The sequence below is a fragment of the Sebastes umbrosus genome, chromosome 7 (assembly GCF_015220745.1).
Source record: "Sebastes umbrosus isolate fSebUmb1 chromosome 7, fSebUmb1.pri, whole genome shotgun sequence".
NCBI classification, from domain to species: Eukaryota; Metazoa; Chordata; class Actinopteri; order Perciformes; family Sebastidae; genus Sebastes; species Sebastes umbrosus.
In genome coordinates, this window is record NC_051275.1 from 15233870 (window position 1) to 15692935 (window position 459066).

Sequence of the window (459066 nt, forward strand, 5' to 3'; positions counted from 1 at the left end):
CACAGATCTTTTCAATGCAAAAGAATAATGTCCTGCTCAATTTATATTTTTAAAGGGCCAGTGTGTAGGATTTATGTGGGTTTATTGGCAGAAATGGAATAAAGTACTCATAACTATGTTTTCATTAGTGTACAATCACCTGAAACTAAGAATCATTGTGTTTTCGTTAGCTTAGAATGAGCCCTTTATATCTCCATAGGGAGCAGGTCCTCTTAAGGGAATCCGACATGTTGCACCGCCATGTTTCTACAGTAACCCACAACATACAAACCAAACACTGGCTCTAGAGAGAGCCTTTCACGTTTTTACGTTACCCGAAGGCTACCATTGTTCTCTACATGCTTGGAAAGGGAGGGGTATTCAGTTAGTTGCAATCGGCAACCTCACCTCTAGATTTCACTAAATCCTACATACTGGACCTTTAAGTAAAGCAGTTGATCCTAGATTATGCAATACTTTACACACTGAGGTCACTTGGACTTGATGTCTCTGCTGTAACCCGTAGGAACCTTTCTGGTAGATCTCAGGAGGTGTTTTCTGATGGCAAAAAAATCCTATTCGCTTAAAAGCCCTCTAGAGTCTCTTTTAAGACTGATTCTGTTTGTCTGAGTGATATTCTGTTCAATCAGAAAAAAAGTCAGGTAGCACTTTTTATGACTCTTAATGCATTACAAACATACTCTTAATGTGTTATAATCTGCTTATAGCACTGTATAATTATAGTTATAAGCACTCAAAAAAGGTCATTGTTTTCTTTAAGTTAAGTGAAAAAATATCATTAAACCTATGCAAGAACAACACACAAAATGTTTTGTTTAACGGGTCATGACAGAAATTGAGAACTCCAATTAGACACAACTTTTTGATGAACAACTGAGTGATAGACATTTCATTATCACAATGTTTCCCCAAAAAACTCTCTCTAAACACTAAATTGAGTCACATTAAAGATAATACCTGAAACAACTGGTCATAACATACAATAAACTAAGTACTGGTAAGGTACTCCTATCTGACACAACTTTGACTTTAATGCATTAAAAGTATGTTGTGCATTATAGATATGGGTGTCATAGAAAGTGCTACCATAAGTCTAAATATAATGTTATGCAGATGACACAATGCTGCATTCCAAAGTCTCTTTCCTAACTATATCCAAGTCTGATTTAACAGCTCTCATTAGCTCAATACAAAATGATTTACTGAATGTGCTCACACTATTAACAAAAATCTCACAATGCAATGCTTCGCCTGTCTTAGACATATGAATGACTGTTTTATGAAAACTGTTGGTAATTCTTTTTAACCCTTAAAAGAGCAGCATGCTGCAATTCAAGCACTTTGAACTTCTGCTTTGAGAGTTTCACAATTATTGTGCAGAATGACAGCGACAAGTTGTGCGGTCAGAACATTCTGACTTGGCTTAACCAAAAAGGAAACCTGCATTTAATTTGAGACATTAAGTGTGAGATCAAGAATGTAAATAAATGAGTTGACTGAAATAAAAAAGGGAACTTGGAAGCGCTCATGGTACCAAGAAGGCCAGAAATATATTTCACGAGAAATCACGTGGAGAAATCCTCATTATCTTATCTTGCAGACACTTATTCATCTAACACAGGACATAAAGAAAGAGTATATAAACCCTATAATTTAGAGAAGTAGACTCAAAATCCGTAGCTCAGGGACACTGCATCGCTCAAAAGTAAGAATTCTTTACATTCTACATTTTTTTTACAATTACATCTAAATTTTATTTTCTAGTTAGCAAGGAAAGAAAATAAATATTGGAAGAAAAAAGGAAATTTTCTTTTTGTTAATTTTTTGAAATACAGCTTTCCATTTTTACTTGAGACCAGACAGATTATTCAGCTCTTGGGAGACTGTAAATACAATTTTGGAATAAATTTAGGAAAGGGATTGATAATTTTCTTCATTCATTATTCCATTTCCCCTTCAACTGCTAATTTCCATTTGTACATAAATAGCACATACTGTAACTCAAAGTTGTTCCACTGACAGTGAACACATGGATGGTTGGCTGATCAGCAATGGAGCCATCTGACAGATGAAGGTAGCATACTGTATTTGAATATGGATGTTGCTCAGTCTAAAAACAATTACACTTTGGGAGACAAATACAAATGTATGTTTCTGTTTATTGCTGTGCCACTGATATTAGTTGCTAACATTACTTTCCAGACTTCATTTGCTAGCATCTACATATTTGTCTTGCATTATAATCGGGTGAAATGCATAATTTTGTAAAAATTGGAAGCATGAAATTGTTTAGGTGGAGCACTCTTCTTCTAGAGGTTAAATAAAATCATAAACTTTTTTTTTTTTTTTTAAATGACTGCAAAAGTTTGAAATAACTGCAGCTGATGACGGGTTCAATTTGGTTGAGAAGTTAAAATGTTTTTCAGACGTTTCCCTAATGCATGACCCTTGTTTCAATGGCATTTCAATGAGTACAAACGCAAGCCTGTCATATCCACCTTAATTAACATTCTGGCTGGAGTGCCAGGTAACCAGACAAAGCGAGGGTGTGCGGTTATTAAGTAACCTATCAAGTCTTCTATGAGGTTTTGTTTGGTTTGCATCATCTTTCCATATTTAATATGCAAATACTGACAATCATACTGCCTGTGTGTTTACTCAACCATGTCATATTAAAGGCTCCAGCACCCTCAGAACTCAGTGTTTACTGTTTCCAGTATTCAGATAGTGGCTACACCTGCTCATGGTTGCACTCCCTATTCTCACATTACCAGCAACTACTCGAACAACTACAACATGGTAAGTCTTATACAAACACATACACTATTAATGTTGTGCTGAATGTATTTAGCTCTGAACCTTAAAGTAGTTTATATTGAATCTGTTACTGGAAATTGTCCTTACAGTTCACAGTTCCAAATTGTAAGACTTTTCTATCATTACTCAAATGTTTGTTTCCTCTTCCCTCCCTTCCCCATTTCTTGTCCTCTTCTCCTTCTGTTCTCTCCGTCTTCTCTCCAGGTACTCAACTGTACAGAGATCGATGACGTGCTGGAGAGGTACTACCTGTCGCCGTCTTATGCCATCGAGTTCTGCATCGGTTTCCCTGGCAACCTTTTGGTTGTACTTGGCTACATATTTTGTTTGCGGGAGTGGCAGAGCTGCAATATTTACCTCTTCAGCCTGGCAGTCTCCGACCTTATTTTCCTCTGCACGCTCCCACGCCTCTCGTACCTCTACGCAAATGACCAATCAGAGACCTCTCCCTATGCCTGTGTCATCAACCGCTATCTCCTGCATGTCAATCTTTACTCTTCCATCCTGTTTATGGTTTGGCTTAGCATGGACCGCTTCCTGCTCATAAGATATCCAACACGGAACCACTACCTGCTGAGGCCACGAACGGCCCTGATCGTGACGGGGCTGAGTTTCCTCGCCGTCAATGTGGAAGTTGCTCCAATGATATCACTGATGGTCCACGACCTTCGGAGCGGAAATTGGAGTCGCTGCAAGGATTTTGCCAGCCTGGAGGGACGCATCGATACATTGGGCTACAGCCTGGGGCTAACCCTGACTGGTTACATTCTCCCTCTGCTTGGGCTTTGTGCTTTCTCCTACCAAATTGGACATCTGCTACGTGTCCAGGAAAGGGCTGTACAGCGCAAGACAACGTCATACAAGCGGCCTCTCAGGGTCGCTGCGTCGGCCGCAGTCATGTTTCTGGTTCTCTACACTCCTTACCATGTTTTGAGAAATGTCAGAATAGTGTCTCGGCAGGCCTGGGCAGGGCTGCAGCTGTGTACAAGGATGTACATAGAGGGCGTGTACATCGTGACCCGACCGATTGCCTTCATGCACAGCGTCATCAACCCTGTCTTCTACTTCCTCATGGGTGACAAGTTCAGAGAGCTGCTATTGGCTAAGCTCAGAAAGCTGGTGAGAAGAAAAAAAGAGCCGCAAAGAGAACCAGCCTGACGGAATTCAAAGTCCCTACATATGACACACACATCAACATATCCAAACATGTGAATCAGCTCTATCTTTACATGTGTTTTGTTAAAAGTTGTATGCTTTTTCTTTATTTTTGTTGCGTTTTAATAAGTAGTCATTTTCAGCCATTCAAATAGTGTCAAACTGCATTATTAATATCACATTACATGTTATTATGCTTATTAATGATGTGGATGCTTTGTCGTTGTGACCATATCCACAAATATTACTCATCACATGTGATAAAACATATCCATGAAGTGGACTTGAGGCATAGTTACCTTTCATGTTGACAAAGTAAAGCAACGTAAAATAAACTTCCTACATTTAAGGCTGTTTTTATATGAACACTCTTTTTAAGCATATTTATTTTTGTGCAGATATGTTGTTGTTTGTATTTGTATCTGTATTCATTGAAAAAGCATAATTATTTTTGGTATGTTTGCACTGAAGTCAACATTGTACTATATTACTTTTGAATGTACTTAAATAAAACATAACTAATATGGTTTCTGAGAAAATCAAATATATCTTGGGAGATGCATTGAGGCATTTATTTTTTTCTGTATTTCACTTTTATCTTTGAATATTCATTATCTTTTTTTTATCTTAAAAAAGTTGGCTGTTGAGCATCGGAATTCATCTGACAGCTGTTGTTGTCTGTTGGGCTTGGGTTTACCGTGTTATGATTTGAACATATTTGTAATGCTAAATGCAGTACCTGCGAGGGTTTCTGGACAATATTTGTCATTGTTTTGTAATGTTAATTGATTTCCAATAATAAATACATACATACATTTGCATAAAGCAGCATATTTACCCACTCCCATGTTGATAAGAGTATTAAATACTTGACAAATCTCCCTTTAAGGTACATTTGGAACAGATACAAAATGTGCAATTAATTTGCCATCAATCATGGACAATCATGTGATTAATGGCATTTAAATATTTTAATCGATTGTCAACCCTATTTAATCGTTTTCATCATGTCCATTTTTAATCAGGGTGTTCTTCGACACTAGAATCTGCAATGCTTTTCAAAAGCCCCTTCTTACCATTTGGATTTATGGGCTTTTTATCAGCACCATAAGTCGGTCATTGAATTTGAATTTCATTACAGCACAAGCAATACCAAAACGTAAAAATGACGAGTGTCCTTATGGTTTATGATGCATAGGATATAACAGCAACGTCTCCAGTTAACACATGTTACATGTCACATCACCCCAATATTGTCACTCCTCAATCCCTGCTGAACTGAGATAGGTGTATGCTTGCGGGAGGTGACAGAGAGCATAGATACCAAATATCAGTTATGTACATTTTCGTCATTCACATAACAATCCATTCCATATTGGCTGACTCAATACCTGGTACTTTTACACTTTTAATCAGTATCAATACCGGTATTAATAAAATCCCAATGAAACTCAACCCTGCCAAGCAATGTTTTGGCTTTGACGGATTTTTCTCAGAACTTTTCCTGTGTAATGTGAAACTAGCTGGTTTTCTGTCAGTATTTCTAAGCACTTTAGCTTTTTTTTTTATTCCTCAGCTCTCTACTGTATATCTTTCCTATCTGTATCTTTTGAAATGGGATATTCTACAGCTCAAACAATGGAAAAAGTGTATTTGTTATCCTTAACACATACTAAACGAGGATGATCCTGAAAATCAGTCAAGGAAAACAGTTTCATGATTTGATCTCTGTTGACTTTGGTTCTCATGGACTTAAGTGACCCCAGCTTGCTGAGCTATGTAGCGCCTTACGTTGTGACCTTTTCAACTGAGTCATCAGCATGATTTTCATTTTCATTCCCGAGAAGCTTCTCCTTTTTTTTAGATAACCATGGTTTATTGTGCAATTTCCTGAGTAGTGTCACGGTCTTAGAATAGAGAATTGAAGGGTTTAGATTTGCCTGATGAGTAAGCAGCACATATCCTATCACTGTAGCACACTGTGTGTATCATTAATTTCATTTGTGTGAATGTATGTATTCGGAAAGTATGCATGTGTAATAGTGTCAGCCTTGAGATGCATACTTTGAGTTCCTACATACCCACGAACACAAATTTCACCACCACCATTACAACAGTATATCATTGCCTCCTTTTAAATCTTGTCTTTCACATTCAGATTCAATACAAAACAAAAATCACACTAAAAATCAGATGAACAAAAAGCTCAATTTTTTTCTCAGGAGTCAGGACCTCCAATTACAAAATCATTCTATTCCCATCTTGAAAGAACTTCATCTACTGTGGAAATGTTGTTGCAGTATAGAAAATACTGAATCAGGCTCTTCTTTTGACACAAAATATATTTTTTCCAAGCAGCAACCTCCAGTGCTCACACACTTTAATAGGCTGCTCTATCATAAAGTAAGCACAACTACAAGCCAAGTATACCTTTCTGTAGACCTATAAGGCAAGAATACTTAAATATACTTTTCTTAAGTATATCTCAATCAAAAGATTAAGTACAATTAGGCCTATAACCCAAGAATACTTAGACTTTTATGTATACTCGTCAGTATAAGCCAAATATACTTAGACTTGTCTGTATACTTGTCAGTATGAGCCAAGTATACTTAGACTTGTCTGTATACTTGTCAGTATAAGCCAATTATACTTAGACTTTTCTGTATACTTGTCAGTATAAGCCAATTATACTTAGACTTTTCTGTATACTTGTCAGTATAAGCCAAGTGTACTCAGACTTTTCCATATACTTGTCAGTATGAGCCAAGTATACTTAGACTGTTCTGTATACTTGTCAGTATGAGCCAAGTATACTTAGACTTTTCTGTATACTTGTCAGTATGAGCCAAGTATACTTAGACTTTTCTGTATACTTGTCAGTATAACCCAAGAATACTTAGACTTTTCTGTATACTTGTCAGTATGAGCCAAGTATACTTAGACTTTTCTGTATACTCGTCAGTATAAGCCAAGTATACTTAGACTGTTCTGTATACTTGTCAGTATGAGCCAAGTATACTTAGACTTTTCTGTATACCTGTCAGTATAACCCAAGAATACTTAGACTTTTCTGTATACTTGTCAGTATAAGCCAAGTATACTTAGACTTGTCTGTATACTTGTCAGTATAAGCCAAGTATACTTAGACTTGTCTGTATACTTGTCAGTATAAGCCAATTATACTTAGACTTTTCTGTATACTCATCAGTATAAGCCAAGTATACTTAGACTTGTCTGTATACTTGTCATTATAAGCCAATTATACTTAGACTTTTCTGTATACTCATCAGTATAAGCCAAGTATACTTAGACTTGTCTGTATACTTGTCAGTATAAGCCAATTATACTTAGACTTTTCTGTATACTCGTCAGTATAAGCCAATTATACTTAGACTTTTCTGTATTCTCGTCAGTATAAGCCAATTATACTTAGACTTTTCTGTATACTCGTCAGTATAAGCCAATTATACTTAGACTTGTCTGTATACTCGTCAGTATAAGCCAAGTGTACTCAGACTTTTCCGTATACTTGTCAGTATGACCCAAGTATACTTATGTATACTTTTGTTAAGTATATCTCTGATAAGTACCTAAAAACTAAACTAAGAGTATACTCTCTTATTTTAAGTTTAAGAGAAGTATACTAATAGCACACTTGAATAAACTCCGTTTTGGGAAGGGAAAGCCAACACAGTAGTGCCAAAAACTGCAGTTCTGCAAATGGCTGCTTGAGGCTGGCTCCAAAAAGGAGCCAATCCCCATAGACCACCATGTTAAAATGCACGACTTTACAGCAGAAATAAACATGTTTGCAGCCGTGTACAAAAAAAACGGTTTTGGTCTCTATACTGTACGGGGGTGAATTTTTATATAACTCACTCGTCAAATTATATTAAAGCTTAAAGTTCAGCATAATGAGGGCATGACCGTTTGAGTGACACCCGGGCCCGCCTCAGCTCCATCGACGATCCACCTCTTTGCCCATTTTTGGATTAGCCTCAGGCTATGCTGCGTTGTCAGTGCCAAGATGGTGACGGCCAGAGCCACCCACTTTGAGCTTCACAACAGGTCTTCAGAAACCTAGCGGTGACATCACGGAGACTACCTCCATATTTTATATAATCTATGATTTTTTTCCCATGAAGCTTTTTTCTAATGTTGGTTGATCTGGTTTATTCGAATACCATTCTAATATATACTGTATGTCTAAAGTTCAGCACTCATCAAAGCCTCCTTCATATTGGACTGTAAGTGACCTTTGATGCTTATTTAGGCCTTGAAACCCCATCAAACACATCTAACTTCATAGGGCTTTGATACGACAGACAGGATCAGGTGCTTTCTTTCAGCCATGTCTAATCGCCATGCTTGATCCCCTACTCCATTTACATTAACGTCTCTCCTGGAATGTACAAAGAAAAGAAGCAGCACAGTGAAATACTGGGGCTGCGTTCTGTGTGTTCGTTTCAAGTTTCATAACAAAAGCCAGAGGAGTTGTGTTGAGACAGAGCCGATGAGAAAAAGCAGCAGAAAAGTTCATGTGAGGATAAATACAAAACCTAAAGCTCTATATTACAATTTGGTAAGATAGTTCAATATTGCAATTCAGACAACTGTGGCCATTTAGGCCATGACGGCATTACAGGGCACTTGGTCTTTATAGAGGTTTTTAGGTGGTTTGCTGTATTTTAAACGTATGGTTTCTTAAAGAAAGCACTTATTCTAAGCAGTAATAATGTTGTGGTCATAAAATGTACATCTAACTATAAAGCGAGGGTATGTGTGTAGGTGGGTGTGACCTTCGCATATCTCGAGAACCGCTCATCCGATCAACTTCATACTTGGCGGGTGTATTGCTGGGGACCCCATGGAGTGCTTTGTCGAATTTGGTGCTATTTGGACATGCGACATGTTCAATATTAATAAACTTTGAATAAACAAGCACACAGTGCTCTGTGCAGCAGTGGGGGCGGGGCTTCAGGGCTCTGCAGACTGAATCCAGCATGTCGTCTGCAGCGGGCATACCACAGCTCAGTTCAATGCTGCAGGATCCTGGATATAGCCCGCTAAGTAAGGGATAATGTACAGCGAGCTGGTCATTGTTGTGAAATAAACCCAGACAGGGCGATGCAGCACCCTGATGCGAAGCATCGCCCTGAAGGGGGTTATTTCACAACAATGATCCACTAGCTGTACATTATCCCGCTTATTACGTGGCTACATACTTAAGAAATCAATAATTTGACACAAAAATGGTCCGCCAGAGTCCGACATCAGAACTGTGCCCATAGCAACGGTCTGTTATACATAGCAACGGTCTGCCTATAAAGAAATAACAGACCGTAGAACGCCGTAATTGACCAATCAGAATCGAGTATTCGACAAAGCTGTGTAATAACGCTGGATAATGTACTTCTGCTTCTTCGTGGCTCATCAACTGCCGTTATACTAACGTTATAGCCTATGATACATAGATGCAGGATATACTAATATTACAAACTGACTCTTTTTCACTTCCCTGGATCCATCATTAGCGGATAGCCAACTAGAAGCAGAATCGAACCAGAGTGTATTTCACCGATGTGCCCGTGAGTAAGACTGTATTTCCCCGGTGTCAGACTTGATACTAACTTATAACACTAATAACGTTACCATGAACAACCAGCAAGATACCTCCCATGCTTTACTTTATAATGGCAGTGGTTATGTCAAAGCAAGCGACTAATACGCCTATTTGGAAATAACCTCAGCTAAGTGTATTTCACTGTTGTTTCGTACTGTGAGTAGCCGTGATGTGGGTGTGCGACTTTACTATGCACCCAAAGAAGTGCAGCGTCGAGTGTGAAGTTGTTTGTATGAGCGGTTTGAGAAAGCCGCAATCAGCAAGACAACAGGCCAAGCATTCAGCCTGTTCTGAACAGGCATGTTTTCAACAGGCACTGATCTAGTGTGAACAATGTAATGAGTTATTATCATTTGCCTTAGACTCAGAATTAATGAAGAAAATAAATCTGCCTTGACTGGCTTTGGTTTCAAATCATTCAGTATTTGACCTTTGAAAATGCCATGATTTATTTTCAAGCCTCAAGGTAGAACAGTGTCGCACCAAACCAAAGAGAAAATCATGTTACACAATGTCCATATTTGCATTAGCAGTATGTGCATGCTTTCTCGCATTCCTGTGTGTGAACAGAGTAAGTATTTGTTCCCTTTCTGTACAGTATGTAGGTATAATCCGTGCAAAACCACTATACATTATTAAGTTTCAAAGAATCATCTGCCATAATCCATTTCACGTTAATGTTATTAGCCCTCCATAGCAGTGAAGGAATTCGGGAACAGTCCCACCAATTCATCTCTGGAGGGATAAGTAAGTGCATATACACATAAGTACATGTACGCACACCTGCACACAAGGCCAGCAAACAGAGGAATATGACCAGCACAGTGTAGCACATAAATAGTCCACTCTATACACAGGAGGTGTGGAGTGTTTTGTTTAACATGTCCTGATGAACGAGGTTGACCTATTTGAATCATCCTTTTGTATAAATGGTTTGTTCGCACTCATGCATCATCCTCTTTGCTATCCAGAGAAAACAAAACTGCCTGTTTTTTCCAAACCTCTTGGATAGAAAGTGCGTAGGCGTGTTTAGTGGTAGATTTGTGGACATAGTCTGCTGTATGTTCACAGATCAACTGTATTCTCTCCCTCATCTATATGAAACCCCAACCTGGATTGCTTCATCTATGGCGCCAAGTGGATTTAGTGTCTGAGTCAGTCTACACAGAATATCCTCATATCCTCCTGTTCGCTTTGTGTGAAGTATTTCTCAACATCATGTAAGATGACAAGACATTTCTATTCCTCTTTTCCCTCTATTCTAGTACATTTCTCTCTTTACAAGGTATTCGATTGCACACACACAAGTACAACTGATCAGTAGTTACAGGTCAATTTATTGATAACATTGAAATTAAAAATGATGCAAATCATTAGTTCTCCAAGAGGGAATCCAAACTAAAAATAGAACTAATCATATTTACAATTGAGAATGTAGCAGTGCTTTTGCAAATGAGCCAGGTTTCTCTGACTGTCACTTGATTAAAAAGTTACACACTTCATTGTGATACTGTATTTTCTTTGTAAAAATGAGAAACTGGTGAACAAAAATTCAAGCAATGATGTGCCAGAAATGACGTGACAGTGACTTTCAGGTTTTTCATATCAACTGTGACTCTTTTTGAACGGTAAAGCTGAAAGAACAGCGAGACATTAAGGAACAGAGACACTCATATGAAGGATTATTTTTTGGTAACCTTTACCTCCCTGTTATCTTTTAGATAGCTGTCCAGTTAGACTGCTGTCAGGCTATTAAGTAGGCGTTATCAGTCGCTATAAGCCCCATAGATGTGGGTGAATAGGGGCCTACTACACCCACTAGTAGGTTTTATTATCTAGTCACATGGTAAATCACCGAAAGAAGATACAAAAGAACATGACAGTGACCGTAGTAATTATGACAGGGGCAGAAGTGGAAGGCAGGCGCTGTTGTATAGTCAGTGTGAGGTTATTTTAACCCAAAACAAGGTGTTTTTCCCTGTACTTAACTATGTTTTTTTTTTTTGCCTAAACCTAAAGAAGTTGTAGTTTTGTTGCCTTATCCTAAAGAAGTTGCAGTTTTATTACCTAAAGCAAGCAGTTGTTTGCCTAAACCTAAAGAAGTTGTAGTTTTGTTGCTTAAACCTAAAGAAGCCATTTTGTTTGTGTTCAAAACATGACGTTTCATTCAGTTTTACAACCTGTTAGATTTTTTAAGTTTCACTTTCACTTTTACAACATAGTAGGTCCTTAATGACCCACATCTATGGTGCTTATAGTGTCTGATAACGCCTATTTAATGGCCTGATAACAGTCTAATTGGGTGCATGTGCTGAGTGATGACGCTCACAGACAGAAAGATAAAGGACATAGAAAGGAGAGACGTGTGAATGGTTTCAAGCCACCTCATATTAGTGTTGCACCACGGGGGAAAATAACTGAAATCGCATTTCCTCTGAATGCAATTACAACAGAGGTTCAGGGACTAAAAGTTGACTGAGGGCTAAATAAACTGAAGACAGAAACAGAAACAGGCTTTGTGCCAGCCATTTAATCTTTAAACACACTGTTAAATGTTTCAAATTTCATCTTGCACTGGCAACTTCCTCTTACAAAGCAGCCTTTGCGTCATTGCCTACTTCTAATACACAAAGGCAGGTCTATATTGGGAGCTATAGTAGCTTATTCATTGTTAATATGTAGAACGGGCATCACCAAATGACGGTTCTATCCAGACCCATGACCAATTTCTGATAAATTAATGAGAATAAATAGTCTTCATGGAGCGTTGTTTTTTTTCGACAGTTGCGGTTATAGAGCTCGGGTGCAGCTAATCCAGTTAATACAGCAATAACATTACTCAATTGAGAAGATCAAATCGATTGGTTACCGTGTGTAGACAGTTCGCTAGAGAGAAAAACGGCATAAGAGAGATGTGAGAGATGACAGCATGGAGCATGAAGCAACTGTCCTGCTACTTTCTGGCTACAGACTGTCTGAGACTGTTTTCCCCGGTCCAACCAAAGTAGCGCTACACAACTTGACCAAGTTTGGATCGATTTACAGCTGTGAGTCAGCTTTTAACTGCTATGAACATTATTAAAATCAAGTGCCGATGCAGGCTCACCAGTCACTGGCACTAACTCCATTCAAGCCAAGATTCAAACTACTGACAGGGCAGTCACAGACCCATTTCTGTCTGTAGGAAAGGACTTTTTTTTTTTTTTAAAAGACAAAAGTGGCTACTCAAAGCTTTGTTTGTACTTTTTCTAAAAGAGCCCATTTTTATTTATTCCATAAGATTCAGTCCTGTTTAAGCTCATTGTGCTTGGACTAATTTTATTAATTAGTGGTAATTATTTGTTTTCAAAGTATCCTACTTTGAAAATAGATAATAAATATTGTTGAAATGATATTGACATGCACATTGTTCATTTTGTTTAGTGGTAGGCAAATTAGAGATTATGAGGTTTGGACCTTTGCAACTGGAACTCTTGAATAGTCCTGATGTAGAAAGTCAAATTAACCACATGTAGAGCTGTTTACTCACACTACAATAAAATCATGCTTGAACAAAGAAGGGGGTTTGTACAAACACACACACACCTATAAATCTTATTATACTCTAATAGGGAACTCACTTGAGACTTGTGATGTGCTGTAAATATTAAGGCTCCAAATAAAATGTTGCCCAAATTCCCTCTTGGAAATTGTCCCTCTCTTTGCCATATTTCTACATCATACTCAGCTAAGCTCAATCACAAAAATGTGTGTACACAAGGTGTGAAGAATGTTTGGAAGTATGCACATTGTTACAGCATCTTTACTTATAAATACCAATAGTATGTGTGGAATGTGACTCATCAAATGCCATTGTGTGTACTGTTGCTTTGATGTGCAGCCATTACAAAGCAAACAAGACTTGAAATAATGATTTTTTTTCAGACCTCCAAAAGTATGTGGAGATTAGAATAGATGCAATCAGATGATGTGCTGATGAAGACGCAATTCACTCTTCAGTTTAAATAATTAACCATACCAGCAAGCAGCTCCCTGTGTACCACATTTTCATGGGTTACACAACTAAGGGCTTTTTCTTTCCTTGTGGAAAACAGAATACCACTTGTCAATCTTTGATGCAATGTTAGGAAACATTACGCAGGAGTTTTGTAAACACATCCAAAAAACACTTAGGTTTCAGTACGAGCTGCACTCTGTGTTAACTTTGGCCAAACTGAATATACTTTTTTTTGCAGTTGTGAAAGTCCTTTCCCCCTTTGCCAAGACTTACACTGGATTCTTAAAACACCAAATGGGATAGCTCGAATGTCTTTTGTGGCATGCATTGCTAATTTACAGTATTGATTCTGACGCAATAGTTATATAAGATCACGTAGAAGGTCCTGTGATGGGAAACAAGAATGAGCAGCACCACAAAAGGCCATCTAGCTCTAGCTTTCCACAACACAATAACTTTTGTGATATTCCACAGTTTGATTTTTTCCCCTTGGATCTCTCTAGGTAGTATTGTGTTAGTTGGACAATGAACAGAATACTACAATCAAGAACAATACTTGAGTGATGGTGTCATATGTTTTTTACTCAAACCAACGTATGTGAACAAATCAGAGCAATTCTTTCAGTTTCCTACGGGTATCTAATGTGGAAAAATCCATGAGTGGAAAAACAGAAGAAGTCGATATATATTTCTCAATATATTTACAGAAAACCAAAGAAAAAGAAATTAACAACAAAAACTTGAACAACAGATGGGAAAAATGTGCACCTAACCAAACACTGGTGCATTGTGAGGAAAAAACTGGAATGCATATTGATAGTCAAGAGTTTTTTACAGGTTTTCCTTGAGCCATTTCAAAAAGTTGTCTGTCATGCGACGTGCAATCTGGAAGTCAGCTGGCCACACGGTGAACATCAGCCCTCCATGAAATCCTGTGTCATAGTGTTCATGCGTCACCTCGACGCCAGCAGCGCGGAGCCGTGTGACATACATGATCCCGTCATCTCGGAGAACGTCATACTCACATGTCAGAATGTAGGCCTTGGGCAGACCGCGTAAGGCAGCGTCTGGAACCAGCAGAGGTGACGCCCTCGGGTCGGACAAAGATCGAGATGGTCCTTCCATCCCGACTGCCTGCCCTCCGGCTCCCTGCACCACAGCGGGAGCACTGTAGTTGTATTTTCTATGATATGTTTCTGGCAGAAAGGCGCTCCAGTTGGCAAACTTCAGCAGGCTGGAAGATTCAGGGTTGTTGTGGGTGTTGGCCAGCATGGATCTGAAAAAGGCCTTGTCAGTGGTGAAGTACTCGCTCCAGAAACGAACCATGAGGGTGCGGGGCAGAATGGGCATGTCCTGATTCTGCTGATAGGAAGGCGTGTTCATATCCAGAGCCTGCAGTACGGGGTAGATGAGTGCTTGGGCCTTCAACTGAACTTGCTGTCCAGGCTCTTTTTGTAACTGTGAAGAGAGAGATTGGCACATATTCAAAGACAATTCCATGAGTATTTCTTAACCTGATGAAATAGAACACCACATCTGATTAACATGTACTAGTCATGGTTGTTTACAGGAAGAATTGCATCACCCACAGAGTATCTGTTTTTCTTCACTGAGCTGTTTAAATCTCTTAACTCATGGATGTAGTAACAGAACTGGATTGGCGTGACAGTACAGATGTCTACTAAAACATAACTAGCTTAACAAGCCTATACACAAACCCCCCCCCCCCCCCAAAAAAAAAAACGTCTTAAAGCTGCAGTGGGCAGAAATGGTGCACATATGATTAGTGCATGAGACAGGTAATCTGAAAGAAATAATGTGCCTCTGTGTCCTCTGGTGCTCCTAATGGCATCTACAAGATTTCACAGAGTGGAGGAAAACAACCAATCAGAGCCGAGCTGGAGTCTGCCGTCTCTGAGTGTGCAGGGTTTTTCCTTGAAACAAAGAGATTCCTATCTACCAGCCTGATGTCTGACTCATGACATCAGTGTTGTCTACTAAAAGGGTGTCCGGGGACGTGATGTCTGCTCCAGAATCCTGTAGGCCTGACAGTGAAGCACTAAATGCGATCAGCTACTCTCCATGGTGCAACACCAAAAGTTTCTCCATGAAGGTTCTCCATGGGAGGTAGTGCACCTGTTGGCTGGGATGAGAGGCTTTTCTTTGAGTTGATTCCAACCCGCTACAGTGTTAGATGCTGTGTCAACTGGGCTGTGTGCGACAAGGCCCATCGCCCGGAATGGGCCATCAGATTGTGGTTGTCGAGATAAAATAAAGCTAGAATTATGCTTCTGCAGAGATACACGTGAACGTCTTTACGAACCTAAGCTGGTGTTTGGGCGTACTGTACATTTCAGCATAGTACTGCCAGAAGTGATCTTCTACTAGAGCACAGAAAAATGAATTCCTCTTCAAGGCACTTAATTTTTCAAAAGTAAATTCCATAGAGATTATCTAAGGAGAGCTCCTCGCCTTGTTAAGGCGTAACCCTCGTATCTGTTACGGTGCCTGTTGCCAGTTGCACTGATGAAAAATTATAGTTATTTTTTACATTTTTTTCTCTTTCGTGAGCTTCCACGGATGGAGAGAAAAGGACGTAATCTAAGTAGTAAAAATGGATTACAATTTTAAAATAAATGTTTAAATAAAAAACAATATACTACCATGCAGATGCGCACACATGACAACACTTCACGACATGAGTCTCACACAATAGCCTCTAACGTTAGTCCAAAAAAATACTTTCACTGGGTGAAGATTTCGTCATTGAATGTAGAGCAGAAAAGGGGAACAACCTCACAGTACAGTGTATAGTGTGCCTTACAGCAGTGAAAATGCACATGATGTGTGAATAGCAAACATATCAAAGTCACTAGCCCACATTTGATTCAAATGCCCATACCGTTAATTATGTTCGCAGCCAGAGACACAGGTGGACGCTGTGACGTTATTCGCACTTGTAACGATTTTAGTTCTGTACTTAACGAAGCAAATCAGCATATATTCCCACTCTAAAGTCTGCCTACATGTTTTTCTCTGCAGCCGGTATGTCATCTTCTTTCTACGGCAGGTAAAAACAACGATCGAGGAAGAAAACCTCTTCCCCTCCAACTTCTACTTATCTTGCTACTCACTCACAGGCACTACCTGGTGGTAAAAACCGTGCAGCGCATTCCCAAACATACTGCTTACAATAACACTGCAGCCTTAAAAAAACATATTAACATCAATACTTAAATTTAAATTAGGGCTGTCAATCGATTAAAATATTTAATTACATGGTTTTCCATAATTAATTGCGATTAATCGCAAATGTATCACACATTTTTTTATCTGTCACAAAAATGTACCTTAAAGGGAGATTTGTCAAGTATTTAATACTCTTATCAACATGTCAGTGTGCTGACTTGACTATGCCAAAAACTGCATGTGATTATGCGTGTGATAAGTGGGCATGTCTGTAAAGGGGAGACTCGTGGGTACCCATAGAACCCATGTCCATTCACATATCTTGAGGTCAGAGGTCAAGGGACCCCTTTGAAAATGGTCATGCTATGTTATTTCCTTCGCGACATGCTAGTATGACATGGTTGATACCAATGGATTCCTTAGGTTTTTTTAGTTTCATATAATACCAGTATCTTCACTCTAGCTTTAAAACTGAGCCCACTGCAACCTTACAATTGCAAGTTGCGTTAATGCGTTAAAGAATTTAGTGTCGTTAAAATAAATTTGAGTTAACAAGTAATTATCGCGTTAACTTTGACAGCCCTAGTTTGAATAAAAGTTATCTCATTGGTATTTCTTTTCTCTTGTCCTTTTTTGCTTAATTGGTATTGATGTAATCAAGAAGTAACGGTACCTTTAACTTTAATATTGTGATATACTTGGACTAAATTACTGACTACTTTTTAACAGGTAATTAGTAATTGTAACAGAATACATTTTTAATTTAGAGTGAGTGCACCCCTGACCCATCCTCATTTTTTTATGTATATTTGTATATTTTTCTCCTACTGTGATGATCATTGATGTTATGAAGAGTGGCCTGAATGTTACAAGTATGTTATGGCACTCATACAGTATAAACAATTATAAAAGCGCACAACTTATTATAATGGAATATGAATCAGAGATAATTTGCTTAATATGAACGTAATAACCTGTTGAATAGTTCAAACAAAGTTATACACGATATGAAATAGTAGGTCACTATCGGTCACCTCAAACCCAGCACAGAGCCCATGTACTTTCTGTTCAGGGTAATACAATACTATTTATCATCAACTGGCTCATTGACCTTGCCTCATGTCACCTCTTCATACAGTTCTTTTTCCATGTGTGAACCAGAAACATAGAGCTGAGAAAGAAAAAAACAGATTCAGTACCTGCTGGGAGACAGCAGCTGCCAGGTTCCCCCCAGCACTATCCCCAGACACAGCAACGCGTCCTGGGCCCACAGAGTACTGGGCTAGCACCCCCTTCTGGAGGAAGTGTTTGACCGCACGGTACACGTCGTCATATGGGACAGGGAAGTGGTGAGCGGGGGCGAGTCGGTACCTGAAAAAAGCAGATTAAAACCAGAGCATAAATAAACATGAGCTTTGAAGGTCATGTGCACAGAAAACATTTTGAGCCACGGAAAACAAACATGATGACTTTTCCAAGGGGATTACCAGATCATCAGATCTAGGGTTAATGTACCGTGTTTTTTTCCGTAAATTACTTTGTAAACACATTGACAAGCAGTTGTTTTACAAATCAGCTTTCACACTTTATTTGGCCATGTTTAGGAAAAGAAATAAATGCATTAAAAAACAACAACAATTTGAATTGTTTTATTTGCAGTTCTATTAAAAAACATCTCTTCTATTTTAGATACATAAAAAGTCATATTATCCGCAAAGATTAACACCCTGATTGACTTTGAGCGTTGCGATAACTGCAAATTGCACCTACATTATTGAAATAAGGTCCATTACGTACATTTGCTTAAAGTTCTGAATTGTTTTGTGTTTCAATCTATAAACCAAATATTACACGTGGCTGACTGAGATTAGGAAATGTTGGAATAACTCATTGAATTCTTAACAAATTGCAGACAGGAATTTGGATGAAGCAGATAAGGCAATACCCCCACACACCAGACACCAATACACAGATCCACTCTATCTCCCACTGTCAAATACTGAATGTCAACAAGCACAACCATGTTATACACACAAAAACACTGTTTTAGTACTGGTCTTTCAATATGACAAACTGCGAGTAGTGAATTAGAGGATATAGAGAGAGTATTGGCAAAAGAAAGTTAAAGTACTGAGAGACAGAGTTAGAGCCGGATGTGCCAAAGGACAACAGTGAGTTTAGCTCTGACAGGGAAAGGCTTGGCGAGACCCAAATGAAAACCTTTTAGCTTCACTCTAATGCATCCATCTAGCCTGTGACTAATGGGGGACGACAGGCACATACAATAACAGAAAACTGTGTGCGAGTGGCTGAGAGAAAGAGTTGGGGGAACAGTAGACTTAATCCTGCAGTAGGCAGAACATTTTTGGCATCATTGGGCAAACATTGCATAATAACCTTTCAGCATATTGTAATTCAAGTGTTCTGAGAGAAAACCAGACTTCTGACCTCCTCATGACTCTGTTTTTCAGGCTTTAAAAAATCTAACGCGTGACAGGAGACTTTGGCCAATCAGAGGTCATTTCAGAGAGAGCGTTCCTATTGGCTGTGCTCCGGCTGGTGGGCGGTGCTTGGTATTTCCTCAACTGTTCTCAACATGGCTGCCGGGTCACAAACTTTCTTGTTTTACAGCTAAACAGTACACTACAAGATGTTTCTGCAAACATTTTAGGCGAGAAAAAGGCATTACAGTAACAAAATAATGACTCATGTTTGATCAGCGCTGCCTAGTGTGACCGTTTGATCGGAGTTCGCGAGTGATCGACAGCTGCTCAGAGACGGCAGGCTCCAGATCAGCTCTGATTGGTTGCTTTCCTCCGGTTTGTGAAATCTTGCAGACACCATTAGGAGCACCGGAGGACACAGAGACAGATGATTTTTTTCAGATTACCTGTCTCATGTACTACTGTCAGGATATTGTGACTGTTTTATAAAAACAACTTTTTTTAATCATGTTTGCTCCATTTCTACCCACTGCAGCTTTAACTATGAATAATACAAATGAAGCAGCAGTTTGTGCAGTATATTACAGTAGCTGCATATAACTGGCTATAAAATATGAAATACTTACTCTACTAAAAGAACCACTGCATCTAGCTCGGTGACCATTTTTCTGGCAATGAGATCATACGGAAGCATTCCTGCATGGACAGAGAAGACAGATACAGATCAGCACAGAGATTCTAAAGCAACACAAACCACGTAGAATTGACATCCATTCATTCCTGAAATCACACAGCCACCTTACATGAACAGTAAGGGTGTAAGAAAATATTGATACACATGAGTATCGCGATATTATGTTGTGCGATACTGTATAGATTCTCGATTAATAATTATATAATAATAATTAACAATCGATTAATTTTAAATTTCAGAGGTTGTAGCAGGCTCAGTTTTAAAGCTAGAGTGAAGCTGGGATCATATTAAACTAGAAAAATCGAAGGGATCCATTGGTACCAAGCATGTCATACTATCTTGTTGAGAAGGAGGCTAAATAACGCTCCAAATTTACACTAAATTTTGGCGAGGAAAAACTGGCATGGCAATTTTTTCAGGTCCTATGGGTCTCTTGGCATCTGACCTCAAGATATGTGAATGAAAACGGGTTCTATGGGTACCCAGGAGTCTCCCCTTTATAGACATGCCCATTTTATGCTACTCCCATACAGTTAGGGGCAAAAACCATGCCGTTTTTTGCATGCAGCATAAATGTGTTTTTTAATATTGCCTATTCAAAAATGGTTTATTTCTGGATGGATGTCTTTTGTGTGAATAAACAGTATGTATCCTTTCAGACGCACTGAGCAGTAATTTATGATGTTACTTCCTAAGAGCCTCCTTGCCCGTGTAACCATGGTAACCCATACCAACCTCATGTGACCAAAACGACGGTTTGTGAGAATCAAATTCAGAATTAGTCTAAATATATATTACATCTCGCAAAATGAAATCTTATACGTACACTTAAACTGAAGCGCTATTGATGTTACAGAGCTGTCCGCCACTGTCTTTTTTTGTCACTACCGCATTGCATTGTGGGATATTTATGCCACCGTAGTGTCCAATGTTTGCATACTGTAATATTTCAGCGGAAGTAGTATGCAATTCGCATACTATTGGTTTCATAGTAAGGTTTCGGGCATACTAAAAAATTTCACATGCTGTTCAAACGTACAAAATAGCATGTTGCCTGTGACAGATTTCCTAAAATTTAATTTAAAAAATCGCAGTATATCGCCTTGCTTACAGTATCGCAGTATATCGCAATATACCGAATCGTTACCCCAGTGTCGCGATACGTATCGTATCGCCAGATTCTTGCCAATACACAGCCCTGATGAACACTGCAGTAACAGAGATGAACCTGCCATCTAGCCTAACGGTACTTCCTGGCGAAATCTGTGCTACTGTAATTGTTGCAGCCTTTCAACAGATTGCAACAACAGCATGAGATGTGTCAAATTGCATGCACACTCATGTCTTTACGTTTTGGATTAGCGAGGGTAACCACCCTCTGAGGTTCCCACCGCTCCAGCAGACGGTGTGTTATTTCCTCAGGCAACTTGGAAAGCCTAGTGGCTTGTGTAGTTTGTTCGTTATTTATAATCCTGTCATAATAGCTGTGTCACACGGAGCCATTTGTCACATGAATTTCAGAACACTTCCTCAATAAAATAGTAGAATTACTGTGTGATGAACACATCAGGAGAATACGTATTACTCATTCATCTTTCCATCCATCCTTAAAAGTCAGAGTCATAATTCTGTGTGATAAAGGAGAAGGCAGGCCGGCCTATCAACTTACGGACACTACCCAGACACCATCCTCCACCGTGCAGGTATATGATAGCTCTCCGGAGCTCGGAGTCATCGCCCCTCTGCTTTGACTGGTACACCACCACCTCCACTCCATCAAATTTCTCCTCTGTCACCTTGACGTGCTCGTCAGACACAGGCACTACTCGCTCAGCCAGAGTGATGAAGTACATTACCCCCATGTAGCCCTTCAGCCCCAGCAATTCACTGAGGTCTGCCTGGAAAGCAAAGCAGAGAGACAGCATGAGATATAGAGACAGACATATTACAAAATGTGTCACTGTTCATCAAACATATAAGCCATTAGTGTTACGTCTTACATGCACAGTAAAGCTATTGCAGGCAGTTTATCCTATGTTAACAATCACCTTGACCAAAGCTTGTAATATTCCAAACGGAAAGGGTTAAGATGCTAAACTATGTGGCAGTATTACAGAGGGAGAGAGGGAGCCTGTAGTCATGTGAACGTTGCCTCGTAAAATGTCAACAGACCCCTACAGTAATTTGTTTTGTGAAGTCATAACTACATGATAAGTTATAAAAGCATGACTCATATTCCATTATGTTTTGATGAGGTAAACAGTCAATGGCTGACATGAGGCTCATCAGCTGATGCTCTTCTACTGTGACCACAATAGACCTATCAAAGAGTCATCCACTGTAAGGGCTACATACAGTCAAGCATTCATATCAGTCAGACAACACTGAAGCCTTTCTATCTCTTTCTGTTTCAGAAACCAAACAGGCCTTTTGCTTAAAGCTGCAGTGGGTAGAAATGGAGCAAATATGATTAAAAAAAAGAAGTTATTTTTATAAAATGGTCACTATATCCTGACAGTAGTGCATGAGACAGGTAATCTGAAAGAAATCAAGTGCCTCTGTGTCCTCCTGTGCTCCTAATGACATCTGCAAGATTTCACAGACCGGAGGACAACAACCAATCAGAGCCGAGCTGAAGCCTGCTGTCTCTGAGCAGCTGTCAATCATTCACTAACTCTGATCAAACGGTCAAACTAGGCAGCGCTGATCAAATACAAATTGATATTCTGTTACTGTAATGCCTATTTCTCACCTCAAATGTTTTCAGAAATATCTTGTAGTGTACTGTTTAGCTGTAAAATGAGAAAGTTTGTGACCCGGCTGCCATGTTGAGATCAGTTGAGGAAATACCAAGCACCGCCACCAGGAGCAAACATTCTCATTTTACAGCTAAACAGTACCCTACAAGATGTTTCTGAAAACATTTGAGGCGAGAAATAGGCATTACAATAGCAGAATATTGATTCATATTTGATCAGCGCTGCCCAGTTTGACTGTTTGATCGGAGTTTGCGAGTGATTGACAGCTGCCTCCATTGAATGAACAGCCAATAGTAACGCTCTCTCTCTGAAATGACCTGTGATTGGCAAAAGTCTCCCGTCACAGGATTGATTTTTTTAAAACCTGTAAACAGAGCCATGAGGAGGTGCAGAAGTCTAGTTTTCTCTCAGAACACTTGAATTACAATATGCTGAAAGGTTATTGTGGAATTTTTGCTCAATGATGCCAAAAAATTCTGCCTACTGCAGGTTTAACTTGTAAAAATATTGAATATTTGGTTTGTAACAGAACGAGATATAAGTCACTTATATCAATGTCTACATCTTCCTAGAGTAACACCTCATTAAAAATCACTTATTGTAATACGCCATGGTCGGGTTATCGATCATTTAACCTTTGTGCACCCTTTAAAAGAGTGTAAAAGTGCCCGTGTAAAAAAACTACTATACAATTATATATTCATATTATTTTAGATACATATTCAAAGTTTTCACCCTCCAAATGCCAGTTTGTTTACAAAATGCCACTATTGTTTTTTTAAGAAGAAGAAGAAGAAGAAGAAGAAAAAAGTATTTCTGTATACTAAATGCTAGGGTTTATTTTTCACTATCTAGGCTATGTCAATGATTAGCCACAACACTACTTTTGATGCATTGCATCAAACACTGCAGTGCTCCATAACACAGCAGCAATAACCCTAAAATCAAATCAGGAACATAATTGAGTATGTATTTGCCCCACAGGGCAAACATGAGTGATGGCTCAATCTGGTGTAAAATGGCAAAAACTACAATTTTGAAGTCAGGGCTCAAGATTAAAAGCCTGATATAATAAAATGCGTGATGTTATGCTGTACTGGCAGTGGGATCAAAAATAGTAGTTTTACTGGATTTCAAATGGGACATTTTTATCCTGTCTGTATTATGTACACAGTTTATTATGGACTTAATATAGAAGCTGAGGTTTAACCTCCAAAATAAAATAAAAAGAATCACATCCTTGTCAAAATGTATTCCATATGCATTCACACAGCCAAAATAATAAAAAAAATTAAAAACCCCAAAATGTCCCTAGTGATGCATAATGTTTAAATGAATGGAAGCGTGCCTGGTCGAGAGGCATTAATGTGGCTCTATAATTCAACAATGAAGGCTGAAATGAAATGTTTGACTGTGATGTAATAGATACATTATAATAATGAAAATGTAATGTCTTACTTAATAAAATACTGTTATACTGTTGTTGTTGTTGTTGTTATTATTATTAGCAATGCTAATAATAATAATAATAATAATAACAATGCCCTGTTGTGTTAAAGGTAGTAGCCTGCACCTGCACTTTTGTTCTCCACTCAATCTATAACCTGTTTGACACTAATGTTAGCCATGTAATAGCCTATTACTCACTTTAAAACCTATATGGAGTCATATTAGCTGCACTACATTGTAAATCACAGGCGTCTAACTAACAGAGTCGAGTTTCGTTAATAGGGTCTATTATTAGAACAGGTGAGCAGGACTATATAACACATGGATTAGCATCTGATATAATCTGGTGTAACAAGCATTTATATCCAGCATATCAGCATAACGCAATAACCTGTCACCTACTGAGGGAACAAACAAAACCAAGATATGTTTTTGTGTGATTTGAAATATGGTCATTCACATATGTATTAAACTGAAATAATAAATGCGTATACATTCACCCACAGTGTTAGATAGCCTGCTCTATAGGGGTTTATTTCCAAAGTAATAGGCTATACCAGCAGATTTAATGTCAGGATATATAGCCTGCAAGAATACAGGTTTTTTTTTACTTACCAGATGGCTGAGACTTCTGAAGAAAGTGTTGGTCAGCATGAGTTTCCATCTCTCCTCTATCTCCTCCGGAATGGGCTCGTAGATGTAATAAGCGGTGAAAGAGCAGAGAGCGACGAATAAAACGATGCTTCCAAACCTCATTTTCCAGCGTGCGTCCCCAGCAACTGACTGCAGGGTGCAAAACACAAACAGGGCTTGTTAAACTGCGCTTGTCAGCAAGTCAGTCCGGTGCGCTGCCAAGCCAAGCTTTACGCTCGGAATTAATGTTGGATCCAGGAGACCAGCTAAATATGACAGCACGTGTTTGGTGTCATTTGATGGTTATCGGCGTGCATGTTCTGAGCTTTTTGCTCGCTGCTCGTGCGCGTTCCTTGAATGCATGTCCTGCGCGCGCCCCTGTGTACTCACGAGGCAGAACCGTCCCACCTTGGCACCGCGGGCTGCAAATTCCTCAGGTGCCTCTTTTACGCAGGACGCGCGACTCAACTTTGCGCAAAGACACAACTTAATGCTTTAATATCACAGCCTATAAAACAACAGGGGCTCATGCATCCACCTTAGTTTTTTTTTTCCTCCACAATGTTTCAACATAAAAATACATTTTAAAGGTCAGAAATATTAGATGTATATAGTGATTTTCTTAAAGCTGCAGTAGGTAGAATTGAAGCAAATATGATTTAAAAAAAAACAACTATTTTCACTATATTCTGACAGGAGTGCATGAGACAGGTTATCTGGAAAAAGTCATGTGCCTCTGGTGTCCTAGGGTGCTCCTAATGGCATCTGCAAGATTTCACAGACCGGAGGAAAACAACCAATCAGAGCCGAGCTGGAGCCTTGCCATCTCTGAGCAGCTGTCAATCACTCGCAAACTCCAATCAAACGGTCAAACTAGGCAGCGCTGATCCAATATGAATCAATATTCTGTTACTGTAATGCCTGTTTTTCACCTCAAATGTTTTCAGAAACATCTTGTGTTTAGCTGTAAAATGATAAAGTTGAGATCAGTTGAGGAAATACCCAAGCACCGCCCACCAGCCAGAGCCCAGCCAATAGGAACGCTCTCTCTCTCTGAAATAACCTGTGATTGGCCAAAGTCTCCCGTCATGGGCTATTTTTTTTAAAGCCTGAAAACAGAGCCATGAGGATACTAATTTTACTTTTAATTCTCAGGAAAGAAAAATGAATAATTCGCAACTCTGGCGAGAACTTGTGTGAATATCTAGCATAAACTAATATACAGCAGTTTTTATTCATTTTTGCTTGAGTATTTCTTTCATTTCTCTCTCCGTCTCTCACTCACTGAAGGCCCTTTCAGACACAACATGACATTGGCACCGCTGCGCTCTAAAACCTGTTATTTCTAATGGCTTGCGTTTCGCTATGTCAGGCAAAGCTGGCAAGCTCAAACATGAGCTCAAACTGCGCTGTGTTGCAAGCATAGACTGCTCTATTCTGCTCACCGCCCACCAGCCAGAGCCCAGCCAATAGGAACGCTCTCTCTCTGAAATGACCTGTGATTGGCCAAAGTCTCCCATCATGTGCTAGTTTTTTTTAAAACCTGAAAACAAAGTCATGAGGAGGTGCATAATTCTAGTTTTCTCTCAGAGCACTTGAATTACAATATGCTGAAAGGTTATTATGGATTTTTTGTCAGATGATGCCAAAAACATTCTGCCTACTGCCGGTTTGAGGGGAAGTCACTCCATTTTTCTGCAGCTGATGCACTAAAGTGTCAGCTCTGTGCTCCATGAAATACCCATCTTGTGCTGATCCGCCTATGGCTCTCGGGTTTAAGTTATGTTGCCAAGTCTCCTTATAACGAGAGAAACCCGCAGTATCAGTGTAGCACATAGTCCACGGGGCCGCAGCATAAAGCAGTGACTGTAATGCAGGCAGCTAAACAGGTTGCAAGGCAGCCTAAGCTAATTATATTATTGGTGACAGAGCCAGATGAGATGTCTCGTTTCCTGGCACGACTTACTGTCAAAGTAATATGACTCTCTCATGCACTCACTGTTTGAAAGGGCCCTGCAGGAGGAACTGATTTAGTACTGCAGGTGTCTGAAGTTGTAAGTTAAGGAGAGTTTTTTCCTTCCCAGTGGGTTGAGTTGAGCCAGTTTTTACTTGAGGCGTCTTTAAAGTGAGGGAGTGACATATATTTCTTTGAACCAAAACATATACATAGATTTCAGTATGTGGTGCACATACTTGCCAACCTTGAGACCTCAAACATAGGGAGGGTTTGGGGTCAGAGACTTTGTTTCCTGCATTCTGGTGACTTTTAAAGAATGAAAACAACAAAATAATAAGTACACTGCAACAGCATTTTTATGAATATCTAGCATAAACTAATATACAGCAGTTTTTATTCATTTTTGCTTGAGTATTTCTTTCATTTCTCTCTCCGTCTCTCACTCACTGAAGGTCCTTTCAGAAACAACATGACAACGGCACCACTGCGCTCTAAAATCCGTTATTTCTAATAGCTTTCGTTGCGCCATAACGGCTTTTCGCTACGTCGAGCAAAGCCCCACTTTGGGCGCCGTGATGTGGCAAGCTCAAACATGAGCTCAAACTGCGCTGTGTCGCAAGCATAGACCGCTGTCTTCTGCCAGGAAATTACATTAGGTGTAACAAGAGTGAAAAATTGCCATAAATCGGGAGAAAATCGGGAGAATTCTGGGAGGAAACCTGGAGAGGGCATGGTTGGCAAGTATAGTGGTGCATCCTTGATAATAATCACTCTAAAATAAACAGTTTTCAAAGTATAGTCACAAAATTGAATCTATTTGATTTGTGTACTAAACACACGAATTTCAAAGTATTTTTCGTGACGCTCAGCACGTCTTTCAGCGACACGTGACGCACGTGTCACTTTCCGCTCCAGTCTTCATAAAATTAATAAAACTACTTAGTTAGGTTTATGAATAGATCGACTTGGTTAGGCTTAGGCAACAAAACTACTTAGTTAGGTTTAAGAATAGATTGTGGTTTGGGTTAAAATAACACAGTAAGTGCCGTAACTTAAGTACGGAAGTTCCGTGACAAAAACTACTTAGTTAGGTCTAGGAATAGATCATGGTTTGGGTTAAAATAACACCGGAAGTGCCGTAACTTAAGTACTTAAGTATTAAAGTTACATGGCAAATAAATCAACGTTGACTTCTGGTTTCACACAGGATACGAACAGCGGCCTCATGGGCGAAAGTGTTTTTTGATCCACCCATCCACCCCAACCTGCTCCCTACGTGGCGTTCACCACTCTTTATACTTCCCAGTTCACAATTACGTGGATTACATACAAATTGATTTTGTGCTGACCGTCACAAAATTAATCATTGAAATTTGTATCTTCGTACACGAATCAATACATTTAATTTGTGACTACTTCACGAAAGTGCTGTGCGACTGGGCTGGGAGTGTAGCATGTGAAATGGTGACGCACCCTAAAACATGAACCAATCGCGTTCTAGAAAAGGTTAGAAGTTGATTAGCCTATATGATCATCTCTATAAGTATCCTTTATTGAACCATTGCAGTTTACAATGTGAATTACATAACAAGTTGAGGCTATAATCTCATTATATATAATTATAAATGGCTCAACTTCCCCCAGGCCTTTTGGCTCAAACCCCCGCCGTTTAACAAACTTGTATCATCCAGCAGTTTAGAGTTACCGTCATGCTAACAGTATAGCCTCATATTGTAACTTCCTAAAGCACTAACACGTCTGACATTTTTTCAAAGTGGTCTGTAATTGTTCAGACACAAGAATCGTGACTCCTTGAACATAAAAAAATCACGAGATGTTTTTTTCACCTCAATGTGCTTACCACTTGTCATATGGGCCTCTCTCCATTACAGGGTCAGGAAAATGGAAACAAGGGGTGGTTCAACTTTCCGACAGGCTCAAATCACCCCACTCTCCACTACAGGATATTATTTTAATTTTTTGCTTCACACGTTATCATGCATGACGTACAACATTCATGAAAACAAGTCCACGCAGGAGTGAGTCTAGTATTATTTCAGGCAGAATTCATTCTCACAGTAAGCTAGTACTGACAAACCACATCCATATCAGACTTTACAAAAGGAAACACCTCTTAGAACAAATGTATCCACAAGGAGTATTCTCATATGTCAGGTTGATGACATCGATGTATTCGCAGGGATTTACTTTGGCGTACACTACTAAGAACTTTCCCTCACAGTCTGTCAAATAGAATAAAGGATAAGGTTGCACTCAAGAAAAATGCTGGTGCTCTTAAAGCTGCAGTGGGTAGAATTGGAGCAAATATGATTAAAAAATATATTTTCATAAACGATCACTATATCCTAACAGTAGTGCATGAGACAGGTAATCTGAAAAAAAATCATGTGCCTCTTCTCCTAATGGCATCTGCAAGATTTACCAGACCGGAGGAAAACAACCAATCAGAGCCGAGCAGGAGCCTTGCCATCTCTGAGCAGCTGTCAATCACTCGCAAACTCCGATCAAACGGTCAAACTAGACAGCGCTGATCAAATATGAATCAATATTCTGTTACTGTAATGCCTATTTGTCGCATTAAATGTTTTCAGAAACATCTTGTAGTGTACTGTTTAAATGTAAAATGAAAAAGTTTGTGACCCGGCAGCCATGTTGAGATCGGTTGAGGAAATATCAAGCACCGCCCACTAGCCGGAGCAAACTCATTTTACAGCTAAACAGTACACTACAAGATGTATCTAAAAATCTTTTATGCGAGAAATAGGCATTACAGTAACAGAATATTGATTCATATTTGATCAGCACTCCCTAGTTTGACCATTTGATCTGAGTTTGCGAGTGATTGACAGCTGCCTCCGTTGAATGAACAGCCAATAGGAAAGCTCTCTCTCTGAAATGAACTGTGATTTTCCAAAGTCTTCTGTCACGGGCTAGATTTTGTTAAAGCCTGAAAACAGAACCATGAGGAGGTGCAGAAGTCTAGTTTTCTCTCAGAACACTTGAATTACAATATGCTGAAAGGTTATTATGGAATTTTTGCTCAATGATGCCAAAAACAATCTGCCTACTGCAGGTTTAAAGCAGAGGGGTTAAACTATCACTATATATACTCGTGTTTTTTAGATGGAGAAACAATGCAGAGATTATAACCCAAAGCCTTGGTCAAGGTGAAGACTCTTTTAGTGCTATTTCACATTCTCTGGTTTGAAAGTGAGTTAATTTAACAGTGTGTGTCGTACATTAGTTACGTTTGTCTGCAGGAAGCCATCACAGAAACCTGAAACACATGCCTCCACATGACTTTGTGCTAACCTCTGTGTTATGCTCACATTAAACTTTCTCTCAGTCAAGTTTGGAATTTGTAATTGGCTGGTTTAGGAGCAGGCAAGTGTCTCCTTCCATCAGCCGTCAAACTCCATTGAGATGCAATCTGCAGGATGCGGGGTGTGACGGAGGCTCGGTGAAAGCCTCTGTGAGACGGATCACTGCTGAGCAGTAGAATACTAAATCTCTTCTCTGAATACAAAATTACACTTCAGACACTCCGGGATTCTCCGTGGAATTCCCTCCCTCCTTTTTGCCTCCAACCACCGGCCTCCACTCAGCTTCTAAGGGAGACCACCTCAGTTGGTTAGTAAATCTTTCATGGAGCTCTCTTCACTCTTTGCGTCTTGCCAGTGGGGTGTCAGAGGGTGCGTGGGTGAAGATGTTGTCTTCATCTAGGTAGAGCCATGCTGTGCAGTGCTATGCCACGTGGCTGCCCAGCACCCTGCTGCGTGTGGGGGAAGCTCAAGCAGATGTGAAAAATGTCTGAAGTGCGAGTATACTGTACTTGGCCATGTTTCATTCCTTTGTGCGTGCACATTCTTGAGTTTAACACATCTACAGAAGCACAGCAAATTCTTATAATTAAGCAGCTCAAGCCAGACTGCAACTGCCAATGAGGAGCATGAGAGCAAGCTTAGTGACTTTTTAATTCGCAGAGCTTTGCTGAGTCAAAGTAGATTGGCTGCATGACAAGAGGCAGGAACTTGATTCTGAGTTCAGCCTGAGATCAGTGGAAGAAACATGTTTTGATATAATAATCAAGAAATAGCTTTGGATACATTGCTAATTTCTGCCAGCTAATATCATTTGAGTTTGAGAATCAGTAGATGTGCAATATATCACATGAGCTTGACATTTGCAGTAAATTAGGGATATACATTCTCTGGCTCCCTTTGCATGTAAAAGCCATCATCATGCATCTAAGTACTGAAGGAACTGGCCTTCTACCTCCAAGAGGTCAAGGCCCAGTTACGTGTTGGTTAATCTTGTGTGACAAAGAGAATTTCCAAACAGATGAGTTAAAGCATAATGATTCAATTTATTCCGAACAATCAATGTTGCATAAGTAAAAATAAAAGAGTTTACAGATATCTGGATCCAATCTACGTGTCCCTGACAACATACAGTGCATGAGTCAGTTCGCGAAGTCTGAACCCCGAGCTATCCCTGATCCAGCCTATTCATGGTTTACACAATAGTAATATTCATGAGCTTATGACACGTGATATTTTTGCTGCATATCTTCTTCTTTGTTATCTCCTTCTGACTCCTTCCTCTTCTTGACCTTGCAAAAAGAACAGCACTTGCCTCCCTTTCCTCGCAATCACTCCATTCACAACAAATCCAACAGTCAGGTTATTGCAGGTCATTGTAAGCACTTTTGTACATAATAAATCCAACAGTACATATGCACAAATACATACAAATTTAACCTGATCCATATCAAGTCAATTTTATTTACACAGCCAAATATCACCAGTTAGCCTCAAGGGGTTTTAAAAGCTGTACAGCATACAAATGCTACAACAAATCTGTATAGAGTCAATATTTGGCATCTAGGCGTTGAGCTCGTCTGACACAACGAGCAACATGCACACACTAAGCTCAGCACAGCTGAGACTGAGGAGTGCTGATGTGGTAAAGTGAGTGATAAAAGAGGAAGGCTGAAATACGCTGCCGTATTACAAAGGAAACATTAGATATGTGTTGCAGCAAGTAGACTATAATGTGACGGTGTAGCAGCACACCCTTAATGTCTGCCTAAACTAGGCTAAATTGCAGGATTCGCTCCATGTATGGATGGAACATAAACATCTACATGTGTATTGTTCTTTCTCATATCAAAATTAAGCAATAAGAAAACATGTCAGACTTTTATTGTGAAAAAATAAATAAAAATAAGTTTACCAAACCCACCAAAATAGCGCAACTTCCAAAGATCTAAACATACGGCTCAATGAGTGAGATGTACACAAACTGTACATTAAAAAGTATATTATATATCAAATATTTTCATGTTTATATTATCAAGATATTGTACCTGGGTCCATCATGAAATAATACAAAAACAGTAACTGTGTTGAGCAAAAAAATGCATTGGAGTCAAATAATTAAGTCTGGGTTTAAGACGTGTTGCATGTACAACACGTCTTAAACACAAATTACTTCTCTTCTCCTACATATGTTTGAATCTAACAGTTTCCCCTGTAAAACTTATACAAGCTGTTAACGCTGACTTCATTTCTGTGTGGTGGGAACAGGGGAGGGTAGCGCTTTAATGCATGGTCTGTGCATTTGTGTGCAGCTTTTGTGTCTTGTTTTAATCTTACTAAATGAGATTATCCTATCTGCAGCAGAAAAAAGCCATCATCATGCATCTAAGAACATATGCACAAATACATACAAATTTAACCTGATCCATATCAAGTCAAGTCAATTTTATTTACACAGCCAAATATCACCAGTTAGCCTCAAGGGGCTTTAAAAGCTGTACAGCATACAAATGCTACAACAAATATGTACAGAGTCAATATTTGGCATCTAGGCGTTGAGCTCGTCTGACACAACGAGCAACATGCACACACTAAGCTCAGCACAGCTGAGACTGAGGAGTGCTGGTGTGGTAAAGTGAGTGATAAAAGAGGAAGGCTGAAATACGCTGCCGTATTACAAAGGAAACATTAGATATGTGTTGCAGCAAGTAGACTATAATGTGACAGTGTAGCAGCACACCCTTAATGTCTGCCTAAACTAGGCTACCTTGCAGGATTCGCTCCATGTATGGATGGAGCATAAACATCTACATGTTTATTGTGCTTTCTCATATCAATATTAAGCAATAAGAAAACATGTCAGACTTTTATTGTGAAAAAATAAATAAAAATAAGTTTACCAAACCCACCAAAATAGCGCAATTTCTAAAGATCTAAACATACGGCTCAATGAGTGAGATGTACACAAACCGTACATTAAAAAGTATATTATATATCAAATATTTTCATGTTTATATTATCAAGATATTGTACCTGGGTCCATCATGAAATAATACAAAAACAGTAACTGTGTTGAACAAAAAAATGCATTGGAGTCAAATAATTAAGTCTGGGCAGTTTCCAGGAATATCTGTTCCAGGGATTTATGCCAGATTATGCAAACTACAATAGGCAGATGGAATGGAAAATGTTTTTGTGTTTTTTTTTTCCCATGACCTTTAATCAGCTAAACAGATAACAATACGCCTATTAACTTGTAATGCATTGTATGTTTATTTACAGTAATCCTGTGTGGCTGAACAGGGTAAACCAACTGGCTTTCATGTCAAGCTGTAGGCCAGAAACAGAGCCACAACCTGTCCATTTGGAATTATGAGCCTGGCAGGTTGCCCCGTGTTGTTGGTTCATCTTCCTGTCACTTGTCCAACCAAAATAGCATGCAATGGTGCATCTCAACTTACTCCATGTTCCCATGCCTGAGCTTGTTTTTCACTATTCATTACTTCCACCATGCCAACTTTGTGTGTGTTAGTATGGGGACCCATTTGCACCACTGAGTAAACGATCAACTACTAAATTAACTGAGATATAAATATATCATATTAATAATTCATTAAATAGTAAAGAAATTTGAAAAATTGAAAACCTGATGATTGCATAACAGGAAAGTTGGAGCTTGAAACAGTTAGAACCTTCAGTCATGAAAAACACAATTTATACCAAGTCTAGAGGTAATATCATTAAGACAAAGTTTATAAATGCAGGATCCCACACAGTGATAACTCACTTTACAGTTTTATTCAATCGCTTTTCATTTTTTGAAACGGTCTTGACATTCTCTAAACTGTAAGTGCAATTGTCACAACTCTATTGCATGTCTGCATAAGTAACTCACCCAAAACATTTAATTCATGCCTCAAAACCTAGTTATTGTGGCAGTTACAGTTTTTCTCATTCGCTTTGGCTTGATTCTCGAATGAGATTAGTTTGTTGTTCATAACAGATTAGAATTTCTCATTCCTTCAAGCAAATTCTGCTAGTTTTGGCACATGTGTGCAAAAAGTAAGTTCAATTGTCTTAAATTTGTACAATACCACTATCACATGGCTTATTGATCAAAACTGATTAGTTGATTCTCAGTGTCATCCTCTTCACAACTTGTAAACATTCTTTCATCGTTTGAGCCATCACATGCAAAATGATCCATTCAATTATCAAACATGCATGTATAGTCCATAAATGACTATGACAAGGAGGTACAATTTGTTGTTTTTGAACTGAACTACTGCAGTTTTTTTCAGTGTTGCAGGGTTGTTTTGGTGGCAAAATGTCTGTTCATTTTCTGTTTACAGTACATGTAACACATTGTTACACAAATAAATGTACTGTATACTGTACATACAAATGTGCATATCCTTTTTCTGTGTAACTATTACAGTATTGTAGAGTATTTGGCCCACTGTTGAATTGGGAATCAGAAAAGCTCAGTGCGATACACAACAGCATTCAACTAGACAAAACTGACATTCTTGTATAGTACAGTAAGCAGTCAGTGTCAACAAAACAGAGATTAAAACATTTCAAGGTTGACTTCCGTAGTGAAAAAACGTCTACAAATTTTGACCACACAATGACAAAACAACTTTTGATGCCATTGGCCAATTTACTGAAACAATAACTGGTTTTGAAGCATGAATGAAGTGTTTTGGGTGAGTTACTACCTTTTGCAGACATGCAATAGAGTTGTGATGTCCCATGAAACATTTGCGACAGTTATACTTACAGTTTAGAGAATGTTAAGATGAAAAATTAGCCAAAGTGATTGAGAAAAACTGTAATTCGCCAATACCACGAAAAATGAAAAGTGTGAGTGAGTGAGTGTGTAGTCAATCCTGGAAATGTTTCTTGTATGCAAATTTCTGTTTTGTTCTACTTTTTGTTGGCACTGACTGCTTACTGACACAAGAATGTCAGTTTTATCCAGCTGAAGGCTATTGTGTATCGCACTGCCACAAAATGACATCCATGCCAATCATTCGTTTTTTTTTAAAAACCCGCAACAATGATAAAAATATGCGGTAGTTCAGAAAAAACAACTAATTGTACCTCTTCACAGTACATATAATAGATATTTATGGAATATACATGCATGTCTGACAGATTTTAATAATTTAATGGATCATTTAGCATGTGACGGCTCAAACGATGAAAGATTGTTTACAAGTTGTGAAGAGAGCGACAATTTCACTGATAATCGACTCACCAGTTTCGATCAACAAGTCATGTGCAAGTGGTTATTGCGCACTTTGTAGACTTTTGTACTTACTCTTTTGCAGACATGCCAGAACACATGGAATTTGTTTGAACGAATGGGAATTTCAAATCTGTTTTGAACAACAAACTAACTGTTAAGAGATTTGAGGTTATTATAGTGAAGAAAATAATTCTCATTCGTGAATTGAGCCAAAGTGAATGGGAAAAACTGGGATAAATTACCACTAAACAGATTTTCTCATGCCATCACAGTCAGTATCCATACGGACTCAGTGTTTCTTTCTTGGAGACAAAGCTGGACCACAGCAAACAATAAAGTTTTATTATGTTGTATTATATTATATTGTATCAGGGTGGGGTCAACCACTGCATCCAAAAAATATGGATGTAAAAGTATGAATGACTTATTTATCCCAGGGGCATCATGTTACATTGTTTAGCCTAGTTAGCCAATGCTTTTATTACAGCTGAAAGATGGTCGATATAATCTTTGAGCTGGTATTCCAGTCCAGGCGTGTTTGTTGTTGTTACCCCGTGGATTTGAGGACAGTATTTGCCAAAGGAGTGGAACAAGATATAAAATAAGCAATCAATCTTTTAGGTGCAGGATCTGCAGTAAATCAGACAGAGTTATAAGGGCAGCACAATCTCGAGCCAAGCTATTGCTGTTTCACATTAGAGAGATGGATTAAAACGTTCAGCTTCGATGCCAAAATAAACTCATTTGTTTTTTTCAAAACTAGGGATGCACCACATTGATTTTTTTCAGCCGATTCGATAAACGATAATTACCTGCTTCTCATGTCCGATACGATAACTGATAATTTCACATTTTTATTTCATTTTTAAAAAGAAGTTCCTAAACTGTAGTTCATTATGCACACTTGCGGGTAAGGAAGGCAAAACCTAACAGACTTCACTATTGTTAACACAACAAAAACAAAGAGCAGTTCTGACTATTCAAATGTTCATTTATTTTTTCTAGTAGAGTACATAAAAAACTTCACAAACATACTTTGACTTTTATAGAGCATTTTTCCTAAGTATTAAAATTAAATGCTTTGACATATAAGGCCATATTTAAACGATCTATAGCGCATGGTCTAAAGTGCATGACGCAAGTGCATTTAGGGCGTGTCCAATTCCACTTTTGCTAGTTAAACAGCATATAATCTTGCCGCAAAATAAGGCACAAGGGGAAAAGCGGTTGTATTTAGTCTCTTAATTAATCATAGGTGTGTTTTGGGCGTAACAGGAATTAAACCAATCAGAGTATCATCTCACATTCTCTTTAAAAGCCAGGTGCGCCTGCCCATTGGCACATCGCTATTTTTAAAAAGCAGATTTGGCAAATTGGAGTAGAGAGCCTTTTTCTGCTGAGGAGACGGATCTGCTCGTGTGCAAAATGAAATTGTACAAGCAGATGCATGTGGTCTTGGCCGGTGGACCCTCTGCCAATACTGCGCCAGACTTTAGTCTAGGTTTTTGTTGGTCAATGGCGCAATCACTTTCTGCTGCCTCAAGATAGCAATGCTCCAACAAAGCGCCTGACCACATCTCATTTTAAGACCAACACTACAATTTACCATTATCAGCCGATAATTTATATATATATTGTGCATCCCTATTAAAAACATTGTTTGTCTCTTTTGAGTATAATCTGTAGTAGCCGTAACCTTCTTTTGAAGCAGAATATGAGCTAACGTGTATTCACTAAGCCCTGGCATGATAAAGCTGACAATATTCTATATTTGTCTTATTGTAAACAAATCTAACGGAAAGACTGAAACCACCGATGGATTTATCCTACAAATAGCGTCTATTTCTGTCCAAAAACTGAGTAACTGACATTCCTGTCATTAACATAGGCACTGTATTTTATTTCACGTCTATCTCACATACCTGTTGGTGTAAATTGTCCTACTCATAACTGTGTATTGATTCATGGCTGAAAATAGTTCTCAACGAATGTTGTTTACTCCTGTTTGAGTAACGCTGCTAAAATCTACAGGGCCCAGTTGTTTTAAGAAAAGGCTAAACCTTTATTATTTCTTTTTTTTTTTTAATGAATCTATATATTTACATCTTCAGAGGGAAAAAATGCACTTGGTGCTGAGTGCCACAGTGTGAGGAAAACACGTTCTTGGTTTTGGTCTTTTCATGGGATTTGCTGACAATATACAATAAATATAGAATATACAGGATATAGCCTTATCCTTTAAAGTGTCAACAGATCCAAAAACCACCACGACTGCCATTTGATATATCAAAAATATCTAAACTAATGTATTTTATGCATATCCCATAACATTTCCAAGAAATAGACGGAGCCACACTTACAAAACTGTTCTTGAATGCCATCTAAGAACTACTCCAACACATTTAATCACTTAGTGGAAACCTTTACAGACAACGCACAAAAAGGCTTAAGCATTTTGTTTTACATGCAGTGCTTGAACAGATAAGAGTGCATTAAACAATAAAGATTCATGTTCTTGAAGGACGTTTCAAATTGTGGCTCAAATGCAGTAGACACGATTGCTTGCCATTTTCATTTCCCTTTCAAAAGAAAATGTCATTTGTAGAATCCTTGCCTGCTAAGCCATTAAGGAAAACAAATTGTCAGGAAGATTATAGACTTGCCTTGTACTTTCTGTACTGTGAACATAAGTATGCGCTTCATTGGAAATGTTTTACTCTAGTTCCCATCACTAGTTACCAAAGCAGCAGTGGGGATCTTGAGGGTTATTATTTCCACAATGTGCGTCATGATCATGAGACTGGGTGTAGGAAACAGCAATAGATAAGCTCTTTATCAGTGGTTGCCTATGCAATTCTTTAGTCATAAGGAATGTTGGCCCCTCACCCCATTCCACATGAATTTCTTCTATGTTATCACCAGACACAAGGATACCAGAAGGCATTTAGATGTGGTTACATATTGACAATACAACTCATTAACTGTTGGTAAATAATTGTCATGGGGGATATAAAAAGCCACATTTCTCCAGGGGGCTATATTTGACCATTGCTTAAACTTTGAGAAACATAAAATGTTTTGGTGATGAACATTAACTTTGACATGTTCAAACACGAGTTTACGCAAGCGGCTCTGTGAGGCTGTAATTAAGCACAGCAGTGCTTTAGGTAAAAGCTATGTTTGCATGCTCACAATGACAGTGGCTATCTGAACCAAATTACATGACAATTTACCCAATAGTTGCAGACACATTTAACTCAAAACCACAGATTTCAACCTAATGACGGCTCTAGATGAAAAGTCACCAATGTCAGTAGGCTTATTTCATTCTGGAAGTGATGGACCAACCAACATCGTCATCCATGGATCCAAGCTATTAGCATGGCTAGAAATGCCACAGACATTTTCTCTTTTAGTAATGGTGACGGATGTATACATAATTCTATGTTGTTGTGCCATGACCCCTGTATAGCCTTGTTAGGCGTTCACCTGCCTAAAATGTCAGTAAACACACAGTAAACATTAAACATTAAGTAAACAGGATATTGACGCCCAAGACATGTGTTTCCACTTTTGGCCACTCCAGAGATTTGATTAGAACAATGTTTTACTAGCGCTGCAGCTCTGAAACTGTTTTTCCATTTAGTTTTTGCTCTGCCAGCAAGTCCCTTTTCAACTCTTCAATGGTCAAAACCAGACTTAATCCTATTAATCCATGATATCCTTTTAACATCAGTTTTTCAGGAATTTATTGTTGTGACATTGCTGTTTTAAATGTTTTACCCAGTGGTGGAGGAAGTCCTCAGATCCTTTACTTAGGTAAAAGTAGAAATACCACAGTTTATAAATACTCCTGAATGAGTACTGAATTCAAAATGTCTCTGTAAAAGTACATACATATTGTGATGGAATAATTGATACACAAGTTAACTTAGGAAGGAAGAGGTCCCGGAGCTGATGATGTCTTACAAAGAAGGTTTATTGAAGCTTGATCAAGGAGCAATTGTCAGGTCTCCACACTGAGGTGCTCTCTGCGTGAAGGCCTCACAACTCTGCCCTTCCTCCCTGGTGCTCAGTGTTTTACCCCTTATCATGTTTTGACTTACTTCGTTCCTCTGGCATCTCTGACCCTGGTTGCCCTAGCGACTGGCTCTACGGTCTCCACTACAGACACAGCTGTACAGATAACGGTGGCTCCTCTAGACAGGACTCCAACCCAACAATGTCAACAGAGGGACACTCTGACAAACACTTTGACCTTTCTACCAATAAGAGAGGAATTAATGGAAAATTCCATCACACATATTATCAGCAAAATGTACTTGAATTATCAAAAGTAAAAGTACTCAATATGTAGAATGGCTCCTTTTAAAGTGTTGTAAAATTCTAAAATATTATATTATTCTGATTTTATTACTAATGAATACATGTAAGAGCATTTAAATGTTGTAGTTCATCAATGTAGTTTTAGATACTTTGAATACTACTGGGTAGATTAGTAGTATAGTACTGCAATATATCACATAAGCATATCATATGTTCGTTTTTTATGTAAAAAGTAACTATCAACTTTACAATAAGTGTCAAATAAATGAAGTGGAGTAAAATGTACAATATTTCCTTCTGAAAAGGAGTGGAGTATAAGTGTAGAAAATAGCATTAAATGGAAATACTCAAGTATCTTAAAAACTGTACTTAAATGAACAGTGTGTAACATTTGGCACCATCTAGTGGTGAGGTTGCAGATTGCAACTTCTCCCATGTGCCAAGCGGGTAGGAGAACTCCAGTGGCCAATGTGAAAATGCGAATGGCTCTCGCTAGAGTTGTTGTTGTAAGAGTAGGTCTTTTGGATAATAGCAGAGCCAGTAACTAGAGTGTCTTTTTACGTGGGAAGTGAGTGGTGAAGCAAGAGAGAGAAAGAGATCTGCGGCGAATATGTGTGAGGGTGAGAGCAAACAAGTGAGCAAGTGGAGAATAAATGCTGAAGCTCCTCAAGACCAACAGAGATTTCCCGTGTCTTGTTTCGCGATTGAGAGGATAACGTTAACGACTCTGGCCCAAGCAGGATAAGTTAACACAGTGGTTTGTCTGTTTTGGGCTACTGAAGAAACATAGCGGCCAACTCTGTGAATCCTATGTAGATATGATTATACACTAAAGAAAACATACTTATTAATATTATATTCAATTTCTGCCAATAGATCACCCTAAATGTTACACACTGTTCCTTTAAATTAGCAGTAGGCAGTATATTTCTGGCATCATTTGGCAAAAATTCCACAATAACCTTTCAGCATATTGTAATCCAAGTGTTCTGAGAGAAAACTAGACTTCTGCACCTCATCATGGCTCTGTTTTCAGGCATTAAAAAAAGCTGACGGGCCACTTTGACCAATCACAGGTCATTTTATTGAAATAGCATTCCTATTGGCTGTGCCCCAATCGTATGACCTGAACTTGGCGTTCCTTCACCAGATTTCACAATGGCGGCGGCGTCGCAAACTTTTTCAGTTTACAGCTAAACTGTGCACCACAAGATGATTCTGAAAACATTTGAGGCGAGAAATAAGCATTAACGTTACATAATATTGATTCATATTTGATCATCGCAGCCTAGTTTGACCGTTTGGTCGGAGTTCGCGAGTGATTGACAGCCGGCTCTTATAGAAAGCAGATGGATAGCAGACCTCAGATCAGCTCTTACTGCTTGTTTTCCTCAGATCTGTGAAATCTTGCAGATGCCGTAAGGAGCGCCGGAGGACACCGGAGGACACAGAGGCACATGACTTTTTTCAGGTTACCTGTTTCATGTACTACTGTCACAATATAGCGACCGTTTTATAGAAATAACTTGTTTTAATCATATTTGCTCCAATCTCGCCTACTTCAGCTTTAAGTACAGTAGGCCTACTTGAGTTGGTTTTACCTGAATGTATTCTTATTCTATTCTGTGTCATAAATTTGTAATTTCATTGTTTTAAGGTTTTAAAAGTAATTTACCCTCTGTCCTTATCAACCATCTCAGAAGAACAAGCTTGTCTCTGTGTTGTATTAACGAAACAAAAAAACTATGGTCGCTTACTTTAGTCATCAGGAATGTTTGCCCCTCACCCCATTCCATCACCAGAAGGCATTTGGATTTGGTTACACATTGACAAGAGACCTCATTCACATGAAAAGTGTCGGTAAATAAACAGTTTTATGAGGAAACATAAAATGGTTGTGTGATGAACATTAACAGACATATTCAAACAAGAGTCTACAGCTGCGCTAGCGGCTCTGTGAGGCTGCAATTAAGCACAGCGGCGCTTTAAAGTAAAAGCTAAAGGCAGCATGCTAACATGCTCATGATGACAGTGGATATCTGAACCAAATTACATGACAATTTACCCAATAGTTACAGAAATATTTAACTCAGAACCACAGATTATAACCTCATGGTGGCTCTAAAGGAAAAGTCAGTGGCTCACCAAAGTCAGTAGGCTTATTTCAGTCTGGATGTATTAGACTGACCAACATCATCATCTATAGATCTAAGCTACTAGCGTGGCTAAAATGCCACAGATACTCTGTTTTTTAGTAATAGTAACAAATTTATACATAATTATATATTGTTGTGCCTTGATCCCCACAAAGCCTTGTTCACCTGCCTAAAATGTCATCTTGCAATCGTGCAAAATTCTTTAAATAGGATATTGACAACCAAAGCAAGTGTTTCCACTTTTGGCCACTCCAGAGATTTTATATAAACAAAAATTATCTTACTAGCGCCTCAGCTCTGAAAGTGTTTTTCCATTTAGTTTTGTTCTGCCAGTAAGTCCTTTTCAAATCTTCAATACTCAAAACCAGACTTAATCATCCTATTTCATCATATCCTTTTAACTTGCAGGAATTTAGTGTTGTGACATTGTTGTTTTAAATGTTTTACCCAGTGGTGGAAGAAGTACTCAGATCCTTTACTTGTGTAAAAGTAAAGTAAAACTCCTGGATAAGTACTGAATTCAAAATTTGACTTAAGTAAAAGTACATACGTTTTATCAGCAAAATGTACTTCAAATATCAAAAGTAAAAGTACTCATGATGCAAAATGGCTCCATTCAAAGTATTGTATTATTTTAGAATATTATATTATTCTGTTTTTATCACTAATGAATACATGTAAGCGCATTTAAATGCTGATGCCTTAGGAAAGTGCATGCGTCTGCATTTTGTTCGTCTGCCAGAAAGCTCTGTCACAAATTGAAATTGTATCCAATTGTAATCAACAATTTCATGTTGCACTTTTTAGATCTTTGTCATTTTTACCTCCATGTTTTAACCAGTTAAATGATTTTAGCCATCGGACATTTGGATCATAAGTAAATAGAGTGATTTACTGCTGTTCTAGAAACACATGCCATACAACAACCAGCAATACACTTCTAAACTTGCAAAAAAAAATGAAAACGATCATGGTTGTGTAAAAACTGAGAACTTGCATTCTCACAAATGAAGGACAGTATCCACCGCCTGGAGACAGAAATCCGGGAAAGCAAAAGTTGATAGAAGGCTATACATCAGTAGCTTTGGCCCATGGCTAGCGTCGATGAATGCTGGCATCGGTGCCACTGCTGCTGAGACCATGGACCTGGATGTCGTCTCGCCACCGGCGGCAGTTCCAGCCGAGCCAGATGCTTCATGGGTTTGCACAGGAGCCAGACACAAGGACCCTGTTCTGAGTTCCACACCAAGTCGGACCTCCCGCTTGTCTCAGCCCACCTGGACTGAAGCGGTTTGAGAGACTCGGGAGGGGCTAGATCACAACATTGCCTACCTCTCTCAAACGTTTTAACAATCCATCACATCCCCATCATCACTGCAACTCTGCACTGCCCAGGCCACCCATCCTCAACTGGAAAGATTGTCGCATCCCGTGGTCACTGAGCATGTCCCGTCCTGTCCTGACACAACTCAGCCTGCATCCCTTCGTCCATTGTTCTCCCCTACAACATTAATAGTTGGTGATTCTTTTATTAGAGGGGTATGTTTCTTCAATGCAGCCACACACTTTGTTCCTGGTGCCATGGCTCCTTGTTTTAAATTTGGACAATATTTTAATTTCTGGGGATTCAAATTTTCATGTGAACAGCCAATGCAATGCCAGTACGGCTCAATTTCTTGGAACTATTGACGCTTTTAATTTTACTCAGCCTGTAGCCAGCCAAACTCACTACCACGGCCACACATTGGATTTAGTATTTATGCTTGGTCTGACCATTAGCTCTTTGGGGGTGGAAGACTTGAGTGTCTCAGACCATCAATACATTTTGTTCTCCAACTTGCATAATGGTGTCCTCAATCCTCAGCTACCTGTTTGTTACTCCCGCTCCAACATTTCTACTGCAAGTAACTGTCAGTTAACTATCAGTTAAACACAGACCAGTTGATTACTAATTGTAATCTCATCTGTGGAGACATTTCAGATTATGTTGCCCCTCTGTTACCCCGAAAACCTTCAGCCAAAATTCAGCCATGGCTCAATACTGAAACCCGTGCTCTAAGGAAATTAAGTTGAAAGAACAAAAAATGCAATAAAAATAGTCTCCAGGTCTCATTTGAAATTCTGAAGGGCTGTTTGGCGGATTATCAGCAATCAAACAAAATATTTTGACTCCATTATCACCAGAAAAACAGTCCCAAAGTTCTGTTCAACACAGTTAATTCAGTTCTCCACCCTGTTGTAGCTTCATGTCCTCTTCCAACCACAACCATCTGTGGCTCCTAGAAACTAGGCTTTTTAAAATTCTTCTCAACAAAAATCGATTCCACACGGTCCAGTATCTCGCCGGCCAGCTACGATCCTTCTCTGATGTCTGCCTGCTCTGTCATCCTCAGTGACTTTCAGCTTATGTCCCAGTCAAAAAAATGTTTCACATATTCACTTACACAAAATCCACCACCTGCCCCCTTGTTATTGTTCCTTCACACTTGTTAAAGGAAGTATTGGAAACTGTAGGTCCCACCATCTCCCTTATCATAAATCTCTTGTTTCTAGTCTTTCTAAACGCACCATCCCATCCTGTTTTAAACATGTAGTCCGAGCTAAGCAATTTCCACCCAATCTCCATGCTCCCATTTCTGTCAAAGGTACTTGAGAAATGTGTCTATTCACAAAAATTCCAACTGGGCTTTAGGGTTCACCACAGCACAGAATCCGGTCTTCTCAAAGTTTTAAATTACCTGCTTTTAACTTTAGAATGTGGCAAATGTGTTATTTTAATTTGTTTAGACCTCAGTGCAGCCTTTGATACGATGCATTTTACTAAACCGTCTCAAGGAGCAGGTTGGCATCAGAGACTCTGCACTAAAGTGGTTTGCCTCCTACTTAACTGACAGGAGTTTCTTCATTAAAATTGGCGACCTCTCTTCCTGTACTGCCTTTATCACATGTGGAGTACCTCAAGGTTAAATTTTAGGGCCTGTGTTATTCAATTTCTACTTGCTCCCTGTAGGCACAGCGTGTCCTTCAATTGCTATGCAGATGACACTCAAATTTACCTCCCACTGCGTCCAGGTGATTCAACATCCATCACATCTATCCTTACTTGCCGTGAGGAAGTGAAAACCTGGATGGTCAAAAACTTCCTCCAGTTGAATGACAGCAAGACAGAAGTGCTTGTCTTTGTCCCCCCCAAAACCTCAGGAATTATAGGTAGCCACTTAGGCTCATTGACAGCAAACCTTAAAGATCATGCCAGTAACCTTGGGGTCATTTTTCACTCCAACTTGAAATCTGATAAGCAAATTAACACTGTGGTAAAAAGCTGCTATTTTTAACTAAGGAACGTTGCCAAGCTTAAGTCCATCTTCTCACTCAACAATATGAAGACTGTATAAACTGCTTTATTTTCCTTAAGGCTGGACTACTGCAACTCATTTTACTTGGGTGTCAGCCAGTCCTCTCTGTCTTGCTTGCAGCGGATGAAAAATGCTGCAGCGAGACTTAACTGGCACCAGAAAGAGAGACAGCATTAGACCGGCGCTATATCTTCCTTGCCCTGGCTACCTATCAAACATTGATGATGATTTTAAGATTCTTTTATTTGTGTTTAATGCAATACATGGCCTAGCACCACAGTACATTTCAGAACTTCTTTGCCCCTACACCAACCCCGGGCTTCTTAGAACTGCAGAACAATTGTTTTTAATTGTTCCACAATCAAGGCTGGTGGGAAGGGGAGATCGTGCCTTGGCAGTGGCAGCACCAAAGCTGTGGAAAAGCCTTTTGACTATCAATCAACTGAAAAATCTCAAAACATTTATGTTTCAATGGGCTTTGGTTACACTTAGTGTTTTTGTGTTTTACTTTGCCAGTTTTTTTCCAGTGTTTTTAGTGTTTCTTAGTCATATGGCCTTTATTATTACCATTTATTTTATTGTTACTATGTATTGTTATTATTGTGATTTGTATTTTATTGTTATTTTTGAATGTCTCTTTATCATTGCTGTGCTACTGTAAAGCACTTTGGTGGACTATGGTTGTTTGCAAACGTGCTATATAAATAAAATTGATTTGAATTTGATTTGATTTTAATGTTGTAGTTCATCAATGTGGAGCCGGTTTTAAAGTGCATCCCAAGTCTCTTAATTGAATTCACGTTTTCCTCACTTGTGTCTCTTCCTTGCAATTTAGTCCTTCCCCCTGGGATGCATGGAGACGTGCAAGGAAACCATACGAAGAGAGATGAAACAAGGAAATATGCTTTTAAAGCGACGTCTGTTTCTGGTGAACGCGGATCAGCTCTCGGTCGGCTTTAACAGCTGTAGAGACTTTTGATGAGTTTGTGTCTGAACTGTATTAATACTAATAAAAAACACAGTCACTGCCAGATCATCAGAGTTTTCTCTCGGTAGCCTGTTACCTGTTTAACAAACACCTGCACATGAATAACAACCTGCAGTCTGTATTTATACTGTGGACTGTGTCCTGCTTATAGAGGCACAGGAACCAATGACTTTATATTATTTATTCATTATTTGCGTCTGTATTTATTGATATTGTGATTGTGATTTCGTTATTTCATAACCCAGAATATGATTATGGTGTCTTTTGAACACTGGAAATGATTAATTAGGCTAAATACTTCACGGAAAGTTTAAATTATGTAACTCACATCAAACCCACCGCTCAGGAATTTCCAGCCTCACATGTGACTGAATGGAAATGACGATAGAAGATGTAAAAAGACTCTCTGTCTGACTTTAATTGTATCCATAATAAAAGTTAATGAGGGGAATAACAGATCATGATAGAAAACTCTTCCTAATAAATGAAGAAAGTTGTGGTCCGTTTGTTGCTGAGACCTTCAATTAACACATGTTTTTAACTAGATGATGAATCAGAAAACAAAGTATAAAACCTGGGAGTGTCACACTTGAGTTTAATCTGTGATCTGTCTTCCCTCTGGTATGAATCTCAGATCAGATCAGATCCGTCTGTTCAGCTGCAGCATCCAATCTATAACTGATATTCAACAAGTGGGCATGTCGGTCAGTAAAAGCGGTGAAGGCTGCTCTTGTGTGTCCTTGCTCACGGCTCGTCAGAGATCCATCCTCGCTCCCCTGCTCCTCCACTTAAGAGCTTTGAGACGGTCTTCAAGATGACGGAACAGAACGCATGCTTGTCAACCTTGAGACCTTAAAAATCAGGAAAGATTTGAGTTTCAGAGACTTTGTTTCCTGCATTCTGGTGACTTTTAAAGAATGAAAATAACACATATTAAGTACACTGCAACATTTTTATGTTATATAGGCCAACTTTTAATTTTACTTTTAATTCTCAGGAACAGGTTGAGATAACAAAAAGGGAAAAAAGGTGTGAAAATCGGTCAAATAACAGACTTTGGATGTACCCTTAGATATTACGTATACTACTGGGTAGATTAGTAATATAGTACTGCATTATATCACATAAGCATATCATGTTTGTTTGTTAAGATTGTTGATGTCAATTTTAAATACTTCTGTTTAATTACTACTTACTTTTTACATAGTAAAAAGTAAGTAGTAACTATACAGTAGTTGTCAAATAAATGAAGTGGAGTAAAATGTACAATATTTCCTTCTGAAATGTAGGGGTAGAAGTATAAAGTAGCATAAAATGGAAATACTCAAGTACAAGTACCTCAGAATTGTACTTAATTACAGTCGGCCTACTTGAGTTGATTTTACCTGGATGTATTACTCTATTCTGTGTCGTAAATTTGTAATTTTATTATTTTGATGTTTTATAACTAATCTACCCTCTGCCATCATCATCTCCCTCAGAAGAACAAGGAACAGGATATGTCTTTATTTAACTGTACAACACCTACACTAATTTTGTAATTTACTGACTCTTCTATGTCACAATATTGTTTGTTTTTTTGTTTATTTGTTTGTTTGTTTGTTTGTTTATTTGTTTTTTTGTTTGTTTTTATACAAAAATAAATTGAAAAAAAATTAAAAAGAGATTTAAATCTGATAAAACAGTTCTTACACCATTTTACAGGAACAGTAATATGATTATATACTAAAATAATTCTATAATAATATTAATATACTAAAAATATGTGATAGTTTTTTCTTTATCTATTAGGAAAACAATTGCTACTAACTTTTAAGTATAAAGCATGTTGAAGTAAATAGTGTAACTTCAAATACCTGTGAATTAAATCGATCCATCTGTAGTTGTTGAACTTTACTTTCCAACAGATGGTGCTATAACCTAAATCAACTGATCCAATACTTCAATGCGTCTACTTTACAACATATTGCAGTTGTCAGGTCAAAAGCTTGTATCTTCAAAATGTTAACTATTTATGAGCTGACAACAACAATCATGCTGTAGCTGGATGATAATTAATTTTTCAAAATTCTTCAGAGGAGGATTATAAGCCTATAAATTGATGAAAAATCTCAACCAATGGAAAAACATGACACATGCAAACCACTGTCACCACAAACAGTGACAATAGACTGTATATGTAGAATGATTGTTAATGCTTTGATCTGCTTCTTTGTCAACGGGTCAGAAGAGAGATGACTACTTGGCACTTAAGGCATGGACAGCGCATGAGGCATGTTCACTGTTCTTGCCCATAGAGTGCATTATTTAACATTTAACCCATCATGTTTTCATGCAGTATGTCCACATACTGGCTGCAGATTGCTTTAGATACCTCAGTAGCTTTAACACAGTTGCTCTTCTCCCTTCACTGCTATACAGACCCCAATAGAGATGCATGCTGGGAAAACAAAGCCACCCAGTGGCCGGACAAGTTATATCGTAACATCTCTCTATAAATGATTACTGTATATCTCCAGTATCTAATTCCCCAAAGTTATATAATCTATATAAATTCTTAGGCTAAATGAGATACAAATTTATACACAAACAGGGAATGTAATTTCATGATTTCACTCCATCATCCTTTATAGCAATTTTAGGAGCTTCTAAATTAGTTAACCTACAGATAAAGCAGAGTCTGGCCAGGTTGGATAGTTTTGTATTTTATAAACACACCAACTCATCCAGACTTCCTGGTCTGTAGCTTCCCTCTGTTACTCAGACGTGAAGGTCCCTAAGGTTGCATGGTGTGTTGCTTTGCTGACACCTAGAGGTGTAAATCACCCAAAAACACTGTGTACACTTATGTATCACACATCCACACACACACAAACATAAAGGTCTCAGAAATGTACTATGAGTAGTAAAACTGGTCAGATGGTTGGGAAACTGTGCTATGGTAACAGTCTGTGGAAGGCACGGCTCATGTGCTCAGCTTTACTGAAGCATGAAGCATACGGTAGCTGTTCTACATAACTAAGGGTTCATTTGAAAAAACAGATATCTCTGTTTTTATTTATTTTCATAAATCCTGTTTTTTTATTGTGCACTTAAGGGAACATCAATTAAACTGGTGTTGCTGTATTTATTTTAAGAATATTTATCTGTTTTTGCAAATGAAAACTTCTGTTTCTGCACAGAAGTGTTTATAATGCATGCATTGTATTATTTTCCCATGTAAGGTATCACCATGTAAATAAATAATAATAAACTTTATTTGTATAGCACCTTTCCAAATATAGTTACAAAGTGCTTTACATAAGTTAAAATGAGTGCAAACATCAAGATAAAAACAATACAGAATAAAAACATTAAAAAAATAGGCCAAAATAAAATGTTGAACATAAGACTTGTACAAAAAGTCAACAATAATGAAATTTAAAACAAGGGATTGCTATAAAAAGGCCTTCCTGTAATGGTAGGTTTTATATAAATAAAAAGCTAATTAAACTTTAATCAAAAGTTAGGAATCTTCTTTTACAGATTTAAAATGAGAAATCACACACATGCAACACAAATAAACACAAACATAAGGTCCAACATGAATTGGTGCCAAATGTATTCTGAAAAACAGATGGTGTGAACGAAGCGGAAGAGACGTGCAGTGACACAATGTTTGGTCACCATTAATGACTATACCATACCATGTAGCGTACACTTCCCCCCTTGACACCTCTGATTCACCTTTAAATGTACAGTTTAAATGTTGCTTCCTACTCAGTAGACTTCAACAGTCTGGTTTTCTGTCTGAGTAGCAGATGGAAAAACCAGGGTCACGATACCAGAGAGCTGAGACGAATCGAATCAGACGCACCTATAGTACATATGTAACACAACTGTAGCTACTGATGACGTAGTCAGGTTATTTTCATTTTCTTTCAATAAAACATTTTACAGAATTAACCAAATTATGGTAGAGTATAAGCAGAGGGCTGTATATCCTATTGTATATACTGTATAAAAACACAACTAATGTAATTTGATAGGTTCATGTTTTCCAGCCTGAGTAGCTATAGCAATGCCTCAGGTCGACATACAAGCCCTCCAGAGGAAGTGAATCACAGCCGTTTAGAGAATCACTGCCTTGAGACAAGTTATAAGTTACAATTTATATGTAAAAAAAAAAAAAAACTGGACACATTCAACCCCATAACACACTTTCCATCCTTTCCTAATCTCTTTTCTTTACTTTAGGTTTTAACAATGACTCACAACCAGACAAAATGAAGAATGTTTAGTTCAGGGTTGCTATAGCTCTCCACTTCATGAACTTTAACCAAAAGCATACAAATAGATATGATCAGTTTATACAGCATTCCTTAAATTGTTGTGGAGCCAATAAGACTTGTAATATTCCTTATATTCCTATTAGGGCTGTCAAAGTTACCGCGATAATAACGCGTTAACGCAATATCGTTTTAACGCCACTAACTTCTTAAACGCATTAATGCAATCAATCTTTCTGAGGTTGTCCCGGGCTCAGTTTTGAAGCTAGAGTGAAGATACTGCCATCATATGAAACTAGAAAAACTTAAGGAATCCATTAGTACCAACCATGTCATACTAGCTTGTCGCAAAGGAGGCTAAAAAAGGCTCCAAACTTACGCTAAATTTTGGTGAGGAAAAACTGTCATGGCCATTTTGAAAGGGGTCCCTTGACCTCTGACCTCAAGATATGTGACTGAAAATGGGTTCTATGGGTACCCACGAGTCTCCCCTTTACAGACATGCCCACTTTATGATAATCACATGCAGTTTTGGGCAAGTCATAATCAAGTCAGCACACTGACACACTGACAGCTGTCGTTGCCTGTTGGGCTTGAGTTTGTCATTTTATGAGTTGTGTAAATGCAGTACCTGTGAGGGTGTCTGGACAATATTTGTCATTGTTTTGTGTTGTTAATTGATTTCCAATAATAAATATATACATACATTTGCATAAAGCAAGCATATTTGCCCACTCACATGTTGATAAGAGCAATAAATACTTGACAAATCTCCCTTTACAGTACATTTTGAACAGATAAAAAATGTGCGATTAAATTAATCATGGACAATCATGCAATTAATCAGGATTAAATATTCTATCGATGCTATCGATTGACAGCCCTAATTCTCATTTAGACTGTGTGGTTGCTTTTGTAATCCTTGATCTCCATAGCAGTGGATCCCTTCAGTGTAAGCGCCAGGAGGTTAAAGTATCTCCAATATTTCAAGCCAAAGCATGATGCAACCTCCATGCAGGTTTTGCAGACACCACTGAGACGGCTGATGAGACCACTGGTTGCTGCTCTCAAACTCGCGGGGTCGTTTTTCTTTTCTTGCTTTGTTTCTGTGATTTTTTTCTCTTTAATCTACTATATTAGCCTTGCAGTAGGTCAAGTACAGAATAATATTGTCAGTTTCCGTCATCTGAAATGGCCCCCAAACTGATAATAAGTCAACAAAGGTGGAGGTTTTGTCTTTCTCTAACTCATTCGAGGGTGGAAACGTGGAAACTTGCCTGTCTTTTCTGTCCATTGCTGTCTCTTGTATCACTTTTGAGTTGAACAATGTGAACGGACAGACACTGCTTTTGTTCTGAAATAAGGTCATAGAGGATAAGAGGCTGACTCATCTCTTCCTGCTTTAGACTTCGGTGCTTTTTTAAATTCAGAGGTTTCTGGACGGGTGATAGTAAGACTTGTAAAGCACTCAGATTTGTTCCTGTGACAGAAAACTTGGCCAGCTGAGGACACAGAGAAACTGGATGAGATCACTGAGCCACATGTTTGATTTTGACGGCCTTTTGGCATCATCTGAGACTCTGAGATCATAACAGTGTCAGTGAATGTGGAAGGATGATTTAATTACCAGGACCCTCATACACAGGCAGATTTTGGCAGTTTGCGTTGAGAATTTAGAAAGGAGACAGCACTAAATTAACATTACAGCTTTAGTAGTAGCAGCAGCAATGAACTGTATACAAGCTCTAATCATTCTGATGGGAACTTTGGTGAGCCATTATTGACCTATTTTTGTTATTTTAAGTGTATCAATCACAATATTGTGAGATATAAATGTCCTTAATTCCATTATGTTGCCCTTTCACTTGTAATTTAAAGCAAGGGTAGGTAATATTTTGGAAACTTTTTGTTATTTTTGTTGACATTCGCATTACATCCTTGCAGCAATCAATAAATCAAATGCCCCGACAAAAAGGAGGAAAAAAATGAATCTGTGGCTGTCACAGGATTGTAATAAACCCGTCCAACCATTTCATTTGATTGGACAGCCTACCTGGCTGTCTATCTACCTACCTGCCTCCCTATGCCTGTACACTCATTGCTAGTCACCGGAGTGTTTCGCAAGCTGCTAGCTTGACAGCTGTGAGCACAATCGCCATGTTCGTTGTTTACGTCCATTTTTTTGGGTGAGTGGCTTTGGAGGTATAGGCCTGAACGGATGGACTGTTGCAGATTTAGCGTCTTTCTCTCTAGATTTAGGGACTTTTGGAGCTACTTTCATAGAAAAAGAGTTGGCAACCCTGGGCTGGGTTTTTTGGTTGGATACTAGCATACTCTTGCTGGTTTCTCCAATAATGCCGACCCCAGCTTTAGAGTGATTTATTTAAACATTTTAAAGGATGGGAGATCTAATAGGTCATTCAAGAGGTCAGCCATTGAAAAAACATTAATCATCAATCACCCAAATGTTAAATAACATAACAATATTTCAGCTGTCTGATAGGAACAGGCATGTAGGCAACTATTCTCCAAATAACAAAACAAATATATGATTGGTCTTCTATAAAGTCTGAAGTTACAACTTGTTGATGTTTAATGACACATGCTGTAACTAAAAAATACTGTACATCAATTTCTTGTACATTGATATGATCATCAAATTGTATTTAGCCTGGCCACCAAATCCTCACAATACCACTGATAAAAATACAATCCTGTTAATTTCACCTGCTGCATCATTTTACACACATCATGTTTGCATATGCACTGCAAAAGTGGATTGGATTTCATTCCTGGAATCCATTCTATGTTTAATGTTACGAGAGAGATCAGTCGCATAACTTCTGTCATTAAAGCAACAATTTATGCCGGTCAGGAAGTGCACATCTTTCCTGTTATTCCATTAGCGATGAAATGATTATAGCAATAGCAACATTATAAAAATTTTTTCAACTTATTATGCATCCCGATGCACTCTTTTTATCATCGACTTTTACTACCATAAGTTTATTAAATTTTTATACATGCATGTAGAATTCTTACTCAATCATGGTTTCAATATTTATTTCAATTTTATGAAAAAAGTGAGCGCTGTTTTTCATTAATGGCATTCTCCTTCAGTGAATTAACTCGCACATGTGTGTTCAATGTGGTGATTTTATGCGCGTGCAGATGAGAGAGAACTGTGATAAACAGAGAGCCGGACATACAGGACTACCAGCAGGACCTTGATATCCTCTAACGGCTCTAATGGAATGTACTGTTTTTATTGGGGCCATTAGGGCCCAAAGGACCACTAGGCACGGAAATAAATTGGGATAAAAAAGGTAGCAGGGGACTCTTTCATTTTCACGGTCCGGGGTCACCTAGATCAGAAACACATGTTGTCATGTTTTCAGTCAATGAGGCCTACGGTAGTAACCTCTGGAATCACTGGGAGTTACAGCAGCTAAACATGACAGGAAGCTCAGAGCACAGTGGTGGGCTCAGTGCGTCTGTACGTCAGGATCACTCAGCCCTAACAAAAAGAGGGAGGTAATGTGCACCGCTGAGTGCGGCGGCTACACCAGACACATCACAAGCTTGTGACATCCTCCGTCCTGTGTATTACTTGCTCTACTTTCCTTGCTCTATGTGACCTATTTTATTACAGATAGGATGACCTCTTTCTCTGTACGACAAGGATTGTTGCACTGAAAAATATCTTCTTCCAAACAAGTGACTGAAATCAGAACTGTGTATTCAAATTATGCTTTTGAATGCAGGTTTATTTTATTGATATTAGCGCAATTTATTATTTATTCCGTCTTGCTTCAAGATAATGCTAGATACTAGTAAACGATGTTACACCACAGAATTGCTCACTGGCAATGACAATGTAATTTTACAGCCAATCTTGACATTTTGGGTACATCGCAATGATATTTGTGTCAAGGTTTTGCACCTTGTGTCACTGCATGTCTCTTCAGAGTGTTTGTTTTGGTTGTCTTTGCTGAATTCAGCCCGTTCTCATTCCCACGGCGTCAAATACTGACGCATTGTCATGGACCGCCGCACAAGGCACCCTTTCGTGGCGGTAGGAGACGCACCAAGCTTTCCATTAACTACAATGTAAACCCATCCGCAGCAACAGTAAACGCTCAGGGAAAGTGTTGTGGTGATATAGTTTAAAGAGCGAAATAGACACACCGGTAGGGTGACCAGGTGTCTCGTCCCACGTCCCACATATTGAGACGATGTCCCATATTTTCATTGGCTTTAGTTTTCAAAAGTTAAAACACTACAGGACGGATGCTTTTTTTAAAATCTGGCTTTTATCCAATGGCTGTGAAGAAAGCCGGAAAGGCTGTCATCACAGGGTTGTGTTTGCTGTCAAACTGCGCACACATGGGTCAAGTGCAGGTTAACATTTCACCGTCTTTGCTACGCTATGCCCAACGGAGAAAACTGTGAGTCACCGCAAAGTCACAAGCTATGCAGATTTAGGCGGAATATGATGGAAACTACCACAAAGAAAAGGAAAAGCAGCCCCAACAAAGACTGTGAAACTACTTATAAGTATTTATAAGCCACAGGAAGGCGATTCTCAGGGTTCTTTGTGAAATTTACCACATTTTTCAATTTCACACAGGGGGGAATACAACATGAAGCAACACAGTTCATGTGAGTGAAGACAATGGAGTAGAAGCGCTGCTGGGTCTCTGTGGTAATCACATACAGGTGCTCTTTGGATACTCCAGGTGTATTGGGCTCATTCAGTCTTGTGAAGGGCTCATTGCATGGGTGGAAAAAAGTACAAAATGCAAGTCTCCCTCAAAAATAATCCAAGGCACACTGTAGTGTTTGAACTAAATTAAAATGCCTTTATTTTACATGGCAATAATTGTTTAAAATGACCGATGCGTTGCGACCAACAAAGGTCTTCATCAGGGTCACAGTTCATGTGAGTATCACAAGAAACGTGCAACTCAAAAAGAGATGTACTGATCTATGAATGCATTCGGGCAAAGCATAGAGATGTAACAAGATAAGGGGCAGAATAGAAATGTTTATTATTTAAGTAAGATAGACATATATCAAAATTGAAAACTATCTCTCAGCCACACAAACATAGTCTTTGTCCCACATTTTGGTTTGTTGGGATCTGGTCACCCTACACAACAGGTGGGTGGGAGGGGAGTTGGAGGTGGCTGGGTCCAACAAACTCAAGGCTTCCATCCAGGAGACTGCTGTTTGTGTCCCGTGCGTTATGTTTCACTTTCATTTTTCAATCAGCTGTTCGTTTGTTGCCTGTGTTCATAATGTCAAGTCACATTTGCACTGTAGAAACGTAGTAATTTTAAGCCCAACCATGTTGTTTTTTCCTAAACCAAACTAAGCGGTTTTGTTGCCTAATTCTAAGTGTTTTTGTTTAATTCAAAACATTAAGCATGTGTTTACTGCACCCGAAAATTGACCCCGAGGGGTTGTTAAGCGCGTGTTTTAGTGCAACGGAAAAAGTGACCCTGAGGGATTTGACAAGCTTTGTTTTCACTTGTGTGACCAAAAATGAATCTGGAGTATCAGACTGGTTGAGGCCATTCAATCCATGCTATCAGGGCAGAGGGGGTGCGATAGAGAAAATGTCTGTGGCACTGTTGAATAGGGTTACCATGGTACCCCATCATTGCAATCAGAGGGATAAACAAAGCAGTAAACACATGAGTTTACAACTCTCCAGAATGACACTGTGTTTTCCTGGCGTGTTTATGCACACCAAGAATGAGGTCAGATTCACATGCGTGGACACGCTCGTGCACACAACTGCACATCGACCAATGACCACAGACACAAATATAACAGGCCCTCTTTCACAAGTCTCAAACAGCAACATCAAAATGATTAAAGGCGTGTCAGACAAGGGGAAAAATAACGGCCAGAAACAAAGATAAAGTGAAGCAGGTGATGGAAAATATGAAAGAGTTGCAGATCTGTTTTCTTCTCCCCTGCAGTAAAAATAACTCGCAGTTGATCAGAAACTGACTCACAAATTCCAGGCGGCAGTAAGGGAGGGATGCAGGGAAAAAGAAGGGGGGGGAAAGAACAAACGTGAACTAGTTTGATCCTTGCGCTCTTTCATTGCGCCCCATTGTGTTTCGCTGGATGTGAACCGTAAAGAGAGGGCAGGTTGAGCATGTTAAGCTGGAGCATTATTTACGAGCTGGATCTAGAGAAGACCTGCATGGATCAGCATGAATGCACCAGAAATACAGACAGAGCAGTGGGTGTATTACAGCTGAGGGCTTAAGTGACTGCATATGTTGAACCATATTGTACGCATAAGTTATGAACTCCCCCGTCTTTATCAAGAATTACAGGCCATTTGAGCACATGCACAACACATTAATCTGAGAATAGATGTATTATGACAAATTAAAGGGGCTCTATGTAAGAATCAGAAATTGCTTCCGACAACGACAGTCAGCGTCCTGTTGCTCGCGCTTGTGCTAACACTTCGTAGACACGAGTGAGCATTGGTTAAAGGTCCCATATTATAAAAAAGTTAGATTTTCATGTTTTTTTTATTATAAAGCAGGCTTAAGTCCTATATAAATACTGTGAAAGTATCGAAACACTCAATCCCCAGGGAAATACACACATAGCTCTTATTCAGAAACTCTGCATTTGAAACAAGCTGTCAGGATTTCTGCCCATTCGTGATGTCACGAATATACAATATTTAGACCCTTGACACAATTTTAAAACGTAAACATTCTAAATGTGTCCCAGTTTATTTCCTGGCTGCAGTTTATGTGAATGTCATCAGCTGACAGGAAGTAACACATGGACCCAAGCTGTTGCCTAGCAAAGCAATTCCGTTGCAATTTCGTCAAAATGTGCTAAAACGGAGCGTTTCAGACAGAGGGTAAATACAGGCATATTCAGGCAGACAGTATGAGGAAAATAAAGTTTTTTTTAACATTACAGCATGTAAACATGTTCTACTGGAAACACAAAATACAAGTATGAACCTGAAAATGTGCATAATATGGGACCTTTAAGACAGCGAGGTGACACACACAAAACTGACCATGATTGACAGGCAACATTTTGATTAACGTTAGCAACATTAGCCAGCTGAAACCACAATATCACTATATATTTCACTTGCTTGGCAGTAACGTTAGCTTACCTGTCCAATAGGAATTTTTGCCAGCTCGGGGTCCTTTTCGATACTCAAAACCAAACAAAGGTCCCTCCATGAATCGAAGGCCCGGCCGATGTTGATCCTAGTTTTCCCCCGACGTCGGTCACATTCCTGTTTTTCAAGATGGATTTCACTAGATATAACTTCTTTTTTTTTTGTGCTTCCGTGGACTTTGTGTTGAGGTCTGAGTTGTGGTGTGGGCTTGTCGTTTGTTGGCGCAAATGGACTCCATTTCTAACCGAACGTTAGCTATCGTTACACACTGTTAGCCGAGTAGAGAGTAAAGACACTCGCGAGCGCGCATGACATCAAATCTGTTGGATTTTCCCAGAAAAAAAACGGCCCACATTCTTCACATTAAAAGCTGTCTACAGGCTGATAGAGGAAACCCAGAAAGTTACCGCAGGTTTAATTTGTTAGGTTAGGTTACAACCTGTTCACACATTGGTAATAAAAAAGCAATTAAAAAACGTTTATACGTGTGAAAACTTGCATACCGTCCCTGTGAGAGAGATCTAAAACCTTCTTGTCATTGGCAGGAAAGAAGAATTGGAAGGTCCTACTACATTTATTTAGTTAATGATTCATTTAACCTACCTGAATTGTTTGGCTTAACAAATACTTAACCTCTCCCCCTGTTCTGGTTTTCCTTTACTCTCTGAAAGTCTCTTTATATTTCCATACAAATATCACATTCTCTATCTTAGACAACCTGAGACCTGTTCCAGACATGAGGCCAGTCAGTGTGAAACCACAGTACAGCATTCAATACCAGTAACCAATATATCAGAGTTACAGAAGTTTTTCCATTGTTCTCAATAACCATGAAAGTTTCTCATAGTGAGGTCACAGTTCAAATGGAAGACTCAGTGCCTCTTCAGAGAGCTGCTGTGCTTGGATTAGTTCTGGTTTAGCCAGTGAGCTGACTACATACATTTTGTAGAGTTGTGCAATGTTGCTTAAATATATGGTAATAAGAATCGATAACCATCTCCAATGTTGATCTGCATTAAACCACAAAGTATAATCGTTCCAGTGTGGAAAGAGTATAAAATCTGCAAACGCACTTACAGCAGTTACACTATAACACACTGACTATGTTTCTCAGGTTTACAAGTAGTAATAACCAACATGGGTGTTACACTTTGTGAGTTCATAAGCAGACTTTAAGTGGAAGGCAAATTGATAGTTTAGTGACGCATACCAGGAAAAAAATACTGTTTACATCTTTCTGTGTTGTTTAAAACAGCAGGCTGGATTCGTGAGAAACTACAGAATGGCCTCTAGTTTGACACCCGCAGAGATAAACATCATGGGGCGCAAACAGTTGTTGACACACTGCTGTATCATTATGACAAATGGATTGACTAATAAATGGGGGGGGGGATAATTCAAAACAACCATTCGAGTTACGGATATTATAAATGTTTATCACAGTGTCACACAATTTATTTAAGACAAGTCTTGCTTTTCCTTCGAGGCCAAAAAGAGGCTCGACGCTGCCACCTTTATGTCTGTGCTGGACTGTGGCGACATTATATACTGTACATGCATCTTCTCAAAGCCTAGGCATGCTGGATACCGGCTACCATGGAGCCCGGAGATTTATTACGAATTGTAAAGCCCTTAAACACCATTGCTCTTTGTATGCTCGGGTAGGATGGTCTGCCTGTTCCACCCGTAGACTGAACCACTGGGGTGTTCTTATTTATAAGGTTATTCTTTGTCTGCTTCCATCTTACCTACGGATCTACATCCAGTTTCTGTCTTCGCTCCCAGGACTTAATCCTTATTAACTGTCCCCAAAGTCCGTACTGAACTGGGGAAAAAAGACATTCATGTATGCTGCATCCCTCTTCTTGGAATCAGTTACAAAATGACCTGAATCTTCGAGAGCTGGTTTCACTGGATGTCTCCAAAGTGCTTCTTAAAAACCTTGGAAGCAAGCACATCTGGCTGTGTGAATGCCGTTGAATGTTTTTTCAACACTTTACAATTCTGTAATTTGCTCTTTGTCTTCGTTTTAAATTGTTATGTTTGTTTTATGTCTGCAACCGTGTAAATGTGCTGCTGCCTATCTTGGCTAGGACATTCTTGAAAAAGAGATTTTTTTATCTCAATGAGTTTTTACTCCTGGTTAAATAATAGTTAAATAAACAAATAAAAAAAACACCAGTACATGCTCAGTTAACCATCATCCATCAGCCTTCAATCTCATGTGTAAACAGTGCTGCGACACCATTTGAAGATTGTGCCAGTTTTCTAACATTAAAATTAAATTTCATCTTTTGCAACAACATTTCTCAATATAATGTATATATCTATAGAATTGAATCTACAGTTTTCCAGTACTATTTCCTTATCTGCCCTGACAGATAAATGCACATACACACGCAAACTTTAATTAGTCCACTGACTGCTGCTTCCAGTCTACACTGCAGACTTAGTGCCAGAGTTAGGAAGGGTTGGGTGAGGGATATTAAAAGCATGACAAGTTCAGCAGAGTTCAGCACTCTCCCAAGAGACCAAGAAAGTTAATTCATCCCAAACAAAGCCTGTTTAATTCTGAAGAACAAAAAGCAAAAGACATTGACAACTGAAGACAGTGACTAATGCAAACAGAGCCAAACTGAGTTTTGCCAAGGCCGTAAAAAAAAATAAGAAGAAAGGCAACAGAGTGGAAATAAATTACTTTTCTCACTGTAGGTTTTGGTTACCTATACCTGTGTATATTCATAAGGCCAAAATACAACCATATGGTTTTATTTGTCTTAGTCTTAAAGACTAAAACTCACTGGCCTTCAAACACACAGATGACATTGACACTACAAAGAGAATATCCTGCTGATCTCAGAGCTGGAAAACAAAGATCCATCATAAACTCATCGAGCAGCCCGCACACAGAATCTCCATGAGCATCCTCTGTGTGTAGCCAAAACTATTTTCACCATCACTGTGATTTACATGCTCACTGACACAGAAGACAGTCAGTGACATGTGTTTGTAAATCAGCGACGACTAGGTCAATGCCAGACAGCCATGTGGATTTTGAGGGCTCCAAAAACATTTCTGGGTAAAAATATCACCAAATTCCAAACTGGCTCAGCAGAAATCCCCGAGGTAGACGTAAGCTGTAAAAGTGTATCCATACACACACTGCATGACTTCAGTGCCATGGCCCAGTTGCACAAATCACTGATTTGTGAATATATGATAAAAAAATATATACTCATACAGTGAATACAAATGTGATATACGGTAATCCTGCAGTGATGTATTGAAGGGATGCATATACAAACTGGAGATACTGGCTGATAATTGAATCAATCAATCAATCACTACAATGTATGACTGAAATTCTTGTGAGAAAGTCCTTTTGGAAATTAACTTTTTCTCACATACCCACAATTCAAATAGAGTGAGCGGCTTCCTCGAGGGCTGGAATGTGTTCGACACTTCAAAGCAAACAGTCAGAGGCTCAAACACACACACACAGACACATTTACAGTACATGCATGCATGCACACTGAGAGAACACATGTATCACTTCCACGATTGTATATCCTCACATATATGTACACACCACATGTGATCATGCACAAGCATGCACACACACACTTATATTCACATTCACAAGAGGTATAAGAATGTGTTAACTATGAATGTCAGCAGTGGTCATGTTTCTTAAAGCTCCAGGAGGTTTCAGAGTAAAATTTCTTAAGAAATCGTTTTGGTTTTGATCACAATAATTGCTTGTTCTGTGATGAACACATTGAAACTACAGAACATTTATTTTATGAATATATTTTTGCTAATGCTTTCTGGGATGATTTGATGGTTGTCCTCTAAATTTGCAAATTTTTCTAATCTAACAAAGGAAAATGTTATATACAATACAAACATCTCGCAATATTCCGACTTTTTTCTCGTAAGGTTATGACTTTATTTTCGTAATATTCCGACTTTTTTTCTCGTAATATTATGACTTTATTCTCGTAATATTACAACTTTTTTTCTCGTAATATTATGACTTTATTCTCGTAATATTACGAATTATTTTCTTGTAAAGTTATGACTTTATTTTCGTTTTTCAGTGTCATGCACAGACACATGAAGTCTTGTTACTTAAGGTGGCAAGAATTTGATAAACGTCAAGTGAAACTTTAATCCAGTTTAATGAAGCTAATGGTGCCTTCAAATGAAACTGGTGAGCTCGTGTTTACAACATGGGAAGTCGTGTATGCAATATGCTTGGCGTTCAAGTGGTTAAGTCGTGAGAACACCGCTGCTAAGCAACGGCAATATTAACGTTGCTGTCGGCGTCTAGAAGCCACAGAGGCTAACAATTTAGGAAGCTAGCAAGTGGGTAACATAATACAGGAAATGCGAAGGCATAATGACGTTGGGAATATCAACATTTTCCTCAAACCTATTATAAAATCACGAAGAAAAAACAATATATGACTAAAATTACAATATATTAACTTTTTATGCTCCGAAAAATTTACTTCCAAGGCCTCCGCCATTTCTGACAATGTCAACAAACACGTCACAACTCGTAAACTCTGAGCTTTCAGAAACTTTCCACCTACGAGGTTGTGAATACCACAAGAGGTATAGCTATGGACTCTTCCCGTGAACACGGTAAACACGACCCCACTTGAAGGCACCAAATAACCTCTGATTCTGACAGAAGTGTAGTCCTCACCATTACAATCCAAAACAAAGAATTGGAACATTGCAATAACTCCCAGACTAATTAACAGTGGTTTTGACATACAGACGAACATTAGACAACAATAAACGTAGGTTATTACTGTAACTATATATGTAACTGTGTATTAATACTAATATGACAACATTAATAATATGATTAATATACATTAAATTGTGAACTGGCTGCAGTAAATTATGCAGGATTTTACAACAAGGACAAAACTACTACTTTCCTGCCAAATGTCCATAGCAACCCAGTTTGTAACAACAAGTGAGGCATTACTGGATTCTCTGAAAACCTGTCTGTTATGAGCAACTGGTGCATATCTCAATTTGATGTAGTAGTGGAACTTATTCAAGCAAAACAAGTGAGGCATTAATAGACCCGCTCACACACCAACAGAAGGCCTTGTCCTCAAAAATCATCACACATGTTTCTGATCATAGCATCTGAAGCCAACTGAGAACTGAGTATTTAGCTCTCTAACAAAAGGTCAGTGTTCTAAAGAGGTCCGGAAGGCAGAATGACCACTTAGAGATGCTCACAAATAACTAGACGGTTGTTACTTTGATTCTGAACTGACCAGCTCACTAGCATCTGGGGATTGCAAATAGTGCGAGGCAAGTAGACAACGAATTTAAACAAAAATTATATTGCATTTATACCTATCAAAGCATTTTTATATTGAACTAAAGTTCACTTTCTGTGTTTGGAAGTGTTTCAACTACTGTAAAGGGATATTTAAATCTGTAGGGGTAACAACCTTTGAAAATTACGAGTAGGTATTTAAAAATCATTTAACTTTTCACGCAACAGTCATTTGTTGTGAAATAAGTTTTAATAATTATCTGATACAAAAATGTAATCACAAAGTTGGGATTTGTTAAGGAAAAGGTATATGATTTATCTTGTTTGTCAATGAATAATATGGGACATATATGTTTAAGGTAAATTACTAATAAGTAAAGAATGACCCTTTCTTTGTAACAAACCCAATGCTGATGTTGAGGTACCTTTAATCAAGCTGCAGAAATTAAACTGCTCCAGAAACCAAATGTGACCTTGTTTAATGTGGCAAGTCTTATCATCTTATCATCAATTTTGGAACCTATCAACATAAACTGCATTAATAGTGTTATTTTATCATTAAGAGAAGTTTTACAAAATCAAAATGATACAAGTACACAACATCTCTTTGACCGAGCCAAATATATTCTGAGCCGCTGTAGCCTCCCTGTCTCACACAGCAGTCACAATGCCATGCCATGACCCCTAAAAGGCCAAAGGTCACATCAGACTCACGACAGACAGCTTAACATGTGTGACTAATGTCACATTGATCAGACGTGTCAAGAGAACTGGGCTCCTTTTTCATTAGCGCTGCTGAGAGTCTATGAAACCTGAGTCAGAGCGGGTTCAGGAGTGAAGTCACCGGACTGAATTCCAGGAAGTAAATTGCTCTAAAACTAACACAACACACACCACTCTACATTACTTATCTAAACAAAGACAGACCATATTTGATTTCAGCTCAAACATAAACAGATAAAGTACTTTTTGTGATTGCACAACATCATCAAGAGTCATTACATCAATTTAGGACTTCATACTATCCTTCAGGACAAGGAGGATCTGCAACCACATCATTGGTTTACATTAGTAACACCACAAACAAGAAACTAACTTTCCATACTATACTAGTCTACTGCAATCAGAGAGAAGCACACAATCAGCAACTCAATAAATAAAGAAGACAACACATTGGATGACAGGTAGACTATGATAAGAGTCGCTTCAATGGGCAACTCCTGAAAACATACAAACTAATTGTCAACTAATCGATTAGTTGATTTTACAGATCTGTAAAACCTCTCCACAAAGAATCACACAAAAGCATCTCTTTAAATCTTGTGTTTACCAGAGATGTGCTCAGAACTTTCTTAGATATAAGATATTTCGCATGAAAAAGCATAAAAAAAACGACTAATTGACTAAAGAAATTTTTGACTACGACCAAAAAGACAGATTAGTCGACTAAGAGGGGGCAGCCCTGCAAAACAGATAATAACATCCAGATCAAAAACAGATACCTTGCTAATGGATGCTGCAATTTGTGCAGAAAAGGCAAATAAACGGTGGAAAAATGGTAATTTTGGATGAAATGGTGGATGGACAGCTTCCAGCCCATACTGGCCTAGAATGGTTGACTGAACAGTTGAGTAACCAAATTGCTGCTGGCCATTTCTCCTGCATCATTCATGCTACAAGGACTTTCAAAGTCAAGAAAAAAAACTTCTGGCAATCTGTCCACAAATTGCTGGCCGATGTCTGCTGGGGCTGCATTCTGTAATCCCATTCTCAAACTATCCAAATGTGGGCTTACAAAACAATAAATCTTCTTACTCCCTTCATGTACTGTATATACAAAGCCACTTTGATGCTTATGCTTCCCTATCCAAACTGTGAAAGATATTCTCTGTTTGTTTACCACTGTGTGAAACATGCTGCAGGAGCCAGCACACCTGCAAACTGATGTTTAGATGATTGAAATTCGATGACATTTCAGTTTAGAGAGAAATGTTTAACAAAAAGGTCCATAGAAGCACTTTGAATTAAACTTTAAACATGAGCTGGCTTACATACAAAGAAATTAGTTTCTACTGTAGATTACAAATACCAAATACGTGTCTAATCAGAAATATTAAAGGAGCTAGATGTAAGAATCAGAAATTGCTTGTTAACAGTGACACCTGTAGCCGTTTAGTCAACCACAGTCAGCGCCCTGTTGCTCGCGAGCGAGCATCGGTCAATACAGTGAGGCGACACATACGAGACTGAATGTGTTTGACAGCTAAAACCACAATATCACTATATATTTCACATGCTTGGCAGTAATGTTAGCTTATCTGTCCAATAGGAATTTTGCGAGCTTGGGGTCTGTTTTGATACCCAAAACCAAATGAAGGTCCCTCCATGAATCGACGGCCTGGCCGATGTTGATCCTAGTTTCCCCCCCCCCCCCCCCCCCCCCCGTTGTCGGCCACATTCCTGTTTTGCAAGACAGGCTTCACTGGATATAACTTTGTTGTTTTTATGCTTCCGTGGAGTTTGAGTTGGAGTCTGATTTGTGGTGGAGGCTGGTTGTTTGTTAGAGGACTTCATTTTTAAACTAACATTAGCTGTCGTTGCACAGTGATAACCCTGACGCAGAGCTGAAGAGAGTAAAGGTACTCACGAGCGCACATCACATCACATCTGTTGGATTTTCGCGGAAACACCGACACGCATTCTTCGCAATAAAAGCAGTGTACCGGCTGATAAAGGAAACCCAGAAAGATGTGGAAGGTCTCATTTTGTAGGTTAGGTTACAACTAGGGCTGTCAAAGTTAACGTCATAATAACCCGTTAATGCAAATTTGTTTTAACACCACTAATTTCTTTAACGCATTAATGCGAGTAGCGTTTTTTAGATCGTAGTGGGCTAAGTTTATCTAAGGAATCCATTGGTACCAACCATGTCATACTAGCTTGTTGCAAAGGAGGCTAAATAACACTCCAAACTTACGCTAAATTTTGGAAAAACTAGCATGGCCATTTTCAAAGGGGTTCCTTGATCTCTGACCTCAAGATATGTGAATGAAAATGGGTTCTATGGGTACCCACAAGTCTCCTCTTTACAGACATGCCCACTTTATGATAATCACATGCAATTTGGGGCAAGTCATAGTCAAGTCAGCCCACTGACACACTGACAGCTGTTGTTGTCTTTTGGGCTTGAGTTTGCCATGTTATGATTTGAGCATATTTTTTACGCTAAATGCAGTACCTGTGAAGGTTTCTGGACAATATTTGTCATTGTTTTATATTGTTAATTGATTTCCAATAATAAATATATATATACATTTGCATAAAGCAAGCATATTTGTCCACTCCCATGTTGTTGAGTATTAAATATTTGACAAATCTGCCTTTAAGGTACATTTTGAACAGATACAAAATTTGTGATTTATTTGTCATTAATTGCGAATTAATTAATCACGATTAAATATTTTAATTGATTGACAGCCCAATTACAACCTGTTCACTTATTGGCAATAAAAAATGATTAAAAAATGTTTATAGGTGTAAAAACTTTAATACAGTCTCTTTAATATATGTGAAAGAAAGAAACAGAACATAAAATGTGCTGAATTTTTAAGAGAGAATTCCACACATGAGGGAAAACATGCCAAAGATGTTGAAAGAGCGTCTCATGTAAGGTGATATTTTTTCCAAACCACACTATTCCTGTCATTCACCTCCCACAGAGGTGGGCCCCCAGTCATAACCGCGTAGTGAGTGTGAGGAGCTGAGGCCAATGCTGTATGTGTCTACAGATTCCTCAGAGCCTACCAGCTAGCTGTGACTTTTAACAGCCGACCCATTCCTCCACACGCCCTTTAGCCCACACTGAGAGTAGAGAGTATTACTTTATCATTTCCCGTCATCAGCCAGTCAGTGAGGGGATAAACTGTGTATGCAGACATGTGGAATAAACAACATTCTGCAGAATCAAAGTCATTTAAAACCCATCAGGAATCCCAATTTTACCTCCTGAACTATTTAAGTATTGTAGCTTGGAGAATAATACAGCTGCCCTTGTAGTACTCATCATCTGGAGTAAATTAAAGCCAAAGGGAAACAGTTTCCTTGGCAAGAAAGAAGATGGACCAGATTCAACTTTGTGATCAGCAGAATCACAAACAAACAAATCATTTTGTACTTGCCACATATGCAAAAACACACACACACACAAAACCTGTTGCCAGCCACGTCCGCCCCATCATCTCCTCAACCCTCTGAGCCTCTTGACACTGTCAGTCTGCCATCTTTAAGAAGAGGTTTAACTCTACCGTTATAATAATGACAAGACGTAATTAACTCTATTATGTGCCTCCCAAGGAGAAAATGTACGCTCTATTAGCAGAACAAATCCACTTTGATTGGGATTTAGTAACAAGCGTGAAATCCTGCATAATTGAATTAAGTCTTGTTTGTATTAAGATTATCTCGGAGAGGAGAATAGAGAATCATCAGAAACATCAATTGTTATGAAAGTTAGTGAATCACATGTGTGGCTGTCAATGAGCCTCTGACAATATAGAATTAATATTCCTCTTTCATCACAGTTGGTAAATTAAGTGTAACACACTTAAGAGAATGTCTTAAGGTGACTGAAGCATTACTCTTCATTAAACCTGCAGTAGGCAGAATGTTTTTGGCATCATTGGGAAGAAATTCCATAATAACCTTTCAGCATATTGTTATTCAAGTGCTCTGAGAGAAAACTAGACGTCTGCACCTCCTCATGGCTCTGTTTTCAGACTTTAAAAAAACTAGCCCGTGACGGGAGACTTGGGCCAATCACGGGTCATTTCAGAGAGAGAGCGTTCCTATTAGCTGTTCATTCAACGGAGGCAGCTGTCAATCACTCGCAAACTCCGATCAAACAGTCAAACTAGGCCGCGCTGATAAAATATTAATTAATATTCTGTAACTGTAATGCCTATGTCTGACCTCAAATGTTAACAGAAACATCTTGTAGTGTACTGTTTAGCTGCAAAATGAGAAAGTTTGCTCCGGCAGGTAGGCGGTGCTTGGTATTTCCTCAGCTGATCTCAACATGGCTGCTGGGTCGCAAACTTTCTCGTTTTGAGACAAGAAATAGGTATTACAGAATATTGATTCATATTTGATCAGTGCTGCCTAGTTTGACCGTTTGATTGGAGTTCGCCAGTGAACCTACCTACTGCTGCTTTAAGAGTAACAACAGCTAGAGCGAACCAATTATACTTCTTGGTTTCTGGGTGAGAAACACAACATATCGAAGCAAAACATCTGATTTAGGTGTCAGCGAGGAAGAGAAGAGAAGAGAAGAGAAGAGAAGAGAAGAGAAAAGGTGTTGTTGTCCACATGTGTTGGTGTGTTGTCCAGATGTTCAAGTAAACAAGCCAGTGACTTGGAGTAAGTGATGAAAGGGATCCCCGTAAACCCTCATTCCATGCACATTATTAGTCCACCAACACATTTGGAATGAAGTTCAGATCTCTTTGCTTATTGCACTGTGGTTTGAATATGACTGAAGGGACATACTGTAGTCATTAACAATCCTCTGTGTTACTAAAGATATAATAATCACAACTCTACAGATGTGCATATACTGTATGTGCAACTGTGTCTGTGTGTGTGTGTGGTTGTGATTCTCTGTGTGCATGCATTAGTGTCCAAAGCGTGTGTGTGTTTGTTGATGTTTTATGGTGTGGATGCGGGATGTGGTGACCCAGCAGCTTTGTGTGAAGGAACGTAGTATTTGGAGGCCAGAAACACACATTGTATGATTTAAAAACTGTTTACAAGCGAATGACTCAGAAACGTCGCTGGCGACAGCCACAGTGAGTCACCCGCAAATAGACGACACGCAGACTTTAACCTGGAGGTCAGTCAGTTGTTCTAATTTTAAAATTGTACCTATACATTTAGGACTTCAGGGTGCTACATGACACAATATCAAAAGAATTTACGTCTAACACATGTTTTTGTTTCACTTTTTTAGCTGTGAATTCACCATTATTTATACAATTTAACTTAAAAGTCTTGGACCTAAAAGTAAAAAAAAAGACAGACTTGTCCTCTAACATATCTGATACAGTTGTACCACTAACACTAACACTAGTAGCATTTGAAGGAAAAGTCTTCACCTCTAAATATGCTGATTTGTGGGCACAGAGGGACTCTTGAATTTCAACAAACTAGTCAAAATCATTGGATTTTGGATAGAGACAAAAACAAAAGAAACTGGCCCCCACATGCCTGGAACAATGGTTGTTTTGTGGTTTTTATCATAAGCGGAACACTCAAATACAAACAAAGGGATTTAAATGTCCCATTTTTGTGGGGAAGAAGAAAGTAAAATGCTTATTGAGCTAATCAGTTACACATTTTGTCCTTGACCATCATGACTGAACGGTGCTTTCATCTGACACAAAGAGTTTTGTGGCGTAGACAATCTCGGGGCACATGTCACACACATGTTATGTTATACCATGTCCAATTTTAATCATGCATATTATTATGATAGAGAGCCAAAGTCGATCATAAATCAATTCAGGGGCTACATCTAATAAATCACATCAGGGAAGCATTTCAATTCTTCAAAGTGCTTCTGTGGAAAACAATTTGGTGACCTACTTCCAAAACCTAATCACATTCCATAAATCACATATTATTGCAATTAATATTGTCCCGAGCAATTCAGTTGAGGAAGTCTGGAAGGTGTTTATCAGATGTGGGGTATTTCCAGCAGAGTTTTTCCAGGTTGCAGTAGTTACTCTAGGATTACATTACAGCAGAGTACAGGGGGGCGGAGGAGACCATGTGTGCTCTCAGCTGCAGGAGCTCACACAGAAATGACTCCCGTCCCTCTGCGGCTCACACACAGTGCACTCATCTGAAGAATCACACTGGACAACTACTGAAAGTGAATGAGGACCTTTTACTCTTTCATTGGATTGACATTGGGATTGACTTTACTACAAGTGCAGCAGTTCTGTTTTCTACAGCGGTTTAAGTGCGGTGAAGGAAACCGTAGGTGATTCACATTTCTTTTTTTTTTTTCCTGATATTACAATTGTATAAAGCCTAGACAGAGAATGTTTATGTTTCTTTGCATAAGATTTTGCATGTGACATGTTTATGTTTTTTATGACTTTATTACTATTCTAACTATGTGTGCTCTTGCTCAAAATACCTCCTCTTTACCTATAAATAATAATATATAAATTAATTTATTAAAACTAAATAGGAATACAAACTGGAAACGGTTGAGTGTGACATGATGGAAATTTTTAGAAAAAAATAATCTATCTATCTATCTATCTATCTATCTATCATCTATCTTTCTATCTATCTATCTATCTATCTATCTATCTATCATCTATCTTTCTATCTATCTATCTATCTATCTATCTATCTATCTATCTATCTGTCTGTCTGTCTTTCTCTGTCTATCTATCTATCTATCTATCTATCTATCTGCCTATCTATCTGCCTATCTATCTGTCTTTCTCTGTATATCTATCTATCTATCTATCTATCTATCTATGTATTTATCTAATCATTGGTAGTGATATTTGAAGTAAGTTCTCTTTAACTCTGTGCTTCTCTTTCCAGGTGGGTTTCATTAATGGTTCAGGATAAAGTCTAGCCCCTCTTGTCCGTGCACAATGAGTGTGTGTGGCTGCAGCACCTCATACCTGAGGAGGTGGCTGCTGAAGACTCTGTTGTTCTTGGCTGCTGTGCAGCCGACGAGCGGTGACTGCCCCAAATCATGCGTCTGCCACGTTCCCACTGAAGTGCACTGCACCTTCAGATACCTGACCGCAGTACCTGACCACATCCAGCCAGCTGTGGAAAGAATTAACCTCGGGTGAGCTTTCGCTTTCTCTCCGGCTTTTGACAGCTTGGAGAACTGCAGATACTCTCTGGGGGAAGACAAACGATAATTGCATTGATTGATTTAAACCACTGACTGTATAAACAGGAATAATATTACAAAGAAACTGTTAGCTACTGCATTTTCAGAGTTTAAACTAACAAAGCTATAACATCACTGGTTGGTAGTAAAAAAAAAATACATTCAGTTTTATATATATATATATATACAGTATATACAATAGAATATTTTTGGCATCAATGGGCAACCTTTCAGCATATTGTAATTCTGAGAGAAAACTAGACTTCTGCACCTCCTCATGACTCTGTTTTCAGTCTTTAAAAACTCTTGCCCGTGACAGAAGACTTTGGCCAATCACAGGTCATTTCAGAGAGAGAGAGTTCCTATTGGCGGTTTATTCAAAGGAGGCAGCTGTCAATCACTCGCGAAATCCGATCAAAGGTCAAAACAGGCAGCGCTGATCAAATATGAATCAATATTTTGTTACTGTAATGTCTATTTCTCTTATAAAGTGTTTTAGAAACATCTTGTAGTGTACTGTTTAGCTGTAAAATGAGAAAGTTTGCTCCGGCTGGTGGGCGGTGCTTGGTATTTCCTCAACTGATCTCAACATGGCTGCCGGGTCACAAACTTTCTCATTTTACAGCTAAACAGTACACTACAAGATGTTTCTGAAAACATTTGAGGCGAGAAATAAGCATTACAGTTACAGAAAATTGACTCATATTTAATCAGCGCTGCCTAGTTTGACCGTTTGATCGGAGTTCACGAAAGACTGACAGCTGCTCAAGGATGGCAGGCTCCAGCTCGGCTCTGATTGGTTGTTTTCCTCGGTCTGTGAAATCTTGCAGATGTCATTAGGAGTACCGGATGACACCGGAGGACACAGGGGCACATGATTTTTTTCAGATTACCTGCACTGCTGTTAGAATATAGCAACCGTTTTAGAAAAATACATTTTTTGAATCATATTTGCTCCAGTCTCACCTACCTCAGCTTATATTGACATCACCCAAACATTTTTCACCTGTCAAGGCAGGTCAGCTTAAACTCGTTAATACTTCTTGTAAGAACATGCATTACCATAATATCATCCTTCCTGTACCAACATAACTCTCTCATCTTCAACCTGAGCAGAGGTCTAATCTGGAAAAGTAATACAAAACACATGGGTGTGCAGGGCTTAAAATTAGACTATTTTCATTGTTCATTAATGTCCATAAAATAGTAATATATTGATACATTTGAGATGATAAGCTGAAGTCTGTTTTTCATTTCTCTGCTTTTAGGTACAACAGTATAACTGCCTTGAGAGAAAACGATCTTTCAGGACTTGAGAACATAGAGTTGTTGATGCTGCATAGCAACGCCATCCACAGTATTGACGACAGAGCCTTCCAAGACCTCAAGTCCTTACAGGTATAATCACGTGTTTGTCAGTCTCTTGTGAACAGATTACAGCCTTTCTTGTAATATTGGAATACAAGTTCGCTGTACATCAAAAGCATACAGTAGTGTGAAAAACCTGCCAGTATCCTATGGTGTAGTCCTTGTACATGATGAGACACAAACATCATGAATATACAATGTTACTTCCAAAATAATCAAAATATCAGTACAGTATTATGTAGTCCAGTACATCAGCACCACAAGCTTCAGACCACAGAAATTGTAGAGCTGATTTAACTCCTCTCTGGCACAGACTTCACAAAAAACACCAAGCTTCACAAAGAGAGCATTATTATGCGGCTTTCATAGTGGATTGTATTCCACTTGTATTTATTTTGTATTAAGTATGCTCTCAAATAAATTATTGCTTGCACTTTTCCAGACTAAATAAACACATTTTCTGCTGTCTAGACAACATTTCAATGTATCTCTCAATAATGTGCTGTTGGGTGTTAATATAATAGTCGTAAGTCAACATTCTTTTTGATAAACATCTCCAAATTTTCAATCACGTTCTCACAGGTCCTGAAGATGTCTTTTAATAAAGTAAAGGAAATCAAGAAAGAGACATTCAAAGGCCTGGATAGTCTGCTGAGACTCCACATGGACCACAACCACATTGACTTCATCAGCCCGGATGCTTTCTACGGCCTGACCAAACTGCAGTTGGTCCATCTGGAGGGGAACCGCCTCCAGCAGCTCCACCCAGACACATTCATCACACTGAGACACAGCCAGGTGTTCAAAGTGTCCTCCGTGAGAAACATTCACCTGTCGGAAAACCTCCTCACCACTCTGCCCGAAGATATCTTCTCAGGCTGCAGCCAGTTAGAGAACCTCTTCCTTCATGGCAACCCGTGGACGTGTGATTGTCGTATGAAGTGGTTCTCTGGGTGGGCACAGAGGAACACAGGTGAGGAGTGTGTGTTTGCTTTGGAGCAGTCTGAAAGCATTTATAGAGGTGTAGCTACATTTACTAGCAGCTTTAATGGTACATGTTCACAGGGGCGTTTTTTTATTGCGAGGGATCACCTGGCTTTCTAGTATTGGACGCTTGATGGGCTATCACTAGACCCAAGGCACTCTGCACCTGATTGGAAGAACACTTTCCCTTGTGAGCTGCTGCTCCCAGCTTTCAAACCAGAACCAACATGGTGGCTCATTTGGAAACTTTCTTCTCGTATATCACAAAAATAGTTCACCGAAATGTGTTTCTGAAAACATTTTATGTGAGAAATAAGCCATGCAGTTGCTGAATCTGTCTTTATTTTAGATCGGCAACACTTAGTTTAAAAGTTTCTCGGGAGTTTTCAGAGGTGGCGAGTCACGTCGTTTGCATAAAGTACCCTTTACGTCAACTTTATGCAAAGGAGAAGCGGCCAACGTGACGCCCCATCTCTTGAAACGCACCGCTACGCTTTCAGAATGCATTGCATGACTGTTTTCATAGACAATGAATGAGAAGCGTGGAAAAGACAGAGCCTGTGAACATGTACCATAAGATACATCTGTTTAATAGGTTATTCTTCTCACACTTAAAGTGGAATGCTTTTCGTGGATGGAATTGTATCCAAAGCTAGAAAGGCATATCCAAGGGAAACATATAAATCTTTGCAGAGAGACATCACTGGAGGCAGAAATCATGACATCTTCTCATCATGAGGGCTACAGAAAACACTAAAGCGTCAGAGGAACACTAGTTACACCATTTATGACTTGGCTAAAGTAAAACTAGATCAGTTTTGGTTTGGCAGGCCCATAGTGGGGAAACTGTAAATGATCTTTTCTTACATGCGAACAACTAAACGCATCATCACTCGATTTAAATGTTTCCAGGTGTGCTGAAATGCAAGCGAGACAGGAGATATCCGAGAGGCCAGCTGTGTCCTGTTTGTGAAAATCCTGCCCCTCACCACAACAGACCTCTATCCCTCCTCCCCGGTGATGGCTTCACTTGCACCAAACCCTGGATCCAACCTCATCTAAAGCAGAAAAACATCAGCCTTGATGAGGGGGACTTTACTCCAGTTTCCGCCAAAGACTTCATTGCCCCATTGGGCTCCATACAAATGAACCTGACCGACCAGTTTCACAATGATGCCAGCCTATCCTGCACTGTCCAGAGGCCCTCTGCTTTCGAGAACCTGACACAAACCTTGGAGGAGGCCGAGGAGGGAAACAATGTCACTGTGCTTACCGCTGGCATAATTACATATTTGGTGTGTAACACTGACCATGAACACATACAGCAGCTGTGGCAGATCCTGGCCACCTACAGTGATTCTCCCATGACACTTGAGAGAGGCGTAATGCTGGCCAGAAGCCCAGAAATGGTGTACAGGTATAGTCAGATAAAAACAAAGGAGGCAGAGGAAGGAATTCACACAAACATTGAAACTGACATTAAAGCCTCCCCTGCATGGCTGATGCAGGGAGAGGTGAGCTTCCAGCTGGACCGCACTTCTACCACTTTCTCCACTCTGCACATTAAGTACCAGTCTGCAGTCAACCTACGTGTGGAAAATACATCACCTAAGAGGGACCGCTATTCCTGGACCATGATCAAGCGAGATAATCAAACCAAGACTGAGCACGCTGTAATTACAGGTTAGAGATTAATACATAATTGCTGATTTGATCTTCACTTCAGTCTAATGTACCTATAATTAAACTGATGCATGAAAATCTACTGATGACAATTACTGTAATCATTTTTTCTTTTTTTTACGTAGGTGGTGTGGCGCAATTGAGCTGTCAAATCCAGGGTGAGCCAAAGCCTTTGTTGGAGTGGATTTTACCAGATGGAAGTAAGGTCAGAGCTCCTTATTCCAGTGAGGACAGGAGGATCATAATCACAGCTGACGGGAAGCTCACTCTACGGGGTGCAGATGCTTCAGACACCGGCCTCTACCGGTGCATCGCCACAAACTACCTGGATGCAGATGTCCTCGTCTTTCGAGTGACGATTCTGTCCCCGGATGTGGAAGAAGCTGAGGTCAACGGCGTCCAACTCTCACGGCCACTGGGTGGAAATCTGGTTCTTGACTGTAGCTCCTCAGGGAGTCCTGAGGCCTCGGTCCAGTGGGTTCTCCCTGATCACTCAGTGCTGGACAAGTCTCACGGGAACAGGAACGTGTACGAGAATGGAACCTTACTGATTCAGGGTCTTACAGCGAGGGACAGAGGATTTTACAGGTGTTTGGTTTCTAATCACCTGGGAGCTGATCTGCTCGTGTCGCAGGTGACAGTGATTGGAGAAACATCTGAAAAGGTGACAGTTTTGGACAATGAGGGCTCAGGGGTAGAAACAGAGGACAAGGTTGACCCTAGCTTGACTGAAAACACCCTCAATGAGATCCCCTCTTCCAGTCCCTCTGACAAAACCAGTCAAGAATCCAGGACCAAAACCTCAGATCGACCTTACCCCAGACTCAGGTCACAGGATAGAGGAGGTGGTGGAGGTAGACTGGGACAGAGAAGGAGGGGGAAAAACAGCAACAGACGCATCTGGAGTAGTAGGGTGTTTGATAAAGCTTCCAGGAAAGTGGACCCACGGCAATTTGCTGAATTTATGAAAAAGGCTCAAGGTGGGTCAAGAATAAAGACTGGCACAGAGAAAGAGGGGGTAAAATATGAAGACTCAAACACTGGTCTTTCTGGTGATGGTGAAATCGGCTCTGATGAGGCTCATAGTGAAGATCACCTCATCATTGTGCCAAGAATAGTCAAATCAACCACAGACAATCCTCAGAAAGGTAGACTAACCACCACTCAGACAGGTCAGGGTAGTAATGTAGCAACAATGGAAACCACAGTCAGCAATCATGACATACCAACAACAGAGTCATATATGCAGTCAGATTCTACACCAATCAAGTCTACATTCACACAACATCCAACAGAAAGGAGGGAAAGTCAAAGTGATGCAGCAACACCATATCACACAATTTCACCCAATGCAGGCTTTTCTAGTTTTGATGAGACCACTGATTTTTATGCCCTGGACAGAACTACCAAGCCAAACAGGCGCCCGGTCACTCTCCAACTTACTGTGACAGACACGTCACAAGAAACTCAGCTCCAGTTCTCAGGAGAACATCCCGCAGAGCCAGAGACATCCACCGGGGGATGGCTATCATTCACCACAGACCCTCATGTCACCCCAATGAGGGACGGCCCAGGCCCAGTCGAGCTAGTCGTTCACACGTCCACAGACCCAGAAAGCCGGACAACGTTCACAGCCGTCACCACCACGGAAAGACAGCAAGATGAGATAACCTTCCACACTACCCAAACCATCAAATCCCCCCGTCTGCCCGCAGGATCCACTATCATCTCCCGGCAGCAAATCCAAATCATCCCAAACAAGAACAGCAGAGGAGGGGGGCGTAGGAGGACCTTCCAAGGCCGCAGGAGAATCATTAAACCCAACAGGATCACTGACATACAGTCCTTCATTAATAAACTGAAACAGCCCTCATCGAAGAAGGAAGGGAATGCCACGGTGCCTTATAGAGTTGAACTAACCACAGGTAAGCAAATTGTTTTATTTTTGCATCATTGTTTAGTGTGTGGTATTTTGCATATCTATGTTTCCTTTTTTTCTTTATTTTTCCCCTCAGACTGTGACTGGGATAAAGACAAAAGGAAGACAGCAACCACGGATCTGCAGGTGGTCACACCAACAGCTTCCTCCAGTTCATCTTTACACAGAACAGAGAGACCTGCCGCTACACAAAAACCTGCAGCCTCTACCACAAACTATTACATTACTTCAAATGCCCCCTTCACCCATACTGAGTCTAGACAAGAGGTTTCCAGTGGCTACATAACCTCTGCTGATGCCCCGGAGTTTGATCCTACGATTGATCCCCTTTTGACCACAAATAAAGAACCGTCAATGTCCACCACGACCACTACTACAACCGCCTCGAAGGTTATTCGTGGAAGAATTCCATGGAACAGGCTGTTTGGAGGCAAAGAGAGGGAAAAGATACTTGGCAGGCTCAGGAAGCCATCCATCACCCAAAAAACCTCAACTACAGCTGAAACTAGAACAGCCACCCCAACCGCCACCCCTGCTGCTATGCCCACCACCACCGCAACCTCACTTTCTGAACCTGAGACTCTGTCCCCATCCAGACACACGGGGACTAAAGAGGGCTCATCAGATGATGACTATGGAGATTCATCCTCTGCAGATTTCAAGTTCACAACACTGCGACCCAGCTTTCACCATCTGACTACTACCAGCACACCATATTACTCCAAGTCTGCCCCCACTGCTGAAACACCACCAGAATCACAGACTCTACCTTCCCCACCAACTGTCAAACCGCCTTCAATTGAAAATCCTGATGAAGCCTCATCATCTGGGTCTGGGGGACTACCTGATAGTTGGTTTGTAACCAGACAGAGGCAAGGTGGGACAAGAGGACGGCAAGGGCGTAGAAAGAGGCCCTTTAGGGGCAGGAGACCCTTCAAGAAACCTGCAATTGCTAAAATACACCCTACTACCACAATTGAGGCTTTAACTACAACTACGGAGACAACCACACTACCACAGCGGACTGTTTCACTCTACAAGCACCTTTACACACCATCTAGGAATGAGGACAGAACTCCAGTAGTCGTTTCCACTGACTTGTATGAGGAATTTGACTGGAGCACATCTAGCAGTTTACCAGCCTATACTACAACCAAGACACCTTTGATTCCTTCAACCACATTCACCACCACCACCACATTCATGCCAGTTACCACAAAAGTGCCTTACACAACAGCTCGGACCAAAGTCCACAGCAACATCAGACCGCCAACGCAGAGGAACGCTAATCACGCCACTCATAGGCCACCAGTAAGGAGTGAACAGGAATACACCAACACCCCCTACAACAACATAGACACACACAATGCCATCTCTAGTGTTTATGATCAAGTCACTGGCAATGACGCTACAAATGACAATATTGCTGGCTTTGAACCCACTACAAAGGTCATGACAAGCAAGCCTAAGATAGTTGGGGGCAATGCAGCCAGCTTCACCGTGTTATCCAACTCAGACGCTTTCCTGCCATGTGAGGCTGTTGGAATCCCTCAGCCAGCTATAACCTGGAAGCGCTTCTCCTCAACCACAGGTAAAAAAACTATTTAATTCATTGTTATCATTTAGAAAAACAAAATACGTAGAAAAGGTTCAGGTGTAGGGTTTAACATCTTTTAAAAACCACGGGAAAAACTGCATTCTTGAATGAGAAAACAGCAAAACGAACATAAAAAACAATACAAATGGTAAATAAGTATATACAAATCACAATAGGGAAGGAAGTGCATTTTAAGAAGTAACTTAAAGGAAGGGCGCTTTCACAAGCCAAGATTTAGTCCAGTTTAATCTAACTCTGGTGCGGTTCAACCCATGGTGCAGTTTGTTTAGGCAGTTGTGACTGCAAACCAAAACAACCTGTCCGAGACCGTTTGCGAGAGGTGGTCTCAGACCGTTTCCTTGTGTGGTTCGATTACAGTGAGAACGTAATCCAACCCAATTGCAGGAAGTGACCCAAAACGCAGGCATTTGTTGAGATGGACACAGGTAAATGACAGGCTAACATGAGTGGGAGAAGACTTATATGGACTTCTGCAGAAATCTGGTATTTGCTTGACATCTGGGCCGAAGAGAACATTCAAAATATGCTAAATAAAGTCCACAAAAATAGTGACGTTTATAAAGTCATATGAGATAAACTGAAGGAGAAGGGATACGTGCGCACAGTAAATCATTTAAGGGTTCAAAGTGATAAAAAAAATGGCCCTGCTCCTTTGTACACATCCCTCAGCAAATTGATTTTTTTTAATTTGGTCCGCTTAAAATGTGCGCACTATGAAACCGAATCAGACTAAATTGAACACAAACCAAACTCTGATTCAGACAAGCCAAACAGACTGTGGCTTGTGAAAGCCCCCTAACACTACAGTGGATTTGTTTCTTTTTAAGTTCATTTGAATCCGTATTTGCGTCAGTAATGTTGTAAATAATGTTTTAGCATGTTTTTAAGTTGAATGTTTCTTAGAATAAATTCTCTTTCTCTCTCCTTCAGGAAGCACCATTACCGTTAAGGGGAAGATGGGCAAGTTTGAGGTGTTGAGCAATGGCACGCTGTCTATCCAGAATGCAAACATCAAGGACCGTGGCCAGTACATCTGTCTAGCTGAGAATGATCATGGATCAGATAAATTAATTGTCACCCTCTCTGTGGTGGCCTACCCCTCACGCATCCTGGAGCCAAAAATGCGTGAGATAAAGTCTCATGCAGGTAACACTGTGGAGATGAAATGTAACGCGGAGGGTCGGCCCACACCCATGATATCCTGGATCCTGGCCAACCGAACCCAGGTCAGGGGTCAAAACGCAGTGAAAGGAAGGGTATCAGTATCTGCTGAGGGGACTCTGGTCATTGAGCAGGTGTCCGTTTATGACAGAGGTCATTACAAATGTATCGCCAGTAATCCAGCTGGAGCTGATACTGCTACAGTTCGACTGCAGGTGGTGGCAGCTCCACCAGGTATCGTGGAGGAGAAACGACAGCAAGTGAAAGCAGCTGTAAGCCAAAACTTGTGGCTACCCTGCACCGGCCAAGGCAGCCCTCAGCCGACTATCCATTGGGTCCTCCATGATGGGTTAATGGTACAATCTAATAGACCTGCCAGTGACACAAGGATATCAGTGCACGGGAATGGAACCCTCCACATTGAGGATGTGACTCTAACAGACAGCGGCAAATATGAGTGTATTGCTACCAGCTCTACTGGCTCAGAGAGAAGGGTGGTGACCCTGACAGTAGAGAGGCGAGAGTCGGCACCTCAAATAGTGGAGACGTCCCAGCGCATGACAGTGTTGTTCTTCGGGGACCAGCTGAGATTAAACTGTTCAGCTACAGGATACCCTAAACCCAGGGTCATCTGGAGGCTGCCGTCTAAAGCTGTAGTGGACCAGTGGCACAGGTAAAAATAAACCCATCAGCAATGAAGAAAAGCTAAAACAGACATTTCTAATATTTTTGACAAAACAGATAAAACATGTCTTAACAGTTTTAAGGCCGTGCTAAACTTGCAAAAAGAAGCATGTGCTTCACTTCAGGATTTAGTAACAAGTCCCCATTCATGCACAAAGAACCAAAAGCCTATGGATTGGCATTTGGTCGAAGGTTTTCATATTTCCTAGTTTTTGGTTTCCTATATTTGGGTTATCCAAAAGCACAAAATAATCAAGTCACTGTTCAGATTGGGGCTTCAGAACAATCTCCATAAATACTGCATATTCTCAGTGTTACCACGAAAGTCAACCGCTGATCCTGGAAATATTTGCTAAAAAATAAATAGTACAGGCCATATTTTGATCACCAATAGAGAAACAGGAGGGTTCCTGAAGAATAGTGGCTTGCGGTATATACTGTATCTGTTTACAATTTATATGACCTCCCTCTATGCATGCAACAAGAGAAAAAAACAGCTGTGGAAAGATGCTGAAAGCTTGTTATTTTTAAGAAATACATGACTGAACATGAGTGTTTTTCAATTCATTGCCAAGGCCTTGGCTCGGTTTACTGGTCACTTCATAAAATCTTTAGACTCTTCAACCTCCCTAGAGAGTCTATGTGCATGTTTGTTTGGTACAAATAGTTCAGTTTTCCGCTGTTAGTGTTAATTTTTAAGCATTTGAAGATTTTCTTTGCAACCATAATGTTCTCATTTGAGTTTTCTTTTATATGGTTTCCCTTTATTTTAATGCAGTAATATAAAAATTGTTTGCTGACTGTGATGTGTGACCAAAAAATCAGGTAATTGTTTTTCAAGATTAGTTGGTAACAACACACAAACAAAGAGATACAGCTATATGAGTTACCTAGTAGATAGTGAATGGTGATTACTTACTGTATATGTGATCAGGCTTGATTCTGTTCCCTCTAAATAGTCTCTCTAATTTTCTGTCATGTGTTTTTCCAGGATGGGCAGCAGAATCCAGGTCCTGGATAATGGTACTCTTATTGTTAGCACTGTGACTGATAAAGATGCTGGAGACTATCTCTGTGTGGCACGGAACAAAATTGGTGATGATCTCCAACTCATGAAGGTCAGTGTGTCAATGAAGCCAGCCAAGATAGAGCCGAAGCTCTATGGAAAGAAGCAGGTACCCTACGGTAATGACTTTAAGGTCGACTGCAAGGCCTCGGGAGCACCAAAGCCAGAGATATCCTGGGGTCTACCAGATGGTACAGTGGTCAACAGCGCTCTTCAGTCTGACGCCAGCAGTGGAGGAGGACGAGCACGACGCTATACACTTTTTGACAATGGAACTCTCTACCTAAACCAGGTATGCAATGGCATGTCATCTTCCTCCATGAAACATAAAAAACCTTTTCAAAAGATTTACATCAATGTGTTATGCTTCTCCAGGTTGGTATGTCAGAGGAAGGGGCCTACACCTGCTATGCTGAGAACCAGGTGGGCAAGGATGAGATGCATTTACATATCACTGTGGTGACCGCTGCCCCCAGGATACGTCCAACCGACCAGACGTATGCCAGGGTGAAGCCAGAGGGGAACATCCGCTTTGACTGCGAAGCACTTGGGGAGCCCAAACCAAAGATCCTGTGGATGCTGCCCAACAACGACGTCATTGCGGCATCTAATGAACGCTACCTAATGCACGTCAACGGCTCCTTGGATATCAGGGATGTGAAGCTTATTGATGCTGGGGAGTATGTCTGTATGGCTCGAAACCCCGCTGGAGAAGACAGAAAAGTCTACAAGCTTGATCTAGAAGGGAATCCACCAGTGATCAATGGCTACCGGCAGAACAGGACTGTAATCAAAGATGTAGCTGCTAAATACACCAGGAAATTAATAAACTGTAAGGCTGAGGGTGATCCCACGCCTAGTATCACTTGGATTATGCCTGATAACATCTTTCTGCCAGCACCATACTTTGGCAGCAGGATTAATGTCCACCATAATGGGACATTAGAGATTCGTAACGTGCGACCGACTGATACCGCCGAGTTCATCTGCATGGCAAGGAATGATGGAGGAGAGGCAGTAATGGTGGTGCAGCTGGAGGTGAGCAGTAAACTCAGAAGGCCGATCTTCAAGAACCCCTTCAATGAACGTATCGTGTCTCGGATTGGGAAAACCACAGTTCTGAACTGCTCTGCTGATGGATACCCAATGCCGGAGATCACTTGGACTTTGCCTAATGGAACACGGTTTACTGGTGGCCACCACCTAGCCAACAATGGGACTTTAGTCATCCACAACACTGGCAAAGACGATGCTGGGAAATACCGCTGTGGTGCCAAGAACTTCATAGGCTACATAGAGAAGCTGATCATTTTGGATGTGGGGCAGAAGCCTTACATCCTGACGAGGCCTAGGGGCATCATACGCAGTGTGTCAGGAGAACCTCTCTTCCTTCATTGTCTATCTGATGGGAATCCCAGACCCCGAATCCACTGGACCATTCCTGGAGGCCACACTCTTACTCGGCCTCAAGTCCTCGGGCGCTACCAGTTACTAGAGAACGGTACTTTGGTTGTTCAGGGTACAACTCTCCACGACCGAGGGAACTACATCTGCAGGGCTCGGAGCGATGTTGGGGAGGCTGTGCTCACTGTCCCCGTTATTATCATTGCCTACCCTCCACGGATCACAACAGGGCCACCTCCCAGTGTGAGGGTAGTAACCGGGACACCTATCCAGCTTAACTGTGCCGCCATTGGGATCCCCAAGCCAGAGATCACCTGGGAGTTGCCCGATCGCTCAGTTCTGTCAGCGGCAGAACAGGGCAGGCCCATGGGTAGCGAACTGCTCCACCCTCAGGGCACACTTATCATTCAGAGGCCCAAAGCCTCAGACTCTGGAACATACAAGTGCCTGGCCAAGAACCACCTGGGTACAGACTCAAAGGTCACCTATGTACATATATTGTGAGAAAAAGACAAGACTGAGGGAGGACGGTGGCATATACGAATGTAAAAATGAACACTCTTGTGTCTGCGAGGTACAGTGCATGTTTTCTCACATGTGGATTTGTGAGGATCACAGCTAGTGGAATATTATTTTAAAAAGTGACAAACGTGGATTGAAAAAAATAAACATAGCACAAGAAGAGAAAGGAAACAGACATTTTATAGGGAAAACATGTTTTTTTTTAACTGGAAAACCCAGCCTTGGGCAAGAAAGTTGTTATTGTAACTTTGGAACCGGGGGTCTGGAAATTCATAGGTAGTTTTCATTTGGGGTGGTCCTCATGGGAGCGAAAAAGGGCCAGAGTCAAACTTAAAGTGATTTCTCTGACCAGGCGTTCCTGGCCGCACATAATGATACTATTACAGCACATACAGAGAGGGAGAAAGAATTGTGTGACAGAAAAAAAAGGGTCCCAAGAGGCTTTTAATTCGCTTCAGACATTGGCCAGAAGTTGTTGCTGTCATTACACATTGCTTTGTCTTGACACCAAATGAAAAAGACAGCAGGCAGAGTATATTAAAATGTCTTTCGAGAGCAATTCATTGAATTTCGCAGTGAAAAATAGATTTGTTAAAAAAATATATGAGGCGTGTTTTACACTGGATACATACTGTATCTGCATGGACAATACAGTATTTTTGTCACATCCTATTTCTTTATTATACTTTTTATATTTTCATGACAATTTAAAGCAGATTTCTTTATGTCTATTTGCAGTGCAGTTCATTGGTCAAAACACACACTACCAATCTATTGTGTTGTACACAAGAATTTACAGTAATGTTATACATTATGCTAATCTGTAATAATACAGTATATGTTTATCTATTTGTAGTATCTACTTTATCGAAGTATGGGAGACAAAATGACATTAAAAAGAAAACATGGCTCATGTCTTTTTAATGTTTTATTGTACTATTTGATAATAGTTTAAATTAGACATGCGTCATATATATGAAACATAACTGTTGAAGATACACAGAACTGGCTGTTAATACTAGTAGGCTATTATAATGCTGTTGTAATGAAGGTCATTAGGATTATCCAGTTCACCCTACAGGAGGAGGTTATGGCTCTGGCTGTAGTAGAAATCTTCCAGACACACACAGTTTCAACTCTCCAGCTGTGAAAATAGTTCTTTAACCAGCTCTTCAATGTGCAAGACCCACAGGGGAGCCTTTGATTTTTGTTTGTGATTGAGTGCTGACTTTACTGCCCTCCTGCAATTTATACAGAAAGAAAAGGGAGGATGTTTAGACAGAAAGGGGGAACAGTGACATATATTTTAAAATTCCTGTTTCCAAAGTTAGATTTTAAGGAAAGATAGAAATCTATGACCTGTAACACTAAAACTTAAATTAATGATGGTGAATTAATGTCCTTAGTGAAATGGTCTTCTATTTACTTTAGCATTGTTTGCTCTCTTACCACTGCAGTCTTAAGTCATTTTTAAGGGCGTTCATTAAGACAAATACTCCCTCTGTGCCTTAAGGGCAACAACTGGAACCAATTTCTCAGTAAATTGCACCAATTGTGGATCGCCTATAATGACGCGCATTTAAAATAAGGCTAAAGCTTCCTTTTTGCGAGGCCTCATAAATACTGCTGCGACTTGTACTGAGGTTATATCATTCTGCATTAACTAGGAAAACAAGAAAAAACAGAAAAAAATACATTAAATAAAGGAACCGATTCTGTGTCCCATGAGATGAAATTGTAGTAGTTAATAGAGTTACACTTTTAAATCCACTACATTGTGTGGGAATGGGGTAGAGACTTATATTTGTAAATTCATTTTACCAAAAAAATTCATAAAAAGGTTTCTGATAAAAATTCGGAAGAAAATATACTGTACCAGAGTCGTTCCTACAGTCTCTTCCCGATGCTGGAGTATGAAGGACAGCTTTAAACACAATCATTAAACAGGAAATAATTCATTTAAAGTGGCGTCCAATATGATAACAGCTGCATTTTAATGGGGAAGTCAGTGGTTAGTCCTCAAGTGTGTACGTTCCAATAAATCAATTTTTGAGATCTCAGAAAAAACAAATTTTTTCCAAAGTTCAGAGCCAGTCTACACAGTGTGTTATGACCCAGACAGATATGGGGAAAGAGGGAATTGTCTTCCATAAACTTTGGAATGCAGGCTACTCGCTTCATGATTTGAGAGACTGATTTCATATGTGAGCTGGGCGACAACCACACACAAATTAAACTAATTAAGTGATGTCTATAAAAAAACACCACATATTGTGATGTATGGCTCTTCAATGTAAAAGACAGTTTGTCATTCGCACCAGGTGCCCTCTGCGGATGGTGAGTTTATTTGTTCAGTTCTGGTTTTGCGGTTCATGTTATGAGAATGATGGAGTTTACCGTCCGCTGACTTGGATATTTATGGGAATTTATGTGATTTTCCCATTTGCTCTTTTCCTCTTGGGTGTTTAAAGGAAACGAGTTGAAGTCTAACACGTACCATTTAAAATATGGTTTTATAAGAAGCTACTGAAAGGGGAGGTGTGTGCTTTTTGTTTTTACCAGGTCAAATATAATATACCTCATAACCCAATTTCTGGTTTCAGCTGTTAAAGTGAGACACTGTATTTCACGAGATGAATAAACAAAACCTGTTTTTACACTAGATGAGGTAGGTAAAAGTATGGCCACTCCTTGGCCACCTCGGAGATTGTGGAAAAACAGAACAAATCTGCACAAAATCAAATGACTTGTTGATGAGAAGATTGTCCTCATTATCCCAAGCCACAATTTCTCCAAGGGACTCACAGTATACACAATTTCCTGGAAGCAAGATTTTTCACATTTATTTACCTCTACTTTTTTATCTGGATTCAGCTGCCAAGACAGTCTGAACCTCAACATAGTCTTTAACGCAAACTGCAGGGAACATTTAACAATAGATGCTCTGTTCAACCAGAAATTCCTATCTTGATATTCTCCATGTTTCCATCCAGCAGCAAGGCCGTCCATCACCACTCCAGGAACCAATGATCTGTTCAGTCACTCAATAAGTCAGTGACTCTGCATTTAATGTGTCTAGTGCACCGGGGTTTTTATCTTAGATATACAGTTTATACAGAAAAGCCCTTATTTTTCAGTGAGGATTAGTTCTCATTAACATTATTTAGGTTGATACTGATATTTAGGAGTTCCAATAACGATATATTGGGAGATAGTAATTGTTTTAATATACACACATAGCATATACAAACAATCTTGATATGGATCCCTTTGACACGGTTTCTAAAAGAAGTACTGCACTGCAAGTTCTTGTTAGGCTATTGGCCAACATATACACCGATATTGATATATCTGCATTAAGCTACTGTAATATTAGCAGATATATCTGCCTGAACAAAATAGATCTGAAAGGAGAGTGACTATTGGACTTAAATGCATAGTTTATAGCATTTCGGGGGATCTGCTGGCAGAATTGGAATATAATATTAATAAGTATGTTTTCCTTAGTGTATAATTGCATGCAACTAAGAATCATTGTGATAAATCCTACACACTGCACACTTTAAATTTGACAGGTGGCTTAAAATACCATATGTGTAAATCTGCTGGATGTGTAAATCAGTAACTGTTTGCTAACACGTTCACCATGTCAATATTAAAAGGTGATAATATGTCAGTGTTTCCCCCTGGTTGCCAAAAAATCTGTTATTGCACATTTAGGGAAAAAATTGTTAGGTACATACCAGTAGTCATACCTACTTCCTTAGTTACAAACACTCCAACTCTGTTGCTAATGATTAATTTTTAGCAAATTCACTTTTGATCAACATTCAGTACACTCTTTAATTGTTGTAGGTGAATGTTTGCTTCAAAGACCTTTTTACTTCTCATAGCAGGAAAAGAACAGGTGGGAATAATAACACTAACGATGGCTCAGTGTCACAGGAAGTCATATCAGTCAGCCATCATGTACTGATGGGCCGTTAATATTATTAATTACATATGCTATGATGTCAAAAGGTCTATGAATCAAACATTTACCAACAACAATTAATAATACAGCCAGCATTTGTTTTCACCGTCATTTCAGGAAATATGTATATTGTACCATTCATTTAGGAATTCATACCTACTTATGAAACGGAGTGGGCAATACCTGAATGAGTAATGACAAACAATTGAAAAAAAAAGGTAAACTTAGAACTGAGTGGGGTAAAGTGGAAAGGAAGGATAAAATCCACCGGGTCCGTAGACGAGGGAAACCAGGGAACGGTGAGACATATTTTTGGTCTGTGGTATGAATTCCATACTTCAGCTAGAAGGCTAGCAGCCTGAACATGGAAACTGATCTCAAGAGAGGACTGCTGGGAGCCGACCAACAGCAGTCTGAGACAGTACTTCTCTGTTAGCTCAGAGTCTGTCTTATTTCTTTGATGCTGCAAACTTGGCAACAAGCAAAGTCCTCAGCAGAAGTGGACCACTTGCTTCATTGTTGCTGCTATCCAAACTTATGGGTGGAAAAGTCTTTTCAAACATAACCAAAGTGGCTCGTCCTTTGTGGACGCACACACACGCTTGCTCGTACGGTAGATCGGCGTCTCTCTCAGTACCTGTGGCGATGCTGGAATTTCACACCGGCGTCGCAGAATCCACACATCCACCTTCCAGCCACAAGTAAGACAGATTCATCTTTGCACCTCTCTCCCAGGTCGGATCTGTCACGCTGCGATGGTGGGTCCAGGTTTCTCGGACCATTGCTTCTTAGGAAAAGGTTTCAGTTTTACCGGCGGGAGCTAATACGTTGGCCATTAGTAAGGGAAAGGAAAGTATGCAGGTATCAGCTGTCGTCTTGCTCCCACGGCTGCATTTAAATCAACAGTTGATTTACAGTAGGAGTCTGTATATGAAAGCTCTCAAGGCCTTTCTCTTCCTCAGATATCGTCTGTAAGTGTCAAAAGTTATCCTTTAAGCACTATAAACCAGATATGAGAGCCAGACACAGGGGCAAAGGTACAATCATAAATCAACTGAGTTTATCCATAAATTGTCCAAAACTGTCAGTAAGTGAATACTGGAACCATTAAATGTAAAAGGGGCCTAATAAATACAATAACAAAAAGGATTTTATGTATATTATAAGGCATGGGACACACTTTTTAATGGGACCAAATCCCTCAGTCTCTGTCCTGAGGGCAGTGGAAGTACGTCAGTGGGGGGTTCTCCGACCTGATCGGGTGCAGATGTGGTTCTTTGGTCCCCAGAGAGTAACCAGGTGGACTGCTGGAGCCCACTGCTGTATACCTAACCTTCCTCACTCCAGTCGCACAAACACCAAACTAAAAACATCAAAGCACTTCTAAATGATTGAGTCCCGAAGGGGGGAAAGCTTTTAAACAAGCCAGCTCACCCAATTAGGCTGCATCAACAATGTGGCACTGCTACTTTACAGCAGTTCTTTTGACAGGTTTAGCTTTTCCAGGAAACTTTTCAAGTTCAGTGATAATTGATAAAGATACGTGGGGTGTTAGTATTGGTACCTTGAGGGTAAAGAAACTTCTAGAGGGATTTGGCATTAACCCTCTGAGACCCACAATAGACACGTTTTTGTTTTTTTTAAGCGGGTACAGGGGGTCTTTAAAGGGAGATAACAGGTCAACAGTAGATGTCACATAGAAGTGGTGTACATCATCTGAAAGCTGGAAACCTGAAGATTAATTTCAGATGCAGCTCAGCACTGTGTGTCAAGTTGTTCTAGTCATAAATCAGAAATAAACATGAATTAATTAAATAATGAATTATATAGTGATTGTAAAAGTGTATAAGGGTTTAGAACATGATGATAGAAGTATATGATGGCCATTCCCATGCTCTATTGCAGTATATCTAATAAGTTGTTGCAGACATTTTGGGGTTGATACCATTTGATAGATTTGGTGCTAAATTTAAGCATTTTCTACCTTTCAAGAACTGATAAAATTGACCAATAATCCCTCCAAAATACCACATTAAGACACCAAGACCTTGAGGAACACTATGAAAAAAAGCCATGCTCTGTGCTTTTTTATCAAAAGCTTTTGACATTTGGAGATTTCTGCAAGAATAGCATTTTCCGGCGGTTAGATGACGAGCACTTCTGTTCTGTAAACTGCTCAGAAACCCCCTTAGTGTCAATATAGCTAAGGAAAGCCATCCATCCTCTGAATGCTCTAGGTCTCTAGTTTGTGGCTGTAAAGTTTCATGAGGCTGTGATTATCCTAGAGGTCACCACAGGTCATTTTACACAGTGAGGTCAAATTTCAAAAAATGGTCTCACTATATGAAATTGCTACTATGGGGACTAACATCATCACACATAAATACAATTCCACAAAAATCTCAGCTTTACAGTGATACCCAATTTATATAATTCCGCTGTTGGACTGTTTAGGGACCCCAGTATGCAGAAATATTCAAACACATCATTTTAGAATACGCAAAATTAACACATTTATACTGTATTTAAAAAACTGCATGTTTTTTGCCCCACCTGCATGTGATTATTATAAAGTGGACATGTCTGTTAAGACTCGTGGGTACCCATAGAACCCATTTTCATTCACATATCTTGAGGTCAGAGGTCAAGGGACCCCTTTGAAAATGGCCATGCCAGATTATCCTTGGCAAAATGTAGCCCAAATTTGGAGCAATATTTATCCTCCTTCCTGACAAGTTACCATGACATGGTATCATATTGTTTCATATGATATCTCTACCTTCACTATAGCTCTAAAACTGAGCCTGCTACAGCCTCTGAAAGACAGTAAAGTCAGTCGGGATCGCAGGTCTCAGAGGGTGACATTTAATAATAATGTCCCTAACATTACCTTTGGTCAGGCTTTTAATTTCATTGAGGCCTGCACATCTTTACTGAGGTAAGGTAATTGTTGTGGGAATAATGCCGTCTGTATTTCTCCTGTTGAACTGGTTTCCCATATTTCTTCCTGAAATCTAATTGTTTCCAGCACAAGAAGATAGAGCCCAAGTTGGAGGGCTGCTGTGAAAGACAGTCAAGAGCAATAGCAATCCTTCACTCAGACACGTCCACGGTCAGCATTTCCTCTGTGCGTCTGGAAAATGCATTTAACACTATGTAGTAAAGCCAATGTGTAATTTAGATGGTATCTGGAGGAGCTGTAACACTGGCTGAGGAACACCTATAAATAAAAAAACGAGACAGTAGCAGGAGTCTCAGCTTTGGACAGCTCTATAAAAAATTGTCCGTGTCCTATATGCATGTTCTCTAGACAGACGTTCTTGTAGACATATATTGTCCATGATAAATATAAATATGTAATGTGGGATTGTCAATCTAATTATCTGTTGTGCTGTATATAATATTAGTGATATATTCACACATTCACACTTACACTTTGAGCTTTTATATATCTAGAAACACAGTAAAGACTACTTCACTGAGATAATATTACCCAGCCAAATCATGCAACTACGTACCCTGGTTGTGTTATCCTGACAGGCAACCAATAGATGGCATCAACAGCTCTAATAACCATACTGTATCTGTTCTGTCAGTCTAAATAGCTCAGATGATTAAATAAGATTTAAACATGAAAATCTTCATGTGTTGCGCTGTTAAACTTGTAAACAGACTCAGAGGTTTAGTTTCACACCAAGTGAAGTCAATTTACATGACATCATTTAGACCATCTGCTGCGGCTTGTCTGCTCTACACTGTAAAAGTCTTTATGACACCTAGCAACCTCAGATACCACAATGACATCACAGGAAAAGCAGGCCCTCATTATAGCTCTGAGTTCACTGGTTGCTACTGAAGTCATGTTTGCTACTTAGATCATTATAGATATCCCCTAAAGCAGTTTTCAGTCCTCATTTTCTCACATATTGATTTATATCTAGTGTCAAGGAAACGGTTGGGATGGCTTTGATTCAAGTAACAAATAAATGTGTTCCCACAAGGCCTTGACATGTCTTTGATTGGGAGTGTATATACCCTCTATGGTGCCATTCCAGTGGTGAAAATGTGATAAAGTACCCTCCAGGGTGTCCTTCCAGTGGAGAAAATGTGATGAAGTGCCCTCTAGGGGGCTCGTCCTTTGGAGAAAATGTGATAGTACCCTCTGGGGCGCCTTTCCAGTGGAGAAAATGTGATAAAGTGCCCTCCAGGGTGTCCTTACAGTGGAGAAAATGTGATGAAGTGCCCTCCAGGGTGTCCTTACAGTGGAGAAAATGTGATGAAGTACCCTAGGGTGCCTCTGCATTGGAGAAAATGTGATAGTACCCTTGGGTTCCCCTCCAAGTGGAGAAAATGTGATGAATGCTTTCTTGAATGCCTTTCCAGTGTAGAAAATGTGATGGGGTGCCCTCTAGGGTGTCCTTCCAGTCGAGAAGATGTGATGAAGTGCCCTAGGGTGCCCTCCCAGTGGAGAAAATGTGATAGTGTCCTCTAGGGTGCCCTTCCAGTGGAGAAAATGTGATAGTGTCCTCTAGGGTGCCCTTCCAGTGGAGAAAATGTGATGAAGTGCCCTAGGGTGGCCTTCCAGTGGAGAACATGTGATAGTGCCCTTCATGGGTGCCCGTCCAGTGGAGAAAATATGATGAAGTGCCCTCTAGGGTGCCCTTCCAGTGGAGAACATGTGATGGAGTGCCCTCTGGGATGGCCTTAAAATTGAGAAAACTTGATGCAGTGGCATATAGGCTGCCCTACGTGCTAGAAAACTTTCTGGGTGCTGATGCCCCACCACATGCAGCTGTTGCCCTTTGTATTTTTTCGCCTTTGCCTCTTAGACAGCCTGAGTCCGCCATTGACCTTTTTGCACACGTATTCCCCACCATTGGGGTTAACAGCTGAAGCTGACACTTTCGGCCCTGTCCCTTGGCCTATCTGCTGCCCTCTGTGTGCACACAGGTCTCTGCTGAGCACACAGAGACACCCTGTCAAATATGCTCGGTATCCCAGACTGGCCAGCCTCTCAAAGGGAGCTGTTGTCCTTCTCTTTCAAATTCTCATGCCACAGCTTTGCATCCTGCTTTCTCAGGCAGCAGGGCAAAGAGCAGACAAACATCAACACCCTGGATGAGAATTTAAAAGAGGAATGCCATCGCTGACAGGTGCCGGAGGCACTCAAAAAGTGTTTTGGTTTCATTGCCATTGCAGATGGAGTTTTCCCTCATGACCAAGCTGATGGCTTAATGACTTTGAGAGAGCTGATGCTTTGAGTTGATTGTACTGCTTATGCATACAAATTACTATGACGATTGTCACAGTGTTACAGATGTATTTAAACATGCGTTAACTGATTTTTTTTTCGCCACTTCGAAGCACAAAAAGCTGTAAACACAACATATGCTCATGTTATAAAGATGTTATGGTGAATTTGTTAGGATACAGTTGCCTATTTACATATCCAGCAGACAAATAGCAACATTAGAATTCATTTGGAGTCCTGTTTCTATTCATCTGCCAAATTTAAGTCCAATATTCACTCGCCTTTTAGCTCTATTTTGGTCTCCACCAACTCCTGAGGGAAATATCTGGCTCTCTAGCTGCTAAATACTCCACTATGTTTACCAGCGAATTGCTAACTTTGTCTGTCTCACATTTAGAGCTAGACAGGTAGCGTACAGCTGGTTTATCAGAGCTTTTTTTTAGCTGAAAAGACCTGCCTCCTACGGTCAAAAAACGACACCGATGAGAGCAGTGAGAGTCAACCAAAACATCAAAGTTATGGGCCGTAAAACCAAAACAATAAGCGGAAAGACGCTGAAACACTCCTGAGGAGAAGTCTAGGGGGATGAATTTATGAAAAGATCACTTGTGTAAGCCCGGTAGTGTTTAGTAGGTCATTCACTGATGCATATGCCAGACCCATGAGAGATGAGCAATGATTTGTAGCAAAACCCAAACAAAAGCAGTTGCTAGGAAAACATCTACGTGAGCAACAAACTGGAAGCTCAGGATGGAATCAACGACATCATTCACCAGTAGAAACTAAAGCCCAGGAGCCAGTTGGACCAACTAATGTTAGTGTGCAGTTTTGATGCAGACGGTCAACACACCCGTACTGGACACATGGGGCTCATGAGAAATACAGGAATGTACTTTAGTCAGCACAATGTAGAGCGCTCACAAAGCTCCTAAAGAGATAAAACTAGCAGCTATAGCAGGACAAATAGACAATTTCAATACTTTTTTATCATCAGCGTGAAATGATGCTTTAACCCCCGTATGGTGCATGACAGCAAATGTGGTTTCATCCTCAATAAATGCTAGAAACACTGTAGCTCACACTATTTATTCCCCCTTCACCTCCATATGAGCTGCTGTAGATTTTCTCAGTGCGGGTGAACCATATGGGAGGCAGACCTGCTGGAACTGAACAGCACACCAGCAGCAGTAGCCAAAGAAACCTTACACTGTCAAAACAAAGTCTGGCCCGCACATTTCAACTATGCAAGTAGAAGCTCATTTGAAAGCCTGTCAATGGAAATGTATACACGTAAACATTCATACATAAAGACAAAGACAGTCACAAACAAACCACAAGCGAGGACCACCCTGGATATTTTCTCTCTCTCTCTCTATGTGGTAAGAAGTTCCTGTCTTACGTCTTCCAACCTGTAACGATGACAACATGATCAACCGCTGACCGTTTGTAAGGGTCAAGAGGTCACAGTTCAGCCGCATCAATCGTGCTTTTCAAACCACAGCTGTTACAGCTCTGTGTCTGTTATTAGCTTGATGTTTGCCCTCAAACACCAGGGATTATTTCCCTAACCTACTTACTGTTGTGATAAAAGACCCTCCGAAGGCTAAGTAAAGACATTTTTGCTCAAAGCAGCGCTGCTAAAGGCAATACCCCACGTGCAGAGAGGAAATTAAGTTTTTTCCCTCCTTCACTTCCAAAGCTTCATCATCGCCACAGGATGAAAGAAAGCGCAGGATGGTAGCTGTCTTAAAGCAGGCTGGATTGGCACAAAGTGAGAGTGGTGACTCAAAGGTCAAGGGGTGACGTGGGAGGTGAGGAAAGCAGTATGCCTACAGAGAAAGCGTGTGTGTGTGTGTGTGTAAGGAGGAGGGGGTGCTGAAGAGGCTCAGAGGGGTTTAAATGGAAATTCAGTTAAGTCTTGTGTTGCTAACTTTTTATTTCCTCCCCTCATTCCCTTCTTCCTGTCTGTCTGAGAGGGAGCTGACGAGGATTACTGTGTGTGTGTGTGTGTGAATGTAGTGCAGCTTTGCCTGTGTCTGCAAACTGTGCGTTCACACACTATTTGATTATGCCCCTGGTGTAAATGATCCATGTAAATTTAAAACATCAATACAAGAGGTAGGATTACACAGTGTGGCATTTGTCCCGGAGAACTCTGTGATTTTAGAGTTCAATTACCAAAAGAAACACGATCGTTTGACCAACTCGTGTCAGACATTCAACAAGAAATCTAAGCAAAAGAAAGGGAGTAAAGTATAAAAAAAATAGAAAAGTGATCAGAGTGTTAAACTAAAAAGCAGCAAGTGTAGCTGTCGAGTTCTCTCCGGGAGAGTGCATGCTTGACGCAGTCCTGATCAGACCCAGATGTGTAAAGATCACAGCTGTGGGAAACATGACTGCATGTAAATATGGAGGATTCACGTACAGTGTATAGGACTAAATTTAGATTGAGTTATACATGCGACCACAACCACAAGAGCATGCAAATGTGCAGACTAGTCATTCAGATGTGCGTTTGTTTAGGAAGTGAATGCTGCTGACTTTGACAAAGTTGCCCTGCAGACACAGGAAGTTGCAGCATTGCCATGCTAACTGCTGGCACTCAATAATGAAGGGCAGAAGGCCATCAGGGTCATGTGATGATGAGGAGAGAAGTAGATACCAACATGGGCAGATATTGGTCCCCAATTCCTAAAATAATGACAATAAAAAAGAGAAACCTTCACAACCAGGGTCATATATTTATATACACATCACACACACCTAACTGTAGTATAATATTCTGAAAACACAGCACAACACGATACTAACCACTACTGGCAGAGTAGTGTTTAATAGTGCAGCTTAATGTTATAGAACATCAATAAATGTGCAAATGAATAATTCTATCTCATTATTCTACATTTACCTTCTGACTGAATACATTACACTTTAAATGAATTGATAAAAATGCTTTTAAATTAGACTTTGTGTTATTCCATTTGTTAATATATCTCCCTGTCATATGCTATCTCACAGTCCATTTGTCTTCTGCTTTAACATTTAGAGGTCGCAGTGTAATAAAAATGTGGATTATTATTATTATTATTCCTGTGACGCACCCCAGACTCCATACTGGAGTCGGAGAATATCATCCTTCATTCTGCAGCGGTGCTTGCAAAAAAAATAACATAATTTTTTTCTTTCTTTTTTTTTTGAGTTAGATTCGGCGAGACTTGCTGCTGCAGTTTGGTTGATGTTAGATAACTTCCAGTTTCTGCATTAATATTAAAGGGGAACACCACCTAAATTAAGAATTCCAATATGTTATTCCATGGCCTAGTAAAGTTCAATCAATATTTATGAACATGAGCTCCTCTCTCTCAAAGCCAGAAACCAGAGAAGTAAGTCTCAAACTTGTGATGTCATAGAGTATAAAGTCCGGAGCTGCTCCATAGACTATGAATGGGAGACTGATTTCGTGGACCCACTGAATAACTGTTTTCTTTTTTTATATCCAGATGAGCTTTATTCTATTGTAGTGTTTTGATTTTCAGTTGTGAAATAGAAAATGTCCTCATATCCTCAGAGTATTCCCCTGGGTGCTCTCAGTGTCATCTGTAACATTGTTCTCAATTCATTGTCTATGGGGCAGCTCCACACTTTATACCCTACGAAATCACAAGTTTGAGTTTTAGCACTCTAGTTTTTGGATTTGGGAGAGAGTTGTTCATGTTTACTAATATTTTTAGAATTTCTTAGACCATAGGAATAACATGTAAGATCTTTAACAATGGGCGTAGTTCCCCTCTAATTTTGCATATTAATTTAAATACTTGTATTGTCTCCTCGTCATTTCTTATTTTTGATACTGTTGTGATGCAATATGCATACAAGTTGCTATATTTTTGTTTATTTACTGTAAAAATATTACACACATAGCATCAACATAGTTTTGGCAAAAAGTAAAGCAAAACACTTCTTGATTTATTAAGTTATCAGCTATATGAAGCCTACAGCTTCATATTTTGGGAGAATAATTATGCATACTTTGCTTTACTTCCACTTGATACCCATTATCATGCCAGTGTGCCCTGGCACTTTTGAGGCCTGAAACGTGCCAACCCTCTAAAACTTGAAATACTAGATATATTTAGAGGTCTGGACCTGGGAATAGTGAGGCAACATGACACTATTATGCAACAATATTGCACCCACAGTGATGGTTGGCGTGATGTCCTCACTTCACTTTGGACTGCTTCTTTACGTTATAACAGACAAAAGTTTGGGGAAGTTTCTTCACCCTCTGTCTCCATGGATGGCAAATCGGAACTAATGTCTGTTTCACAAACCCCATGGTAGAAAACGCTACAACCAACATGACCTGGGAAGGCAGAGAGTTAAAAATCGGAGTCGTATTATTTGGAGCTATGGGATGGTTTTATATCAGTGAAGCATCTGCCAAAAACAGTGTCATATTTTCCACCTTGGAACAGAAGGATTTACTGCCATATGCCTCCAAGTGTCTGTTTTTTAAGGAATTGTATCAAAAGTCTTATTTATGCTTTAATTGTGTTGGTCACTCAAGACTGTCCAGAGGGTTTTTATGGCTTTTTGCCCAGTGCATGCTGGGATAGACAGAAGTTCAGGAACAGGCTGTCATAGGAAATAAAGAGAACGATGTTTTTCAGTGACTCACGATGTGGCAAATCCTTTCTGTCTTGCATAACCCTGACTATTTGAATACCTGGAATCAGCACATCTCATTACAATGAATCAGGTTTAAACAGATTTAATCAATAATAAGAAACATTTACAGATGACCAAATGATTTTACTCATGTTGTACACTTTTTTAAACATATATACCCGTAGATGCTTTCAAGTGCAGGAATACATAAATCATATGAGAAAATAATAAAAATAAAAGTATATTTAGCCATTCTATAAAAATAATGCAGAAGCAGTGGAGGTTTCACAATAATGCTTATAAAAAAAAGAAGTGAGTACTGTAAGAGGAAACAAATCAGCTTGTATCACAATTTGAAAGAGCAATGAGAGTTCACATATTTATAACATCTTAACACTTTATTCCAAACCAATGGTGGAAAGTAACTAGGTACATTTACTCAAGTACTGTACTTAAATACAATTTAGAGGTACTTACTGGAGTATTTCTAAGTACTCCTATTCCTATTTTAATTCTACTTTATACTTCTATTCCAATATTGTACACTTTACTCCACTACAATTATGTGTTAACTTGAGTTACGTTATATATTCAGATTATTAAAACATAAATAATATTATTGATAATATTATTATTAATTCAAAATATGTAAATCTTTGGAGGCCAATGATTTAGAAACGGGTAGGTATACAACATTAAGATATACAAGCAAAATGCCAACTACACAATCATCCGGACAAAGATAAGCTTATGTTATGCAAACTGAATACCAACAAAACGTTTGTTAATACTGCATATTTAATCTACCAGTATCTTGCAAAATGAAACCCATAATGTTAGACTACCTTGGTGTCTGACTGTGTACTACATATACTACAATTCAGCTTTTGAATCTAATTCACTGTGCAGTGTTTTGTGTTATCTTTTGACACTTGCAGTAAACAGCCAGCGTCACATTCCCATTCCCAATACCAGAGAATTCACCATAAAAACCATGTGCACCATGTGCAACAATAACTTTGGCCTTAAAATTAGCTAGATACTGTTGTTTTGTGCCTTGTTGCTGTTTATAATATGTCATCTGCTTGTGTTTAAATTAGTGTTTATCTGGTGGCCCTCTGGGGCCAATTACAGTAATACACTGAACTGAACTGAAGTCTTTGTGTCTGTTAAAATAGATCTAGAAAAGTAGTCTTCAGCTATTCCGCGTGACAGGAAATAGAAAGGAGAAGGAAAAGAGAAAGTCTGTGACTTTTGTATCACCAATGCACACACACGCACGCACACACATGCACAGAATCACGCACACTTTTTGAAACATTGAACCTGACTGGACAAGACAGATGGTCAGTGTCAGATGACATAGAGAAGAGAGAGGGACCAAAGAACAGCACTGAGATTTTGATGGGACTTCACTGACACATAGCAGCATAATTAACAGGTCAGTTACAAAACCTAAAGTTATATTTATTATATATTAAAGTGGGATAGCAGAATATAGTTACATATTGTGCAAATGTTGAAAATGTTCTTCAAAAGTCGACTGCAGATTTATTTCATCGGCACATAAAGGCATGAAAACCAGATATACTGTAAATGTAATGAAAAAGTTCTGCTTTTGGAAATGTTATATTATTCAGTGATTTTTATACTATGACACATCTCAACATGAATTGAACATAACTGTAATGCTATGCTACAAATGACTCTCTTTTACATGAGAGTATCAGACTTCAACAATCGTTTTTTTAACAATTCTGAACTTTCTCTTGTACTTTTTTAGAGACAATGGAGAGAAATACAACGTCCCTCCTGTTCCCTAGCAATCACAGCCACACCAACGGCACCTGTTCCCGTGACAACGCTTTGAAGACAGTGGTTTTTCCTGTTCTCTACTCCTTCCTCTTCCTGGTGGGGCTCACACTCAATGGCGTGGCCATGTGGGTGTTTTTCCGCATCCCCTCGAAGTCTCACTTCATCATATACCTGAAGAATATTGTGGTTGCAGATGTCATCATGACCTTCACGTTCCCCTTCAAGGTTTGGTTTAACTGGTACCGTTTACTTATGGGCACACTTTAACCTCAAATGGATTAAAAGTTGTAACCAATGGCGTTATTAGTGGTTATTAAACCATTTCTAATAGTTATAGGTCATTCATAAGAGCAACATTTTCGTTGCCAGATTGTGAAAAATCTCTCTTGCTGGTGAGTCATTCATATTCAAGTCATTGATAAATAGTCATGAGTTTCTCGCTTTCTAATAAGGCATCGAGTCAGCAGTTATAAATGTGAATAACTCATTAATAATACAGTTACTAGTACAATATCAGTTTAAGTGTACACTATATTTAGAATAGTTTTGCGGGTTTACCTTGCTGTGGGACAGCTATAGAATCTATGTTTCCGACAGGGAACTGAAGCCGTTGTCTATGCTCTAAAAGCAACCAGACTCCAATGAAAAAACTATGATTTATCCTCACAGAACACGGGTGTTGGTGGTCTACTGCTGCCTCGATTGGTTAGTTTGTGTTATTGTATGATTTTGGTTAGTTCCGATTCACCAAAGTCACACAATAGCACCATATACTAGCAACCCCTATGTTCTGCAAGGTAAAATTACAGTTTTTTTTCAATGGAGCCTGGTGGCTCTGGAGAGAGCATATATGGATACGTCTTCAGTTCCCTCTTGGAAAGGGCTGTCTGATGGCAAGGTAAAACAGTGAAAATATTCTAACTATAGCGTACACTTAAACTGATATCGATTTTTTTAGGTGCTTTGCGTTTCTTTTCCCTCTTCAAAAACACCCAAACTATCCCTTTAAGGGTCAGGAGTTTCTCAGTTGCTAACAAGCCATTAGAAAAACTTAGTAAGTCATCCACAGTTATAAATATTAATAAGGGTTTTTCACAGTAATCCATTAGGTCTGCAGTTGTAAATGTTAACAATTAGTTAATGATTGGATTGTGCACTAGATGCCCTGCAACTAAAAAGATAAAGTAAGTGTCCTGTGAGAGAAGAATGATTTCTCACAACTTGGCAACCCTTGTTCTAATTAATGGCTTATAATTGAGCTATAAAGCATTATTATATGAATAACCAATAACAAAGTCATTAGTTCCAACTAAGAAACCCTTTATAAATAGTGACTAATTAGAAAGTGGTACTGTTAACTTATAATATACTCTGTCTTGAATTTGTGTTCAGTCTTTTACATTTGACTGTTTGTGTTTGTGCAGGTGTTATCAGACTCCAACATGGCCTCCACTGGGCTGCGGATATTCGTGTGCAGGGTCTCCTCAGTGCTCTTCTACCTCACCATGTACATGAGCATCCTCTTCTTCGGACTCATCAGCATCGATCGCTGCAGAAAGACTCTCACACCATTTCGGGGGACTAACGCAGCCCGGCTGGCCCGTCGCAAAATCCTTTCAGGAGCCATCTGGACCTTCCTGCTGGCCCTCTGTCTGCCCAACGTGATCCTGACAAGTAAAACCCCAAAGTCTCCATATTTCAAGTGCAGCGACCTGAAGACAGAGGCCGGGCTGTACTGGCACGAGGTGGTAAATCACGTCTGTCAAGTGATTTTCTGGGGCAACCTGGTGACTGTGGTAGTGTGCTACACTCTAATCACCAAAGAGCTGTACAGATCCTACTCCCGCTCTAAGGCCCACAGCTCCGGAGGATCTGGAGCACCATTCGGGGCATCGACTCGGAAGCCCCACCAAGCCAAAAGGAAAATGAATGCCAACGTGTTCCTGGTTCTGGCGGTGTTCTTCGTGTGTTTCGTGCCGTTTCACTTCGCCCGTGTGCCATACACCCTGAGCCAGACCCGAGGGGTTCTCTTTGACTGTAAACTCAAACTCTTCTTCTTCCAGCTGAAGGAAAGTACGCTCTTCCTCTCATCCTTAAACTCTCTTCTGGACCCTCTCATCTACTTCTTCCTCTGTAAATCCTTCAGGACCACCCTGTTCAAGACCCTGAAGCTGGCTCCTGGTACCTGCAGCAGGCTAACAGGGAGAGGGTCCGACACGGATACAGGCAGCACCGCTCTCTGAGAGACTCCTCTGCCTGTGCGTAAAACCACTGGACATGATAAAGACTTTTGTAATGTGGTATCTGAATGTGCACGTCCTGTTTTGAAGAATTGGATCAAATCCAAATAGCTTACCGACACAGTGATCTATTGTTTGTCATTTATTGTAATCAACATGTTGATGACCATCATAAAATGATTATAATACCATCCCTTTAAAACCTTGCAGTTTCAACATTGTAACTTAAAGTATTCAACTTGTATTGTGGGAATAAGACGACAATATTGCCACTAAGACAAAGTAAAAATGTCCAACCTGCAGAACTGACACTGGCATATTGTCTTTGTTTTTGTTTTTCAGTTCTCTATTCCACTGAATAACAACATGAACTTCCACTTCTGTGTTTTCATACCAACTAATCCTGAAAAACATGCATTCATTTACAAACTGAAAATAAATCTATACCCACAGTAGTCCTCTAAAATATAATAAACCTCACGCCTTACAAACAATCTCCCGTCAAAACATAGTGATCTCTTATTGTTGCATGTGCATGAATTTATTGCCGTTTAGTTGTGTTAGCATTGACTGATTCTTCAGGATAATTATATTGCAGGTAAATGTGTCAAAATGTTATATCTATGTACATTTGTGATTCATTTGTTCAGTTTTGCTGCTAACAATGATCTCAATCTATCTAAGTAGTAATTATGGAATACGGGGGACTGTTATTTCCTTCTGTTACAACCATACAGCTCAATTAAATGGGAACTACCAGTTTTACAGAAATGCAAAAGGAAACAACAATAGAGGAAGTAAAAATGTAATGACAGTTTTGTTCTTTGTTGTGCCTGTGGTGTGTGCCATTTTATGTAATTGGCACTTTTCACATAGCCAAATATTAAACTGTCTCAGCTGCAATATATGATTCAATTCACTTACAGTATCTACTTTTTGCTGGTCATCTCCACTGGTATCATTTCTCACATCTCAAAATTTAACTATCAATAATATGTCTTTGGCAATGAATTATAAATCCTGAAATCCACTATTATGATATAAAAAAAATTAATAAATATTTGTGCCTTGGTCGTGAATATGAGATAACCAAGGTAAAAGAAGATAATGATCGTCACTAAATCATCACTGCCGTACCATTAAGCTACACTGTTGAAGAGAATATGAAGACTTTTGTCATATATCTCATTAGTTAAGACATTAGAAATAAAGCATGATTAGTAATGTTAGATGTTAGAAAACAGAAATGACCTGAGTGTAACCTGAAAACACATGGCAATACCACAATCTATGTTATTTGAAACCTCTTTCCCCCCACAGCAGCTCGCTGTTCATGGATTTGCATCTCTCTGGTTGAAAAAGGCTGGCAAACTTTGGTGATTTATCTGGTGAAAGTGTTAATGTCCCAGGCTACACAGTGTGGAGCGAACGAGGTAAACACTACTGGTGAGTGAATTAATATTGTGTTTTGTTTCACAACTATTTGGGGAAAAAAGTTATTCCGATTAGATTGAGAGTTGATTGAAGAAATCAAACTTTGTTATTGGTTAGAAGTATAGACTGTGTGATTTATGTTGAACATGAAATAGCTTGGGAACATCACTTTAATATGATTTAGTTAACTGTATCTTTTCTGAGAAACTAAAATTGGGCCTGGTCAGTGAACTTTTTCAAAATGAAATGGTCTCGAGCACAAGTAAACAGTGATCTCACTGTGGAGGGGGAGAAATATCGTTAAATTAAACAATTTTGTAATGTTTTATAATGATTAGAGGAAAAATATAACAGTCTTATCAAATGGTATTGTGCTAAGATAACAGCTTATTGCTAAAAAGTTTTAATTCCCACTCAGATCCATTAGAATCAAACAAGTACTTGCTTTTTCTTTTGCCACTGTTATACCAGGTAGTTATTTTTACTGTCATTCTCTTTACAGTATATCACTCTTAATATCTAATATCTAAATTTAACTGCACAAATGCACACAGAATATATAAAATGTAGACACTGCATACTGATGAGGTGAATCCAGGGAAACTCTCAGTGTTTAACCTTATTAAATCCAAACCAATTACAAAGGAGACAAAGAGAAGCAGACACATTACAGTAAAAGAAGCTTTGAAACAACTACGATCTATTGTGCATAAGGGCCTGTGACTCAATACCAGTCTCTGAAAGTTGGAAGATTCTGTGTAGTATACATACATATGATGAAAAATAGTAAAATCTTTTTGTTTTACTCTTGTATTTAGTGAAAACAAAGCCAACAATTGCATAACTTGCGTCAGTCATTGTCAACAGTGGAAGTGTCATTTTCAGCATCCAGGATGCATTCAAATGCTCTGGTTGAGCATTCAAAACCAAATCATAGTGACAAATGTCTTTTAAACGATAATGACAAATGCAAATCAGGTCCAACTGGGCAAGAAGGAAGCATTTCTCAGTCTCAAACGAGTCATAAGTAGGGTTAAATTCTCGTAAATCTCAGCCCCCTGGTTCTCACCTCAGCCGATCATTTACTCTGAAACCCCTCTGCCCTAAAGCTGGATGTTATTTTCTCACATCACTAAATTCATACCAATGCACCCTTGATAAAAATCTGCTCATTTCACTTCCAAATTTCTTGAAGCTCAGTTAAAGGTAAAGTCACATTTCAGGGATCTATTAGCAGAAATGGAATATAATATTTGTAACTATGTTTTCATTAGTGTATAATCACTAAGAATCGTGTTTTCGTTAGCTTAGAATGAGCCCTTCATATCTACATAGGGAGCAGGTCCTCTTCACAGAGTCCACCATGTTGCCCCTCCATGTTTCTACAGTAGCCCAGAACGGACAAACCAAACACTGGCTCTAGAGAGAGTCTTTCGCGTTTTTATGTCACCTTAAGGCCACCGTAGTTCTCCTACACGCTTGTGAAACTGCGGTAACGTGAGCCGCAGAGTGCAAAACCGTGGTACCGTCAGTACCGTCTGACTTCCGTTGCTCCTAAAGTTGGATAGCCTCTGAACGAGGTGAACGGCGTTACAAGTGTTTTGCACTCGGTGGCTCACGTTACCGCTAGTCTTGGAGAGGGAGGCGTGAGTGGAGGGGTACTCAGTTGGTTGCAATCTGCAACCACACCACTAAATGCCACCAAAACCACACTGTACCTTTAAGAAATGAATCAAAAGCAAAAGATCTGGATGTGGGTCTGGTCTACGGGGCCTACAGAACTCACACCAGTTCAAGATTAGAAAGTTAAGGGCAAAACGTGTTGAGTTTTTTTCTTTGATGTTGATGTTTTTTTTTATTCCAGATTGTACGATGGCGTCCTACAACACAGAAAGCCTCTCCTCTGATTGTGCACCCCCCAGCCATGAGACCGTAGACGTGGCCATCTCGTGCCTTTTCTTCATCATGTTCCCCTTTGCGTTACTGCTCAATGGGGTGGCAGCGTGGGTGTCTTTGCATCTTCGGTCCACCTCTACCTTCATAGTGTATCTCAAAAACCTGGTGGCTGCTGACCTGCTCATGACGCTGACGTTACCCGCGATGGCAGCCAGCATGCTACCTGGAGCAGCAGTGAAGTTAAGGGTGTTCGATTGCCGCTACTCCAGTGTCATTTTCTACTGCTCTCTGTACACAAGTATAGCTTTAATGGGTCTCATCAGCCTCGACCGCTTCTTCAAAATTGTTAGACCATTCGGAATGCTGCTGGGACAAAGCGTGGTCTTCAGTCTCGTAACGTCCGCCACGGTTTGGGTGGTGATATTTGGCAGTACAGCCATCCCAACTATCATCCTAACAGACCAGGATCCTGATATTAATATAACAGGAGATTTCTGTATGTCCCTGAAAAGTCCAACTGGTGTGAATCTTCACAAGTTTGTGGTTCTATTTATGGAGATTCTTTTCTGGCTCGTCGGCATAGTGATCGTGTTTTGCTACGTCTGCATCACCCTGAAAGTCCTGCAGTCCTTCAGGAGCTCTGGGAGCAACAACAGCCACGGAAAGACCAAGACCAAGCTGCGAGTCTTCCTGATCCTTCTGGTGTTTTTTGTGTGTTTCGTGCCTCTCCACGTGATGCGCGTTCCATTCACACTGTATGAAATCCTCAACATTGATGTCTGCACTCAAATGTGGATGCTGGTAACCCATAAATTAGTCATTTGGCTCTCCACCACTAATGCCTGCCTGGACCCTCTTCTCTACATCTACCTGTGCCGGGAGTACAGAGACAAACTGGTTGACATGATGAAAGCCAGAGGGCTCTGTGCTGCGTTATCTTCACGTGAAGTTGAGGATGTTTCACAGTAGAAAGAAGAATTATTAGTCATCAAAATGAATTCCTTTAACCCTTTAATGTTCTGCTCGACCGTTAGCACATTTTGAGTCTCTATATCTTATTGAAAAATGTGTTGAACTTAAGTAAACCTGATCAACCCATCTCTACCATTCAGTTATGCTAAAAAGATCCACGAGATGTCACTGTGTCTTTAAATAGCAATGCTTTTCAGTTGACCTAATGACAGGAAGTTAGCAACATAAAGTCACTCCAGACATGAGGACTTTGTTTGGTCTAATTTTCAATGTTGTTTTTTTTACATATAATAGTTTCAGAGGTCTTGCTGAACATAATTATGTAACTCAAAACTAAAATAAAAAAAGTGTAATAAGGGGCAAATAATTTTTTTATAAGTGGTTCAGTTGTCATTTTATGGTAAAGCTAAGCTAATAATATAATTCAAATTTACTATTTGAAACAAAATAAAAAAAAAACTCTTATCTTTCATTATCTTTAATATGATACATTTAATGTTATTCCATTATATATATGCTGAAATAATTTTAATAAGTATGATTTTTCACTGTCTAAACACATGCTCTACCAAACGGTTGACTTGTCCTTTACTGGTGAAAGTAGTGATGTTAAGATAATAAATTTACTATTTTTATGAAATAAAAAAAGTTATGAACATTCACTGCTTTTGATATCATCACATATTTAATGTTATTCCATTATATATTTGATGAAAAAATTATATCAGTATGATTTTTCACCATTTCTGAGATGTTTTCAACGTAGCCTACTTTAAATATGGAAAATATCTAGAATAGATACATGGAAATAATACTAATACTGTAATACTACTAATTCCAGGGTAACAAATTGACGTATGTTGGTATATTAACCTATTACTAGCATAATAACAGTACATGGTTTGTATTTTTCTTCTACCATGAAGCGACATCTTAACCGTTTGGTAGAGGCCTATAGCCAATTTAAAAAAACTGTGGCGTCTGTTTAGAAATAAAAAAACATTGATTGCTGTTATTATTGCCCCAAGGAAATAAGAAAATGAAAAGAGATTTTTTTTCCATTGCTTTTTTCTTAGTGAGCACATTAAAGGGTTAAAAAGCCACAGATAAATAAGATGTCTTTAGTCCCACATTGTTTTATGTTATGGAAGCAAGATAACCTCAGTAGCTCTACAGCAACTTCTGTGTTTAAATTCTATGTTGTACTGCCCTTTAGTGGCCTAATGAGGATAAGCATCTATGAGACTAAAGGTCCATCAAGAGAAACAAGGTAGAAACATATAAATATACAACATATAATAAATGTGATGCCAATTTTATTGCAAAGATGCAGATGTATTGTTCTATTCTAAATTAAGTGGATTTATTTGTGTCTGTTTGAACACACAGATTCTATGTTATGTCTCCGTGGTCAGAGCTGTGTGTCTTTTATGCACGTACATTGTACTGTATTTATTTCTACTGTATATGTATTTAAATGCATTCCTTCTTTCTACAACTCAATACTATGTTTAATCCCATATTGAGGTGTTATTGTGAGACCTGCTGTGGCAATAAATTTGAGTTTGAAGTCGTTGCTATTTCTTCTGTGATGGGTCACTGCAGATACACTCTATATAACTCCCATGGGTTTTTTAATAGGAAATTTAAATGAACAGTATGATAAAATAACGGAAAGGAAAGTTAAGAATTAGTAGGTTATCCCCTTCATCATTGTTACTTTTGTAAACAATTATAAGACAGTGAAAATGGGGACTCAGATCAAAGTATATTTTTCTGCTGCATGAAAGAACAATAATTGCATCCTACAAAGTTTTGGCTTATTATTCCCAGAGGGCTGAAATAAATGGTAACATAAATCTTTGTACTGTTCAATTCTTGTAAATCCAAATTTAATAGCTTCTCTGAAAAAGAGCTTTTCTCACTTGCTAGAAATCATGTTACTTGAATGCATTTCTTGTATTTTATCACATTAAATGATGTCAATATATTTAATTAATCTAAGTAATAAACTATTTTTTTATGTTTATTGCTGTATTGTAAATATCAAGGGCCAAGAAGTGAAATTAAACATTAAAACTGAATACCAATACTTTGTTAGTCACCACAATATCCTCCACTACACTTCAAGAATGATTTTGGTCTCTATTACCATATACCAAATATGTTTTAATTAGTTTGTCTGAAAAGGAATTGAAACCCACATCCTGTACAATAAATCTTCTTGGCAGCTATTGCACTTCCTTTGTTTAAGCAGACAAAAAGCTCATGTGTAGCCTGTGTGAGACTGTTTGGTTTGGCTTTAACAGCTAAGGCCACCCTCTGGTCAGATGATGACACTGCACCACACGCTGCAGAATCAGCTCTATAATTCTTGCAGAAACTGGTGCAATCTATCAAGCAAAAAAGCAAACAATCGGTCAATAAGGCAATCAAAAAGCAAAATTACCAGCATAAAAAGAGAGAAAATGACTTGTCCACTTTGCTTTTTTAATCAAAGAATCATTATCATATTTCTCAAAGTTTATTTTCCTCTGCCAGCAATAAAACAACACGATGTTGGCGAGCGGGGAAACAAATGATGTGTATTTAGCCTTCTAAATGATGCTCAGAGCCGAGTGCATGTCAGTACCAGGGACATTTACTGTGTGTAATGAGTCAGAGGATGATGATGACTATAGCATTAAACACGCAGGAGAGTTCAGGTTGAGGATTATGTAAATGCTTACATCTTAAAGGTGAGACAGAGATGGGTGATGTCTGAGGTTCATGTGGAGGCCAAAGGAAGCTTGGGGGCCTCCTGAATCCAAACCTTCACCCCATCATCATCATCATCATCATCCAATCTCTGCTCTGACTGGTGTTTACACTGCAGGATGGGTGTATGACGTCTGTTGTCGCTTTTGTCCAAAGACAAGTACGTTTTCCTATTTTTGCATACGACCTGATAAATTGCCAGTTTTATCACAGAAGCGTCAACTCAACTGAAACAATAATTTGTTTGCTAGGAAAATCAAGAGTGTTTCTGAAACACCTGCCATGTCAGTGCATTGTCACACTGCAGGTCCACGTTGCAGCTTTGAGAAGAGCGAGTCAAGTCATCAACTGTAAGTTATCGTCAACTTGTATCTTATTTAAATAATCCGTTCATAATAGTATGTATTTAACAATGATTAATTAATGGTTAATATGTGATGTCAAAGATAATTATTTTAACATCTTTTACATATCTTTACCTATAACTTTTAAAATCTAAAAGAAAAAAAGAGCAGTCCTGCCAGGTTGAGGAATCCTACAAGCCTCCTTACTAAATTCAGAATTTGTATTCATGTGCATTTACATTTATTTATTCAATTACTTTTTTTTGTGACATGGAGACATGGGAGTATATTAGGGCTGTCAATCAATTCAAATATTTAATCACAATTAATTGCATGATTGTCCATAGTTAATCACGATTAATCGCAAATTAATCACACATTTTGTATCTGTTCAAATTGTACCTTACTGTCAAGTATTTAATACTCTCATCAACATGGGAGTGGGCAAATATGCTTGCTTTATGCAAATGTATGTATATATGTATTATTGGAAATCAATTAGCAACACAAAACAATGACAAATGTTGTCCAGAAACCCTCACAGGTACTGCATTTAGCATAGAAATATGCTCAAATCATAACATGTCAAACTCAAACCCAACAGGCAACAACAGCTGTCAGTGTGTCAGTGTGCTGACTTGACTATGACTTGCCCCAAACTGTATGTGATTATCATAAAGTGGACATATCTGTAAAGGGGAGACTCGTGGGTACCCATAGAACCCATTTTCATTCACATATGTTGAGGTCAGAGGTCAAGGGACCCCTTTGAAAATGGCCATGTCTTCACCTTAGCTTTAAATCCTGCGTTAATGCGTTAAAGAAATTAGTGGTGTTTAAATTAATTTGCGTTAACTTTAATAGCCCCAATATACTGTATATATATATATATATATATATATATATACACACACACATGTATAATGGAAAATACTGTAATATAAAGATTGCCTAAAATCAAATGTATTAACACTACTATGTACATACTGCTCCTCTTGCTTTGCTCAGCCTGCAGCCTTGACCTGAGCCTCGAACAAGCGACGGATAATGGATGAATTCATGAATCCTCCCTTTGACAGAAACCAGCAGAGTGAGTGGAGTAAATGACAAAAAAGAAAAATGTTTTGCTGTTGAATAATTTTTTATGGGGCACAATTAAAATCTGTCCAAATGATTTTGCACATATTCAGAGGGACACTTTGTTGAAATGCATGAAGATGATGTTTCTTAATAACATGAATTGTGGCTTCTTAAATGTATTTTAAACTTCTTATTCTCCTCAGGTGCAGCGGTGCCAGTGAATCAAACATCTCACAACAACTCAAAGTGTGACGACTTCAATTACCACCGAAATTTGGTCCCAGTTCTCTATTTGTTGATGTTCCCCGTAGCTTTGTTGCTGAACAGCGTGGCAGCCTGGGTTTCTCTGCACCTCAAGTCCACCTCCACTTTTGTGGTGTATCTGAAAAATCTAGTCGCCGCTGACATCATTATGACCTTAATCATCCCAATCAAAGCCGCAAGAGACTTGCCGGGTACGCCAAAAACAGTCTTCATACTCTCATGTTATCTCAGTTCCATTTTCTACAGCACACAGTACACGTGTATCACTTTATTGGCCTTTATCAGTCTGGACCGTTTCTTCAAGATCATGATGCCCCAAAGCAAGTTCTTTGGTCAGAATCTGACCTTCAGCAAACTGGCATCAGGCTCAGTGTGGGTGATACTGCTTGGAGGCTCAGCTTTACCTAATATCATTTTAAGTAACAAGTCGGTGGCCAATTTAACAGAGATCAGCTCTTGTATGAAGCTGAAAGGACAGGCTGGAATTGAAGTCCATAAAAAGATAGTGATTTACCTCAATGTTTTCTTCTGGCTCGTCAGTGTGGTCATTGCGGTTTGCTACATTTGCATCGCAAACAAGGTTATCCAGTCTTTTAGAAACTCTGGCAGCAGCAACAACCAGGGAAAGCAGAAGATCAAACTGCGTGTGTTTCTAGTCCTCATTGTGTTCTTTGTGTCATTCGGACCGTACCACATTTACAGGATTCCGTACACTTTTCAACAAGTCAAATCCTCCGTTACCGGCAACCCAGATAAAAGCATCCGGTTTGTCAAGGAATTCACCCTCTGGCTTGCCAGTACAAACATCTGCATGGACCCACTTCTCTATGTCTTTCTGTGTCGCGAGTTCAAGGACAAGCTTATGTCTATGATGAAAAAATTGTCCATCTCGTTTCAAGTAGCCTTAGCAGGGAAAGCAGGAGGCACTTCAACACAGAGTGGAGTCTGACATAAAGATGCTATATCATGGTCTGAGCTCAGATGTTACTGAAGATTTTGTAGACTAAAAGTCAGATTATTGTTTAAGGTATATATTAAAGGGGACCTATTATGCATTTGTGCTTTTCCCCTTTCCTTTAGTGTGTTATATAGTATTTTATGCGTGTAAAATGTCTGCAAAGTTACAAAGCCCAAAGTCCACGCCAAAGGGAGTTACTTTCCCCCACAGAAAACACTGCTCCTGTAACATGGTGATGTCACCAAGTAGCATATTTGCATAACAGCTAGTTTGGCACACCGTCAAACAAAGCTAGTTGGAGAGGAGCTGGAGTGGAGTTCAAAGAGTTTAGTTCAGTCGACCAATAACCATAACAGTGAACCAATCAGCTGACCAATCAGAGCAGACTGGGCTTTTTGGGAGGGGCGGGGCAGGAGCTCAAACAGAGCGTTTCAGACAGAGGGTGAAAAGAGGTGCTCTAGCACAACCAGTATGAGAAAAGTAAAGCATATTTTGAACATTAAAGCATGTAAACATGTTCTAATAGAAACCTAAAATACAAGTATGAACCTGAAAATAAGCATAAAAGGTCACCTTTAACATTTTGCTATTTACTGCATTTACTTTTTAAACCCATGTTGAAGTTGTGCTGTGCTGTTTTCGTGTCTTGTCAAAGTGTCGCTCTAAGTAGCTTGAAGACCATTGACAGGAAATACAATAAGGGAGGATGAGATAAACAGTATGAGTCTAGAGGTTGCTGTTATTATGCTGTATATTTATGTCAACAAAACACAGTTTTATAGTAGTACTAGTCAAAATCAGAAGACAAATAGAGTTCTAGGAGGCAGAAATTAAGCTGCCATGCAAAGCAAGTTAAGTTTAAATTTGCATCCCACGCTGAAGTTGTAAAATGTTTGTGGTGACAGTAAAAATAGGTCATGTCTTTAATAAGGTTCTGCAGACGTATCTGTAGGCCGGCCATCGATTTGCAGCATGCTAATCAGTGCCTTACATGGAAGGTTACTGCAAAGAATAAAGTCTGTTTTATTGATGTATATTGAGCTGTAAAACAAATAAAGTGTGCCCTAAATCTACATAATTGTTGTAATCAATCCAGAAATAAACACTAAATGGAGGTGTTATTCTGCTCAGTGTTGTATATGTTTCAACAGCCGATTAGATCAATTTCCCTTCGGGGATCAATGAAGTCAATCTATCTATCTATCTATCTATCTAGACTGTTGTCAGGTCATTAAATGCGGCGTTATCAGTTCGAGGCTGATAGATGTGGCTCAGTAGGGCCCTGCTTCTCCCAATAGTAGGTTTTATCACAGATTCACGTGATCGATCACCAAAAGAAGGACTAAAAGAAGACGACAGCGACCTCCAGCGCGCATAGTAATTATGACAGGAGTGAAAGCAAAGACTAGGGTTTACATCCTGTGTGAAACCAACAACATGTAGCAGTTTTTGTCTTCACAAGCTTTCACAAGTTTGTCTTTCACTTTTGAAACATAGTCATTTTAAGCCAAAATACAATATTGTTCCTTGAACTTAAGAAAGCGGTTTTGTTGCCTAAAATAAAAAAAAAGCCTTTACGCAACAAAACGCAACTTTTCATGCAGTTTTACGTGTTAGAACATGTTGCTTTCAAGTTCAGTTCACCTACTTTTACAACGCAGTAGGTGTAGTAGGCCCCTATTGACCCACATCTATGGTACTTATATTGATAACACCCATTTAATGGCCTGATAACTGCCGAATCAGGTGCATGGTTTCAAACACTATAGAATCAACACATTTTCTCTACTTGTATACGACAGCTGATCAAGCTGATCAAACTTGTTTTTTTGACCACTGAACAGTCCCTAAAGGATTTGCTAAGGTTGTGATTCTGCAACAGAAAACCTGGCTGCTGGTAAATGTAATGTGGGGTTTATCTTTCAGTACAGATCCAATTGAAATGAGGTTGTGATTACCTGATAATCGTGATTATCTTTCAACCTGCAGTCTCCATGGGTCTAGAAACAGATTCTGATTAAACAACAAGTTATGGTCACATAAAGTGAAAGTTCACTTGGGGACCTGTAGGGGACTAGGGGACCCATTTCTCAGCTAATTTGTTTTCCCCATTGGACATAATTCCTGGCACACATACAAGCAAAATCATGCAGGAAATCGTGTTGTGTTGTTCTCAGAATGCACTATTTTTATCAAGAAAGCACGAAGGGGAATTAAAGAAAGCAAAACTGTGTCAGATATGAGTGGAAGGGAATGTTCAGTTGCTTATACTACACTAGTGTGTAGTAAAAGACAACATACTATCTCAAAAACACTTTTACAGATTTATGCACATGTGGTCTCGGTAGTAAAAAAAACTATACAAAGTAACATTTTGCACAAACTACTTTGTTAATAAGTTGCTTCTTCTGTAGCTTGCATTTATGGTAAAAGGAACCATGAAACCACAATGAGAAGTAAGTAGTGCAATATACTGTAAACACATCTCTTGTTTTTACGGGTCTCTGTGGTTTAGTGCTGCTAAGACTCATGATGAGAAAAGATAGACAGATAGAGGTGGTACATAAGCTGCAGGATGGGGGGGGGAGGAGCAGTGGGGGTGCAGGAGGTCTCTATAGATCTGGGTCGAGAAATGAGTCCATGGCTTTGGTGCAACAGCTACTGAGACTGACGCAGGCTAGCGGAGGCAGGGGGACTGGCACGGAGCAGAACAAGCCTCTCAGCAGACAATTGGAACAGGAAGCAAGGAAGGAAAGGGTCTTTCAGAAAGGAAGGAAGACTGGCAAACGCGTTGGGATTGTGACAAGACAGCCACACAGTAGCTCCAGAGACCACCCATTGTAAGAGCATCAAACACACACACACACTTAAAAGACAGGGAGAGAGAAATACAGAGAAAGACTGACTGACTGAAACGTCTTTAGGTCAGACGTATTTCTTAAGTGATGAACTAAAGTAATACTAAGAAGTGTTCAATTTGTGGTTTTCTTTTGTTACATCTCCTTCCTGTGGGTAAGAAGAGGACAGGGGATTTCACTTGTTCCTGTTTTTAAATACTGTAGTTTTCATTGCTTATCATTATTTTTCACATGCCCCGCAGCCACAGACGATAAGGACACAATAAGAAGGTAAGACTCACTTATTGACTTTACAAGTACATCTTCTAGATAGGTTACCAGTCTAAGCTGGGCACAAAGACAGCATTTGTTGTAACAGACCTAATTAACATTAGCATGCACAGTAAAACAAACAAAGGTTTGAGAGTATTGTATATCTTGGTTGCCATAGCACCTGCTCCTGCCTCAGTGTTATTCTAAGGATTTCAATGTAAAGACAGCACAGCAGGCAGATATACTGTCAGACAGGAGGAGAGTTCAGAATGAACAAATGCAAGAGTTAGTTGTTGAATTTCCTTTGGTGGAAGTGTACTCGGGGCTTGCTTAAGCATAAATGTGAAGACATTTTCAATTTGTTATTACACCACATCTATTGGGCTCATGGAACTACCGTTTTTGTAGTAGACTTCAATGTAATTTAGAAAAATATTAGGAAATATTCGAAAATATTAGGAAAACAGTATGTGCACAAATACCAGATATATGAGAAACTGGCTATATCTCAAAAACTAAAAGGAGCACAATCAAGTATTTGGTATCTATGAACTCTTAACATGTTGAATATCACAGATATGCACACATCTGCAATGTAAAAAATACTTATACTTCATATAGAAAACATTTATTCAACACAATGTTAGCGTTTTTGCTCGTTTTTCAAAAATCCTGATTTTGAGTATAAATAAAAGTGGGATTTTTCATGTAACCTAAAAGTTTCAAAGTTGTACTGTTAGATACTCTCCCAAAGTATGTCCGTACCAAATTTCAAGACTTTTGACCCATCAGAACAAATGTTGTGGCATTTTTATTCCTACTACTATCATACTAAATATAGTCTTCGGTTACAAATGAGCTAAGTGTATCTCTGCATTGTAAGAACTAAATAAGCAATCATACCATTATGAATTGACTGTCAAAACAGTCCATTCTACTGAGTAACCCCATATCTAACAGTGCTAAAATGTAGCGGTTACAATGTACAGTATTTATTGTTTGTATGTTAAAAAAAATAGATTATTTGTATGCTCCTGAAAGTGGCAGAAAGTGGTCTTTACTTGTTGAAGAAAACAAACCTAAATCTTCACACTTCCTTCCAGTCCTATAAGCAGTTATGAAAGAAAGCGTTAAAAAAGGAACCCATAATAGAGTAAGTCAGTTCTTTTTGAGTAATTTCTTGAGGGAAATTGCATATGTGGAAACAACATAATACACTGTTCCCTCTTTGCATCATTTATTTGTCTCTATATGGCTTAACTGTGTTTTTTCCTATGTGTCAATCTTACTCTCATTTTATCATCTCATCTTCCTCCGAAGATCCACCGAAGATCAGAAGATGAACAACAGCCTGTCCAACACTTCTATCAAGTGTGTCCGGGATACCAGTGTGACAGCTGTGGTGTTTCCCTTCCTATACAGCATCCTCTTTATAGTCGCCCTCATACTGAATTCCCTGGCTGCATGGATCTTCTTCAGCATCCCCAGCACCTCAACATTTCTGGTCTTTCTAAAAAATGTGGTAAGACTTGCTTTATATGTTTTGTTGTAAGTGCAGAACAACAACAAAAACATGCTCTCTTCAAAGCCACCAGACTCCATTTAAAAAAAAAAGATTTTACTTCGCAGAAAACGGAGGTTGCTGGTCCACCGCCGCCTCAATCGGTTGGTTTATTTGTGCTTTTGTGGGACTTTGGCGAATCAGTCAAACAATAACACAAACAAACTAAGCGATCGTGGCAGCAGTAGACCAGTAACTCCTGTGTTCTGTGAGGTGAAATCACTGTTTTTTCAATGGTTGCTTTGGTGAGAGCATAGAAAACGGCTTCAGTTCCCCGTTGGAGACATAGACTGTATACGTAGCTGTCTTACGGCAAGGTAAACCGGCAAAACTATTCTTAATATATCGTACATTTAAACTAATATTGATTTTTTTAGGTGGACCTTTATTTTAGGTGGCTAAAACACGTTTTGCTGCAGGCCCCGTGCACAGTAGCACATCGCTTTGCTTCCATGAGGTAACTCCTGTCTGCTTCTACCCAAACATTTCCTTTAACAGGTGGTGGCTGACTTGCTGATGACCCTGACCATCCCTCTGAGAGTCTTAAGCGATGCAGGCGTGGGCTCCTGGCGACTACGCGCCTTCCACTGCCGATACTCCGCGGTCCTGTTCTACATCACCATGTACATCAGCATCCTCTTGCTGGGCCTCATCAGCCTGGACCGCTACCTGAAGATAGTCAGGCCCTTTGGGAAGTGCGCCCTGCAGCGGGTTCGCGTCGGTCAGATGCTGAGCGCAGCTGTCTGGGCGGTCATGTTATCTTTGGCATTGCCAAACGTGATTCTAAGTGACCAGCCACCACGGGTCTCTGGAGGCAGACTGAAGTGTACCTCTATGAAGAGCAGCGCCGGCCTGCTTTGGCATGAAGGATTCAACTACTTCTGTCAGGTAGCTATTCAATAAACGAATAGTTTGACATTTTGGGGCTTATTAGAAAGAAAGCGAATAAGCGTTTTTCACAAAATGTCAAACTATTCCTTCAATATCAGCTAATTGAAATACAGTGCACTTTACCACATAACTATTGCGACAATTGACCTTCAACTACAGCTGATGAAAATGAGTCATGAGAACAGCTGTGAGAACTCACTGCCTTGCGTAATGTGTTGTTGCTTTCAGGTGGTTTTCTGGGGGACGCTGGCCCTGATGGTGGTTTGCTACACGTTCATCAGCAAGAAGGTTTATGAGTCATACAAAGCCTCAAAGAGCAAATCTCAATCCAGTCGCAGAACCAAGGCAAAGGTATTCGTGGTGGTGGGGGTGTTCTTCATCTGCTTTGCCCCCTTCCACTTCGCCCGCGTTCCCTACACTCTGACCCAAACCCGCAGCATGGCGAGCCACTGCCAGGCACAGAACGCCCTCTACATCGCAAAGGAAACCACCCTCTGGCTGTCGGCCACTAATGTGTGTCTGGACCCGCTTATCTACGTGTTCCTGTGTAAGGTGTTCAGGAGAAGGCTGACAGCTGCAATCTGCCGAAAGTCACTCCACAAAAGCGCCACAGAGTCTACCACGGCGACGTCAACTCAACTGGAGATGTCAAAGGTCGCCCAAAGTAACAGACTGTCATATAACGGGGTGGCACAGTAACTCGCTGGACAATATACAATGGGAAATGAATAGCTGTAACTGTCAAGGCATGATGAGGTACTGCCTGAAAGGGTGTTTTACTTGTAAATAGCATTTTATCTTGTTGGCATCGAAAAGGTGTATAAATGCCGCGATTATATACGCAAGACGTTTAGCGTGCAATAAGTACGCCTTTCTTGATTTACGCATGTCATTTTGTATGCCATGTATCCTGTACTGACTGCAATGTCAACGCCAGTTAGTGACGTAGTATAAAAAGCGAGAAAGACCACATTATGGCGGGCAGGTGGGGGAGTGGATGGGTCCAACAAACACACGACTTTTAACCAGGAGGCCTGTGTACGAGACTGTTGGTGTTTTTGTTTTGTAAGTTATGTTCATGAAACGTCACATGACGATTGTCACATTTTTTTAATTGACGTTTAATTTACTAATTTATTTTAAACCCAACCATGACGTTTTTCCTTACCCTAAATAAGTGGTTTTCTTGCCTGAACCTCTAAGTAACCTAACTGCAGACGTTTGTGTGATGTACAAATGACAAGCGAAAAGGCAAAAATGCGTACTCATGACACGTGGAATGTCCGTGTAATGTCGTGGTATTTATACACCTTCTCATGAGACCAGATTGTGGCACCTGTTATAAAAAATTTAAATTGAATACGAAGTGATCAAAATCTGTTGAATGACAGAAAACATGTCTGGAGGTGGTCATGAAGTTTCACGCCTGCGGTTTTTGATACAGTACTAACCAAGCGCTTATGCCCCATTTTTGCGAAGTCATCCAACATGTTCTCTAATTGTGCTTACTGTCATTTTCCACTTCCTTTTCTTCTTTAATCTCATACAAACTGCACTTTCCCTTCACACGACTTTGACGAAAGGGTAACCATCTTGACAGCACAATGATTACACCACACGCACAGTGTGACAGAGTGATAACAAAATGAGGACTGCAATAGACACTGCTTACAGCTATAACTTCTGTGCAATATATATAGTAATAATAATAAAATTAATATTTTTCATACTACAATTACATGGTGTTTAACTTTTATGCTGGTGTTTTTTACATCTGGATGAGGTTCAAAATTAGGTTGAGGAGGTAGGACATGAGTCTAAAGCATGTGGTGGATCAGCCCGTTCTCATTCCCAGGGTGTCAAACACAAGGCTTTCATCCAGGAGACTGCTGTTCATGTCCCATGCGTTAAGTTTCACCTTCACTTTACAATCAGCTGTTCGTTCCTGTCCCGTGTTTACAACGTCTAGTCAAATTTGCACTGTAATTTTTTAGTTTTTTTAAGCTCAACCATGTTGTTTTTTCCTAAACCTAACAAAGTGGGGTTTTTTTGCTTAATCTTAAGCGTTTTTGTTTAATTCACAACATTAAAGGAGTAATATGTAGCACTGACAGCTAGCGTTTCAAATGGGTAACAGCTGTCCTTATTCAACTCCGGCAGTTAGCACACATTTTTCACAATTTGAGGGTTACTTTCTAGATACGACCATGATAGCCTCTGGCCAGCAGTCGTAGGAATCACATCAATGGCTGTGTGTCTCAAATACTTGCTGCCTTGATAACCCAGCAGCACACGGACCACAGAGAGATGTGCCAAGGCTTTTCAGGTCAAGTAGAACCTAAAGTTAGCGTTCGTTTGCTTCCTTCCATGGCTGCAGAAGGCTGTGATGGTATGCCAATTTGTTTCATATGTGGCAACAGGGGGTTGAAATGGGCAGCGGACGGGATCACAACGGCCAAAACAAAAGCAGACGTTCCGGGCCGGAATGAAATATTCAAAGGAGAACATACTAGCTGCAGCGTTGTTGTCTGAGAAGCCAGAATTTCAATTCAACATTTCCTTAATCTCTGATGATATATTATGGTGATTTTATGATTTATTACAGTAAATATATTACATATTGGTCTTTTAAGCATGTGTTGCGACCGAAAAGTGACACCGAAAGCGTCAGTATCTGACGAATTGGGATGAGAATGTGTTGGGTGATATGACATTTCTGATCAAATCTAAGACAAAGACATACGAGACAAGGGCATTACTGTATGCTTGCACAGCCGAAATAAGGTGGCTGTGCAACAAAGTCACCTAAACCCAGTTCCTCTACCACCACAGTAGTGCTGACGCAGATGTGGATTCACACTGTGGTTCACATGCTCAACATGCTCAAGCTAATGTAATGGCTGTCTGTGGTTGCTTTCCTTATGATAAGCAATGACTAGAGATGATCATGTTTACATATCTTTTTATTTACCACTGGTGCTGATCACTATCTGAGGCACTCTATACCGCTCTGCTGCAGATTCTGCGTTTGATAAAAACTCGGTGTGAACCAAATATAACGCCCTGCAAAAAGCTGCAAGCATTTGCAAGTAGGGCAGAATCTTTCACAATACTGCAGTAGCATCACTACTTCATTAATTTTTGAATTGAGCAAGAGGAGAAAAAAAATATATAGAACTGGAATAAATTTACTTTTTCCAATACTGCGACACCCCAGAAGACAGGTTTCGGGACATTCACAAACTGGTTCTGCATGGATTAATGTCACACTTCCCACCTGATTTACAATCGTGTCTGCATGTGGGTCTGATTAATGTAATAATGAAATATGATCTTCCTCCATCCCACCCCTCTGTCGGCCACGACAGAAGCTGATATTTGGGCAGGAAATTAATGAGCTACAGAGCGGTCGGAGCGGCGACTGCAGGGACCGTTCGTCACCCTCAGATTAAATCCTCTGACAGATGACCCCGCAGTGGTGAATTATGAGAAATTCTAAATGACATTCATGGAAATTAAATAAACCCTGCAGATAATGTTGCCTGGCAGTATGCGGAGACACAAGTTGGGGACAGAAAAGAGGCAGTAGGTGGAGGCTTCTTGATGAAACAAGGTGGTACAACTTGCATGTCAGAGGAACCTGTCATGTCTACATGCCAGCAATGCCGATCAGCTGAAGTTTACAAACTGTTTCCTGTCAAGAAGCCCCAGAGGAAAAAAAAGGCTTATGGGGAGCTTATTAAAAGCTTAGGCTTTTTTGACACATTGTTCAAACTTCTAGTGAGTGAAAATAATGAAATTAAACAGGCTTACCTCACTCTTCTCAAATACTTTAGTAGAAATGGGGAATGTACATTTTACATCATCACGGATACACAAATTTACAATAAACTCAACTCACAAACAGAGCTAGAACTCAACAACATGCACGATTTTGGCATTTGTACAGGCAAAGAAAAGAGAAAAGCCAGTCTCAATATGCAGTAATTGATTTTGGCCACTGGGGGGGAGGGATAATCTCTCGCAGACACAACCCCCAAAATTGAACTGTTTTACAGAGTGAAAAAAAATATATATGAGTCTTTACAGCTTCAAACATAACACGCTATAATTGTCTTTTGTTTGTTGCTGCAGTAGCACAGTGGTTGCTGAAAATGTCTTATTGCTGCTGAAAACAGGTTGAGATCAGTGAGACTGAACCACACAGTAATGTGCAGGCTGTCGTGCAAAAATAAGGCTTTTAGCTTTAAAATAAAGAAGTAAACTAAAAGGTTATTAATGAAGGTAAAAAGCTCAGTAGAACTTCAAATCTGGGTAACAATTCTCTGTGGGTTTATATTTCATTTTTTTTTTACACATAGGGCCTAACTGACATTTGTGACACAAACCCAATCAGTACAGTTTGACAAAGTTAGCTTGCTTAAGCAAGATGTTTCTAACCCTGCTTAAAACTGCAGTGGGTAGAATTGGAGCAAATATGATTAAAAAAGTTAGTTTTATAAAACGGTCACTATATCAAGTAGTGAACGAGCAGGTATGTCTGAAAAAAATGGTGTGCCTCTGTGTCCTCCGGTGCTCCTAATGGCATCTGCAAGATTTCACAGATCGGAGGAAAACAACCAATTTTTGACCAGGCAGCCGTGTTGAGATCAGTTGGGGAAATACCATGCACCGCCCACCAGCCGGAGCAAACTTTCTCATTTTACAGCTAAACAGTACACTACAAGATGTTTCTGAAAACACTTGAGGCGAGAAGTAGGCCTTACAGTAACAGAATATTGATTCATATTTGATCAGCGCTGCCTAGTTTGACCTTTTGATCGAAGTTCGCCAGTGATTGACAGCTGCCTCCATTGAATGAACAACCAGTAGGAACGCTCTCTCTCTGAAACAACCTGTGATTGGCCAGTCTCCCTTCACAGGCTAGATTTTCTAAAGCCTGAAAACCGAGCCATGAGGAGGTGCAGAAGTCTAGTTTTCTCTCAGAACACTTGAATTACAATATGCTGAAAGGTTATTGTGGACATTTTTTTTGCCCAATGATGCCAAAAAAAATTCTGCCTACTGCAGGTTTAAATTCTCTCTAAAGTTATGATTAACTTTCATAACTAGATTTCAAAGTGAACCCACCTGGTGGAAGGTTTAAGTACATTTTTTTCCGTCCCAAAAGTAGCCTATAATGTTAAAATAATTTGTATCAATTTCATGAAAGTAAAAAAAAAAAAAACTTTTTTGAGAAACCTTTTCTCAGAAATAGTAGATAAAGATACTTTTATCTCGTATTTTCTCATAGTAACGAAGTAATAATAATAATAAACGTTATTTAGCACCTTTCCAAACATAGTTACAAAGTGCTTTACATAAGTGAAAATAGTGCAAACATCCAACAAAAAAAAACAGAATAATAACATAAAAACATAGGCCAAAATAAAATGTTGAACATAAGACTTGTGTACAAAAAGTCATCAATAATGAAATTTAAAACAAGGAATTGCTATAAAAAGGCCTTCCTGTAGAGGTAGGTTTTGAGGCATGATTTACAGCCTAAACTACAAAATAACTAATTTTTAAAACTCAGTTTTGCCTGGTAAATGCAGTGCGACTGTGTATTTCTAGCGTGTCTATTAATAACGCACTTCAACTCTGATATGTTCGAGGCTACTAACCCGCTGCCATCACCAGTAGTGATGTGTCCGTCACGAACGAGCCGGATCAAAAAGCCGGCTCTTTTAAGTGGACGATAAGAGCCGGCTCCTGTCCGAGAGCCGTTTTTTTTTTTTTTTCTTAATTTATTCAAGGTAGAATGATAGGACGATCTTCTCCGCACCACGGGCACTCCATGAACTGACTGTGACTGAATGTTGTGTTAATGACGTCCACGCGACCAATCAGTTGATGACAGACAAGGATCATACCATCAAGCAGGGAGGGGCGGCGCATTGACGGTCTACGGGTACAGAGCAGGAGGAAGAGGAGGAGAGAAAGAGAGAGAGGAGTGTGATGTGGGCGAATAGCAGACAAGAGTGAGACATGAGTGACAGTCGGAAACAAAGCAGCATGTCAAATTATGGTATTAAGGAAATTATAAGGTTTAGTATTGTAACGGACTGGGTGACATGGGGTCAACTGTTAAGTTAAAAGTTATGTTATTGTAGTTAGTGAGGTTTACATGATGTCAACGAACGTAGCATTGACAATGATTTGTGTAGATAGCCACCTGTGATTGGTCGAGGCTTTAGCAGGGAGGGTTGTTGTTGTTCCTGTTAGTTTGTGAGTGTGTGTGAGAGACGAGAAGTGGGAGATGAGAAGTGAGTTGCTAATGCAGATAGCACGCTGTAAAGGAGTTAGCTTTGTTGTTTTGGCGTTGGTTACGGCCCACAGTAACCTGTTTTCAAACTGAGGAATAAAGTACCAGCGAAACGAGTTCCTGCATTGTAGCTTCATTGACCAGGGTCGCTACAGTATAATTATAATGAATAATGTAAGTGATATATGTGCACACATACTAATAATAGGTCAAATCAGCGCTAAATTTGGCTGAATTATAAAAGGCAGAAGTGGTAAAACGAAGAGCCGTTTGGGAGCCGAAAGAGCCGGCTCTTCTTGGTGAGCTGAGTCAAAAGATCTGGATCACTAAAAAAGAGCCGGAATTCCCATCACTACAGTGGAGGTATCTGCGCGCGCTCCCGCGAGGTGCTCTTGGCGCGAACGCGCCTAGATAGAACGTCACGCCACGTGACTGATTCTCGCCGGGTCATGTGGTCGAGCTGCATCCTCCGTCAACAACTTGTTCCGCCTGCAAAATCCCAAACAGGCGAACATGGCGGAGTCTGAGGAGCGGCGGAGCCTGCTCGGGGACGAGGAAAAGGTGTCCTCCACCGGGGGACACACACCCGGACGCGGAGGACCCGGCAAACCTCTACCGGCCATCTGCGACCCCAGACACCTCCTGCACCGGGTGGTGGTCCTGGTGTTCATGTGTTTCCTGGGATTCGGTGAGCAGCAGTGAGCTCTATAACTTCCTCTATAGTGGAGGTCTGTGACTGAATTCAATGAGACACACAAAGCTTTTAATGCTGTTGCCCACCGCGGCTGTTAAATGGTATGCAACCTAATCTGACCCACTTTGGTAGGGTTTGCAATTGTAGTGGGGTCCCAGTTCCACAATAAGATAAGATAAGATAAGATAAGATAAGATAACAGTAACATCAGCAAACAGAGTGAATCACAGGAGAGGTATAAAGGTATACAAAAATGATAAAAACAACAATAGAGATATAAAAGATACAGAGTGAATGGGTGAACATAGTGTGTACAGTCCATCAATAAATACATAAATGTAATATATACATATGTGCAGTCTATAAAGTGGTATATAGGATGTATAGTGTAAAGTAAGTGTACAGTGGTTTGAGTAGAAAGATGGTTGCAGATAGTGCATGTTTAAAGTTCATACTACATACATACTGTACTACATACTAAGCAGGTTTTGACTGTGGTATGTTCACATTGGAAACATGGCAAAGGAAAATATGCTTAAAATAATCAGTATGCAGGCTAAAAAGGTTTTTTGAGTGTGCTCTTAATGGACACTAATGTCCCACAATGTAATGTAGAAAGGAAATGCAGATGGTTGTGAGACAGTTCTTGGAAAACAAAAATTAAGTACACATTATTTAGCATTTTGCTTTCTGTTTGTGAAGTTCATTTGACAAAACCTAACGCTATTAGTACAGTTTGTTGTGAAGTTAAAGAGCATTGTTTATGTAGTGTTGTTAATGTAGTTTATTTGTTCCAGGAAGCTACTTCTGTTATGACAACCCGGCTGCACTTCAAACTGAAGTCATGGAGGTAATTCATCCTCTGTGTGTTGTAATGGCAATTTTCATATCTGCAGTTTAACACTGTACCTTTTAGATAATCTCAGGGCCTCACATGTTCAACTTCATCACCATAGGACAGTGACCTGACATTTTAGTTCTCTGTAACTGCAAACAACAGATTGCTGAAATACTTGTTATGTCTTGTGATGCTCTGTTGTCTGCTGTGTGCTGACGCATTGATACACTTTCTATCCTTCTCTTCTTTTCTTCTTTGCACTTATCTTTGTGTTATGCTTTAAATGTATAAATACTGACTACTCTTTGTATTCGGGGGTTCACTTGCCACAGTCCACAACAGGTGGCTGTGCTCGTGAGTCCATCTGCAGATGCTTTAGTTATTAATGTATGCCTTTTTATTAAATTCACTGAAAGACAAGTTGTTACGTTGGTTTGTGTCTTGTTTTAACAGAAACTGCCACCACAGTGTTACACCAAAAATCACATTTATTCCAGCACAACTGTGCATGAGTGAAATCTACTACACCTACTCCTAAATGCTGCCTTTTAGAGGGTTTTATTTGTCTTCACGCACACTTGTGTTTCACACCTAGATTTTAATGCTGGAAATGAAAACCCAAAAGAGTTAAAGTGACCCTATAATGAACTTCTTCTTCTCCCTGACTGTACTAGGACCTGAACTTGAACACTTCAAAGTTCATGCTGCTGTACGCTTGGTACTCTTGGCCCAATGTGGTTCTCTGCTTCTTTGGTGGATTCCTGCTTGACAGGGTTTTTGGCATCAGGTATACGAAGAACATTAATAAGTCACATCTATTTTGAGTTTCAGCTTAAGTGAAAGTGAAAGAGCTTTTGTCCTTGTTATCTTCATCTTTCTTTCTTTGTTTTTTTTATTTTTTTTATAGGCTGGGAACCATCATCTTTTCCCTCTTCGTCTGTGTTGGACAGGTGGGTTCACTTTGAAATCTAGTTATGAAAGTTAATCATAACTTTAGAGAGAATTTAAACCTGCAGTAGGCAGAATTTATTTTGGCATCATTGGGCAAAAAAAATGTCCATAATAACCTTTCAGCATATTGTAATTCAAGTGTTCTGAGAGAAAATTAGACTTCTGCACCTCCTCATGGCTCTGTTTTCAGGCTTTAGAAAATCTAGTCCGTGATGGGAGACTTTGACCAATCACAGGTCATTTCAGAGAGAGAGAGCGTTCCTATTGGCTGTTCATTCAACGGAGGCAGCTGTCAATCACTCCTGAACTCCGACCAAACGGTCAAACTAGGCACCGCTGATCGAATATGAATCAGTATTCTGTTACTGTAATACCTATTTCTCGAGCACCGCCCACCAGCCCGGGGCAAACTATCTCTTTTACAGCTAAACTGTAAGGCGAGAAATAGGCATTACAGTAACAGAATATTGATTCATATTTGATCAGCGCTGCCTAGTTTGACCGTTTGATCGGAGTTTGCGAGTAATTGACAGCTGCTCAGAGACGGCAAGGCTCCAGCTCAGCTCTGATTGGTTGTTTTCCTCCGGTCTGTGAGATCTTGCAGATGCCAGAGAGAGAGACAGAGATTACCTGTCTCATGCACTACTGTCAGGATCTAGTGACCGTTTTATAAAAATAACTTTTTTATGCACTGCAGCTTTAAGTACCAACATTGACATATTATTATTTTTATTATTTATCTAAATAGGAATCAGTAGGTACAGAAAATTGTTGGCAATTAAATCATTTTCTATGTTGTATTTTCACTTTTTCCCTCTGCACAGGTAATATTTGCTACTGGAGCTTTAGTGAATCGTTACTGGCTGATGGAAGTAGGACGTTTCGTATTTGGGTGAGCAAATAATTGCCATTGTGTTAAAACCTATTCAGTTTATGCAAATAATCATACACTTTGCATACCAGTAGGTAGTTCTCTGCACCTTTACATATGCATGATACCAACACACATCCAGTACGCTTCACCACAGCAGTCGCAACTTGTATTAAATGTCCAATCTTCAGCCTAGTGTGTCCCAAAATTGGTCAAGGACCTTCAGCAGTGAAAAGAAAATCTCATGCTCAGGTTGGTCTTGTATTACCACGTAGCTTAAACGCTCCCCCTCCCTGTTTTCTTCTCCCGGTCAGCATCGGAGGAGAGTCCTTGGCCGTGGCCCAGAACACCTACGCAGTCAACTGGTTCAAAGGAAAAGAGCTCAATCTGGTGTTTGGCCTTCAGCTGAGCATGGCCCGCCTGGTAAAGAACACTGCTTATGACATTAATACATGCTTTCAAATAACACGTTTTTTTTTACTGTAGTGAACGTATTCACCCTCCTCTCCACTCGTCTGTAGGGCAGCACAGTGAACATGAACATCATGGGCTGGATATACAGCAAAGTCGCCGCCCAAATTGGCTCTCCTGGATACACCATACTAGGCACCTCACTCATGATAGGTAAATATCACACGCTTTCTCTTTAGCCGGCCGGGCGCATGTGCCTCGCTCAAGGCTTGAAATTGGCAAGTGTTAAACATGAAGACTCAGGTTACTTGTGCTTTGTCTGTGTAACTAATGATCTCAGATAACAGAGAGAAGTGGTATGGAGAACTAAAAGTGCTGCCGGCTGCTACTACAGCTGAGTCACATGAGTTAGAAGAAGTGTCACTTCTTATAATTTGCTCTCGAGTTACATCTTGGTTATGCCAAAAGTGCTTCCACTTTTGCTCCCCTTGCAGTTGTGTGTGTTTTCTCCACTGCCGCTGTTAATCTGACCATTTGAGATAAGTTCATATGAGACAATAGAATCAGTCAGCAGTTATCAGGCGTGCTAATTTGAACTCCTTGATAATCAAATTACCAAACTACACTTTCTTTTTTGTCTCCACCATATGTATTTGTCTTTTTTTTTTTCTCTCCGTAGCTGCTGTAACCTGCCTGTTTTCACTAGTCTGTGCTTTGGTGTTGGGATTCCTTGATAAAAGAGCAGAGAAGATTCTCCACAAGGAAGAAGGCAAAACAGGTAATGGATTCTAAGATTGTGTCCTTTTTTTATCTCTTGTTTTTTCCTCTTTGGTCTCATCTGTCAATAATTACTAGAATGTTTACCACAATCAGGTGACTGACTCTAAGGCCATGTTTTTGTATTTGTGTGTTATCTACCTTAAACTGTGGTTGTGGCTTCTTTGCAAAGACAGGGACAGTTCAATTCAATGTGTGGATGTAACTAATGGCTTTCTTTTGTCCCAAGAAGCCACTCTGTTTCTTTTACAGTTGTCGAAAGCAAATAATGCTCTCAATCTGATCTGCATGTGTGTTAATCTTGTATATATATATATAGGCGAGGTGATCAAGTTGACAGACGTGAAAGACTTCCCCTTGCCCCTGTGGCTCATCTTCATCATTTGCGTGGCCTACTATGTCGCCATTTTCCCATTTATTGGACTGGGACAGTGAGTATCGCATCAGTGCCACTTCACACTTTAACACACAAACACCAGTGAACTTGAACTATGACTACTGAAACTAACTACTACTGAAAATAACTGAACTATTTCTCAGATTTAGGTTCAAATATGAAAGTTGGCCAGATCTGATTGGGAAAAAAAATCTGATTTCTGTGACCACACTACTCTAAAAATCAGACATGGGCCACAATTGCTTGAAATGTGAACGCAGCTAGCTAACTAACTAACTAACTAACTCTGAATATAGGTGCTTTTGTAGGTTGAAATGACAGAACAGCATTTTTGGTTTGGTGCTTGATGAAAATATCTCGACCATTACTCGTCCTTGAGTAAAGAAAAATAGGATTCACTTCAAGATTATGGTTAAATTGTGTGGTGTGAATCAAATAGAGAACCTCCATTAAATCAGTACAATGCCTGCGTCTGAACAAAAGACTCGACAGCGCAACCTGACAATGCTGCGTTGTCATCGAACCACAGAGGGGAGAGGGAGAGGCAGTCAGAAATGGAAAGGAGGTTTGACAAATGGGTTTGCAGTGAAAGAAACCAATTGAAGCTATCACAACCTGCATTTCCTTCTCTGAAAGGCACTCTCGAATCACTTAGCAACTGACGTGTTTTTTTTTTTTCCACTGAGGGTCAGTGCTTACAGAGCAAATACTTGTTATGCAAATGGGGCGGAAAAACAATGTACGGAAGACGGAGAGCTACCTGCTTGCAGGGGGTCAACTCGATTTTTCTCCTGCTGTTGTGGTCACATCAATATAAAGACTGAGCAGCACTCTTTACGGTGACCTTGTCTTCTGTTACAGGGTGTTCTTCATTGAAAAATTCAACTTCTCCCCAGCTGAAGCCAGAGCTGTCAACAGGTAACTCAAGAGGCCATAGAGACCAATGCACCTTAAGGCACTAACACACCAGTATAGTCTGCTGTTGCTGATTTATCTTGCATTTCCAGTGGGTTGCATTTTTTCTTATTCTAATGGATGACTTGGCAAATTGCTTTTCCAGTGTGGCAACAGCAGCGTTTGAGCTGTGACATGTTCAGCTGCCTGAAACAGAGAACATGTTAGAAGACTTTTAAAGTCCCACATAAATCAAACACATAGAGACTGACTTTTTCAGATTGTCTTTACTCAGATTCCTGTCATTAGATAGTTTAAACTACAGGATGGTATTTAGATTTGTCTACATACCCAGTCATAAATACCCTTCTCCATCTCTCCCAGTATTGTGTACATCATCTCAGCCCCCGCATCTCCACTTCTGGGCTTCATGGTCGATAAGACGGGGAAGAACGTGATTTGGGTCATGATCGCCGTGATCGCCACACTCGCCGCTCACATGATGCTGGCCTTCACCTTCTGGAACCCGTGGATCGCCATGGTAAATGCCCCTGGCGACCTTTTTGCACTATGCTCCCAACCAAATCTTATTTTGTGCATTTATAAACAGTTGTAGGATGAAGTGAATGTCAGCATGTTCACTGGGTGCTTTTAGGTCAATGGGTATACAAGCTAGATGGAAGAACTGTGAGTCACATAGTGGGTGTGGATGCAAGTTCCTCAAAACACAAAGTTCATTGTTTTTTTTGTCCTACTTGTAGTTGCAGACCCATTGATTTGCTTAAATGTGGAGTGTACTTCCAGCCTTAGTTGGTAGACAATAGTTTGCCTATAAAGAAATTAAAACACTGTATTTCTATTTAATGTAAAAACTACTATATTAATCTCCTGACTAGATAGCAGTGTGAGTTGAGTATGTAATTGAACACATGGTTTTGCTTTAAGAATGGAGTAAATCTATTTTTCTATAATACATCATACCCAGGAATTCTGTGGAGAGCCTTGAAATATTCAAAGTAGGGCTGTCAATCGATTAAAATATTTAATCACGATTAATTGCAAGCTTGTCCATAGTTAATCGTGATTGATCGCAAATTAATTGCACATTTTTTATCTCTTCAATATGTACCTTTAAAATTTAGATTAATTAATTTAGATTTGTCAAGTATTTAATACTCCTGTCAACATGGGAGTGGGAAATTATGATTGCTTTATGCAAATGTTTGTATATATTTATTATTGGAAATCAATTAACAACATAAAACAATGACAGATATTGTCCAGAAACCCTCACAGGTACTGCATTTAGCATAAAAAAATATGCTCAAATCATAACATGGCAAACTGCAGCCCAACAGGCAACAACAGCTGTCAGTGTGTCAGTGTGCTGACTCGACTATGACTTGCCCCAAACTGAATGTGATTATCATAAAGTGGGCAACTTAAGAATCGCAATTTGCGTTAAATAAATTGGTGGCGTTAAAACAAATTTGCATTAACGCGTTATTATCGCGTCAGCTTTGACATCCCTAATTAAAAGTAATGACATCATGTGTGTTTTTGGCTTGTTTTCCAGTCCCTGATGGGCTTCTCCTACTCCTTACTGGCCTGTGCGCTGTGGCCCATGGTGGCCTTTGTGGTACCTGAGCATCAGCTGGGGACAGCCTACGGCTTGTATGTACTTGTAATGGCGACTGATCTCGTACATATTTGCAGTTAAAACAAACACAGTCCTGACTGATTCATTGTTGCTATTTTTCATTGACACTTGACGTTGATCTCCTGCCTCCGTTCACCAGCATGCAGTCGATCCAGAACCTGGGACTCGCTCTCATTGCCATGGCAGCAGGATCCATCCTAGACACCAGAGGATACCTGTTTTTGGAAGTGTTTTTCTGCGTCTGCATCTGCCGTCAGTATTTTTTCTGTCTTGTTTGTGTGTGGGTTTTACGAGATTACAGTCTTTCCAGCTCCTGTTAGACACTTCTCAGTGAGACTGTCAGTGATTTTCCATATTGTTTTCTCCCCCTTATTTCTTGCAGTTGCACTGATGGCAGTGGTGATGCTGTACTTTGTGGATCTTCTCCGAGGTAAGAGAAGACTGGAGCCTTGAACTCTCACTCCTCTCTGCTTTCCTTCCCGATACTGTCTCAATTTTTTTCCCCCAATCTACCTCTATTATTCCTTTTCTCCTGTGACATCTCTTCACTTTACTCTGTCACTCTTCAGCACACTCCTGTCCTTACTGCCAGACTCACTCGCCTCTTAATCTCCCCGTCTCCCTCTCTTGCTGCAGGAGGAGATTTGAACCGGTCAGCCGCAGCCAGAGCCAAACTCCAGAAAGAAGCCACTTCAGACGCAGAGTGAGTAGCTTTGACCCTTCACCCTCCATCACTGCTTTTCCACCCACTTACCCAACAATTAGACCGGCATCTCAGAAACATAACGAACAACCCACTCATATAATCAAGTGGCACAGCCATATTTTCAAACACTTGTAACAGCTCCTGTACTAATCGACTCTGCCCTTAGCTGAACCTGCTGCAATCTATTTGCTGAAATTGGTAGATGTTCTATTCCGTTCTAGTCTGTACGTCCAGTTGGACTGAAAGTAAATGATTTAACAGATTGATTTCCAATGTGGTAGTTACAGTCAAGTGATGTTTTTATGGATTTGTTCTTTGAATGCTATATTCTACACTCCAACCACATGACTTGCATGCACAGTTGCAGAATCATGCTCCATTTCACTGTATTACAACTCCTAGTTTTAGTAGTTTACAAGGTTCAGGAGTGTAAAGAGGTGACGAGTCACGTTATCATATATATGGATATGTTGCCTGATTGGGCTTTAATTTATTCTTGAGTGATTGTTACAGCAAAACTGCTCATGGTCCGGCTGGTTATAAGTTACAGTGTGTCAATTATCATCAGTCAATGTTGATTTCCAAGTATTCAAATTTAAAGAGAAAGAAACCTGTTCAAACTCCAGGTGTGAACGCAGCCAAAATATCAAGGAAGATGAATAATCCATTGTTGTGTTTTATCTGGTCAATTTATGGTTCTCCCAAACTTATTACAAACAAATTATAAACATTAGTAACGTGGACTTACAAAGGAACTCATTCTATGGACTGTTAGTAGTGCTACATGTACTGGGTAGCTGTGCTGTGTTCCACTGGGTTTTGCTTATAGTCTTTACTTATCTTCTGTGGTGGGGGCAAACCAGCACTTATGCAAGATTTATTTATTTATTTATTAGAGTTAACCCTCGACCGATCCTGACCAACTTAACTGTCTTTCAGAGGCTGTAGCGGGTATATTAACTTGTCGAGAAGGAGGCTAAATTACGCTCCAAAGTTAGGCTAAAGTTTGGTGAGAGACAAACTGGCATGGCCATTTTCAAAGGGGTCCCTTGACATCTGACCTCAGGATATGTGAATGAAAATGGGTTCTATTGGTACCCACGAGTCTCCCCTTTACAGACATGCCCACTTTATGATAAGCACATGCAGTTTTAGGAAAAAAACATGCAGTTTTTTGAATGCAGTGTAAATGTGTTATTTTCACCTATACTAAAATGCTGTATTTTTAATATTTCTGCATACTCAGGTCCATAAACAGTCTTGGAATTGCATAAATTGGGTATCACTGTAAAGCTGAGACTCTTGTGGATCCAATGAGCCCAATTGTATTCATGTGTGATGATGTTAGTCCCCATAGTAGCCATTTTATTGTAGTGAGACCATTTTTTTTAAACTTGACCTCACTGTATAAAATGACCTGTGGTGACCTCTAGGACAATCACATCCTCATGAAACTTTACAACCACAAACTAGAGACCTAGAGCATTCAGAGGATGGATGGCTTTCCAGAACAGAAGTGCTTGCAATCCAACTGCTGAAAAATGCAATTCTTGCAGAAATCTCCAAATGTCAAAAGTGTTTGATACCAAATCACAGCATGACTTTTTCTATTGTGTTCCTCAATTATTGATATTTTTTTTTATCAATTCTTGATTCAAAAATTACTGCAACAACTTATGAGACACAATAGAGGATGGGAATGGCATCATATACTTCTATCATAATGTTCTAAGCCCTTATACACTTTCACAATTTATTTTAATTATTTAATTAATTCATGTTTATTTCTTATTTATAACTAGAACAACTTGAAACACAGTGCTGAGCTGCATCTCAAATTAATCTTCAGGTTCCCAGCTTACAGATGGTGTACACTACTTTTATGTGACATCTACTTTTGACCTGCTATCTCCCCTAAAAGACCCCGTTACCTCCTAAAAAAAGACAAAAACTGCTCTATGTGGGTCTCTTAAACTTTATTTTTACCGCAACCTGATGGAGGAAATGCTTGCTGTGTCAGCAGACCAAGTGGGTACATTTATTTAGGTTTCAGTTTTTTCCGCTGTCACAGCACACCACCTGTGGTTGGTTTATTTAGTGGCTGACACATAAAAACAAACCACACACGCTCTCTCTCGGTGGGCACGACTACTTTCTGTTCTCATTATTTGCACGAGTAGTCACAACAAGTAGGAATTGAGGTTACATCTGTCTCTGTCTATCTCTCTGTTTATCTCTTCCTTTATCTGTGTTATTTATATACATAATATGTTGTTTATATTGTGTGCAAATAAGGACTAATATTTTCCGGTCCGTTCTGTGACTGATATTTTCCAGATGATGATGATGATGATGATGATGATGAGGGAACACACGTAGGCCTGGGCTTCAGAGCCAGCAGGCTGCACTGTCCACCCCAGAGCTGTCGATCAACTGCCACGGGGGGGCTGGACTGCACTACTGACTCCGCCCAGTGCCGTCACCTGTGAATCTTCCCATCAGAACTGACTGTCTGGCCACAGCTATTACATAAGCAACCAATAGCTCATTATGTCCTTATTAGGACACTGACAAATGACATTTCAGTGCCTCTCTGGCCTCTCATACTGACTTTATCTCCTCCAATATTCACTGTCCACTGACTTCCATGTGTGTGTGTGCGCTTGTGGGGCTGTGTGCGTGTGTGTGTGTGTGTGAGAGTGTGTGCGCGTGTGAGGCTGTGCGCGTGTGAAACTTCAAAGTTTTATCAGTTACTGGAGAAAGTTAAGATGCTTCGAAAGTGTTTTAAACATTTTAAATGTTCGGCAAAAGAGAGACTCATATCCTGTGGAAAGGTGCCTATATGATAAATAGTGCTTGATTTTATGACATGCTACTCACTATATAGGATTCCTAAATTAATTCAATTGTTTTAAATGTATATAGGGGTAACTTTGGGGATGTTTTTATATGTTTCTTTTTACGAATTGTATTCAGAAGGACTCTGTTACTTAAGGACTCCGCCTTATTGCCGACAGACAACTCAGCAGTTCATTTATGTACATATCGGTTGTCAGCATTCACAGTAATTGCCAAACCCCAAATCCTCCTTACTGGACTTTTCCTTAGCGAGTTCATATTCAATTTTAATCATATGCGCCATTGACCTTTAATGGTGCACAATCTCAAAAAGAGCCTAGCTCTGTATTGTTTAAATCTTTTATCAGTCAATTCTTTTATTTTCTTAATCGCTTTATCTGCTCTTCACTGGTTTCGGGGGTTCATAAAGATTTATTTTCTGTTGCGTCGTCAAATGGTACATTACTATAATGATAAGAAAAATAGAGAGGCACACTTTGGAATGCATTCCCCCCCCCCCCCGCCCCGCGTAATGGTATTCACAGTTTCAACTTTTTACAAAGCGTTTTTATTAATGTGACCTTTTACAGAATCAGTTCCACGTATAAATTATGTTTTGTCGACTGTGTTTTGCTCGTTAATCAAGCTCAGGTAATTAACTTTGTTGTAAGCGGTGGCCCCCAAATTGTTGCTTGCTTCATCTAAACGGTGAGACGAAATATGAATGCACTCTGTTTAACTCTCGCCATTTCCGGTAATGTGGAAAGAGATTTATCTCCCTGTGTTGTTATCAGGCTGTGGCTGATATACACTCACTACCTCAGTTGGGCAAATAAGTCATCAAGGTACTGACAGTAACTTAACACCCCCTGAAAATGTTGATTTTTATGACCTCCTAAAGTTTTTCACTTTGCTGCAGTGATGTAGAAGTGTTCTCTAGGGCGTGTCCGTACACTGTGACATCACTGTGTGGCATGGTTACAGGTGCAAAAGAGCACACTTTCTGACAACACTTATCTATAAGTGATGCTGCGTGTGGTCCAGGGGTGGAAGAACGCCAGTACGATCCGGTACTACCTACAACTAAAAGATTCAGTCCTGGTACACAGTACGGGGTAGAGGGGACAGCAGCAGCCGCCTGCCAAAACCCACATACAACCCGTCACTCACGATCGCATTGCCAACAAGAAAACACATCTGCTAACATCAGGTCAACATACAGTTAGTTACCTCTGCCAAGGAGGTTATGGTTTTGTTTGTCTGTTCGTTTGTACACGCATTAAGGTCATTTCAGATCGGGAGCAACACTCCGCTTGCGTACTCGCTTGAATCCACGGGGTCTGACTGCGCTCCGTGTGTAAACGCCAGGCGCTGCGTGGCAACCATGGAAACAGTATCGGTGCACTACTGTAAAATATGTATCCCTGCCGGTACAGCTGTGTTACTGTATGTATCAAATATCCCTAATCACAGCTCGATTTGTTGACACGTAGCAATGCTGTTTCACTTTCATTAACATTGCGAGATAGGGCATTTGTGCTGCATTCATGTGGTGTCGGAGTAACTGGAAATACGGGTTTCCGGACTGGTGAAATTCACGTGAATGCCCCGAGTCGGAACAGGCTTTGAATCATGCGTTCAGGGAAACATGAAGCTGGCGAAGTGGGATGAGAACAATATCAAGCGATGACAGTTGGGGTAGCCTAGTACTACTGGCAAGAACTTCAATCTACTCTCACCCGTGGTGTGGTCAGAGGTGAAATGACACTTTGAGAGGAGTAAAACTCTGCTTTTCAATCTGGTGTTGAGTTCCTCTTTAAAGCCCCAACACGTGTAAGAAGACGGTCAGTCAGTAGCAGGAAATTAAAAACGTTGTGATTGCACATTTAAATGACCACAGTGACATGCTGCTTGCTCTCCTCACCTGGCACTCATTCGCACTGTGGTGTTGTGACAGCAGTTGCTTAACTGAGAATATTTGTGTTAAACTACCAAGTGTCAAGTGTTATTGAGCCGTGAACAAGAAATTGTATAATTGAGAAATTACAGAAGATATATTGTACAATTAAAAAGCAATGAGATTGGAAGGAAAGTCTTTTTTATAGAACCAAATTACATTTGATACCAGATTATTAATGGAACAATGACATTTAATTAAACATTTTTATTCATTCATTTGAATTCTCTGTTATTGTACCTCTTTTTTTTCCTACACTATACCTATTGTAATAAATTATTTTCTCAGCCTTTAGCAGCACACTGAGGCTGATTAATCCTGTAACATTAATATATTGTGCTCATGTTAGTGTTGCCTGTAGAGATGATAAAGACGGCGACATTATTATTCCTGCAGGATTAAAAAGCGACCCATCAAACCGACAGAGGGTGAGCTCGCCAGACTTGCACCCATGTCTGCTTTCGGCTTACGCAACCGCTACCTCTCAAGGCTTGGCACACAGGTATGCACACACACACACACACACACGCAGCACTTCTAATTAGACACAATTGAAACAGAAATCCATTTATTCATTCATTCAGCCTCTAATCTTGACACCGGCAATACATTTTTTTTGAAAGAAGGCCAGGGGGTTTGATTTTACTGCTTCACTTTATAATTAAACACAAGTAACTGTGGTCTTTTTTCCCCTTCTTCACTTAATCTTTCTGTGCTCTCAGCTCCCAGACCACTGCTCCACCCATCTGTCATCACTTGCCCACAGGAGTGTTCTGAAATGATGCCCTTCATTCAGCTGTCTGCTCCTCCAGTGGCTCCAGACAAGTATAAAAAACAGAAAAAAGCAGAGGATGCTCACAGTGTCCCTGTTTGAGCAAGATATCGAAGCACTTTTTTACCTTCAAGGTATTTTTAACCTTCACATCACTGACTTGTTATTTCATTATTATCACCATAGAGGTCATTTTTGGAGTTATTTTCTATTTTCTGCACACTTGAGGCCTTTTTTATAGAAACCACACAACATAAATATTGTTTTGTGTCACATAACATTGGACTGATGCTTTATGGTGCTGTTTTAGGGTGTTTTAGAGACCACAAAGGGCACCAATTCCCTCAAATGTTTGTCACCTCTGGCAACATTGTTATTTTAATAACCACAGTATTTTTTTTTTTACAGTATCAGTTAGTTCCTTCCTTTCGCTTCTCCTTCAAGTTTTTATGGGTTGCAAAAAGGACTTCTGTGACCAGTTGAATGTTGACAAATACATATTTTTTATATTTAAAATAATAAAAAAGAATGGTTCAACACAGCTTTTAGACAGTCCCAGTGTGTTAGTTCTTTACTTTTGCTCATCCTTCAGGTTTTATAGGTTCCAATAAATTAGAATAATGTACAAAAAAACTTCTGTGACCAGTTGAATGTTGACAAATACATATTTTTTATATTTAAAATAATAAAAAAGAATGGTTAAACACAGCTTAGACAGTCCCAGTGTGTTAGTTCCTTCCTTTTGCTGATCCTTCAGGTTTCATAGGGTGCAATAAATTACAATAATGTACAAAAAGGACTTCTGTGACCTGTTGAAAGTTGACAAATACATATTTTTATATTTAAAACAATAAAAAGAATGATTAAAAACACAGCCTATAGACAGTCCCAGTGTGTTAGTTCCTTACTTTTGCTGATCCTTCAGGTGTTATAGGTTACAATAAATTAGCAGTGTACAAAAAGGACTTCTGTGACAAGTGGAAAGTTGACAAATACATATTTTTATATTTAAAATAATAGAAAAGAATGCTTAAAAAGTCACTCTACAGCCATAATCGGTTCATCATTCTTCTTTTCACACTGAAATAGTCCTGTAGTCCACTATACAGTGGACAATAAAAATAAAGTTTAACAAGCCTAAATTGTTAAGATTTTCTTTTAACTCTAAATAGGAATGAAATCACCAAAAAAAAAGTGATTGGAAGACAATTTTTTCGTTTTTTTTAACCCAGGAGGTTAAAACAGAAATGTTTGTTTTTTATCTTCTGCCACTTTTTTTCCCATATTTTTATATTTAAAATAATGAAAAAAAAAATAATGCTTCACCATATCTTCTAGGCAGTCTTAGTGTTATTATATATGATTAAAAAAAAAAAGTCCCTCATGGATTAATGCATGCTCTCTATCCTCCGGACCTGTTGGTGCTGCCTGCATCCACCAGACTCACGTTGGCTGGCTGCACCCTCCTCTTCTTCCTCCTCCTGCAGGACAGCCAGGCCCGCAGCTTCTGCCTCCTCTTATCGCAGCCCAGAAAGTAGAGGAGCGGATTTGCGCAGCAGTTGAAGCTCACCACGGGCTTCCACACCTTGAAGGAGATCATCACCACGTTGAGCAGCTGACAGTCCCCCGGCATGTACACCCTCACGAACAAATACACCGTCCGCGCAATGTGATAAGGCACAAAACACACTATGAACATGAGAACTACAACCAGGAGAGTGTAGAGAGACTTGTTGCGCACACGAGCGGTCCTGGCTGTGGAGATGTTGTCCGAGGCCCTGCAGAAAAGCACCGCCATCATGGAGCAGTAACAAGTGATGACCACGAGGAAGGGGATTAAAAAGCCCACTATTGCTAGAAACAACCCATATGGGAAGAACATTTTAAAATCCCCTGGGTTTGTCATTTCAAAACACACAGTCATGTTGTTTATAAAACCAGTGTGCGCAAACACGAGCGTGGGTAAAATCTCCGCAGTGGCAAGTATCCAAACAGACCCGGACGCGAAGAGAGCGAGTTTTTTGCTGCGTAGACGCACCGCGGCGATGGGGAAACACACGCCGAGGAAGCGGTGCACGCTGACGCACGTCAGGAACATCATGCTGCAGTGGAGGTTGACGAAGAAGAAGAAGCGGACGCTCTTGCAGAGGACGTTGCCGAAGGGCCACATGTCGCCCATGGCGTTGCTGATGATGAGAGGCGGCAAGGCGAGCACGTAGAGGAGGTCGGCCACGGCCAGGTTGGTCATGTAGACGACCGTGCCGCTCCAGCAACGCGTCCGGTAGCAGACGCACCACAGTAAGGCGCCGTTCAGACTCAAGCCCAGCAGGAACACCAGGCTGTAGGACACCGGTAACAGGATCCTCTTGTAGTAGTTAGTCACCGGGCAGATTTGGAAGACCTCCATTCAAAAATTTCAAAAAAATAATTTGGAAGTTTGATAATGTAAGGCTGCCTTAACTTAATTAAACTAGAGCTTCATCTGTGCAACAGGAATCCACTTTAATGTCCCAACTCCAGTGTAGGACAATTGAACACACCATAACCAAAAAGGTGGCACTTCTTACTTCATATCACTCTGCACAATCTTAATCATCACTCACCTTATACAAGCAAGTAACCATATTGTATAGTTCCAGATCTAACTTAAGGAGCAGAATACTATACTGTGTAAAATAAATCTTTACAAAAATAAATCTAATCTTACAGTAATTTGGAGTCACTTAAAAAATGAATTTGGGTTGTGCGCTTTTACCTCACCTGTCCTTGTCTGCAGCTCTCCTAGTAATAAGTGCTGCTGTGTGAGGGATGACGTGTGCTTCGTTTTAAATACAAATTACCAAATGCAGGTTGTTTGTTCAACTTGTGCGTCCCTCCAGCCCACACACTACCTGTGTGATCATGATGTGCACCATATCTGGGGATATGAGCAAATAAGATTGGCACATGGCATATTTTAAAAGCCTGGCACAAAAGGCTTGTAGATACTGTGTGTGCATTCTTCCCCAGAGAGAAGGCGTGCAGAATAATTAATACCATGATTATTATAGGGAGGCTGTGGCTCACAGGGTAGAGCAGGTTGTCCACCAATCGGAAGGTCTGACTGTCTCTCTCACTCACTCACTCTCGTCTTTACCGTCTCCTCCTCCTGGAGATGAATCAATGGAAAACAGACAATACTATTTTGGAGGGTGGCGGACTCCAACAGGTCCGGACGATGGGGAGCGAAAAAACTTTCAGCCTAAGAGAAAACAAGAGAAAAGTCCTGTTAGAGAAATAAACAAATCACAGTGTAGCCCGGTTCGGTGTCGCTGCTGGGAGCTGAGGTGTGAGCGGCCGGTTTTAGCACCTCCAAAACATCCTGAAATGGCATGGACCTCTGGACCTTCAAACGATGGACCTCTGCAACATGTCTATCCACCCTCCGGTATGCTGTGGCCGGCGTGCGGCGGTGCGGCTCCTCTGTTCAGCCCAGCAGCAGCTAGACGGCCGCCTCGCCAGGAGAATGACTGAGAGTCGGTGTGTTGTGCTAATTCTTGTCTAATTAATACTTACTTACTTACTTATTTACTTACTGATAAAACAGTAAATTCATCAAAGCTGGTTTCGCCTAAACTCGGTTGAAAAACGATGTAATCTGGTTACCATGGTAATGAATTACGTCTGCAATTGGCCACACCCCCATTCTCTGTTTGAGAAAGAACGTTAACCAAAAAACAGGAAGTAAAACTGGCTGGAGGGGGGCTTTAATAGAGATGTAAAGTTGAGTATCATCTGCATAAGTGAAATGAGAACCTAGTTTGTAACTATCGATCAATGTACCAAGGGGCAACATGTGGGCGGCTGTGGCTCAGAGGGTAGGTGGTTCGATCCCGGGCTTCTCCAGGTCACATGTTGATGTGTCCTTGAGCAAGACACTTAACCCCAAATTGCTCAATGGGTATTTAGATTAGATACTGATGGGCCTCTGCCATCAGTATATGAATGTGTGTGTGAATGTTGAGATGTAGAGTAAAGCGCTTTGAGTGGTCAGAAGACTAGAAAAGGGCTATATACTGTAAGTCCAAGTCCATTTACCATTGACCAAGTTAAACGACACCCCGGCGTCAAACACACACACACACACACGCGCGCAATGGGCGCTGCTGGATAATAAAAAAACGCGCTCAGCGTCCCATTGGCTGCAAGGATTTTTTTTTCCCAAGTGTGGTCTCTCCATCTCTCTCTCTCTCTCTCTCTCTCTCTCTCTCTCTCTCTCTCTCTCTCTGGCTGCTCCCGACTCCGAGTGCTCACTTCATCTCTGTCTGACCGCGGAGAGAGGGAGACAGAGAGAGAGAGAGAGCGAGCTCGTCATGCTGAGGAACGGCACGTACAGGTTAGTGTCACCTCCTCCTTGTCATAAATGTATCTGGTTTATTTAGGGCAACAAACGAGAAGCTCCAGTGGCAGGCTGCTTCGACATGCACTGAGTGATAATCCTGCATTACGGTATACTCTCTGCAGCTGCACACAGAGAGAGAGAGAGATGAGTACAGGCTGTATTCCAGCATATTTCATAGTTTCTGTGTCTTTAACTTGTTCCTTCCAGAAGCATGTACCAGGGAGAGGAGGCGAGGCTGCGCAGCGGGAGTCTGGCTGTGGCTCGAGAGAGGAAGCACCTTGCTCTGTGCATTAACAACCAGGTAAGAAGAGGCAATTCAGAGAAGAGAGAGGAGGGCAACAGACAGTCTATTACTGTAAACTGGATTGTCTGTTTACCTGTCTGGGAAGATATTGCTAATGGATGATTCTATCTTTGGTGAGGGGAGCATTTGCAGCAATGATGTAATTCACTTTCTGATCTTTTTTTAGAAGCAGCAAGTTGCTGCTTGTATACTGCTCAGAAGCAAAGTGTCTAAGGAGGGAAATAGAAGCCCATAAACTGTCCAAACATAAAAAAATTGAAGAGAGAAATATGATTTGTTGCAATATGACAACATTTAGCAACTATTCCCCCAGTGGTTTAGCAGCTGGAGAATCAGCACCTTGGACAGTGCAACCTAAATCTCTCCCCCTCCCTCCTCTTCACCTCCCTGCATGTGTTACCTTTAACTGCTTTGAATTTCCCCTTATTCACCCATTGAAATGGCACAATTGACCGAATTCAATTTGGTTTGGAGAATTGCTTTTTTTTTTTTCAAGTTGGCTCGAGGCCACTTAAAGATTCTGTCATGGCAGCAGCTGAAAAGGTCTCATTAATACTACATATTGTACCTCCTGCTACTAAATGACTTCATCCTCAGCAGGGAATATAGCTCTGAACTGCTCAGCTGACTGAGGTGGCATGCCTTTCTCCTCAGTTTGCCTATGTTAAGGGATGATACATGTTTTTTGAAGCTCAAAACAGTTTGTTTGAGGAGAGCGGTTGTTTTAAAGCTTCAGTAGGCAGAATGTTTTTTGCATCATTGGGCAAAAAATTCCATAATGACCTTTCAGCATACTGAAATTCAAGTGTTCTGAGAAACAATTAGACTTCTGCCCCTCATCATGGCTCTGTTTTCAGGCTTTGAAAAAATCCGTGACGGGAGACTTTGGCCAATCACAGGTCATTTCAGAGAGAGAGCGTTCGTATTGGCTGTGCTTCGGCTGGTGGGCGTTGCTGGGTATTTCCTCAACTGATCTCAACATTGCTGCCGTGTAGAAACTGTGTTATTTTATAGCTAAACAGTACACTACAAGATGTTTCTGAAAACATTTGATCAGAGTTCACGAGTGATTGACAGCTGCTCAGAGACGGCAGGCTCCAGCTCGGCTCTGATTGGTTGTTTTCCTCCGGTCTGTGAAATCTTGCAGATGTCATTAATGGCATGATTTTTTTTTTTCAGATTACATGTCTCATGCACTATAATGTCAGGATAGAGTGACCGTTTTATAAAAATATTTTTTTTTAATCATGTTTTCTCAATTCCTACCTACTGCAGCTTTAATTGACTTCATAATGTAAATCAGGTTCTGCTAGAATCACCTTTAATAGAAGTATGACGTGTGCTTTGGGTGAGTGTGAGGTGCACAAGTTCACCTGGTTGTATTGAGCCTCTGAATATTTAATGCCATGTGATGTAGTGTTGCGCATTATCGGCGGCTGGGGATATTGAGCGCGTGAGCTCTGAAAGCACTGTTCCATCACAGCTTTCGACTTACTCTGCAATATATTATGATGGTGCAACCCCAACACACACTCACACACAATCTTGTCCGTTGCATGTTCCCCCTAAACTTTCCCATTTCTGACTCCAGATTTGTTCCGATCCGTTTCCACTTGCACCGCTTGACAGTTGAATTCCATTATCGCCCACCAAAAATGACTTTTTTCCCAAATTGATCCCAGCTTAACTCTGTGAGACGCCATGTCAGAGTAGGTTCATATAAGACTAGCTTGATGAAGGAAGGACTAACCAGTAATTGGCGTGTGAAATATGAGCACGAGGATAGAAATGCAGGTTATTGGATATGGAGGCCGCTCCACTCGCTGTGTCTGCGTGAGTGATTCAGATTCATTGCCGAGGCGTGAACCCCCCTGAGAAACCCATTAATCCATCCAGCTATTACTCCATAATCAATGGGACGGCAGAATTTTACGGCCACGAGCTCTTGTTGTTAACCATTTTTTTACACAGAGCTTATTTAAACAGCGTGCCAAAGGGGGTTGGGTGGGGGGGGGAGGTCACGTTTAATGGGGTTAAGCATGAAATATACAGCACAGGTGACATTGTTGACACAGCACGTGCAGCTGGGATCTCAAAATCATTCATCAGTAGCATGCACGAAGCCCCTTGTTGCTCCTAATTCAGTGAACATGCAGTTTAATGAGCTCAACAGGAGCAGAAATCCAGCAGGTGTCGTTTCACACCCCGTCTCATAGGACACACAACACACAAACCGTGGGAGTCAAGATACGGCATTCTGTAATCTATATAGGAGGGATGTACAGTGCATAGTGGGAGTGTGGTGCCAGGGAAAGGGTGTCATATTTCAGATGTGCATTATTGTCTCCCCCTCCAGTGGGACAGAGCTGTGCTGAGTGCTGTTTGCGCCAGCTCACTCAAACGCTCCGCGATTGAGTCGTAATAACCCCGCGCCGGAGCAAGATGAGCCTGCACACTGACAGATAGGTGTCTCTTTCTCTCTCTCTCTCTCTGGGCCCGCCACGGTCATGTGATGAAGAAATATACATCCTCTGTGTGTGTGTGTGCTCTGGTTAAAAAATAAAATGTGCCTTTTTAATCAAAATGCACCATAACTCATCCAAAACATACACAAAGATGCATGCATGGATGCACACATGCACTCCTACACACACACACACTCCTGCCATCCCATCCCATTACCATGTCTTGGAAGGCTGGCTTGGTCTAAATGAGAGAGCTTAGTCTTTGATCACTGAAAGAAGACCAAGCTCAATGATGATGGTGTGTGTGTGTGTGTGTGTGTGTGTGTGTGTGCAACATGCTCTCGCTCCCTCGCTCACCATATGTTAGCCAGAGCAGCTCTCCATTGGTTAATCGTAGCAGGGGGAATATAGTCCCAAGCGCTCCATTTTGCATTTTGATAGACTATATAGTCATTTTCTCACTCTCACACCTCCTTCATCTCCACTCGTCACACCCCAGCCACCTCCACACTTCATCGGGGATGTCTTTCTCTTCTTCTTCTTCTTCTTATCACCAATTGAGTATAAACGTATGGCCTCCTATTCTCTCTCATTGATACCCTCTCGCCGCCTTCATTTTGTATCCCAGATTGCTTTTTTCAAACGTTTTTAAATGCTCAACATCCTTCACTGCACGTCCATCGGCTCAACACATGTAGGTGTAAAGACTCGTATTGTATGTAGGCCTATTCTGTGTGCATTCGGGCTGAAGTGATCAATCGTTTGGCCAAAATCTGCAGAAAATGAATCGACAACGGTATTGATAATGTATCAATTGTCATTCATCAAGCAGAAAGGCCAAGTATTGGCTTGTTCCTGCTTCTTAAATGTGAGGATTTGATGCTTTTTCCCTGTTTTTATGTCATTGTAAATTGAATACCTCTCAGTTATGCGCTGTTGGTCTTTAAAGACGTCAACCTTAAGCTCTAAGAATTACGCATTGTGCACCATTTGTTAAATTTGCTAGACGAAAAACAATTAAATTGACAGTGCGTAGGATTTGGCGGCATCTAGTGGTGTGGTTGCAGATTGCAACCAACTGAATACCGCTCTGCTCACTCCTCCCTTTCCTAGACTGCGGTAACGTGAGTAGCCGAGTGCAAACCTCGATCAAAGACCATACATAGGCCAGCAACGTAAGGCAGACAGCGGCTGGCGGTACCACGGTTTTACACTCCGCGGCTCACGTTACCTTAGTTTCACAAGCGCGTCTGAGAACTACGGTGGCCTTCAGGTAATGTAAAATCACGAAAGACTCTCTCTAGAGCCAGTGTTTGGTTTGTCCATTCTGGGCTACTGTAGAAACATGGCAGAGCAACATGTCGGACTCCGTGAAGAGGACCCGCTCCCTATTTAGATATAAACGTCTCATTCTAAGTTAACGAAGACACAACGATTCTTAGTTTCAGGTGATTATACACTAATGAAAACATTATATGAAATTACATTTATGCTAATTGAACCCCCGAAATGTTACACACTGTACCTTTAATGGGAAAAAAAGATTAATTGATAATGAAACTATCCACTAGTGCAGCCCTAGTGTGTCTGCTTTAAATGGGTCTTCTAGGGGAGCCATTTCTTTTGATCATACCTATAAATCCTGAGTGTGGCTCTAAAAGAAATGGGGTCTGTCTGTATTTGATGAACCACATACTTCTAGATATGAAATTAACCTCACATCTGTATGTGTGTATGACGTAAGCCTGTTCCTTATCTGTGCCTCGTAGGTTAGTTTACACCTCCTGCTCCAGCCTGGTATTGATGGCTGTGTAACTGCAGCGGTTCTGGGTGCTGTGAGAATGTATAGGTCCGTAAACGCTCCTAACTGATCAGTATGAAACTGCTGTCTCACTGCAGCTCTCAGTTAATACAAGTTTATCATTCTGATTCTTTTGTCAATTTACGTCTCCAAACCTGTTTCTGTGTCTCCTGCTCCCTCTCCACTCCAATAGGATTTAAAGGTTGGAGCAAAATGTCACAAATGCAGTAGAAAGTGCTTGTTTTATACCCCATAGCCATAAGATGAAAATAGCATTTCCAGATCATGTAATAACATGAGCACATCAGTAACACCTGCATCTCTCAGCGGGCTCTTTTTGTACTGCAGGCGAAAGAGTAAATGTTGACTTCCATATTACTCCTCGCACGCCCTGCGCATGTAAATTGATTTCCGATGTTCCGATTAACGAGCATCTCCACCGGTACATCAGCTCTTCTTCCTGATTGGACATTTCCCCAGGCTGATCAGCCGGTCGAGCGGCGTACAGCAGATAGTCTGATGCAGATGTTTCAGTGCATCATTGCGATCAAACCCTTGAAATCAGATTGTTGTGTGTGTGTGTGTGTGTGTGTGTGTGTTTACATGTGACTGTGTGTGTGCATGCAGGCGTGTTTGTTCTCTCAGTGCACTCAGGTGTGTGTTGTGTTCATGTGCTTGTATGTGTGTGGAAGTTAGACTAGTCTGAAGAGCACAAAGAGCTGACCATCTCTCACACACTCGAGGGAAAAAGCTTTTTTCTTTGTGTGTGTGTGTGTGTTTTAGTGTGACATTCAACTATCCCTGCCATCGATCTCTGTGATAGAACTAGGACTCGGAGAAATTATGATTTTAATAACTCATCAATTAGAGGGCAGCAGACTTTCTGCGATGTGCTGTTGTTTTTCTCTCCCCTTCCTTCCTGTTTTCCTTCCTTTGCTCATTTTTCAGTGGCATAATGCTTATTACTGTCCACCTTCCCTAGCCTCTCAGTCTATTGATTGCCCTTATTTTGATATTGAAAATAATGCGATTAAGCTGTTTACATGCCCAGCAGAATAGGATTCTGTTAATATCCCTGTTTTTATGCAATAATGTATTCGGCTATTGATTCAACAGATTGTCATATACCCTGTAGCTGCAAGTAATGCATTCCTCCTGTCACCAGCTGCAGCTGTATCGCTCCCTTGGTGTTTCTATAACTTTAGTGCATTTTATCCGGTCCAGAGACTCGAGACATTATGGTTGGTTGTAAACACACAAAAGATAATTGTTAAAAAATGATAGCAGCTGCAAAAAAAATTATGAAGTGTTGCAATCTATGAAAACTGGACTACTCATAATGAAAGGTTTACTGTGATAGTCCATGTTTTAATCATAGTATCAATGCTCTTAATGTTCAATCAGTAGTGTAAGTAGACAATTGGTCATTTTAATGTCGTTAAGATGTGTTACTGTGCCTTTAAATTAGACATATCTGTCATTTTAGCACCTCCCCTATATGTATATTTAAAGCTTCAGTAGGTAGAATTGGAGCAAATATGATTAAAAAGGGTTATTTTTATAAAACGGTCACTATATCCTGACAGTAGTGCATGAGACAGATAATCTGAAAAAAAATCATGTGCCTCTGTGTCCTCCGGTGTCCTCCGGTGTCCTCCGGTGCTCCTAATGGTATCTGCAAGATTTCGCTGAACGGAGGAAAACAACCAATCAGAGCCGAGCTGGCGCCTGCCGTCTCTGAGCAGCTGTGTTCAGACGAATGCTGTGATATGTGTAAATAATAAAATAACCATTTAACTAGTCATAATAATGACTGAATATGAGGAATATATTCCTCATATACATATATATTTTGTCTCAGAACACTTGAATCACAATATTTTGAAAGGTTATTGTGGATTTTTTGCATAATTATGCCAAAAACATTCAGCCTACTGCACGTTTAAGCATATTCATTTTTTTTTCATTTTAATAACACATTTATTTATTTCCAGTCTGAAGTTAAACACCATTGTCATCTGTTATGGATTCTTAGTTTAGTTTGAGCATCTGGATGGAGTCTGCAGTTACTACAGCAGAACACTTGTTGATACTGATATTTTTTAAACCCTTGTTGGCCTTTTGCCTGGAATCCTGAACACTTGATCCCTTCTGGCTCGGCTGAGAGACGAGGAGAGAACATTCAGAACTAATGCAACAACATCGCACAGTGTCTGGACTACATGTGCCTTGATTTACATGAGCTTAGATAGCACACAAACACACATGTACACTACAGGTGTAATGGTGTGTTGTGGCACAGTATATCCAAGTTTTAAGAAGTGACAATATGCATCGTGGGGCTAAAATGGTACTGATTTTGTTGACATGTGTGAAACGTCAGAGGGCACAATTAAATGAGGTCTCAGCTGCTGCCTGAAAATGTTAATTGTCTTAAAAAAAAATGTACTTCCACGATAAATAACATCAGTTTGTTTAAAAATGTTTTTGGCCAAGTGGTGTGGTTGAGTGAGTGAGTGTCACTCCAACCAAGTTCAGATGATTGTTCTTTATAAACCAGTGTTCTTTATTACTGACAGTCAGCTTTAGACCGATACATTTAAATACGTATCTGGATTTATTAGGACTATGCTAGTCTTGCTACTGTTCATTTTCGGAAAGCTTTTGATCAGTTAGGCTACTTGAAATATAAGCTATAAATGCTGTCAAGGTGAGTCCCAATGCAATTTGAATAAAATCACCCTCTGCTTAAAGGTCTATAATTGGTATTAACATTCAATAACATTAACATTATTCAAATTGAAATGTGTTTCTGTTTATCACTATCAAACAGGTCTGAGGTATTTAGATTGAAAAGTTTTAGAATACAAATAGTTCACATGGCATCCAAGTGTACAAATGGTAGTAAGTATTATGCTTTATAAGAGTTAGGGTTAAGAGGGGGTCCTTGCAAAATGTTCTCCCATTTAAGGGGTCCATGGCCCCAAAAAGTTTGAGAACATCTGTTATAGACGTTAGTTCTCATCTAGACAGAAGAATGGTGACATTTGAAAACATCGTTTTTGCAGGTCTTCTTATTATAGTTTGATCATGTATCGTACTGATCTGTGAGCTGAATTTATCTTTACACCTCTTGATGTAGATGTGACAGACAAGAATATAATTAATTTTCAGGCAAAAATAGCCTATATATTTAATTTGGAGAAAAGCTCATTTCTTTCTTGTCTCACTTTTTCAGGACATGTAATTAGATTTTTGCTTGTAATTGTCTATTAATACTCATCTTTGTTAATACTGGTCACTGTTGAGACTTTGAGTCTTTGACTTTGTAGAGTCCGACTGTTTACCATGCTTTGTACCCTGTCATTAGCATGTAAGATAGAACCTAGAATAGCGGTTAGTATTACAAACCGGTAAACCATAACGAAGTCCTGACGGCAACAGAAAAAATTCACTGAAAAGCACATGACCAGAAGATGCTAAAATACCTTCCGCCTTACGTAACTCAAAGACCAGCACTGTGTCTTGGTCCCCTTATTAGTCCCTCTGTTTAAGGGCATAAACATAGACACATGCACTTGAAAACAAACATGGAGACAAATAGTCACAGCTTGCACCCTGCTGGCTAACATACAGTATAGAGATGAGTGAGTACTAGAGATGGAGTGGAGCTGCTTGGCTACGTTGGCGAGCACATCCATCTGTCCAGTCCCATTGAGCTTTATGGCAGAGCTGCCTGAGATGGGCCTCACAACCCTGGCCTGCAGCCGGTGTCTGTCTGGCTGGTTGGCACCTGCAGAGCACACACATGCTGTTATGCACCAGCAATAGAATACGCACACACACACACATAGTTGTTTTCCCTACCACTATGTATGTTTATGATTATTTATGTCTATGTTAACAAGCTGCCACTCTTAAGGTTGATAAACAGATAACAGAAAGAAATCATAAAAAGCCTCTCTTTAGGCTTAGTTATGCAGCTATATGCCAAACAGACAGTATGCGTGGGAGGAGAAGCAATTACACATACGCAAAGTGCTACTGATTTATTATTGTATGTTATCGAAGCACATCTCCTCCCGTGTCATATGCTTGTGCGGAGAGAATTAAAAACCTTGTTGACATATTGGTGCTTTTCTCTGTGCAGGAAGAAGTGAAGAGGTGTCATCGCTACTGCAATCACAGCGGAGGGCAAGCAATTCCCAAGGTGGAGAGGTAAGACGTTACACAATAGTGTCCCGACCGTTCCGTGAAATAAATCCTCATCTTTTATGGACTGCATTCAATCTGCAATGAGGATAGTATACTTTAATGTCAAGCCCTTGTTCTATCTTACATCGATCTCATATTCATATACTGTACATTTACTACATTCCTGTTTACATTCAGTTTATTCTTTTGCAACACTGCCTACCACAATTTTATATTACTATATTTATAGGACTGTCAATCGATTAAAATATTTAATCCCGATTGATCGCATGATGGTCCGTAGTTAATCGTGATTAATAGCACATTTTTTATCTGTTTAAAATGTAAGTTAAAGGAATATTTGTCAAGTATTTAATACTCATATCAACATGGGAGTGGGCAAATATGCTTGCTTTATACAAATGTATGTATATATTTATTATTGGAAATCAATTAACAACACATAACAATGACAAATATTGTCCAGAAACCCTCACAGGTACTGCATTTAGAATAAAAAATATGCTCAAATCATAACATGGTAAACTGCAGCCCAACAGGCAACAACAGCTGTCAGTGTGTCAGTGTGCTGACTTGACTATGACTTGCCCCAAACTGCATGTGATTATCATAAAGTGGGCATGTCTGTGAAGGGAAGACTCGTGGGTACCCATAGAACCCATTTTCATTCTCATATCTTGATTTCAGAGGTCAAGGGATCCCTTTGAAAATGGCCATGCCATTTTTTTCTCGCCAAAATTTAGAGCATGTTTGGAGCGTTATTTAGCCTCCTTCACGACAAGCTAGTATGACATGGTTGGTACCAATTGATTTCTTAGGTTTTCTAGTTTTATATGATACCAGGATATTCACTCTAGCTTTAAAATTGAGCCCAAAATTAGTGGCGTTAAAACAAATTTGTGTTAATGCGTTCAATTTGACAGCCCTATTTATTTTATATTTTATTTATGTTTATATTTTAGCCCTGTATTTTAACTTGCAATATTTATGATTCTCATTTTGCTTCTACTTGCGAGATTTCCTTTTTTTGAATATATTTAATGAGCATTGTTGAAGGGTGCCTGATATCCAAGATTTTCATTGCCAACGACTGCTTCACTGTAATTGTAGAACCTGAAAGTTGAGACCCTCATTCTGCCATAACAAAGCCACACTCTTGAACATAAACTCTACCATGGCATCCACTTACTCTCCCAATAGAAGTGCTTATTATGCCGTGATTTCCTATATCAAGTGAAATATAAACTCATTGGTTTTTTAACAGAAGTCGTCCTCGTAGGAGTGATGAAGAGGATGACAATAGCCCTTGTCGTCGTGAGCAACAACAGCACCTGGAAATCAAGGCTATTGTGTGAGTATCACCTGTGGCTTTTCAAAAATACCGGCGTTTCTTTTCTACATTTCGAGTCAATTTCACCTTGAGTGTCACCCATGTTACCCATGACCTTAAAAGTGCATTATTTTCATTGTGTGGGAGTGATCAATTTATGTGTTGCTATAATTCAATCTTCCGTCTGATTAGGTTTCAAAGCTGGGGTCAGAGTGCACTTTTGAGTGCACGAACCCTCGTAGACAGCCATCTAGCACCATTTTACTTAAACACGGGCACTCGCTTTTATAGGTTTAACGGGGAAGGACAGCTCTCGCCTCAGGCTTTCACTTCCTTGAAAGTGGAGGATAGAGAAGAGAAAGCCAATGTTTCTGTGCGGAGTCAACATGATTGGGGTGTAGAAAGGTGAGACGGATAGTAAGAAATGTCAGGATAAACTCACAGAAAAAGGCAGAGGAAGAGGAAGCATGGACAGAGCAAAGGGAGAATAAAAGTGGAGAAAATAGGTATTGAGAAAGAAGGGGGTAGGGGGGAGGTATTGGTATTGGAGCTAGGAGTTATGGCTTAATTCAATTTGTTCCATTTGGCTCAGCTGGCTCTCTGCTCCACTGGAGGTGAATGTGTTTCTCCATCGGGTAATTGATCCTACACTCCATCCTGGACCCTCTGGTGTTGGGGTGACTGCAGGGATGAAAGAAAGTGGAAAGGGAGAGACGGAGAGAGTGATCTGTGGAGGTTGAAAACAGGGGAGAGATAGGTGGAGAGAGGTCAGAGAGGTGTGTGAGCCGTGGAACACTTAAAAGGGAAAAAATAAGCAAAGTTGAGAAAAGATATTGAGGGGAAAAGATGTTTGAGAATAGCCAAGAAATAAATGTAAGAAAGGAAAGTCTCAGAAGAAGAAATTGAGAAGTTGAGAGAGAAATGAGATATGCATGGGGACATCATTTTTTTTTTTAAATCAAAGAACCAGACATTTTCACAGTTTCTCATCTTTTGTACTGATAATCCAACCAGTAGAGTTTCATGCCCATCCAATTAGAGCTGCAACGATTAATCAATTTGCTGTCAACTATTAAATTAATAAATGAATCATCAACTATTTTGATAATCCGAAAAAAAGTACAAATTCTCTGATTCCAGCTTCATAAATGTGAATATTTTCTAGTTTCTCTACTCCTCTATGTGGACAAAACAAGACATTTGAGGATGTTATCTTGGGCTTTGGGAAACACTGATCCACATTTTTGCACCATTTTCTGACATTTTATAGACCAAACAACTAATCGATTAATCGAGAAAATAATCAACAGATTAATCGATAATGAAAAAATTATTTGGAGCCCTGTCGCCTAACATTGTCATATGCAGAAAATTAACATGACTTCCAAAAACCCCTAGATGCCCCAAATCCTCCTCCCGCACTGCAACTCCATAATTCAACTTTGGTGATGACATAGATAGATAGATAGATAGATAGATAGATAGATAGATAGATAGATAGATAGATAGATAGATAGATAGATCTTTATTAATCCCCGGAGGAAAATTCAGGTGTCAAAGCAGCAACATCAGCAAACATCAGCAAACAGAGTGAAACACAGGAGAGTTAAAGGTATACAAAAAATTATAAAAACAATAGTAGAGATATAAAAGAGACAGAGTGAATGGGTGAACATAGTGTGTGCAGTCCGTCAATAAATAAATGTATGTCATGTATGACATGTAGATGTCACTGATATATACGTATTTTATGTTCCCAGGATCCAGCGGGCCTGGCGTGCAACCACATCCCGCAGAGGGAGCTGGCAGGGACGAGGCAAGAACCGTAGCAGTCATCGTCGGAGTGAGACCGCGCCTTCCGAGACCCTCCGGGACCCTGTTGTGATGACCGCGGACGTTTCTCCGGTAAGACGGCCATAAAGAAAACCACACAGACAGCCATATGGTGCGACATGAGAATGAGGCAGGTGGCGGGAGATCTGGAGTCTGAGTTATCAGCTGTGATCTGTTGTTTCTGCTGAGGATGAGAAGGGAATGGGTGAGTGGATGCATGGATGGATAGACTAATAAAGAAGAGAGTAAAGGGAGGGCACGAGGGAGGGGTGTTTACCTCTAGTGTCATCTGGGGGACCGCGGGGGTCGTATCAGTGGAGGTGGATGGGATGCCAGCTGGCACTGTGCCCGGATCTGTAATTAGCCGTTAATTAGGTAAATTTTCAAAGCTGGTTGATTGATTAATGAAGTGCCTCTGCCTCTGCCCCCGTCCTCCCTCGTCTCACCCCTTTCTTCTCTGGAGGCAGCGCGGGGGGGAGAATTAAACAGTGCTCACGGGGCATGGCAGCCAAACAAATGCCAGAGAGAAAAAAATGACTATATGAACAGTGAGAAGAGAAGGAAACAAAGTCAGAAAGGGGGAAAAGGCAGAGGCAGAGATAAGGAGATGAATCCGGAGATGCAAAAAGATGACTTTAGATCGCCTCAAGTTGTAAGTGACAGACAAGGACACACAGACACAAACAAAACACGCACAGTCTGCTCTGCCGGGTTTCTCAGTCTGTGTTGGCTCTCGCAGTGTAGTAATCACACAAGCTGCCCGCGCACGCCTGCCCACGCTCTTTTGCAGAGACTCGGCACAGAAAGATATGATGTCATGTCTGCATACTCAACTAGTGTGTGTGTGTGGGATGCATTTTTTTTTCCCACTCTCTTTTTAAGCAGCGCCAGAGGAAAGAAAGATTCCCTTAGCAAACAGATGGGCTCGTGTCCTGGTGAGACACTGCTTGTGTGTGTGTGTGTGCTTTGTTTCTAGGTTGTTTGTTCTGCTTGAAAGAGTTTGTTGTTCATTAGCACAGCAGCAAATGTCTGCCTAATTAGAAAGTTACTGTAACTTAAAAACCAAGATGACAAAGAACGCCCCCTCTTCTCCTCCATCTCTTCCCTCGGTACTCTCTTTTTTTCAACATCATCTTTTATTAAAAATATAAAATCATATATTATATCTACAAGGCATCCAATCCTTTCAATGCAGTGGTGACTTGGTAGGTTGGTATAGTGTGACTTCTTTACCCTCCTGGCCCCCATCCTTAAGAGGATATGGATGGCATTGATACTTAAGTACATTTACTCAACTATGTCCTTAAGTATAAAGATGAAGTACTTTATTTGAGTATTTCTATTTCATGCTGCTTTAGACTACAATTCCTCCATATTTCATAGAGCAATATTGTACTTTTGACGATACGATACGTATCACGATACAGGGATTACAATTCAATTTATTGCGATGTATTGCGATACTGTAAGCAAGCGATTGCGATTTTTTTTTTTAAATCTAATTTTAGGAGAAATGTCATTATAAAGAACACACCACCATATGATATCTGAGTAAAAGAGAGTTTAATTTCTTTTACACCGATCAGAACAGTAGGATCTGTATTTTTCATGCATCACAGTTTCTGTAACATCCAACATCATAGCACTACTTTGAGAGGAAGCATCTCTTTGCAAATGAAATAAAGTATTGACTGAGTTCATCTTCCCATGTGAACTAGTAATTAAAAATCAATAGTGTTTTTGAAAAACAATACAGTATCACAAAAAAATAATATCGCGATACTCGATATTTTTGATATTCTTTTACACCCCTACACTCTACTAGTATTTTACATATATAAAACAATATGATGAGGTTATGAAATATTATGCACTGCTAAAGATGAACTTTCTCAACAGTATATTACCAAAGATAAAATTAGCTCCACCTCAACCAGATGCAACTGTAATACGCTACTTTCACAGTAATACTAATCCAATAATCCAACATATGATATACAGTAACACTCGCAGAGACCACAAGGGTTACTTTTGATACTTTCAGTATATTTTGTTAACATAATACTGTACTTACTTCAGGTACAGTTTCAATGCAGGACTTTTACTCATAATGAAGAACTTTCATATTGCAGTATTTCAACTTTTTCTTTAGTAAAAGATCTGAAAACTTCTTCCACCGCTCATTTAACACAGATTACACGAAAGACTGCGACATGATTGGCTGCAGTATTGCTCTTCAAGATGCGCACTGATACGTATCTGTGGTTACTTTTCTGTAGGTATATAGTAAATTCATAAAAAGTAAAAAAGAAATACATCTAATATCTCCCCCACTGTTGGAATATTCCACCAAGAGTTCATACTGGACCTAATTTTCATGATAATGCTATATTACTGAATACGGAAAGAAAAACACACACTTTCTATTTTCCAAACCACCTTACTTTCCTCAGTTAGAAACTGTTTTTTCCTGGACAGGCACTGTTTTTTTTCCACTTCATCTCGTTTTACCCTCTCTACTCCCTTGCATCACTCCTCTTGCCTACACCTCTGCCCACAACACACTCTCTTTCCTACCACTCTTGTTTTTTTTTTTCTTACGTCGCCTTTTCTCTTTCCCTCTCGGTCTCGCACGCTCTCTTCGTCTGTCCTCATTCACACTGTATCACTCTCCTGTGGCTGTTGTGCTCTCTGAAGGACAGACATTCATCAGTGTAAGGCCAGGGTGCCACATTGTGTGTGTGTACGGATGCATGTATGTGTGTTGGCGTTCATGTGAGCTCATGTGCTTGAAGGACCTTGGTGCTGGCCTGTAGGGGAAGGGGGCGGTGGGAAGGTTCAAACATACTTCATGCATATTTCATGGAACTCATATTGAACACTACACACACACACTGACAGCACACACTGAGGTTTTTCTCCCTCATCTGCTGAAATATAGAAAAACATCCTCGATCCACGCTCTCAGTCTCTTAACACCTCCCAGAATACTCTGTTTATATCACTGTCAAGTTGTCTTTTCTGCGAGCTTCCATATATTGCAGTTGTCCAGCAATGCCTGCTGTAACCCTAGAACCCAAATGAATTATTAATACACCGAGGGGCCAGGCCCTACATGTCCTGCTCTGGTCAATGCTTGGCCCGTTGATAGTAAATCAATAGGTCTGCCTGCTCTGAACACACTGCTCGCTGACCTGCAGGGGTTGATGTGTAGATGGGTGTGGGGTTGTTCCATAATATAGAATAACAATATGAACTGTATGTGAGCATTTAAAGCTTCAGTAGGCAGAAAGTTTTTGGCATCATTGGGCAAAAAAATCCTTAATAACCTTTCAGCATATTGTAATTCAAGTGTTCTGAGAGAAAGCGAGACTTCTGCACCTCCTCATGGCTCCGTTTTCTGTTGGCAAATCTAGCCCGTGACGAGAGACTTTGGCCCATCACAGGTCATTTCAGAGAGAAAGCGTTCCTATTGGCTGTGCTCCAGACGGTGGGCGGTGCTTGGTATTTCCTCGACTGATCTCAAAATAGCTGCCGGGTCATAGACTTTTTCTCATTTTACAGCTAAACAGTACACTATAAGATGTTTCTGAACAAATTTGAGGCAAGAAATAGGCATTACAGTAACAGAATATTGATTCATATTTCCCTAGTTTGACCGTTTGATCGGAGTTTACGAGTGATTGACAGCTGCTCAGAGACGGCAAGGCTCCAGCTCGGCTCTGATTGGTTGTTTTCCTCCAGTCTGTGACGTCTTGCAGATGCCATTAGGAGCACCGGAGGACACTGGAGGACACATGTTTTTTTATTCATGTATTACTGTCAGTACTGATATTGTAACCGTTTTGTAAAAATAACTTATTTTTAATCATATTTGCTCCATTTCTACCCACTGCTGCTTTAATGCGATCAAATCTCCTCTGATTATTCCTCTTAATTAAAGCAATAGTTTGACATTTTTTGGAAAACATGCATCTTGGCTTTCTTGCCGTGATTTAGATGGAAATTAAAAATGAAGTTAACTCACTTAACGTGTTTAAGGTGAAACACTGGGGGCAGTACTCATAGTAGTGCAAGCTATGTTTCTAACTTACTTCCAGGCTAAACTTAACATTCAGCATGTCCACTTATCCCAGGGGAATTCGAGAAAGATGCCTCATAACCGATTGGCTGCAGTTTTGAATACAGATGAGGGTCTTGGACACAGCAAAGAGCCGAGATCTGTGAAGTCTAATGGAGAAAGATCTGCGAGCTTTAATGGACACAAGGTGGATTTCACTGGTGCTTTTTTATTAGCATAAATGTAGATTATGGTTTGGCATCTTGCAGAGTTTCTGTATTTAGCTCTGAAACTATGCTCTTTTTGTAGGGCGATGTGATGTAGAAGTGTGCATTTGCATGTACGTGCTGACTTTGTTGCTTCGAGTGGATCCCGGTGATTCACGGTGTGGCCCTCTGGGATGGCTTGGTGAGTTTTATTCAGAGACACAAACCAGCGATCAAAGCTAAAGTATTGCGATGAGAACGAAAATGAAATGCTTCAGTGCTGTGCCTGTCATTACAAAGAAACTAATACTGCTGCCAGGCTGTGCCTGATCACTAATTTCAGTGATGGATAGTTAAGAGATGAGAAGGACTGTCAGGAGAAAGAGAGGAAAAAAGGAGAGTTTAATATGAAATATAGATAAAAAAAACACATTACATCATCAATGCTTGGTTTTTGCTGAAACAAGTTTGTGCGTCCGTGGCTGTGCTTGTTTGCCGACACTGTTTGTGCACATTGATCTGCTCCTATCTCTGTGACATGTTTGCACTTTTCTCCCCTCCTTTTTGTGGGGCCAAGGCGGAGTGAAAGTGTTAGTGTAAGCATTTTCCTGCAGCCTGCGTGGGAGATCATTCTCTCATCTCTCACCGCCAAGAACCTCACAAAGCGAAGTGACGGCTTCATCCATGCCTCCACCTCTACCCCCCCTCTAACTCTAATCCCTTTACCTCACTCTATGTCATCCCTTGCTTTCCCTCCCACTGCCTCTTGATGCACATCCACGTTCCCAAACACACACTAGTCCCCCCCCCCCCACCACCACCACCCGTCTCTGCAGACAGATGCTAACAGATTACTTGTTTTATTGGTGTCAGTTGGTGTCTCATTTGAAATGAATTTATATACCTCTGCCTGCCCCGGAGTTGACATCGATCGGGCTTAACTCATTTAATAGCCATGACATTTGCCTATTAGCTTATTTACTGTCAAAACAGGCTCAGGCTCAGCGGGCTTCCTGAGAGACAGTAACTCTTGCATTTGTATCCGTTAGGGAAGAAAATGTGATTGCTTGTGCAAAAAATAAACTCCAGAGGAATATTCAATTCAAGTACACACGCAGACACGGACTCACACATTTAACTCAGCTTGCACAAGCTTATATTAGATATAAGCCTTTGCTTCCAAATTGTCCCTATTTTTATAGTATATTTTCATATTTTGAGACGACGTCTCCCTTTTTTCTGATGTGCTTTTGTCTTACTGTGTTGCTGTTTGCTGTTAATGCAACATTCCATGTTCTCTGTTTCCTTGTTGTCTTGATATATTCAGGATAATGTGCATTTTCTCAGCACTAATACCGTCAGCACAACCTCAGAGTGATGCCATACTCGCCACTCTGTCTAATCCTCATTTCGTCATCGCTGACAGGTGTAGAGTCGTGCAAGCGTATAGCCTAATTTTCGCATCTGTAAAAAGAACGGAGCATTGCACTGTGGGATTGTTATATAATGGGACATGTAATATATTCTATACTACTATATAATGGATAAATGTACACGCTCAGAATTCGCACACTTAAATAAAATGGCGTACATTAAATGTAGTGCACTACATAGTGATTTCTAACACAGCCTATGTGTGCCGTGAGCGAACAGAAAGCTTGACAGGCATAGCAACAGTAACTAAGAATGGCAGGGCTTTGCAAATGGTCAACGTTTTATTTTTTTGTGTGTTTAAGAGAAACTCCACACATTTTTTTTGCGCTGTACACTTAATCACATGGATTTTTTTTTGCGTACAAGCGAACAAATTACCTACTGTTTGTAAAAACTGCTTTTTCTGCTCATAATTTGCTTGTATGTGTCTGCAATGTAATAGGCAAGACTCCTAGAGGTCTATGTCATACGTTGACCCTGCGCCAAGTATAAATATTGGAACACTGGCTGACTGCGGCCCCGGTCTGTGCATCTCACGGCGGACAGACGGCGTCGTACACGAACGAGATTTATTCCTCTTCAGTGGCAGTAAACACAACACATGGGCCCGCCAGTAACAGTGCTATATTCAGAGCTTAACAAGATATTTAGGGCTGACAAATAGTAACGTTAACCTCGATGAACAGCGTGACTACGGCTATGTACTAACACTCTCCCACACACACACACAAACACACACACACACAGCGGGAGAGCCTCTAAAAAGCCGCTAGCTCCGCTACAACCCAGGTACCCACACAGTGACTCTCTGTTGCATTTCTTAAATAAACTGAGGGAGAGCTCTAGCAGAATTTCAGGGTGTAATTTTAATTAATAGATATCACCATGAAACTTCCCCAGTTGATTACTTACATTGAGGCAATTATTTTTTTATATTAAAAGTTTTCAGAAAATGTATGTTTAAATGTGCAAATGAGGCATTATCTAATGCAATATGTGCTAATTTGCATACATTTCTAGTACTGAAATCTGAACATAGTCAGACATTAGACATTTGAGTCAAAGGTTTTTGCAGGGTGAATTTTGAATCTATTTTTATCACTCCATATATCAGAAAATACTGTCAACAGAAATAAAAATCAATTTTCACCATGTTTTTGGGAATAAAATGTTACATAAATCAGGCTATGAATGATTTATGACCAAACCCCTCTGTAAAAACCTTCAGAATATAGATAGTAATGAAATTAGAAAGTTTGGTGTATGTCAGTGCTACTGAAGTGGAGATTTCTGGCTCAGAGTCTGAGGAAAAACTCATTTTCTAGAAAACTTTAATTAATTTATATCACCATGAAACTTCCCCAGTTGATTACTTACATTAAGACATTTTTTTTTTATTACAATTTTTCTGAAATTGTATGTTTAAATATGCAAATGAGGCATTATCTAATATGCTAGCTTTTGGTGAATTTAGGAGAAAATAAGATAAACACCTAAATGTGTCTTTTGGATCTTTTCCTCCACTAGCCTGAAAGACTAAAAATACCCCCAAATCTCAAAATTTACCAGTGCATGAAAAAACTATGTTTTTGCCTGGGGTGTCTTGCCTTAAAGGGGTGGAATCTCTTCTTTTTCTGGTATGCCTTTAATGTGAAAAATGAGCAGGAAATGTTGAGTTTTATTAGCAGTAGCTGAACGAACAAAACAACTGCAAAATGATTGACTTCTCTGTAGATTGGCGAGTATGACGTGACTGTTGCACTGAAGGAATTAATGCTGCAGAAATGTACAATGTACATGTGAGCCATTACAACACAGCTTCATCATCCTTTCTACTCTGCCTTTACTTGTCCATACTGTATGCGCCCTAAGCTACTGAAGCTCTGACAATATTTTAAAAACACCTTTTATTTGAGACTTTTCAGCATGTGAGAATCAACGTACTGTACATATCCCAGCATACACTCAATCTGATACCTAGAAAGTGATGCTCCAAAATAGCCATTGATTTTGTGAAAGCCCATTGGGAAGATATGTGAGAGATTTATCACGGCTATGTGGTAGAGAGGGGAAACGAGGAGAGGAGAGAGCTGATGTCTCCGGGAGGTGGAGAGGGAACGATGAATGGCTAGAAAAGCTGAGAGAAGGAGGAGGAGGTGAGAGAACACAGAGAAGATGTGGTGGATTTTGGAGTGATTATGAGGATAATAACTCTGCATTAGAGCCTCCATGAGCCTGTGTGGGAGTGAGAAGGTGCGCAGGCGCAGGTACAGTCTGTCAAAGTGTGTCATTTCTTCTTCATCGGCATCTCTGTCCAAACCGCCCCAGATTAGATTAATGTTGACCATTACATCCGCGGGCCTGCAAAGAAACACACACTTACATGCTCCCATCAGCTCGTGTACACAAATATAAACACACTAACAGTCTTCAGCGGCGCATTAAGAGCATCTTATGACCCCTTCAAAAAAAAAAAAAATCAATGAAATCCGTTACACAAATGGAGAAGAGCTGACAGGTGAGAAAGAGCAAAGGGCGACATAGATCTTGATCAGGGCTCTTATAGGGGGAAGAATATGGAGCGGAAAAAGGAGAGTGAGCGTCTAATTTTAGTCTTCTCACTTTGCTGTTTTTTTGTGAGCACGGGATTCTGAATCACTCGATTTTGATATTTACAGCAGGCTGCGTGCGGCATTGCAATGAGAGCAATAGTTTACAGATGGTGTATGGGGATTTGATTGGGCGCCGTAGCTCACTGCAGCCTCCCGCCGAGCTTCTAATTGGTTATTTATCCAGAGAACATGCCATTTAGCCGACATTACTTAAACTAAACAAGCATATAGCATGCTCGCATATGGCCTCATACAGACATGGATGTGACACATATACACACAGGCACAGACTATAACCAAACATCAATCTGCCGGAAGCGTCTCCCAACCATCTGCAGCAGTAATAACAATCTGGTACCTGAGGCTATATGCTCTACTGTTCTATTACAGCACACTTCTCTCTGCACACACTATCTCCTCGTCTCTCTTTCCCCACATTCTGCAGCCTTGCTTCCGCCATCTCTTTTAGTTTCCTGCTTTCTCACCCCCCCAAACTTATTCCTCTTCCTCACACACTTCCTCGTCCCCCTCTTTAGCCCCATCTCATACGCATATAGGCTCAGTCCTCATGGCCAGTGAGTCCACCATAATGAGATCCCTGGAGGAAAGAGGAGTAGCGTAAAGAGCAGAAGAGGGCAGCAGCAGGAAGGAGGAGGGTTTAGGGTTGATCTCCTCTCTGACCTGCTCAGATGAAACCTCTAACTTCTCACCATCACTATATACCCCTTCTCTCTCCGACTCCCTCGCTCCATCGTCTCCTCCCCCCCTCTCCTCTGCTCATCAGCCATCTACCATTACTGTCCATTAATCAGATCAGAGCCTTTATAATCCTCTTCTGACAGCATCTTCTGTAATGTGTACAGTATACACTTGGTGGTGAGGAGGGGCTGAGGGAGACGGATATTGGTAGCAGTCCTCACAGAGGAGAGGGTATCTGCATTGTAGAGGCAAATCAAAAACGTGTGCATATGTTACAGGAGGCTGGGGAAAAGAGAAATCAAAGTCCAGGCTGTGTTATTTCATATGGTGTGTATTAAAGCTGTGTATTGGCAAGAATCTGGCGATACGATACATAACACGATACTGGGGTACCGATTCAATATATTGCGATATATTGCGATACTGTAAGCAAGGCAATATATTGTGATTTTTTTTTTTTTATTTAATTCTAGGAAAACTGTCTATTAGAAAGACCACACCAGAAATACACCATTTTAGAATAGACAAAAACAACAAATGTATACTGCATGCAAAAAACTACATGTGTTCTTTTGTGTTTTTGCATGTGATTATCATAAAGTGGGCAGACTGTAAAGAGGAGACTTGTGGGTACCCATATAACCTATTTTCATTCACATATCTTGAGGTCAGAGGTCAAGGGACTCCTGAGTGTTATACCCCGTACCTAAAGACCCATGTCCACCCGTGTCCCAGCCTCCTTCAGTAGGCCTTGATTTCTATGTGACAATAAACAGGAGCCAAACTCTACATGAAAAAAATACACAATCGGCCTCATAACTTATTTCAAATGAACCGAACAATTCATACACGTACCGAACCGTGACCAGCAAACCGAACGGTTCGGAGTTTTTACCTGAACCGTTCCATCCCTAGTTGGTACCAATGGATTCCTTAGGTTTTTCTGGTTTCATATGATGCCAGTATCTTCACTCTAGCTTTAAAACTGAACCGCCGAAAGATGGAATAGCGATCGAGCCCGACAGTGGGCCATCAGATTTTTAAGAGATTAATAAAAATAATGATACAGTGTTTTGGAGAATCGATACAGTATCACACAACATAATATGGTGATACTCATGTAGATCAATATTTTCTTACACCCCTAGTGTGCAACAGGCCCATTCGGTATTCTCTTCTTCTTCGTCTTCTTCTGATTTGATCATTGGCACCTTGCTCGTCACATAACCACAGTCCTTAGAGAGCAGGAAAGCTTATGAGACAATTCTACAAAACACACTTTCTCTTAAACACCCATGCTTTGGGGATTGCCAGCTACAGAGCTCATTTTTAAGTTTGTTCATCTTCTTTCTATAAAAATCTCTCTTCCGTTATTTAGCCTCAGTTACGACCATCCATAGATTACTCCTCTTCCCATTGACCATAAGGAGGATAAGTAGAAAGGAGTGATGAGCCGGTCAATGACTGTTAAACTAGAGGCACCTCCCTGATATCATAAAGTCCAGGCTGTGACAGCTAGCTGCTGATTGTCTCATTAGTCCGAGCCCTAACGGAGAGACCTAAGCTTCTCATCGCTGCTCTAACAGCGTAGTAACCATTTAAGCAGGAGTTCGATTAATGAAATGTTCACTGGCCATTTAAGGAGACGTTGTTTTTGGCAATATGGTGGTGGTTGTCGTCATTCCCTCTATTTATCCAGCTACCTGTCTATCTCTCCATGTGTCTGTGAGTCCATGTTTCTCCCTCTGTTTTTCTATCTCTGAGGCACACCTAAAGTCTTGAAAAATATTATACTATATACTATAAGCATTCAAATGGGTATTTCAGCATCCAGTGTGCTGTTGTGGATTCCCTGCTGTAGCGACCTAATGATCTTTCCTCTTTGTAACGAGCTGCACACTGGGCTGTTAGTTTGTCTTTTATTCTTAGATAGACATGATGGGTATTCAAATTATCCAACAGGTTTATTTCTGCGGGTTATGTGGCGATTTTCAAATAATAATTGACTAATTACTAATCAAATAGTATTTATTAGGGGTGGCACGGTTCACAAAATTCACGGATCGGTTCATATCGAGGTTTTGGGGGTCACGGTTTTCGGTTCGGTTCGGTACATTTATGTTACAGCTAGGAGGTCATGTTCTGATTTCAACATGCTTTTCATTTATTTGGCAAAAATAAGTTAACAAAAGTTTGCCTGAACAAACGTATGGCTTACATAAGGAACATAAAAATGTCTTCATTGTCAAATCTTAATTGAAATAGGTCTTCTATAGTAATTAGTGGAAACAAAAAAGCTCAAAAGGTCTGCACTCGCCGAAATTGAGCCAATAGCAACGCACGACCGCAGCTTCAGTTACACTGCGCATGTACCTCAAGACCCATGTTCGCCCGTGTCCTAGCCTCCTTCAATAGGCCTTGATTTATAGTGGGACAATAAACGGGAGCCTAACTCTACATGAAAGAATGCACAATCGGCCTCATAACTTATTTCAAATGAACCGAACAATTCATACACGTCCCGAACCGCGACTAGCGAACCGAACAGTTCGGATTTTTTACCTGAACCGTTCCATCCCTAGTATTTATGCTTGGAATGCACATCCCTGGTTTGTACAGTGAAAATGAAACTGAACTTTGTGATGAAATGAAGCGCACTTTCTCTGTGCATTTACTGTTGCCGCGGATGGGTTTACATTTTAGTTAATGGAAACCCCGGTGCGTCTCATACTGGCGCAAAAGGGTGCCTTTTGTGGCAGTATCACACGCCAACACCCATGACAAAGCCTTTGGTATTTGATGCCCTGGGAATGAGAATGAGCTGAAATAGTTGGACACCAGTTACAGGAGATTTATGAGGCAGCAAGTCTTGTCATCTCGTCAGAGTTTTCTTTTTGGTCAAGCTTGCAGCTGCAGGGCTCCGTCAATTCTCAGTCGATGTTTTCCAGTCCAAAATCTCATATTGAAAACTGACTTAGTGAGATTTACACTTGCTTCTGCGAAGCTAACCTTTAACCACTCAGCCATGTTGAATGTGTGTGTGTGTGTGTTTGTAATATTGGATAAGTGTGCTAAGTATGCCAGCGGAAGGCTCTGGAGATATCCTGTGGGTGGATTTCTCACAGGCACATTTGATCTCTGTCTGCCCTTTCTCTTGTGTTTTTGATCTACCAGTCAGGGTTGAAGAGAAGGAGGTGTTGTCCTCTCGTTTGATGCACAAGAAGAGCAGCAGTTCTTCTCTGCATCACAATGAAAAGAACATAACACATTAAAGGAGTGAAAAGATAGATTGCTACGGGCCGAATGCCAGGATCTCTTCTAGTGCGGTCCATGTGCACATGTTAGCGTAGAAAAAACGGTGTAAGCGTTGTCGGATGTGAGTGTGCTCCAGTGTGTCGGGGAATCTTCCCCTGCCAAGAGCCTTTTGCTTTGAAGTCTTTGTCTATAATAGATTGTTGAATCTTTGAAGCCGTTGTGAAAACACTGTATTAGCATATGCATTTACATCATCTATAAAGGTAATGTACATGTGTGTGTATATGTGTGCCATGTGCACCCACGTACAGAGCACCTGTCTAGATGCCCCTCTGGCAGTTTAAATATTGGCCCAACGTGTCCTCATAATCTTCTACCATTGCCATGGTAACAGTGAACTTGCTCACGATGTCCTTATTTACTTATGCAAATGCACGTCCTGCAGCTCTCCAACCTGTCAATCACAATCCTCAGATAAAATGTAAAATAAATTCAGCTAAAAAGGTGAGAACTGTCAGTCTCTGCTCTAAAGTAACCTCAGCTGAGCACCATTTGGTCCAAAAGCACAGTATGTTTGTGTGCCAAGTGCTCTCTGTAGAAATCAATGGAAGTTTTTGAAGCTGTAGCAAACCTCACTTTACCTCATGGCCATGTTAGAGAGTTTAAATTGGAACTTTAATTCTTGTTTATCTATTTATAATCCTATAATCCATGCTTTATGGTACTGTTTTTGTAACAAACTGCTAGTGTTAAATACCTGTGCGAGCTTCAAGCACACCCTGCAGCATTTCACCTTCATTTGTTTGCTTGTTTTATTTTATGTGTTTACACATTAACAATGGTGGAACTGCTTTGGGAAATTAAGAGGGAAGATTTACTGCTTTCTGGTGTGAGCTAGACAAGCTTCTACGCCTTCCCTACGCCGTGCAAAAGCAACAGAGGTCCCCATTGTTTTCTGTCTTTTTTCTTATTTTAGTCATTTGTTGAGATACCAGAAACTCTTCTTCATCTTCTTCCAACTTCTTCATCTCTCTCCTCTCTTCTTCTATTCAGCAGCTATACTTCCTAAAACTTCTCTCCCGGGTGTCATATTTCCTTTGCAATTGATGACATTGTTTAATAACACGTTCTTTTACATTTCATCTTCTGAAATCACTGGATTTGTTGTGCAGTTCATTAAAATATGTATGTGTTAAAATGGCAAATTAGGCAATCTGATTTTTGCCTCATTGATTGCAATCAGCCTATCGGCATATAAAATGATCTTCACCGATGGCAGTGGCCGACATTTGTGTCGTGTTGCATTCATTTTGTGCCGGCTAAATGTTGTGTTGTTGGCTGCTGATTTAATTACATTAAATTTATGTTTCACAAAATGTTTTCATTGGGCTGTGCAAGTCTGAAAAATAAATTCCTCTCATAGAGTATAGGTAGTTGTGTTCAGGCTTTAGGGTCTTTGGAAGCAATTATTTTTCATGTGAAAGCTATATTAAAGCTTGTTTCATAAATTTGTACGATTTAATTTGTGCTCATTCAAGATATGAATGAAGGGCTGAATGACTTTAAGAGTGAAGACAGTTTAGTTACTTTTTTATAATGAATATGTCTTTGTTTCCATGGCACCAAAGGGGGAATAAATAACAACAAAACATCTGTATCGGTATCAGCTATTGGCCAAATTTGTTATTTTATACATCGGTATCAGTCCATTATTTTGCAATTAGCCATGAGCTGTGCTCAGTGACTGAAAAACATGAGATTGTGGACACAAACAACCAAAATGAGTTCCCCTCACAGGATGTCTGCCCCTTTGGGACAGTGTGATGAGCTCAGACATTTGGATGTAACTGAGAGTGGAACCGATGCTCCTTTGCATTTAAAAGAGCCGGTTGAGATGGTTCAGGTATCTGATCAGGATGCCCCCCTGGATACCTCTGACTGGGAGGAGATCCTGGGGCAAACTCAGAATATGCTGGAGGAAGGGTGTATCCCATCTGGCCTGGGAAGACCTTGGGATTCCCCCAGGGGGAGCTGGAGGACGTAGCTAGGGAGAAAGGGCATCAAGCGGCAGAAAATAGATGGAAGATAGGAAACAGTATCACAGCATCCTGACAACTTGGGAGGTAATAATGAGGGCTGAGAACCCTGACATTTTGGATTATTAGGGCGAAGTGATTGTCACTACTCGTCTTGAATATAGATTGTCCTGATCTCGGCATGAGTAACACAACATGATCCTCTTCATGAGGCAATTTCAAAACAGTAATGGCAAACAGGAAACACTCTGGGTCTGTATAGCCACTGTGGATGGTTAATGACTACTCATGAGTTCCTGTTCCATCTCTGTGAACATAATGGTGTGTGTGTGTCTGTGTGCGAGGGAGGGAGGTTTACGATACTGTTTACAGTAAAACATTTACTTTGAAGAATGATATCATGCATCAGCTCCAAATGTTCCTCCTCCTTCAGTCATTTAGCAGATGCTATTTCCTGCCACAGAGTGAACAGGGAGTGAGAGGGCATGAGTTAGTGTTGAAGCCAAAATACCAAGACTGTGAGAAAAGAGACAGAGAGAGAGAGGAGGAACATTGGGAGAAGGCAGACCAAAGCTATGTTGCTATTGACAACACAAAGGTGGCGGCATGATTTTGGAGGGTTAAAGGTGCTTTCGGAGGGAGTTGAACTTCATCCTTGCTTCACTTTCTTTCCTTTTTCAATAAGAAGCCAATTCTACTGCACATGTATCACTAGTCTATAAAAAAGTTTAATATCTTAATATTACTTTAAGATTAATGATTTTAAATTACTTTTGAGCTAACTATAACTATGCAGTTGCATCAGGCTTTTCATGTTCATTAATCTAAAGTTTGCCATCGCTATTGCACATGTATTTGCACATTTATAGAGCAGACTTATAAAAAAAACTCTATAATCACATGCGTGTAAGTTCCTTATGAAGGCAGAAATATTTTTAATATCCATTTTTTTTTTTTTGCTTTTGCTCTTTAACTGTTGTGGGTGCAGTTTAATAAGTTATTCAGTAAATGTATGATGATGATGATGATGATGATGATGATGATGATGTATTTTGTGTTATTTCAAACTTCAGATGCAGATTTCCACTGTAAAGTGCTGAAGTGTACAGAATACATCAATGTAGTCATATGTGTCTTGTTATGATATCTAATGTGATAATATAATGTGCGTGATGTCATCAGGAAGGAAGGTTGATGCTAATGACAGTATAGCTTACTCACCGTGTTGCTGAAGTGCCTCTGCTGTTTCCTCCGTTTCATAATTCCACCTCACAGCAACAACATCGTTCCTCATTCGCTCCGCCATTGTTTACTGTTGTACGCGCCTGCTCGGCACGCCATGGCCATGACGGAACACGTTGTGGAAGGCAACAAAAAAAATCATACATGCTAGACTTTCTATCGGGACGTTGTCGTCTACTATGACACACTACACGAGATAAAACGATCGATCGTCTCTCATGACACTCATTGTCGTTCTCGAGCCGATATTGTGTAATCTGAAACAGCCATTATATTTGGGTATTTGGTATTTATAAAAACTGATAATGTCCAAATAGCCTTCAGTCCTGAACTATTCAGATAAATACAGTTCAAAGTGAAGACACAGCATTGCATCTTTCTGCAGAGTCATAGCAACTGGGCTGTAACTAATGATTATTTTCATTATTGATCAAATCAAATGTTTTTTTAATTAATCTTTTAGTCTATTAAATGTCAAAAGAATTGTGAAAATTTCTCATAGCCCAAGTTGATGTCTCCTAGTGCTTGTTTTGTCTGATCAGCAGTCCAAACCCCAAAAATATTCAAATTACAATGATATAAAACAGAGAAAAGGAAGGAAATACTCACATTTGAGAAGCTCTAACCAGCTAAAATGTTGCCTTTTTACCTGATATATGACTTCAATCAATCAAAATAGCTGTCTATTCATTTTCTGTCAAGCAACTAATAGAATAATTGATTTGCTGTTTCACAGAATACATAGTGTCTTCAAACCTACGTATGTTTTAGCTGCTCCAGTAACCCTCTCATTGCACCTCATCTCATCATTCACACCCCGAGTGCTCAACTTGTCTCAAACTCTGACACTTTGAGATCTGGTATAAAGCTATTTTAGTATAGCAGGAGTATAAGTTGGCATATGTGTGCAAGACAGAGAGAGAGAGAGAGAAACAGAAATAATTAAGCACAAAAAATGAACGTGGTAGGCTATACATCATTATATATATTCAGTGAGAAGTTGGCCCAGAGTCGTAAGAGACTAAGTTGGCAGGAGGATGAGGAGATAAAAAGCTTAGGTGAAGAATGGGGGGTATGAATCTTTAAAACTGTAATATGCAGCTTTCAGGAAGAAAAATGACTCGTAAAATATTATTTCCCAATGTATGGCCACATAGATCCTTTTTAACTGAGGCAACTCTGAGAGTATGATACCGTTATTAAATACTGTAAAGCAACATTACAGCATAGCAGCTAATTACTAACTCCAGATGGCATTCTGGGGATCCAATTTTTCCTCTGTCGGAGTTTTATTTACTCAGCGCTGAAGACCGTTAGTTGACTTCTAGAAACAAAAAAAACTAATAAATTGTACTCCTTTAATTGGTGTGGTTGTTAACCATCTCTACTGGTAGTGAAAATGGCTGTGCAATAGTGTAAAAAGACCATTTAAAATATAACGATAGTAGAAGAATTACTGGGTTTGTGTGCTCAGTTTTTATTTACCTCCCATCTTACGATCTCTGTGTCTTTTTACATCTCTTCCTCTCTCTTTCTCTCACATTCTCAGTGTGTTGACTGTTAATTGGCTCGTCTGTCACCCCAAAAATACTTCTTTTTCCTTGGTGGGTGAGGCATATAAATATCCATTTTCTTTTTAGTCTCACTCTCTTTTCCTGGTTCCTTGATCGACCCACTGTATTTAAGAGTATAAAGCCATTTTTGTGCCAAAGGAGATGTTATTGTTTGACAAAAGTGACACTTAGAGAATGACTGATAGATCCTCACCTGGAGAATTTAAGTTGTTTTTTTTGAGGAACGGTAACCTAGAATAACTTCAGACTTGACAAAAATGATTAGAGATTTGCAAAATATAGCAAACAAACTTGAGATGTTTAGTGTAGGCATACACTTTCCAACTCTATTTTATATTCTGCTTTTCATACCCTCCATTTCTTTCTCTGTCTCTCTCTACTTCACACTTCATTCTCTCGTTTTTCCCTCTCCACACTTCAAAGTATGAGACCTTATTAAATCATTTCACAGTGGCACTGCTGGACAAGGTCAGAATACTCGTATACGTAGCATAGACATTCACACAGACAGACTTCAGCTATAGAACTCACGAAGTATAAAGAGCCAGATCTGTGATTTCACGTGTTGAAATGTCTGCACCAACAAAAGCACTAATTACCTTCTCATTAAGATGTGATAAAGTGTGTGTGTTTGTTGTCTCCTAAAATATTCAATGTCACCTTCATCACCTCTATCCTTGCCACTTTGTCTCTGACACAAAGAGGACAACTTCACACACACACCCGAGCAGTTGCACCACAATATCTCACCACCTTAAATGAGACTGCTGCTTCAAAATCTAAAAGTAAGACTTTTTTCACTTGTGAACTAATTATCAGCACTGCAGAGCTTGTTTCATTGCATCTCAAAGTAGTGTTGTCACGATATTAGAATTGTGACTTTGATGCAAAACCCTGCCTAAATATCTCAAGGATACTGAAACGACACATCAGATAAAATTATGGAATAATAGATGACAGAACATGGAAATTAAAAAAAAAAAAAAAAATTCTTAATTTAAAAAAAATTACATGTATGTATCTCTATTAAATATTGTTTAATAAGGTTTTTTGTTTTGTAAAACAGCGCCCCCCGCCAGGTGCATCAGTAGCAGTTCAGGCGGACAGTGGTACTGCAGCATGGAAGATGGCGAGAGGCTTCAAAAAACGAAAACCCACAAAGTTATAATAAATTTAGATGAAGTTCTGGGAGAAGTTGATGAAGGAAAAGCTGCTAAAATCAAGAAGACACCACAGTAACTGTATAAAAAGCTCTGTGTTGTGTCAAATTGGTGTTTGTGAGAATGTCACTCTCACCGCCGGGACTGCTTTTCCTCTCGATCCTTTTCCTGTTACTGAGACACACGGAAAAATATTCCTTTAACTTTTTAAGCGTATAAATGTACCGGGTCGGGACACATGCGCGTTTGCATATGCGTGCTCGCGTGTTGCTGAAGTCCCCGCTCCGCTGCCTGCCTGTCTTCACTAACACACCGCGTGCGTTCTCGCTGTCTCGCTCCACCTCTAGACGTGAACGTGCGCTCACTCCACACTGCAGAAAAGTTAGTTTAGCTCTGAGAATATCTAGTGAATGCACAGTGGACGTTTGTGCAGAAATAAATGCTGCAGCTCCTCCAAACCAACAGAGGTTTCCCGTGTCTTGTGAAGTGACGGGGCTCTGCAGCGAGAAACGTTATCGTGTCCGACCAAAACTCCGGTGTCTCCCTGCGGGCACAGTCAGGAGACGATAACGTTTCTCTTCCTGCTTCAGCTGAGGCAGGAAAAGCCAACACTAGGGTCAGCAGTGATTCATGGAGAGACCTTCGTCTGGTCAGCTAACATTACTGCCAAGCAGGTGAAATACAGAGTGATATTGTGCTTTTAGCTGACGTGTGTCGCCTCACTGTTTTGAGCGATGCTCGTTCATGTCTATTTAGAGCGAGCAAGCGCGAGCCCGACGCCGACTTTCGTTGACTTCACGGCCACAGGTGTCGCTGTTAACAAGCATTTCTGAAAGTTACAAATAGTCCCTTTAACGTCCTTGCTTCAACTTTGCTCGTTTTTGATAACACACAGACAATAAACAGGATTCCAGCAGATAGCCACCATCTCCATCAATGAACGACGTACAGCATGACTGAAGTTCAAACTATCAAAACACACATCTATAATTTTTCCATCTCAGCGGTGCCCGTGTAGCCAAACACACTCGAGCTAGATTAAGATAATTCAGCGGCCCGTTGGAAGGAGCCTGGCTGTATCAGTGACAGCAGGGCTGGTGGCTGTAGTAGCATGTGTAGAGACTCTGTAATGGTTATATTTAGCTCCTTATCTCCCAGACGGCTCCCTGAGCACACAATCGCCTGGCACAGCAGCCTATTCTGGTGAGAATGGTAGAAACTGGGAACAGCTAATGCCATTCTGGCCCAGACAAAACTATAGCCTCATAATAATCTTTTCTTTAGACAAATAGTTTGCTGTGTATTTCCTGCCCCTGAGTGTATAATTATAGTCTTTTTATTTGCAGAGGTTGTGGTTATATTTTCCCCCAGTCTCGCTTGTAGCTTACGAAATACCGATTTTTTCCAATTCCTATGAGTTTTCTCCACACCTGTGTTGTCGCTGTACGTTCTTTCATTCCCTCCCAGAGCTGGTTTCCCTCAGTAATCTGTCTGGCAGAATGAGAGTTGGAAAGAGGGTTTGTGTGTGTTTTTTGTGACAGTGTGTGATGTTCCTTCTGATCCCTCTGAGTGTTTGAAGCTGCATTACATCAGATTCCCTATACTGTCTCCAAAGCCCTTCTGTCATAGTGTATCTGTGTGTGAGGAGGAGGAAGAAGGGCTGAGGCATTGATTTTCCCATACATTCCTGTATAAACATGAGAAACAAACAAGAATTCTCACGTGTTTGTACACAAAGGATTGCGCATAGGCCCAAAACGCATGCATGAATGCATTGCACGCTGCGTACTTTTACACTTACAGGTATGTGCGCAGATGACATCAGTGTATTCTGCTCCTGCTGACACACTGGGGGCTTTCTCTTCTGCATTATAGATGAGGACGCTGTGAACAGCTTGTTTGCTTTCTAAATTAAGTTTTTCTCTCCTCGCCCTCTCTCTCTCTCTCTCTCTTTGCATCACTCTCTGAGAGTTGTTGCTCCTTACACCTCGAGATGATGCCAAAGCTTGTGCACGTCTGTCTGTGTGTGTGTTTGTGTTTTTTCTGCATGTTTGCACACGTGTGTCCACAAATGTAAGGAGGAGGCTCTGTGCCGGTGTTTGGTGTGAGCAGCTCTCATCTTTAATGCATGCTGCCCTGTGTATATTGAAGTAACACCCTCTAAGCTAGAGGCTTTCTTGCTGGTTAGCCTCAAGCCGACTGCAGTATAGTCACCAAGCACACACTCGTATGCGTTCACACACACAACTCCTATATAAGACTCTACAGTGCAAGCCTGGAACACCTGTGATCTCGCTCTGACATTGTCATTGAGATCCACCGTGGGTGAGCATTGAAGGCGCTGTGAAGTGCTTTAAGACATGTAAGCCCCCAAAACACTCAGGCTGTATTGAAAACTACAGGGAAAAAAACACCACATCTCTCTATGAATACAGAGTAAATACACAATTTTAACAGGCCACAATTCGATACAGCATATTGCGATATTTTGCGTGGCAATATTGTATCGATACACAGATGTCAAGTATTCATTTTCATTTTTTTTCATTTCAAAATTGATTTAGTAGAATACAAAAAAAATAAAGAAAAATAATGATCATACCAACAAGTGGACAATCAGAAACAAGTAGTATTTACATACAATGAAAGGCGTAAGAAAATTAAATTGTCAACACTTGATACCTTGATTTACATATATATCGAAAAGGAGTGAGAAGAAGTATAAAATGATTTAATCCCACCCCTTCTCCATAAGTCAATTATTAATTATTAACCAGCTTCCTTATTGAGCCATTCATACACTCTAATTAAATTTTCCTAAATTTGTCTAGCTATAATTATTATTATTTATAATTATTCTAACTATAATTATTACCTTTAATCTGTGTCATACAGAAATATAAATTAATTACTGATATAATTATCCTTATCAAAATATAAATTTGTTATCAATCCAGAATACCAATTCATTACTTATAATATAACTTATAACTTAAGTTATAATTGTAAGTATTAATTTAAGTATCAATTTCCTATTATATAAACTATTAACCTCTTAATCCAACAGCCTGGCCGTTTGTCTTCCAGAGGTTGTAGCTGGCTCAGTCTTAAAGCTAGAGTGGATATACTGGTAGCATATGAAACTAGATCCCGTGGAATCCATTGGTACCAACCATGTCATGTTAGTTTGTCGGGGAAGAACGCTAAATAACGCTCAAAAGTTATGCAAAATTTTGGCGAGGAAAAACTGGCATGGCCATTTTCAAAGGGGTCATTGGACATCTGACGTCAAGATATGTGAATGAAAACTCTGAGATGAAAACTGCATCTAATTAGATAAAAACAGATGTTGACAAAGTCCATAATTTGCTGCAGAAATAAAGTAATAAATCACAGTATACCGCAATATATTTTATTGCAATACTCATACTCGGCAATACTCATATCCTGAAATGTTTAGAATCAAAATAAGTTTGTATCGTGATAATACTGATCGTGGGGCCTCTTCTGATTCCAACCCTTAGCCACAATGGTCTTGATGCCTATATTTACTTGTCTTAGTGACAATTTGAAAATCTTGTTTCATTAAAGGGATATTAAGGCTTCAAGACAAGTACGTTTTGGGAGATACATTTGCCTTGACTGACATATGCCGTAAGCTTTCACACTGAGTCACACATGGTTGCTGCCTCATCAACATACCTAAGGTCCACCAAAGGATCCATCCCTGGAAAATCTGAAAATCCAGGCCTCAAAAATCCCTTCAGAAATCCATGTCTGTGATCATGTTCCACTATTCATCCACTGCTTTACTGTCTCTCTGTCTCTGTATTTCAAACTCTGGGGCTCTCCACAGATCACAAGATGTCAGATGAAAGATAAAGAAAACGAGAATGGGGTCGTGGGTAAAGACGAGCGTTGGCTCTTTGTCAGAAATAATGATCAGTGACATTGTGCATATTTTCTTTTTGTGCTGCTGATTTGGTTTATTTCAGAACAACAAAATACTGTATTCTGAATGAACAAGATCAGACATGCAACAAAGCGCAGAGCCATTTCAGTGACTTTTATTCACAATCAATCAAATGTTATGTTATATAGTGTTCTCTCTATTACTTTAATAGTTAACTTCTTTACAGTTGAATTTTTATTTCAGAGCCCACTGTGACTAATGGAATATTAAATGAACTTATCTAATTTCCTATGTAGACTGTGGCATATACAATACGAACGGCCTATAAACTCAGACAGACATAGAGTCTCTTGTGTTATACTAAAAGGAAGATTAGTGTGGGTAGATTGGACCGGTGTTTCCGACTATCAGCCTTTCTGTCTATTGACTGTCGTCTGTGTCTGTCTGTGTTACTCTGTCCGGCTCTTGCTGAGGTCGGGGAGGGTGGATCAGACGTTCCTGCACCTTTATGTAACCTTTAGCCAGGCTGGTCACTGCTGTCCTTTCAATTCACCTCGGGTTTAATTTTCTCATGGCCAGACTTTGACAGAGCTGGGTCGGAGGCCATTGATTCACAGAGAGACAAAGAGGAAGTGGAGGGAAGACGACAGAGTTGCTGCACAGTTTTCTGGTACAAATCATGCTCACTCACACACACACACACACACACACACACACACACACACAAACACACGTGTATATATAATGGGTGGGAAAAAAATGTATTCATCTACTGTATGTGTCGCGATTTTTTTATTTTTTACGATTTTGAAATCTATTTTTTAATGCCAGAATCAATATATTTGCTTCATTTGAGTCTATATGCGGAGGTAGAAGGAAGTTACCGCTTTTATTGTTGTAGTCTGAGTAACGTGACGCCATATCCGTTCCGTATCCGTCAACCAAAACCAAGCGCAATGAGCCGAAACAACAAAGCAGAAAACGGCGGAGGGTCCACGTGGCTACGACCTGCACTCTCACATTTTAAATCCAGAGTGGTAAACACTACACATACAGTAAAGTATGGAAACACTTTGGGTTTCACACATTGACAGCAAAAAGCAGAGCTAGACATCACGGCTAAAGCTGCATGCTAACTCTGTCATGGACAGGAAACGTTATCGTATTGCGGTAAAGTGCGGTCAAGCCGGCCGTCACTCGCATCTCCGTGGTCAAATCAGCCGATGCTACAACTGTAGAGCACCCATATACTGACATTTATGTTTAACACATTCAAACGGCCCCGACGGAGCTGACCATGGATGTATAAAGAGAACGGAGCTGACCGCAGAGCTAGCGACGGACTTGGCGAAGTTTTCACATGTGACAACGTCCGGTTTTCAAATTAAAGTGTAAACAAAGGTAACTGTATATACAAAACTCATATATGGAGATAAGATTGATTGGATTATATTGACCAGAAGTATAAAACCTTACATGTCCCTTATAAATTAAAAAGAAAATACCACTAATTTGTGAGGGAAATGTCTATTCTTTGATTTTTTAGTTGCTTAAAATTTTTTTATAAATAATGCCAAACAATGACTGATATATTTGACTTCAGGACACCTCTGACAACATACATGCTGAAAATCAAACATGTTTTATGTATTAATTTAGAAATTGTCCAAAGTAGAAGTCCATAGAAGTGTATGATTCAACTTTTTTCCATGGTCTAGTGTCAAAAAAGTTAACAAAATCATAATATCGAATCGCAATACATATCGAATCGGCACCCGAGTATCGTGGCATTATAGACTCGGGAGATATGTGTATCTTCCCAGCCAGATGTATATATCTGCTTTGTTTTTCCAAGAAAGAATTGTTGTGTCCGCTACAACACATGCATGCACTACACGTACAGTACAGACAAACACAAATGAGAGCATTGCCTCTCTGCTTGACTGGACGGCAGTGATTGTCCTGTGAGTGCCTCTGGGCTCGTCCCTTTTCTTGCGCTGAGGTTGATCTCTAACCTTGGATGCTCACATGTTCACCCTATGGACACACACACTCACGTAGTCTATCATGGGATCCACAAAACATTATTATGGTGTGTGATGTCTCTCTCTTGGAAGACTCTCTCCTGTGCTGGACAGCCTATTCCCATGCCAGGCACCCTGACTACCCTGAATGTCAAGGCGAAATGACTAATCAGTCTCCCATCCATCTCTTTGCCTCCCTCCCTCCCTCCTTCACTCGCTCTCATTCCCTTATTCATGTCGTCTGCCAGTGTGGCACCCGGGGAGGGGGGGGGGGGTAGCCAGAGGTCAGACCACCTTCCTCTCCTTCTCTGTTCCTCTCCAACTTTCTGTCCCCCCTGTCCAGTGGGACAGAGGGTCACTGACTGACATTTATCTCCACGGATATAGAGTATGCTTTCAGACTGGGAAATGGCTTTTTGTCTGAATGTGTGTGTGTGTGTAGATGAAGATGTGCCCTTTGGCGCTGAATAGAATAATTTTTGCAGCTCGTTCAGTAATGGCGAAAGCTGCAGTTGTAAGATTTTAAACACCGGGCTGCTTCTAAAATGTTACCAGGGAAGGTATCAGTGGGTGAGGCTCTATCGTGAAAATCCAAAAGATCAGATTTTTTACATTTAGCACTTTCAAAGTCAAACGCGGCTTTAAAGGGTCTGTGACTGTGAAGAGGCAGAAATCTCAAAGGCAGATATTTCAACACCTGGGCAAATGAAAGGGAAAAACTTTCTGCATGGCCGGATATCAATAGAGGCAAGTGAGGAAAACGGTTTCAGAGCTTTCAATTGGATCCCATAGTCATCATTTACAATATATGACAACTTTTCTAATGAAGACCATGAGATAGAGTTTGTGAGCTCTGAAAGTGGACTGTTTTCTTTCACACATTCACACACATCTCGAGGTCGAAGAACGAACTTGAATGCTGAATTGTTTTTGGTTTTTTTGTAATATGGGTGAAGCAACCCCTTTATAGTCACTTTTGAAGGAACAAAGATAATTGCAACTTGTTTGATTGTTTGGAAAAAAATGTGTTGTGGAGCTAAAAACTCACATCTGTCACAGGATGCAAGTAGTCGATTTCACACGTTATTTAGCTTTAAGAAGATGGAGCAAGAGACAGCTTATGCCCAAACAAATATCCTCTGGGTGTGACTGACAAACTGATGTTTTGAAGTTAGCAAAAAAAACTGTTATGATTTAATTCATAGCACTTTTTAAGGGTTCTTGTCCTCTTCATCATAAATGTTAATTATCTGCATTTGGAAATAGTAGTTTGACCAACACAATTCCTTTTTCTGTAGCTTTCAACCATGTCAGACCGTCTTCATCAGCGGATAGAATTTGTTGAAATATGAACTCAGTAACCATTGTTTCAATTTGTAACACCATGTGTTACAACTAAAAGCTCCAGAAATGTTTTTGTCGAATCATTATTTCCATATTAATACCAGAATAGACTTTTATGCTTAATATTCAGTCTTTTTGTTTATTTCTTTTCACATGCCTCATCATTGTGGTTACTTTAGGGCTGGGTGATATTTACCAAAAATCATACCTCAATATTTTTAGGCTGAATGACGATACACGATATATATCTTGTTTTTTTTCTACGAAGTGGGCTAAATGTTCAGTTTTAAGTCAAAGCCACATGTGAGATGTCACAAGCACTTTGTTAAAACAGATATCATATAACATGGTGCACCCGATTTGACTGTTATCAGGCCATAAGTAGGCGTTATCAGTCGCTATGAGCACCATAAATGTGGGTCAACAGGGGCCTACTATGCCTACTACGTTGTATAAGTGAAAGTGAAACTTAAAAGCAACACGGTCTAACAAGTTTAACTAAATGAAACGTTGTGGTTTGAGCACAAACAAACCAACGTCTTTAGGTTTAGGCAGCAAAACTACAACTTCATTAGGTTTACGCAAAAAAAAAGGGATTAAGTTTAGGGAAAAACATTGTGTTTTGGCTTAAAATAACTACTAACACAAAGACAACTACTACTACTTTTACATGGGATGCAAACCTGGGTGACAAATCCTGTTTTTTGGGTCTCAAAAAAAGAAAATCATCCCCAACCTCCACCCCTGTATGGGGCTTCACACTGTCTATACTACAGCACCTGACTTCCGCTTCTGCTCCTGGCGTAGTTACTACGGTCGCTAGAGGTCGCTGTCGTCTTCTTTTATACCTTCTTTCGGTGATCTACCATGTGAATAGATGATAACGAGAAGAATAGAAGATACTTATTTAATAAGAAAACGGATCTCGGCAACACTCAGGTCCCGGCCTTGCACGGATTTGATGTACTACTGAATTTTGAAATGCCGTTGTTCACATTGACAGCATCTTCAAAGCATTGCAAATTTAGCGTGTTTGATACTGAAGAGACTCTCTCCAGATACAGTCATTAGCAGTGGGGCAGAGCTTGTCCACGCTGTGATAACACAATGACTGTTCATCTTCCACGGAGGTCACCCACGGTGCTCCTCTCATACCAGCAGATGGTAAAGCCTCCCATCTACTGCAGATATCACTTCTACAACATGTGCACAAACACAGAGCGGTCCCTGCCCTTTTTTCTCAGGGGTTGTATTATGAGCTGATTAAGATTCTGTACCGAGCCCTGCTCTGCTCTCATTGCTTTTATCAGTGGACTTTTATCTCTACCCCCCCTCCCTCACAACCTCCACCCTCCATCCTCCCACCTCGACCCAGCAGTCAGATATCACAGCCTGCCCCTGAGCCCTGCGAGCTGCCGGGGTGGCCAGCTGCTCGCTCCGGCTCCCCTGACACCACCGCCCACCTCCACCGCTGTCACCAAATGTACCATTTCACTGTCAGAGATGAGTTAGATGGTACGGGACACAAGCTACAGTGTTTTGATGTTCATTCTTGTCCTTGCGTGCAGTCAGATGTGAACATACAAGTGAGTTAAATGGGAGAATGAGAGCGATATTAAGGCTTTGTCTACAGTAGAGATAGCGTCAGGATGGGTTTATCAATGAGTTCTGCCGGCGGCCCGTGTCTGAGAGGCATTTAATTAGATCTGGCCAATTTTCTCACTTGCCCTCCATACTCCCCCTACATTTCCCTTCCTTTTGCATTCCTCAATCTCTTATCTCTCATTCACAATAAGATGCGCGCACACACACAAACCATTTTCAGCTGTTGCCTGTTAGGGATGACCCTTATATAGCATGTTAGGAGTGTGTAGACGTGCACACACATGCCTATGCCTGTAATGTGTAAATATGTCCGCTGCATAAAGGTGAGCAATTTAAAAGCTGCCGGTTGGTTAAAGAGACTGATATGTAAAACAGGTCACATCGACAAGGACGCGTGCGTGTCAGTGCGTGCACGGATGTGTGTGTGTGTGTGTGTGTGTTTGAATATCTGCTGACATAGGCTGTGTGCCCTCCAGCAGTTCTCTTTGCTTACCCAACTCTTATTAAAGCAGTAAATATGGCCGCAACATAAATTTGACGTCATGATTTAATTCCTCTCTCTGAGTCTCTCTACTCTCACACTCTCTCTATGTGTGTGTGTGTGTGCGTTGATGCTCATTAATATGGCATTAATGTTGCCTTCTAATTACAAGAAGCCAAGAATTGCTGGGGGGCAAAGTCTGATGCATTCTGTTTCAGGCTGCTCCGTGCTTTTTTGAAATATGCCCACCTTTCCATTCCTCATCAATCTAGTTTAGAGGTGGTGATATATCGTAGCATGCGTGAGTTTTTTATGGCTGTGTGTAATTGGAGTTTTATGTAGATGTTCTTGGGCTATTAAAGAGCAAAACACGCTCCAGGTGTTGCTATGCCCCCTGCTCCCCTCGTTTAAAGGCTCTTTGGAAGGCTGCAGCACAATGTGATACAACAGGATACGCACTCAGAAGATAACACGGCGTACCGAGGAATGAACTGCATAATCAAGTGCACGGCGCTCGGTTTTCGCTGGCTCCTTTTCAAAAGATGAGACCTCAGCCTATAAAAAAGTGGCAGATTTGTTGTAAAGATAATTAATTACCTCTTTAATTGGAGTTTGGCACATTTAACTTGTACGAGATTTAACTGCTTCAAGTAAAAACCCACATCACGTGATCCTTTTCCTTATGACACGTATACGAGTCTGGAAGAAAACTTATAATTAATGTAGTCATTTAGTTAATTTCTATTTCTGGGTCATGCCAAGTGTTTGGCACATCCTACATGGGATTATTAAAAAACTGCTGTATATGGAACATCAAAAACACAGTAAGAAATCTTCCAGTAAAGCCAAAAGAAATATTATAACTATACACACTTTATACATATATGTACAAATCCTCAAATAAATTTTGCACTGAACAGCTGAAGAAAGAAAAAAAACTTTATATCACGATAAAGGGCTTTCTACCTCATCTCCCAGGCTCATATTAAAGGGGCACTCCACCAAATTTACACATGATCAGTTTAATCCATACAAGGAGTACTTTTCACCCTGTGAAAACAGTTATGCATTATCATCTTTGATTCTTAAGAAAAAAATGAATCCTGGTGATGTCATCAGGGTTATCCTGCCTTGGGCAGCCATAATCTTATGATTTGATTCATAGCACTTTTCATGGCACAGCTTCTCGTCCGTGCTGGCTTAAAGGAGTAATATGTAGTACTGACAGCTAACATTTTAAAATGGGCACTGCACTCCAAATTCAGAACATTGGAGCCGTGGTCCGTCCGTTGCTCTGGTGTGAGTGATAGCAGTTAGCGTGTGTTAGCATCACACCTCTGGCCAGCGGCAGTAGTCGGAATCACTTCAGAGACTGTGTGTCTCAAATACTCGCTGCCTTGATAACCCAGCGGCACACAGACCACAGAGAGATGTGCTGAGGCCATAGAAATAAAACAGGAGTAGAAGGGTCATTGAACTGTTCGCTGGGGTAATTGGACTAGTAAAGAAGAAAATGGCGATTGTTAATCAGTTGTGATGAACCCACATCAAAGGGGCCATAAAGTGTATGGTCGCAAGTCTGACCTGGTCTGGTCTACTACGGGTCTGGCCCATAGTAGGATATCGGCCTCTGCTACTCCAATTTTAACCATTTTTTTAATTTGTCTCACACTGAACTGCTGAACGACCCCTTTTGGGTTTGTATGTGAACAGCCAACTAACTTAGTCACATAGTTATTTATTCCAATGCACCTTTTTATTGCTCTTAATCCCTCATTTGCTAGATTGTATATCTGACCTCTTTGGTTTTGCTTTGATTTTAAATTAATTTAAAAGGGATCAATTTTTCTGTAGGATGTATAACATGATGGAAGTAAAACTCCAGCCTGCTCATGTACGAGCATATTGCGAGGGCATGCCGGGAAAGCACGAGATGGTAGAGTCATCACAGTAAACAGTAACTGCCTGCTAGTGGTGTTATGAATGGAGTACAGAATTTCAACAACATTTGCAATACAAATGACTTTCAGAATCAAATAAGACTGGGAAACTGTGTCACACCTTTCTGACTTCTTTCGTCTTCCAGTAGTTATAGTTTAAGTGCTGTCCATTGGAACGGAGAAATTATTATATTTTATTATAAGTACTTTTTCCATCATGTTATATAGCGCCCATAATAATATAATTTTATTTAGAAAACGGTCCTTCTTCCCCTTTTAATGAACCAGTTACATCGTTGTCCACACAAGCAGTTGTGAAACAAATCCTCTCTCTAAATGAATTCTTCTGATGAGAAGCCACTTTGATCCCGACAAGTATTTACTCCAACATTTACGAGCCCATTAAAGTCATATCAAGGCCACGGAACCGTCCCGAACAACATCGTTCTCTTAATTTAGCTGACATTATGGCACTTTTTATTAGTGGTAATGGTGCAAGAGATGAAGATGGGTAAGGTGAGTGGGCTGGGAGAGGGGGATGGAGGTGGATGACAGAAGATGGGACTAACACAATATAGGGTTTATATTGAGATTGGAAGGAGGGTTTTTTAATGTTATAACTAACTAGGGCTGTCAAAGATAACGCGCTGACGCAAATTCGTTTTAACATCACTAATTTCATGAACACATCAATGCAATTACGTTAAATAATTTGGATCGCATCCAACAACTGAACATATGAATGAATTGCCTTGGAGCGCCACCATCGTATCGAAGATACACAACTTGTATGAAGACCAGAAAGCAAAAGTAGCGGTGTATTTGGAGCAGACTACGATGGTTACGCTCACCGTAGATTATTGGACTCCACTCAGCAATCACCTCAGGGGTGACAGCGCATTATTGTGACCAGCGTTGGGAACTTCGGTCTCATGCATTGACTGTTATGAAGACAGGGGAGAGGCATTTTGCTGAGGCGTGTGCCGAGGACCTTATGCAAGTAGCAAAACAGTGGAACATTGAACTAGGGCACCAAATGGGTTGAAGCTTCATTCATAAAGTTGACATTCAAATTATTATTAATAACTTACAGAAATATTTTGGGCAGAGTCCACAGGTCTTCCCTCTCTCATACATGTGTTGTTGATTGATTTTCAATAATAAATATATACATACATTTGCATAAAGCAAGCATATTTGTCCACTCCCATGTTGATAATAGTATTAAATACTTTTACGTACATTTTGAACGGATAAAAATGTACGATTAATTTGGGATTAATCACGATTAACTATGGACAATCATGTGATTAATTGCGATTAAATATTTGAATCGATTGATAGCCCTAGTTATAATCGTCATGCTGCCTAAAGCATCAGGTTGCACTTTTAGTTGTGGTCCATCCACCTTCTCCGTCCATAAATATGAACTTGCATGTCTATAGGTGAACACATAAGTCATGCACACTCAAAGGGAGTGTCCTTGGTGAATGGCTGTGAAGGAGGTTTCTCCGACTTGTGAAGGATCCATTTGGGGCAGTGCAGAGAAGAAATGGGATGGAATAGCACAAAGAAAAAGAACACTCTGCCATCTCTCTTTAACGCCCCCTCCTTCTTTTCCCTTTACTCCGAGATGGAGGGAGACAGTGAAAGAGAGCATTAGTAAGAGTGTGAAAGGACGAGAGAGGGTGAAAGCGGAACACCTCAAGGCTCCAGACGGGAACATGGTTTTTCATCACCCCGCTGATAGAAAGAACAGATTGACTTTCTGTGATTGTTCTGTTGAATATGATTATATACTGCAGAAATGAGAATGTCCCAGCTTCCAAGAGACACAAGGTTAGAATGACTTTCCGTTAAGGTTGCCCTGTAGAATTAACTTAAACCATGTCAGCTTGTCCTTTGTATTGTTGAACGTCTCCTATTGAGTTACTCGTTTTAAATATTGCCTTTTCATCTTATTGGTCTTCTTTTCTTCTGTTCTGTTTATGCTCACGACTCCTCATTTCCCCTCCTCCTCTCTCTTTACCTCGTCCCCATCCTTGTCCTGCGGTTACCTGGGAAACTGTTTCAGACTACTTTCTCTTCGGCGGTGAGAGAATGAGACAAATTTAGTTAACTGTCTACCTTTTTGGAGTTGACGTAAAGATGCATTGAATGGCCTTAGCATTTTTCACACACAAATTCTGTGCGACTGTGGCACATTTGTCATTGTGATGCAATAGCAGACTTTGTGTCAGACATTATTCATCTCTTAGCTGCCTGTTTGAGCCCAACTTCAGCATCACTTTAAGTTTAGCTCATCTGGAAAAGCTTACCATTAGGCACAAGCTGATCATCTTAAAGGTGCAGTGTGTAGGATTTGGCGACATGTAGTTGTGCGAATGCAGATTGCAACCAACCGAGTACCCCTCTGCTCACTCCTTTCTTTCCAAGACTGCGGTGACGTGAGCTGCCGAGTGCAAAACCGTAGTAACATTGTTCGCCTCGCTCAGAGGCCATCCTTACCATAATAACGGTTGGTGGTACCACGGTTTTGCACTCTGCGGCTCACGTTACTATGGTTTTACAATCATGTTAGAGAACTATGGTGGCCTTCGGGTAAAGGAAAAACGTGAAAGACTCTCTCTATCAGTCAGTATTTGGTTTGTCTGTTCTGGGCTACTGTAGAAACATGGCAGAGCGACATGGAGGACTCCGTGAAGAGGAGAGTAGATATGAAGGGCTTATTTTAAGATAACAAAAAGACAACGATTCTTAGTTTCAGGTGATTATACACTAATGAAAACATAGTTATGAATATTATGTTCCATTTCTACTAATAGATACCTCGACACGTTACACACCATTCCTTTAAGTAGTGAGTTTTTTACCGGTGGGCTTGTTGATCTGTAACCAGGCAGCCAGTATTTCAACCCCTTAACATACAGTTGCCCTCGAGTCGCTCCGAAAAGTCATCTTATTCTTGGGTCTTACGAGAGTTTGCACTGTCAACAGGCAGATAAGTAAAGTTAGAGAGGTTAACTCTGATATAGGGCTTAATTTTGTTACATTATAGAAAAGAAATCCCATGCTTTTTAGGTAGTCCTACATACACAGGCCTACCACCTCCAAACTGGTGAAATTGCAGTTTGATCAAAATGTCATCATGTCCATCCGTCTTCCCCTTTACTGTACTTTACTGTGACACAGTATGTGCTACCTTTCATAGAGAGCTGACAATGTCAGACTCTATTACATAATGTGCAATCCAGTTGTTTTGACAAGTACAATGATGTTACCTACAAAAGCTTGTTGGAAATATCAGTTGTGAGTGTGTAATCATGAGGAAGGTTGGGTGTACTGTATGACAGTTGGAGTTTTCTATGATCCACACATTGCTGAGATGTGACATCAGGCTGAGAGTTTTGTCAGCAGCTGATGGTAAATCCAATGCATTTTCAGGAAGTATAGTACTAGTAGTATATGTATAGTATAGTACCCTAAATATTGTGAAAAGGCTGTGGCCGAACAGCAACTTCACAGCTTCAAATTCCAAGTGACTTTGCTGCTTGGCCATCAGTAGACATGGTAACTTCAAATAGCACAGCTTGTGTTCTCTAGCTACAGACCTCAGACTTCAAAAGAGATGTCCACACTCTGCAGCGCTCCTCACTGAGTCGTTCACAGCAGGCAGGCTGGAAGAAAAGAGGAGCAGATACTTACAGGTGCGAATACATTTAGACTGCATTTAAAGAGCCGTGTGAGACAGGGAGTTCCAATTTAAAGACCTGTCGGAACTCAACTGCCATCAAACACCTGTAAGCAATTCAACCCACGATGAGCAGGAAGCTCATGCGCCCTACGTTTCCTACCCTTTTAGCTTTATTTTAATTTGTACATCATCTCATGCGTGACTACTAATTCACTGCCATTTACTGCGAAACCACAAACAGAACAGTTTTATCGCCCTGTATCTTCGAATATTATCGACTAATAGTGGCACCGCAATGCAGGTTCAGCCACATCCTTCTGTTTCCTCGCATGCCGCTCAGTGTGTGTGTGTGTGTGTGTGTGTGTGTGTGTGTCTGCGTACCTGACAGGGCCCCAGTGTGTGTTAGCTGAGCCCTGTCACCCCCTCCCACAGTGAGGTGAAATGCTTTTCACTGCTCGCTGCTTTTCTTTTCTATGCTCCTCAGGCTGCATGAGCATCCAGGTGGGACAGCAAGCAGAGAATATTGAAACCCCAACGCTGTGGTGTGTGTGTGTGTATGCATGTGCGTACGTGCGTTTTCCGGCATATGTGTGCGTGTGCATATAGCGTGTGTAGCTGCGTGATTTTCTACCAGCAGAGTGTATCCAAAAGCTGAGACATCGCTGTAGGCAAGCTTTCTCTATCCAACACTCCCGTCACAAGGCTCTCTGCCTCCTGCTGCTGCTTTTACAGGATTAGAGATGCCACCATCGCCTTTTCTCTGTGTTTGTGTGGCTGCCTGCTTCACAGTGAGAATGGCAGAGCGATTGGACAAAGAAGGAGTGAGCGATATCTAGGATTCATTTCAGTGCAGCCACAGTGATGATTTTGTTTTTAATTGAGGTGATAGCAGTAATATTTCTGCTTGCAACACTTCCAATTTACCGAGTATGACTTTGGCTGGCTGTCCTATTGACCATCATTGCTCTGTCTCAGCCGCTGCCTCATTAACTCCAGCATCAAGCTGCATGACTAATAGACTAATATTACACTGATAACAATCCTGTTTGTGGTGGTGATTGTGTGAGGCAATTTCCATCCGTAGAAGCTCATCTGTCCTGAACTGATAAGAAGCAGGGAAACCTTTCCCACTAACTGGCGAGAATTAGTCATTAGATCAACAAATATCAGGTGTCACGGTTGTCACTCTATTCTATTGCACGTCTGTCCGTCCTGGGAGAGGGACCCCTCCTGAGTTACTGACGTTTTTTTCCATTTTTTCCCCATTAAAAGGGCTTTTTTGAGGAGTTCTTCCTTATCCAAAGCGAGCGTTGAAAAGGACACAGGGTGTCGTATGCTGTACAGATTTGAAAGCCCCTAGGGGAAAATTTGTAATATTGGGCTATATAAATGAAATTGACTTGACTTGACACTCCTAAGTGGATGTCAGAAATATGTTAGGTGCAGATGGGATGTGTCTGGCAGCTGGCACTGGGTCAGATACGACAGTGTCAGTTTTTGGAAGAGTGTTCTCTACTTTACACTGGCTCATTGGCGACTCCAGGAGGCATAAAAGGTGTGAGTACGCAGTCACATTATGGAAACTTATCTCTCATTTGGGGAAAATAAAAGCCGTTTCCACAATGTTAACCATTATACAGAGACGACGACAGTGAGAGCGAACCTAAACATTAAAGTTGCGGCCCTAAAACTAACACAATGAGCTGAAAGATGCTAAAATGCTTCACAGAGCTGACGGGAACTGCAGTTGGGGGATCCATTGATAATAATAAAATATTGATTAAAGCACCTTTTAAGGTTAGAGTATAGGTCTCCTGGGAATTAAAGAGGACCTATCGTGTTCATTTTCAGGTTCATATTTGTATTTTGGGTTTCTGTTAGAACATGTTTACACGCTTTAATGTTCAAAAAACTATTTATTTTCCTCATATCGGCTGTTGTGCAGCACCTCTTTTCACCTTCTGCTGAAACGCTCTGCTTGCACTCTTGAAAAGCCCAGTCTGCTCTGATTGGTCAGCTGGCCCACTGTGTTGTGATTGGTCAACCAAACCAAACTCTTTGGACTCCGCTCCAGCCCCGCTCTAACTAGCTTTGTTTGAGGGCGTGCCTAAATAGCCACTAGGCAGGTATTATGAAAACGTGTTACTTGGTGACATCAACACGTTACGGAAGAAAAGGCGGGACTTCAAGCGAGGTGTTTCAGGCAGTTCAGGAGCAGTGTTTCTGTGAGGGAGAGTAACTCCCTTTGGCGTGGACTTTGGGCTTTGTAACTTTCCAGACCTTTTACATGCACAAAAAACGATATAACACACAAAAGGAAAGGGGAAAAGCACAAAAGCATCATAGGTGTTAGTCTAAAACGAGCTTGTACGTGTGTCTTAGAGATTACAGTAGGTTGAAAGTATGCCGACATATTTAAGACATACGGCGTCTAGCAAGCAATGAAGCATATTCTGTGGTACACACACACACACCACAGATTACTTTCTATAGAATGGAAAAATACTGTATATCCATTTGGATGGTAAATATTAAAATCAAATTGTGCTCTCACAAAATTGCGCTTGTGTATTTACATTATCCTAGAGTGGCTGCAAATCCCTCCCTCACTAACTCTCCCTCACACACACACACACATGCATACATGCTGCTCAATCATTCATTGAGATAAGCGGTAGAGCTTATCAGTGAGGAGCACGGGCTGAGACACGGCAGCCAAGTAACCTGCCTGCTCCCTAAGAGGAGACAATGATGACATTCACCGAGCACACACGCAAACACACAGATGTGCACGCCCTTCGCCGTGAACACAATGAAGCCGATACACAATGTAGTCAGACATGTCCACTGCAATAGAATAATGACCCATTCACTGACACAGCCAAAGATACATCTCCAAATCCAAATTCATATTCCTGCTAAGGATTCGTTTTAAATTAGGTGCTGCAAATGTTCCAAGAATTACTTTTATTGGCTTTCGCCCTCCTCTGTAACAGAATATTGCAATATTGACATTCAGCAATGTAGCAATTATACCGCAGATTATATTTTCCACTGAGATGCCGCAGAATGTGAGCCACTTACACATTGCAGGTGGCGTTGGCAAAGTGCCCGTAATCATAATGAAGAGAGGTTGTGAAGGTGAGACGGGTTGCGCTGAGTTCAGAATTAAAGGGCCATTGCAGGCTTTTGCATAAATCCCTTCTCTTACACTCCCCAACACTGTTTCAGCTCTGAGCAATAAAGATTGTGTGTGTGCAGTACTTCCACCCATAAACCTGCATCAATCTTAATGCCACAGGCAGCACTTCTAAATATTAAAGGGATCATTTTGATGCTTCTGTATTGAACTTGAATCACCTACTGTATACTGATCTGGCTCCTATTTGGCAAAAAGCAGGTTTTCTGAACTTGTGCCGCACAGATAATCATACATCATGACCTCATGCTGAAATGGCGGCAGCATATAAAACGAATGTCAGATCATAAAACAGATGTAGTACATCATAGCATATAAATTACTCCTGACCACTGCAGAAGGCGGGTATTTCCACCCTGTCTCATGTGAGCCTCTAAAGTAGACTGTCATATAGCCTATATACCATTTTCTTTGGTATTTTCTTAAGCTCAAACTACATATTACTATTTTGTTCCATCATGTCACATTTTAGTCATCATTTTCACACTACATTTCTAACTTCGGATTTAAACCCCATTCTATAAGGCAACTATAACGTTAATGAGGCAATCGCCGTATGAAGGAGGGAAGATTCACAGGCCCTGCAGCGGAAGCTCAACCAGAGAGGCCAGACACACTGATATTCAACCAGTGGCATAAATATCGGTGCGGTGTACCGGGGCCCAGAAGCTGTCAAGGGACCAAAAATCACCTTCCTACACCGTGTCCACATATAATCCGTTATATGCACTTCTGTTGCGTCATGTAAACAAAGAAAGTAGGCTACCTATGAGCTGTGTGCTCGAGATCAGACTAGAGACATAATCTTCCTTATCTTCCTTTGTTTGTTCTTTTTAAACAGAAAAAAACATGTTTAATATTGTTATATTTACTGGAAATGACATACAATATAGCCAAGAGCAAGTAGGAAACTTTCAGCTCTCTGGCGATCTAATCTCCATCCAGCCGCCACCTTATATAGGGTTTTATAATGAAATGAGGAGGTATCGTATAGATAACTCCTCATTTCAACTTCGCCAACCTGCCGCTCCTGGTCCATTGAGGCGATTTCAAATCTCAAAAAGGCATGCCACGTTGCCCCCTGCGTTGCTCACGGCCCAGGACATTCCAATAAAAAAGGACATGATTCTTAAGCAGTGTTGTTAATGACTTTTTTGTTATTATGGAGTAGGGTCAGGGATTTAGATTTATAGCATTATAATTGTTACGTCTTATATGTTGGAAAATGTGCACCTACTGATATCTGTGTCTGTGATAACATGTGGCTGCTGAGTCCAGGGCAGGTTGTTAAATTAGCGTTGATAAATTTGGCACTTCGGCTGCAGTCCGTGGCGCTGATCTAAGGCTGGTTTGCAGTATTGGAGTCGCATGGTGAGCCTTTCCATGGTGGCATTGCAATTGTCCGCTTTGCAATTGTCGTGCACTTGTGTTTTGGGCGAGGGCCCAAGAAAAAAAATTTGCACCCGGGCCAATCATAATTATGTTACGCTGCTGCATCCTACATTAAAGATCAAATTAAGAGCTCTACAGATATTGAGTGTCATCTTTTCTCGTAAAATGTCCGGTGTAATCAGTAACACCGGTGTCACAAGTTTATTAACCGGAGGGGAAATAAGCCTCACCGTCAAATCCCGTGTATAGTATTGTGCTTAGATTTACAGTCTTCTCATATTTTGCCCCGTCAGATTAACCTTGAAACAAAATGATTTAATTCAACATCTATCTGGAATCACACTGAAGACATAATCCCTATAATGCACATCAGACATTTATTATTCATTCGCAGCAACTATACACAGTAATTGGATATACGACGGTGCAGTTGTGCGTATGCCAGCTCCAGTGTTGTCACATAACACACAGACACACACACACACACACACTCATTTTTGCTCGCATTGAGCTCTTTTGGCCGGTGTGGTCTCACAGAGGGTTGTTATCCAGAGCACACAACAGCTACAACAGAGACACACACGTGAAGACCGGCACTGAAACATGGCATATAGGCTCTGCTGGAGCTCTGCTGGAGCTCTGTTCGTGCGTGTATGTGTGTAGGCATGTGTAAGTATGTGTGTGTCCCCTCCACCTGTGAGCCGCTGAATGGAAAGATGTCGTACTGGGAGCGAGATGGGCTTTTCAGCGTCTGCGTTGTGGCCCATTGAACATCTCCTCTCTGCCCAGCCAGCTCATCCCATCTCTCTCCATCTGTCCTTTTTTGTTTCCCTTCCTTCCATCTACCCCTCTCCCCTTAACCATCCTCCCTCTTCTCTATCTAAACCCTTTCCTTACAGCCTATACTCTTTGTCCATCCACAACTTTTTCTTATGTTTCATCATCGTTTTTTCAATGTCCCCTCCATACGGTACCTACATGATACCTCTTTATATCCTTTTTTTCCCCTCTTTGCTTCCTCTGCACTTCCATTATACTCTCTTCTCTCCCAGCCTCCCTTTGTACCTTCACTCCTCTCCTGTTCTTACATGCTACTGTGTCTTTCTCTGCTCCTGTTTCCTTTGGTTGAATTCCACCTCCATCTACTTTTCTTGCTCTTTCTGTTTTCCCCCCTCTCCATCACTATTTTGCACTTGTTTTTTGTTCTTTTTCTTCTCCATCCAAACATGTGACCATTTATTCCCTCACCATTCCCCCGTTCTCCACCCTTACCTGTGATAATAAACCCTTGTTGTGAATTTAGCTGGGTAATATATCACTGGCCAGCACTGCAGGCTCCTATCAAACGGCAAGGAGTTACCCGATAGAAGAAAAATACTCTCCATTTTTCAGAAAGATTGCTAAGGCTGATGTGCTCCATCTCCAAAGTCTTTGAACCATTTAAACACCTTCTAGCTGGAGCAAGGCATTGTCGATATGAAATAATGAATAATTCTTGAACCTAATCTCACGGGATGTTCTTTTTTGCCAAAGTTTGATGAACAAAATTACCAATAACCACCCAGGGAGTGGTGTGTTCTTCCAATATGTCATGTCTTTTTCAAAGCAAAAGCCGCAACGAGTGGTGCAGCGAGTGCTTTCCAGCCTTTTACTTTCATTCCCCTTTGTTTGATCTCCCACCCCTCCTAGTATATCCCTCTGTGTGTTGTCTAAGGTGGCCTCGTGGCTCTGCTTTAATCTCCTTCTGCCCTGCACATCAGTCAATCACCAGCAACCCAACCTGCCACCTGTCTCCATTTCCCTCACCGCACTGTGTAACACTTTCCCCTCAGCCGGCCCTTCATCTCTCCACCCATCTTTCACCCCATCGTCCATGTCTGTCTGTCCAAACACTCCTGTCCTATTTCCCAATTTTCACATTCATCTGAAGTGTCCTATAAAGATAAACATTTCTTATCCTCTTTCTAATTTCTACCCTTTGAATATTTGTCTCTTCTGTTAATGAAAATGACTCTTTGTGTGTGTGTGTGAGGGGTTAATTTGTTTGACCTTTACATAGCCTTGCCTTCCAACCTATCTGATTTGTTAAAAGATAAACATTGAGAATAGATGTGTGTATTTGCTGTTTGCTTCACCCCACTATACATTATTAATGGTTTGAATTAGCTGCAGGATTGGAAAAATTATCTATATCATATGAACTTCACCTTGAAATGCGGCTAATGAGATGTGAAGTGTAGGAAGGGTGCAAAAAAAGCTATTCATCAGGGAAGGGATGGAGGAAAACAGGAGTTGTTTGGGGTGAAAAGAATGATGGGTGGAGATGTGAAGGGAGAGAAATGAGGGCAGGACAAGCAGACAGGTAGGAAGATGGAGAGGTCTGGTCTGGTGACGGGCAGAGGGCGATCTGTGGGAAGAAACGGAGAGGCGAGAGAGACAAAGGGAGAGGGATGAGGAGGGAAGAAAGAGATTGCTGTTTTAAGGAGATTAGCTTTCAGATAGAGCGGATGAGACAGAGAACACGAGAGTGGGAGTGATGATGGGAAAGTCACAGCTTTAAGGGTGGGGAAAGAGAGGATGCGAGTGTGTGCGGAGAGGCCGTAAATGCTTACAGGGTTTGTTTTAGCCCCGTCTGATTGACAAGGCTGTTTGCTGGAAAGTGCAGGATGTAGAAAGTACTGATTAGTAGGGCTGGGACGATACACCTATCTCTCGATTCGATACTATCACGATACTTGGGTGCGAAGTATTGCGATTCTGCAAGTATTGTGATTCGATATTACGATCTATTGCAATTTTTGACACTAGACCATGGGAAAGAGTTGAATCATACACTTCTAGGGACTTTTACTTTGGAAAATATCTAAATTAATAAAGTAAAAATGTTTGATTTTCAGCATGTATGTAGTCAGAGTTGTCCTGAAGTCAAATATATCAATCAGGAATTATTTATTTATTGAGTTTTCCAGTCCTGAAGTCAAATATATCAGTCATTGTCAGACATTATTTATTGAGTTTTTCCAGCAACCCAAAAATCAAATAATAAAGACATTTCCCTCACAAATTAGTGGTATTTTCTTTTTAATTTATAAAGCCGGCATCTAATGTTTTATACTTCTGATGAATATAATCCAGTCAATCTTATTTCCATAGATGTGTTTTGTATATACAGTTCCTTTTGTTACGCCTTACCTAACACTGAATACGGAACAGGTATGACATCACGTTACTCTGACTACAACAATAAAAGAGGTAACTTCCTTCTAACTCCACAAAGACTCAAATGAAGCAAATTTATCGATTTTTTTCCCACCCCTAAGTGATTATTATTAGTCGCCCCACACTTTCTGATTACACACATAATGTACACTCAACAAAAACATCATGATCACAACAAATCGAAAGATACATAACTTGCTTTTTGTGTCTTGATTTATCAGATTGTTTCTCCTTTAATTGTGGTGTATGTGCACGGGTGCAAGTATCTAGTTGTGGTTAGGTGACCTTTTTATGAGGCGCCATAACACAAGATTTATATTAAAGGATAAACGAAAAAGCCAGCAGGAATGAGGGCGAGGTGAGTGCAGCGGGAAAGATGGCTGGAGAGATGAAGCAGTAGAAAGAGAGAGCCAGTTATCTCGCAGCGGTGCACTTTCAAACATTACTTACTTTTTTTTTATAATTACCAAAACTCGATATTTACTGTGTGTACTGACTGCCTGACATCAGAGTATAAACAAAAGTCGGTGCCAGCTTTTGATTCGGAGAGAAATAAATGTATCAGCAGAGAAATCCATTTTACTACCACTCCCCTCGCAGCTTATCGCCAAGCAGCCAAGTGTGTTTACGTGCGAGGTTATTGGTCACATTCCAGCCACAACTCAACAAATGAAGCAACGCTCAAAGAGAGGGGCCGACTCGTTAGAAAATATGGCGATGGTTATGATTATAGTACATCTTCAAGATGTACTATAATTCAAAATCCTCAAGTGCCATCCTTAATAACTGCCTTGACACACATAGGCGGTGCTGTTTTTACCTGTTGTTCTTGCCCTTTCTTTGAGGGCGTGATGTGACTACACCTGTTAAAAAACGTGTTAAAAAATACACTTGACCTCACTTCTCCAGGCCTCTCCGTCTTCTCTCTTTCCACCTCGCCTTAGACTTTTCTTCAGCTTTGTTTTTAGCCCCTCATCTCTCTTGTTCCCCCCCCTTCTCTCCTCGCCGTTCACTTATCTTGGTCGGCTTTTTGAGTGTTGCTATAGTTACTGATCTGAGAGAAAAGGGCTACTGGTGTGAAGCAGCAGGGGGCCGTGAGACTGGGAGATTTAAATGAAAGTCAGGTTAGGACCTGTCGGAGTGCCACGTGTGGCTCCAGAGCTAAATGCGTTGCACGTTGAAGCATACAAATATTTTTTAAAAACACACATGCAGAGGACATTAACCAGTGCTGCATAAAAATAAAGGCTTTGGGAGGCAAGGAGAACTCATACGTGGAAGAAGTTTCATGAGTGAAACCAATTTTTAACAAGCATCAGCAGTATGTATACATGGTGTGCATTATACTCTATGTCCATACATGTTCTGTGTGGGCGGATGTGGAGAGGGAAAAGCTTTATTCTGCTGATCTCCTTGTTTTTGCGATTGAATTATTCATTCGGGCAGCAAAACTCTTTCATCCCTCTCTGCCCTCATGCCTCTTCCTCTCAGTCTCCCGTGCTCTTTCACTTTGACTAAACACAACACTTCTTCATGCCCACTCCTCCCTCCTGTCCATCTCATCTCCTCGCTCTGTCCTGCCCTCACTCCATCTTCTTTTTTCATCCTCTCCCAGTCCTTTTCTGCTTCCTCTATCTGGTCCTTTCCCTTTTCAGTTCCTCATTTTCTTTAACCTCTTTCCCTGGCCCACTGCTCCTCATATACCTTTCTCTCTCTCTCTTCCTTTAATTTAGATTTTCATCGTTCTTTCTTCTGTCTGTCTCGCTCAGACTCCCATTCATTTTATTTCTTTTGATGACAATCTCTCTTTTTCACTTCCCCATCTTTGTCTTCACTCTGCCTCGGTCTCTCTCTCCGTGTCCCTGACTCACTGACTCATGGTTCTCGTGGTTATTAGTATTCCCCCAGGGTGGCTAGACTCCACAATGTGTCATATGTCACCTCACCAAAAGGCAAACAATGAAAACCGAAAAGTCTGGAGAAAGCCAGCAGTGGAGGTGGAGAAGGAAGAAGAAGATGAGGGAAAAAAAGGTAGAGATTGAGCCAGACAAAGACTGTGCTTTGTATTGGAGCAGCACAGACAAGTTTTGGTCATCCATATGTATGGAAGGTACAGAGAGGCAGACAGACAGACCTGGACCGTGCTGACTGAATGCGTAGTGAATAACTGCTCGTTTTCTCTGCTCCCCATAAAGAAACGTCCCCGCTGAGGTGGGCTGTGATTGTATGCGGTAAAGTGTTCCCACACATCTGTGTGGATGTGTTAGTCAGTGGAGAGGCGTGTTTCTGCACTGCGTGAGTGTGTGATCATGACTTCTTGTATTCCTGTTATTATGGAGAGTCTTATTTCTTCACAATGACAAACTTGGATTTAGGATTAAAGGGTCAATCTGTATTTTTTATACTATATACATATATAATCAAAATATTTGACTTATACATAAAAACCCATTTCTGTGTTTCTCATCTGGTCATTACTTATGTAAACCAATGGCCTCATTGTAAGGGTTGAGGTTAAGATTTGAGGTTAGGTATGTAGCATGCCTGAATGTGGTCAGGCAGGGTTCTCACAGTCTGAAACAATTACATTTATTAAATAGTAAATTAATAGTTTTTGGTCTATCAAGCAAAAATGCCAAACATTCACTGGTTCAAACCTTTCATGGTATAAACATTGGGGGGGTCCAAATTAGAGCCCTCTCCCTGATTTTTTTATTTTGTTTTTAAGTATATTTACCACAATTCTATGATATTTCTATATGAAAATTTGCACTTTTATAACATGGTTTTGAGGACTGCATTGACCATTTGAATTCACATTTCAAGGAATAGTCTAGCTCCTTAATCAGATTAAGACACAGGGGCGGACCACGCCAGTTTCTCATGAAACGTAAGAAAACAAAACATTATTTTCCTAACCTGATTATGTGTCAACAAGACGCTCTGATCATTTTTGGCTGTTTAATGTTTCATGGAAAAATTGGTGTTGTCCACCTGTTGTCTTAATCTGGTTAGGATTGTAGAATGCTGTCCAAGTAACCGCATTCAATCATACACGAGATGCAGTTACCTGTAGTGCCTAACTAAGCAAGATACTTACAGTTCATATTTCAATTTCTCACCTGGTCATCTGCATCACACACTTATGTTTTCCTTAACGAACAGAAATAAATTTTAAAATAAATTAAAAGGAAGAAACAAGAGACAGATCCGTTGACAGGGTTCATAAAAGAAAGACATATTTAACATATTTTTGACTGTATATTGGGGGGGACAGATGGGTATTTTCTAATTTTCTAATTTTCTCATTGGGTTTTGCTTTGGTCAGACCAAACAAGCAATTTGAAGTTAATACATAATAAAAACAATCATTAATTGCAGCCCAAAGTTGTAGTAAATTTACTGTACATGTGTATGATCACATGCTTACATCCACTCAGCTTGTCCCAGCTAACCGCCTGTGTACATGCCAGTGCTCAGTGTGCTGTCAGACCCAGTTTTCTCATTAAAACATCACAGAATGAGCAGGTGCTCTAATGGTGAGCGTTTTCCTCTGTGTTCCTTTTCTTCGCATGCTGTTAGCTAAACAATACCGGTAGTTATAATCCTGAACAGTCCTGTCATCTCGCGAGGTATTCATGGAATGCACAAGCAGCCATGGATATGAAATGCACGTATTATTCACTGTGACTGTGATCTAGTCCTGTATCTGATTTGAACCTCATGCCTGTCTCTCTACAGTAAAACACCGGTGGCAGGCCCACTCCTTTTTCATTTGCTGAAGAAATATGGTCTGTGCGCTGCTGGAGGGAGGTCCTAACTCTTTTTTTCCACTGCTTTGCTTGTAGGCAGGTACACATTATACTAATGCACACACACACACACATAGTGCACGCAGCAGTCAGCAATCCTCCAACCGTCCATCTTTAAACTCTCGAAATCAAACAGGCACTCCAAGGTCTCTCTTTTCCTTACACACAGCTCACCCTTACGTGCTGTAGGGAGGGGTGAGTCAGAGTGTGATATAGAGGGGGTGTCAGTGTGTGTGTGTGTGTGTGTGTGTGGGTGTCGTGTGACGTAACTCAGGAGCAGGGTTAGTGACAGAGTGAAGGAGGGATGGAGGCGGGTGATGAAAGGGTGAGCTAAAGAGAGGACGTAAAAGCAGAGCCTCGTCACACACATAAAAGCGTCGGCACACACAAAGATCATTCCATCTTCCTCTGAGGCACTTGAAAGACACACGGAACGATGACCCGGCAGGTCCCTCACTGAACCACACACAAAACAAGTACGTTCCTCCCACACGCTAAAACCCACGCACAAGATCGCAGTGTGTGTCGCACTAGCCGAGCTTTATGTAAGGCTTTCCAGATTTAACATTGTTGTGGTGGTACTGCAGCACGGGAGACGAAGCGAGGGGCTTCCAAAACAAAAAACAACAAAATGATAATAAATTCAGATGAAGTTCTGTGAGAAGTTGACAAGGGAAAAGCTGCTAAAATCAAGAAGACGCCACAGCAACTGTAGAAAGCGCTGTGTTGTGTCAAAGTGGTGTGTCACTTGTCTTTCATTTCTGTCCATTTCACATTACTGAGAAGGTAAAATCATACTCAGACACGTGCTCTTTCGTGGATCATGTGTTAGTCGAATTACAGGAGATGTTTGGATAGATTCAGAAAAGATGGTGAATCTAATTCGGTCGGTACATTTGATCGATAATTAGAGCTGCGCTGTTATTTCCTTTTTTCTTTTTTTAATGGAGTTCTGCTGACACAGACACCAGCTCAGAGCGAGACTGTGCCGGCGGTGAGCGGTTCATGACCTGCTTTAATCTTCTTTTCAACTTCATTTGTTGACTCCATCCTTCTGGTTATCACTACAGTTTATTTTTTGACCGCTTGCTCCCACCAGCAGTAAAATTATAACTGCCTGCTCCCGCGGGATCCCAATCCTAACGCTGTCCTCTAAGGCAGAGCGCTGCACACACACACACACACACACACACAGATGCAGCTCATGGCTCTTATTAAAACAGTCATTCTTCAAGTAGCAGTACAAATAAAATGGGGCATCTTAGCTTTTTTAACGGCAAGGTATTGCGATATATTTCTAATATTGATATACCAATGCAACACTAGAGGGGAGACCCCTATTAACTGTGTAACACCGCCGAACAGCATGCTGGGTACAGCTCGCTTTCCATTGCTCACTATAGTACATTGAAGAACAGATAAAGAAAGTGAGGCCGGAGATCTACGAGACATACTTATGAGTGATTTTCTCAACAGCCGCTCATCCGATCGACTTCACATTTGGCGGGTGTATTGCTCAGAAACCAAGGAAGCACAGTGTCGAGTGTGACGTTGTTTGGATGAGCGGTTCTTGAGAAAGCTGCGAGCAGCCACACCAGATGCCAAGCAATCGTCCCATTCCGAAGAGGCACATTTTGAACATCCCTGCACTAGTTTATTGTAATATGATGTATCTGAATGCACTAATGCAGCAGGAGAGCTAAATGCAGCGTGGAATTAACAAGACTGGAAAAGAGAGAAACCAATGAGACAGTGTGTGTTTGTGTGTGTTTGTGTCCTCCTGCGATACACATGCACTCATACACACACACACACTGACCTTCAGTGGGTACCTTGGTAGACAGGTGGTGGTGCCACTGCCTGTTGCTAAGCAATTACCAAGTCCATTACCCCTGCAACATACCCGTAATGTGTATTTTTTTTTCCCTCTGTTTGTGTTTGTGTGCTGACTTGGTTATAAGTGTGTGTGTGTGTAAGAGAGAGAGAGAGAGCACTTTCATTAAAGCAGGTATAGTGAATAAAAAACAATCTACAACACAAGCTTTCAGTGTTTTCTCGATATAAGCCACTGCCTGCTGTTGGCTGACCCTCTGTGCCCTTAGTAAACATTTTTCTATTATGTTTTTTTTAACAAAATCTTCAATTATATAAAACCCATTTTCACTTCATGCCTCTTGGGCGGATCGGATAGCTATCGGATATCTAAAAAATGAAGTGTAAATGTACCTAAGAAGCATTTGAGATGGATTAAAATACCGATTGTTCAAACCACCTTGAGAGGTGGGAGGAATTTTTGGCGGCTACTAAACAGTCTCAGGTGCATTAATGCCTCCCTCTGGATTTCTGTGAATATATTTCTATAATGTTTAAAGATGATACTACTTTTTTTGTTTGTTTGTCAGTGCAAAAAGAATTAAGAAATTAGATTTATTGTTATGTTCCTACATCCAAGTCCAGAGCATTACTTCATTGTGTGTGTGCGTGCACATTCTTGACGCATTGGGCCTGATATACGACTGGCTAAATGCAGCAGCGTGTGTCGGCTGTAAATAACCAGCAAGCTATTAGAAAAGGTCGGACAACTGTAGCTGGCGAAAAACACTGCAGACCCAGGCACGTGGGTGAACCACCTTAATCCCGTGCCTTCACCCTCACAGGTACATAGACAGATGGTCAGATAGACAGACATCAGTAAGCTGTTAAACACCCCCCAGCCATCCTCTTTCACTCAGCCCGGAGGAGAGAGGATGTGGTTTGATAGCCACTTGGAGTTAGATACCCTCCCATAACAGTCAGCCTATTGCGGGAACCCACTTTTTACCCCCTAATGCAGAAATGATTGGTACTCTGATGCGATTACCTCTCCCCAGTATTCTACTAAAATCATTCCTCTCTAATAAATAAAAAACTGTTGAGGGGAAAAGGCAGCACTTACCCTGTTTGACTGCTGCCTCCTCCCCTCCCACCTCATTCTGCTTTCACGTTCAATTCAACTCGATCAAAGAGAAGGGTAATTAAAGTTGACCTTCACCTGAACACAATGCACACACGGACGTGATTATGAGCACAAATGGTAGCGTGCAGGCACACATCAAGAACAATCAAGTGAAAAACATACATTTACAAACCACCACAGTAATTTCAAGTGATTATGTTTCTATTGGGTAACAATCACACACTGTGTCTGGTGGTAAAGTGTCATAATCTTATTTTTCACAGTGATTAGCTAAGCAATTAATTGTACCAGTTAAAACAATTAGTTGTTACTTTTGTTATAACCTCCTCTATCCTAACTACACCCCCACCCCATTTGTTTTAGTTAGGGTTTTTATGCCTCCGTGCCGGCGACAGCCGCGGCCGGAGCCATTATGTTTTTGGGTTGTCCATCCGTCTGTCTGGACCATTCACGTAGACGAGACATCTCAGGAACGACTAGAATTTCTTCAACTTTGGCACAAACGTCCACTTGGATTCAAGATGAACTGATTATATTTTGGTGGTCAAAGGTCATGGGTCAAGATCATTGTGACCTCACAAAACACTTATGGCCATAACTCAGAAATTCATATGCTAATGATGACAATTTCAAATTTGTTGTGTTAATAATAAGGTTGTCAATCAATTACAATATTCAATTGTGATTAATCGCAAATAATCACACATTTCTATCTGTTCAAAATGTACCTTAAAGGGAAATTTGTCAAGTATTTAATACTCTTATCAACATGGGAGTGGACAAATATGCTTGCTTTATGCAAATGTATATATATATTTATTATTGGAAATCAATTAACAACACAAAATATTGACAAATATTGTCCAGAAACCCTCACAGGTACTGCATTTAGCATAAAATATGCTCAAATCATAACATGGCAAACTCAAGGCCAACAGGCAACAACAGCTGTCAGTGTGTCAGTGTGCTGACTTGACTATGACTTGCCCCAAACTGCATGTGATTATCATAAAAGGATCATAATAATAATAATAATAAATCCGACTTATATAGCGCTTTTCAGGGACTCAAAGACGCTTAACAATATAGACGGGAAACGTCGGTAAGGGGAGACTCATGGTTACCCATAGAACCCATTTTCATTCATGTATCTTGAGGTGAGAGGTCAAGGGACTTCTTTGAAAATGGCCCTGACAGTTTTTCCTCACCAAAATTTAGCGTAAGTGTTATTTAGCCTCCTAGTATGACATGGTTGGTTCCAATGGATTCTTTAGGTTTTCTAGTTTCATAGACCAGTATCTTCACTCTAGCTTTAAAACTGAGCCCGCTACAACCTAAAAATCGCAAGTTGCGTTAATGCGTTAAAGAAATTAGTGCCGTTAAAACTAAATTGCGTTATCGCGTAAACTTTGACAGCTCTAATTAATAATAATTGAATAGGATAAAATGTGTTGAAGTGATGACATTTTGGACAGACGTGGATGTAAACTGCAACTTGACTGGTTGGCGGAGGCAAACAACCACGAGGCTGTATTTGTAGTTTATCATTGTTCCTTTATTTCACACACACAAGTAGACTCATTTGCAAGAAGCATTGTGGGAAAGCTGCCCTTTTTCCTAGATACTCCTGCTGCTTTTGACAGTCAGGAAAGGTTGACGTGATTGAGATGACAAGTTGTTTCGTCTCCACGATCATTCACAGGAGATCTTGATTTCTGCTGGTGCTTCATACGTAGCATACAGACATGAAAGTGGTGTCATTATTCTCGTCTAACTCTCTGCAAGAAAACGAAAAAGCATATATTCCAAGTTATCAAACTATTCCTTTAGGTTTTACTATAATTTCAGTATGCATCAAGCATTACCGCTCTTACTTGAATCCAAATTTGGAACTGATTTGACATTAATTTCATCATTTTTTCATCACCTTGGCGAGCTTAAACCCAAGGTGTTTGATCGGACAGCACTTGGCTCTCTCATTTTATTGTGTGTGTGTGTGTGTGTGTGTGTGTGTGTGTGTGTGTTTTGCCGGTCAACAATCCTGTTTCTTCACCAGATTTGACTTTAACTATCTTCTTTCCCTGCATCAAAATCCTTTTCATACTGTTCAAACATCTCTATCTTCCAAAACTTCACGTCGCCTCTCCTCTTCATTATCACCTCCATCTTTTCCTCCTTCTTTCTCACACACATCCACTCATCCCGCTTCTCTCTCTCTCTCTCTCTCTGTCTCTCTTTCTGGTTAGGTGCCCAGTGGTAGTGGAAAGGTGATTTATGTTGTATGGCTGTTGCCTCTAAATGGGATGTTTTATTCAGTGGTGGGAGGAAGTCACTGCCTTTTTTTTCTACTGCTCTCCAGAGCCTTGCATTAAAACACATAACACAAGCACACACACATACACACATACACACACAACCTAAAACGATGATTTACAGACCAACACTGACATTTCCTCTTACATTCAAAAAACGGCATCAGACAAGGACGGGCAGACTGACGGACAGAATGATAGGCACGTACGCAACTGACAAAAGAGTCAAACACAGAAGGGAGAATAATGGCAACTTCTGGAGTTGTGTGTGAGCGTTGCGTTTAAAGTCAAGGTCACCCCAGTGGGCTGCATTTCTCTCCCTGTTGTCAGCTCACACGCTGACAGCTACGCACACAGTTGCGAGCAGCAGAAATGGAAATCTGTTCGACTGTCTCTGTGCCTGTCTTTTTATTTGTATTTGCTCGTGTCTCCAAAAATGTGTCGGTTCAAGCGAGTTAAAATGCAAGCTTGCGAAAGTGCCTGTTGTGTGAGTGTGAGAGAGTGTGAATAATGCAATGAGAATAACCGTGTGAATATTCATTAGCTGTGTACCAGTGACAGTTACCCATGTACCTGCCACTCAGCAGAGCCTCAGGTGGGTACAGTTTGGTGAATACTGCACACCCATATCCTTGAAAAGATGCTGTGGTGTTTACTGTATGATGCATTGGGATATTTGTACATTTTTAGATTTTCTTTCTCCACGCTTTGCATTCATGTTTACGCTTTTATACAAATGCAGTACGTTTGCTTGAGGGTGGGGGGATGATTTATGTATTGCATCTGTCCCTAAGAGTCATCATGTAAGCAGGATAGACTCCAGCTTGTCTCCTCGCTCGGTGTGTTTATGACCTGCAGTTGATGCTTTCGTATTCAGAGCTCCCAAACTCTCTGCTTTAATTCCACCCCTGCAGGAGAGACAGGTGCGCTAAACATGACTTATCCTTCAACTCCCCTACGATTGGACACTAATTGAACCTGTGTGGATGTTTGTGTGTGTGTGTGTACTCCTGTCTCTGCACCTTTCACACACACACACACACACACACACATATATCCCCGGAACTAATTTCAACTTTATTCTCCCTCTGCGATTCCGGAGAGCAAAGACAAGTCACGCAATAGCTCAGCGCGGAGCCATAAACACGGCAGGTGAAATGGGGCTCGGAGAGCACACAACTCTCCCCGAGCTCCCGGAGAATATTCACAGATAGTTTTCATTTTCCACAAGATTGGCTCTGGGTGATGGCCGCTCGCTATAGAAGAAGAGACGGGAAAATACAAAATTAAGGGGGGACCCGTGCTGGGAAGAGTGGTTAACATCACCATTCGTCAGTCACCTCATTGAGGCTGAGAAGAAGCAGATGGTTTACAAGAGGAAACGACAATATGTTTTCCTCTGCGATCTTGCACGGGAGGATGCACATCTCTCATCTCATTTGCCTGTTTGTACATTACAGCATGATAATGTATGTACAAATGTGCATTACCTGGTGATGAGCTCATGTTTTCATAGACCCTGAAGGACAAAATAACACCGTGTGACACGTGCTGGAAAGTCAGGGTTAAAAAACAGACAAGGATTTTCTGAAATAATGGGGAGAAGGGACAGGGTGTTGTAAAGAAAGTGAACAAAATGAGTGAATTTCTGAAGGAAAGCTGAAGAGAGGGCATGAGGACAAGATAATTGGATGTTAGGAAAGTAGAGGTATGGACGCTTTGGCTTCCTCCCTATGACCTTTGGTGGAGGAAAAACATTTCCCACAGTTTTGTGTTCCCTTCTCTGTTTTCCATATGTCCTCTATCACTTTCTCCCAACAGCTAAAGCATGTTCAACTACATGCTAGTGTTTTTATGCTCGTTAGTTTGTGCTTATGCCTTTTCCTGCATTGTTAAAGCTCCTCCTGTAGTGATAAATCTAGTAACAGTGTAGCCGTAGGGTCGGATAGCAGAGAGACAATCCCACTATTAAAGCAGCCTACTATTCTTAGCTCAGGCAATCACAGCGCCCTCATTATTACTCAATAGGGTGGAGGCATCCAACTCATCATCTCTCATCATCTGTACAGCCTCTGGCAATAAATGCAGACAAGGTTTTTGCACATGCACACACACACACACACACACACACACACACACACGCTCAGTTGCTTATTATACCACATATCTGATATGTTTAGTGTTGTTATAAAAGTGTAATAAGTGAGGAGAGGGGAGGTTCATCAATACTAACTCTAACACTGGTATCATTATTTATGTGTTTCAGATACTCTGACAGATACTCTTATTGTCCTCTGGGGTAATAAACATCTGGTGTGAGGGAAAATGTACACTGTAAAAAAAAAAAAGTGTAATTGTAAAATAACGGAAATTTTCCACCAGCAGGGGCGCCAGAAAATGTCTGTTAAAAAATGGAAAAATACTGTCCATTGATTAATATAAATAAACTGTAAAAAAAACAGTAAAAAAAAACTTTATTACTGTAATTTTACAAGAAATATTTACTTTTAACATATATTTATTGTTAGAATAGTCATACACCGTAAATCTAAGACCATTTACATATAAATCACAAATGAAACATGTAATTTTACGTTGCAAAAGCCCAAATTTACATTAACTCTCAGAAGTTTTGCAAAAAAATCTGTATTTTTACAAGAAATATTTTTAGAATTCCATAAAATCCTTTTCTTCTAACATAAATTCATTGTTAAAATAGAGTCATAAACTTCTAAAAAAACAGAATAATTATCTTTAAAAATGATCAAGAAAAGCTTAAATACAAATAATTACGATTGTGATTACAAAAAAATACTGTAAATCTAAGACCATTTACATATAAATCACAAATGAAAGATGTCATTTTTACATTTCTTTTCTGTCATTTTGAAATTTTTTGTCATTTTTTTTTTTTACAGTGTATAGGGATTATTGAAATACAGATATGAGTCGTTAAGGCCTGGGGAAGAAATCAAGTAAGCAGCTGGTTATTGTAGGACCCGGTGGCCAGCAGGGGTTGCCAAACCAAAAATTACAAATTCAAAGTTTGTTTTTTCGGTCATCCTTTTTTTGGTGTGAAGTTTTTATATTTTTACTTACTAATAGATTAAACTGGTCCCCAGGTAGACATGACCTTGGAAAATACCTGGCACTTAAGCCAAAGTTATACCTTCCACGTCCGTGAGTAAGCGATGGCCCAATGCGTGACGTAAATTTCGTCATCAGAGAGTGTACACGTAGACTCTGTGCAGACATCTGCGTACCGGCAATTCGTTGTGACCGTCACTAGAGTAACGATCTACTGCGCATGTTTGGGGTGCGTTCTCTTAGCGGACAGTATAAATAGAACTACTTTGCGTCCGTGGTGTCCGCAGCTGTCCGTGAACACGTCCGTTCGGGAATATAATCGAGGCTTTAGAGTTTGATGTTGCCATAATTGATTTTTGGTGGAATTATGTTGTTGTTGTTGTTAGTCTTTTGACTGCTCCCAATAGGGGTCTCCACAGTGGATCATTGAACCGCATATTGATTTGGTATAGGTTTTTATGCCCTTCTTCGGTGGAATTGTTTTTGTGGTACTATAATATGTTATTGTTTTACAAAATTCAATTGTCGAAATGAATGATTCCAAGCAAACTGTCATGAAAAATGAACAAAATGCCTTTTTTTTTATTTAGAGTAAGTTAGAGTATTCATATCTTATATTTATCATTATCTGTTTTCAGTCCCTACCTTGTCTATTTTCCTCTGTTCTTTGTCATTACTCATTAGCCAATAGCCATTCTCCTTACAAACATACCTCACCTATCTTACATGTCACATCACAAACACTGGCCAAACTCAACCTCCCAGTTCAATAACTGTTGTAGTGTACTTTACTTGTCTCAATGTCCGAATGTCTGTATGTTTTAACACCGTCCAATTTTCCTGTCTTTTTGTAATATTATATTGCACCAACAACAAAAAAAAGTATTATTTATTTAATCATGGATACAATTGCTATGTTGCGATATATTATATATTCAACTTTAAATCCACAGCATTTTTTTAGATGATTCAAAACTCACATTTTTCTTTCATGTTTCTGTTTACATTTTGTCATGTTTTTTTCTGTGTTTCTGTGTAAGTATTTATTTTTTTCACCACCCCATACTTAGTAAAATTAGGGGTGGGGGGAAAAAATCGACGGCCGCTATTCTGTCTTTCAGAGGTTGTAGCAGGCTCAGTCTTAAAGCTTATATGACTAAAACTAAAAAAATCTAAGGAATCCATTGGTACTAACCGTGTCATGTTAGCTTGTTGGAATGAATGCTAGATAACGCTCCAAAGTTACGCTAAATATTGGTGAGGAAAAACTGGCATGGCCATTTTCCAACGGTTCCCTTGACCTCTGACCTCAAGATATGTGAATGAAAACTCTGATATGAACACAGTGAAAACTGTATCTTATTAGATAAAACAGATGTTGACAAACTGCATGATTTGCTGGTGAAAAAAGCTAATAATTTGCAAAATATTGCATTATATCTTACCACAATACTCAGCATATCGCAAAATGTTTAAATTGCAATACAATCATATCGTGACTTAAGTATCGTGATGATATCGTATTGTGGGGCCTCTGCTGATTCCCACCCCTAGGTAATGATTTCCAGACATATCTTGAATACGATATGATGTATCTAAATCCTTAATCCCATTATCAAAATATTATCTTATTAATATTGTATTATGGAATTGGTGCACATTTTTTCTATAAGGACAGGAATGAAAGCAAAGAAACGGGTGATAGAAACCTGTGAACCCTGCAAAACAGTGCACAAACCTGTGGGATGACATCACTATCTAAGCCCAGTGTGCTGATCTGTAGAGATTGTGATGTGAGACTTTTTACCCGCTTTCTGTGTAGCGCTATCTCTATATTTTAGCACACTGCAGGATTTAGATAGCAATGCTTTTTAGATTAAAAAAAAAAAAACCCTTAAGATCTCTGATTCTGTTTCTCTGAACTAGTCAGATAAATCCAGACAGAGATAATGAGAAAGGGAGCCGGGAGGAGCAAGAGGCCCAGCATCCCCTCCTCCCTGCTCCCACTGTCATGCCTGCGTGTGCTGTGGGTGTGTTGGACAGGCGGAATAGCTTGTTTATGGGCAGATTAATTGCTTTTATGGCCTTGTTTCTCCCTGTGAATGGTGCTGGGTGTTTTAATGAACACCCACGCCAACCTGCAGTGCTGTTCCTGCTGCTGCTTTTTAGAGCATAGCCAAGCTTTAGCTAGAGTCTAGCGCTCGCTGCATGCCCCTGCACAGGTGACTGATTTCATTGGTGTGTGTGTGTGTGGCTGTGCACTTAGCCTTCCCTAAGAGGCCCAGTGCAGGTGGGTGGTTCCTCTCGAGGCCCACAGGGCCGAGGGCGACCAGCAGTTAACTGGACCGTGACTTTAATCATATCCTGCTGAGCTGCAGAGAGGTAAGCCAGGCTTGCACAGTGTTAAGCTATATACGCTCATAGACACAGAGATTCTTCAAAAGACTTTCAGAGACGGAGATGGAGTGATAGCTTTGAGAGGAGGTGAGAGGAACCGTTTAGTAAAGAGGTTGAAGGAATTAGGACGAGGTAAGCGTTTCTCACATCGCAGTTTTACACGGATCAATTAAAAATCAAGCATAAGCTCCCTCCTCTCCGGTTCTCTGTCCTTCCCTTCCTTACTTCATCACCTCTAATTATACATTACTTGTCTCTCTCTCTCTCTCTTTTCCCTGTTCTCTCCTTTAGTCTTCATCTCTGTTCCTCTCTTCCTCTTTTCCTCTCTCTCTCTCATTAATCAGGTCTGCAGGCTTTTTCTTTCTTCTTGCTTTCTACTTCATTAAGCCTGAAACAGCGATGGACCACTGCTAATGGACAATCTCAGCTCTAACTCACAACTCAAGCCTGGTTTGTGTGTGTGTGTGTGTGTGTGTGTGTGTGACAGGGAGTTTTTGTGAGTGCTGAATGTGAACATCTAGTTTTATCACAAACATTGTAAAGAAAACAGGTTTTATGTGTCTGTTTGATCGGTCGTGTGTGTGGTTTTAGAGTGGCAGGAAAATAACAAGCATGCGTACAGAAGCAGCCATCAAATCATGATGACCTATCACACCTTTAAAGGTTCACGCCACCAATTTTACATGTTAGAAATAGTTATATCATTAGTTACAAAGAGCACAACACAGCCTGTGTACTCACGTAACATCACCCGGGTGTCTCGGCTTGGGCTCGGAGACTACAAACTCTAAACAGAAAAAAAGCGCCGCGATTTTTCGGAGAAGCGCTGCCCATGTCCTTTCAGCGCCCATGTAAATCAATTGAGCTGTTCACACAGCGTGCGCCGTGCCACGGAGCTCCGCGGCTGGCTCGCAATCTTCAACGATAGTTTCGCCCCGTGGTCTATTTTCTCTGTATGCCGCGAGCAAATCTGACAAGAAAACACACTGATAATCTACTATAAATGATATAAATGCTATATTTTATATGATAAGGATTTGATTCTGATAAGATGATAAAATCAGCATCCCACGAACGCCTTTGACTTCACCTCGCCTCTCTCCCTGATGTTCTCCCGGAGTTTTGACTCCTCCGATTCCCTTCCAGTCCCTCCTCCCCAATCACATTTCAAAATCCATCCACTATATTTATAAGAAATAGACTAGTGTCACTGCTGTTTGTGATCCTGGGTTTTAAATTATGTACTTATTCCACATATTTGTCAGTTGTGTCTAAACAGAGAGCGAGAGAGAGAGAGCCCTAGTAAACAGCAGATGAGCAGAATCGCTTGTTGACCAACAATGCGCTTCTGATGTGAACAGCCAGGCTTCAGATTAGACAACGATAATATAGGGCGCTGCTTCCGTTCCTGATGTGAACCCAGGGTTGTAAACCGGATTGTTAAAGACCTGGACTTTTACCTGTCAGAAAAGGTTTAACGAAAGACACTAGCAAGTTGGATTATGGGAAGGATTCTGTGAGTTTTGGGGTTTGACTCGTTTTATTGACTAAAAGTCGGGATAACTTGGCCTCTGCTACATCGATTTGACCGTTTTAAATTTGTCTCTTGCAAGTTTGCTAACTTTAATTTAAGTGCATAAGAAATCACTGGAGGACTTTTCTAAGGCCAAATGGCACCTTTAGGTGGAATTTAAGCTCTTCTTGTGAGAGGGCCTTGGTCTGAGTCTTTCCACTGAGAGCTCTGAAAGCTTATTTCCAAGGACGGGGAAAGCACAAAGTTAAATACACTTTACATAGACATTAACACTTTAAAGTTCCAAATAGGATCATATCGCTTTAACTAAAAAAGCCCCCGGGGAGCTCGTATTCCTTAGTTTGCATCTCTTTTACTGCGCTTTTTTACTTTTTCCACAACCGCCTTTACAATCTTATTAAGTAACGATGCCGATCCCTCCGTTTGACCATAATGCCCAATAAAAGAGACTTTATAGTTGCATACATTTACCTTCAGCTCTTTGCATATATTGCCCTCCACCCAGCAGCACCGTCGTTAATACAGTGGTGTTCTGCTCGGCTTCCGTGGAGGACAGGTAGTATTGAGTGGCGTTGTAAAAGGAGCTGCTTTACTGTGTGTTTGTTCTGGCATGTTAACGGCCGGCTTTACAGCTCTGATTATGGCCCACCGGGGGAGCCGGGAGTGCTAACTACACAGGGAAAATGCTGCAGGCAAAAAGGATGTATGTACATTACCTCAGGGTGTGCATGCCCTCACAGTGACAACCAAAAAGATCCTCTCATGGGGTACATCGTTCTCTCTTGATCTCTTATATCTGGCGCTAAGGAAAAGATTTATCAATATGGGAAAAGACATAAATTGCATGTTCTATGAATACATATAATGATTTTTCATTATTACCATTTGTAGTGATTTGTTCTGTTGGCTGCACTGCAGTCTTGCACTTATATTCCTAGTGTGCTTAGTTGCTTTATGTCTTTGCACCTGCATCACCGACATTATTCCTGTTACATGATTGTACTTTACAAAAAAAAAGATTGTTATTTATGCGCTCCATGTGCCGCACAGTTTATGACTTGAGACTGACAAGCATGATTGGCAGACTTTTTATGTAGAGAAAAATGCAGTATTGGGTATCGGCGAGTATGCCAGTCTATGCACCGAACCTATACCATAATTTATTAACCCAGAAAAAATCAACTTAACCGTATATCAGTTCTTCTTCACCGCTCCAAAACAGTAGACTTCACTGTCCTGCCGCCCTGGAGGTATCATGGCTGCCACTGACAACTACTGTTTTAGAACAGCGAGGAAGAACTGATTGCAGATAGTTTGTCACATGACGATAGCAAACAACAACAGTGCGTTGCTAGTGGAGAGTGTAACAGTAGTCAGCAACTACATTTTTTTTATCACGCTGGTATTGGATCGGTACTCTGTTACAGCCGATACCGCAAGTTCAGGTATCAGAATCGGTATTGGGAAGGAAAAAATGGTTTATTGTCAGATTACTCCATATTTTATTCACACAACCAGGAAATGTTATGGAGTAAATAAGACACACAAACACATGCACATGCTGTGTGCAGAGAATTATATTTCCCCATGGTGGACCAGTTTCTGCTCCGGCCTGACTCCACACAGATGCTCATGTTGCCTGGACAACCAGGGACCTCTGAAATGTGTATGTATACGTGTTAACCCCTGGCAACTCCTCTTGTCTCCCACAGCTGGCATTGCCCACAGACTGACTTGGCTCGTCTCCACTAAGCTTACCCCTCGGAATATATCCAGCTCTAATGTTTTTGCTAAGCACAGTAAACTCACAGAACCTCACATCACCTTGTCATTTATTCATGTTTCTATTATACAGCAGTGTAGTCGTGCCTTTTTCTCTCCTTGGCTTTGTATTGGCTTATGTGCCTGTCTTTAGGTTTTGTCCCTGCTCCATTTCCTCTTTCTCTGTATGCAGCTCAGCTCCTCTCTGTCTCTGACACCGTCAGTCATTAACCTAACCCCCAGAGCAGAAAGAGGGACACACTCTCTGTGTGTGTGTGTGTGTGTGCGTGTGTGTGTGTGTGTGTGTGTGTGTGCGTGTGTGTCTGTTTCTGTGTGTGTGTATGAGGGAGTGCAACAGAAAGAGAGAGTGCCAGCCAGCTTTGATTGCAGGGTCACTCAGGGACGACATTGCCAGTGTCTGGACACTGAATCCCAATGGACACTGGCAAATCTACACACACACACACACACACACACACACGCCAGAAGACACAGTGTCTGGCCAGAAATGGCTACAGATAACAGCACCTGTCCTCAGTTTTTTGCTATCACTTCCATGCACACACACACACACACACACACAACACGCGGTGTACTGACAGGTTCTGTGTCCCCGTGGCAGAACAGAGCGATGAGGATGTGAGTGTGATGGTAGAGATGGCGCCGGCTGGCTGGCTGGCTGGGCCAAAGGACCCCAGGGAGGCTTGACTGATAGAGGCTGCCTTCCGAGCCCTCTGGATAGCTCATGTGTGTGTGTGTGCGTGTGAGAGAGAGGGGGGGTCTCTATGTAGTATGGCAGATGGTATAATGGTGTTTAAACCAGTTAGGTTACCATCAGCAAAGGACCAGGTCATGACAGCTTTCTGGCTGAAAGGTGACTGGAATAACTCATAGCCTCAAGGTTAGACCATTAGTGGGTTAGGAGTTCCTGGTCGTTGTCCAAACAGAGCTGGCAAGAAGTAATTCATGCATGTATAGGGAGGCAACATTAATGTTGATTTGGCTGATTGTCTTTGTGTGTGTTGGTGATGGTGGACATATTGCGGTTTGTTCCAAGCACTGAAAAAAAAAGGCAGTAGTGAAATGTAACTAAGTACATTAACTCAAGCACTGTACTTTAGCACAAATGTGAGCCACTTTATTTCATTTTTTTCCATTTTATTCTTCATTATTTGCATTCCGTTCTCTATACTTCTACTTTACTATAATTCAGAGTTGTACCTCTTTACATTACATTTTTCTAACAGCTGCAGTTGCTACCATAGACTGTATAGAAGAAGTGCACGTAGTCAGCGTGATGTCACCCTCATTGTTTGATGGACTTACATTTTGAAGCCTCGAGTTTGTCATTTTGGTCGTCACCATCTTGATTCTTTGGAACCAGAATTGACACGAGAGGGCGGAGCTAAGTACAACAGAATGCTGAATAAGACGTTTTTAGGCGACCAAAATGTTAGAATTAACTTTCATGAACTGGAAACACACTATGAAAGGGTTAAAGTTCTAAGACAAAAACACGGAAAAAAAACAAACCGGACAACGGCGTGGTAGAGACCAGTCAATCACAAGGTAGCCACGCCCTAAAGCATACTTTACATTTCAGCATTGGCTTCACTTTTCAGACACGGCGGTTGCCGCCTGATTACTTACAGTAACAATTTACATATAAAATATGTATTGTTATAGATAACACAACCCAACAGTATGTAAACTAGATAGAATTAGCTCCACATTGACTAATTACTACAGTAAAATACTACTTACACATGAATGCATCAACTATAATAATCTAATAATATACTATATGGTTTATTATTAAGACTCTATTTCATTGCAGTACCTTTTGCTGATAATACTTGCATAAAGTTGTATTGATTATTGTTCATAGTTGGATAAATATGTGATTTGCCTTTATTTTTTTAGGAACAAAGAGGTTTTAAAACCTGTTGATTCGTTATCTGTCTATCAGATTTCAGACTTAACACAAAATATGTAATTTTAATAATTATTTTTAATTGTGTTTTTATTTCACACTGATTTCATCTTCCTTTGTCCTTATTTAAATGTAATGCATGACTTTGTACATGGTTGCATGTTGTTTGTCCCGCTAACCGTCTGTAAATGAACTGGAATTACCCGGTTAATTGTAGGTTAGAAAATGCATACCGTACTGTACGCCTATGTGTGTGTGTGTGTGCAGCTTTCTGGAGAGAGACTGTGTACCAGAGTAAATTGAGTTCATGTGGAAAACAAACACAGCTGGCCAATGTTCTGCAGTGCTGGAAGACGATAGAGTGACGACCCAGAATCCGTTGCCAGCACTTCACATCAGGAAGCTCATCAAGTATTGAAGAGGAAAACCAACTCAGACTGAGAGACTGTGCAAAGGATACAAGACAAACAAGAAGAGACGAGAGTAAACAGAAGTAGACACAAAAAAGCAAACATGAGAATATATCGTGTTTGTTATGTCGTTGGGAGAGAAGGAGAAGACAGTGACCTTAGAGAGCAGCGGAGTTGAAAATATAGTGCAGCGAGGAGGGAAATAGATGATGACTTTGTGTTTTATAGGCTCTTTAGATGTGTGGATTTGTCTACTCTCTTTGTCTGTCACTCTGTCCCCTGAACTGAGTTAAGGGGGCATTTAGAGGAGCTGGAGAGCTATTTAAATCATGTGTGTGAGTGTTAGTGTGTGTGTCTAGATCAGTTGGAGGTGCAGGGGACAGATTTACGCCCCATGTACAGGAGAGATGAAGGTCACTTCCCAGGCAGGCCGTTTCTCTTTTTGCTGTGTTTCTGTGGCTGGCTGGCTGGCTGGCATTGGTCCAGTTTAATCTCTTCTGAGCCCACAGGCTTGTTCTTTTTACCTCCGCATCCTTTCTTCTCGCCGCCAACTAAGATCCTGCTTTCATATTCTCTTCCTCTTTAACTCCCTCGCCGACTCTGAAGCGAATCACTTTCCGTCTCGCTGCAAAGTGCTGTATCTTTATCTTTCCCCTGCCCTTTATCCGTGGCAGCGGAGGTATCTAACCTCTCAGAGCGTCAGTCACTCAGCCCCTCCCTCCGCTGTCTCCTGTATTGTCTCTCCTTTATACAGTAACACAGCGTTTTTTCTTGATGTATGAGCCTTTAGGCTTCCTTCACGAGCTAGATGAGTCTCACAAGTTGATCACGCGGTGAGAGACGCTGCCACTTTGCATGAATCAAATGCTCAAAATGAGTTGCTTGATGTCAGCGTAGATGAGATCAGTGTTTACCGTTTGTACAGTATCTGACCTGAACATCCTCTACAGTGATCCAAATATCTTTTTCTTTTTTTATACAGTGTAGATCTATAAATCGGCACCCCAAGTTTTCTTCCATTTATTCCATTCTACAAATAAATAAGACAAAAACAAAAGTTTCTCCTGTGTCTCTAAAACACTACGAGAGCCGATGTTGAATCAAACTGCTGATTTCAGCAGGAAAAAAACACCACAGACCTGTTTAAAGAAACACACTTAGCGAAGTCTATGAAGTCATTCTTTATAGTCCCATTATAGAAAATGTGATGTGCAGCCTGCTTTTAAAGCATTATATTAACAAGGCAATAAGACAGCAGTGAAACCACACACAACTGTAAGACAATAAAAATGATAAAACAACTATGAGGCAGTAAAAACAAAAACACTGTAAAAACAATATAAAAACACTAAGCAGTATAAAAACCCTGAGATCATATCAGAGGTGAGGGAGCGTAAAGCGCGAATAAAAGGCAGATAGGGCAGCTGTTAATGTGCACGAGCTATTCCATGTTCAGCATATCGAATACAAAGGCAACCTTTTAGTGGTTTACTTCTCATTGCAGAGGATCTATAGCTGCTGCCTGAAGAGAGGAGCTCAGGTTCTTTGTACAGAGAGTGGTAAGGACAGTCTGAGATGGTTTTGGCCTTCATAAACACCTGCCTGTTGTAAATATCCCTTAACTGAGCTTGACTCAACCCACCTGTCCTGTTTGGCGCATCAACAAGCCTGTCAAGCCTTTTTATTAAAGGCCATGTGTACAGCCATCAGTACAAAAGAATAAAACAATTTCTAACAAATGTTTAAGAGTCATCTGAGCAGGACGTATATTAGATGGATAAATAGATATAAGATACTCTATTCATTCCCTTAGGGGAATTCAGGTGTCCAGTAGCTCACACTATCTGTATTAGCCTAAAAATATAGACAAGAGACAATATAAGAAGCTGATAATAATGCAGCATGCACAGGGGTAAAAAAAAATTGCTTAAAATCAAAGTCAGGATTATGGTTGCAGATTTAAACATATTGTAAATGTTGTGAATTGAAACAAAAAAAAAATGCAACAAATGTTTAGGCAACAAAACTACTTGGTTAGGTTTAGCAAAATATCATTGTTTGGCTTAAAATAAGTATATTTGTTGCGTACAGAACGTTGAACAAAACATTTGAATGTAAATGTTTAACAAAATGTTAATAAAAAAAAATCCTGGGTGAAAGTTCTGTATTTTTTGGCTTCGCGGACTTTGATTAGAAACATATTTGTAATACGTCGAAAATAAACGTAATCTGGGAGAAAATACGTTTCCCTCAAAACGCAATTGACAATGCAGTTGTCTGGGAACATAAGTTTTAGGAGACCAGGCTGCCTTAATAATACAACGTACAGCTGTAAAAAAAAAAAAAAAAAACACTTACAGTAGTAAGGATGTAAATGAATGTACATCCTTTAACTCTAAAACGACAGAAGTTATTCAAAAAATGTATAATCTGTTTGTTTCTGTAATTAGTTAAGCCTCTGTGAACATTTTAAGGGTAACATTTAGCAACATGAACTGAATTTGGGCTAATTTTGGACCAAAGCAGACGGTTGGTCTTGTGTTTGGCATGCCTCTTGTCCCTGCCCCTTTGCTCTTGCATTATGGCCATGATAGATATGGGTTTGCTCCAGAAATGCCTCCTCTGCCTGGCTACAGAGTACACTGTGGCTTGCATAGCTTGCGTAGCTATAGCCTGGACTGCTGGGCATTTACAGCGTAAATAGTGGTGGAAGTCCTTTTCCATGTACTCCTGCTCCAGTATATGTAGCTGTGAGAGGGTGAAGGCAGCAGCCAGGAGCCTGCTGGTATCTCCTCCAAACCCTGCAGGCCCTCTGACCTCTAAAACCTCCCAAACAACTATCAGTCCGCTGTGCTCTATTATGTCTGTCCTTATTCCTGTCCTTCTTCTCCAAGAAGGAGTCCAGTACATTTGTCACAGTGTGATCGAATCATCATTTTACCCTTTTTCCATCTCTCTTAATTCTGTGCTTTCTCATCGCCTCCTCGCGCCTGTCTTTTTTTATTTTCATATTAGTTTTGGAAAATGCAGCGAAGGGAGAAAAGATTGATGAAAGAGGAAATAGGTGGAGATGGAGATGGAGCGGGGGGTGAAGGAGGGATGGATAACACAAGAGGGCTTGTGGTCTGTATTTGGCTGTCAGTAGCTCTATTTCCTCTGCTGTTGTGTAGTGTACTGTGGGTTCAAGGTCTCTTCTCCATCAGCATCTCTCTCTCCTCCTCCCTGCCTCCTTCTCTCTCTCTGCTCTGCCTGACTCTACCATAAATCCAACCAACACACATATTTGCACACACACACACCAATCAATATAAGCCTGCTTGGCACTGCCAAAGCCCAAAATGACTATAGATTTCCTGTCAACTCTGCCACTAAATTATGCAAACCTCTGGTTTATGTTCCGGTACTTTTTTTTGGCATTCCTCCTCCAGATAGGGGATGGGGTTTTCCACTGAGGCAGAAGGTGTGGATTAGCAGAAGAAAAGGGTTTTGGACAACACATACAGACTTTGGTTTGGTACACAATCATTGCAAAATGTATACCACTATAGATTTTGAAATCAATAGCGTGTATTAAGATCGTTGTAAATGTCCTGCTGAAGTCAGGGTTTTATTTAAGTGGTGAATAATGCGCTCCGGATATCAGTGTTGGAATTTCTGTTTTGCAAGCACACACTTATCACACACACACACACACACATAATCAATGAAAGAAACAGTGATACAAAGGTAAAGGAAAAATAGAATCAGTAAAGATCCTCAAAGTGCCATTCATGAAGTTCAGGGTTGGGTAAAGTCTTAAATGCAACCTGCTGCAGATTATATTCACAAAAGTATAACAGAGAGACAAAGAGCAAAAAGGCACATTTACTGAGGTTTGACAAACTCTCCATACTCTATTATGGGAGTCACATGTATGGACCAAATCAAAATGATTTGACATATCCATGGAAACATTTTCCCCTTCTGTGGGTGCATTAAAATCTTTACAAATCCAAGTTAGTTACCTAAAAAAGATGTATAATTACATCACAAATAGTAAACGGTTAGTTATTCAGGCTTATGAGTATGAGAAGCTGTAATATCAGAATAATGTAATGTAATATCATTATCTGCAGCAGTAAAGGCCTTTACACACATCGGGGCGTGACGAATAAATGACTCAAAAATATGAAACACTATTATACTGTATATCTAGGGCTTTTATTGTGAAAGGTAAAAACGAAAAAAAATAAATCGATCTCCTTCCGGATAAAAAATTACGTTGCTTTTTTGTCGCGTAATATTTGCAGTCCGTGTGAAAGTATTCATGCCAAAAAACAACAGTTTGAAAAAATATATATTGATGTGCAAATGAATCCCATGAAAAAAATCTCCCGGTGTGTAAAGGCTGTATATCAACATGCTGTTTTTGCTCAAATTTACTATATTTATAATTTAGCTATTTGCTACATGTTTTTGTACGCAGTCTAAAAATGCAATTAATGTAACTTTGCCAGTTTATACCACTGATAACTTATTACTTACTTGTTTTAAGGGAACACAAAATAAGGAGCTAAGCAGGGAGAGGATGATACTTTATGAAGTTGAGTCGCTGATAGACTGGCCAGTATATCAATGGAGATAATTCAGTGTGTTTGTCCATGTGCAAATGGGTATACTTTGTGTGTGTGCGCTTGTTTCTGAGGTGGACTAATAGTTTGCCTGGCCAGGCCCGTGGCAGGACCATCAGTAACTCTGAGGGGAAACTGAAATGATCGGCTCATTCATTCTATCAGCAACTCCATTACCCAGAACCTAGCAATCTCACACACACACACACACACACACAATCATCCCTCCTCGTTCATACTTGGCTCATCTCTCCATCATTGCCACTTGCTCATTTCTCTGCCTGTAGTCTCTTTCACTATCCAAGTCTATACTCTGCATCTCACTAAATTATTTTTAAGTTCATTCTCCTGTCTTTATTTGCTCTTGCTGTTCATCCTCTCTGCCTCGCCTGTCTCAAAATCCCCGAATGCCACTTTTTTACAGTCTGTTTAAACCGTTCTGACAGGATGTGTACGTGTGAGAGTGATGGATTGTATAAGAGAGCGACAGCTTTCAGTCCAGGATAGCATTAGGGCGGATTTGGGAAAGGCTGAGGTGACATTGACTCTCAAAGCAGAAGAAAGTTCAGGGGAAGGGGAGGTTGGGGTTTGTGCAGAATCCACATCCTAGTCCAAGTTTTCGCTTTTCACAGATCCTCTTTTTTCATCAGAGAGAAATGGAGAAGGAAAGACAAACAGAAAGAGATGAAAAACAGCTCCTTGATGCAATCATTGATCACTAGTCAAAGTCCTTGATTCTGTCTAATGAGCTGCTTGTTCCTTCTGGGAAGGAGAGTAATGAGAAAAACAACACTGCCTGCCACAGTGAAATTGGGCAAACAAGATAGACCTTTTTATTAAAAAAAAAAGATATGTTGGTGTGTTTCAACAGCGACGGAAATCCAGTAAGACAGTGATTCAATTGGATACATATATATATATATATATATGCTCATTTACACTTCAAAAAGGGTACGTTTTCTGTGACCCTTTCGTCGTTATTAAAGGGGAAACATATATATCGCTATATAATGAATATTAAACACCTTAAAATCAAAACGCCAAGCAACCACTGCAGAACAGCCATTTTTCTTAGTGTGGTAGTGCTTCTAATAGGTGTAATATATTTCATAGTGTGAGTGTTTTTATAGGCCAATCTGCCATCTAATAGATGCAATATATTATTCCATGCATACTTCATTATGCAGTAATGGAGCAATCCAACAAAAAATATCAAGTAAAAGTGGGGAATTTGGCAGGTTTCACTGTAAACACACACACACAAATGCAAACACACGGTGATGTAGCTGCCGGTATAGCTGCTCCGTATAGCCTGATGTGACCCTCTTGGCTCATCAGGAAGAACTGCTCCACTTAAACTTTGTTGCTCCCTTGTAATTGAATTAGTCTGCTCAATTATGTAGAGGCAGGCCTGTCCTCATTACACAGCACTATTAAAGCTGGAGGATGGAGCCGAGGGGAGGACGGCAGCAGGCGACGAGCGGCGAACGGAGCCGGAAGTCATTTGAGTGAAAGTGTAAAGTTTGATCGCCGTAATCTCCAACGCGTCTGCCACATCTGTGCAACAACTGTGCCATACACCGGTTTCGTGAATTATGTCCCGTTGTATCTTCTCTCTGCCTCGCCCCGTCTCTCTGTGTTTGACTTCCCTCTCTGTGCTTCTGGGCCAAATGCCTTGAAAGATGCTGAACCAGCAGTTTGGCTGAGTTTTTCCCTTCACTAACTTCCCAAGAAAACATCTAACTGAGCCAAAATGCTGCCGAACCACTTGCTGCAGGGGTCCCTGAGCTCGGCACAATGATCACACATCTGCCAAACATTTAATCGTATTTGCACACACACACAGACACACACACACACGCACACACCGTAGGGGTCTTCTCTTATTGCAAAAGCGTCTCCCTGTGTCTGCACCAAAGTTTCATATCTGAGATGTCAACTGTTTTCTTATTTCTGTCTCTTTGTCTCTCTTCTTGTCCCTCCTCCTGTCTCTGTCTCATGCAGGAGCAGCTGAAGAGCCTCCAGAGTGGATTCAAGCATGTTAAGGATGGAGGTTTCCAGCTGCAGAGGTAGGTTTACATACACACACACACACACACACTAAACACAACACAGAGATAGAATGAGCAGCCTGCTCTTGTGCTGCTGCTGCTGTAAAAGCCCATCTCCCTGCAGATGGGACCAAGCCATCGCTGTTTAATTACTGATAACCCCAGCTGAGATTGGACTTGTGTGTGTCCTCTGAATGTCCCCTACTCCCTTTCCCTCTTCTCAGTAACCACCTGACCATGGACCTAGACAACAACATCAATATCAGCATGCCTCCCATTGAGACCAAGGTGTTGATGTGAGTATATCTTTTTTATCTACCGCTAAATTGTGGACTTTAATTTTGATTCCATACAGTGTGTCTGATAAAAGAGTAAACCTATGTCTACTGGATACTTCATTTGTAAATTTCTAACCTTTCCTGTAAGTCAGTGATCCCCAATCTGAGATAGCAAGATGATTCTGAGAGGTCGATGATTAAAGGAACAGTGTGTAACATTTCGGGGGGATCTATTAGCAGAAATGGAACATAATATTCATAACTATGTTTTCGTGTATAATCACCTGAAACAAAGAATCGTGGTTTCATTGAATGAGCCCTTTATATCTACGTAAGGAGCGGGTCCTCTTTACGGAGTTCGCCATGTTGCTCCGCCATGTTTCTACAGTAGCCTAGAACAGACAAACCAAACACTGGCTCTAGAGAGAGCCTTAAGCGTGACTGCATTACCTGAAGGCCACCGTAGTTTTCCGACACGCTTGTAAAGGGAGCCGCAGAGTGCAAAACTGTGGTACCACGAGCCGCCGTCTGACTACCACAGATTTGCACTCTGCGTCTCAGGTTACCGCAGTCTTGAAAAGGGAGGAGTGATCTGCAACCACACCACTAGATGCCACCAGATCCTACACACTGTATCTTTAACAGGATAGGAAAAAAAGACAAAACATACCTATAATGTTTTAGTCACTTTTCTCCAATGTTCACATTTCTCTGTGAAATACTGTACGGTTTTCGCCTCCTCTTAAAGTGATTCAAATGAAACATTATTAACTTATGTAGATGTTCACAACCCTTCCTAAGACATTACTTAAATTGAAGGGGTTACAAGTCAAAAAGGTTGCAAACTGCTGGTCCAGGTGGTTTTTACAGTAGGATAGCATAATGCATGAACTTCAAGACTGATTCTGAGAACGCTCTGAATATTAAAGAAAATCCACCTTGTGAGTTGACTGACTGTCAAGTGAACTGACCCACTTTCACGTTAACATTTTAGCAATTCGGAAAATGCATTATATCTAAAAACTCGGCTTTTGTGTTTCTATGTTGTCCCCTCCGTCGCTCCGTGTAGTATCCAGCGGGCCTGGCGTGACTTCCTCCAGAGACAGGAAGCGGAGAAGAGGAGCCCCTCCCCGCCATCCCTCTCCTCCTCTGACAAGATGAGCATGTCCATCAGCATGACGACCCTGTCAGATGGGAGCACCCCGGTAAGTCACGCCTATGTCAGACATATTCGCCATTTGCAAATCCGAGGCATTCAGTCAACGCTGTGACTGACGGTGTGTTTCTGGAGGCAGGATATGTGTCTTTGATCAGACAGAAAGGATTGCTAATGATCACATATTGGCTGTGATTTTTAACTGTCTCAATAAGGGTTTCTACACATAGACTTGTGTTATAAGTATGTGACATACTAGTATTGTGCTGAGAATATGGGACAGTGCATAAAGACCCATTCCTGTCCAGAAGGGGGCAATATCTCTCAGCTAATTTCCTCAGTATGCAGACTCACAACCAGCCTCTTTCTGTGGGAGCAGAGAGTCAATATACATGGATTTGGTCTGACATACACACACTTTCTCTCACAGCAACAACACACTATGAATTGAAATCAGCGGAACAGCCATTCTCATTCAGCACATCTTCCCTCCATTTAACCAGCCCACAATAAATCCCCAGGATTTTCTCCACCGCGTCTGTTCCGGTCATTATGATTCTATACCGACGTCGTCTGCCGCCTTCTGGCTGAATAGCAAGTGTGTGTGTGCACACTTCTCCACTAATCTCTGAGCCCGAAGTCAACAGGCAGGGTCAAATCTGAGAGACAGCTGGGAGAGTTGTGTGTATGAGCGCACTTAGGTGGTACTTGTCCACACAATCGCTAAGCTTTTACACTGAAGAAGACTGTTTGATTTGGATTCTTGTGGATGAAAGGAGGTCAGATGGTCTTATGAGTGAAGAGAATTCAGAGTGGTGGTGAGCGACTGTGTGGTAGCTTTAAGGGCTGAGACGATTCACTTGTCTCCCGATTCAATACTATCACGATGCTTGGGTGCCGATTTGATATTAAGATTTTTTGCGATTTTTGTTAACTTTTTTAACTCTAGACCATGGGGAAAAGTTGAATCATACACTTCTAGGGACTTTTACTTTGAAAAAAACTAAATTAATACATTAAAATTTTAGATTTTCAGCACGTATGTAGTCAGAGATGTCCTGAAGTCAAATATATCCGTCATTTTCAGGCATTATTTATTACTTTTCTTTTCCAGCTACCCAAAAATCAAAGAATAAAGACATTTCCATGACAAATAAGTGATATGTTCTTTTTAATTTAAAAGGGACATGTAATGTTTTATACTTCTGGTGAATGTAATCTATCAATCTTATTTCCGTATATGTATTTCATATATACAGTTCCCTTTGATAACACCTTGTTTTGAAAACCGTAGTCGACGTAGTCACACATGTATACTTCTGCTAACTTCGCCAAGTCCATCGCTAGCTCGCCCGTTAGCTCCATTCTCTTTATACGTCCATGGTCAGCTCTGTCGGGGCCGTTTGAATGCATTTAACATAAATGTCAGTATATGGGTGCGATATAGTTGTAGCGTTGGCTGATTTGAACACGGAGATGAGAGTGACGGCCTGCTAGACCGCAATACGATTACATTTCCTGTCCATGACAGAGTTAGCATGCAGCTTTAGCCATCATGTCTGGCTCTGCTTTTCCTGAAAATGTGTGAAACCCAAAGTGTTTCCATACTTTACTGTATGTGTGTGTTTAGCACTTTGGATTTAATAAGTGAGGGTGCAGGTCGAATCCACGCGGACCCTCCGCTGTTTTGTATTTCCTCGTCGCGGCCGGGTGCTGTTTGTTTTAGTTGACGGATACGGAACGGATATGACGTCACGTTACTCAGACTACAACAATAAAAGCGGTAACTTCCTTCGACCTCTGCATAGACTCAAATGAAGCAAATATATGGATTCTGCCATTAAAAAATCAATTTCAAAATTGTAAAATTAAAAAAAAAACGCAATACATAGGTGAATCAATTTTTTTCCCACCCCTAGTAGCTTTAAAGTAACATGTGATGTGAGCAGCCGAGTGGTCAGTATACAGGTCAAGGAGGTTGTGGATAAAGTCAGGAGGCAGTTTATATTCTATACACACACATATACAGTAGCAAACTGTGGTTGTGTTTGAGATCCTTTGGGAAGGCCGGGAAATGCTTTAGACCTTCTGTCAAAGGCTGATGATCATCACTGAGAGAAATAGAGTATGTGTGTGAGAGCCTAAGGTCAAGGGAGATAGAGGAGAGTGGTAGAGAGGAAAGGAAGATGAAAAAACAGATGTTGGTTCACCGGTTGAATGTGCTGACACTGTAGATCTGCTCTCCTCTGTGTGGGAAACAGAGGCTCAGCTTCTCCTCTCATATGAGTTGATTCGTTTTTTTGTTTTTCTTTACCTGATTGATCGCAACAGTCCACACGATATCTCTATTATCTTAACTCCGTCTCGCTTCGTACACTTTCTCTCTCTGTCCATTTCTCTCTCTTTATGTGATCGTGCTTTCTGTAATGTGATGCATTTGCTGGATGTGACAGCTCCACCCTGTTTGAATTTCTAACCGTTTTCGTTTCTGTCGACCCAGCGATACGTTCTCAATCCACGCCGGGCAGGGTCTATACATTCATGGATGCACACACACACACACACACACACACACACACACACACACACACACACGTGCGCAAGAAAGGAGACACGGTGATGTGGCAGCCATCTCTAAAGTGATTGAATTTGTAACCTTTGCGCCTATAACATCAGTCTTTGACAAAACTGTGCTGCCTGACACCTCAGCATGCGTGTGAGTACACGTGTGTGTGTGTGTGTGTGTGTGTATAGTGTACGTAACCATGTGTGTTTCTATAAGCGAGCTATTTTTTTTTTTTTTCAAGAGGGATGACTGTAATGCTCTCAGCACTGTATGACTGAAATATAGTGGATGTGCAACTCGTTACCGTGTAAATGATCTTTCAGGTTGTAACTCAGCTCACTCATCGCCATGGCAATCTCGCAAAATAGAGCGGCTCTGGATATCTCTCTTTATGATCGATCCCTCCGCTCCATAGCAACACCACAGAGGGAGGCAGAAATTATAGGTTTCATTAAAGAGGAACCTAACAAAACTCTGGCTTTTATGCCCAGATATGAATCAGCTGTCTGAATTTTATTGTTTCATAATACTGCGCTGCATCAACACACAGCCCCCCCCACGACCACCTACAAGTACACACACGTGCACGCACACAAGGGAGAGTGAGCACACACGCACACACACACAGACCACTACAGCTTTAATTTCAGACTGTCTAGATGATAGATGTCTTTTTATAACCAGACATCAATCAATAGTGTTTGGGGACTGGCCGAATGTTTTTCTAGCAGGATTGCCACTAAATTACTTGAGAAATGAGGACGAAAACAAACACCCAGCAAAGACCTTAACCTATACAAGATGTTTGTTTTTTTAATTGTTAAAACTTTCAGGTGTTTTTATCCTGAATTTCAGAATAAAGTCCAGTTTCCTGCCTCGTTTGTTAGCTTATTTGTGGCCTGCATTTTGGGGTGCATATGAGCTGTCCACTGCCTCGGTGCTGAACTGTCATCTATGATGTAGTAGCCAAGGTTTGACACTAGAGGGAGATCCTGTATCACCGTGTTTTTTTCTTTTTATGCTATTCCTGGGGAGTGATGGGAGCAATTCTTGCACACACATTTTTGAGAAACCTCAAGATTGCAAAAGTAATACAACTCTAATCATGTGATGCCTGCTGTGTGGATTTGATTATGTTAAAAAGAGTACAGGACACAACAAAATGTTATTTTTGCTTGTTTTTTTTTGTTTTCTTCAAGCATTTACTTCCCTTTAAAGTATATATGGGCTTCATAATTCTACAAATATCCAACTTTAGTGCAAAAAACAGGGTTAAAACCTAGTAAACCAAATGTAATCATAAGAAATCCAAATTCCAGCGCACACCAGGGTACTGGCATAGACACCATTTTATAGGCACATTCATTAATTATAACAAGAAAGAGCAAACTACGTGTTTTGGCTACTGGAGAGAATAGAAGCACCGCTGTGCACGAGGCGTCTTCAGTTTTTTGCTTTCAAACCTATTTTGGACAGGTTAACAAGGGTATGATGAAGGTACAGACTATGTATATACTTTGTTGACTTGTGCAAAACCCACATGTGTTTTCCTGCATACATATAAATGTGTGTGTGCGTGTTGGCTAGTGAAGGACACACAGGGGCAGGTTAGTCCATCTGGCCTGCTAAGGTGCGGTGAGACCGGGCAGAGCAGAGCAGCACCGCCTTCTCCGTCTGCCAGCTGTCATGTTTCTCCTTCTCTGCCCTCTCCATCAGCGCTCTCTTAATGTTCCCCTCCTCCTCCTTTCTCTTTTCTGTCAACTCATAGTTTATTTTTGCCTCTGCTTTTCATATTTAATGTCTTTTTTTCTCTTTTACTCATCCCTTTTCTTTAGCATCTTTCTCGTTCTGGCTCTCACTCTCCGTCTCTTTATCACTTGCAAACCCACCTACTGTTCTTCTTGACTTTATCGGGTCATGCAGCTGCAGCAGCGGCTACGGATGCCGGTGCAGGATAAAAGATAAAAGAGGTTAGGCAAAGTTTGGGGAATTTCCGTGGAGTTACTGTATGTCCACCCCTTTGTGTGCAGTGCCGGTACATAAAGCAGGAGATAAGAGACGTTCAGCAATGTTTCACTCTCTAGGTTAACTTCCAGGTCTGCTCGGAGCTGTCCTGAAATAACCCACTGACTTTTATGTAGCTGACTCAAATTCCTCATTTCCACAAAGCATTCAGCAGATTACTGAGCCAGCAGCCTTTCGGTACACTGTCCCCCTTGTGAAAGCATTTAACCCCTCACATTCATTTTCACCCATCTAATCCACTACAGGGTCCAACTTGTTGACCCGTCATCGAGCTCGCAGTCCTCGCAGTCTTTTTCTATTCACTGTACAAGCTGACCTTTCATTACTACAGATGGAAGAAAGCAGGAAAAGGTCACATATTGTATCACCCCAGTCCAATGGTTATTACACTAAAGCCTCAGCATTGTTATTGTATGAATGGCTCTCCCTCAGGCTCACTCTGCCCCCATGCTGTTGTATTTACTGTACATTAACCTCATGGTGTACCATTCACTGATAGGTACACGAAGAGTGCTCAATTAGTCAACCACTAGAAAGGAAAGTGCTTTAATGCCACTTGTTTATAGTCTTTGTTCAGTATTGTTGAGCTTATTTCAAGGTAAAATCACAATGTATATACAACAAAGTAGGGCCGTCAAAGTTAACACGATATTAACGTATTAATACAAATTCGTAATGCAACTTGTGATTTGCAGGGTGTAGCGGGCTCAGTTTGAAAGACAGAGTGAAGATACTGTTGTCCTATGAAACTACAAAAACCTAAGGAATGCATTGGTACCAACCATCACATACTAGCTTGTCTCCAAGGAGGTTAAATTACACTCCAAACTTGCGCAAAATTTTAGCGAGGAAAAACTGGCATGGCCATTTTCAAAGGCGCCCCTTGACCTCTGACCTCAAGATATGTGAATGAAAATGGGTTCTATGGGTACCCACGAGTCTCCCCTTTACAGACATGCCCACTTTATGATAATCACATGCAGTTTTGGGCAAGTCATAGTCAAGTCAGCACACTGACACACTGACAGCTGTTGTGGCATGTTGGGCTTGAGTTTGCCATGTTGTGATTTGAGCATAGTTTTCTATGTTAAAAGCAGTACCTGTTAGGGTTTCTGGACAATAACTGTCATTCTTTTGTGTTGTTAATTTATTTCAATAATAAATATATACATAAATTTGCATAAAGCAAGCACTACCATGTTGATAAGATTATTAAATACTTGACAAATCTCCCCTTAAGGTACATTTTGAACAGATAAAAAACGTGCTATTTATTTGCTATTAATTGCAATTAATTATGGACAATCACGTGATTAACCCGATTGAATATTTTAATTGATTGACAGCCCTAAAACAAAATATACAAAGTGTTATCAGTGTTGACACAAGTCAAGTCAAATCAATTGTATTGTATTGTATTGTGTTCATATAGCCCAAAATCACAAATCTTGCACTCAAATGGCTTTCCAGTCTGTACAGCATACAACCCTCTATCCTTGTTTTGGAAAAGGAAAAATCTAATATTCTTAAACATAGTAAACATCCAAGTAAATCAGGAGCAGTACACAGATCATTATTATTACAGCACTTTTAAAAATGTAGAAGAAGTCAAAGCACCACTTTCAGACATGACATATTATTTTAAGATAAATATACAACGCAACAAAACAGTCCTTTGATGCTGCAGATAATGTAGAGCAGATATTCTGTTTAAACCTTCACTCTCCTAGACACAAGGACATGCCTTGCCGTGTACTTAACCGCGTGTCAAGAACCACTATTATTCTTAATTATTACAATGTCAGCTATCAAGCCAGCGGTCCGCTGCACACTGTCAACCTTCCAAGAAGTGTCATTTCCCAATAGCCTTTCCCAACTCCTCTTCCACCGCGGACCAGAACATCCCTGTGATGATTTATGGTAATTATGCAAATGCAACATAAGGCTTTGGAAATTAATGCTAACCCCCGCCAGTTTCCTTCGTCACTGGAGGACGGGTGTAACTGCAGCCAATGCTTTTTACAATCCTGTTACTGTAATACCAGGGACAATGCAAAAAGCCTAGGTCAGACGATTAAGGATTCCCTTGAATTGGTTTATTGAAGCCTCATGGAGGCGTGTTTAATCATTTTTCTTCATTCATTAGGTGCAAATTGATTGAAGAGGCAGCCTGCACATGGGTTTATCCTCGTTCTCATTCCTCGAGAGTAATGTCAGGTCTGTGGGCTGCAGATTGAGCTGACATAATCTCTCACCTAGATAAGATGTACTGTATGGTGGCGGTGGCGGTGGCGGTGGCGGTGCAGGTGTGGGTGTGCTGGGGTCTCCAAATGTGTCTGAGGTGGGCCGGGCGGACTGACAGCCCTGGCAGGGATGTGAGAAGACTCGCTGTGACACACCGGCCGAGGTATTGATTGACAGAATCATTAGTGACCTCTCACCGCTCCATCACCACCTTATGTGTGGAGAGTCTGGCTCTATAGATCTAGAAGACACAGAATTTACATCCTCCTGTGGCTGCAACCGAAACAATATTAGCCCTTTTTTCTGTCTACGCACTCCAGCTCTGAGTTTCTTTCTCAATGCCTGCAGACATGTGAAGGGCATTCATATGACTTTTTTAATTATGTATTATGGAGACGGAGCCGTCAGTGCAATAATGTCTGATGGGGGGGCAGCGAGGTCTGACTCTCTGCTAATCACCTGCCAGCGGCGTGTCAAGTCGAACATGGGCCCTTTCACACCTGGGACATGTCATGTCATTCACTCTCTGAGGTGCGTAATGCAACATTTCGTCCATGTGACATGCTGGACGTGATGTGTGTGTGTGTGTGTGAATGTGATGGAGAGGATGGAGGGGTGGGAGGAAATGCATACTGAGTCTTAATTAGTCAAACTTGGGAGCATGTTCTTTTATATATGAGGTGCCTAGAAAAGCCAAAAGCTTAAAAACAAGTATTATTTTACATTGGAATCTGCACTTTACTCATCTAGATGTTTTTAGGACAGTTGTTTACAAATGATGGCAGCCCTTGCTTCAGAGTGAAGTCATGCTGTATTTTCTAGTGGAATCCATAGGGGGTCACTGTTGTGCTGTGTCATGACAGCCAAGCGAAATAGCAGGGAGTAGTCCAAGTCTAGTAAAACCCCTGGTCAAAATGCATCCAAGATCTCCTCTGAAGGCTATAGTCCTCTCCTTCTTTACTGGACGTCAATACAGCATCAATCTGGATTTAAAAAGATGCAGATTCAGAAAGTCTGGTCCAAATTGTTGGAGCCGCAGAGATGCTTGATGTTGTGTAGAGGACACTCTCAGTCAGCAAACAGCCTCTCATAAGGGACTCTCCTTTCAAAGATAATAACCCATTATCAACCTATTTGTAATTAAAATGAGAGGTGAGCTGCCGTTTTGTTTTTCAGTGGCTTATCTACGACCCTCTCGCTATCTCTCTCTCTCTCTCTCTCTCTCTCTGTTGCTGTGTGTCTCTTCTATCTTTCGTCCTCTGCCTCTTCTCCTTGAGCCTTTTAATTTCACGACACTTCAATTAAATATTAAAGTGTTTCAGGATTACGTCAGACTTGTGAACAAGCTGCTGGGTTTTTCCAGGCCGCATTATATATATATAAATTTCCTCTTCCTTTTTTTCTCCACCCTTTTTTTTAGTTTCAGTTTCAACTTGCTTTGCTGGAGTGGCATGTAAATACATTTTGTGTTGCCAAAATATGTAGGAATAAAGGCCGTAGTCAATGACGATAATAATACAACTGACTGCACTGATGCTACAGTACAATATGTCTTGTAAGTCACCTATATAAAAACTTAAGGGAGAACAAGGCCTCCTTCACACACTCTGCCAAATTCACCCTTGTGAAAATGACCATCCTTCCTCTATTTGACTACGGCGATATAATTTATAAAATGGCATCAAAGACCACCCTCAGAAAACTGGACACACTCCACCACTCAGCAATCCGTTTTGCCACATGTGCACCCTTCACCACCCACCACTGTGAACTTTACAGATTGGTGGATTGGCCCTCCCTTCACACCAGGCGGCTACAACACTGGCTGCTCTTGGTCTACAAATCCATTTTGGGAATGACCCCTTGCTACCTCTCCAATCTTCTGCACATTTCCGACAGCAATCGCCGTTTAAGATCCAGTGATTTCATAAGGCTCATCATTCCAAAAGTCCGTACTGTGTTTGGTCATAACTCCTTTCATTTTGCCGCTGCAAATGACTGGAACTCACTACAGAACACGCTCAAACTAACAGCTCTCACCTCTCTCAACATGTTCAAACAAAAGCTGCAACAAGTCATAGTTGACTGCTGTACTTGCTGACCAGCCCTCACTTCTCTCTCTCTCTTCCATTTTTACAAAGTACATCCAGTAATCCGCCTTTTTTTGTACATAGTGTTTGTTAATTTACCTATGCTGTTTTTAGCCATTTTCTCATGTGTTTGTCATACTGTATTGTATCTGTGCTGTCTGTGTCACTTGTGTGGACTGTGCTACTGCCTCTTGGCCAGGTCATCATTGTAAATGAGAATTGGTTCTCAATTGATTTTACCTGGTTAAATAAAGGTCAAAAAAAAAAAAAAAAAAAAAAAACAGCAACTTATTATTGTGCCCTGTTGGTTTATGTAAATATATTTTTCTTGTTAACAGCGTTAATTTTATGTTTTGCATTGTGCATCATCCACAACACCCACACCAACAATATACAATAGTTAACAATGAAAATCCCAGACATAATGAAAGCATATTTGCCTGGTTGAATTGATATAAACAATATCTGTTCAGTACAGTTTCTTTCTCATGGAAAATGCAAATATGAAAACAAGACTTCACACCTTTCTTTTACTCATTTGCCAGGCCCTTTAGCAGCTGCTTCGTTCACTGATGCTTGTAGCAGTTAATGTTAGATGATAATGGAATTAAAAGAATGAATCCTAAACATATAATATAGGATATATTTCATTTGAAAAACAGCTTTAAGGCAGCAAAATGCAGGTTGTGTCTATGCCTCGTCTTTCTATCTTCTGTTTTTTTGCCTTCCGTTCTCTCTCCCCTTTTTTCTCATACCAAGAGTGCCTCTCTGTCTTCTCCGATCCCACAACCACCACCACCACCACATTATCTCATTGATCTCTACTTGCACAGCAACACGGCCATAATTGATCATTAATGTCTGATTGGGGACAGTGGTGATATGGAGAGCAGCAAAATGATACAATTACGAATCATCTTAGCTCTGGAATCTATCGATCGGGGCTTTGCAGAGGTAATCAAGGACAGATTATCCATGTACGATCTCTGAACTCTAAGTGTAATTCGGCTGATGGATACGTGACACAATTCGCTGATGAAAGCCGATGAAGCATGAACTATACTTTAGGTCTCTCCACATTCACACAGTAAAGTAGTACTCCATTCATGTTTTTTAAACACATACTATAGTGGGTAAGGGGATGAAGAGACATAGGCCATCAAACCAAGTGAAATTCAGTCAGGCTCATCATTATTATTATTATTATCATTATTATTAGCTTACCATCAGTTTAAAGGGGCTAGATGTAAGAATCAGAAATTGCTTAACAGTGACACCTGTGGCTGTTAAGTCAACAACAGTCAGCGTCCTGTTGCACGCACTACCGACACACACGAGACTGAACACGATTGACAGGCATCACGTTGATTAACGTTAGCAACATTAGCCAGATAAAACCACAATATCACTATAAATTTCACATCCTTGGCAGTAATGTTAGCTTACTAAACAAATTTTCCTCCATGAATCGAAGGCCCGGCCGATGTCGATCCTAGTTTTCCTGCTTCAGCCTTCCGACCGTGGTCAGAAGGCACATGGGAGACACCGTAGTTTTGGTCTCCTGGGCCAGAGTGGATAACATTACTCACTTCAGAGTTAACCCCCGTCACTTCACTAGGCAGCAGGGAAACAAGACACGGGAAACCTCTGTTGGTCTTGAGGAGCTGCAGCATTTATTTCTGCACAAACTGCAACTTCCACCGTACATTCAATTGATATTCTCCGAACCAAACTAACTCTTTTTTACTGCTCCGCTGCTCACTCGTTTTCTCGCACTCTCGTTGCCGCTCCCTCTCTCTCTTGCTTCACCACTCACTTCCCACGTGCACACACACACACACACTCTTCTCACTGGCTCTGCTATTCTCCCACAACAATAGTTTTCGCCCGACGTCGGTCACATTCCTGTTTTGCAAGACGAGCTTCACTAGGTATAACTTTGTTGTTTTTATGCTTCCGTGGAGTTTGTATTGGTGTCTGAGTTGTTGTGGAGGCTGGTTGTTTGTTGGCGTTAGCGGACTCCATTTCTCACCGAATGTTAGCTATCGTTGCACACTGTTAGCCCTGTAGCGGAGCTGAAAATAAAGGCATTCGCGAGCGCGGATGACGTCACATCCGTTGGATTTTCCTGGAAAAAAACGGTCCGGGTTCTTCGCATCACAAGCAATCTACAGGCTGATAGACCCCATTGACACCTTGGCAATAAATACAATTAAAAAATGTTTATACATGTAAAAAAATTTCCATACAGTCCCTTTAATCGATTTCTTTGTAAAATGATGTATCACTTATGGTGGATATCACATTTTATGGAAACTTGCTTAGTTACCAAATGCACATGCCAGCTTTTTTTTCTGTTAGCTACAATTTACTTTTTATACTAGCAGACAAATAAAATGCTAAAATTGTTATGAATGGATTTGAATGAAAATATGTAAAAAGGATTGTTATTGGGCATGATTGAAATATTGATTTTAGGTAAAACATGATTTGAAACTGACATACTTTTGAAATTGCAGCAATAGTGTTGGAGATTTGTTTTAATTTGTTATCAGTCATTTTGTATTTAAAAGCTGTTGGTAGCATTTATCAACAAACCGTATTTCATTATGGAACGAAACATATTTATCACATCAGGCGCTACCTGATGCCAAAATTCTGCTGTAAAAAATCTCTGCAGCTCATTAACATTGCCATGTGTTTAAAAATGTATAAAAGTCTCACCTGAGAAGACATGAGAGTAAAAACAGCCTCTCGCTCCTGTAAAAAAAAGGCGCTGCCTCCTCATAAGCAGTGCTAGTGGTGACAATGTTTTATTAATAGCGCTCATGCTCTCCGCCTCGCACATAAACTCAGGTATTCACGGACACATGCATGCATGCGTGCACACTTACATACAGAGGCACATAGGAAGTAAAGAGGTAAGGGAACGTGGATTGCCATCAATTTGTATGTGACAAGATTTTGCACCTACTGTATACCTCAAGAGCTGTGAGATGTGTGGGCATATGTGTGTGTGTGTGTGTGTGTGTGTGTGTGTGATACAGGGTGTAAAGGAACAGCCTGCAGCACTGTGCATATCCAGCCTCATTTACCAGATTCCACTCCTCCATTATCAGCAGCAGGATCATTATCCGCTCTCCTCCCTGCCCTCGCTGCCTCACTTCTACCGGGACTCAAGGTGGCACACCAAAATATCAACACACACATCACACTCACCCAGAATGCTTATTATACTGCACCCTTTTTACATGTTTTACAAAAAAAGACAACTGCTGAGTGTGCATGTGAACGTATATAGGTGCAAAGTTTAGTTATTTTTGCCCCAGTATTCCTGCGAGAAAAATGACAAAACGAGGTTACGGTGGTGTGACTGTTTTTGCGAATGCATCATCTCTTCGCTCCTGACACCAATGGCTCGCAGGCCACAGTTGATGTGCTGCATCAGTGTGCATCCGTTTAGAAGGGTATGGAGATGAGGTGATAGACATCTAAAATGAGATTAAGGTTTCAACCGCTGCTACCAGTGGAATACCGCTCGCTACATGCACATATATCGCACAGTTGAGCATGATAGAAAGCAGTTTATGTTGCACATCAAGGTCATTTATATAGATAAATACATATGTCTATATATATGTGCTCATGAAGGACACATTTGTCTATGTACACTGTCTGGCAGGGATAACAGGAAATGGAGCACTAGGCCTTCCCTGGCTTAGAAAAGATGAGTGAAGGGAGGTAAGACTAAACCAAATGATTTCACTACTGCTCTTTGAGTTTTTCCCTCATACAGTATTTCTTTATACCGCTGCATTTTTCCTGTTTCCTGTCAGAATGACGGCCTCCCCCCCCCCCTCTCCTTTTCTGTGATTTTCACTGCCTGGTCTTAGCTCGTATTTCTGAGAGGCTCGCTATGTTGTTATTCAACTTGAACAATCCTACTGCTTATTCAGCCCTGTGAGATCCCACTAATAGTCACAGTGGCTGCTGAGGCGTGCAGCTGTAGGTTTCACCAAACCGACTCTGGAAATGTAAAAGACAGCATCATGCAACTCTGATTGTTGTGTATGTGTCTGCGCACAGTAAGTGTGTGTGTGTGTCTGCTCGCTCAGATGTGACCTTCTAAGCTGTGATTTTTACTGTTGGCTGGGAATTTGTTTCTACTTGAACACTTTAAGTAAATATTGCTTAAAAGTTTTCAGTTTGATTGTATTGCTTAACCAATCTCAGTATATTGTACTGTTATGAAGGGATAGCATCTTTGAGTTGAACACACTTAAAGGAACAGTGTGTAACATTTCGGGGGATCTATTAGCAGAAACTTAGAATCGTTTGGTTTTCGTTAGCTTAGAATGAGCCTTTCATATCTACATAGGGAGCAGGTCTTCTTCACGGAGTCCGCTATGTTGCACTTGGCGGCTCATGTTACCACAGTCTTCGCAACCCGGTCTCACTCCCAACTCGTTAAATACCGCCAATTGGGCAGCGCCGATTGGGCAGCGCCCCTCGACATCGGAAACTGACATACGGAGTCACCCTTTAGCAACAGTATGTGACGAACCAGACTTTCAACTAACTCCAATGTAAACTCACACGCGGCGCTATTCGTCAGTCGGAGCAAGTGACGTAGTATTAATAGCGTGAGAGTCCACTCATAGTGGGCGGGAGGGGTGGTGGATGGGTCAAACAAACACAAGACTTTACACCAGGAGACCGGTGTTTGTGTCCCATATGAAACTAAAAGTAAGCTTTATTTGTCACGTCAGTCGTTAATCACGTGACTCGTCAGTATCATCAGTCCCGTAAGTAGCTAGTCAGTGAAATGAACGTCAATCACGACTGTTTCCTTACCCTACCTAAGTGGTTGTGTTGCCTAAACCTAACTTCCAGTGAAAACAGTAGTTTATTTTGGAAGGACACTATGCATGTAACGAGCGTATATATTGACACGCCGTCCGTGGTCTGTTCAAAAGTAACGCAAGAGGGGTAGCTCATGTATTGGTCTCCGATGCAAGCGGAGGGGCACTGACCAAGCGCCGGTATCTGACAAGTTGGAGAGAGAATGTGTTGGTCTGGGGTATTCAGTTGGTTGCAATCTGCAACCACACCACTAGATACCACCAAATCCTTCACACTGTCCCTTTAAGTATATTCTTAGCCTGCACCACACCCCTATCAGCACTGCAGCACTTTGCCATTTTCTAATTGGTTAATTCACTCAACTTGTCTGGGCACATTAAATAATTGTAACTTATAAAGCTGAGTTGAATAGTTGGGGGAAAATGTTATGTTACTGCAGACTTAAAGTGCAAATAATTTAGCTTGTTGTGTTGAACTTGAATTGTTCCAATCTATTAGCGTTCAAGTAAAAATCACCCAAACAAATTCAATTCTCTGTTTTCATTTAGAAATTATTTAAAGGAATTGATTGCCTTACATTTTTCAAGTAGAAGTAGTCATTTTATCTGGGTTAACAGCATACTGAACATGCAATCTGTTTCAGAAGGAGAGAGGGAGGAAGGGGATTTTGCTTCTCGGTTTATTGGTTTGGCATTTAGAGACTGGTGGAGAAATCCCGAGAAGAGGAACGGAGGGAAACGTATCGAACAGAAGGGAGATAAAACAAGGGGAGAAAGAGCCTATTCTCCTTCCCACTGAGTGGTCTGGTCCCCAGAGAGAAATATACTGATTTGTGATTAATGAAAAGATGGAGAAGAGGCTTCCTCTCTCTCTCTTTCTCTCCCTCTCTTTCTTTCTCCCCCCTCCCTTTCCTTTCTCTCTCTAACTCTCTCACGTGGGAAAATCCATCTCGGTAATGATGTCTGTGTGTAGAGAATGATTATGGGGCAGATAAAGAGAGAAATCAGCCAATAAAAGGAACACAAAAACATTCTACAGTATTATCATCACACAAGCACTCTGCGGGCGAACTGAGATAACGTGTTATCGTGAAGTAAACACCTGACCTCTTGCAAAACACAAAGTCACAGCCTTCTCTTGTGTAACTTTCTCTCCACTTTTACAGCAAGTTTGCATAATATCTGTTGCCAATTTAGTGAGACGGCAACAAATTAGTAAGCTTTAAAGTGCCTAGCAGGGTCTGTGCTCTTAAATGATGTAGGCAGTTGATGATGCAGCATACAGAGTGTGTTTTGAGTTTTAAAGGAGACATCCAGGCGGGGGGAATGAGGGAGATCCTGAGCTGTGTGGAGCTCCTTCATGCCTCATTAGCCCAGTAAACTGATATCAGCTGTGCTGTCCTTATCGTCACCTCCACCACAGCCTCCTGTCACACAGCACGCATCTCTGTACTCCACTGATATTACAGGGCATCACTTTGGCCTCCTTATTTAGCCAGTAACAAACAGAAAAGGACGAGGGGAGCAAAGGACGTGGATGACGAAGAAGGAACTTTAAAACTGTACTTAGAAGGAATAAGCAGTGTGGCAGGAAAAACGTGAAATAGATGAGTTGTAAGACGTGCAAGGGAGGAATAGCGGTGAGCAAGAGTATCATCATGAGAGCCACCTGGAAGATCAGAAGCCATGGTGCGACGCCGCACCTGACTGTCACAAGGGAGACTTCACAGCTACCGCGGTACACCCCGTCATTCACCGAACATTACTCAGGGAGAGCAAACTGTTGTTAGTGTGTCAAAAGCGGGGACAGGAAAACGGAGGCGTGAAAGGGGAAAGATGGTAATTAGGATGAGAAACAGCATTTCACCAGGATGTTGTCAAGAGGAGGTCTGATTTTATGTAGAATTTCATGGTTTTAAAGTGAAAGGAAGTGTCATGTTGGGGTGAGGCAGTGGCAGAAGGGTAAAGGAAGAAGAGACATGTAAAACCCAAGAGATAAGAAGAGTAAAACCAGAATAAAGATGAAAGGAAATTAAGTTCAAAAGATAATGGGAAGGTTCATCAATTTATTTTCTCGCCACTTACTGTACGGTGAGTCCTCCTTTCCACCAGCTGCCTCAGGGGGAAACCATTGTGCTACTGTTCCAGCCAGCGGGCAACCTCGGGGTCGGAAAAGTGAAGCCAATGCGAAAGTGCCTTAAATCTACATTCTTTCTAATAGCCAGCAGGGGGCGACTCCTCTGGTTGCAAAAAGAAGTCTGATTGTATAGAAGTCTATGAGAAAATGAGCCTACTTCTCACTTGATTTATAACCTCAGTAAACATTGTAAACATGAGTTTATGGTCTCAATCGCTAGTTTCAAGTCTTCTTCAATACAGCATGATGTTCATTTAGTAAATTATGGTCCCATTTAGAGTCAAATAGACCATAAAGCAGGGTATGTTTTAGGGCGTGACTACCTTGTTATTGACAGGTCGCTAGCTTGCCGTTGTCCAGTCTGGGAGTTGTGCGTGTTTTCGTCTTAGAACTTTAACCCTTTCACAGTGTATTTTCAGTTTCATGAAAGTTAATTCTAACCTTTTGGTCGCCTAAAAATGTCTTATTCAGTGTTTGGTTGTACTTAGCTCCACCATCTCGTGACACTTCTCGTTGCAAAAAAACAAGATGGGGACAGCCAAAATGTCGTACTCGAGGCTTAAAAACGATAGTCTAAAAATCATGGTGACCACGTCCACTTCTTATGTACAGTCTTTGGTCCCAGCTAGGAGATCACACCAATTTGGTTCTTCCCAAGGAACTCCTATCCAGTCAATCATGCCCAGAATTGCCCCTAGGGTTGACCACTCTGGACCGTCTTTAGCTGGTGCGCAAATCACCTGAAATGGCTTGAGGATCAGGAACTGAGCACAAGGACTTTACAGGATTTTTCAGCTTTTCACTCTGTTGAGTAAACCTAATTTCCTCTTGTTGTGTCAGACCTTTCTTTCAGTAAACCCAGAGTTCATGGCTATTTGTGAAGACAGTAACAATCATTTAACCTGTAAAACAAGTTCCCTCTTCTCCACTCCAGTCTATGTCTGCTCACTTTACTGCAGCTGATGTATCATAACCAGCGACCACTCAGTTTCACAATCAATCCCATCCTCTCTCCTATTGATATAAATGGGATGAACAAAGAAACATCTCTCAGTATAATGCAATACAATTCAGCAGAACCAAGAAATGCATTCTGCAAAATGACTATAAAGCTGGATCAATGCTTCTCTGAAACAGTTTCAGCAAGAATTGAACATTATAACCTTCAGGTAGGATTATTGTTCTATTAGACAGCATTCATTTTTAGCTAGGTCTACCTAATAAACTGGCTGCTCAGTGTAGAGTTTATAATATTTGTCAGAATTGAGTCAACTTAGGTTTATCAAGTATTCAGGTTGTGTTTGTTTGTGTATTCAGTAATATAGTACATGTTGCCTCAAACACGGATGACTGTGTATCCTCGTCGTATACTGAATGACAGCAGACGTACAGTCCCAGACTACAATGTGTCTGCACATTCACGTCAACTGTCTAGGAAACAATGCGTGCAGGATTCACGGAGCAAACAGAGAATGCTTGACAGCTTTGATATGACAACACTTTTCCCCTCACGTAGAGCTCCACGGTTTCAAAATCAGTCATTCGCCAAGTTCATGAACTCTGAAAAATACAAGAAAGACGGAGAGGGAATAAAGCGAAGCGAGTACGAGAGAGAGAAGACAGCACATGCGAGGGAAGAACGAGAAGTCATTCCAAGAATTCTCTCAATCCTGTACAACTCTTCAGTGGCTTCCCACTCCTGTGGGGAGAACGCCGGTACTGCTGAGAAAGGAGATCACATTCACTATTAAGAAGAAGACATTTCAACTGCTTTGTAGTAAGCAGATCTCACCTGGGACTAGCAGAGGTAGAAAGTTCAGCAGGTACAAGCAAGGAGAAGCTAACTAGTTTCGAGACAGGGAAGTTTTCCAGTTCCAGTTCTGTTTTATTAAAACACAGTTCCAGAAATCTTGCCGAACATCACCACTATAGGTTCCTTTCTGTCCTACATTTGTGTTATTAATTTATGGTCTCTTACTCTTTGCACACCAGCTGTTCTGCTCTTGAATGTGGATAAATATTTCATTGGGTGATTTCCATTCTTCGCTATGCAGCTGTCTCCCTGCCATAAAGGCTGGAATATGGAAATGGCCTGAGTCTCTCTGGCACAGTAAATGTATTCAAATCACACAACATCAATCACAATATGCATCTAATACACTTCTATACCACCATCCCTTATTTGCATATGTTTCAGAGTCTTTTACAAATTCAATATTGTGCTTTTACAAGTACCATTTTGAATGGAGGAACACGCTCTGCATGCGTAATGCAGCACAGGAATTCTCATTCAACACAGCTGGGTTGGGTTTCCGATACAAATCCATCTTGTTCGGTGAATGAAGGCAGCGCAGTAGGCACAGCTTCCAGATTTTAGTCAACAGCTGTAATTAAATGACAAACGACTAACCAGACTCATTTGTGGAACTGGAGTTAATTTGATATACAGTATTTCTGCAGTTATAAGAAGAGTTTGGTGGTATAAACATGCAGCAGGAGTGCCTACTGGAGGACATAAATATTGACATTTGATGATATCACATTATTAGGAATATCTTATTTTGGTCAAGTGCATTCAAATCACGTTTATGGTAACTTCAGATGCATTTTTCTTAAAAAGATCAGACATCCCTATTTTGCCAGAACACTTTAATAATATCATGTAACTTGAACACAGTTTAAAATTGGCCACCATTATATTGATACAAGGTGTACATCAGGCAGCAAACCTCTGGGTCTGAAAAGTGAAGCAAATGCAGAAGTGCCTTAAACTGGCATTCTTTCTAATAACCAGCAGGGGGCGACTCCTCTGGTTGCAAAAATAAGTTTAATTGTATTGAAATAACCTCTCAGTAATGAGCTTATGGTCTCAATCGCTAGTTTCAAGTCTTTTTCAATACAGCATGATGTTCATTTAGTAAATTATGGTCCCATTTAGAGTCAGAGATGATAACGCAGGGTATGATTTAGGGCGTGGCTCTTGTGATTGACAGATCGCTACCACAGCGTTGTCCGGTCTGGGAGTTGTCCGTGTTTTCATCTTAGAACTGTAACCCTTTCACCGTGTGTTTTTAGTTCATAAAAGTTCATTATAACCTTTTTGGTCGCCTAAAAATGTCTTATTCAGCATTCAGTTGTACTTGGCTTGACACTCTCGTGTCACTTCTGGTTGCAAAAAATCAAGATGGCGATGGCCTAAATCCAAAATCGCGACAGCCAAAATGTTGAACTCGAGGCTTCAAAACAGCAGTCCGCAAACCAATTGGTGACGTCACAGTGACTACGTCCACTTCTTATATACAGTCTGTGGTTTAGGTAAATACACTACGCAACATTAACCATACTTCCGTCATATTACTATATAAAACATCATCTTCAGTTTTTGTTAATTCAACTTTATGGTCATTTTGGAGGATGTAGTTTGTGGTGCCTTTGAGTTGTATTGCATTATACTGGCAGGTGTTTCTGTTATTTAGCCTACCCTCATATAAATGGGGTGGAAAAACATTACAAGCTTCATGAATTTAGTGTAGGTGTAAGTCCAAGACTAGAGAAACTAGAAACAAATACAGGCTGAGAGGGAGATTAAAAGAGTTTGACAGAAAGCAAACTTTATAATTTCAAGGCGAGCGGACACATATTTCATCTGTCTTGTCTTCGCAAGTGTGAGCTCACACAGACTGGTGTTAACTTGCGTGAATGCTGGTGTGCCTGCATGTGCTATTAAGTTGAACTCACTGGACCGAGCTTCCATATGGCTGGCCTCAATGCAGCCAGTGTCATGCCAGTTATGCACTAAGATTAATTCACTTTTCGTTAAGGCAGATTGCTCTGCCCAAAAGCACATTTTGTTCTGTCCAGCACTCTGTTCTCTCTCTGTAATGATGGAAAGCCGGTCTACAGTGCTGTGGTTCACTTTTCTACACGAACTGGAGTCAGAAATGAGGAGAAGAATTGTGATATATGATTGTACAGGCATATACTGTACACTTTGACACCTGAATTTCCCCCCGGGGATTAATAAAGGTTCATCTTATCTTATCTGATCTTATCTTATGTAACCAAGGAATTTACGTGCTTTACCAACTGCATATTAATTAGGGGTGGGAAAAAAATCCATTCACCTATGTATCATGTTTTTGGGGGTTTTTTTACGATTTTGAAATTGATTTTTTAAATCTCTGTGGTCAAATTATCAAACGCTACAACTGTAACGCACCAATATACTGACATTTATGTTAAATGCACTCAAACGGCCCCGATGGAGCTGACCATGGAGGTTTAAAGAGAATGAAGCTGACAGTAGAGCGAGTGATGAATGTGGCGAAGTTAGAGGAAGTGTACACTTGTGACTATGTCCGGTTTTCAAAATAAGGTGCTAACAAAGGGAACAGTATATACAAAATACACATATGGAAATATGATTGATTGGATTATATTCACCAGAAGTATAAAATATTACATGCCCCTTATAAATCAAAAAGAAAATACCACTAATTTGTGAGGGGAATGTCTTTATTCTTTGATTTTTGGGTTTCTGAAAAAAAAAAAAAGAAAATGCCTGGCAATGACTGATATATCTGACTTCAGGACATCTATGACTACATGCTGAAAATTAAACATTTTTACCGTGTCAATTTAGATATTTTTCAAAGTAAAACTTTTTCCTATGGTCTTTTGTTAAAAAAGTTAACAAAAATCGTAATAAATCATAATATCAAAATTGCAGTATTTGTAGAATCACAGTACTTAATATCGAATCGGTAACAAGTATCATAATAATATCGAATCAGGTGTATCCTCCAATAGAATAAAACTACATACCTTTCTTCACTGTGTTACATTAGAAAGCAACAGCATATGTGATTTTGCAATAAACACAGAAAACCCAAACAGGTGTCCCTAACAGTTTGAAACTGTACCTGAGAAGGATTTTCCGTAAACAACTGTCATATCAGTGAACCGGTGCTCATCTCTGCACAGCTAATTATCCTGTGGGAGAGAACGCATAGCGTGGTAGTTTGGATCCATGTCAACAAGCAGACCGCATGTGCTTAAACGGACACCGTGGGCGGAGGAAATCACCAAAGGACATAGGGGAAACAAGCAGGATAGGGTATACCTTGCTGTGATGTCTTTGTTTTAAAGTTTCTGAGTGTGTGTGATGGCATGTGGGTGCATTCCGTATGAGTCTGTACGTCTCAGCCCCCTCAACCCCTCGGTGCCAGCCAACACATGTCCCTTTGATCAGCTCTGATGTTTAATTACACTAAACAAGATAAGACCTTGTCCTCCATCTGAACTGTTTCAGCTTTGTCTTCCACCCTCCTATCTAGCTCTAATAGAAAACAGCTGGGCATATCATGGGGGGAAAGAACAAAATGCCTTATCCCAACAGGCTCGCTATCATAGCTGTTTGTGCTCATCTTGTGCTCCTTTGTAGAGGCTGATGTTCACCCGGTGCCCGGCTACAGTACTTATCCGTGGTTTAGTGCGGTCCATCAGCTGAGGCTGTGTTATGTGAGGTAGCGGGGTGCTTTATTAACACAGATGTTTCACCTGACAGATGAGGATGAGACAGATAAAGAGGAGAGAGACAAAGAGGATTCCTACACAGTGTATGGAATAGTAGACTGCTGTCTTTAGTTAAAGAAGATTTATTGTGTAAAACCTAGCTGTTGACAGAGATGAAAACAAATGGGGAAAGAGGGCTCCAATACATTCTGCGTGTTTCCCCACCCAACCCACCACCACCACCACCACCACCACTCTGCATAGTAGCTACAGTAGAAGTAAGAAGGGTGGTTGAGTTATGGAATCTGTAATGAATAGTCTCAATGACACCACTAGCTGCCAGATCACATAGTTTTAGTCAATCCATCACCAAAGGAAGATTTTCCCCCCGCAGCTGAAATATGAAAATCACAGCTACTCTGTCTGGTTTTAATACTGAAGCCATCGATTCGCTGGCCGCTATCTCACCACAGCCTTAATTACATGGTATCTCGTGTGCTATCTGCCCTCCCGTCTGAGCCCGCTCATCATTCAGCAGAAGATGAGGGAGATGAGCCCATTCTAATTAAATAAGAGAGTGAGACGGAGAGAGATTACAATACCAGAGTGTGCAATATGACCTGGGTGGAATAATGTCTGTATTTGGCCGTCTCGGGGTTTATGAACTGCGTAGATGTGGAGTCACACCGCAGTTATATAAGATGACTGGCCAAAGATATGAAACCAATCTCAACAGAGACATCTGCACCAAATAAGTGTTGTTTGTTCAACTATTAAAAAAATGAAATGTCGCAATATTTCATGCTTCAGATGATATAGAATAAAGGGCACCAGAGCAATAATTCATCTTTTATTTCCTTCAGTAAACACACAACAAAGTTCTTTTGTGTAATACTAGGGCTGGGACGATACACCCATCTTCCGATTCGATAGTATAACGATACTTGGGTGCCAGTTCGATATGTATTGAGAATTTTAAATATTGCAATTCTACAAGTATTGCGATTTGATATTACGATTTGTTGCGATTTTTGTTAACTTTTGTAACACTAGACTATGAGAAAAAGTTGATACATACACTTCTAGGGACTTTTACTTTAGAAAATATCTAAATTTATACATTAAGAATGTAACATTTCCCTCTTTCTTTTAATTAATAAGGAACATGTAATGTTTTATACTATTGGTTAATATAATATAATATAATTTGAATGCATTTAACATAAATGTCAGTATATAGGTGCACTGTAGTTGTAGCGTCGGCTGATTTGACCACGGAGACACGAGTGACGGCTGGTTTGACCGCACGTTACCGCAATACAATAACGTTTCCTGTCCATGACAGAGTTAGCATGCAGCTTTAGCCATGATGTCTAGCTCTGCTTTTCCTGGCAATGTGTGAAACCCAAAGTGTTTCCATACTTTACTGTATGTGTAGTGTTTACCATTTTGGATTCAACATGTGAGAGTGCAGGTCGTATCCACGCCGACCCTACACCGTTTTCTGCTTTGTCGTTTCGGATCACTGCGGCCGACTGCGTTGTGTTTTGGTGACGGATACGGAGCGGATATGACGTCACGTTACTCTGACTACAACAATAAAAGCGGTAACTTCCTTCTTCCTCTGTATAGACTCCAATATATCGATTCCAGCCATTAAAAAAATCTGGTTTTAGTAGAGGAGAATTTCAACATATTTTAGGAGTGAATGCATGATCACAATGATAGAAATGAGAGGCTCAACCAAAATCTGTCATTGTCAAGCTAACAAGGTGACTCATAAACGGTGAAATGGATCAAATAAAACTGAAATACATTTACAAACATCAGACATTTACACTGACTGTATCTATTCTGCAATCTGTGGCAGGAGGCACCTGCAGAGAAAGGAAACAGCTCGGTGTTTTGTGCAAGAGCATAGGGTGCCGCTGGAAATTCCTGAAAACAGCTCACTCATGGCCCCGAAACCGTAAATATCTATAATCCCCGGCATGTTCCAGAGCCCCCTGTCCAGCTGTAAACCTCCCGAACCAATCAGTTTCCCTCCATTCGCCATCGTTGTGTATTTGAGTGTGTGTGTGTGTGCATGTGTAGGTGGCCTCTGCTGGAAGGCATAGGTCCCAATCCTTGTGAGTGTTATCTCTTTAACAGAGCATGGAGCGTCCTGTAGAGCTGATCAGCTGGGCAGCCATCTCTCTCACAGTGGGACACACACACAGTCAGAAACCCCTTATTGCTTTGCTTTTCTCCCAAAGCAAATTGAAGAGCTGCAGGTATCCTTTAGGGGGAAACATGTGCAAAGGAGGGATTAGGGTGAAGAAAAGCGCTGGAAGCTTTTGTGAATGCAGCTTTATTGAATACAAGGATTTCCTTTTTTTAATTAATTTCACCGTTCCTCCGCCGTATGTCTCATCCATAGACTGTATATTATTTATATATAGACGGACGACGCGTCTCCATTTTCTCCCACTGTACAAAAGTGAAGCCAAAATATCCCAGATACGGTATAGCTGCCATCCTGAGATTTTGATGTCAGTTGGAGCCAGAGTCTGCGCAGTAGTGATCGGGGGACTGGAGCCGCGGTGTCAAGGTCCCGGCCACACACCCGCCCGAGCCAATCACGAGCCGAGCACGGCTGCAGCTTGTTAGCATGAGCCACCTAGATGCTACATTAGCACCACGGTAGCTGTTTGGCTAGAAAGATACAACAACTAACATTTATGATCCAAATTGACACATGTTTCATTACACAGACGTGTGACAGTTATGGAAAGTTAAAGTTACATTTCGTCTTTCGTACAATTCCCAAGCCTGCGGCATTGTGACTCCTTCACTCAGAGCGGCTGTTAATCACAGCTGTCAATCATGACGTCTCACACTCTTTTTATTGCATCAAATAACTAATTAAAACTAAACTTAAAAATGACAGAAAAATGAACGCTCGAACACACATGATAAGCATTATAAGAACTGCCTAAAAAATGTATTTGATGTGTACTTTGACTTTTTAGTTTGCTCCATGTCCCATCCGCTAACATAGGGGGGGGCGGGATTTATGATCTATACTGCAGCCAGCCACCAGAGGGCGATCGAGATGTTTTGGCTTCACTTTCGGGGTCATGTCGTCCATCTTTATATACAGTCTATGGTTTCATCCAGTCCAATGTATTATCCTGCATGTGCTCCCAGACAAGGTCAGATGTATAAAGGCTAGGGTGATCAAATCTGACCTAGAGTTTGTACCCAGTTCATACAACACGTCACATGACTGAGGCCTGCCTCCCAGAGGGAGGTCAAGGGTTAAACTACTGAGTCCTTGACCTCAGGTAACCTCCCTGCACCTCTTCATTGATTTAACAGAGTCCTCTGTGGATGACCTTGAAGGGACTAACAGAGAAGATTTATGAGCTTTTCTTCCTTCCAGGTAATATGGTTTTAAGTGCTGTGAGATACACAGGAGTAAATCCCCTGGGAATGCAGCACCGTATCATTTCAGGTCCAATCTTTTATTTCAGGTTTAGTTTCTTGTTATTTGAACATCGCCTCATGTCCACCTCTATCTACCCTATTGCGTCCCCAGTTCCTTTGGGCTTTGTTCCCTGAGCTGAAGACACAGGCGACCATCACGGCTCTGCCACAGACAGTTTCACAGCAAACAGTGGCTTGTGACTTCACAGTGCTGAAACCAACTCGGATAAGAGGATTAGGGGACTGAGGACGAGTGAACAGGACGTTTAGTGTCGGCGCCCAGAAACAGTCCGATCAGCAGCTGAGAGTTATTAGGCAGCTCCCAGACTTAAAGACTGGCGCTGTCTCTTTTGCTTTTCTTTCCTGCCATTCTCCTGAATCTGATTGACTTTTTGGGCCGTCTTATCTCCTGGCTTTATCTCCCATAATCTACTTACTACTTATTATTTCTGTATTGTTTGCACCTTTTCTCTTTAATTTGGCTCCATCTTCCTGTCCTGTTATTCTGCATCTTCCTTCTTTAAGCCTCGTTGTTGTCAGTAACTCATCAATGTATGAGCATGGGAGTAATATTGCAGCTTTCATCATAAACTTGTCTAAACTACTGTCTGGTTAGTGGTAACACTGCCTCTGTGTGTGTGTGTGTGTGTGTTTAGGGGGGCTATTTCCCCTCCTCTTTTTAGTGCCGTCGATTTAAAGCCAAGAAAATATATGTTCAGCTCTCCTGTCTTAATGTGTGCGGAATGGCTGAGTGCTGTAAAAAAAGGAACCATAATTGCACCGCATCTGAAAGGAGCGGGCAAAGTGACGATCCCCCAAGGACCCCCTCACCCCCAATACAAGAGGAGATAATTACTCAGGGAAAGACAGAGAGGCACAGTCACCACCTTGTTCTCCTTATGGAACATCAGTCATACAGCCGGGATGGATTATGTTGTAAAACTGTGATATCCAAAGAAAGAGTTTCACTTTAGGGGTGTGTCTGTTTACCATGTGAGGTGTAATGTCTGATAATCCACAGTTAAATTGATGGTGCTGCTCTTTATTCTCAGTTACAAAATTACTTTTAACACCAGTTGGTCTTATTGTCACAGAGAAACCAACATGATATTTTGCCTTCACGGAGAGAGGAGACTTCTTGCTTCTTGTTTTCACTTTTTATGTGTATAAGCATTTCAAAATAATTACTGTAGAGTAGGGGTGAGGGAAAGAAATTGATATAGCATAGTATTGCGATATTTTGTTCAGCAATATTGTATCGATACACGGACGTCAAGTATCGATCTTTTATTGTAGAAAGTATTATCCTCTTATCAAGCCAACGGCCCGCCGGAAGGCGCGGCCTCTATTCTGTCTTTCAGAGGTTGTAGCGGGCTCAGTCTTAAAGCTAGAGAGGGAACATACTGGTAGTATATGAAACTATAAAAACCTAAGCTACCATGTTATGTTAGCTTGTCGGAAAGAACACTAAATAACGCTCCAAAGTTACGTAAAATTTTGGTGAGGAAAAACTGGCATGACCATTTTTATAGGGATCCCTTGACCTTTGACCTCAACATATGTGAATGAAAACTCTGAGATGAACAGTGAAAACTATCTTGTTAGATAAAACAGATGATGACAAACTGCATCATTTGCAGTTAAACAAAGGTAATAAATCGCAATATATCGCAATACTCAGCATATCGCAAAATGTTTAAAATCGCAATAAGATCGTATCGTGACCTAAGTATCGTGATAATATCGTATCGTGGGGCCTCTGGTGATTCCCACCCCTACTACAGAGCGTGGTTTTAATGCAGTTACACTGGAAACATTTGATTGCAAATTTAATATGATGACCTTTTGCTTATCGAGAGAAGATTGAGCATGAATGCTGCATCAGCAACACCCGGGCTGGATTTTCTAAAGCCTGAAAACAGAGCCATGAGGAGGTGCAGAAGTCTAGTTTTCTCTCAGAACACTTGAATTACAATATGCTGAAAGGTTATTAAGGAATTTCGCCCAATGATGCCAAAAAATGATTGCCTACTAAAGATTTAAGTAGTACTGTTGTAAAAGTAGCATACAATGGAAATTGACAAATCAAAATTGTACTTAATTACAGTACTTGAGTAAATGTACTTGGTTACTTTCCACTGCTGACAGCAGGTGTGGTTAAGTGCCTTATTCAGGGGAAGATATAGAGTACAGAAGGGGGAACATTTGTCATTCTGCCTGTCCTGAGTTTCCCCAACTGGTTTGAGACGTATAACTTTGTCAGGCCTTCAGGCAGCTGCTTATCCAGTGCACCACAGTCATTGTGCTTTGGCATGAGGCTTGGTGTCTGTGCAATTATCTAAATAGCCTTTTACTAAATGTGCTGAGGTGTTACAGATGTGATGCAGAGTTCTCTGAGTTAGCATATTAGTGAATCCGTTTAGCTTAGTACTCAGTCCGCAGAGGGACTCTTGAAAACACAACTCTGTCAACTAATTTGCCGAGCCAAGTACCTCCCCTCCTCCATCACGCTTATGATGACAACACATTAACTTAAATGCATTAACACAAAGACAAATGTAAAAACATAGACGGGGAATCAGTCAGACAGTAAATATAATATTTATTTGTTAGGAAGAAAGAGAGAGACTAATGATAGGGTACCGACAATTATCAAATCAAAACCAAATTGATCGATAGATGAGAGAATGTCTGCTCCAATCTTTCACGTTAAATGTTAAGAGACAAATATCCTGTTTCATTTTGCACACACACACACACAGTTATACGTCAGTCAGTACGCATTTTAAAATCAAAGCCTTAAACTCTTGCTTGTGATGTTTTTGCAGTGACGCATTGCTTTGTACATGTGTACAAGTACACGCACACACAATCATAGAAGATGCATCTTTAAGCAAAGCTTTGAAAATCAAAACCTTGTGCCGTCCTGTCTGTAATGTTCTTTGCATACGCAAAAGCTCCAGTCGTTCCTAAGCTCTAGTATGCACTCAGTCAGACCCCCACAAGCCATTTACTTGCTCAGCAGGGGGGCGAAGGTATTCATTCCCTGTTCCAGTGGCATTTGTGACTCCAATCATCCTTCACTTGTAGCGTTTTTGTGTAATCCGCACAAGAAATAAGGAATTCAGAGTAGGTCTTTTAAGTCCACCAAACAGTGAAACCACCAGCGTCACCTCTGGCCTTCAACTCCGCGATGTTCTGTCAAGGTGTCAGAGCCTAACAGCTGCTGTGTTAAGTGCACTGATGTGGACTGTGCTGTTGAAATTACGTCATAGCAGTTGTTCGCCTTCGCTGAGGTGTCTCATGTTTACCAGCCTTGTTGTAAGGTCGTCTGCCCTCAATATGTTGTTGACAGTCGTATACTGTAGGCACAGTCCTTCCTTTAATCTCCCGGCCTTCTATGTGAAGCGATATTCCCAGGATAATAAAAACTAAAAAAAAAAGGCTTTTCTACACTGAAAAATGTCGTCAAGGGCGGAAAATTATTTTCTGATTTTTCTATCTCCTCAGCCAAAGAAAACCAATTTCGTTTTTATTGTCATATTTCCAGCAAATGAATTGAGGGTTTTTTTTTTTCTACAGCGGTGAAAAAGTTCTAATCCTTATTGCTACAGGCTGAAAAATAATTGAGTCAGGGAGAGGTCAACACACTCGCACACAAAAAGTTAAGGCACACACACACACACACACACACACAAACTACTTGGACAAAAGTAAGTACATTTACTCAGACCAGCACACAAGCACATAACTCTGAACATTTGAATATTCACATACTTATTCAAATACACATACACATGTACACATGTTTACCAATATCAGATATCAATTTCAGAGCATTATTATACCAGCAAACAACTATTTTCCATGTAAAGATATAGAGGAGTAATGTCTACCTGAGCAGAGAATGAAGTCGCTCTCCCTCTGTGTTGTAATCAGAGCATGTTCGTGCATGTGAGCATGCCCCACTGGCTATCTCACGGCCGCCGCTCTACACTGCTCTCATACGGTGGTTACAGCTGATAACGCTGTCACAACCGATGGTGTCGTTGCGGAAGCGTAGCGCCCACCCTTCCTCAGGTTAACACTGTTAGCTGTGTCAGCACTTTTGGCTTTGCTTACACTGTGAGCGCTGTTAGCATCGTTTGCTGCAAGCCGCCGTGCAACTCAGTCGTTGTCATGTTGAGAGCCATGCAGAGGAATTAGAAATGCTCCCATCTCACATTTTAGCACCTTTAACATGCTAGCGGGTGATGTTTACCATGTGCACCATCTTAGTTAGCATGCTAACATTTGCTAATTATAACTAAACTGAAAGTACAGCTGAGGCTGACTGGAATGTCATTAGTTTTCAGGACACATTTCAATTTTGACCCTGATGATGAACTTTGTCAGCCCAAAGATTTCCATCACAATTTTCCATAGACCAAGGTACATTTTGGACCACAGTTCAAAAACTAAAAATATTAAGTTTGAATTGATATAAATCAGAGAAAAGCAAGACATTTTCACATTTGAGAAGCTGGAACCAGTCAAAGTTTGTTGATTTAATATTTAATAATTCTAAAAAAATAAAACATACTGGTTATTATTGTAGGATACTACATGTTAGAGTGTCACACCGTGCATTATGAGCACGGAGAGTACAAGGGGCACCGACACGCTCTCCGAAGCAGACATAAACATTGCCGTGGTCTTGCTTAGTAATATGTGTGTACAGACGTGAATAATCATCCGGTGGCGGCCCCCGGCTAACTGTGGCGTCAGGGGAAATCAAGCTGAACCGCTCCCAGTAGGGACCCTTCCATTCCATTAGCTAAAGTACAGGTAGATCAGCCCTGCCTGCCCGACTGTCCCACTGTCACGTCCACAGACGTAAATGTGTGTTTACGGGCAGGTGTGTGTGTGTGCATGCTTGTTTGATGCCTGTGCGGTGTGAATACTGGGCCAGCTATGGTCACGCTATGCTGCCTGCATACACCTACCTGATATGCAGCCATTAATCATTGAGCAAGCCCTATAAATACCTCCTAAAGGGGTTTCTCTCTTGCAAGAGTGCGTGGCTGTAATCAAGCAAAAGAAGTAGCCCTTTGGTCTTCTCTCTCTGTCTTTTCTTCTTCCTCTTTCTTCCTTTGTTGTAGAGGAGAAATGAAGGCTGTTATTGAAGCTTTTCCCCATATGTGTCCTTGCCTCATGTCTCTGATGAATACTCCCTCAGACCTGATGAAAAATACTTTGATCGAAGGTGACAGCTGCCAATAGTCATGGATTTTCCCCCCTTTGTTTGTAACCGTGTGTTTTAATGTGTGCGTTTGCATGCATGTCTGCCTGTGCTCGTCCATATGCTTGAATGCGGTTGGTCCGTCTGTCAGCCAGGTTTCAGTCATTAGGATCGTATCCAAATCACACCGAGCTGAACCTCTCATCTCTCATTTAGCCTGATGGACACCCGCTCGGGGGAACCACAGAAGGGAGACACGTCCCGCTCTGTCTGTCCTTCTCGCTCACTCTTGTTTGAGCGTGCATGACTATACGTGCCTGTTCCCGAACGGCTGAAGGGCACCGAGTGTAGAACCGCATTTTCTCTTCGTTGAAATCAATACAATATTTCAATATCTCCTCTCGGTGTGCTGTATAGCAGCATAGGCCATGGGTATCGAAATTGAGCAGATAATAAGTTATTCCAGTTGAGCCTGATTGGGACCTCCCTGTATCATTAATGCCTGGTTTGCCTATACCACTCAGCTCATGTTCCACGGCTGTACGGCACAATATTTAACGAGCTGTGGGCGTAATTACACAAAGATGATTAGAGAGAGAATAGGTCGGCTGTACATCTTCTGGAATCGCAGCAGTAATAAAGCAGCTTGGGAACTACCAGCATTCAAAATGTACCTGGTTTTAAGCCTGACATTTCACAGATTGTAACAGTATAACAGAAAGAGGTCATTTTAATTTCCAGCCTAAAGTCGGTTTTTAAAATTGAGCGGAAATCTCTTTTTCATACTCAGTTTTCCTCCTGTAGATCAATGAATTGTCCCTTCTAGCAAAGTTTCTGGATACATTAAGGATCAGCCTCAAAGGAATAGCTCAACATTCTGGTTTCTTGCCAAGAGTTAGTGTAATGAGAAGTTACCACTCTTATATTGTTTACGTCTGTACATATATGAAGCTTCAGCCAGGAGATGGTTAGCTTAGCTTAGCAGAAAGACTGGAAACGGGGGGAAACAGCTAGCCTGGGGAAGAAGTAGTCCTGCACATAGCCCTCTGTAAAACCACAACTTTTATCATTTTTACAATTTGTTTTTTGTACAGATTAAACAAACAAGATATGGCATGTTAATTAGTGACCTATAGAGGTACTGCTTGGCAGATTTCATTACCTTTGAACAGAGCCAGTCTAGCCGTTTCTCATGCTTTCCAGTGTAAAGGCCTTTACATACTGGGGGCATGACGAATAAACAACACAAAAATGTGAAATACTCGCCTGTGAATATTATATGTCGAGGGCTTTTATTGTGAAAGGTAAGAACAGAGGGAGTGGATCTAGTATGCGCTGCCTTGGTCAAGGTGAAAGGAATGATACCGTTTGCCGTCATGGTTCTGATTACAGAGCCTCCGTGTTGTTATTTCATGAATATAGGCGCAACTCAATCGGTTCCTTTATTCGTGAAGCAAAAACTCAGAAGATCAACCTTGTTCCAGAAAAAAAAACAACGCTTTTTCGCACATCAGACTCGCGTTTGGAAAAATATATTGCAAATTAGTCATACGAAAAAAAAATACGCCATGCAGTGCATAACGGCCTTTAATGCTATGCCAACCGTCTGCTGGCTCCAGCTTACTTGACAGACAGACACAACGGTGGTATCGACCTTCCAATCTAACTCTCTACCAAAGTGTCAAACTATTCCTTTAAGATGAATTTGGGAAACGGGGTCCAGATCATTTCCATTTAGTTCAGTAGTGAGAATACCTGGTAAGAACAAACAAATGATTACTTCATCTGAAAACAGGTATCACTAGAATCCCCATCAGCCCATTCACAGCCACCTCAGTGTATCAGCCCGCCCATATCACAGATAGCACAAAGCAAAACAATAGCTGCTGCCTGATCTGACATCAGCATAATTCATAAAGCTCTGCAGGCATATCAGTGTCAAGCATATGCCAATGCTGTTTAATTACTAGACGGAGATAATCCACAGGTAATTACTCCTTTTTATTAATTTCCATTTTTAATGTCCCCGTATCCATTGATTTGCTTTGTCGCAGCTGCTGAGGGGCTCCGGTGGCATTATGTATTTAGGGAGGAATCATTTCTAACTTAGTGTTTTCCCATTGCATGGAGAGGAGCCATTAGACTGATGCAAATAATATGGTAATTTGGCAAAACTTCAGGCTCCAATATATTCTATATCCAGCTGCAATATTGTTGGCTCTGTGCCTCGAGCAATTACACTACAGCCAAATCTTGGTTCCAAGTAATAAACTCTGTATTATATTCCAATGCTTCTTTTTCTTCTGATGTTTTGGCCTGGCTATTCTATGTTAAAAGGCATTTTTCCAGCTGTGTTGGTAAAGTGCACGACCAGTAGGTCTGAATCGATTGTTTGGGGCTGGACATTTGCAATACACATAAAGAAAAGAATACTTTGAGCAAGGACAAAGACAGATATTTGTGTTAAGTGAGCTAAAACAAGCTAGAAATCTGTGAAGACAAGACAAAGGCAGGCGAGTGTAAAACTGAGAAAGGTGAAGGAACATGAAGACAATAAAGTAACGTAAGAGAGAAAAGGCTGTGGAGAAGAGGAGGGGAGCGGGATCATTATGTTTCACCACAGAGTACCTTCCTCGGACATCATTCTCCCTCTTCCAATTAAGCCCTCCAAAAACAGATCTCCGCAGATGGGAGGGAGGCACTCAACTAAGACCCTGAATGTCTCCCACTGGTCCAGTTTCCCTGGATGAGCAGTGGATCAGTGCAACTGCAGCGCTGCTGCGTCTGAGAGACCGGGACCTGCTTTGTCAAGTTGAGGAAGCTCCAGCTGTTCTGTTGCCGCACGGAGCCGAGGACGCATCCTTTACCAGAATAAAATGAGCTCGTCTGGAGAGAACAAGAGTTTGTGGATTTATAGCAGGCACTGTCAGCACAAGCCAAATGGTTCTCTGATGTAATCAGGCCGCACATCACATGAGACATGGCTCCTCTATGCCCTTAGTACATACTGTATAGTACACATAAAGATGTCCACAGAGGCCTATTAGCTTCAGGTGCACATACAAACACACACTAGCATTTCCCTTATCCTCTTCCTCCAATTAAGCTTCCTGTTTACATGCATAAATAAATACAGCACACATGTGTCTACAAAATATGTAAGGGATAATGTACTGCAAACCGTTCATTGTTGTGAAATAAACCCTGACAGGGCGATGCTGCACCCGGACGCGAAGCGGAGGCGTCTTTCATCGTCCTGAAGTGGTTTATTTCACAACAATGACCAGCTAGTTGTACATTATCCCACTTATTACACGGCTACCGACATAAGAAATCAATAATTTTACACAAAAACGGTCCACCAGAGTCCGACATCAGATCTGCGCCCATAGCAACGGTCTGTTATACATAGCAACAGGCTGCTATGAGAAAGAAATAACAGACCGTAGAATGTCGTGATAGACCAATTAGAATCGAGTTATCAACAAAGCTGTGTAATAATAAGCTATACAATACAAATTTCACCAACAGACACCAGTCATTTTTTTATTCAGAGCATTGATCGTTTCCTTGTCTTGCATCATAATAAGGGCTCTCATGGTGTGCGGGAAATTCGACCATGACTCGGCTCTCTGTTGATGACTCATCCTAATCATCCCCACCGCCCAACCATTTTTTTCTTTCATCTCCAGGCTGTACCCATGAATCATCGGGTCTATGTGATGTCCTAATCATTGGCTCTCAGTGGCTCTCAGTGGGATATTTGTAACTTTCCTTCATCATCCTGAATCCTACAAATGAATTCTGATGCAGTTGGATTTGATCGGCGGTTGATTTGAGTGTCCTAAATGTGTTGAGCGCTACTGGCTGAGAAATGGGAGTGTGTTGTGTGTGTGTGTGTGTGTGTGTGTGTGTGTGTGTGTGTGTGTGAGAGAGAGAGAGAGAAGGTGATCACATCAAGCAACTCTGCAATATGTGTGTGGAGACAGCAAGATTGTTGCTAGGATGCACGTCTCTCAAAAGGAAATGAAATCTGGATGACGCCACAACAGCAATCAATTAATCCTCCGTGAAGTCAAGACAGTTATAAGCACTCTCTCTCACACACACACACACACACACACACGCACATGCACGTTGCAGCACACATAGATATATAGCAATGCTATAGAAATATTTCAGATTGCCTTTTATGTAGGCATTTAACAGATTCTATTTATACTTGACCTTTGCTACTGAAAGGCTCTGAAAGTGTAATAGGCTTGCCGCAGTAGTCGGTGTTACTGGTGTTACGCGGTGTTCGGGCATACACACGCATTATCAATACATAGTTGGACGACGGACGCTACAAACTGAAAGTGAAAGTGTCTGCTCCGTACGGAGTCTCAGCACAGAGTAGCAGGAGACACATTTCACACACACGGGACGAGAGGGAGTTGACAGACAAGATGATGGCGGAGGATTTGGAAATATTTGGAAATATTTCGGAGTTAAACCCACTGTTAATAGGGAACCAGAACGTTAATGAGGCAATCGCTGTGCGCACTGTGCAGCGGTGCCGGGTGGAAATCTGCGGCCCTGCAGCTAACAGCCCGGACATACCAGGAACGTCAGGAGCGCGTGGCGGCTGCGTTACCTGTTGTTTTTTATTTTGGCGTCCGTGTTTACAGGTTAGAGCAGCCACACTGGGTCTCACGCGTGTCACATGCATGTCTCAGCTGCGTCTCTTCTAGAGAATAGAGGTTTCGCCTATTTTTTACGCGTGATGTGCGCGTCTCACAGCAGCAACAGACAGTGAAAGTGATCTATTGACTGTGTATTAACATCATATCAGCTACATTACTACAGTTTTGATGTCTATCTGTAGAATATGTCACAGACAGTGAAGGTGATCTATTGACTGTATATTGACATCATACCAGCAAGATTACTACAGTTCCGATGTCTATCTGTAGAATATGTTACGGAGATGAAAAAAAAGTAAAGACTTATTTTTAAATCAACACTTCCTGCTTTCATTTCAAAATAAAAGCCCTCAAGCATTTTTTTCTGTGGACAGAATTCCTTCATTTGTTAACACAAGGCCAGACAGTGTTCTTGAACATGCAGTGATTTTGAGAGCTCCATGACTGAATATAGTACGGAGTTTTAAATGTGGATTATTACTATTATTTACAAATTACCACACGTTTCTTAACCTTTCTCGGTCTAAAATAAATTTAAATTATATTTATAATTAAATAAAATGGCCATTAAAAGGCAAACTCTATGTAGAAAGAAAGGGCTGACAGCAGCAGCTGCAGCAGCAGAAACGCAGCAGATGCGCCAACGCGTGAATCACGCAGCCGCCACGCCATGCAGCCGCCACCCGCTCCTGACATTCCTGGTGTGTCCGGGCTGTAAAGCTCGCTCGGAGAGGCAGCGCTCTACATATATTGAGCGTCATCTTTTCTTGTAAACTGTCCGGTGTAATCGGTGTTCACAGACTCCATCCATTCCACGCTTCCCATTCATTGTCTATGTAAGCAGCCATGCAATGCATTCTGGTAGCGTGGCGGCGCAATTCAAGAGAGGGTGTATATGTGTGCAGTGTGTGTGTGTGTAAACTTCATTCATATACAGTAGCGTCATCAAGCTAGAAAAAACTGCTTATATCAAACGTTGGACTAGAGGAGCGAAACACCCACGCAGTAACGCAATTAGCGCAGACTTTATGCAGTAAGTTATTGGCCTTATTGAACCACAAAACAGAATGAATGTAAAAGCCAGAGACAGCCCTAGTGGCTTATGAATAATGATTTCTCAGCGAGGTAATTTGATTTATCTTTGCATACTTTTAGCCGGAGTCTACTTTTTCTTCATTGGTGAATTGATTCCCAAGGTTGAGAGACAGCAGGATGATAGTACTCTGGGGTTTGTTTGAACTCCTTTTTCTTTATTAACCACTACGTAAGCGGGGGAGATTGAAAGAGAGAGAAGATGAGAGAGCTTGACATGAAGCATAAGATTGGATCCATCAATATCACAGTAGCACTAATTGTTTTCATAGCAAGTGATGTGATGGCACAGTGCTTTGTCTCCTTTACTTCTCTGTCCCTCTCGGCTTCATCCCATTTAATACCTTTGCCCACAGTGTATCACATTATCTCTGCAGCCATTCCTCTTCATCAGCAGATCGACTATTGATGCCTTTTGCCTACATTAAACATCAGTCCGGCCAGTGATCCAACACAGAGACAGGAAAAGGAAGTAGATGGACACAGATGGAGTTTTAGTGGCATCGTTTTGGACCACCGGTTGCTGCTTTTGGGAGTTTATGACAGCCAAGGAAAGCCTTGTCAAAGAAATAGGATGCTGTAATTCTTCTGACAAGCACAATGCAACCGAAGCACAAGGGGCTTTATATCCATATGCAATGGGGAAAAGAAGCCTGCATAGTGTATTTTGGGACTGATTCCATGGAGGTGTATGTATACATTGGCAGAGAGCATAAGATAAACAGTGGATATAAGAAGCGCTTGTTCACCAGCGTATCTTCCCAAGAGTACGGTTCCCTTTATACATGACAGAAATATCAAAGGCCTGTTTGATCTCACCGCCGGCTTTTCACCCTCCGAAACAAATCGACACGGTTCAGGGCTTTTTTTTTTCTGAATAGCTGCTTGTTGGAGTTTTGATGATGAAATGTTGCAGTCTGTTCAATCCCTCATGCTCTGAATTTCTCAGCTCCTCCCTTCAGTGTTCCTTCTCTCTCTCAAGTCTTCTTCTTCTTCATGGTTCAAGATCTCGCCTTGTGTGGATGTACGGCTTTTTTGCATTTGGTTGTAGCTTCAGGCTGGCAGTTTGCGTATGGAAGAGAAAGCCGAGGTATGGGAGAGGAGGAAACAGATAAAAGTAACGATAGAGCGAAATGGAGTGCAATATGCCAGTTTAGTTAATTCCAAATGCTTGCCATCACACCCCCATCCAATCTTATTGCCACACTCTCCCACTGTTACAGGCTCTTAACCGTTCCGTCTGGTCCAAGTTACTCTCTGTGTGCTTAATGTCCACCAATTAGGCCCAGGCTCATTTTGGACTGAGCACGTCTGATTATTTGTCATTTGTCCCATCAGAGCCATGTTGCTGGACTCATAACTGCTACTTAATTGGCTAGGAGACAGAACAGTGGGTCTATATGGGTGCTTAGGCTAGCTGCTGACTGATGATGATGGCTAGTGTGGGACTGAGAAAGCCTATCTGTGGGGTAATGGAGACTGAATGGATGGTGCCCTGCAGATGTCTTATGTTTTCTATTTAGCCCACAAAAGCCCTCGCGTCTAGGCTGGAGGTGCCTATTAGAGGGGTGTCGAGTGCATGGTGGTTGTCTACGCTCCGTGATTAAACCTAAACATGGCGGCCACAGTGGGCCGCATGAAACTGGAGAGTCAGTATATTTTTGGATAAGACAGACAGAGAGCAACTCGCCAGACAGATAAATGAACGTAGAGCTTCTGTAAACAGGGCAGTAGAAGAGTAGAGACTAGCGAAGTGGGCATGTAGCCATTTTAATTCCTTGATGACCAAACTGGGTGAGGTAACACTCCATGAAGGTGCGCAATAGCAGGGCACTTAAAGGTACCCTGTGGAGATTTCTTGTAACCAAACACAATTATGTTGATTCAGTGTTTCTAAACAAAATGCATTGCATGTCTTTGAGATCTTAACATTTGCTCAATAAGCGTCTGCATAAATGATATTTTTGATATTTTTCAACTCACATTGTTTAAATCCTCGTTTAAAGGATTTCTTTTTTCTTTTTTTTTTAATTCCTCCGTGGCCAGAGGCATGTTTTCAGTTTATCCGTCCATCCCATTCTCGTGAACGTGATATCTCAGGAACGCCAATGTGGAATTTCTTCAAATTTGGCACAAACGTCCATCTGGACTTGAGGATGAATTGACTAGGATTTGGTGGTCAGTGGTCAAGGTCACTGTGACCTCACAAAACACGTTTTTGGCCATGCTCAAGAATTCATATGCTAAGTATAACAATTTCACAAAAATGTCTAATAGGATAAAATTGACACGAGACAATGAGCCGCCAACGTTGTATTGGTGACATGTTCCTTCATTACGTTACGTCAGTCCCACATGGCACCATAAATACTCTGTTGAGCTGTTTGAGTCACAGTTGTTACATGTTGTGGTCTTTACATTAGATTTGTTGACAATGACAAAATTATAGAATATAGCTAGCTTTAGTTTTAAAATCTTTTCGGCAAATGTTACTAGTTACTGTCACCAACTGTCGATCAGAAAAATGGCAGCAAATCGAGGGACGTCATATAGTCCTGTTTCATTCGATAGACACGGCCAATCTTTGAGGTAAATAATTGTTTCATTTATCATCACTTTGGGCAATTTGTCTCACCGTTCTTTGTGTTTCATGGCTTGCATATTTACTCTACCTTCCTCTGCAGTCAGCAACAGTATCTATAGAGTCACCCATTTGCTTTTTTACGTCCTCATGTGCAGAGTAAAGTATGTATTTCATCAAATAATTGCTCCATATCAACACTAGCAAAGATTTCCACAGCGGACCGATGTGGTTGCCTTGGGTGTGTATATATGTGATTGCATGAATGTGATGCTGGAAAAGAAGATAAGTGCTCAGCCAACTTTCCCTGGGTAAATAATGGTTTAAAATACACAGAGGGCTAGTGTTTTGTCAATTGGGACAGATGGACAACACCTCAGCAGATAAGACAGCGAAATGCAAACAGATAAACAGTCGGGCTGATAAGACCCATTGGATCTAGCTGTGAATAACTGGATCTGGCTCAACGGACAAGAGGATGGAGCAGTGGCAGTGGAAGGAAGAGCTGATACGGTGTGGAAATAAAGGACAACAGAGGGGGGGCTTGGCTGTTTCCAGAAATAGAAAAGTAGCCAATATGTGAGGAAAGAGGAAAGCAACGGAGGAGAACGAGGGGTCAACTGCTACAGCTCGTATGAAGTCAGACTGAATCTGTTAATTTCACACCTTGCTTCCATGTCCACTCTTGCCTCTTCGGCTTCTTCGTGTCCTGTATTATTAAGGAACATGAACATATTTTCCGGTCCACGTTTCCATGTATTGTAACCATAACAACCAGGGGAGTGATCATTGTTCTCCACTTTTTGCACCGTTTGTGCTCTATTTGACTAGAGACCATTGTTTCCTCCCTAATTTGGAGCGCCCAGCTCTCATGTAGAGCAGTCCTTGTTTCTGCCAAAGCGAAAGGATGCTAATAGCAAATCATGTTTGAGTCCTCATCCACCGTATCAGATCCTTGATTGAATTAGATCAGCATGTTTTTTTGCCTTAAGAGGATTTCTCCACATGCATTTTGTATGAGACTGTAATCGGCACTGTTACTATTACTGCTGCTATTCAGAGAAGAGGATTATTAGTGCGGATTACAGGCAACTTTTTAAGAGATTCTTCAAAAAAAACATCACATACCACCCACAGTGTGAGCATACATTGCCGCCTGAGGGAAGGAAATGATAAAACATCAAAAAAAGAAAAAAAAATAGAGAAGAAACTGTGCTTTTGGCATCTTTTCCCCTCTCTAACATATAATAACTCTGATAAAAGATGAGATTTTTCTTGCAGTTTTAGCCCATGCAGTTACCCTCTGTATGCTGACCTCAATCCTTCTCTTTTTCACCTTAATTTGGCGAGTCCAGCTCCCAAGCCTCGGGTCCCCTCTGATACTACACACGGTGTTACTGTACAAGCTGCTTTTTTTTAAACTGCCATGAAAGAGCTCCATCATGGTGTGACTGTAACATGCAGAGCTTCTCTCGCTCTGACCAACTAATAGGAGTCAACAGTGCAGCAACCAAGAAGGAGATGAATCCTGGTGCAAGGGTTGCACATGTTTTGCCCCTCTGACATCCATGCACCCTCACCAAGGATGTATTGAGAAAGCTAGATACAACTGGGCCTTGCTTTTTACCCATAGACAGCCATTATGAAAGAATTATTACTCTATTATGATTATTTAAACCACAAAGGTTTTACAGTTGCACGAGCCGAGAGGCGGTGGTTGTCTCTGTGTGGGTCACATCAAGGGTTATTATGGCTTCATTAATAGTGTTAGCTCTGTGACCAAGACCCGGTCCATACTGGAGCAATCTTGGAACCCATCATCTATCCGTCTGGTGACGGATAAGCCTCTGGGGGCAAGGGGCGATATTTCTGGGGTTCCGGTGCGTCCAGCGGATATCCAGGCCAAGACTACTTTTTCCGCATGCTGCTCATTGTTTACAGTCTGATTGGCAACTTGAGATGCAAGACTAGAGTTGGAGTTGAGAGACGACGTGTACGACCAAATTGTTTCACAAGCAGCCAGTTTACATGATAATTTTAAATCAATAAAAATCAAAATCATTGTCAGACGATAGCCAATTTGTTAAGAGATTGCATTACAGCCAACGCGTTCCGCCTCTTCTGCTCTCCACACGGACGGTTTTCCTGCATTCAACCAAAGCCTGCTCGAACGTGATTGGTCAATAAGATACTCAAAATAAAAATGGAAACCAGAACGCTTCCGAAACCAACATTTTGTCCCGTTGACTACAGATTCTGCATATGAATTAATACTGTAGGAATCAGACTCTTTAGCTTTGTGTGTGTGTGTGTGTGTGCTGTCAATGGAAACTCTTCCCATTGTGGTATTCACGCACTGCCATGGGACCAAAAGAGGCTTTGAATGGGAGAAAAGGGAGAGACTGGAATTCAGAAAAAAGAAAAGAGAAATGGAAATAGATAAGAGGAATAGGCGACAAAAGAACAGACACACATAGAGTACGGGAGAGCTATGCGAGTAGTAATATCAAAGCCACTGTTATGGAACTAAAAAGCAAAAAGGTCAGCCTGTCTGTTTGAGAGAAGCATTCCTCCGGGGTCCGCAGCTTGATCTTATACCCATGTTGTTTTCTGCTCCTGTTTTTAACCACCATCCCTCCCAGGGAGCAAGGGACAGTTAGTTTAGGATGGAGATGCCTGTACTGTCCTCAGGACAATAAAAGACAATAGAGGGAGGACTGCTCATGTGGACGAACATAATGCAAAGGGGTTAAACCCATATAGTATACACAGACAGCAACATGTCTTCTTCTTCCTCTGTCTTTAAACTTTCTCCTCTCCAGCAGGAGAGTAACCTCTGCCAGACAGACAGTAAACTGAATGCTACATATCTTTTTTATTTCTCCTCCTATTCCCTCTCTCTCTCTCTCTCTCTAACTCTCTCTCTCTCCCCCCTCTTCCTCTGCCTCTCTGTTCGCTGGTGATGTCATTGATGCAGAGATAAATATGTTTCTTTAAAGACCGGCTCACTGCTGAGGGACGGTCCGCAGTGCAGAGAGGTAGAGGAGGGAGACGGAGGGAGGCTTAGCAGAATGAAACAGTTTGAGATGCAGACAGACGGACAGAGCAACTTAGTTTTAACCAAGCTCCGCTCTAATGGCGCATACTTGCTGCGTGATGCATGACAGACAAGTAGAGAGAGAGGGTGAGGAAATAGCGTTCTGTCAGTTCATGTTTTAAATATGGCTCACTGCTCGGTCACAAATCAGTGGGCTAAGCCTTAGTGAAATCAGATCCTGTGGTACAGATTTAAATAATGATCTACAGCCTTTCCACACACACACACACTCAAATACATGCACAACCACGCCCCTCCACGCGCACACGGGCATTCAGAAACTTCAGCAAACACGCAGAGAAAGAGCCGGCTGGGTCCGGGCGCGTGCAGATCTCTTGCAATAGAGGTGATTTATAGCCCGCCAGCTCCTCCCGAGATGAATTCTCTCGTGAATCATTGCACCTGCAGTGGTGATGGCAGACAGGGATGTGTCACCGGCCGCTCCTTTTCTCTGGACCTGTGTGACTTTGTTTTTTTTTCTACTCAGTTTTTGTCTTCTCTCTAAATGCTACGTACACAACTTTGTTTTTCTTTCTTACAATTTTCAAGTCATGTCTGCCTGACCTACGGCAGGCTGGTGGATGATGAAGACGTGGAGTGGATGAAGCAAGAGACAGCTAGGCAGCTGTGTAGATGTCCCGCACTGACAATAGTCCTCTAACATCCCCCATTATACTAAAAACATGCAGTGAGGAGTTTCACTGTCTCAAGAGGGATGACCTCTGTTTCTGATAAGTATGTGTGTATACTGTATATGCAGTGGTGCAAAGTAACCAAGTAAATATACAATAAAATACAATAATACAATACAATACAATAATTCTTTATTGTCCCCCAGGGTGGAAATTTGTCTTTGGCTCACCAAACACAAGAAACAGCATAAAAGACAGACAAGCAGTTAGTAAAAACAAACACATAGACAGGTCATATTACACATTAAAACAGTTCCTGTCAGTGTCTGTGGCTTAAATCTACTCAGTCACTTTGTTGAGTTGAGAATATTGATGACACTTGGCATGAAGGACTTCTTAAATCCATTTTTAGTTGCCAGAGGGACTCTGTAGCGCCTCCCGGAGCTCATGAGCTCAAACTGGCTGAAGAGAGGATGGGAGCTCGCTCTTTCTCTAAAAAGTGGAGTAAAGGGCTTTTTGGATTTGCCAACTATTTTGCTTGCCATCGACACAATCCTTGAAAGTTTATTCTTAGATCTACAGTTTAGGTGACCGTACTAGGCAGGAAAGTGAAAAGTTAAAACACACTCAACAATAGTTTTGTACACTAGTTCTAAAATCTGCTGACTGACACCAAGGCCACTAATGCCAGGCAAACACTCCACGAGAATCAAGACGATTTTAGGCAACGGTCAGCAAAGCCCCTATTTTTTGATGGTTCTAAAGATTATCTTACCAGATACAAGATTTTCCGGTTTTGAATGTTGTGACTCTTGTTGTATGGACTCTTGTTGTTCATAAATGGAATATGTTTGTGTGCATTGTGCTGTTTTCGCAAAATTGTTGCTCACCACACACTATAACTACCGTTATGTGTGGGGTCTCTCACATTTCCAACATCTGTTAAGATTTGAAAAACCTTTTAGTGTGGGCCAGCCATAAGTTTTCTCAGTTTTCTGTGAGCATCTCTTGAAAATATCAAGATAATTTCAGAAGAGCTCACCTGGGAGTCCATAACTGTGTTTTTTTTCCCAAACACAGTATTAAAGCACAGTTTTGAGATGGTTGAACCAGCTTTGTCCTCTTCTTGGATTCGGCGTTTGGTTTAAGATAGAAGAAAACATAACTTAAACCAAAACACTTCAGGGGTAAGGGCTTTCATTCATTGTGCATCACAATCCCAACAAAATATATCCTTGCTATCAGCAGCATGCCAGTCCTCTCTTCCTGCTCTACTCTCTGTCTTCCTGGCGACGGGCGTCTGACAGGCTCATATTAGATAAGACCGGCCTTCTTGACTGTTGGCGACCAATAGGACAAAGGATGCCTGTGATGTGACTCTATTATAAAGTTAAGTTTAGCTTTACCCTGACAAGCTACAACCTTAAATTGCTGCTTACATGTTAAATCCATATTATAATATCCACATCTGCATGGCCCCGATGTTCCGTGTGACGTAAATTTCATCATCTGTCCATGTCCATGAGGGTCTGCAAGGAATGTCTGCATGGACCAACATGCACCTACATCTGTGCACACATCCATGTATGCCAGACACCCAATGTAGTATAATCAGAGTCAGTACTTTTTTGCATTTTAGGTCAACTCTTTTTACTTAATGCATGAAAGTAAATGACCCAAGTTCTTCTTTCACCACTACAGATATAGTGGTGAACACACGTGTTTCTGGCCTATATATTCCTACAGGCCAGTGTGTGTTTAAGCAGAGTGAGCGTGTGAACCATATTCATTGTCTTGTTTTGCAGCACAGCCCTCTCTGCCCCCCTACTTGCTGTGTCGTCAGCTGCTGTGTCCTCATCCTCGGTGCGTGTAAGTGCTGAGTTGCGATAGTTTAAGCCCAGATAGACCACAGGCCTGCACACATATTTGTTTAGAAAAACGCAGACGCAGCTCAACTTGGACACTCTTGTCAGAGTTGGCCGGGGAGTGGGAGGAGGCTGAGGAATTTGCTGAAGGATTTTCTGCCTCTCTGTCTTTAATCACGACGCTAATTAAAGTTTACTGGCTAATTGTGGCTGAGATAGTGTTTCTGTATGCTGCCTGCTTTCCCTGTGCTAGTGCCGGGCTAATTACAGAGCTAATGGTCTATTGGTCTGCTCTGCTGTGGACACAACTCTAATGCATGAACAGTAAAATGATGGATTACAGTCCGTGTTCATCAGTCCCGGTCCCGCTGGAGCTTCCCACGAGGTTCAGGCTTTCGCTCCGGCCCGGCGATGAAACTGGAGCACCGAAATTCATCTTGTCACTCCGCCTCAGCGGTCAATAGTTGTCATTTCATGCCAGCTCATGAGACTCCTTATCAACCTGTAGTCAGTTAATCCGCAGACACACATGCGCTTGCACGTGACAGCAGACTCCCTTCATGCATGGACACCTTTCTCTCCAGTGAAGTTATAACATTGACAGCTGGTATCCCGAGGCCGGCGCTAGGTGTGTGTGTAATATTTGTGCATTCGCCAGCCATAACAATGATTAACAGGGTTAATTGGGCACAGTGAGGCTCTGATTATGCTGCGGGATGACAAGGAGCTGCTGGAAGGCTGTCACAGTGCTGTCGGAGTGCCGCTGCTCTACCTAGACATCGCGCCTGACTTCTGTCGTTGCAAATCCCAGCAGATCAAGTTAGGGGCGACACACGGCTCTTCAAACGAAGATTGTTTCTGTGTGTCTTTGGTTTAACAATTGTCAGTATCGCCTTGTCTGTGGTGTGTCAGAGATGTGAGATGATGGTGTTTTTGTGTGCGCAGTATCTTGCAGTAAGCTAAGGACATGCAACCAGATGTTAAAAAGTGGTCAGTGGCCCATGAGACAGACCTGCCATGGGTATAAAGTAGGGCTTTGTATTGGCAAGAATCTGGTGATACGACACGTATCATGATACAGGAGTAACGATTCAATATATTGAGATGTATTGCGATACTGCATGCACAGGGATACTGTATATTGCGATTTTTTAATCTAATTTTAGGAAAACTGTCACAGTATAAAGAGCACCTAACCATTTGCATAAAATCTGAGTTAAAAAAGTTTACCTTTTTATGCAATCAGAACAGTGGGATCCGCATTTGCATGAATCACAGTCCCTCTAAAATCATAGCACTACTTTATGTGCAATCTGAGCCACTGTCTCGATCGATACAGTATTTTTAAGAATCAATACAGTATCACAAAACATAATATCGCAATACCCGATATTATCGATATTTTCCTTCACCCCTAGTATAAAGTAGGGCTGTCAATCGATTAAAAGTATTTAATCACAATTAATCTCATGATTGTCCATAGTTAATCATGATTAATTGCAAATGAATCACACATTTTTTTATCTTCCCAAAATGTACCTTAAAGGGAGATTTGTCAAGTATTTAATAGTCTTATCAACATTGGAGTGGGCAAATATGCTTGGTTTATGCAAATATATATACAGGTATATATATATTTATTATTGGAAATCAATTAACAACATAAACAATGACAAATATTGTCCAGAAACCCTCACAGGTACTGCATTTAGCATAAAAAATATGCTCAAATCATAACATGGCAAACTGCAGCCCAACAGGCAACAACAGCTGTCAGTGTGTCAGTGTGCTGACTCGACTATGACTTGCCCCAAACGGCATGTGATTATAATAAAGTTGGCATGTCTGTAAAGGGGAGACTCGTGGGTACCCATAGAACCCATTTTCATTCACATATCTTGAGGTCAGAGGTCAAGGGACCCTGGCCATGCCAGTTTTTCCTCGCCAGAATTTAGCACAAGTTTGGAGCGTTATTTAACCTCCTTTGCGAAAAGCTATTATGACATTATTAGTACCAATGAATTCCTTAGGCCTTTAGTTTCATATGATACCAGTATTTTCACTTCAGCTTTAAAACTGAGCCTGCCAGCCCTAGTATAAAGTATACATATTACACACCAACGTCATATATTCCTTTGTCATCTTCATCTATGCTGGAGCTCGGCGAGGTAACAAGGTTTCCAACCGCCATTCCTGAGAAACGAAAGCACAAAACTTCCTTTGAATTCCTTTCATCCAATGCACACAGAGTCTGGTATTTTAAAGAACTCATCCAGCCCGTGTGTTGGATGTGGAATTCATGCAAAACTCTGAGGTTATTCAGCATGTTCCACACAAAAGCACAGGGACAGCACTCTCAGAAGGCAAGCCCATTATAAACACGGCTTTCTTTGAATGCTCCTCTGTGTATGTGTGTGTCAGCGTGCTCGTGTCCTTTGCCTTTGTAATCGGATCTCTGTGATGTCTTGACTGTTTGTCAGACGAAACCAAAGCCCTCTGTAGGCAACAAATGATAAACACAAGGGTAAAGGAGAGAAAGAAAAGAGAGAGAGAGACCTATTTGAATTAGGGATTCCTCTTTCTTCGCTGCACGCTTTGAAGCTCGGGAGAAGCCTGGTGATCGGATCAAGGATGCTGTAAGAAACGGGATAAAGGAGGGGAGGGGAGGGAGAGTGGTGGGAATGAGATTTTCCTCTCTCTGGGAATACGGGGATGCTGTGTGATTCTTTCACTGACAGCAGCACTAAGCTCATCATCACGACACTACTGCTGCATGTGTACGTGCATGTATGTGTGTGTTCAGAGCTGTATCACATACTGTCAGAGCTATCATCCGAACATTAGACAGACACACACACACACACACTGCACATTTCTAATAGCAAATCATGTTTGAGTCCTCATCCACCGTATCAGATCCTTGATTGAATTAAATCAGCATGTTTTGGCCTTAAGAGGATTTCTCCACATGCATTTTGTATGAGACTGTAATCGGCACTGTTACTATCACTGCAGCTATTCAGGGAAGAGGATTATTAGTGCGGATTACAGGGAAATATTTAAGAGAAAAAAAGACACATCATATACCACCCACAGTGTGAGCATACATTGCCGCCTGAGGGAAGGAAATGATAAAACAGCAACAACAAAAAAATAAGTAGAGAAGGAAATTGTGCTTTTGGCGTCTTTCCCGCTCTCTGATGTATAATAGCTTTGATAAAAGATGAGATTTTTTCTTGCAATTTCAGCCCAGTTACCCTCTTAATGCTGACCCCAATCCTTTTCCCTATGTGTCTCCACTTTAATATCCACCGTTAACTACGTGTCTGTGCCCTTACTGCAGTGCCCTGCCTCGCCCCGCTGTCTGACGTATCGATCAGGACAGCCTCAAGCTCGCTGCATCGTAGTTCCCCAGAGCCCAGACGCTCGACGCAGCTCCTCGCGCGGTCTAGAAGTCTGTGCGCTGAATTGAATAATTTGTTACGACCTTGAGTGTTAACCACAAACAAGCTGAAGATGAGATTTACCTGTGCAAATAAACTCAAATCATCTTCTGTTCAAACTTTTTTCTTTTGGCTTTTATCTGTCTTTAATTCTGTGGTTAGCCTACAAGAGCAGAAGTGAGTTTATCTCCCCTCTGCCGCTCCCTCGCTCCGTCTGATCCCCGCGGTGAGTGTGTACCTGCCTCCTGTCTCTCTGTGTGCCTTGAACTGTGCTTTGGAGTAATTACCTGGAGAGGCAGAGAAATGAGAGGGAACACCTGACCTTTAAGTCTTTATCAGCCCCGCAGGCCTGGAGGGGACGACGCAAACACACACACACACACACACGTAAAAACCGTCCTCACATCATACACAAATTTAATTCACATCCGTCTGGCATGCAATTGAGATACACTCACACATAAACGGTGGCGAAAAACAATAATGAGACACACGAATAGAAGTCAAATGAGCTCACACGCGATCATTTTCTCTCAGAAAACAAATGGCGGCGCGTACAGCAGTGACAGGCCATCTCTGTGAGGGATTCGGTCACATCAGCCAGGCGCATATGGCAGGCCTTAATTACACTTGCCCACAGACGCACATAATTGATCATGTAATCAATTAATTAATGCGGGACCCCCTTGTTAGTTGCCCATGAAGCCCATTTGCTTTTACAGGTCATTAAAATGATGGAGGGGTTCGAAGCAAGGTTATAAAAGAATATACTGGTGGATAAGTAATGGCAACAATAAGGTGGAGAAATAAGAAAGCGGGTGAGTATGAGTGCGTGTAAATGCCTGGAGATGATTATCTATTCCTTTCATTACTCTCTCAGAGAGCCACAAATACAGAAAGCTCACACATGCAGAAAAAAAACTGCAGTTACCACACACACAATCACGTTTACTCCCTCCGCACAGCTGTCTACAACTTTAAGGAGTAATTGTGTGCATCTACTGGCCTATTTCTCCCTTCGTCCCACTTGTTTCTTCTCCTCCCTCCCTCCTTCTCACCTTTTTACATTTTTTCTCACTCTCAGTATCCAGCTCTTTTTAACCAGCTTATTTGTCAGTTTGCCACCGATTCTCATTCATACGGCACCCATCTGTGTATGCAAGCACACACACACACACTAGTCAGAGAGAGAGGCAGGTGTGTGAATGTGTTGACAAATGGAAATTAATGAGGAAGAAAGTTATAAAAAAATATCTGATTATTCAAATCAGACTTGGCTTTGTAGCGGTGAAATGAGCTTGGCAGTCATTCAGAAGGATGAAGCCACGGAGAAGGAGAGAGAGATGTAAGAAACTCACATTTTTCTTTTTACAAGGATTTCAACAAACCATCCCATGTTTCAGATAGTTTCCCTGAGGGGGGGCGGAGGAGGAGGAGGAGATGGGAGGGGGGTCGATTCCTTTTAGCTGAGGAGAAGAAGGGAATTGTCTGCCCATACCTGCCTATCTTGTTTTCATGTTACTCAACACTGGGCTGCAGAGAGCAGAGGAGACTGAAGCAGTGATTTAACACATGACTGCTGTCTCACTTCATCAGTGTCCTGTCATCTCCCACACCACACCACCCCATATACCCACAATCCCACCTCTCATTGCTTCATCATCCACTGACTTGTAGAGATAGTTGTACAATATGTTTCTGTTCAGCTCCCTAAAACCTGGAGAGAGAAAAAAACTAAAAGGAAAAAAAAAAGATTTTACATTTTGTTTTCTTTTTTTGTGATCAATTATTTATTTCAAGTTTCTAAGTTTCTATGTACCGTTACAGTTACAGATGTGAAATAAGAAAGTGAAATACCATTGTTTCTTTCCCCCTACCTTCTTTTCCCTTATTTCCTTTCAACCAACCCTTCCACCTCCACCCCTTTCCCCTGACATGATGAACCAAGGCAGTGTACATAGAGAAAAATAAATATATATCCATATAATAAATAAATAGGGGGGAGAAAAGAAAGACGTGCAGTATGAACCCCATCCCCCTGCTTCTTGTTTTATAAATTAAAGTTAATATACAAAAACACTAACAACTCTTGACACTGGACATTCATGTATCCATGTGATTTGATGATGTCATCAAGTGTCACTTTTTGTAATTGATCCATTTATGTATCAATGATTGATTAGGAATAGGCTTAAAGTTTCTGCTCCGCGCAAAAGTGGTGAATTTCCAAATTCTACAGACCAGCGGGCAACCTCTGGGGTCTGAGAAGTGAAGCCAATGTGGAAGTGCCTTAAACGTGCATTCTTTCTAATCGCCAGCAGGGGGCGACTCCTCTGGTTGCAAAACAGAAGTCTGATTGTATAGAAGTCTATGAGAAAATGACCCTACTTCTCACTTGATTTATTACCTCAGTAAACATTGTACACATGAGTTTATGGTCTCAATTGCTAGTTTCAAGTCTTCTTCAATATAGCATGATGTTCATTTAGTAAAGTATGGTCCCATTTAGAGTCAGATAGACCATAAAGCAGGGTATGCTTTAGGGCGTGGCTACCTTGTGATTGACAGGTCACTACCAAGGCGTTGTCCGGTCTGGGAGTTTAAAAAAATATTTTGGTTGCCTAAAAATGTCTTATTCAGTGTCGGTTGTACTTAGCTCCACCCTCTCGTGTCACTTCTGGTTGCAAAAAACCAAGATGGCGTTGGCGAAAATGCTGAACTTGAGGCTCCATAATGGCAGTCCACAAACCAATAGGCGACGTCACTGTGGTTATGTCTACTTCTTATATAAAGTCTATGGTTTAGACTGAAAGTTCATTCTTGACCTTGGCAACAGTACTTGACAAAACGATCTCACCCCTACTAGGTTCATTTAATAGCTGCTGTGGAGCTTTCAATCATATCCCATGATCTTCCTCAGCAGATGGAGTTTCCCCATTTGTGATGGATTCATGTAAAATGTTACAATTCAAATATTATCTGAGCACTTCAAGGACTTCTCATCCATGTTGGCTTAAAAGTTGAGACTGAAAGTTCATTCTTAACCTTGGACACAGTTGTTGACAAAACAATCTCCCCACAAGGTCCATTCAATAGCTGTTCTGGAGCTTTTGATTGTATCACACCGGGTAAACTCCGTCTGCTGAGAAGGATTGCATGATACAATCCAAAGCTCCGGGACACCAATTTTTCTCAACTCTACACAAAGTGGCTTTAAAGAATAACAAAATAACCCGTCTCCATCTCTGACACAAAATTGGAAATCAACCAAAGGGTGACTAGTATCAGCACCCCAAATAGCTCAAAAACATTTTTTACTCTTGAAGTAGAAAGTTATTCAAACTTAGAAATCAAAACTGAGCTTTACAATATCATTCAAATAACTTGCACAATCAATTTTGCCTTAAGTGTGTTTGACTGCTCTCATGCATCTATTCTACATTCGCTGAGCCATCCATAGTTCATTAATGAATTAATAGAAAAGTTGTCTATATGTGTATTTGCATGAATATAGACAAATCTTACGTAGCATGTAAAATGTGTTCTGTAGCTTTATAGAATAGTAAACAATCTGATGATAAGAATCATTTAATCCTTAATATAACAAAGACACTGTATCATTATTCGATTTGTTCTGTTGTCCAGAATCTGCTACGTTTCATAGTCTTTGCTGCTGCGATGACCCAGTTTCTCCAGGGGGATCATTAAACTTTCATCTTATCTTAACTTCTCTCGGAGCAAAAACCTCAAGGCTCTCCTGAGCTCGCTCCAAAACACACCAGCACACTGCAGCCGCAGTCTACCACAATGGCTGAAAAAAACACCTCCATAGTGTGCTACATTAACATCCCTGTCAGCGGAGACAGATGACAGCCAAGACTGGGAAAGAAAAGGGAAAGAGAGCAAAAGAGATGGGAGTCATTATAACTCGCAACAGACCCGAATGACTAATGACCTATCAACTCGCGGCGACTAAGTCAAACAGGGAGGAAGTTCGGGTTGACGGGTGCGTGGAGGGTTATTTGCACATTTGAGCGCTCGGGCCAATAATAAAACACACAGGCGCTGAAATCCAGAGTGCTTCGCCTGCCTTCTGCATGGCTGTTGTCACATTGATTCATGGCAATCCATCCTGCTTACGTACAGTCGATTTGTAATAACATTATCTCTGGGCTAAAGAAATATGTCATCCACCTTTTTGCACGAGAGCATGGACTAGTTAAGTGTGAGCGCGTGTTTGTTTTGCACACCTGAAAGACAAAGTTAATTGCCGCTCAGGGACCTCAGGGCTTTTTGAGAAAAGTGGAATATGTAAGACGTTGTGAGGAGAAGAAAGAGCAAGAACGGAAGAATCACTTACAAGAGGTGGATCCCGGCAGGAGGGTGTAATGGACGAGAGCATGTGAGTAAGTAAAGCTCACATGACCTTAATTATGCAGGAGAAGAGAAGAGAGGAGAGGAGAGGAGAGGAAAGGAGAGGAGAGCAGAGGAGAGGAACAAAACAGAAAATATTTCCAACAACATGTGACACTGTCTTGCATATTAAGGTAAAGTGCCTGAAGAAAATAAAACAGAACAAGAGGCTGACTTTGAGAAGATAAGAGCCATGTAGAGCTGAGAGATAGTGGATATCAAACCAAAAAACAATAAAGATATTAAAGCCTGAACGAACCAAATATTACCCATTGAGATCAATGATCCCATTACAGCCTCCAGCAGATGCTCCTTGTTAAGCCGGGAATGGCCATCACTGCTCATGACAAGTATTGACCACGCAGCAATGCAGCTCCAATTTACCACATTGGACATTATGTCAGGCACAAAATGATTACAGTGCTTTTATTATTAAAAGCCTACATATCACACACACACATGCTCAAGTAAATGAGGTGAGAGATTATGAGTGTAATCAATCAGCATGACTTTCCTCTTTATGTGTGTTTGTGATCAGTGTACTGTGTTGACAGAGGTGTCGCCGCAGACATTTGGACTCAGATGGAATGTAAACTCGGAGATAATTTCCCTCCTCTAATTACAGTAGTCGCTTTATATGAAGCAGTGGAAGTGTGTATGTGTGTGTTAGTTCTTACAGGACGAGAATTTCATGCACCGGTGTTCATGATAGGAGCGAGAGGGCAGTGGTCTGTGTTAGAGCGGAGGGGTGGAGGAAATGAATTAGGAGGATGGCAGAAAGGGCTGATGGGATTTCACGCTGTAATTTTATGCAAACACTTGTTACCCCTCCACACCTGATCCTCCCAGCTCCCTGTACAGTGTTCTCACATTTCAGAGCCCAGTGGACACAGTGGTTGGCTCGTTGCACAAAAGAGACAGTTGTCGCTCATTTTAACAGTTGACAATAATACATGCTACTCCCTGGGAGCAGTCGTTTTAGTTTTTAATCTTATGATGAGTGTTACACCGCATGTATTTGCACCTTTTGGGATTTTTTTTCTGTGCCCTTAAATTGGCATAGACTGCTTTTTGCTTGTACTTTCAAGTCAAAACGTGGGTCTTTGAAACAACTGCATTATACTATGTGATATGATTTTTTTAGTCATCAATTTTTATTATTTTGATATGTGTTTCTATGTATCGTTAGTGACTTCATTATGTAATGCAATTCTATATAATATTCTGGTTTATTATTTACATAAAGTACCAGTGTAATCAGACAGCAACCTCCGGGTCTGAAAAGTGAAAGCCAATCGCTATAGTTTCAAGTCATTTTCAATATGATGTTCATTTAGTAAATGATGGTCCCATTTAGAGTCAATTAGACCATAAAGCAGGGGATGCTTTGGGGCGTGGCTATCTTGTGATTGACAGGTCGCTACCACGGCATTGTCCGGTTGAAAGTTAAAGCTGAAGTAGGTGAGATTGGTCCACAAACCAATGGGTGACGTCACAGTGACTATGTCCACTTCTTATATACAGTCTATATCCGCCCTATGAAACAGGTTGGTTTTTAACCAACTATTATGCCTGACTTATAAAAGTCTTGTATTATACATTACCTTTTCTCTTTATGCCACCTGAGAATGACTTAAGAACATCTTTTCAATGACCAGTGTTTTCATCCTCAAGCGCACCCACAAGGTTCCCCCGAGTTTGCTGCGTGTTAAACTGATTGAGCACTTAGCCTCTGCATTTCTTTAAGTGTTTGCTCTCGTCGTTTTGCTAAAGTGGGTACTTCACTAGGTCACATTGTGTCTTATCTGCAGCGTAAAGGTTTTCCCAGTTGAGAATAATGTTATTGTAATCCTCATAAAATCAAGGTACCTCGAATATTTCCACCTGGAGTAAAGAGACGCATCACATCACGGAGGGCTCATTCTTATGCGCGGCACATAAGAGGGCATTTTCTTCCTTTCAATTAAAAACTAATTAACTAATTATAATGACAATGACTCGGGGACTGCGAGTTGGTTGATTGTTTGTTTTTGTTAAACCTCAAGATGATATTTAGAGGGGTTAATAATGTAACAACATCATACTTGCATCAATTGTCATTGTGAAATTTGATTCTGTAACACATAATAACTCTACTATGATTAATAAATACACACACACACACAGACACACCTGTACGGTACAACCAACACATCCATCTTTTCATACACTAGTGAGCCTGCATGTTAACACTTACTTGCACATCCAGCCTCCCACCTACACACACACACACACACACACACACACACAGTGAGGCTGTGCTGACAGACAGACAGACACCTCTCTGTCCACCCTTGACCGAATGGCGGTGGCAGAGCTGTCATCCGTGAGAGGGGTGTATCTCTTTCAGAGTTTGGTTCTATAAATCACTCAGCAGCGAGACACCTCCTATAGTCTCCCTGACACAAACAAATCTGACAATCAATTCATCATGATAGAGTCTGGATACAGTGGGGGGGCATCACCAAACATGTGCTTGTTGACAGCTATCTAACTAGCTATACCCATGAGAACTAATGCATTGTAATTTAGGGCTGTGAAATTAATCAAATTCAAATTACGATTTTGGCCTCCAACGATTATGAAAACAAATAATCATCATACAGCAAATATTGTGCCGCAGTCCGTTCCACAATGACGCTCTCGTTTTTTCTTGTGTTATAAATCTGGCGCATCCTTTTCTTTTACAGCGTGGCGCTTCCGCCCCACTCAGCAGGTCAGGGGCGGCCGCTCGGTGTGGGGGCATCACTTCATGGGAAGTCTGCCCAGCGCTGGCAGGCCTTCGCTGGGCATATTTCCTCAGTAGTGGTGCACCGTGACCGGCTCTAGGTCAGCTTGGAAAGGCCCCTCACCGCTTAGTGCTCGCTGTGCCCTCTCAACCGTGGTAGACTGTCCTCAGTGTGGCGATGTCTTGAAACACGGACCCCGTCTCGTTCACCATGCTTTCTGGGTGTGACTTTTTTGGTGTCATCACCACTCATATCTATACAACCAATGTGTTTATGGTTAAAATGTTTACAAGAGCACAAAGTTCTTTATAGATTGAGCCTCTTAATTGAGCTCTCAAAGTGCACCAGATTTGATGCATTTAACTTTAAAATGTAGGCTACAAAAGTTTCATTCTAAATGATGTTTCCAAAGTCAATGAGTAATCGTGTTAAATAATCCTGATCTCAATATTGACCAAAATATTCATGATTATGATTTTTTCCATAATCGAGCAGCCTTACTGTAATATGTATATATATCCACGAAATAATTTCGTATGTAATCTACGTAATTGTGAACCAGGAAGTATAAAGAGCTACAAACGGCGGCATATGGAGGAGGTCAAAAAACATCTGACTTTCGCCTAAGTCAACGTTGATTTATTTGTCACGTAACTTCCGTATTTAAGTAACGCCACTTCCGTATTTTTTTTTTTTTTTTCCCAAACCACAATGTTTTCCTAAACATAACTAAGTTGTTTTGTTGTCTAAACCTAACTAAGTTGTTTCTTGTGAAGACAGAAGTTTATTATGAAAAGACTTTATGCATGTAACGAGCGGAAATTGACAAGTGTTGCTGGACATTCGTAGGAAAACACACAAAAAATGAGGAATAACATTTCGTAATATATCATACGAGTCGTTGTAGAGGATACGTTGTGCAGAGGGACTTTTGCCACCCTCATATAACCCCATCCTCAGTGTAAACAGAAAGGAATTACACCTGTACATCTAACACTGTACAGTGAAGACGGCATGATTTTACATGGATTCACACTTATAGGACATTCAGAGGGGAATGTAAAGAAGCTGAGAAACACAGAGAGGAAGTGTCTCATTATCAACTGTCCTCACTCTCCTCCCTGAGGGTCAAAGTTCATGAGAACATGCTGAGGCAGCACTGGGATTCCCGACATCAATGTCGAATTGGTGTCTACATAGGCTGTTAGCGGTAACATATCAGATACACATGAGCAAAAAGACACAAACATAACACTCCTCAGCTAATAGGCAGAGCCTCTCTAGGCCGTGAGTGGCCTTGGGAGCCTAGTTAAAGGCTGGAGGGAAAGGTTTGTATGTAAATGAGTCTATTTGCAGCAAAGGGCAGGGTCAGAGGGGCCTCTTGCTGTTTAACATTACCAGCAGCACCCACTATGAGTCAAGATGTCAATGCTCCCCCACCCTCTAATCACCTGTAGGGAGACCATTAAAGCTAGCATGTGTGTATGCGTGTGTGGTGACGAGGGAGGGTTTCTTTAATTTCTCTGTATGTGTATATGTCCTGGGTTTATGTATCCATATATCTTTATATTTGTTTGTTTGTTTTCTGTCCATGTATTTCCATCTATATAATTGTGAGTCTTTATGTTTATGTCTCCATGTGCCCACATACATGTGAGTGTGTCCGCGTGTTGGTTATCATCGGCAGAGCGCAGCATTTAATGAGGGAGATGGGAGGAAAATAAATATAGTGCCTTTGAAAATGATTTCATCTCATCTTTTTTATTGCCTCTCATTTCCATCCATTTATTGTGTGGGAGAGAGAGTATGGAAGCACAAAGAGAGAGAGGAGGGGGGGGAGAACATTTGAATCATTACACCCCAGTGTCAACATTAGTTTGTCTCCCTTTATGCCTCTGTTCAGCTTTATTCGTTCCTCTCACCACAGCTGGGCACCGTGAGCTCTGTTTTTTTTAACATTAGGACAACTGCAGTGAAGTTATAATTCAGTTCATGGAAAATATGGTGAAAAACAATGAGTAAATTGCAAAGCACTCTCAAATGTTTAGCATATATATTCCTGCTTCGTCTACCTTCCTTCCAAAGCAGCAACTTCCCCGTCTTCCTGTCATATTGTTAATTGGTTTGACATTTCCTGTTTCTGACCTAAAGAGAAACTGTCGTTAGACGAGCCGAATACGAGTACTGGAATGTGGTGTGCATGTGCGTTGGTGTGTTTGATTGCCAGTCTGAGAGGTCACACGCTCTCCACATGCCAGATTGTTCTAATTTCCTCTCTCTCTTTTCACTTCCAGCAGATAGGGTGGTGAGGAACTGTGCACTTCCTGTGCTAACGCCCCCATCATGCTATATTGCTGCCTCTTTGACAATAACGCAGTGTTAGATGCAGTTGGAAGGGTCAGAGGTTATCTATCGAAGTGAGGGAGTGTGGGATTCCATCAATTCACACGTGAAGTGCACTGTAATTGTCTTGAACACAACACCCCTCCCACTCATGCAATATGTGTGTGCCAGTATTAGACTCTGTATTCGCTAAAGAGCTTTGAGCTAGGTTCATTTGTGTAACCTACAACTCCTCAAGACCCAAGCCAAATTCCCTTTGTCTTGTTTGCCACCTGCTGATTGAAGTAAAGGGGGTTAACCCTGAAGCTAGCGACAACAACGGCCCATGCTCATTTAAGGTGAGCTTAAATGTGGTCAAGCTATTACCCACTAAGTAAACAAACCCAACGTCTCTAACAGCTTTGGAGAGGTTGGGTTTATTTACTTTTTGAGAGATCCTTTATTGAGATGTTTGGGAAGAGGATTTACTCGTGGGGAAAAAAACTGAACTGAACAATTAGAATTTCTAGCTTTTGTTGTTCATTGCTCAATCCTTGAAAAGTGGTGCTTTTTTGTTGGATTCTCAACTCTTTATTTTTGGTGGATATTATTGGGACTTGTGTTTGGTTATCCTACACTTAATTCCCCAGATTCACTTTGTGTGAACCAATCCAACAGCATCCAAGCAAGTTGCAGGAGAAAACCATGAAGAACTAACGTTACGTTACTGAGCGCCATTTGGGGCCAGTTACTCTGTTGTTAAAATAGCATCACATTTGGTGTAGAGCGCCTTATGACTTGTTTAGAAATGAAAACTCAAAGTTTAGGACTTGGGACTTGACTTGGGACTTTTCAGTCTTGAATTGGGACTTGACTTGGGACTTTGCAGTCTTGATTTGGGACTTGACTTGGGAGTTTTCAATCTTGACTTGGGACTTTTCAGTGTTGACTTTGGGCTTGACTTGGGACTTTTCAATCTTGACTTGGGACTTTTCAATCTTGACTTGGGACTTTTCAGTGTTGACTTGGGACTTTTCAGTCCGGAGACTTGGGACTTGACTTGGGACTTTTCAGTCTTGACTTTGGGCTTGACTCAGGACTTTTCAATCTTGACTTGGGACTTTTCAATCTTGACTTGGGACTTTTCAATCTTGACTTGGGACTTTTCAGTCTTGACTTGGGACTTTTCAGTCTTGACTTGGGACTTTTCAGTCTTGACTTGGGACTTTTCAGTCTTGACTTGGGACTTGACTTGAGACTTTTCAGTCTTGACTTGGGACTTTTCAGTCTTGACTTGGGACTTGACTTGAGACTTTTCAGTCTTGACTTGGGGCTTTTCACTCTTGACTTGGCTTGGGACTTGAGTGCAAAGACTTGAGACTTACTTGTGACTTGCATAATAAGGACTTGGTCCCACCTCTGGTAGTCTACACCCGGTGAAATGTCAGAAAGGTATGATACCGCCCAAGCCTAATATTCAGCCTGAATTGATAAACTTTCAATATATTAAATTATTTTGCTTTAAAATTTGCTCTGGTCTCCCCTCTAAGGTAGTATCAAACATAATACCTTATTATCTCAATGAAATATACTGAAACAAATGTATATGTGACACAAAAAGGCAATTTATTATTTTAGCCGGAAAAACATGCTTGGCAGGTAGATCTACCAGTCCCCTTGGCCGGTGAGCCAAAAAGTCAATTTCAGACACTGGATAAATTGCTGTTCAGTGACAACCACCAAATATAATTTAGTGTTAATTTGTGTTATGTATATATTTTGCGTGAATCTGGACGTCCAAACCAGCTAATGTTAGGAGGAGGAAAAAACAGGACTTAAAATGAACTACATTAGCTATGATGAAGCTGGTTACCTGTGGGCCTGGGGTACGGTTGCAAGGGAAAGGAGATAACACATGTGAAAAAAAATTGCACTGAAAATAAGAAGTGAAAAAAATGACAAGTAAGAGTGTGATAGGGAAAAAGGAGAGAGAGGCAGTGATTGTGAGTGTTTGCACGAGGAAACTTAGCCTTTGCGTCATCCATTACAGTCATGGAACGTAACACTTCCGTTCTTCAGTGGCGAGTCTTTGACCTACTCCAAAGTAAAGAAGCCTCAGATCAGCCAGTGAAAGTGAAAATTCAGTGTAAGAAAACAAATCTCAACAGCTGATTGCATGATGAGCCATAGTTGCACATTTTATTTTCTGCGTGTATTTCATTCCAGAGAGATTAAGATCAGATGATCTTTTTACATGTAAGGCGGCTGGTGGGCGGCAGGACTATTTCTCTTAATTAAAGCTGTTCTGTGCGTGAGGTCAGAGCCTACAACATTAGGACCATTACCCCAAGGAGCTGAGAATCAATGTGTGGGAGAGGAGCATTCTTCTTTTTCTTTAACTCTATCGATTCTCATTTACCTCCACCCATTCACCCGCCATCCGCTGCCACCGTCCAGCACGATGAGGACAAGCATGCACGAAGCGACAGGAAGGGAATCCGTGGGCTTTGGAAGCACATGCAGTATGTCAGTGTGTGGGTGGATGGGTGTTTAGTACTGAAACGGTATGTGTTATTTACTTTGATAATCCTTACATTTCCTAGTCTGCCTCCTTCACCTCAGTTTTTCCTGAGACACATCACCTGCTCCCGCTCCCTCACATTGAACCCACTCTCTGGCTGCCGCACAGCTGGAAGTGAGGAAACGCTATGTGAAAGTGTGTACCGTGTTTCGCCTCGAGCCCTTCTCTTGATCTCTCCTGCGCCCCGTGTTCACTCTTCCCCCTCCGACTCCTCTACCAAGCTGCGTTGTACGTCTACAGTATATCTGCATTCCTCTTTGCAATAAAAAACGGCACTAAAAGGACATTTTTCTACTTTTTTTTCTCCCTCTTTTCAATTTATCAAACACATATCACACAGTCTCAGAAATGACACATTTTTCATTACCTCCATCCCCCCCTCTCTCTCTCTGTCTCACTCTCTCTGGCCATTTTGTAGGTGTTGGTATAATATACTGTGAGGTGCAGCGATTAAGGGAGTGGGCAAGAGCCTGCATGGGCCTTTAACTTGTCTCTTGGTATATTATATGTGACATGTTTTACAGCCGTCTGCTTTGTTTTCAACAACACCTCAATCTTTCTCAGAACAAAGACGCTGTTACATAAACCAGCCAGTCTGTGTGAAGGTACAAAAGTACCTAAGTAAGTATACATGTTTCTTCTATATGAATTAGGGCTGTCAAAGTTAACGCAGTAATAACGCGTTAACGCAAATTTGTTTTAACGCCACTAATTTCTTTAACGCATTAACGCAATCGATCTTTTGGAGTTTGTAGCAGGCTAAGGAATCTATTGGTACCAACTATGTCATACTAGCTTTCCCGGAAGGAGGCTAAATAACGCTCCAGACTTACATTAAATTTTGGTGAGGAAAAACTGTTATGGCGATTTTCAAAGGGGTCCTTTGACCTCTGACCTCAAGATATGTGAATGAAAATGGGTTCTATGGGTACCCACAAGTCTCCCCTTTACAGACATGCCCACTTTATGATAATCCCATGCAGTTTTTGACAGCTGTTGTTGCCTGTTGGGCTTGAGTTTGCCATGTCATGATTTGAGCATATTCTTTTTATGCTAAATGCAGTACCTGTGAGGATTTCTGGACAATATTTGTCATTGTTTTGTGTTGTTAATTGATTTCCAATAATAAATGTATGCATATGTTTGCATAAAGCAAGCATATTTGCCCAGTCCCATGATAAGAGTATTAAATACATGACAAATCTCCCGTTAAGGTACATTTTGAACAGATAAAAAATGTGCAATTAATCGCAATTAACTATGGACAATCATGCGAATAATTGCAATTAAATATTATAATCGATTGACAGCCCTAATATTAATCTAGCTGTGGTGGCCCTCCATAGCAGCAATATTGCAAACACAAACAAGTGGCATTTCTCAGTGTCCCAATACAGCAAACAATCACAATCACAGCACAAGCTGGTAAACTGCGGCGCCCACCCACAACCTCTATTTATGGAGAGGGAGGAGTAGGGTTGATGATTCACTTCATGCAATCTAGTTTGTATATTTTCCCCTCTTGATCATATGATTGATGGTCACACAGCATCAGTATGATATTATGAGTATCATCACTCATGCAGGCAAACTGACAGTACAAAGGGGCTGCTAGGGCTACCCACAATAATGTAGCAATATTAGCAATATCCTTCACACACACTGAACTGTGTGTACTGGACGTTTGTGCACATATGTGTGTTTGCATCTACAAGGTTATATGGGAGAGTAGTGCATACATATTAGCCTTCGACCTGATCACGTATTCTACAAGGCCACTGTGATCCAGAGTCCTGGGACTTTTTACAGCGCATTTTTCTTTGAGTTGGAGAATAATGGGCATTATTCAGGGCACGCTTATCAAATCTGACTTTTAAATTGTACACAAACGCGCATCACACATTCAATGACATCTCCTTTCCTCCGTATGCCCTCTCAAATGCTTCCCGTTCTGTTTTTCTCTGTTTGCCGTCTCTCGAGGGAGGACTCGTATGAAAGGTCCGCAGCCCAGCGACATGCTCGGTTAATAGCCCCCTTAAATGAAGTCATCCATAATGTTGCAAGCCTTCCATACACACACACAGATACACTCGCACACATTCTCCTCTGTTTGCCCCAGGACGTATTGGAAGCAGAGTCCGTTGGGACGGGGGTGTAGAAAGGTAAATTTGACTAGATGAAAGAGAAAATGATTGAATTGTGTGACCTTGGAGAGGTAACAGAGACAGACAGATTGAGTTTGATTAAAGGTTGCAGGGGGTGAAAGACAAGCTTGGGTATAGCAGGGGGAGAAGAGTGGCAGGGGATGGACGGGAGTAATGGGGAAAGTCCTTCAAGAGGAGAGAGAGATTGAGGGAGAGACGTCGCGAAGGAAGAGTGATGGGAGCTCAACTTCTAGAGGAACAAACCTATTTTTTAGGCTCACACTGCATATTCAGTTAGATTAGTTTGAAACAGTCATTAAATCAAGATGCAAAATTTGCATCACGAGTGCATCAAACAATCTAATGAGTTGTAGCAAATGAGATATTTTTGGAATTAGTTTCTGAGAAAAACTTGCTCCGTGAGTTTAAATTTATCTCATTGTTTCAGAACTTTGGAAATGAATATCAAAGCTGGCCGGTTTTTGAGCGGAGCAGAGTTCTGTGGGCGTTGTTCCAGCATTGCAGCTGCGTTACGTCACCGAGAGACCTTCCTGGTCCTCCTCTGAATATTTCACACCGCCGTTCGCTCCTGGGCTCTCTCCGAGAGAAAGGGAACCATAATAAATTGTGCTCTGCCACGTCGTCCTACTTCCCACTGCTTTACCTCCGTCTCTACCTATATATCTCTCCGTCCCTGCCTCTCTATTCTCACCAACACGGTTTCCTTTTTTTTCTTTTTTTTCCTCTCTCAGCGTCCGTCCCTCGATTCCCTATCTCTGCTACCACCTTCTCCCTTCTTCCCAGTCGGAGCGGTAATGGGTCTGAAAGATGTATGTGATGTAATCCAAACAGACTGCAGTTGTGTGTCAGGGATGCCGCTCCCTCCGCTCCTGCCTGCTGCCCCCAGCCACCTCCACCCGCCTCCATCCTGCAGTCAGACACAAGGAGGCATCTCCTCTGTGTGTCTCTGGCTCTGCTGCGCTGGTGTTTCACCTTTTAATAGAAAATATCTGCCAGTCTTTCCCAGGCCAGGATCCTTTGATACCGATCTAACATTCGCCGAATAAGCCCAAAATACTACTGCATAGTTTTTCCTTTTGGGGCGTGAGGACAGCTATCAGAAAACGTAGTTCTACAAGTCTTCAAAAGATCATATCGTCCTGTTTTACAATGACATTTACAGTAGCCGTTTTTTGGAAGTGCGGGGCAAAAGGTGAATCTCTACATTTTGGATGAAAGTGTTGCTTTTAACACTGTTATTGCTCTGTTGCAAACCTTACAGCTCTACTATTTGAAATGTACTGGAAATGAATGGCACATGGTTGCGCGGCTGACCTTGTGAACTGCGGCGGCCCTCAGGGCTGCAGACAGGTGCTCGGCTGATCAAAGGCTGCATAAACGCGGTGAACTTTTATACCCGCATATATCAGCCTTCTCCCCTTGCCGTCACTCTCTTACTAACTTTCTCTCCCTCTCGGAGGAGGAAGCAACCGAGTGTTTCTTGTCAAAGAGCGACAGCGCTTTTATCTGTTCAAATAAAGACAGGCAAAAGAGTGGAGGGGGAAGAGGGAGGGAGCTGATGTGGAAACAAAAATGTGTTTATGCAGGGACTAAGATCGCTAAAGAGAGAAACCAATAGAGAGAGACCAACTGAGATGTAACGCAAAGGGAAGTGATGGGGAGGAAGAAAGTGGATACTTTTAAAAGCCACATGTGAGTAAAATATGCGGTTAAATATTGACAGCGAGGAGGGTTAGATTACTTCTCTCCATCGCTACACACCTACTCCTCTGCACACACTCTCTCTTTACTACCTCTGTTTTAATGGTGTTAAAGGACTAACCCCGTAAAAGTATCCGCTGTAACATCTTTGCATCTAAGACGATTGAATGATTGAAGTTTGACCTCCATCAAGACAGCTTTTCCTATCCTTTTTATATCTTCTCAATATCAAACAGTTTCTCTCCCTCTTGAAAATGTTTAACTCGTGTCTTTTAAGCGAGATGTGCTGTAATTTCTGAAAGGTTAAGTTAGCACCTTCTCTTCTTCGTTCCTCTCTCTCTGTTTCGTGTGCTCCACCCAAATCCACATCCCACACTTTTTTTTCTACATTTGTTCTTTGAAGCAGAGCTATAATTAACCACTGAAACATGTTCATTAATTAGTCAGCCAACAAAAATGCATCCATACTTACATTATGTAAAATTGTATCTGTAAGCATTTGGTTGCCAAAGTGAATTAAAGCTATTTCTTTCCCATTATTCTTCTATTTTTGCCATTTAGTATTAAACCTCCATTAGGCAGAATATTGTTGGCATCATTGGTGGAAAATGCCATAATAACCTTTCAGCATATTGTAATTCAAGTGTTCTGAGAGATAACTAGACTTCTGCACCTCCTCATGGCTCTGTTTTCAGGCTTAAAAAATGTAGCCCTGTGACAGGAGACTTTGATCAATCACAGGTCATTTCAGAGAGAGAGCGTTCCTATTGGCTGTTCATTCGACAGAGGCAGCTGTCAATCACTCGCAAACTCCGATCAAAGTGCAGCTCTGGTCAAATATGAATTGATATTCTGTTACTGTAATGCCAATTTCTCGCGTTAAATGTTTCTGGAAACATCTTGTAGTGTACTGTTTAGCTGTAAAATGAGAAAGTTTGCTCCGACTGGTGGGCGGGGCTTGGTATTTTCTCAACTGATCTCAACATGGCTGCAGGGTCACAAACTTCCTCATTTTACAGCTAAACAGTACACTACAAGATGTTTCTGAAAACATTTGAGTTGAGAAATAGGCATTACATTAACAGAATATTGATTCATATTTGATCAGCGTTGCCTAGTTTGACCGTTTGATCGGACTTTGCGAGTGATTGACAGCTCGGCTCTGATTGGTTGTTTTCCTCTGGTCTGTGAAATCTTGTAAATGCCATTAGGAGCACCGGAAGACACAGAGGCACATGATTTTTTTCAAATTACCTGTCTCATGCACTACTGTCGAGATACAGTGACCGTTTTATAATTTGAATCATATCTGCTCCAATTCTACCTACTTCAGCTTTAACTGTTTGCATCTGCTGTTAGCTGTACAGACTGCAATAAAGCCTAAATATTTAGGCCATGCTATGTGAATGTGGGGCAATGATGTCCATTACTCTAAATCTGTTGCAGGCCATGAAACCATAATTATGCCTCAGTAATCTAGTGGCTCATTGTCATTGGTGCAAAGGTCTGAGCTAAGCACAGGCTCAAGTGGATGCAAACAGACACAATGCATGGACTTTAATACAGGGCATGAACTAACAGGCTCAGCAATGAATAATAGGACATGCATATACTATGAGCTTATTCATTAGCACCTTGGCACATAAAGAATAAAATAGCCCCAGACAGTGTTTTCTATACACACATAATTTCCTCTGCTCAAAATAGGCACACACACCACAAAAAAAGACACAGTCGCTCCCCAAGTGCCTCCACAAGTGCCGTGTGGCAGCCCAACTGCAGTGCTGCACAGATTTGGGTCAAGTGCTGGATGGTGGCCGTATGGCTCTGGGGTTGAGTTGCGGCTTTTTAACAGATTGGATTTAGCCTCTCCTCTGCTCATGGACTGGCACTTACTGTATGTTCACATAATGCTTCCAGCTAGTGGACTGAGCAGAGTAAAGCATTAGAGGAACAGGGAGAGAGCTGGACTAGGCTACGCCTTTCAGGGAAGTTTCTGAACAGTTGCCGAGCAGGCGTACGCTTTTGGCTGTCAAAAAAATGACAAGGCGGTTTGTCATGTTTTATTTTTTTGTACTTGAAATGACAATGTACTTATGCACCAGTGTACCTCATATTTGAATTTAAAAAAACGTATCAAGAATGATCAACTCACAGAAATAGAATAGCAGTAGAACGGACATTCCCATTCAAATCAACATAGCAGGATGGTCAAAGTGGTGGCCATTTTTATGTGTACCGTGGCCATTGCGACCATTGTAGTGGGCTATCTTCCGTAGAAACTAAACCGACTTACGGCAAGTTGTTGACTCACTGAGGTGAGGTTTTGCAGTAACAACTAAAACAAGCTACCGGCAAGCTGCTACCACAATTTACGGCCCCGCTGACATGTGTTGTCACCATAACAACAATGGCAATTTTCTTTTGTACTCAGCAGATGACCACGAAAAACAGTTCAATATCCATTCTACTCTTACTGTATTTCTAGCATATGGATCGACTTTTGCAAATATATACAGTATATATATTACCTTTAGATAGATAGATATAGATATATAAATATATACAGTATATAGATATAGCCTGTATATGTGTGTCTGTGTGTGTGTGTGCGCGTGTGTGTGTGTGTGTGTGCGTGTCGAACACTTTCTTGCTAAATTTATAATGTGCATTTGCACGATAATGCTTCATGTAACCCTGTCTCTCCGTAATCTCGTACTCACGTCCAATTGGAGCTGTTTTTGATCTGGAGATGCAGCAAATGAGGTAAAGTTTTCCCTGAGTGCAGTAAACAGTGTTGAAAGGTTGCCAGAACAACTTGTTTACTGCATTTATATTCTTAAGTGTTCATTGAGCCCCTACTTCAGCGCACTCTGCCTCAAATTTTTGTAGCTCTTATCTCCTGTTTATCCAGGTTTATTTTTACTTCCAACCTGTGACGAAGTGTTTACATCTAATTTATCCACGTTCGGCTGTATCGGTACTGGTATTTTCTTGTGGGGTATTCTATGAAGCTCTGGTAATTGTTTATCTTGGGTCTCCCACACTCAATTTCAGTTGTTTCAACATGTCAGAAGGGGGTGAATCAATGTGACAGCAGCGCTCTGATTCACCTTGGCACACAAGGGCAACGGATACAGCCTTTTTTTTTGTAAACATGGGACAAGTGGTTGTCGACAGGGGCAACCAGATCACATGAAAACAGTTCCTTGGCAACTAGAGCTATGCCTTTTCTTGTCTCCATTACCCTTGTTCTTTCTTTTTATCTCCCAAAAATAGACCAGTACAATGAGTATATATTTTCAGATTTTGCTAATCTAAGTTTTTATCAGTAAGGAAAAGTGTCCATATGCACATTAAAACTTCTGTTATTTCTCAGAAGTCTCAACTTGTAACATGCACATCTAGATTTACATCCAGATCTTAGATCAGAAATCTAAGATTCAGTAGCTTTACTTTGTTTCATATCATCATATAATGCATATATGGGATTTTTGCAGGCTGCTAGACTAGTTTTAGGTCATTATTTTCAAAGTCATTTAAGTAATTGCCTCCGAAGATATGTCCATGCAGTCCCATCAGCACAGCAACATCATATCACGTTCATTCTTGTCTGACCTTTAAACTTGCCACAGGCAAGAAATCCCATTTAACCTGTAGTGCATTTTAATTAAAAGAAATGTTCATCTCCAGAATGCACCCATGCACACACACACAGTCCTATATTCACACCTAGATCTGTATGCTCAATGGAATATAGGCTATGTGACCCCCAAAAGTCACACACCTGCTGCAGACACTCTCACAACCACACCAATCGTCTCCCTAACTTCTCTCTGGCAGGACATCAAGTCTGTGTGATAAACACTAATGCTATCGCCTCTCAGTAATAGATAAATCAATGCCGCACTCTGCCAATCAGAATGCTGCTTCAGCCCAAACTGATACGGCAAGCGCTCATCTCTGCGGTAACGATCGGCCCGCCTTTGCACTGACAGAATTGATATAATGTTGTTATAATGTTGACGCGGGGTTTATCGATTTCCTGTGTATCGCAGGCAGGAGAGAAGTAGGGGAGGAGAGGAAAGGAAAGGGGAAAGAAGGGGGAGTGGGGAGAAAACCAGAAGGATTTAATTTTGTTTATTTCCCCACCCCCTGTGACATTGCAATAAGGAGCTGCACCCGTGCCAGAGTTCAGATGAAGAAGTCTTCATAATGTTTGGTTGGTGGTGGAACACACGGGTGAGAGGAGAGGAGCTCAGTCCAAACAGAGTAATTCAGTTCTTCTTGCTCCTTTTTTTTGGCAGAACATGAGCAGAAATCAGATACAACAGGAAGATACTTTGGAAAAAAAACTATTGAACATAAGAGATATTTACTTGAGAAATTTCCAAGGAGCTGCACAGAGCAGAATCTTATGAACTGATATTGATATTCAGCATTTCAACCTTTATTTTCTAACGCAACTCCTTGAACTGATCGGCAAGCTATCAAATCACTACACCGCGCTGCAGCACTTTAGAAGGAAAATAGGAATAGTAAGTGTCAGTACCATATTGTGCGACTGTGATATAATGTGTCAGCACCAGTTAAGCAGGTCAAAGTCTGTCTGCACCCAGTATGCTTGGTGAATTACTAGGAAAGTGCTTGCAGACAGGCTGCAGTGGTTACGAGCTGGAATACAGTTTCCTGGGAAACCAATCCTCGCCTACTATATGATATTGAATCTAGCTTATACGATGCTGCTACGTCTCTGTCTTCTATTACCCTCTAAGCCCTCACTATGTTCTTTAAAAATGGGAGCGTGTGTTCTCTGAACCCTGAACCCTATGTTCCCTCAGCCCGATGTTCCTTTAACTCTATGGTCCCTCAACCCTGTTATGTTCCCTCAACCTTATCTTTCCTCAACCCTATGTTCTTTCAACTCTATGTTCCCTCAACCCTATGTTCCTTTAACCCTGTGGTCCCTCAACCATATTATGTTCCCTCAACCTTATGTTCCTTCAGGCCAATGTTCCCTCAGCCCGATGTTCCTTTAACCCTGTGGTCCCTCAACCCTATTATGTTCCCTCAACCTTATTTTTCCTAAACCCTATGTTCTTTCAACTCTATGTTGCCTCAGCCCTATGTTCCCTGAACCCTATGTTCCCTCAACCCTATGTTCCCTCAACCCTATGTTCCTTCAGCCCAATGTTCCCTCAGGCCGATGTTCCCTCAGGCCGATGTTCCCTCAGCCCTACGTTCCCTCAACCCTATGTTCCCTCAGCCCTATGTTCCTTCAACTCTATGTTCCCTTAGCCCTATGTTCCTTCAACCCCATGTTCCCTCAGATCAGTACCTCCGCTGGTGCCATGCCATTGTTCCGACGTCCCATTATTCCGAAACCCCAATAGTCCGAAAAATGTCCCATCGGACTGAAAGCCCATTTGTCGGACAGCCTGTTATTACAAAAACAAACGACCATTGCATCAAAAATACAACAAACAGAAGCACATGGCTAGTTATTATACAGAATGACATCACTGGACCTTCTCGGTCATAATATTTTTGTTCCTACTCTGCCTCTGATTGGCTTATCCTGATATTCTTACCCTAATCAATCTCACTCCTCATGCCTAAATCTAATCAACGAAGGCAACGAGTATTAACCAGACTGTCTGTCTCTTAGCGCAATATCTCAAAAGGTTATAGATAGATTTTAACATGAGTCAAGGATGATGGTAAGGGAACATAGGCCTGACCCTGTGAAAAACCAAACCAGAAATTTCCAAATTCACTCTAACAAGATTTTTTCGTGGACATGGACAGTCATTATTTGCTCCCATTAACAAATGTATCATTAAAGACTATTATTGTATGTATTCTGCTGTCAAATCAATATAAAATCTCAGAGCCCTCATAGGTCCAGTATTCTCCTTGAGGTTTGTAGCTTCATTTTTCAGGCTAATGTCATTTCTATTCAGAGACAACGTGTGGATTATTTTCACTTAGTCTGCGGTCTGAATATATTTATTGCAGCACAATGTCCTCAAAATCTGTTTCCTTGATTGCCTTTCATGCTGTTTCACAGTTCAGCATAGTTACGTCTAACTCGCCCACCCCTCATATGAATGGCAGCTGGTTATCCTGCTTAATTCTGAGCCAAAATACAGATAGCTTGCCAAAACTAATCAGCAACAAGTACACAGACACACTCAGCAACCCTTTGCATTCTCCCATGATGCTACTAGTGATTGCCTGCAAAAACATTTTTACTCTCATTCGGGTGACCTATTTTTCATTTGTCTGTTCATCAGGAGTTTACAGTTAGTGGCACACTGTCGTGTACACTTACAAAAGAAAGATTTCTTGTTTATAATTCAAACTCTGTACGTCTCAGAGACATGTTGCAACATGTGTTTGTGCTTTTAAATACCAAATGGACAACATATGTGCAAATAATGAGCTCTTGCATGAGCTCTCTTGTGCATATGTGTGTGACAAGGCAAGGGTCTTATCTTTAATTATGATTTGTATCAGGATGATATTTGTTATTGTTACATTTCATCAAAGGCTGTGCATGTGTGTGACTTTCATAAGTTTGGATGAAAAAGTGAGTTTTTCATCATTCTGCAGAGGAGCTATGAATAGTAGCATGTTTTCACTCCGCCTGCCTGTTCTTCTTCTATTCCAAGCCGAACTCTGCATCGACAGAGACAAACTTCGCTATTGATCTGCTGAACGCCGCCCCTCCCCTCATATCCCACAGGAAAATTAAAGCAGGATAGAAAAGCTTATTTTTCGCTTCCTCCCTGTTTCTCTGCTCGGTCCTCTCTGCACTGCTGCCCCAGACAGCCCTGCAGTAATTCAGAACTTTTGACACATGCACCCGTCTTTATACCATCGCCTTCCTCTCTGTTTGTCTGTGTGTGTGTGTTAGCAGCTCTAATGTGCGGGGCGTGAGTCTTTTACAACATGTTCAATATCACACCACAGGGCCTCGCAACCTAGACAACAACTCTAACGATGCAAGGAGAGAGAGAGAGAGAGATGTGAGGAGAGATGACACTGAACTATCAGCGCAGAGTAAACCCATTTGTCTTCCTCTTCCCATATTCGCAAAACACCCCCTACAGCCTATAAAGCTTACCACACACAAACATACCCACGCGCACTAACTACCATTATATCTTCAGCTCAGATTTCTAGACACACACCATTTTCCCCAAGCTATGCTTCAATTACCAAACCAACGGGGCTGGAAAGTCGAGACAGATATACAATATGCGGACCATGTGCGTCCATACATATTTGTAATCTTGCAAGATCTACGAGTGCAATGTGGTAACTCTTCTGGACTCCAACAAAACCATGTAATGTTACTTTCAGATAAACCTGAGCAATGGGGTTGAAATCAATATCATGATATTAATATAAATGCTTTTCCAATAGCGATATACTGTATATCACAAAATGGGAATGGGAATCTTTTTTTATTCACTTTGGTTTTTGTACAGATTAAACAAATCAGATATAACTTGTTAATTGGTAAGTTTTAGGGGTGCTGGTAGTCGGATATAATGTTTTTTTGTTATCTTCAGATAGAGCCAAGCTAGTTCTTTCCTCTTGTTTCCAGTTTTTATGCTAAACTAAGATAACTGGCTGCTGGTTGTATCCAGCCGGCAACCTCCGGGGTATGAAAAGTGAAGCCAAAGCCAAAGTGCCTTAAACCTGTATTCTTTCTAATCGCCAGCAGGGGGCGACTCCTCTGGTTGCAAAAAGAAGTCAGATTGTACAGAAGTCTATGAGAAAAGGAGCCTACTTCTCACTTGATTTATTACCTCAGTAAACATTGTAAACATGAGTTTATGGTCTCAATCGCTAGTTTCAAGTCTTCTTCAATACAGCATGATGTCCATTTAGTAAATTATGGTCCCATTTAGAGTCAAATAGACCATAAAGCAGGGTATGCTTTAGGGCGTGGCTACCTTGTGATTGACAGGTCGCTATCACAATGTTGTCCGGTCTGGGTGTTGTCTGCGTTTTTGTCATCCAACTTAACCCTTTCACAGTGTGTTTTCAGTTCATTCAATTACAACCTTTTTGGTCACCTAAGAATGTGTTATTCAGAAGTTGTACTTTGCTCCACACTCTTATGTCACTTGTAGTTACAATAAAGCAAGATGGTGACGGCCAAAATGCCAGACTTGAGGCTTCAAAACGGCAGTCCAATAAACCAATGGGTGACGTCACAGTGAATACGTCCACTTCTTATTTACAGTCTATGATTATAGCCTCATATTTATAGTACAGATAAGAGGGTGGTATTAATCTGCTAATGTAACTCTTGGCAAGAGAGCAGTCAATAAGCACATTTCCTTAAATTTTGAACTATCTTTTATTTCCCCACACACAATGGTAATTTTCTATTATGTTCTCAATGATTATTGGCACACAGCACCTATCCCACGGACGTTTTATGGATGTGCAGACGACTACTGTATTCTGGGCTAATGTGTGAAAAATCACATATAATTAATCACATGTAATTTAACTGCAATGACCTGTGTTGCTTTATATCAGATACATATCTTAAAATGTGTAAAACAAAACCTTCAAATAACTAATTTTGTCATATTTTTAATGATGATTTGCTTAGAAGCATTTGTCTGACAGTCTATTAATACATTCAGAGTAAATTTAATTGTATTTACTGTGTTATACTTAATTGGTCCATCAACAGAATGTAGTAATAATAACAATAATATTACTAACTTTATTTATAAAGCACTTTTCATACAAAAGATGTAGCTCAAAGTGCTTTACACAAAGAAAAGGACAAATATAGGCAATAAAATTAGACAATAAGAGGACAATCGACGCTGAAATATATTAGTGAAATTAAAAACAGGCCATTAAGAATAATAAAAATGAGAGAATTAGTAAAAAACTAAATAAATGAAATAAAATACATAATAATAATAAATAGAATGACATTAATTATAAGCCAAATTAAATAAATAGGTTTTCAGCTGTCATTTAAAAATGTTCACAGAGCCTGCATCTCTTAAATTAAACTAAACTAATTGTCACAGTTATTGTCCTCGTAAAACTTTTACAGTTCTGTCACAATTTCAGATTTCAGCGGCTGTCAGGGTTAACTGGCATGGCGCTCGGTTGACATGGACATAGTTCCTGAGCAGATTAACTTTCTCAACGCAGACAGACCCAGTGATAGTTTGACAGGCGGGCGGACTAAGGGGAGATGTGTGCTAATATTTGCCCGGTTATCCATTGATCCATGCGGATGAGTGTTGAGGCTTTGTAGATTAGGTGGCCTGCCTCGGGGCTCAGTGGAAATCAGCAGGATACACTCTCACATCAGACCATCTTAACTGGTCTCCGCTTAGAGGGGGGATTTAATCTCACTGTCATGAACCCGAGTAATAAAGGGTTTAAAACATTGGAAAGTTGTTAGAGTGACTGGATGATTAACATTGGCTCCCCAGATGGTTCTGGGTAACCAATCCCCCTCCTATATTCAATTAGTAGTCACTGAGTCGCGTGTATGAGATGTTTAGCTGCGTTTCAAGCCTCAGCTCTGTTGTGCAGCGGTGTGATTTCGCTAACTGACTGATGTCTCCAGTGGTTATTGTGTAAATGCTCATAAACACTGATCATTTGACAAGTCGGGCTGATTACTCTTCATTTAATAGTGTTAAAGCTGCCCATGGGGTAAATTATCATGGGAGGGGATATGATTATTGTGTTTCCCACTTAGTGATATGACTTTCACCAAAGGGGGTTTCTGGTATTGATGCTGTATCAACAAACACCGTCTTGTTTTTTTTTAACACAGCATTGCTCGCGTTGCAATAAACACGTGCACTATCATTTTTTATTTCAGGAACACATTAACAGGGCGATGGTCAGTTGTGCACAGGCGAATATGGCCTATAGGGATGGGCACGAGCTGATAATATAAGATGGCAGCCTGGTGTGGGAGAAAGGACACCGCTAAGGGGCTTGGTCTCCTTTTTTTCCTCTGTGTGTGTGTGTGTGTGTGTATTTGTGTGTGTGTGTGTGTGTGTGCAGGATGTAAAAAGCAGGACAGACGCTGAGTACCTCTCAGTTCTCCTCATTCACGTGTTCCCCAGAGACGCATATAGGCCTGTTTTAGAGTGCGGAAAAAAAAAAGCGAGAGCTAGAGAGGAAGCTGAAGAAAGCAAGGCATTTTTTTTAACCCTTTAGTGTAAGGTGAATTATCCATCCATCCAACCATATCCATATTTGTAACCGCATATCCTGTTCAGCGTTGCGGGGGTGCTGGAGTTGATCCCAGCTGACATTGGGCGAAGACGGGGTACACCCTGGACAGGTCGCCAGACTATTGCATGGCTGACATATTCACGCCTACGGGCAATTTAGAGTCAACAATTAACCTAGCCTGCATGTCTTTGGACTTTGGGAGGAAGCCGGAGTACCCGGAGAAAACCCACGCTAACACAGGGAGAACATACAAACTCCACACAGAAGGGCCCCAAGCCAGGTTTGAACCTGCAACCCTCTTGCTGTGAGGCGACAGTGCTAACCACAGTGCAAAAGTTCCGCCCAAGGTGAATTACTGTATGTAAGCAGAAATAGAGATTAGTAGTGAAATAGTGCTTCGTATCTGTTCAGCCTCTTAGCTGACCAAATGCGATCGGTCCAACTGCGGCGGATTCTTCCATTTTCCAGCATTTCCTCCCTCACTCCTTTCCTCTCTGCCGCTCACGATCGTGTCCTCACTTCTTCTTCTTCTTCTGCTCTACCTACCTGCCTGCCAAGTTTCGTCTTCTCTCTCGCCCACCTGAGCCCAACACCTGTGTGAGCAGTAAGTTCCAGGAAAGGGAGCCAGGATGCCGTCGCAAGCAGTCTGTCACGAGTTCTCCCCCGCTGGGTGGATACCTCACACAGCCTGCCTCCCCTCTGGAGAGCCAGAACTACCCCAGAGATGGTGTGTTTCTGGAGGGGGGCTTTTGCTGCACCACTCTCTTTATTTAGGAAGCATGGGACTTTCTTATCTCTTCTCTAGTGTACTTACACACACATTGAAACACAGCTGGGTGCACACAGCTGCACACACAGACACAGAAACACATTGTAGTCTTGGCATACCTGCTCACAAGTATCGGGCTGCTTAGTGGTAGTGAGTCGTGATAACCCTCTCCCCGCCACCAGATGGCCTGCTCTCACTCATCAGTGTAATGATCTGGCAGCCAATCATGGGCTATGCAATATTCATGAATGAAAACAAGGCTGGATGGTTGAGTTAAGTGTTTGGCGGGGGGGAACAGACATTATGTTTGATTCATTCAGATTCAGAGCATCGTACCCAAAATTTGATGGTGTTTGGTGTGTCGCTGTCACCCCGACGTCAACTCAGCCCATGATGAAGGAGTGCTCATCGGTTTGTAAAGTGTAAACATAGCGTTGGATGCATTTGTCAAATTAGGCTGCATCATCAGCTAAGTAATCAACATTATGCAAGATTCTTCCCAAAATGATGCTGTTTATTGATAGATAATAGCCTTTTGTGATTCAAGTTTTTTTATTGACTTCCACATAAAGACCATAATGCCTCTTGCAGAACAAGCACAACAAATCTGGACAAATTAAAGCAGCTAATAAAGATATGTCTCGACAGCTGTCGGATGGATTGCCATGACATTTGGTTCAGACATTCATTTCCCCCTCAGGATGAATTGTAATCACTTAACTTGTCATCTAGCACCGACATCAGGTCAAAATTTTTAATTTCTCAATACTTTGGTTCATGACCAAATTCCTGCAAAACTAATGACATTCCCATCAGCCTCGGCTGCGTTTTGTGTTAAGTGCTAATTAACAATTGATAACATGCTAACGCTCGAAACTAATCTGGTGCTAAACATAAGCTTGTTAGCACTGTCATTGTGAGCATGTTAGCTTTTAACGCCCAGAACCTCTATGGTACCCATCTACCGAGCATCAGTGACATCACTGATAGAAGAGAAGAGGTGAGAAGAGGTGCATGCGAAGAGCCCAAAGGATATTAAAAGACAATACCCACTCCAACCACCGCCCGTCCACCCTGCTGCTGTCTGGCAAGCGATACAGAAGTATCTGCTGCCGTACCACCAGACTACAGAGCAGCTTCTGTCTTCAGGCTGTGAAATTCATCAACTAATCTTCCGTACTCCAACCATAGCCTGATTATATAAAGCGGACGTAGTCACCGTGACGTCACCTATTGGTTTGTGGACTGCCGTTTTGAAGCCTCGAGTTCGGCATTTTGGCCGTTGCCATCTTGTTTTTTTGCAACAAGAAGTGACATGAGAGGGTAGAACCAAGTACAACCAAACGCTGATTAAGACATTTTTAGGTGACCAAAATGTTACAATTAACACACCTTTCACACTGTGAAAGGGTTAAAGTTGTAAGACGAAAAAAACGGACAACTCCGAGGCCGGACAACGCCATGGTAGCGACCTGTCAATCACAAGGCAGACATGCCCTAAATCTTACCTTGCTTTATTATCTGTTTTACTCTAAATGAACATCATGCTGTATTGAAGAAGACTTGAAACTAGCGATTGAGACCATAAACTCATGTTTACAATGTTTACTGAGGTAATAAATCAAGTGAGAAGTATAGGGTCATTTTCTCATAGACTTCTATACAATCAGACTTCTTTTTGCAACTTGCTGGCGATTAGAAAGAATGCAAGTTTAAGGCACTTCTACATTGGCTTCACTTTTCAGACCCGGAGATTGCCCACTGAATCCACCATAAAAAAATAGTTTTGCTTTGTTGTTTTTCTTATGTAGCATAAAGGAAATGCAACTTAATTTTGTTGCGCAACACTGTGTTGTACAATGACAATAAGTTAACCTTGAGCCTTGAGCTCAAAATGTGTCTAAGTACAGCCTCACAGAGCTGCTAACATTGCTGTAGACTCTTTGAACACTAAAAGGTAATGGAAGAAAACACATCAGTTATCACTCAGAGTCGCAAGATGACATGGGCCCAGGGTAATGCCTTCAAATTCGTTTGTTTTGTCCAACCAATTGTCCATCACCCGAATCTAATCATTTTTTTTTCTGTTAATTACAATTTTATAAAACAGAGGAAGGAAGCGAACCCGTCCATTTCAGGAACTAGAACTGGCTAATTGCAATTAACTTTTCTGATTAATCGATGAATCAACTAATCCCTTCAGCAGAATGAATTCAGCCAAATGATGTTGTATTCACAATCATCATGGTAATTTATTTTTATTTTCCTAAATTTCATTAAAAACATGTTCAAAGCCAGCAGAGAGCAAAGCGATGGGACGTGACACTGCTTCGTTATCTGTGGCAGCCAATTAACTTCATACATCCCCCACACACACTCACACACACACAGTCACACAAATATGGATAAATACACAAACATGCCCGCACAAAGGCACACATAAACTACATAAAGCTGTAGTGTTATCTGTGATATGCAATTAGGAGAATATTTACCATTGTGCTGATGGTAGCAGTAATGACTGGAGTATTAATATATTAGTATGCACAAGCTGTCTGTGATTCGCTCTGGAACGCAACCTCGCATTGTTAAACCGAGAGAGAATAAAGTGTCTGCCGCAGTTATTTTCTCTCCGCCTTTGTTTCTCTCTCTCCCTTCTCTGTCCAAATAACATCTCGTCTTTCTTTTCTGCTTTCTTTCTTTTTTTTATCACATATCTTTTTTTCTCATTTTCAATTTCTTTGCTCCACTCATTCTCTATATATCTAATTCCCTATTCCTTTCTGTTTCGCTTGTCTTGCTGAAAGCTTTTCATTCCCAGATACTGATATAACCCTTTTTTAAAATAAGTGTTAATTTCTCAGTATTACCACAAACATATATTTGTTACTCTCATCATGTCCAAGTAGATCATCAAAAGTAGTCAGTCACGACTTTGTCTTTCACGTCAGCAATCACTTTGTGAGAGTAGAATATTTTGTTTTGGATTCGACCCTTTTTACCTCTTTTCTTTTTGCCTACTTCCTCCCCTCGCTCCCTCGCTCTCCCAGGTGTAATGACTCATCTAATGTGTTGAAGTCCAGCTTTCAACCATGCCACTGGCCTCGCAGTCGCAAACAAAGTGAGGCAAGCTTGGCCCTAATCTGTACACCGCAGCCAGTCATCTCCTTCAAACCAGGAGAGAGTGGTGGCACAGACAGACGGAGAGAGTAGAGAGAGCGAGAGGTGGAGAAGAGAGGGAGATCAGTGACACAACAAGAGAAAAAAAATAGAGAAAAACAGCTTCTATATCTAAACAGAGATAGAGAGATCTTGACCTACAAAAAGAAAAGATGTAGAGACCGCTTAGTCGCTAGAAAGTGTGCATGCGCTTGTGTCAGTCCCAAGTCTACTTTTTATTCTTCATGGTCATCTTGCTTAAACATGCTGTTAACTTCAAACGTACCATGAACGAAAGACAGGAGTAATAGAAATCGTCCCTGCTGACTCCTCTTCGAAGGACATCGTAGGATTGCAGGGATCACTGTGAAGACCCACATCTCTCTCTCTCGGACACGCACACACACACATTTTCTCTCTCTCCCCCTTCAGTGAGTCATCGGTGATGTGTCAGAGCCAGATCGATATTGGGTGTCTCTTCCACAGATAGAAAGGCAGGCCAAGAAACCCTTTGGAAAGGAGGAGAAAGTTAGGCTCTATCTTGACTGCTAATATTATCATTGACTCATTCCTCTGGGGGAGGCTGTACCCGCAATCACAAACAAGTCTCACAAGAAGTGGAAATCTGAATATTGTGACTCTCCTGTGAAAATCACGAATCTTGAAAATGTCAGCAGCTCAGAAAAACAGTCTTGTTTCAATCCTGGCAATAATATTTTTTGACATAATTCAGTGGGGTTTTGAAAGAGGTTTATGAGCCCAGGTAGGAGAATTTTCTCAGGTAATTATTTAAGCAGTCCTCGAACCAAAATGACAAAATAGGTTCTTTGTCATTGACTTCCCAATAGACCCATTGGAGCGTTTTCTGGTGCCCCTGTCGAGAGGACGATATAATTTGTCAATGCCTTCCAAAATTACTTGTACAAAAACAATTCTTAAGAGCATTTCCTGCCACCTCTTCAGTTAAGGTTCGGTTACATTTAAGCAGCTTAAAGTACTTGGTTATGGGTTAGGGAAAAATTGTGGTCATGGTTAAAGAAACTGGTCTTGAGTGTGTAGCAGACAGTGTGTGAACCAATGTTCATGGTGTCAGAGTCAGATGCTGTGCTTATCTCAGTCACGATATGTCTCTTAAAATTATGTTGTCTATTGACAGTTTTGACCAGGACTGATATTTTTTAGATTCTATCCTATAGCAGTCTTTGCTTTAAAGGGGGCCTACTATGCTTTTGTGTTTTTTCCCTTTCCTTTAGTGTGTTATATAGTTTTTTGTGCATGTAAAAGGTCTACAAAGTTACAAAGCCCACACCAAAGGGAGTTACTCTCCTCCACAGAAACACTGCTCCTGAACTGCCTGAAACACCTTGCTTGAAGTCCTGCCTTTTCTTCTGCAACGTGGTGATGTCACCAAGTAACACTTTTGCATTATACCAGCCTAGCGGCTAGTTTGGCACACCCTCAAACAAAGCTAGTTAGAGCGGAGCTGGAGCTGAGTCCGAAGAGTTTGGTTCGGTTGACCAACCACAACAGAGTGGGCCAGCTGACCAATCAGAGCAGACTGGGCTTTTCGGGATGTATACACCAGAAAAAAAAATAGGTCCTCTTTAAGGCTTGTTGCAAATTAATTGCGGTGGTTTGGTTTGTTTGGAGCCCTACAGTATAATTATGATTTCATACATAAACATGTATCTGCATCTCACTTGCGTCCATTCAGTCTATTTGATTGCACTCATTTGCTCCTCCGCAGTGGCCTGTTAAAACCTTTGTCTCATATCTCATACACTTCACACCTGGCTGATTGCAATGGGAAAAAAAAACATCCAATGAAAAATCAATACAACCTTCATTTAGTCAGTCCAGCCCTCTGCCATCTAATGCACCTCAGTGACTGCCTTACCAACCCAGTGGTACATCTCTTACTGGAAGAAACACAGTTCATTGGTTCATCTCTAGTTCATGGTTTTCTCTGACTGACGAGCTGTTCACAAATCCATGGCTTCACATGTGTGTGTATGTATTTCTAGGACTGACGGGGGGACTGTAATGCACTACTGAGGATGAGTTCAGTCGGTTGCAGGAGGCCTGGAGCCATCAGTTCTAATCCATGTATTTTACAGGATTCTCTTTAACAAGACCTCTAACCTCTCACATGTATCTCCTGACCTTAGTATGATTTATTCTCTTAATCATATCTGTGGGGTATGGATATTACAAACCATTTTACCATTTTGTTGCAATTCAGTTTCCTCACTAGGGTGGGAAATGGCAGTTTTTATCCCTCATGATCTGACTCTTTGAGAAATGTTGCTGCTTTTCAAGGCCATGTTAGTCGAGCAGTGAAAGAAGTGTCTTACATATTGATAGGGCTCTTTGTTTTCAGTTTTTGTATATTTTGTCATGTTTTAATGTTTTGCAGAAAAAACTCCTGCAAACTGTCGATCACTTGTGCTCACATTATTCAGAACGCTTTGGTCTTCAGACATCAATTAAAATTCACATGAATTTCAATTAATTATAATCAGGTAAAATATATTCATACAATTTGTATTTTACAATCAGGAGTTTTGTTCCTGTGCACCTATCAATAGCACTTTTTTTCCCACTGTGCAAGAGCTTTGTTATACTTAATAATGAAAAATGTTTTTAAAGGAACAGATAGGGTTTAATAACTCCACGCACCGCTGCAACAAGACGCTGTAGTTCACCAGGTTCTCCTGCAATGAGAACAGATCAGAAAATTAAATCGAGTTAGAATAAAAGAAGGAAAATGCAATTGAGCTGCTAGTTGAGCACAAGAGATCCGTTGAGTATACCTGTATTGCAAATTGCTTTTTTGAAAACCCATATTGACTATCTTAAATTTTAAATCAGATTTTCATCTACTATTTATTTATATTAACAAATGTTTAAAACCGAAAAATAATGAGATGTGCACATTGGGAAGTAAATATACCAAAAACATTTACTTCAACTCATTTCCCAATGCTTAAAAAATCACAGAAAGACTCACAGAAGACAATGATGGCAGTGCCATTTTCTTATTTTTGTGGATGCAGTAGTTTCGTACGAAGTTCATTGCATTATCTTAATGCTCTTACCAACATGTTCTACTGCTGTAATCTTTATAATCAGTGGTTTCCTCATGGAAACCCTACCCTCCAGTCACATAGGCTTCCGTGCGTCGCCTACTGTGACCCCTAGTAGGTCAGATTTCACATTCATGCCTGAATAGATGACGGCTCAACAGGAAAGTCTGAACAGGGTGAACAGCAGGAAATCATTTGGTCAGAATCAGTTTAAAAGGACTCATATTATCGCACGTCCTGTTTGGCTCGAGAAGAGAAAGTGAGGCAGCCCTATTAGAAATCTGATGTCAGTGTAAAGGACACTGGACTCAGGAATCGCCCCTGCTTCTCTATTCCACTGGTGTCCAGAGTGTCTGCACCACTACAGCCCTCTAAACCGCATTACAGTGTAGTATTTGATGGGAGAGGCTGAGAGACACAGAGCTTTATTCACAGAGCGTGAGAAAGGGCATGAAAGTGTGTTGGAGATTTGGTCTGAAGAACGAACACTGGGAAGAAGAGCGAAAAAATGGATAGACATGGTTTTCCTCACGTGCTTCAGATATGACTAATTTATCAGTAGACCTTTTCAGAGTTAGAGGAGAATCTGCATCATCATCATCATCAGCGTGGCCATCTTTTTTTAGACAGTCATCTGTGTGTCACATGCTGCAGCTTCATGGAGCTGGAGAGGCAAAAGACGTCATCTGATACGGAGGTCTGATCACACTGTAATCTAATACAGTTAACCTCTTTCCGCTGGCTTTCAGCTGCTTTCTATCTTCTTCTCACTCTCCTACCTGCGGAACATAAACACACACACACACACACACACATCTTCACCTACCACACCTCTCATTTCTGCAGTGCAGGCTGGGCTGAACCGCACGCCATTGATCTGTTCTAGTGATTGATTGCAGTGGCTGAAGGGTTTCAGTCACTTTTTTCACCTTCAAATGAGCACTCATTTGCACATCACTATACCTTCATGCATGAAACACATATACGCATAATTTTCCTGTGCTTTGTAGTGCAACTCACCCCACACAAACAAGCGGCTGAGTGGTAAAACAGCTTTCTATGAGTCTAGTCCTTTGCATAGACTTAATTTGTATTATGCAGAGTGCAAATTATTGTGCATTATGTGTAATGTATAGAGCTATGCTGAGAACTGGTACAAGTAGATAATACAGTATATACATTAAACCTGCAGTAGGCAGAATGTTTTTTGCATCATTGGGCAAAAATTCCATAATAACCTTTCAGCATATTGTAATTCAAGTGTTCTGAGAGAAAACTATACTTCTGCACCTCCTATTGGCTCTGTTTACAGGCTTTAAAAAATCTAATCTAATCTCATTTCAGAGAGAGAGCGTTCCTATTGGCTGTTCATTCAACGGAGGTAGCTGTCAATCACTCGCAAACTCCAATCAAACGGTCAAACTAGGCATTAATCAATATTCTGTTACTGTAATGCCTATTTCTCACCTCAAATGTTTTCAGAAACATCTTGTAGTGTACTGTTTAGCTGTAAAATGAGAAAGTTTGCTCCGGCTGGTGGGCTGGTGGTGCTTGGTATTTCCTCAACTGATCTCAACATGGCTGCCGGGTCACAAACTTTCTCATTTTACGGCTAAGCAGTACACTACAAGATGTTTCTGAAACATTTAAGGTGAGAAATAGGCATTACAGTAACATAATATTAATTCATATTTGATCAGCGCTGCCTAGTTTGACCGTTTGATCAGAGTTCGCGAGTGATTGACAGCTGCTAAGAGACAGCAAGTCTTCAGCTCGGCTCTGATTGGTTGTTTTCCTCCAGTCTGTGAAATCTTGCAGATGCCATTAGGAGCACCGGAGGACACAGAGGCACTTTTTTTTAGCTGTCTCATGCACTACCGTCAGGATATAATATTTTTTTTCAATCAAATTTGCTCCAATTCTGCCCACTGCTGCTTTAAAACATACTTTGTAAAAGAAAAAGAGCAACAAGTGCTGCATCTTTTTATCACCAAGTGTTGTCATGCTGTTGTGCTGAAGGCTATAAGCCGCAGGCCAGAGCACATGGCTTCAGCAGGATAGGTTCATGTGACAGACTTATCACAACCAGAGAAAAAGATAAAATGCCATTCGGTCCTGTTTATGGGAAAACAGAGGGCAGGGGAAGGTGGATATAGCAGAAGGGCGAATGTTGATGCGATGCTTCGCACACAAACATGTTAAAGATTCCTGATAAAACACAACTGTCTTCCTCTGGGCTCTGATAAGCTGCAACAGCGTGAGGAAAATAGTGAAAACATTTTGTAATTCTGCGATATCCCTTTAAGGGTTAGGTTTGTATTCTGCATTAGCATTCAGTTCAGAGTTCAGGTTAGGGTATTGTATTGTAAGGTCTTATTGAAGGTTCGAAAACAAATCAATTTGAAGCTTTTGTTAAAGATTTGAAGCCAAAGAGTGCTGCATCACGGGCATGCAAAACTAGGATCGTCCATCTATAAAGCCAAGGTGTCAATCAATATTGACCTTTCAGCCTTTTCCACAACACTTACTCGCTGGCTCCAGGCCACCCAGGACCTGACTCGTATGAACTCATCAAACAACTCCCCGTCGCTTTGCCTTTCTCTCCCTCTGTCTCTCCCCCTTTTCATACCTCCTCTATCCTCTCATCTCTGTGATTGATGTCTGACTCAAACCCGACTTCTCTCTATGACTCTCTCCCTCAGCCCTTACTTCCTCTCTCCCGTCTCTTGCACAGGATTTACCCTCTGTTTAAAAGCACGATAGCAGCAAAACAGTCCTTTTATGTTGCGATTCATCTGCCTGTCTCCATCTGGCTGCCCCCCCCCCTGAGTTCAGGTTTCCTCTGATAACAAATGCTCATATCGATGAAAAATTTATGTAAAGTTATTTGTGAATACCAGGGTCAAAAGCACGGTAATTCATTTATTCAGCTGCCATCTGTGTTTAGGTTTGTATTGGCTATCAGTGTTTTAACTACCTTCTTTCTGTTCTGATTTAATGTAACGCCCCGTCTCCGTTTATCCATTACTGTATACAGTCTCAGTATCACGGTATAAAAATATCTCAGGTTCATATGAGAATCATCGGTGATACCAAAATTAGAGCCCGACTGATACTTCAGTAGTCTGATATTACTACCAGTCTCATCCCAACTCGTCACATACTGACGCTTTGTCAGACTCCTCTGTTTCGTTCTTTTCGGTCACAGCAAACACGTGCTTAATGTTGTGAAGTAAACAAAAACACATGCTTAGGTTGAGGCAATAAAACCAATATAGTTAGGTTTAGGTACAAACAACATGTTTGGCTTAACACTGCTACTTTTGTAAAGTGAAAATGACACTGGACCCATCCACCTCCCCTCTCGCCCGCCCGGTGTGTGTCTTTTGCCTCTTTAAGCTACATCACCACAGTCTTGGCGCACTTTGTCGGAGTGTTTAATATTGACACGGATGGGTTTACGTTATAGTTAATGGAAACCCCAGTGCGTCTCATACCGACGCTAAGGGGGTCCTTAAGTGTCATTACCTAACACCAACAGCTGTGACAAAGCGTCGGTATTTGATGCCCTGGGAATGAGAACAGGCTGGATATTATCAGACGTTATCAGGAAATCTCATGTAAACTTCAAAGTAAGCGCAGAGCAGTAAACTGTAGCATTTAATGTTTTATTGGCAGCATTTTCTGAATGTTTAACTGTAATATTTGATTTGAATGTGTATTTTTTTTCAATTCAAGTTTAGTATAGTTTTGTTTCATGTGATTTATTTATTGTTTTTTACAATTATTCAAATGTGTTATTTATTATTTATTTATTTTTCAAAAATTAACTGTTATCCTACTGTTACTCTCATGTATGAAAGTAAATGTTACTGTTTAACTGTAAAATATTTTTCATTATAATCTTTCTCTGAAAGATGAGTTAAGTTTTGTCTGTTTCCAAGGTCAAGAATGAACGTTCCCACTCATGTTTACAAATATGATTTAAAAAAGAATATTAGTTTATATATTGTTATTGAGTTCTTATTACCGGTACTTTCAAGTATCCAAATCCAGTATCAGTTGGGCTCTAATAATACGTCTTAGCTTTACTATCGGACAGGCCTGGAATTTCATCATTTTAGGGGCAAGGCCACTTGGCCGTTGAAGTTGTCCATTTTTTGAGGGCACAGATGCCAAATGCCAGAGCAGCAAGGCCATCAAATAAAACAATGAATTTAAGTCCACGGAATAAATAAATTTAACTTCAGGGCTATAGATGATTTTATTTTTAATACGTAATATAACTGCGGCATGTCTGATGAAAACAAGCATTGTCTGGAGTGGCCGTGATCAGCTCCGGCGGCCGTGGCACAGCTGCGCACGGTGGAATCCAGGGCTAACATTTGTGTCAAACTATTGTCATAAATAGACACTGTCAAAAACACGCATTGACTGGAAAGAGGCAGAGGAGAAAATGGCAAAATCAGCTGGGGCAGTGTGGGTTGGGCATCAAGGCCACTGTGGCGACAGGGCATATCATTTACTGAGGGGCAGAAGGCTAAACTGAAGGGGCACGGCGGCCACGGCCCTCATGGCTTCCATGAAATCCCTGCCCTGCTATGAGACATACAATATACAGTGTCCTTTGGCCTTCACCTCATTGTGGCTAATGTACTCAGGCTTCCCTGTCGTGTGCTGAGGTCTTCATTTTGTCATCTTCCCTCCCTCGCCTTCATCGGGGCTAATAATAATGGCATCCAATTAGCACTTTGTAATTACCTCATCACCCAGAGAGGCCAGATGCTGATTGGCTCCTCAAAAAATGCGCATGCGTGCGTGTGCACGATGTGAAATCTCACACTGATTTGGAATCTCTTCACACTTTTTTCTTTTTTGGTGGCAGCCCTTTCTCTCCCTCTTGCAGTAGATTTTGTGTTTCGTGTTACTGAGGGGGGGCGCACTTCTTCCACAAATGGCACCACCCAAAACCTCTGTGGAGTCCAAAGGGGGGGAAGACAATGCTATTCTACCTCCACAGGCACTGCTGCTTACTTATATATTTATATATATACTTACACACTCACATATGTTTTGCCAACAGATCATTACCAACTGTTCTTCCCATCAGGCCCTGGCAAAGTGGCCATCTCTCTCAGATGTAGCGAGGCAGGCATTTCCACTGAAGTATCACACACACACAATAAATCTGGTCAAGGTGTTGTTTGTGCACAGTCGTGTGTTTGCATGTGCACACAGTCTCTCACCTTCTCCCTGCATCAATCATTGTCCACCCTCTAATGAGGACGAAAGAACAGACTCATTAAAGCACCTCATTCTCCCAGCAATGGAGCCGAGTGAAGGAATGAGTGCTAGCTAGGGGGAGAGAGAGAAAAACTCTGAGATAGTGGTAATGAAATAGAGAGAAACGGATTAACATATGGTGAGGAGAAAAAGGTGCGACAGAGTGCACTGCTGGCGAGAGAGGGACCAACAGTTAGTTAGAGGTGGAGAGGATGGACGGAGACAGAAGAAGAGCTGGAGTGAAAGACAGACAGAGGGAGGGATGGAGGATTCCTGGAAGGCGATGGAGAGCGGGGCTGTTGGGGGGGGGGGGGGAGTGCACATAGATGATAGTTTCATTTGTGCAGGCCTCCTCCGTGGCAAATGGAGAAATCGCCCAGATTTCCTCTTTTCATGTGCTGTGTTTCTGATGCGGAGCCAATCTGTCTGCCTGGCCAAAACTCAAAAGACCCATATTTACTCTGTTCCCTTCTCTCTCTCTCTCTGTCTCTCTCTCTCTGTTCAGCTTTCTGTTCTCCTCTCCTCTCTCTCCGTGAGTCAGAGGCTTGTCGAAAGCTACTCTAAGCCCCTCATGCCCAATGTAGGCACGAGGTTTTCATCTGGTGTCTTACAATCCCATCAACCACATCGTGTCACAGTGTTGTAACCACACCGTATCATCAAATCTGCACCCAAACTAACAGCACTTTTCACATCTTCTTCCTTATTCACAGGGGGCGATTCTCGGATTAAACCTTTAGGGTGAGAGTGTCGTTTCAACATTGGGGGGGACACATGAAGCAAGGGGGTCCCGGGGTGTCCTCCCCCAGAAAATTTTGAGCATCAAACACTTCATTTCCTGCAATCTGGGGGATTTTATGCACCAATTTCTACCTTTTCTGCATCAAGTTATAGTGGAAATGTCTTTATGTAAAGGAAAACACAAAATTCAGGTGACAATTAAAGAAAATATCATAAATAATGGGATATAGTGCAGTAAGGCTCTCAGTCAATCTGTATTGCTTTCAAATATCCATTCTCCTGTAGATAATTTTTCTCATTTAATGTTATCCCGTTATATATTACAGGCCAATGCATGCAAATTATGGCATGTTTTGCCCCAAGCTGCATGTGATTATAATAAAGTGGGCATTTCTGTAAAGGGGGGACTCGTGGGTACCCATAGAACCCATTTTCATTCACATATCTTGAGGTCAGAGGTCAAGGGACCCCTTTGAAAATGGCCATGCAAATTTTCCGTTGCCAAAATTTTGCCTAACAAGCATTATTTTTCCTCCTTCTCGACAAGCTAGCATGACATGGTTGGTACCAATTAGGTTTTCTAGTTTCATATGATACCAATATCTTCATATTAAGACATGAGCACCCCTAAAAAGAGCCTTAAATCGCCCCTGCTTATTCATATGGTTAAGTACATATTTAGATTTCCTGCCTTTGTAGCTGTTATTATTAATGCTTTTGTCTTTTGTGTTGCCCTTCTCAGACCTCTGATTGTCCCACATTTGAAGTGGTGTTGTGGTGTAAGTGACAGGGCTGCTGTGTGTGTGTGTGTGTGTGTGTGTGTGTGTGGAAGGGGAGTGGATGGGAGGTGAATACACACGCTGATCTGGATGGATGGCATCGGGCCCAATGCCCTGTGGAAGACAGAAACACTGTGCTAGAGGATTAACCGCTGTTTAAGCCCTTATGTCTGGGGCTGCTGCACTCGCTGCTCTTTGTGTGTGTGTGTGTATAATTTTGTGCGTATGTGTCTTGTGTGTGTGTACGTGCACATGTGCCCTCGCAAGCCGATGCAGCAATGTCTGCTGCTAGCAGATTAGCACGGAGAATGGAAACAATGGCCGAGCTTTGAGACAAGAGAGAGAGAAGCAAAAAAAAAGAAGAAGAAAACATGAGAGAAGAAAGAGAGAGGAGGAAAATGTAGAAATGATGAAGGAGGGAGGAGAAATATTGACTGATATTGGGAAAGGACTAGATGAACAGAAGAAGGGGAGGTATTGAATAGAAATGAAAAGAAGGTGCCTCTCAGCACACACGGTAAATGAGGTTAGGAAAGGTTTGATGAGATTTGAAAATGGAATGAGGAAACTCAAGAAGCGAAGATACTTTCGAGGAATGCAGGCTGACCTTCAGATGGAAGTTTAGAGACCCGAGTGTGTGTGTGTGTGTGTGTGTGTGTGTGTGTGTGTGTGGTGTGGGGAGATGGATGGACAGATGAAAGCATGAAAGCCTACAGATTTAGGCTCACTTATCTGTGAGGCAGCAGTTTCAGTGCCTGGGGCTCCCCTCTCTCTCTCTCTCTTTTTGCAGTCCCATACCAAAGGAGCCTGTTAATTCTCCGGGATCCAACGCGCTCATCGCTGTTCTGCATGCATGCACACACAGATGTCTGCTTAAACATTCATAAATTCACAGTGTGAAGCTGTACATGTGTGATAGATTTGTCTGTACACAAACACAAACAACCACACACACACACACACACACACCTACCTTGTTGCCACCATCCATCAGGGCCGTCCCCGGCGTGTCCTGTTCTCGCCCGTGGCCAGCAGGTGTCACATCCAGAGGAAACTTGGCTCATGTCGAGCTGTTGGCAGCGGACCAGGCTGTCCCCATGTGAAACACACACACACACACACACTAGTGCTCACACATGATGCTTGCAGACAAATATACACTTGCTAATGTACACACACACACACACACAGAGGGTGACGCACACACACAGCTGCTGGCATGCCTCAGTTTTCTGACAGGCTGACAGAGGGCTGCTGGCTTTACACCCACACAACTGTGCAACTCTCTGGCCTTCAAGTCCATCAATTTCTGTAACATAAAACATAAGCATGCACATAAGCCCACTGGCATACAGTATGTGTGAAGAGGAGAGGAGAGTGAGGCTTTGTTCAAGTGGTAAATATAGATTCATAAATACTCTAAATTGTTAATTTATTACATAATGTGACACCACACTTCTACAAATGCTGAGTTACAACTCTCATACACTGTTGTGCCTCTAGATCGATGAGCTTGATACAGTTGTGACAGATTGTGCATATTTTTGTGTAATGCTCTGGGCTGCTTCCAGATGTCTATATCGCCACCCACATCTCAGCATTTGTTGAGCAATTTAGCTTCTCTCTATTTTTGGAGAAAGTCCAATCAGTAACCTTTGTAAGTGGGACTAAGGGTGGGAACATCTTCTAACTGTCCCAGAGCGTCAGAGCCATAGACTGGATATAAAGATGGACAACGACATGACAGCTCACCAAAAGTGAAGCCAATGACCAGCAGATGGGACATGGACCAAACTAAAAAGTCAAAGTGCACATCAAATACATTTGATGATGGAAGATGGTTTCTGTGATTCACATCTGTCATGATTGACAGATGTGATCGACAGCTGCTCTGACTGAAGTAGTCAAGGTGCCTGAGGCTCGAGAGGAGATGTAACTTTAACTTTCCATAACCGTCACGAGTCTGTGTAATAGAACATACTAATGTAGCAGCTAGGTGGCTCATGCTAACAAACGGCGGCCGTGCTCGGCTCGTGATTGGCTCAGGTGGGTGTGTGGGCGGGAACTCCATACCGTGGCTTCAGCCGCCTGATCACTACTGTGCAGACTCTGGCTCCAAATGACATCAAAATCTCAAAAAGGCAGCTCCCGTGTCTGGGATGTTTTGGCTTCACTTTTCTACAGTGAGAGGAAGTGAAGACGTGTCGTCCATCTATATATATACGGTCTATGATTATAGCCCAGATCAGAACAAATGTGGTGCAAAGCATGGATGGAATAAACACAGTTATCAGGACTGTTCAGTAAGTTGAACAACTGTGATAACAGCTTTTAAATTGCCGCACATTGAATGTGTTTCTTCAGAGGAATGATGTTGTGGGTGTGTTCCCTACAGGTTTTGGGGAAAAGGTTTAATTCATCTGTTGGTCCCTCTGGTGCTTGAGGAAATGGGTTGCAAGGGTTCAGTGCTTGTGGTTGTTTTCCCCTTGAACACCTTGATGGAGGATTAGGTGAAAAAAGCTGAGTTTTTGCTTGACGGCAGCATGGTTTTTGAATGCACAGCAAAAATGAAATACTAAATCTAAAGAGATTGCTTTTCATGTAACTAGGCAAGTCAATTTATTTTATATTGTTAGAAATAATAATAATTATAATATGAGAGTTTATCCGGGACTAATGTAGCTGTTACGTTGACTGAAAATGTCATGGAGTGGACGGATACAGCTAGGGATGTCATGAGAACCGATACTTAGGTACCAAGTCAATGCAGAAATTCTGAAAACGTGACGGTACTTGTTTTTCTACAGTACCGCAGGTACCTCAGGTACCAGCGGTCATCGAGGCTCGAGACTAACGGCGTCCTGTCATCACAGGAACGATAGAAAATGTGTTCGAGATGCAATAAACTCACCATCAACGCATCTAGGGGATGCGCTCAATTTTTCCCCTTGATAATGCTACATTGTGAGCAACAAATTTGTGTTGAAATTGGCAGGAAAAGAGCTGGTGCCAATTTCAACATGGGAGTTTCCATTATTTTACATTATGATGAGTTCAGACTCTATTCAGTAAATACTATTGGGCAACGGCAAACATTATCATGATGTGTTCAAACGTGATCTTGTAAAATGTAGTTTTTGGTGAAAAACTGTTTCAACAGCAATTTAAACTAGATAATAGAGATAATGTAATGTTTAACCTAACAAAAAACAGTATGCAAATGGTAATCAAGGAGTGGATGTTTAATTACATGGGAGTTATTGTTTTACTTTTGTTTGTTTTTTACCTTGGTATCAAATTGGTATAGAGACTTTTTTCACTGGTAATGGTATTGACTACTAAATTCTGGCCTTGTGACATCACTACAGTAGATACAGTAGTTACAGGTATTGGTTTGAGCATAAATAACTCCCATCCCCGACAGAAAATGGCTAACCAGAAGCCAACATCGGAGTGATAACGAAATGGCAATTCAGTCGGGATATCAGGTTATCAGCAGGAAATAAAGAGCTGCGGTTTGTTTGGTTGTTTGGTCAGGTCATTAGCATCAAGTTTTGTTTACAAGGAGTGTGCAGGAGAGGAATTTTATCTCAGAGGCCAGAGGTCCAATGTTAGCCAGCCACAGTATAAATGTACTGGAGATAAACATTGCTGATGTTTCTGGCCCCCTCTGGTCACATTACAGTTCCTCTTTGTATACTGCTGTCTCACTGTTAGAAAACCCTGAAATCACCCTGAGTCTTGAATAGTGTAGGATAAAATGTATTCCTTTATCCTCATTGTCTGGTGATTGCTTGATGTATGTGTGTGTATACTGTAGTATGCATATGACTGACTTAGGAGCAGGACATTTTGTGTTCCACGAGGTTCTTAAATCCCTTTTCAGGCCTGCTTACAGTCTCATACTGGCCAACACACATGCACACACACACACACACACATAAATGACAGGTGTCCCACCTTGGCGGCTCCCCGTCTAGGGTTAGAACCAGGTTAGTGGCTCCCTCATTATGTGCCATCACTGTCTGGCTGTTTGGAGGGGAATCTGGCAGTGAAGCAGAGCAGAGGAAAAGCCAGGAAGTGGCAGCCTTCAGAAGTCACACAAAAGACCATGAAAAGGAAATCCTGCTTCATATAGTGGAGAATATGCGGCGGCGAGGCTCTTTCTGCCCATTGTTGTGGTCAGTCTTCTTTGTTTACTCCGGAGCTTTGTCGTTGATGTTGTTTTTTGACAAACTCTTGGCTGGAGAACAGTCAGTAAGCCTCTTCATGCAGTGTATTTGATGGGCTGACTGTGAGCAGCTGGGCAGGATGATAGAGCAGAAGGAGAGGGCTGCAGCTGATTGTTTAACTGAAATGAAAGACAATTGAATCCTGCATTTAAACACCTGCATCCTTAATGGCTTTTGTTATTTGTGCTGATCAACATAATTGAATACTATAAACATACTGTTTGAAAATCAAAAGCTTGAACTGTTTGTATACCATCTCTATATATAATGAATGAACGTACAAAAAAGGAAATAGGAAGGAAAATAAAGAGGCTAAATCAGGACAAAGAGGTGGAGAAGTGGAGGTGAGATGGAGGTACTGAAGAAGTATTATTATTTCAAGAAGTGACAAGAGTTAAAGGTGTGTTTAGGTGAGGAAGGAAGAAAGTGTTACATAAAAGGGAAATGGGGGGTGAAAGACAACTGTGACAAAAACCATGACAACTTAAATTGTTCATGTTCTGTAATTGCTAGACTGAATATAGTCTAAGATAGCATTCAGGTATTTTAGAGCAAGTGACACACAGACGGAGAAATAGAGAGAAACACAGGTAAGGCAGACAATAGTGGTTTGCCAGAAGATTAAATGGCGTTTGAATGACACGGTAATCGCAAGTCATTTAGCGTGACCGGTGTTCGTGTCCCAAAGTGTTGTCGAGTTATTTTGAAGTTACGTTAGTGACATTTGTGAGGCATTTTCCGTACTTCTGTTACGTTTTTTCCGTACGTATTTAACTTAGTTTACGTACTTATTTAAGCCCAGCCATGATGTTTTTCCTAAACCTAAGTGAATGCCTAAACCTAGGCCGTTACCGTAGTTTTTTTTGCGTGGTGTAAAAATGGCATGCAAAAAGGCTAAAATGTGTTCTTGTGACCTCGTGAATGTCCTTGTAATGTCGTGCTATTTATATGACTTCCTTGAGATCGGGTTGATTTAACATACAGTATACTCAGTGCAATCCCATGCATTTTCAAAAATATCTCATAAAAAAGCAACGATATGACAAAACAGTTAATACGCTTGGCTGAGATGGAAACGTTGGTGTGAAAACAGAAAACCCCATAAAGGCTGAAGGAAACAGATTAAGATTACAGTACCTGCTTCTTATTCTGCTGTTGACAAAGCCGTCATGCTATGCTGCACATCACTGTTACATGCCTCCACTCCACCAGAAAGCCCCAAGAAATATATAAATATATAAAGAAAGGTGGTGTATGTAACTAGAGCTGCAACGATTAATCAATTAGTTGTCAACTATTGAATTAATCACCAACTATTTTGATAATCGATTAATGAGTTTGAGTAATTTAAAAAAAAAGAAAAGTCAAAATTCTAATTATAGCTTCTTAAATGTGAATATTTTCTGTTTTTTACTCCTCTATGACAGTAAACTGAATATCTTTTTTGACACTTTATAGACCAAACAACTAATCGATTAATCGAGAAAATAATCGGCAATGAAAATAATTGTTAGTTGCAGTCCTATATGTAACTACAATGACACTGGTTCAAGTCCAAACATGTGCATGTCAGCCCTCTCTTTATCACCTCATCAGCTGATAATACTGTAGTTGGTCCACATGGATCAGGAGAGACAAATTCACTCATTAAAAAGAAAAAAAATGCCATTTTAGGTCTTGAATTGTGAAAACATTCTCATAAAGATAGTTAGAAAAAAACACACAATTCACATTTTATTTCAAAATATCCGGAATTCACTTTCTCAACATTTTGATGGAACGTGTGATACAAAATTGGATCAACACACTCTGTCCACTGTGGGTTTTCTCTCCAAAACTATAGATTTACACACACAAACACTGACAAAAATGCATTGGACAGCACTTTTTATACAGATCTGTCACTGCAAATCAATAATTAGAGCAGGGCGTGGTTATAAATAGCAGATGAGAAATAAGCAAACAGTTGTGTGCCCTGTCAATACAGAAACATGAGGATTGAAGAGCGATGTAGTGATAGAAAACTGAAAAGGTAGGATGACAGAGGAGGGGGAGTGAGAGGTAGAGATTCCCTCTGCAGTGTTGAAGGTGAATACTAATGCTCCGTGGTCCAGATCAAAGTGCTGGCCTCCTCTTATCCTTCTCTTCATTTCCCTTTCCTTATTCCTTCCCTCGCTTGCTCTGTCCTCCCCTCCTACTTTCTTCCTGAGTTTTTCTGTTAGCCAGCCCTCCATCTCATCTGTTTCTCTGCTCTGACACTTTTCACCACCGCCTCCTCTCCTCCTCAATTCTCCTTCTTCTTCTGGTCACTTCTCCTTTCTGCCTGTCCTCTTTGAATTCCCTCTGCTTTCTCTTTTTACTCTCACAGGTTGTGTGAGGAATGATCCACACCCGAGCTATCTCCACCCTCTATACCCCAAGCCTTTCTCTCTCTCCCTCTCTCTCTCTCTCTCTCAGCTGCATGTGAGGGATTGTGTACATTCAGTAGCCCAGCTATCTCCAAATAGCCCATAAATCATTGAGGCTTGGCATGGCGGGGAGAGACGGCCAGCCAGGGCAGAACTATTAACACAGCTGAACCACACTCATCATTGTCCCCCTTCTCTCTCTCTCTCTTTCTCTCTCTCCTCCTCTGTCCCTCAGTTACCCCAACACTGACTCTCTCTCCCATCTGCCCTTCTCCCCTTCTCTTCTGTCTCACATATGCAGCCAGTTCTGCTTCTGGAAGATGAGAAGACTAAACCTTTCTGTGTTGAGCATAAACAGTGATTACAAAATCTGTTTTAGTGTTTAACTTCTCTAATCCACAGAATATTTGTCAAGCCATAAAACAAATATTAGTGAGTTCAATCTTCTCAAATGTGAGGATTTGAAGATTGTCTTAGTTTTATGTCATTCTAAATTAACTTCAGACAGTGTGTGTCAGATTGTGTCAAAGTATTTTTCCTGGAACTGACTTGTTACCCGTAATTCTCTGAAAATCAACTCAGGACTTGATCTAACCCATTAATATATAAGACCAGTGGGCAACCTCCAGGTCTGAAAGGTGCAGCCAATGCAGAAGTGTTTTAAACTCGCATTCTTTCTAATAGCCAGCAGGGGGCGACTCCTCTGGTTGCAAAAAAGAAGTCTGATTGTATAGAAGTCTATGAGAAAATTACCATACTTCTCACTTGATTTATTACCTCAGTAAACATGAGTTTATGGTCTCAATCGCTAGTGTCAAGTCTTCTTCAATACAGCATGATGTTCATTTAGTAGATTATGGTCCCGTTTAGAGTAAAATAGACCATAAAGAAGGGAATGCTTTAGGGCGTGGCTACCTTGTGATTGACAGGTCGCTATCATGGCGTTGTCCGGTCTGGGAGTTGTCCGTGTTTACGTCTTAGAACTTTAACCCTTTCTCAGTGTGTTCTCAGTTCATGATTGTTAATTATAACGTTTTTGTGTCGTCTAAAATGTCTTATTCAGCGTTCGGTTGTACTTAGCTACACCCCCTTGTGTCACTTCTGGTTGCAAAAAAACAATATGGCGACGGCCAAAATGCCAAACTCGAGGCTTCAAAACGGCAGTCCACAAACCAATTGATGACGTCATGGTGACTACGTCCACTTCTTATATACAGTCTATGTTTAAGCCCTCTAACCCATACCTGTACCAGTGTCCATAATCAAACTCAGCCTGCTCAGGCAGGCTGGTGGGCAATAAAGTCATATGACTCATTATGTTAGGTTATTAAAGGAGTTAATAAGAGATCTGAGACCCAACGTATTTGTCACAGTGGTTTGGCAGTAGGCTTGCCGCGGTAGTCGCTGTTACCAGTGATGTTCTGGCATACACCGATTAGATTACTTGCCTGCACCATTGTTTTGCTTTTTCTATAGAAATAAAACCCATTTAGTTCATTTTCATTTAGTTGTATTATCGATACATAGTCGTACAACAGACGCTACAATCTGAAAGTGAAAATGTGCGAACTAAAAAATGCTCCTCCTCTCCGAGCCACTCAATAAGACGCATCTCAGTGCGAGGAAGCCAACATGTTGAGCTCCAGCTGAGCTCCAGTCAGCCAACAGATGGATTATACTCCGTCACTGTGATGCATGGCTTTCATTTACCAGTTTGCTGAATGTGTTCTGTAGTCACTCATTGGTATTCATTGCTCCTAAATGCCTCTCTATATGATGGCCATTTTATTAGGCTACAACGCTAACGCGGGGTTCTCTCCGCCTGGCTAATCCCTGTGTGGGTGGAGGACGGGGAGCCATAATGCCAGCCTGTTATTGAGCTGTAATCCCTAACACTATCCCTCCCTCCATTTTCCACATTAAAAAGGGAATGAAGCAAATACTGTAAATGAATGAGGCCGTTCGCTTGTATGAACAAGATTGTTCCAACAGGTGCCTCTGAAAATCAGATAGCCTATAGCGTCTGGCTCTTTCAGTCAGTGTTATTCATCTGTTTTATTCCTTGGTAAGTACCTCTCCAAAAACCTCCGAGCTAGAAACCTGCTACCGCGGCGCAGAATCCCACAACTCCCAACTGTTCAAGTAGTTTGAGTTTGTGACCCATGAAAGAAATAAAGCGAAACTGAGGGAAGAACACTTCAAGCAATCGTGATTCTTTTTTATCTCTTCAGCTTTTCAAGCAGATGCTCTGCTTGTCAGCTCGGGACGGACACACTAAGACACTGGTCTGGATGCGTCAGTGGTATGCAAATTCACATTCATTTAAATATCTCATCGTCAAATCACTGTGGGTACCCTCTGACACTGCAGCCAGCCCATCTGCTAGTACAATACATATTCATATATGCTCACACAGACAGTATATGCATGCATCCTCAGATAGATTCTTTGTCTGCTCTTCCCTCCCTCTTTCACACTCATAAATGCACAACCATATTAAAACTCTTACATCGAGTCATGGGAGTATGATCGGGAACAGGAAGAGAGATTACTGATATTATTTAATTTCCCTCGGGTGCACTGTGTTAGAAGAGCCCAGAAGCATATGGCGGCCTGCCTGTTGCATTACTTATGTAGACCAACTTGCATTGGTTTCTTTTTATATGCGTGTATTTCTTAAAATGAAGATGATATCTGTCCGATGTTTTGGCAAAATATCTCCAATTCCTGTGTCTCTATCTTGTCAGTTTGTGTGTAAATATTACAGTAAGTGTTCAGTAGGGCTGTCGCAATAACTGCAAATTCGCAATACGGCAATACGGCAATATGGCAATATTGACAAGCCAACCACAGGGATAGCAAGCAACCTCCACTACTACTATGTCGGCGTTTTTCCTTTTTTAAATTCTTTGCAATGGGAGTGCCACATTTTTACACTTTGCTACAAAGGGCAGCAGCGTGACGAGGCGCTGAGTGTCTATTCTACACTGACCGCTGCATGTATGGTGTTTTTTTTCTGGTTGTCGAGAGTTGAAAAATGTTAAACTTTGGGTAAAACTCCACAATGACCAACTATCACATCCTACATGTACAGTAGCTACAAGTGCTGGACAACAACAATAGAGGAGAAATTAATACACATAGACCGGTGTGTCTATCCTCTCTCTCTCATCTCTCTCTCTCTTCATTCCCTTCATCCAGAGCAAGTACTCCGTATTCCGTATCATAGCAACCAGACGCAACCAAAGTGCAGCTAAAAGAAAACGCCGAGCCTCATTGCCCTTCTTTGTTTCGCATTTAACGATTAACAAGTATTTAATTTGTTTTAAAACTGTCATCTCTGTCATTTAAAAAGCAACAATATACCCAATAATAGCCTAATAAAAATAAATAGACAGCACTAAAATCAGAATAAATAAAGTAATTTCCCAAAAAAAAAGTTGCAATAATATTGCATGTTGTGCTGTTGAGACAGTCATTATCGCCGCAGGGGAAATTCCTTCACCGTGACAGCCCTAGTGTTCAGCTTTACATCCCCTGTCTGACAGACGGGTCAGGCAGTTTTTGGCGACCTCTCTATGTGTACTGAACCCTCCATCCCGTGCCTCTCAGCCACCTGTGTCTTCCTGTATAGCCTTTGTCCCATAGGACTCTGATGATTGATATGTCAGGCAGTTTGCTGGCCACCTCTCAGGTCCTTACGCTACTCAGGTCTCGTCCCTGTAGTCCAAGAATGACTGATTTGTCAAGCTGTCTTCTTCGCACCCTGCAGGGCCTCTTGTGACCAGTTGAAAGGACTTTCTGGAGAGCTATATGTCAACTTTCACAATATGGATGATGAATGCTGTATATTCTCTCTTTTTCCTTTCTTTTTTTATGTCTTTTTCTTTGGCTCCCTTTTATATTGTCTTGATTTCCCTCTCTCCCTTGCCATCTCAGTCTCTGAATCTCTTATTAGTTTTTGACTGAAGGAACTGGCATGCAGTGAGATGATTTGTCTCCGACATAGTTGCAAGTTCTGCAGCCTGTCAAAGAAACTTATCTAGACACATTAACACAAGCAGGGACTTTATAGACTGCATGTGTGTAGAGAGAGAGAGAAACGTCATGTTCTTGCTTGTATTATGGGCTGTATGTCCCAGCACGTGCATGCACAAACACTCATGTGCATGTGTAATTAGATGTAAATGAGGAAGGGGTTGGACGGGATGTGTTTCGTCTGACAGCCTTGGTATCACTGGCATACCAATATGATGGTGTAGTACCTCGAGACTGGCAGATCTGTCCGTCATTTCCCAGTTACAGACCTCCGGGGAGGAGGGAGGAGAGGGGAGGGGGATTCCTCCGGGTAAAGGTGTATGAAAAAACAAAAGTAAAGCAGCGTTTGAGAAGAGGAGGAAGCTTGGAGGTCAGTGGGTTCGATGAAAACAAGACTCTGTCAACCGAGTATATGGCTGGACGGTGTATGGTCAGTCTGTGAATTCGTGGCTAAATTGTTACACCAATAGTCAGTGGTCATGTCTATAATGTTAAATCCAGCACTACATGTCCACAGCCTCTGTCCTTTCCACACTTGCCATTCATTGTCTAAGCAGCCGTGCAATGCATTCTGGTAGCGTGGCGGCGCGATTCGAGAGACGGGGAGTCTCCTCATTTGCATAAAGTTGAGGTCTTGGCTACTTTGTGAAAATCAGGGGCGTCCCACCGGCGCGATTCGTCGCCTCTGGAAACTCCCTAGAAACTTTTATAGTAAACTTTGTCGATCCAAAATAAAGACAGATTTAGGAAATGCATGGCTTATTTCTCATATAACATGTTTCAGACATTCGGTGAACTATTTTCATGATATAAGAGTTACCAAACAAGCCGCCATGTTGGTTTCCGGTTTGAAAGCTGGGAGCAGCAGCTCACGAGCAGTATATAGATCCATGTTTGCCACAAGGGAAAGCGTTCGTCCAATCAGGTGCCTAGTGCCCTGTGTCTAGTGGTAGCTCATTAAGCGTCCAATGCTGGGAAGCGAGGCAATCCCTCGCGCAGGGGAGTGGAACCGCTGACACGCCCCCCCCAGAAAACGTAAACGAAGGACTGTTTCATTTTGAAAGAATAACGGCCAATGAGGAAAATCCAACAATCAGCTGACCAATCATGTAACACTCTTAGGTGCAGCCAAAAAGCAGGGATAGGCAGGAACATTCTCTGTAGATGAAGATGCTCAGCAGGTGGACTACCCTGCCTGAGTCATCGATATTGTAAGTAGTAGACTGGAGGTGGGTCTCACATATTCACAGTTAAAGACAGCCAGGAAGGAAGTAGAAGCAGAGCTGGACCTGCTCATTAAAACATGACGCACACACTCTGCTGTCCTTCTCTTTTCCGCCCTTTAATCTACTGCTACAGATTGACAACATCAGCTTTCGGGCCGCCGCCGCCTCCTCCTGCTCGCACTGTAACGCAGAAGAAATACTTTCATGTTGAGTCCTCACAGTTGCTGCTGGTAATCAGATATAGTTATGCTGCAGAGGAGAGTCAGTCTGGAATAACACTAGACTAATACAGTAGGGGAGGCTTGTTGGCAGAGAGGGCAGAGATTTAGAGTATGCACACACGCACACTGTGTATATATACAGGCAAACACTCCCTATCTGAATCTGAACTATGAGCCTCCTGCACTATTGTGGAAGTGCTGGCCAAGAAATGACAAATAGTTACAATTATTTCACAGCATATACATTTAGAGAGGGACTGACTGTGAATCAGTCCTCCATTATAAACCTCACATGTTCCCAAATAACCTGTGCATCTGTTTACACCTCACATTGCTCAATCTCAATTTAACTAGCAGCTGCCCTGTGCATGTCACCATGTTCTCACCACACAAGTGACGCAGATCTACCAGTAACCACACACACTGAAGGCAAGCACAGAGCAACATACACACCACCACCTTCTCTAAAGTATCCTCCAGACAGTGGGTGTTAGCCAGCAGCAGTTTAAGGGAAATTAATGAGCTCTTATAATGAATGCATCACCAACCTGTGTGCTGATACCTATGGGAAGACTACAGAAACACACGTACACACATGGACACACACACACACATGGCAGCCCACAGGGAAGACTAGATTAACACACAGAGATGGGGACTGCTCAATCACTATGGTTACACAGATGGGCCCCAGAGAGAGGCTGGCCAGCACAGAGGCTGGAGGCAAATGACACACACACACACACACACACACACACACAGATAAACTGACATACACTGTATATTGTCATGTTTGCTGGAAGGCGTCCCTGTTCAACTTACTCCCTCTTCAATTGTTAGAATTTGTGAATGAGAGTTTATCTGTTAGCATTATTTGATAAGTAACGTAGACTAATTGTGTTCCGTACACTTTTGGCCCTTCAGCGTCACGCCAGGGAGCTCTCCTCTGTTGTTAAGAGCCAGACAAGCATGTTTGTGTGCTCATTCTCCGGGGGAATATCCATTAGACAGTCTACACTTTGATTGATATCTTTTGGACCAATAGTTTTTTGAGAAAAGTGGGGAAAAGTGCATCCGCCTGTGTACGGAAGATCATTAATGCATATTAATTAGTGCATAACATGATTTCAATGAAAATTAAAAATGTTGAAATATTCGATTGATGTACTTAACGTTAACTTTATTGACCTTTTATAAAATAACACTGATATAACATCAAAATTGCGCGCAGGATTATGTGCAAACAGCGTCTTTGTTGACAGACTTGCTGCTGCAGTGCCAATCAGTCAGTGCGTGGCGTTGATGTTAAAAATTTCAAAGCATTTATTCAACAATGGTTAATATATTTAACAACTTGTGATAACATAATAATCATTTCATACAGACTCCAGCACTGTGAGAAGCATAAATTAAGTCGAAATGTACATTTCCGCTGCTCTAGTTATCTCCCTTCTCTGCAGCCGGGACTGGAGCCTCCCCTCCAGGCGCTGTGGGCGCACCTAGCAAACTTACTGAAATCTCACAGAAACAAATGGCGTGGAGGTTTGTTGCCTGGTCGGGAATGAAAGAGGGGGAACTGAAAATGACACACATTAATTTTATGCGAAAAAAGGTCATCTGTTTGGAACATTGTTAGTGTACAGAATATAATTATTGTACTTTAAGGGATAGTGTACAGCGAGCCAGTCATTGTTGTGAAATAAAACCTGACGCGGTTTATTTCACAACAATGACCCGCAAGCTGTACATTATCCTGTTTATTAAACGGCTACTTACTTAATAAATCAATAATTCTACACAAAAATGGTCCTCCAGAGTGTGACATCAGAACTACGCCCATAGCAACGGCCTGTTAAACATAGCAACGGTCTGCTATAAAGAAATAACAGACCATAGAGCGCCACAATTGACCAATCAGAATCGAGTATTCAACAAAGCCGTGTAATAATGCACAATAATCTCTCACATTATAATGTCACATTTACTGCTGTTATTCTTTAATTTGGATTGACCCAGCACCAGTAACATTAAGTACTGTATGGTTTGTGACCTTCAACCCTACTTTTGTTGTTGCTATTTTATTGTTTTAACCTGAGATTTCCACAATGCGTTTTACCATGAAGACCATGAATAATTCAGTGATTTGATTTAGCTGATGTCTTCGTTTCATTTATATTCTGACTTGAGCTTTTTCTCTGAAGTATCCCACTGTGCTTCCCAGCCCTGTATGTCTCTGTGTGTTTAACTGAGCCTTTAGGCCCTATAGAATATGGCCTATGACAGCACAGCAGACAGAAACTCTTTTCTCTTCACACTATAAAGTTTCATTGTCCCTTTTCTCATCAGGGAATTGTAGTAGAGATAGCATTAAAGTGAACGATATCGCTTGTATGTGCTCCATATCCGCCGGGACAGGCAGAGAATATATCACTTTGAGGAAAAGGGGGAATTGGGGCGGGGGAGGAATATGGTTTAGGACTTTCCTTTTCTGTCTTCACTCTCACACTGTATTACCTCTGTGGGGTTAAATCGCATCTCACTTCTGCGCTCTCTTGTCTCTTTCTCTTCTTCTCTGTCCCCTCCATTCTGCTTTCCGATCTCTCCTTCTGTCCCCGAAGGGACATACGTTGTCATCCCTTCCATCTCTGAGGGCTCTGCAGCCTGACAACCCAGCAGCCTGTTGTCCCCCGGGGACCCGATGGGTGCTGCAGGAGCAAGAGGAGAGATACATATAGGCCCGAGGAGTGAAATGGGAGATGGGAAGAGATCTGGCTGTGGCCGAAATAGAGTCCCAAGATGGGGCATGTGGTGTGAATGCACACGTGTACTATCTGCGTGTAAACAGAAATGGTGTTTACACATCAGTGTGGCAGTAAGATCCTGCTGTGTGTGAGCTGAGGCCATCCTGTCTCTCAGTGAGTCGCTGCTTCAGACGCATGGCTGACTATTCTTAGCATGGAGACAAGACACTGAAATATTAGCCACTCTGTTTATTGGGCTGCGGCTACACCTGTCTGCACTGGGACAGAGGCAGACATGCACACAAAGAGAAAGAGAGAAAGAGCTTTGACATACTGTATATGCTCATGAATTGCACAGTTTTTAGGCCATGCGATTCATTGTGATTCTTTTCACCGGCCTCTATTGTGCTCGTCTATTCTCATCCTCTTCCTCTCTGTAGCCATCAACCTCTTTCTTCTTCCCTAATTCACTGCATTCCTATATTTACCTCTCCACACATCCATGCATCTTTCCTGGCATTCATTTCTATAGTCATTCATCATCATTGTCCCTCGACCTGATGTCAAGAAGGGTAACAAATTAAAGCAAAAACAATATAAAGTGTTGGCAAATATTCTTCAAGTCTTTGAACTCTACTGGAGGGAATGATTCTTACAAAAGGTATTCCCTCATTTGGTGTTTTGGTGGTGGAGATAACTTGAGTCACGCTCTGTATGTCTGCATTTGTTATGTTTCTCCACTCTGTTTATTCTACTTTTTTCTTTAATTAATTACCTGCCTGTATATTTTAAAACGTTGTCTTTTTCAGGGTCTTTAAAGGTGCTCGAAATGAACAGGTTCATACGATGTATCGCCCAACTACTTCTTAAGAGAAATGAGTTGCAAGTTTACATCTAAAAAAAAAAAAGACACAGAGACCATTATCACGGCAGACATTTTGTCTCGTCAAAGCCGAAAAAGCACATTAATGATGGCTGCATTCCATTTAGGGCTCTGGTTTCAACCCGGTATCACGCCAAAGCGTGTAATAGACCCGCCTGTCCACTAGAGGATAGCATGTCAGTGTCACGTTTTGCCTCGCTGAGCCATGAATATTACACGCTTGTATGAAGGTGCAGTACCAGCATGGGGCAACACTCACTTAGGTTTATGCAACAAAACCACTTAAGCGAAAGGTTTATTCGAAAAACATCATGGTTGGCCTTAAAATAAATATGTAAACCAAGTAAAATAAATACGGAAACAACGTAACACAAGTACGTAAAAACATATTAAAACGTCACTAACGTAACTTACAAAAAAAAGCGTCGGTCTCGAACACCGGTCTCCTGGTTGAAAGTGGTGTGTTTGTTGGACCCATCCACCTCCCGTCCTGCCCACCAATAAGCAGTCTTTCTCACTTTTTATTCTACGTCACTAGCTCTGAGTGTAGCATATTTATGCCGATGCATTTATGTTGGAGTCAGTACAGACGAAGTGGCTGCTGGTTTTATGCGTGCTCACTCACTGGCATGGTGGCTCTAGCTCAGTGGGTTAGGTGAGTCATCCTTTAATCACAAGGTTGGCAGTTCAATCCCCGGCTTCTACATGTCGAAGCGTCCTTGAGCCAGACACTGAACCCCAATTTGCCTGCTCTCCGGGAGCTTTACAGTAGCCCACTGCTCCTAAATCCTCCAAATGATGGGTTAAATACAGCGGTCAAACTTCATGTATGTACTGTATATGACGATTGGGTGGTTGAGGGTGTTTTCCTTTTTTAATGTTAAAGCTCAATAAAAAAGGGATGTTGAACCATCCTACCTGGTCATCATACATTTTACTGTGTTTCCTGAATCATCAATAGTGAACGCTGCATTATATTACATATTGATGTCAAGGTATTGGTTAGAAGATAGGTGTTAGACAATGTCACAATATTTGAATGTGTCAATACCTCTCTGTGTTATATATCTTTGTTGTGGTGTAAGAGACTGTTGATAGAAGATTTTATCTCTATCGCCCACCTCCTTCCGTGAATCTCATCTCTCATCACCCACCTATCCATCCTTACATCCTGCTTTTCATCCATCACTGCATCCATCCTTACAAATAACTACTTCTACTCATCCCTTATACCTTCATAGCGCCATCTATGTTTCCCTCGTGGATCCATCTATGCGTTCCTGTATATCCAGTTTGCAGTGTGAACAGGAGGCGGGCTGGCGATGACAGTTAGAGCCCCTGCAGCAGACCAAATGAGTCTGTCTAGCTGCGCCCAGACCTGGGGAAGTGGTGGCCTTGTCGTCAGCGTGTGACACGGGCACCGGCTGGAGCTGCCAGACAAAACCAGTCAAGTGCAAAACTAATCTACCTATCCATTTGTCTGAGAGCAGCAGAGGCAGACGGAGGTGGTATAATTGTGGCTCGGTGTTATGCGTATTGCCACTGCTTTTTTTGTTTCTCACGGCTATGGAGGCCAGAATTCACAGCCCGTTTTTTACGGCGTCCCTGTCCGTCTCTAAGCTGTTTTAGATTGCACAGACATGCTGATAATTGAATGAAAAACAGTTTCTGCGTAGGATAGGTGTCTGTTTGTGTGTGTATGTGTGGGGTTTTAAGCCTGGCTGCATTTTATGAGCAATAAGCTGTTGTTTGTGATCCTCCGTGGATGCATAGATAATGTGTGTCTTAGTCAGCAGACTGGTAATCTGTATATTATAAAACTGTGCTCAGGGTAATTGACTGAAAGGAGGCGAGACTGAAGAATAGAGGTGAGAGATAAAGCCGTATCGGGAATAACGTATACATTGATGCAACCATCAAAATCTAGAACACCGTGTCTCTATCCAATGTGAATTTGAATTTACACTTTAACACGTTGAAAAAGTGTCACCCAAGTGAATAAAACTGTGTAATATGGTTGCATTACATTAGCATCTCTCTCCTTCCCTTTGCCCTTTCTGACCAAAGCACCCAGGTAGTTAAAATGTTAATGAGTTGGATCAGTTTAATAATGTCACCAGAGCGAGGCTCATCAATCATGGCTTCATATGGAATACCATAATGCTGACTTGAATATAGACTCAATGCAAATTAAGAGTCATTATGCCCATAGCTTTAAAAACGCTGTGGCTTTCTTTCTCATGTCCATAAATCTGCGTGTGTGTGTGTGTGTGTGTGTGTGTGTGTGTGTGTGTGTGTGTGTACAGTATAATGTTCCTCCATCCCCCCTACTTACTTTCTTTTATTCTTTTCTTTAAAAGAACGATTATTCTTTCCTTCTCTTTCAACTTCTTGCGCTGCCTCCTCTCTTTGAATGTGTTTCTTCTCTCAAGGCATTTCCTTCTCGCTGCAACTTGCTGTCGTTTCTTCCTTCAACTCTCGTCTTTCTGACGAGGAATGCTTCGCGTGTTTTTCCACACGCTTTACAGTACACACAAGCATGCACACGCACGTACTAGCAGCGGTCTGTTTTGCGGTCTCATTCTTTGTTACTATGACAATGCTGTCGCTCCCATCTAGATGTTAATTTAGATGGCTTGAACCATGATGGCAGAGCATACTGCACCCTCTTTACTGTTGCTTTGAGTGACTCTAGTAGACTGTAAATAGAAATTTGTCTACTACCAGAGATTTTGCTTTTGCCGTTCATACCTTTTAAAAGGTCTTATAATAAAAATGTTATATAGACGAATATTTTTTATAAAAGAATACATCCACAGAGCCTTTAAAAAGGTGCCAAATAAAAGTATGGCTTTTCCTGAAAACAAAAAATATATTATGATTGTGAATTAATCATTTAAAACATTTTGGCGTGTCTTTATGTCTGTGGACGATATCTGATGTTCGGTTCTAACAAGGCTTGTGAGCCAATAGTAAAACGACGTTGGTATCACGTGATATCTCTGGGTCGTCAGTTAGTGTGGAAAAAAACATATAAATGGCTGAGATTGACTGGCAACGACTTGTTGTGAAGTAAACGCAATGGGACGGGGGAGGGAGAATGTGACATCTAGTGGCTGGATGTTATCAATGTTATCAATTGTACCTTTGATATTTTAGGCTGTATTAGACCATTGTAGCCAATGATGCAAATTATTCAGAAGGATTATAATGATATATTACGATGGCAATATTGACTTACAGGATTTTTGCATTAATGATATGACAATCATACCTTGATTTTTTAAGTATTAAATTGCCCGATTAGCCCAAAACTGACATTCCCACATCGATATTTATCTATAAATGTTTTTTTTCGCAGTTAAACTTCTAGAAAATATATATCACAATATGCTGTATATCGATATCATGGTATAAAATCACATATAGACGAATCTGGTGACCACTTTGTGTGTTCAGTTGTCTAGAGGCGCCACCATTACTGCGGTGGCAAGTTGTAGTGACTGTACTGTCTGCTAACCGTGTTAACAGGTGACTTTCAGCCGAAAACATCTTATGTAAATGGTCGTAGATAATACACACAGATGAGTATGTATTTAAAATGGATTAAAGTCAAATTGAAGGCTTATGAGTACACCTACATGTTCTGTTCGTGTTTTCAACGGCTGCATTCAAACATGTGCGTATTGTAGGGAGACGCCACCGGTTACTTCCGGTATTTCCCTGGATTCGTCTATAGAGATGTGAAATGGGAGGAGCTATTTAGGGCATTAAATTTTTCCGTAGAAAATGTTACATATGTTCACAGTTGGAGCCCTGCTAGAGCTTGGATCGACAAGAAACCCCCCTGGTTGAATAATCAGTACAGAAGATTAACATCTGTGTTAGGAAATATCTGGTTCTTTGAAGGTACAAACCTGTGTATGTAAAAACATTAGGTGAGACTCCGTCTCCCGACACCCAAGGTGCATTTTGGTAAGAAACAGAAACTGCTCTGAATTTCTAATTTAGCACCTTTTAAAACTGGCGGCTGTAACATAAACCTATATGATTATTTTTCAGGAGACTCCCGTGTTTCTATGTTGAAGAACATTTGAAATGGGAACCAGCGGGTCCACCTACACATAGAAGATTTTATTCATACGGCCCACCCCCACTTTACATATTGCAAATGCATGAACATGCATACGTGGGCACTTCCTCTGTAGTTGCTGGAAACACTACATACATACAGAAACAAACATACATAAACATTTCTTTTATGTTCGGTAGCTGCAGTTTCCCTTAAGCATGTGAAGCTGAGGTCAGCAGTTCACGCTGGCCGTGTTTCTCAGTCCAATCACAATCTGATGAAAATCCATAATTCAGATTTCTCACTACTGTAAATTAGTTAGTTACACAGTAGGGCTGCCCCCTCAGTCGATTACTAGACTAATCGGTCAATTTGGCCTTAGATTTCTTTCGTCAATTAGTCTTTTTTAATGCTTTTTTTCACGCTGAAGGACTTATTTCCAAGAAATTTATGAGCATAAACACAAGATTTAGAATTTACTTATTTATAGTATTTAGAGGAATTAATTTCTTTGGTCGAGGACAGCCCCATTACACACTAATCTTTCCCAGTATAGCACTAGTAATCCCAATAAAATACTGTGATGTTCCTCCTGTATTTATGTGTGTGTGTGTGTGTGTGTGTGCCATGTTAGTTAGTTCATCTTAATCCTTCAGTCCCATTTCCTTTCCCTCCCAGCCTGTGCTCAATTCAGGTTGAGATTACTCACCTGACTTCCCACCCCAGGAGACTGTGCGTAAGCCAAATAGCTTAGTCACGCCAGCACGTGCGCATGTGTGTTTAAAAGCGATATATTTAATTATCTCGTGTACGTGCGTACACACATTAGTGTGTCCCTTGTATCCTATACAACAGCATACAGTAGGTCTCATCCATTCCTAATTAGCGTGTGATCGATAGCTGGTTGTTGTGATGCTGTGCGTGGGGAGCCGTGTCACAGCAGGAGAACAGTGACATTTCCGCGGACAGGGATTACTCTGTTGACCTTATTGTTGTGATTAGAATTCAGCCCCAGCTCCCCGAGAGATGACCTCACCTTGTTCACACTGCGCCGGGAAGCTGGAGGTTGTTCAGAACTCGTTCACCCTCCCTCTCCTTTCCTCACCTCTGCTTCTGAAACATCCTCTGCTAGTATATCTCTCTTCTAATGTTTTCTTTTTTTTTTTTTTACTTTCTCAACCTCTTTCTATTTTCTACAAGCATGGCTGCATCTTGCTTTTAAATTATTGCCACATCCATCTCTACATGTTTGCTGAACTCTCGCTACACTGTCATCTCAAGATTATGTATCACACGATTTGCAACTTGTGTTATGGCTTTGTGTGTGTGTGTGTGTGTTTGTGAAGAATGCACGTGTGTGTGTGTGTGCACACGAGTGCATGAGGTTGCAAAAATACTCGAAAGAACAAGAGCATAAAGCAATATCTGTGACAGCTGTGTATGACTTTCTTTTTTCAACAAACCAATGCGCTCAGTTATTTTCTGACTGTCTTTTTTAGTTAGCTCTGATGTGTTCTCAAGTAATCTCCAAACACATACACAAGTACACCAAATCCCTCCTCCGGGTTTTTCATGTTTTGGTGTCCCACATGAGCTGCAAATAGAAAAGACGTGTAAGAGGAAAAAGAGAGGGTGAGAAAAGGGAAGAGGGTGGGAAGAGAGGGACAAACTCCCTACTTTTAGAGAAAGTACTGCATATTTTGTCCTCCAGCTCTCCTACTCTTCTCTTTTTCCTTCTCTCTCTTCTCTAAGAGTAGTGATTATTTAGACTGTGATGTCTGGCAGAAGCAGTTAGAGACTAAAAGAAAAAGGGTAAAAGGGGTAATAGACCTGCCTGTACACTAGAGGATAGCGTGTCACGTTTTGCCTCGCCGAGGCGTGAATATTACACAAGTGTATGAAGGTGCAGTACCAGCAGGGGGCAACAAAACGGTTTAGGAAAAACATCATGTTTGGCCTTAAAAATAAGTATGTAAACTGAGTTCAATACGTACGGAAACAACATAACAAAAGTGCAGAAAACACGTCACAAACATCACTAACGTAACTTTCAAAACAAAACACCAGTCTCCTGGCTGAAAGCCTGTGTTTGTTGGACCCATCTACCTTCCCTCCAGTGTTTCTCACTTCATATTCTACGTCACTAGCTCTGAGCGTAGCATAGTCATGCAGATGGATTTACAATGCAGACAGTACAGACTACATGGCATACAATGATATTTTTGTGTCATTCATACGCCTATTGGGTAAAAATAAAGGCATAGTGCATCAACTGGTCTGAAAAGCCATATATAAATATACGGATCATTCAGCAACTGAGACTTTGTTTCTTGAAAGACACATTGCACATCACCGTATTGGGTAGCAGCAGAACATTCAGAATTGCTGAAAAGCTGGGCACAGCACCTATCTGACCTCCTCCACACCTACACACAGTCCCGGAAACTGAGATCCTCGGGCATGGGTCAGCTCTCCATCCCCCACACAAACCTACAAATTTTCAGGGACAGAGCTTTCAGTATGTTCTTCAACAAGGCCTATGGCCTCTAGCTACTGTTATGTTCGGTTTGTTGTGGCTATTATGTCTGTGTTAAGCGTCCTTGGCGCTATATAAATCCAAGTTATTGTTATTATTATTATTATTATAAAACCAAAACTATCAGCAGGGATAGATACCACTATGGGTAAGAGGAAAAACATGTGTTTTTGTAATGTGGGGGAAATGGCCAGTAAGGCTTCCACTCCTGAAGTGAGCTACAGATTATTGGGTGATCCTTACGAGTGCAGCATGTGTCATTTACAACTGCTTTAAAACCCCTACATAGTCATCTGAGGGCTGCAAGACAGGCACTATGTGTGTGTTCTCTCTGCAGCTTCTGATTTAAAAAGTGCCATGCCACAGTGTGTCGACATTACATACAGAGATCCATTGACTAAATCATGCACAAGCAACACCAGGCTGTTGCAAAATAACCACACTTCTGTGCATCACACTACTCATTTTATCATCTCATTTAATTTTACTACAGAATAAGTTGTGTCGATAACATAAATGACCAGACTTTGAATGATAAATTCCACTTTAAAAGCCAAATCGTCTGCCTCTGGCTGCATCGTTGTTTTGCCATCTGTTTGCACCTCACTTCTCTGACTCTGCAGAAAACGAGACACTTTACTGTTCAAGAAGCTCATCTGCATTCTGCTCGCCTGGTAAGCCATGTTCCACATGTGCCATTAGCTGGTTGTCATCCAAATTTAGTGCTCATTTTAAACGACTTTACTGGAAAACTGCAAAAGAAAATGCAAAGTAATGCACGTTTCCATCCACTTATGTAAATGAAGGAGTTGGCTCATGGAGATACAGATGCGCTACAAGTGGCACTGATTCTCCAGGCGGGGTGTCTTTAAATCATTTCAGAAGAAGATGACGTAATTAGAAGAGCGCCTCAAAAACCTCAAAAACAAAACAATGTTGAAAAATGTGATGGGAATACTGCATTTCTGTTTATTTCAGGCTTCAATTTGAGTAAGCTTTTATTTTAATTCACATGCTTCATGTACTATCTATTACGGGAATTATTCGATAAGCCTGTTTCCACTGCACTTTTGTCCCATTTTGTTTCAAACAATACATCAACTTTTCCACCTCAGCAAAGTGTAAAAACTTTTTTTTCCCAATTTTGTGTGCAAGATACATCTTCTCGTTGCCCTGGGACGCATCCTCAGTGATGTGACCTGGGGTCATTGGGTGTTTTGGGTCTCTCAACATCAGACACTCTCGCCCAGGTGACCCAGCCGGAGTTGATCAAGTCCCGACTTGCGTCCCAGCAGCAAGTGCCCACGGATCAGCCCTCGTAATCCAAAGCCACCTGGTGCCTTTTTCTGTGGCTTCACTCGCGGATCGAATGGCCCTTCTTTGCAGCCCCCATAATGCCCAATTGGTTGAGGACTTTGCAGAGTGAGCGTCCTACAAAGCCTCTATAGCCCACCTTTATGGGCTCATAGTGCGTCTTCCAGCCTCTGTCCTGGCACATCTCCACCAGTTCTTGGCGTTTCCTCTCATTGGCTTCTTCGATACGCTCTTCCCAGGGCACTGTGAGTTCCAGCATGATCACTTGTTTTGCTGCTTCAGAGATGATGATCATCGTCTGGCCGGAGTGATGTCACTATGATGTGCTGTGGAAATTTCAGCTGCTTGCCCAGATCGACGTGCAGCTGCCAGGTTGTGGTCGGTGCTTCTCTCCAGCTATGGCAGAGGTGATTGCCTTCTTTGGGGGCGTGGTGATATTTGCACTCAGCAACCACTTTGAGCACCTGGTCATGGCGCCACTGATAGCAACCTTCCCCAACGGCCTTTGGGCAGCTGCTGTGGCGATGTTCTAAGAATCATCTTCCAGAGCATCGGAGGCAGGAAAGTGTCTCGCTCTAGCCCCAGACTTGCAGGTTTGGTAGAGAATCACAGACAGCTTGAACAAGGAACCGGACGTGCTGGAAGTCTGCCTGCATTATGCTTGACCAGGTAATCCTGCGCTATGGTATACTCTCCCACCTCGTCCATACTCCCTGCTGCATCAGCCCCATCCTGCTCACTCACTCTTCAATTTGCACATAAAAAGACTGTGGGATTATTACAGCTGCTTTAAAACAAGTTTGCAACACGTAGCTGGTGGAGAGGATAATCATTGTTGTGTTGAATGTATATGAACGAACTCGGATGCATCTTGTCAGCACAGCCTACCAGAATTGCAAGCAAGGGGGTGTCCCCCTTCTCATGCACAATCATGATGTCTATCATCCTCTCTGTGTATTTGTGCACACACAGCAGCTCGTTTGTTTAGCTCACTCAATCAAATTTCCTCTGATGGCATGTCCACTTGATACTTGTCTGAGGGGAATAGCTGTTGAATGGCAGTGCAGGGTTGTCATCATCGTCAATGCAGAATCAGTGGGTGACTAGCACACATATCTGGGATATGGCCCGGAGTGGCACAGTAACTGCAGGGGCGTATAATGGAGTGCCAGCAGCAGGTGAGGGTGCAGGATTGTGGATTTAGTCGCAGCGTTTTGGTTCCGCTGGGAGGGGAGAGAGTCAGTCGGTGGCGGGAGAAATGCTAACCTGTCGCACCTGTTTGAAGTCCGCTCTGCTTATCAGAGACTTTTTTCCGGCTCACAGAACACAACCAAGTCTGTCACTATGCAGACGAGAGGATGAACTCATTAGTTATGGCACACACACATTGGACGCCGGGCAGGGATGATGGTATAATGGTTACAGTAGTGAGAGACGAGGACAGCTGTGGAGCGATGGCAGAGAAAATGGAGATGGAGTGGCGGAGGGTTGGATGGCACCGGGGGAGCGTTTCGGGTATGAGAATTCCTCTGTAGCCTCCCACTGCTGCCAGCTTAGTGATAACATGCATGAGTAGACCTTAGGTGAAAGAAGATGGGGAGATGAGGAGAGAGGGAGGATGGGGAAAAGCAGGGCAAAATTGACGGATTGAAAGGAGCAAAGTGGTCTGAAAGCCTCCCGCATCCTCCCTCCCCTCCGTTCCTCACAGGGGGGGGGCCTGCTAAGGACGTTAGTGGCCATTAAAATTGCAGCATGTTTACATAAAACGAACACAGCCTTGTGCTGCTGTCTTTACCTCCTACCTCATCTCACCCTCCTACATAACACAGACACAAAACATAATTCAGTTTATTTACTGATGAACAAGCAATGCTTTCAGATATAAATTAACTAAGGCTGTGTATACTGTATACAGCTTATATATTAGGGCTGTCAAAGTTAACGCGATAATAACATGTTAATGCAAAATCGATTTAATGCCTCTAATTTCTTTAACGCACTAAAGGAATCAATCTTTCAGAGGTTGTAGCGGGCTCAGTTTTAAAGCTAGAGTGGAGATACTGGTATCATATGAAACTAGAAAACCTAAGGAATGTCCATATCCAACCATGTCATACTAGCTTGTCGCAAAGGAGGTTAAATAATGCAAAATTTTGGCAAGGAAAAACTGTCATGGCCATTTTTGAATGGGCCCCTTGACCTCTGACCTCAAGATATGTGAATGAAAATGGGTTTTATGGGTACCCACGAGTCTCCCCTTTACGTACATGCCCACTTTATGATAAACACATAGTAATTATGTAGTTTGGGGGAAGTCATAGTCAAGTCAGCACACTGACACACTGACAGCTTTTGTTGCCTGTTGGGCTGCAGTTTGCCATGTTATGATTTGAGCATATTTTGTATGCTAAATGCAGTACCTGTGAGGGTTTTTGGGCAATATCTGTCATTTTTTTGTGTTCATAATTGATTTCCAATATGTATAATATACATTCATTTGCATAAAGCAAGCATATTTGCCCACTCCAATGTTGATAAGAGTATTAAATACTTGACAAATCTCCCCTCTAGGTACATTGTGAACAGATAAAAAATGTGTGATTAATTTGCAGTTAACCGCGATTAACTATGGACAACCATGCGAGTAATTGCTATTAAATATTTTAATCGATTGCCCCTAAAATTAACATACATTTTAAAGCCTTAATCTTCTATCAAGTGACATTGTGCAGACCTTCCTCTCATAAACTCCCAGTGACCTGCCTCTTCCGTAAATTAGAACAATCAGAATCCATTTAAGTGCCGCAACTGGGAAACTATTTTACATCAGTTGCAGTTATATACCCAAGCTGGCTAGCGTCGCGTTAAATGAAGCACAAAGTTGCAAAGTCATGCACACAGACAAACACACGTGCACACACACCATTCACCTATCAGCCACTATATTGATGTGCTACCCCGCTGTTTAGCCTCTGAATGATTCAACACACTCCATTTGCTGTCTGATTCCTTTTGTCAGGGTGGTTTTCTCAATATTCTGCTGATGATCCCTCCCTCCGTCTCTCTCTCTCTCTGCCAGGGAGCTATGGGCTTGATGCCCTCATGCCTATTTACTCCCAGCACCCTCCCGGCCTGCATAGAGCATCAGAGATGGCACATAGAGCCTGGAGGAGAGAGATGGAGAGAGACGGTGAATGTAGAATACAAAAGAGTAGAAAGAGAGAAGAATGGGGCCAGCGAAGATGAAAAAAGGCGCACAAGTGTTTCATTGACGAGCTCTGATGAAGGAGAAATGTGACAAATGAAAGGGAGCCCATGAGTAGTTCTGAGAGGGAGGGGGGTGCTCATCATGATGGAGGTGATAAGGTCCCCTCCAGGTGTATTCTGTGCCAAAATGGCCGAGGTGACATCCTCGCTCTTTAGTTCCAGGGGCCTTAAGCGCTGTCTCTGACAGGGCATGCATCTCTGCAGGAGTGGCTGCTTACCATTATGGCTCTCTCAGGCTGGATTGCCTTTTGCACATTATTGCTTTTCAGGAGAGAAAATGTTCAAACCTCCTGAGTAAGGTTTCTGCAGGTGCCATTGGATGAATCAGTCTTATTTTAGCAGAACAAATCCTGCACAGCGCTCTGGCTCAGCCTCGTTTTAATCACCGATATTTCAAATTCTGCTGGATCTCATTCAAAGCACTCTGATTTTTATCCGCCTTGCCAGTCCACCTGCCCGTTAGTTAGCAGAGCTGCGATGACCAAGCCAGTGACGGTGGGTCTCTCCGCAGAATGGTTTTATTAACAAATGACAGATGTAATTACAGAAACCAAACCATCGTTTCATTCAAAACTCTGGCAATCTATTCACTGATGCTCCCATTATCCATGCTCTGTGGTCATGGATTAGCTCTAATCATCACTGCTGTATTATATAATCCACTTCAAAAAGAAGGCTATTATGATTTAAACTGCCATAATCTGATCTCATTTCCTCCACTGTCTCCTCAATTACCTCATCATTTAGCTAATCTCCGAATGTGCCTTCTATCTGCACCCAAATGGGGAGTGTGAATATGCTGCAATACTGATTTAGAGTCAGTTCGGTTTTCATCACTTACAGAATCATTTGTGGTGCTAAATGCACACGGACAATACGGCCAAAGACTCGGTGAGTCCTGCCACCAAAGAAGGTTATTTTATCATATGTAAGAGACAAGAATTTGAAACAAAGAAAACATTTACTGGATGAGTAGAAAAGAGGGAAGCTGATAAATGCCGTATGGTAGATAATATGCAATTGTGATAGGGACCATTGACTGCGCAATGGTTTCCTTTTGAATATCTATGACCCCCTGTAGGAAAAAGGTTGTTAAGACCTGAAAGCCTGGTGATAACCACTGTTGCAAAGATCATAATTTATCCAGTTACAGATACTGAATAATAGACACTGACATGACAAGCCAAATAATGAGAAGGGTGGCAAATGAAATTTGACTTTTCAAATCTTTGAAGTCAAGGATATATTGCAGGAACAGTGAGCAGTATCAAGGGTGCAATAATGCACCTAATGATATCAGATCGTAAAAAGCATAAAGCTTAACCTTCACCTTGAAGGATGTACTTATGGGAGACATAAAGATATAATATGTAACATTTCCGCATTAAAGGGGAACTACGCCCATTTTTCAAAATTCATACATGTTATTCTTATGGTCATTGACAGTCCAAAAACGTGTGATGTCATAGGGTATAAAGTGTGGAGCTGCTCCGTAGACAATGAATTGGTAGAGATGCTTTAGATGACACTGAGAGCACCCAGGAGAATGTTCTGAGTACTGTATATGGGGACATTTTCTGTTTCACAACTGAGAACACTACAATAGAATAAAGCTCATTTTGGTATAAAAAGAAAGAAAGAAAAGAAAACAAACATTCAGTGGATCCATAAAATCTGCCTCCTATTCATTGTTTATGGAGCAGCACCAGACTTACTTCTCTAAAAACCATAATCATAACAATGTTATGTATTTTGGTAGAGTTGTGCACTTACATTATCCCAAATGTCTCCAACAATGTTCAAAACCAGAGAAATCTGAGATTTTATTCAAGTTGGTGGTGTGTTTCATTTGGTCGCCTGTCAATGGTGTCATATCTCCTTTGCTCTAACTTCCGGGGAAAAAACAAGATGACACGTCAGGGAGTGAGGAAGGAAGTTGGCGAGCCACTCTATTGTTTAATATTGTTTATATTGCTCACTTGTGATGGAGCATGATTATTCATTGCCGTTTGCTGCATGTTCTGTCGCCGGAGCTGACGTTACTTGCGGCTATTTCATTAGAATGAAATTACATAATGTGACTAAACGTGACACGAATAAAACTTGAATACATTATTTCATCCGTGAACATGATTTCTGCCTGAGTTACATCAGATAGATTTGCATTGGTAATGGTGGTTGTTTAACAATAAATATAACTCTCATGATACTATGCTACTCTGCGACGTCAAAATCTGTCTTTTATCGTTTTGATTGAGAGACTCCTAGTGGCAGAAATTATATACTGTGCATTTGATAACTTACTGTTAATGGTGGAGGATTTTCAGTTAAAAATACAACAGGAATATTTGCCCATGTTGTTAAAGCAGCAGTAGTTAGAGGGTGTATTACTGTATATTTAATGCTGTGTTATGGGAGAAAGAGAGAGGAGGACAGTAAATGAGTTTGTGCACACTATTAGGCTCGGGCTGATTATTTTTGATTTGCATGCTTTTAGGAACTGAGAAAACAATTACATAGGCTATTAGCTGGAAGCATAGAAATAGTACTGGTGCTCACCAAACAAAAATACTATAGTAGAGAAAAAATAATACAATTCCTGTAAATTGAAAAGATAGGAGAAAAAATAAACTTAACCTCTATTATACCGTATTATGCACTATATAAAGCATATACAACAGCCCAGTCAGGAATATTATTGAAGAACGATTTCAAGAGTTACATTGTTAGAATGACAATTTACTCCCCCCGAGACAGAACTTGAAGAACATCGTTATGGAAAAAATATGCAGCAAGTAAGAAAGGCAAGATGCCCATCTAATAATAGGTTTGCATGTGAAATCCATATGGAGGAGCTACTGCCGGCTGTTGAATGAACATTCAACTGTCATAGTCGGTGGGAAACACATGGTGATTCTCTGTAATTACTGTGATAAACAGTACAGCCCATAACCTGATTGAATGTAGATGTTGCTCAGTGGCAGACTGCTCATGATTATACCAGATATACTGACTCAAACCAAATACATATCAGATAAGGAGAACTTTTAGTTTGATACACTGTACGCAGAAGATTACAGTAACACTCACAGACAGATTTTTATCTGAAAGTCTTTAATCACAGTCTTTCATTATGTCGTTAATTTGTGCAATTAGAGTTAAAACAGTAAAGTTACTGTGAGGAACTTTTAACTGGTTATGAAGCAGTCTCAATGTAATACCGATGCCTCTATATGACCTACATACGTTAACGAGACCATCAGCGAGAAGATTGGCTATTTCTATATAGTTATTCTTAATGCTTGTCATCTGTGCCACCTGGTCCAATTCCGCGCTCAATCATGCAGGTTCCAGGAATCCAGCATGGCCTCCGGCAGAGACAAGCCCACCGCAGACAGACCGAGATCCGGCTTCGCTGCCGCCTGCGACCTGCAGTCGAGGTAGACAGCTCCGCGCTCGGCAGCAACGGCTCCTCCGGCCAGGAGTTGAGCTTTGCATCGCTCAACAAATTAAAGTTCCTCGTAGTAACTTTAGATACTGATATATATTATAAATGTGTGTAAATTAGGAGTCAATCGATTCAAATATTTAATCAAATGATTGTCCATAGTTAATTAATTGCAAATTCTTCACACTTTTTTTTATCTGTATCTGTATCAAAATGTGCCTTAAAGGGAGATTAGTATGGGAGTGGGCAAATATGATTGCTTTTTGCAAATGTATGTATATATTTATTACAGGAAATCAATTAACTACACAAAACAATGACAAATATTGTCCAGAAACCCTCACAGGTACTGCATTTAGCTTAAAATTATGCTCAAATCATAACATGGCAAACTGCAGCCCAACAGGCAACAACAGCTGTCAGTGTGTCAGTGTGCTGACTTGACTATGACTTGCCCCAAACTGCATGTGATTATCATAAAGTGGACATGTCCGTAAAGGGGAGACTCGTGGGTACCCACAGAACCCATGCCAGTTTTTCATCGCCAAAATTAAGCGCACTTTTGCAGCGTTATTTAACCTCCTTTGCGACAAGCTAGTATGACATGGTTGGTACCAATGGATTCCTTAGGTTTTCTAGTTTCACAATATTATACCAGTATCGTCCCTCTAGCTTTAAAACTGAGCCCGCTATAACCTCCGAAAGACCGATTGCGTTAATGAGTTAAAGAAATTAGTAGCGTTAAAGCAAATTTGCGTTAACGCTTTATTATCACGTTAACTTTGACAGCCGTAGTGTAAATATGTAAATGTGTGTTTATCAGAGTATGTACTGGCTATAATTTGTGACAGCATGTATTATAGCAATGTAACCACAATTACCCATAACTTTTGTTATAATCACTTGTTTTAGTCGCCATATTGTGGTTGCCCTTTCAGGAGGTTTTAAAAAGACGTAGGCATTGAACGTAATCCAGGATTTTGCAGGATCCTCCTATGTGGTGTGTGGTGATAGGGTTGCCATGTACTCTCCAACCTCATGACACACAACAACAAGATTGCTGCTGAATTGAAGGCACAGTTATTCTGTTGCTGCTCGGTCCCTCTCTTGCCGTCTCTGCAATGATGAGTTATGAGGCCGCGTCTGAGTGTGATGCAGTAGTATCTCACACCTGGCAGTCCAGGAGGGATCAATAATTGATCTCGACAGTGTGCCACCACCTGCCAGGATTCCCTCAGGGTTCACATGCACACACATGTATTAACAGAAAATACGTGTCCTTTTCTCCTATTACTGTAGTGATCTATACACAACCAGCTCGAGAAAATGGAGTTGTCACTCAGTCGCATCGCAGCTGATCAGATGTCAGATTGTGCTTAACCTCGATAACACTCTGGTGACCTGGCAGACTACGTGGCCGCCTCTGAGGTCAAACTGTGCAAGCTGTGGACACAGATGTGTGCACATAGGAACAGGATTTGCTGCAAAAGTAGAGAACATTCTCCTCTTTCCATAACAACCATCTACCCCTTTCCCTTTCTTTTTCTATCTCATTCAGGCTTTCCTGGTTTAATTTGCTCCTTAAATCACCTCCGTTCTCTTTTCCCCACCAATCTCTGGATGTTTAGTCGTTTATGAGAGAAGGTGGAAAACAGCAGGTGCGAGGCCGGCTCAAAACACCAGAGAAGTGATCCAATTTGGTGTGGGCAGTAAATTGTGTGGACATCTGTGCAGTGCGCGGTGCGGAGCTGAGCACAGGGCAGGGTGGATGCATATCTCTGCCTGGCTGTACTGCTGACAGGGCACAGAAACAGCAGTGGAGAGGTGCCAGGCAGGCAGGCAGCACAGAGAGAGAGAGAGAGAGAGAGAGAGAGAGAGAGAGAGAGAGACTGGGGATTGGGACCTGACACACTCTCAGAGTCTCCGTCTCTATATCTGACTCTTTAACCGACGACGCGGATGTTTTCTGCCGCCTTGCAGAAAGAGCAAGAGGGTAATAGGATGTAGGGAAACGTAAAGAGGAGTGAGAGGAGGAGACAGAAAAGTCTGACCTAAAATTCATCCAGTTTGTGAGAGATGTGGTACGTTTGAAAATGAATGGAAAAGCGTTACAAATCTCTAGAGTTGTTCCGATACTGATACCGATACCGATACCAGTATCGAAAATCTGTCCGATACTGCCAAAATTCTGTATCAGGTATTGGAGAGTACGCCAGTCTATGTACCGATCCTATACCATAATTTATCAACCCAGAAAAAACATGTTTAACCCGAAATCAATTCTTCTTGGTCGCTCCAAAACAGTAGCCTTCACTGTGCTGTCGCCCTGGAGGTATCACGGCTGCCACTGTCAACTACTGTTTTAGAGCAGTGAAGAAGAACTGATTGCAGGTAGTTTGACTTGTGTCGTGACGATAGCAAACAACTACAGTGCGTTGCTAGTGGAGAGTATAACGGTACACAGAGCGAGGAAAATGTCAGCCATTTGGCAACATTTCACAGTGGAAAAAAAAGTAAAAATGGCAATATGTACGGTAATTTAAGTAATAAATAAATTAGCACACAGGCTGTCCACTGAGGAGACAGTTAAGAGAATTGCTATTTACTCCTAGCTTCATTTATTTCTGAATATTTCAAACTGAATAATAAAAGAAAGTTCTATTGCATTCATTCTCTGTATGTATTTGTTCATGTTTTACAAAGGGTTTAACTTGAGCCAGGCCATACAACAAAGATAGTAATCATATCACATCCATACAGTAGTAAACAGCTGTTAAATAATAATAATAATGATAATAGATATGTATTTTTTATCATGCTGGTATTGGACTCGGTATTGGCTGATACTGCAAGTTACCGATTTCAGGTATCGGAATCGGTATCAGGAAGGAAAATATAGTATTGGAATATCTCTACAAATCTCACTATGACCATCATATAAACCTTCAGGACTCTCCCTTGTGATCCATGAGAATTATTGTGCTTGTCACATACAGCTCTGTAACATAACAACAACCTCCTTTACCACAGACTGCAGCAAACCGCTGTGAGTAAAGCAGCAACTAGAGCCACCATGACTATTATGGCTCATACACAGCAGTAACATCACGCGGTCCCGGGCCTGAATCTCTCCTCGGCCCCACAGGACGCCTCTCCAGGCCGGGCTAATTGAACAGATTACAAACCATCCCTTCGTTCCCTCTAATTAGCAATAGTGTGCCGCGGACCAAATGGGTCTGGACCAGGTCTCGGCCCCCCACTCTTGCGGGGGCGATTAAGATCTCCTTCCACAGCAGTGACTCTGGTCACAACTTCATTAACGACTTGGCTGACTTTTTCCAACTCTGCTGGTTCCTGTCTCCCCGAGGAGGAATTTAGCTTCCCTACAGCGTTGAGATCTTTGATTGGATTTGACATTTTTTCTTAGAGGTTTCTCAGCTGCTAACGGTTACAGAAAATGCCTCTGCTATATGTATTCATATGTACCCAAACCGTATTGGTTTTGATTAATTATGCTCGTCATCATGATCATTCCATAGTCTCAGAAACTCATAATTTTCATCAGCGTGGCCATAATCATTCTGATTTCTGTAGTGATTGTCAACATTATCATTAGCAACAATTTCATCTTCCTCGACTTTTTCATCACCGTAATACTCTTTCTCTTCCCCCCCAGTTATACCATCGCCTCCTCCTTCATCACATTTATCGCCGTTTGTTTCCCGCCCTCACTTTCTTTACGGTTATTGCCATATGTACATATTGTGGTCTTTTCTCTAATTGCTAGTTTGGATTTAAGGCTTCTTGATGAATGCTGAAACGCTGTCTTCCACTGAACGATCCATTTAGCCTCTATAAACCAAGCGAGATTAAGTAAATTTGCTAAGTCTGTCCTCATTGGGCGACAAGCTGTACACTGCAGACACAACACTGCAGACTGGAAACCGACGTGCCTGCCATTTAAATGAATCTAATCGCTGTGAGTGCTTGTATATACATTGGACAAGATGTTGCTCTTACAATTCATTTCACACTTCGTTAGCAAGTGAAATTGTTGGCGGGATATACAGTATGGAAGGGAAGATCAATATATTACAGGCAGGTATATTAGCGGTGCAATCCAATACGACTAAGCGCCGGGGTTCGACAGATTGTGTAAACACAATTACAAAAACATGATACAAAGCTGCATGGTGGCGGTTATGCATCATAGCACATGAACACATATCAGACCCAAAATATACATACACGTGCCGGTGTTGGCACACACACACATGTATACATATATATAGAGTTGCCTTGGAAATAAGGAGCGCCCAGAAATTCAAACACACACACTCCTCTTTGTTCTGCTCCTCCTCGCTCACTCAGTGGTTTGAATGGAGTAAATCATCATTGTGTTTAGGAAGGAGATTGATAGCCGGTCTCAATAGTTTGGCCACCCTTTCTATTTAGAACGACAGGTCAGTCGGCCAGTTAAGGAGCCGACCTCTATTGTGGCCGTCTGACATCCCTATTCATCATCACACAGCCTGCGTCCTGCTGCTGCAGTCTCAAGGCAAAGACCGCTTTGTGTGGCACTTTGTGTACATGTTGCAGCAAATGTGGGAAAGTTTTATTGTGATTTATGTCCTTTTATTACAATATCTCTATAGGTCATTGTGGGAAATGTTGCAGGGCTAGTTTATGGCAATATATTGAATTTTTATATAATGTTCTGCATCAGTGTGTTAAAAGTTCCTTTTATTCGCATAAAGGTACTAAACCTTAAGTTCTGTTAGGGGTGCTGGAGACCTGTCCTAGCTCAAAAATATACTTCACAAAGTTTTATCACAGTGATACTTTACACATTTCATGAGAATTGTTGATGAAAATGATTTTTGAACTGATGACATGCTACAATAAATGACACATTACTTCTGTTTGGAGTCTCAGAAGCCCCAGCTTGTTTCACACAAGGTTAAATACAATTTTGTTTTGTTTTTATGCCAGTACTTTTTACGCAGCACTACATCCATAAATCCCAAATAATAATATTTGGATTTCTCGTTATACTCTATTTGACCCAAAACATTCACTATGTAAGATAACATGATGATGTTTTTGGCAAACAAAAGGAGTAGATTTGTTCATGTTTAACCCATATAACATACAAAATATAAAATATCTCCTTATTTTCAATGCTATAACAATAATGCTTTATGGTCATTTCTGTATTTTGTCGCCTTCATCAAATGTACGATCCCAGTTTGTGTCAGTTTTACCACTTCAATACTGTTCTACATATTAGGTTTTAATGAGGTCAGGAGAAAAGTATTTAAAAGAGAAAAAATGGTTGATTCAATCAATCAATTAATTATGATTATTATTTTACGTATACCCGGTCTGTGGGACCCCAAACAATGTGAAAGTAAAGCCAACGTTATTTAAACATATAATGCTTAATTTGCTGGATTCGCCAAAGCAGACATTCCTATCTGGTTATAAACAGCTTCTCAATTGTTTTCCAGAAAATGTATTATATCACGATATATATTGATATCATACCTTATTTTATCCATATCATCCATTCCTACGTGCACACTCCTCAGTAAAGTTGTAAACATATTCCTCAAGGTAACTTAAATGCCAATTTCCTAGTTAACATAAGTGGTAGACAACTAGTTTAAAGGTGTGGTGTGTAGGATTTGGGGACATCTGGCAGTGAGGTTGCAGATTGCAACCAACTTAAACTTCTACCATGTGTCAAGCTTGTAGGAGAACTACGGTGGTCATGAAAACGTGACTGGCCTTATCTTGATTCAGTGTTTGTCCGTCCTGGGCTACTGTAGAAACATGGCGGTCGGCTCTGTGAGGAGGACCCTCTCCGTATGTAGATATAAATGTCTCATTCTAAGGTAACGAAAACACAATTCTTATTTTCAATTTCAGATTTGATATATATACTAAAGAAAACATACTAATATTATATTCCATTCCTGCCAATAAATCCCCCTAAATGTTACACACTGTTCCTTTAAGTAGTGTGGCCAAACTGCTTCTTCAAACTGGCTTATACTATAGAAGATTTATACAGTATATGTAAGAATACAACATTGTCAGGTTTCTAGTATGTTATAGATATCCTCCACAGACAAGATTGAACAAGAGAAGACACAGAGAAACCCCCAGTGTTTCTCAGACAGTATATGTTGGTAAATGTTAACAATTTTCCATTTTCCCTTACATGCAGGCATCACTCTCTTATAGAGCGTAGTACATAGGACATTTCTTGGCTCTTCTAGGTAATGAATAGTAAGGAGTATACGTTGAGGCTAGGGAGTCATTTAAGTGGTACAAGGGGATACATTTAAAAGGTATATGTGGTAAAAGTTTAAAGATTTCTTTCATGAGAGTCAGGATTGGGTCTTCTTTATCTGAAAAGGACACGACATGCTGAGCTGGGTGTTGTGTCTATTGTCTGGCCTCTCGTGGCCTCGTGTCTCTCATAACCAGGCAGGACATTTCCCATCTGCGACTCTGGCCTTGCACCACAGTCATGTTTCCGACGCTTCATTTTCTGTCGTCTGGTTCGGCCCGAGTCTTATTTCAAGGTGAGCTCTTCCCCCCCTCGGTCCCCGAAAAAGAGAGAAGGAGAGGGGAAAAGTGATAGGGTGAATCCTCCAAGGTCACTTTCGGTTAGAGTTGGCGAGTTCCTGACAGGGCAGAGACAGTTTCAATTTCTCACCGATTGTCAAGAGCTCCCTGTTTTTTTTTAAACGCGTGTAAGACAGATATAAGCAGAGGAAGATGTTCCCTGACTTTTTGGTATTATCTGAGGGGCATTCTTTTTCTCTGGCCTTATCTCTCTGTCAGTAATGGGCCTTCAGTGATTCCTGCCAGATAGCTGCTGCGGATGGACTGTTAGGCAGAAAGCTTTCCCAGATACTGTAGATCTAGACCTGGCTGTTTTTCCTCATGTTTCTGCCTCTCGGTGATTGGTAAATCCCATTGAATGGCAGTTTGACAGACACCGCACCTCTGCTTCTTCGTAGATTGGGGGGCAAAAAAAAAACAGGTGTTGCCTGAAGTGTTGCACGGTGAACTTTCTTTGACCACCTCTTCAATCAAAAGTACAGTAAAAGTCATCTTCTTCCAGGTGTTTTAATGTTATTTAAGACAAAAAAACAGCAAATCTTCACAATTGATCAGCTGGGGCCAGCAATTCTTTTGCTTAAAAAATAGCTGAAATGATCAATTGATCATCAAAATATTAAAGGGACTGTTTGTAACTTTTTAAGCGTATAAATGTAGCGGGTCGCCACACATGCGCGTTCACATATGCGCGCTCGCGTGTGGCCGGAGCCTCATCTCCACTGCCTGCTTACCTTCACTCAGACAGAGCACACGTTCTCGCGTACTCGCTCCACCTCTACTAGACGTGAACGCGAGCTCACTCCACACTGCAGAAGAGTTAGTTTAGCTCTGAGAATATCTAGTGAATGTACAGGGGACGTTTGCGCAGAAATAAATGCTGCAGCTCCTCCAGACCAACAGAGGTTTCCCGTGTCTTGTGAAGTGACGGGGCTCCTCCACGTGTTACGTTATCGTCTCGTTACCGACCGGGTGCCGGTGTCTCCCTGCGGCTGCCGGCTGCGGTCGGGAGGCGATAACGTAACTCGTTGAGTAGCCCCGCTGCCTGAGCCTGCGCTGAGCAGGAAAAGCCAACACTAGGATCAGCAGTGATTCATGGAGAGACCTTCGTCTGGTCAGCTAACATTACTGCCAAGCAGCTGAAATATAGAGTGATATTGTGCTTTTAGCTGACGTGTGTCGCCTCACTGTTTTGAGCGATGCTCGTCCATGTCTATGTAGAGCGAGCAAGCGCGAGCTCGACGCTGACTTTCGTTGATTTCAAGGCCACAGGTGTCGCTGTTAACAAGCATTTCTGAAAGTTACAAATAGTCCCTTTAACTGACGAGTTTTCTACCAACTGACTAATCGATTCTTTGTGAAGCTTATAATGTCGAGATGGGTTGATACTGGCCATTTTCCAAGGCTGTAGTTTGGTGTTGTTGTACTGGGTTGAATTAGAGAGCTCTGATATTCTGCCAAACGTAATTAGAAAACTCTAGAAAGTATCAGCTTAGAAAGGCAGAACGTCGGTAGTGTTGAAGTTAACCTTTGTGTGACCCTTCAGTGATTCCTGCCAGATAGCTGCTGCGGATGGACTGTTAGGCAGAAAGCTTTCCCAGATACTGTAGATCTAGACCTGGCTGTTTTTCCTCATGTTTCTGCCTCTCGGTGATTGGTAAATCCCATTGAATGGCAGTTTGACAGACACCGCACCTCTGCTTCTTCGTAGATTGGGGGGCAAAAAAAAACAGGTGTTGCCTGAAGTGTTGCACGGTGAACTTTCTTTGACCACCTCTTCAATCAAAAGTACAGTAAAAGTCAACTTCTTCCAGGTGTGATGAGCTTTGATGTGACATATCATTGATATCTTCATATGGAGCTTTTGACTTTGAGCTTGTTGCTGCTTTTATTGTTTCGTGGAACAACTCACTGAGGGGAAGGATGCCACGTCAAAACTATTTTCAGTTGGCTTTGACGCTAAAGAGAAACTTCAAAGAAAGCAAACTGTGCTCGCGCCTGGATGTGTGTGCAAGAGCGCCATAAACAATATCGGACCCCTGTTGACAAGTTAATGATAAGTTAATTGCCTGGTGAGCATATGAACTTATAGTCCTCACATTCACTCCAAGATAAAACCCCCAAAAGTAGCGTATCCTCCTCAAAGGCATTCGGTTAACTCTACAACTCTTCACTTTGCTTCACTATGACCGATTAATGTTTGGGGAATTGGGGAGAAAAAGCGAAGGGGAGGAGTGGAAGGGCTGATAAGAGAGTTGAAAGCAGTGGGAGTGAGAGTAGTAGCAGTAGGCTGGACTCCTGCTGTCTCCTCTTTGGGGAGATCCCCACTAGTGCTGTCCCTTCTGTAGCGTAGGGGGAGGCTCAGCCAGGGGTCTTTGAAGTACTGCTCTGTTATTACACGGACTGGGTCGTCCTTTGTGCCGCTATTATACAATCAGCGCACCATGTCTGAAGACAGCTCCCATCCCTCAAACATTTACAAATCTAGGCTGCACCAGGCCCGGACGCGCAGAGCTCCCAACGACGTCACTGAAGCACAACGCAGCGCTTTTTTGTATTTCCAAATGTTTGGCTTACTACTCGAGAGACCTTCTTAATCATAACGCTTGTTTTACTAAACGCTTTGGAGTATGTTTTACTCCTGCTGTGGTTTATCACCAACATTTAACTTGATCTCCATTTCGGAATATGTAAATTACCAGCTGTTTGCAAGAGGAAACAGAATGCAACATGAAGATATCATGCCATGTTGGTGTTAACCCCTCTTCAGCTCTGACACTGCAGCTGCCATCTGTGTGTGTGAGTGTGTGTTAACTCATATGTCTACTACAGTGTTTTCATCCAGCAAGAGGAATGCAAATAACCACTAGTGAAGAATATCAAAAGAAGATTAATATATAATAACGCGTTAACGCAAATTTGTTTTAACGCCACTAATTTCTAGAGTTAGCTAGAGTGAAGATACTGGCATCATATGAAATTAAAAAACCTAAGGAATCCATTGGCACCAACTATATCATACTAGCTTGTTGCAAAGGAGGCTAAATAATGCTCCAAACTTACTCTAAATTATGGCAAGAAAAAACTGTCAGCTATTTTCAAAGAGGTCCCTTGACCTCTGACCTCAAGATATGTGAATGAAAATGGGTTCTATGGGTACCCACGAGTCTCCCCTTTACAGACATGCCCACTTTATGATAATCACATGCAGTTTGGGGCAAGTCATAGTCAAGTCATCTCACTGACACACTGACAGCTGTTGTTGCCTGTTGGGCTGCAGTTTGCCATGTTATGATTTGAGCATATTTTTTATGCTAAATGGGGTACCTGCTCACTCCCAAGTTGATTAGAGATACTTGACAAATTTCTCTTTAAGGTAGATTTTGAAACGATAAAAAATGGGCTGTCTATTTTCTTCATTTATCATTTAAATATCAAAATCCTCACAACTTCTCAGAGCACAAGGTGAGGTCTTTAAACAGCTATTTTCGTCTGACCAACTGTACAAAACCCAAAGATATTAAATTTACTGGTATTTAAGACACAAAAGCAGCAAATCCTCACAATTGATCAGCTGGGGCCAGCAATTCTTTTGCTTAAAAAATAGCTGAAACGATCAATGGATCATCAAAATATCAACTGATGAGTTTTCTACCAACTGTGACTCATCGATTCTTTGTGAAGCTTATAATGTCGAGATGGGTTGATACTGGCCATTTTCCAAGGCTGTAGTTTGGTGTTGTTGTACTGGGTTGAATTAGAGAGCTCTGATATTCTGCCAAACTTAATTAGAAAACTCTAGAAAGTATCGGCTTAGAAAGGCAGAACGTCGGTAGTGTTGAAGTTAACCTTTAATGTTGTATAGATCGCTGGAGAGATTGTGAGCTCCCTGTGCACTGCTGGGGATTCCTGCAGCTCTGTTAATCTAATATGGAAGTCTCCAAGCAGTGTGTGATATTTGATGCGTAGGTGTTTGATGATCAACTTGCCCTTTGTGCTGATTTTATAGAAGAACATGATATTTTTGTGCAACAAAAAGTGATATTTTTGAATATAACACTAGTTTAGGGCTGTCCCGTATACTATTTTTTGGGCTTCGAAGCTTCGGTGAGAAATATTCAAAGGTATTTGAAGCTTCACGGTGCGGCTCGGCACAGCAGGCTGACATGTTCTTCTGCCTGCCTGTCTGTCTGTCTGTCTGTCTCCATCTCCCCCATTTCAGTACAGAGACACACGCACCTCTACACACGACAAACAGTGATATCCGTCTGAGAATAACTAATAATAATGAATCCATCCATCCATTATCTGTAACCGCTTATGCTATTCAGGGTCGCGGGGGGGGGCTGGAGCCGATCCCAGCTGAGATTGGGCGAAGGCTGGGTACACCCGGACAGGTCACCAGACTATCACACGGCTGACACATAGAGACATAGAGACAACCATTCACGCTCACATTAAAGGGACTGTTTGTAAGAATCAGAAATGCTTGTTAACAGCGACACCTGTGGCCGTTAAGTCAACAAAAGTCAGCGTCGGGTTCATGCTTGTGCTCGCTAAATAGACATGAACGAGCATCGCTCAAAACAGTGAGGCAACACACGTCAGCTTAAACCACAATATCACTCTATATTTCACCTGCTTGGCAGTAATGTTAGCTGACCAGACGAAGGTCTCTCAATGAATCACTGCTGATCCTGGTGTTGGCTTTTCCTGCTTTAGCCTCCCGACCACGGCCAGAGGGAGACACCAGCACCCGGTCGGAGACGATAACGTTTCTCTCTGCGGAGCCCCGTCACTTCACAAGACACGGAAAACTTCTGTTGGTCTGGAGGAGCTGCAGCATTTATTTCTGCACAAACGTCCACTATACATTCACTAGATATTCTCAGAGCTACGAAGTCTTCTGCAGTGTGTAGTGTGCGCGCATACACGTGAGGTGGAACGAGCTGAGTGAAGGCAAGCAGGCAGAGGAGCAGCAGAGCAGAGTACAGCAGAGACTCCGGCCCTGGAGACCAAAGCTAAGATCTCCCCCGCGTACTCCGACTGCGGCCAACACTGTTTTGCAAGACGGGCTTCACTAGATATAACTTTGCGATTTTGGTGCTTCCGTGTAGTTTGTGTGGGAGTCTTGTCTGAACAACGTAGCCACACGCGAGCGCGCATAGGGCACTGACCCGGGTGATTTATACGTGTAAGAAGTTACAAACAGTCCCTTTAACACCTACGGGCAATTTATAGTCAACAATTAACCTGCATGTCTTAAGAATGTGGGAGGAAACCTGAAAAACCCGGAGAAAACCCATGCCAACACATCTAAACTCGACACAGAAGGACCCCTAGTCGGGTTTGAACCATGAACCCTTTAGCTGTGAGGCGACAGTGCCAACCACACCGTGCAGCCCCCACATTATTATTACATACTTTTATAAAAAAAAATGTTTTAAAAATTGTAAACAAAGCATTCGAATAAAGATTTTGAGGTCAAATACCATGACAACGGTCAACGCTTTGAAGCATTTGTGTCAGCCCTATAGTGAAGTTTGCTTTAACGGTGTTTGGAACTTGCTTTATGAGTGTATGAGTATGAGTGACACACTCTCAAGCTGAACATCATAACCTTCACAAAGGCTGGATTCATTGCAGGGGTGTTGCATTGGATTGCATTAGATAGTACAGGTGTACCACTCAACTCTGATGAAAAATGACAGCCATTGTTTTAAATAATGTGAAGCTGTTAGGATCCCTGTTTTATAGAAACCCAGTCTGGAAATATTCTCAATTCAAAAAACACCAGAAGTATGTTTAATAATTCACCTAGATAGTTATTCTCTCTCTCTCTCTCTCTCTCTCTCTCTCTCTATCTGTCATGTGCAAGGTCAGTGGGTGCAGAAGGTTGGGCTTTAGTTGTGTTCTGTCGTCGTCACTTTCTCCTCTAGAGCTGCAGGCTGCGACAGAGAGCCGGTTATATTATTATAGAGAGAGAGAGAGAGAGAGAGAGAAACACAACACAGACACAGCCAGCCAGGGAGCAGCAGCTTGTTTTGCGCTTCTAAGTTTCTCTAGGTAATAACTGAGTGATATATAGAAGGTTGTGTGTGAGAAACGTGTACCCACAATACAAGGAGACGCACTTTTACTCAAGAGACTATTTATTCTCCAGCTGACGCGGTTGGGAAGCGAGAAGGAGAGCGCGCTCAGACTGGACTGTCGGTGTCGGAGGAGAGGAGAGGACAGAAGCAGAAAGAAAGAAGACCTGCTGCTGGGATTTTAAAGACATTTTGTCCAATCAAGCCGGTTGTGTCTCCTCTTGTGGACCGACTATACACACTCATACCAGCGATATGACTGCACTGAATGATCCACCGGCTCTCTGTGGTGATTCCTCCACCCTCCCCGACACCCGCCCTTAAAATAAGATATAAAAAGCTGCTGCTGCTGTGGAACAAGTCAGGCACCGTGCACCGTGGTCTATAACAGCTGGGATTTTTACACTTTAAAATGTCTTGAGACGCGACGTGGGAAGCTGATACGAAGATGATGACAGTGAGTACATCGGGCTCGTTTACTGATCATGTTACATCCAGGCTATACTTTTTATTTAGCTCGCCTTACCCTAAGCTTTTTAACACGCGTTGACTTTACATTTTGTCATCCCCATGCAGTGTGATGGTGTGATATTAGGCGTTTCTGTTGCCTGAGGGTGGATGTCAGGTTTCCTCCTGGGACTAGTTTGGGAACATTACATCATATGGCACAATTGGAAGAAAACGCACGCGTAATATCCCAAAATTCTTCTAATAATAGTGTTTCATTTCAATCAAATATCAAACCTGATGTGTTGCCAGGTGTGATCATGCAACTGTCATGCGTGCAGCACTTGGAGGAGTATATAGACGCTCGACGCACGCAGAGGCTGACTGATGGGCGTATGTATGCGCGATGATGATGATGATGATGATGATGATGCTCCACTATGGATGGAGAGAGACGGGAAGAGTTGTGAGGGTCTTTGACATAAATTAAACCCCCCCCACCCTCCTCCCTAGACACCCGGCTCTGGGGTGGGGATCGGTGCAGCTGTCAATTTGCATGTATTTTCGTGTCCAAATCCAGAGCCTGTCTGTCTGTATGGTCGGTGGTTTAATCCCCACAGCGGATCAGCTTTGACGCTCCAGCCTGCACTTCTTGCAGCGCCTTCCTCCCTCTCTCTCTCTCTCTCTCTGAAAAAACACTTTAAATGATTACATTATTTCAATCATGTGACCATCATATTATGCGCGATAATATCTGGAAAACCCAAGCTGTTGTTTTGTTTTGGAGGCTGCACAAACCGGGATAACACTTCCAAGAAAGAAAAGGGATCGGTGATGATGATGATGACTGAGATTTGAAATCGCAGCAGCTCAGCTCAGCTCTGGATACTCTGCTTTCTATTTCCTATATTACTTGGAGAGGAAAAACTCCACCCCGACCGGCTTCCTGAATCCGTGCTCTTTCATTTAAAGCACTTAAAGGGGGGGTGGGGGGGTGACAAAGCCTGAGATGACAGGCTGGTTCACAACACACCGAGGTTACCGGTGGTGATCCATCCATCCAGCGCGTTTTTGATGAGCACGTCGGTAAGGTTGTTCTCTGCTGTAGCTGCTGGTGTGTTGATATGTTGTACCATCCATGCATCATGTTTTAGCCTGGACATTACATTTTACAAATTGGCATACTCGTGACTGCTGAAAAAATGCCAGGTCCAAGTGATTTCAGAGCATTAGGAGGCCATAAGTAGGCTGGTAATGTTGTTGTGTGCCCTTAAGTCCTCCTCCCCCCCTTCAGTTGTATAGACCTACAGAGAGCTGCTGGAGTTTTTCATGTCAAGAACCCACATAGATTATTGGAAATGATCCCTAGGAACTGAATATGGGATTGTATTTTGCATGTTATTACTGTCTAGACTGAAGGGTAACAAGCCTAGAAACAGTACAGTCATACATTCTGGCACTGGTCTAATTCCTGAGTGAGTTAAGAATACTGAAATTGAACTCTCCATCTGAACACCCTGGAGGTCCCAACACCCCCAGTGCAAATGCAATATGTTACCAAGGCTTTTTTTTAAATAACATTTAGATAGTTTTGACTCTCTAATGACACATTGTCAAAGCAAAATATAGTTTCTATGGCCCCATTTGTGCAGCTAGTGCCATCTTTATATTTATATACAGTATATATTATTTCACTTTTTCAAAACCAAACACGCTGACAAACAATACATAACCCTTAAATGATAGACGACAGTATGAAGTCTACAAGACAACAAACAAAATTTAAACTCTAATTAAATAGACAACAAAATAATGTCACCAAACAAAACATTGAGAGACACCTTAAAGTGGCAATCTCAAAGATTTGCATCCAAACAATGACTATTAAATCGCTATCCACAGCCAAATAAGGCAACACATTGGTGACCGAGCCCATGGCCCACCGATGAAAGCACCGCAACTACCACACGCCCACATCATTACACACTGGGCATCTGTGGCAACATCCCCGGATAGGGAATGCTGCACTACATGTTTTCTCCTTTATAAACACACACAAAAATGGAACCATGCACACAACTCCGAAAACCCGAAGCTTGTTTCAGCAAAGAGTCTCCAGACTACTAAACTCTATGCACAACTCCACTGTTTTCACTCAAAATAGATATTCTAGATCAACCAGGACCGAAATTTTAAGGATTGCCACTTCAAAAGTCCCATATTTAAAAAAAAATAAGGTCTTCATGTCCCCTTATCATAAAGCAGGTTTGAGTACAAAACAAATACTGCGAAAGTATCAGGCATACTCATACAGACAGCACAAGGAAAACTCTAGTGCCATCTTTATCCCTGCAGCAGCTTCACTTCTCTCCCCTTTGACCCGTTAGCATCTCATAGAGAAATGCAATCTCCTCATCATAGTGTGGCTTATGTCTCTACACCGCATCAGCAATTTGCGTATCCAGTCGCCAAGATGCTGAGTCATATTGCTTTGCTCAACATAGATATTTTCTGCATTGTGCTTTTGACGTCAACAGCCGGTGTCTGCACAGGTGTGGTCCACAACTCCACAAAAGCTTATTAGAATTAGGATAACGCTGTATGCATTGTATTTTCTCCTTCTTGTGTAAACCTACTCTAAATCCTCACGGTCTGAACCAGTAATTAGCAGTCTTCATAATTAATTTCTTTTCCACAGCAACTCATAATGCGCATCACGTAGGAATGTGTCGTTAATTTCTTTTTTGCCCCGAGAGAAATTTTGCTGCTCCTTGCTTTTCATTAACTTTTAAAAAGTGGCGTGAGGCGCTATGATAATGCGCTCCTGTGGAGAAAAAAAAAGATAGATAACGCTGCAAGAGAAAGGCTCGGGTCAGGTGGAGATTTGTGGAGCGGGGTTGTAAACAACGGGGACGTTTTCATTAGCTGTGAACTAATCAGTCAGGTGGTGATTGGGGCTCCGCGGGGGCAACGCCGTCAAGGTTAGACAACAACTCTGTCATCTGTCGGTGTCACAGTTTGGTGTGTCGTGCATTGACATGTCAGTGTCCCTCACTCTCACAACACCCGTGTTTTGTCCCCGTGGTGCTGTACAGATGTAGCAGTGGGTGGTGGGATATTATTCTGACACATCCAGCCACACGGACTCCGCCTTCGCTGTGTGTGTCAAGTGTTGCACAAGCCCACACGTACATATACACCAGAGGAATGTATGATCAACTAGCATAGTCTAGTAAGACAGGGAAGCTTTGGAGCAGTACAGTCGTTTAGCAGAAGACTATAGACAACAAGTCCAAGAGGGACGGTGACTACAAAATTCTGTGCAGGCAGGAAGTTCCTGCGGGACAGGAAGTGCTTTGTGGTTGCCGGTCTCAAACCACAATACTGGTGTGACTAATCTAAATCTACACACTTCCTTAAATTCTCTTTTCATTTTCCTCTTCTCCTTCCCTCTCTTTTCTTTTCTCTATTTTAAACACATCCTCAGTTTCACTCTTTTTTCCTCTGTTCCCTTGTCGTTGCAGGATTACCGGGAGGATGGCATGGACCTGGGGAGCGATGCGTCCAGTCGCTCCAGCTCAGAGTCCAACTCCAACAAGGTCACGCCTTGCTCCCCGTCTCTTGACCTGGCCACTTTGGAGGACTACAAATCCTCCCCCTCTCTGGACCTGGTCACCCTAGAGGACTACGAGGAGGACGAGGACTACCAAGAGTATAAGAAGAAGGTGATAGAGGAGTGGGAGAGCGAGTACGGGGAGGACTACACCTCTCCACAGCCTCCTGGTCAGGAGGAAGGTGGAGGAGGAGGCGTCGTGGGGGCCGACGGCCTCGGCGAAGGCTTCGGGAAGACAGTGAACAGTCGCAGCCTCGCCGAAGAATTCCAGGATGTGAAGACCGTCCCGCCCCTCCCGGCCCCTGGCGGACACACCGCCACGTCAGTCGCGGCCGTCCCCGAGGAACTGAAACAGAACGGCAATCTGATTTTGCCCAGGAGCCACCAGCCCCAGTCCCCCGGTACACCGCAGGGGGGCACGGGGACTCCCAAGCCCCGCCATCGCAACTCCAGTCAAAGCAGGGGGAGCCGCAGCACTGGCGGGGCTGGTGGTGGTGGTGGTGGCTGTGGTGGAGGAGGAGGGACTGGGGGACGTATGGGGGGATACAAAGAGGAGGGAAGTGTAGAGGAGGAGCCTCTGCCCACCATGGACTGGGCAGCCCTGGAGAGACACCTGGCTGGGCTGCAGTGCAGAGAGCTGGAGAACCAGAACCTCAACCTCAACCAGAACCACAACATGGGCAAGACCGCCTACACCTCGGTAAGTGTCTAAAGATTTCACTTCTTTATGTTCCTGTGGGGTTTTTCTGCTCATATGTGGCAAAGGTTACCTCACACAGAGTGTTCATCTGTAATTCAGCAGTTATCTGTGTCATATGGACCCTGAAAACATGAGGTTAGGTTAGCTGGTGTAAAGAAGAGGGATTAGTCGGCTAAAATTAAGCTATGTGGCCCAGCTATTAACCGTCATGGAGATCAGAGAATCTCTGTCCAACAGTGCAAGCAAATAGTTATTATTTGATGACCTTGGATAAATAATTACTACAGCAAAGATTTGTTCCTGACCTCACAGGCTTGTATCTGTTTAACCTAATTTTAAAAAAAATCTGGATGTCGTTTGTTGTGGCTATGTGGTGTTTCTACCAGAAGAGGTCAGTGTTGCATCGACATTCTGCAGAGAGCTTCTACAGGCCTTTCGTGCCACACCAGCAGCTCCAGCAACTTCTGTTATGATTCACTCACACACAATCTCATGACATCACTCAGTTTAAATTGCAGTCCCCGCCAGAGTTTTATGTTTTTCTTTATTGTTGCTCCGTGGGTCCAAAAGGGTGTAGCTTTCAAAATGTTTAGGGAGGAGCAGCAGAACATTGTTTACAGCAGCAGCAGCCACAGTTTTAGTGCAGTAAAACTAAGCGACGGCAAGTGTCTGTGTTTGAGAAAGGGGGATTCTCTTTTGGTATGCAAGCGCCGAGACCTTTTCCCTCAGTGCATACAGACAATGGCCGCAGCCAGTGCCATTGTGAGTGTGTTGTGTGTGTTGTGTGTCTTTGTTTGTCCGTCCTGGAGGCCCCCTCTGTCTCCCTGAGGCATGTCAGGAATGCAGCGGGAGAAGTGGGGGATGAGAGGAAGGAAGGAGGGAGGAAAGGACAGGAAGATGGTATCTTTGGGTTCGGGGTCACATGGCTTGTGTGTTTTGTGTCAATGTTCATTACCTGCTGTCCATCTTAAAGGAGAAGGTCACCTCCTGGCTGGCTCGCTGTAGTAGTCTGGGGAAAGTCTGCTCTCTCTCTCTCGGTCCCTCCCTCCCTAGGCAGTGGGCTGTGATATAATTGATGGGTGGAAGAAGAAAATCTCTTGAAAGACAGACTGTCTCCACATGCAGCCACTATCTTTTGCACACACACACACATCCACACACACATGCTCTTTGCCACATGTGGCGTCTCACATGTGTGTACATATGAAGGTACTGTAGACCAGGCCTGGTGTGGTAGATAGAGATAGCCTGGTCCTGATGCTGATAAAGTGCCTCAGCTTCCAACTGTCTCTCCGATTACAAGTAAAAAAAACAATCCTCAGAGAAAGCGGGCCTCACGTTTTGATGGCCCTGAGTAGATAAGAAATTAGAATTAGCCGTGTAATCCCACCTGAGCTGGGAGCAGAAGAGATACACCAGAAAAGACCGGAGGCACAAGCTTATATCCTGGACAATCCCCCGCTTAAGTGCTGTTGCTTTACTTCTGTAGAGGAATGCCCATCATATGGATCATATCAGTACAATCCATCACTGAACTTCTGACATGTAATTTGACCTTTTGGTTTGTTTAGTCCTATCTCTGAGCTTCCACATGTGGCATAAAGGCCCAGACACACCAAGCCAACATCAAAGAACTAGCGGCAATGAAGGCCGACTGTTGCGTCGCCTCACGTCGCCTCACGTCGCCTCTCTCTTTGCCGACAAGCTGCATTTGAAAACACTGCAAAGACTACGGCCAGCGGCCAGTTAGCACTACGTTGTGCGCCTGCTTGAAATGAAATAACTCCACACCAGCAGGCAGCGGTAGTCTGTATTTGTCATTCAAAAAGGGAAACCGGAAGACCGAGGGACAGCAGATATACAAACCGTTGTTATGATACATACATGAAACAAAGCAGTGTTTGCTGACCATTTTCACACCACTCTCGCTCACCACTTAACTTCATTCCCGATGGCCATGTCGTTGTGAAAATATCCGTGTATTGGAATGATCAGATGAGATGAAAAATAAGAAGAGCCTTCTATGTGCTCCGTCTTGACTTGGCTTCTCTCACCGACGAGCTCCGCCGCCAGTTCAACATGCTGAATCGGCTGAAAAGCTTCAGACACGGGCAGACTAGAGCCAACGGTGTGGGACACACCACAAAAACTAGGCTGACAGACGCTCACCGAGGGCCCCAAACTGTCCAACAACCGACCATCGGCTTGGTGTGTCAGGGCCTTAATAGCTAGTATTAACCCTCTGCTAACCTGCGAACAAGAGCACAAAAGCAGTCAAGTGTCAGTTCAGGAACTGAGACATCCCCGGTGTCTTTCTATGTCAGGGGGCATCTGAGTTTCTTACTTCTTACATTTACAGGATTTAGCAGACACCCTGGAGGAAAACGAGGGGCTGGCACTTTTAAAATGCTGTTAAATATTTAGACACCCACTCAGGCGGGACCCACCAGCGAGATGATGTGCGTGTGTTCATGTATGGAGGGGGTCTGTCTGTCTGGGATGTTGCCGGGGTCCAGAGGGACAGAGATATTCACGCTTCAGCAGAGCTTCAAAAAGCATCTGTGCTTTCAGAAAGACGGGACACAGCGAAGCTCAGAGCTAATAATCGGTAGTGGTCGCTAAATGCCTGGAGACAGGTTTAGCCGGTCGCCAGTCGGATGCAGTAGCTGCAGTATACACCACAAATTCACAAGTGCTTGTATATAAGAAAATGTTTAAAATACGGATCAGGTAAAATGAGCTTTAAACCAGACCGATAGGATACACATAGACAGTTACTAGCATCATTTTCACCATGCAATGACATGTTTCTAGGTAGTTCTACTTGTAGATTAATACTTTGTAATACGTTGGCTAGTCTCTGCCTTCACTCATCCTGCATGTTATTTCATTTTTGTATCAATGAACCAGTCATATTGGTGCAGGTGTGTTTAGTTAGGGTGTGGTTTCTGGCTGCTGTAATCTCAGCGTCTGCCTGCAGGCTGTGGGTGTGTGTGGGGTTAGGAGGATTCATGAGTATGAGGAGCATGCTGCTGACCTGTTTGTAATTTGTTTCTAATGAACTCTGGAGTCGCGTGACAGGAAGGGGCCCACAGGGACCTCAAGTACGCTAGGGGTAACACTACACCTGGCTCTCCATTTAGCCCCGCACCCCTGAAAGGCAAACAATAATATTATTCTTCCTGAGTCGGTCTTGAGGTGAAAAAGACAGCGATGGGGTCAGTCTACATGTATGTACAGTATCTATACTCAGGGAGTTACCTGTGTGTTTTATTAAATCCATGCCTACAGGCTACTTCTTTTTCTATCTCAGAGTGCACACACCCAGACTTACTCACACCATTTAAAAACACCCCGTGGGCAAACTGTGGTTAGACAGATAGGGCCCGTGCTGAGACCTGCAGCACCACTCCTACTTTAGAAGTGTAGAGAAGAGATGTCACACACACACATACATACACAAACAGTACAAATCTCTTGATTATGCCAGAACATTGGTTTGGACATGTTTCACTATTTTCTGACATTTTATAAACCAAACGGTTAATTGATTAATCTAGGAAATAATCAACAGATTAATCAATAATGAAAATAATTGTTATTTGCAGCCCTATGTGAGTGCATAGTTTCATATTTGAGATTTGAGGTTTTAAAGGTGAACTCCACCAATCACGCACCTGGATATGAAAAATGTTATAAGTCGTCTGAAGTTCTGGAGGAGGTTTAAGTCAGAGAAAATAACCCCTCATGGTGTAAAGATTTTTAAGCAAAAACCTGTGTTAAAAAATTGGACGCATGGAGTGTGGAAAGGTCTAAGGTAAAGACTGTATCAAGTTGCATTATGGGAAATTTAGGATCCTTGTTTTTGGACTTTGACTCACGCTAAGAAACTAAATAAAGTCAGGATATGTCAGCCACTGCTGCATCAATCTTTTTTTATAATCAGTTTTTTGCGAGTCTCCCGACTTTATATAAATACTGCAAATACTGCAAAAATCTGTAATTAATATAATTAGAAATGACATATAACAAAGCCACATAACTTATGTGAGATTACAAATTGCCAAAAGTCAGTTGGACAACTTCTAAATATATAACCTCTGTGCTGTTAAGACAGATGTGATGATTTGTCTAGTTTTTCCAGCTGTCAGAGGAAGTAACAGGTCGATGAACATCTACTTAATAGGAAAGAGCTGCTCAAGCACACAATATAAACAGTAAAAAAAGGCCAAGAGCCGGACCGACTTGTAGAAGTGTGGAGTGCTCTGCCCCAGAAAAGCACTCAAGGGCTGTAGAAAATAAAAGGATGCGAAAGAAGCAGAGAGAGGTTAGAGAAGGAGAGCAAAGGCAGAGGAGAGGTTTCTCCGTTTCTCTCTCTCCGCTCTGTGCTCTGTGATTATGTACGAGTTCAGCTGTTGAACTGTGCTCGCCGCCCTCCACTAACAACCTAACTACTACCTTCGCCCAGTGCTCAGACTGTGCCACGTAGAGGCAGAGAGGCCGAAGGTGGGAGAAAGGAAGAAATTGTAGGGTTTGAGAAGTCCTCAGTGCAGTTATAGTGGACAAACAATGAGTATAAAGTAGTCACACTGGAGGTAGAGCCTGCATGGGGAAGCAAAGCAGCCACAGCTGATGTTAGGAGAGTAGATGGGATCAGAAAGAACCTGTGGAGGAGAGAGGGAGGGGAGGGACGGTTTGTGAGGAAAGTTGGGGGAGTAGATAGTCAACGTATACATGGGTAGGACGTGGGAGGACGCTTCAGAGATGGGGGGGCAGGGCTTTAGCCAGGTGTGGAGAGCGCCTTCTGAGGCTCCGGTGTCTGGTTCAGCCCCCTAGGCTTAACCACTGTTACTCCTCCTCGTGTGTGTGTGTGTGTGTGTGTGTGTGTGTGTGTGTGTGTGTGAGTGTGTGCGTGATGTATGTGCCGGTACCAGCTGAAACACGCCCGGCCCTCTGGACGTTGTAGCTCACACACACTCTCCTCACACACACTGACTGCACCGCCTCTGCTCTTAGAGTCAGGCAGCTTTCTGTCTGCTGTTAGTCCACACATGCACACACTCACCTCACTGAATCAAAGGATATATTTTTCTTATCTGGTATCCTGACAGTCTGCCACTTTTGGTTTTGTTTTTTTTTTTTGCTTTATTTTACAAGTGGAGTGTTTTTCATCTCAGCTTAACCTTGGATTCCCCACGTCAAGTCGGGCACTTAACTCAGGTAAAGCAAAATATGAAATTTGTAGAAGTGTGCTTTATGTCCGGTTTGTCAGATTACATGTGTGATGTGGCTGTAGTCAAACCAGGACAAAGTTCAGACTTAAAGTTAGATAAATTGTTTGGCAAAAGCCTCCTAATGTATTTTTAGCCTTGGGCACTACATTCCTCTGCTGTAACACGTTGTCTTTTGAGTTTGTATGTAACAGAAAAGTTAAAGTATGTTTAGAATGGAACATAAAGTAGAGCCAGCTGCACATCTGTCCATGCAGCTCAGTTTCCTCAGAACTAATGTTCTGGTTGACCCTTTAACAAAGAGCAGGTTCATGCTTGCAGGACTCGGACCATATGTGGGTTTGCTACTTGGTAGCCCTCTATTTTTTTCCTTTCTGGCAAAGAAAGAATAACATCAAATATGCAGTGCACGTGTATTTGAATCCTGTTTTAAATAAGCAAAGCTGTGTGCTATGCACCTGTTTTGAATGTTCCTTTACCTTGAGGTGCAGAGAAAGTTTGTGGCGCCGAGCTCAAACGACTAGCAAAAGGCCAACTGATCAAAATGATTGTGTTGCCTCTGGATGCCTCATGTCACCTCAGGTCTTCTGTTAAAAGTTGCACATGCACACACCACAAAGACTAGAACTGACTGGCCACTGCTTGCACATACAGGCCGCCTGTGCACCTGGATGGACGAAGCAAGGAGGCTGTCTAATCCAAAAATACTTCTGGAAGACAAACAAGACAAATCTGTTTAGAGGGTCTTGTTATATACACTTGGAATACAAATAATGTCAGATAAGAAGGCGCAGCTGGCGCTGTAAAACTTTGCTTTGCACTGTCCTTGTCAGCTTATGGTCCTTTGCTTGTGGAAGAAGAAAAAAAGGCAGAATCAAAACATTAGAACCAACTACCTTAAATGGGTAAAATCAGTTTGTCGACAGTATGGTTGGGCGATATGGCCAAAATCTTCTATCACTGTATATGAAATTGAATATCACGGTAGCGGTATATATCACCATACAGTAATTGTTCTGTAAATACAATTAAGAAAAGGTTTAAAAACAATACTGTACTTCATTACATTTGATTATTTGTTCTTTTATTTGGAACTTCCATACAAACAACAACAACTACCTCATAAGAGACAACACCTGAGTTAAAAACAGACTCAAAACAGTAAAACTCAAATTCTTGCAAAATGGAAGATTTAAGGTTCCTGATAGGGCTGAATGATTTTAAAAAATATCAATTTTTGATTATTTTGAATGATATTGCGATTACAATATGATTTGCAATATCAGAGGCGATGATCATTTTGACATCATTATTCTCATTTCCATTAAAAAACATTAAAATGATTATTAGGGGTGTTAAACAAATATCGAAAAAAAATCAAATATTGCGATATTATGTTTTGTGATACTGTATCGATATAAACACTGTATTGATTATCAATTAATAGTTTACATACAAATATTAACTCAGTCAATACTTTATTTAATTTGCAAAGAGATGTGCCCTCTCAAAGTGGTGCTGTGATGTTGGATGTTAAATGCAAATCTCACTGTCCTGATTGCATAAAGTGTTTTACTCAGATGTTATGCATATGGTGGTGTGTTCTTTATACTAAGACAGTTTTCCTAAAATGAATTAAAAAATTGCGATATATCGCCTTACTTACAGTATCGCAATACATCGCAATATATTGACCCGTAACTCCTGTATCATGATATGTAGCAATTTGCCAGATTCTGGCCAATACACAGCCCTAATGATTACGGTGCAATTTTTGTGTTGATCTCTACCAAACAAAGATGTTTTCCTAAGACTGTCGAATATGATGTGTAGGCCTATAACAATTATTGTGCCTCCTGGGATTGGAAAATTGCAGTATTAAATTAATTTCGATAAAATTTGGATTAATTGTGCAGCCCTATAGTTCCTGAGAACAATAATGTCAGTGTTAAAGGTTTTAAGGTTAACAGGTGTAAATAAATACCAGCCTGACTTTAGTCAGTGATATAAAAATCACATAAATTTGTATTTTAGAGTATACCAAAAGAAAGAAAAGACAACTTTTCCTTCAGGATTTGCTCATCTTTCATTTCAAAAAGCTGCCAAAACAAAATAAACTACAATGTGCAAATGTCTGGTAATCATGTAACCACAGTTCTTCTGCATCTTGGGTTGGTTAGGATGTCTCCTCCTGCTCTGTATTTACAACCTCACTCTCCTCCTCCATGTCGGCCCAAATCGTGTTACCTTGCCAGGCAGCTGGATTCACTAGATATTTGTAATAATAGATTAGCTACCACGGCGGAAACGGTATTGGAAAATCTCTACCGGTGGACACATCGCACGGTATATACCATCATTTTGCCCAACCCTAGTCCACAGGCTTGACAGCTGGTCAGTTGGCTCTCTCACCATTGGAGATTCAACCTGCTCAATCAGCCAAATGTGCCCGATGGCCAACTGTCTGCTTGGTGTGTCAGATAGCAAAGGGATATAGTAGTGTTTGTTGTTGAAGGGTATTCATCACTAAGCCGTCCAGCATTGATCCCGTGACCTTCAACTGTAGTTGAAAAGGGAAGTCAGTTAGACATGTCAGACGGTCTGCTATAGCCTACCATGTTTGGTCTAGATGTGGCACGCACCTGCACACGCTCATGTAAACTTTTAGACTGACCTGCTGGCTAGTGGTAAACGTTCTACTTGCAAACTCTACATACAAACCGTAACCAGGGGAAACACAAACGCCCAAGAAACACCACAGGTTATTAAGTTCAAGTCTCACAGACAGGAGTGCTCTTATCTGGTGTCAAAGTACAGTTTAATGAGCTGCCTGATAATCTCTCCTTGTCTGCACACGTAAACAAACACAAAAAAACATACAAACCTAGTTGTATTTATGAATAATTATGATATTAGGTGTAGATTTACTGACATTGACCTCCTGTTTGGTCACGTGAGGTGGAAGGTTACCAAGTATTTCACCTACACCGGTGTGTTTAATGATTCAGTGTCATGTCATCAGGCAAGCCGGCTACGTTGTGGGTAAATTAGATAGAGATGCTGCTGTGATTGGAGATGAAATAAGTGTTTTGGTGGGAAGGCATATCCTAAAGTTACACATTCCTCCACTGTTTGTCTGGTTGATCATCTTGATTGATAAGAACTCACACACCCTTCCTCTGATTCATTCGAACCGTGATTCACCAGAGTCAAACCCCATGCAGCATGAGTTATATCCGGTTATATCCTATCTGGCACGGAAGTCAGCTTAGGCTCATACCAAGTCTCATTTTACTACACAGTTGCAAATCTCCACCTTCGTCTTTTCTTCTTCCTTATTTCCAGACATCCCCTGTCCTTCACTAGCGTTCCCACTCCTGTTCCCTGCTAATTGTCCTCTTCCTCAAGCTGTCAGGAAGCATTATAGTCTAATGTTCTCACACCGCCAAAATACAGCAGGAGACCATTTTCCCCCCTCCGCCTGGCTCCCCCTCTCCAACCCTATGAAAACTATCAAAGAGGGGCGCGGGCTGTGAGTGGCAGAGCGTGCTGTGGAGGAAATGGGGATTTATGTAGCAGCGAGGAGACGGCCTCTAATGTTATAGCTCCGTGTCAGTCCTCATACTGCACAGTCACTACAGAGCAGAGCCGAATACACACACATAAACACACACACTCGCACACGGGGCCGGCTTTATAAATGAGAACGGGGCCGAAAGGAGATAAAAAACAAGGTTTATTGCAAGAAGGCAACAAAAAGAGAGCGAGAGCTGGAAATTGAGAAAGAGGGTTTATGTTTTCCGAGCAGTGAAGGATTTTAGACTCCTATCCATCACCTCTCCTGTCTTCTTCTCGGAGGAATAAAGGGTTGAGTCCAACACACACAGTGGCTTGTGTTTGTTATGCGTGTGTGTGCTTGCGTGGCTTGCTCATTTGGGTGGAGCTGAAACATGAAACACTGGTGTTCTCTGCTCCTAATTATAGAGTGTGTGTTTGTGTGAGAGGTAGAGAAGTGGGTTGAGAGCTTGGTGTGTTTATGTCGGGCTAAAAATACAAGACATGTTTAAATCGTGTCTGCACACCCACACAGACACCCAAATAAGCAAGAGTATTTTTGTCTGCATGTTTCTGACTCTGCGTGCGTGAGGGTGAGACACACAGAGAGAGAGGGAGAGAGAGAGGGAGAGAGAGGAAGAGAGGGTCTTTGTGCCAGGTCATGCAGAGAGCTTCATCTGTTGCTGTAGAGCTCAGAGCACTTTTATCTCCTCCTCACATGCTCATAACACAAGAATAATCATTCCATCAGGCTGCAGCTAATGATGATTAGTCTGTAAAATGTCAAAAAAATTGGGGAAAATTACTGTTTCAATTTCCTCAAGCGTGAGATTATATCTTCATATTGCTTGTTTTGTAGTCCAGAACCCAATAATTTGTAAATTATGTATTGCATGCAGTGCCTTGGTAGCTGAGTGGTTACATCACATGCCATATAACCGCAACGTCCCAGGTTCTATTCCCGCTTTGGGACCTTTGTTGCATGTCATACCCCTCTCTCTCTCTCTCTCTCTCTCTCCCCCCATTTCTATATTGTCTTCTGTCAAATAAAGAAGAAAAAGCCAAAACATAATCTTAAATAAAAGAATAATAATAGTTAACTATCATAAATGAAATGCTTTGACAAAAAAAAGGTTGCAGGAATAAACCCATCCAATCATTTCATTCAGGCTGAATGAAATGATTGAACAGGCTACCAGCTTACCTGTGCGCGCTCTGCCCGTGCACTTACTGCGCATTGTCTTCCACAAGCTGCTAACTTGACAGCTGTGAATACTAACAATAGCCATGTTCGTTGTTTACATTTGTAATGATAATTTTTGGAGGGAGACCTGAACAGAAGGACTGTCAGTGTTGCAGACTAAGGCGACTTTCTGGCCAGATTTAGGGACTTTTGGAGCTGGTGCTGCTACTTTCATTGGAAAAGAGTTGGCAACACTGGACTCTGTTTTTCGTTTGGATAATCATTTAAACCAAGGGTGCCCAAACTTTTCCCTTTGAGGGCCAAAACTGGAACTCAATGGAGGGCCACGGGCCAAAATTAAACACCTATTGTGTTGTATTATTAAGATGCAAAATGGTACTAGGATCCCAATGTTTTCCCCAAAACGGCATAGGATTATTATAAAGTGGGCGTGTCTGTAAAGGGGAGATTTAGAACCCATTTTCAGTCACATATCTTGAGGTCAGAGGTCAAGGGATACCTTGACAAATGGCCATGACAGTTATTCCCCACCAAAATTTAGCCCAACTTTAGAGTGTTGGCCTCCTTCCTGACAAGCTAATATGACATGATATGCTACTAATGGATTCGTTAGGTTTTATAATTTCATATGATGCCACTATCTTCTAACCATAAACCCAAGCCTGGTACGGCCTCCAAAAGACAGTAAAGTCGGTTGGGTCTTTTAATTAAAAAAAAATAATTTGCTAACATCTGGCGGGCCACATCAAACCTGATGGTGTGCCAACTTTGGCCCGCGGGCCCCACTTTGAACAGCCCCGATTTGAACTGTAGAGTAACCGATCGTTTCATTTCCAGACTAAAGTCAGCTCTTTTCCACATTTCCTTGTTGCTTTCCCCAATTTTGTATCTGTAGTCGAGACAACAAGAAGCATGTAAACGAATGTAGTCCGTCTCAGCTTCCTATTATTCACTGTGACTCATTACTCCTGTTTCATAATACACTTCGTCATAATGTCATAGCACATGTGTAATTGGTGGCCAGTTAGTCATTTACTCAGTCGGTCTACAGATCTGTTGTGACGCACTTAAATATGTGAACCAAATATTAATGCAGCCCGGTGGCCACAGTGTGCTCAGTCTTTCTGAGACATGCAGGCCTCATTAGAACAACCTCTGGTGGCTGATCACACTGAGAACACACACACATACACACATGCGCTCCCTGGCCTTCCACATCAGTTCCTCCCTGTCAGAGCGAGCTCATTACCGCCAGAATCTGGCCCTCACACTGAGCCGACCTGCTTTGCTATGCAGTGTTTTTACACTGGCACAAAATGTCAGCCCGCTAAAAGCATCTGTGCTCCCCATCATCCTGCTGAGAGGAAGAGGGAGGGAGGGAGGAGGAAGATGGAGAAATGTGGTGAAAAGAAAGCAAATGTAGAAATTACACCAAAAAGGCCAGAAAGAAAGGAAAGAGGGGTAGATGGCAAGGAGGATGAAAAAAGAGAGACGGCAATCTGTTTGTCAGAGAAAGGGAGGAGGCGTCGCAGCATGACTGAGAATCCTGTTTTTCTGCATGAGCTGTACAGAGTTACGGGGCGTTATTCACCACCAACAGTACCATTTCCGACTCTCTCTGTATGTGTGAACCACCACGTTATTCACTCCGCGATCAGTGACTTATGATTAGGTATTCATTATTTCTGTTTGCATCTATAAATATGCCCACGCAGCAGAGTTAAACACACAGAGCCCCACATGAGTGGTGTTTTGATGTGCGAGGATGAGAGGAGGAAAAACGAGGATGAGACGAGCTGCTCCAGCGCTCACACCCTCACGGCAATTTCTCCTGCTCTGTGCAGGAATAAATTACATACTACTGTCGAAGTTTGACATTAGAGTCAGCATACAGCTATATTTCAGCAGAAAGATCTTTTAGTTTTTAGATTTACACCACCCAGACGGACATCTCATAATGCGGCCAGTGTGTGGGAGGCTAAACTGCAGTCTGTCTCCAGTTAATAATCTTTGTTCTGGATCTGTGCTGATTTAGGTTGCGTACATAATCACAGTTTTTGGAGTGTTTTTTGTGCTATTTATGGTGGCTGATACTCATTTGAGAATCAGGAGCAACACAGTACACAGTCTGGCTAGTGTCAGATATTGTTTTCTTTTTTAGTGATGATAAAGAGGTGCCGTCTCAGCCTCCACCTGTGCTGTGACTCAGATTGTAACCTTGACAACCGTGTGAAGGTCAGCGGGGGGTGTCAACGGAGTGACTGCTGCCATGGTGATAGAGGAGAGAAGGGGGATTGCTGTGGCGTCTTGTATCAAAGCAAAGCTCACAGACATCAAAGTTTTTTTTTTGCTCCTTTGTATATGTGTGTGTGTGTGTGTGTGTGCACTTACCTTAGGGGCCGTTCACATAACGCACTTTTGCGCCCTCAAATCCATTGTTGTCAATGTAGACATGCGGCAGACACACGCCGTCACAGCATGCAAACGTTTCCAAACACCAATTTTTCAGGGCGCGGTGGCTGCGCCCCAACATAAATTGGTTGAACTTTTGGAACGCTGCAGCTCGCACCACATGTCATGTGACGAGGAACAACCAATCACTGCTGGCAGATATCTTTTCCTTCTTCTGTAAATATCAGTCTACGGTAAACACACTGTATGGAGGAGAAGTTAATCGTTTTAGTGCAGGGCTACCCAGAGCTTTACATCTGTCCCACAGACTATTTTACTTACTTCACCCTTTTCCGTCCAAGAACGTCACGACATCCGGTTGAAAGGTGATCCAAACTCGCAGACATATCGAGCAGTAAAGTTATTGTGAGGGATTTACGGTGCTGGAAATCCCTCACAATATTATGTATTAGCAAACACATAACCTAACGTATCCAGCAGAAACACAGCAACACAGACATTGAATAGGAGAAAAGATTCAGGATCCCTTGACTTGCTATATGTTTGACTCCCATCCCCAGCCTCTTTTTAATCTCTCTGCCACTTCTTGCTTGGCTTCACTGTTTTCCCCTACTTACTGTACGCCTGTAAACTCAGCATTAGCTTAAGAGTGCTTTTACGAGGCCCAGTTGGTAGCTTTCACTGGAAGAAAAACAAGTTTATCACTGGTCAATGTCATGCACAGATAATTATATCCAAGGTTACAGTGTGACAGGGTGGGCACTGTTCCAGTCAGCCCCAGATGGGCACCATTGCAGAAGGCCAAACCAGATTCAGTGATGTGCTGCAGAGAGATCAGAGCAGGGAGCTCATCGACCCACTTCCAGGTCATTAAACTGAAGATTGGTCTTATCGGGAAAAGCAGCGTCACCCAACAGAGATCAATAACGGATAGAGAGATCTGGCCAGAGGGGTAGGGGAGGTGTGTGTAGCTTGCCAAAAAAAAAAGACAAAAAAGGAAAGCTGAAACAGATGTTTGACTCCCCACATTCCTGTGCAAAGATGTTCCACTGCACTACAGCTCTGGATAACACCCAACAAACTGTAAAGGTGGATTTAAGATGAAAGGATTAGTTGATTAACCAGTTAATCGAGCAATAGAAATTTGAGACAGTTTTGTTAAATGATTAATTGTTTCATTAATAAGTGATTAATATTTAAGTATGAAGCAAAACTGCCCAAATAATTTTAATTCCAACTTCTCAATGTGAGGTTTTGGTGTTTTTCTGTGGGGTTTTTTTATTGTAAATTGAATATAATTTAATTTCAGGTTGAACAAAACAAGGAGCCATTTTTGACTGTTTTCTAGTTGTGGGGGGAACTCGATACAGCATAGTATCATGATACTTTGTGTAGCAATATTGTATAGATACGCGGACGTCAATTATCGATCTTTTATTATATAAACCATCAACCACTTAACAATCCAATGGCCTACCGGCGGGCGTAGCCACTATTCTGTGTTTCAGAGGTTGTAGCTCAGTCTTAGAAGATACTGGTATCATATGAAACTAGAAAACCTAATGAATGGAATGGTACCAACCATGTCATATTAGCTTGCGAGAAGAACGCTAGATAATGCTCCAAAGTTACGCCAAATTGGAAAAGGAAAAACTGGCATGGCCATTTTCAAAAGGGTCCCTTGACCTCTGACCTCAAGATATATGAATGAAAACTCTGAGATGAACAGAGTGAAAACTGTATCTTGACAAACAGATGTTGACAAACTGCATAATTTGCAGTTGAATAAAGGTAATAAATCACAATATATCTTATCGCAATACTCGTGATATCTCAAAATGTTTAAAATCACAATAAATTCATATCGCGACTTAAGTATCGTGATAATATCATATCGTCGGGCCTCTGGTGATTCCCACCCATACAGTTTTCTGACCTTTTATGGAGTTTGAGTTATTGCAGCATTTTATATATGTTGTGAAGCCCTCTGAGGGAAATGTTTGATTTGTAATTTTGGGCTGTGTAAATCAAATTGACTTGACTTGATTAATCAGTTAATTGCAAAATAATCTACAGATTAATGCCCCAAAGTGAAAATCTAAAAAAAACTGGACCAATGTTTACATCGCAGAGATCAGAAAGAAAGGACACATTGGAAAACAAAGAGACGGATTTATAACAGTAATGCGAAGAGATCGAGATCGAGAAGGGAGAGATTATTTGAGTAGGTTGGCCTGCGAGTGGATTATTAAGCGGCCATCTGCCACTACGGGATTATAATCCTACAAAGAGACAGAGAGAGAATGAGGGGAAGATGTACATGCCATGCAAAGACCTAGATACTGTTACACTGTGAAGCCAGAGTGAGTGACACACATCTTTGCCCAAATAAAACTGGCTAAACGTTGGTTCAAATCAGGAATAAGTGGCGATGATAATCTGACCAGACATTAAATTCCAGTTTTTGGTACTTGACATTTTCCAACACTTTGATCACCAGCGCTGTTTTAGTTTGAGTTTTAAGTATTTGCAGCATCCTATATCTTTGTTGACCATTCATGCAGCACAGATAGGGATTAAGCTAAAGGTTAAGGAAGAAAGTCACTCCTCTGCCCTTCTCCTCTCTCTCTCTCTCTCTGTCTCTCTGTCTCTCTGTCTCTCTGTCTCTCTGTCTCTCTGTCTGGCTTGACTCCATATGAAACAGCAGAATGACATTCCGACCCTGACCCACGCCAACCTCACCCTCCCTCCCTTTTTCCACCGTCCCCTCTCCACACTGGCCGACTCAGCGTACACTCAGCCCGACAGCTCCTCCCTCTTTTCAGTCCAAACCAGACAGAGAAAGGCGGCGACCGGGATCGTACTCTGCTTTTCACCGCTCCCTTCCCTCCCTCTTTTTCTCTCTCTCTCTCCCGTTCTCACATCCCTCCTCCTCCTCCTCTTTCAGCTTTGGGGAAGCGGCGATCAGACCCCGTCCTTCTTTCTTAGCTAACAGACAAACCAGAAAACAGTCCAAAAACAAGAGATAGAAAGCAGAGAGTGAAGACTGAACTAAAGGAAAGGCAAAGCAGGAGAATATTTTAGTTTCGATCGAGGACTGAGTGGGATTCCTTTCCCCTCCTCTCTCCACTCCTCTCCTCTCCTCTCCGCTGGAATACCACTGCAGGGCTGGGAATCTTATCCCAGTCCCGCTCCTGTTCCCATCAGCTCAGCCAGCTCCACTCTAGGATGCTGTGAAGGATGGTCCACCAGGAAAACTGTTCTTACCAGGTAGTTCTCATGACATTCATTTAATTAAATTTCTTGTTGCCATTTTGACAAGCTGATTTTGTTGTTGCCAGCTCCGCTGATTGTACGAAATGTCATGTTTTTATCTCCTCAGTTTCAGTTTATCTTAAATCCTTGAATGTCACGTCGAAACTGGGACATTGTTGCACATGTGTGGGACTTGTGTGTGTGATTGTGTAGGAGTATTTCCTTGTCTTTTGTGGTTACGTGATTGTGTTGTGAATCTGATGGCTGGCTGGTTGCTAAGAGAGCACTTGACTCAAGGGAATAATGTCCCACCTCCCCTCCACCTCCTCCTCATCCAGCCTCATCAATCCATGTCAAGGAGGCATGAGGTATGCATGTAACTGCAAGTTTACAGTGTCATGACTGAACTACGTGTGTGTGTGCAAAATGTGTTTTCATGTAGAGGATGTGTGTAATTCAGTGTATGTATGGCGCAGACAACATGAAGAGAATTTAAATGTGAATGGTTGCTTGGAGGTTTTTGTGAATGCATGCATGCATGTTTATGAGTGTGTGTGTGTGTGTGTGTGTGTGTGTGTGTGTGTGTGTGTGTGTGTGATTCTTGTGGGACGTGTGACAGCAGTGTCCCACTTTATCTGACGAGGAACGAAGGAGTCGTGATTAAAGGAAAAGCAAATGCATCACACACAGCTGTACACACAGCTACATCTGCTTTTCTATAACCAGCTCTGCTTTGGGAAGAAAGTCTGCAATGCAGTGGAGATGGAGAGTGGGAACAAGCAGAGAGGTAGATGAAAGGCGAAAGAGATGAGCTGAATATGCCAGGGGAGGCACGGAGGGGAGGGGGGGGAGATGGAGCTACTTTGATGGGGAGAAGCAAGTGTAGAAGCACGAAAAAAAGCTGCAGAGGAAGTGATGAGAGGGAGACATGAGGGTCCTTGAGAGACGGATGGGCCTTGTGGGTGCACTTACAGTGTTTTAGCAACATGAAAACTTGAGTCCAAATTCTGTCCTCTAACATTTCCCCTTGGTTTAAATGAAGAAGCATTTTTGGAAAATGTGATTGATCTAGTAAGTACTGCTGTTTTCAGCTTTGAGCTGGGTGCTAACAAGTGTTCACCTCTCTGGCATTATCAATATGCATAAAAGCTGATATCCTGTCAGCTCCATGTGCATGGTCTTAATGCTTGAGATTAGGTTTGGGAATTAATAAACTGCCGTCAGGCCTTTTGTTTACGATTTTCGCTGTTAGAAAACCTCAAAAACACTCAAATCATCTGACAAAACATTTCTAATAATCTTGGTACGTTCTACATATTCGCATGTCAGGAGGGCAGATTTGTGCTTGTGTGGGTGAAGGACCAGTTGTGTAACGGGATAAGGATTTCCTGCCATGTTTCGTGGTAGATAAGAGCTAGACGGAGCGACGGAAAGACGGCAGGATGGAATGAAAAGAGCAGCAGATAACCAGAGGAAAGTGACGCCGAAGGGCTAGCGGAGACAGCAGATGAAAGGCAGAGATGAGAAAGTAACAGAAGAAGTATTGACAAGAACACAGGCTGAGCAAAACGAAGGGAGAGGTGGGTAGAAAGAGAGAGAAATGAGAACGGCGCTTGGCTTTCTGAGGCAAATGAGATGATGAGAATGAAAAGTTTAAAAAAAGAGAAAGCAAAGGAAGCTGAGATGGCTTTAAAGCAAGGGATGCACTAGAAAAGAGAGATGGAGCGAGAATGAGAGTGGTAAGCAGAACAGAGGGTTCAGGCTCTGATAACAGCGACTCTCCAGAGGCCCCTCAATTAGACTGGTAACCTGGCAACCAGCAGGCAGACAGCGCCCCTCACGCACGTATAAAACACACGTACACACACACACACGGAGGGATGGAAAGAAGCAAAGCACGATGGTGGGGAAAGAGCAGAGGAAGCGTAGAGGAGATGGAACGAGGGAGCGGTTTAATGAGGGGATCAAACGGACAGGGAGTAAACAGATTAAGTGGAAAAAGAGGGTGTTGTCGCTGTATTTCTGTTTGTCTCCTGGGACAGTCCACATCTCGGGGCGATCTTTGTTTTGTTATCAGCGTCATTGTTTTCCTCTGCTTTAATTAAGACGTGGTCGTCGTCTTTCTGTCTTTGGCTTAAGGCATAAAGGAGAGAAATGACAAGAGGAGGGCATGGAAAGCATCTGTCCTTCCCTGTTTGAGGCGAGCTCTCACTTAATGTCAGAAACCATTAGCCAATTAAGTCACAGGCTGACCCCAGGAGAAGCAATAAAGCGACCATTTGACCCGTAGTCAACCAAAACCGTCTATCGATTCAAGCCATGTCAATTTTGCAAATAAACCATGAGGACAAAAAGAGCAAAGAGTTCATCATTAGATCACAAGAGTAACAAATCATCTACTGGAGCCATCCACTACATCCTGATGCTGCTCTTCATTTTATTAAGTGAGCTAAAAGTACGTTGTGTGTTTACTCGAAGCTGAGGTCTCAATATGTCATCCTGTTTTCAGATTCTCGTATAAATCTGTAAATCTCGCAGTGGCGTATTGCTGTCAGCAAGCAGTACCAGCAGGGTGAAGGGTGATGGTGAGATTTATCGGCTCGGCCGCAGCGTGTCATCTCGGTCCGTAGGAATACTGTCATCTTGCCAAGGCCTCGGTAACTCTGGTTGAACATTGAATCCTGTTACACACCGTACTTGTGTGTATTTTGCGTGAGGATTTATGTGTGCGTTTTTATGTTATGCATATGTGTCTACGAGCTTGTGCAGTTTTTCATGCTTGACTGGAGAGTGGTGAAGGAGAGCTCTGGTGTCGGTGTAACAGTATATGAGGAGTGGCCTGATGAATTATGAATGAGAACTATAGCAGTACAGTAGATGCCACTGATGGATCATGCTAGAGTGACAGAATTGATCAATAAGGCAAGATAATAGACAAAAGATTATGGAATTACTGCCATAATAATTTAGTTTAGTTTGCCAGGAAGTAGTTATAGCATGTAGCTCGCACTAAAATTGTCATTTTTACATATCTGTTTATGTACAAATTAAACAAAACAAAATGCAACACATATTTTTTCACTTTAGATAGAGCCAAGCTAGTCGTTTTCGTCACTGTGTCTCAATTTGGATCCTTCCGTTACTACACTTCCATATAGTACACTTTGTACACTATGTACTTAACTTGCGTAGTGAATTTATACAGGGAAGTGTTGTACCAAATCGAACATGGCTGTTGTCCACGCTCCAGAAATGACGATCACAACATTTGACCGCTTCTTCTTCTCCTTCTTTTTAACGGCAAAGTGCAACCGAACGGAGTGTTACCGCCAACATTTGACTGCGATTGTAGCTCTCCAAAATGTCTGCCGGCTTGTTTGCTCATTTTAAAGGAGCAGTGTGTAACATTTCGGAGGATTCTATCGTCAGAAATAGAATATCATTTTCATAACTATGTTTTCATTAGAGTATAATCACCGGAAATCAAGAATCGTTCTGTTTTCGTTAGCTTAGAATGCACTCTTCATATCTACATAGGGAGCAGGTCCTCTTCACGGAGTCCACCATGCTGCTCCGCCATGTTTCTACAGTAGTCCAGAACGTACAAACCAAACACTGGCTCTAGAGAGAGCCTATCGTATTTTTACGTTACCAGAACGCCCTCGTAGTTCTCTAACACGCTTGCGAAACTGCGGTAACGTGAGCCACAGAGCCGAGGGGTACCCAGCTGGTTGCAATCTGCAACCACAACACTAGACCTTTAACAATTATATTAAAACTTAATCAAAATGAACAATGAGCAACCTCAACCGCCGCAGATTCCTCGACCACCATTTTCACAAGGTTGTCGGTCCGTCCTCTTCTGCTACGTAGCCAAGATACCGGCCATTGAGGGTGAGAAGCGCCCAGCGTTCCACAATCAACTTTTTGACCGTTATGAATACACCATCCGGGTAATCATAGTGCACTGCGTTTGCCATACTTGTCAGTGTGAACGTACTTATGCACTCAAAATAGCAAGTGGAAGTACGCAAATTGAAACACAGTGCATGTCTCTGGTCATTATGCTAAGCTAAGCCAAACATGTCCCATCTCCAGCTCTGAAGTTAATGCTCAGACGCTCATTCTTGTAGAAAACAAATGTGCACTTTTCACAAGATATTGAACTATTACTTTAACTGGTCATGCTGTAATTAATCAGGACAGACTTATCAGAACAGAGCCAACACAAGAAATAAATAATGAATAATGAACTAATGTATTAGAAAATATATATTATGGTTACACCTAATGTTATCAAAGTAAATGTGAAAACTTATCATGATATAGACTTCAGGTCATATAGTCGTATTGAGTATACACACAGATAAAACAAGGCAAGTTGAGAAGTTTCTGTATTCATTGCTATTTCTAAGATGATTTTTGACTTTGTGTCACTGCACAGTCATGCATGGGTGCCCTATATAACACCTTTGCTGTGCAGCATGCCTGTTTTTCATTCAACACAAGACTATACTTTGCCCTAATATTATGTACAATTTGCCAAAACTTCAGCTCCCTCAAACGCCGGCCTCTGTGTGAGTTAGCAGACGTCCCGATGGGCCGCCCCGTGCTCCTTTTCGCAGCCCAATTTGTTTGGAACACAGAGCATCGCCATGGAGAAATTCTCACCACGTTGCTATGGTAGCAGCCCCCGTTCTTTTTTCCTCCTCTTTCCAAAGTAAGATCAGCAGATCAGAGTCTGTATAGCACATTCCTTGCATAAGAGGCAGTACATGTGATCTGGTGTTATAATATCACGCAGACATTAACAGATATAGAAACCTATAAACAAAAAATGGAGTGAGTGCATCACGAGTTTAGGTGCGTTCGTATCCAACAAATGCACACACACACACACACACACACACACAGTGCTATTGGCCTTGGATCCCAGGCTTACAGGAGGTGCCAGGAACCCTCTCTCCCACAGTCACCCTCTGTTCACTTGGAACAATAAGCCATTCTGTGTGTCTCTGTCTCTGTCTCTCTCCCGCTCTCTCGTTTGCTCGCTCTCTCAGCTGACCCGACAGTCAAGCATCAGAGGAATTAACCTGTGTGTGTCTCAAATATGCAGCTGATAGTATCCCCTGTCTTTGCCCTTGAACTGTGATTGAGTTTACGTGTGTTTGTAGATCCACATTGCCGGCTTCCCGTGCATTGGTAACCCTCTCGACCTCCTATCCCATTTGAATCAGCGCTGACTTCACCTTCACTATGAAGTCAGCCTCAGTAATGAGAATCAGTGGGGCAGACTCTGCCCCACCCTTTGGCAGCAAACAGGCCGCCCTCGCTCACAACTAACACTGCTTTTATTGGCCTGTGTACGTGTGTGTGTGTGTGTGTGTGTGTATGTCCCTGTATTGTCCCCAGCAGCAGCAGTCCAGTGTGGGTGGATGCAGGAGACAGCCAGACAATTCGCTGTACTCTACCCATAATCCTTAGGGATCAACACTGAATCAAACCTACTTCCTATTTTTTTTTTTTTTCATTTAACCCCCGTGTGTTGGAGTGTGTGTCTGTGTGTGCTTGCATTCAAATGCTCTTTGATGTTATCATGCAAATGCATCATTCCCCCAACTGTCTTCATCTTTTTCCTCCTGTTATTCTCGTCTTCTCTCTCAGCAGAGGAACAGATGAATGTGACTCATGTTCATCAGTATCAGTTGACGTTCTCTCTCTCCCCTCTCGTCTTTCTCCTCTCATCTCTCTCGTACGCCCTGTTGTCCTCGGCTGGCTATTTTATTTTTCTTATCAGATATCGCCGTCTTCCCGTCAGATCTCTGACAGTGTAGTGTGGCTCATCCTCTGACTCGGTCTGCAGGAGGAGGATTGATGCTTCAAAGAAAGAAAGACGCAGTATAGAACTTTTAACTACAAGGTCGGGGTTCAAGTTTTGTGTATTTCTCTGAGGCTTATAAGAGTGCTATGGCTTCAGTTTAGTAAAATTATATTTAGGGATGCGCCCATACCGGATCAGATATCGGGCCGATACTGACTCAAATAGCTGGATCGGGTATCGGTGACAATGGATCCGATCTAAAAAAACTGGCATAGCCATTTTCAAAGGGGTCACTTGACCTCTGACCTCAAGATATGTGAATGAAAACTCTGAGATGAACAGAGTGAAAACTGTATCTAATTAGATAAAGCAGAGGTTGACAAATTGCATAATTTGCAGTTGAAAAAAAGGTAATAAATCGCACTATATCTTATTGCAGCATATTGCAAAGTGTTAAATAACATCATATCGTTGCTTAAGTATCGTGATAATATCGTATTGTGGGTTCTCCGGTGATTTCCATCCCTACAATATAATACCTTTAGTGTTTTACTACTAAAATCACTGCAATACTTTCTGAATGCCTTATTTTTAGGAATCTAAAAATCATTTTCTTCGAAACCTTTTTCTCCATATAACAAAAAAACAAACCTCTGAAATGCATCCGTTTCTACTGCATAATGATTGCCTGAATAAAATAGAAAATCAAGAAAACTAATCACTGCTTGCAGTTCTACACTAATGTGCATATCATCTAATCACTACACAATAAAAACGTGGTCCCGTTTTGCTGCATATGAATTATGAGTTTATTTTCCACTAGAACATGGTAATGATTTTCCCATTTCTGTGTGTAACCAGTTGATGGTTTGTGTGTGAAGTCATGTTCCCCTGCAGTGGGATTCTGCTGCCATATGTGGACATAATTTTCCGTCTGGGCGGCTATGACAAATATATGAGTCACGGGTCGATAGCGTCTCGCTAAGATGAGATCATTACACACCGTGGAGAGCTCAGATTGAAAATGTAAGTCACTGATACAAGGCACAGGCAATCACTGTGTATCAGTGAGTGACTTTGTGTGTGTATATATATGTGTGTGTGTTTGTGTGCCAGACTAATGGTCCATTGTGCGCTGTCAGGGTTTATTTAGCTGGCCGGGGCTGTTGGGCTGCTGGCTTTGGAGTCCAGACAGGGCACTATTTTTACCTTGGCAGGAAGGGGAGCACACTACCTCCTCTGTTACATAAACACACACACTTTCACATTTCATTTTGCCTGAAATATGTAGGCTAATCTACATTTTAAGTTATTCTCTCTTTCACAAACACACGTAGAATTGTAAGCCATTCAAGATAAGAGGGTTAGGAAGCGTAAAAGAAAAAACACATTCAGAAAGGAGTCCTGGGTGTAACAGAGGGAGAATAAATATAGACAGAGGGAGATAGTGTCCAGGAGAGACTCCAGACATACTCATCTAAACACACACACATGGGCATGCTAAACACAAGTGCATTTCCATAAACACACACACACACATAGTGGCTATCCCATGGCTGAGGTGTCTCTTTCCAAACTGGTTGCGAGCAGCTGCTGTCCTCACGTCAGGGCGTGAAAACGAAAAAAAAAAAGCGTGAGTTTCTCTCTCTCCCTCTCTTTTTGCTCTCTCTGGCTGTGAGAGGCCGCCCTGACCAGAGGGTGGAAGGTAGGGAGGGTCTAAAGGGGCCTTACCTCTGACCATTGTGCTTTCACAGTCCTGTGGGAACGGCAGCGTAGAGAGTGGAAGTAGTGCAGGGAAGTGAAAGAGAAAGATTGTCACAACATGTAAGAGAAATATGAAGAGAAGCCACCAGTAGTGGAGTAGATTTTTTTTTTTTGTGTGTCAGCCCATGGCAGGGTTGAGTTGGCTGGGAATATGATGTGTACTGACTGGGCTCAACCTCAGGAGTCGGTCTGGACTAACCTACTGACTGGGGAGTAGAGAGGATAAGACAGGGAGGGAAGGATGAGGGAGGCGCTGGATGATATGGATGGAAGTGGCAGAGTGGATGATGTCATCCGGCAAACGTCCAACCTCTACCTCAGTGATGACTACAAAGAGGTAAAGGACCATGTCGTGTCTTGTTCCAAGCTTATAAGTCAATGAATTGAAACTAATGCATGCAGTGTGGTCAATAGAGGTGGAATATTTTAGGTCATACATGTGATGGTTTGATCTTGACAGTGTCTACCAATATGTGACAGACATATTCAGCTACTTTTGTTTGACGTTGATCTTCTCATCTAACTCTCGGCAAGAAAGGGCATAAGTGTATTGCAAGAAAGCGTAATTCTCAACATTCCTTTAAAAGGGTTTTGTGTGTGGTGTGTGTGTACCTACAGTTTGTGCCACAGCCCAAAGACTGAGGCTGACGTAATGCTCGAAGTTTGGGTATTAAAGTGCTTAGATATTTGGGGCAAAGCTATGACATAATGGTGTGAGTAACCAGGCTTTTATCCCTAAATCTGCTTCAGTCTTTGTGAGAAAAAAACAGATTCCTCTGCTGAGTCTTTTCCCACAAATCCATAGCCTGGCCTTCTCGCTGAGAGAAAGCTCAAATGTCACTTGGAGATCTATTGTCCTGTCTAAACCCACTTCATGCTCTTCTCCCTCCCTTTGTCATTCTACCCCCTTTTCTTTCTTTTTTGTATCCCACCATAACCATCCCCCACATACTCATGTACAGCCTTCTACCACTTGCTGAGTTGTTCTTTTCCACTCGCGAGTGACAGGAGCAGCCTTCCACTGACCCGAGGCTGAACCGTATGAGGGGTCAGAGGTCAGGTCCCTTATCTGGGATGGAATGTGTGCACTGCCTAGACAGACAGGTCTCAGATCGCACGGAAAGAGAAGACGGTCTTACACACAGAGTGTAGACCTAAAGCATGTATACTTTGAGGAATAGTTGGACATTTCCCTGTTTCCAGTCTTTGATGAGAGAGTTTTATAAATGTTCTCGTCTTGCTCAAGGAAAGAAAACAAATATGTTTATTTCCCAAAATGTGCAACTTTACATTTAAATAGAATATACTTTGACTCTAGACTATTTCAGAAATATGTACAAGTTGATGCAGTTTTAGTCAAATCTAAGCCTGTGAGAACCTTTGTGTGAACTGTGGAGCTAGTCAGCCCAGTCAAAACACACTCTCACACACACAGAGAGAAGACACAGTGACCTTGTATCTGTTTGTAGAGCTGTGAGCTCAGCAGCAGCTCACTGTCAGGCCTGGAAAACATATCAGAGTGAAGCCTTCCCAACTCTTCCAAAACATGTCATGCTTTTCACTCTTGCAAGCCCCCCAGTACTCACCAGACCTGGTATTTGCGTGTGTATATGTGTGTGAACAGTGGGTTCTTGTCTCCAACCAGCAAGGCAGTGAGGTATCAGCCAGTGAAAAGCCATCATTGTGCAAGAAAATGGAGAGCCCTTAGTGAGGAATGGAGGGAAAGAAGTATTAATAAATGAAGAGGTGACACATTTTTAAGGACCCGTCCTTTTATCATAGCATAGAAATCCGTAGGCATGCAGACACACACATCTCAGATCTTAACCACTAAACAATTTCTGGCCACAAGAGCCAGCAATTTAGGGGTGGATGCTCTTTGTTAGCACAGATAATTAAATGCATCTCCCTCCTCTGATAAAGATTTTCAGGGAAGATTTGAGGGCTCAAAACAAGCACCCTGTCATTCTTCATTGCCAGGGCTAAATCGCCCTCTAGGTCTGCGGATGAATGGCTGTAGTGCAGTGTGGAGAAAATGTCTTTGTCAATGAGGGCTTTTCAGTAGAGGAAATTGCTTGCTGAATTTCAGGAAAAACACAAATTAGCCCAATTGTGTTCCTCCCAATCTAATTTGGACGGTGGGGCGGCTCAAGGCCAGGAAATGAGGGAGGTGGTTAGGACTGTCGCTCGCTCTGTCTCTCTCTTTCCTCCCTCTCTCTCTACTACCCCTCCCACATGCATCTTAAAATGTTAATGTAATGGATCCGGCAGATTTCCATGTCATCATCATGTGGAAACTTGATATAGGATTTTATAAGAAGTTCTAGTGGGAAAATGACCCAGTAAAGCACACAAAAGGGTTACAATAACGTCGTATTCATGTCCATTTGAGCTGGCCAATAAATGGAGCAGAATGGTAGCTTGTTTCTTGCCTGGAACATGCAAGGTTTGCATTTTATTCACCCAAAACTAAAATTTAAAAAGTAACACCTGGAAAAGGAGCAACAAGCAAACATGGAAACTGTGAACATGACAGGATTAGATTTTTTCCTGCTTTCGAGAGGCTCTGAGAATTCATCTATTTTACTTCCAATGAAGGAAGTACGTTTGAGTTTAAAACATTACGAAGATAAGGTAGAAGATGAGCTATTGGTATGGATGATAAAAAAGAGTTGTGTAGAAAAGGAAGGAGAGGAAGGAGCATGTATTTACTACCCATTTCTCACCTCCACCCCTCAGTGGTGAATTCCACACCTTTGTAAATGGTTTATGGGACTTCCATGATGATGATGGTGGTTTTACCACCTACAGCCCACCCACAAACACACAACACAACACAAACACGTTGTATAACAGATGATGTCTATACAAAGACAGGAAGTTGTGTTGTCAGGCAGCTGTTGGATGCAGAGACGATGTCCTGCATGCAAAGCCAGCAGCAGACCACTGATAACTTTTGGCTAGTGGTTTCTTTTTCCCTCTCTTATTATGAGAAAGTGTAATAACTATGTCTGCAGTACGTTCCAGTTATTAAGTCTGTAAAGGTGTAATTCAGAGCGGAAACGTTTAGTTGATTAATCAATTAGTCGATTGACAGAAAATTAACTGGCAACTATTTTGATTATAGTTTCAGTCATTCTTTCATTTTTTAAGCAAAAACTCCAAACATTTGTTTCTTCAATGTGAGGAATTTCTGCTTTTCTTTGTTTTATTTCATTTTAAATTGAATATCTTTGGTGTCAGACAAAACATTTAAAAATGTCACCTTGAGAAGAATTTCTATAGACTACAAGATTAGTCCATGAATCGAGAAAATGATCAGCGGATGAATCAATAATGAAAATAATCATTAGTTGCAGCCCTGGTGTGATTGAGCAATTACCAGTATAATCAATGATAAATAGAAGCAATACATTTCACCCTGACTTTCTGACATTATGTAAAGGGGTAGCATGAATAGTAAGATTCATATTCAGCGCTATGATAAAACGTTTGCTCTTATGACTGCATGTTATCAGTAGCCTTGTGCAAAAGTGTGTCCTTGTGTTGTTTATATAATGTTTATGTAAATCAAAACCATTATCCAGAGATAGTTAGGTTTGTCCTTGAGGGCTGATGAGTTACACTTAGTGTACCAGTGGCACTGTATGAAATGTTTATTTTATATCATTGCCGCAGCATATTCTCTGTGTTCTGCCTCATATATTTAAACAACTCTCAACTCTGATCACTGGATGTAAAATGCAAGAAAAATATAGTCTCCTACTGTTTACTGACTAGTTGTTTTTTACACGGCTTTGTTGAATACTCGATTCTGATTGGTCAATCACAGCGTTCTATGGTCTGTTATTTCTTTATAGCAGACCGTTGCTATGTATAACAGACCGTTGCTATGTATGCAGTTCCGATGTCGGACTCTGGCGGACCGTTTTTGTGTCAAATTATTGATTTCTTAAGAAAGTAGCCATGTAATAAGCGGGATAATGTACAGCAAGCCGGTCGTTTTTGTGAAATAAACTCCTTCAGGGCGATGCAAGTTCAAGTTCAAGACCTTTATTGGTCCCAGAGGGGCAATTGGTTTTGCAAGACTTTGCGTCAGGGTCCACACGGGGGGACGCATCACCATGTCGGGGTTTTCTTCACAACAATGACCAGCTCGCTGTACATTAACCCATACTTGTGATGGTAGTTGAAAACCTTGTGATTGGGCTATTGAGCTGTTCAGATAGTTAATCAACGAGTTATGATCCCTGACTTCGAAGATGTAACCCTGAGTATTTCCAAGTAAAGTCGTGTCTAGCAGGCAACTCTCAAATTGCAAAAACTTGCAAAAACTCAGGAGACTCGCTGCCCGACAACTTATCCTAACCTAAACCATCTTACGAGAGTGTTCCAATTTGCGTGTTACCTTCTAGACACGACCCCAAATAAACTCATCTCTAAGTTAAGATACCAGAGATTCTTCCAGTGTGGGAATCAACTTTTTTTTATTTGGAGAGAGTTGGACAAGTTAAACCACTTTATGCCTTTACATCGACACAACCCTCTAGCAGAGTGTGTGTGTGGTCTTGAAAACTCTTTTGAAACTGAGCTGTAAAGTTTATGGTGGTGCTGTTGAGCCGTCCTGAATGCGTTCCACCTGGACCTCAACACAACAGTTTTGTTTTCCCCCAGCCCTCACCTCATGAGGGGAGCAAACGGCTAACAATGTTCAGAGGACCCGCTGCTTCTGGTCTGCTTGGAGCAGCTGTTTTGTGGAGTAACATGACTGACAGCTGTGTTGTATGAGTACATGTACATTAATGTGCGCTTGCCCTGCACTGTACCACACAGGCTGCTGTTGCGCCTTTTGAAGCAATGAATCGAAACTCTCAAGTGTGTTCATCTTGACTCCCCAGGCTATCTTTCAAACACACACACACACACACACACACACACACACACACACAAAGGAGCAGTGCCAGGTCCACTACGTGCCAGTGTGTGCGCTGGCAGTGCCAAGAGCGTCTTGCGGGCTCTTGTGTGGAGTGGGATTATGTTAATTTGTCCTTGGTGGAGGCACTCTCACCAACGCCTGCACACAATTGTCAGGAGAGACAGACGAAAAGGAGGGAGCGAAGGAGTTGAGAAAACGAGTGGGAGAGAGGTGAAGCTGTGATAAGCAATTTGGAGAGGGAAGAACAAAACGAACAGCCGAGAGAGAGAGAGAGAGAGATAGAAGAGAGGCCCGAGGCTGATGGAGAGAAGTGGAGATGGAAGGAGATGAGTGGAATTGGGGATAATGAGGGGAAGAGAGAGAAAGACAAACGACTGGTGAGGCTGAATCAGGTGGGTAAAGAAAGCACGGGAATGTGAGGAACGAGATAGATGAGAAAGCTGGAAGATGTGCGGGGGAGTAAGTGGAGAGGGGTGATAATGGGAAAGAGACAGATCTTTTTTTTTTTTTTTTTTTTTTTTTTAAAGTTATTTTTTTGGGGGCATTTTCCATTTTTTTATTGAGAGGACAGTGGATAGAGTCTTGGAAAGGGGGGAGAGAGAGAGTGGATGTGGAAAGGGCCACAGGCCGGATTCGAATCCGGGCCGCCGCGGTCAGGACCAAGCCTTGATACATGGTACATCTAACACAGGCGCCCGGAAAGAGACAGATCTAAAGAGGAAAGATTGCCTGCCAACTTCTCACCTCGATTCTACTCTCTTTTTTTGTCATTTTGCCTTTATTATAGAGAGAAAGGAGGTCCCTGGCCACAGATGTTGTGGTGACATGGTATACGTCTTAACCATTTGGCCATCAGACACCCCTCAAGAGCTTCTTAAATCTTCAAACCTACATTTTTTTGTTAGAGATCGTAAGATGGTTAACAATCTACAAAAGACATTTGATACATAGAATTATGTTTTTTCTGGCTCTGCGCTTAATAATACAGAAGTTCCCAATAACCAACACAACATGGATGCCTCACATAACCCAGAATTTATCGTTGACGGTTAATGAAACCCACATTTAATAGATTAATAGTGTTATGTTGTCAATGCACAATATTTGTAACCTCCACTCAACCAACTCTGTAATCCTACATTTGTCTAAAGTTGTCCGATGACATGAACACTGAGTTTTTCCCAACTCTATGCATCCTAGGGGTGTAATGTTACATCGATCTGGATCGATATATCGATTCAGTGATCAACAATCCAACATCATGAATGCAAAATGTGAAAACATTGATACATATCATCTTTAAGATGCACCTTTATTTTGAAATTCCTATGGCATGTCCATCCAAGCGCACCTCATTCCTACAGAGCCCAGTAATAAAATTGGCAATTTAGTTGCTTTTTGTGAGTTTATATGAATGTAACTGTGTTAAATAGGCATATGATGTCGTCTAATATCGATCACAGTATCTAATATATTGTATCGTGAATTGACAGATTTGTGATATCAGCAAATATCATATCGTTGTTCAAAGAATCAATGTAACATCGTATCGTGATGGAACTTGTGATTTACACCCCTAATGCATCACATATAACGTGAACGTGGGATCTATAAGCATTGCTTTATTATAAAGATTCACAATCCAAAAAGGTTGGGAGCCAGTGTTTTAGACATCAGAACTTTCCCAAAGCTCACATCATGTAAAACTTTATTTTTTTCTAAAACGTTCCATTCTTCCTGTCTTTCAGGCCTATTGATTTCATTTTTGAGAGAAGGACAGGAGCACTGTGGTGTTTAGACTAACTGTGTGTCTCACCTTTTGCAGAAAAGTTTTCCTAAAAAAAAAAAACGTCCTAAATCTGGTCTCTAATGCTTGTTTGCAGCAGTAGCATGTGTGAAAAGTGCTACAGAGACTTTAACTCTTCCCATTTGATTAGAAACAGTCTTAGTCGCTCATTAGCTGTTTGCACCTCGGTGTTTACCTGCTATCAGCACAGACGAGACATCCTACGGAGACTGGTGTGTGTGAAGTGCTGCCAAAGCTGAGCTGGGAATTCAGGATTGGGAGGAGGCCAAGCGAGAGCGACTCTGGAATCGTGTATCCGTGGGATTCTTACAGATTTATTCATGTGTGAAACGGCTATTACTGCTCTTCCTCTGGTGGAGTTTACCATACAGTACGTAAACTCGATACTGTGTGAGTCCTGTATGAGAAAACCTACTTTGTGTGTGTGTGTGTGTGTGTGTGCGGGGGTATTGGGAGTGCTGCTCACTAGTTGTTCTCTGAGACAACAGCGCCCCCTGCTGGTGACTTCTGGTAATGTCATCTTGTAATGATCCCTACTTAGATATTTCACACATTTTTTTTCTCAGTACTTCAGCTGACTCCACACTTTGTATCAGAGCTTGTTAGGATGACACCGAAGCTCTTACTGCAAATTAAGAGGAGACTGCTGCTATTAATATACTTGCACACGTGATTTGGACTGTCAGAGAGTGCTCGGGGTGACTTCTATTTGTGCACACAGCTAGTCATGTAGTTGGGGGTTCGGGGGTTAGGGTGATGTAGCGTGCCAGAAAACTATATATACCTGCTGGGGTTGAGGTGCCATGACAACAAGCATCCACCCTGCTGATTAGTCTTTGAAGAAGACACCTAATCCCTACCACCCTGACCTCTGACCTCTGACCTCATTGTGAAACCACAACATAAATCATCAAAAAGATCTGTAAAAAAAAGGTAACCGTATCTTGTTGATCCTCTTGTTGCAGGCCCAAAAGAATGAGAGGGAGTCTATCAGGCAGAAGTTGGCCCTGGGCAGTTTCTTTGACGATGGGCCGGGCATCTACACCAGCTGCAGCAAGAGTGGCAAACCCAGCCTGTCCTCACGGTAAGACCTCTGACATATTACGTCTCTCTTAAACAATACACATGTGACTGGTACTATTTTTGTGGTCTCATTATTCACTGAAAGAGGATCCTACCCAAAGGTGGGAGCAGTAGTTTAATGTCAGAGATCAGCGCTAGACAAGAGTTTAAAATAAACAGAAGGGTATGAATCTGAAAGTCTAGATTGACTGTGGGTACCAGTAAAGAAAGGACAAACAGGGAGGAAGAGAATGACAGGAAACAGAGAGGATTTGGTGCAGCATGAATGAGCCACACACAGTCAGCCCTTGTGGCTCTCACTTCCCAAAAGCCCCACACACACACACAGACGCTACTACCACCTCCTACACTGTACCTTACTGGAACTACATGCAAACACTCCAGTGCTCTTTGTATTCCTGTGATTTGAATCACGTGGATTTCTCAATATTGCTGCAGCGGATTAATGACTGATTGTGATGCTTAATGCCTCAATGATGATGAAATGGAAACAGTAAGATTACAGTAATATGGGAATTGCTTTTTTATTGTGGCAACCCATAGACACACTGTGTTAGCGCATGACTGATACTGGATTTCTTTTAGGTTGATACCACTATCGATATTTGAGAATTTTAAAATCATATAACGATACATCGGCCAATATTCTTTTTTTTTTACATTAATGGTGCTATTGATAACTTTGATAACATTGAGCCACTAGTTGTCACACTCTCCATCCCCCTGTTCCATCGCATTTACTTCCCAGCAAGTCGTTGCCAGGCGCTCACCATCAATCTCAGCCATTTATCCGTTTTTTTTCCACACTAACTGACGACTCAGAGATACCATGTGATAGCAGCATTGTTTTACTTTTGACTCACAAGCCTTGTTAGAAGTGGGAACCAGACGTCGGATATCTTCCACAGAGACAAACAAAACATTAATTTTGGACCCGCCAACATTTTTAAATGATTAATTCACAATTTTTTTCAGGAAAAGCCATACTTTTATTCAGCATCTCTAAAGGCTTTGTGGATGTTGTTGTTGTTTTTTTAATATTTGTCCACATAAAAATGTTACCAATATATAAATAGATTTTTATAAGGATCCCTTCAATTTATTTTTTAAACAATTGTGGAAAAAGTAATGCCTTCACACCATCCCCAAGCCATAACATTTCTTTTTAAAATAGCCTTGCACCTACATGATGTGTGTATAATTGAACCCCTTCAATTTTAAAGATTTGTGACCAAGATATGTGCTGAGTGAAACAATTTATAATTAAAAGATAAACTTGTCAGTGCTCTCTCATTACAAACTACACTCTTTGTAAATTACCTCGAATGTATCTTTGGGATTTACTGTACTGCAGTTTCTTTTTACTTATCAGCTGACATATTCGCCAATAATAATGCTAATATATGCAGTAAGCTCATATTGGCAGATACAGTATGTCAGTCTACACTGTAGAGGCATCACATTATATTAGCTACAAGTATGAAAAGTTAGTAAAAGCTCTCACAATCTCTTCAATTTGAGTTACAGGGAGGTTTTTGATGCTGCCTCTCCCGAAAAAAACAATCGACCGCTCAGGTCCTATTTTAATCAGGACTGATTGGATCTGTGCTGTGTAATCAATCATCTGTTTGTAATTACTGCATTGAATAAGCAGATTATTGATCCACAGTGGGCTGGAGCTACACCTAGTGATATTCTGCTGCTCCGTGGCACAAAAACACCCCCACCGGTCCCAGGCAGATTGCATCAGACCTACCGGAGGCTTGCTGGATCGATCCATATTGAAGACAAGAGGGGAGATGATTAAAAACACAAGCCTTCCTTAATTCTATCCACAGCCAGCGCTTTGCTCTGGTGATGAAGGCAGCAAGCATCTGTTAGGATCTTCTTTACAATTTTTCTTTTTTTTTATAAATATATACACTTTTTCTCTCTTTAACACATGGGGTAGTGCACATAGTTTGGTGTGCAGAGCACTCTAAATCCTTTATTGAGGCAAAGCACTTTGTTGACCTCATCATTTGTATTAGCAGCAGTGCTGTTGACATTGCGGTCTGTTTTGGCCCTGGTCCGAGTCAATTACTGCAGTTCGAGCCACCATTGAACTGACTTGACTCTTATCTGCATTTATGCAAATATTAACATGTCTATCTCTGTCTCTCCCTGCAGGCTGCAGAGTGGGATGAACCTACAGATCTGTTTTGTCAATGACAGCGGCAGCGACAAGGACAGCGATGCAGACGACAGCAAGACAGAGACCAGTCTGGACACACCTCTGTCCCCCATGGTACGCACTGATGTCCACATGTGCACTTTTGAATCCTATATATATTTATTATTGAAAATCAATTAACAACACAAAACAATGACAAATATTGTCCAGAAACCCTCACAGGTACTGCATTTAGCATATAAATATGCTCAAATCATAACATGGCAAACTGCAGCCCAACAGGCAACAACAGCTGTCAGTGTGTCAGTGTGCTGATTTGACTATGACTTGCCCAAAAATGCATGTGATTATCATAAAGTGGGCATGTCTGTAAAGGGGAGACTAGTGGGTACCCAAAAAAAACATTTTCATTCACATATCTTGAGGTCAGAGGTCAAGGGACCCCATTGAAAATAGCCATGACAGTTTTTTTCTCGCCAAAATTTAGCGCAAGTTTGGAGCGTTATTTAACCTCCTTCTGAACACACTAGTATGACATGGTAGGCGCCAATGGATTCCTTATATTTTTATAGTTTCATATGATACCGATATCTTCACTCTAGCTTAAAAAATTAGCATTAAAACGAATTTACGTTAACTTTGACAGCCCTAATTTCTACAGAATTCAGTAATGAAAGAAAATGACTTGAAGCTTGAAATCACTATGAAATGTGGATTATGATATACAGTACAGGGTTGACGGTGTTAAAGATCTGATTGTGTGAAAGCGAGATTGAGACAGAACAAGAATGAAAGCAGTGAAAGGGGGGAGACATTCATTATGAGTCAGACAGATAGCTGGCGGTTTAGTTGCTCTATGAATGTCTTTGCTCACGTTTTCTGGCCTGTTAACCAATTCACGGGCAGCAAATGAGAGGTGAATTGGAATACGCTCGCCATGGCCACGGATGACTGGCCACATTAACCTCCCGTCAGCCTGAGACGCATTTAACAGAAAGAGAGGGCGAAAGAGAGAATTATCATCTCTTTACATGTTCATCCGCGCTCTCCTCACATCCCGTTTGATGTAAAGTGACGTTCCTGTCAGTGTGTAAAATCTACATACCGTAATGCCAAGAATACATAAACATTAATCCTCTGACCTGCTCTTTCTTATCTTTCCCCCTCACTTCTTATTCTGTTCATTGTCACCTGCATATTTTAATCCAACTGGCCATACTTGTCTTTTCTCCCTCTTCCTCACCGCAGTCCAAGCAGAGTTCGTCCTACTCGGACAGGGACACCACGGAGGACGACTCCGAGTCTCTGGAGGACATGGACTTCGTGAGTCGACAGAAGAAGCTGCAGGCGGAGGCAAAGCTGGCCCTGGCTATGGCTAAACCCATGGCCAAGATGCAGGTGGAGGTGGAGAAACAGAATCGCAAGAAGTCACCAGTGGCCGATCTGGTCAGTACCAGAATCATACAGTAATGCTGCCTTTGATCCTGAAGTTTTACATCAATAAGGAGGACAACTTTAAAAAAAAAGAAAAAGGGAACACATGTCTAAATTTCTTTATGACTCCTATATTCTTATACATTACAAAAATTAATGTCAATGTAATGGACTGGGTCAAGAATTATATAGTTTTATACAGATATGGTTAGCATGCGAATACAACACAAAATCAATGCACTGGAACCAAGAGATCCACTTTCGTTTGACAGTAGTGAGAGAAGCTAACGTCCAGCAGCATGTCTGAGAAGGAGCTGGGGAAGAAGTGGAACCGATGCTTGGCAGACGGTGCCATTAAACTCGGCACCGGGCTGGGGTTAGGAATCGTGCTTTCTGTCCTGTTCTTCAAACGGCACACTTGGCCAATTTCATTCGGCTCAGGAACGGGACTCGGCATGGCGTACGCCAACTGTCAGAATGACCTGAGGTCCTCGTTTTTGCTGCACAAAGGCGAAAAGGAGCAATAGCTGCAAGTCATCGAGGGACTGTCGTTTAAATTTAAATAGGACATGTAAGAGTAGAGTTACTCCAAAAAAAAGACAAAGTAGTATTTGCTGTTTCAAGCTTTTGGTTTTACTTTAAAGTACCAGTGTGTAACAATTAGGGGGATCTATTGGCAGTAATGGAATATAATATTAATAAGTATGTTTTCTTTAGTGTAAAATCACCTGATAATAAGAATTTATGTGTTTTCATTAGCTTAGAATGAGCCCTTCATATCTACATAGGAAGTCTTCACGGAGTCCACCATGTTGCACCGCCATGTTTCTACAGTAGCCCAGAACGACAGCGACAAACCAGACACTTTTAACTTTTCCTGCTTGGGCCAGATTCGATAACGTTGCTCGCTCCCGTCGCTGCCGCTCTCTCTCTCTTGCTTCACCACTCACTTCCCACGTGCACACACACACTCTACGCACTGGCTCTGCTCCAAATACGGTAGGGTACTCTTACAGCACGTACAACACGTACAACGCGTTTTTGCGTCGGCCACCGTAGCTCTCCAACACGCTTGGCACACGGGAGAGGTTTCAGTTGGTTTAAATCTCCTCACCTCACCGCTAGATACCGCCAGATCCTACACACTGCACCTTTAAAGCAGCTATAATCAGTATTTTCATATTAACAATGGATCACATGACTACTTGTATGTGAAAGGGGTTTCTTGTAGTGATGAACTCACAGACTCTGCCGTTCCCCTCAGCTCCACAGAGCTCTATAGCATCTTTCAGCTCATTGTTTAGGTTTTCCGGCTCTCTACTTTACTGTTTTGGTTCATTCTCATCGCCCTCATCAGTGTAGTTTATCGCAGACCAGCAGCTATTTTCAGCAGAAACGCTTTAAAAGAAATACTGCTGTCCACTACCTGCAGCTAAAGAGCTGGATATTTTTCCCAGAGTTGGTGGAGAGGAGAGTCAATATTAGACTCGCCTAGTGGCCAGACACACGACTCCAAATGAATGCTAATGTTGCTCCACATCTGCTGGGTGTGTAAATCGGCAGCTGTTTTCTCACAAGTTCGCCATATTAATCAGAAAGGTGATAATATGTTAGTGTTTACAGCTTGTTTCCTCTGGTTTCCTCTTTGCCAAGTGGCTAAAAACATCAGTTATTCCAGGTTTAAAACCATCATCATCTTACAGTATATCTGCTGATGGCAAAAGCCTCTTTACTCTGATCAATTATTTTGTATAGCGGCCATAAATTATTGTGTAGGCCTGTGACATCATCAGCCGAGTCGAGTTGGCACACTTTATATTAATGGACTGTTGCGTCCTAACACCTCTACCTGCTCCTGGTGATGCTTTTAAAGCAAAACCAGAAGCTTAAAACAGAAAGTATTCCTCCTTTTGTTGATGTAACTCTGTGTATATAACTGATTCTGTCTGACTGACTCAAGCTGATGATTTAGAAAGAAGACATATCATTAAAAAGTCATATTTTCAGATGAGTTAGATAGCTAATTGGATCAGAGAGCCGCCAGATATGATGTATAACAATACATACACATCATTTTCTTTTTTTGGTTTTGGAACAAAATGTCAGACAAATTATGGTAATCATGTGTCATGTAACACTCCATGTTTCTGTTGACAAAGATCCATCATTTGGTCCATTAGTCAAAGTTGGTGAGAATAAATGGGTGGGTTGTGATTCAGTAACATATGAGTATTATATGTTATGATGATGACACAGGAAGCCCCCCCACCCCACCCCTGCTTTGTTCCCTCTGCCGTCATTTAGAGGAAGGAAGGTGATGACGAACCTGCTCATCATTATTTCATCCGTTAATATCTGCCTCACTGCCTTTTCGGGAGCACACACACACCAACACACTCACAGACTTATACCCACTATATTTCCACCCGGACTTGCAGGCAGAGCCGCTTTACTTATTCAGAGCAGAGAGGGGCAGCTCGGCCGGGTCCATCTATAATTCATACGCCGGAAAGCATTGACTTCAGTGTTTAGGGATGTAGCAGTGCTCAGCAGTCAGAAGACATCACTGTCACATCCAGACGGAACACACAGTGAATATTAAGATGTATTAAGGCTACAGCCGCCTGCCATGTCCACAACACCAGAGATCTATTAAACTGTAGATGTTACATGTAAATCTAAATGATTCCTAACCAGGGGGTACTTCTGCAGTGGCCTGGGGTGCGTGGAAGCACCGTAAAGTAGCTCAACTAATGTGAATAAATGGAAATTATCAATTGATTGAAATAGTCAGCTAAGAGAGGGTAAACATTTGAAATGATCAGCTAAAAGTAATGGGAATAGTTACCTAAAATTAAAGGATAAACAGTTGAAACAGATAAATGTAATAGATAAATAGATGAAATTGTTAGCTTAAATTTAAGATTTGAACATTAAAATTAGTAGCTAAAAGTAGTGTTTGCTCGTATATCGGCTGATCCCGTTAGGGGTCGCCACTGTGAATCATCAGAGATGCCGAATACCCCTTTCCCCATGCGATCACGGGGAGAACATGGGTCGCAAGATAATTACTGGGGGTCACCAGGTGGTTGTGTAGAAAAAAAATAGAATAACATATTTTAGACTGGGGAATGTTTTTTTTTTACATTACATCACCTGTACCAGTCATATACTTTCCCTCAGAATAGATTTTATTGAGTGTATTTGTGAGAGTCACACGCAATGTGCGTTCACATGAGTTTCTGACGGGGGATTTCCGGCAGGTCAGGGGGAGAGAAAAATGTCACGGAACACATCAAAAATCCACAGAGCCTGGAGCACATTGGACAATGTCTATATAGGTGCTAGCTGTTAAAATGAAACAAAACTGTCATCACAAACAAAGCATTATTTATATCACCTATATTTATTAATCAGAACAATCACTATAATCACTCAAAATCAGCAGGGGGAGGCGTGTAGAAACAGCTGTTTATGCCGGGCGGAGCTGTTCATGCCAGGCGGAGCTGTTCATGCCGGGCGGAGCTGTTCATGCCGGGCGGAGCAGTTCATGCCGGGCGGAGCTGTTCATGCCGGGCGGAGCTGTTCATGCCGGGCGGAGCTGTTCATGCCGGGCGGAGCTGTTCATGCCGGGCGGAGACGTGATTATTCTGGGGTGTCGCAACTCAAAAAGCTTGAAAATCACTGATCTATAAGAAATAGATACAGTAGATATAATTAGTTAAAAGCAATGGATGAACTGTTGAATGAATTAGCTAAAAGTAATAGATAAACAGTTGGAATACTTTGCTAAAAATAATGCATAAATAGTTGATATAATTAGCTTTAAAGGTCCAGTATGTAGGATCTGGCGGTATCTTGCGGTGAGGTGAGGAGATTGCAACCAACTGAAGCCTCTCCCGTGGTAAGAGTTTGTTTTGTCCAGTATGGGTTACTGGACTCCGTAAGGGGGACTCGCTCCATATGTAGATATAAACGGCTCATTCTAAGGTAACGAAAACACAAAGATTCATATTTTCAGATGAATATACACTAAAGAAAACATACTCATTAATATTATATTCAATTTCTGCCAATAGATCGCCCTAATTGTTAAACACTGGTCCTTTAAGTGATGGATAAATGGTTGAAAGGTCCAGCTTGGTAAACATTGATAATTGAATTGTATGAAAAAATGATCAAATGACACTCCACCTAATATATAGCATTTCTTAACAACCACATTAAAATCAGTTAAAATGAACACATTTGGAACACGATGATGTATCAATGAAGAGGTACTTAAGCTCATCTAATAAAGAGATGGAGGGCTACGTCAGACAAAAAAGGTCCAACAACAACCACTCTGCTGTTATACTGCTGCTGCCAGTTGGTTTAATTCAGTTCCAACTAAACTTCATTGTCCTACCCGCTCATCAAGGGCAAAGAATGGGAATTCGGCCAGCACAGTAAGCCTGCATCCAACTGTCTGCCCGCGTGCGTGTGTGTGTGTTTTCCTAATTCTGAACACAGAATCACAGAGAGAAAGCAAGAAAGTCATCCAGAGAAAACAGGGGAGAGATTTAGATTCTACTGTAAAACCTCAATTCTTTCTCTTAACTTCTTTCAGAGAGACGTGTACTGTAGTTCCTCAATCTGATATTGAGTCATTGCTGGAGGTTTTTTTAGCTGGTATTGAACACCCGGTCAATTAACATTGTAATCAGACGTATGATCACAGAAACTCACACTTCAGACCTCAGACCTCAGACTTTGTCTTTGACGTCACATTTCTCTCTGTCACTCTTCTATCACCGCCTTGTGTGAATGTCCTGTCACTCGAAACTGAAACTGACACACACTGTTGCCTCAAGTACAGTTGCATCAGAGCCAATGTGAAAGTGAAAGAGGGGTGAGAAACTAGCGAGAAGAGCCAGCCAGACGCCCACACATGCAAACACTTTAGAGTGTGGCACATGCAAAGAGAATGCGCACACATTTTCTCACTTACTGTTTGTCAAGACTGGAGATATGGAGTGGGAGGTAAAGAGAAAATGGGTGTTGGAGGGAAAGAGAAAGAATGTGGACCGGTTGGATAGGAGTGTTGACAGAGGGAGAGTCTGGTAAACATAAAGCAAATTATCTGCAACATTCGTGCCTGAGAAAGCACACACGCAATGCGTTGTGGTTTTATTGCATGTTGTGGCTACACCCTGAAGTTGACTGAAGCAACTGCTGGTGGCAGTCAGACTCATTAACACATACACAAAGCCAGCTCATGCTCATCTATTAGTCAATACAATCATTGGCACTAATGCAACTCTGAAACTTCCAGGGAGCTGAGTTAAACGGAAGCCTTTTTCATTTTCACTCTTAGGGGAAAAAAAATAATTTCTCACCCTCTATTGTCACTCTACCTTTGTCTGTGATTACGTAACTAGTGTTTCAATACTGTATTTCACATGAGTGGGAAGACATGGAAATTTTCAAAGTACCAATGAAAGGAGAAATCACAGTGTAAATATAAAGGGAGATATGAAGTCAAATGAAAACTCTCAGGAAGAGCAGCGTCACTGCTGGCCCCTGCTGGCCCCTGCTGGCCCCTGCTGGCCCCTGCTGGCCCCTGCTGGCCCCCTGCTGGAGAGTGAAAACGTCACACAGTCACTGAGTTCATTATTGCGGTTTATTTGTATAAAACACCGTCAACCTGTTTGTGACCACACAGTAGTTTCTTCGTGGAATCCCCCAACTTTACAGTCTCCCTACGCAGGGTGGTGAACGCCTTGAAGAAATACTGACATTCCCTTTTGTTTAATCTGTGGCGTTATCAGGAGAAGCCACGAGACCGATCCAGTATCGGTATCGGTGCATCCCTACCAATAAATAGCAATTGTACTCATTACCGAATAACCTGCTGATTATTCTTTTTCAGTGAACAGATTAATTGTTTCGTATGAAATGTCAGAAAATAATGAAAAATGACAATTGCCAGTTCGTTGAGAGAGAAAGTCAGACGAACCTCACATTTGAGAATCTGGCACCAGTGAATATTTTGCTTGATAAATGATTTAAAAGATTGATTGATTATCAAAATTGTTGTTCAACTTATTTTCTGTCAGATTGTTTAGTTAATACAGCTGACCAATTGTTTCAGAACTTTTTTATTTAATGATATGTCTATGAATTTCAACCGATAATAGGTCCATGAATTTAATAATGCGTTGTATCTTTTTGTCGCAGGAATGAAATTGTTTGACACGAATGTCCTTAAAGGGAATTGCATAAATATCTGAAAAACTAGTCATACAGCACGAAAAGAATGGGGTTTTTGTAGCTGAACCTTGTTTCAAACTCCAGATAGTGAAAGCAAAATGTCTCACGTGTCTTTTTAACCGTGTCTGTGTTTTTTTCGGCAGCTTCCACACATGCCTCACATCAGCGAGTGTCTAATGAAAAGAAGCCTGAAGCCCACTGACTTGAGAGATATGACGCTGGGGCAACTCCAGGTTATAGTAAATGACCTGCACTCCCAGATTGAGAGTGAGTTGACCACACACACACATACAGTTCAGTACATACACACACAGCCACTGACACTGACCTATACTTTCAATTGCAGAAATGAGCAAGTGAGCAAATGGGGAAAAACATGCAAATACATACTGACCCCTGTTAGTCAGTTCAAAGAACTGTACCAGTTAACAGTTTCCCCTGAGCATTTACTGTCAGCACACTGTACACATCATTGATCCTGCTACTCAGGGATGAATAATATAATCCCTCATCTAAAGTAAAACAGCTCCAAAACTCCCTATGGGTCCAAAATCATCAATCAGCTACTTTTACTTACAAAACAGACTTTTCCCTTTAAAACCTCGCTTTTACAAGTTGAAGGAACAATAGCTGAAACATATGATGTGATGTAAGGTCAACCACAACCACTGATGTGTGGTCTGACTATCAATGCTCATAATGTTTTCGATGGCTTTGTGAGGTCGTTTTAGGAACCCTAGTGGAAGATACTTTACTGTATATCATGTAGATTTAATGTCCACCTGCTTTTCAATATTGATACGTCTGATACGATGTTTTCTATTATATTATCTACCACTCCAGGTCTGAATGAGGAGCTTGTACAGTTGCTGCTGATTCGGGATGAACTACACATGGAGCAAGATGCCATGCTGGTTGACATAGAGGACCTCACCAGGTGATGAAGCACTTCATGAGGAACTTATTAACTGCACGAGGAAGAAAAACTCTTTTTATTTAAAGAAGAAGATTGGAAAGAAATAGTCTATACTTTTGTTATTGTCAAGAAGTCTTGTGAAAAAAACAAAACCAACAATCAGTCAGTCCATCTCTCAGTATTTTCTGTCTCTCCTATCCGGTCTGTTGCTCTCAAGCTGTGTTCACTCTACGAGCAACACAAGTCATTTTCAATGGAAGCCGGTGACATGAAGCTACAAACTGGCAACCGACACTTGTCGCTGCGTGACGCTGCGTGATTACAAATAAAGCTGAGCGCTCAAATGACGCGGTGAAGTGTCAGTCACTCATATGTTTTTGTTTTACCCTGTTTCATTCCATCTAAAGGAATTGCCGTTAGCCAGTTCCCAGTGCTACTTAGCAGCATAACTACGTCGACGAGCGCTCGAGCAACAACAACTACGGCGACTTGTGGACGTTTGTGCAGAAATAACTACTGCAGCTCCTCCAGACCAACAGAGTTTTTCCGTGTCTTGTGAAGTGACGGGGCTCCGCAGCGAGAAACGTTATCGTGTCCGACCGGTTGCCGGTGTCTCCTCTTTTTCCCTCCAGCTGCGATCGGGAGGCGATAACGTTACTCGCTGCAGAGCCCCGCTGCCTCAGCATGCGCTAAAGAAGGAAAAGCCAACACTAGGATCAGCAGTGATTCATGGAGAGACCTTCGCCTGGTCTGCTAACATTACTGCCAAGCAGCTGAAATATAGAGTGATATTGTGGTTTTAGCTGACGTGTGTCGCCTCACTGTTTTGAGCGATGCTCGTTCAGGTATATTTAGAGCGAGCAAGCGCGAGCCCGACGCTGACTTTTGTTGACTTAATGGCCACAGGTGTCGCTGTTAACAAGCAATTCTGAAAGTTACAAATAGTCCCTTTAATGTTGAATAGTTTTTTGGACAACGGACAGTATTTGTGAATAGGATCAATTCATTGTTGGTTTTGGTCTTTTCTCAGGTTTTGTTGACAATTAGAAACATATAAAATATCACCAGACATCCTTTAACCGACTGTATGTTCCTTTTCTTTTTTGCAGGCATGCTGAGAGCCAGCAGAAACATTTGGCCGAGAGGACCCTATCCAAATAAGATGCCCGTCCCTGCTCCACCCCGCTCCCCCCTGCCAAGCTAAGCTCCCGCTCCAAACCAGACTTTTCCCCCTCTGGCCATTCCACCTCTGCCCCGTGTCGATCCAAATCCTGCCCGCTTGTCCCAAGTATTTTGCTCCTCGCTGCTTCCCCGTCTCCCCACGTCTATACCTTCCTGTCCAACCCACTGGCTCCAGTGGTAGCAGCAGCACAGAAGAAGGCCACCCTCTTTCATTTGCTTCTGTGGTTTTCTCCCAGCGCTAAGGACGGAGGAGCACTTCCTGCTTCCTGGGAGAAGAGGAATCTGATTGTGTGTTGTCATGGATTCTGTCCCCAGCTTCCTGTGCAGTGATCGGCCTTGCTTTGCTATTGTTTCTTTTTAACTTTCTACATTCGCCACTAAATTATAACTGTTCAAATGCAAAAATTGTGGGAAAAAAAATAAAATAATAGTGAAAAAATTAGTAGAAAGTCAGTCATGAGAAAAAAAGAAACAACATTGTATAAAAAAAAAAACAGATGGAAACTAACTTCTTCAGACCATTTTAAGTTGGACAGTAATTTTAAAGTATTTCAAAGTCGACCTGTTTTTATTCTGCACAAATGGTAGTTTTCAACTGAGAAATGTTTATTTGAAGGTGCTAAAAGAGTGTAAAGGAAACATGCCTGCCTTGTAGTGGAGTCGTAGCTTTTGGTAATACGTTCACTCTAATTGCTCTTCAACATTTTGTGAATGTTGATTTTCTGACACGAGTCATTTTAAATGAATAAGTGTGTTAATATCGTTTTCATCCTACTGTAATCAGAAACTTTATTTGAGGGAAGAAATGTTTATGTACAGATATGTAAAATAAAGAATAAACTTTGTTTCATATATGTTGGTTTGTTGTGCAGTATGTTGCATGTTTCTGCAAGTCAGCTGCACGAATTTGCATAAAAAATGCAGCCTTCCTCTTTCTAATGAACGTAGGAAGTGTAATCAGTGGTCGCAACTGCAGCGAGAATAAAGCGCCACCACATTACACATAGCATGACTCAACTCCCTATGTTTCGGTTTTGCCTCATTTTGGTATTGTTTGTCTCTCACTCTCTCATCTGGGTCGTTTTTTTACTGCTCTTAAAGGGACTCCATATTAATTTGGACAACCCCTTTAAAGTCAGAATTAGGATTTGATCTTTCACATGAAAAATGATAAGTTGTGGACTTATAATGATGAATGGTCAGTTGTGGTTCAACAGAAATAATGACTTGGACAGTTTAGTAATGAATACAATGTTATTTTTTTCATGTAGAATATGATAAATGTGTCTCTGAGAAAGTCCCCCCCCTCGCTCTCCCAGTGGGTCCTCTGACTCGTCATATACTGCATTTAAAGAGCAAGTTTCACTCGTTGATGGTCCTAAGGTGAAGCAAGCCAAAGGCCAGGAAACTCCTGTCAACCACTCACTGACCACTTCAGTTTCAGAGAGTGCACTCTCTTAAGTCGATCACAGGTCCTGAAAACTGGGACTGGAGGGTGTAAAGAGAGGATGAAGTCATGCTTAATGTATCACCTTGTGCAATTCTCAGATACTCAAAAAAATAGATTAAAAGTTCATTCTTGACCTTGGCGAAACAATCTCCCCACAAAGAGCTTTCAATCATATCACTCGATCTTCCTCAGCAAATTAATAAATAAATAATTAAAATGAATTCTCAACCTCATTATTACAACAAACAAGCATAAAGTGACTTATTATATTATACATGTATTATAGCAGTTATAGATATAGATAGGCTCCATATAGATTTAATAATGAACTTGATGAGAAATTAGCCAATATAAGATATAAATGCAAAGATTGTCGCTCGAAATCAATTTAAAATAGTATTTATGCAAAGTTTACATGGATAAGCACCAGTGGTGTAAGAAGTCTTCAGATCCTTCACTTAAGTAATAATTTCACAATGTAAAAAGTTATGTTTCAAATAAAAGACCTGTATTCAAAGTCTTTATTACACTAAGTAAAAGGTCAGAAGTAGGCTATTATAAGCAGAATATAATTATAAAAAGTAGGGCTGTCAAAGTTAAAATCATTTTATCGTCACTAATTTCTTTAACGTATTAACGCAATCTATCTTTCAGGGGTTGTAGCGGGCTGGAGTGAAGATAGTAGCATCATATGAAAATAGAAAACATACTCCATTTGGTACCAATGGATTCCTTAGGAGGCTAGGTAACGCAAGATATGTGAATGAAAATGGGTTCTATGGGTACCCACGAGTCTCCCCTTTACAGACATGCCCACTTTATGATAATAACATGCAGTTTGGGGCAAGTCATAGTCAAGTCAGCACACTGACACACTGACAGCTGTTGTTGCCTGTTGAGTTTGAGTTTCTATGTCATAATTTCAGCATATTTCTTGTGCTAAATACCTGTGAGGGTTTCTGGACAATATGTGTCATTGTTTTGTGTTAATTGATTTCCAATAATAAATATATACATACTTTTGCATAAAGCAAACATATTTGCCTACTTCTATGTTGATAAGATTATTAAATACTTGACAAATATTCCTTTATGGTACATTTTGAATAAATAAAAAAATGTGCAATGAATATATATAAAATAGATAAATAGATATATATAACATAATATATATATTATATATTATATATTAAATATTTTAGTCAATTGACAGCCCTAATAAAAAATAAGTGCTCATTATGCAGGTCCTTTCAGAGTGCTGTACTATTATATAGCCTAGTTGTTTTATTTATTATCAGTGATGCATTAAGCAGCATTTAATACTGTAGCTTGAGATGGAGCCAGTTTAGGTACTTTGTAGCCCATATTGGGTAGTTTATTTAATCTATAATATTGCATGATATCATATTTTATTAGCTGATCATATCTTTTGCATGGAAAATCTTAATCAGCAAAGGCTGTGAAGTAAATGATGAGTAACAAGAAGGAATGTCTCCCTCTGAAATGTGGAGTAGAAGAATAAAGTAGCCTATTACTAAATAGAAAGTACTCAGGTAAAGTATAAGTATCTCAAAATTGTAGCACTGTAACACACACATTTACAGCACTGGAGCACCGAGTTACTCTTTTCTCTATGCCAGTTCTGAGGTCTCTGCACTGGCTCCCTATCTCTCAGAGAATTGATTTCAAAATACTCCTGCTGGTTTACGAAGCACTAAATGGTTTAGGGCCAAAATACATTTCAGATCTTCTGCAATGTTATGAACCATCCAGACCTCTCAGGTCATCTGGATCAGGTCTGCTTAGTGTCCCCAGAGTCAGATCTAAACATGCAGAAGCAGCGTTCCGTTTTTATGCACCAAATATTTGGAACAAGCTCCCAGAAACCTGCAGGACCAACTCCAACTCTGAGTTCTTTCAAAGGTACCATATAATAAAAAAGTGCAATTTTCATGTTTCTTTATTATAAAGCAGGCTTAAGTTCTGTATAAATACTGTGAAAGTATCTAAACACTCAATCCACAGGGAAATACACATAGCCCGTATTCAGAAACTCTGCATTTGAAATAAGCTGTCAGAATTTCTGCCTATTTGTGATGTCACAAATATACAATATTTAGACCCTTTACACAATTTTATACGTAAACATTCTAAATGTGTACCAGTTTATTCGTGGTTGCAGTGTATGTGAATGTCATCAGCTGACAGGAAGTACACATGGACCCAAACTGTTGCCTAGCACGTAATTCTGTTGCAATTCCGTCAAAATGCGCTAAAACGGAGCGTTTCAGACAGAGGTTAAATATAGGCATATTCAGGCGGACAGTATGAGGAAAATAATTTTTTTTTTAAACATTACAGCATGTAAACATGTTCTAATAGAAACACAAAATACAAGTATGAACCTGAAAATTAGCATAATATGGGACCTTTAAAACAAAGCTTAAAACTTTCCTGTTTGCTGCTGCCTTTTATTAAACCAGATAATGATCTTATACTGCACTAGGGCTTTTACTCTTGTGTGTTATATTCTATTTTAGCTTCTATCCTATAGCTTTTATTTGTAGCTTGTTTTTATTTTCTAATCTTTAATGTTTTTATGTTTTTATAACTGTTTTAATTATGTCTTAATGTTCTTTTGCACTTTGTCACAATGTTCTTGAATGTTTGTGTAAAGCACTTTGAATTGCCCTGTTGCTGAAATGTGCTCTACAAATAAAGCTGCCTTGCCTTAAATATGACATATCTTCTTTATGATTTTTAGATTTCACTGTTTTTTTTTTAGAATATTTGATTTTCCAATTTTTTAATTAACCAAATATACAAAACATACAAAACACAAACTCACACAAACATGGCTCCAAATTCCCTCCCTATATCCCAGCCACATACAAACTGAAAAAGAACCATGCTCAGAAGGAGTATAGGCTAGTTAACTACCAATTGAATTAAAAAAGGATATAGAAAAAACAAATTAATACACAAATAAAGAAATCATAAATAACGAGATGCAGTATTCTGACTTATTCAGATGACTAATGATGTATCAAGTATGATAATTGATCTTGAATGTTTATGTAAAGCACTTTGAATTGCCCTATTGCTGAAATGTGCTCTACAAATAAAGCTGCCTTGCCTAGGAAGTGTTGGGTTTCCTCGTTTTCTCCTCTGCCTGATCTTGGTATCTTGGAACAGAGCAGTCATAAGGCCACCGCCCACCTGAGCTGGACAGACGGAAAAAACCAAACGAACCCACTGACATTGACTGGACCAGAGTGCGTGGGTTGGTCAGACAGACACGGGACATAGAGGTAGTCAGACAGGATGTACAACCGGAGGTGCACCAAAACAACAATCATTTTATGAATGAAACAGCAAAAATGACGCTCTCTGGGTTTACCTGCCCTTTAGTTTACCGACACAGCCCAGCACAGTGTCGCCTCATTAACAATAAATCACCATCATTATAATTAGACTAACTTAGACTTATGACTTCGCAGGTTTTGCCAACACAGCCACAAAAACAGCAAAAACTTTCCACTGCATCACTGTGATGTCACTCTGAGTATTGCGTGTGAAACTCTCTCTGGATTGCAGCAATGCTTGTGTTGAAATGTGAAAATGAAATTGCACACATTGCTGATAATCTCTGTCATTTATGGAGCCTATATTGTTTTTATTCTGGTGTATTTTGCAGGTGTACAGGTATACAGTATAGATGCCATACATTGTGGTATAGGGCGATGTGAATGCCAGTTAATTGAATATTAATCACGATTTTGGATTATTAAATGAACATGATCACCTGCAATATTTAAATGTAAAATGTGAAAAAAAAGGACTTAATTTTAAGTCTTATTTTGATGCAAGTATTTGGTGATTATAGCAGGAATGTAGCACAACATGAAAGTTTAATTTTTGGTAAAAAGGTTTTGGTATAATTTTATTTTGGTTCTGGGAGATTTATTAGATGTACAGTATTAACTGGAATGTAGCAGTGAACTATGTTTATTTAAAATGTGGAAAAATAACATATTTTGTCCCTGAAATCAATAATAATAATCCTGATAAATAATCTCTATATTGATCAAACTAATCGTGATGATCATTCTGGCTACAATAATCATGCAGCCTTATTCCCTCGTGATGCTGCTGCTGCTGCTGCTGACAGGACCAGATGTTTATCATCATATAGGCTATATAATAAATATTCCTGCAAATCTGCACTCTTTTTAGCAGTCAACTTTTTTAATTTGGACAAATAATATTCTGCTTTAACAGTTACCATATTTGTTTTACTCTATTTCCTTTTACTGTCTGATGTTCTGTTTTAACAGTTACCATATCTTTTACTTTATTTATCTGCTTTTATTGTCTTGTGAAGCACTTTGTAACATCTGTTTTGAGAAGTGCTATATAAATATTTTTGTATTATTATTATTATAATTATTATTATAAATGCAAAAGCAGATCTAAATAGTACCCATGTGGAGTTATAATAGAGGCTCCACTCATCTATTGCTTCATATTCTAAGGAATAAGAAGTCAAATCAGTATGCAAATTGTCTTGCATCTAAGTCTATACAGTTACATCACACTTTGAGTCTACTTTTTTTCCCGTAGTTGCTTTCACTCAAAAAAAAAGGAGACAAACAATGCGACTTCCCTTTTTTTTTTATTCAATCGTGTACATGTGAGCTGGAGAATCGACGACAAGGAAATAACATATGACGTTTTAGTTTTCTTTTTGCTGGCGCTCCTTGTAGACAAGCTGAGGGAATCCCCCCTACCACAAAGATGCATATAAAAACAATGAGATAAGAAGGCAGCAACTCAGTTTAACTGATTTACCAGACCAGACCAGAGATATCTATCAGATCTGATCACTGAGAGAGATGGCATACTTTAATTCCTGTAAGTCAAAACGAGCCCAGTATCAGATTCTCCCATACTTCTCTGCTGTGTTTTGTCATGCAGCTCTTGTGTAAAACCATGAGAGTGTTGATGCTTATTGTTATTCTTCTCAGACTTCTCCAGCTGTGTGCTGCTGCTGTTGGTGACCTTGAGCTGGCGCACATCCACAGGAGCCCCAGTGACTACTCCGATGGCAGCAGAGAAGTGCGGAGGAGACTGCTGTCTGCGCTTCAAGGAGCTCCTGCTGAATATCACAGAGCTTCTCAGCAGCGTGAGTACAAATTCACTGACATCATGGTTGTGTTGTATTTTCCCCTTTTCTTTCTTTCTTTCTTTTACTCTGTCACACACACAGCTGTGGTTTCATTAATAATGAATACACTGTTAAGAATTTCCCAGTAAAATAACACATAAAGAAACTGGCAGCAGGGTTGCCTTTATGTTACTGTAAAATTAACATTATTATACTGTAGCTGACATTTTACAGCTTTGTACTGTGAATGAAAAATACAGTTTGAACTGTTTTCTCTTTTTTTTTTATTAATTTCACAGTATTTTACAGTTAATTTACTGTTTAAAGATACATTATATAGCTGTTTTTCCACCTTTCTTTTACATTATCTTACTGATAATGCACTATTTAGGTTGTATTTTTTACATACATTTTAATAAGCATTGTTTTTTGCCTAGATGAATAGACTTAGCAGGTTACAGACATAGGAATAGTCACACTAAATACAATTAAAGGCACTTGTTAGGAAAAAAGGCTATAATAGACTTGGTTACACTTTTACCAAAATGTCTGTCTATAGCTGGTTACAAGCACAGAATGCAAACCAGAACAACATGTGAGTGAAGAACAATAAAGCTAATTCACTGATTTTACAATCATGTACAATGTACAAGCCTCACATGTGCAGATCAGGTCCCAGAATTAAAATAAATACTGCATGAAACTGTTACTGATGATACTTTAGACAGTTGATCAGCAGTGAAGTGCTGTTTTTTAAGAATGCATTATAGTTCAGTTAAAAAACGGCCTATGAGTGTAATTTAACCGGTTTTCTTTTGTATTAACAGTAAAGCACTGTTTTTAGCAATAACAGGTTAATACTGTTGAAATCCTGATATAAATTAACAGCAATTGTTTACAGTGTATTTTTGTATTACAGGATGTTTTGTGGCATGGCATCAACTCTGATCAAATGGCTATCAGAGAGGTGAGGAGTGCTGAGACCCCACTGGCCTGCGCACCCACTCTGACTCAGGTGATACTATGTTGATTTATCTGTGATATGAATTCAGAATGATCATTATTAAAAGTTAAAAAAAACTCTAATTTTAATTATCTTTACATTTTGTGTATCCCCAATGATCCCATTGATTTATTTTGTGCACATTTTTCAAAAGAGGATCAAATAGTTTTTTAGATATTGTTGGAAACAGCCTCAAGTCTCATAATTTCAGCTCAGCTTGAACTTTTATTTAGTCCACGTTGTATAATGAAGTCATATAAAGAAGCAGAGTCAATCGGGAGCTGTCTGTGTTTCTGAATATTTTCACTTTAACTTTGGCTTCAAACACTTGATTTTAATATGTTTTGTTGTTTTGATATTATGATATGTATTTATTTTGTATTTGTTTCATGTTGTGGCGTCTGAAACTTTAATGTATGTTTAAATGCTGCTGTCTTGGCCAGGTCTCTCTTGCTAAAGAGATTATTAATCTCAATGAGTACTACCTGGTTAAATAAAGGTTAAATACATTTTTAAAAAATAAGTGTATGGTCCAAAGACACTTATGAGGACCGGATTTGACCAGTCAAACAAATTGCTCATATTTATTATATTTTTTTTTTATCCCACAGAATTGCATGGAAAGAAATTCACCTTTCAATGAGGTAATGCTTTAGAAACTATTTTTATTAAATGCTTTTTAGAATTATAAGACATTCTAAACCAAATCATAAATTACAAGTCTGGTATCTATTTTACTTAAATAAAGCTTTACATTTGTTATTTACTACACATCAGAATTAATATATTTTACCTTATACACCCATTCAATCACTTATTCTTCTAATTTTTATTTTATAAAGTAGACAGATGGGTGATTTTTTTCTTGTTTGTCTTGACAGAGTGAATGTCTGAGTAACATCATGAAGGACATTGCCCACTTTGGTGCTGCTATTCAGTCCTACCTCGAGTCCCCACTCAGACTTCCTGAGGAGGAAAATAAACTTCTGAGTCCAATTCTGGAAATAATACAGTTCCTGAAGGTGTGTTCATCATGCATGTGTGTGTGGGAGGGGTAAAAACAGAGTTGTGATTTAAAGACAGAAATAGTGAGAGAGAATCTCCTGGGAAATAACATTTGAAAGTCGCCTGATGAAATCTTCCTTGGTTTATACAGAATTGCTCCCTGATGCCGAAAGGAGAGAACGACTCTTCAGAGGTATTTTTCTATTCCTTCTTTTATGTTTGTTCCCTAATTACTCCTCATCTTTCAATCTTTAAGAGGAAAACTGATATAAGATCTGTCCTGGAACTTTTTTTTTTTTGGCAAGGTTGAGTATTCATGTTGTTTCTCTCTCGTGTTGTCTTTTAGGAGAATACTGCCCAGATGTGGGGAAATAACTCCTACGATAACAGGCTGGAGATGCATAAGATGATGAGGGGCTTCTACGTCCGAACCATCACCATCAACCGAGCTATGGGCTACATCTATCAATAAACGTCCTGCGATCTCATCACCACCATTACCAACCAATACCACAATATCTCTACTCCCTTAATTCATCACAACTGATCAAGCTTTCCTGATCATTCACTACCATCATTTACATCTACCGACCAAGTAGTTCTGTACACTGCACATGCTGCACAATACTATTTATTTGAAATCTATTTATTACATTTATTTATTTATTTGATGGCCTGTGGTGTTATTTATTGTTATTTATAATAAAGTATTTTTTTGGTATCATGAAGTGCTGAAGTGATTTTTGAATGAAATTGGGTGCAAATGAAAGAAGAAACTGATGACACTTTAAATTAAGTAAAACCAAACTTTCTCTTGTTTATTTATTCAGTCAACATTTGCTTCGTTACAATTATTCCACAATTCTTTGGAGGGACTCAGACATGATGGAAACAAGTGCAAAAAAGGACGGATTCGACTGTTGGTGGTTAAACCTGCAGTAGACAGAATATTTTTGGCATCATTGGGCAAAAATTCATATATTCATCATATTGTAATTCAAGTGTCCTGAGAGAAAACTAGACTTCTGAACCTCCACATGGCTCTGTTTTCAGCCTTTAAGAAATTTAGCCCATGATGGGAGACTTTGGCCAATCACAGGTCATTTCAGAGAGAGAGCGTTCCTATTGGCAAACTTTCTCATTTTACAGCTAAACAGTACACTACAAGATGTTTCTGAAAACATTTGCTGGGAGAAATAGGCATTACAGTAACAGAATATTGATTCATATTTGATCAGCGCTGCCTAGTTTGACCTTTAGATCCAAGTTTTTGAGTGATTGACAGCGGCTCAGAGACGGCAGGCTCCAGCTCGGCTCTGATTGGTTGTTTTCCTCCGGTCTGTGAAATCTTGCCGTTAGGAGCACCGGAGGACACAGAGGCACATGATTTTTTTTTCAGATTACCTATCTCATGCACTACTGTCAGGATATAGTGACCGTTTTATAAAAATAACTCTTTTTTTTATCATATTTGCTCCAATTCTACTCACTGCAGCTTTAAGTTGTTTAAGGAAGCTGTTGGAGCAATTTCAAAGGTGACCAAGGTGTGGCACTGTGGGTCGCCACAGTGGAGGACTCATTTGACTCAGGTGTGTCGCACAGAGAGGTCATTGGTTTGTGTCCAGTGAGTCAGGTTAATGATGGCGGTGTTTGAAGAGATGTAACATACTTTTGTAGTGTGAACATAAATGGACTGATGTATCCGACTGTAAGTTTTGGCAATTGTTTTGGTGAGAAAGGACAAAGAGTCACTGGAAGCAACTCCTGACAAACAAAAGGTGCGTCAACAGCAACCCTGTTTTCTGAATGTATAAACATTATATCTGCATGGAAGACCCTAAGAGATTCAACAATCCAGATAACATTCCTGCAGCTTTTCCCAAATAGTTTTGAGACGTCTGGAAACAGTGTCATTTGAAAATATGCAGAACAGAAACAAAGCTGTAATTAATGTTGGGATGTTGAGAAAATGAAACTGAAATGTTTCCACAGGCAGCTTACAGGCTAGTTAGTTTTCTAAGCTCTACAGCTATGAAATAAGCCTTGAAAAGATGACTTGTAAAAAATATATGACTGCTGCCAGGCTGTAGCTGCATTGTTTGTTATCACTATTATGTAGTGATATTATTTCTTTATATTAATCTTGTCTCTAGGTGGAGGCTTCAGATAAGCCCAGTGGGTTTTTTGCCTCTTCCTGCACTGTATATTATTAATTTATTTTTTTGTTATGTTGTACAGTCTTAAATTGTGCAAAACAAATAAACGATAAACAAACACTCATAAGTAGAAAAGTTAAATTCAGCCCTGAATCCAAATGCTCCTGATTAGTTTTCCCCCCACAGTGTACACTTTTGTAATACACACAAACAACATTTATACCTAACAAGATGTGCGTTCCAGTCACAGCTGGGTAGAAATGGATTCATAATTCAAGTAAAATAACATAAATATAATTAAAGGTCTCTTGCAACTCCATGTAGTTTTACAGGTTCAGAGATGTCAAATAAAATGGACATTAACATACAAAAACAGACTTTAAAAAAAATAGATCACAGGTTTGAAATAGTTGGTAAAAAAAATGTATGCACAGGGAAAAAAAATGAGACACAAAATAGTTCAGTGCTTTGGTAAGTCACATGCACGTGCATTTGATATAATGCCTAATTGTTTTCTAAAAAGTCCCACAAACATAACATTTAAAAGTGAAACAAGATACACAGGTTGGATTTTTCCCGTTGTTTGCAGCTTCAACACTGCAGCATCTACATTTAGATATACTACAGACACAGTAGAGACAGTGTCTCTTTTCATGATGCAGCAATATAAAAACCCATCCGTCAGTTTCATGCCTAGAAATAATTCAAAAGAGAAACTCAAACTGGGAGAAGAGGAGCTTATGTTTGGTCCATCCATCCTCTGCTTTTTTGTATTCCTGAGATTTCTTTTTCTTCCTGATGATGGAGCAACAGTTTGTCCATTACAACTAATGACAAATCTATCAATTTCCATTTTGATCAAACCAATAACTAGTTTAGTTTATAAAAAAATATCTCATTTTGAAATACAAATGCCTATCACAAGTTAAAAATCATTCCTGATCAAGGGTATTATACTATGGATAACTGTCTTGCGTAGTTATCTCCCAGCACCTGGACATTTCAGTCACATATTTGCTCTATTTTTATTGCAGCAATACTAATGATTAAAACTCTAATCTGATTTATATATCTAGGTCAGAGGCCACCAGCACTATGCAGCTAAGCAGCACTGCAAGGAAGCAGTCCTGCATCATCTTTTTAATTGTACATGGCTTGTATTGACTTTAATGGATAATACTGCTACCTGATGCCATTTCTTTCCCCATCTTATAGGCTGCCAAGAAGATCTCCATCTGGTGAGTTTGCATTTTCAATATTCTTCCTATAACATAATTTATGAGCAAATTATGTCAGGGAATATACAGCTCTAGATGAGGACTAGTTACCAATATGATGTCATGAAATGGTTTATCTAGTCTGAACAGCAGTGACTGAGAAAACAAGCACTTTTAAGCATTAAAGCTGGAACCAGCATTTTTAGACATGCTAGCAGTGTGGCTCTATGGATGGCAATGCTTTCATCTCAACAACTACTAAATGGATTTGCACAAAATTGTATACGGACATACAGTATATGGTTCCCAGAGGATGAATCATACTGACTTTAGTGATCCATGCCTTTTTCTCTAGCACCACCAACACGACGACATTTGTGAATTTTAGTGAAATGTCTCAACTTTTGGATGAATTGTAATGAAATTTGCTACACACATTCACGTCCACCGAGGGATGAAATGTAATACAGTTGGTGATCCTCCAACTTTTAATCCATCACTATATTTGGGCAAAATTTAAATTTGTCCAGCACTTTGGTTTATAATCAACTAAGCCTACCTTTAAAACTAATAACATTTCCCATCCACCTTAACTGTACTTTGTGTTGTTGCAAATAAGCAAATGTTACCATGCTAAGCTAAGATGGTGAACTTGGTAAACATTATACCTGCTAAAAATCATCTTGTTATAGCTGTCATTCTGGGCATGACACAGAGACAGAGGCGAAAACCCACAGTAAACAAAGTTAAAGATGAATGATTTATTTATGACTTTCTATACTGACTATTTTTTTTTTTTACTTTTTTTCGACATGCTATAGTATGACTTGTTTATTATTTTTCTTGACAAACTATACTATGATTTTTTTTTTTCGAAATGCTGTAAAATGACTTTTTATGACTTATTTCGACATACTATATAATTACTTTTTCGATATTTTATACTATGACTTTCTTTCAACATGCTACACTCACTTTTTCACTTTTTTGTGACTATTTTTCGACATGCTCTATACTATCACTTTTTTTATCACTTTTTCAACATACTGTACTATGACGTTTTTATCACTGTTTTCGACATACTATACTATCACTTTTTTGTGACTTTTATCAACATACTATTCTATGATATATCGACATATTATACTATGACTTTTTTATCACTTTTTTTTACATACTATACTATCACTTTTTTCAACATATTATATTAAGACTTTTTTTATCACTTTTTTCAACATGCTATACTATCACTTTTTTATCACTTTTTTCAACATATTAAGACTTTTTTATCACTTTTCGACATTCTATACTATCACTTTTTTCGACATACTTTAACATGACTTTTTGGCATACTTTACTATGACTTTTTTGTAACTTTTTTCATCATATTATTCTATGACTTTTATCAACATATTATACTATGACGTTTTTATGACTTTTATCGACATACTATATTAGACTTTTTTTATCACTTTTAGACATACTATACTGTGACTTTTTTATCACTTTTTTCGGCATACTATACTATGTCTTTTTTTTATCACTTTTGTAAAATAAAATCCTGTGACTTTTTTATCACTATTTTCAACATATGACTTTTTCGACATGATATACTAGGACTTTTTTATTACTTTTGTCGAAAAAAGTCATAGTATAGTATGTTGAAAAAAAGTGATTAAAAAAGTCATAGTATAGCATATCGAAAACAGTCATAGTATATATAGTATGGCAAAATAAGTGATAAAAAAGTCATAGCTCAGTATGTCGAAATAAGTCATTGTATAGTGTGATGAAATAAGTGATAAAAAACGCATAGCTTAGTATGTTGAAATAATGATTAAAAGTCATAGTACTGTAAAGCATGTCGAAAAAAAACATAGTATAATATGTCGAGAAAAAGTGATAAAGTCATAGTATAGCATGTCGAAAAAAATCATAGTATATGTCGAGAAAAAGGGATAAAATAGTCACAATATTGTATGTTGAAAAAAGTGATAAAAGGTCATAGTATTATGTCGAAAAAGTCATAGTATAGTTTGTTGAAAAAAGTGATTAAAAAAGTCATAGTATAGTATGTTGAAAAAAATGATAAAAGTCATAATATTGTATGTTGAAAAAAATTATAAAAAGACAAATTATATTATGTAAAAAAAATGAAAAGAACGTCATAGTCGATAAAAGTGATAAAAAAGTCATAGTATAGCATGTTGAGGAAAGTCATAGTGTAGTGTGTTGAAAATAGTGATAAAAAGGTCATTGTACAGAATGTCAAAAAGTGATAAGTCATAGTATAGCATGTCGAAAAAAGTAATAAAAAGACAGTACAGTATGTCTGAAAAAGTCATAGTATAGTATGTTGAAGAAAGTGATTGAAAAAGTCATTGTATAATATGTCAAAAAAAGTGATAAAAAGTCATATTACAGCATGTCGAAAAAAGTTTTACTATATTATCTTTTTTATCACTTTTTTTTATGTACTATACTATTACTTTTTTCGACATGCTATACTATGACTTTTTTATCACCTTTTGCACTTCACATGCTGCACAATACTATTTATTTGAGATGTATTTATTAACTTGATGGCCTTTGATGTTACTTGTTATTTATAATGTATTTTTTGGTATCAAGTGCTAAAGTGGAAGTGATTTTTATATGAAACTGGGTGTAAATGAAAAAGGAACTGATGACACTTTAAATTAAGTAAAAAGAAATTTTCTCTTTTATTCAGTCAACATTTGCTTCGTTACAATTATTCCACAATTCTTTGGAGGGACTCAGACATGATAGAAACAAGTGCAAAAAAGGACGGACTGGATTGTTGGTGGTACGTTTTTTTTTTTAGGAAGCAACCCTGTTCACTGAGTGTAAACATCCCTGCATGGCCATATCGGCATGGAAGACTCCAAAAGATTCAACAATCCAGATAACATTCCTGCCGCTTTTCCCAAATAGTTTTGAGACGTCTGGAAACAGTGTCATTTGAAAATGGGTAAAACAGAAACAAAGCTTGATAGGACTAATGTTGGGATGTTGAGAAAATTTAACTGAAATGTTTCCACAGGCAGCTTACAGTATAGTTTGCTTTGTAAGCTCTACCGCTATGAAATAATCCTTGAAAAGATGACTCTAAAAATATATGAATGTAGGTTGTAGCTGCACTCACAGGTAGAAAAGTTCAATTCAGCCCTGAATTCAACAGCATTTATGCTTAACAAGATGTGCGCTCCAGTCATAGGTGGGCAGGAATGGATTCATAATTCAAGTTAAATAAAAAAAAACATAATTAAGGACCTCTTGCAACTCCAAATAGTTTGACATAAAACACAAACAGACATAGACATATAAAAACAGACTATAAAAAATAGATCACAGGTTTGAAATAGTAAAAAAAAAAGATATGTACACAACATGTAAAAACAAATGAGGCACAAAATAGCTCAGTACTTCAATCCGTAATGCTAATTGTTTTATAAAAAGTCCCACAAACATTTCAAAGTGAAACAAGATACACAGGTTGGATTTTTCCCATTTCTTTGCAGTTTCAACACTGCAGCACCTACTGTACATCAACATGTGTTACTGGCTACATAATTAGCTACTATATACCTCAACGACCTCTACCTCTACTGGTCATTTTTTAACCTGGTAATGCTATGCACCAAATTTAGGCTACACAAGTGAAGCTTTAGGTACAGCTCGTCTAGTCTGTATTTATTACAGAATCAAAGGACTACATTTGAATAAAATTAGGGAAAATGCCCATCTAAAGTCAAGACAGTGGCCCTTTTCATTAAATGCGGCAATACAAAAAAAAAATGATCAGTCAGTTTCATGTCCAGAAAATATTCAAAGAGAAACCCATACTGGTAGAAGAGCTGATGTTTGATCCATATCCATCCTTTTGCTTTTTTTGTATTCCTGAGATTTGTTTTTCTTCCTGATGATGGAGCAACAGATATCCAATAGTCTATTTAAGTCAAATCTCCTTCACTTAGCTGCTCGATTGTCCATCATGTCTAAAAAAGACAACAAAAACAAAACACAACAAGTTGTCGGTTTATTAGAGCAACGATGACTCCATCAATTTTCCTTTTGATCAAACTAACAACTAGATTAGTTCATAAAAATTGAAATTTACTACACACATTCATGTCCACCTCGGGATGAAATAACTTTAATCTAGCACTACATTAGGTCAACATGTTCATTTGTCCAGCACTTTGGTTTATGAACAAACAGACCTGCCTGTAAAGCTAATGCCATTCCCATCCGCCTCAGCTGTACTTTGTGTTGTTGCAAATAAGCAAATGTTACCATGCTTAACTAAAATGGTGAACACGGTAAACATTATCCTGCTTATTATACCTGCTTATACAACAAAGCACTGCTGTACCTAGATGCATCCTCACAGAACCGCTAGCTCTGGTGTTCATGGTTATCCAACATTATTATTATATCTATTAGATGATGTTTATTACCTTGTAGTGTCTGATGGACCTCATTTGGCAAGTCATCCAGTTCCTCCACACTTTTCCGCATGTGGTATGCCGTGGCCTCTCCCGGCCGCCTTCTGCTCTTCCACTCCACCAGCATCTTCAGCTTCTGCATGGTCACATCTTTCTCTGCTGCCTGGATGTCATCCAGCTCCCTGGAGTTCAAGTCTAGATAGATGGCCACCTGCTTCCACTCCTTCCCGAGCCGCTTGGCCACCTGCAGTAGCTGCTTCTCTGACATGTCCTGGCCCTGAGTCATCCCTGTTTTCACTCCATCTGGAAAAAAGACGCACAGGTACTTTATTTCAGTATAATTTTAGACAGACAGGTGCATCTGGAAATAGCTGAGGCGTGGGCTGGTTTCTGTTGACTCGATTGGGGCAAAACAAAGTGTGTGCCTGAAGTTCTTCTCAAGTCAGTCGTTAGTACAAGACGTGAAAAGTCACCTGACTCGTCCTGCCATCGAGACTTTTTACAGGTTGTTTCTTCTTCTGAGGGGCTGCTGCTGCTCCTCCGTCTACCTATGAGAGACATATATGATGTGAGTCAACCTGTAGAAGCTGAAAGCATGTCGAGATGGAAAAATCTAAAAAGATTAAAGCACAAGAAGCTTACTGATCGTTCTTTTCCTTGGCTTCTTTTCTGTGTTATCCACACAGTCACCTAGATGTGTAGAGTAGAAGAAAAAAGTCATCACCACCTCGGAGTAGAAACCAAATTACACTCGTGCACACACACTTTATAACACAAAAACATGTGGAGACCGGTGAACACTTTTTGGTTTATTTGCAGTTTCCTGTTACTATCAGCTCTTTGATAAACAGAGGAAAAATGTTGATGTCTGATTTTAGCCTCAACTCCTAGATTTCTTTTTTTTTTCACCTGCAAATTCACCAAACGTGTTCAGTGTGAGACTACATGTACTGGTACCTTCTCTGATGGTGGCGGACCATACAGTCTCCTCTGTGTTAATCTCTATGAGAGACAATTTAAAGGGAGGAGGCTGCTCAAAGAAAGCTTCAAAGTAGCCTTTCATCTTGGTCACAGCAAGAGTGAATTTCAAATCCTGCACAGAGACACATAAATATATATATATATAAGTAAACATAATGTTATTGTGAAGCCAATGCATACACTGTATATTTTTGTTTCCAATATATAAGTTGCAATATAAATGATTGCACATACAGTATGTGATCATATCGTTATCATGAATTATTTTGGCTAAGATAATCGTGTAGTGAAAATGTGATATCGTGACAGCCCTAACTATGACTTTTTAATCAATCAATCAAACTTTATTTTGTATAGCACCTTTCACAAAGGTTAGTGCAGTTCAAAGTGCTTCACAGATGACTTATAAACCAAAAATAAAACAGAACAAATGTAAACAACAGAAAAGACAAAAACAATTCAGCAATTTAACAATTTGAGAACAATGCATGTGAGACAACAACATGATAAAAATGTAATAAAACACAATTAAAAGCTATAATAACAATAATACAATGTGGAATTAAAAACTAGATTAATAAGATAACAAATAGAATAAAATAATACAGCTTTAATTCAATAAAATAATTGTTTAATAAAATAATATAAAATTGTATGACTTAAACACAATAAAATAATGTATACAAAAAAAAAGTCTATAAATCCTTCTTAATCAAAGGCCTGGCTGAATAGGTAGGTTTTAAGTTTATGTTTAAATATTTCAACATTTCCAGCAGCTCTCAGATCCTCAGGCAGATTGGTGAGTCAGCTTTTAGCTTTGATGCTCCGAGCCGCTGGAACAAAGGTTTTAGTCCTGCGCGTTAGAACTACAAACCAACTAGTGCCAGAGGACCATGAGGGGCCATAAAGGTTCTGAGTCAGCTGTAGCTGATTTATATATTTGTTTGGGGTAGATCAGAGACAGTAGTCCAGCCTGCTAGATATAAAAGTGTGCATTCGTCTCTGTGTCACTCAGAGAGAAAAAATATTTTTTAGGTGATAAAATGGACATACCCTACATGAGCCTCAAAGTTCAGATCTTGACCATACCAAGGTTTCTTACTTGTTGGCTGGGGGTATGTCCAAGGGAATTTAATTTTGCAACCAGTTTCTCTCTGAGCTTTACAACCTATGACTAAAATTTCAGTTTTATCTTGGTTGAGCTGTAAAAAGATTTGTGACATCCAGACATCTAAAATATATTTAAAAGGGGAATCAATTGGTCCTGTGTAATCAGGAGACACAGGCACGTAAAGTTGTGTATCATTTGATTAATTATGGAAAGAGATGCTGTGTCTCCTGAAGACATCAACGAGGGGTAACATATATAGATTAAAAAGAAGTGGCCCTAAAATCGACTATACTATGACTTTTTAAATGACATATTATACTATGACTTTTTATGATATACTATGAGTGTTTTTGTGACTTACTATACTATGACTTTTATGGCACTAAAGACTTAAGTTTTGACCAATTTGTTGCTGCACTAAAAAGGTTTACACTTGAATAATAATTCCTGTTAATTTTGAAGATTTTTTACCGAGTTGCTGGTGCACGATTTATTATTTTAATAATAAATAATTCAGTAAATGTATATCTATTTGTTATATTTAGTTTTAGGAAAAGCAATAGGAAAGCCATAATGAAGTCAAGTCTGGTGTTGCCTTACACAAAAAGGATGATCCCAGTCACTTCTACACAGTGAGGCATACAGCCTATTAATTAAACACTGGTATCAGACCGGTACTCGGTATCAGCCGATACCCAAAACCCAGGTATCGCTATCGGTACTGAAAAAGTTGGATCGGTGCATCCCTACGTTACTGTATATGATGTAATATAATACAACTTATTACATACAAAATACTCGAGTGTAATTCATTTGCCAAAAAAGAGACAAACGCACAATAAACAAATTTAAAGATGAATTTGACTGAGCATTATTTTTTTTTCAAATTGTCTATAGATACCACCACAATATGGTTATCATGAATTATTTTGACCACGATAGTTGTGTAGTGAAAATCTGATATCATGACAGCCCTACACACATGTATATGCAAAGAGACACACCTGAGGTTTGATGTCTCCCTCTGGCTCGCTCAGGAGACGATACGTCCCCTCTTCCAGTTTACACGTGGGAGGCTTCTCTATCCGAATGTAGCGATTCTTGTAGCCCCGCACCTGTTTGCCTATATCCTGGTTTACATAAGGACAGCAGGAAGACAAGATGAAACCGAAAATAAGTCACATCCCTGGTGATTAACATTCAATAAAACACATTTTCCATAGTCGGAGTGGAAAAACTGAAGGCGTCTCGGAGGAAAAAAACACTCACAGTTCAAATTGGTATATTTTTAGAAACTGTCATTTTTGCGGGTTACAATAAATTACGTATGATTATTCACCAGATGCATCCTCCCAAACACACATGCTCACACAACCACAAACACACTTCCTCAGTGACCTTAGCAGTAGAAAATGACGGAGCAATACTGTCATGTAGCTGTCAGACTTGAGTGGTGCACTTCCAGTAATACACACACCAGTGGCATCGATACCATTTTTTTTAAATGCCACTGACATTTCGTACCTGGAAATTACTACTAGAGGGCCTTTACCAGAGAGTCAATGATCACTTAACCAGATGCTAACACTTCTGCTTTTCTATATATATATATATATATATATATAGTATATATATACTATGATATATATACTATATACTATTATATAGTATATATATATAGTATATAATAGTATTTTTGCATTCCAATATGCTACATAACCTCATCACAAAACCTGGAAATCTGGTGCCTCCTCTATAAAAGCTTACAGCATCAGAGCCAGAGCAGTAATAACCCTTAACAAGAAGTGAAAGTTACATTGTGGCTCTGATTCTGTTCTCAGTTTTCCCCACACACAATTTAAGGTATTTTGCTGGAGTTTCGTACCTTAAGTAGTTGTGATGATTGAAATATGTAGGGAGACTCAGGTGATGGTTTCATGAATGGGATATTTCTTTGTATGCACGCAAGGAAAGTTTTTTTTTTGGTCTGTTTGTTTTTTTACCTTTGGCTCTCGCTCGTCAAAGGAAAAATTCCAAAGTTAAAACACTAAATGAGTAAAGTCACGAGAAAGTTGTCCCTCTGATATGCTAAATTTGGCAGTTTTATTTCCATATGAGTAAGGAACGGTATTTCAATGTTAAATATATTACTGTCGTAAGAAGCTGGGCATAAGATGTGCATTTAATAAACATGTGTGGGGGCACTAGTAATCAAATTATGGAGTAAGACATCGTTTTCAGGGCTCTTGCAGAATCGGCAATATTTCCATAATAAAAAAACTATTTCTATATGAAGACCAGCCTAAAAGTTCACTGAGGCCACCAAAAAGACACCAATTGTGCGAGAAACATCGATCTGAATGGCAGAAAAGCTCCAAAAATATGAAAACAGCGGTAGCGCTTCACGGCCTACAAGAACCACGAGGCAGACCAAATCTACTCCCCTTGTACTGTGGGACTGTGCTAAAGCATATATTAGAGGCTGTATTATTTCATTGACATGTGCTAGGAAAGGACAGAAGGAGGCTAAACAGCGAGTATCGGAAGCTAAAATAAGAGAATATAAACAATCCACGTCGACCAGCCTCACAAATAATTTAAATGCAGCTTATAAAGAATTTAATAGTCTACAATCAGATAACATTGAGGGAAGTTTAAAATTCACCAACCAAAGATATTATGAATAAGGCAACAGGACAAACATATTATTAGCGTTTAGATTGAGAAAACAGCAATCATCTAATATAGTAGAGAATAAAATTACAAGACACCTTTGTCACAAAGCCAGATGAAATAGCAGAATCCTTTGTAGAGTTTTACTCCTCTAGAACACGGACACTTGTTCCAATGATGCAAAACTCAGGGTTTCTTTGCATTAAAATTAGCTGAATTAATGAAATCAACAAGCTAGATGATCGAGCTATAATCGAGCTAGATGAGGAATGGGAGATCAAGCAGGTGATCTCAAAACTTTGACCTATGCTATTGTGACTTGGGTTTGTCACCGGGTTTGTCAGTCCTGAGTCGACAGATGGTGGACGCAACTTTCAAGAAAAACCAAGACCATTTTTCAATCATGACACTGACATGTAAAATTGCCAGACATGGGTTAAAGTGCATGTTTGAGAGTGGGATCCTGCAACTAAAACAGGTTTTAGAGAAATTTGACCACATTTCCAAAACAGCTGTCATGTTTTTATCAGTTTCAAAAATTCACATAAAGACCAATGACGGCCCGGTCAGTGTTGTACTTGTCAAGTACGGAGTAGGAAAACTGTCAATCATCTATTTCAGAGAAGAGATCAATTCAGTTCCGCATACAGTATTCAACAACGCTTACCTTGATGTCGGATGCACTGTTGGTGGCCAGGTAGACGTGGAAGCTGTAGTTGTTGTTGTCACTGCCCAGCTGCTTGTAGACCAGGACTACCCCGTGGTGCTCAACAGATTGGCTCGTCTGAATGATGGGACCCACGGGTGACAGGGACGTCACATTCCACTTAACGTGGCTACCGGAGTGGTCCACTGTCGGCTCGATGAGTGGACGGTTGTCCTTTATGTGCAGGACACTGAATGTCATCTCATTTTCTGGATCTGTGTGATGATAATAGGGGAAAAGAAGGTTTTATGTTTCACCTAGAGCAGCTCTAAATCATAAAAGATTATGATACTCACTAAAATTAACTATTTGTGTAAAGGCCTTCAAATGGGCGATAATTAATCAAGAATTGCACCTTTACTTTCACAGCCATTAACTTAATTCAAAACAACCTCCAGGCAACACATTTTTTGGAAATATTTGATGTTCATAACATTTCCTTATGCGCCATGGAGTCACCACAGCAAGCCAAAATCATAATTATGAATTATATATTGAACATAGAAGTCATGCAGGAGCGCAACAGCCCTGATATTCATTCTCACCAGCAAGGCAGACGGAGTGAGGGAACTGGATGGACGTGAGGACGGACGCATCTTTATTGACTGTGTCCACGTTAAAGATGGGTCCAGCAAATTTCCAGGAGTCCCGGAGGAACGCACCGAACTTGGACCAGGACAAGACTGAGTACCGCACGAGGACCCGCTCCGATGCTTCAAACACCAGGCCGGTGACCGAACACTGGTATGTGCCCTCTTCAAGCTGCACCCTAAAACACACAGAGTCAGAGTCAGTGATGCTGTACATATAGAATCAATAAGGGCTGTCAATCGATTCAAATATTTAATCGTGATTAATTGCATGATTGTCCATAGTTAATCGTAAATTAATCACACTTTTTTTATCTGTTCAAAATGTACTGTAAAAGGAGATTTATCAAGTATTTAATACTCTTATTAATATGACAGTGGGAAAATGTGCTTGTTTTATGCAAATTTATGTATATATTTATTATTGGAAATCAATTAACAACACAAAACAATGACAAATATTGTCCAGAAACCCTCACAGGTACTGCATTTAGCATAAAAAATATGCTCAAATCATAACATGGCAAACTCAAGCCCAACAGGCAACGACAGCTGTCAGTGTGTCAGTGTGCTGACTTGACTATGACTTGCCCCAAGCTGCATGTGATTATCATAAAGTTGGCATGTCTGTAAAGGGGAGACTCGTGGGTACCCATAAAACCCATTTTCATTCACATATCTTGAGGTCAGAGGTCAAGGGGCGCCTTTGAAAATGGCCATGACAGTTTTTCCTTGCCAAAATTTAGCATTAGTTTGGAGCGTTACTTAACCTCCTTCATGACAAGCTTGTATGATTTGTATTCCTTAGGTTTTCTAGTTTCATATGATGCCAGTATTTTCATTCTAGCTTTAAAACTGAGCCCAATACAACCTAAAAATCGCAAGTTGGGTTAATGCGTTAAAGAAATTAGTGGCGTTAAAACGAATTTGCGTTAGCGCGTTATCTGACAACCCCAGAATCAACATAAATGTGCACAGACCAGATCAGTGGCAGAGACACACTGTCATACTCACTGTAATCGTCCCTTAGAGATCCTCCTGGGGGTAACGAGCTCATTGCCATGGCTCTGTCAAACAAATCAACACCGTTTGTTTATTTGTTTGGACAATTAAAAAAATCCTAGTAAATACATTTTTTCTTTAAATAACTATAGATTATTATTATAACTACAGATTATTAGAGGCTTATACAAGGTCCTACGCAATACCAGAAGAATTTGTCAAATATGCTCTACTATAATTCACCACATTTTGTCAATGGTTTCTGAGCTCACCTGTTGGATGGCTTTGCATTTTTCACAGCATAAGAGTTTGAAGGGCATCTCATCTGCCAGGCCTTATGACAAAAAAACAGGATGTTATTTACAGGAGACGTGACACTATCTCCAGAACATTAGTTGCGCTGTAACATCAGTTATGATCTGCTCACCTTTCCCATTTGAAACCTCTGCTTCAGGTCCAGGGACTGAATCTAGAGGGTGAAATAATAAGTCCAATATTATCATATGAAAATCACGTCAGAGGCTGAAAGCTTGTGTTAAGCCTCTGGCAGACGCCCTAGACAAATTTTTAAAATTGCGGGCCACTTTTTTGGTTGTGAGCGAGGGAGGAGCACGCTCAATTACACATCGAATCGAATTCTGTGTTCCAAAAAAGCCAGCAGGGTCCGACATTTTGTTGCATAATTATGTAGTATGGCTGCCATAGAGATGCGGTTGTGTGGCTATAGTCTGCCAAGTTACCACTAAAGCCATGGCAACTATGATAACAAGCTGACATGGTCGTCACACAGTTTTTTAAAAAGCAGACAAGTTGCTCAGTCTGACAAGGCAGATATTGATATTTTGTAGATGTTTCAAGAAGTGTCGCACCATTTTTAGACTCCTCTGCGTCGGCCTCTTCATTGTCTGCAAAGAACATAAAGGAGATAAACTTAACCCCATTCATTGTTTATCTTGTTAAATGCTTGAGCTACAAAGATTCTCTAGGATTGATAATAGGATATTGGTTCTTACCTTCCTCTCCTCCTTCCTTCTCAGCACAGCCTTCTGGTGAAAGTCAAAATACAAGAAAGAAGGGTGAGGAACGGGAAAATTAAATGAATATGATCATGCACTTGTGCCCGCACACATGGATGCACAGATAGAGGAGCAGATACACATAGATAAACATACATACATACTCGTAAAGACTACGTGTATGCATACACACAGACACACACACCCATAAAATTATGCACATACACGCATGCGCACATACACAACTCATGTAAAATGATTGTAATGTGATGTAAATATTGTATGATCATGTCACATGTATGATGAGAATGTCACTATTTATTAAGTGCTCGATGTAACTAATGTACTCTTGATAATAATGATATGTTATGACCTTTAAGCAAAAAAACCTAACCAGGGTCACAAATTACCCTTCTTAGAAATCCTATAATACAACACATCTGCATCATGTTATTGTAACCTGTTAAAATATTTTTGTATTGTCTCTGACAAATAAACTAATAAATCAATAAATAGTTTGACATTTTTAAAAATACGCTTATTCGCTTTCTTGCTGAGATGGATGAGAAGACCACCACTCATGTCTGTCTGGTAAATATGAAGCTACCACCAACAGCTAGCCTGGCTTTGTCCAATGGTAACAAAATCGGTCTACCAGCACCTCTATAGCTCACTGATCAACACGTTATATCTCGTTTAGTCCCGAAGCCTCCCATAGTTGCCTGGCAACCTCTGGGTGATGACAAGACTATGGGAAGTCACTGCTCCCAGGCCAAGAAATAGTACTGTAAAATCTTTAGTTTTTACATTGTGGTTTTTGTATGGGTTAAAGAAACCAGATATAACATGTTCATTAGTGAGCTTTAGAGGTGCTGGCAGGTGGATTTTGTTTCCTTCTGACAGAACCAGGCTAGCTGTTTCCCTGTTTTTATGCTAAGCTAAGGTAACGTTTCCTAGCCATAGTTATAAATTAAAAGATTCTTTATTTTTTTGGTATTTCTGCTTTATTTGATAAAGACAGACTGACAGGAAAGGTAGGGGAGAAAGAGGGGATGGCATGCAGTAAAGGGCCCTAGGGCGCCCCATAGCTTAATATTTAACATAAAGACATACGAGTGATATAAGCGAATAAGCCAATTTGACAAAATGTTAAAACTATTCCTTTAAAGGCAGGGGTCGGCAACCTTTACTATCAAAAGAGACATTTTAGGCAAAATAAAATAAAATAAATCTGTCTGGAGCCGCAAAACATTTGAGCATTGTGATGAAGGTAACACAGTTTATAGTCTAAGAATATAGTATATAAGTCTAATGCAGTGAGTACTACGGAGTATTAGGGTCACAATGAAGGAAAAAAAGTCATATTACTAGAAAAAAGTTGTAATATTACGGGAACAAAGTTATAAGTTTATGAGAAAAAAAGTTATATTATGAGAATAAAGTCATGACTTTACGAGAAAAAAAGTTGTAATATTCCAAGAATAAAGTCATAACTTAACGACAAAAGGTCAGAATATTACGAGAATAAAGTCATAACTTTACAAGAAAAAAAGAAAACACGTAAAATTAGTACTTTATAATATTATGACTTTATTCTCAAAATCTCAGATTTATTTTTTTTCCTCAATATGGCCCTAATACTCCGTCGTACCGTCGCACCATAGACCTACAACAATGATAAATAAAAATGAAAATGTAAACAAAAAAATTCATTTAGACTAATTTTTTTTTTAAATCCACAGGGAGCCACTGGAGAGGGGCTAAAGAGCCGCATGTGGCTCCGGTGCCGCAGGTTGCCGACCCCTGCTTTAAGGTATGATCTGTGATAGAGCAATTCAAAGTGTGTCTCTCACCAGAATCCACATCCTCCTCTTCATCGTCCTCCTCTGAGCTGTCCTCGTTGGATGTTCCCGCGTTATCTGTTCGATAAATCAACATGTAAGGGACATGTGACAGAGCTGAAAATATTCCCTGCAGATGACTAAGTTTTCAATATGAGTTGTGGAAAGAACAAATGAGTTAAACTGTTGTGGTGTGATATTTGTGCTCACCTGAGCTGCTGCTGTCACTTTCTGGAACGTTATCTGTAACAAATTAGTCATTGGTTTGAGGTTAGTGTTGTTTGGTCTGTAACAAATAAAGCAATAATGTCAACATGTGAGGAAGTCATAGTAAATTCCCATCTTATTAGTCATTACTATATCATTATAAATATTTGTTGTTAACCATATCATCATCATCATCTTTATGGGAACTTCACCACCTTTAAAGGTTTGATAGCATCATCAACATCAACACCATTCTGTGGTTATTATATTGCCCAGTAGTAAATGCATGGCTGACTATAGGTTTCAGGAGTAAAGCTTAAAAAAAAGGTTAATTTCACCTGAACAGGAAACATAACTCAATAAAAATAGAAACAAACAGCACCCAATAATATGTCATTTTCTACAGACTGCATAGGGGGAAAAACTCATGCACCAAACTCATGCAAACCTCAGGTGCAGCCACATGCCCTGTTGCTAAACTCAACACTCACTTCAAACTTTCGTTACAGAACTTCCGGTCGATAGGCAGATGGAGTAGACGCACTAGCCGGTGCTCCGGTAAACTTTTCATTTTTATACCATCCAGCCCTCTAACTTCCACGCCAAAACGAAACCTTTTTTTTATTTATCTAATTGTTCTCCTGACCGACCCTTTTATTTCTCACAATGACTTCGAAAGGAGCCAAGGGGAGCAAAAAAGAAGATGCTAACGTTAGTTTAACACTGGAGGCTATCACCACGCTGCTCGAGCAACACCGTGATGCGCTAGCTACTGAGTTCAGAACATCATTCAGCCAGCTGGACTCCAAACTAGACCAAACACGGCTCACAGTGGAGGACCACGGACCAACGTGTCTCCTCCTTGGAACTAGCTGCAGAAGACCTCAGCCAAAGAGTCGTGGATCTGGAGAACGTGTGCACCACCCTGAGTCTCCCGGAATCCATTGAAAGCGGACGCCCCACTGAATTCTTCTCAAATTTGCTGCGCGAGGTGTTCGGCACCGAGACACTGCCATCCCTCCCAGAACTGGACCGGGCCCACCGCTCCCTAGCTGCTAAACCGGCCCCCGAACAGCGACCGCGCCCGATATTATTCTCCGCCTGCACCGGTATCAGGCGAAGGATCTCCTCATCAGAGAGGCACGGCGGAGAGGTAAACTGGAGTTCCGTGGCCAGCCCATCCGTGTTCTGGAGGACTACTGCCCTGAAGTTGTGAACCAGCGGGGGGAATACAGAGACGTGATGGCAGAACTTTATCAACTGGGACAGAAGCCTGCTCTGCTCTACCCAGCCCGGCTCCGGCTGACGCTGTCCAGCGGAGCCAGAAAGTGGATCAGCTCAGTGGACAAGGCACACAAGTACATCAGCAGCCTCCGCAGGTCACCGGAACACTCATAAATGGACTCTTTACTGGTTCTATACTGGCTCTTTGGAGCTGCTATCACATATGACAGCTTTGCCCTTTCTGAGAGGGTTATGTCGTTTCAGACCTTAAAGGGCCAGTTGAACAGTTAGTTCACATTTCAAGCTGGAATTATCATTTTAAAGACTGGTTATTCTACGTTTGTTAGTACTTAAGTGGGTCTTGTCCTGTGCCGTTAATTCAACTATTTAGCTATCTGGTATGGCACAAGTGAATCCATTTTTTTTTTTCTCCTCTCTCTTATTTCTGTCTATTTTGAAATCACAATTCCATATGACTGTCTGATTCCTGCTTCTATGGTTTTGGTGAAATTTTGTTTTTAATTTTGATTTCTGATTTCTGAAACTCGTGCTAGAGCTTCCCAGCTTCCACAGTTCATAAAGTTGATTGTTTAAGCCAAAATATTGTTTTAGAGGTGCTTGAAATCTACTTTTGTATATGATACCGGAGCAGCAGTTAATTTAGTTTAAGACAGGAAGAGTTGTTGTGCAATGTTTGTTCTGAAGAGCTTGCTGCTTTCTTTTTTAGCAGTTTTCTTGGTTGGGGAGGGGGGTGGGGGGAAGGGATATGTCACTGCCAGTAACACCTTAGTAACTTATACAAACCTATTACTGTACACTAGTCACTCCTGGTCTCCACTGACCTGCTACAGCTGTAGCTTAAAGCAACCACTTGAATACTGTGCTCACGTCCTAACCTTTTTAGTCAAGCTGCATGGATAGGCACTTAAAACTACAGAGCTGGAATGTCAAGGGTTTGAACCACCCCATTAAAAGAAAGAAGGTTTTCTCACACCTCAAACAACTTAAAACAGAAATAGCCTTCCTGCAAGAAACCCATATTCGCAGTTCAGACAGTGGTCGTCTTCTGTCATGCTGGATGGGGCAGAAATTTCACTCTGCTTTTCAAGCCAAAGCCAGAGGGGTTTCAATCCTTATCAGTCAAAGTATTTCCTTCGAACCACACAATGTGATTGCTGACAAGTTCGGTCGATATGTTATTGTATCTGGGAAATTATATGACACACTGGTAGTGCTTGTGAACGTGTATGCCCCTAACTCAGATGATGTAGGTTTTTTCGAACATTTGTTTTCTCTGCTGCCAGACCTCAACACATACTCTCTCATACTTGGTGGTGATTTCAATTGTTGGCTAGACCCAGTTTTAGACCGATCTTCCACTAACCCCAGCACAATAAGTAAATCAGCCTCTTTCATTCAAGCCTTTCTCTCTGACTACGGTGTCTGTGATGTGTGGCGCTCTCTACATCCAAACGATAGGGAATACTCGTTCTTCTCGCACGTCCATCATACATACTCCAGGATCGATTATTTTTTTATCGACAACCAACTAGTCCCGCTGGTTCAGTCCTGCGCCTATCAGAGTATTGTCATTTCAGACCACGCTCCTATTGGTTTGACCATGTCCCTCCCTGGCGTCCCACAGAGGAGCAGGCACTGGCGGTTTAACTCAACCCTACTGTCTGACGATAATTTTGTGAAACATATGGAGAAAGAGATAGCCTTTTTTCTTACTACTAATATATCCCCTGAAACCTCTAGCCTAATTGTATGGGATGCTCTTAAAGCTTATCTTAGGGGGCAGATCATAGCATACACCGCTCAAGTGAAGAGAAAATCCTATAAAGAGCGCTTGGATCTGGCCCACCAAATTGGAGAGATTGACAAACAATATGCTCAAACTCAAAGTCCAGACCTTTATAAAAAACGATTAGAACTCAAAACCAAATTTGACCTGCTTACAACTCACTCAACTGAACACTTGCTTTTAAAAAACAAGGCCAGGTTTTACATATATGGAGACAAATCTGACAAAATGCTAGCCAACCAACTCAAAGGCTTTAAAGCAAAACAAAATATCTCCAAAATCCGAATGTCAAATGGTCACATAACTTCAGATCATTCACAAATTAATGAGACATTCAGGGATTTTTATTCCCAGCTTTACACCTCAGAGTCTCAGGCCGATTGTAATGTAATTCTTGACTTCCTGCGCAGTCTAAATATTCCCAAACTTTCTTTGGACTTCAGGAACAGACTGGAAGAGCCCATATCTCAGGCAGAAATAGCTTTGGCAATTTCCTCAATGCAGTCAGGTAAGAGTCCGGGTCCCGATGGTTTCCCGGCAGAATTTTTTAAAAAGTTCTCCTCGCTACTTTCCCCACAGTTATGTTCAGTCCTATCTGACTCCTGTAGGCAAGGTTCCCTTCCTCAATCATTTACCGAGGCTTGTATCACTCTCATTGCTAAAAAAGGTAAAGACCCAACCGAATGTGCCTCCTATAGGCCTATCTCCCTCTTAAACACAGATGCAAAAATTTTGGCTAAGGTCCTAGCCCGTAGACTGGAGAATGTCATTCCTACAATTATATCCAAAGACCAAACTGGCTTTGTCAAGGGCAGACAATCGTACTTTAAAATACGACGACTATTCAATATCATCTACTCTACATCTGAGAAAGTCCCTGAGTGTGTTGTGTCTCTCGATGCGGAGAAAGCATTTGGCCGCGTTGAATGGAACTACTTATTTGCTGTTCTGGACAAATTTGGTTTCGGCCCGAAATTTACCTCGTGGATTAAGCTACTATATTTGCTTCCCTCAGCCTCAATTCGTACTAACTCCCAGCAGTCTAAACCATTCAACTTACATCGTGGAACCCGTCAAGGGTGCCCTCTGAGCCCCATATTTTTTGATCTGGCCATCGAACCGCTTGCCACAGCCTTCCGCAGTTGCAGGGACATATCTGGTATTTGGAGGGGCAACACAGAGCATAGGGTCTCACTTTATGCTGATGACCTCTTGCTCTTTGTCTCAAACCCGGGTACCTCACTACCCCCCGCTCTGTCGTTGCTCAATCAGTTTGGTCAATTTTCGGGATACAAATTAAATCTCAACAAAAGCGAGCTTTTTCCCATCAATGATGAAGCACGAGCCTTAGATCTCACCAACCTGCCTTTCAAAATTGAAAAAAATAAGTTTTCCTATTTGGGCATCTCAATTACTAAAAAGTACAAAGATTTATTTAAGGAGAATTTTATTGCTCTGTTAAACCAGATTAAACAAACACTGAAACAGTGGTCACCTCTTTCCATGTCTCTCGTGGGGCGTATCAATTCCATCAAAATGACCATCCTACCCAAATTTCTCTACCTCTTTCAGGCCCTACCACTTTTTATCCCAAGATCTTTTTTCAATCAACTTGATTCAATCATATCCGCCTATATATGGCAGGGTAAGCGTCCCCGTCTTAGCAAGGTACATCTCCAAAAAACCAAGGCTACTGGTGGTCTGGCACTTCCAAATTTTTGTTTCTATTATTGGGCTGCTAACTTGCGATGTCTTGCGTTTTGGTCCTTCTTTTACAATCAGCCTGACTGCCCTTACTGGGTAGCGGTGGAACTCCACTTGGACGATAACCTGTCTGTTCTTGCATTGCTTGGATCCTCGCTTCCGCTCCCCTCAATGAAATCTATTAGGAACCCGGTAGTTAAACATTCTTTAAGAATATGGGCTCAATTTAGGAAATACTTTGACTTGAACAGCTTCTCTACTCTAAGCCCCATTGCGTCAAATCATCTTTTCAAACCATCTATTCAGGACCCTGTTTTTCAAGAATGGCACAGGAAAGGTATTGTGCGTTTCAAAGATTTATTTGTAGATAATACTTTGGCATCATTCGAGCAGTTAAGCAAAAAATTCAGTCTTCCTAAGTCCAACTTTTTTAGATATCTACAAGCAAGGCGCTTTGTGCTCTCTCAGTTGTCCAGCTCCTCTGCATCGACAGACGCGACAATTGTCAATACGATCCTTTCTTTAAATCCATCACACAAAAGGCTTATCTCCGTTGTCTATGGCATGATATCAGACTTGAAGCGTGCCCCCATGGACAAGCTCAGAGCAGCATGGGAGGAGGACTTAGGCCTCTCCCTATCACCGGATACGTGGAATTCCATACTGAAGCAGGTTAACTCATCCTCTCTATGTGCTCGTCACTGCTTACTTCAGTTTAAAGTGGTGCATAGGGCTCATATCTCAAAAGCCAAACTGTCTCGCATGTATCCTGAGATTAGTCCCAACTGTGACAAGTGCAAAAGCGCTGAAGCCTCCCTTATTCACATGTACTGGTCATGCCCTAGTCTTACAAACTATTGGACGGAGATCTTTCAAACTTTATCTCAGGTGTTAAACGTCAAATTAGAACCAAACCCTCTAGTTGCTCTGTTCGGGGTCACCGGAAGTGAGACGCAATTAACTGCAGAAAAACGACGCACCTTATCCTTTGTTTCCCTTCTGGCTCGGCGAGCAATCCTGCTCAGGTGGAAGGGCGCAGCCCTTCCCACTCGCACACAATGGTTGGCGGACATCATGTCTTGCTTAAAGCTTGAGAAAATCAGATACTCACTTCAATATTCACATGGGAAATTCCTGAAAGCATGGGGCCCTTTTTTAGATACATTCCAGACACTGTAAATACTTGATTACTAAGTGCAGCTTTACTACATCACAAAGTATTCAATCATTCATCGCAAGTCATTGGCGTGACAGTTAGCTTTCCATATGGCGTGCTGGCAGTGACTGGGGAGGGATTGTTTTATTGTTTATATACATCTTTTGTTTTGACTTGTTTATTTGTTGGCATTGGTGCCAGCTGCTAATAATGTATACTCATACCTGTCATTCTTTTTTGGTTACCGAATAGCGCTGTACTTTTGCTATATACTGCAAAAAAAAACCAATAAAAAGATCTTGATTTAAAAAAAAAAAAACTTTCGTTACATAAGAATAAACATAAATAAGAATAGAGAGACTTATGTAGATTGAGGGGTCAGAAATTAGTAAAAGTACAGAGTTTAACCTTTTATCACTGGGGCTCTTCCTTTAACAGGTGCAGCCCCAGTGAGAGACCTCTACTTCTGCTTTTTGTGCCGTGTGTGTTTTCATCCTTATTACTCATCAAAAAAGCCCTCAGTATGTCTGATTTACACCAGCAGCTTTTACATATCCATCATTCCTTAGCAAGCTGAACTGTGGCACCCTGTGAAGAAGCCTGTGATAAGTGCCATGCATTAACATTCTGGCACATTTACACAGATGGGTCCAGAGGAGCTGCTGCTGCTGCTCTCCTCCCAGCAGCAGTGAATGTCCGTGGACCGGGCCATCTGGCTGAGTGCCTGGCTGGCTAATGGATGGAGCCCATCCTCTCTAGCCCACAGAGTTTTATCTTAGACTAACAAGCAGATGCTGCCATCGCTGCTCCACTCGCAACACCTCCCTCATCAATCTCCCTCCTCCACTCCGCTCGATCTGTCTGCTTCACCTCTCTCTGCACTCTCCCGCCTCCATTTCTCTCTCCTTGTCCTCAAATGCCTCCTATGGCCAATCTCTTTCTGTGCTGCTGCTGCTGCTACTGCCTCATCTGAGCCAGCAGGCATCCCTCTTCACTCTGGCATGGCCGCTCCCCTTCATCAGACTGACAAACAAGGTGGAGATAAAACACCCGCACAGATACACACACATGCACGTCCCAAACACAAACACACACACTTGTTTACAGCTTCAAATGTTTGGGTAGTTTCATGGGTGTTGCCTGCCATCTGCTGGTCTAAAATGATAGCAAAACCAAGGGCATTAAAAGGTTTATGTGTGATGTACAGCAGTGGTTCTAAACCTTTTTGGGGAGACATGACCGATCCACAATAAATACAGTTTCTTGGGTCAAGGTCATTATAAAATTTAGGGTTTCCACTATCTGTTTTATTCATTAGGACACGGCGGGCCACTAAAATAATTCTTAGCACCGCATAAATATCTTGCCTCATGTTATCTTATGTGGTATACAACTTTTTAAAGGGGACATATCATGAAAAACTCACTTTTTCAGTGTTTATGTACACACATTTGGGTATCTGGAGTGCCTACCAACCCACAAACTGTGAAATAAGACGACCCAGTCAGTTGTTTTAGGGCTGCCTAGATCAGAAAACATGTGATTCAACAAGCCATTCAGATGTGGCTCCCCTTCCTATGTCACATGCAGGCTCATTAGAATATATCACCCACGGATTGAGAGCTACCTTTGCAAAGGTGCACCCATAGAAATAATGACTTCCGCATAAACTAAACCAACTTCTCCAACAAGTTGCGGACTCATTGAGGTGAGAACGACGACTAAACAAGCAGTGTAGTAGTAACGTTATGAGGCACATAGTAAATGTAAATTAGTAAAATTGAACAACTTAAAGCTTCATCCACACAACTTTGTCCAACTCGTTTTCTGTAAGCAGTGTGGTGTTGAGGCATGGTGGAATTAGCGGACAGCTGGCTAGTTAGCTCTTGCGCTGGTTCCACCAGGCTTTGCTGCTGCACTGATTATGGAAAATGAGGCGAACAGCGGGCTGGTGGCCAGCGGCAGCGCCGGGTCTGACCGGTCCCTCCGCCTGGGGACAAGCTACCTACTGTAGCTAACTAGCCAGACAGCTGTCTCCGGGAGCTGCGTCCGTTCTCCTCCCGGCGAGCTGCGACCACACACTTTACGGCCCCATTGGCGTTTTGTTCTGTTGTCACCATAGCGACGTAACAACAATCGCCATTTTCTATTGTACTAGTCAAATTACCACAGCAAACAGTTCAATGACCCTTCTACTCCTATTTTACTTCTATAGGTGCACCATATCTTTCTCACAAGCCAATCAGAGCAGACTGGGCTTTTTCGGGAGGGGGGTTTAAAGAGACAAAGGGTGAATACAGGTTTATTCAGACGGACAGTATGAGAAAAATAATGTGTTTTTTGAACATTAAAGCATGTAAACGTGTTCTAGTAGAAATCCAAAATACAAGTATGAACCTGAAAATGAGCATATGTCCCCTTTAAACATAGAGCCCTCATATTGGATTGGTAATCTGTATTGACTTGATGTATTATAATCGGTATCAGGAGAGAAAAAGTTAGATCACTGCATTCCTAATCATCACCAATTGCATATTATTATCTATTATTACCAAGTCAACTACAGACTGTTTTTGGCATGAAGAGGTAAAAACTATTTGGTAACTCGCAAGCAAAAAAAGTAAATGTTAGAGGAATATCTGAAAATATATATATGTATATAGACATTTTATTTTTTATTTTTTATTATTATATTATTTTATTCTGTTATTTCTATTCTGTGTAAGTAAATTGAGAGAGCTGCTTAAAAACTGGAGTCAAATTATATGTATGTATATACGAAATAAACCTGATTCTGAAAAAATAAAAAGAATTTTGTGTACTGGTGGGCAGTATTTAAAATAGCAAATGCAAAACTGGGAACGCAAGTGATCATATGACATGTGCATAAATCCTGCTGCCCTCTAAGGCAAATTCTATTGAAATCAGGGAGGCCAAGCAGTGAGACGACAGAAAGGTGGGAAGGAATAAAGAAGGGAAGGAAAACAAAAGTAGTGACGAATTAAAGGTGAGGATGCACACCTTTAAAATATTAAAATAGGAGCCAGAGGAGCGACATACAGTAGCACAATTACTGTATAAAAAACAGCAACATGAAGCCCTCCAGTGCGCGTGCTCGGTGCGAAAGTGAAATGAGACAGAGAACAGTGAGGGGGGAGGGAAGGAATGAAAATGGGTTTATGTTTACCTTTGTTTTCAAGCGCAGGGATGTCTCCGTCTCTGTAGGGCAGAGGAGATAACATTCAGACAACTTTAAATTACACTCATGTCAGGGACGTCTGCGAGTTGTGATGACAATTATGGGAGGATTTAGAGGTTGAAAGTGCCGGCTCTTAAAACCGTGCAGCTGCAGGCACCACTTCTGCTTTCGAATAGGAACTCGCAGTTGAATTGATTAGAAAAACAGGAAATGTGCACACATTGCCTGCATCTCATTTTTTTCACACATCTGAGAACAACCCATCCTGTCGAATGATAGATTCACCTCTCCACCCAAACTCCCACTCTGACCCACTTTCAGGGCAGTGTTGATGGTACAGGAAACTAGCCATGGAAAGATACTGGCAAGGTACTTCTGCTATTTAATAAAACTGGCCTGGACATTTTTTCTTCTTTCATAGCTCAGACACAGCCACTGGGCTGGGCGATTCATATTCAAATGAATCTTTTATTTACTTTCAGTGTTGTCATATTGTGATGATATGATCACATGGTGTCCTTTTACAAAATGCTGGTGTCTAAATAATTCCAAGCATATTGCAATTAAAAACTAACCAAATATGTAATTGAAAATGTTGTTTGTGAACACATGTGAAAGCATGTAAAGGCTAACAGAGGAACACATTTTTGCATGCAATTTTGCATACATCTGAGATCTGTATATTAAAAAAATTCTTATCAATAACATGACATTTTCAAACATGTCACCCAGCCCTGCATAACAGATATCAATACTAGTTCCTCCTGACTATTTAGCTCTCTAAAGCTTTTGATATGTGCTCGAGCTTGACTATCCAGGAATGTATTATATCAAACAAAAAGTGAGCTAAGTGCAATAGTTCAGATGTTGTTTGAGCAGATGACTGGTGCAACTTGTTGACACAGTCTGAGCTTCAACAAGAGGCAACACGCCTGAGATCCGTCAGGGGGGGGAAAGACAGAGAGCCAACGTCACAAGAAGAAGAACGAGTTCACCACCAGCCGGTGTGAAAAGATAGGTCATATCGTGCCCTGCTGCGTCTTTTCCTGTTTCACTCCCTCAGTTGTAAAAATACAGAACAGGGTGATCAAAAGCAAAGTGATGAATCAGGAAATTAGTATTATTAAACCTGAATAACTTGTGGTCTTTTATTTGGCGTCTGTTAATCCTGATAAGGCGCTGTGGTTTCCTTTGTTTTCAAACATCTGTCCAGGAAATGCTGTTTTCTCCTCTTCAAGGTCAACTCGCTCTCTCTGCCAGACTGTCGCACCACAACAACACCGAGGCTCATTAGTTGCCACGGTGATCATCTCTTCCTTTGAGCAAAGTCTAACTTTTCGGCGCTCAAATGTTTTCAGATAATAAATAAACTCCCTGCATGAGTTCTCAGACTTTCTCTGCTCTCACTTATCTTATATTCCTCCAACAAAATATGATAACAGGGTGTTGGTCTGTATCTGGCTGAAAGATAAAAGCCACAACATTTACATGCTTCTTACAACTTCCCATAAACACAATGAAGAGAAGGGACATCTGTGTGTAGATAAACAACTGTCAGTTGGCCGGTTGACCTTTGCCACTTTCAGTCGTTAATACTACACCTCACTGGTTTCAATATGATGTTTATAGCGGTCCATAAACATCATGAAAGCAAATTTATTTCACTCAATATTTTAAAGGTTGTAGAGTACAAAAGTTATAAAACCCTGTATGGTATTGTTCATTCAGGGACTTTTCCAGCCCTTATCACCAGGCCAACAATACCCTTGGCAACAGCAGCACACAGAGGACAATGAGTCATCAGTATCACCTCACCTGTCTGTGGTTCACAATACAACTGGTAGTAAATAATGTATAACTACAGTAGGCTATTAAAGAGATTGGTATCAATCATTTTCAAATAAAAAAAAAAAAAACATTCAAATGGGACAGCATGTTAGTAAAAACATGTGTGTGACACATGGTGCGTGTTTCGTAGCATCATCAACCATAATTAAAAGCTATAAGCAGGAAGTTATATTTAAGTGCTTGTTTGTAGTCCCCTGTATGATGAGGTTATATTGACGTTAACGCACGCATGTGGTTATTTTTTTCTCACTTATAACATTCCTATAAGGATTTTTTAGTTTATTAGCCTTTAGAATTAGGGCTGTCAAAGTTAAAGCAATAATAACGCATTCAGTTTTCTTTTTTTTAAACTAGTGTGAAGATACTGGTATCATATGAAACTAAAAAACCTAAGGAATCCATTGGTACCAACCATGTCATACTAGCTTGTCACGAAGGAGGTTAAATAACTCCAAACTCACGCTAAATTTTATCGAGGAGAAACTGGCATGTCCATTTTCAAAGGCGTCCCTTGACCTCTGACCTCAAGATATGTGAATGAAAATGGGTTCTATGGGTACCCACGAGTCTCCCCTTTACAGACATGCCCACTTTATGATCATCACATGCAGTTTTGGGCAAATCATAGTCATGTCAGCACACTGACAGATGTTGGGCTTGAGTTTGCCATGTTATGATTTGAGCATATTTTGTATGCTAAATGCAGTACCTGCAAGGGTTTCTGCACAATATTTATCATTGTTTACTATACTGTATCGTGTATCATCATTGGTTTCCATTAATAAGTACATACATTTGCATAAAGCAAGCACTCCCATGTTGATAGGGGGATTAAATACTTGACAAATCATCTCCCTTTAAAGTTCATTTTGAACAGTTAAAAAAATGTGATTAAATATTTTAATCAATTGACAGCCCTAAAAAAAACAAATGGGACAGCATGTTGGTAAAAAAAAACATGTGTGTGACATATGGCATGTGTGTTTCATTCATTACATCATAAACCAGATTTAAAAACTGTAAGCAGGAAGTCATATTTAAGGGCTTGTTTGTGTAGTGCCCTGTATGATGATTGTTACATTGACATATGTGGTTATTTTTTCTAATCCTATAAGGATTGTTTTTGTTTATTAACCTTTAGAATATAACTTTATCAAATAATTGCTTTATATCTTCATCTTTTGTTATCAAACACGCTCTCTAGACAGCATGATGATACACTGTTGTCAGTGAGTCACCACTAATGTGTAACAACATCCAAGCAGCAGCAGCGTGCAGCGCACAGAAACACCAACAAAGACATCACCACTCTCTTGTTGTTACCTCCTCTTTGTGCCCAATTAGACGTATTTATAACGTGCAATAAGCAGTAACACTAGATTCGTTTCTTTTATATAAAAATGCACGAACAGATGAGCCCATAATGACCAGAAACAGACAACAAAAGACTTCCTGTGTTGACGCGGTGCACATTTTTGGCGCTGCATCCTCTGCAGGCATCATGCTCTCGATGAAACACAGATGTAAAAACAGATCACACTCGTGTAGTTAAGCAACAGAAAGGCTTACCCGTCCTCCAGGTGACAACCCGCTCCGCAGCTCGCCATCTCCGCCACCATCCTCCTCCTCCTCTATCAGTAACCAAACCTAGTTACACTTTCTGTTGTTCCACAGCGCGCAGCAGCGTCTGCGCATTAACGCACCTGGATATGCAATATGACCCAACCATCAGCTATCAGTGTCTCTCTCGTTAAAGCACTAAGCAGTAATTGGCTGCATAATCCTCGTGGCTGAACTATTCACATCTCTTTGGGTGCAGCATCCCTTCTTCTTCAGCAAAACAAACCATAGGCATTTGGTTTCACTTAACCAAAAAAAAAGGCGCACATAAGTGTCCAATAATCCAAAAAGGAAAACAGCAGTTTTGCAGCGTACATGTGGATGCATTGTTTGTGCTCTCATAAAAAAAACTGTGCTTTGAGTGTAAAGCAAAAGGCTGAAAAAGCACAGATCTTCACATCATGTTGCTGAATATTGCGCTATTCATAACAGATGGAGCAGCTTTCTGGATCAGCGGTGCTGCGCAGGCGCACGAATGGACGCCACACATGTGGGCGGTGCTGCAGCATCCCGCCTTTAGTGTAGGCTTTGTAAAGTCATGTTGATGATTTACATCTGGGCTTTCATCATTTTTTTTTTTTTAGATATACCAATAATAAAATATGAGATTGAAGTAGATAATGTAGATGTTTGCTGTTACACATAATACAAGACTGAAGTCAGAAACAGTTTTTAAAGCTAGTCACATGTCAAAGACAATTTTTGGAACAGTAATGCAAAACAGCATTTTACTATGGACATAAATGCACTTTTCTCTGCTGCTAAACACGACTGCAAATTGGGGTGTATGACTGCAAATTGTGTGAAATTGTGTCTGGAACGTTTACTTATTTTATTCTTCTATTGTTATTTTTAGGTATGTTAATTTTAATACTTGTTTATTCTATCCTTTTTAATGCACTGACGGGAGCTGGGAGAAACAGTATTTTGTTTCCTTCTTCTGTGTATGCAAATACTCAGTGAAATGACAATAAAGTGAATCTTGAATCTTGAGCTGCATGTCTGTCCCTGTTGTTTGTGGAATGATAACAGAGAATAAAGTGAAAGCAATTAACATTTTAAACCCCATACATGCATCCTTTTGCATTACTTCACACACCCAAAGGTGTATCCAGGCCTACATCCCAGTAAAGTACAGAGGAAACAAAGGAAGAGAGTTGGAACATAACAAGCAAAAACAAGTTATTTTGTTACCCCATCTTTCAAAATAAAATGCCTGCATTCATCTGAGACACATTTGTTAGTTGCACATTTTCTCCCACACATAAAAGAAGCAGCCATCACTCCACACAGTGCAACTAGGTCACTTTGAGCGGGAAGACATCCAATTGCAGACTACTGCATTACCCAGAAGACACCAGCAGATGTCACATCAGACAACAAAAAAACACAAGTACAACTCAGCAGCAAAAACCATGCCTCCCCTAAAATATCCCTGCACCGGAAGACAGATTCACACTAGATTCATGTATTTGACACAAGGGCTGATCAGAGTGTCAACACGGTAAAAATGAAAAGGAATCAAAGTGTCCATCTCTGGCATAAGCTCACTGTCCATCAGAGAGATCAAGAAAGGTAGGGAGAGCTTTCTGTGAGTGCTTGAGATGTCCAGTGGGAGGAATGAGTGAAGGATCAAGGGCTCTCCTATTGATCTTCCACTCATTGATCTTCTCCTTTTTCCCCTCTCTCCATTCGCCCGTCCAACTTTCACAAATGGATATGTAGTTTGCAGCAGGGAGGGGAGGGGAGACAGAGAGAGAGAGAGAGAGAGATGCCGCAGACTAACAGGGACATTATCCAAGTCTCAGAGTCTAAAGGGAGAGATCAGCTCCTCGGTGCAAGAAGAGACAGCACCACATCAGACTCTGTGGCGAGACGATACCCCCAATACCTCAGGAAATTAGAGGAGATAAAGACGAGAGAAGTGGAGGAGAGGGGGGAAAAACAGAGAAGAGGACGAGGAAGGTCAAGAGGAGAGGAGATGGTGGGATGAGAGGAGAGACAAGATTAGCTCTGAATATATGAAAAGGAAGAAGGGAAGGAGACATTCAAATCACTTATTACACGGCTTGGCTTTGTTGAATACTTGATTTCTGATTGGTCAATTACTGCGTTCTACAGTCTGTTATTTCTTTATAACAGGCCGCTGCTATGTAGAACAGACCGTTGCTGTGGACACAGTTCTGATGTCGGACTCTGGTGGACCATTTTTATGTCAAATTATTGATTTCTTCAGTACGTAGCCGTGTAATAAGCGGATTAATGAGCTAGCAGGGTCATTGTTGTGAAATAAACCGCGTCGGGGTCCACATTGCCCTGTTGGGGTTTATTTCACAACAATGACCATCTCGCTGTACATTATCCCTTACATAAAGTATGAAATTATCAGAGTTGATGGGGGCTTGAGACTTGAAATTTGGACTCGATTTGGACTTGAGACAAAAAATTAGGATTTGGGATTGTCGTCCTTGAGACTTGACTGCCTGAAGATTCGACTTGACTTTGCAACAAAAAGTTTAGGAGTCAACTGACCTCAGATTAATAAATGTTACGACTACAGCCACACTAGCAGCTACAGTATGTGAGGCTGGTATAAGACACGGCAGTGATTTGAGCTAAATGCTCACACATCTTGGTTTACATTTGCTAATCGGCACTACACACAAACTACAGATTAGGAATGTCTTTAGTTTTGCAGGTATTTGGTCATAAACCAAAGTATTGGACACATTGATCTGATGATACAGGAAAAGTTAAGGGATCACCAAAGTTATGATTCATTCTAAGGGGGATATGAATGTCTGAAATAAATCCCATGGCAATCCATCCAATAGTTATGGAGACATTTTACTCAAAACCGTAATTGTGAACGTCATGGTGGCACCAGGAAGTCAGGAGATCATTTCAGTCATTTCAGATTCATTCTCTGGGAAACATGAATGTATGTCTGTCCACAATTTCATGCCAATCCATCCAGTAGATGTTGAGATATTTCACTGGATAAGTGACAACTATGACCTGCCGGTGAGGAAAAGGAAAAGTCGGAGGATCACCAAACTCAACAGGATTCATCCTCTGGGGATCATGAATGGCTGTACAAAATTGAATCTGAATCCTTCAAATAGTTGTTCAGAATTTTCAGTCAGGACGAAAATAGTGGACTGACCGACCGACCGACATAGAGAGGCAAAGTCCCTCACCTTCCAGTGGACCACCATGTGGACTCTATTTTGGAAAAATATGAACGGTTGTCAACGGCGAGAGACAAATATTTTTTTGATCCCGTTTGAATTGCATCATGAATCACACATTATGATGTTTGTCAATTTAAAACTTTTTTTATTTTGCAAGTGTAATGGCAATTTTCATATCTGCAGTTTAACACTGTACCTTTAGATAATCTCAGGGCCTCACATGTTCAACTTCGTCATCATAGGACAGTGACCTGACATTTTAGTTCTCTGTAACTGCAAACAACAGATTGCTGAAATACTTGTTATGTCTTGTGATGCTCTGTTGTCTGCTGTGTGCTGACGCATTGATACACTTTCTATCCTTCTCTTCTTTTCTTCTTTGCACTTATCTTCATGTTATGCTTTAAATGTATAAATACTGACTACTCTTTGTATTCGGGGCTCACTTGCCACAGTCCACAACAGGTGGCTGTGCTCGTGAGTCCATCTGCAGATGTTTTAGTTATTAATGTATCCCTTTTTATTAAATTCACTGAAAGACAAGTTGTTACGTTGGTTTGTGTCTTGTTTTAACAGAAACTGCCACCACACAAGTCAAGAAAGTCTCAGTTTGTTGTAAAACTGTTGAAGTATAAGACTATGAAAATACGTAATGACTATAATGAGCAGTTTCACACAAAATTAAATGATACTACGTCAAACCTATACGACAAACTGCTTTCTTCTTATGTTTTAAATTGACAAACATCATATGTGTGATTCATGGCGCAATTCAAACGGGATCAGAAAAATATGTTTCTCTCCGTTGACTACCGTACATATTTTTTCCGAGATAAGGTCCCATGGGGTCCACCGTAAGGGGCGGGACTTCGCCTCTATATTGTCATCTATAGAGCCAAGCTTGTAGCAAGTGTGGGTAAAAATGTCGTGCTGTTGAGATGCTATAGAGATGCTCTGGTTCACTGTTTGTTGGGATTTTGGCTATTGTGCTATTGTAATTAGCATGCCAATAATTGATAGACTGGAAAGAGTTGCTTTTGACTTGCAAGAGTTTCAAAGACTTGCTTTTGACTTGGACTTGATCCAAACAACTTATTATTTAAATAAATATATATATTATATCTCCATTGTGTTGTATTCATAAAAAGCTATACTGAGGTATATACTATATTTAAAAACAGGTATTAGGAAAGGTCTTTATCAAAAGAAACAACTGACATAATCGTTCCCTCCGCTGTGGCTCAGTTAAAACAGTCCTTCATTGTGTGTGTGTGTGTGTGTGTGTGTTATGACAGGGCTTTTTTTTTTTTTACAGATCGACCAACCTGTTTGGAAACGATGATGTCACACACCCTAGAGGCTTAATATGAGCCTTCATTGTGCAGACTCATTATCCATCACATAGACACACTCAAAATAACACACAAAAAGACACAGTCACTCACATATAAGGACACTCAGTCAGGCAGGAAGGAAACCCATAACCACTGTGCTCAAACATCCCCTTTATAAACATACATGTATTCACACACGCAGATGCACAAAAGGTGTCTTCTTACTCTGGAGATGAGGAACTCCATATCCTTTCAGTTTCAATGGGCCATTTTGCCGTCCGGGCTGAGTTATCACAGGGAAGATCCAGAGTAACAAAAGAGCCGTGGCTGCTCTAACCCTGCATAAAGAAGCTGGAGAGAGGTGAACGGGGACACAAAGAGCAACACCTTTGCATTGAGAAAATGGAAGAGCAGCTCTGGAGATCGTCCAGCCATGAGACATTTCAGAGGCAACCTCATTCAATACCGCACAACGGCATAATGTATAATGCATGGGCCTAAGAGTTGGCTGTTCTCTAAAAATCTTTCCTGTGCAATCAATAGGATAAACTCCCTGTATGGAAGCACAAAAGCAGAGCAGTGTTGTTGTACTCAAAGGAAAATGTTTCTTAAAGTGTAAATTGATTTAATAGCAACTCTTGGATTTGGATTCAAACGCTAATGACTTGGGACTGAACTTTCCCCTGACCCCATTTCCCTTTGATTTCATTTTCATTATCCAAGGCCTATATTTTGTTTGTTTTTTTATTTTTATACATTTTATTGTTTTTCAGCAGTCACCTCTGTTTGCTGTTGCCATCGTCTGTTTTTTTTCCACTTGGGTTGAGATGTTTTATGAGTCCCTTGGGTTTTTGTTTTTTTTCATCTCTCCCACACAGTTTGCACTTCTTTTGTTCTCTATTTTCAGCGTGCTGTGATTTAGATGAGAAAATAACCCTAAGTGCCCCCCCATTTAATGACTGTTTTTGTGACATTTCTCAAAATGCGCTACAACAGCAACAGTTTTCTTCGGTATCTGAAAAGCTGTTTGACATTATACCCTTTTATTTCAACTGTTGACGTGGGTGACGTGGATAAAACATTTTTGAAAATATAGAAATTCAAAGTTTGAATTTTTGCAGTACAGTGTTATGGGATTATGTGTTTAAAGAACAAAAGACTACACGACTCTGATAGGCTGTACTTAAGCAAAATAATGCTTTACGCTAAATGCTAAATTGAGCATGCTATCATGCTCACAATGACAATTCTAACATGCTGATATTTAGCAGTATAATGTTTACCATTATCTTAGTTAAGTTTGTCAGCATGGTATCATTTTATTGCTAATTAGCACTAAAAATAAAGTTTGCAACCGAGGCAGATGGGAATGTCTGGTGGACTGACAGACCAACTGACATTGCCATCCCTAGAGCCAAGCTAAGTTTGAACCATAGACTGTATATAAAGATGGATGACATGACAGCTCCCCAAAAGTGAAGCCAAAACATCTTGATCGCCCCCTGGTGGCTGGCTGCAGTATAGGTCATAAAGCCCGCCTCGTCCATGTTAGCGGATTGGACATGGACCCAAACTAAAAAGTCAAAGTACACGTCAAATAAAAATTTACCAAAGATGGTTTCTGTCATTTTAGGTAGTTCTTATCACGCTGATGTATGTTCAAGTGTTCATTTTTTCCTGATAAGTTTAGTTTAATAAGTTATTTGATGCTATAAAAAAGGAGGTGAGACGTCATGATTGACAGCTGTGATTGACAGCTGTTCTCATTGAAGTAGTCTCGGAGCCAGAGGTAACTTTACCTTTCTATAACCGTCACGAGTCTGTGTAATAGAACATGTGTCAATTTGATCATAATAGAGATATTATGGTTAGTTGCTGTGTCTTTCTAGCCAAACAGCTACCGACAACATGGTTAGGCTTGCAGGAGTGCAAATGTGACTGGACGTTGTGAATGCAGGACACGAACGAACAGCTGATTGTAAAGTGAAAGTGAAACGTAACACACGGGATATGAACAGCGCTCCTGGATGAAAGCCTTTTGTTTGTTGGACCCATCCACTTCCTCACGTTCACTGTTGCTGCAGATGGGTTTAAATTGTAATTAATAGAAAACCCAGTGCATCTTCTAGTGCTGCTAAAGGGTGCCTTGTGCGTCGTATCGAATGCCGACAGCCTTGACAAAGACTCGGTTTTTGATCCCCTGGGAACGAGAATGGGCTGTCTATGTATACAGTCTATGGTTTGACCGCTCAATATTTACTTTATAATGTAGTTTCTAAGTCAAATAAACTATTTCATCAACATTGTTTGAAAGTATCACATTCTGTCTATATTTGCTATCTACTTGTTCCACAGCTTTTTGAGTTAAATATTCAAATCCAAGTTGCCATTTATTTTCCAGCTGCATTGTTATGTTGAGTGTATAACTGTGCATAATTTCCCAATATTTGGCATGCAATATTCAACCTTGACTTGATCCCTGGCATCTTGACTATAATTTAAAATAAAGGTTTGTGGGTTTGAGCAATCTCTCTTTGCACAACATAAGTTTATAATGACGGACCTACCAGGGGGTACATCGAGTTGAAGAAGTTAAGACTGACAATATAATGGTTCAATTTATGTGTTCTTTGTGAAAGACATTAGAGTTAGCCCCAAAAACATCTGTATCGTGTGTCAACTGTGTGTTAGATGTTAGGCCCATCTGTCCTTGATGTTGTTAGTGTTTGACACCTACACAGTCTTACTAAGAAGGTCTTGGGACTCTTTCATTGTTCCCCCTTTCACCAGAGGGGATTGGCTTTAATTGTTGTGCATTTTTACATGTTAACAGATTTCCTGTCTCTGGACATCCATAAAACTGGATGGAGGAAAGAAACAAGAGGAATGGAGGCCGTAATTTAGGCAATAAGGGGGATAAAAAGAGTTTAGTGTCTGCACGGTCTCTGGGGAACTTGGATTTGAGTTTCTGAGTCGACTCCCCCTCCCCCTTTCTTCCCACACAATATTTCACACCCTCCCATCTCTTTCAAAACCCTCCACTTATTGCTCTATATTATAATAAGTCTGTCACCGTTTCTGTGCAATGTATGTTGTGTCACGGCCTCTTTCTCTTTTTATCTTTTCCCGCTTTGTTGATTCCTCATTTCGAAGCCCTCAGGGAACTCTGTGCATTCAGGGGCCACAGAAGGACGAGTCCTGGGATGTAGCGTGGGCGTCTGGTAGGAGGGACGCGACTGAAGGCCGTAGTCTAGCCACCTTCTGAGACTCCTTTAAGAGTGACTCAGCTCAGTAGTGCGGAGGCAGGGGGTCAAACATCCCCTGCCCTCCGCCTCCACTCAAAACATGTGGGAATGGGAAAACGTTATCCTATATTTAACCTCCAGGTGTCTGTCTGGTTTGTGTGTGAATGTATGAGTGTAACTGAGTCATCAGCAGCTGGGTGTCGGAGGACGGGTTATCTATATAGGGGAAAATGAGGCAGCCATTGTTCTTGGGGGTTGGTTGGGGGCTTTTCGCAGTCTAGAAAAAAGCTGTGTGCATGCCCCCTAACGCTCCACACTCATCTCCCTCTGATGAGAACTTTCCCCATTAAATCTGTCTGAGGTTTGAGTGTGTGTACTTTAGATTTGTCTGAAAAGCATTAAATTAAATTCTGAGAAAAGAGGCAGGAGAATAAAAAGTGTCAACGCAACAAGTTTAACACAACAGAAAAACAACTCCACTTCTTATGAAGAGTAAGGATCCTCCCTTGAAGCAGCAGCAGTGGGTAGAAATGGAGCAAATATTATTAAAAAAAATTATTTTAATAAAACGGTCACTATATCCTGACAATTGTGCATGAGACAGGTAATCTGAGAAAAAATCATGTGCCTCTGTGTCCTCCGGTGCTCCTAATGCCATCTGCAAGATTTCACAGACTGGAGGAAAAGCTGTAAAATGAGACAGTTTGTGACCTGGCAGCAATGTTGAGATCAGCTGAGGAAATACCAAGCACCGCCCACCAGCTGGAGCACAGCCAATAAGAACGCTTTCTCTCTGAAATGACCTATGATTGGTCAAAGTCTCCCGTCATGGACTAACTTTTTTTAAAGCCTGAAAACAGAGCCATGAGGAGGTACAAAAGTCTAGTTATCTCTCAGAACACTTGAATTACAATATGCTGAAAGATTATTATGGATTTTTTGCCTAGTGATGCCAAAAACTTTCTGCCTACTGCACCTTTAAGTTAACTAATACATAACTTCTTACACAGAGAGTATTTCAGGTTTAAGATCTTGGGTTGGTTATGTCTGTGGCAGCGTGGAATGGCAGCATTCCCAAAAAGGTAAAGAGACACGGTGATATATATTATATCTTTATAAATCTTTCCTGGCAACATTCAAACAGAAAAGCAACGATGCTGAGTCAAATCACTTAGTGCTATCATCCATCAAACCTGTCTAAACGATAGCAGCGTATTATGGCCTATGAGGCAGCCTCATACAGTTATTCACTATAAAGTCAAAAAGCCCAGCTCAGCACAAACCTCCCAACTCATCAGATTTATTAAGAGCACTGAAAGCCATTCCCCTGAGACAGAAAAGGGATTTTACCCCTCTCTCTCTCCTCTGTTAAGGATTTTTTGGCCTCTTAGAGCAGGTTTTTTCTCCTCAAAGGAAGTCGGGATTCTGATTCTTCTCCAAGCCAAAAACTACACGCTGGGAGAAACAAGCCACATGAAGGTACGAGGCGAACACTTTCTTTCAAACGTATTTGCTAGAAGCGACCACATCCACGCTTGCTCAGTTGACTTCTGAGGCGAGTTTACACTGCGCAGTGTTTTAAATGAAGTCTGTCCCGTGACCTGTGTCACATGTCATCCATTTGCCATGTCCCGCTCAACCACATATGGTCCAGTGACGCAAAAAAAAAGGGGGAAAAAACGCTTGCAACTTTACAAAGACGCCCACACAAACAAACTAAAACATAAATATAGTTTCCCCCATACTCTCAACACGCACACACAATCCCATACACTTAAAGACCTCTGAGCCAGCAGAGCGATAAGATTAGAGGAAGTACGTGGGTGTGAAATAGCTGTGGTGTGGGACTTTCTGGATTCACGTAATCTACACTGACTGCAGGCCCTGCTTTTTATTAGAGTTCAAGCTGATGGGAATACGCGGATGCTGATGACACCCACACAAGTATCCTGCCACTCTGGACTAAGAACTGCACTGATATATTATTTAGACACACATTGAACAAGCCAATACTTCTGCATTAATCCCCCATAGTCTGCAAATTCAGATGCTTACACAACAGAGCAGACGTATGTGTGAACACTGCAGTGAAACTACATCACATCATGTAAAGATCAGATTGCTTCCTTAAGAAGCAACAGAGGCTGAAGTTGGTCTCATGGCAGTAACTCTGAGGTTGTGACTTCTGCTCTGGTGCAAATAAAGCCGAAAACCATCAGTGGCTCCATTAATAAAGCCCGGGGCTCGACAAACGCTTTCTTTGTTTCACAATTAATGCAAACGCGATAACCGTGACACTGACAGTAGGGCGGTCCGTACATCAACGTCTCTGACACATGAAAATGAACACTGCCATTCATCATTGCACAGGGCTAATGGACCCCATAAAGCTGAATTATTAAGCACAACACAAGAGACCTTTGTGCCAGATTAATGGAAGCATACAGCGCAGCACATTTATTATCGCGTTAATTCTGTTAGCCATACAGAGAGGCTGCAACTTCAAATTATTTTGTCAGTTAATGCAACAGAAGCAAAGTTGCCTTTTGTGTCGCTGGTGTTAACAGATTTGTTGTTGCATTGTGATGTGTTTCATCTCAATCCTCTTTCTCATCTATATATCTGTCTACCAGCAGCTATCTCCGCCTCTGTGTGCATCAAGGAGACTCGTGATGTCTGTTAGAGCACATCCACTTTCTGTTAATATACTATGCATTATAAGGAGAAACATTTTTTTTTTTTTTTTTGGTTTCCTATGTAGTTGGTCTTCAATTATTTGATGTGTTTCCTGAAAGCTGCCCCTAGATGGATGGAAGAAAAAAAAAGAGGGGGGAAAGAGATAAAGAGAGAATTTATTGAATCAATGTTACTCACGCAAGAACAGCACTTTGTGGTGGATTTCAGTGAACGAGGGAAAAGGAGGCAGGATGTGGTGGGTTAGAAACAGACCTGAGGAGGAGACATAGTCAGACAAATAAGAGAGGAAAAGGAAGGGAGTATATTTTGGTGTATTGTCATTGAATGCTTGTGACGAGTGAAAAAATGTTGAAATGGAAAAATGACCGAATGACTCAATTGTCTGCAGTTCATTGTTATCTTATTTCTTATCTGTTTTACACATATAAAAAGAAAATGAACATGAAAGGAATGTAAAATACGTGTGAGGGTGTGGTAGAAACCTATAATGGCTTATATAAAAACCACACCTAAAGGACATACAATAGATAAAAACATTACCATGACAGTGCATTTTAAATATTAGCGTTCACATTTAAATTTCACATTTAAAAATAAGTGTAGGAGTAAAAGTTCAAACAAAAAAAACACAGAGAAGCAGGAGTAAGTGCTATTTTCAGTTTCTAAGAGTGATAATTAAATAAAAATAAAATGTTTTTTATCAGCGGAACATTTCTAAGTCTCTTTTTTTTATACACAGACAATGAGACAGAGGAATCCATTAAATGGATATTTTCATTCCATAAGATAACTCAATGAAATGTGATAAAAAAAACAGACCGCAGGATGTTTTATACAAAGGAAGATGAAGATTCTCAGCCTTTCTGGTTTGGTAATTATGGAATTGCGAGTTGCTAACAAAATAATATCTAATACTATTAAGTAATTCTGCATGCTTATATATCTCTCTTTAAAGACAAATGTACAAGTTTGAAGAATGTTGATGTCAAATATAGTCAACAACTGTAATAGTTGTTATAGCACTGTTCTTATCTTCATAACTTCTTACATGGATTTGATTTGGGTGTGATGACAAAGCCAAATCGTTTCAAGTTTTCTTCTATACAGTGCAGCATTTTTCCACTTTCAAGAGAGAGAGAGTCAAAGCCGTGATCCAAAATAGCACTTGTTCCCTATACATGTCAATAACTGAGTAGCAGAATAGCAGAAGTGCTGGGAAAGCCCTCGAAACAAAGGAACTGAAAAGGGTTCCTCTCAGAGCCACTGTCCGCAGGCTATTGATTGTGTATTTGTTTATTTGGTTAGAAAAGTGCCCTGAGATCATGTTTCCCTAATCGAGGCAGATCACAGAAAGAAATACGATGCTGCATAAATTAGGTTGCATGATGTTACCCTTCTACTGAATTTCACGTCATAATGCTCCCGTAATTAGATTTGGTGTATTGTGCATTAGGCCTTGTTTAGGAGAGAAAGGAATACAGACTGGCTATTAGTGACAAAGAGTAACATGAAGACAGGAGGAGGTGAAATGTTCCTAGAATTTAAAAGGATTCCCTGCGTGATTTCACCACGAGGACTTGACAAAAGACTGTCGAGGCCATATCTCATTACTAAGATCCCCTTTATTTGAAATCAAGTAACGAACTAAAGTCTTCTTTGTTCTGTCTTAATGTCATAAATCTTACTCCATTAGGATCCTTTCAGATCCAATAAGGACATACGGCTTTGATAGTGACCTTGCTCACCCCGTACAACCACTGTAGAAAATGATTCACTGTTTCATTGCAGCACATCTAATTATGCAGACTGGTTTAATTAAACCGTACTTGTAGATTAGCTTGCTGAGCCGTCTGTCAGTGTTGGATGTTATCCAAAGAGACATTTAGTGTAAATTAACACATTGGGCGAGGAGACTCTCGTTTAAACTGGAAGTTTAGTTTTATGATTATGTTCTTCAATGCTGCAGACACATGGTCCTCTAGGGTGATTCTGGACTAATGTGAATCCAGATACTCCTCTAACGGGGGGCCATTACAACCCACACTGCAAGGACTATCCATTTTTTATGAGAGGGGTAGATCCGTTGGCGCCATATCCGGGGCAGTCACCCTCGCTGGTTACATCTGGCACTGTGTCCATGCAGGATTTAGTAAGGGTGCATGTTTAAAGCCTGGTTCAGCCTTTCATGGGGGCGGTGGATCATGAAGCGGGGTCTGGGGACTTTCAGGGATCCTTGAGTAGATTTACTCAAGTACTGTGCTTCAGTACAAATTTGACGTACTTGTGCTTTAGATTGAGATGGAAATATCATACTTTTTACTTCACTACATGTATATTACAGCTTTACTTATTAGCTAGGCTACTTTACAGATTAAGAATTTACATACGATGATTTTAGGGCTGTCAATTGATTAAAATATTTAATTGCGATTATTCGCATGATTATGATTGTCCATAGTTAATAGTGATTAATCACAAATTCATCACACATTTTTTATCTGTTCAAAATGTGCCTTAAAGGGAGATTTGTCAAGTATTTAATACTCTTATTAATACGGAAGTGGGCAAATATGATTGCTTTATGCAAATGTATGTTTATATTTATTATTGGAAATCAATTAACAACAAAAATCAATGACAGATATTGTCCAGAAACCCTCACAGGTACTGCATTTAGCATAAAACAATATGCTCAAATCATAACATGGCAAACTGCAGCCCAACAGGCAACAACAGCTGTCAGTGTGTCAGTGTGCTGACTTGACTATGACTTGCCCCAAACTACATGTGATTATCATAAAGTGGTCATGTCTGTAAAGGGGAGACTCGTGGGTACTCATATAACCCATTTTCATTCACATATCTTGAGGTCAGAGGTCAAGGGACCCCTTTGGAAATGGCCATGCCAGTTTTTCCTCGCCAAAATTTAGCGTAAGTTTGGAGCGTTATTTAACCTCCTTCCCGACAAGCTAGTACGACACGGACTAATGGATTCTTTAGGTTTTTATAGTTTCATATGATGCCAGTATTTTCACTCTAGCTTTAGAATTGAGCCTTCTACAACCTAAAAGTCGCAGGTTGCGTTAATAAGAAATTAGCGGCGTTAAAACGATGGCTTTTAACTACCAACAACCAGGACATTAAAGAGTTACGATTAGCTCCACCTCAATCAACTACAACTGCAAAATGCTATACTTCCACATTAATGCATCAGTATTTATAATCTACGTATAAAAAGTAACACCCACAGGGACTATTTTCCTGCACTATATGAGTACTTTTACTATTGATATTTTAAATGCATTTTTCTATTTATACTTAGCCTACTTTTAATGAGATTACATTTTCCGGATGTGCAGGGCGTTAAGTATTTCTACATACTGCAGTATTTCTGCTTTTTACTTGTGCAAAGGATCTCAATAGGCTATACTAATACTAAGGATTTCCCACTCTCCCATCTGCGGTTGTCATTCCTCCTACATGTACAGGATTCTCTACTGAATATAAATGAAGGAGGCTCTGCAGCAAACATTGCATTAATCTGAGAGAGGGGTTGTTATATGAAATAGTTGGGGGTCTCTTGAGCAGGACAGTTCAGGTGAGGAGGTTGAACGTGACAATGTCAAATGATGGGGGACCATATCTGTGGGGTTGCACTGATATATAGAGACTGTAATGGAAATGTTCATATCTGAGTAGGCCAAAGTTAACACTGTACCTTCAGAGAATCTCAGGGCCTCACATCTAGCAAACCATGTCACCATAAGCATTAAAACAGTGACCCGACAGTTTTATCTTCTGTGACTGTAAACAAGAGGGCTGAAGTATTTGTGATGTCTTTTGATGCTCTGTTGTCCGTTCTGTGCTGACTTAAGTATAATGATTCACTTTACTAATTTTTTCATGACTGCACTCATCTGTGTGTGTTTTTGTATTAGTATGTATAAAGGCCTGACTATTTTTGTGTTCGGGGCTCACTTGCCACAGCCCACTCAGGTGGCTGTGCTCGTGAGTCCCATCTGAAGATGCTTTTCTTATTATTAATATATGCTTTTCTTATTAAATTTACTTGAAAGACAAGTTGGGTCAGTTAGGTCCTTTGTGGCCAGCTGTGGCTGTTTGTATGTATGTTGTTGTCAGGTATGATTGATTAACTGTATGTGTTGTGTCAAGGGTGAGTGTTGTTCAGAAAAACAAAAAGTAACTTTCCTTGTATAGTGACTGTTATATTGATTATTAACAATTAATAAAAAAGACCTTTGAAGAAGAAAGACAAGTTGTGACCTTGGGCTTGTGCCTTATTTTAACAGAAACTACCACACCACAAGACTTATAGGCTATAATGACTATATAGGGCCTAATAATGATGTAAGATTATTCATGATTCTCATCACTGCTGCGGCTTCCCCCTCTCATCACTTGATGATGTTGCTCCACTCCTCATCGCCCAGACTCCAGCAGACAGGTCGTCCTCAGCAGGGGGGAGGGTTGAGGGGGGACACACCTGCTGTGTCCCGCTGCAGTGGCTGTGAGATGAGAGCAGTAATACATGATTAGTGCACATCTGGAAACAAAGGCAGACCTGTAAACACCTGGACGGACTTTTTCTTTTTTAACATCAGCAAGAGAGACGCAACACGGGAGATCATGATGCCCTGTCTGCAGGGCAGCAGCTGCAGCGGCGGCAGGAGGAGGAGGAGGACGTGCAGCCGGACAACAGGCACCTTTCTCTCGGCGTGCTTTGTCTCCGCTTGTGAAGCCCTCCGGAACTGCGGTGACGTCCAGTGCGGCGACGGCCACCAGTGCTGCCCGCCCAGCGTCACCCTGAACGGCAGCAGCAGCTCCAGCTCCTCCGCGGTGCGCTGCTGCAAACTCCCCATCCACATCTTCTTCGACAACGTCGGCTGGTTTACGCGGAAGCTGTCTGGCATCCTGATCCTGTTGCTGCTCTTCGCCATGGGCTACTTCATCCAGAGGATCATCTGCCCGCGGCCACGCCGACACCCGAACCACCAATCCTCCTCGGACCACCGCAGCGCCGGAGAGGAGCCCTCTTCAATCTCCATCTTCCACCACCACGGACACAACGCGTCCACGTCGGCGTCCCAGGACTCCCTGCTGGACCGGTACCCGGAGTACAGCCTCGGGGACTTCGTCACCGCCTCTCCGAGCCTGCCTGCATACGACGAGGTCAAATATTTGCCCACGTACGAGGAGAGCATGCAGGAGATGATGCACAGAGACCGGTCCGATGATAACCTGCTGGCGGACAACGAGAGAGGTGGTGAGGGATCGAGAGCTGGAGACCAGAGGAGGGATGTCCTGGAGGTGCAACACAGTCCTGCTGCAAGGACATCAAGGAACTCTGTCTGAGACTTATTCTAATATATAGTCAGGGGTCATTATCTTACAGAGACATACAAACTCAAGTGCAATTATAATCCTTGAATGTTGAGAATAAAAGGAGGAGGCTGAGAAAAATGTACGTGGTTTTGTAAGATTATAGCGGATTACTCGCCTTTTGTATGCAAATGACCTGCTTGGGGTTAAGTAAAGGAGATTATATGGAGATGAGGCGAAGGCGTCTGAAATCGACGCTCTTTGTGATGTGCTAATTTGGCTCCGGTATACAATCGCATTAAGTTTTTTTTTTTTCTCTTTTTGCACCTCAATTTTTAAAGTGGCACCGTGAGACAGTTTTTTTTCTTCTTGTCAAATTCTTTTATCCTTTTTTTTTATAGTCTTAATGCTAAATATTCTGCTGGACCTGAAAGCTTTTCTTTTATTTATTCTTTATTGAATTTGCATCCAAAAAGATGTTTTTTTTTCTCTCAGTAATGTGGGCTGAAATGGGGGAGTGAGGGGATGAATATCAATTGTAATACTTTCTGCAGCACAGATTTTTTTTTTTTTTTTTAATCAACCATGCTTTGGAAGCCAGTTAATTTATATCTTATCAGCATGAAAGCAATATTTTCCTCAAACTGACTCATGCACATATACCTACACTTGAGTGGGGGCTGACTGACAGATGAGCATTTTTATCAGTGACCTGAGCCACATCTGATATTCCTACTGCAAAAAGCTGTAGCAGAGAAGTGCTATTTTTAAACAAAATGCTCTGATCCTGGGAGCCTTTGCTGCCCGAGGCTACATGTATCAGTGCGTCTCAGGTTCTGAATTCAGTAAAAAAAACAAATGGCAGATATTACAACTGGCATACTGATATGGCGTATAAGCTGCCAAGATACAAAGTTGTGTTTAGATGATAGCATGTCAGACAAGATCACAAACTGCTGCCCCAAGCAGAACCAACACTGTGCAGCCCAGACCAAACAAAGGAAAAGACAAAAGGGACGTCTAAGAGGAAATAAGGATGAGACAGAGACAGTTATTTATTTTGTTCTGGCAGAGTGGTCTGAAAATACCTTCAGATCTACTCGTATGTTGACCTCAAGTGTGTAACTGTCCTCTGCTAATTTGCATTTCTGACTAATGAGACAAGAAGTGTCTTTTTTTTCCGCTGGAAATGAAGATCAGAGCTGACACCACACACATCAGGCTTAATGGCCTGTTTACTTGGATTGAAGCTAAAAGGTGTATTTGCCATTAACTGTCCATTAAAATGCCTCATTATGCTATCATATTGGAAAAAGCTCATTTGTCATTGTCACATTACTTTGACATTAACTGGGCGTGTGGTAAACAGTCACATTTGCCATATCCTCTCTCCAGCACAGACTTGAAGAAGAAATGTTAGCACATCATTAGTCCAAGGCGAAAAGAGAGAAAGTAAATTACAAAGACAGTTGCGTTATCGAATAACATGCCAATCATTATCACAATTCATTGATTTATCGTTGGTCTACAAAATGACATAGAATAGTGAAAAATGTCCCCCATAGGTTGCCATAGGTGCAAAAAAATCCACATTCAAGAGGCTGGAAGAAGTGAATTTTTTAACAATTCTGCTTAAATGATCGATTCTCAATCTTAATATATTATCAAAATAGTTGCCAATTAATTTTCTCAAACCTTTATTACATCAAACACCTTTCTCCACCCATAGCAAACAAATCAACTCAACTATCTGCCATCAGAAAGACCAGTGCATTCTATAAGGACAGTGTAATAACAGACATTATATTAAAGCACTCTTTCTTCACCACAATAAGTAAAACTTCCATTTCTGTCAGGTTTAGCTATTAAAACATGGAAGACGTTGCCGCTAAAGCATCTGTATCCGCAAACAGACTTTCCAATTAGAGACCTTGAGCTCTCCTCTAATGCTCCCGACACTAAAAGTCTTGAGTGTGATTGTGGTGGCTTGTGTAATCCAACACTGCCAGGCCATGATGGCAGAGCCAACAGTGAACACTGATGGCTTTCCTTTCCAGAGGGATATTTGTGGGTGGCTGCACTTAAAAGCATTAAATCCATGCTTAAAACCCCCTGATGGGTAGATGAGGTGGATGAGTATGTGACCTTAAGATGCATGAAGTCACATATGAGCGCTACTCGAACCGTAAGAGGTGTGAATGTTCACGCCGTACTTTATAGTCGTCGCAGTTCATTGTGAACCAGCTCTTATATCTAAGATGTTACACAGTGGGTTTGGGAGCAGAGGGCATAACAAGTCTCCCACAGTTCCCAGCAGGAAACTTTAATCAGAAAGCGTACAGTTGGGACTTCCCCTGGCAGGGGAGAGGACAGCTTCCTCAAATCCACATTACAAATCCGAACATATATGTGCACAGATACATATAGAAACACAGGGACACACAGTACTCTACGCTAGTATCTGCGCCAATGATCCAGTTGTTCTATGGCTCACTGGACCAAAGAACGATCAACTATAAAAGGTCAAATCAATGAGCATTATCCTCCTCATAAATTCTACAATATATCCGGGAAGTGTATTTTTAGGAGAGCTGAATTGTTTGGCCATTAATCTAGTATATGAAAACTTGCAAGTCATTGAAGATGGATATAAAGCACTGTCGTTTAGTATCTATTTGGTATTTTGTGCTGTGTAGTTTCAAAAATATGACATACGTATGTAGTTCGTTTATTGTTCAAGAGTCAAAAGTGTAAAAATTGTCAGTCTAAATGTGATGTTTATTTTCTTAGTCTACAGACGAGGCTCAAAATGTCTAGTGTAAAGTGTAGAATTGGGTAAGAATACACAACATAGGTTTAATAAATCAATATTTTTCCACATTACTGAGATTGGGTGCAGTCTGCACTGTATAGCGAAAGAGGAAGCACGAACACAACACATCATTCATTTCTATTTTTCAATGTGTGTGGCCTCTCTCAGTGGTAATGCATGTGAAACCTGACTCCTCGCTGATAAGTCTTTTCATAGATTAATGGTGTTTGGTCTGGCTGACTACGGTTTATCACACAGTGAGTAGGCTCAGAAAGAAAGCGGATGGAGGGAGTCAAATACGAGAAAGACAGTCAGAAGGCTAAAAGTGCACCGTGCTGGGAAAAAGAAAAAAAAAGCAACTCCAAGAGTGAACGAACCCATTGATAGATTTTTCTGACATCTAACCGTTTTCTCTGATGTTTCATCTGTGGCCACTCACGGTTTCAGGGATTATGCCGATCGATTTCTATCTGTCCGCCTCATCGTGATATGGTCTAGCAGTTGTTTTTTGGAGAGCCCCGAGACAGATCTTCCCCCCTCATTCGTCCCTCCTGGGCCACTAGAGGAGATGGATAGGCTATAATGGTCCGCTGATGCACTGGCCCTC

General features: G+C 40.9%; 12 protein-coding genes and 5 long non-coding RNA genes across 29 annotated transcripts; 11 read left to right on the forward strand and 6 right to left on the reverse strand.

Annotated features, from left to right (window-relative positions):
• The first annotated feature begins 1998 nt into the window (after positions 1 to 1998).
• On the forward strand, positions 1999 to 4590 carry LOC119491031 (succinate receptor 1-like). 2 transcript variants are annotated; one of them, XM_037774600.1, is made up of 3 exons: positions 1999 to 2074; positions 2679 to 2799; positions 3022 to 4590. In XM_037774600.1, exons 2-3 carry the CDS (start codon positions 2797 to 2799, stop codon positions 3973 to 3975), a joined length of 957 nt encoding a protein of 318 aa, XP_037630528.1. In that variant the 5' UTR covers positions 1999 to 2074; positions 2679 to 2796; the 3' UTR covers positions 3976 to 4590. The 2 variants fall into 2 exon arrangements, with proteins under 2 accessions (XP_037630528.1, XP_037630526.1); XM_037774598.1 differs by lacking the exon at positions 1999 to 2074 and having other exon boundaries at positions 2661 to 2799.
• Positions 4591 to 10915: 6325 nt separating this feature from the next.
• On the reverse strand, positions 10916 to 11695 carry LOC119491963. Its single transcript, XR_005207691.1, has 2 exons — positions 11666 to 11695; positions 10916 to 11635 (listed from the first exon to the last, which is right to left on the reverse strand). It is a non-coding gene; the product is annotated as an uncharacterized LOC119491963 (long non-coding RNA).
• LOC119491962 lies at positions 11355 to 20501 on the forward strand. The gene is made up of 3 exons (XR_005207689.1): positions 11355 to 11545; positions 17067 to 17070; positions 20491 to 20501. It is a non-coding gene; the product is annotated as an uncharacterized LOC119491962 (long non-coding RNA).
• Positions 12752 to 25189, reverse strand: aadac (arylacetamide deacetylase). The gene is made up of 5 exons (XM_037776249.1): positions 24746 to 25189; positions 21592 to 21820; positions 19855 to 19924; positions 17984 to 18155; positions 12752 to 15053 (listed from the first exon to the last, which is right to left on the reverse strand). Exons 1-5 carry the CDS (start codon positions 24884 to 24886, stop codon positions 14427 to 14429), a joined length of 1239 nt encoding a protein of 412 aa, XP_037632177.1. The 5' UTR covers positions 24887 to 25189; the 3' UTR covers positions 12752 to 14426.
• Positions 25190 to 31246: 6057 nt separating this feature from the next.
• LOC119492005 lies at positions 31247 to 46397 on the forward strand. Its single transcript, XR_005207698.1, has 3 exons — positions 31247 to 31470; positions 34647 to 34656; positions 46387 to 46397. It is a non-coding gene; the product is annotated as an uncharacterized LOC119492005 (long non-coding RNA).
• Positions 46398 to 70526: 24129 nt separating this feature from the next.
• igsf10 (immunoglobulin superfamily, member 10) lies at positions 70527 to 84157 on the forward strand. The gene is made up of 9 exons (XM_037774312.1): positions 70527 to 70776; positions 72093 to 72222; positions 72775 to 73165; positions 74089 to 74859; positions 74985 to 76784; positions 76875 to 78389; positions 79347 to 80250; positions 81253 to 81619; positions 81703 to 84157. The coding sequence occupies exons 1-9, from the start codon at positions 70574 to 70576 to the stop codon at positions 83233 to 83235; spliced, it is 7614 nt and encodes a 2537-aa protein (XP_037630240.1). The 5' UTR covers positions 70527 to 70573; the 3' UTR covers positions 83236 to 84157.
• Positions 84158 to 92751: 8594 nt separating this feature from the next.
• Positions 92752 to 107802, reverse strand: LOC119491970. The gene is made up of 3 exons (XR_005207692.1): positions 107791 to 107802; positions 92931 to 92934; positions 92752 to 92863 (listed from the first exon to the last, which is right to left on the reverse strand). It is a non-coding gene; the product is annotated as an uncharacterized LOC119491970 (long non-coding RNA).
• p2ry12 (purinergic receptor P2Y12) lies at positions 98446 to 102256 on the forward strand. The gene is made up of 3 exons (XM_037776255.1): positions 98446 to 98586; positions 98929 to 99185; positions 100385 to 102256. Exons 2-3 carry the CDS (start codon positions 98934 to 98936, stop codon positions 101201 to 101203), a joined length of 1071 nt encoding a protein of 356 aa, XP_037632183.1. The 5' UTR covers positions 98446 to 98586; positions 98929 to 98933; the 3' UTR covers positions 101204 to 102256.
• Positions 107803 to 108202: 400 nt separating the features above from the next.
• LOC119491969 (P2Y purinoceptor 13-like) lies at positions 108203 to 111099 on the forward strand. Its single transcript, XM_037776256.1, has 3 exons — positions 108203 to 108609; positions 109612 to 109693; positions 109887 to 111099. The coding sequence occupies exons 2-3, from the start codon at positions 109651 to 109653 to the stop codon at positions 110894 to 110896; spliced, it is 1053 nt and encodes a 350-aa protein (XP_037632184.1). The 5' UTR covers positions 108203 to 108609; positions 109612 to 109650; the 3' UTR covers positions 110897 to 111099.
• A 2423-nt stretch (positions 111100 to 113522) lies between these two features.
• On the forward strand, positions 113523 to 117583 carry LOC119491967 (P2Y purinoceptor 13-like). Of its 2 annotated transcripts, none has more exons than XM_037776253.1 (5): positions 113523 to 113745; positions 113923 to 114033; positions 115336 to 115537; positions 116075 to 116464; positions 116696 to 117583. In XM_037776253.1, exons 1-5 carry the CDS (start codon positions 113546 to 113548, stop codon positions 117164 to 117166), a joined length of 1374 nt encoding a protein of 457 aa, XP_037632181.1. In that variant the 5' UTR covers positions 113523 to 113545; the 3' UTR covers positions 117167 to 117583. The 2 variants fall into 2 exon arrangements, with proteins under 2 accessions (XP_037632181.1, XP_037632182.1); XM_037776254.1 differs by having other exon boundaries at positions 113604 to 113745; positions 114006 to 114033.
• A 5618-nt stretch (positions 117584 to 123201) lies between these two features.
• Positions 123202 to 137084, forward strand: mfsd1 (major facilitator superfamily domain containing 1). 6 transcript variants are annotated; one of them, XR_005207634.1, is made up of 18 exons: positions 123202 to 123462; positions 124266 to 124318; positions 124981 to 125093; positions 125214 to 125256; positions 126082 to 126149; positions 126443 to 126551; positions 126650 to 126752; positions 127219 to 127317; positions 127636 to 127747; positions 128575 to 128631; positions 128992 to 129148; positions 130184 to 130281; positions 130407 to 130519; positions 130650 to 130697; positions 130904 to 130970; positions 136165 to 136270; positions 136491 to 136674; positions 136949 to 137084. XR_005207634.1 is itself a non-coding variant. In XM_037775807.1 (17 exons), the coding sequence occupies exons 1-17, from the start codon at positions 123288 to 123290 to the stop codon at positions 136548 to 136550; spliced, it is 1581 nt and encodes a 526-aa protein (XP_037631735.1). In that variant the 5' UTR covers positions 123202 to 123287; the 3' UTR covers positions 136551 to 137084. The 6 variants fall into 6 exon arrangements, 5 of the variants coding, with proteins under 5 accessions (XP_037631735.1, XP_037631738.1, XP_037631737.1 ...); XM_037775807.1 differs by having other exon boundaries at positions 136491 to 137084; XM_037775810.1 differs by lacking the exons at positions 136165 to 136270; positions 136491 to 136674; positions 136949 to 137084 and adding exons at positions 131475 to 131479; positions 133311 to 135988 and having other exon boundaries at positions 130904 to 130974.
• Positions 137085 to 137801: 717 nt separating this feature from the next.
• LOC119491085 (P2Y purinoceptor 3-like) lies at positions 137802 to 139289 on the reverse strand. Its single transcript, XM_037774723.1, has one exon. It carries the CDS (start codon positions 138945 to 138947, stop codon positions 137943 to 137945), a length of 1005 nt encoding a protein of 334 aa, XP_037630651.1. The 5' UTR covers positions 138948 to 139289; the 3' UTR covers positions 137802 to 137942.
• Positions 139290 to 139902: 613 nt separating this feature from the next.
• Positions 139903 to 401539, forward strand: schip1 (schwannomin interacting protein 1). 6 transcript variants are annotated; one of them, XM_037774717.1, is made up of 15 exons: positions 139903 to 140059; positions 141129 to 141222; positions 149642 to 149709; positions 150971 to 151057; positions 152797 to 152941; positions 220775 to 220839; positions 221046 to 221117; positions 222169 to 222304; positions 356872 to 357660; positions 388611 to 388729; positions 390898 to 391015; positions 392150 to 392347; positions 398731 to 398854; positions 399431 to 399524; positions 400613 to 401539. In XM_037774717.1, the coding sequence occupies exons 1-15, from the start codon at positions 139935 to 139937 to the stop codon at positions 400662 to 400664; spliced, it is 2286 nt and encodes a 761-aa protein (XP_037630645.1). In that variant the 5' UTR covers positions 139903 to 139934; the 3' UTR covers positions 400665 to 401539. The 6 variants fall into 6 exon arrangements, with proteins under 6 accessions (XP_037630645.1, XP_037630646.1, XP_037630648.1 ...); XM_037774718.1 differs by lacking the exon at positions 139903 to 140059 and adding an exon at positions 140780 to 140915; XM_037774720.1 differs by lacking the exons at positions 139903 to 140059; positions 141129 to 141222; positions 149642 to 149709; ... (3 more) ...; positions 221046 to 221117; positions 222169 to 222304 and adding an exon at positions 352787 to 353357.
• LOC119491086 lies at positions 227945 to 243097 on the reverse strand. Its single transcript, XR_005207535.1, has 3 exons — positions 243014 to 243097; positions 240985 to 240986; positions 227945 to 227958 (listed from the first exon to the last, which is right to left on the reverse strand). It is a non-coding gene; the product is annotated as an uncharacterized LOC119491086 (long non-coding RNA).
• Positions 401540 to 407030: 5491 nt separating the features above from the next.
• il12a (interleukin 12a) lies at positions 407031 to 409973 on the forward strand. Its single transcript, XM_037775748.1, has 7 exons — positions 407031 to 407049; positions 407163 to 407320; positions 408222 to 408317; positions 408917 to 408949; positions 409187 to 409327; positions 409462 to 409503; positions 409657 to 409973. Exons 1-7 carry the CDS (start codon positions 407031 to 407033, stop codon positions 409780 to 409782), a joined length of 615 nt encoding a protein of 204 aa, XP_037631676.1. The 3' UTR covers positions 409783 to 409973.
• A 5409-nt stretch (positions 409974 to 415382) lies between these two features.
• On the reverse strand, positions 415383 to 440479 carry si:dkeyp-97b10.3. The gene is made up of 18 exons (XM_037776012.1): positions 439787 to 440479; positions 436358 to 436389; positions 434041 to 434193; positions 427283 to 427315; positions 427085 to 427150; positions 425229 to 425261; positions 425085 to 425120; positions 424643 to 424684; positions 424488 to 424549; positions 424228 to 424280; positions 423169 to 423392; positions 422585 to 422838; positions 420249 to 420374; positions 418110 to 418245; positions 417795 to 417842; positions 417626 to 417700; positions 417165 to 417455; positions 415383 to 416702 (listed from the first exon to the last, which is right to left on the reverse strand). The coding sequence occupies exons 3-18, from the start codon at positions 434153 to 434155 to the stop codon at positions 416674 to 416676; spliced, it is 1623 nt and encodes a 540-aa protein (XP_037631940.1). The 5' UTR covers positions 434156 to 434193; positions 436358 to 436389; positions 439787 to 440479; the 3' UTR covers positions 415383 to 416673.
• Positions 440480 to 454761: 14282 nt separating this feature from the next.
• On the forward strand, positions 454762 to 455788 carry LOC119491514 (uncharacterized membrane protein C3orf80 homolog). The gene has a single exon (XM_037775655.1). The coding sequence runs from the start codon at positions 454955 to 454957 to the stop codon at positions 455678 to 455680; it is 726 nt and encodes a 241-aa protein (XP_037631583.1). The 5' UTR covers positions 454762 to 454954; the 3' UTR covers positions 455681 to 455788.
• Positions 455789 to 459066: the final 3278 nt, after the last annotated feature.

Excerpts from the sequence above, each read along its gene's own strand:
- aadac (XM_037776249.1), bottom strand. The coding sequence starts at position 24,886 with ATGAGGTTTGGAAGCATCGTTTTATTCGTCGCTCTCTGCTCTTTCACC. Across the intron at positions 19,925-21,591 it reads ATGGTGTCTGGGTAGTGTCC|GAATGCTTCCGTATGATCTC; the intron begins GTAAGTTGATAG and ends CTGTCCATGCAG. Across the intron at positions 18,156-19,854 it reads GCAGTGGTTCTTTTAGTAGA|GTACCGACTCGCCCCCGCTC; the intron begins GTAAGTATTTCA and ends TGCTTTTTTCAG.
- igsf10 (XM_037774312.1), top strand. The coding sequence starts at position 70,574 with ATGAGTGTGTGTGGCTGCAGCACCTCATACCTGAGGAGGTGGCTGCTG. Across the intron at positions 74,860-74,984 it reads TGAGCACGCTGTAATTACAG|GTGGTGTGGCGCAATTGAGC; the intron begins GTTAGAGATTAA and ends TTTTTTACGTAG. Across the intron at positions 78,390-79,346 it reads GCGCTTCTCCTCAACCACAG|GAAGCACCATTACCGTTAAG; the intron begins GTAAAAAAACTA and ends TCTCTCCTTCAG.
- p2ry12 (XM_037776255.1), top strand. The coding sequence starts at position 98,934 with ATGGAGAGAAATACAACGTCCCTCCTGTTCCCTAGCAATCACAGCCAC. Across the intron at positions 99,186-100,384 it reads CCTTCACGTTCCCCTTCAAG|GTGTTATCAGACTCCAACAT; the intron begins GTTTGGTTTAAC and ends GTGTTTGTGCAG.
- LOC119491969 (XM_037776256.1), top strand. The coding sequence starts at position 109,651 with ATGGATGAATTCATGAATCCTCCCTTTGACAGAAACCAGCAGA. Across the intron at positions 109,694-109,886 it reads CTTTGACAGAAACCAGCAGA|GTGCAGCGGTGCCAGTGAAT; the intron begins GTGAGTGGAGTA and ends TATTCTCCTCAG.
- LOC119491967 (XM_037776253.1), top strand. The coding sequence starts at position 113,546 with ATGGCTTTGGTGCAACAGCTACTGAGACTGACGCAGGCTAGCGGAGGC. Across the intron at positions 114,034-115,335 it reads GATAAGGACACAATAAGAAG|ATCCACCGAAGATCAGAAGA; the intron begins GTAAGACTCACT and ends CTTCCTCCGAAG. Across the intron at positions 116,465-116,695 it reads GATTCAACTACTTCTGTCAG|GTGGTTTTCTGGGGGACGCT; the intron begins GTAGCTATTCAA and ends TGTTGCTTTCAG.
- mfsd1 (XM_037775807.1), top strand. The coding sequence starts at position 123,288 with ATGGCGGAGTCTGAGGAGCGGCGGAGCCTGCTCGGGGACGAGGAAAAG. Across the intron at positions 126,552-126,649 it reads AGCTGAGCATGGCCCGCCTG|GGCAGCACAGTGAACATGAA; the intron begins GTAAAGAACACT and ends ACTCGTCTGTAG. Across the intron at positions 129,149-130,183 it reads GGAACCCGTGGATCGCCATG|TCCCTGATGGGCTTCTCCTA; the intron begins GTAAATGCCCCT and ends CTTGTTTTCCAG.
- LOC119491085 (XM_037774723.1), bottom strand. The coding sequence starts at position 138,947 with ATGGAGGTCTTCCAAATCTGCCCGGTGACTAACTACTACAAGAGGATC.
- schip1 (XM_037774717.1), top strand. The coding sequence starts at position 139,935 with ATGGACCTCTGCAACATGTCTATCCACCCTCCGGTATGCTGTGGCCGG. Across the intron at positions 141,223-149,641 it reads CTCTGTGCATTAACAACCAG|GAAGAAGTGAAGAGGTGTCA; the intron begins GTAAGAAGAGGC and ends TTCTCTGTGCAG. Across the intron at positions 357,661-388,610 it reads GCAAGACCGCCTACACCTCG|GCCCAAAAGAATGAGAGGGA; the intron begins GTAAGTGTCTAA and ends CTCTTGTTGCAG.
- il12a (XM_037775748.1), top strand. Across the intron at positions 408,950-409,186 it reads GAAATTCACCTTTCAATGAG|AGTGAATGTCTGAGTAACAT; the intron begins GTAATGCTTTAG and ends TTGTCTTGACAG. Across the intron at positions 409,328-409,461 it reads AAATAATACAGTTCCTGAAG|AATTGCTCCCTGATGCCGAA; the intron begins GTGTGTTCATCA and ends TGGTTTATACAG.
- si:dkeyp-97b10.3 (XM_037776012.1), bottom strand. The coding sequence starts at position 434,155 with ATGCCTGCTGGCTCAGATGAGGCAGTAGCAGCAGCAGCAGCACAGAAA. Across the intron at positions 427,151-427,282 it reads AAGTGACAGCAGCAGCTCAG|ATAACGCGGGAACATCCAAC; the intron begins GTGAGCACAAAT and ends TTTATCGAACAG. Across the intron at positions 417,843-418,109 it reads GTCCGCCACCATCAGAGAAG|GTGACTGTGTGGATAACACA; the intron begins GTACCAGTACAT and ends CTACACATCTAG.
- LOC119491514 (XM_037775655.1), top strand. The coding sequence starts at position 454,955 with ATGATGCCCTGTCTGCAGGGCAGCAGCTGCAGCGGCGGCAGGAGGAGG.